The 464,693-nt window shown below is 46.7% G+C and overlaps 1 protein-coding gene, 1 long non-coding RNA gene and 1 pseudogene across 3 annotated transcripts; 2 read left to right on the top strand and 1 right to left on the bottom strand.

Moving 5' to 3' along the window:
• Window positions 1-62,972: 62,972 nt before the first annotated feature.
• On the bottom strand, window positions 62,973-401,991 carry ASAP1 (ArfGAP with SH3 domain, ankyrin repeat and PH domain 1). 2 transcript variants are annotated; one of them, XM_028105644.2, is made up of 30 exons: window positions 401,783-401,990; window positions 370,813-370,898; window positions 330,416-330,542; window positions 211,265-211,337; window positions 187,329-187,474; window positions 164,226-164,300; window positions 163,671-163,720; window positions 156,782-156,911; window positions 155,430-155,515; window positions 145,905-145,980; window positions 144,589-144,675; window positions 139,031-139,131; window positions 133,896-133,965; window positions 118,430-118,517; window positions 116,357-116,405; window positions 110,564-110,727; window positions 108,863-108,996; window positions 107,383-107,474; window positions 101,932-102,118; window positions 101,624-101,709; window positions 100,191-100,306; window positions 99,984-100,051; window positions 98,925-99,032; window positions 96,447-96,675; window positions 85,765-85,935; window positions 77,674-77,743; window positions 75,427-75,485; window positions 68,455-68,954; window positions 66,411-66,533; window positions 62,973-63,959 (listed from the first exon to the last, which is right to left on the bottom strand). In XM_028105644.2, exons 2-30 carry the CDS (start codon window positions 370,869-370,871, stop codon window positions 63,885-63,887), a joined length of 3,399 nt encoding a protein of 1,132 aa, XP_027961445.1. In that variant the 5' UTR covers window positions 370,872-370,898; window positions 401,783-401,990; the 3' UTR covers window positions 62,973-63,884. The 2 variants fall into 2 exon arrangements, with proteins under 2 accessions (XP_027961445.1, XP_027961447.1); XM_028105646.2 differs by lacking the exon at window positions 85,765-85,935 and having other exon boundaries at window positions 401,783-401,991.
• LOC114211162 (uncharacterized) lies at window positions 160,671-165,043 on the top strand. The gene is made up of 3 exons (XR_003609675.2): window positions 160,671-160,923; window positions 161,134-161,180; window positions 163,822-165,043. It is a non-coding gene; the product is annotated as an uncharacterized LOC114211162 (long non-coding RNA).
• A 15,419-nt stretch (window positions 401,992-417,410) lies between the features above and the next one.
• LOC114211099 (ubiquitin-conjugating enzyme E2 L3-like) lies at window positions 417,411-417,856 on the top strand (annotated as a pseudogene).
• Window positions 417,857-464,693: the final 46,837 nt, after the last annotated feature.

Raw genomic sequence — 464,693 nt, 5'->3', positions numbered from 1 at the left:
ACTTGTTTTCACGTCCATGATAGGGACTGTGGCTCTAGAAACGAGATCTGATCTTGTCTCCTCTTTAGACTCACACCATGGCTCCAGGCCCTGCTCAGTCTCTCAGAGCTCGTGAATTAGTGGACCAATGAGAGACAGACAAGCAATTACGACAGACTATGAAAAAGTGAGCACCAGTGGTGAGCACGGTGTTGGGCAATCACAGAAGGCAAGTGGGGGATATACGAAAGGCTTCCCTGAGGAGGTGATATCTAAGCTGAAAATGAAAAGACAAGTTAGAATTTGCCTAGCCCAGGCAGGAGGGTATCCCAGCAGAATTGACAGCACGTACAAAGGCCTACAGGCTAATTTGCTGGTCTACATGGTCAAGCACAAGCAGTGGAAAGAGAGATGTAGGATACCAGACCTGGATATGTAAACAGGCAGACTTGCCAGGGTAACTTGCCTGGACTAGGTGACCTCCTGAGGTCCCTCCAGCCCTAAGGGCTTGTTCTGTGGTCTTCCGAGAGCCCAGGCCCTCCTCCTGCTCACAGCCCTTTCAACAGCATGCAGAAGCCTCTGGGTCCATTCCAGGACACCAGGGAAGTCCCAACAGTCCACGTGGGCCCTCCTCCTTCCTCTGTTCCCCTGAGGAGTGGCTGAGCAGAGTGACTCAAAGAGGGAGCTGTCTTCTCCTTGTCATTTGTTTCTTAAAAAAAAAAAACACCCAGAGCTCACACAGACACAGTCTGCCTTTCCACCCAGCCCCTGGCCTAGCTGAAGAAATGCGGGAATTCCCTGAGTCCCTCTCTGTCTCCTCCAGGACACTGGATGCCGTCGGAGGGCCAACACCGATGGATGCTGTCAGAGGGCCAACTCTGAGGGCCAACACCGATGGATGCCGTCGGAGGGCCAACTCTGAGGGCCAACACCGATGGATGCCGTCGGAGGGCCAACTCTGAGGGCCAACACCGATGGACGCCGTCGGAGGCTAACTCTGTGGGCCAACACCGATGGACGCCGTCGGAGGCTAACCCTGAGGGCCAACACCGATGGACGCCGTCGGAGGGCCAACTCTGAGGGCCAACACCGATGGATGCCGTCGGAGGGCCAACTCTGAGGGCCAACACCGATGGACGCCGTCGGAGGGCCAACTCTGAGGGCCAACACCGATGGACGCCGTCGGAGGGCCAACTCTGAGGGCCAACACCGATGGATGCCGTCGGAGGGCCAACTCTGAGGGCCAACACCGATGGACGCCGTCGGAGGGCCAACTCTGTGGGCCAATACCGATGGACGCTGTCGGAGGCTAATCCTGAGGGCCAAGACCGATGGACGCCGTCAGAGGCTAACCCTGAGGGCCAACACCGATGGATGCCGTCAGAGGGCCAACTCTGAGGGCCAACACCGATGGATGCTGTCGGAGGGCCAACACCGATGGATGCCGTCGGAGGGCCAACTCTGAGGGCCAACACCGATGGACGCCGTCGGAGGCTAACCCTGAGGGCCAACACCGATGGACGCCGTCGGAGGCTAACCCTGAGGGCCAACACCGATGGACGCCGTCAGAGGCTAACCCTGAGGGCCAACACCGATGGACGCCGTCGGAGGCTAACCCTGAGGGCCAACACCGATGGACGCCGTCGGAGGCTAACTCTGAGGGCCAACACCGAGTCTGGTCATCCTGTTGTTCCCAGCACCTGGGATTCTGCCTGACGCGAAAAAGGTCCTCGAAAATGCCTCCGGAACTGAACAGACTTCCTCTCTCTGCAGACGAACACACACCCAGACGCCCCTTCTCTCCACACCCGCAGCCCCGGCAGCTCCGAGCCCAGGGCGGGAGACCCGAGACCCAGAGTGGCCACCTCGATGCTTCTCCCCGTTGCTCTACAGACGAGCCCAGGGTCCCAGGGATACCCCATCTGGACAATATGATCCCCTCGTGACACCAGTGAAGAACCCCAGGCCCCAAGGAGTGACTGAGTTGCCCTAGCTCTCTTAGCAAATGCACCACAATGTTTTCAAAAGGACACCACATCCTGAAGCGGAAGGCTCTACCAGAAACGTGGTTTATTTTCAGGGAGAATGCTTAACGTTGACAGAACTAATGAAAGCTTTTGTTATTTCTCTCTACCGGTTACACCACACGACTCCTGGGTGTTTCTAGGCAGGACAAAAAGTTCCCACGGAAGCAAATCCATCTGTGAAGATGACCATGAATCTTTTTAGGAACTGGATATGTTTTTGATTATAGATCATTTTTTAGGTTAACTCTCTATGATGTGATCTCAGGCTATAACCATTTTTAAAGAAAAGTTGAGCTCCCCCAACCACTTAATTCCTTTGTTTTTTTTTTAATATTTTGATGTTAAACAACTTGACTATGACATCAAACACAATGTTTAAAGAAGCCATTTCGACCTATAATCCCACCAAGAATTCCTCTAGTTCTCTGTGTCCTCTTAAACTCTTTTTATTCACAGATCCGTACTCTGTACATATGTATGTATTTCATTAAAAGGAATTACCTCTAGCGTAGAAGTGCCCTAGTTTTTTTGTTTTTTTTTTTACTTAGAAAAAAAAAAAACAACCTTAGGCAAGTCACTGGCATGATAACACGACACAGAGCACAACTCAGCAACGCATTAAGCGCCGCCGGACATTCTGGGTCTGAGACATTTAGGGCAACATCTTCTGACCTGCGTCATTCAGCCGTTTTCCGACACTTCCCACAACCCAGTTCATAGGAAACAAAGGAAACAGGTGTGTTTCTTATTCCACCTGGTGTAGCAAACGACTCCCAAAGTTTGCAATGATGGCTGATTGCCGAAGAGTTTTTTTTTTAAAGATTTTATTTATTTTTTGACAGAGAGAGAGAGAGAGAGAGACAGTGAGAAAGGGAACACAAGCAGGGGGAGTGGGAGAGGGAGAAGCAGGCTCCCCGCTGAGCAGGGAGCCCGATGCGGGGCTCGATCCCAGGACCCTGGGATCATGACCTGAGCTGAAGGCAGACGCTTAATGACTGAGCCGCCCAGGCGCCCCTGATTGCCAAAGAGTTTAAGTCAATATTTCTCTGCGGGTGAAAAAACATCTCCAGTAGTCCAACACAGAGGTTCTCATCCCTGTGGCCGGCTTAATCAGAGCTCATGGGAGAGGCAGGAAAGTTGTTTTTAAAAATCCTGCTGCTGGGTCCCAACCCTGTCCAATCAAACACTCTCTAAGGATGACACCCCAGCACCACCGTCGTTCTCCGCCTTCCCAGGTGACTTACTGTACGAGCAGGACCAGCTAGAATAACTCATTAGTCGAAGGAAGCCCATGGGAAATCTTATCTGGAAGTGAAGAACTCCTCGTAATTAAATAAAATAGCAGATGTAAAAGTACCTAACAGTGCCTGTGACCCAGAGGACACTTAATAAATGTTAATTAAGCACACAAAAATAACTGAATTACTCTTTCTCCTCAGTGAATTCATCTTGTAATTTGATTGGCTTGTTTATCACTTGCTGTTTTTTTCTTAGCCATGATTCATTCTATCCCTGGTAATAAAATCATAAACTTATACCCATAATCCTGTTCAATTACAAGAGCTCTCTACTATTTCCAACAACCTTTAATCACTTATTTAATAAAACTTTCCCTTGGAACAGTGGCTAATCTATACCAAATGCTCCACGAATGTTAACTATTTATAAGAATTATTATTATTATTCAGAATTCACGATAAATCTTCCAAAGCAGGCTGAAACTCCTTTTACGGTCTCTGGAGGGCTGAAAATGATGTAAAAAAATATATAAATATTAGGGCAATATTTTACAAACTTATGAAAACAGACTTTTAAGCAAATCAATGCTTTTTATAATTTTGTCAAGAAAAAAAATGTGATCATTGCACAGGTAGCTGGCTTATCAACCCAGAGAAAGTAGCCCAGAGAAAGCTACGTGTTAACGCTCAGCAGTTTCCACAGTTACTTGGATGTAGTTACAAATGGTCTCTCAATTCAACTTGCCTCCTGAATGAGGAAGGTAAGATTCTCCCACATGTTCACATTACCCCTCAGTTCTGAGAAACCGCAGGTCTGTTTTAAAAAAGAAACGTAGGAGGGGGAGGAGCAGGCTTCCCTCCGAGCAGGGAGCCCGGTGCGGGGGCCCCATCCTGCCTCTTGTGTTCTCTTGCTCCATCAAGTAAATGGATAGAATCTTTTTAAAAAAAGTTTTTAATAAAAATAAAAAATAAATGTAATTGCTTAATCCAAACAAGGAGCTTTTATTATGAAGATTTCCAAACCTCTAGCTTGCCCAGCTCGGCTGGGATGCCAGTCCTTGTTTGTCTTCCCTGCGTTGTGCCAAGCACAGGAGAAATCAGCAGCTATGCCGAAGGATTTGCTGTACCCAGTGCAGGATTCACACGGGTCAGGATTCCCTCCTATTGCTTGTACCTGAGCTCGCACACTTGGCCCTCCCTGTGCCTTCCACCTCCAAACGTCTGCTATGTCAAGTTTTAAACCAGCAGGCCTTAAAACACAAGTCCAAAAAGAATCATGATGGGTACTACTTTATATGTATATTATATGTCAATAACAAGTGCTGTGGTCTGAATGTGGGTGTTCCCCCCAAATTCACACACTGGAATCCTAACACCCCACGTGACAGTAGGAGGAGCTGAGGCCTTGGGGCGCCTGGGTGGCTCAGTCAGTTAAGCGTCTGCCTTCGGCTCAGGTCGTGATCCCGGGGTCCTAGGATTGAGCCCCGCATTGGGCTCCCTGCTCAGCCGGGAGTCTACTTCTCCCTCTCCCTCTGCCACTCCCCCCTGCTTGTGGGTACTCTTTCTCTCTCTCTCTCAAATAAATAAAATCTTAAAAAAAAAAAAAAAAGAGGTAGGGCCTTTGGGAAGTGCTTACGTCATGAAGAGGGAACCCTCATGGATGGGGCAAGTGGCCTTATAAAAGAGGACCCGGAGACCTCCCTCACCCCTTCTACCACGTAAGGATACAACGAGCAGTCTGTGACCCAGAAGAGGGCCCTCACCTGACTATGGCAGTGCCCTAATCTCAGGCTTCTGGCCTCCAGGCAGTGAGGAATAGACCTGTTGTTTGTAAGGCACCCAGTCTGTGGTTTTATGCTCCTAAGACAAGGTCAAAAGTGATCATACACAGGCCTTTGGCCAGTGACAGCTTGGCTTTGCAGCAAGAATAGAGCGATGACCGTCCCAGGCCAGGCAGCTTCAAAGGGGCAAGAGAGATGGAGAGGATGACAGAGATGCCTTCCTCGAAGACCTCACGCTCAGGGGAGCGTGCACCCGGGTCCTGCCACAGCACGTGGCGAGGGCTCTGACAGATGCAGCCATGGGGTGACGAAGAAACACAATGACGGGGTCACAGAAGCAGCGCCAGACACCTGGCCTGAACAAGAACCAGAAACGAGGAGGTAACAGTTGGGGACAAGGGTTAAGGTCAGTGCTGCCGTTCACATCGATCATTCCCTCAACTCTACCACCTGAACTTGAGACCCCATCCTACGCCATTTGTATGACCACCCAATGTTTGGCTCTTTCAGGGAGATCGTAAGCACCTTGAAGGGGTTGGGCACCTTGTGTTGGTAGAAGTACTAATTTTAGTTCCTCTACTATTCAGTGTATGTAGTACTTCAGAGAGTTAGACATTCATATTACCCAAACATTAAAACTTCTGTAACTCACATTTTCAGTTCCTACTCTGGTTGGCCAAGCACTGAATTACTAGTGTGAGTTGGTGGCGGGAAGGCCTCATGCAAGTGATTCCAATTTATCTTGGTTGATTTGTTTTTGTTGTTGAAAAAACTGTAATGTCTGGAACCCAACCCCCTCCCCGACCCCCCATCACAGAGGATCCCTAGTGAACACACTCCCGGACTTGCAACGGTGGGTGCCACCTCCCACACGACCGTTCCAGGACCCCTAAAGCATCAAAGATGCAGCCTGGAAATAAAAGCATTTGGAGGAGCCCTCCACCATGCTGGAGCTTCTAAAGTGTTCCTTGATCCATTCAGAATACAGCCTTTCCTATTAACCAGGTTTTCCCTGGCTCTGCCAATCCGTATCATTATCATCACTTGCAGTCCAGAAAGGCAGCTAACGTACTGGGGAGAAATGTCCCTGGAAACAGTCCCAGGTGCTTAATTTCCTAATTATAACTTGAGCTAATTGGCTATGGAAATCTTACATGACAACAGGACCCACTATCTTCAGCAATATTGCTTTTATTTGCAAAACTGGACTGATGCCTCATCCCCAAGAACGTACTTCAAATATTAAAGGTCACATATGAAGGTTCTGCATGCATGCACACACAGGTGCACAAAGTTAAACATACACCAACTTTCTATAATCCTAATACCATGGAACATACAAAATACTTCTAACTTCCAATGCACGTTTCCTACCCAGATGCAAACCCCACCATATTTTGGGATTCTTTTGAGAGAGCATAACGGATTCTAGGATCCACCACAAGTTTCTAAAAATTCTCTGGCTTGGGGGTGGTGCCTGGGTAGCTCAGTCAGTTAAGCGTCCAACTCCTGATCTTGGTTCAGGTCTTGATCTCAGGGTCGTGAGTCCAAGCCCTGTGTTGGGTTCCACACTGGGTGTAGAGCCTACTTAAAAAAAAATTCTCTGGCTTGGGTTCCCCCTCCCTCAAAAAAGTAGCTTCATTTCACATATTTAGCCATACTAGCGTTTGGAGGAATAAGGGTTCCTAGAGTTTCTTTCACACACTGTCCCCCTGAGGTTGTCACCTTCTTTGTTGAAGGACCGTGAGATGCTGCGGGAGCACACAATCCTCCCAGCCCCAGGCCTGGGATCTGGGGAGACATGGCTATTACACCGGGCAGTTCTCTGTCCAAGATAACAGTCAGTGACGGGACCTATTAATTACCATATCCCTTCTCCTAGAACTATGGACCATTTCCAGGATCACATTCTGCAAACAGGAGAGAAGCCAAACATGGTTTCTACGCTTTCCCTCATCACTCTCCCAGCTTAAGAGGGATCCATGTCTCACACTTTTCCATGATCTCTATCACTCATATATTTAACGATGTTCTTAATGAAGCTGTAGTACTTGCAACTCTATGTCCAAGTGATGAATTTGGACAAATCTTTAACCTTAAGAAATCTCCAATATTTTAGGGGAAGGGGAGAGACTACACAGGGTGCTCAACACATTAGTACATGTCCAAAATATTGTGGTGCCTTAACCAATCATCTCCTTAATAACCTTAATTATCACTGCATATTGTATCATAAGTGGTCATTGTTCTTTCTCAAGACGTGTCATTCAGCATGGCCTTAATTTAAGAAACAGAGCGTGAAGCTGAGGAGGAGAGCAGGAAGAAGGAAAAGAACGTACCAAATGGCCGCAGCGTGCCGGGCTTAACAGCATCTCAGTTAAACCTGGGCCCTGCAGGCTAGCTCTGGCCCTACCCTTATCAAAGTAGAGAAGAGGGGAGCTGCTCGCCAATAGAAGAGCAAGATAAAGGACATGTGCCTGAAATACAGATTATCAAACACATTCTCTGTGTAGGGATGGGTCGTCCTTAAAGATGTATCACTATTTACTCGAAAACGTGACCCTGGTAGAGGTGCAGAATACCATGTCTGCATATCTGGTCTACCCCCCCGGGTTCTAGACGTGTGGGAATGTGAAGGCTGGAGGCAAAGGATCAGAGCAGAGCCACACCGGCCACCAGGTTTTCCCATTGCTCACCACCCAGGGACCGTCACTTAGCTTCCTCCCATTTCCCAACTCCTTCACCTGCTTAACTGCTTCCCAGGTGTCCGCTCTGAGTTTGGGTACACCCATTCAGAGAGCCTTCAATCCAGATGGGGGCCTCTGCTGGGTATACCTTACCCCTGGTTCCTCTTTCTCAAGAGCGCTCCTCTCACAATCTGAACGATGCCATCACTTAGTCAGCTAGCTCACTCCTGAGCTTTCAGTGACTCGCTGCTAAACTCTGTGTGTCCTGGACCTGGGCACAGCAGTGACATCTACATGGAAACGGTGTCGTGAACAGAGGGACCAACCCCAGCCCAATTTATCAGGGAATTTCCCAGTTTAGCAAGGAAAGTCCCAAGTCCCGGGAAACCCCTCCGTTCCAAGCAAAGCAGGACGGCTGGTCCCTCTAGTAGATACCAACAGGGTCAGAGAGCCTGCTCACAATTTCTTCCCCATAACCATGCTCAGCTGTACAGGCTGGGCCCGGAGCCCTCACTGTGCCATGTGGCTGCTCACTACTGTCCAACAGAACTTTCTACAGAGATGCAGATGCTCTGTATGTATCTGCAATGTCCAGTAAGGCGGCACCAGTCACATGCATCTACTGAGCACCTGGACTCTGGCCAGTGCACCTGAGGAACTGAGTTTTTCAATGTGAATTAATTTTAGTTAGTTTAGACTTAAAGAACCCCACGTGGCTAGTGGCTACTGTATCCAGCTCAGCTCCAGTCTTTTGTACATGGAACTGGGGTCCACTGCTGTGCAGAGGAATGAGCTTTGAAGTTAGACAGACCTTGGTCCCAATCCTGACTCCCTCATTTACAAATGTGCCACAACTTCTTGAGAAAATGTGTTTCTTCATCTGTAATCCTTATAAATTTACTAGAGGACAGTGTTCAGGAGGTGGCTGGCCCACTGAACTTCAAGAAATAGGATTTCTTTAGAAGCAGCTAAACCAAACCTAGGTAAAAATGCTAAAAAGAATTTGATTCTGAACCTCAAAAGTGAACAAAAGGGGAATCATTTCAACCAGATCTTCAAAATACCTGTCAGGTTTAAATTGGATTCTAAACTGCCACAGCTGTCCCACTGGGCTCGCCACGACTTGATTTCCGTCCCAGGCCTGTCAGACGGCTGTCACTGGGTCCCATCAGAATGTGCCTCGGGGCAGCGGGAACCGGGAACGGGGGGGGGGGGGGGGGGGTAACGAGCAGACACTGGGCCAGGCCCCCTGAGCGTGGCCCTACACAGTGCCAAGTTCAGGGATGCAGCCTGGTCACAGAGCAGGGAGGAGGCAGCGCAGAGGAAGCAGGCTCTCCCAGGCCTCTGCCCCCTCCCCGGGACAGAGAGGGGCGACATGGAGCAGAGCGTGCAGGTGACCACCCTGGAGCTTGTCCTCAGCACAGAGCCCCCTGCGCACCTGTCCCTGCTCCCTCCCGCGGGGATCCACTCTTGCTGCCTTGGGAGGGAGCCCACTGTGGCAAATCCTCTCTGGAACCTCTCCAGCGCAGGAATGGATGGAGGGTCCCCACAGGGGCAAGCTGCAAATCAGCATCACCCTGGGAGCTTTCCGAAAACAGTGCTCCCCAGGACTGGGAAGTGGTGTTTGCAGAAAGCTCTCAGGTGACCACGGCTGCACAGCCAGGGACTGGGTGTTCTTCATCCGAATGCTCGGGGAGGGGATTCTCAGGAGCAGCCAAGATGAGAAGGACCACCAGCAGAGGACAGAAGCACCAGCTATGGCTGTGGGAAGAAGCCTCCTTCTCAAGGGTTTCTTCCCTCCACGAGGCTGGAGGGCTCTGAAGCCCGAGCTGGGGCACAAGCCGCCCCCCTCCCTCCAACCTTCTGGTTCCCCAGGACCAACCCGTCCAAGGACAAACCTGTCCAATGTCTCACGTGCAGCACTAGTGGGGGTGTGGTGGGGGGGGTCCTCCTTGCCCACTAGCCCCTGAACCCCCCAGGGCAAAAGCCCACGTCCTTGTACCTCTCTGGTCCTGGTGGCCCAGGGCTGGCGCAGGCACTAAGGAAGCCTGCAATAAATGCTATTATTGTGGTTCTTACCCTCATTTCACTGAAAAGGAAACCAGCTCCTAGAGATGGTATGACTCACCCCAGGCCCCATGACGCTGGGGGCAGGGCAGGGACAGGAACTCTGGGCTCCTGGGTTCTTTCTCTTCCTGATAGCCCAGGTTGCTGCCCGTCGCTCCCCAACCCTCCCTGCACACACACCATTCTTGCTCCCTCTTTTGGCCAATATTCAGGCTCTGCCGGTCACGATAAATTCTCATTTAGTATTCTAGGGCTTTAAGTTATAGGACCCCACCTAGTCTCAAAACAGTCTGGCGGTTCTTTTAAGAACACCCTTTGGGCACTATACGCGGGGCCAGTTGGGGCACAGCTTTGGACTCTGACTCACCTGGGGTGCCACTTAGAAGCTGGGTGCTCTTGGACAGGTTTCTTAACCTCTCTGGGCTCAGCTTCCTCAGCTATAAAACGGGAATGATTAGATTTACCACTAAAGACAGTGGTGAGGATTATGAGCTAAGATCAAAGGGACCAGATGGGCGCCATGGCCAGCCAGCAGGAAGCACTAACAGGTGGCAGAGACGGATCAGATGGCAGGTGTATACGCCTCTTATCACCTGCCCTGTGCTCCAGAATCTGGCCCAGAAGAGCTTCCCCAGGGTGCACCCTCCTGCCCTATTTACCCCTTTCTCTTCCCACAGGCCACCATGGACCAGCAGACCCACCCCACCGTCCCTCTCCCGACCCCTCCTCTTGGGTGCCTGCACCACCCCGGAGGACCAGATGACTGCTGAGGTGGCCGACGGCACCAGAGTCATCCCCACCCCGCCCCGCCAGAGCCCCCAGAAATAAGCGAGAAGTATCTTTTCTCTATTCCTTATTCCAGACTTCCTTAATTAAAATCAAATATTTGCACACTCTCCAAGGCCTATAAACCTGAATTGCTCAGAGGGAAAAAAAAAAAAAAAGTGCAAAGAGAGTAGCGTGGGCAGAGGTGGCCCTAGTAGAACCTCAGAGGAAAGGGCAGCCAATCCTGAACAACCGCACAAGGCCAGTGAGAGCACGGGGTGCCGGGGCGGGGGGGGGGCGGGTTTCCAGAGCAATCGCCCCTGCTTTTCTCAATCGACTGCCACAAAAATCAACGGCGCATTCCCTCTGTGAAAGGCGCTGCTGAACATCCTCTGAGGGTGGGAGTGTGCTCAGGGGCTAGGGGAGGGATGGAGGTGAGGAACATTCTACTCCAGCCCCACCCCGAAAGCTCTCCCCCTAGCAGGAAGCATGCAGCTGCTTCGCACCAGCATGGCGGTATCAGTGGTGAAAATAGGAAATACTTGGAAGCGGGTGGGAAGTGGTTGCTGGGCAGAACCCTTACCCTCAGGGCCCCTCTGCTCCCAGCGCCCCCAGACCTCCCCCAGGACCCAGCGAGGAAAGGGTGAACATCAGGCTCTGTAGAGGCTTCCAGAAGTTGCTCTGGTGGGTTAAGCAGTCTGACCCTCACCCCCGGACACAGGGGAAGGGCGTGAAGCATGCACACAAAATGTGGAGGTGGTCAGGTGATTTGTGTGGCAGTGGCACTAAGGACGGGCCATGGACCACGCCCCCCCCCCCTTACCTCCCTCCCTCTAGGCCACTCACTCCATCCAAGTTCAGGTCTTCACGTCAACAGAAGCCTCCCTAAGCAGGCAACACAAAGTCGATGCTGAGCTCCCTGCAATGCGCAGCTGACGTCTTTTGTCTGCCCAGCCTCCATACCCCTTCTGGTAACGGCACCCAGTTTTCCAATGAGGCATCGCCAGTCCTCCCCTCCACATGCTCCAGGGGCCAGTGTGTCACCTAGGGGAGTGCAGTCAAAGCATAGAATCTTCTGGAACCCATGGTTGGCGGCAGAATGGGCATGTGACCCTGAATGGCCATAAGAGTCCCCTTGAGGTTCAAGAATGGGCATGGGACCCTAAGTGGCTAGTAAGAGCCTTCTCTAGCAGTCAGGCTGCATTCACTGCAAAAGGATGCCTGTTTCCCCGATGGGGTGGTGAATATGAGAAGACAGAAGCCTGAGTCCACACTGCTGGCAGGCTCTTGCCATCTGGAGAGGAGAGACTGCCTAAGAAACAGGAGGAAGGGAAGCAGGGCCAAGAGACAGAGACAAAATCCAGCCCCTGGATCAGCCAGGCCTATTTAGCTACTTGATACAGGAAATTATCTTTTTTGAACCTAAGCTAGCTTGAGTTTGGTTTCTGTCACTTGCAACCCAGAGCACTGACGGACACAATCCTCAATGGGTTTATAAGAAGTTGCCGGTTGCTGCCAGGCCCTGCTTCCTGCCCTAGCTGCCATTTCAGGCCTGACCCAGTGGCTTGTTGATGGCACGGGGGAGGCTGGCTCCAGGCCCTCCACGTGGCGTGGTGCACAAAGCATCCCTCTCTCACTGTGGACCCCAGACCCCAGACTCTCGCCACCCACCCCCCAGACCCCCCCCCGCCCCCCCCCCCCCCCGCACCTCCCAGTCTGCCTTTCTTAACATGCAAATCCTTCACAGGCTACAAATTCGGATGCAGATTCCTTCTGCACCCCTTACACCACCTGGCCGGAGGATCTGTGCTCTCCTCCACAGGAACCCCCTGTTCATCCAGGGGAGTTCACACCTGATAGCAAGTCTTCCCAACAGTAGGTGTTGCTACAACCCCAGCTGACACCATAAGCCCTCTGAGGACAAGGCTGACCCCTCACGCTCTGTAACCTACAGCCCCTCCGCTGGGGTCAAAGCCCCCACTCCCCACAGAGGGAGAGGAAGTGTTGGAAGAACCTCCTAAACACAGCCTCTACCCTTCTGTGGGTTATCAAGGCCCTCCCCAAAGCTTTCTAACACCCACCTAAGACTAAGACGCTCTGGGATAAATAAGCCTTTGTCATGTAAATTAAAGGGGTTTGTTTGTTTCCACTGAAACCTCAGCCAGCTGTGTAAATTTCCTCCAAAAGCACAGGAAAAATCTCTGGCTAAACCCTCTCTTGACGCTAAACATCCACTGACAGCGTTTCTAACTACAATGTGCCGAGCTAACGTCAAAATAGATTTTAGAGATCTTCTGGTGCAACCTTCCCATTTTACAGAAGTGGAAACTGGAAATCGGAGAAGTGATGTGACCGCCCCCCCCCCCCGCCCGCCAGGGTCACACAAAAGGCAGAGGAACCAGGGTAAACCTGGGGCTCTCAGCTCCCACCAACCCCGGGGCCCCACCCGTCAACCAACATTACAGATAACTTTACCTCCATTTTATTGTATTATGACACTACTTAGTACATGCTCACTTAAAATTATCTAAGCCACGTGTATTTTCTGCTCTTTGCATCCTATCTCATCTGGAAAATGGGGTCTCTGTGTTTACTGGCCCAGCGGCTGGAGCCTTCCAGCCTTACTTACACTTAGCGGGTTTCTCACCCTCTCCACCACCTCCAACACTAGCAACACAGACGGTAAAAGTGGTGGTGGCTCTTTGTGGAAATGTCTACCCTCTCCTGGACCCAGCAAAGTTGTCATGAGGACATTCATTCATGGCTCGGGGTTGTGTCGCGTGTGTCCCATTAATCTCTAAAGAAGAAGCATCTTGCAAGGTCACAGTGATTTCAGAAACAGCCCGGAAGGTGAATTTCTGGTTGTTCCTTTTGCTCGCTGTGTGGCCTTGGACAAGTCAGTTAGCCTCTCCGAGCCTCAGTTTCTTCATTTTCAAAAATGGCAGTTAATACCCCCGCTGAATGGAGTTTGAGTCCCTCGAGCTGCTCTAGGGCTCGGCCAATCTGCTGACCCAGGTCATCATCCTAGATTTTCTGAGTCTTCGCCCTCCTGCCACCCATCAACCCCTCAGCTACTCAGGCCAGCTGACACCATCCCATCCACACCCCACCCCCTTGGGCACAGCATCAGAGCCTAGGTGGCTGGCTTCCTGCCTGGGGGACGATCACCCCTCGGCCCGGTCAGCTCCAGGGTCCAGCTCTATAGCCGGTCACCCAGGTATGGGTCTACAAACCCGTGGCAGAGTTTCTCCTCAAACTGAAAACCTCTAATGGTCACCGTAAAATTACTCACTTTTTTCCTCATGGGATCCAACGGAATTTAAAGCCAGTCACCAAAGTCTATCTGACCCTTTTCTACATGTAGCAATAAAGAAACTGAGGAACACTTAACAAGATTCCTTTACTGATCTCTGTCCAAAATTAAGCTTGTGCTCTGTTTACTGTTGCCCCTGAGGAACCGAGAGGGGCCTCCCTACCCACCGAACCCAGACTGAGTAATCACACTTTATGTCTGGATCTCACCCCACATCACGCCCCCCACGGCAGGGCCAGGGCCCCTCACCACCACACCGCTGGTAAGCAGTCATCTATCTCCAGGCTGAACCTCTGGGTCTGCTCCCCAACCCCCAACCCCCAACCCCACCCAGGGGGGTCTAGACCTGCTCAGACGAAGGGGAAAGCAGAACTTACAAGGAGAAGCTGGAACTGGGGGGGTGGTGTGCTAATGCCGTAGCAGACCAGCTTGGGGTAAAGAAGAAAGGCATGGTGACCTCAGCCCTCCACTCACGGCGGGAACTTTCTGTCTCACCGCTTATAGTAAAAGTACCAATATCAGGTTTCACCCAATGCCAAAGCCCCAGATTTTGGCAAAGGCTCAAGAGAAACCCGGTGATAAGAGACTGCAGGAAGGATCAAAGATCACAGATCAAGAACCCCAACAGACTATTTATTTATTGAGCTGTAGGGCTTACACTGAGGGCAGGGAGGAAAAGGGATACAGAGAAGCTGCTGGAACTTATTTCTTCAAAGCCCAGAAAAAAGCAGCTTTTCTTCTCTTCTTTACCTCCTGCTACAGTCAATTACAAGTAGCTGAAACAGTCCCTGGAAAATGTTCGGCAGGTGTGTGCCTACGAACACACGTGTGCCCGTGCATGCATGTGCACGCACACACGGGTACGTGTGCTCAGCCCCTTTTGCAGCCCACCATCCTTAGAGAATTAAAAGCCAGGTAGAGGGAGCCCTCCTAGATTGCTGGTGGGAATTAAAAATGATGTAGCTGCTTTGGAAAACAGTGTGGCAGGCCCTCCAAAATTTCAACATAAAACTCCATACAACCCAGCAAATTCCACCCCTATGTAACTGCACAGGAGAAATGAAAACCTATGTTAACCTAAAGACTTGCATACCAATGCTTACAGCAGCGTTATCCGTGAGTCCCAAACCAAAAACAACCCAAATGTCTAACCACCGTGGAGCAGAGAGACGAATCCACACGGAGAGAAAGACCACGCAGGGTGTCCGCACAACGGATTATTATCCCACAATAAAAAGGGACAGAGTATCATGCACTTGACAACGCAGATGAATCTCAAAAACAAAATGCCAGACACAGAAACCACATATTATATTATTTCACTTTCATGAAACACCCCAACGGCAAGTTTATAGACAAATTTAGAGAGAAAAAAGTAGATTCGTGGTTGCTTGGAGCTGAGGACAGGGAGTAACTGTAAACGGACATGAAGCATCTCATTGGGTAATGAAAATATCCTAAAACTGTATTATGGTTATGGTCGCACCAGTGGGTGAAGTGACTAAAAACCACTGAACTGTACATGGGAAATGGGTAGATTTGATGATACATAAAATACACCTTGAATTAGTTTTCTGTCGCTTGCTGTTACAGTACCACGAATGTAGCAGCTTAAAGCAATACAACTTTACTATCTTACAGTTCTGGAGGTCAGAAATCCAGACAGGGCTTCACCGGGTTGAAGTCAAGGCGTCAGCAGGCCGCCACTCCCTCCAGAGACCCTGGGGGAGAATATGTTCTCTGGTGTCTAGTGGCTGCAGCGTTCCTTGGCCTGTACTCCTCCCCCACGTCCAACGCCAGCAGCAAAGCCTCCTCAGATCTCGGATCTGGACCCCGTTTCCATCACCGACCTCCCTCTGACTCTGACCCTCCCTCTTATGAGGCCCACCAGATAATCCAGGTTGAGTTCCCCATCTCAAGATTTTGAATGTAGTCACATCTGCAGGTGCCTGTCGCAAGGTAAGGCGATGTATTCACAGGCTCTGGGGACTAGGGTATGGATATCATTGGGAGGCCATTATTCTGTCTACCATCTGCCTCAGTAAAATTGTTAGGAAAACAAAAAAAGGAAGTGGCCAGCATGCAGGGCTCATGCAGGCGACTGGTCTCAAACCCCTGCTGCTGAAGAAGCCCCGGGGAGCCCTGTCCCAGGGAACCATGTGTAGCATAAAGGACCCGAAAGGGCCCTCACTTTGTCTTCAAAACACAGGAGGGAATAGGGCAAGAGAATGATAGATCCTGAGAAGAAGACCTGGACAAATGGTGAAGTTCTAGACAAGGGTATGAGGGGACAGGGGAGAAACGCCTTTAGTTTTCACAGATGTGACTCTCCATCCCTGCCCACCCCCCCCCACCCTCCCACCCCGCCCCAGGTCAAATCTAAGAAAAAAGAGATGTCTGTGTGAATTGAAGTCTCTGCGTGTTCTGAAATTTCCATTTCACTAATTATTTTAAAAGAGGCCAAATTAAGTCAGTCTCCAGATGATCTCTGATTTTGGCAAGCACCTGCATCAATAGGGAAGGAGCCCCCCTCAACGAACAGCCCCCACAGCAGGGGCCACGCCAGACCCTCCCCATCATGGGAACAGGAAAGCGCAAGCAGGACCCGACTCTGCTCCACTCACAGGCAGCATTGAGAACCCCAGCACCCGCAGGCCTCATCCCCCTCTGCGCTCACACCTTAGAGTAACCCTGCCCAGGGTCACCCCTCTGCCTTGTCCCCATCAGGTCTAGAGCATTCCCAGCAGATGGAAATGGTGCCTTCCTCCCCACCTCTTCTAGTGGAGTGTCCTCCCTGGTGCCTAGTGCAGTGCAGGCACAGAGCAGGTACTCAGGAAACACCCGGGACCATATAAATGTATAGACTGTATGTGTAGGTTTTATATATATAACCACGCTGTTATTTACAGTATACAATGAGTATTCGAAAAATGTTTGTTTTCATATACGTGTACGCACGTACTATGTGCATGTCTTATATATACAGACAGGTTTATATGTATAAAAGCACATTTTATATAGAGAACACAGGTGTTCAACAGACGACGGTTTCATATACACCCGGATGCCTACGTATGTATGTATGTGTGTGCATATACATATATATGAAGGAAGAGGTAAAGAACAGACATGGTGTAAAGGAAGAACAGGCTGAGAAGCTAAAATGAACACTTCAGGAGGACAGACATGATGTCTCTTCTGTTCTCCACTGGATCCCTAAGTCTTATGTAGCACAATGCCTGCCTGGCACTTAGTATGTGCTCAATAAATACTGGTTGAGTGGATGAATGACCAGCCTTGTTTCATTCAATGAGCATTTACTGAGCAAGTACTTACCAATTGCCAGAGGCAGGGCAAGACTCTGGGGAGCCAAGGTGAACAAACAGGTAGAAGTAGTCTCTACTTTTGGGGGTGGTGGTGGGGAGACTTAATTAACAGGAATTAACAGGCACACAAGCCACACACACCACACACACATCGACAGGAAAGAGTTAAAGGTAAGGAACAGGGTCTTGAGATGAAAAGATCTACAAGAAAGTCTGAAACCGAGGAAGGAGGCATCTGTCCTGCAAAGACCCAGGGACCCATTATCAGGCAGAGGGAACAGCATGAGTCAAGGGTGGAAGGAGTCCAGTCCTCCAGGGAACGAAAAGAAGCTGGTGGGTTATAGCAGGCAAGGAAGAACAGAGAGCCAACAGGGAACTCAGGAAGGCAGGGGCTGGAGCCTCAGGACCTTGGGCTCTGTTTAGTGTTTCAGTGACAACAGAAAGCCACTGAGAGTTTTCAGCAGGGACAGTATGGTCTGATTTATGTTTTCAGTAGGAGCAGTAGGAAGAATGAATTGGGGGGGGATGTCCCCCCAGCATCATGCCAACTTGTCAGAGAGCGAGAAGCCCTGAACAACACTCAGAAAGCTAACATGTGGCTCTGCCATGATTAATTCACTTCATTTTTCCAGACATTTAGTAAGCACCTAAGCACCTAGGCTGTACCAGGCACTGTGATAAATGCTGGAGATACTGAGGTGAAGGAGACACGGGCCCCTTCCTCCAGGAGCCTAAAATCTCTACTATCCAAGATCAGCCAGCTTGGCACAGATGAGACTAATTTAACTCAGACCAATATTTATCAAAGGGGGTAGAAATTCAGCCTCCGGATCAACACAGTGTCCCGATTTCCTCCTTTCTTTATCATTTACTTGTTTATACCCTGCCTCCTTCTGAAAGAGATTCGGGATAACTTGCAACACAAAAAGGATAGATGAAGAGAATAAACAGAAAGAGAAAATGCCAGTGGGAACAAAGCAAATAGACTGAACTAAGGACCCATTATGGCTGCTCGTGATTAAGCACAAATTTGGCTCTGAGCGCCCAGGCAGCCAAGGCAAAAAGGGCTAGGGGGTAAGGGAGAACAACCTTTCCTCTGTGGTAGCACAGCTTTTCCTGGCTGTTCCTAAATTCTAAAAATCAAAGATGGGGTCTACTGTGGGTGGGCATGGAGGTGAAGCCAGGAGAGGTAACCTTGAGTAAAGTTACACCTGCTAGTTCATCTTGTTCAGTGCGGAACTCCACATCTTCCCTTACACCTGGGCTCCCCATCTAGTTCTCCTAGTCACCAAGCTAGAGACTGGTGTTTCTTAATAACTCTGTCTTTCTCACTTCCTCGTTCCTGTCGCCAGCTTCACACATGTTAGACACAAGTTCTGTCAGTCCCATCTCCAGTTTTCAAATGCATTCTCTTCCTTCACTGCCCCACATCATTCCCCTGCTACTGGCTCCCAGGCTCAGAAACAACCTCCTAACAGTGTCCCTGCCTCTAGCCTGGCTCTTTTCCACAATTTCACCAGAGATTTTTCTAGAAATTGTGCCTGGGTTGCATCACCCTTCTGCTTACGGTACTCTCACGAGTGGACCCAACCCACCCTAGCCCACTGGGCGGCAGCCATGCAACTTGGGCAGTGCTGACCATGTCCCCCTTATGGGGGGCCCTTGGCTGGACCCTTAGCCTATCAGCACACAGCATTCTCCTGGTCACGGGGATTGGTTCCAGGCTGCACACATAACCTAAGAATTGGAGAAGAAAAGTGGATGTGAAGGCTGGAACTGCTGAAACTATCTTAGCACCATGAGGGAGGCAGCCTGAGGATGAAGTTCATACAGGAGGGCAGAGCTGAGACAACAGAGGAATGAGCCAGGGCTCAGATCCAATACCACCTACAGCCTGGGTACCTGGATGTTTCAGTTACACGTCACGTGCTCATTAATTTCCTTTCCTCACTGAGCCACCTTGACTTGAGTTTACTATTATCAGCAACCAGAAGCACCTCTATTCTCCATCATCTCAACAGAAAGTACAAACTCCTTAGCATGGTATAGAGCAGAGGTCAGCAAAGCACAGCTCATGGGTCAAGTCAGGCAAACCATCTGTTTTTGTCAATAAAGTTTTATTGGAATACAGCCATACCCAGTCATTTATGGATTGTCTTTGACAGCTCAGGTGCTACCATGGCAGAGCAGATCAGCTGTGACCATATAACCCAAAAGGCCTAAAAATTTACCATCTAGTTCTTTACAGAAAATGTCCGCTGACCCCTGGCATACAGGTCACCCGCATTCAGGCTTCTGCCTCCCCTTCCAGACTGACCAGCCACCATATCCTCTGCCTCCCCACCCACCGCGATACCTGTCACCTCCCTGGTTTGGTTGTGCTGGGCCTTTCTGCACAATTGCTCCCATCCATCCGTGTGGTCTAGCTAACTCCCTGCATCCTCCCAAGCTTAGCTCAGGCATCACCTCTTCTTTGCGGGTCCCCCGTGAGGGTTGGGAGTGCCCTCGTGCAAACACAGCACCTTCGCTTGCTTCTATCCTCCCGCCTCGCTGAGCACAAGTATCCAGCGGTGTACCTGTCTCCACCTCTGGACTGCACGCCCCTTACTGCCCAGGATCACAGATTCTTCATCTCTGTATCCCTGTGCTTATTCACACAGCACAACACAACACGCAGCAGGTGGCCCGATGTTTACTGACCTGACCTGCAAGAGTCTGAGTCCTCAAGGACTGTGAATGGGCTGGCTGGTGTCTCCACCACAAAAAGGGAGGTGGCAGGAGACCGGAGAGCATCCAAAGCAAGCTCGCCCATCTCACTACGTTCCCAAGGTCCGCCATGACAGAGGAAGGCCCCTCTGTGGCCTCCGCTGAGCAGCTCAGTCAGGGTTATTGATTACAGACAACAGAAGTCAGTGATGATTATTTTATGGAGAAGCAGCAAGCAGGCTGGAGAGCTAGGCTGGGTTAAAGGAGCGAGGGAGACTGGGCAGAGGGGAAATGTGACCAAGGCCACACAACGGGACATCGGCTTAGGACACTCGCCATTCTCAACTGGACTCCTGATTCCGAAGGACTGCTCACTGCCCCTGCATCATCATGGCCCACGGCCAGGACCAAAGCCACATGGCTGAGCAAAGGCAGGAAGAAAGAATGTCTGGGCTACCTCAGCCTCTGTACGGAGAGGCCGAGCTCCATCCCCTTCCAAGATCTACACACTGGAGGTTCCCTCAAAGAGGAAGGCGAGCAGAATGTTGAGTATCCCAAAGTATAGCAAGTGTCCATGAGATACACCAATTCAGCGAACTATAGAAATTAAATAACTGTAGAGCCACGGGCCCTTTCTCTCCATAACTGGTCCATTCTGAGTCCACAGAGTGGACTGAGGAACTCCCAGGGTGGCAGAAGTAAGGGAGAGGCCCCTGCCTGTGTCTACATAGCGCCAGAGCCAAGTGTGAACAAAGGAAGTGTTTCTTCATCTCTCACCACGGAGAGCAAGTGTCAAGCAGAATTTCAAGTATCTGCTATTGCAAAACATCTAAAGCAGTAGCAAAAGGTCATTTCCAGAAACATCCCTCTCCCTCTACCCCATAAAGACATGAGGCTGCAGATACATTCTGGACAACTTCATTGCCATTATCTGAAATTCATTCGTTCATTTATTCCTTCATGCATGCATTCATTCACTCTGCAAACTTCCCGAGACCCAGATGTGTCAAGTCCTACACTGGGTATCTGGGTTACAAAGATGAATCTGCTGCCGTCCTTGACTTCCGGAAGTCCAGTCAACTAGAGGAGAAGACAGAAACAAAGTGACTTTTGCTTTGGGGATGGCAGCTGCAGTGGAGGGTTAGAGGTGATCTGAATATAAGCTGCAGACCCATTTTTAGCATGTGCGGGCATCACTCCATGTCCACACACACACACACACACACACACACACACACACACACACACACACACACAATGACCTACCCCCTTACTCAGCCACCAGCCCTAGGACCACAGTCCACAGGACCAGGGCTGCATGTCCAATCTGGACGCTACAGAGTTGGTTGAAGATTTCAAGCCTTGGGCAGTCCGCTTCTCTGAGTGGGAGGACAAAAGGCAGAGGCGGACACCCGAGGTGTCCTAGAAAACACACCCTAGTTCCTGCCAATAGTCGGTCCTCAGAAAATGGGTAAAGTTAGTCTCAGGTGCCCCTGTTCTATCCTCCACAAATCAGGATACCAACACCTGCCATTTGCATCATTTTCTGGTTTATTAAACCCTTTTGCACATTCCCTCATTCATCATTCACTGAACACCTGTTTATATGTGAAGCACTTTCCTTACAGCTAGGAATGTGAAAAGTCATAAAATGCAGCCCCTACTCTTTTGGATGCCTCTTCCTCCGGGAAGCCCTCCTTGGTCTCTCAGGATGAGTCTGATGTCTCCCACCCCGTCATGGGCTCACAGTTCCCTGTATCATCAATGTCCTTCAATCAAAACTCCCTGGCTTGGTGGAAATAGGGATTCTTGTACCTCACGCATCACTGTATTCCCAGGGCCCACTCCACTGTGGCACCCAGTGGGGGCAGAATGAACCCCTGGGGGTGTGAGGTAAGAATCTGGCATCACCACCCCCCCACTTCGTTTCCAGATCAGGAAGTTTGTCTCTGAGGGCAGGGATGCTGGGCCTCTTACCCCACTCTTTTCGTACCAAATTCCACACCGACTTGACGCCCCGGGCAGCTTCTGGCTCTCCCTCTCCCCAGGAACCACAGAATCCCATCCGCCCTCCTGTGACCAATTTATTGTTGGGGATTCTACACCCTCCCTCTGGGCACTTTTTAAGATACAATGAGACAGAGCCTGTGATTAAAAGAAAAAAAATGGATGCCTAACGATGGAATGTCACGCACTCATTTATTCATTAAGCAACTATTTACTGAGCACCCACACTAGGCTCTATCCTAGGGGCAGAAAGGCAGAGACAACACAGGCCAAAATCACTGGCTGCCCTTGAAGGTCTGACCACGAAATGGTGTGATGCCAAGCGGTGTCCCTCTGGCGAATGAATGAGTGAATGGACTGCAGGTGATGTCAAGTGATCACGGCAGATGATGTCAGGAAGTAACCTGAGCTGAATCGGGGCACGTGGTCTATTGTAGGGGGGCGACCATGTAGTTCTTCACTCCCAGGTCCCTCTGTAACCATCAGGGTACCCCTGCCTCCATCTATTCTCCTGTCCACCTCCACAGTGCAAGAGACATGGACAGGATGAGCCCCTTCTTCTGGCCGCTGCTGGCTTCCTAATCAAAGTCAAGGATTTGTGTTTACTCAGGGTCTGTCAACACGCACACAAAAAAAGAGTTTAAGAGAAAGCAGATGAAATGTGGGGAAAGACGAGCTAATAAAACCAGGGGAAGATGCTGTGAGTTTTCAACCATGGCCGTAATTAAACAAGCCTAGCAGGGAGGAAGCTTGGAGGGCCAAGGCCCGTGGATGCGCGCAGCGCCTACGTTTCCAGGGAACATGTAAACCATCACTTCCTGCAGAATTAATTGGTCCCCGGCGGGGGCTGTGTGCTAGGTTCCCCTGGACCAGGCAGCGAATGTGGCTTTCCCGCCCCGCTCCTGCCACCAGGTGTCACACAGCCTGTCAAGACTGCATTTAAAAATCCGTGCACCGGCAGGTCAGTTGAGGACAATCTTCGGCAGAGGAACCTGCGTTCCTGATGAAGTGTCAGAAGCTGAGGCTGCCCTCTTCCAGAACATTCACTGTCACCTCACCTCCCAACGCATCTATCTCATGGGGTCACGGCACCAGACACCTAAGCAACACCTGCCCGCACACCATGTTCTTCCTCGGTCCAGGCAGGAACCTGGGGTGTGGAGAAGCACCTCTCTTCTCAAGTATGGACGAGAGTCTGGCCTGAATTTGAAAGCAAGGGGCCAAGATAGAGAGCAGCCCGGGAGCCCCAAGGATCCCCCCCAGGAAGTGGAAGACTTCCCAGAGATCAAAGGGGGCAAATGAGGAGTGATGCCCAGGGCCAGCCTTAAGGAAACCCTAAAGAACAAGTTTCCACAATTAAAGACAACAGAGGGGAGGGGATGAGTGAGGCCCAGAAAACAGTCGATGTCTTTGATTAAGCACTGATGAAACTCCCCATCACCGCTTTAATCTGGCTCCCCTGAGGGTTCCGCTGGCTTCGCAATGTTTTCAAAGAGAACGATCTTGAATATACATTATCCCCCAAGCCACTGCACAGAGACGCGGCTCTGCTGCCTCCCCCCCGTCTTCGGAGCAGTTTCCCAGATGAGTCTTTAATGTCACATAATCACAGCCTTGGCTCTTCTCTGTCGAAGAAGACCTTTCTCACCAGCTTTTGTACTCTGCAGGTCCAATTCCTTTATCAGAGTCTCAGTGTACCAGCAGCTTCCTGCACTCGAAGCTGAAGCCAATCTCCTTGACCTGACACCAGCTCTCACAAAGCCAAGGCCCTGATAACATTGAAGCACTCTCGGAAAACTGACTTGGTTCTAATACCAGAGTGGACTCTATCGTGAGTCGACTCCAAGCACACCCGGATTCTGAGCCATTCTGAGTATGAATGATCACGAGCACCACACACTGCAGGACTGCTCCAAAGCTGAGCTGATCCACACGTTCACACCTTGTAGTTCCTTGAATGCTGGCCTGCCTGCTTTTGCACACGCTGTTCCCTTTGTCCGAAATGCTATTCCTAGCACTGGACTTCAAAATTCAGTTCAAACTGTCGCCTTCTCTGTAAAGCTTTCCTCAGCCCCTCCAGCACAGTTCATGTCAACGCATCCTGAGTGTGTGAGCGTGGCCAGGAACGGGGCTTGGCCAGATGTACAGAGAGGGGAAATTTCTAAATGTGGCTAGAGACCCGCTCGGGCTAGCATCTCCAAATAACCTCTGGCTTGCAATTCTATTTTAAAAGTTTTACTGTGCAATATTTAGGATGGACAAAAAATATACATATAAAGAATAATCAAACCATCTCTTGTACCCACCACCCAGCTTAAGGAATAAAATATAATGAATACAAAGTCCCCTGGGTGCCCCACCCCAATCATAGTCACCTCCCCACTTCCCCACAGGTAAGCACCGACCTGAATTGGGCATCTATCACTGCTATGCATTTCTTACCACATATGATTATACCCCCTAAACAATGTGTATCATTGTTTTCCAAGTTTTAAAATTTTGATACCCTTAACACTTTGCATATTAATACAATGATTTGTTTCCATGTCCATCCCCTCCCACAGTCCAGGACTCTGTGAGCGGTGCCCGCATCCTGCTGATCTCGGTCTCGGGGCACCTGCCCCAGATCCTGGCCCACGGTCATGCTGAATGCGTGCTTAGTGAAAGTGGGAGGGGAAGGAGAAGAAGAGGGAAAAGAAACCAGCAAGGACAGGGTTTTCGCTCACTGGACCCCGAAAGGCTTCCCCATGGAGTCTACCTGTGGCATCACCTTCCAAAAAGCCCCCTGCAGTCTGTAGACTCCAAAGGCACAGGGACCCAAGCAAGACGGGTTTTGCTGTGAGGAGCAGAGTCCACAGTACTGTGCCCAGCACACAGGAGGGGCTCTGGATGTGTTTGGTGACTGAAAGGCCACGTCTACAGATAAGACAATGGAAAGCCTGGAACAAGAGGGCCTGGCTGATCTGGAAGAGACCCACCTTGGGGACCATCTAATAGAGAGGACAGTCCTCACTCGTGGAGGACCCGTGTCTTCCTTCGCTCAGCTCCACAACAGAAGCCCCAGGCTACACACTAACTTGTCACTCATTGCACAACACAACCTCAGGTGGCTTCCAGGAACTCTGGAGGAAACCCAGAGGGGGTCATACAAACGAGAAGACGCTTAAACACGCAAGGAGGGGGGGAGGGAACAGAGAGGGGAGGGCAGGTTATGCGGCCACCATGAGAACAGGCGAATTTTGAGAGAACAAGGAATACAATCCTCCAGAATAAAGGAGAGATGAGGCCTCAGTAATGCTCTGTCCCTTAGTTATGCTGTGTCTCTGACTTTCTGAATTCCCTGTCGGCCTGAGGTGCATCTGTGAGGAGACCACTAAGTGGGGTTTAAGAGCAGCCGGGCTAAGAAATTAAGTTCCAGCTCTGGTCCTAACCAGCTGTGCAGCCTTGGACAGATCACTCAACCTCTCTGGGCTCCAATTTTCTGAAAAAAGTATATAATCATTCTGCCAACACTCTTGGAGCAAGGCCTGCTGTGAACCTGACCTGTGGACCTGAACCAGAAAAAGGCCCAACCTTAGGGCCTGGTGATGTTTAATGGAAAAGGCCACAGCATAAAGACAAAGCACTGCACGGACGTGAAGTGTTGTGCTTAGACCTTATTTGCTGTCGCATAAGCCACTTTCTGACTTTCTCCTCTTCTTTTTTTTTTTTTAAGATTCAAGACATAGTGTTTGGTCAATGCTAAGTAGAACAGAGAGCCAGGAAGCTCATCTTTAATTCAGTGCTGACAATACTCAGCTTGGCTCAAACTTGGCAAAAATGCTTTCCTCCAGCACGTCTATTCATAGACGTCTGTTCCTAGAGTTAGCTCTCAGTTATTCGGTCTAACAGAGGAATTGTCCTGTGCTCTGAGGAAGGCGTGCAGGAGGGCAGGAGGGAGGGGCCGGGGGGGGGTGGGGACAGGGAAGGAAGGCGGACAGGAGAGCAGGGCAGACCCAAAAAAGACCCCTCGGCCCACCCAGAAAGCAGCAGGCCCTCTGGGAGGGTGCAAGGTGACAGTGCCCTCAGGGTAGGGTCATTAGGACAGGGAGAGGGGAGGTGACAGACATATTACCCAACCCACTGCTGAGTAAGGAGTGCTTCCTAGGGCCGCTCCACATGTGAAGACTGGGAGGCTCGGAGGAACGAAGTGGCAGGCCAGAGACGGTGGCACAGCCAGCCTATGTGCCCAGCAGCGGCCCCCTCAGGGGGGCCCCAAAACCGAGACCCCAGGGAAGTGCAACCTTCGAGGGCCAGAGGCTTCACCCTTTTCCCAAGGACTCCACCTTGCACCGAACCTCCTATTTGCTGAGCTGAACGCCATCTCCCCACTAGGTGCTGACGGGGATTTGGGGGGAGGGGTTGCCGGGCACCCTGATGTCACCAGCTTTTCACTCTGTGCTCTGGTCCTTCACTTTCTTCCCCCGACCCTGGACACTGCAGCACGAGGAACGGGCGTGACTCAGCTCCGGACGCCCAGGGCCAGCCCAGCAAGCAGCGAGAGCTTCAGCTCTTCATTCACTCACCCACAGCAGCACACCTGCCCCATCTCCATACCCCTTCCTCCACCAGCTGCTAGGGGCGCAGCCCAGGTGCCCGGCAGGAGGACAGAGGGCGACGGGAATGGGGAGAACGAGGGATGTTCGGGACCCTCAACAAATGTCTGTGTGAGATGCTAAACTGTGTCCCCCTTCGAATCTAAACCCAGAAGCACATACACACACACATAAAGATTATGAACCTTGGGGTTTTAAATGAACATTTAAAAAAAAAAAAAACAACACTCCAATTTCAATTTGCCACCCAAGGGAGAAAATTAATTCATACCCTTATTCGTCAAATATCCATTTGACACCTGTGCACCGGGCACCTTTTGACGCTCAGTGCCTTCCTTAAAACAAATGGCTAAGGAGTTTTTAACTAGAACCTCTCCAAAACGCACGCAGAGATGACAAGTGGGCTGCATGACAGACACAGAACTTGAGAGGAAACGGCATTTTAAATACCATAGAAACTATCTGGAAATTTGCAATCCCAACAATGGGGATAGCTCAGCCGCCCGCTGAGGTGCCTGGGGCTGTTCCTTCTGGGTTCCTCAGAAGGCTGCCGCATCCTTGCCGAGCCCCCTGCATCCTGCCTGAGCCCAGGCAGCAGGTTCTGAAGAGCCACCCCGCTCCTCCCGGAGGTCAAGCACAATGCCCCACGCTCTGGATGCACAGGAGGAGGGGGGAACCCAACGTGCCTGTGCACAGAAGCCTGCCTATCTTCCCCTGAGAATGCGCTGGACCACAGCTCCCTCCATCTGAACCAGAAGCTCACTTTTGCCTTGGCCCTTACAGACACCGCGTCACCCAAACGGAAAACATCTTCCTATTCTTCATGGGCAACTGTCACTCACCTTACCTCTCCCTGAGAGTAACTTCCATCGGACTGGACGAGAGTCGCTGGCCTTGTGGTGTCCCCAGATGCCCTTCACCCCATCAGCCGCTAACCAGGACAGGGGGTGCGGTGAGTCTTGAAAAGTCACAGGACTCTGACCCCGGGTTAGCTCCTTTATCAAAGGGCAACCGTGGCTCCTCCCCACGGGTCTAGAAGGCTCTACTCAGGGTGGTCAGTGCCTTCAATAACCACTCACTGTGTCCTTCTCCAACTGTCTTCCAGTCTATCATCAGGCCTGTTGGTATTTTAACCTCGGGCATGCCCGGGCCTCTGCTTTAGTGATTGTTCCGTTCTGTTGTACACTATTTATAAAGTGATCTAGGCACTAGTTTTTCTTTCTTTTCCTGCAAAGAGTAGAGTTCTAGGTTTCTTAGAAGAAATAAGATAGGAACACAGAAGAGGGGAGGCAAGAAGGCTTCCTTCCAGTAAAAGTAATATCATAACCACACTGCAGAAAATGCATAAAAGAGAGAAAGGAAATTTGTCCATATTCATATCCCCCTCTCACAGCCTCAGACGCCATCTTGCTGTGTATTTCCTTCCAACCTTTTTTCCTACAAATAACTGCTTTTCTCAGTTTCAGTTTCCTCCCAGACTCTTGAGCCCTCATTTGAGTGGCCAGAGGATAACTGATTCGAGTACTCGGTACATTTCAGACACTTAGGTTACTTCCCATTTATTGTGTTATTGTAAAAGGGGCTGAACGGACGATCTTTTATTTTTTTTTAAATGTATTTATTTATTTGACAGAGATAAGGACAGAGAGGGCATGAGCAGGGGGAGGGGCAAAGGGAGGGAGACAGAGAGAGAATCACAAGCAGACTCCCTGCCGAGCACGGAGCCCACCTGACGCAGGGCTTGATCCCAGGACCCCGAGACCGTGACCTGAGCTAAAACCAAGAGTCAGACACTCAACCGACTGAGCCACGCAGGTGCTCCCTGAGCTGATGATCTTTATGCAACATTCGGTCCATACCTTTAATTGCTCCTTTAGGAAAGCTTCCAAGAAATAGGTTCGCTGGGTCAAAGGTTACAAATATCTTCATGGCTCGACATAAACTGCCATGGTTTCCCAGAAGGGTCTTTGAAGGACCCGGCTGGCCACCAGCAAAAAGATACAGATGCCTTCATGGGGCAGTGACACTGTTCACAGGCATCACAGGGGGCGGACAGGGGCACCCGCTGGGTTTTCTCTGCAGAGAGCTCTTATGGAACATTCCGGTCCCTGCACATCAGCACATGCACTCTCAGGGGCTTTTCAACTCCCCCTTGTTGAGTGGGAGCTCCAAAATACACATAAGAATAAGCTCCAAAGCGGAATCTAATACTCCCTCCCTCCTGCCCCAACAACTACTTAATATGATGGGGAACGGAAGATCAGGTTCCTTTTCTTTCAGTTTTAAGCGTCCAAGGTCTTGAGATAAAGATCAGTTTACCTGAGAGAGGCAATTTCCAACCACATTCCTGGTCATGAAGGGAACTGCTGGCGGAAGGGGGGTGGGGACACTCCAAAGGTCATACCTTGGTTATTCCTCATTTACTTCTGGCAAGGGGGAGGTCTAGGGTAAAGTCACAAGTATGCAAATGCCGTTTTTCTACACTTCCCCTGCATTTCACCACTGAAACTTTGAGAAACTGCTGCTTGGGAAAGAAAAGGTCCCACTGGGAGGCAGCGCCTCGGGGAGTGGGGTCATCTCCCAAGGCTGGGGTCCCTTATGGGCCCAGGAGCCCTTTCGAGCAAATCCAGATCGGGGCATTCAACCACATCCTCGAGATGGGCAGTCATAAAGGTCCTACTCTAGGGGCTGCTGTGACCAGAGACTTCACTTTTATTTAAAAAAAAAGAAGAGACAGTCAGGTCTCACTAGACTGCGAGAGGCCACCTCCGTCTGTCCACTGGGTCTGACACACAACACAGGACAGCTGGTCCCCCAAAAATTCTCTTCAAATTTAATCACACTCAAGCCGGAGAGACCCCTGGAATAATCACGCATACCTACGTAATATACGTAGCCCCCCACCGGGTCAGGACCGCTGCGCATTCTGAAGAGCTCCCCCACGCACCACAACATCAACGGAATCGTGTCACGTCCTACCTTCACTCAGCCATATTCAACTCTACTCAAAGGGCCAAACGCTTTTTTTTTTTTTTTTAATTTTTAAAAGTTTAAATAAGGGGTACCTGGTGGTGCAGTTGGTTCAGCGTCCAACTCTTGGATCCGGCTCAGATCGTGATCTCAGGGTCCTGAGATCGAGCCCCACATCGGGCTCCATGCTCAGCGGGGAGTCTGCTTGGGATTCTCTCTCGGCCTCTGCCCTCCCCCTCCCCCCACTCACGCTCATGCTCACTTTCTCTCCCTTTCTCTGTCTCTCTCAAATAAATGAATAAATCTTAAAAAATAATAAAAGTTTAAATAATGTGAAAGCGTATTTTGCCTGCTGTACTTGATTTGTATTTATTTTTTGGATATTGTACGTGATTGTACATCATACACTACTGTTCGTCCCATACATTTACTCCGACCTGTTCCTACACAGCATCGCAGACAAGAAATCACACGTACGCAAACTGTCCCTCGGGGACAAATGGGCAGTGGGTCCGAGACCATTTTCACCACGCTGTGCTGATGACTTCTGAAAGTCATGATTAAGACCAGACTCTATGGGGCGCCTTGGGTGGCTCAGTTGGTTAAGCGACTGCCTTCGGCTCAGGTCATGATCCTGGAGTCCCGGGATCGAGTCCCACATCGGGCTCCCTGCTCAGCGGGGAGTCTGCTTCTCCCTCTGACCCTCTTCCCTCTCGTGCTCTCTATCTCTCATTCTCTCTCAAATAAATAAATAAAATCTTAAAAAAAAAAAAATTGGTTAAGACCAGACTCCATGTAAGGTTTCCTCTCCTTCGGTGCTCTTAGGTCATGAGGGATGTGTCGTCTGTTAGGTAGCGGCAGAGAATCAGTCTCAGATCACAACAGGAAACCAGGCCTCCCAGGCTGGCCAGCATGGGGGTTGGGGGGAGGGCCCCTGGCTTTATAACCTGCCTACCAAGGGCAGGTGGTCTGGGCACAAAAACTTGCCCTCACATTGGGCCCCGAGCTGGCTGTGCAGCCCTCAGCCGGGCTTTCCCCTCCCTGGCCTGCTCCCTCATTCTTTCAAAGAGTGTCCTGGATGATTCTCAAACTCCTGTGTGACTCTGGGCAACGCACATCACTTCTTTGGGCCTCTGCTGTCTGAATAGGTCCCGTGTTGGAAGAGAATTAGCCCAAGTGGGATTCCGGGACAACACCCCACCCCGTGTTGAGATGCTGACCTCCTCAGCACTCCGGGCAGGTGGCCCTGGGGTCAGTCACCGCCAGCTAGGGGATGCATCCTCCTTTCCTGCCCATCTCCCGACCCACACCTTACAAATTCTCTTTCCTCGGTGAGCCATGGCCTGAAAAAGCCTGGGAAGGATGGGACTGGGTGATCTTCAATGTCCTTTCCTTCTGCACACCAGCCACTCAGAGTTAGAAACAGACGGTACAGAGGTACGAGATCAGTACCTGGGGGTTCTGATCCCACTGGGTCTCTAACAGGGACCTCTGCACCAGAATCACCTGAGAGAGCTTGTTAACAGTGTGGCTTCTTGGCCCTCCCACCCAGGAAGCTTAAGCACACCACGTTGTGTCAGATGAAAGGAGTACCGGGGAAGAGGGAACGCACGCGTAGAATGTTCTGGCAAGTTCACATATTGAAAATGGACGGGAGGAACCAGCAGAAGTATTAATACTACGTCACTTATTTTCTAGGCTACAATGATTAGGGTCCAAATACTGAGATTTTCCTTTCAAACTCCGCCAAAGCATGAACCCACAGCACCTATCTTGCCCCGAAATCTTTCTCTTGTGGGGGTGCCCGCAGACCGTGAGATATGCTGCAAATCCCAACACCAAATGCATCAAGGGGTGTATTAACAGCGTGAGTCAGTTTCACACTGAATTCACCAAAAAGCCTCACCACTCAAATCAGCCCACGTCATCCAACTACTTGCAAGAATATACATTCTGACCTTCCCTGACAGGCTGCTCGTAATAGGTGGTTTTGGCGACGGTGGGGGCCGAGGTGCCTCCCATGAAAACCCCACCCCATTCCAAAGCAGCATCGAGCAGCAAGAGAGGCCACTCTTTGTAGACAGCTCCCTTTGGAGATTTTTTGGAGTTATGGCTGAGGGTCACTTGAAAGAGGTAGTCAAAATAGGGGGTGGGCACTCAAGCTGGTGGGATACGTTTTCCTTCTAGCTCTCAGTTTTCTCAGCGTCGTCACCTGTGAGATGGGGATAACGTGACGTGCCTCACACACTTTCTGTGACTGTAAGAAATGAAACACGCAGATACACATTGTCCATGCTCGACAGGGAGACCAAAACAAAACAGAATTACCAAACCCACCACATGACGCTCACAAGAGCCTTACGGTCCAGGAGGCTTTTGCCTGGGCCATGAACGCCTGCACAAAGGGTTGGCAATGACTCCGCCTGCTATCCTGTTCCCAAACGCAGCCAGAGAGCTTCTCCAGGTCCTGGGTGACAAGAATGGGCCTGGGCGGACGGGGGGCTGGGCCTGGGTTAGCCCAAGGAGACAAAGCCGCCCTTCTCAAGCTGCACAGGCCCTTGGGGACTTGTGTGGGTGGCAGTGGAACCCACACTGTGTATCCCCCACACAGACCCATCACAGGGTGGAGCACACAGTAGGTGCTCGCTTGATTATAGTCACCGAATAGGGGGATGCCTCCGGTTCCTCCATGACGAACTGAACACTGATCGTGAAGGCACGCTCAGAAAGGACTGGAAAACGTCCCTCAGCTTTCATTCACAAGCCCGTGTGATCTTGGGCACACAGCCTGGCTTCTGGTGACCCGAGGCTCAGAGCAGTACACGAAACCAGAGTTCAGGGGAGCAGGAGCAGACATTTTAGGATGTTATTGACCGAGTTTCACTTCCACATTGTCTTCTGCATTCAACTTCAACTCTGGTTTTGAGCAAAGCCGGGGCCGTGCGGAGACTCACAGGAAAAGCCTCCGTTAGCAGGCAGGCTCCTCTCCCCGAGCCCCGGCCCCTGAGGCTGTGCAGACAGCAGCCTTGGGCTCCAGAGCACCTCTCAGCCATCAGGCCCTGAGCCAGGCCCACTGAGACCTGTTCTGATGCAAGAGCTACAACAAGCTGCAAAACAGGCACTGTGACGCCTGAGGGGTGGTGCGGCCCGCCAGACTGCTTGGTGAGGGAGCCCGGGGGGGGGGGGGGGGGGGGCCCGAGATGCGGCCGGCCACAGCCAACCAGTTCTGCACCCCGCCAGCATCCCGGGTCAAGGGAGACCCCCCGAGGGGCCAACCACAGCGTCTGGTTTTGTGTAAAGCCCCCGCAGCAGTGTGATGTTATCTTAAAGAAACAACCGCCTCCCACCAGATTCATACCTCGTACTATCTCTGCCAAGAGGATGGCCCTGGCCTGAAACTTGCACTGGACAGATCAGTTCTCTGCTCACCTGGAACAAGGTCCTGGGCGAGGGGGACCTCTGGCGAGGGTTTCTGCCAGGGGCTAACTAGCAGCTCTCATGCACATTGCCTCACTGAGTCCTTCAAACCAGCTTCAGCCCTGACAGCCCCGGCCCAGCAAGGTGAGGGACTGGCCCAAGGTCACACTGCCGCTGAGTGGCAGGGCTGGGGCTCCTGGAGCGCCATGGGGCGGCAGCGTCTGCTGAGTGGGCATTGGGCTTAAATTCCAAAGAGCTCCAAGTGGCCAGACTAAAGCCAGTCCCAGGAGGCTCTCTGAAGCAGACGAAGCCTCCTCCCATCCTTGATTCCTCCACATAGATGCCCCCCACTGTACTCCCCACATCTGAGGATGCTGGGGCTGGGCAGGAGAAGCGGGCCAGCAGCCTCTGAGGGCAGTGCACTCCACGCTGTCGCTTTTCTTGCCTTGGGCCTTCTTCTTCACTGTGGCTTTAAGTGCTTAGTCCTCTGCTGAAGGAAGCTCACCAGCACTGATACTGCTGAGCTGGGACAGGACACCCAGCCGGCCCCAGCCCCAGGGTGGGGGCTGCCTGGCACTGAGGACCGTCCCAAGACACTCACAGGCAGGCACGGTGGAGCCATTGAGGAGAGGCCCAGTTAAGCCTGTTTCCAGGCCTGATTTGGCCTCTTGCGCAAGATGCTTCTCCTTCTGGGTCCCAGTTCCCCGATCTGTTAAATTAAGACGCCTAAACTGGACGCCTAAACCCTGACACTCTGAACATGAGCTTCCTGCTCAATCCTTCCAGCCCAAACCACGTGTGAAGACCTGCTTCACGCTGCTTCCCTCCGCACCTCAACTGTTCTGAGGGTACAGGCCTTGTAGTAGGTAAAGGAAGGCTCTCTTCTTGCCACCCCTTCGTGTTCTCACTGGACTCTGTTCTAGGCCTCCATCTTTTTAATCATATGTATTATGGGCATGGCTGCCTCTTCCTCTAACTGAACTATCAGCTGCATTCGGACCCTTGGGTGTCATATTCAGACGCATACCCATGTCCATCCAGGTCCTGAATGATGAGGGGAGTGGGGGTCTCTATGCTCTCCCTACTCAAAGTGTGGTCCACGGACCAGAGTTTCCCATGGGAAAGCATAAGAAATGCAGAACCTCAGCACATCCCCAGCCTCTGACTCAGAATCTGCAAAGGAACCCCCAAGTGATTTGGGGGCACACTCCAGTTTGGGGAGCACTGTTCCAAGATGCTCCCCGGCTCTGACTTGCCCCCACCCCACATCCCTTGCTTTGACCACCTAGAAGCGTTCCAACTTATGGGCCTTAGCAGGACTCACTAAAATGTAGCCCGTCATTAACCAAAAGAGATTTGTCTTAGGAACCTTCTAGAAGACTGCCACGGACTCCCACAAACAGGATCTGAAATGCACAGGCCCTAGGGTGATTCCTGGCATGTGTTACCCGTTGGCTCCCCACGCCCACCCCTGAGTCTCAAGGAAGCTCAAGCAGCTCTCGAAAATGCTAAGGTCCCTCCCCCTCGGCTCTGTGGATTTGGCTACTGTCACCCTCCTCACCTGTCAGAACCATAAACATTTGACTGCCCAGATGCCAACGTCCCCCAACAGAGACAAGCAGATCGGCGGGCCACCTGCCCCTCACGGGCCCTACGTCTGTGCTCAGAAAATACTCCTCCCTCATTCTCTACCCTTGACATTTATTCAACTTGGAAAGAAAAGAAACTTTTCCAAAACACGTTTCCCAGTTTTTTAATAAACCCTGCAATTCCTCTAATGGTTTCAGATCATCTTAAACATTTATTAAAATCACTCTCAGCCACACTTCTTTAAACAAATCTCCTCGTTGACTTCGATTATTTACATATTTACGAATATGATGTCTCCTTCCCTCGGAGCAGATGGCAGCTAGTAAGTCTTTGGAGAGGAGAAAAAAAAAATCAATGGGACAGAACGTAAACTCCGTGACTCCCCGATTTACTCTTCTTGACTAGCTCTGGTACAATGATCTTCCCATTCAGTGGAAGCACCATATGATGGCCAGTCAACGACTGGCTTGGGGAAGCACGGAGCCTTGAACTGGAATCTCGGAAGAAGCTGCCAGCCCAGGGCTCAGTTCCCAGGGGAATGGTAGCAGGACAAGACAATGGGGCAGGAGAGCGGAGGGGGAGGGAGGGACCCACGCTGGCCGAGCTCCTCCTGTGCGCCATGCACCGTGCTGGGAGGCACTGCCTGGGACCTCAGAGCTGGTCTTCACAACAACCCTCACGTTCAAGCTGAAGAAGGCCCAGAGAGAGAGGACAAATCTTGCCCAAGGTCACAGGCCAGTAGGCAGCAGAACCAGGATGTGAACCCGGGCAGTCTGGGCCCTAAGGCCAAGTAGACAAGCACCGCAGGAAAATACAATTGCCCTTAACCTCACGCGTTCTTGGCTACAAAGTTGCTATCTTTCTTTCCACCTGGTGAGGCCGGTCACTCCTTTTCAGACCATCAAAAACTTCGTTCCCAAGCAACGGGATCTTTGTCCATCTGAGAGTCTGAGGGACTCAGGTGTTGGTGTTAAAGCTGGAAGGCGCCCATGCGAAGGGGAGGAGAACACCGGAAGTGAGTGCCATGAGCACCGCAAGAGTTGACTTTATGAGAGAGTGGAAAAAAAAAAAAAAAAAGACCTTTGCCCTCAGAAATGGATGAAAAACACCATCCTTAATGATGTTTTTCTTCATCGGGCCTTTATCCAGTGTCCCAGATAGGGAAGGTGAAAAAGAATAAAATCAGCCAGCCCGCCTCTCGCCTCAATTTACTTGTCTGGAGAAGCTCCAAGTCAAGTGAAAACAGAGACATGGGGCCGGCCTCTGAGAAGCTCCAGTTGAGGAAACGGATGACGATCACCATTTAGCAGGGGTCTCGGCTACGGGCGTCACATTACTGCGTGAGCAGAACAACCCCATGCTGCACGGTCCCATTTTACAAATGAGAACACTGAGGCTCTGACCCTTGGGGACAGGCCGACGGGGCAGTAAGAAGCAAAGGTGAGCGTGTGGATTTGGGTCTTGTCCTCTCACTCAGGAACCTGTGAGGTGGACCGGCTGGAGCAGGGATGATTCTGCCTGCTCACCGATGAGGAAAAGGGGGTCCCAGGAGTGGAGCGACCTCCCTAAGGCTGCCTGACCGGCATGTAGCTACAGCGGACCCATTTTAAATCTCATTTGTCACTAATTCAACACTGCCTCCACAGCACTTGCCGGAAGATGGATTCCCTGAAGATGGCGAAGTCCCAGGCTGCCGAAGCCACGGGATGGGGGTCTCTTCAGACAAGGAGGTAGCAGCAAAGCTCAGCACGAGGCCACGCGACACTGGCCTCCCTCTAGAGTCCCCCCTGTCACTGTCTCTGGATCCTGAAGTAAGAGCTGTCAGAGACCGGGCTTCCAGAACAGGGAATCAAAATGCACTTGGGAAGAACTGCCAAAGAACAATCTCAAGGTCACCTACAGGCCAGTGCCCTGACCTTGAGGTGGAGACCGAATGTACCTCTGTAAAGAGCAAGGGGGAAACCATCTCTCTTTTGTCCGTCGGTCACAAAACGTGTACCGTGTAGCCAAGCACATGCCAGACAGCCTGCCAGGTGCCCAGGGAAACACAAAGGCCATTCAGAAGGGAGCAGAGCCCACAGAAAAAAGGGAGACCGCGCTGTGGATGCAAGACGGGCAAGGATCCTGAATAGGCCGCTTCCTGGCCGAGGGTCTGGGGCCAAGTCCTGCACCCTCGCTAAGTCTTGCAAAATAAGAACAAAACCTCTCCTTGATTGGTAACCGTGACCACTCCACGTCTTAAAAATGAATCTGCCCGTGTCCAAACGGCAGCGGGCTGCAGCATATAGGTACCTGTTACTGCCTCTCTTAGGATAACAGTAGTACCCAGCCTCACCTCCTGCCCTCCGGATGTGAAAAAAGCCACAGCTCAGATCCTAAGAGAGGTGCACAGAAGCCTCTGGGAGTTGAGAAAGAAGGGCCGGCTGTCAAAGAAAGCGAAATTACTTGAAAATCTCCCAAAGTGAAGTGCAGAAACCCATACCGGGCCTTTACCTGAAGGCCATTTCCAAGTCCCCCTGTGCCTTAACCCACCCTGGTCTCCTTCAGCACATGCACTGCTCCTCCCCATGCCAAAAGTCTGGCAAGATCTGGAAAATGCAAATTCCAACGGGCCTCCCCAGGAAGAAAACTCAGGCCAGCTCACCACTCCTGCATGCCCCACCAAGGAAGAAAACCACCTCTCCCCGGCTTCCTCCACGTTTACCAGGAACCCCCAAGTCTGGGAAAACAGCCCAGCTGTTAGCCCTGGCAACCCTCCTCGGACACTCATCTGGTGGTGGCAATCAAAATGATGCTTCCTTTTCATTTCCACAGAATGCAATCTTTCCAGAATAGGAGAGGCTCAAAGTCAGAGTTTAAGCTCCTTTTCACAAGGAATCAATATTTTCACAAGATAATCCTTCTCGGGGAGGGGATGGATTACACAGATCCCAGGTGGCAAAATGTGGCTCTCTGCGGATTGTGGGATGGATGTTACTGGGCAAGGAAGCCAAAATGTAGACCCACCCCCACTCACTTCTCAAAATTCACGATCCAGCTCTTCATTTCACAAATATCTACCCAGAGCCTCCCGTGTACCCAGGGACCCCATCTAGGGGGTGGGGATGCAGAAATTAGAGGGGAGGCGACTGACAATGACACTTCCCATTACTGCGCCCCCTCCAGGACAGGAAGTCCACGCTCACTTTCTCTAGGCCCTACTCAAAGCACCCATTTCACAGACAGCCGTCCAACACTCAGAGAGGGTAAGCGATTTGTCCAGGATCACACACCTAGTAAGGTGGCAGGGCCAGGAATTAAACACAGGTGTAAAGTCCACGTGATACTCCCCAGCGGGGCCTCCTTCCCGCTCAACCCCTCCCCCATCAGCTCCATTTCTTGCAGCAGGGTGGGGATCAAAGCCGCCCCCCACCCCCACCCCGGCCCAGGGCTCCGACCAGGGAAGTCCTCGGTTCCTCTTTCCTCCCACCCTCAACACGGGACACACAGGTTCGACACCCGCTGTGTGTGAACATTGCCCCAGGAAAGCCCTGCACGCTGCAAGGGCATCCACCCGGTTGCACTGAACTTCCATTTAAAAAAAAAAAAAAAAAAAAAAGATGATGAAAAGATAAAGGGCAAAGAGGAAGTGCTCTTTAAACATAGGCGGGTGGTTACCCCAGGAGGAAGTCTTAAGGCCAATGGAGATTTTGTTCACCCCCTCTAGTTCCTCTATTCGAAGCGACTGGCTTTCCAACCCCCATGCAAGTTGGCTGGGGGCTGCACTGCGCCAGGGCTAGACCCTTGCGCCCTCACCTGGCGCGCAGGAGAGGTCTCGGGGTGCGGGTGGGGGGCAGCCATCCCGAACGCCCCCTCCCTCCCGGCGCGGGGCCCCGCCGCGCGCTCCCCGCAGTTGGGTGGACCCGGGCGGCGGCCCCGCGGCGTGTGCGCCCCCCGCGCCCCGCCGCCCGCGCCGCGTCCTCCGGTGCCCCCCGCGCCGCCCCCGCCCCCGCCGCGCCCCCTCTCCCACCGCCGCCCGCCCGGCCCGCACCCCAGTCCCCGCACCCGTCGCGCGCGCCCCGCACCCGCACCCGCGCCGGGCGCAGGCGGCTCCGAGGGCGCGCGGACGAGCCGGGCGGCCAGGGCGGCGGCGCGGCGGGGCCCCGGGCACGTACCTGGCGGCCGGGCGAGCGGCGAGGGGAGCGCGGCCGCGGGCGCTGGAGCGCAGGAGCCTCGGAGCCTCGGGCACCGCCGCCGCCGCCGTTTCCGGGTTGGCCGGTCTCACGTCACCGCCACAGGTTCGCGAGCGGCCCCCGCCGCGGCGGCAGCAGCAGCAGCAGCAGCAGCGGCCCCGGCGAGTGCCAGGCGAGAAATAACTATAAAAGGAAGAGACGCCTCGAGGAGGAAGAGGAAACGCTGTTTACCTTCGAGAAGCCGAGCCGCCGGCGCTCGCACAAAAGGAGGACGCTCGCCGACGCCGCCTCCCCCCGCGCCCCGTCCCCGCCGCATCGCGGGCCCGGCGTCAGCGCGCGCGGCGCCCCGGGACCGCCCCGCGCCGGCCCCCACCCCAAAACCCGCGGCGGGGGGCCGGGGGACCGGGGAGGGGGGGGAGACCGCGGCGGGGTGACCTTGGGCGAGTCACGGCAGGCGGGTGAGCCGGTGCGTGGGGCGCGCAGCGGAGGGGGGCGCTCGACGTCCCCCTGGCCCAGACCAGGAAACCCCAGGCCCGGGAGGCGCAGGGCTGGCCCAAGGTCACAGCCTGTCGGACAGGTCCCGGGCTTCAGCGCCGAGCCTCCCGACCTCAGGCCGTCAGGGTCCTGCCCTGGGCCGCTTTCCCCTCTCCTGTGCTTCGGAATGATGCCGCCCGGCCCACCTCGAAGCGGGGTCGGTGACAGCGTGGACATTCAAAACATTCGGAAGGCAACAGATATTTATTGAGGGCCTACTAAGTGCCGGGACTGTTCTAGGCCCTGGGGACACAGCCAGGAACCCAAACCAAATTCTGGCCTGGGAGGATGGGGGGGGGGGGACACACCATAAGCAAATATCTGATGTGTCTGGTGGGACTAAGTTCTATGAAGAACAATAAAGCGGGGCCAGGGGAGAGAGGGGGGTATGGGTGCCATAATAAGTGGCTCTCCAAGGACTTTTAGTACAGAAATTCCCAGACAGAAAGCTCCTCTCTATAATAACTGTGTCGGGTATTATAGAGACCCCATCTTTCCCCTTGTCCATAATGGCAAAGAATACATTTTTCTCCATGTAACAACACAACATGCCTAGGGAACTGACCTGATGTTCTTCCCTCTGCCGTGCTCCCCCAGCCCTCAAGCCCATCCTGTCGTTGTCTTGAAATTCAGCCACATTTCTCAGGAATATAGACAATGTTCTTTAAAGTATCTTTCGACTGACCTCTAGCAGGGCGTCCAGAGTTACCTCAAAAGCCTTCAGTGTCTTTCCACCCTCCACCTCCAGCTATCCTGGATGAGTTGGGGGGCTGGGATGTGCCCGTATCATATCAAGTGCTGAGTTACCTGATTATAACCTGTGGGTTTCTTTTACAAAGATGTCTAAACCCTTTTCTCTTACCCAGGCCCAGTGCTAGGAGCTGGGGCCCCGGGAAGATCCGATTCCAACAAGACTTGCAAGGGGCTCCCGGCCCTGTATCTGCAGGAAAGCAGCCCAGATGACAGCTCACAGAGGAGACAGAGGGGGAAGGGTGTCTGTTCAACTTGGAAGGGAGGGAGCCCCCAGAGAGGGCAGAAGATCATAAAATTCTTCCTAGAAGTTCTGAGAGGCATTTCGGCAAAGTGAAAAAGAAGCATCTGGAAGCTTGCCTGGGCATCAGTGCCCTCATCTCTAAAGAGAGGAATGGAGGCCCACCTCACCGAGGTGGAGAGGAGGTGACCCAACTGGGTCTTGAACTAGGAACTTGAGTAGCAAAAGGGTTGGAATCAGAGCTGAGCTGAGTCCGTTTCTTTCTTGGCCGCTTACAAAGTGGGCATTAATAATTCTGAACATTTCTGAAGTTCTAACCGGTTGCCAAATGCTGTGCCCATCTAATTTAATTCTCAGAACAGCCCCACGAGGCAGGTTCATCATGCTCAGTGTTATGCAAGATACCGAAGTGGAGAGAGAGAGATGGAATTTGCCCAAGGTCAGACTAATCAGATAGCTAGCGGTAGAGCTGGGCATGAACCCAGATCCTCTGGCTCCCAAAGCCCAGCTCTTCACTCCAGGCCTCAGTTTGCTCATTTATTAAATGGGATTGACAATAACTGCTTCATTAGATTGTATTGGGGGTGGTAAATGAAACAACACGTGTAGAACCTAGCCCATTAGCAAGACCCAGGAGAGTGCTCTTAGCATTGTAATTATCATCACAATAATTATAAAAGGCATAGAGGTAAAGACCTTTCTGGCATGCTTGGGAACTGCAAACAGTTTGGAGTGAATGTTAACATAGAGTGTAAATGTAGGGGGTTGGGAAGCAGGGAAGAATAGGTGAAGCTGTGTGCAGGGGCTGGATCACGCTTACCCTGCACTCCACTGAATTCAGAGATACCCGTGATGAAGAGTCCAACTGGTGTGTAAGTCTCCACTCACTGGATACGGTGAGGCTAAGAGGATGATTCTGGCCTCTGATCATGCTCATCCAATCAGCTCCTGACAGATGGGACAAATTCAAGCAAAGGGAACCTGGGGATAGTGCCTGGGAACACCTAGGGCAATTCACCCCTACAGCGGTCTGCTCTGTTCCCCAGGCATTGACAGACAGAAGCCGAGTGCCTCGGGCTGTTTGGGCTGCTGCAACAGAACACCAGAGCCTGGGGGGCTTACCCAACAAACATGTGTTTCTTACGGCTCTGGAGGCTGGGAGGTCCAAGATCAAGGCCCCTGTAGAGTTGGTGGCTGGTGAAGGAGGGCCCACCCTCTGGTTCGGAGCCTTCATTCGCTGTGTCCTCACATGACCCAAGAAGGGAGGGAATCCTCTGGGGTCTCTGTCACAAGGGCACTCCTCCCATTTATGAGGCTCCATCCTCAGGACCTAATCACTCCCGAAGGCCCCGGACTCCCAACACCATCCCACTGGGATTTGGTTTCAACATATGAATGGGGAGAGGGGAGGGGGCAGGAAACACAAACATTCAGTCCATAATATTTGGTGCCCTGAAAAGAGCATTGATTTGGGGGTCAGGACGTCTTGCCTGGAATGTCCAGCTGTACAGCTTCGGGCAAGTCATTTAACTTCTGACTCCTTTCATTTCCTCAGCTGTAAAATGGGAATAATACTGTTAATTCTTCTGTTATTAAAAAGAGTATATGAGATGATGAATGTTTAATGCTTTCTAGGCTGTGAAATGTTCATGCACATTTTCCTTGCAATCTCAGAATCCTGTTCTCCCATAGCACATGCTGTCCACACATCTTTCAAGCGAAGTAGCTGGCTCTTTCCCTCGTATATGCAAAAGCCCTTTAACAACATGCCTTTCCCCGCTGAGCATTTGCTGTTTCACAAGAGTGAACGTTCTTACAGTGTGGAAGGTAACAGAAGGTGGAGGTTAGGAGACATGGGAACTCTGTTTGCGTCCTGCTAGTTAGTATTTTGCAATTAAGTAGGTTCCACATCCCATGGGGTAAAAGCAAACTCGGTGACATTTTACTGACCCTGTCGTCAGGGTTCCTGCGCCCCTGGCCATTCAGAATCCAATGGACTTATGGGAGGAGACCCACCGCCCAAAGCCACAAGAGGCTCCGGGGGTCCTGGAATTGTGTGAGGGCCCCGTGGAAGGGGGCTTGCAGATGGCTTGGACAGCCCCTTCAGCTTGGGGGATTCCACTCAGGAAGGTAGACAGAGAACTGGCCCCCAGGCTGGAGCAGGGATCTTAACCCGGACACCCAGAGCCCAGGCTTCAAAAGCTGGTGAATGATGGCTTCCAGGGACTGGAACAACGGTCGGTAATTGCTTAATGGACACCAAGTTTCCTTTTGGAGTGATGAAAATTCTGGAACTAGATGGAGATTGTGGTTCCCCAACATAGTGAATGTAGTAAATGCCACTAACTATTCACTTTAAAATGGTTAGCTATAGGTTATGAGATTTTCACTTGAATTTAAAAAAGGAAGGAAGGAAGGAAGGAAAACCTGGGGGGTTTGGGGGGGCTGGTGAGCAAGACCTTTAGCCTATTTTCTACATTTCACAACATCCACGACCGGGTTGCAGCAATGAACCGAATGTCAGAATCACAGCAACTGGATGCTGGAATTCCTTCTGAGCAGCCACTTTATATAAGTGATTCTTTCACAGTTGAAAGCAAAAGGAATTAGTATTGAATGATGTAGTTTTGATATTATTATTATTATTATTATTATAGGTTAATATCTGTTTCTGCAAAAAAGAGCATGGCAGAGTGGAAAAGCTCCGGGTCGAGTCTGAGAGGCCTGAATTCAAATCCTCGCTCTGAGCAGCTGTAGGGCCCTGGGGGAAATGTTTAGCCTCTCTGTGCCTTGCGTTTCCTGCTTCCGTAAAATGTGGTGACAATAACATTTCACATAGACCGTAGCGAGCATCGCTGTGCAGACCGAGTGGATGGTGTCGGGAGAATTTCACCTAGAATGTGCAGGACAGGCAGCTGCTTGCTGTCGTCACACTACGGTGCACAAAATCTTCCAAAACGTGGGTCTGCGATGGGAAACAAGCCAAAGACGTTCTTGGGGGAGCTCTAGAAACCACTACCTAGACTCTGGTGACCTGGAACCCCACACACGAATTTCACACGTGCCTGGTACACGGTGTATGGTCGGCAGCGGTGGGGGGGTGGGCCGCAGCAGCAGAGCCAGCCCCCCTCCCTCTCCACTCCTCCGGGTCTCCCCCGATGATGGGGAGGTGAGAGGAGAGGATGCATGGCGGCCTGTCCTTGTACCTTAGAAAGGGACAGTTACCACCGAGGGCAAGAGAGCAGAGTCAAAAGACAGCAGATTCCCTGGGGTCATTTAGTGTAGGAAGCAAGTAACCGTTCCCACTCTCCCAGAGCCTAAGTCCTTACAAAGAGCTGGGAAATGTGATTTGTCATGGAGGCATCACTGAGAAGCAGTTATCTTCAGAGGAATTGCCATGCAAATGGGTCAACTTGGTGGGGAATCAAATGTCCCCCGTCTGATCACACTGGAATAAAACCATTCACTCCATTTAATATGAGTCATGTCTCCAAGCATAAACGTCTCTCCACCCTGGACCACGAGCACAGATGTGCTGATGCTCATAGACACACACACACACATGCCCATGTGCAGACCCACACAGGGAGGGAAGGGTGTTTATATGAGTTATTCTTTCTAATTATGAAAGTAATGATGCTAATTCTAGAAACATCGCAAGTGAAAGGAGTAAGAAAGTAAGCAAAACCCATCCATAATGGCCCTTCCAGAAGGGCAACTGTTCTTTCGTAACAACTTCATGTATTACCTCTCTCTCTCTCTTTTTAAGATTTTATTTATTTATTTGAGAGAGAGGTCACCAGCAGGGGTGGGAGGGGCAGAGGGAGAGGGAGAAGCAGGTTCGCCGCTAAGTGCAGAGCCTGACTCTGGGCTCGATCCCAGGACCCTGGGATCGTGACCTGAGCCGAAGGCAGACGCTTCACCGACTGAGCCACCCAGGCATCCCGTCCTGTTGCATCTCACTTTTTTATTCGCTTATGTGCGAGGATGTCAATCCCACAGAGGTTTGAACAATAGACCTGGCACACACTGACAGCCTGAAACCCACACAGGAGAGAAGGGAAGGAGACAGAAACTACGATTCCTCCTTCAGCGTCGTTTCCTCCAGGCCAGAGACTATGTCTTATGCAGCACCGTGGGCCCAGCCCTTAGCACAGTACCTGAAGCATAATATGCGCTGAACAAGGGTGTGAATAATGAATGGATGGACAAGTGGGGGAAAGATGTCATTCAGAAAAGGGCCACAGACCTTGCCTGAAAGGTCCACCGCAGAGTGGAGCTTCTCTGCAGAGCCTCACCCTCAGGCAGAGAAACCCACCCAAGCAAGTGATAGGGAGCAATGGAGACTGGGGATGGGCACGGCATGGGCCCCATCCTCAGGCATTCACGTTCCAAGCTCTGCTGAACCCGTCCACTCATCAAACAGCAGGTGCCTGTCTGCAGGCTGCAAGTGTGCACTCACTCAGAGCTGTGTTCTCCAGGGATGGTCTTTGGATCCGCAGCATCAGCAGCACCCGGGAACAGATTAGAACAGTAAAGTCTCAGCCCTGCCCCAGACCGACTGACTCAGACTCAGAGGTGGGGCCCAGCACCCTTCGTTTGACAAACCCTCCAGGGGATTCCGCCGAAGTTGGCTGGAGAGCCACGGACTTGGAGCAGGGCTTCTCAGCCCTGGTGCGTATTAGACGCACCTGGGGAACCTGTTTGTCCTCTGATCCGCGAGCCTCAGCCCAGGATTCTGATTTAATTGATTTTGGGTGGGGCTCAGACTTCAGAATGCTCTGAGCTCTTCAAGGGCTTCTAGTGTGCAGCCTGAGATGCCTGCATTTTATCCCTCCCAGCCCGTGTGCCCATCGTTACTAAGTACAGCATTATAATCAATCACACTGACTTTTTTATTATGAAATAGTTTATGCATACAGAGTGGTGCAGAACCAATGTGTCCATGTACCCACCACCAGCTCTGTCATATCTTGTTATCTGACCATTATTTGTGGGCTGAATTTTGTCCACACTGCCCCCTCTAAATTCATATATTGAAGTCTTAACCCCTAGTACCTGAGAATGTGATTGTATTCGGAGACAGAGTCTTTCAAGAGGTGATGACGTTAAAATGAGGTCATAAGGGGCTCCAATCTACTGTGAATGGTGTCCTTACAAGAGGAGATGAGGACACACAGGTGGACCGAGTGCAGGCTGTGTGTAAACATCTTCATCTACGCGTCAGGGAATGGGGAGGCTGGAGGAAGAACCCCCCCCCACCACCACCCTGATCTTGGACGTCCAGCCTCTGGGATTGGGAGAAAATAAATTCCTGTTGTTTAAGCCACCGAGTCTTTGGTCCTTTGTTATGGCGGCCCCGGCAAACGGATACAGTCATATTCAGATTCTTAAAAAAAAAAAAAAAAAAAGCCCAAAACACCACAGAGTTAGTGCTCTCTGTACACCCTTCTCTTCCTCTTCCACCCCCCGCCCGTCCTCCAGGGGAACCGCAGTCCTAATGTTAGTCTCTGTCTCTGTCGCAGAGAGCCAGTGAGGCGGTTAATATCATGGATTCTGGAGCCACAGTGACTGGATGGAAAACTGCTTCTGCCACTGACTGGCTATGGGACTTTGATCAATTCATGACCCTCTCCAAGGAACATGAATAGCATCCCATCTCATCATGTTTTCAGGGTTAAATGAACTGTTTTTAAAACACCTAGAATAGGGTCCATGGGTGGCTCATTTGGCAAAGCATCAGACTCTTGGTTTCGGCTCATGTCATGATCTCAGGGTCCTGGGATGGAGCCCCCGCATTGGACTCCGTGCTGAGTGTGGAGCCTGCTTAGGATTCTCTCCGTTTCCCTCTGCCCTTCCCCCACTACTCGCTCATTGCATTCGCTCTCTAAAAAAAAAAGCACCTAGAATAGTGTCTGGTGCATTAAAAGCACGTACAAGTGCTGGTTAAACATATCTATATTTTTACCACATCTACTACATATGCACTTATAAAATAGATGTGAAATATTGTTTTCCATGTTTTTAAACTTTACATCAGAGGTAACCTTATACAAATCCTCCTGTAATGTGGGATTTTTTTGTTTGTTTGTTTGAGTTCTAATAGCATTTTTCGTGATGTCTCTGTGTGGATGCTAGGATTCTCATCGCCCCCACTTTACTGCTGTGGTCTGCATGTGTCTTGGCTCCTCTGGTCTCTCCATTTTCCATGTGGTGTGGAAGTCTTCTGCCTCACCTGGAAACCTCCCTTCCTCGCCCTGACCTCTTTGGACCCATGCCTAGAACATTCCCTGCCTCCCCAAAGATGCCCCCCTGGCCTGCACCAGGTCAAGACCCCCTTGCCTCCCGCTCTCCCTGAAGCCCTGAATGCATCTGAGATGCCTTTCACGTCTGCCTGCTTGCTGGCCAGCTCTACTTTCGTTTTCCAGGGGACTGTATTTCAGAGGATCAGCACTTCCTACGTTTCAAAGGATTTCCAATAGCCGTGGTCTCTTGCGATGTCACTCAACAATTCTGAGATGAAGGTAAGGCATGTGCCCTTCACACATGAGGAAACTGAATCACAGAAAGGTTGAATGACTTGCAGAAGGTCACACAGCAAATTAGAGATGCGGTCCAGCCGAAAGCCCAGCTCTCCAGACTCTCAATCCTATGTTCTTAAAAATTTTTATTATGGGGCGCCTGGGTGGCTTGGTTGGTTGGGCGTCTGCCTGTGACTCAGGTTGTGCTCTCGGGGTCCTGGGATCAAGCCCCTCGACAGGCTCTGTGCTTGGTGGGGAGCCTGCTTCTCCCTCTGCCGGTCGCTCCCCCTGCTTGTGCTCTCTCAAATAAATGAATAAATAAATCTTAAAAATTTTTTTTATTATAGGGGCGCCTGGGTGGCTCAGTTGGTTAAGCTTCTGCCTTCAGCTGGGGTCATGATCTCGGGGTCCTGGGATCAGTCCCTCATCTGTCTCCCTGCTCAGCCGGGAGCCTGTTTCTCCCTCTCCTTCTGCCCCTCCCCGCCCCTTGCTCTTTCTCTCTCTCAAATAAATAAAGATCTTTAAAAAAAAATTTTATTATAGGGGCTTGGGTGGCTCAGTGGTTAAGCGTCTGCCTTTGGCTCAGGGCATGATCCCAAGGTCCTGGGATCGAGCCCCGCATCAGGCTCCCTGCTTCACAGGAGGCCTGCTTCTCCCTCTCCCACTCCCCCTGCTTGTGTTCCCTCTCTGGCTGTGTCTCTCTCTGTCGAATAAATAAAACCTTAAAAGAAATGCTTTTATTTTAAAATTTATTTCACGTAATGCTCATGACACTGGAGTTTTATCATTAATCCCATTCTAGAGATGACAAATTACGTTTTCCTTAAAGCAGGATCGCAGAGCCCCTTGCATCAGGATCTTCTGGAGGAGTTGCTGAAAACACAGATTTCCGGGCCTCACCCCCACATATTCTAGATCGGTAGGGAGGGCTGGGCCCCAGCACCTGCATGTTGGTGACGTTTGCTGAGTGGTTCTGAGGCATGCTCTTTGAGAAACCCCCTGGCTCCCCCACAAGCCCCGCCCTCCCTCTCACCCGGCATTCACCGCTGCGGGCAGCGGCCCCCGCGTGGGCAGGCCCGCCACAGCTGCTGCGCCCGGGTGGCCCCGTCCCCGTGGCGGCCGCTTGTTCGAATGGCTGATGCAAAGGCCTTACGATTCCGTGCGGACTTCAGAGCTTACGGAGGGATTTTTACACACATTTTCCGTTTTTTTTTTTTTTTTTAGTTTATCAGACAAGGTATTTATTGAAGGATAGTATGGTGCTCACGGGATTTCCCCCAAAGCCGCACAATCGGGGTTGGTGACTGCAGAGCTAGGAGCATTGCCCAGAACACAGTTCTAGATGGACAGTTGGGCTGAGTACAAAGCTCGTGGATGGAAATCTTTTCTCTCAGACTGGACGTCGTGGCTCCACGGTCGTCCATTGTGCCCTTATGGAGAAATCTGCAGCTGTTCTGATTTCTGGTCTTCTGCACACATGTTCCTTAACCCTCACACCCCCTGACCACCAAGGTGAGGCAGCCACGGTGACTGCCATCTGACAGAAACCGAAATGGAAGCCAGAGTCACAGTGGCGCGCCCGAAGTCATTGATTTAGTAACGAAAGCTGGACTTGAACCTGGTCTCCGGGCCCTAAGCCTGTGGTTAACCCCACTGCTGTTACTAAAAGTCACTCTCGAAAATTCGCCCTTGGATACTTCGTAACCAAGTCACTGGGTAACCACATGGACATGAGAGTAGGGATCACCAGTAAGGAAGAGACTTTACAGATAAAAACAGATTTGGGGGCGGACTTCTAACCAAATGGGGTACCGAGACTGGATTTATTCTCCAGCCTTGAAATCTCTGGGAAAAAAAAACATACAGGAAAAAATACTGTTTGGGGCACCTGGGTCGCTCAGTCGGTTAAGCCTCCTGGTTTCGGCTCAGGTCATGATCTTGTGGTTGTGGGATAGAGCCCTGCATTGTGCTCACCAGGGAGCCTGCCTCTCTCTCCCTTTGCCCCTCTCCCTGCTGTGCTCTCTCTCACGCTCGCTCTTTCTCTCTCAAATAAGTAAATGGAGGATCATGGAACCATGACATCAACCAAAAGTATTTTGGAGGGACAGAGGGTAAAGCGATTCTTCCCAATGACTACCAGTTGGGAAAATGACACAGTTTTACCCTGAATTCCCTCTTTTTCAGTGAAAGAGAATCATAGCCTAAACCATTTTTATTTTTTGGATAGACGAAAGTTCACTTTAAACCTCATTGAAGGAAACAAGTCTCCAAGGACCCTGGGATTACCAAGTGACACTAGTCACGATCAGATGATTTTGTTAGATGCTCTGTACGGCTCTTATCAGATACTACTTCACTAATGTCTTTTCTGTTTCTTCCCACTGAATGTAAAGTTCCAGAAACTGGGGATCTTGTTTATCTTATTCCCGAGCATGCGGAACAGGGCCCGGCACCTAGCAGGTGCACTGTTACTGTTTCTCGGAAGAGCTCACAAAGCAGAAGACCCTCCTTAGCCCCGGACTGTGAGGCTGGGCAGCTGGGCTTTTCATGAAAATCCCGTATACTTTCTGAGCAACCTCTGACTGAAATTTCACAAAGACGAAGGGCAAACGAGGGTAGAAAAACCAAGCAAAGTGGCCAAATAAAGTTGAACATGATGTGGGGCAGGACAGAGGGGAGGCCATCCTGACCACCACTTATGTCCGGGAAAGAAAAACAGTTTGGGTGTTCATTTCTTTACAGTGGTGAAAGAGGTTCAGCATGAGGAGAGAAAAATCACATGTCTGTGGTCTACCTGTCCGCAGCTCCTTCCCCCAGAAATGCCCTTCCCTCTTCTTGCCACCAAATGGGGGCATGTCACACCCTTCCTTCCATGGCCAACCCTCCCATATGCTCTGTCATATCTCCATGTTTTGCCATGTTTCCATCGGATCTCTCTCTTCCTTCCTTCCTTCTCTCCCTCCTTTCTTCTTCTGCCTTGGGAGGAGGAGATGAGAGAGGGAAACCCTGTGTCACCTGCTGAGCCATGGCCCCCTCCCCTCTGTGAGTTTGCCCTTACTCATTGCGGATCTATGGACAATACATAGAATTTTGTAGATTTTTAAAATGACATATTCATGTTGTATGAATCCTTCTGTACCTTTCTTTTTTGCTCAGCACTATTCATGTGGCTACATGTAGCCCTGGTGTGTTCATGGAGTGATTCATAGTGGTTCATTACCACCACGTGAAAACCCAGGAGTCTCTCTGCCTCTCCAGCCCTCTCTGTTCGCCTCCCTGCTCCGTTGCCCTGCAAGCTCCGGGAGAATGGGTGTTTTCTAGGCATGAGAAAAGCACCTAGGGGCGCGTGGGTGGCTCAGTCGTTAAGCGTCTGCCTTCGGCTCAGGTCATGATCCCAGGGTGCTGGGATCGAGCCCTGCATCGGGCTCCCTGCTCCGCGGGAAGCCTGCTTCTCCCTCTCCCACTCCCCCTGCTTGTGTTCCTTCTCTCGCTCTGTCAAATAAATAAAAAATCTTAAAAAAAAAAAAAAGAAAAGAAAAGCACCTAGAAAATCTGGTTGATTTGTTCCAAGAATTTGTCAACACTTCCTAAGTGTTCCACTGTATAAAGTGACCACAATTGTTTTGTCAATTCTTCTGCAGATGACATCTGCATTATTCCAATATTTTGCTCTTTTAGACAGGGTTTTTGCAGGGATATTCTTTTCCCTGTCTCCTCGTGCTCGTGTAAGGAAGAATTCATTTGTACCCAAGAGTGAAGTGACTGGGTCAGAAGTAGATATGTGTAGCTTCAAATTTATTAAAACTACTACATGCTTCGCAAAGTGGTTATGCCAAGACTTGTCACCACTAGCTTATTATATATTTTATATGTAATATATAGAATATAGATTTTTTATTTTTTTAAGTTAATTTTTTTTTGTATTTAAGTAATCTCTATACCCAGCGTGGGGCTCAAACTTACAACCCCGAGATCAAAAGTCGCACGTTCTTCTGAAGGAGCCAGCCAGGCACCTCTGTATAATACATATAAAAAGCTACAGACTTACAGTTCTTAAACTCTTTTTTTTTTTTAAGATTTTATTTATTTGACAGAGAGAGACACAACGAGAGAGGGAACACAAGCAGGGGGAGTGGGAGAGGGAGAGGCAGGCTTCCCGAGGAGCAGGGAGCCTGATGCGGGGCTTGATCCCAGGACCCTGGGACCATGACCTGAGCCAAAGGCAGATGCTTAACGACTAAGCCACCCAGGCGCCCCCAGACTTACAGTTCTGACCTCAGAACTACGGCACTCAAATCCTTCCAGAATTTTTCCGTGTGTAAACCGCGTATGTACGGAGATCTTTCTCTTCTGACACATGGGACACTTTCCAACTGCTTTTGGACAGCTGTTAGTGCTCTGTTGTCAGGATGCACCTTAACTTTGTGAATTAGTCTCCTGTGGGTGGGTGGGTGTTAGCTTACGCTCTGAAAACATCATGTATTAAGCATGTTTGCATGTTCTGTAGTTCTTTTCGTGGCTATGTATTTTATTGGGTGGATGTGCCGGAATTAACTAGTCACGTGTGTTTTTGCAATCACAGAATGGTATTAATCTTGTATTTTTCTCAGGGAAAATGTCTAAGAGTTGGAATTTTGGTCAGTGCATTAGTATATTTTGTGCCTTTCATGTATTGTGAACAGGATTATTATAATTTAGGCTGCCAGCCTCCTGGAAACGGCTTTATGTATCGCGGGCATTTGTTTTGTTGACTTGACCCTGAGTGCCCACAGGGGCATGATTGGTGGAGATTCTCCTCTGCGTCCCAGGGCCCTGGCACACAGTAGGTGCACGGTAAATGCTCGTTGAGCCAGCAGGAAGAGACCTCGATGTCACTGCAGAAAGACAGGCATCCAGGCACTCGGAGAGGTTGCCTGGTACTGGAAGGAGATTAGAGACCTGGAGGCCCGGCATGCGAGGCTGGGATTCCCGGGGACCACCGTCCCTGTCCATTCCTGGCCAGGGTCTGCGGGTGGGGGGAAAGGCAGGTGCCAGGTGCCAAGGGCCAGGGGCAGAGCAAGGTCCGAGCCCTGCCCGCTTGCCGAGGCGGGAAAGCGCCGGGTAACGGAACAGATCGCGAACGCGCACTGCCAGTGGTTTGAGGAAGCCAGCGCCCCCCGCGCCCCACCGGACACGCACCACCCCCAGACCTCCACGCTCCAGCTATGTGACTCGGGGGAGCCGATAGACCACGGCAGCTCCCGCCGCCCCGCACCACCACCCGGAAGTTGTCCACGTCCTTATTCCTGGGCCCTGTGAGTGGCTCAGCTCACATGGCCAAAGGCACCATGCAGGTGTCATTAAGGTTTTTGAGATCAGGAAGTTGTTCTGGATGATCCGGGCAGGCCCAATGTCATCACGAGGGAGTTATACAGGGCGGCAAGAGCGACGAATCAAGAAAAGGGAGATGGGACGTCGGAACATTCCACACACTTGGAAGAGGGAGGAGGGGCCCCCAGCCGAGGAAGGGCAGGCAGCCTCTACAAACCGGAAAAGCCAAGGAGAGAGATCCTCTCCTGGTCTCCAGAAGGAACATAGCCCCACCAGCACCTTGATTTTAGACTCCTGACGTCCAGAACGGTGGGGGATTAAGTTTGTGTTGTAAACCATGGGTCTGTGGTAATTTGTTACGGTGGCAATAGGAAAACACGTCCGCTCAGCCCCGGGGGCCTCATCTGTAAAGTGGAAGGAATAATAGAACTTATTTTATATACTTTCTTTGAGGCCAAAACACACCAAGATATCTGAAATGTTTAGAAGGCTGTGTGGCAAAGAGGAAGTGTTCAGTAAACACCTGGGCAAGTAGCTTGAGCTCCCTGGGTCCCCAGGGTTCCTCTGGGGCGCACAGGTGGGGTCCCACTCTGCCCTCTCCTCAGACAGGCCCTGGGAGGGGCCAGGACAGATACCTTCTGCGGCGGGGGGAGCTCAGCATCCTGAAGCTCTGACCCGCGTCCCCAGGGCACCAGAGGGGAAGCCAACTGGGCCTCCTGGGAGCCGGGACAGAGCCTCTGGGCCCCTGAGTATTTCATCACAGCAACGAAGCCAGGAGGGCGAGACTGCACACCTTCCAGAAGCTCAGGGCAAGGGGAAAAATCATCTCATCTACTAGAACAGGGATTTAGCGTGCCCAAAGCTTAACACACAAGCCCAAACGCATGCACCCACACACACACACAAGAACTGTCTCAGTCTGGGCTGCCATAACAAATTACCATGGACCGAGGAGTTTAAAACAGACATTTATTTCTCTTTATTTATTTCCCCCCAGAGGCTGGGAACTCCAAGATCAAGGTTTGGAGTCTGGTGGGGGTCTGCTTCGGAAGGGGGCTTTCTGCTTGCTGGGTCCTGGGGCGGGGGGTGGGGAGAGGCGAGGGAGTGTGGGGCCCTGACCCCATTCAGGAAGGCTCCACCCTCATGACCTCATCACCTCCCAAAGGCCCCGCCTCCACACACCCTCACACCGGGGGTCGGATCTCAGCATGTGAATATTGAAGTGACCCTCACCGTCATAGCAAGAACACACATGGGCACATATGCAAACATACAAACAAGCGCACGCACACACACACACACACACACACACACACACACGCTCCCAGGAGGGCCAGGACAGGCAAAGCTGTTACTCCCTGTTCTCCAGACGAAGAAGCTAAACTGTAGAAGGGAAAAGGCTTGTTCATGGTCCATCCCATGGGTTGGAGCCAAGCCAGGACAGAACCCAGGCTCCAGCCTCCTGGCTTCAGCAGTGCTGGGGGGCAATGGTGATCCAGGGGGTGCTTCCTATCCTCCCCCTGCCCCTGCTGCCCCCCCTCATTCCTTCTGCCCTTCGGATTGGACATGGGCTTGAGCAGAATTGCATTCATAATAGTGCCATTTGATTAGTGGATTTGATTTCGAGAGGAGTTGGGACTAAGTTGTTTTTGAATACCCTCTACCAGGCCAGAGGGCAAGACCACCACCTCATGTCATTCTTCTCTCAGCATAATTTTGGTGGGATGCGGTCAGCCGCCTTCTCCCTTTTTAAAGATGAGAATTTGAGGCCCCGTGATGTGCTCACTGCGACGGGGAGCACGAAGAGGGCAGATACAGCCGGTGCCTCGCAGGACCTTCCTGTCTGGGCAGCGGCTGAGCCCTGGAGCCTCTGGAGCCCCCCGGGTGCTGGGGAGCGGACCAGGGCGGGGCACCTGCTCGGCCCCGAAGCCCCGGTAGAGGCCAGGCCAGGACCCAGGCCATTTCCGTCCACGGTTTCAGTCACGTGTTGCTTTAATTTACAAAAAAAAACAAAAAAACTTCAGTGTTATTTTTCAAAGCACAGTCCATGACCCGCCACATCAGAATCACCTGGGGGGACGTGCTCCAAGTGCAGAATCCAGGGCCCCGTGGAAGGCCGAGGCTGGGGTACAGGACTCGCGTTCCTGACGTGCTGGCGTGGGACCCACAGGTGAGGGCGAGGGGAGCAGACACGCACACCCTGGACAGGGAGGCAGGGGTGCAGCAGCACGGGCAAGGGGAGCATCGCGGGACCTGCTCTCCGCTCGGCTCCTCCAGGGCCTCCGGCGGCTGCGGCATCGTGGGTTGGCTGCCTGGGAGCAGGTCGGAGCCTCGGGAAGCCTGCCCTGCGGGGAAGCTTCTGGGACGGAGGTGATGTGTGCTCATGAGCTCAGCATTTCCCAGCCTGACTCATGGGACGGAGTGACTTTACCGGGCAGGGCCCGAGGGGGGCCTCGATGTGGAACTTCCACAAGAGTTTCATTTTCCTTTTAAACTCACTGCTCAGCCTTCAGCGGTGGGTCCGGGAGCCCGAAGGAGAGCTGTTCGTGAAAGGAAGTCTGGCTTCAGAACCACCCGCCCCCGCTCCCCCAGGCTGCCGTGCACCCTGGCTTCTGGGGCGTGCTGGCTGAGGGCGCGGGCAGGGTGGCAGAGCACAGAGGCCAGGCCCGAGGCTCCCGGGGGGTGGGGGGTCCCCCGCCGTGGGGTGGGGGTGGTGCTGTGGGGGAGACTGAGAAACCCTTACCGGAGCCTGAAGGGTTTCCTCGTGAGAGGAGAGCAAAAGAACACTTTCTTTTGTTTTCAGTTGTTGGTCAAGTTCTTAGGGGCCCAAGAAACTGGGAAACTCTCCTCTTTGCCTCTGATGTAGTAAGAAGACAAAGCAAAAGCAAGAATATTTAGCTCTTTTATCCTCCCCCGCTGCCCTATGAGGTCGCGGGTTCAAGCTTCCTCTACTAAAAGCAGTAGGAACAATTAAGAATGATCTGGAGGTAGAGGGTGAGGGAGCTGTGCCAGGCTCTTTGGCATAAACAGCAGAGGGGAGGGAGGGGATTATCATTTATGGAGCCCCTAATTTATACCAGACCAGATGCAGGTCTTACGTTTTACCAAAAAGGTATTGATCAAAGTGAAATGTACACATACTTGAATTATTCAGGAGGGCCTATTGTGAAATGTCCTGAGTTGTCCGTTCTCTGTCCATTTTGTGAGGGCAGCGGCGGTGTCCACGCTTCATGGGCAAACGAAGGGCTGAGGGGCAGGCCCACTTGCCCACGTTCACTCAGCCGTGAGGGCGACCCACAGCCTCAAACCCAGGGCCGGAGAATCCACAGGCCTCAGCTCTGCTTCTAGAGGCCACGGAAATGCTTTGTTTAGCCGAACAACAGTCTTACCAGAAAAACACCAAAGGCCACCTCACATTTTCAGGTTCTTGGGCCGGCTTTGAAGGCCTTAGTTTGTGATTCCCGAACGTCCCATCCTCTTGAAGACATGTTCGTTTCTAAGAGTGGAAGGAAAAGACCACCCACAGAATGGGAGAAAATTTTTGCACATCGTCGATTTGAAAGGGACTTGTCTCTAAGATATATAAAGAACTGCTACAACTCAGTAACAAAAAAAATAATCCAATTCTAAAACGGGCAAAGGTTCTACGTGCCATTTCTATAGAAGAGTTAGCCATGGCCAGTAAGCACGTGAAAAGATGTTCCATGGCGTTTGTCATCAGGGAAACACAGGCCAACACCACCACGAGACGCCGCTCCACACCCACGTGGCAAGCTATGATACAAAAGGCAGACACTACACAGTGCTGTCGAGGACGTGGAGAAACCAGACCCCGCGTGCACTGTGGGCAGGGACGTGAAATGGCGCCGCGCCTGTGGAAAAGTCTGGCAGCTCCTCAGAGGGTCAGTCAGCGCGTTCCCCAGGCCCCGGCAGCTCAGCTCCTGGGTTGGCGTACAAGAGACCGGAGGGCATAGGTCCACACAGACCCTGACGCACAGATGTTCACAGCAGCCTGACTCCTGATAGTCACACCGGGGGCAACAATCCAAATGCTCCTCACTGGATAAACAAAATGAAGTCTATCCCCAGGGTGGAGCATGACCTGGCACTAAAAAGAAAGAAAATACTGACGTATATGACAACATGGATGAACCTGGAAGACACTACGCTAAATAAAAGAAGCCAGTCAGAGAGAACCATGTATCTTACGATTCCACTTATAGGAAACGTATAAAAGAGACAAATCTATATAGGTGGGGAAGTAAATTAGTGATTGTCATGAGCTAGTGGGAAATGAGGGGTGCCTAATGGGCATGGGGTTTCTTTTTGGGGTGATGAAGAGGTTCTAGAGTTGAGTGTGGTGATGGTTGTACAACTCTGGGAATATGCTAAAAACCCCTGAAATGTGTACTTTAAGTGGGTGAATTATATGGTATATGTATTATACTGAAATAAAGCTGTTACATGTTTAAAAAAAAAAGAGCTGGGAAGTGGGAGGTAGGTGACAGGTATCACTGGCAGAGAGCCAAGGAGGCAGGTAGCTCATAAGGGGCTTGCCCTGATCAGTCCTTAGGCTCAGCTCTGCTCTCTAGGGCACATTATTTTCTATTTTATTATTTTTTAAAGATTTATTTATTTGAGAGAGAGAGCGAGAGAGAGAGGGAGAGCGTGCAAGGGGAGGGGCAGAGGCAGAAGAAGAGGGAGAATGTCAAGCAGATTCCCCACTGAGCACAGAGCCTGACGTGGGGCTCGATCCCACAACCCTGAGATCATGACCTGACCCGACATCAAGAGTCGACGCTTAACCAACTGAGCCACCAGGGGCCCCAGACTTTTTTTTAAATAAATGTTTTGTTGAAGTATAACCAGCGGACCGCTGGAGTTGACTCAGTGCAACTCGCAAGGACGGACTGTTTGCCTCTTTTCCCAACGTGGCACTCAGTGACATCACATCAGTGGCTGGTAGTCAGCCATGCCAGAAATATTTCCACCACGGGAATGGGGAATTGCTACAAAGAAGGGCTTTTAAAGGTCTATCTTCTGAGGGCTGGCTACACCTTTATCAGCGTGCCACTGAGAATAACACGTACAGGAAAGTGCACATATCAGAAGCCAACAGCTCACTGAATTGTCACCAACTGAAAAAACATGTATGAACAGCAGCCAGAGAAAGGAATAGAGGAGTATCTGCACCCCGAAGTCTGCCAGGTTCTTCAGGTTCCCCTTTGGGCCACGACGATTCTGACTTGTAACCCCCACAGATGGTTTCTTTGTGTACGTTAAGAGAGAATCAAAGGTGGATCCTTTTAGCCCTCAACACGGGGACACTCGTCTGTTGTTGGTACCGTGACCATCCTCCGTCCCACGGTGCGACGCACCCCCAGTTAACACGCCCATTGTACTGTTGATGGACACGTGGGCAGTTTCTAGGTCGCTACTCTTGTGAGTAGTCCTGCTATGGACTATTCTTTCGGCCAGCACATGCGCCCATTTCTCCCGGGGAGTCTATGGGTCCCTGCGGCTGCACGGTCAGCTTTAGACGACAGAATCTCAGCCAACTTCACTTTCGCTCTGTTCCTATTTTCCTCCTCCTGCCCGACTCCCTGTCCTCCCCTCTCCTTGCAAGCTGGCTCCCCATCCCCACCCCAGCATCTTCCACTTGGGCACAGACCAGACGAGGCCTTGGCTTTAGGTGGGAAAGTGAACCCCGGGCCAAGGGCTCCAGTCTGGAAGGGAAAGCAGGAAAGCCTGGGTGTGCTTGCAGCTCCGTCGCCTCTAGAGCTTGCTTTCTAGCCCCGTAGACCGAGATCCAGATAAGGCAGCCATCGCCTGGTATCTGGAGGTGGAGCAGGCCAGGGGAGTCCTGGTGGCTGAGCTTGCCAAGTGGTTCCAGCTGAGCAGGAACTAAGCTTGCACATTCGGACAATGCATTCTTGTGAATCTTTGTTCTGCAGCTTAGTGCACCATAAAAAGAGGGCCATTGTCAAGCCGCCTGTTTACTGGGTGGGAGTCAGCAATATGCAGCGCAAGTGGGCAGAGCAAATGTGGATCAGAGGCTCCCTGGCCGTGGCCCTTGCTGGGGCGGGTACTCCCCATGCCTTTGAAAGCATGATGCTTCCCGTGCTCACATGACCCGCCCCCTTCAATAGCAGGTGCTTTTGCCAGGTTTCGTGTGTTCACTCATTCAAGGAACACTCAGCAGTCATCAACGGCATGTCAAGCATGGCGTAAATCCGTGTTTCTGATTTCTCACCTGTCACTGGGGAAAGTGAGGTTTCTTTCTTTTTAAAAAAGATTGTATTTATTTATTTGAGAGGGTGTGAGCCAGAGAGGGAGCATAAGCAGGGGGAGGAGCAGAGAGAGAGGGAGCAGACTCTCTGCTGAGCAGGGAGCCAGACACGGAGCTCGATCCCAGGACCCCGAGATCATGACCTGAGCCGAAGGCAGACGCTTAACCGAGACACCCAGGCGCCCCGAAAGTGAGGTTTCAAGTTGTTGTTTTTGAGAGGATGAGAGGGTCCTGTGTGCCCCCCGGCGGTGCATGGGAATCACCTGGGGATGCTGGCTAGCTGCAGACTCCGGGGCCGCTCCTGAGACTCAGACGCTGAATCTCCGAGGCCAGGGACCCGGAGTCTGACTTTCATACCGAGGATGATGCTAGTGCAGGCGTGAAAACCCGGCCCTCATGTGTTTCCAGACCAGCGTGCAGATGGCCCATTTGCTATCTCTTGTTCTCCAATCTGCTTGGACCTATAAAGCAAAATCTAAAATTCGGTCCACGGAAGCGTGAAGCCCAGCAAAGCTTCTCCCAGGTGGTTTTGCAGAAGGTCAAAGTTTTGGCCTTCTGAGCCTCTGACTAGGGTTTGCTGTGTGGTAAGATTTTTGCAAAACAGCTGTGTTTATCTGAGCTTTAATTCCTGTTTTCAGGAGCTTAAGTGTTTCAGCATTTGCACATGGGGTTGCTGTGCTCACAGACACACGCTGGCTCACCAGTGCTGCCTCACGGGTCACTCTGTACATGCACCAGGACCCCCGCGTGCCAGCCCGACCTCTGGCTCTAGCTGCAGAGCAGCTCCGAGGCTCACTCCCGGCGGGGCCATCCGAACGGCCAACTTCACTGCACCTCGCGGTTCACGCATTCCCTGACGGGCTGACCTGTCCATGGAAGGCTGGGGCGGCCTGGCTTGGACCCAGGTTCCCTTCAGAAAGGGCAGCCAGGGAACACAGGAGCAACATAGGGGCAGTGCAGGGTCATGGCTGGTGGCCACATGGGCCCCGACCTCGGGTTCGAGTCTGGCCCCAGCCTTCGCCGGCAACTTGACACGCCTGAGCCACAGCCTGCTCAGCTGTAAGGTGGGGAGAGATGAGACTAGCTCCCTAGTGCTGCGGAGCTGAGCATGGCCCTGCTGCCGGGGCCCCAGTGCAGGTGAGCCATCACTGTGCAGGTGACGGCACCCAGGACGCGGCGGGGGGTCCCTGCTGCAGCTGTTCCTGGGGACGTTCCCCACCGGGGGGTGGGGGGGGCAAAGTGATCAGTGCTTCTTCATTCCCCTCTCCCCACAGGCTTCTCAAGGACAGAGTATGGGGCTCCTCTTTGCTACCACAGGCCTGGAATCCTCTTGATGCAAAGAGAATGTTTGGGGGGAACTTACACGCTCAGATGTTTAAGGGTAAGGTAGCCTCCCCTGCAGCCCAGGCTGGGGCCGAAGAGGCCAGGTTGAGTGTGTCCAGCTGTGGGAGGGGGCACAGGGTCAGCTGAGGCTCACCTGCAGAGAGGTGAGCCCATCAGCTGGGAATTATGTACTTCCTGCAGACCCGGGGAAGTAAGATTCCTTCCGGGAGGGATGAGAACGCATGGTGGGGCAGGGGCGTGGGAGAGGTCGACTTAGAAGTACCATCTCTACCACCCACCCCTGCCACACATACACACACGTTCTGGGAGAAGACAGGGTGCTGGGTTAGAGGAGAAACAAGGTGGTGGGGCGGGGGAGGGAAGGCTCTTGCCGAGGCCACACGGACACGGGCTCACAGGGCTACCATGAGTGACCTTGAGCAAGTCACCTCAGCTCGGTTGAGCGGATGTGCCTCAAGAGGATTTTCACCTCACTGGGGACTGAATGCACATACAGGAAACAGGCTCATCAACCGTCTAGCGTTTGAAGGACCGAAGGCAGGGAGGAACCTAAGGTTCCTCTGGTTTCTAGCATCACTGGGGGAGGGCCATCTGGGGCTCCCAGCAGTCGGGAGGGGCTGCTTCCAAGGGGGGCAAGTCCGTTCATTTCAAACAGACACTGTCTCAGGTTTAAAATAATACAGAACCAACGCAACCACTGTAACACTGTGATTAGAAAGAAAGCTGGCTGCCCCTCTGCCTGAATTATCCAGGTTAATTCCATTAGCCTGTCCCCGAACTATCCTGACAGTCACTGGTTTCCGTGCCAAGGCCCATTTTCCCTGGCAGCATGGTCTGTAGTTTATTTGGTCTAGGTGTGTGAACAGGCACTAAAACGTACCAAAGCTCTCGAAAGGGAACAGAAGGAATGCCAAGCACTCCAGAGTCTTCCATGCTGTAGCTTCTGGCTTCTACCTCTGTTCCTCTGGCTGGACCTTTGCAATGCAACTAGGAACTTTCCTAGCACAGCCTTGGAAGCCAGAACCACTCGTGTGGGCTCCTGACTTGGTCATACCAGCCCATGGCACCTCCTGCATGTCAGTGAACCCTTCTGAGCCTCATTTTTGGGCTCTGTCAAGCGGAGAGGTGCATGAATGCTTCTTGCTGGCCTGACGGTGAGAGATCACGCAGGCCCAGTGCCTGGCCCTGGATCAGCTCCCTGCGTGGCGGCCCTGAGAGCAGCAGCTACAGGACAGAAGGAAACGCTCAGCAGCCCGAGGCCTGGGCGTCACCCTCCCTCTTCACGGGAAGTGGGTGCATGGGGGTGGGAATGGGGGAACCCCCAAATTCTAAGGTCTATTTTTTTTTTAAATTACTTGACAGAGAGAGAGACAGCAAGAGAGGGAACACAAGCAGGGGGAGTGGGGGAGGGAGAAGCAGGTTTCCTGCCAAGCAGGGAGCCCGACGCGGGGCTCGATCCCAGGACCCTGGGATCATGACCGGAGCCGAAGGCAGACGCTTAACGACTGAGCCCCCCAGGCGCCCCGAGGTCTATGTTTTGTAAGCTGAGGAAAGCGATGGACATTTTTATGTATCCAGAGCGAGCTTTGACACAAGAGCTGGACTGACCTGTGTTACCTGTTCCCCCAAAGCAAAGGCAAGTGGAGTCTTGATTCTCACCAAATGGAGTATAGTGGACAACTCACAAAATGGCTTGATTTCAGATGTTTGGGATCAACTGAGAGTATGTTTATTTAAAAGCAATTTTAAATATTAAAAAAAGTAGAAATTAACACATACAGTACTGAAAACCGGTCACATTAAATACATGTGAAATGACAAGCGTACTGATGTCTGGTGGTAACATCCAGATGAGAGTTTGGAATTTGCCTGGTGGCACTATGGGATTCCTACACGACATGTAAAAGTTTAGGCAATAAAAAAATAAATACCAATTGCTGTTCAACAGTAAAATAAGACACAGACTATTTGCAGAATGTAACTTTCCCCTCGGGGGGAAAAAAAGAACTAATTATTTTTTTTTAATAAGGGTCCATACCTTCAAAATACTATTATCATGTACAAAATTGCAGATCGTGGCTCACTGAGTTTAAGAACAACATCAGATTCACACTTGACCAAGATCACCAAAGGTATTCATACCTAGCTTTCCTATGTCCCACACTAAGCTGGATTAGAGAGAACTCAAATTCCTCATGGAAAATAAAAACAAAACCAGAACGGGGGTGGAAAAGGTATTAAAAAATATGTTTGTGTAAGTGGTTGCAAAGGAAGAAAAAGAACAATGACTCCATGTAATTTTACACATCTAGGTTTTGAGTTTTTTAGAAAACCAGTTTATTTTGAGATCAGCTGAAAATACTGTAGAGACCACAGAAACGAATAGTTCTTTAATGCAACTAAAAATGTGTACTTGAATGAACCAGGACTCCAGGTCACTTCGGATGGCGACTTCCTGTCCTGACATGAGCGCGGCCAGTGAGCAGGGGCTCTAGACACTCGCCTCTGTGCGGGGCTCGCAGGGCACCCCCCTGCCCCCCGCACGCCCCCCGCCCCAGGAAGCAACTGCTTAAATTCACTTTCCAGGAACAGCTGAGAAGTTGTGTTGCAGGTCTGTCATGCAAGGTTTACTTATTAGGTGGTTATTCAAAGTTTTCGTAGTACTCGCTTAAGCAGAACTAGATGAATATTCACTGAGCACGGAGACTCTACGAAAGAGGGTTTTTCCTAGGGGTTTGGTGGGGAGCTGTACTTCTGCGAAACGAACCTTTCTCTCTTATTGCCGAGGTTATGGGCTTGGCGATACCAGCTTTCTGTGCAGTTGCCCACAGAGCCGTTTAAGCAGGACCCGGGGGCCTCGGAATCAAGAGAGCAGCCCCGCTGATCGGGCAGGGCAGCTACCTGGACCGATGGGGCTGGCGTCCTAGCGGTCGGACGTACGGACAGGGCCCGGACAGGCGGACACGGAGGGAGGCTCAGAGCGCCACACGCGGTGGCGGCCGAGCGCCTGGCTGTGACCTGGCCTGACAGTACCATGTCTACAAACAGAGCTTCAGACCAGCAAGCTCGCCTGCGATGGGGGCGGAATCGAGAGCATGGACGAAGGAGAGCCTGCCTTCAGCACCCGGATGCTGCGGCGGGGAAACGGGGTGAAGGGCCGACTTTAAATTTTTTCATCTTCGTGAATCATCTTTTCACCCGTTTGAACTGATCAAGGGCCAAACTAAGAAAATAATTAAAACTGATGTGTTCGGGGCTTTAACACAGGTGAAGGGCGCTAATTCGTAAGAGGAGACGGAACTTCACACTCTGAGAAAGCCGAATGACTGACTAGAAACAGATATTGTTGCAACCTTATAATTTCTGCTTTAATGGCGATCAAGTTAAAAAATGTACAGTTCCACTTGTCCATACTATTCCTTTATAAAAGGCAGATTTCGGGTAAGCTTCTAAATGCATGCATAATGTAGAGGCTAATGTTTCCTGGCGGTCCTTGGTTCCTGGAAGTTGAGCTTCATCAGGTGTGTTTTAAGCTTTTGTCAAAATAGTCGTGAAGGATATGTTATTTTTGCATAATGAGGTAATATCTCAGGGGCGGGCACTCCTCACCAGAAGACAGCATACACCCACCTGGCCTAACCTGCACGAGGCTGCAGGGACCGGAAAATGCCACCGAAGCTGTTGGGTGGCTGAATATTTTGCTGAAGGAGTAACACTTACATTGAACCAAGCACTTCTCTGTAATAAATACCAAAGTCGGTTTTTGTAGCTGTAAACTGTGTACACAGATAAACTACAGGCTGGTCTGTCGTGGAGCTAAAAGTTTCACCTGGAAAACAGAACACCCTCTTTGCTAATGTTGCATTTGCAGTAACACAATTGAGAATACTGTTTCGTTAGGGACACAGAGTGGATTCTCTGCCTTTCAGCGGTTGCTGGAGACCACTCTTATTGGCAAAGCCAGCAGTTCCTAGATTCCTGGTTTTGTCTGTCTGCTGGGAAAACAGCACAGAGGCGGAAGTGCGAGATGCCCGGGACGGCCGTGGCAGACCAGTAAGGCGCGCCGGGTCCCAGGGCCCCCCCAACACTGGCGAGGGCAGGAGCCCACAGGGTATTTACACACACCTATCCCCTCCTGAGGTGGCCCTTCCGGGACTCTCGTTCTGTAGCAGCTATATACACACGTGTGCACGGGGTTACGTGGAGGCAGCGGTCCTGCGTGAGGATGTGGACGATCTGAAGGTTCTGCTTTTTGCTAGTCGGACAGGATGTGAACAAAGGACACTGGAAAGACCCCCTTCCTTTCAGGCTGTCCTTCGATATGCCCAATCTGTAGGGAGAAGAGAGAGTTGTCAGGCTGGAGGCCAGCAGCTGCCCACGGACAAGCCCCGTGGGTCACGGTCCCCGTGGACTCGGCCCACAGGCCCAGGGTGGAAGGCACGCTGACCCTCCCCCACTCTTTGGGGGACTACATGCAATCGTAACAGAATAACTAACAACAGAAGGTGCAGCCCACTCCGCACCTGTACGTGGTTCTCTCCGCGCACACTCGGCCGTCCTGTGAGGGAGCGCCTCCTGGGACCCTCAGCTTCTACCCCAAGTGTCCATTCCCCCCCGGCCGGGTGGAAGAACCTGCCCACGGCCTCACACAGGCTGCAGACTCCAGAGTCCATGCTCTTCACGGGGTGCACAACGGCCTTTCTTGCTAAGCGACCTCAGACCAGCCTTACTGGGCCTCTTGTCTGTAAAAGGGGGCTGAAATACCCTTTCCTCTCAGACCTGTGGTGAGATTACATAAAACATCCACAGATGGGAAGAGCTCTCCGGGAGAACTTGTTTCCTGGTTGCCGTGGGGGAAGGAGACGGTGAGGGCAACTCCACGGTCTGCTGCCCGAGCCCGCGACCACAGTCCCCGCGAGAACTTCCCGATGATCTCTGTTAGACCGACACTCATCGCATGCAAGAGAATCCCATCGCGAGCCTTCGACACAAAGAGCAGGGCACGCGCACTGGTTTCAGATGACAAACGCAGAGAGAGGAGGGGGCTTTAGGAGCCGGGCCAGCTCTCCTCTCCATCTCCATCCGTAAAGCAGCTGCGGTGTCCACGGCGGCTGCGGCAGGGGTGTGGGCTCGCCCGGGCTGCTTCCCTGAACCGCCAGGTCTGTGACCTTGGGCCGCTTCTCTCATGCTGGGGTGGAACTGACTGCAGACCTGGCTTACCCGCCTCAGGGGGCCTTACCCGGTTGGCGTCCTGCATGTGAGTGGGTTTGTGAATCAGAAATCATTGTTTTTATGTCTGGCTCGGTAGATGTGCTGATGGCACACAGAATTTCCGCCGAGGATGATGCCAGAGGGACCAGTGAAAACTTCCCAACTTACCCCCTCTGGGTCCTCTGCTGTCGTTACAGGTTTCTTAGCAAAGGATCTGATCACTGCCTGCGTATCCCCAAGTGAGTTTTTGGGACATCCTTGTGAGGCGAGGTTACTCCTGTGCCATTTCTGAGCAGGAATCAGGCTTATAGAAGGGACATTCCTTAGCCAAGGCCAGAGAACGACTCAGCGACTCACATCAGGGTCTTCAGAGCCCATCTCCTTGTCATGATTCTAACGTGGCTCTGGAGCAGGCTCCCCACCAGGAGCAGGCCCAACCCTAACAGAGGCAGGAAGGGCCACGAGGGCCACCCCCAGCTTGTCCCTCCCCGAGAGAGAGAAAAAGAGGCCTCATCACTTCCTTTGGGGCGTCTCGGCTTCAGCACCCCACATATTCCGGGCCAGTGATTCTGTTCTCCCAAGCATCCCTGGCTTCCACTGGCCAGAGCTCAGAGAACCTCCTTCCTGGGTCCTGACAATTGAAACTCTGACACTGCCAAGGGTCCCTGGAGGGCAAAACCGCCCCTGCCCGAGAGCCCTGCTTCGGTCCAAGCAGAATCCCCACAGCTGTGATCGAGAGTCTGGAGGTACTCTCCAGGCCCAAAGAAAGAAAAGCCAAAGGTGCATGCACACCTGTACGTGTGTGTACGTGTGTGTGTGTTTCTGGGCCCGAGCAGGCTCTGCCGGTTCAACTGTGAACCACAGGTCCCTTTCTCAGCAGACAGAACGGGGTCCCTCGGGGCTGGTGCCACACAGCTGCCAAGGAAGCAGAATCCCACGCTGATACTGGGAAACACTCAGCCAGGAGAGACGTGAGGCCACCACCCACGACACCCCGGCCTGCCGGCTGTCCCACGATCCTCACTCCTGACGCAGCCGGAACAGCACAGGCCCATCGGGCTGCCCTTCTTGTCACTGAGGATCTGCACACGGCCACCTCACCATCATTGTGAGGACAATGAGGCCTTTCCTTCCAGACACCTGGGCAGCAAGTTTTAATGTAAAAGGGATTGTTATAGACATTTTTCACCTACTCCTCTGAAGTCAAGTGAGGAAGGTATCATGCCCCACTCAACAAAGACAGACTGCGGGCTGGGTGAAGGAAGGCTGGAGCCTGAGGACGGCGCGGAATGGGGAGCAGAGCATTCAGGCTCTGGGCTCAGAGATGCTTCGGAATCTTGACTGCCTGCCTCCTGGCTGTGTCACATGCTTAGCCTGCCCGAGCTTTGGCCTCACATCCAAAAACACCTGCGGCTCGCAGGTTGTACGAGCACGAGGGGCAAGCCCAGGCACACATTAATCCTCCCGACCCCGTTTCCGAGCCGCGGCTGCGTCTCCAGCATGACCGCGGTGAGGGAAGACAGCCAGCGAGGACGCTGGGGGCGCGTGAGGCGGCCGGCAGGGTACATACCCACCACTCCTGGTCCTCTTCCCCTGTGACGACGATCACCTCCCCCTCCATGAAGGTGAGCTCGTCGTCATTGTCCGCCTGGCAGTCGTAGATGGTCTTCACTCGTCTCACCTTGTTTTTCCCCTTCAAAACAGAAACGGGGCTTCAGCGGGAATAAAGGACACACTGACCTTGGGAGTGTGATTTAACTTCACTGCGCCTCAATTTCTCCTCTGTCAAGGGGGAGGCCCATCTGCCAGGCGCCCAGGTGCTGGGTGCTCCCTCTCTCTTCCCCGAGCACTAGAACGGAGCCTAGCATTTGGGAGGGCAGACTATGGGTGGGGACTGAAATCCAGCCCCACCAAAACCCCTGAGGCACACTGCCCTCCCCCACCCCCAACAGCAGCTTGCAGAGATGACAGCAGAGTCTAAAAATGGTTTTGGGAAACATGATGTAAAGAAAAATGTGCAGCTTCTGCATACTGAATGCACAGCATAAACAAATTTCTCAGTCCCCTCACACAAAGTACTAAGTCAGCACATGCTGGTTAAACAGGGCGGCGGCCCGGGGCGGGAGGATTCCAGGCAGTTCCCCAAAATGTTTTTTTTTTTTTTAAGATTTTATTTATTTGACAGACACACAGCGAGAGAGAGAACACAAGCAGGGGGAGTGGCAGAGGGAGAAGCAGGCTCCCTGCAGAGATCCCAGGACCTTGAGCTCATGACCTGAGCTGAAGGCAGAAGCTTAACCCACTGAGCCACCCAGGCGCCCCTCCCCAAAATGTTCTAATTCACGATCAGTTTTCACTTGCACTTTTATCTGCTGGACTTCTGGTTCTTTGCAAATAGGAAGATGGGAATAGAGAAATCCGCTTCCAAAGGAGGTTTCTGTTGCCTAGCTCATTCAATAATTAGTATTAAAAAAAAGCAAGCTGTGTTTCTGCATGTTTTGGGTCCGGTGAGTTCTCTCTGTGCCCCGGTGTCTCCCTCAATCGCCCCACTCCTTTCTGTGGCTCGTCCCGGGGCAGTGCAAGGCTTAGTTGTCTCAGCTCCAAGGCCCGCGGGGGAACACTGATCATGGGGAGGATTAAATGAGGGCACAAAACCACTGTCAAGTGCAGAGCATGAGCTGGGATCCTGCACGAGGCCATCTGGGGTGTCTGGGCTCCCGGGACAGTGCCCTCATGACGAGCAAAGGCGCCTGCTGTACTGAATATGGTGCCCTCCAGCCTGTGGGAGAACGAGTGTTTTCCCGACCCCTCCTTTAGTGTGTAGGTGTCACACTCTACGGCAATGCTATTTTTATAACGAGCGGGGGCAGAACTGTGGTGTGGAGTGGGGGGCCTTTCAGTCCCCTCATTAACCGGCCTCCCTCAGCCTGGGAAGCCAGTGCCCCCGCTGGGGTGCAGCCATGGGCAGGACCAACGGCCACTGAATCCTCTGGGAGCACCTGTCCAAAAAAGGGTTTCTTGGGAAAAAAGCATTTTTTATATTAAAATAAAATTGGTATATTTTAGAACAGAAAGCATTTCATGAAAAGGAGGGAATGTGGGATTTCAACTGAATTCTGCCTGCACCAGTCTTCTCGGGGCTCTGCCTCCAGTCCCTCCGGGAAGATGCAGTGAGAACTGAGTGGACGATTCTCAGAACCCCAAGAGGGAGCCTGCCTTCCTGTGACTCTGAGAAAGGAAAAGTGTCATCCTCCCGGCTTTAAGACAAGGGTGACCCCTTGCTGAGCGTCTGCCTGGTGCCGCTCCTTGGTCACCGCACTTACTGCCTGTGAGCTCATCTGCTGCACCAGCTCCTTTCTGTGTACAAGGGCACCGAGGCCCAGAGAAGTAAGGGGCCCAGGTCACGCGGTGACAGCAGGTCGTGAAGCCCACCTGCTGGAGTCCAGCGCCCACATCCCTAACCACTGGGCTCAGCTCTGCCCGCCGCCGGAACCACAGCCGGTGCAGGTAAGCAAGCCTGTGATCTTTCTGTGTTGCTGGAGCACATACCCTCCCGCTGGGTTTCGGGGCATGGCAGAGGGTTTGCAAAAACCTCAAAACTGGCCTCTACTCACCGTATTGATTTTCCTGGGCAGTGGTACGGGCGTCTCTGGCAGGGTGGGCGTGAGGTCATTGGAGTCTTCGGATGCTTGCTTTTGGATGGCGTCTCGGGACTGCACGTTTGGGGAGAGATCCGCTGGGTGCGACTTCTGGGTGATGTCGGGGGGCTGCTGGGCCTTGGGGGAGACCTCTCCAGTCTGGGACTTTGCCAGCAGGTCTCCCAGCTGTGGTTTGGGAGGCAGGTCCTTCATCTGCGGCTTGGGAGGTAAGTCTGCCAGCTGGGGTTTGGGGGGCAGGTCGCCCAGCTGGGGCTTGGGGGGCAGTTCTCCTGGCTTCGGTGGCAAATCTCCGATCTGGGGTTTGGGAGCCAGTTCTGAGGGCTTCGGGGGCAGGTCTCCAGGTGGTGGCTTCTGTGGTAGCTCTGCCAACTGCGAGGACTTCTGGAAGATCTCGGGCGGGCTGCTGGCTTTGTCTAGGGAGAGGTGATGGCTGGTTTCTGTTTTCCTTAGTGCCACTGTGGGAAGCAAGCACAGGGATGGAGGTCACCAGAGGGGGCCCCGGGGAGGGGGAGTGCTGCCCCCTCCTTTGGTCACCGAGAAGACCGGCAGAGAGTGAGTCCCCACTCCGGGGCCAGACCCAGGTGCACAGGTGTGTACTGCCTGTTCTTAGACGATAGAAGCCGGAAGCCTGGAAGGCATCTACATGACCATATGTGATTTCATGCCTCAGTCATGTAAGAACGGGATGTCCAAACTAATCCAGAATTAAAACAAAACAAAACAACACAACATGACTGGAATACAAACAGGTTACAGAAAATCAGAAGTATAGAGTTAGGTTTTCCACAAGCCTACCCCCTAAATGTAGCCATTTATGGTAATGTGCTGCACTTCCTTCTGGACCCTTCCACATGTTTTCCTGCTTTTATCTAAATACTGCTTTTGCAAGAGTATCTGCCAGGTCAATAAAATTCCTCTAGCGGCAGTACATAATTTTTTTTTTAAGAGATTTTATTTATTCACTTGAGAGAGAGTGAGAGAGCATGAGCGGGGGAGTGGGCAGAGGCAGAGGGAGAAGGAGACTCCCCGCTGAGCAGGGAGCCCAATGCGGGGCTCGATCCCAGGACCTCAGAATCGTGACCTGAGCCGAAGGCAGTCACTTAACCTACTGAGCCACCCAGGCGCCCAGCAGTACATAATTTTTAATGTTGCATTCTGTCCCGTTCTGTAGCCGTATCAGAATTTATTATGAATTCCCCGTGTCTCTAGGATTCCTATACTACATAAGAGGTCAAAGGTCTCTCCTCTTGCCACCTCCCCCACCCCTCTGAGGGAACCTCTGCTACATTTTGGTGATACAGCCACATGTACTTAATCCCATACATGGATTACAGCACATACTCTGTCTGCAACTTCGTTTCTTGCCCACTTAATATGTTTGGGAGAATGTGCTAGGCAGGTCCTCCCTATTCTCTGTACGGCCATGGCTCTGTCAGTCTGCACCGTGTGGGGATTCTAGTTTGCGGAGCCATCCCCACAGCTCTTTGCACGGCTCTTTCGGTGGGACCTAGGACACTAAGGACACGTCTCCAAGACTAGCTCCACCATGTACTTAACTTGCTGTGTGATCTTGGGTAAATGATACAACCTCCCTGTGCCTCACCTTCTTTATCTCTAAAACGTGAGTTAATGCAGGTAAAGAATTTCCTAACAGGACCGGGAAGGCTCTATGTATCATATAAGAGTATTACCACTACTGCCAGGCAGGGTTCTTTGAGGCCAGGATTCGTACTTTTACTTATTCTTGGAACTCTGGCTCCTGGTACAGAGGCCAAGCACGGAATATGCATTCAGCAAGGAAACAGCTGACTAAGGCACACTAAGAATTTTATTCTACAAGTATAATATATTCAGAAAGATATTCTTACAGTTTATTAAAAAGAGAAAGAAAGAAAGAAAAAGAAAGAAAGAAAGAAAAAGAAAGAAAGAAGAAAGAAAAAGAAAGAAAGAGAAAGAAAGAAAGAAAGAAAGAAAGAAAGAAAGAAAGAAAGAAAGAAAGAAAGAAAGAAAGAAAGAAAAGGAAAGGAAGGAAGGGAAGGAAGGGAAGGAAGGGAAGGAAGGGAAGGAAGGGAAGAAGGAAAGAAAAGATGAACCCCGGTGCAGCAAACTGTCACAAGCTGTATTGTGGCGGCTTCTGCTTGTGGTCCGCTTGGCTGTGTCCCAGCTCACAGGCTGGCCCTTGACCTTCAGCTGACGTGGCTCAGCTCACAGAGCTAAAGCAAGCCCGAGTCCTCTCCTACAAGTCAAAAACTGGGTAAAGGAAAGTCTAAGGCAGGCAGTGAAGGGGGGAGTTGGGGGAACTCCCCGGGGCAGCGGGGCTGGCCAGCCTTGCTGGGCACCACTGATGGGGGAACAGAAACTGCAAGCGCTGGGTGGACAGAACCCCGAAACACTCAAGTCCGGTTCAAGGACCTGATCCCTTAAGAAGGATCGGAGCCAGGCAATGCGATGCTTGTGCCCGAAATTTCAGCATGACGCCGTTCACAATGGAAAAGCTGCACTCCATGCGGCTGCGCAATGACACGGCCTCCGTCACTCTTCATGGCACCAGATGGCAGAACACCACACGGCCAGTAAAAGTCATGTGTGATGGAAAATGTTTCTGATGTATTATGTGAAAAAAGCACCCCAGCTTAAATCGAAACCTAAAACAAAAAAAGTACAGTAGAAAGGACATACCAAATTGTGTATGTTGGGTGATATGTGACAGCGGGTGGTTTGTGCTTTTCTTCTCTTGGATTATCTGTATTTTTAAAAATCTTCTAGAATGAATACATGTGCTTTTATAATAGGTAGAAAAAAATAAGAAAAGAGTTTCTCCTCTAGGGAAGCTTGCCTGGCCTTTGTCTATTTGATTTCCAAGCTGGTTTTGTGTTTTCCCCTCTCCAATTAAAAGTTCTTTCTAGGGACGCCTGGGAGGCTCAGTCGGTTAAGCGTCTGCCTTCGGTTCAGGTCATGATCTCAGGGTCCTGGGATCAAGTCCCACGTCAGGCTCCCTGCTCAGCCGGGGAGCCTGCTTCTCCCTCTCCCTCTGCCGTTCCCCCTGCCTGTGCTCTCCTGCTCTCTGCCAAATAAATAAAATCTTAAAAAAAAAAGAAAAAGAAAAAGAAAAGTCCTTTCTGCACTGCCTTTTTAACTCCGAAGGGCTGACAAGCAAACCTTCCCCCAAAGCTGGACCACAGAGAATACACCGCTGGAGCGAGGCCCATTAGGAACAAGAAAGGATCGGGAATTTCCAGCCCGAGCCCCACTCCCTGCAAAAACCCGGGAGGTGATGGTGTAGCTGGGGTGCGCAGGCAGGACTGGGTGGAAGGCAAGGGGCCACGCTCCTTTGAAAAGCACCACTACGCAGAGTACAACCTACTAAAACGCTCTTCCCTTGGCCGTGATCATTCCACTCCTGAGAATGGCTTCTAAGAACATAACTGAAGAGGAGGCAGAGGGAGAAAAACTGTGCAAAAGTCTGGCCCTGATTCCCAACCAGAGGGGATGCTGCACACAGCGGTGTAAGACAGGGCTGGACTCGAGCCCTGGCCAGTGGCCTCATGCAGTGGTTCTTTTTTTTTTTAAGATTTTTTTTATTTGTTCATTTGAGACACAGAGATACAGAGACAGAGCACAAGCAGGCAGAGCAGTGGGCAGAGGGAGAGGGAGAAGCAGGCTCCCCGATGAGCCAGAAGCCTGATGAGGGGCTCGATCCCAGGACCCTAGAATCACGACCTGAGCCGAAGGCAGATGCTTAACCGACTGATCCATCCAGGCGCACCATTGTGCAGTGGTTCTAACAGAGGATGGGTGAATGGATCCGGGCTTTGAGTGCAAACAGCTGCACACTTCACACAGAGAGAGACAGTCAGCATCTACCTCTTGACGGGACACCACCACCACCACCCAGGAAGCAGTTCTGCCAAAGCCTGAGCTTGTATCTGATGGGGTCTCAGGATCCAACTTCCGACTGACATGTGGAGGACAGAGGAACATGTTTAACAACCACATGGGGATGCAAAATCCAAACTGGAAAAATCTATTAGGACGAATAACCCAGTTCCCTCCAACATTATGTGTTACCAGAAAGGGGGAGAGATGCACGGAGACCTTCAGCCTAAGAAACCTAAGAGACTGAATGAACTAGACCTTATTTCATTCAATCTTGATTTGAATAATTCGTTAAAGAAAAAAGGTGTTTATGAGACAATCAGAAATGTAAACTGGGTATTTTAAGGTATTAAGAAATTTTGGATTTTTAAAATATGATAAAGCATCTGAGAGGTGGTAACGGTATGCAGTGTGTGTAAGTGGTATGAGGTCCACATCTGCTACAGACTGACTGGGGGCGGGAAACAGACGGAATGAGCTCGGGTATGACCTGATCATTGCTGGAGATGGTGTGATGCACATGTGGGGGTGAGGTGGGGAAGGCTGTATTACACTATTCCGTGTTTTAAAGTTTTTTTGTCTGGGGCGCCTGGGTGGCTCAGTCGTTAAGCATCTTGCCTTCGACTCAGGTCATGATCCCAGGGTCCTGGGATCGAGCCCCGCATCGGGCTCCCTGCTCCGTGGGGAGCCTGCTTCTCCCTCTCCCACTCCCCCTGCTTGTGTTCCTGCTCTCGCTATTTCTCTCTGTCAAATAAATAAATAAATAAAAATATTTTTGTCTATGTTTATTATGGGCAATTTCAGTAAAAAGAGACAGCAAGAGAAAAGAACGGGAGCAGTACAACGAGGAGGTGGTTGGAGGGAGATGGCCCGGCTGCGGTGCTCACAGGAACGGGAGCACTACAATGAGGCGGTGGTTGGAGGGAGATGGCCCGGCTGCGGTGCTCACAGGAACGGGAGCAGTACAATGAGGCGGTGGTTGGAGGGAGATGGCCCGGCTGCGGTGCTCACAGGAACGGGAGCAGTACAATGAGGCGGTGGTTGGAGGGAGATGGCCCGGCTGCGGTGCTCACAGCACGCTGGCTTCTGGGTGAACGGAATGGCTCAGGGTGAACGGCACACGCCAGGGCGCCATCCCCGAGTCGGGGAGGGGTGAGGCTGGTGCGGAAGCACGGGGCCCAGCTGAGGACATGGCAGGCCACTTCCTGGATGCCATGTGCAGGCAGGCCAGGGCATGTGGTGGGCCATGAGGGTGAGGTGCGGGGGCGGGGGGGCTCACGTCCTGTTCACTGAAAACAAAGAAGCGAAGTCGTTTTGAGAACAGAGAAGGTGTGAAGGACGCGGGGGCTAGGCAGTCAGTGGATCCTGCAGATGGAGGCCTCCAGGCAGCCTCAGAGGACCACGTGAGCTCAGCAGACAGGAAGCAGAGCGCAGCTGCCGTCCTCACTCTGCTTCTCCAGCATGTGCAGGTGTGCGGAGCCAGCCCAGAGCGGGTCAAGCGAGCAGAACCGCACAGGAGGGGTGCGGAAGAGGAGGGAGAGCGTTAGGAGAGACGATGCCGGCCCAGGAGGGGATGTGGGACAGTGAGAAAGTGGCACTGGCCACAGGGCTGGGGACGGTGGGGTAAGAATCGCTGTGGTTCGGGAGCAGGAAGGGAGCCGACAGGCAGGTGGAAGGAATCAGTGGTACCGTGCGGTGGATGCGGGAAGAGCACAGGACTGAATCGGGGCAGATGGTAGGCAAGTGGGAACAGTACCCCGGAAACATGTCAAACTTCTCTGGGATCAGGACAGCCCTCTGGGCAGAGGTTAAAGGAAGAAAACAACGACTTGAGATAAAGACTCAGTAAATCCAGGGGAAGCTTCCTCTGTGCCCCACGGAGAATGAACCGGCAGCTACCTCTCATCGTAGGACACAGGAGCCCGGTCAGTGCTCTTCCAAATATGCCACTTTCCTGAAGACCTCGGGAGAGGGGTGAATCCCAGCTTCCCCCCACAAATCCCTAACTTTGACTTTTTTTTTTTTTTCTAAGATTTTATTTATTTGAGAGAGAGAGAATGAGAGATAGAGAGCACGAGAGGGAAGAGGGTCAGAGGGAGAAGCAGACTCCCCGCCGAGCAGGGAGCCCGATGCGGGACTCGATCCCAGGACTCCAGGATCCTGACCTGAGCCGAAGGCAGTCGCTCAACCAACTGAGCCACCCAGGCGCCCTAACTTTGACTTTTGGGTCAAAGGTCTTGCCGTGGGTACCGAAACCCATGGAGCGGCCACAAGTCCTCTGAGCCCCGTCTGCACCTAGCGTGGGCCCTGTGGCCTTGTGGACCTAAGTGAGGATGGACAGGATGAACCAAAGGTGTCTGTGGATGTTCTCAGCTCCCAAACTGGAGCTGGCAACAAAGAAGAGGGAGCAGATAAGACAATGGACATGCTGGTCTTATGGATGAAAAGCTCGATCAGGATTCAGGAAGATTTGGTCAAAGAACCGAGTGTCTTTGCTTGGCAGGGAAACACTGCTTTCTTGTACTTCTCAGAGCATGAGGATCTCTACTTTGCATGACGGATGCTATCCCAGGGAAGGATTTCTGTGCCACAGAAAGCAAGGGGCTTTCTGAAGCATGATCTCATTTGGCCCTTATAAAACCTCATGAAGCAGGTATTCCTGCCCACATTTACAGGTGAGGAATCTGAGGCTTCAGGAAGCTTCCATCCAAGTCCCCTGCCCAGGTCACTCGACAAGTGAGTGGCAGAGGTGGTACTTGGACTGTGTTTGCAAGAGGAGAAAGAATGGTATCCCCAGACCCAGGGACGATAACATCTTCTAGAAAAGGACTGTGGTTTTTTGGGAGAAGTATGGTGTTTTGCCAATCACAAAAACTGAGTTTATAAATATCTTTCTCCATTGAACAGATATTTAATTGGGTACCTACTCCACGCTAGGTGCTGCTTTAGACATCTGAGATCAAGCCATGAACTAGAGAGACAGAGACAAATGTCCCCTTGGAGGGTACCATGACAGTCTAATTACGTGAACACGAGAAAGAGAAATCTTACCTTTCTGAGGTAGTTTAGGAAGAACTCTTGGACCAAGGGCAGTCTTTGCAGAGCCGGTGCTAATTAATAAATAAGAATCATTTAGGATCTCAAAATGCTATAATATCATTAAGTGATCTAATATTCAAGGAAATCACAAGAGTTATGCTGAATTCTCTAAAAACCCTTTCAAAATTTCTTTAATAAAAGATTACAGTCTGTTTTCCACTATTCAAAATCTGCCTGGCTGGGGAGGACCCAGGAAAGGGTGAACAGGCCAGCTCTGTGAATGATAAAGCCACCACCTCCTCCCCTCGAAACCTGTCCACAGAGGTAAAATGTCTGAGCAGCCGGTGGAGCATGGCCCCGGGGGACCACATGGAAGTCCGTCTCCTCATGGGATTCTATCTCTCACCCTAAATCTTGCCACCCACACTTCCAGGGGAGGACACTGAAGTCTGGGGCGTTTCAGCAGAGGGTCCCAAGGCTGGCCAGGGGAGGAGATGTAAATGGAGACCTCGCTCTGTTCAATGCCAGAGCTCCCGCGTCCTCCGCAGCACCAGAGCAGAAAGCTTGGGTCTCAGACCTCCAGGCTTTCCCTCCACTCAGAGCACTTACCAAACGAGTAGGGAAAAACACTCAAGTCTCAGGAACAGAAGTCCACCCCAAGGGTCTGAATAATCTAATGTTCCTCTCCATGCCCCTGCTACCACCGACATGCCAGGGCCGCGGGCTCCCACAGTGCTCCTTTAGCAAGAGGCTGGAGCTATTCTCAGAGGACGCCAGGGCCCTGCAGCCTTAAGGAGGAATAGCAGCCGAGCACCGGAGTCCTCCGTGCCAAGAGCCCCTCTGAATCTCTCGCTTGTCCTCTTCTGTCCTATGATGTCCCAAGAATTGGCTTTCCCCTCTTTCTCTCCTAACTGCATTTAAAAGAACAGGGAAAGCCAAACCAAACGAACAAAACGGAGTCAAAGAAGACGAAATGCACATGCTGTCACCTCCTAACCGCTCTCTCCTCAGCTCTCGTGAAATCCTACTGCCCCCGGGCCATGGACATAACGTCCCTGCGAGTCTGGAAGCGGTGAACCGCTCTGGAGCATGTGTTTCTCACGTCCGGCCTCAGCATGTTCTCGGGGAAGCAAACCTGCCGATTACTGATGTGAGCACGACGCTGGTTCCTAACCAAGGCCCGGGGTCAACACTGAACACCCGTGGGCCTAGGCTGCTTCCTCTGCAAAGGAACACGAGGTCGCCGCTGTGTGCACGTGGCCTGATTCTGCTTAAACAGCATTTTGTGGGCACTCTCCAAGTATCAGACACTACCCCCCTCTGGAAGAAGACGCCGGAACTGCAGTCTGAGCCCCGCCTCCCAGCCCCCGGTGGAAGTCAGGACCCAAGGGGAGGGGACGACAGGGGACGTGGAGTCTGGAGGACAAGGGGGCTGAGTCCAGCTCTGACATCTGCTGCCGCCTCACCTCTTAAGTTCTCGGGGCCACTCCCTGGCCTACACCATGGAGGAAGTAGTAACCGGCCTATCTGACAAAGTCGTAAAGACTAAATAGGACAGTGGCATTAAAATAAATGAGAACTTTGTTTTGCTCTTTGATAAACTCTGGAAAGCAACCTTCACACACCAGCTGACTCCTTCTCCCTGAGGTTTTGGGACTGAAAGTGGCTCTTTGTGTCTTTATCTCAGAGAGGGCCTCTAGAGAAAATTCTTTGCGTTGGGACATAAATGTTGCCCACAGAAGATCTTCCAAAGTATCCCATTTCTGTGAAAGGATGGAAGGAAGGGATGCTGCTTTTAGCCTAGCCTTAGAAAATCGTACAAACGGGGCACTTGGAAAGAGTCCTGTTTTTACGTCTGAAAAATCTCTGGGCTGTCAGATTTCCCTGAGAACTGTTTTCATTCTCAAGTCCGCAAAAAGGAGTCAAGAGGAACAAAACAAAGCTACTTAATTAAAAAATGAAAAATACAACCTCATTCTGGTAGACTCTGGCATGAGGGAAGTGAGTGAGGCCAGTCCCCATCGGGAACCGGGAAGGGGGAGAACCTGGCACTGGACAGCCCGGCCTGCCAACGTGCCGGGGGACAGTGGCTTGTCATGGGGGCCCAAGGGACGGGTGCACACTGACACTCCACGTTTCCTTTCTCCTCACGATCAGGGGCGGGCCAAACGTTGAGCAGACTGCCACCAACACCTCCTTCTAGAATTCCGAACAGTGAACTGTGATCCCAGCTGAGGGAGAAACATGAAGGCAGCTTACCTTGATTGCTGAGACAGTCCCTCAAACTTGTTTGTGGTCTTACTTGATGATGATGGACCCACATCGTTACCTACAGGGAAAATCAGATGTCAAGTTGCATCTTCAGGCAGGGGAATGGAATAAGGGGACTCAGGACTTGGCAGACAGGCACCCCTCTGGTTCCAGAAAGGAACTGAAAAGTCTCGAACTAGAATGGAATGCGTTTGTAACTTTGAAACAAAACTAAGCACCACTTTGGGCTCTGACAGTATTTATTTATTTATTTATTTATTTTTGGCTATTCAAGGACTATGTCAAAAAGATGAGCAGCCCGCCCCCAGACAAGGCCTGTAAGATCACAGGACTTTGGGGATGTCCCATTGGCTCAGGATCTTGTCCTTGGCTTGGGCGCAGGGAAAGAAGAGTAAAACCTCAAGTTCACCCAGAGGTTGCAATGCCAGGAGACTAGGTCTGGCAGCCAGACTCAGAATACACAACCCACAGACGGTCTGTGTGGACGCTATTCGGCAGGATGGTGATAACTGGCCATCTGCGGGGCGAGACTCTCAGTCACTCTTGCTATCCTCACTCAGACCTTAGCATTTATTAAGTACCGACTAGGTGCAGGGCGTGGATGGAGAGCAGAAGGCCCAAAAGCAAAGCAAACGCTGCTGCTCTTGCTGGGTTTCTGATCTGGCCTGGGCAATGTCCACGTACAAACCAGACTGATAATGTGGAATGAGGTCAACGGTGAACAGGGTTGGGTGCTACGGAAAGGAAACGGTGTCAAAACCTCACTGGTAAGAGGAGCAGGGAACGTCCTCATTGGGGGACGAGGCACCTGAACAGTGAAGAACTTTCTAATGGGAGGGGGGGCAGCAAAACCGCATACATGCTCTTTGTCCGGGAGAAGGCAGAAAGACTGGTGAGAATAACTCCTATGGGACCCATCCCACGATGGGAGGAGCACAGAGCCCCACGCTGCCACGAGCCCAGAAGAAATCCCTGGACCCTACAGGGGCACAGCTGTCTCTGGGGCTCGAGCTCATGTCCTGCCCACCCTTCCAAAGACTGCTGTGCGAAGTCCAGCCCCTTCCTCCCCTGCCTGGACACCCACAGGATCCCCCGGGTGCCTCAGGGAAGGGGCTGGCTGAGGAGAATCAGAAACAGGAGGGCAGGGCAGAGGACAGGACTGGCCAAAGCCCCGTACTCTGTGCCCTACGTGGTGTGTCTGCGCCACAGCACCTACGACCGCCCAAGCGCTTCTCAACTCCGCACAACAGTAGGAAGAGCTGGTGTCATTATCCTCATTTTAAAGATGAAGAAACAAGGTTAAGTGCACCGGTGGCTGCAGGTCACACGGCTACCTGGTCTACCCAGAAGTCCTGACCACGGGTCTACAGGCTTGTCACTACCCATCCTGACGCCCCGATGGTAACATCAGTAACAGCGACTGCCACTGATTGAGCATCTACTAGGAGTGAGGTACGAGGTAAGTACATCACCGGGACTAGGTCCAGGACATACGTAATACAAGTACCCTCCATGTTGTACATGAAGAAACACACGGAGCGGTACAGCTAAGCCCAAGCTCAAGTAGCTGGTACGGGTGTATGCAGCTGGTAGGGGTGTGTGCTGGGATACAGAGCTGCGCCGCCAGCCTCCAGGATCTGTACTAACCAGCCCTCCCGTCACTGCTCGTCCCACCGAACCTCCCGGACGGGAGAGGACGGCGGAGGGCGTCCCACCGAACCTCCCGGACGGGAGAGGACGGCGGAGGGCTAACATGGGGCCTCCTGCACAGAACCTCCTGTAACTCTAGGACACTGCTGCAGGAAGAAAGGAGCTAAAGTGGCGTTACCAGGGCTGATGATTTTCAAATATAGCTTTATTTTAGTAAGACACTCCTTCCAACCACTGGTACATTTCCATGAGCCATCACTGGTACTGAAGGACGCCTCCAGCAGCCTCTCAAGGGAACCCTCTGAGCTGTGAATGCCATTCAGGTAGGCGTTTTTTGTCAGCACGGTGTTTAGTGTGAGTCCTCGGGATTGGCTCTCAGATCTCACACTCTCAGACTTCATTGAGCCATAACAATCAAAATGTCAAAGAAAGTTCTATGCTAGGGTAAACCACTGCATCTGTTAATTCCCTTTCCAGGTAGAAAACATTCCAAACCAGTGATTCTTAACCCTCTTACGTGTGGGACTGACTATGAGACCATTTGGGCTGCAGAAGGCCCCTCGCTCTGCTTCTGGCCATCCACTCTGCTGTCACACACATGAGCCATCACCCCAGGGGCTGCAGCCTGACCCTGCAGCCCAAATGTCCATGTCCTCCTTTAACCCTGCTCTCTGGCCACTCAAGGTGACTCTCCATCTCCAAACACGCTGTGTTACTCTGCCTCCATCACTTTGGCCCTCTTTCCCTTCTCTCTGCAACACCAAACCCCTCCCACTTGTGGTGAACTTCTATACAACCTGCAAAGAGTCTCCCCAAAGTCAACTTCTGGGAATTCTTCCCTACCCAGACTTGACCACTCCCTCCTTCCTGTCAGCCTACCACCATTCATCATTGGGCAGTGGTTAAGGGTGCAGATTTCAGAGCCAGACAAGCCTGGGTTTGACCTCCAGCCCCACCCCCACCCAGTGGGTATGAGCCTGGGCTATGGGCTACAATGCTTTTTCTACTAAGCCTCAGTCCCCTCATCTATAAAATGGGAACAAAACAGTATCTACTCCACCAGATGGGTATGAGCATCACAAAAGATAAACTATGGAGTGCAGAGCACAGTGCTGGGCCACAGGGAGCATGACACAAATGGAAACTATTATTCACAGCTCTCTGATGGAATGCAACAGAAATGACGACGACCTACTCATTGAGCGAGCACCTCAAAGGCAGGGCCTGTGCCTTGGACATCTTTGTCACCTCACCTGCTAGCCCAGCCTCTGGCACACGGTAGCCACTAGGCTCCTGAGGAATGACGTCAGGGCCCGCAGCACTGGCTCATCTGCCTCTCTGCCCACAGCTTCATTTCCCCCACACCTGGGGGAAGGTCTCTGTGGTTGGCAGACAGGAATCCCAGCAATCTCATGGCTAGGCAAAGGCCACAGGCCATGCCTAGGAAGAAAGGCGTGACTTAGACACATTTCTGAAAAAAGGATAGCATTCAAGGGAGTAGAAACACGGAAGCAGTTCAATCCCTTCTTCTCTCTTTGTGCAACTGAGAAAAGGACTCGCGTGTACAAGAGATGTGTGTGAGACAGAGCCAGGGACAGATGCTGGGCCAGCAGGTGAAGGAGTTGTGGCCAAGACTCGGGGTCAGAAACATTGGGCTAAGAGGCTGTGGACAGAGAGGACACTGGCCCAGCAGCGAATGACACAGAGGCTCCAGGAGTCTTCTGGAATAGTGGATAAATAGATGAGCTCGGAGTCTGAAGTGAGTTCATACACCAGCTCTGGAGTGACTGGATTTGTGATTCTATACAAGCATTTGACTGCTCTGTGCTTCAATTTCCTCAGTGATAAAATGCAGTCACCGTCTCTATCGTACACAATGGCTGTGATGGCTGAATGATGGATGAACAAGTGCATGGCGCCTGGTACATGGGAAATACTCTACAAATGGTAGTAGCCGTTATTAATTTCTAGATAAGCATGCACAACGGGAGCAGGAGGTGGGGGGCAGGGAGCTGACATGAAAATATACTGGGAAACTCAAGACAAGGGAAGAACAGGAAATTTCTGTCCAGAGGCTCTTTTATAAACCAATACTGTTGTAATGAGTGGACGTGCATGCCTTGGATCAGACATTTCAAATGTTGAGTCCTTCACCTGAAGTTCTGGCCTTGAACTAGAAGGGAACCAATCTGTGGTATAGTTTTCCACTTATTATCTGTTCTACAAAAAAAAAAAAAAACCAAAAAAAAAAACTTACACAATTTTAAATCCCAGTGACCAAAGATAAGGACTGTGATTTCCAGAGGTCATGTAGCCTGGGACTGGTAGAACCCAGATCAGAACCTGGGCTTCCAGAATGTTTTTTTAACACATGTATGGTTGCCCGTGATGTGTGCTGTCGAGACTTCTCTGAATACCGCCAAAAGACGGAGGTCCTGCGGTGAGCTGCTCTTAGGTATTAATTGTAAGACTCTCAAGCGTGACGGGAGGGTTAATCTTATGGCCACCACAAACTGGATAATTAGTTGTATTTTTTCTTTGCTCTTGCCTGTAAGAACCTCAGTGTCAAATCTGGTCTATTTCCAGCCACTGTACGTGATCTTATATTACACATTTTGCAAAGAGATCACACTCTTGGACTTTTACCTTGTTACCGTTATTCTCCCTTTGTCCTCATTTCTTAATTAATTTTACTTAAATTGTGTTAAAATATGTGTTGGCCTATTAGAAAAGTAGGTTATAAACAAATTACGTATTTCCAGAGGTGAGGTTTAACGACATGCTCCTTGAAAAATCAAAGTCCCCATACAACCCAAATCTGCCCATAAGCCTACTTGTTTTCTCATCAAAAGCCTGCCTTAGCAGTCTCCTGAGACAGATGGCTGAATTCATCACAATAGCGGGACCTGAGTAATGTGATGCCCGGGCTATTTCGGGTACCGTGGACACTGGTGCTGGCAGGGAGAAAGCCTGGAGTGGCCTTCCCTGCAAACCAGGGCTCCATGCTGCAGATGGACGAGGTGGCACAGCCAGGTGGAGGGTACCTTCCTGCCCGGCTACCTTGTCCTGTCTTTGCTTCATGGGCAAAGAAACAACTGCTGACATGGGGAATGGCCAAGGAATCACGGAGCGATCACGTGTAGAACACAGCAGAACACGGAAAGGGGGAGGAGTGCAGGCTCTCCCAGCCACACAGGCTGGTGACAGAACCTGGCTCCCTGAGTACCAGCCATGGGAACGTGGGCGAGTGATTGAATCTTTCCGCGTCTCAGTGTCCCGAAAGCTGAGGTCCTAGTATTTCCTACTTTGTGGCGCTGTGGTTAAGAATTAGATTAAGTACCGGGGTGCCTGGCTGGCTTGGTCGGGGGGGATGCGTGCAGCTCTTGATCTTGGGGGTTGTGAGTTCAAGCCCCAAATTGGGTGCAGAGATTACTTAAATAAAACTTTAAAAAACTTAGGTAAGTACTATTAACTAGCCTAGCCCCATTTTACAGCTGGAGAAACCGAGGTACGGAACAATTCAAAAATAATCACTGAAAGCCACCAGGCTACCAAGTGGTAAGGATGGGTCAGAATCTGGGTATGGCACAGGGTCCACACTGGAGCACTGTGCTCTGAGACAGAAACAGCACGTGCCCTTGTAAGGAGTTCAGAATGCGCTGGGAAACAGAGGTGCACACAGAACCACCGTGGTAACCCTGTGCCAGAGGGGCCAGACTGGGAGTGTGGGGGTGGCCAGACTGGGAAGGCCCCTTGAACGGGTCCCTCGAGAGAGCAGATCTTGAAGGATGACCAAGCACTAACACAAATGAGTAGAACATTCCAGGCTGAGGCATATTATAAGCAAAGGCTCAGATCTTAGAGGAAAGAATGTGGTTCGGGAACCTGGTGTATCTATAATGGCAGGCATGTTGAGGGAAGGCGAGGCCTTGGGAGAGCCAGAGGCTTATACCTGTACCACCCCCTCATGCTGGTACCCATTTCTTGGGCCCAGATCCTAATGATGGGTCCATAAAGGGAAGCTGTAGGCATCATAAATGTCGCCGAGGAGGCTGATCTCCCCATGTGTTTTATCAATAGTCTGGATCCCGCTTCTGGCTTCTGGAACACCATGTCAGCGGGAGACAGGCAGGGACAGACCAGGCCTTTAGGTATATCTCACATACGTGCGCCCACACTAAGTTAGAAAGAATGGCCCTGACAGTCTCAGAATTACTATTTAGGATTGTTTGTGAGCGACCACCAAAGTCTGTGGCGTGGAGAATTGTCACTATGCCACAGACAGATTCTGGTTTTTGTCCCTCATAGCTGGTGGTAGGTGGGAGACTCTTGCTGCGGAGAGCAACCAGCAGATGGCTTGGGGCCCCTGTCTTCGGAAGGCTCCCTGTTGGTGGCACCAACTCTCAGAGTGGTGACTTTGTTTCTTAGTGAATAATGTCCCTTGCCCACAAAAACAAAAAACAAAGACCAGCAGCTACCAGTCCTGCTACTGAGTGATGGGAAAAAAATCTAAGAAAGTGATTCCTAAGCCAGAAAACAGAAATTTCGTAAAATTAATTGCAGACCGACTGAGCCTGTAGGGCGAATACAGGCACTATCAACTTTACACAGAAATAAAAACCAATGAACAACAGGATCAACGTTTAGGGAAATTGGGAAAAGGTGAGTTTATGATTTGTGGTATGAAAATCTACACAGGTCTGACCTTCAGGAGAATGTTATTTGGGTTTGGAAAATCCTCTTGGATGAAACCTGGGGACGCCTGGAGGGCGGGGATAGCAACCCGCGGACACGTCAAGGACACATGTAACACACCGCTGTGTGCGGGTGCCGGAGCCTCCACTGCTCTTCCCTGGCTTGTCTCATCGGGGACCTGACCTGTCACTGCCCTCCACGAATGTCTCCTCCTCTGCACAGCCTTCCCCTGCAGTCTGACGCCGTTTCTCAGCATTTCCACAGCAGGCCGTTAACATGTCAGCCCTAATGGTCAAGGACACTCACTCACCGGCTTGCCTGTCTGTCTCCCTCATGAGGCTGTGGGCTCCCTGAGCGGATGGGGTCAAGAAGGCCCACACGACAGGCAGACATGCACGCGCAGGGAACGGTCAACCACACAGACACGTTCGCATGCTCACTGTGGCGCCGCGGCCGGATGACGTGTGCCAACCTGCAGACGGGTGAGTATGGGTTTTTCCAAAAACTCCAAAGAATCACAACACCTTCGTATAGGTTTCTGAAGAGGTCCTCTAATGCATTCAGCTGAATTACCTATCAGTTACGATCAGAAACCCAAGGGAAAAGAAGCCACAATGAAACTCATGGGCAGAAGGAGTTGACCATGGGAATGAGCACGCTCCTCCAGCAAAGGTTCTCTTTCTCTTCATGCCTGTCAGGGGTCCGACCCCTCTGGGTGCTGGGGGAGACTCTTGGTGCTTGACTTAAATTGCTGGTGGGCTAGCGAGGAGTTCTGGGGAACTAAAAAGGTAGGAGAGATGGAAATTACGTGCCTTGCGGATATAAATTTGTCTGCAGTCAATGTCGCTAACTGACTCTGTGCACATTTATTCATCGTCAGGTGATTACGGAGGACCTACTACATGCGGGCTTGATGCTAGGCCCTGCAGACACAAAAGAGAAGACAGACAGAGTCCCTGCTCTCATGGAGCTTACATTCTAGAGAGACCAAGAAGCCAAACACAGAGTACTAATCCACAGTGACAGGTGGTCTGAAGGAAATGGCGGGGGAAGGAAGCTCCTTTACAGAGGGGGGTCAGGAGACAAACGTTGAAGCCGGGAGGGACAAAAGGGAGCCAGGCTCTTGAAGCGCAGGATACAGCTGCAGGAGTGGAGTGGCCTCAGGAGAGAGAGCCTGGTGTGCCTGAGCAGTGAGGAGGCCGTGTGGCATGAGCGGAGGGTGGGTGCTGGACGGTCAGCCCCTACACCCTGCAGGGCCCCCTAGGTCCTGGGCCAAGGATCTGGCGTTCACCCTGAAGCATACCAGGAAAGCTTTAAAGGTGAGAAGTGACTGTGTTTGATTTACATATTGAGAAAACCTTCTGACTTAACAATCTGGCTGTTGTGAGAATGGATGACTTTGCTTTTCTGAGTCGCCGTTTCCTCATCTGTAAATGAGGTTGACAATACCCACTGCACAGAGTTGCTACTGTGATTGAAAGAGATTTATGAGCATGGTATCTGGTGCCCAGGAAATGCTCAGCACTTTAGTACTGCTCTGGTTTTTAAATGATCCTAAGTATCTTCCAGGATGTTTCTTGGCCTTGAGTACAGTCACACGCGTATGTATCCAAGCCCTCACCCGGCGTGTGTGCAGGCGGGCCCGTTTGCTGAATGTGCAGGTGCCCGCTGCCCGCTGCACCCCACGCACTGCCTGGCCCGGGCAGCGATGGCCCTGACTTTAGGATGACTTACCCCAAGGAACTGCGCCTTTGTTTGGGGGCCCGTGAGGTAGTGGGCTGGGAGGGTCGGATAGGGTTCTCTTGTGTCCGGGTGGTGGGGGAGGAGGCCTCTTCTTGGACAGGGTGGAGCTGCCACTAGAGGTCTGGGTGCTTAGAGGGAGTGTTGAAGGTGGGCCAGTTGGACCTAGAAAGGAATCGAATGGGGCAGGAAGGTTAATCCCAGTCTCAGAGACAGAACAACCAGTATGCAGTTACTTCCACACACCACATGTGGTATGGAACACAGACAAAGTGCAAAGCTGGATATGGCCAATTCCATCAACTCAGTAGCTCACAAAGAAGGGTTTCAAAATCGCTGGTAAAATTAAAAAAAAAAAAGTCACAAGGAAAGAAAGGGAAGCGTGTGCTTTTAAGGGAATGCCCATCCCATGGAATGCTAATGGGTTTAAGATCCTCATTTAGGTACCATGGGAAAAATAAAACATACATTTTAAATGAATAACTTAGTGGGACCATCACGACATCTCCGGAGGAAGAAGGCACACGGCACTGATAGTAAAATCAATGGAGAAAGAACAGAGTAGAGGCTAACCCTTCAGGGGGCCGCAGGGTGGGACATGGAAACATTCACAGAACAGGATTTTTCTCTCCACTACAACTTTTTCCTTTAGTCTGTAATCTTTGCCTGAAGTTTTTTTTTTTTAATAACTTTTATCAAGAATGAAGGATCCAATGTAAAGAATTCCTTCAAAAAGAAAAATTCAAAAACTCTTCTTCCTTCAATTCTGAGTTGTTCTAGAAATCACAAACCACCTATTGGAAGCCTGAATAAGTTACATAGATTAGACACTGATGTCTGTAGATTTAAAAAAAGACTCAGCTTTCTCCAGAGGGAAAGACAGGATGGCAGTAACGATTACTATTCCACACACACATACACAAAACCACTACTGCAAAACCTGACTTTCCTGACCTAATGTTTTAAGAAAAAAATGGAGTTTGTTTTCAAGAGTGGTTACAGGATTAGTATTTATGGTATTAGTTTTGTTTATTCAAAGCGATGCTGAGTGGCCGGTGGGTGCCAAGCACTGGATACTGGGCACCGTGGCAAGCATCTCTTCACGGAGCATTCCCAGGTACGCAGTTTAACTGTGTTCATGGACAACTGTTTCTGCAAGCAGTTAACGAAAAAAAGAAAAAAAAGGGCGGGAGGAGAAACAAACAAAAAAAAAACCAACAACAAAAAAAAAACACTGCCACACCAAATTTTTTAAACACAGGATAGTAGATACCTGATGATCCAGAAAGGCTCCAAAAGAGCTTTTTATACTCTGTGTATTAAAAGAAAAGCTTAATTACTGCTGGCTTCCTTCCTTGGTAAAATAAGCCTTGTATTTCCCATTACTGACTCCTGGTCAGCACCAGCACTGACTTACACCAGTGATTCTCAGAGACAGTCTTGTTTTGGAAATCAATACTGACCACCTCAGTAAGATCACCATCTGTTTTCAGATACAATGGCCTGAGCTCTACAGGTTACCCTCTCTGTCCTACTGATGTGATACCTGACGAAAGCCTTACTCCTACTCCAAATTCCAAATTACCACCTGGTTATGGTACCAGTCCTGCAGTTTCAGAAGTGATTTCATAACAATAAAGTGACTGTTACTATAGCCTCGCATTTGTTTAATGATTTGTACTTTTCAAAATGTGTTTGTGGGTTGCCTAGGTGGCTCATGTCGATTGAGCGTCTGACTCCTGGTTGTGATCTTGGGTTTGTGGGCTTGAGCCCTGCAATGGGCTCTGCACTCAGCATGGGGTGTGCTGTAGATTACCCCCCCACCCCGCTCCTCCCCCTGCTCACGCACGTGCATGCACACTCTCTCTAAAATAAATGAGTAAAATCTTTAAAAAAAAAGTATTCATATTCGCCTTGATTTTTCATTATTGCCCCCTTCTGCAGTCAGGAAAGCAGGAGTTTGGAGTGTGTAAGGTTTCCCTGCCATAGGGTGTGAAGCCGACAGTGCAGGTCTCTGGGACTGGCGCGGTGCTTGCTCGTCTCACGCTGCTGTTCCTGAAAGCCAGGACTGGGCTCTGTGTGCTGGGCACAAGAGGAAAACAACCCCGATGACAATAGCCAATGCTCAGTATTAGGAAGTGTAACTTTCCTCTTGCAAATACATGGAGAACAGAGACTAGGCAATGATGAAATTCTCCAGCACTTTCATCTTTATCGCCACCTAGGGATCTTCTGAGGCAGTGCATCTAAAAGTGATAGCCTAGAAACAAAAATGGCCAAAGACAAGGCACTAACAGGCCTGTGTCTCTGAGCAAAGTTGAATGTGCACCTGATTTCTGGAATGATCCGACCACAGAGTCGTCCTGTAACCACAAACTGAGCAAAATCCAGCCTCCCGAGCTAGCATTTCAGAAATGAAGGGATCAGCGTTCTTTGCAGGATTATGTCCCTTTGTTTTACTTTCTTCATCTGTAATCAGATATTGATTATTGTTTCCTTGTTTACTGTCTGTCTCCCCCACCAGACTGTAATTCTATCAGGGCCAGGGCTTCTTCTGGTCTGGTGTGCAGTAAGCTGCATTCAGTAATATAGTATTAGATGAACGGACGAGCGAACCGTTACTTCTATCCTTTTAAGGAAAACAGAAGGGTTTCACTTAGGGTGACCAACCAAATACTAGAAACGGGAAAATAGCAGGGTCATGTTAAGTTTGAAAAGAAATATTCAATACTGTAATTTCACAGCCAGAAAACACACACACAGACCCACCTACGTTTTGTAATAGCAGCTACAGAAAGGGAGATATAAAATTTGGCTGGTAGGGCACGAGTTAAAAAAAAGGCTGAAAAACACTATATAAGGTCCCAGAAAAGCAGACTTAAAAGATCTCAAGGGCGCCTGGGTGGCTCAGTCGGTTAAGCGTCTGCCTTCGGCTCGGGTCATGATCCCGGGCTCCTGGGACTGAGCCCTGCGACAGTTTCCCTGCTCAGTGGGGAGCCTGCTTCCCCCTCTCCCTCTGCCATTCCCCCTGCTTGTGCTCCCTGTCAAATAGAAGATTTAAAGATCTCAGAAGACTTTTAAAATTAGTAACTAGTCTCAAATGCTAAAGGGGAGGTTTTATGCAAAATAATCTTAAGTCCTGGCTTAGGAAGGAAGCAAGTCTGACAGGATAAAGAAAGCTAAAACAAAACAAAACAGAATAAACACAGCATCAAACAAACACAAAAACCGGTGGGAGGCAAGATTAACAGGGTGGGGAGGACTGAAGGTGAAGCGGACGCCTGCAGGGGCCTGTGGAAATAAGAGAAGATGCCCCCCTCCTCATCTGCCACAAATACTATTATGTCCAATTATCTTCTTTCTTAAAAATATGGCTCTAAAAAGCATCCAGAGCTGCTATAAATAACTCTTGAGGTGAGTGAAATCATTAGAAGGTCTTCTCAGGGGAGACAGCCTCGGCTCTTCCCAAGACGGTGCACCTCGTTCCACAGTCCCATGAGCCCTCCGGGTCACTCTGTTTGGATGTTCTCCTGTGTCTTCAGCTCCAGAGATGCCCACTGGACTCCTGGGGGCTTCCATGCCACGAGTACCTCCGGGTCATCAGTTCGGGGAGGCCCTAACTGAGGTCCATACCTCAGACATGTGCCCGGCACGTGGCCAGGGCTCAGGAAGCTCGCACACGAGGTCACTGTCCATCTCGAAGCCGCTATGCTCCCTCTAGGCAGTTTGCAAAGCCCTTGTTCTACATCCCTGGGTCCAACCGTTGGGACTCACAAAAGGCTGTGGCTATTTCCTGAGACCTGCTGTTCCCTCTGTTCACTAAAGCGCCCTCATGGGACAATAATACATTCACAGACTCAGAGGTGGTTTAAATGAAACCTCATCAGATAGGACTCGATGGTCAACAACAAGGAAATGAATCTACTTAGCCTGGAAAAACTGTCCTTCTGCAAAGCCTTGCATGTACACTGAAATACATATTTTTAAAAAATCCATTCCTAAAATACATATTTTTTAAAAATCCACTCCTAAAATCAGCATGCTTTTCAAATCTCCCTCTACATTCCCTAAATTCTGTAGAGTCACCATTTATGGAGTATCGTGTGCCTGACCTAACACTGAGGAGAGGTTTATACGCGTGATCCAGAACTGCCCTTGTAAAGCAGCATTGCCGTCATGGTCATCTGCTTACAGGGTGGTGAGACGTAAGGCTCAGGGAGTTTAGGAAACTAGCCATTCACACACATGAATCCGGCTCTGTGTGGCTCAAGGCTGGACGCTGATCCTTGATGGTACCCTGCTCTGCTCCTGGGAATGGCCCTACGTCCTCCCTGGCCAGAACACTCGGGCCCAGCTGTGTTCCCTCCTCAGCTCTGCACCTCATCAGTGAAGGGTCAGCCCAATCGGAACCTCATCCAGAGCCTTCTCTAACATCCTTTTTGCCCTGGGGCACCTGCTGTTACCTGTGACCTTCCACAAGGCTAAATGGCACTCAAGGTTCTCTATGTTGCATTATAGCTGAATTTTCTCTTCTTTCCCAGACTGAAAGCTCCCTCGGGGTAAGATTCATGTTGTCTTCATGTCTCTCAGTGCCTGGCACATTCTGAACACAATGCAAGTCTATGGAAATCATTCATGGCATAACTCAGGAGGATGCTTTTTCACTGTCTTTGTACATTTGGCTTTTAGTAAAACAGAACACCCAAAGGTCTGCCATGCTGGGAGGTCAAATAAAAGTACATCTTTGATATTTTAAGTAAAAAAACAAGACTCAGAGAATGGCTTTAAAAACTGTCTTGACAATTTTTGAAAACATTATTTATAGAAACACAATGTACATATTCTAAACACACCATCCCTGGACAAGACAAATGCTTTTCATGGTGTAGACCTGACAAGTCTGTTATTTCAGAAATAGATGGGACACCTGGCTGGCTCAGTCAGTGGAGCTTGAGACTCTTGATCTTGGGGTTGAGTTTGAGCCCCCGGTGGGTGTACAGACTGCTTAAAAATAAATAAAATCTTGAAAAAAAAAAAAGAAATGAAGACACAGTGTGTTTACGGTGAGAAGGGCCCTGTGTGCGGCAGGAAGGCACTACTATCACTGCACTCAGGTGGGGAAACAGAGGCACGGCAAGGTGCGGGGGAGCGCCAGGAGGGCGCGCGGTCAGCGCAGGGCTGGGCCCCGGCACGGCAGGTAATGCAGGACTGATAGCGTGCTGTGTACCTTGCGGCACGGGCTACTCCCCAGCCTTCAGACTCTTTCCAGGAGTCTGGATAATAACAGCACAGTGCCCGCATTCAAGGGCCTCAGGGTAGGTAGTTCTTACACGACTCCTCAGACGTCTCCGTACGCAAGAGGCACAACACGATTCCCTGCTTTCCACACCTGGCAGTCGGGTGACTTGTTAGCGAGCCTGTGCCAGTGGCCACACCTGAAGGCAAAAATCCCAGACACACTTTCAGCCCGCAACGTGGCCAGTGCAAGAGGATAGATGTGCCATGCTTTAAAAAAGATGGGGGAGACTGATAAAAATAGGCACCAAAAAAAAAAAAAATCGACATGGTCAGGGATGACAGCCCATGGGATGTTTCAATATAGAGCCACTCAAATGGCTATCTTCCTATGAGGTTAAAAAAACATCCAGGAAAACTGTGAAGTCATCAGTATAGGAATAACGCTGATACTAGGAAAATATTTCCTAGGCCAGCCACCATCATCCTGCAATGCACCTTGACGGCGGCAGCCTCGTGTCCTGAGGACACCTTCTCTCCCTTCCTGCCCCCTCCCCGCCCTCTCTAATGACTGCCATGGGCCTCGAATGAAAGCCGCAGGAATGCTGTCTAACACGCTCACACATCTCAGACTCTGCAGAAAGACTTCCGGCAAGCCAACAAGTCAACCATCACACCTCCAGGATATCTGGAGTAGTTTTAGGAGTGTCCCCTCCTGACTCTGGCCACACATTTCCGGGACATGCTTTCCACGGACCCTGCTGTCGCTTATTCACTCAGCAAGCACGGACACAGTGCACTTGCTCCACACAGGGATGCACGGCCAACTCACTCGCAGCCCCCGTGCCGCAGGAGAGTGAAGGGAAGACTCCCTTGCCCCTCCTCCTCCACGCTCCCACAGTGGCACCCCCACAGTGGCCCCCGGGGCCGCCCCTCATGGCACATCTTGCGGCTTTCTCTCCCTCCTTCACTGTATGCCCAGGGCCCGGCCCATTTGTTAAACCGAATGCATGCAGTAGGATCAAACAAATTCCCATCTGTGGGATGCTTGCTATGTGCTAGTCACTACAGACATTATTCCCTGGTCTCTAAGCAGCGAGCCAGCAAGGTACGCACCCAATCCTGTTTCTCACACGAAGACCCTGAAGCGCAACACGATCAGCTCAATATTAAGAACCCAGGGCAGGGAGAGGATGAGCATGTTCGCAGAAGGAGCCCCATCTCTCCGGAAGCGCCAGGCAAAGATGCTTCTTGGAGGAGGGGGAAGGGAAGCTGGCCCCACAGCGGCTCACGGCTGCCCAGGGCCCTGCAGCGTGGTTCACAGACGGATGTGCCTCAGACGGCGTGGTGCTCTCCCACATTGCTCTGGGATTCACAAGGGCACTTGGTCTCCTCGCCTAAGTGGATGTGGGGTGGCACCTGGTTCGCACTCTCTGTGACATGAGCACCCACAAGCAAGCACTGCTGGGGGCCGTCGGCCGGCCAGCACCGTGCTGCCATGGTGTAGACCGCCTGCTCGTGGCTCAGACCAAGGTTTGCAGCCTGTCAGAAGCAGGAATCCACAATACAGAAAACGCATCTGAAGCGCAGCCTGAAGTCACACGGGTAGTCGCCCGATATTCACAGGCGCTGCTTCATGCCAGACTCTACGGTCCCGACTCCGCCAAAAGACGGGAGGAAACTGTTACTGACATATCGGTGGTTCAGGTTTCAAGGCAAGTCAAGTAAGCTTCCTGAGGCCAGATTTATCCCTCGTTTTTCATTCGTTCACCTAACAAATGCTTTCCTTGAGTACACGATGCCTGCGTCACACCAGCTCACTTCAGAGCACCTGCTCATGTATGAGACTGGGGGGACATCATCCTGGCACCTTTTCTCCCCGAAGGAGCCTTTTTTAGAGCCGAGGAGCTACGGTGCCTGCAGTGTCAGCAGCGGGGCCCTCCTGGGGCGCCGACTCTGTGCCAGGCGCTCGGCTAGATGCTGCCTTTATACCTCATTAACCTGTATAACATCCCGTGGCAGGCCCAGTCTGTGTCACTGTTAAAGATGTGCAGCCGTACGAGAGGAGAAAACTGCAGCTCTCCAGCTTAACGTCACGTGCCAACAGAGTTAAATCAAACAGCCAACCACAAGCACGCAGCGTCTGTCTCCAGCCCCTGCTCTGGGGGAGGGGTCGCGTGGCACCACGCTGCTGCCCGTGTTCCTCCGAGTTCTAGAGACATCTGTGGCCACAGCCCAACAGTCCCAAGGGCACCTCTCCCAGGACTTCAGGGCTCTGCCTGTTACAAAATGCTTTCTCCACATACTGTCTTACTGGATTCTGAGGACAAGACCACGAGGAAGGCAAGACAGTGATCAAGCACCTTCCTCAATGTGGGAGAAGAAGAAACCAGAAAAGGTCTGGTTTGGCGAGTCTTAAGGGCCATTTTTACTTTCCGCCCTCTAACAGCCACTGTGTGGCCCGAGATCAGTTCCTCACGCTTTCCCCGGCTCAGTTTCCTTAGCTGTACAATGGGCAGCAGATCACCTTTCAGCATCCTTCCAGCTCTCTAAAATCCAGGTTCTAGGACATTAATTTTTTGCTTAAAGATGAAAAACAAACCAGTCTTGGCAAGCTTGAAGAATTTCAAGTCTTAACAAACATACTGTAAAGTGCGGGGCGGGGGGCAGGTGCTGATCACGAGGGAGAAACCTCTGCATACTTAAATTAATCTTACAGCTTTCACAGACTCTCACCGGACTTCACATCCGAAGAGGTTAGGCAGCAAAATGTGTCTAAGGCTCAAGGGTGGTGAGTTTGGGGTGCTGAACTGCCAAGTCGCCCCACTCTGACTGGAGCCCTGCTCAAGCACAAGGGGGCTTTGCTTGACGGCAATTTAGGTCAAACTTCCCTGCATTCTGATGAGGCAGCTGGAGATTCTTGAAAATATTCCTGTGCTGACTCAGAATAATTCCTTCCTCTTTTCCCCTCTGTACTCCTCTTATTAGTGGGGACTTTATCCTGTCTGCTGTCTTAGGATGCCTCGCCGGAAGCCACCATCCATCCAAGCCCTAAATTCACAGTGTGGAAATGACCACTGCTGCAAGCAGAGACCTCCACATCACTTCCATGGAAAATGAGCAAACCAAACGACAGATTCAAGACGTCCTTGTTTTCATGCAAATGGTTCTACCAGTTCAACAGAATGAAATGAAAAACACATAAGGGCCACAAAACAGAGGAGAATTATCTCTGCACAGAGTGTCAGCTGATTTTCCACAATGTCTTCTAAGATCTCCATTCTAAACATTACCACTTTTCCAAATATTAAGGGCACGCCGAGCCAGGCTAGCTGCAGGGCACAGGTCCCGTCTCAAGCCACTTAGAAAGTCAAGGGGAGCCTGTACTGCTTCTGTCTCTCCACATCTGATGTCCCACTATGAGCAGCCTGGAAGAGCCCTCAGGTTCTAGTAGAGACGGATTTCTATTTCTCAGTGTCAGGATTTTGGGGGGTGGGCCTCGGGGGCAGTAGCTTGTCCAGGGCTGATCACGGTTGCTATGGGCCAGTCGCTGAGCACTTAGCAGCTGGATCACTTAATACATTTGGTCTTTGTTTTCTGGGTCTCTGGTAAAGCGCTAGTTGGAATTTATTCAAGGCAGGAGACAGAGGCTTGGCATCAAGTCAGACAGAATATTTTATGGGTTTCTGTGGTCTCTCAAGATAAAATCACAGAAAGGGGTGGAGGGAGGTGAGGCAGCCTCGTGGTCCCCAGGACGCTGGTGTTCTTTTCTCTTGTAGACCTTCTCCAAGATTCTCAATTACCTGGAGGTTCTCTGAACAGGTACAGGCCCACCCTGTCTAGATAGGTCATCACTACCATGTTGGTAACCACAATCAGGGGATTATGAACCCTTCCAGAGTTTTCTTCGATTATTTTATCTGATCTAGGGGTTCTTTGTGGTCCTCTTTGGGGTACAGAAAGGGAAATCTCTGGTCTTATCCAATTGCTACCCTGATAGGGACACAGGATTACGCAGAGGTGGGCAGCAAGGCAGTACTCCTACCGTGCCGCACACATCTGCAACTTGAGAGGTTCGTGTGTGAATAAGAATCTGAAACCTTATGTACGTACATTCTAGCATACTGTCTGGAAGGGTAAGAGAAACACTGGCGGGTCAAACCACTGGCTCACGTGTGCTGTCACTCTTCCGTTACAGTCGCTAGTTATCTTTGATGAGCACTGTTCAGGCCAAAACCTTATTTTAACATTTCTCCACTATTTTATGATCTATGAGGCCATTTGGGGTCTCTCTAAGAACACAGCTCCCATTTATAACACTATTTCAATGGAGAATAAGCTCTGAAAAAACACTGTTCTGAATAAAGCTCACATTTCTCAGAAAATAGCCCCAGTGTGATTCAAATAGGCATGGCATTGTGTACGGAGGGGCCCTCGGAACCTGTGTGAGCATGGGCTGAGCACACAGGGAGAAGCCTGCACTTGCCTTTGCTGGCCGAGAGACCAAACCCCAAGCTTCCCCCTGGCTGGGGTGACTCTTGAATGTTGCCATTTCTGTGTCTCAACTCATCCCCGTAGAGGCGGGAACAGGTGGGCTTTCAGAGCTGGGCACTCTCTGTGGATGTGGGCTACGGGACAAGCACTTTGTTGCCACAGACCAGGGTGGTGGGCCATCAGCCCTCGGCCAGCCCGGTGGAGGCATGGACAATGCACTACACAATGCCCCTCTTCTGGCTAAGATTCCTCCCACGTAATGTCTCATGGAAAAACAATCCTCATCAGAAAGGCCAGGGGTGTGGGCTCAGGTCATACAGGACCTGGGTTAGAATCACAGAGATCTAAAAACGTGAGGCCCATCACTCAACATCTCTGAACCAGTCCCCTTGTCTGCATGATGCCAGCAACTGCAGGACCCACCTCATTTTGTGAGCATAAAATGAGAAGTGATGGGCTTAGGGCCAGTCATGAATAACTACTATCTAGCTGCTATTTCTACCAACATCTCCAGAAGACAGAAAGCTTAGTGTAGAAAAAAGTAACTTTTTGAAGAACTACAATTCCACACCACATCATACAAGAAACAACAGAGGTTTGGCGCCAGGTGGACCTTGGACTGAATCTCAACTCTACCACTTATGGGCTGTGTGACCTTGGGCAAGTCACTCTACCTCCATAAGCCTTAGTTTCCTCATCTGTAAAATGGGCACAAAAGCACATACCTCACAGGATTGTTGTGAGTTGAGCACAACATAACACATGAGGAGTGTCCACAACACCATCTTACTGTTGGTGTTTAGCAAATGGCAAGGCCCGTTTCAAGCTGTCCTTGACATCACATTCCATACTCTGCCACTCAGACGCCCCTTGTGGTTTTTACCTCAAAGCTGTGTAGACCGCCAGCTCTGAGGACAGAGTCCAAGAGCCCTTCTCAAAGTCCGTACCTTTCCCGGCGTTTCTAGGAGGCAGTGGAGGTGCCTCTGTGGTTGGTGACGTGGGCGAGTCTGTGCTTGTGGAGACGAAGATCTGGTTGGTGAAGGCCCCATAGGAGAGCCGCTGTTTGTCCCTCGGAGTACTGAATCCTGGCAGCGACAGCTTGTCTTGGGGCGAGATACTAGAGGAGTGGCAGAAGCTCTGAGGCCTCGGGGAGCGCTCTTTCTTGATGGGGCTCGGCTGCGGATGACATAACAGTGCAGAGGGTGAGGCATTCACCGAGGGCTACACTTCAGGCTCCGTCGGGAAGCGGGGTTCCTGTGGCTCTCTACGTGCTCTGAGGTCGGCCATGACCCAGCCCAAAAAGAGGCTGCGGGACTTGCCCTCCTGATCCTCGGTTCACCACTATCAGGGTCACATTAGGGAGGCGCTGGTTAGCAATCAGAAGTATTCAAAAGCCTAAGGACACGGTCAACGGTAACTTTTAACTGAACAGATACCTGCCCTCCGCAGGACACTTGTACTAGCACTGAACTGTTTTCTACCCTCGTGTGATCTCTACAGTGTGTTCCTTCTCTGATCAACCCTCTCCCACCAGCGTTCTCAGTCCTCGCCACCCTTCTCGTTTTACATCCCCTTAGAAAGTGGGCTCCATGTTGTGGCTCTGATGATCCACACCTGTGGGTCCAAGCCTGACCTTTTGGATCCAAAACCGTCTTCAATGGCCTCTAAGGTGTCCCTCCAGTTTGCACTCCTGATGACAGCAGTGGCATCCATGTAACTCCCTAAGGTGGAAGCCTCAAGGTCACCCGGAGCCACCAGGCCCTGTGTGGATAGCTGGGGTCTCTGCCTGGTGCAGGCACCCACCAGCCCCCAGAGAAAGCCCGTGGCTGCAGCTGCTTTCAGCTCCAGCACGTTTCCCACACTGCGGCCAAAGCTGGTGGGGAAACCTGCTCTGACAATTAATCTCTGTTGGCTTCTGCCTGCTTGGAGAAAGCCCAAAGGCCAAATTTGGCCCATAATGTGCTTCCCGATCTGGGCTGCCTGACTCTGCAGGGCAGCCTCCTCCCTCTCCCACCCACCCATCTGAAGGCACCTCACACACTGTGCTTCTAACCATTCCTCAGACTTCCAGCTCTATCAGGAACCCTTGGCCTTTGCACATGCTGTTCTCTCTCCCTGGAGGGATGCGTTCCTCCCCACTTTTTGCCTGGCAAACTCCTCCCTACCCTCAGAAACCCAACTCCAATGGTACTTCCTTGGTAAGGCCTTCACCATTTTCCAAAGCTGAGACAATTTTTTCTGTCCTCTGAACATGTCTCAGGGATTCCCCTAAGCTCTTATTATAATGGTTATCCATTCTAAGTTATCTCTTCTCAAAGTGGGGAATGTCTTTAGGACACCTTGTAGGACTATTCCTTACATGCTGCCGAGGAAAGAGGAAATGCTCAATACATATCCGATGTGGGGCACCTCAGTGGGGAAGTCCATTGGGTGTCCGACTACTCTTGGTTTTGGCTCAGGTTATGATCTCAGGGCCCTGGGATCCAGCCCTGCATTGGGCTCCGTGCTCACCGGGGAGTCTGCTTGAGAGTCTCTCTTCCTCTCCTCTGTCCCTCCCTACTGCCTCTCTGAAATAAATAAATCTTAAAAAAAACAAAAACAAAAACAAACCACCCACACATATCTGATGAAAACTGCATGAATGAACTTTCAGAGTTAGTCATGAACTATGAAAGTCAGACAAAACTAGGTTTAATCGTGAGACTGTCTTTACTAGCTCTGAGACTTCAGGTTGCAAAACAGATCTGTGTGTCAGTTTTCTATTCTGTACGATGGGGCAATAACAATGCCACAGTGGGCTTTTGGTAAAGATGATCTGAGGTAGCACAGGCAACTTGCTTCTAACTGCCTAGTCCATACTCAATTCTCAATACCTCACAACTTTTTATTTACTAAGTAGCTGTTCTGATGGCTAATTTTATGTGTTCACTTGGCTGGGCTATGGTGCCCAGGTGTTTGGTCAAATACCAGTCTAGATAGATGCTGTGAAGGGTTATTGTTTAAATTAGATTTTGAGTAAAAGGGATTACCCTCCATCATGCAGGCTTCATCCAATTAGCTGAAGGGCTTTTGCGAAGAGACTCAGCACCTCCAGACTCAAGGCCACACCATCAGTTCCTGCTGGAATCTCTAGCCTGCCGGCCTGCCCGGTACCCTGGGGACTCGCTGGACCCCACAATCATGTGAGCCAATTCCTAAAAATAAACTCCGATCTCTCTCCCTCTGTCTTCAACCACATCTTATGGGGTCTGGTTTTCCAGAGAACCCTAATATAGCTGTGGTCCCCAACATGGATCAAAGACTGAGCAAGGAAACTGGCCCTAGGTCACAAGAGCAGACACAGTCTGATGAAGAATGATCTTGTCTACACAGTGCAGGCAACCTGGCAGCAGCAGCAGGAACTCGGAGGCATTGTTTGCACTCACTTTGTCATCCAGGTCGTCGTCACTCTCATCCATCTCCTCCTGTCGCAGGTTCCATTCATATTCCACGTGGACATGTGGGTTGAACTTCCCAGATTTAGCCTGGGAAAGCTGAAAGGAACAGCAGGTATAACCACGTTCATCTCAGTGTTAAGCATCCCACTATTACATAACCACTGAGCAAATCCCACCTCAGTCCTGGTTTCAAATGAATCACCAGCAGCTGCTTGTAGGGCAGAACTCTGATTACATAGGGCTGCGCTGCTGTGGGACCGGCTTCAGAGGAGTTGCCCAGAATTACAGGCAAGGGCCTTTCTTATTTTGGTAACATGACTTCTCTCGCAAATTAAAAGCTTTCTTAAATATTATTAAAAATGAGCCTCAAAAGTGCAAAGTCCTGGCTGGAAGGCAAAATCAGAGTCAGTGAAACACAAGATGTAAGGCTTTCAAGTCAGACAGTCCCAGTTCGATCCGTGGCCCACTTTTCTTCTCCGTAAGATGGGGGCAGGGAGTATTACCGCTTCTTCACAGGATTCTTGTAGGAACAGAAACCTACAGCTGCTGGCCTGCAGCCGGAGCCGGGCAGAAACTCAAGGGGATGGAACTTTCCGGTCTCACCGTTCCCCATGGGTAAGAGAGCCATGCTAGGCTGAGGCTCAGAGCGACACTCAAGAACCAGCAGGATGAAAAGGACGGGGCTGGGGGGCCACGCACTTAACGCTGACAATCGTACTCGGAACTCTACTGGCCCAATTTTTGGAACTGGCTTCCAAATAATTCTTCTTTACTACTGAGCTGCAGAGAAAGCCTAAGGGTCTGGCACAGAAAAAGCACGACCTCAATTCACAAGCCTGTCACATGCCTTTTAGCTCCTACGTCATAACCGCACCGAAAGGACATGGGAATGACAAATCTATCATTCTACCACTTTCTCAAATGTAGCCCTAGTGCTTGCCTGAATTTTTTTAACCAGTGTTCAGAAAGATGAATCTGTTTCTTTTATCCCAATTCCAGTTTCTGAGAATGACATTTTAAGGCAGTTGGTGTCTAATGGATGCTTACCAGATCTTCACACTGGGTAGCTTTCAATCTCTTTGCTATGTCCAGGGCAGTCTCCCCAGCCTGGTTCACTAAAACAGGGAAAAGAAATCTAAGATACATCTTGAAAAGGCTACGAACAATCATCAAATTATAACGTAACACGCAAGTCTTGGTTTTAGCCAACCGGATGCTGACTCCTGCTATTAAGACACTTGGTCACATTCTTACCAACACCCACGGTGGGTTTGCTCCTGAGAAGCAGCTTCAAACACTCGGGTTTACTGTACATACTGCAGTAGTGTAGGGCCGTGTTGCCCAGGGCCGTCTGCTTGTCCAGGTTCCCACTGAAAAATAAAATATTACCAGAAAAAAGTACAACTTAGAATTTAATTAGGACATAAATAATATAATTTAAAGCTACAGATTAACCACTGATTTCTGTGCAAACAACGGAGTCAAACTTGAAACCTACTTACAAGCAGGGCAAACCAAAATGCTGCTAACATTACACCTACATTGATAAGTCACCTAATGATAGCAATAGCTGGTACTGCTTGAGTGCCTCCTACGGGACACTCTCGGTTTTATGTACCTTGGTTCATTAAATCTTCACAACCACCCGATGGGGTAGGTTACGACCACCTCTGTTTTACAGATGAAAACATCGAGGCACAAAGAGGATGAAGTACCTGCTTTCAAGACTATCAAGGCATGGAAGATGGAGCGGGGATTTGAAAAAAGGCAGTCTGTCCTGGAGCCAACACTCTTTAACTACTACACTGTACTACCTCTAAGGAAGAGGTGTGGACATTTATACAACGTGGCTTGTGTCCAGGCACCATTCTTCATATGTGGGTTCAAATCTTCTTGCTATTTTGACCACTCGCCTTTGGATGAGCTCCAGTTCCTCCTAATAATCTGTGGCTTACAGAGCTACCCACTGAAGAATATAGCAAGTTCAAACTTCCTGTGTTCAATATTGCACTATTACTATGTTCCAAATTTGAATTAGGTTTTGAGTCAGAAACACACACTGTAGTTTTTTTTTTTTTTAAGATTTTATTTGAGAGAGAGAGAGAAAGAGAGCATGAGTGGGCATGGGGAGGGGTAGAGGGAGAGGGAGAAGCAGACTGCTTGCTGAGCAGGGAGCCTGACACAGGGCTTGATCCCAGGACCCCAGGATCATGGCCTGAACTGAAGGCAGATGCTTAACCGACTGAGCCCCTTGGCGCCTTGTCACTGCAGTTTTATAATGAACTTATGAACAATGAAAATTCACAGATCCTATTGACCTGTGCTATTAAGTCTTCCCTCTTTCAATTTTTCCTAATTCAGCAGGTTTCGACAGAGACAGGATTTTACATCTTTCTAGGCCAAGGGTTGGCAAACTATAGCCCATAGGCCATGTCTGGCCCTCCATTTGTTTTTATAAATAAAGCTTTATTGGAACATGGCCATGCTCACTCATTTACATATGGTCTATGGCTGCTTTCACACTACAACGGTAGAGGTGACTAGTTGCGACAGAGACCTCATGGCCTGCAAAGCCTAAAATAGTACCTGGCTCTTTATAGAAAGCTTGTCGATTCCTGATCTGGGTCCCTGAGAAGACTGGTTCGCGTTAACTTATATGGCATATTTACAGAAAATGAAAACCATACCAGTTTTGTACAAGGAAGTCAACCAAATGGAGAGATGTCTGGTCTGCAGTTCGGACTGCAAGATGCAGGGCTGTTTCCCCAAGCTCCTGAAAAGGACAGGATGAGTATAAGTAGGGTAATCGCATGTCCTATTTTGCCTACGGCAGCTTTATTCACACCAGTTACCTGGAAGCAATTATTAATAGTACTCCTTTCGCTCTCAAATTGTCCTGATTTCGACATGGTCACTCAATGTATGAGAATCTCATTATCTTTTAAACTCATTTTCCACATTCCTTTTTTATCCTACGATTTTAGTGGAGCCTTACCTGTCCGGATTCCAGCAGTGGTTCCATTAGCTCCACTCCCTCTGCATAGACTTGAATTAGTGCAAGTAAATCCCTGGATTTGATGGCCTCAAGCAATTCATTCAGTTTAGCTGATGAAGATGAACAGGCCTTCCTTGAAAACCTATGATCTACATACTTCGCAGTGATATATTCTTTCCGTACAGTCCTAAAACAGGACAAAGCAATATAAACAAAGACTTTTTTTTTCTACAAGCTAAGAAAAATCTACAATTTCCTGAAAAACAGTTTTAAGTGAGATATATTCTCCTAGACTCCTTTCAGGATTTAAACAAACCAGGTTTTAGACCAAGTTATCTCATCACAGACAGGATGAATAAACTGATATATATTTAATAGTGTATGTGCAAAAGCAGTACATGGTTACAAAATTAATGGGCACACAGATCATAGCAGATTTTTTTTCCACCTTGAGCAATAACTTGAGAGTCTGCTATGTACTACTTCAAATTCAGATACTCGTAAATATACAAAGAAATTTAAGAAATTTTAAAAGAACGATTCTAAAAGACCAATGAAGCTTCCAGAGCTTCATTGAAAAAATTTTAGTCATCTGGCACAACTCCCTATTTTAACAGGTAAGGGATCTGAGGCTCACAAAGGCTGTCCTTAAAGTCCCTCCCACAGGCCAAGCACTGAGCTCTAGAATAAAGGGGAGTTGTTTTTCCGGCAGGTTCAGTTGGGAGCAGGAGACCGTCATGGGTAATATTCTCACAGTCTGAGTGGGTGTGTGCATTTCTCTTCTTGAGGACTCACCCCTTCTCCACTTCCAGTTCTGTCCCAAGCTCTGGGACTGAGCCCACCTCCCAGCTGCAGGTGTGAGTATCTGACCTAAGTGGCCTGATGGTTACTTTCGCCACCTTTGGCAAAAAGCTGAGACAGAAGTCCACTCAGAGGAAAGGAAAGAAGAGTTGGGTGAGTGAGCTAGGGTCCAGATGATACTGTCGGACATCCTGGAGCCAGCCATACCTGAACTTATCCCATGATTTTCCCAGTTACATAAGCCACTTAATAAAAAAGGAGTAAATGGATTGCGGGTTCAAATCCAGTTCTTACAGCACACCAGCTGCATGACCTTGGGCAAACTACTTCATCTTCATGAGCTTTAGCTTTTTCCTCTGAAAATGGGGAGAATAACTCATTGGTGTATTTTGAATTAAAGAATCTATAGCACCTACAAGGTGCTTTCTTTCTGAGAAAGCTCTAACTCATAGGACATAAGATTTCTTGCTCAGAAAAAGCTATTCCATCTGTGCAGGCTGCTGCTGTCCACCACTCCCCCCGCCAACCAATCCCACAGCCAGGCCTCACTGTTTAAAACCGAGCTGATGCCTCTTCCTTTCATTCTGGGTCAGCAGTGAAGGGAGGAAGCTGGTTGATGGTAGCACACCGCCTTTAGTGACTTGCAGATTCTGCTCAGTGACCAAGATCTTACTTTCATGGGTGTCCTTTACACTTAGGTCAAAGTCCTTTTAAGATGGCCATGGCCTGATGAGCTGGAGGGCTTCCAGAAACCTGAGAAATTGGCCTAAGCCTGGCTTCTGGTCTCCCACTGCATGTGACTTTATAAAGTTTGAAAGGCAGCTACTGTGTGATGGATGGAATATCAGATTTAAGAATGAAATGGCTTGATTCAATTCCGGTATCAAATGCTATCCATGCGACCCTGGGTAAAGCTTTGCCTATTTCCACATCTGTAAAATATTAATAATCATACCAGTCTTACTGCCTTTCAAGGAAGCAAGAGTAGAAACAAAGAATGACACATGGCTATGGGTTCATACATAAGCTTCCTTTCTAGGATCATCCAAGATGGCAGAGCAAGGATCAACGGCGGGAAGCTACGGGAGGTAGATCTGAGACAACGGTCTCCATGGAGGCTTCCTGGCACTGGAGTGTGCAGATGCTGCACAATAATTGCAGAAACGATGCTGAGGGCACTCAGGTATCACATGGAGAGATGCCCCAGGCCACTCTGAAGAGCACCTCCAACCTTGGGTCTCTACTTCCATGGCCGTAGGAAGTTCCTGAGCTCTCCACAGGCATGATGTTTCACTCTTTCTGGGCATTCAGCTGCAGTCCCTGGCAGTAAAGGCTTCCTGACACGGGGCGACAGGGAGGGTGGGAAACAGACTTGTCTGAACGTTGACACCAGAGCTCTACCAATGGCTCGCCCTGTGTCCCCGCCAAACCTGGTCCTTCCCACTCACTGTGGTGCACGTAATGGTACTGCCTATTTACCTAGACGCTCAGGCCCAAACCTTGGGCATCATCTTGACCATTTAGTTAAATGTCCTGTGTTTGAAGTGATTAGCAAATCCTGTTGGCTCTCCCTTCAAAACATCCTGAGAATTCAACTACTTTCCAGCACCTTCGCTGCTACCATCTTAGTCCACACCATCTCTGTTACTCAGTGGACCCGGTGTAAGTCTCTCCTCAGTCTCTGTTTCCACCCGCTCCTCCCATCTGCCCTTCACCTACCAGCCAGAGCTGGCTTTCTTAACCTCGGCCCTTGTAACACTGTGGCTGGATGATTCTTTGTCATGGTTGCCGTCCTACACATTGTAGGGTGTTTAGCAGCGTTCTGGTCACTCCCTCTGTTTAAAGCCTTCTATTCACACAGAGAATAAAATCCCCAAACATTCCATGACCTCTAAGGCTCTCGCTGACCTGCTCCCTGGTCCCGTCTCCATTTTGCCCGGCCTCTGCTACTACTGTCCGAGCTCAGTCCTCTGCAGCCACACCTACCTTCTTGTTACTGTGTGCACGTGCCCAGCCCGCCCCTGCCTCCGGGTGTCTACACCCACCGTTCCCCCTGCCAGGTCCCCTCCCCACACCCTCTACCCCACGCGTGTCCTTCGTATCCTTTAGAGCTTCTTCAAATGTCAAGTCCTCAGAGATACTCCCTGACCATCCTGAGGATAATGCCTCCTACGCTTCACCCCCTTATCCTGTTAGATTTTCTTCAGAGTAGCCACTACCATTCTCTGTGTCTTCCTCTGCACAGCCAGACTGTAGGACAGGAGCTACACTGTTCACTACTGCGTCATCAGTACGTAATGAGTGCCAGGAACACAGAAGCTGCTTAATAAGAGTGGGTGAGTGAGTGAACTGTGCGTCTCAGGGAACCTGCTTTGTCCCTCAAGGCTGCTGGCCAAATAAGAGGATGGTGATGAAGACTGCGGTTGTGGTGGTGGGGATAGTAATGGTGAATCCTTACGTGGCGCTCATTGTAGGTTGGGTGCCACTCGAAGCTCTTTTTACTTAACCCCTTCTGTCCTCACCATACCCTAGGAGGTTGGCACAGACAGGTGGAGTCACTTGCCCCAGATCACAGTTCAGAATTGGCAGAACCAGGATCTAAGGTCTAATAGTCTGGAAACTTAATCACTGTTAGAGATTCTGGAGAATCACAAGCATTTTGAAGGGAAGGTCTGACAGAGGCCAGACGACCATCTGAGGTCAGAGAGCAGATGGGCAAGAGTGGGCTGCCTCCCGTGTGAGCAATGGGAAACCCAAATCCATACTGTTAGGAAGTTTATCCTAAAGTGATGCCTCCAAAGTGTGGGCCACATAAATATTTAAAACTGCTGGTGGGGGCAAGACTGCACTGCGTATCTGAGCGCTTACTGCTACCTAGTCTGTGGCGTAACTTCAGATCGTGTTAGTGTGGCTGTTTTGTGATCAAATTCACCTTTTTTTTTTTTAAAGATTTTTATTTATTGAGAGAGAGGGAGAATGGTAGAGAGACAGCATGGGAGGGAGGAAGGTCAGAGGGAGAAGCAGACTCCCTGCTGACCAGGGAGCCCGATGCGGGACTCGATCCTGGGACTCCAGGATCATGACCTGAGCCGAAGGCAGTTGCTTACCCAACTGAGCCACCCAGGCGCCCTGATCAAATTCACTTCTAAAAAGTCTTACTTCTCAGTGTAATTTGTGCTCATGAGCGTGAAAAGAATCCAAGCCGTTTCTGTGCTAGGACAGAGCTTGAACACTGTTGTTAAGCCCGATGCCCCAAGATTAGGTTAGGATATTAAATATGCGCCCAACCTCCCTGACTTTTCTTCGGTGACCCTTTCACAGCTATGAATAAGGAACGGACTGTCTAACTTCTTGGTTAACAGCCACCTTCCTCTCCAAATGGCAGGTATCATGAGGACAGGGTTTACATCTAGTTCGTGTTTTGCCCTTTCCCCAGCACCTGATCTACTATGAAGCATGCAGTGAGCAGACAGCACACATTTGCTGAATTCAAGAAAGACCACTGCCAAGAGGCCTGATGGGAGATGGTCTCTCATGATTTCAGAGTAAAAACACCACGTTTGTTGAATGTGCCCCATAACAGTTTCAGTGCTCAGCAGATTTGGTGCCTGAGGAACCACGAAGAGGGGCTTGGCGGACATTCAGGTGGGCGTCTATGTCCCAGAGGCTCCCCTGCTCAGTCGAGCTGGAATTAATAGGAACTGTCATCCTATTCATGCACAGTACTTAAAAATTTTAAGTGTAAATTCAGTGTGAAAAAATTTTTGATAGGTTTAAGGATCCACATGACTCCAAAATAAAAATGATACGAAAACTGTTTACTGAGGAGGTCTCATGCCCGCAACCACCCCAGAATAAGCACTTTCTGGTGCTTATTCTTAAATTCCTGTGTATCTGCCCGTGTTTCTTCATGCAAACACAAATAAATATATACGTTTATGTGTTCTTGACCACCCTTTCCCTGACCTGAAGGCAGGAGATTTGGTGCGGTGCTCCACACCTCGCTTTTTTACCTAATGGTAATTCCTAATGGAGATTGTCCCAAGTCGGGATGTAAGCAGCTTCCTTCTTTTTACATCTGTGAAGCGTTCTGCCGTGTGGCTGTACCCCATAAACTATTTAATCAGAGGCCTACAGACGTTTGTTTTGTTCCTCTTTTCCTATTACAGATCAGGAGTCAATTCCCGAAAGTGGCTCAGCAAAGTCAGAAAGTAAATACGTCGATGACCGTGATAAATATTGCTACTCTGCTCCTCCTGGGCAAGGCACCATTGGCACACCCACTAGCAATGCCTGAGACACAGCATCTCCCCAGAGCCTCACCAGTAAGCGTTTGGACTCTTGCCCATCCAATCGGAGCAGGCCATTGCTTTTGTGTGCGTCCTGCTCACCACAACATACAATGATTTAGAGCTAACCACCCTTATGGAGACGTACCACCCTCCACGGAGCAGCGCAACTACCTATGGGACCGGGTCAGTGAACACAATTTGTGCACTCCAGAAATGCATTCCAAAATACTTTTCTTTGCTCTGGGTTTTCCTCCTACTGGAGTCTCCTCTGGGGAAAAATACTATAACCATTAAGATATTGCTTGTGAGGGCAGAAAAACAATTATAGAATGGTAGAGAATTCAGTATAAGTACTTACATATCACTTGAAGGGGTGGGTTTTGTCGAGGGGCTGGGTAAATTTGCTTCCATAATATCATTAAAACTATTGTTTCCTACATTCTTGGCCAGCTGTAACATAAACAAAACACAATATAGCCACTCTTTACTATGAGTTTAAAGGTTTCCTATTACTTGCTTTTGAGATTTCTGAATATGTATCTTCCCCTCATTTGACTCAGGATACAAACCATCCGTCCATCTGGTCAACAAATATTTACTGAGCACCTACTATGTGCCAGGCACGGAACTTTAGGGTGCTGGAGATAAAGAGAGGGGTAAACCACATTCCTCCTGTAGGAGCCAAAAGACTAGCGGGGCCATTGATAAGAAAACCAATGATTTTTACAAATACAACATGATAAATGCCAGAGTAGAAAAGGGTATGCCCTCCCGCGACCAACATATACTCTTGAGATTAGACAGCTGGTTAAGGTTACACACATGAATCCAGGTTAAATGCTTAATGGCAGCACCTGTTTTTCAATCTCTATCATACCTCGTTTTTAGACTGAGCAGATTTACTGGACAGAGAAGGAGGTGGGATTCCTTTATATTTGGGATACATGTAAAAATGCTGCAGGAAGCATTTTGCTTCTGGGTTCAAGACCCTCCCAGGAAAATTTGTCCTGAAGGGCCTCTGGTCGTTCAAATAATCTGGGGAGCAATGCAAGGCTTAAGAAGCATTCATGCTATCAGGTCTCTGGGGTAAAATCTTGGGTTTATTACCTGGCAAGTGTTTAGGATTTGGACTGTCCCTATTTCTAGTTGCCAACTGGGTTTCACCAGCTTAAGTCAAGGAGATGCAATGACACCACTTCCACACTCAAGAAGAATGTGTTAGCTATAAGATCAGAGCCTTTTTTTTCTCTAATTCTGGTATGAATCAGGGAGGTAAGCATTAGTATGATACTTCCTGAATTTGCTACTTCCTAGATCAGGGGCTCACACAAACACAGACCGACCATGGTTGCTTAGAAGTTATGGGTTAAGGACTGATGGGCTTTATGGCCACTCTTGGTTCATGGGGGCTTCTATAAACTTACAAACGGGAAAAACAGAGACAGACTCTTTAGTCACTATTTTTAGTAACACAGGCCATTAAGTAAAGTGATCATGTGAGTTTAACACCTAATTCCCTTTACTGTAGTGAGTGAATCATATAAAAACTAACCCTGAAAGGAAAAGGCAGCTTTGAAAAAGCCCATCCCAGAAGAAAAGAGCCAGTTTAGGTGAACTAATTATAGAAATGTATGATTCACCAGTTCTTTAGAAAGGAAATAGAGACAGTCAACATTACATACCACAAAATTTACATTTTAAATATCCATTTTAAATATCCAAATTCACAAAATTCAGGAACTGCAATTCTTTGTACTCAGCAGAAACAGGACACTCCAAAGCCACATATTACATATATTTATGACAATATACATTTCTGAGTACAGGTCACTACTTACCAAGAGTTCAGAAGTTCCTAATTTGTCTAGTTCCAAAGACTGAATGCGAGAAATATGAACCCCCATTTCCCTATGGATGCCGGAACATTCTATACACGTCAAAATACCCAAGTTGGTTGAAAGCCAGGTGGGTTCTGTGTGGAGAGAACATTTTGAAGACAATGAAACACAACCTAATTTTCGTGTGCCAACTACAAAGGAAGCTAAAACAAGAGTAGTAAAACTTGTTAAGAATTAAAAGGGAACGATTTAAATGGAAGACATGGAAGCTTGTGGTTTAGCCTAGGGGCTCATACGAAGCTTACCAGCTTCTCAGAGGGCGATATAGGTACTAAAAGAAATTTAAAAATGTTTTCTTTCAATACTGAATTGAAAACAAAATTAAGTGCTTCATTCTTGTGAAAATGTGAGAAGGACTTTTCCTGGAAGGCCCCATGAAACATCCTTGGGAGACGTGTCATCCTTGGCAGTGACTGACGTGTGGCTCAGGGGACACGGTTCATGAGCTGTCATGAACCTCCCAGTTACAACCTGCATTGACCCACCATCCTGGTCACGGCTTCTCCATAAGCACCTCCTGGTAATAAGACAGCTGTAAATACTGAACGTCAAAGGCTTCTTTCACAGACCTAAGCTATTTCTACAACCCCCGAGGGCTCCACAACAGAGGGAATTGAGTATTCCCATGTTACCAAAACCCTCAGGATTCATTCCCTGTGGCAAGCTTCTTTTGGAGTGGTCGGTACCTGAGGACTTCCGACCCCTCTGCCACATCCTCACTATGTGAGTGTGTGAGTCACTTATCCCACAGGGACAGGAACACAGCAGAAACTGGGAGACATGTCTCTGAGGTGCTCAAGGCATGGTGCATGGAGAAGTCCATTTTCACAAGGAAAACAATTAGAAAGTGTATCATGATGCTTAACAACCACAGGTTTGCATCCACGTTCTGATCCCTACTAGATGTGTGACCTTGGAAGGTCACTTAACTTCTCAGAGTCCCCTAGTTTTCTCATCTGCAAAATGGCGAGCATATTAGTATCTTGCTCACAGAGCATCTGCGAGGATTCAATAAGAGAACAGAAGCTAAAACAACTACCAGAGTCCTTATTAAAACGTAAGCACCGAATGCACATTACCTACTGTCAATACCTACTTAATACAAATGCTTTTTGAAAACAGAAGTTTGGAGGAAGGTGACACCCATGTGACATAGAGGTTGGGGGGTAGTTCACTGAGCAGAAAGGAAGGAAAGTAATGTATAACACGTTGGGATGATTTCAGATATAGCATTTCACTAAGTCCTCATAACAACAGAGGTTTATTATCCCTGAAGATGAGACTAGTAAGGGCACTTGGCATGAGGTCATCCAGGCTGTGAGTGGCAGGCTGGTGATTCAAAACCAGGGTGAGGGACTCTGCGTCCAGGGCTCTCTCTGTATGTCCACAGTGCTCATTTAACTGGTAGCATGTGGGCAGGTGGCCATTTGGGGCATTTGAGGAGAGCAGGTGGGAGTTTTCCAGGCTGAACAAATAGCATGTGTTAAAGCAGCCCAGAAGTGGGACCGTTCAAGATGGAAGTTTGTGGTGGGTGTGTGTCTGTGTCCATAAGGAGAAAAAGATTTAAATAACTAGCTCATGTTTATTCTATGGGAGGAGAAAGGCTGTTTAAGAAGCCAGATCAAGTTTGGGGGCAAATACCTGACGAGCCACAGTCGCAGCAGACGTCATTCCCAGGGAGCCGCTGGACGTCCTCAATGATGGCTTTTGTCAGGTCTTCCAGACTGTTCTCTCCTGTGCTCTGCTCTCCACGGAAGGCCATAGTGAGGGCCTCTTCTTTGCTATTTGTCAATACTGATATCCACCTGTTGTCGAAAACAAGAGGAAGGAGACGTAAGGACAAGGCCATTGATTTCTCTTGCCACTGCAAAAAATCTATTTTCGTCAAGAACTTCCAAAAGAGACACCCCCCCCACCCCAGCAATAAAGTGAGGAAAAAAATGAAAGAAATTAAATTCAAAGGAAAGAGAAAGTTAAAAGAATGCCAAGCAACATGTTGGAGAAAACGAGAGAGGGGAGAGGAACAGACGAGAGGGCCTGCAGGTGTGACCAGGTGCGTTCCTGTCCATTTGGACAGAAGAAAGCAAATGTCAGAATGAAGAGGACTTGGTGCAGGACCAACCCAATGCAAGGATGAGAAAGAACTGGTGACAAATGGACAGAAGGCAAGAAATAGTTTAGCACAAGGCATCTGTTCTCTGGAAGTCCACTGGGGCGTGGGGGGGCCTGGAAGTGAAAACGAAGGGCTATTTCATGAGCAGCCGTGATAATTTATGCTTATGGCAGAGGTATAGTAACAGAAACATGCTGATGTTAATATGAAATAAAAAGTACAGACTATGAAATCGCATATGCAGCATGATCACAGAATGAACCGAACAAAACAACTGTCTGCTACCGGTCTAGGCATAAAACCACCTAAATACACAACAACAAGGGTTCATTATTAAAGCACGAAATAACCACAGAGTGGAACAGTTAATCAGGTATTAAATTTAAATTTTCAACTAATTTTTCTAGATCGATCTTTTAGGATTGAAGTATAGCTGACAAAGTTTTCAACTAAGTTTTGGATGACACCAAGAAAATGCTCACAATATGTTTTGTGAAATAAACAAGAAAAAACTGTTTATGTGATATAATCCCAAATTTAAGGATACATAGGGTTTTAGGTACTTCTGTTTGGGGAAAAAAAGGCTAGAAGGAAGTTCACCAAAATGTTAACACTAGCTTTTTCTGAGTAATTTCCTGTACGAATGGATAGATGGATTGCTTGACTCTGCCTTTCTATAATTTCCCAAACATATAATGGGCTTGTATTACTTTCATGAACGAGAAAAAAAACCTAATTAAAAAAAAGATTTTATTTACTTATTTGACAGAGAGAAGAGGGAGCACAAGTAGGGCAGAGCGGCAGGCAGAGGGAGAAGCAGGCTCCCCGTGGAGCAGGGCCCAACAGGGGCTCCATCCCAGAACCCTGGGATCATGATCTGAGCTGAAGGCAGACGCTTCACTGACTGACCCAGGTACCCCGGTTAATTTTTTTAAAGAAGAAAATGAAAAACATTTCCAAACCATAATTTGTTCTCATCTACTGTTCAGACAGCTAATAACTGCCCCCAAGAGAGAGCACAGAGGTTTAGAAGAGAGTCTCAGTTTTTTGGGTGTCTTGTAGGATGACATATGACACAAAGGGCTAGGGCTAAGGTTTAGAGTAAGTCAGAGTCATAGCAATGAGAATTACAAACCAAACGAAATCCAAATTACATGGAGTCTGTGGACTGCAAGGCACACCTGTGACTGCAGGAGGTGCAAAGCTTCCGTGTGTTGTAACAAATACATTTGCCCAGCTCAGCGGTTCCCCTCTGCTGCCCAAAACTCAACACCTCAAAACCTAGGAATGGGGCAGGGGTGTGTGTGTGTGTGTGAGAGAGATTCAATACCTTCTAAATTAGAGAATATTTTTTCTATCATTTAGTCTCATGTTAAAAACCAGAAATTGGTTTCTTAAAAATAATTCAAAACACTGGGCTCAATAGTGTATTTAATCAGTGGCATTGTGTTACTGGAGTTTTCACTTTGTCTGCAGAGTCTCTGCTTTGTTTTCCTTAAGCATTACGATATTCTGGCTATCCAACATAGCACGATCTACTGCATGCCAAGGACTTACAGTTTTTTTTTTTTTTTAGAGCGAGTGCATGAGCAGTGTGGGGTGGGGCAGAGAGAATTCCAAGCTGGCTCCACGCCCAGCACGGAGCCCGACGAGGGGCTCAATCTCACAATCCTGAGACCACAACCTGAGCTAAAATCAAGAGCTGGATGCTTAATCGACTGTGCCACCAAGGCGCCCCCCCTCCTTATAATTTTGGGGATGTAATCCTCCAGCAAGCCTCTGAATTGGGGCTGAAGTCCTTACAGATGAGGCAGCACAAGCCTAGAGAGGTTTATGACTCCAGCAGGATGAGTGTCACACTGGACGGAAACATGCTGCTGACACCAACCCCGCCCCGTCCCTTTCTGGGATCCCTTCATTATGCCACATCTACCTCCTCACTCAAGAGATCAGGACAAATCAAGAAATAAAGGAGTTGGTACTGATAATTAGAAAATACATATTTTAAGGACAATTAACTTTCTGGAGGGATAATTCAGATTTGGCGCAATGGATTGGCTACACTTCAAAGGGTCAAGAACCAAAGCAACTACTTCTGACAACTAAAAAATAAACTTTTAAGTTATTTTAAAGTAACAGGCATACCAAGCAGTATAAGAAAATAATGCACCGTTGTATTTTAAGGCTCTAAAGTTGCTTTGAGTTTACAGGATTAACAACCTTGGCACTATACTAGGAACTTTATACATTTTATCTTCAGTCCCAAAGTCCTGCAAGCAAAGTCTGTAATCTCCTTCTTAGTGACAAAACACACAGCTGCCCTTTGTTAGAATGTCTTCTACATTTAATTCCACCGGGCACCTTCACATGAGAAAAAAACTCAGTGATGCTGTAAAACTGTCTCTATGTAGCTTGGAAGTAAATGAGGAACTGAAGCCTCCTCTGGGGTAGGGGTGGTGTGTGTGGGCGTGCGCGTGCACCCGTGCTTCCTCTGCAGAATGCATTCCTTCCAACATCACTCAAAACGAAGCCCCCTGTCTCCAACACCAGCCCCAGAGAAGGCCAAGTACAGATGTGTCGCAGCTGCTGGATGGGCCAAGCAAGCATTCTACTACAGGGTGTTAAGTCCCACGGGCAGGAAGCCTATACCTCTTTGACCAAACTGGGACTGAGTTCTCTGTAAGTCAGAGTAAATACAATACTAACGGCTTGGGTTTGAGATATGAACAAAGAAGAAGCTAATGCATTCCCTGCCTCACAAAGATCTCTTACCTGTTCTCCCACGTAGGGGTTTAGGGGAGGGGAAAGAAAAAAAAGGAGGAAAGAGTGAAATATGAGAAGGGGAAGCAATATTCCAAAGTGACTTTGGAATTCTGCCCAGGAAATTTGTTTTTTTAAATAAAAGATTTATTTATTTAACAGAGAGCGAGAGAGGCAGAGAGAGACAGAGAACACAAGTAGGGGGAGGGACAGAGTGAGAAGCAGACTCCCCGCTGAGCAGGGAGCCTGATGCGGGGCTTGATCCCAGGACCCCAGGATCATGACCTGAGCTGAAGGCAGACGCTGACTGAGCCACCCAGGCGCCCTGAGTCCAGGAAATTCTTACAGGACACGTGTCTGGAGCACCACACACACGTGACTGCCTGCTGCACCCTCTCTAGCAGGACCCAGTAAGCCCCATCACCACCAGGGATGCTCATCTGCTCACATGACCTTTCAGGGTGACCTTCCAAAAGGGGCCTTAATCAAGCACCTACTGTTGTTCCCGTGTCTTAAAGGAGGGCCTGAAGTTCCTAAAAGTAAACCAAGTGATATGAACCAAGTCAAGGCAAACATAATGGTCTGGACTCTTCAACCGTCCCCTCCGAGTTCCTGTCCTGCAACCCATGGACTCTCATCACACAGCTGAATATTTTATGGCATCAGCGTGATGAATTGGAAATAGCACAACCGAGTGGGCATGAGGGCCAATGTTTCAATCACATATCTACGATTTCGTGTTGAGGTCAAAACAAGTCCCTTAACCTCACTTAGTTTGTTTAATCATCTGCAAAATGGGCATAAATAAGCCAACCTTGTGACTGACATGATTGGAGAGATGGTAAGTGAGCCCCTGCTGGCTCACAGCGAGCACCAATACTGAGGGCAATGAGACCCACTGTACTCTGAAGGATGTCCTTCCCTAACTTGACTGTAAGACCCTGGGGCTCCCGGGACTATGACCATGGGCACACTGCCTCTCAGCGTCCTCGTTTTCAAACTAGAAATAACAGCCTCTGCTGACATGCATTAAGCATCGTATGATCTCACTAAGTACTACCTCTCTGAGTCTGAGGGTGGAAGGCCAGTCCTCCTGACCTCTCCTGTTCTTCTTTCTTCTCCAGCCACTCTCCAGGTGGCCAGCCCCAGATCAGTAACATCTAGCCATCAGTTGCCTCCCTTTTATTCCTCCCTGCTGCTTCCAGGCACCCAGAGTGCAGAGTATTTATAACCTTCCTGCACCTCCCTGAGCCGGCTCGGGCTGCTTCCTTTCCTCTTGGAAGTCATCTCTGAGCACCACTCCCGAGAACCAGCCCAGAGGGTGTGTGCCCCTGTGGGTTCCCACAGCACACTGCGTGCTCTCTCTGTCCCTGCACTCTGCCTGCTGCCTTCTCCTCCAGCACAGACCAAGTTTCTTCAGAGCAGGGGCTCCCTCTAACTTAGCCTTGTATTCTCCGTGCTTTGCACAGTTCTCAGCTTGGAATCGGTGTTCACTAAACCTTCAGATGAATGAATGGGTCAAAGACTTTTCTCCCTTTCCTTCACCTCTCTTATCTTCTCTCTCAGCAACCCCCCCACCCTTTTTCTTTGTGTCTCCCAACTGTGCATCTTTTCGACCCATTCTTTATTCTCTTTTTGACCCTTTAGGGAAAAGAGTGGAATTCTCCAGAGGAGGAGAGAGGGGAAAGAAGAGGGAGAGAGAAAAGGGGCGAGTATAAGGTGAAAGGGAGTGGACAGAACTCGGTGACTCTCCAGAAATCAGTAAGGAAGGAAAGTAACACTTACTGTGCGTCACTGACGGGACAGGGGTTTGAAAATGCGAAGGCTACAAAAAGGTTTAACTACCAGCTTTAACACAAACATCCTCCCTCCCAAGCAGCTAAGGATGTAATGGTCCCACACTGCCTGGCAGGCTACAGGAAGGAAGAGGCAATGCAGATGGTCCAGGACCGGGGATAACATGAAGAAAGGGGGTGGGGAGCCGCCTGAGGCCACGTGCCTGGTCAGGTGAGGTAGGCGCATCCCACCCAGGAGTGTGGGACACCAAAGCCAGTTCTCCCCCCTACTCTGAGCTCCTGAGCCATGCTCAACCACAGGAGGCACCTGCCCATACTGTTCTTCAGGGCCAGGCTCTCCTCTCCCCTCGCAGTTAACAGCCAAGCATCCAGGCAGATGGGCTCAATACCAGGTAAGCCCCTCCTCAGGGCAGGAGATGCAATTAAAGGTGAGTAAGGCACAGTCCTTGCTTTCCAGAGCTCTCAGTCTTTAGAGGGCTCAGACCAAACTAGAGGATCATCGAGGAGAGTGAGGAGGCCCGGGGGTAACAGGAAGGAGCAGAGCCCCTGGATGGTGAGGCTTGAGCTGAATCTTGGAAGGAGGTATCAGGGTTTACTGAGCACCCGGACAGAGAGAGGAGCAACACGTGAAGGTCCAGAGGTGAGGCAGCAGCATGTGGAACCCGCAGGAGAGGCTCTCAGTAACAAAAAGGAAATTTTAAGGTATGTTGTACAGGAGAGAGTGCCTTTTCAGTTCCAGACATTGTGCTGTCAAAAACAACTTACGCTACATAATCCTGCTCATCTTCTGCCTGAAAGTGATATGTCCTGTTATCTGAAATACAAAGAAGAAAACAAGGGAAACTTTAGAAAGCAGAACACCTTCAGCTATAATGTAAATTATGAAAGTTTCTGGAAAAAAAAACACAGCAAAAGTTAAGATTTTTAATATTATCTTATTTTTATACCATTTTGATTTAGCAGTTACACCATTCACTTTGTCAATATTGTTTTTCTGAAGTGCAAGAGAAATACAATAAAATATAGGCAAATACCAAACATCTGGCACTTCTTTTGAAAAAAAGATGGAAAGGGGGTAGAGCCTATGGGATCAAAGTGGATGTCTCCACCAACTGGAGACTACCAGCTGGCAGTTCGGTATGTTATTTTTTCATTTTCAATGTGCCTTTTTATTGTGTTACCTTTAAAAAATTACTTTTCTGAAATGATTCGCTCAGGGGAATCAGGGAGCAGCTCACAGGGCAGCTCCACCAAGTAGGCATATGCTGCCCCAGGCTGCTCACTGGCTGAATCAGGCTTCAGGGAGGAAGGGCTTCGAACATGCTCAAGGTTCACCTTCAAGCTGCCCCCAGGTCAGGAGGGAACAGCCTAACGTGGAGAGTTTGGGTAGCTGTACATAAGGGAGGCTCTTTCTTAAAATTCAGGATTTGCTAGAATGTTTCAACATATTCAGGTCAAACTAACCAAACACTACATGATTACTCCAGGTCAGGTACTCACACCCCTCATCTCCTCGAGAGAATGTTTGTCCAAGAACAGGCCATGCATAGTAGAGCCCAAGAGCCTTGGCTGAATCCAATCCTTGGTTTACTGCTGTATGACCTTGGGTAATTCACTGAATGTCTCTGAGCCTCAGTTTTCTCTTCCATGAAATAGGAAACCGATAAGGCTTTTGTGAGGAGTGGCCATAATGTATATAAAGCACCTAGTACGTATTAGTTGCTCAATGAGTAATGACAGTTATTAATAACCTATGGGCTCTCACTTCTAGGAGTTTTAGCTTTTTGGAGTCCTAACTCCTAACTTTTTGTACCTCTTTCTCATCAGTAACCTAGGAAATTTCTTGGTTATAAAAATCATGGGGACTCTGAACTTTAACAGATGCTGCATAATCCAGGTTGGACTCCATCTAAGGGGTCTCACGACAGATTCGGTCCTTTGGGTTGAAACTGTTTTGGGGCTTCCATTCACACAACTACATCAGAAGGACTGCAAGGGGCAGGAGAGTACTCTATGATCTGCACACAGATCATGCACTTAAGCTGTTGGACAGCCCCACGGGGCTCTAGAGAGAAGGACGAATGCTGAAGGTTAACGTGCAGGATTTCAGAATATAGGTGAGTCATTTTATTGGCATTACCATCCTCATCGTTGATAAAGAGGTGTCCCTTCAGCTACCGGGGTCCATAAGTGCCCCCTTGGGACCAGTGTAAGTACAGTAGTCAGTCTAGAGGAAAACCATCTTCCCCCACTCTCCGAAGACCATGAGGATACAGGCTATAGATTGAGGGATGGGAGGGTCATTAGGTGTCCTCATCACAAGAGAAAAGCACACGAGGACCCATGGCTTAGAGTGATGGGATGCAGTGTCTTCCATTCGTGAAGCAAGATGATTTTTAAGAGCCCTGTTTTGCAAGGACAAAACTCTGGGCATGGTTATAACTCTTGTATGCTTATGTGGCGCAGCTGCATGCTCAAGTCTGCGCCAGAGATTCTTAACCACAGGTACACATCAGAATCACCTGGGGCTTCTTAAAAAATATTTGTCTGGGCTTCACAGCAAAGACTGTGATTCAGCAGCTCTAAGAGAGAAAAAGGAATGTATGTACAAAAATCTCTCCAAGGGGATAAAGCTCTGGGCTCATGGTCAAGAACTGGTCTAGTTTAATGTACGCATCTCGATTCGATTCTACTGCGGGTGGGATCTGACCCTGTTCTGCCTTCCCCCTGCGGGTGGGGCTCACTGTAAACGAAGAGGTCTGCTGCTTCCATGCCCAGAGATGGAGATGCACAGGGTCAGAAGCCACAGCAACCGACCGGGAGAGAGAGAGGACTCACGTGATATCAGGTCAAAGGACTTCTTGTCCTCCGCATTGGGTTTCACCTGGCAGGTGAGAAGGTTCAACTTAGCGGGTTGCCTGTTAGACTAGAAGAGAAAATGAGGGAGTTTATACGGTGCACTGTCCCCTCACGTGCAGGGTCAACGCCCCGTGGGGCTGGGGCGCAGTCTCGTGCGGCACCTGCGATGGAGTCTCATCTACCCCAGTAGAATTCAGCAGCTCGTTAAACAAGGACAAAAATCGTACACATGCTTTTTAACTGTACATAAACATCCCAGTGATTAATCAGAATGGAACCAAGATAATCCACCTCACTGGCACTGAAGAGTGGGCACGCTCAATGGAAACACACCTCTCTCAGCTTCCACACACCCGAGCATGAACAGTTGGCGCTCTCCATTCTGTATCTTACAGTGAAATGTAGCTGACTCAAAATGACCCGAGTAATCAATCGGCCCAAACGTGATGCCTCAGGGATCCACAGATTTTGGTGGTAATGCAAAATTTAGTTCCTCTCTCAAATGTGCAAAGACAATTGACCTGTGAGACACTGCTTAATGAGACACTGCTTAATTAGCCCCAAAATCTGGAGAAAGGGAAAATATAGTAAGGATTTCATGTCATTTATCATCAGCAAATCTCTCGGTCACACATATAATTCATTCAGGCCCTGCAGGATTTAGATAGGCATGCTAATTTAGGCTTTGCCTACATGGAGTCTTGCCACAGAATCACTCTGGTCAAAACTCTTCCTTGTCTCCTGCCTATATTTGTCCAAGGTCACATGTTGGCCAGTGGCTGATGCCAGCATGCCTGCTTCGTGCAGGAACTGGCCAAGGCGTGAAATGTCTGCATGCCCAGGCTGGGCTTCACTTGAACACAAGCCTGCTGAAGGAAGCAATGGAACGCTCCAGTCCTATATTCTTGCCTCAACCGATAGGTGTGATTCTGAAAATCCCCATGCCAAGACCATTTACATCCAAGGGACTTACGTTTTAGGGGAAAACGAGGGGGAGAGGGTAGGAAAAGGTCACACGTCAATGACCCAATCAAAGCCCCGAACAACAGGGATAGCACGTGATCAAGACAATTTCAACCGCACGTTGCACCTCTTACTCTCCATAACGGACACTGGGCAATTAAATTGTTTACCTTCCTGTGCTTGCTAAACCGTTTTTGAGATCCTCCTCCCTCTGTGATTTCAATGAGATTAGACCCAGAAAACAATGCCTCTTGTCCTGAATCTGTTCCAAAGCAAGCTGTCTGAGGGAGGAAGTGAGAGACCCCAAGGGACTTCATGTTTACAGCACGGACGTTTGACTCAGGCATGGACACTGGCCTCGAAGTCTCTTGCAGGACAGTTCTGCCTAAGAGGAACGAGCCCCTGGGAGAGGAGTCCTGCACTACAGAACTGGCTGCCAAGCCCAGAAGGAGGAGGCGGGAGTTTGTAGGCCTTGCAAGTTGTTCTGAGAATGGACCTGGAGTTTGGTTTGCTATAGGCCTCAGGCTCCAAAACCCACAGTTGCAGCCACAACTAGGACCCGCCCCTGCCCCCCCCGCCCCCCGAAAGGAAACTGTCTTACAGCTCATCCTTCTGGATGCTGGTAAGCTGGCTGCATTACCATACGAAGGACAATCACCTCGGACAGCCTGAACAGGTAGCAATCCCAGATCCCAGTTCACCGTGAGACTCTCCACAGAATACTGTATTCCAGTTTGGCATCCACATTTAAAGAAGAATGGAGAAAAGCTTAGGAAAGATCAGGAGATGATTAAAGGAGTGGAAAATGGGCACTTTGAAGACCAGCTGAAGGCACTATTTAGTTCTGAGGAAAGAAGACTAGGAGTGATTTAATAACCATCCTTGAGAACATGAAAGGTGGTTATGGGGGAAGGCGGGACAGCTGTTTTCCATTTGCACAGATGAAGAAGAAATATGCTCAAATCGTAGATCTGAGCCAGACAGAAGGAAGAACTTCCCGTGCTTCAGATGATTACACATAATAAGAGGTTTCAGGTTTCTTACCCTAAGTCCAGGAATCTCTTGGAAAAACTTAAGAATTTTTTAAAAAATTTATTTATATGACACAGAGAGGAGAGAGAGCACAAGCAGGGGGAGCAGCAGAGGGAGAGGGAGAAGCAGGCTCTCCGCTGAGCTGGGAGCCTGATGCGGGGGCTCGATCCCAGGACGCTGAGATCATGACCTGAGCCGAAGGCAGACGCTTAACTGACTGAGCCACCCAGGTGCCCCAAAACTTAAGAATTTTTTAGACACTGTTCACGTTTGAATGTAGCAGAGGATTCACTGGATGATTTTTTTTCTCCCCAAATCCACGTTACTCCAGTGTTTCTGAATAACCTCACCAACAGATACAATCAAGGAACAGATACAACATTTTCAGAAAGAAAAAAAATACTTAGTATTAACTGTATTCAGAAAAGTTAAACAGCACCATTCACCTCTCATTTCTAAGCATGGACTACCTCAGAGTATACATTACCAGAAAGCTTCTGATGATAAGGGTCCTAAACGGTTGGCCACAACTCCAATCATGATGACATAGGATACTTATTCCCTTGGTATTCTGTCAAGCCTACTGGTCTGACATTTGCCACGTCAACACACACTGCATTTGACACAGGTGCATCTTGCCTACATATAGTGATCTTCCCCCAAATGCCAGTGAGACACCTGGCAAATGACCTATCACGCCAAGTGTGAGTTTGAGGAGCGAAGAACACAATTTCTGACTGCTAAAGCAGCCAATGTGGCCAGTACCGAGCCCAGAAATGCCAGAACAGAGTGGTATGCTCAACCAAAGTCCTCGGACCAAGGCCCAGAAGGCTCAGGAATCACTGGAGTAATACTAGAAACCCAGATTTGTATAACTTACCAAAATTTCAAAGCACTTTCTCAACATTTAGTACTAATTTATAGGTATATTGATTAAAGAAGGTATAATCTTCCTGGCATTTTGGCAGGCGAAAATCAAAGTTAAGACTGAGTGACTTGCCCTGGGCTACATCTCTGTGTACAGTTGAGGAAATGCTTTCATATTGTTTAAGTAAAGGAAAGAAAAAAGGCAATGAAAGCATGTATTTATTGAGTCCTTACTGTTGATGCTTCCGACCAGGCTCAGGATAAAAACCCGTCTGTATGAAGACTCCAAGAACTGCTTCCAGGCTCCTCTGGACCAGCTCCTGCCACTGGGCCTGCAGCTCCCCCTGCTGGGCGGTGACGAGCCCAGGCCTCCCTCCCTCCTGTGGTTCACACCCCCTGCGGCCCTTCCTACAGCTGCAGGCTCTCTCCCTCCCTCTCTTCAGGTCTCTCAAAATCAGTACCTCCTCAGAGATGGCCTGACCACCCTCCAGCGACTTTCCATCCCTTTTACACCTGCTCTGTTGTCTTCCAGGCTCTTATTACTCATTTCCTTCTCCTTTCTTCCCGCTAAGGGCACACACTTCTCTGTTCACTAAAATGGGCTTGGCATCATACAGCAGGCGCTCAATAAATGTTTTATGAAATGAATGAAAGCATTCCAGTTGCCTTACATACACCATCTGATGTACTAGCACCTGTGAGGGAAGTCATTTTAGTTTCTTATCCTAAGTGAGATGAAGAGGCAGAGGCGCAGAGAGGTTAACTAATGTCCCTAAAATCTCCCAGTAAGGAGACGGCAGAGCCTGGAGCAGAACCCAGGTCTGAGTGGACCAAAGTCCCACTCCTCCTCCTGCTTCCACCGTGCGGCACAATCTCAGGAAGCAGCCAGAAGCCCTAGCACATGACAGAACATCTCCTTCTGAGAAGAGTAAGGGTAGAAACAGAGAGCCAGGATGCCCAAGATTCACTTCTACTTTCATGTCTTCTCAGGTCATTTGATTTTCTCCCAGTTACTTTTGTTAAGTGATGAGAAATTTTAGAAACCTATTTGAAATACCTGTTTACTTATTTATTTAGCTAAATAGGAAGCCTCTGCAACATCCCAAGCACATATGGAAAGCACTCTGTGCCACCAAGCAGCTACGGGAAACAGACCGAGGCACGGACCTAGAATGTGTGCTGCCTGACCAGGGTGTGGCCCACAGAGGCAGCCTCAGCCCTGGCGAGGACCCGGAGGGGGAATCTGAACAAGGTGGGGGTGGGGTGGGTGGGAACAGGAGCAAGCGAATGCAGCTGGGGGTAAGAGAAGACCAGTGCAGCAGTGATGCCCAGGGGAAGGGGAGTGCGGGGGGAACTGCCTGTCGGGCTAAGGGGCTCGCACTCCCACCCCAGTGGCTCTGGCAATCTAGTGAAGGGTCTGTCTGAGCAGTGAGCACACTGATGTGCATTCAGGGGGGTGCCTGGGGGAGACGGCTGAGACTGCAAGACTGATGAGCAATGATGGGGGCCTGAATCAAAGTTACAGTCATGGTACTGCGGGCCGGGGACTCAAGATGCTGCCAAAAAAGTGAGACTTTTAATTAATGATTCCAAAAGTGACCTCTATATAGAATATGCATCACTCAGTCCAGGCACCTGGATGGTGAATGGAGGGAAGGTTGCCTGTGCCTGTGGGGTCTGCTTTGAAGCAGCATCTTTCAATAGCTACAGGTGCTTCTATTCCAAATACAGGTCTGACGGGTTTCAAAACTGAACGTTTTATGGCTCTGTTCCCTGAAACTCTGAGACGTGTCCTCTTACAGATTTCACTTTTCATTACAAGAACGATATTGACTGAAGAAACACTAGGGGACACAGTGCAAAGAAGAAACTGAACACTACCTGGTAATTTCACTTTTATACCCAGACGTTGTTAATACACTGACTTTAACAAGATGTGTGTGTTTGTGTGTGTGAGAGAGGGAGAGAGAGAGAGAGAAGTCTGTTTTAAAAATCACGGGTCAGTTCAAGTTGCATATATTGTTTTGCAAACTGCTTTTTTTTTTCAATGAACAATATACACAGATGTGTTCATTTTACACACACACACACGGCAAGACCACCCTCGAGCTTTTCATTTTTGAAAATGTTCCAAGTAGGGAAGCTCTGAACACGTTCCATGAGCAGAAGTGATGAAGATATTATCCCTCTGACATAATGCTCTGCCACTCAAAATAGAAAATGCTGTTCAGCTAGGAAAATCATCAGACACGTAAGTAGAAATGCATGTAGAAACGGAATGAGTCAACTCTGATTAACGTTTCTGCGTCTCCGGGAAGAAAACAAACACCACACATTTGTCCTCAAACAGCTCAGTGTGCACCACGGTGAAATGTTTTTGCTGGAAGTGTGAAGTTGTTAGTGCAGGCATATTTCTCTGTTAGCAGGAAACAGCTGCTACTGGAATTAGTATCCAGGAATGAAATTATTTCCCTCCATCATCCTACTGAATGGCCCTGCTTCACAAACAAGAAGTGAACATCATTATTTACTTGGGGGATAAGCCTGACCCCGCCAGGCTGAGGCCGTTTTGTGGAAAGAGGTAAAAATAATAAAGCTCCCTTCACTTTCTCTGCTAATACTTGGTAACAAGGCTGTTCTGATCATTATGGTCATTTCAAACTTTTTGTTCTCTCAGTATTTATTTAGACACCTACTCTGCCCTAGAGGGACACATATATTTGGCATGCAGTCAATAACCACAATCACCCTCCAGCAAGATGTTAGGTACATAATGAATACCTACCACCTTGCAGAGAGATCATATCTCTAATATTTTAGTACATTAAAACTACTGCTTTTTGGAAAGTATTTCGGTTTATTTGGGGGCAAGGTAACAGTATTCATTTACTGGGCACCTAATAAACTGCTAGGTACTTTAGTAAATTTTATTATGCAATTCTTGCAATAACCCCAATAGCTGGGTACTGTTATGTACCCATTTCACAGATGAGGAAACCGAGGGTCAGGAAGGCAAAAGTAAATTGACCAATGTTTTACAGAAAGTAAAAAGCAAAGCTGAGATTTGAACAAATTCCTTCCCAGAGCCTTTCCCATTTATCAAGCTGTTCCCTTGTCAAGGCAAGCCCTTGGGACATTTACATAGTAAGTAAAAACATCTTTCTTGCTTTGTTCTTCCTATCCTGGAATGGCCAGTTCTCTTGCTTCCCTCCAAATCACTTAATACTTCTGTTGAGAAATCCTGCCCATTCTGGACATATTCCACGTTCCAAAATTACTATCTTGTGGCTACAATGAAAGCTCTCCTCCCCTTTAGTGGTCCTTCATATAGCTTAGGGGAGGAGGTGATAATCTAACTAGTAATTACCGAAGTACTTCATTCTAGAGTGTGAATGATTTAACCATCCCAACCATTTACACCACAGTACTCATTTCCAGTTGGCAGAATATATGTGTGAGAAAGATATATTTGAATATGCAGATATTCTTTTTTTCTACCAAAATTTATTTATCTGAGAGAAAGAGAAAGAGAATGAGCAGGGAGAGGGACAGGGGGAGAGGGAGAAGCAGACTCCCCACTGAGCAGGGAGCCCAACGTGGGACTCAATCCCAGGACCCTGGGATCATGACCTGAGCTGAAAGCAGACTCTTAACTGCTTAACCTACTGAGCCACCCAGGCCCCCTGTGAATATGCAGATATTCTTAAAAGTCTCTTACTGCGGTAGTAACTCTTCATTTTACTTTTGAAAGCATGTGTTATAATGTAAATTAAAAAAAAAAAAAAGAGTTTATCCAGGCTTCTGAGAAGAACTGGGGCTGATGTTATTGTTACTGCAAATGACAAACATGCGGGACATTACTCCATTTACTAATTTCTACAAGTGTCTCCTACTTGCCAGATACAGAATTTGGGCCAGCAAAAAACTTAAATTTTTAAATTTTTATTAGTTTTTAAAATTTATTTTAGAGAGCAAGCGAGCGAGTGGGAGAAGGGGCAGAGGGAGAGGGAGAACCTCAAGCACACTCCCCACTAAGCGTGGAGCCTGACTCGGGACTCCGTCTCACAACCCTGAGATCAAGACCTGAGCTCAAATCAAGTTGGATGCTCAACCGACTGAGCCACCCAGGTGCCCCATGGGCCAGCACAAGAACTTTTCAACTCTCTGATTTCCCATGTAACCATAGTAACCACTGTAATCCATGCCTTGTTAACCAACCAGAACTTGTAAACCAAAAACCTTTTAAAATAATTCTACAAAATGCAGTAATTTGATGATAAAACATCTAAGCCATAGGCTATATTTTTAAAAAAGTATTCTCATTACATTTTATCAAAAAAAATGGGCAGTGAATACCTGAGGCAAACATTTAGAGCAGATTTCTATTGCCCTACATATAAACGGCTGGTAATTAAAATGAGGGCAGTATCAGCGTCTTGACTCTTACACAGAACTCGTACCAGATACCGTTCTAAGTGTTTTCACACATATTTACGTGTTTAATCTGCACACCACCCTAAAGTAAGTACCACTTACTATCACCCTCCTTTCACAGATGGCAAAACCAAGGCACAAAAGGGTGAAGTAACTTTGCCTTAAGGTCATGGCTAACAGAATGTTAGGTGAAAGTAAAACGTTTATAAGGACTCCCTTATTTCTTATCCTGGGGAGGGAGGAGTGGGGAGTAACACGTAAACCAACTAATTTCAGACCATAGGTCCTTTGTTTTATACCTTCAAATTTGTAAGACCAGAACTTTCTTTAGTCCTTTTAAGAACCAGTCACATTCACTGCAACCAAACGGGCACACTCGCTGAATCTGTGGGCTCTAAACCAATGAGATTTTACTCCACTCACTTTTCTGCTGGAATTCCAATCACACTGGAAGCACAGAGAATGACCCCTGAGCACTGTGTAGGCTCAGCCCTCACAAGCTGCAAGACTGGTGCTTCTTATCTATAACCTCTTTTACATTTGAATTCAATTTCACCCCCTCTTCTTCACCTAAGAAACCAGTTCTTCGGAGGAGCTCCCTCCAAGCTCCTCACATGAAGCAGATTTATTCGGCAGTTCCTCAAATCCTAGATAGCGTCAGCACCGTGAGGCCCTTGTGCCTCTGGAAGATTCGCCAGAAGGAATTGAGGGTCCGATGCTCGCTGGTTTTTGAAGCCACAATGAGAGACTGCCCCAAATACCTGGTTTTCAGGGGTGCCCGGGTGGCTCAGTTGGTTAAGTGTCTATTGATTTTGGCTCAGGTTGTGATCTCAGGATCGTGAGATCAAGCCCCATCTTGGGCTCCGCACCGGGTGCAGAGCCTGCTTGGGATTCTCTCTCCTTCTACACTCCTCCACCCACCACTCCCTGCTCCTGTGCATGCTCTCTAAAAAAAAAAAAAAAAAAAAAAAAAAAAATACCTGGCTTTCACGGAGCCACACTTTGGGGAAATGAAGCTCCTGCCCATTTGTCTGGAGTAATGCAGTATTTTGTTAATTTACAAAGGCAATTTATTCATACTACGAGGTACATGGTAGAATGGAGAAACAATCCATAATTTTGGAGACAATCTGATTTGGCTTTGGGTCTAGGCCCAGCCATCCACTAACAGCCATGCAAGTCTTCTCATCACAAAGAAAGAAAACGATGCCACTTTGCTGTGATAATGAACCAAGGCAATGTCTGGTGCCCCACTTCCAAGTGGCAGGTAGTACAGGCTCTGGAATTCAACTTCTTGGGTTCGAATCTGACTCTAGCACCTGGTGGTTAAGGTGCTTCCAGACTTTTGTCCCTTTGAATGGAGGTGACAGCAACTACCTTGGAAGGGTGTCATAAAAATTAAGTGGGAAAACCTACATAAAGCACCTAGCATGTAGTGCGTGCTCAATAAATGTTAGTTACTATTTTTAGGCTTACTAATGATTTCCGAAATATTTCTTCTAATGGTGTCCACATAGCTGATATATAAACCTCTACTGCTGTCAACTTCTCTCTAGAGTAAAGCAGTATTCCTTGTTAAAATGGAAGCACTTCTGGGAGAGCTACCCATTGAAATCACCCAGGTTCAAATAGAACAGCAAATCCTGTCTGACAGGAGGGTCATGGAGGGTGAACTGGGGGCTGTGGGCCATGGTCGGGGGTGGGGTGGGGATGGGGGAACAGAGAGAGCCCAGGGAAAGGTGAAGACACAGAGCATGCAAACGGAGTGGGGGTGAGGGGACGCCAGCCAGACACAGAACAACCCGCGGAGGCGGTCAGAGCTGCTTCCACAAATGCCGGGGACTCAGGTTATGGAGACCTGCCCTCTGTTGATTTTACTGCTTCGTTCCCGAACAGGACCCTCGGCTAGGATAAAGGAGGATGTGGTGAGAATCAGACCCCACACCGGCTGAGTTACAAATGAGGTCTACAAGCCAGCTCACACACTTTGCAAGAGTCCTTGAGATCTGCTGCAGACATCTAAAGACCTCTGTGAAAGAACCCACCCCCTGGTCCCTCCAAATTATAACACTGGCTAATGAAGGAGGGGCTCAGTGGCTCTTCACCCAGGAAGCAATCCTTGGTCTTCACCTCTAGACCAATGAAATTAGAGCCTTTGGGGGTAGAACCTAATGGTTCTACTGTGCTGTCAGGGCTGAGAATCACTGGGTTCATTTAGCCAATTGCAGCCTCTTCCAAGTTCATTTAGATGCAAGCCATAGGAATTTGCATCTGAAATAAACTCTATACTGTTACTGCTAATATATCATCTTGGGATTCAAATACAGTAAAAATTCCTGTTCAATGTATTGGCATTATAAATAACCTGTAAGACATAACCAGATATGGGTGCCCGTCGGTTAAGTGTCTGCCTTCAGCTCAGGTCATGATCCTAGGGTCCTGGGACCGAGTTCCGCATCGGGCTCCCTGCTCAGCGGGGAGTCTGCTTCTCCTTCTCACTCTGTGTTCTTCCTCTCTCTCAAATAAATAAACTCTTAAAGAAAAAAACAAAACAAACGTAACCAGATATATTTCTAAAGATACATTTCACAGAACTTGGATTTGGGAAGTCCTCTAATAAACATCGATGTCTTTGGTTCTGCATTTGTAATGTGGCAGAAGTCCACAGAGATATGCCACAGTGACCCCGAGTTTTGGAAACGGTGGTGCTTATTTTACATGTCCATATAACATCATCTGCACTGGAACAATGGGGTTTCTTCTGCGAGTGACCATGACAATTAGGACTCACCACCAGCGCTGGGTGGGACCTGAGGCTGCATTTTGAACCTAATTTATTGAAGTCAGCTCTGGTCTGTAAAGAAAAGGGAATGGGATGAGGGTGCCCTGTCACAAGGACAGGAGGTTGAGGAGCTGGCTGGTCAGGTGAAGAAAAATGGCACCATCTGAAGCTCACGGAGGAGACATAAAACAGAATTACCAGCCAAGTTGGGGGGAGAGCAATTCAAATAGAGAATTACAATGATAGCGGTTCAGGATATCGTTATTTTTTTTAATGGTTCTTGCTTAATTGGAACTTCTGCTATATCAACCATAAGATAGTTTTTAAGTTTCTCCTTGAATGTTTTTTTTTTTTAAGCACCCAGAATAAATAGATGACAATAGCTTTCAAAGAATGTGTTGTTTAAGCCTCCAAAACACTCTTCAAACAGGGTAAGGAAAGTGATACCATTTCCACACACACTGGCTTCTCTTGGGTTCCCTGAACGTGCTTTCTGGGCTCAGGAGTGGGGACTCTCCTCTTTCCTCTCCTGGCACTGCTCCTCCCTAGCTTTACCGCTATCTGCTAACAAAAGCCTTCCCTGGCCACACAAAGGTAGCTAGCTGCCCCTTCATTTTCTACCCCAGCATCCTGCTCACTTCTCTTCGAGCACTCAGCCCTGGGTCACTCCAAGCTCCAAGAGCTTGGGGCCATTGATTCATCCCTGCTTCTCCAGGGCCTGCTTGGAATCAATGGAATGTTTAATGAGAAATTATACCCATTTTACACTGGATAAAATGGAGGCTCCAAAGGCTTATGTAATGCATCAAGTCCTACAGCTTGTTCAAGGGTTTGAGCCCAGGACTCATGGGCTCCCAAGTTTGTCCTTTGACAACTCAGTGTTGATTCTAATCTCTTGGAAAAAGGAAAATACTCTCTTGCAGTGACAAAGGGGACAAAGACGTGGAATTGGGTGGAATCCAGCATAGCCTCAGAACACCATAAAGGCTGATCACAGAAACCTGTTGTTAAACCTATGGCAAGGAAGGGGGCGCTCCCCTGTGTGGGTTGCCTTGTACATCTGCAGGAATTTGAAAATTTAAGATCTTAAAAAATCAGTTTTCAGATCCAAAGACAAATTCACGGACACTTGTAATACCTTTACGATCAGGGCTCCCTGTTTCCCCCTTCTGGGAAACCGTTTCAGACTTCTTTACTCTAAGACCTTATGGTGATTCAATGATATGAAAGAGCAGAGACTTCAGGGTTTGAAAACTGGTCCAGCTGTTTACGAATTGCAGAACCCTAGGCATGGGATTTAATCTCCCTGGCCCTTTTTCTTCTATACAAAGCAGGTTTACTCAAAAGTATTCATTGAACACTAACTGTATGTCAGGCAGTGTGCTAGGTACTAGGAGATCAAAGATAAACAGTTTCCACCCCATCAGAACTTGCAGACTAGTGCAAAGTAAAGACAGTGACACCTGTCTTGTAGGGCTAGCTTGGCACATGGAGTGCTGGGCATGCTCTAAGTGACCCGTGAACAGTAGTAATCTTTCTCTTTTCAACCTGTTATATGAACTGTAATGTGACACTGAGGTTAATAAATTCAGCAAGTAAGGGTTTTTGAAAAACAAAACTTCTATTTTTGACATTAATTTTTCAGCATTATTACAAGTAATACTCCAACTATAATTCTTATATATTCTTTGATAATTTATTATTTTCATTATATACTACAATGCTGAAGGTAAAAAGGGCAAGCAAACAATTCTATAGAAATTTATTTATGATAGTTTAGGGGCTTGAATAAACTACCTTTTTTTTTTTTAAGATTTTATTTATTTATTTGACAAAGAGAGAGAAAGAGCACAAGCAGGGGGAGCAGCAGACAGAGGGAGAGGGAGAAGCAGGCTTCCTGCTGAGCAGGGAGCCTGATGCGGGGCTCGATGCCAGGACCGGTCCTGGGATCATGACCTGAGCCGAAGGCAGACGCTTAACTGACTGAGCCACCCAGGTGTTCTGATATAAACAACTTTATCCTGAAACTTTGAGGCTGGTTGAAATGTTTGCCAGAGCTTTCTTAGAATTGGTATTTTGAAATTAAAGCATTTTATACCTTGCTCAGAACACACTAGATGGCCCATAAATGGAAGCCACTACCCTAATAGCGAATTCAGAGATTCTCACTGAATCTGATCTCCATAGTGATGTATTACTTTGAATAGTAAATAAAAAAAATATAGGTCTTTCAACAGACACATGTAAAGCAATGAATTTGCAGATGAACTCTTGTAGGGCTGGCTGTCTACCTTGCAGGCGTGCAGAGAAATGCATTTCTTCCTAGAACAGTAAGCTGGGGAGGTGCTGGTGAATGCCTGTCACATGGTGACCATTCAACAGTGTTAGCCACCATGATGGTGATGATGGTGGTGGTGAGGACAGTGGTAGTGATGGTGGTGTTGATGGTGACAGTGGTAGTGATGGTGATGGTCGTGGCCACAACGGTGGTGGTGATGGTGATGGTGGTGATGGTGGTGGTGACAGTGGTGACAGTGGTGATGGTGGTGGTGGTGATGGTGGTGGTGATGGTAGTGGTGGTGGTGGTGATGATGATGGTGGTAGCAGTGTGGTGGTTATGATGGTGATGGTAGTGGTGGTGCTGGTGGTGGTGATGGTGGTGATGGTGGTGATGATGGTGATGGTGGTGATGGTGATGGTGGCGGTGGTGATGGTGGTGATAGTGGTGGTGGTGGTGATGGTAGTGGTGGTGATGAAGGTGGTGATGGTGGTAGTGATGAAGGTGAGAATGCCTTTGAAAAGTCAGATGGTGGGACTCTTCACTCTCACAAAGAGAAACACAGGCCTAGAAATAGAGACTGTTCCATTGTCTATCAAGTAGGAGCAATAGAAGCTACATAAAGTGGGTCGTGGTAATGTGCTCAGAACCATGAATGGCCCACTCATGGAGAATGCTCAATAAATGCTAACTATTCCCGTCAGAGTTTCTGATCTTGGATCATGTGACTGGAATTCTTCTGATACAGCTCCCCATTTTTTTTTTTAAGATTTTATTTATTTATTTGAGAGAGAGAGAATGAGAGATAGAGAGCACGAGAGGGAAGAGGGTCAGAGGGAGAAGCAGACTCCCTGCTGAGCAGGGAGCCCGATGTGGGACTCGATCCCAGGACTCCAGGATCATGACCTGAGCCGAAGGCAGTCGCTTAACCAACTGAGCCACCCAGGCGCCCCATACAGCTCCCCAAGTATTTTAATCACCAACGTAAGGAGCAGAGTACGTCCTGCTTGGCAAGCAAACACTGATCATTAAGCACTCACGGAAGCTTTAAGACTGAAATCCCAGCATTCACCAGGTGTGACGTGGGCACACCACCTCTCTCAGTAACAGCATCTATCCGGTGGGTTGTGGCAACAATTATATATGGTAATACACAGAAAGCACAGTAAGAGCTCACTTAGTGGTAACTAACATTCTTGTGATTGTCAGAACGGTTTCATAAGGTAACTGTGCATGGAATTAAATATGAGCAGGCAAAAGTTATCTCATTTTCCACATATCTGGGATGCCTAGTCCAGCACCTGGAGTGGAAGCTTCATGAAATGTTGCTAAATAAATGAGTAATTGTTAAGACAGCCTCAGAGATAATTACTAACTGATCTAAGTCCGCCTGCAGGATTTCCAGTATCAGATGGGTGGCTTGTCACAACTGGCATGAGAGTTATAAAAATCTCAGTCGGGCCGAGGGAAGCTGAGCACCTCTGAGGAATCACCCCGAGAGTTTTGCAGGGTACAAGGGACAGAGATAATGTAATTGCTCAAGTTCCATAAAGGCCAATAATTGTTAACATGCATAGAATCTTCCAGCAGGAAGGTCTTGGCCACAGGTGTGTACTGACTACCATCACTGTGTCAACGTCTGTGGGGGGGGGGGGACCACAAAGAAAGATGAACAGAACCTGGTAAATGCCCCTGGAGACCATCTGGTCTAGTAGGATGATGGGGTTCTGCAGGAAGAGAGGCAGAATGGAAGGGGCCTATGGAGTAAGGTCAAACCCAAGTTTGAATTTCCAACTGAGCCACCCAGGCGCCCCCAAGTCTGAATTTCCAACTCTGCCCACTACTAGCCAAGTCATTGGGCTTCTCTGTACTTTAGTTTCTTCATCTGCAAAACGAAGGTCAGATTACCACATGGGTTATAGAAGGGATTGAGTGAAATAAATTTTATGAAGTGCCTGGCAGGAAAAAGTGCTTATTAAGTGGTACTTCTTGCTCAACAGAGGGAAATCTAATCTCAACTGTGAATCATGAAAACCTGCCAATGTAATAAATGCTCATCCTTCGTTTTTACCATCCCGTTAGTAATTAACTGCTTATCATAAGCTCAAAGACATCACTTGGCACAGGATACTGAAATTTACCCAAGCTTCTCTCCAAGTGGGGATTGCTGGGTTTAACTGCATGCCCCTTTGTGGAGACTCTTGGTACACTAAGCTGTTTCCAGTCCCGCCTGATACATTTTCCATTCTAATCTTTGCATCTTTAAGAATAAAAAGTAATTTCTTGCTAGTGTTAAAAGGGCAAAATAGTAATTACGTATTTTATGGTGCATTCCTTGACTACCACCAAGACTGAACCTTTTCTGACAGTATATTAATTCTGCCAATACACGACTTTTAGTTGAAAATGGGTGATTCAAAACATAAAAATTCTAGCTAGACTGTCAATAGCAACTCTGAGTATGCAAGATATATATGCATATGTAACTGACAATAATCTGAAGAGAAAACAGAACATAAGTGTTATTTTCTGTAACTTCAGTAACTTATTTTTTGCTTTCTATTGAATTGCCTTTATTCCTAAAGAAAGGGGAGTCATAATTGAGGCAATTTTATTATCTCACTGTTTTACTTATATACATTTTCGTTTTTTAACATCATGATGGATTTTCTGAGTAATTTAAATAGTAACAAACAAAAAACACAGAACATGTTGTACACATATTACTTCCTAATTATTATTTCATGCAAAGAACATTCTGTCATCTTTACAATCAGAAAACTAGGTTTTTCAGAACCACCGACAGTTCTTCCAAAAAGACAAGATTATGAGATAAAAGAATTCCTGATTTGGTTTGAGAGAACAAACATGAGACGTTCTGGAGGGGCAAGAGAACGAGACGGACACCACAAGACAAGAGGAGACCAACTCCTTCTGTAAAGGGATATCCCACACTTTCTGACCCAAATCCACACAGTACGCATACCTGGGGGAAATTTCAGTGCTGGTTACATCATGTTTTTGCTTTTTAGTCCACGGGGCCCAAGGGCCTAACAGGTGCACCATGGTAAATGAGCAGACACACTCACCGTGGCGTGTGAGATGGTCAGAATCCCGTTCTTGACGGCACACTTCCTCCTCTGCCACACTTTCCGGAGCCTGAAGAGCAAAATCAAACATAACCTGATGCAGTAGCTGGTTCACTCTGTGACGTGCAATCATATCGTGTTTTGTATGACAATCATTATAAAACAGTAACAACAAAACAACCCCAAACCAAAAAAACCCACAAAACCCAGAACATTTTATTACCCCAGGTGGAAGGTAGTTCAGACTAGCAGGCATATACAAGGATGCTCATTATAGCACTGTTCTTGACAGTGAAGTGGGAAACAACAGAAATCTAAAAGCAGGAGAATGAATACATGCATCATAGTTACATTCATGCCATGGCGTATTCTGTAGGAGTTTAAAAGAATCAAGTAACTATGTATGTGCTGACATACCCTTCTAAAGCACACTGCTGATTGAAAAAAGCAAGCTGTTTTAAAATAATTCAGGTAAGATCTAGTAATGTTAAAAAATACTCAAAGTATATCACGTATAAAATGGCACTCTAAATTTTCTATGGGGATATAAATATACGTACACACATACAGAAGAAGATCTGGAAAGAAGCACGGTACCCTGACAAAAGTACCCTGCTCTGGGAAGGAGGCCCAGACCTGTGGCAGGGGTGGTGCTAAAGAGTTTTTAACCATATCTGTGACTCTTCTACAAGAAGGCTGTATTAATCTTTTGCTCCTGTAATTAAAATTAAATCTAATGATGTAATATATGGTGATTAACGTAACAATAAAAAAATAAAAAAAAAATTCAATCTAAAGAAATTAAGAAAGTAACTCAGGATGTCTGCCAGGCGAGGAGGGTGAGGGTACGGCTGCCTCAGGATATACAGAAGGGGGCTCAGGGTCACGGCTCAACATGTTTGGTGACTTGTACACCTCTCCTTGCGGAAGGCTGGCACTTCTCGGAAAAAGCCAAAGAGAACTCATTTCAACTTGGAAGTTTTCTGGTGATGCTCCAGGCACAGGTGAGCCTGTGTGTGGTGGATTCGCACTTGTGTGGGCAGGTACAAATGTACTAGTTAAGAGCATTTTGATGGAGAAACACACGTATAGGGAACAGTGATTCTCTGGCCTAGGAGAAGGCTTCCTGGGGCCCCCAGGTGTCATGGAAACAGACAACATCAGAGGAGGGGGCTCTGGCTTCTCCTGGGCATTTAAAATAATATCGTTGTGTGTTTCCTTTCCCCTCTTAAATGAGTCCTGTAAGAAACCTGCCACAATACGAATTTAAAACCAACTCTGAGCACAGATAATGTTGTCTCCTTGTGTATGTAACTACTAGCAGCACAGTTCACAGTGGGAAATCAGAATCTGATACCATCTGAGCAAAAGTCAATTGAACACGCCGTGCTCAAAATGCTGGTATCTTCAGGAGGTAACACAGAACTACCGACTGATAAAGCGCCCTCAAATTACAGCTACATCACTGACTGGGAAATGGCTGACAAGAGAGGACACCTGTCCCATGATCATACCTGCATCTGGCTAATGTAACCAATGCTGTAGGAGTTTTGCAGCCCATCTTAGCCTCATAAAAGCCTGCTGAGACAGGCGAGGCACCCCCTGTACACACTAAAGCCCAAACCAGTGTCATCTTTCTCTAACAACATGTTTCAAAATAGCCACCAATCAGTCAACCTTCAGGATATTGTCCCGACTCAGTTTATTCATTTTATTTAGTAAAATCGTTAGTCATCAGTTGGGTTTTTTTTTTTTTTTTTGGTTATTAGTTTTTTTCACGTGTGTATTAAGGAAACACAAAACCAAACACAAAACTGTATTCTTTTGTATTAGTAATAAAGCCAAGGAAAGTTAACACAAAAGCATTAAGCTTTTGGCGAATAGAAATGGCTCATGTGGTGCCCCCAGGTGACCAAACAAACGGGAGCAAAATCAAGTCAATCCCAAGTACAGCCCTATCTCTGTGAACACTCTGAGAGCTTTTATTCCCGAGATTTCTATGAAACAGCCAGGACGCCTGTACTTTACCCTCTCTGTACTGAGAGCTCTAAGGATGCTTGCCTGAAAAGCTCCTGAATGGACATAGCAAGGACTTTTACCACCTATTCAGACAGTGCCAGAGAGAACAGCACTTACACCATGCTTGGACCTCAGAATTCCAGAAAAGGAACTATCAGAAGGCGGCCTGGTGTAACTAGACAAGTACCAGCTCTGATGGCCGATTCCTCGGGCTTCAATCCCGACACCAGCGCCCACTAGCCACGGGACTTTGTTCATGGTACTGACCTCTTGGAAGCTTGCTTGCCTAATCTGCGTCACGAAGAGAATGATGCCCATCCTCTAGGACTATTTTGAGAACATATATGTAAAATAATTACTCCTTTGCCTCTCGATGAATGCCTTTGGGTCATAAAGCTTTTAAATTACTTACAAAAAATCTGAAGTGTTTTCCAAATTGTGGACATAAATTATTAATCCTGTAGTTTTAATGCTTGTCCTTTAAGTGACAAAGAGTATTTCAGAACTAGGGTCAGAAACTACTAAAGCAACTGATCCTTAGGAGAAAATCATATGACACATCAGTAGTCATGATTAGCAAGTGAGGTTGTCTTCACGTACAAGCATTTCAGTTCTTTCCTCTTCCACGGACAGCAATGACAGGCCTGCCTGGGTTATCATTAGTCACCCTCTGGAGCCCGTGCAATTATGGGAGGCTCGCCCACTGGACTTCCAGCCTCCTTTGCAACAGTGCTTTCCTTATCTCTTCCCAACAGACTGTATGCAAGGTGAGGGTGAGGCCCACGTCTCACAGACCTTTTACCTTCCAGCATCCAGCAGATTGCCTGAAACACTAATAATAGATCAATAAATGTGTGTGGAATGAGTGCATGAATGAAGAACAGACCAGAAGAACGGAGTCAGGTGTGTGAATGTATGCCAGCCGATACCTTGTATCCTCCAAGGGCAACCAACAGCAGCGATGCCCCTTTGGAATATAAAGGGGAGACACCCCGGCTTTAAGTCATAAGACCCAGGTTAGAATTTGGGCTTTCTTACTTACTGGCTGTAGGATCTTAGTCAAATCACTTAATCTCTCTGGATGAGTTGCCTCATCTACAGAAGGTGATGAGAGGTACCTGGCGGCGTCTGGCAGGCACACAACATGTGCTCACAAGGTGATGCTTTCCCTGAACATTTTAGGGTTTGAACAAAACAGTACCTACCCAAAAACTCAGCTGACTTTTCTTCAACAGTTAGGTATTAACCACTTCACTTAGAAACAGTCAATTCTAATGTCAAGAAAATCCTTGTACCTTTAGGCGAGTAGTGTTAAAACTACAGGATTAATAATTTATGTCCACTAGATACCACGCCATTGGGGCTACAATCTGGTCACTGTGTCTGTTAAGAAGAGCCCAGTTTAAAACTGTGATTGGGGTAACTGGTGTGTCTTTTCTTCTTTTATTTTTTGCAGGACTTAATGGTCAACATTCACTGACTTTCTACAAAGAGCCAGGTGCTGTGCTCTGTGCTGGGATGCTTTTCTTTCCTTATGCCCATATCTACAAATCCTGGTGGCCCTACCAGCATTATCCTGACTCTGACCCGTTCTTCCCCCTCTGCAGCTGTTTCCTTGATCCCTGTTCACCTCTGACCTGGTCTCCCACTTCTAGTCTTACGTCCTACACAGCCATTCTCAGCCCGGCAGCCAGAGAGCCTTTCAAATGAGTCCTATTACGGCATTTCTCTGCTTAAAACCCTCCAATGACTCCCATCTCCACTCAGTGGCTTCCAAAGCCCTCCTGGCTTGGTGTCCTGCCCCCTCTCACCTTGTCTCCTATGGCTCCTCACTCAGTCCTAGCTATGCTTAACTCCTGTATCACAAAGGGAAGCACGTTCCTGGCCATCTCTGCAGATCTCTGTAGGTGATCTCCTCACTTCCTGCAAGTCTTTGCTCAAACATCTCCTCACTGAAGTCTTCCCTGACCACCCTGCATGACTGCAAAGACCACCCCTACAGGCCCCGAGTCCCCTGCCCTGCTCTATCTTCCTCCATAGCACTTGTTACCATCTGATCTCCCACATAGTCCCTTCTTTATTGTCTGTCTCCCGACTCAGAACGTAAGCCCTATGAGGCTAAGGACTTCCTTATCTTTCTTGTTCAATGTTATATACCCCAGTGTCTCTAACAGTGCTTGACCTACACTAGAACTCCCAAAAGACATCCACTGGATGCATGAGTAGAATAAGCAAAACTGATAGTGATCAGAAACTTAGGACTATAATTTACAGAAGTTGCAATTTTAACAAAGAAATAAAAAAAGTCTATGTCTTAAAGTCAAGGAGTGCACATCCACAAGCAATCAGAAAACAAGAAGCTTTCTTTCAAGGAGAAAGACAATTAGTAAGGCAAGTAACTAAGATTCTCCTTATGTACTTATTGTGAAGCAGAATCACTGGTGGAGCAACAGAAAGAGACCGGTGTGGCGGGGCCATGGGAGGACGAGGCTGGACAAGGGGCAGGGCTGAGACCCTGTGTGCACTTCAAGCATGGGAACGACCTGACGTGCTTTATGTTTCTTCAAGGCTACTCTGGGCGCTGTGTGGAGATGCAACGGAGGAGAGGGACAGAGAGAGGTTGCTCAGATATTCTGAGGAGCAGTGGCTCCTTCCAGGGCAGGGTAGCAGAAACGTCAAGAAAGGCATCATATCCTGTTGGAAATGAAGAGCTTGTCATGACAGTGGCTGTGATATAAGAGGAAGGAGAGGAGTCGGGGCTGACTCCCAAGGCTGGGTTTGGGCAGCCAAGTGGGCACCCCAGCAGAGAAAAGGGCGGATGAATCGAAGCAGAGAGGTGGGCGAGCACCAAGTTCGCAAGCCACCTGCTCGCTTCACGTCCCACTCGGCACCTGCCTTCCCAAAAAGGCAGGCCACAGGTCCTCGGGGCCATTTAGGGACCACAGGGCGGCGACTGCTTCCTGGAAAGAGAGCAGGTTAAAGCAGCTGAGGGAAACCAGGGGGCTCAAGGTCGGAAGCTAGCGCACTGGGAAACCCGGAGGTGTGGGCCAGGTCGCGAGGCCGCTAGCCCCCCGGAAGTGCTGACCGCAGGGACAGCAGGCCGGCCTCGCGCGTACCCGTCGCTCTTCTTCAGCAGGTAGCCCTTCTTCTCGCTGCCGTACTCCTTATTGCCCTGAAGCTGGTGCATGCTGTACCCTCCTTGCCGGCTCTGGGAGTCCTAGAAAGGAGAAGCCACCGATCAGACCGATGCTGGACGTACGTCTCGAGTCCCTGCCTCTATTCTGCCACCGAGCCTCTGTCCACGGGTCTGGGGTGAAGAGAATTACGGAACTCTAGGAGCCCTCAGGTCCTTGCCTGTATTTCGGAGGAACTGGGCAGGGAAACAACCACCAGAGCCACAGGCAAGTCCAAGAACTCCTGTTTCTAGTTTGGAACCCCAGCTCCGCTCCCAACAACTCACTGGTGACAGAGCGGTGTGGGACTGAACCAGGCTGCACGGGTGGCACAGGGAAGGCAGCAAACTCCAAGTGGCTCACAAACAAAGTGCATGCAATGCACTTTGAGCTCTTCCCTTAGGTCCACCTTTTCTCCCTCCACGTATTTTGCTAAAATACCCACAATAAAAAGTGTACCTTGTGAGCGAGGTACTGGGAGCTGTTAGAAATTCTTGGTTTATAACCAACAGGGGCTCCATAAAATAAGCTGTTAAACATGCTTTTAATTAAAAGCGATGATTCTCTGGCAGTGAGAAGTGTATGATGTGGTAAAAGGGTGACCAGGACCCAAAGAACAAGACAGATGCAAACCAGCTGGAGGCACTCTGCTAATACTTCCCCATCGTTTCTAAAGACTGCATGATCAGATACAGCCATTACACTTTGAAAATGTATGAAATAGACCAACAACAGTGAACTGTAGAATGAGGACATGAGGTTTAGACACAGAAGTAGGACAATACATTCTCACAGAAAGTGTTGACTTACTCTCCTAGACTTCGATCAGGAAGGGCAAAAGCAACAGAGAAAAAAGGCAGAACATTTGAAAACATAGTTAATTTCATTGATAGTCATCACGCATGATTTAAGCACTTTTTATAACACAGAGAAAACACCACAGTAAGGATAATTAAAGCCAGAACACACGCCACCTTCGGAATCACATAAACTTCGGGGGATGGGATAATAAAACATCTTTATATTTGTCAAGTTTTATTCAGGTTATTTAAATGAAACCAGAAGAAAACCTGCATGAGGTACACATTTCATCAAGATAAAAATGGGTGACAATCTTCAAAGTGTGTGTTTAGGGAATCAACACCTCAGTGAAACCCAAATTACTTTAGAAAATCTAAAAAGAACCAAAAATTGTAGGATTATTTTTTAGTTTCCCAAGCAAAGAGAACATAACAAAAACATCCAGTTCAGAAGCGACACCTGCAATGTGATGATAAAGAACCAGAAGTGAACTTAGCCACTAGTTATATACTGATGGCCTATGTATGAGATCCCTTTAAGGTCAGGATGGCCTCCCTGTGGCATTCGGGATCCTTCTGGACCAGACAGCAGCAAATGAATGTTAATAATAGCCGAAGGAAGAGCTCTAGGATGGCACATCTTTGTGAGGTTATTCCACGAATGTGATGAGTTCTGTGTTCAAAACCATGTCCTGAACACCCAAATGGTAGGTACTGGGAAGGCACTGAGGACACAGCGGGGCATGGCCCCTGTCCCTGAGGTGGGTGCTCATACACTGACCACGCATCCTTCTGCTCCCTGGTGAAGGTAACAGAGTGCTGAATGCATGCTCTACCAGGCAAGGAGGCTCACCCTGAAGAGCTTAGACTAGTCATTTCCTTAATCTGAGTCATTTGTCTGTAACTGGCCAGACTCCCTCCAGCTGAAACTGCTAATGGCACCATTTCAATCACCTGGGGAGGGGCAGGAGTGTACTGGGGTTTAGGCGTCTCTTTAGAAATACTTCTACGTATTTACTTTTAATCAGGGCCCACAGCCTTGCACTCATAGTAACTTGAATCCCAAGTCCTCCCTCATGGATGCTTTCAGGCTTTCTGGACAGAGCTATGACTGCAGGACCGTACTACGGATCAGATGGGCAAGGAAGGCAGCCCTCCACCACCCACGCTGCCATGACAGCCCCCAACAAGAGCAGTGACACACATGGTTTTCTTGAAGGAGGCAGCAATGTGTCCACAACACTAATACAGAACAATCAGGATGGAAAATAAGGTCGGGTGGTGGAGAGCTGAGGCATGGGACGAAACAAGGGGCCGGGATAAATGAAATCCATGGAGCTTTCTGCGTCCTCCCGATGACATCACATGAAAACCACTCAACTCTGGATCTGGAGTCAGGGATCGCTACCATTTCTATACCTCCCCAGAACATTAAAAACAAAATCTGAAATCTCCCTGGATAAAAATTTTATTAAAAGCATAACTGTTCCTTGGAATGCCTTCCATTGAACGAAACTGCTCTTTGTCTGCCCATGTAATTCCTAGGTTGGTCTGAATGCTTTAGAACCATGCAGTTCTAACAGCCTGTTTGCTAATCCTTCAAATAAAACCCAAGTTTTAAAAATAAGAGTACTTTTATCTTTCGTAATGCAAGGATTTTGATGTTAATAACTTATGAAAAATATTACATTCTGTAAATATGCCTCTAAGACATTCCTTACACGTATTTATTACTAGCCCACATAAACTTTAAATTCTGAATAACAACCTGAGTGGACCTTGTTTTCCATCAGGCAAATATGCTTTTAAAGGTGAATAAAGTGGCTGATCTCCAGGCTCTGACCTCAGAAGCCTACTCCATTAAGCTGAGCAGGAAGAAAGCAGCACGTTTCAGAAATACAGCACTGACAGCCCTACATTAACTACTGATGAGTTCTATGGCTTTAAAGTAGTCCTAGAAACAATTATTTCTGCACTTTGAGAAATGATGGCCATTCAGCTTGCTTTGCAGGAACTCTAGACAAACAAAAAGAGGGTTTTCTTTTTTGAGAAAATAAATCATGGAGAATTAACACTCATGATAATGAACAAAACACGATGGAAGGAATGAAACAGGTTCTGAATCCTTTGATAGCATAATAAAAATTAAACATGTATTCAGGAAAGAGAAATGCAAGTGAGAAATTCATTCAGGCAAAAAATATAAAACTGAACTTATACAATGAACTTAAAATAAAACCTTGGAGAAATTCCATAATGTGAGCCAAGAATGTAAACTAAAGAATGAAACTATGGTGTCATTTTTTTAGAATTCCTTATTCTCTATTAGCAGTATGGACAAATTACCTTCTTTCTTCTTAGAAAACTGTATTAACATATAAAATGCATTATTAAGGAGTAAAATCTTAAATCTTTTTAAACGGCACGCAATTACTCATTGATTTACAGGATTATAAAATATTTGTGGTATCCAACCTAAAACTAACCTCTACGACAGAAGCTTCAAATCTCTCATGTAAGGGATACATGGTGTGGGCAAAGGATTTCTTCTTTTTCATCTACTTATTGAGTAGCTTTTGGGTGCCAGACAGTGTGTCAGATACTACAGAGAGAGAGATGAGCAAAACACAGAATCTGTCAAACACCTTGCAAACCACACTATGATGGGAAATTGAGAGAGACTCAAACAAAACGCTGGAATTTGGGGAAAGATTTATGGGTATCATTATTTAAAATATTTTCAACCCTAAATATAGTTATGTAGCAAACAGTTCTCTTGGGACATTAGGCTATTATAAAAGCTTAAGATAATTAATTTCGTAGAACATCTGCGAGAAAGCAAGGAAGAATTCTGACAAGAAAAAACAAGTCCACCAAAAATCTGGGGATCCTACTGACAGCTCAAATTCTTGGAGCTTCCTTTAAAAGTCAAGTTAGAACCTGGTGGAGGTGAAGAGGTTAAATAATTTGCTGGGTGCTTTTAATTTCTCAGGTCACTTATCAGGTTAGTTTACACTCTTCTCGAATAGTAGTGCTGTGGTAAGAACTCTATGGTGGACAGTCTCCTTTCTTATTTGAGTCATTAGAAATCATTACCTACTAACCTTATTTTGCAATGAGAGATGATAAACAGCATGAGAATTGCATAAGCGTGCTGTGAAAGATCAATTTTACTTGTAAAATACTCTGGACATGGTGCTAATGAACATGCATCATTTATTAATTTGGGGTGGCTTTAAATCAAATCATGTGCATTTTATTGTGTATGTACTCCTTTGGCTTATATGCAACTTTGTTCTTTAGCTACTGGGAGCAGATTACATTTAGTCTTTTTAGTTTAGTCCCCTTTTGCAAAACAAAAAGGGACTGCAACAGTCTCCCCCCCCCCCCCCCCCCGCAGAAAGCTTCCATATACAGGAAGGAGGTATTACTGTATGACAAAGCAAAGGTAGGAAGTGGTTAAGTACATTTCGGTTAAGTACAAAACCTCGCAATTTTCTGCCTAAACAGCAATCTACTGCTTACCCTCCATTTGAATCTTTCTATTGCTCTTACACAGAGGAATCATTCAAGGGGACCACCTCTCCTAGGATTTGTATGCCAGTAATAAGCACCTTCAAAAGAGGCCTCCAAACACAGGTGCCTACTTCCAGTCCGCAGGTGCCCAAGGTGAAAGGGCTGTAGACTTCTCCCACTCGATGAAAACACAGAGGGCTATCTTCACTCAGTAAAGAGAACCTTCCGGGTTGCTTTTAAGGGTGAGGGTTGCTGGTGCAGGGCTTCCACGTTTGAGGAGGGTTGCCTTGTTTTTGTTTTGGACTCATGAACCCCTTCAGAAATTGTAGGAATGTACAGTTTGCCACTGTGAGGTGGTATCATGAGGAAATGACAATATAAAAAAATGCCCTATTTTATGTGGTTATTATTAAATACTGCATTGAGATACTGCACTGAAATTCAATGCATGATAACTTCCTAATATAAACAGGCAAATTTTAACCCTCCCCTACTAACAAATAGAGCTCACTGTTTAGTCTACCCTTGGCATGAAGTCCATACCCCGCTGTGTGTGTTCAAGGTCATCTATCACTAGGCCTGAGTTTCCACCTCAGAAACCCCATCTCTCAATCTTCTGCCCTTTGTGCCCCCAAACTGTGGGGGGCAACGGCTATTTCAGACAGCTTCCATCTCAGAGTCCTCGCAGCGTCCCCCCTCTGCAGGCGTGCCCCTTCCCAGCAGATCTCTCATGGCACCAATACCGCTCAGGGTGTGACTGCTGGTTTGTACGGCTGGCCTGCTCTCTACTAGATGATTCTAGAGGATTCTTTATCAACGCCCCTCTGGCTGCCCAGAAAGACAGACATGACCTAAAGAGGACATGGGTGTGCACTCTACCCTGAGAGGACACAGCACTTTGGAAGTGCAGGTCTTCAAAGCCGGAATGGCAAACCTAGGGTCCTGGAATTGTAGCTCCGGTGTTAAGAACATCTTTGGGACAAGGACGGCAAGGGAAGTAAAGGACAGTCGCTACATGGGGCGATGCAATAGGTATACACTTGTAACTTCTATCTTGTTTGTCCCCACAACCACGGTGGCAGGAAGCTGGTGGCATGCCTATTTTGCAGATCAGGAAACACAAAAACCATCCCAGGCCGCCTCACTTTTACTGGTAGCCCTGCTGGAAACATAGAGATCACCTACTTCTTTCTGATCAAGTTGAAGAGAGGATTTTATTAAGTCTCGGAGTGCGGTTAGCTGTTTCTTTTCTTCATCCTGGGTCTGTTTTATCTGTGATGGAAAAACAGGACTTTCATCATATATCTTTTATACATGAGCAGAGTTTAATTCACCCAAATATACCAGTCATCAAACAATTCAATTATATAGTTGATTTATTAAAGTCTTTTACATGGTCTCATTTTCTTATATGAAAGGCAGAATTTTCTCATCTTATGAAAGTACCAGTGAGTTTTGAAATTAGTGTCTTAATGCAACAGGCCTTATTAAATAATACATCTAGGCAAGACAATTAGCTCTGAAGTACCATTTTAAACAGTTTAGAAATAACACTGGGTCACTTGCTTCTGGTTTTTCAAAGGGCGGTAGCAGGAATCCCATAATGTGGTTAAATGGGCCAGAAGAAAATGTGAAAAAAGACCAGAACCCAATGGGCTAAGGTATATATGAATGTTTACAGAGTGGCACCCGAGGGTTTGGCACTGGTGCTGCTTTTTTTAATCAGCTGGAACTTATTACAACCTGAATCATGTTAACTATTAAAAGACAACGGCAGTGGGGGGGCGGTGGTCACCTGGGTGGCTCAGTCAGATTAAGTGTCTGCCTTCAGCTCAGGTCATGATCCCAGGGTCCTGGGATCGAGCCCTGTGTCAGGCTCCCTGTTCAGCGGGAGCCTCCTTCTCCCTCTGCCTCTGCCCCCCCCACCCCTGCCCCCACTAGCGCACTCTTTCTCTTTCTCAAATAAAATCTTAAAAAAAAAAGACAATCGGAAAAAATATACAGCTCTGTGTTTTTTAAAGTTATATAAGCAAAATCTAGATATCTGACAAAAACAAACAAAAAAAAAATCATAAACCTGCCTACCCTGAGACAATCAAGTTTTGTCCTTCGGGGTCAAACATTCTTTCTACAAGTGCCGACTGCAGGGCACTCACAGGTGATGCTATTGGACCCCGAATGGACAGCCATCTAGAACTGATGGTTACACACCCTCATTCCTCCTATGTCCCAAAAATGTACTTCTTCAAAGCCAGAATGGCAAACCTAGGGTCCTGGAATTGTAGCTCCGGTGTTAAGAACATCTTTGGTACAAGGACGGTACAAGGATATTTGACCATCAAGGCCTTCTGAGTTAAACTGAATGCTTCCCTGCACTAGGTTTATACTGACAGATCACATACCCCTGCTTTTCTTTAAAGCTCTTCTAATCCAGATTTCAAATTTACTGATATTTATCTATAAAAGCAACTTAAAATGCATGCATTTTATAAAATACTTACATTATATAAATCAGCAGCCAGTTTTTCGATGTACTGTTTCAATTTATCAGCCGTTTTCAAGCCATCTTGAAAAAAACTATGATGGAGAACATCAGAGATTCACCAGAAGCATAAAAAAGAAATGAACCCTAGTCACCTATAAAATCTGAAAATACTAATATATTTACTCTCTACCCACATAGCTACACAAAACACTTACAAACGAATTTCAGTATTTTATAAAGATGCACCAACAGATTACGGGCACCATCTGACACGTGCTAGCAGCTCTCACGTAGACAGTGCAAATTACAGCTGCGGTCCCAACACAGCGATTTCATGTGCATACCCGTCTATTCATAGAAACAGTCCTCCTGGTTGTGCCGTATTTGAATTTGAAAGAGAGAGACACACACCATAACTGGTGGAATATCATGAGGATGAATCAGACGCTCTAAGGAGAGAGGAGACTTTTCTAGAAACAAAGGCTGCAGGAAAGCCATCTTTCAGTTCCCCAAAGACCCCTGGGGAGCATGCTTGAAACACAGGAAGTCGGATCGATGGTATCCTGCCGTGTGCACAGCCAGATCGCGCCATTTCACCCTAAGAATCAGTACTGACAAGAGCCGAGCACGTAGAACAAGCTAAGCATGCTTGCATTTTATGTGTTATTTCATTCACCTCCAACAACAACCCGAATGAGTTCCCAAGCACTTCAATCTCCTTTTCAGAGGATAAACTGAAGCACAGGGTGAGTACATCACTTGCTCACATGACTAGTAAGTGGCAAAACTGGGATTTGGGGCCAGGCTCTGATTTGGACACCCCTGCTTGTGATGACCAAGCAAAGAGATTTTCTGTCTGACCCCTCCACCCAGGAGTCCCACTTGTCTCAGTGTTTGTAATGTTCTCTATCCTCTTGGAGGCTTCTCTAACCCTGCCCCACATCTACTGCTGTTTCCCCACAAACGAATGAGGTCCTTGAGGATGAGGACTGTCTCATCTCAGGATCGCAGTGGGTCCAGCACCAGGCAGATGTCAGTGAATGACAAGGATGCAGCAATATCAAGAAGTTTTAGGGCACATCTTAGGATTCACATCTACATATGTAATTAGCTTAACATGGACAATCGATGTGGACAATACATCCTTATCAGAACTGGCCCTCCAAGAGTGAATACTGAAATCCCCCACATGTTTGAGAATGTTTTAAGGTTGACAACTTCAGCTGAGAACCCTTACTAAAATCAGAAAGTCTTTCACCAGAGGAATGGGAGAAAGGAGGGCTTTCTGGTTAACCATTTAACTTGAGAGCTACATTTAAACTCTTCTAACATTCAGCTGTTCACCACTGCCCATTGGGATGAAGGTTAAACTTCTCACCACGGAACTGAATACAACTTACGTTCTGGACCCTGAACAGCTTTCTGGTTTTATCTCCTACCATCTTCTTTGAAAAAATGTGGGCTCGCGCCATGCTACTTTTTTATCCCCCCAGTTCTCCCTGGCCTTTGCTTCTGCTGTTCCCTCTTGCTGAAATGCCCTTCCCCACTATGCTTCTACTGTAGCTCCATTCGTTGCTGCCTCCCACAGCAGTTTGCCCTGGCCTGCCAATCCAGGGGATGGCATTTTCTAGCACAGGCTTGTGCCCAGGCCTAATGCCAGCCCTCGAGCAGCGGGTCGTGCTCTGTCCAGAGTAGGCCATTCATGAACATTAACCTCAACCAGCCTCATCCACATGCGGGAAGGTGTCTGTGGAGGAGGCAGAAATATGGCTACAAAGTCAATCACAGCAAAACCACTTCTAATCTCGGGTACTAAAATAATTTCTGGAGAAAGGGTCTGAAGGTAGAACACATCAGTGTAAGGTGGATGCTATCAGGACTCCTTACAACAGAAAAAGGGCTTTAGGGTCAGAGGCTTCTGGCTTAGAATCCGTGCTGGAGGATTTACTAGCAGTGGTTCTCTGGTGAGTCACTTCTCCTCGAGTTAACTGTATTCTGTGGGGCAGGTAACACAGATAACACGGATGAACTCGCTCTGCAAGGTACTGAGTCGTTAGGACATGCTCAGCACGTGTTAGCTCCCTTCCCTGGACTGCTGGGTTTATCACATAAGAAGGAGTCTTGTCCTTCCCCGAGGGATAGAGATTCGCCGCAGATAGGTTTGTGTTTCAGTTTCACTTTCAACATGAAGGAAATTTAATCTTTTTTTTTTTTTAAAGGTGAGCTTAAATGACAATGCTTTAGATTTGTGTTTTCCAAGGGGGTAGCCACTAGCAGCTAATTTAATTAAAATTAACGTAAAATTCAGTTCCTAAAGTCTCACTAGCCACAGCAGCTCCATGTGGTCAGTGGGTGCCGTGTTAGACTGTACAGAATATCACCGTTTCCATCATGGCAGGAAGTTCTCCTGGGCAAACTGAGTAAGCGAACTCAGAGTTGAATAGCACACAGGAATGGTATAAAACACACACATCTTAAGGACAATGAAGGCACTGATAAAAATGACAAGTTATTTATCAGCAGGTGAAAGCAAGCTGGAAGGGGGACAAATTCCTACCGATTCAAAAGCTGAAGAAAGACCCCAACAAGTCTGTTTTCCTACGTTTGAGTTCTCTAGAACATTACAAACACAGACTAAGAAAAATTAATAGAATGAGATATCATTTTAATCTACAATATAACTCAATTTTTACAAGTAAATCATATACATAAATCCAGTAATCTTCTGAGTGCGATTATGGGTTTTCTTTTTTGTTAACTTCATTTTCTAAAACATATCATATATTCAGACATCAGACAAAACAAAATTATAGAAAAAAAACAACATTTCGTCTAGAAGGAGAAGGTTGAGCTGAGCCCCTCTCAGAAAGTTATGCTAGGGCTCACTTCTGGGTTTTGGTGAGAAACAGGAATAGGAGGCAGAGGGGACTGGATGCAGGGAGAACAAAACCGTCTTGACATTAGTAACAGTCATCAGTTAAGCAAAGGCCGACGTGCTGTCGACTGCACAGTCAGTCTGGTGACCCCTCCCGTCTGTGCCCAACTGTCCCCTCCTTGAGCAGTTTAGTCTCAGCCACGAGCTGGGTGGGACTCAGAGTCACGGTCACATATCACCTGCCACAACCTTTCACTGAGGGCAGCAGACTTGCCTCTCTGTTCCCTGTCTCCTCCCTCCAGTGCACTGCCTCTGGTTCACTAGAAATGCATGAACTTCGGAGTCAAAAGCATATTACGTTTTGGCTCTCAATCTCACCGTACGTACAACCCTGGGCAGGCTACTGACCCTGTCTGAAAATGAGCATGATCATCCCCAAAGGTGGATGTTTTCTGGCTTCCAGGAGAGGCAGATGAACTACTACAGATAAAGTGTTCTGTAACTGGAAAGGGAAGCACAAATGTCAGTTCTGATTACCTGCCACTCAACCTGAACGTGGGAGCCTTCCCCGCGGAAGGCAACATTACCTCTCTGACACCCACTTGCCGCTTTCTCTGTACATTACTGAAATATAATGAGATCTTTGGAAAATAGATGATTAACAGTAATAATAATAATGACAACTGGCACGTAACTATTCTGTGCCAGTCACTCGCTATTATGCACAATTAAATATTTTCTTAAGTCTCCATTAGAAGCCAACAAAATAATTATTATTAACCTGTACCAGACAAGGTAACTGAGGCCCAGCGAGGTCCAGTCGTTTAACTGCGGTCATCCAGTCATTCAGGACAGAGCTGGGATTTGAGTGTAAGCATTCTTAGCTCTGGAGCACAGGTAAACACATCAGGCTGAGCTGGGTCCAAATCCTGGCTCTCCTGCTGAGTAAGAGCATAATCTCCGAATCCCTGCGCCTCCGTGTCCTTAGGCAGGAAGCGGAGATGATCCCATGTACCGTGGAGAGTTCTTGTGAGCACTTCGATAATGTTCTTAAAATGGCAGGCACAGAGAAGCAGTTCAATACACGATGGCCACAGGCCGGCAAAATGAGCCTCATTATTCCTCTCACCTTAGAGACACAGCTGCATTGACTTTGCTTTTTAAATAAGCAGCTTGAAAGAAATACGACCATATTTTAATGACCCAGAGTGCCAGAAAAAATGTAAGTTGCCAACTGATAGGCAGAAGGACCCCCATGTTTATCCTGACAGGCTGTGACACATCCACAGCTGCAGAGTGCAGGCTCATGAGTGTGAACACAGTCACCCGTCCATCAGGGAGAACACATACACCCTCCTCAGAGGGAGGCACAGTCTTCTCTAACCTGAGAAAGTTGCTATGTACTTCCCCTCTTATTCCATCCAAACAATGATGGGAAAGGGTACTATGTTCTCTCTGCTTTTAATTTAATTTCAAAGAAAGACAGCAGGATCTCCCTGCTACCCCAACCACGTATTCTGCTCGGCTTAGAAAGAGGGGCCATTTGGCCAAAGGCTGAAATGCTCTGGGAGCATAATATTACCTTCAAAAGTTAGGATGCCCTTGTAGTATCACAGAGAGTATGGTTCTTTAAAACAAATCAAAGTATAAAACAAATTAAGAAAAATGAAGTGATTTCTTAACACATCAACCGCCAACCCCTCTTGAAAGCTTACTTCCAAGCTTCAGGTGCTGATTTCCAGCTAGCCAGGGTGACATTTTCTCCTAGAAAATTTTCTCTATGTGTGTCCTGTGGTAGTTAAGAAACTTAAAGGGACAGGGGTTAATTAGTGTAAGTACTAATTAGCCGCAAATCCATCTCAACAGTTCAGGTCAAAGAGCTAGCTCAGAGTGATATAGAGAGAGTCTTAAAAATAGGGATGTTCAGGCTCAAATCCAGGCTCAACCAAATTCAGATTTCTGACATATTAAGAGCATGCACTCTGGAGTTAGAGACCTGCGTGCAAGACTTAGTTCTGTCAGCTTCTACATATAAATTCTATGAGGGCATAGATCTTTGTTTTTGTTTTGTTGCTGTTTTTGGCATGAAAAAAAATCAAGATAAAATTCATGCAATGTGGAGGCGCCTGGGTGGCTCAGATGGTTAAGCGTCTGCCTTCGGCTCAGGTCATGATCCCGGGATCCTGGGATCGAGGCCCACATTGGGCTCCCTGCTGAGCAGGGAGCTTGCTTCTCCCTCTCCCTCTGCCTGCCGCTCCCCGTTTGTACTCTCTTGAGTGTCAAATAAACAATAAAAAATCTTTTAAAAAAATTCATGTAATGTAAAATTCACCATTTCAAAGTGTACAATTCAGTTTAGTATATTCACAATGTGGTGCAACTGTCCCCACTATCTAAGTCCCGAACATGGCCGTCACCCCAAGAAGAAAGCCTGCACCTGTCAGCAATGGTCTCCAGTTCCTCCCTTACCCTAGCAAACAATGCTTTCTTGTCTCAGTGGACTTGTCTTCTTGGACATTCCATTTAAACGGAATCATACAATATGGGGCCATCCACGTCGGGCTTCTTTCACTTAGAATAATGTTTTAGATGTTGAACCCGTTGCAGCATGTAGATGGATTTGTAACCCTCCTGGGAGCTTCCTGGGTGTGATCTGAAACTGGCCGCTGCAAACGGAGGGCAGGAAGAGACCTGAGAAAGTGGCGGGCCCCTCCAGGTGGGCAGGTGGCAGTTTTCATAACAGCAAAGGGAGCTGACACTGAGTGTTGTCTTGGGCGGCAGCTATATGACTGGATCCCTGCACCTGCCCTCCAAATCTCTGAAGTTTATAAAGAAGCCCCAACAGTGCTTGGTCATGTATACACCTGCAGGTGTTCTCAACGCCACATCACCAACTCAAGGCCACGTCCTTGGGGCAGCCTCTGGGGGGAGTGGGAAAGGAAAGCAGAACCCACATTCGAAGGACAGGGAAGAGAGTGAGGAGCCTCGGAGTGACATGGTCCAGCTCATGGGGCAATCAGCAGTCCTACAGTCCAACTATATTCCACTGCACTGCGGTACCATATTTTGTTCATCACAGGATGGATATTTGGGTGTTTCTACACTTTGGCTCTTATGAATAATGAGGCTATAAATATGTATGAACACATTTTTGCTTAAATACCTGTTTTTAATCCTCAGTCCTCTTGGGTATATACCTAGGAGTAGGATTGCAAGGCCATGTAATTCTAGGCTTAACTTTTTCAGGTACTGCCAAGAGTTGTTCCAAAATAGTTGTACCAACTTACATTTCTCTCAGCAATGTACTGCGGGTTCCAATTTCTCTACATTCTCACCAAGACCTAGTTTCCATTTTGTTGTTGCTGTTGTTTTTTTAAATTCTGCCATCCTAGTGGGGGCAAAGTGGTATCTCACTGTGGTTTTTGTTTGTATTTTCCTCAATGACTAACGACGGTGAGGCTTGTTTCTTGTGTTTTCAGCCATTGTGTATCTTTTCTGGGGAAATGGCTATTCAAATTCTTTGCTCACTTTTAAACTGGATTATCTTTTTGTTCTTGAGTTGTAGGAGTTCTCTATATATTCTGGACACCAGACCCTTATCAGATAAATGATTTGCAAATATTTCCCTCCCATTCTGTGGGCTTTTTGCTTTCTTAATAATGTCCTTTCACTCACAAAACCTTTTTGAAATTTGAAGTCCAACTTATCTATTTTTCTCCTTTGGTTTCTTTTGCTTTGTTCATTTGACACATTTATCGAGCATCTACTGAATGAGTGAATGTGCCTTTGGGCAGGTTACTCATCCTTCCGGAGCTACAATTTCCTGATTACTCTTGATAAATGTTAGCTATTATTATTTTAAAATTAAGGATAATACAGTAATGTTTGTAAGTGCTCGTGATCCTGCAGATCATAATGACATTTGCTAGGTGGAAAAGGAGTGGGTGAGCAGTAGGATATTATATTTGTTCTGAAAGCAGCATGTTCCCCACAATGTTCAAGTCTGAAACTGACAAGCATTTGGGTGTGGGTGAGCTGGAAAGGGTAATAGAAAGTCAAAAGCTCTTCTTTTCTGCTCCCTTTATTGTTCCATTGTAGTAGCTGTATCCCCGCTGAGATGATGGGACTATACATGGTATTACTGGAGCAAACTGACTCTTGGGCGCCCCCTGACATTGTACTGAAAATCATTTGGAGAACTGGAGTAAGTACTTAGGATATGAAATCTCTTTTTTAGAAGATTTTATTTATTTATTTGACACAGAGAGAACGCGAGTGCACAAGCAGAGGAAGTGGCAGGCAGTGGGAAGGGGAGAAGCAGGTTACCCGCTGAGCAGAGAGCCCGACACGGGACTCCATCCCAAGACCCTGGGATCATGACCTGAGCTAAAGGCAGACGCTTAACGGACTGAGCCACCCAGGCAGCCCCCTTCTCTTTCTGAATTAGGTAGGGAGGTTTTACAATATTAAGGGTTTTGAGGGATTGCCTGAAGTAGGAAAGAATGAGTCTCCCTGAAAGAATACTACCCTGGCTTCTTGCTAGGTGGGAATTCTTGAGGTTCAACCAGGGGCAGAACCCCATTATAACCATGTTTGTGAATACCTCTCCCCACAAGGAGGTTTTTTACTGTGTGGGGTTTCCTTCTGCTGATCTCTCTGCTCCCTGGAGAGACTCTTTTACCAGATTTCAATGGCCAGATGCTAGCCATCCCCCAAGTCTAATGCTGACTGCCACCACCCCTGTCAAGGAGGCCTCCTCAGTCTGCCTGGATGAAAGTCTCGCCTTCTCCTGATGCCCGTATTAGCAATTACTTCCTAGGCCCACTGTGATGACTAATGACCCAACTTACTTCCAGGACCAGAGAATTAGCTCCTGAAGGCAGAGTCTTGTTTCATCTTCCTACCCGAGAGCTACTGGCCTTTGTCAGGAGATTGATAAATATTTTTGGAAAGTGAAAAAGCAGGGAATGAAAGAATGGAGGATGCCTTAGCTAACCAGGTCAGAGCAGTTCTTCTTTTCACCTTTAGGAACAAAGGTTAAGATCTGTATAGTTTACAAGACACCTGACATTTTGGAAAACTAATGTTTGTGGAAGTTAAAACCTTCTTTGTAGGCTAAGGGAATGTGAGATCAGATTTCTAGGGGCACCTGGCTGGCTCAGCTGGTGGAGCATTCAACTCCTCTTGGTCTCAGGGTTGTGAGTTTGAGCCCCACATTGGGTGTAGAGCTTACTTAAAAGAGAGAGAGAGGGGGAGAGATTTCTAAAATCAGGTAAAATCAGATTTGCTGCCAAAGTGTTGTAATGGAGAAGACTGAGAAGTTTCACTTATTTCTGTAGAGGTTTCAAAGCAATGATATGTTTCTAGGAAAACTGAAATTGATGAAAGATTAAAAATTCCACCCGAAACTGAAATTAGGGACTACCCCGACACATTTCAAAGTTTCCTATGTACCCCACTAAGCTATGAAGCCAAAGGTTAGACCAGGTCTTCAGTATGAGGCTTTCACAGGCAAACTTTATCTTATAAATGTGCAACTGTTTCTGCTTCAATGTATTATTTTTTTGTATGTGAAACATACTTATACAAGGTGGAGTTTACGCGGAAAAGAAGGAAAAAGTTAACAAATCAGATCTATGTAAATAACAATTTCATCATTAAAAGCTTCTCCTGGAACAATTCTGTACAATACCTGTACGAATGAATGATTTCAAGTGCCACTTGGAATCCTCAGAGCTGCAAATACATACAATGTAGCCGGCATGGGACTAGGCTCCATATGCATTATCTCATTTAATTCTCACATCTACTAACCTTAACCCCACTTGACAGATGAGGGTACTGAGGTTTAAAGAGGAACCTGATTAAGATCACATAGTCACCTGGCTGCAGAGCAAAGATCTGAACTCATCTTTCTGACTCGTGCCTTCTGTGCGTCCCACAATATTAATGCCGACCTCCTCAAATGTCCCAGTTACAAAGATCTTCTTAGATAGAACATTACAAATTTTAATAATGGGCATGTTTTCACATTAAAAACTCTACCAGAAAACCCATGAAAGCGAATCCAGTAAGTAAACAAAAAGTAACTAAGCAAATATAATGCCACAGAATCTCAAGCATAATAAAAATGCAATGTTAATAAGCAAAAATGGTGCTGGTATAAACAGCAGACGTACCACCAGTTACGTAGAAATAGAAGTATAAAGTCAAAGTATTCTTAGTGCCCCAGGTATATAATTTCACCTAATTTAGGTGACAAAGAAAAACAATTCCAAGTAGGTATACATGGAACAAATCACCTGAAAATAGGTAAAATGCCAAGCAAGGGAGGAGGGTGTGAGAGTCACTTGAGAAGGCCTCTGCCGTGACAGGGTTGCATGTATTTGTAACGAGAGCTTCACAGACTATCAAGGCCACCGTCAGGATTCATAAGTAAGACAGCATCTTTGAGTAGCCACATACTTGCACTAATTTGAGTTACTTATTTACAGAAAACAACAAAAATGGAAGATAATACCATTTCTTATCATGTGGCTTTGGAAGGTTCTAATATCACACTACATAGAGTGACCAAATGAAAACCAGAAAGAAGGAATTAAGAAAACCAAAGAAGTGAAGGGAGTCTTCCTGGGCTAATAATCATGATCACGATATTCTACTTACTTGCACTGTGCATGATAATACTTTATAAGATTCTGCAGCAGATCCACACCCTTTTTGGTCTTGATTTCATTAACTTTAATGAGATACTGTGGAAATAAAACAAAATTGTATGTTGCTCAGTACAGACAGGGTTTTCCAGTCATGGGTTTGGGTGGGAGAACGCCAATCATGAATCTGCACAAATCACTGAACCTTGGTTGCCTTCAGACAGTGTGAGTTCAATTCAGGAAATGCTGATTTGGCAGTCACAAGTGTACAAACGAAATGATTAGAGTGTTAGCATTTTATGAATGCTCAAGATTAGTTTACAAGACAAACAGAAATCAAACATAGCAAAACATTCTAGAATAACTCATTATTTCCCCCTGGTGCAGTGGATCTCAAACTTAAGAGTTCACATGGTCAAAACCTGAAAGATGGTTGACTGTTCTTTGCAGAAAACAAGTAAAACAGCATTCTCTTGAGGCATATGCCATCAGATAGCAAAACTTTTAGAAAGAATTTTTGGTACTCAAGAACGAAAGGATAAAAAAACCACGAAAGAATAAAAATTAAAATAACCCATTATTAATTTATGCAGTTAACTAACACTACCAGGTCTGATCTTTACTAGTGGTCAAGATTTTCTGTTGATATTGTTTGCTTCTTTTTCACTTGTTTTATTATGAAGAAGTGTTTATGAGCAGATAGGTTTGAGAAGAAGCTAAAAGTATGAGGAGGGGGAAAAAAGAGTATTTAAAAAAGAAAAACTTAATTTAAAATTAAGAAAATTCTATCCACTTTAGTATTTTTGGAGAACTGTAAAAGGAACTCTATGACACAATGTTAGCATCAGAATGAGCAGAGCGTCAGGTCAGGGAGTGCCAGTGTTCACTGGGAACCCAGTTTGAGAACCACTGCTTTAAGTCCAAGGGAGCATGCTTTCATTACATTTCTTTCATGAACTCAGGCTTTCTTAATGACTACTTTATTTAAGCTTTCATTCAAATTGGACACATGGTTAAAAAAACAAAAAACATGCTCTAAACCTGTACCAGGAAGACTTCATATTCACCAGTGTTACTCCTCACCAAACATTTTTTTCACACTCACTCACAAGCAACATTAAAGTTCTCACCAAAGAATCCTGTTTTGGCATAAAGAGCCCCACAGGACCAAGGCTCAAAATATGAGACCACAGTGAAATGGCGGATCCCAAAAGGCTTGGAGAAAAATGGAGATGAGAACCCTTAAGAAACAGTCCCCTCCTCTAATAATCAAACAGCCTGCATTTAAGCATAAAAACTCCTGACTAGCAGGAAAGATCACAGTTAAGGAAACTCTGGGCAAATGCTTGCAAAAGCTGTTCTTACTTCGCACATTTGCAGCTGAAAGAGGCGCCGTTCCTTCTCCATCTCCTCTGCGATCTCAGCTCCTGTGATCTCTGTGCGGATCATCCCATGCTGCTTTGCATGCTCTCTTTTCTCCTTCTCAATTTTTGTACTGTAATTAAAGCAGATGCCATCATTAAAAAAAAAAATTCACGTCTTTCCTTTAACAAGAGCCACTGATTGTTTCTTAATTATGAGCGTAGTAAGAGGCAGGAACTCTTACATAAGTTGGTAATATTGATCAAAAGAAAGAATCAAAGAGAACACACTGCACAGATTTTCACCTAGGAAACCTCTTATATTTTAACTCTGATCTTACACACGGATGAATTCTTTAAAGATTTATTTATTTTAGAGAGGAGAGAGAGAGAAAGAGAGAGTGTGTGCATGAAGAGGAGAGAGAGTCCTAAGTAGTCTCTGCGCTGAGCGTGGAGCCCGACACAAAGCTCGATCTCATGACCTTGAGATCACAACCTGAGGTGAAACCAAGAGTAAGAAGCTTAACCTAACCGACTGTGCCACCCAGGTGGCCCCACATGGATAAATTCTTATAAATTCTCTCACAATTTGGTTGGCATGAAGAAATCTTGACAGTTGACTTTTTCTTGGGTCAAGGACTTTAGGATGAAAAAGAATCAGAAAGTTGGAGACCAGAGGCATATCTTGATTACCAACAGATGATGGGTCTGAAAATTATTTCAAGACAATCAAAGTGCACAGTGGACATGCACAAAAAGTAGTCAAAGGTAATTTCCAATATTCCTCTAGACCTGGGTGATTTCCATATCCCCATAACACATTTTAATCATTCAACCATTTGGTATTGGATTGTACAGAATAAGGATGGGAGAAATCCCAATCTATAATCTGGAATCCTATGAAATGTTCTTCAGTGAGGAGGGGGCCAAGAATGAAGCAGGCAATTATAAAGAAGGGCCCATATTAAACCAACGCAACCTGAGGCTAATGCTTGGCTATGATAGATGGTACTCTGGCAGTAACACCAATGGTCACCACCCTCTTTCCGAAAGTCCATCTAACTTGAAAACAAACTTCCAATTTCAAAAAGAGTGAATTTCAATTGTGAATGCAAAGATAAACTCACTTAGCCTTCAAGTCTTCTTTTAAATTGTAGTGGTGGGGAATCAAACCCCAAAGAAAGCCAATATCCTTGTCTATATACAAACACAGTAGAAAATCAACCCACTGGAAAATCTACTATAAATGTGGTTGGGATTCCTCTAACACCATAATGCCATATCTTATCATGCCACGTTGGCCATCAAGTAGGTGTGAAAGCAGATAGAGAATAAGCCTCAGCTCTCTCCACTGGTGTGGATGGGAGAGAAGCAGAAAGCTAAAGACATCTGAGAAGAAATGTGAGGAGCAGGCATAACTTAATAGCAGTAGACTTCTGGGTTAATGTGGTGACTTGACCACGTCTTCATTTCTTCTTCCTTCCATAATCCCATTAAAATGATACAAAACTCATAAACAATATAATCTCCCAAAGACAAGAACTGAAGACAAAAACGGATGAGAGAATTCAGCAAATATTTGGAAGAGCAGGTCTACACAGAGAAAAAGAGAAAGTGCGTACCCCGAACAATAGGGCTCCCTGCCTCCCTGGCCTTTGTTACGTCCAGATGCCATTACATACGATCACAGACAGGGGGCTGAGGGGGCTGGCCAGTGCCGGAAGACACACCTCTGGATATTGACATTTAGAATGCTCCTGATAAAAAAGCTGTCTTGGGGGCACCTGGGCATCTCAGTTGGTTGGGTATCTGACTCTTGATTTTGACTCAGGTTGTGATCTCAGAGTCCTGGGATCGAGCCCCGGGTCAGGCTATGAACTCAGCAGGGAGTCTGCTCGGGGGGGGGGGGGGGGGGGGTTCTCTCTCTCCCTCTGCCCCTCCCCATACTCTTTCTCTCTCAAAAAAAAAAAAAAAAAGAAGAAGAAGAAGAAAAGCTGTCTTGACATCCTAAAACCTAAAAAGGCAGCTCACTGCATTCTTGACAGACCCTGCTGACATGTGTGAGCTTTCCATCAACTTTTGGGTGCTTTGCTCTCAAATATGAATGGGCAGTGAAAGGTGATAAGATAATTGAGGAAAGCCTCCAACATGAAAGCAAGAGATCCAAATAACAAGTTGGGGGTGGTGGTGAGGTAACCAGAGGCAGTAAGAAAAAAAATATTTCATAAAATATAATCAAATCCTCAGAGAGCTAAAATACTGCATCTACGAAACAACAAGAAACTATAAAAGACCACCAAAACCTCCCAACTAACTGAGAAAAAGGGCTTTGGAAATTGAAAATATGACAGCCAAATAAAAAAGTCAAGTGCAATAGTGGGAATAAAAGGTTGAAAATAACCTAAAACATAACAGACAAACAGGACAGAAAAGAGAGGAAAACTGTAAGAACCACCTGGGGAGTCCAGCACTATACGGTGAGGCGCTTCAGGAAAACAAACAAACAGGAGGGAGGAAGGACAAGAAACATTTCCAGAGCTGAAGAACTAAAAATTGCAAAGAAGAGGTCAATGCACGCACCATGGCACATGAAGAAACTTTGGAGAACCTTTGAAAAAAAAAAAAAAAGAGTAACATCTTCTTTTCTGTTTAAAGATTTATTTGAGAGAGAGAGAGAGAGAGAGAGAGAGAGGGAGTGAGCAGAGGAAGGGGCAGAGGGAGAGGGAGAATCTTCAAGCAGGCACCCCGCTGACCATGGAGCCTGATGTGGGCTTGATCCCACGACCCTGAGATCATGACCTGAGCTGAAACCGAGTCGGATGCTTAACCGACTGAGCCACCCAGGTGCCCCAGAAGACTGACATTTTCTCACTGAAAATAAATGAACCTCCTTCCCCAAACCCCACATGCCCCACACAGAGAAATGGGAATCAAAGATGCATCGGATTTTTTTCATTAGCAAACACTGGAAATAAGAAAACAGTGGAGAAATGCTGTCAACAGTTCAAGTGAATATGGTTATAAAATTCAGATTTTACATTCAGCCAAACTCTCATTCTGTGTGATGGCAAAATGAAGATATTTCTGGACATGCCAAAATCTGAAAAATTTCCCTCCTTTAGAGCTGTTCCCTGGAAACGACTGGAGGTAGCATGCCAGTCAAGTATGGGACTACGCCAGGGAAGAGGCAGGAGAGCCTCCATGGAGGGGCAGCCCAGGACGACAGCTGTGGATCTAAAGAGCTCTGCAAGAATTCTCCAGGAAGAAAAGAAGGGACTGCCAGAGAACCTAATGATAATCCATATATAATCATTGTTACAACATGTAGAGTGTATTTTCTTTTTTTTTTTTTTAAAGATTTTATTTTATTTATTTGACAGGTAGAGAGAGAACACAAGTAAGCAGAGAGGCAGGCAGAGAGGGAGAAGCAGGCTCTCTGCTGAGCAGGGAGCCCGATGCGGGGCTCGATCCCAGGACCCCAGGATCATGACCTGAGCCGAAGGCAGCCGCTTAACCGACTGAGCCACCCAGGCGCCCCAAGAGAGTGTATTTTCTAAACAGAAACATTATTAATAGGTGTTGCATATTGGTTGGAACAGATAACAAAAGTTCACAGAATTTTCAAATAGAACCAACTAATGAAGAAATTAGGCAATTATTTCATTAAGGAAAAGCAAAAAATGGTGCTGTAATAACGGAAATCCATTATAAAACACCATTTGGCGGGCACCGAACATCTGCACTCACAGAAGTTCAAACACTGGATGAACAGGGTGATGGGGGTGGTTGTGCGTGAGAGCTGAGCCCTCATCTGCTGCAGCAGCACATCCGGTGAAGCAGGAAGGAGCAGCAAGAGAACACCACGGAACAGAGACAGACAAGCCGGGGAGCAGGTAGCAGGGGAACGGGACAGGAAGCAGTGGGGCGGGAAGGCTGGGCCGAGGACCGCTGGGGCCTTCCACGAGAAGCACGCCCACTGCCTACTTGAGACTCCCTCTCCCGCTTCTCATCAGGAGCAGCCCAGACGTCTGTACAGCGTGTAAGGACCGCTGTGATGGGTGCCCGGTCCGCCCTGGAAGCTGTACGTTCTCTGATAAACTCTCGTTGAAGCCACTGTTAGCGGGGCTTCTATTCTATGCAGTCAGAGTAAGTCTCAACCGATGCAAGGACTATTTAATGTTTGATGCATGGGTATCGTTTTGACCAAATATTATTTGATCATTAAAAAACTTGCTAGAAACTACTGATTGAGGGCCAACTGTATGCCAGATAGCAGAGGCAACTACTTTAACATATTATGTTATCTTGTCCTCACAGAAGCCTTGAGAAGTAGGTAATTTTTCTACTCTTTTACAGGTGAGGACCATCAAAGTTAAGTACCTTGGCTCAAAGTCCTAAAACTGGTAAGTGGCACCACCCAGACCCTCCCACGGTCTCTGATTCCCCAGTCTGTGGTCTCAACAATGATGGCTCACTGCCTCCTGGGTTCTAAAGAAAGACCCCAGACCAGCCCCCTTGGTTCTCACAGCAAATAAATTAACTTCTTCTTTTTTTTTTTTTCGGTATATTGTTTTGTTTTCTGTAATTCATAATCAAATGAGTCCTGTCACATCAAAAAATCAAATATTTGTTGTTTTCTTTTTTACTTCCTTTACCACTATACAGAGTGAGGAAGAAACCTATCTTAGGAAAACAATTTTTTTTAAAAGATTACTTATTTATTTATTTCACAGAGAGAGACACAGCGAGAGAGGGAACACAAGCAGGGGGGAGTGGGAGAGGGAGAAGCAGGCTTCCCACGGAGCAGGGAGCCCAATGTGGGGCTCGATCCCAGGACCCCAGGATCATGACCTGAGCCGAAGGCAGACGCTTAACCAACTGAGCCACCCAGGCGCCCCTGGAAAATAACCTGTTGCCAGGGATTTATTAAAAAAGAAAAATACAGGGGCGCCTGGGTGGCTCAGTTGGTTAAGCGACTGCCTTCGGCTCAGGTCATGATCCTGGAGTCCCGGGATCGAGTCCCGCGTCGGGCTCCCTGCTCAGCGGGGAGTCTGCTTCTCCCTCTGACCCTCTTCCCTCTCGTGCTCTCTCTCTCTCATTCTCTCCCTCTCAAATAAATAAATAAAATCTTTAAAAAAAATACAATTCTTTCCAGTGAAATCCTAAAATCAGGACCCACTGAACTCACGATTTTTGGTATACATTTCCAGATGTGGATAATTCTTTCATTCTTTCAGTAACTATTCCCTATGCACTAGCTATGCACCCAAGGCTCTGTGAGACCCTGGGAGATTAGCACCAAACACAAGGATGATGTGGTCACTGTGCTCACTGAGGCCAGATGCTGGAGGACAATACAGACTAGTGAACATCCAGACACGTTCGAATACAGTTGAGGAAAGTACCATGAAGGGCACCTGGATCGTCGGAGAACGGTTTATGTTCCATGATATTCATAATACTGACCAGCAGGTACTTCAAGCTCTTCCACTAACACAAAGATTGTTAAAAAATACGGTTATACCACCCAATATTGGTGGTATCTTAGTTGAGAGAACACATATTGTGTCTTGTTTTGTTATTTCCATGTCCTACAAAAGAGATCTACTCCACAAGCCTAGAGGAAAGGTTTTCTTCCTTTTGTGGACTCCCGCCCCTTTGGTATGTACTTAGTTCTATCCCCAGCCCAGTGCATGCAGCTGCCTCTGGGCAGGGCTGGAATTAGCTCACAAGTACGAGCATTCATACAGAAAGACAGGATGACAGGATGGCCCACAGTATTCATTTACATTACTGACCGTTTTAAGAAACTTTTTTATTCTCAGCTGCATTTATAACTGTCAATGCATAAAAGTATTCCTAAGGCAGCAAGTCTCCAGCAATGCACTGCTCACATAAACATTTATAGAAGTAGTTTGGCAAAAAAACAAATTTAATCCTGAATTTGTTTTGTTTGTGTTTTCATTCTGCTCTTATTGCTGTTGACGGAAATGGCTTTTATTCTCTTGTTTATAGCTATCCAAGTTCACAGCCAAGATATTTATTAAGTGCTTTAAAATCTATTTCTCCTCCTATTCCACCTCCTGGTAGTATAGATGTCTCCGAGTAATAATAACGAAGGAAGGGAGGGGCGCCTGCGTGGCTCAGTCAGTTAAGCAGCTACCTTGGGCTCAGGTCATGATCTCAGGGTCTTGGGATAGAGCCCTGTATAGGGCTCCCTGCTCAGTGGGGAGTCTGCTTCTCCCTCTCCCTCTGCCCCTCCTGCTTGTGCTCTCTCTCTCTCAAATAATTAAAATCTTAAAAAACAAAAACAAAAACAAAACAAAACAAAACAAAGGAAGGTGGTATGATCCATACAGATGAAGACGAGCCAGGCCTGTACCACACATCTCACATGCATCATCTCCATAATTCCCACAATAACGCCAGCAGGCCAACCCACCATCGCCTACCCAGCTTTCTGACCTTTTGCAATCTCCTCAGCCTCTCCGGGCTCCAGTTCCCCGAACCAGACACAGACAGTGAGGCCACCGTGAGGGGGTTACGCACACAGGAACACTGCGTGCAGGTCCCGGCGTTATTTCCTAATTATAGGTGGGAACGCCAATAGTCTACAGTTATGGGCTAACTATAATTAAAGAAAGGTTGCAACAGTCAGATCTACAGACTGATAGCTAGTAGCAGGAGCCATGAGTGCTGGAACACTCAGCGGTGACTGCACACCTCACTCCAGACGCCGAGGCAGGAGATGAGTCGCCCCTTCTCAGTCAGCACAGCCAAACCCTGAGCCCTTACAAGGATGTACTACACAAGCTGGTGTCCAGAAGAGAGGAGTCTTCCAGTTAACGGCTTCTAAAGAAATTCAAGACTATAAAAAACAAAAAGCTACTTACAACTTTGTCTCATAGTCTTTCCAAGCTTTGTCAAATGGCTTCTTGAGATCCTTAGGAAAGAGAAAATGAAACTGAGATTGAATTTACTTTTGCTTAAAGGCAAATAAATAATTCTGAAAGAACATCTCAGCAAAAGTGCTTTCCTTTACAGGACGCGTGAAGCCTGACACAGACACTCTGATGCACCGCAGAGCACGCATCACCCGCGAGAAGCCTGCGCGGGCCCGAAGGGCGAGCTTCCCGGGGACACCCGTGAAGCAGGATCTGGCACCCAGGAGAGACTGGGCCCGGGGTCGCCACTGATGTGGCCAAGACTCAGCGCAGACTGCCTGCACCCACGGAGGCTCTCACCAATATTCAGGAAAGTGCCTCATCTTACTCTTCAGTCAATAACATGATTTGAAGGGGCACATCTTTTCCAATGATCATTTTCCAAGTACTTTTTTTATGCTAAAAATATTCAGAGTGCCTTTCAAATACAAGCACCACGATGATCTTAAAAAAAGAAATCAATCCTTTCCAGTTAAAGTAAAAATCAGATTTCTGAACACTTACCCCTTTGACTCCTTTCAGGTCTCCTTTTAACAAGGAGTCCAAGGTGAAGATCACATTGTGGCTCAGACCCTGGAGCTGGAAAGCAAAGCAAAGAGGGAAAGATGGTTAAAAGAGAAGCGCATATAGAATAATAAAATCAGCTACTGTTGACTGAGCATCTTGCACACACCAGGCTCTGTGTAAGGGCTTTCGTGCACCAGCTCACGGACCCCGAGGTTGGGTGGCAAGACAAGTGTCCCCTCCAGCACGCAGGCAGAAAGCTGGGGACCTGTGCACTGAATGACCATGCGGCAGCATGCGTGCACCTATGTGAACAATTCCTCCAATCATCTATAGACCTGTCACTGCTCTCCTAATGACATGGTCGACCTTAATTCGACTTTTTTTCAACTGCTTCTCTCAGAGGAAGGAGGGAGCTACCCAACTGGCTTGCACCACTCCTCTCCATATGCTTCTATGGCCTCTGTGACTATCTGAAATTACCTGGTTTGTTTATATGTATACTCTCTGTCCCCGACCAGAACGTAGTCTCAATGAGGGCAGGGGCCTCGACTGTCCTACTCACTGTACCCTCTCTGTGCCCAGATCCATTAAGAAGACAAGACACTCGGGAAGCACAATCTAGAGCAAAGGTGCAGGGTTTTCACTGTTCCAAGGCAGTGGCCTGCATCTCCCTGATTTTAAGATGGTACAAAAGATGGTCATAAAGAGTCAAGGAGACTCCTAGCACTTTGGGGAAATCAGGGTTAGTTGTGTGGAACCGAGACGGCAGGGTCCTGCAGACCAGGTTATAGCTGGAGAGGTCGGTGGGCTCCCTCATTCAGGAAATAATTTGACTCCTGTGTAAGAGTGTAGTCATTTGTCACTCCAGCCAGCCACCCACCATTCCATCAATCATTTGCCAAGTACCCGTTCTATGACACCCACCACACTAGCGGCTGGCTAGGTAAAGGTGAATAAAACACTTCCTGCCTTGAGAGAGGAGATCATGGAATGCAACCGACTCTACCACATCTTGACATTCCAAGTGCTGTCCAGAGGCGGAAGGCGAAAGTGGGGAGGACCTGGGCTGACACTTGGGGCTTTGAGGAGGACCCTCTGAACCACATCTATAACTCGAGGACACGATCACCCACTGTAGACGGTGCTATGAAGGAGTTAATACACCTGACAAGTGCTAGCGGGTCTCCGGACACCTAGGAAGTGCTGAATACATGTTTATTTTTAAAGTCCAAGGGGATGTTAAATAAGAAATAAGAATACGGCCAAGTGGAGCGGAAGGGACACCTTCTGCCAACTCCTGTCTACTGCTCTCATCTGGGGCTTCCGGAAGCTTGCCATCCTAGCTCTGCCCTCCTCGGCCACCAATTAACACAAGGTTAGTTGTCCAGGGCACACACCACCAGAGGGCCTGGATCAAAAACCACCAACTCTCTCTTTCTTCTTTCAAAGACAAAGAGATTCTGAATACCAAAACAGTTTTGTCTATGCAACTGCACTAACCCCACATAGGGAAATTGCCTGGCTGGCAGGTGTCAAAAGCGAGAGAGCCACAGATTCAAAGTCTGCATTCTGTGAGGTCAAGGGCCTTGGTTCCTGGGAAGTGGGGTGAAAAACATCTTAGATATTATAATGGCTGTGGTTCTCCAAAGGGCCATAGCACATAAACTTGATATACAGAGTACATCTATTCTATTAAAACCTCAAGGGGGAAGTGATTAGTTAAAAGAAAGGTCTTTAAAGGGCACCTGACTGGTTCAGTCAGTGGAGTGTATGACTTGATCTCCAGGTTGTGAGTTCGAGCCCCACACTGGGTACAGAGATTACTTAAAATTAAAATCTTAAAAAAATATATATTTAAAAACGCTCCTTGGGATGGGGTGGGGGCATATAATAAAGAGTAATAATAAAGGTAATAATAAAGAAAAAGTTGAAAAACACTGGCCTTGGGTATGAGATGGGAAAAATAAAGATTAACAGGACTCACTCTCTGCCACAGATGAATAGCTGCCGTAATATCTTACTCTGAGTCCTCGGCAAGCTCGTTCCTGAACTACAAGCCTCCTGCATCCCACCAGCCCGTGGGTCTCAGGAGTTTGCGTGCATGTTGGCAAGTGAGGCAGGGGCCCGCCTGCCCTCCACTAGTCAGGCCAGTCTCTACCTTCCCTCGGTTTGTAGACATCCTTACATTATTCTCTTCAAAACATTTACCATCCCTCACCATTTACATATGTACTTGTTTCCTCATGTGTTCGCTGCTCCTCAATTTGAATGCAAGCTCTCCGCGAGCAGGCTCTGTATGTTCACTGCCATATTTCCAGAATTTAAAACACTGCCTAGCACAGAGTAGGTGCTCAGTAAGTATTTGTAGAGTGAAGGAAATACAGAATCATGTGAGTACAAGGTGTTCTTCTCTGTAGGACTTTATTTTTTTTAATTTTTAAAGATTTATTTAGAGAGCGAGAGTGGGGGAGAAGCAGAGGAAGAGAGAGAGAATCTCAAGCAGACTCCCCACTGAGCACGGAGCTCGACGTGGGGCTGGATCCCACAACCATGAGATCACAACCTGAGCCAAAATCAAGAGTCGGACACTTAACCAACTGAACCACCCAGTGGTGTTCCTAGGACTGTTATACTGAGGCAAAGCTTAGTGCTTGTCAACAGGGAAATAGTTAAATAAATTACGGAAGTTCTAAACAATAGCCAAAAAATGAGAAAGTTCTTTACATCAAACTTCGGAAATATCTCCAAGATAGATTGTTATGTGATAAAAGCTATGTGTAACAGTATTCATAGCATACAAAGTTTCATATAAAAAGAATAGGGACACCTGGCTGGCTCAGTGGGTGGAGCATATGACTCTTGATCCTGGAGTTGTCCATACAAGCCCCATGCTGGGTGCTGAGATTATTTAAATAAAGTAATAAAACTTAAAAAAAATGGGTTTATGTTTAAATTATTGCTGAAAGCATATAAGCATATAAGCTAGTACTGCTTCCCAGCAGGGACAGAGACTGGGTGTGCAAAGGGGGAGGGTGGGGTAAGAGCCTTTTACTATGGACCCTTGCACATAAAAAACATTTTTTTTGTACCATGTACTGTATTGTTTATTAAAAAAAAAGAGCAAAAATCCTAAAACACAAAATGAGATGACAGTGATTATCAACCATTTTTAACTTAGTCCTACATCAGGGTTTCCACCAATGCCTCAAATCCACTGTGAAATGGAGCAGGGAAAAAAAAATACATTAATGTCATTGCCACCTTGGTCTGAAGGCTGTATTACAACACAACAATGAAAGAATTATGAAACTCTGTGGTTAGTACTGAATGTGGGAGTTGCTCGGAAGGAAAAGTCCCTCAAAAGCCAGGTACTGACCACACAACAGATGTGCGCCGTAAGCTTTCAGTGCCACTGCCGTGGGCAGACACGGGGCAGGGGGAGGTGGGCGAGAGCTGCACTGGTGGAAAACCCCAAGAATTAAGAATTTCTCTGTGGTTATCCACACATATACTCTTGGGAGCTGATAAGAAACCAAGAAGGCCAAATATCATGTATTATGAATTCAGAATCTTCTCAGTGATGAGCCTAAGAAAAGGCCCCAGGAAAAAAATTTTGAAACTTAAACTTTCCCCACCTTACTTCCCAAGAAAAAGCAGGTTCAGTTGCAAAGACTAGCGAAGGAGACTTTTTTTTTAATGATTTTATTTATTTATTAGAGAGAGATCAAGAGAGAGCATGAGCAGGGGGCGAGGGGCAGAGAGAGAGAGAGAGAGAGAATCTCAAGTAGACTCCCCACTGAGCACGGGGCTCAACGTTGGGCTGAAGCCCACGACCCTGAGATCACGACCTGAGCCGAAATCAAGAATAGGATGCTTAACCGGCTGAGCCACCCAGGTTGGTCTAAGTACAAAGTGAACAGTAACTACCTGTCATGAAGATACAGAGGAAAGTCAGAGAAGACAGACTAATCTCAAGAAAAGGAAACATTTAAGAAATATTTACTGAGGGGCCAAACAAAATTTCCTTCCCTGGAGATCTCAATGAAGAGAAGACCTATTTTCTCTGATATTTGAAGGTATTGCTGAGTGACGGCGATGGGTTACATGACTTGACAGTTACAGGATTCTCTGATTCTCCTGCTTTTTTATTTTCCAGTTCTTTCAGGAATCCTTCCCATGGACTGAGCAAGGCTTGCAACCTGATGTGTAACAAAAGCATCTTCAGGGCAACCGCGAGGAGGCCAACATACCACAGTAATAGAACGAGTGGACAGCCTTCCTGTATCACCTTCATTATCCTCAATGGATTTTTTAAAAGGCTTTCAAATCTATTATATCATTATTTCCCATTAATTTTACTAAAATTCTATTGATTATTCCATTCCCATTTACTCAAGTTCCAATCTATTTCCTTTCCTTTAATGATAAAGTTGAATTAATGTAAGTTCTTCACACGAATCAAGATAACATGAGGATGAAGGACAGGTTTCTAAAAGCACCTCTTTTTCCACTTTATCAAGCAAACACATTAACAGCCTTTCAGGAATGATGTTTGGGTGTGGTAAATATATCTGCTTTCCAAACAAACTGTTTCCTTCCTCACAAAGAGGAAATGCCTCCCCCCCCCCGCAAGTATATACATCAAGCCCAACCAGAAATTTGGAATAAAGACAGGAGGCGGTTGAGGTCCGTCCTTTCATTATGCAAAAGTGGCTTGTTTAAGCAAACAAACTGTAATTAATATTGGTTTTGATCAAAATAACCACTTATTCCTTGCAACTGTATAGACACTACCAGACGTTATACACACAGAACCTGTAATCCCAGATGTGAGAGAGGACTTCACAATCAGCTTTCCTCTATGTATCTGCCCTAATTTTTTTTTAACCCCTTTAAAGTGTTTACCACAAAATGAAATGATCTTATTTCTTGCTGATGTATCACCTGTCTTTCCTCTCTTAGAAGGTATGCTTTTTTTATTTTATTATTTTTTTTAAAGATTTTATTTATTTATTTGACAGAGACACAGCGAGAGAGGGAACACAAGCAGGGGGAGTGGGAGAGGGAGAAGCAGGCTTCCCGCGGAGCAGAGAGCCCGATGTGGGGCTCAATCCCAGGACGCTGGGATCATTACCTGAGCCAAAGGCAGACACTTAACGACTGAGCCACCCAGGCGCCCCTAGAAGGTATGCTTCTTAATTAGGGGGAGGCATGTCATCTGTTTTGTCCCCTAACTGACCAGGTCCCAGAGCAGGAGCCAGGAAGCAGCTGAAGGTCACCATGCGGCCCTGTGGCTTCTGGCTGGCCCGGAGGGGCTCTCCACCGCCCCCCAAGAGCACAGAAGGGACATGACTCAGCAGAGCCTCATCCCCGTCCCTGTGTGAGGGCAACACAGCTCTACACATGATGCCCCCACGATGCCCACATGCACGTGGCACTTTATCAATTAATGAGGACAGAATTTGCTTGCTTTGCCATCCCACATTAATTCTGACATTCCTTCTCCGCTGCCCACTGGTTCTCTCTCTTTCCTCTCTACAGACAGAAACAGTTTCGCTGAAAGTAAGGCTAATGCAAATCTGCTGACTTGCTCAACACATTGGAAAATCCAATTAAAATAATGAGCCAGCTCCCAGCAGTTAAGTCCACGATTCCCGGGAATAAATGAGCTATTCTGTCTAGTGTGTTAACTCCTTCATGGCCTACTCATGCACCTTCATGGCACCCTATTGTCAGGCCGTTTCCGGGGAGTCATGATACACAGGAAAGAGTTCTCAGAAGGAGCTGAGAAGCTCAGAGGCATGTGCCCACTCATTACTCCTGGGTGACTCTGGGCAAACCGTTAACCCTACTGACTTGGTTTTCTGATTTTAAAATGCGTGTCCCAGCACCTTCCTCAACTAGCCCAGGCTGGTGTGACAGGATCAGGGAAAACAGATACCACGACGCTCCCACTTTGCAGCAGGCCACAGCGTTGCCTGCCTCCACCCCACTGCTCCATCGGTAGCTCCTGATAACCCTCAAAGTGTTATTAAGTCACGTGCTCAAACACACTCAGAGAGTTAAGTGGAGGGGTCAAACCACAACCCAGGGCTAACTCCAAAGTCAGTAAATTTGGTCTACAGCACTATCTTCTTGCAGATTATCAGAACGTTTTGAAGACTATGATATACTACACACATGAATGGACAATTGTTATCAGCTATGACTGACCTACTGAACAACTACTGAACTAAGCTTTATTGTATTTGGTTGAGTATGCATTAAGGGGAAACAAAGAATACTGCTCACAGGTTGAGGGCAGTTACAAATCCAACACAGATGAGAGTTAATGTTCCTACCTTACCCACTGCTCACACACTGGTAACTAAGTTTATGCTTCACGGCTGCCGGAGTGCCCAGGGTTCACATGGTCAAGTAGGTGACAAATACTTAGCCAGGTGTGTCCCTGGACAAGTCATTCAGCCTTTTAGAGACTCTCCTTGCTTGTAGTGGGAATGGTAAGGCGACCTGCTAAAGGTGTTGCAGAACAGATACTGGGTGCTATGCATGCGAAATGCCTCACAAAACAGACTCTTAATAAAATGTAACTAGGTTTACTTTCTCACACTTGAAAAGCTCAGTGGTAGTGGTGGAAAAAATACAATGATAGCATTTCGGATACTAGAATAGGTCTTTTGAGCCTGGGGTGGAGGGTGGGAGGACTCCTAAATGTCCTTCATATGGCGCCACATTCTCTCCAATGGTAGGTTCTAAGGTTGTTTCCCTGCCTCATTCTGCAAGGGGGTCTCTACAAACCGTAAGATAATGTATCCTATTATACATCACATGCTCTAATCCAGGCAGAGCAGCCTGAATTAGATTTATTAACATGACAGATGGTACTGTGTTTAACATATGTTATCTAAAGTTACTGCTCACAACAACTCAGTAAGATGATTCTTGGTCTCACCCAATTAATGAGGAAACAGGATCAGAGAGGTTAAATAACTGGCTCAAGGTCAAACAGTGAGTAAGCAGATGGATAGGTTTTTAATTAACATTTTTACTGACTCCATTCTCATTTCCTGAGTCCTACTATTCGAATGATCTTTTAAAGTGACTATCAGATCATATCACTCTCCTGCTCAAAACCCATCAATGGCTTCCCAAGGACCTGGATTCAAATCCAACCTCCTAGTTTAAGTCTGGCCCAGGCAACCTGTCTGAAGCCCCTCTACCCATTCCCACTGTCCATCAACCATGCCAGCCCTTCTTCCGGTTCTCAATCCATCAAACTCCCACGCACATGCTTTAGGACCACTCTTCCTTTGGCTACTGGCAAAGAACCTCCTATTCTAGTCTCCATGCCTCCTCCACAGTGAGGTCTTGAGCCCACTCTACATAGGTCTTTCCCGCCTGATTTCCCTTTAGTCTTAACGAGGCAGAGGAGGCTCACTTTCAGAGCACAGTGCATTTTACCAGCACTTGATTGTTTCTTTAGTGTCTAGAGCAAAGCTTCTTGAAGGCAGGACCTATGGCTGTTTTGCCACCACTTTGTTACATCAAACCCCTAGGACAGCATAGACCTGTCATATAAAACGCCTACTGATGGAATAAATGGCTGAACAAATGAATTCCTCTCCATGCCCAGGAAAGCTGTTCTGAGACTCAGAAGTGTTACAGAATCTGAGCCAGTTTTGGTCTTCCTGAAGCACTCTGCACTTCCAGATTAGAAGGCAGGGAGGTGGGGGGCAGATTTTAGGAGAAGGGTAGGAGATTAGAACTGCTCCCAGGATATGGCTGGGGGTGACAGACCCAGGGTCTGTCTGCCAGACTCTGACAATCGGGGAAGAAAAGTGTTCTAGATTTGAACCTGCCTCCACCTGGCAGTGTGGATATAGGCTGGTCACTTCTCACTGAAAAAACAAGGTCTCTAATATACCTTCCAGGTACAGTACACTTATAGCTTAAAATCAGCTATTGAGATACGACTGAATGCACCAGGAAAAAAATCCAGATCAACTAGGTGAGAAGAGCCAGAGGGAGACGCTCACACTGTCCTACAAGCAGGATGTGGCCCTGTCCCCCTACCTCTGACAAAGTAACAAAAACAGTAACTAAACAATTCCGTAATGATGCTGAAGAGTTAGAAGGGTCAGTTCATAGTTCCTATCAAAACCCTAGATTGTTATATATTGTCTGTCATGTCTACTATAAAACTTCTGCCACAATATAAACAGAACCTTTTGAAAAAGTCTGAAATATATCAAGAAAAGTGAGCTTCTGAATTTGACCAGAGCAAGAACAGACGGGACTACAAGGGTCCTGGGCTCCAAGCAGTTTCTCTCCATTTCCTAACCGACTCAGACAATAGTGAAGCAAGGGGAAATAAAAACATGCAAACTACATTCACACAGTAATGGGGGCCCAACATCGAAATAAGGTATTGTCAGGGCACATGCGGAAATTTCAAATGACACCCCTGACTCTTGTTCTCAAAGGAGAGAACATGGCAACAACAGAAATGCTCAACACAGGAGACTTGGGAAATAAATCCTGGTGCGAATAAATGATGGACACGCTAGAGTGCTGTCGGAAATGAAGTCATGGACACTGCCAAGGGGTTCTGCAGACCCTGCTGTGGGGGACAGTTGCTGACCGCGGGGGAGGCTTGAGGCTCCTCACTCCATCTCAACCACAGGAGCTCTGCATTAAGAGGCCGTATGCTTTCAGTTAAGCAAAGGTCTGAGGCTACAGTGCTTTACAAAACCAGAAAACGTTTTTCAAAATATGTAAGTGAAAAATCAGGTTATCAAATAGCACTATAGTATGAAACCACTGTGGTTAAAAAGTTAGGGTGATAAATACATCTATGATAAAAAGATTTATAAACAGAAGAAAAGATTAGAAGATACAGATCTATCTCAACCCATAAACAGCAGATTGTAAGGCTACTGGTGGCTTTTATTTCAGTGTTTATCCCCTGTGTTTTCTAAGTTTTCAACAATGAACTGGTATTATTTTTGTAATCAGAATATTAAGAAATATGACACAGAAACACAAGAGGGCGATATAATCACCAGCAGCCTATTTCTCATTCAGCTTGTTATCTGACTTACTAAAACAACACAGAAACCAGAGAGCAGGTATAAAAGTAAAAATAACGAATTAGGGAGTGAATGTGGCAGGAAACATTACAGCTTCTCTGTAACACTAGGGAATTCTGTATCTCTCTCCAGAATGACCACCCTTCCCTTACCAAGTACGGTCCTTGGACCACTGTGTTTGCATCACCCAGAACTTGTTAGAAATGAAATCTCAATCCTAATTAATCAGGCACTCTGAGGGTGCACCCAACCACCCACGCTGAAACAAGCTCTCTGGGCGTGATGGCACCAGCATTACATGAAGGGCTGTCCAAAGTAGAAGGAAAACCAAAGTTCCTTTAGAGAAGGGAAAGCCTACGGTCAGAATGTGGAAGGCGCTTGTCTAAGGTCTAGGGCATAATCACCAGGAGAAAAGCACAGGAGTGACTGTTCTGGGTGATCTGGGGAAGACGTGAGGTAAAGGGTGACCCAAATCACACTGTTATGCTACAGGAATCAGGAAATGACAATTTAAGCAGAAAATACAGTTCTCCTGGAAGTTTCACAGAGAAAAACGGATAGGTGTAAGTGTATCGGAGAATATGAGAATTCCTTAATGTAAAATAATGCAATTATATTTTGTCTAATTTAATTTAAGCAAATGAGGGGTTAGATTTACATCATCTCCTACATCGAGAGTGAAAATGAAAGCACTATTATCCCTTGCATTATGTGCAGCATCTGATTTCATTTGAGGATAATTATAAGAAAAGGGGGAGTAGCTAAGACTTAAAAGCCCGGAAAGCAAAAGGAAGAAAAGCCGAGGCAGCTAGGCCTTTGTTTAAAAAAAGACATCTCGACCCTAAGGATTTCTCTACTGTGTTTGAAAGGATCGATCGACTGGTTCACAATCGACTTTCAGACCCTTAATTTCATTTCCATGCATGCCATCTACAATTTGCTATGTTTAAATTAGAACAAAACCATACTGGAGGTGACATCAAATTCCATTTTCCTTGCCTTCACTGAGTATCTTTATCACCCACTGTATGTTTGACAATGAAAAACTTTTACTTAGCACCTTCCTAACAAATTAAAAAATGTAATAAAATAAATGTGTGCGAGCACTCGGGGCTCACCGCGTACCCTAACAGGAGGACACAGCAACGCCTCCTCGTAGACACTGTCTTCATTTAACTGGTAGGAAAGCAGGGGAGAGAGAAGTGCTGCCCTAGACCTCAGACAAGTGACTTCCGCGTTTTGACCGTAGGCTTTCCCTTCTCTAAAGAACTTTGGTTTTCCTTCTACTTCGGACAGCCCTCTGCTTGGACTGCCCTACTCTGTCTGCTTGGTCCGTATCTTGTGCTTCTCCTCACTTGATCCTCATGGAAAATGCTCAAATTAGCAATAACTGCACCTCGGATAAACCTCACTGGCTACAATACTGCTGCGTGTAAAGCTTGATCTTCACTGAAAATGTCAGAATCCAAATAATTTACCTCAATGGTGGCTGTAATATTCACCACCACTTGACATATTTCTAAGTTAGCCTTGCAGAAAAAGGGTCTTCTTGGATATTATGCTTGTGACACCAACTGCTGCCAGGAAACTAAAAAAAAAAAAGTTTTCTCTATTTGCAGGCAGCAAAAAAACAGGAAGTCTAAAATACCTGGTTCCATCCCCATGTCCAACTTTTCCTATAAAATGAAGTAGTGCTTTAGTGTTAACTATTAAAATAGTCTGCATAAGCAGTCTCTTAAACAGAAAGTGACAGCCAAGCTCAGCACAGAGCCAGGAACAGAGTGAATATTTAGTAAATGCTGGCTAAGTCAAGACCACAACTTAGAAAGTCTTTAAGAAAAAAACAAAAACAAAACAAATAAACAAAAAAACAGGGGCACTTGGGTGGCTCACTTGGTTGAGTGTCTATTTTGGCTCAGGTCATGATCTCAGAGTCATGAGATTGAGCCCCATGTCGGGCTCCCCACTACGGGAGTCTGCTTGAGATTCTCTCTCTTCCTCTCCCCCTCTGCCCCTTCCCCGACTTGCACACGCTAAATAAATAAATAAATAAATAGAATCTTTTAAAACAAACAAAACCAAAAAATAAAAACCTTGAAGTACAGATTTTCACCTCTCTCTCTAAATATCAAGTGTATCAGGGGCACCTGGGTGGCTCAGTCGGTTGGGCATCTGCCCTCGGCTCAGGTCATGATCCCAGGGTCTGGATTCAAGCCCCACGTCCCGCTCCCTGCTCAGCGGGGAGTCTGCTTCTCCCTCTGCCCTTCCCTCCCACTCAAGCCCTCTCACTTACTCTCTCTCTAAATAAATACTTTTAAAATAAGTAAATAAATATCAAGTGTGCTAACCAATGCTTACTGCTGCTTAATGCTTCTAGTTCAAGAAAAGTGCATCTGCAAGCCTAAGAGAATAGTTTTATAAATATCTATTAATTATTTATGGCCTAGTTCAAGGTGTCTCTTCTGATAAGCCTTTCTTGATACCCTTGCCTTCTGGGTGAATGAATGAGTAACTGAGTAAATGATACTGCCTCTGGTGACCCAGCTTGAGAACTGCTGGAAAAGAAACGTGAACTCAGTTTTATCTGACTTCAGAGTCATCGCTTCTACCAACTCTCTGAACTTTCAATTGCTTAACATGGCTGGGCAACAGCCAGTCAACAGAATGGCTTATTCACACTTAGTAGAAGACGTATGCTACTAGTTCAAGGCTGGATCCGCAGCCTCTTTCTTCACGGTTAAACCTCGAGATACCAAAAAGCACCAAAGGGTATAATCTGAAAGAGGCAAAGTGTAAAGAAGCAACCAGCTTAAATAATCAGAAATTACACAGTGAAATGTAAAGAAGAAATAAATTCCAGAAGAGCAGATATGAAATGGAATAAAATTAAACACATGAAATGGATCACCTGATCCAGAAAACATCTAAATCAGCACGTCTCAAAGTGGTTCCATGGGAAGTTATCGTTTCTTATACAAGAAAGTTTGCAGTCAAATAAGTTAAAAAAAAAATGGAACTGGACAGGTCTCTTTAATAATAGGATGTCTCCAAGCCTTTAATACACAAATGTGCACTGTCAATCTCCAAAAGCTATATGGAGTACTTTTCAATCCAGTACTCTTGTCAAAGAAGGTGGCATGGAATTAGTGTTTCAGGGAAAACTCTTAGGGAAAGGCGTATCAGATTCTGATGCTCACGTTCCCAGGCAGAGGGAGCCAGATGCACTGGGCCCAGCATGGCCACTGCACATGGGAGCACAGGGTGTACGTAGCTCCAAGCATCCACCTGGCTTGTACGTGCCACCCACCACGCTCCCCTCACGAATCCATGTTCCTGGTGCTGGCTGACAACTGCCCAGAGAAAGGTGCTCTAGTTTGGTACCTGCCCAAAAGTCTGGGTCTGGAGTGGGTCACCTCCTCTGAAAACTGCAGGAAGTGGAGGTGAAGAGAGACTCAGAGGCAACATTCTGCAGCGAATCTAAACCCAGTTCAAGAGAGGACACTGAATCTGAGGCAGGCAGGTAGAACAGCAGAATCCAGGCAAGAGGTAAGGCCTGGGATGGAAAATGGGAAGTCAAGGAAGAGTAGAAGAGGCGGAGGAGTGAGTGTGAGGCTGAGTTCGGCAGAATTCTCTGAACAAAGGAAAATACCTGCATTTGCTTTGCACAATGGCCTCCAGATTTGGGTCTGGAAAAGCAGGTCTGGAGGCTTCTGGGACCAAGATCATGCGGACGGAGGCTGTTAGCTGTGTATCTCAGAACAGTGTTTGCCTTCCTCCTGCCACATCTGTGCCACTCTTTTACTTCCTGCCCTTTAAATCAATCCTTTTTCCTTAAATAAATTAAAAGTAAACTTTATACGAGGCCCATAAAAGGATGTCCACATCCTGAGAGGCAGTCCAGTGTACTTCTTAAAAGCATGGGCCCTGGAGCAGACCACCTAGGTCTGAATGCTGGCTCTGATACCTACCTGAGTGCTCTGTGCCTCAGTTTCCTCTACTGTTCGATAAGGATAATCATGGCTACTAACTGGTAGGGCTCGTGTCAGAATCGATGAGGCAGAAACAGTAATGCTCACCAAATATTCTACTTGCTCCCTTCTATTTCCTGTCTCCCAGCAGTGGGGCCAAGAACGCAGTTTAAGGTAGCGAACTAATACATCAGGGGAAGCGGTGATGAGCCTTCACATGATTCTGGAGCCTCTTCTCCTCTGCCATGGAGCATCCTGTGGGGATGGGGCGGCCTCTGAATGACTGTTAGCGTGTGGAGCAGACCCCCTCTGTAGTCATGCGACGTGAGGAGGAAAGAACCCTTCCTATGTGAAGCCATGGAGATCTGGGGGTGCATCTATTACTGCAGCACATGCTAGCCCCTTCTAGCGAGTACAACACATAAAGTGCTTAACACGGTGCTTGGGCTATAGGAAGCAACTCTAAATACACATTATTATGTTATCATTGTTATTTACATAAATAAAACTTAACCATAGGAATAATGAAAACTTTACCTGCCTGAAGGTCTCTGAGGGTGAGATCAGCTCAACCTTGAAGAGAGATACTGATAAGTGAACGTTAGGAACATCCCAAGCATTCCAGCGCCAACCTGAGACTTTCTCCCCCATGTTCAGTCCTCTCTTATGGCTAATGAAACCTTCTCCTCCAACAAGGGGCCAGTTTCTCTCTCCTTCCTCTCTCACAGAACTGCAGCTCTAAAACCTAAGTCTCTGCTAGCATGGAGACGCTGTGTGTGAGTCTGTTTCAAGTGGAGTAACATGGGACAACCACAAACACATTTTAAATGAAGAGTGTTCTTCACTGCATGCAAAAGTCACAAGAAGAAGATTCAATCCTGCTTAAAAGACATTATTTGAACTTCCTATTTACAATGTTTTTAATGTAAAAAAAAAAAAAAAGCCAAAAGAAAAATAAACCATTTTTAAGTTCAGCCCAGGGATACCACAGGATTTCTGTATATTGGATGTATTTAAGACACGGTACTCCCGTATTGATGAGCATAAAATTCTAATTCTATATAGGGAATCGATTATGGCTTAGTTATACCATGAAATATACAATGTAGCCTGTTAAAGCGATTCTGCAATTTTATTTGTATAGTTCTAGAGAGCTAACATAACAGGCTTTAAATAAAGTTTGCAAAGTGTATGTATAATACAAGTTTTATTTATTTAAAAACATTTTTTTAAGATTTATTTATTTTAGAGAGAGAGCATTGTGCATGAGTGGGGAGAGGGAGAGAGAGAATCTCAAGCAGTCTGCCCGCTGAGCACGGAGCCCCCAATGCAGGGCTCGATCTCACGACCCCAAGATCATGACCTGAGTGGAAACCAAGAGCTGGAAGCTTAACTGACTGAGCCACCCAGGTGCCCCAAGTTTGTTTTTTCTAAAACTCATTTAGCAGCAAAACCTGATCTAACCTGATTCTTGTGGCGGTAAGCTTTGACCTGAATTGAGGTGGGACTCTTTGGAGTCTTCATGTCACTTCAGGTAAATATTCACAAGTCTCACTGCAAAAAACAGATTGTGTCTAATTATGAGGACCTGCCTGAAAAGTCATGGGGGGTCGGAGAAGGGATGTTATATAATATATGGCATATGCACCCTGCCACCACTCTGGAATCTATAAAATTCTGAATTTTATCAGCTTCTCTTTATATAAATCTATAAAGATGTTTCAAAGGACAGAGCATATTATGAGTATTAACGGAAGCTGGGATTATATACTGATCTTTATTTCATTTAAAATTTTCCGTATTTCTCAAATTTTTACAGTAAACATGTACAACTTTTGTAAAAGAGGAAAAGAAAACCTCCCTCTTACCCATGTGGATAGATCTCATTTCATGAAAGGTCTCACAATATCAGCTGTCAGTAAAGCATGCCCAGACATGAGGGGACGTCTGGCAGATCAAATGCTAAACTCTTCCAATTATGGATTACCATTGTGCAAAAAGATAAGGTTGTTAAGACGTATTCTATAATCCAGGGGCTACCAACTGACTGTTGAGCATACTCATGCTCTACATTTTGCAGCATTTCAAAGAAGAACTTGAGAAATAATCTGTCAGCTATAAATCGAGATCCAACCTGCATGCTTCTTGGCTATTCTCTTTTAAGGGGGAAGAAAAGAAGAAAAATTAAAAATAAATCCTTAACTGGACCACATACCTTGCAGTCAGAGACTGCAAACAGGAAATGCTATGCAGCTGGAGAAATCTTTCCTTTGCTTCAACAGCTCTGAAGCAATAACTGTCCTCTGTTACAGGGGACTGAAGCTGTTGTGCAAGCTACAGAACTGTCCAAAGGCTCAGGGAAGAGAAGGCGTGGACAGTCCTGGCTGAACCAGAATCCTTCTTGGCACCTCCTTTTAAAAGAGGTTTTACATGTATTTTCTAAAACTGATCCTACGCTGGGAGTCTTTGGGGTATGGTTCAAATAGTTTTCCTTACCCATTGAGAACCTATTTCCATCCATCAGTTACTCCTTTCCTGTCCGATTTTGTGGTTTGGTGATTAAGTAGTGGATGCAATGCTCTGTTGACTCCTTCATTTCTCTCCCTGGATCACAGGCAATGATGGGATGCTAGCAGGAGAGCAGACCTAGCAGTGTTTAGCAAGCAACAACTTCAACTGCTTTCTTTGCAATGACTTAAAAGAAAAAAAGACTGAACATAATTTTGGTTCCATATATTTAACCAAATGAATAATAAAAATACTTCGAAACACTAAAACTCTAAAAGATCATCCTTTCTTTTCCTTCTTCTTTTTTCCCTTTTTAACAAGGATGCATTATAAACAAAGTATCATTAATGTTAACTACTAAATGATAATAAAAATAGAAGGAACGAAAGGTACAAAGGCACAGAAGCAAGAAACAGTCTATAATCCAGAAACAACAAGTAATTTTTTTTTAATTAAGATTTTTAAAACTTATTTATTTGATAGAGAGAGGGGGGTGAGGGACAGAGGGGAAAGCAGACTCCTCGCTGAGGGGCTCGATCCATGACTCTGGGATCGTGACCTGAGCCGAAGGCAGACGCTTAACTGAGCCACCCAGGCGCCCCTCAACAAGTAATTTGTTACATTGGGAGCTGGCTTTGATTATGAGGGCATCTTTCACTAGAGGAAGGACAAATTCATAGAGACTGGTAAATCAACTAAAGAAACATTTCTAATCATTAAAAAAAATGCTATTATCTACGAAATGTATGCTGTGAACCAAACGCTATGAGAGGTACTTCGCACTTAAAACCCGGCCGCACACATATTAAAGACATCTACAAAATAGATCATGTCCACATTTCTCTGGCTTCTCGCCACTAAGAGGCAGCATTCCCTAGCCATAGGCACACGTGACAAAGAGACTGGCTTCTGAGGGGAAAGAGCTCATCACTTCACGTTTAGGGAACAGTGGCCACAAAAAGGACTTGAACTAGAGGGAGCAACTGAAAACATGAATAAAGACTGGTTTAGAAAACCTATCAAAGTGCAGAGGAAGTGGGATTACAGATCTGATGACACAGCAGAAAAGTGAGGGCTTGCGTTTTGCTGGGCACATTTTGTTTTACACTGAAATTTTCATTTAACAAAAGCTGTATCATTCAAGATTTTCCCCCACTCTCTCTCCCTGACCAGAATTTGATGATTTATACTTTTACATAAACTTTCTATTTTGGAAAAATTAAAGACTCACAAACAGTTGCAAAAATGGTACAGAGAGGTCCCTTGTGTCCTCAACCAGCTTCCCCCAAGAGTAACACCTTATAAAGTTAACAGCTTACACAGGACATTATCAAAACCCGGAAGCCACACTGGCTCAAGACGATCAGCTAGGCTATAGATCTTATTTGAATTTCATCAGTTTTGCATGCACTCATTTTTTGGTATGTCTGCGTATGGTTCGGTGGTATTTTACCACACATATCGGTCGGTACAACCACACCACAATCAAGTTAGAGAACTGTTCTATCAACACAAAGAAACTCCCTCAGGAGCCCCTGACCCCTTCTCCAATCTCTGGTAACCACTGATCCACTCTCCATCTCTGTAATTTTGGATGACTTGGACTTTAATCCGAAAAATATACAAATGGCAATGTTACCTTGATGAAAGTCACCCATTTACAGAACTTGATGTTTTCACTTGAAGATGTCAAAAGCACACAGAAAGCAAAAGACAGAAGACCTTCTTGTATGTACGTGGGTAGTCCCACTGGACAGTAAGTCCCGGGAGCTCCTCTTGCCTGAGTACCTGGGCTGCCATCAAGCAGATGTCCCCAGCACTGGCTCTCACCACAGGGGTGGGACGAGGCTGCCATGGGGACAAGAGCTGAACTGCCAAGGATGATGAATCCATCACGGGGCATTCTTTGGAAAGTCATATCCTCTCAAGCTTCTGAATCTGTAATTTGTCCCAACTAGGGGAAGTGCAAACGCTCCAATGTCAACACTAAGTGAAATCTAGTGAAATACAAAGTTGCTCAGAACATGATTTCGCCTACTTGGGGGGAAAAAAGGTGCAGAAAAGAGGACTAGAAAGATAAACCCCAAATATCAATGACGGTTATTCCTGGGAAGGGAGAATATAAAAGAGAAACTGCAATTTTCTCTTTGGATTCTAAATTTTCCCCATCAGGCATGTGTTCTTCTTATAATAAGAAAAAAAATACATAAATAAAGTCTCCTGCAGTGGCTATTAATGCCACAGCAATATTAATATTAATGGAGTCTATTAATATAGTAACAGCCCACTGCGTGTGACTCAAGGACTTCGCAGCTTACAAAGTTTCTCATGTGTGTGGTATGACGATCCTCATAAACCATAGGACGCGGAAGGTATTCTTCCTCATTCTCCCCGTGAGGACATTTATGCTTCTAAGTCAGGCCATGTTATCAACCCACTCAGGGCTGGGGCCGGAATCACAGCCAGAGAATTCTTACGCCAGTGGGCCTCAAGGCGTGGTCCACAGGCCCCTAGAGGTCCCGAGGTCAAAAGTACTTTCATAATAATACTGAGATTTTATCTTTTTCCACCGTTTAGACATTAGCATGGACAGTACAGGAGTAATGGAGGTAAAGCCACTGGTGTCCTGCTCAACACCAGCGTAGGTCACTGTATTCTTCATGGTCATGCTCTTGTGGGCGGGGTTTGGGGGTGGGGAGGAGAGCGTAATTTCATTTAAAAATGCCCAGGATGAAACAGTAAAAATTACTGATTTGTTTACATATCAACCCCTGAGTACATCCTTCTTACATTCTGTTTAACAGGAAGTATGCACAAACCACTCTCAAGGCACACCAAAATATGACGGTTATCTTGAGAAAAAGCACTTACGCAGTATTTTGAGTTGCAAGCTAAAATAGCTGATTTTGTCTGTCAGCTTCCCTCCAGTTTTTCTTTTTGTAGAGAGAGAGAGTGTGTGTGCAAGTGGGGGGGGGGGGGGATGGAAGAGGGAGAGAGAGAGAGAATCCCAAGCAGGCTCCATGCTCAGTGTGGAGCCCAACGCGGGGCTTGATCTTATGACCCCGAGATCATAACCTGGAGCTGAAACCAACAGTAGGATGCTTAACTGACTGAGCCACCCAGCTGCCCCTTGTCCATCAGCTTTTTAATGGGACACCATTTTTTTTCCTTGAAAGACTGACTAACTGTGGTAGTGAGATGTGGGTATTTGGCAAACATTTTCTCAAAAATGGATAAAGTGAGCCTGTCACACATATGGTTTCAGATTCACATGGCTATTAACTACAAAGAAACTAACACTTGTCAAGTTTTGATACAGCATCAAAGAAGAATACTGAGAATCACCTTAATTCTTCAAGTGCTCCTCTTTCGTTCCAATATGTAGATCTGCATGAGGCTGTACTTTTTGTCTACTTCAACCAAACAGCATATTGCAACAAAATGAATTAAGAGACTTTAAAATTTCTCAATTTTAAATTATAACACAGTAAGTATGAACAGAAATGTTCCACATTGACAAGAACAAGAACTCTTCAGTGTCCTTGATCATTTTTAAGATTGGGGTACTAAAACCTCAAGTTTGTGAGTTACTAGCTAACAACGCTCTCTTTTTCCAATTTATTATAACTCACTGATGAGGGAAATGAAAGAGAAAAAGTGAGAGCGTTTTCAAAGCTAAACACAAGTGGGTTGATGGCGACCCGTATAGGTTCTAGCCAAGTCAGGTGGGCCGTAAGCACCCACAATCTATAAAGGCAATGAATGCTGTTACTCTGTAACTGTTGGGAGTTAGCGTCGCTGGAACGGTGCATGTCAGGGAACCTGGAATCAAGCCCCCAAACCACTATTTCCCAGGCACATTATTCTTTGGAGATTTGGTGCACTTATCTGTAAAATGGAACAGGACTATTCATACCTGCCTCTACCCAGGGAGTAGCCATAAAGATCAAATGAGAAGATGTAATAATAATTACAAATTAAATATAATTATAAACAAGAGAATAAAAACTTGTATTTGTTAAGCAAATTCCACGTGTCAAATACTGTGCTTAGTGATTCAATCCTCTGATCTCAATCAGGTCCCACGCTACCAGGTGACAGGTAAGGAGACTAGCACTGGAGAAGGCCAACCATTCGCAGTGAGGCTACCCTGCTGGGAGCTGGCCTTCCAGGTGTGACAGGTACCCAACTTCCAACCCCTAGCCTTCCCAGCCTCCCTCATCCTCCATTAGGAGGTCCAACAACTTTCTCCAAAAACCGTTTTCTAGTATGTGGAGGGGAAGGGCAGGAGGAAAAGCGAGTTACTTTAAACCTGACTTGGTCCATCGACTCTGGTACAGGCTCACAGGGTAAGTGGTTACAACTACGATCCTCCCTGCAGTCCCCAAGCGCTGGCCAGTTAGCAGCCGTAAGCTGGACGAGGGCAGACAGCCTCAGCCCCGTCTGGCGTTAACGCCAACATCTGCGCAGCTCCTCCCACCTGCTCATCCAACCCTCCACAATCACTGACCGCTAGGAAATGAAAACAAATCCACGTGGCGATGAGACAGTTATCATCACTTGGTGGGTCGTATTTCTCAGGACCAACCCTTTTAGAAAGACCTCAACACGATACACTCACAATACGGATGGCTTATAAGTAACACGATGAAAGTTCTTCTCTTTTTAGAGTTAGTCAAGAGCAGAAAGCTGGACCTGACCCCCAAATCTACCCTTTCCTCTACTTTAATATTTCAATAAAAATTATTAAAATACCCACTATATGTACTATCTTAATTAGAAAATGACATTTTTCAGTATGTGCCACAGCAGACATTTGGTATTTGCTGGTTAGATTAAGGATACAATTTGGAAAGGCTAAAAAGGCCAAAGTATCTTCTTTTATCTTACTCCCTAAATTCCACCTGTAACCATTATTGCTTAATGTTTCCAGACTCCACTAGCTTAAGAGAATAGGGTTTTTGGGGCTCTCCTGAGAAATACTCAAAGCTTCGACAAGCTCCTCATCTGGGGACCAGAGGTGCTGCAAGCTGGCCCGGACCCTTCTCCCTCCTGGGGGCGGGCCTTCCTCTGAGCTCTCGGCTCCAAGGCCTGGCCCCATCCGCCTGTCGGGTCTGCTCTATCCTTTCCTGGCAGAACATAAAAAGGGAAGCAGCAAGCTGCTGAAACTGTTGTCAGGTTGTATAAACTCCAGGGACTGGCTTTTTACTCATCAGGAGAGTGTTCCCTTAGTAACCGACTAGAGTACAAACACATTTGTCTACCTGCTCCCTCATCAGAATGCCACCACTCTCTTCAAAGGGAAACATGTTTGTTTTTGTTTTTTGAATTAAATGAATTGGGCCTTCTAGCAATTTCTATTAGATCTTTCTTAGACTTCTAACCCTTAAAGGAGAGTAGACAGGACAGAAGAGGGCCTGCAGCTTGGAGTAAGTTTAGGGAACCAGTGAGATCAGCATTTCTCGATGGGGAAACACAACTATCAAGGTGTGTCTCCTAACACCTAGGTCTAACCCCGCCATCAGCTTGAACACTGAACCACCAAGGCAGATGAGAGAGGCAGTATTACAGAGTAGGGTGGTAGAGACAGTGGACTCGGGCACATGTCTACTTACTAACAATGTACCTGGACAAGTTAAGTAATAATGTGCCTCAACTTTCTCATCTGGATTGAAGGTATAATAACCACAGGATTGTTTTAAGATGCTGAATAAGAAATCTACACATGCACATTGCCAGGTTCACCAAAGTGTTCAATAAATATCAGTGGTTTCTGTAGGGCGGTCAGCAAATGTATTACTGGGTAAGCAAATACAGACGATGAATGATGCCCAAGTGACCGCTGCCTTGTGGGGCCAACATGCACTGTGGGCAGGGACCCACAGTGGAGGGGAGTGAAGGAATGGATTGGTCCAGGGAACGTGCAAGTGATGAATCTCAACTAAAGCCAAATACATCTGGCGTCCCGGAAACTAAAGGTTAGCAAGATATCCCTGTGAAAACACCTAGCTCGGGGGAAAACAGAACTTCCTCCCTGAGCAAGTCTGTTACCAGTTATTACCCAAGTGAATAGTCGGGAGTCCTGTTTCACTTCCTTTCTTCCCACCACATAGCCTTTGAGCAATGCCATCAGCAGAAAGACAGGCAGTAGCCAGAGGAAGGAGAAATGAGGGCCTCTTCTGAATATAAGAGATTTAACTACTCCCAAGATTTACAGAGGTATCATGGATTTGTCAGATAAACCCCAAAGTGTAGGAATGTATTGGTCCTAAGTTCAAAATTACCCTTTCTGAAGTTTTTGAAAATAAGACATATTTCCATTCTCAACCTTTATTTTATGAATAGCTGTCACTATAGGAGACTAATTCAATGGCATTAAACCACAAATTAGAATTAAGCTGTGAGGAAGACAGACACGTGCATGTATTTATCTAGTACGAAAGGAAAAAAAAAAGAGGATATTCTGACTGGTCAAATATCCAGGTTAATACACTACGGAAAGGCCATCTTCATTTTTCCAATACTGGGTACCCATCTGTAAGGCAGGCATCTGTATCAAACAGACCTGTGACAAGACTCTCCTGTAAGGCCAAAGAAGCCTGTCTAACAGAAACTGACCCAGGTCAAGACACCTTGAGCCTGAGTTCTTAAAGGAGGCAAAGGTGTCATATTGAGAGACTGGGGGAGGGGAAGAAGCAGCTCCTGTTCCTCAGGAAAGAGACGAGGAAAAAGTATGATATAGTTTTCCTCTGGCACCATTCAACCTCCCTGTACCTCTATCTCGGGACTTTGGAGAAGACAGACTTGCTTAAATTAATGCATAAGAAAGTGTGAGTGGTAGCAGTACCCAGAATGAACCTTCTCAGTGTCAACAGGGTGTGAGGGCGGGAATCCAGACACTGGTGCCCACCCCAGAGACTGCCCCGCCCTCAACTCTGTGTCTGCCTCCTGGGGCCAGCACCTCTCCTGTCCGAGGTTTTTAGGGATTCTTGTCATCACCTTCTGTAACCATGGATTCCCTCAATCTCAAAATCTTTTTCTCGGTAGGGGGTTAAAAGGATGTGAGGAACTGGGAAGGTTCGTTATTTGTAAAGCAGGGACCAAGACGCATGCTCGTCTTCATGCAAGTGAGGTATAACACTTACAGTGCCTACTTCCAGAGTATGTTTGACACAGAAATCATCATCACCCTTTCAACTAATTAAAAAGCAACAGTTGCTAAAAACTATCTGAAACAAAACCCAAACTGAAATAGTGGCAGAATGTGCAAGAGAATTCAGGTTAACCAGCTTCTCTGACTCAAGAGATCTAACCCCCGCTATCAGCTGGATCTAGGAATTTTACGGTATTTTTTTTTTTAAATATATATATATGTGGCTCCATACCTGAGACTTTAAAAAATTTTTTTTATTTTAATTTTTTTCACCCCCAGGACCGGGGGTCGGGGAGATTATTAGATTGTTCTCTTTATCTTCTTATTGCACTTTGGTCAGCCTGTAATTAAAAAAAAAAAAATCCCGTAGGCCATGGCTTACCAGATTTTTCAGCAGCGTGGACAGTTCCTTTGTAAGAGTAGAAAACTTGACAAAAGCGGTGCCAAGATCTGGGTTGTCTCGACTTAAAAAATTACTTCCAAACTTGTCAAGAACTTGTGCATAGTTTTCTTCATTTTGTACGTGATCTAAAAAAGAAAGAGAGAGGAGTCTGAGCTATTATCTGCCACGATGACGAGTTATTTTGAACCCTGATTGATCACTAGAAACTCTTAAAAGGAAAGCAAAGAGAAATTGCATCAATTATTCATTGAACATGTCCAGAGGTGGTCAGCAGGGCACTGAATGTCTTCACCCACTCTTAGAGGAGATTTCCTGTTCTTCTATAGTGTTCAGTTCACCTACATCCCAGTTAATCCATGGACCCCCACAGGTGAGGGGTCAAATTATCATCACATTTTAAAGTACACTGAGTTTCCGTTAAGAAACTATGATGATCAGGGAACAAGGAGAAAATTCTCTTTAGAAAATCAACCTCTGGGCGCCTGGGTGGCTCATTAGGTTAATGTCTGCCTTCGGCTCAGTGGGGAGCCTGCTTCTCCTTCTCCCTCTACCCCTCTCCCCCACTCACACACGCATTCTCTCTCTCAAATAAATAAATAAAATCTTAAAAAAAATCTATCTTGAAATGCAAAAGAAGAATCCATGGGTTCTAACATGTTTCTTTCTCTGCAACTCAACTTAATTTCCTTTAATTCTAAGCCTCAGGTCTGAGGAACAGCGTTTTTAAAAAAATTTTTTTTCACATACAATCTCTTGGTGTAAATCGTGCAGGCGTGGATCAGATGGATTTATGTTTGAAGTCTGAAGTTCACCACCTATAAGCTTGCTAACTTACCAGTTTTTTAACTTTTAGGGCCCATCAGAGGCATTAATAAATTTCCTCACTCTGAGCTTTGGTTTTCCAATCTGTAAAATGAGACTAATACTATCTTACATGATTGGGGTGCTGACGAGCTGATACAAAGTATCCAAAGTTTCTCAAAAGAGTGAGTGTTCCATAAATAACTGCTCCCACCTCCCTGAAACACTTTCTCTACTTGACTTCCAGGATACCACACTCTCTTGACTGTCCACCTATCTCATGTCTGCTCCTTTCCAATGTCTTTGCTGGATCTTCATCTCCCTGACCTCCTCATGTTGGAGAGCCCAGGGCCTTTCCTCTTCTCTGTCTATGCTCATTCTCCGCATCTCACCTTGTCTGTGGTTTTGGAGAGTTTCTATCAGTTGACAACTCCCAAACTGATAGCCCCAGCACAGACCCCACCCCTGAAATACAGACTTCTACATCAACTGCTATTCACAGTATCTCCACTGGGATGCCCAAAGACTCTCAACTCAACATGCTAAAAGCAAACCTTAATGTTCTGGCCCCAACCCTCTTTTTCTGCAGACCCTTATATCTTGGTCAGCTAATGGCAAATACACTCTTGTAGTCATTCAGGCTGAAACCCATCAAAGTCATACTGACTTTTCTCCTTCTCACACCCCAGACGTAGCCCATTGGCAAATCCTATTTATTGCCTTTACCTTTAAAATACAACCAAAATCTGACTTCTCACTACCCCCATGGGTATCAACCCTATCTAACATCATTTCTTACCCTGACCACCGCAAAAGCTTCCTACAAGTCTCTTTATTGCAGTTCTTGCTCACCTACAGTCTACTATCAAGACAGCATCCAGTGTGATTCTGTTAAATTGTGCATCAGATCTGTGACTCTTCTATCAGATGTTATTAGCACTTATAACAGAAACCCAGGTGCCCCATCCTAGCAGGCTCTGGGAGGCAGCACCGCACATCTCTACACCCCTAAGGGAAGCAGGCATGGAACATGATACACACGAGCAAGGAAGTATGACTGGAGCCAAGGTACACCACTTCCTCGGGGAGGCATTTCAGATATCTGGACTCCCCACTTCTCTCTTCCTTTGTGGTAGAGAACAGGGAGGCACCGATTTGTATGCAGGCCCCCAGGAGAGGCATAATATTTACTGAACGAATAAATGAACGGTAAGTACCTAACAATATCATGTCTAGCAAAATCGTATCTCTAAAGGCTTCCTTCAATACCTCTTTAGAAAGCCTTCCCTTAGTTGGCAATAATCATTCCTTGCCTATAATTCTCTGCACCTATTTTGCAGTATTTTCCACCACATCACATCATTTTTGTTTAAGTTCAGATCTTTCCTTGCCACCAGACCACGAGAGGCAGGGATTACCTCTAGCTCACCTCCACGTCCCTCCCCAACTAATACCACTGTGTTTGTTGTTTTTCCGTGAGCTGTGCTTAAGGAGTGAGGGCTCCATAAATATCGGTTGACTTCGATTTGTTGATTTCCTTTTTAGGAATTTCAGAAGCATTCCCTTCTTAAACCTCCTAGATTGCTGAATAATTGAGAGAAAAATCTAAGTACTGCATTCTCAAATACACTCTTGATGACTGCCCGGGAGCCAGGGGCCCTCACGGAACCAACCGTGAGTCCGCACGGGGGCACGGCCCAAGAAGGAAGTCTGCACTGAAGGAAACGTGTCACAGCGCTCCAGTGAAATGAAGTGAGGCCCAGCAGCCTTCCAATCATCACCGCATCAAAAATTCATGATGCCTACAGTGGATGTCAGCATTTTAGCCTGAGATATTAAAAAAGATAAAATGCAGCTCTGGTTAGTGCCCAAGTAACGGAGGGAAGCGGCTCAGAAACACACAAAGAAAGGCCACATCAGCGCTCGACAGACAGGATGCATGTGTCTGGTCTCCTCATAAACTGGAGTTACCCCTGATAACCTTTTGTCTGAGGACAAAACAGCCTCACCTCACCCCAGAGAATCCCACCAGACCCGACACCCTCTTCTGCTTTTGGAGGCTAGCAAAAAGGCAATTCAGCTGCCCGTTCAACTGCATTCAAAGAAGTGTCTCTAGTAAAACACAAACATAGAGGATTTTCGTTTGTTTGCTAGTAATTAGAAAATATTTCAGAAGACATATATCATAATCTTCAGATTAACAGAACACTCATGTACCCACCAACGAGTTTAAGAAATAAAGTGCCACAGAATGCTTCCTCTCTCCCCCAGTTCCGATCTCTTCCCTCCCTCCCTAGACAAAACCACTCTCCTGAGTTTGGAATGGCATGCAGAGTTTAGAAAGAATTACGAGAAGCTCTTAGTCTATCAGAGATGACGGACTCCTCAAAAAACAAGACAGACTTGGCTCAGGCAGACACAGGCCTCAGGAAGGGAGAACTGGCGTTTGTTGAGAACCTTCTTGGACCCAAATGCTTTCTACAGTATCATGTTTAACCCTCACCAGAACCTGCAAGTAAGAATGAGGCTTAACGGGAAGGTGGAACATCAAATGTGACATGAGAGAGGTGGAAGGGGAGACTGTTAAGTAAGTACAGGTGAGGTCATGGGTCCTGTATGTTTTGCTAATTCCATAAATGAACCACCATACAGTCAACACATAAATTTATGTGCATAAGTGTGTGTATGTTAATTGAACATATGTATGTATGTGTGAACTCTCCCAGTATAGATACATCTTAAGAATCATAGTTTAGTGAGGTGTACCCGGGGACAGTACTAATAATCCTGTTGAGGGCAGAAATAATGGGAATTAACTGTAAGGTGCTTAGAACAGTACCTGGCATGTAGCACCTGCCTCCAAAAAAATCAGTCACTATTACCTCTAGAGCCGGGATTAGTTATAAATCAGGGAGACGTATTTAAAATCAAACAGCACAGGAACATATGTCTCATGTTTTAAGTTTTTAAATCTAACAGTGACAATTCACTAGCAAAATTCTGTAAACACATGCATCCCTTTGTACAGAGTGAAGGGCTTACCGAGCTGGTTTTCAGCAGGTGCAGAGGGAGAGGGCAGAGAGAAAGGGTTCTGGTGGAGGAGAGAACAAGGGCAGAGGCCGAGGGAGGAGTGCAGCAAGCAGATAAACAAAAGGTAAATTCAGGGGTTTAGGGAAGAAGAGAGAAATACAGGGCTGTGGTGGGGGACACTGTCACAGATACAGGTGTAACTGAACAGGAGGGCCGATGAGGCAGAAAACTGCCTGATCAGGACCTTTCGGGGAATAGACTACGCTCTGTTTTAGGATCCTCGGTCTACCTAAGTGCTGGCAGACTTTTGGGAAGTTGGTAAAGTGGGTGCTGGGGAAAGCCGGTGAGGATGGAGACTGGATAAAAGAAAAGAACAAGGAAAAGAGAGAAATCTGACCCAGCCATTATGGAGATTCATGCTTTTCGAATTATCTGTAGGGAATTTCTGGCATTCATGGTATTGTTGCAGAATGTAAGACGATTCCAAGAGCTAGGTAACTCCTTTCAGTTCTGAAAAAAGGACAAAATAATAAAGTTTTACCAGCCGAACCAGAAAGGGCCACTTAGGATTTCAACCGCTGGCATTCCTTTGGGGTGATGACTTACATATACTCATCACCTAAGATGTTCCATGCAGCTTGAAAGGGCCTTTATATACATTTCAACATTTAAGCCCCACAGCAATACCAAAGCAGTGATTCACTATTTCAGTACCGATAGTGATAACAGTTAGCTTGTCGAGTACTCAGGGCACCCTAGTCACTGCACTAAGCACTTCACGTCCATTGCTTCATTCACTCTTACTAACAGGACTGGAAGGTAAGTACTGTTATCAGCCTCATTATTTAGAGGCAAAAACGTGTCCCAGGTCACACCGCTCCTAAATAAGGGATTTTACTCTTAGGCTTTTTTAGTATCTCAGAGCTGGGGACTCTCTCCCACATCCTAAAGTGAGAAAGATCTGGGATCAAATCCCAGGTCTATCCCTAAACCTGTGTGGTGTTTTGGTCAAGTAACTTACCTTCCTAAGCCTCATCTTCCCCAGCTGTAAAATGGACATAACAATGGTTATTTACCTCTCAGAGGTATTATGGAGATTAATTTACTGCATGCCAAGTGCATGGTGCACGATAAGCTGAGTAAATGTTCATGACAAGGACAACAGTGATGACGGCAGCAGGCTGCCCATCAGAGGCCACTGTGGTGGAGTCAGCCTGGCATCCTCACGCCAGGAGCAGAGGCTTCCAGCAACACTCCGAAGTCAGGGACAGCCCTAAGAGTATACCTTCCAAGGGGCTGGTAGTAACACGTGCCCTGAGAATACATTAAAATTCAATATTCCTTTTTTTTTTAAATAATATTCTTTAAAAATGTCTTGTATATTCCTCCAATGAGGCCCTACTTAGAATTTTCAGAACCACAGCAAATAGTAAACAGGCCTTTCTCTGAGGGATGTTTGCCTAATTCTCACCCTGTGCTACGCCTTATCAAACTGGGAAACTTTCACAAAACTTCCCAACTGGCCTGTGAACCCAACCGTTGATTCTCTGTCACTGTAATTACGGCTGCTCCTTATTTGGCACCGACTGTGTAGTGGGATACATCACACTGAATATCCTAAAACTCCTTCAGGGCAATGTTTTATAGAGAAGAAAAGTGAAAATCGCTGGTGAATCCACATTGGAACCCAGTCTCATGTGATTCCAAACCCATCCTTTTCTATGGACAGACTCAGCAAACACTGTCAAGGATGCCATGACATGTGCCACAAATACCTATTTGGGGTTTACTATATGATAAACACTAAGAAACAAAGGGGAATAAGACAGACCTCCTGTTCCTCGATAATGACGACATAATAACAGTGGTAATAATTGTTAATAACTAATTACAAGAACAATTAATTGCGGTTACACTTTTGATTACTTTTTGGGCCAGGAACGGTGCTTTTGTCCTTCACTACTTCATTGGATGCTCAGCATGATGTGCTAATCTTATCCCCATTTTCCAGATGCAGGGACTGGTTCAGGAAGTGAAGCAGAATGCCCAAGGTCACCTAGCTAAGTGGTGACGACAGACACTGCCTGTAGAGCCTGTGTTCTTAACCCTTATGCTCGGTTAAGTGTGGGAACCCCCAGAAGTCTGCTATTTTTGAGCCAGACGGCAAGTGACTGAGGGACCTGAAAATCTAGGTCTTAGCTCTAGCCGCTATCATGTGACTCTGGTCAGGTGACTAAGGCTCTCAGGGGCCTAATTTCATCTATAAAACAGGTCTAATAATACCTACACCCAGCCTACTCCTTGAGATTGAATGCTAAGAGGTAAAGATGTCATAATTAATGTGAAAGCTCTTTTGGGAAAACAGTAGCAGCAGGAGCAGAGAAGATTATAAAACCATGAAGGATTATTTCTATTTAATGAGTAAAAGCCTTGAAAGCATTAATAATAAATACATCCTCAAGAGCTCCCCAACCCTGACCAAGCACCACCTAATGTTTACTGAGGCATCATATGATGAAAGGACATGAGCCTAAGTGGCACGGAGACCTGGGTTTGAAACTCCCTTTGGTCCAGACTGGCCATCTGTGACCTTGGAAAAGGCATTTTTCTGGGTCTTTTTTTTCTTTTTTAAGATTTTATTTATTTGTCAGAGAGAGAGAGAGAGAGCACAAGCAGGGGGAGTGGCAGGCAGAGGGAGAAGCAAGCTCCCCGCTGAGCAAGGAGCCTGATGTGGGACTTGATCCCAGGATCCCAGGATCATGATCTGAGCTGAAGGCAGATGCTTCACCAACTGAGCCACCCAGGTGTCCCTGGTCTCGGTTTTTGTATGTGAAATGTGACAGATGTATAATCTATAAAGTACATGGTAAGCCTCCAGAAAGATCTTTATTACTTTCATTCACCCTGAGATGGAGAGCTGAAGTTCTGATGTTAATGGATGTTCAGGTATAATCGAAACATCACGGTATTTCTTGGAGGGTTCTAGGGTACATAAGACTATGGATCAAATCCTCGGTCTTCCATTTACCAGCTGTGGATCTAAGACAAACTGTATCATCATCTCGGACTCTACTTTCTTAACTGAAGTAAAGGCTTCTTTTTTTTTTTTTAATGTTTTATTTATTTATTCATGAGAGTCAGAGAGAGAGCGAGGCAGAGGCAGAGGGAGAAGCAGGCTCCCCGCCTAGCAGGGAGCCTGATGTCGGGCTCGATCCCAGGACCCCAGGATCATGACCCGAGCCGAAGGCAGACGCTTAACCATCTGAGCCACCCAGGCGCCCCTGAAGTAAAGGCTTCTTGATGGGGTTACTATGTGAACAGGACAGGGAAAGCCTATAGTGCACCTCCTCCAGCATGTGGCCTACGGTGGGTGTTTATGATAGGGGAGAAACCATCCCTCCCCCCGAAGTGAGTCTCACTTCCGTAACTTCCCATACTCTCCTTCCTGAGAGGCCAGCCTCTCTCCCTGTGTCTTTATGTAAGTCATCTTCTGTGTCAAGAGTCCCGTGCAACTGTGTTTATCATTTCAGCCTCCCCAGCTCAGAGAGCTCTCCGGGAGCACAGCCTGGGTAGAAGGATCGTTGCGCTGGGGCCACACAGCCCACCTCAGGTTCTCCAGTCCGCCTGGCTCCATCACAGTTCCAGGCCTCAACCTGTCTCTTTCAAGATCAAAGGTAAGTGTAACCTCCCAGGCAAGTTTGTCATTCACTCTGTCCACAGCCTCCTGCAATGTCCGAGTTCCCAGCGTTACCTAATCTGTTGTTGTTCACCTGGTCCCCAGCACCGGCCCTGGCACACAGTGCAAAGTCAAATGCTCAACGCATGTAGTAAAGTCTCCTGGAACAAGTCCTTTTTCCTTCCTTCGGAAAATACTGGGTATTATACAGCCACGTGCCAGGCCTATAAAATACAATGAGCTATAACGTAATAATAAAGCCATGTAATATGTGTCGTAAATTATAGTGCTGGCATAGAAGGCAAAGGGATAAATTCTTTTATACTATCCTATACATACTTTGAAGCACTAATCACCCTTTACAATTTTTAATTCCATTTGTTTTTAAAATTACAAAAATAATTCATAAAAATGATAGTTTCCTTTCCCTTTCTCCAATACCCTCCTTGAAATAAGCAAAGTTAACAATGTGGGGCGTTAATAATCTCAGCAAAGCTTTCTCTATGCTTAAAAAATACACATACATACATACAATAGGGGGTCTTCTCCCCTTTTCTCACTTTTAAAAAAACCAAATGGGATTTTTTTTTTTTAAGGATTTTATTTATTTGAGAGAGAGAGAGAGAGCGTGCGAGCATGCATGGGGGGGGTGGAATGAGGGGGTGGGGTGGGGGGGGAGGGGAAGAGGGAGAAGGAGAAGCAGACTCCTCAGAGCAGAGAGGCCAATGCAGGGTTCGATCCCAGGACCCCAGAGATCATGACTGAGCTGAAGACAGACGCTTAACTGAGCCACCCAGGTGCCCCACAAATGCGATATTATACAAGACTCCATGGCTTGCTTTTTCCCTACTGAATAGGGATCAAGAAACTGAATGTCATTAACTCTAATTCATTATTTTAACTGTGATTATATTCCATAGTAAACTCCACCATGATTTGGAGAACTATCTCCCTGAGAGACTCCCACAGTGTTTGCTACCAAAAAACAATGCTGCAGTATCTCTATCCGTAAGTTCTTACATGCTGTCACTTTATCTCTGAAAAGATATATTCACAAAAGTAGAATTATTGGGGGGTAGGGTGCATACTTCAAATTTTAATTACTACTGCTATGTTTCCAAAGAGACTGGTGGTAGCAGTGCACAGACCCAAGAGCAGTACAAACAGATGAGTGTATTTCCCTAAAGCCTCGCCAGCACATAGATGTTACTGTTCTTAATTCTCGCCACAGGGACGTGAAAAACTGGACCGTATAGTAAGCCCGAGTTTCTTGCTGTATTTTATTGTCCATTCACATTTCCTTTCCTGACTGTTGTTTTCCATTGCTTGTCTTCTCCCTGTCAATCTGTAGGGAGACTTTCTGCAGAAGGGACAACAATCTGTTGTAATATGTGCTGCAAACATTTTCTCCCATTTGTCTCCTCACTTGGTTTATGGTGTCCTTTGCCACGCAGAACTTTTTACATTTCACGTCGTCAAATATACCAATCTTTACCCAAAAGACTTTTGGGATTCCTACCTTGCTTAGGTTCCCAAATCTTCTATTATTTAGTATTTAAAAAAAAAAAAAACACAGAAAGCTTTAATTCAACCTAATATATCTCTTTATATAGCATGAGGAAGGGTTCTAATGTTAAAGAAAGTTCCTGAGCCTTCTATTTGGTTTAGTTTTATTCTCTTTTGAGTATTTAAATACTTTATCAGCAATGCATTTTATTTTCTTTCTTCTGCATGAAAATATATTGCTTATTTAATACAGCATCTTGTAGGCACCCATGTAGTATCTGGTTAAGTAAAGGAATACATGGACAAAACTTGGATGCAGCCAAGAGAGGACACCTGAGCAACACTCTGAAGAATGAAGAGTTGGGGCACTTGGGTGGCTCAGTCCATTAAGCATCTGCCTTTGGCTCAGGTCATGATCTCAGGGTCCTGGGATCGGGTCCCACATTGGCTCCCTGCTCAGTGGGGAGTCTGCTTGTCCCTTGGTTATGAGCAAGTTATTTCACTTCCCTGGGCCTCTGTTTCCTCATCTGTTCCCACCACCACTCAGTACAAACTTGTTAAAGATTAAAAGCAACATCCTTAAAGGCAGAAAGGCTTGTGCACATTTTTTTTTTAATTGCCTTTCTCCATACCACTCGGGATGACTCATTCCTCTGATTTTTCAAGGTCATTTTGAATTTGGATTTGTTCTTTCAAAATTCTAACCAAGCCTCTGCAAGAATCTGCTCCAGCCCCAAGGGTGTTATCTGGAAACTCAGCATGCAGACTCCCATTTCCGCAACAACTGACAAATCCATTAACTAGCAGAGCCCCAAGACAAGATGCCCGCAGAGTTCCACAAGGCTATTACTCAGCATTTAAACAGCACTTGAGCATCACTCCCTTCCAGCAGGGGCATCAAGGCCCTCTCTTCTGGCTCCCTCAGGCAGGCCTCCTAACTGCCAGATAAAACCCACATCACACTTGGGTTTGCTCACAGCTCTCTGGGTAATGTTCATGCTTTGAGATCTGCCCCTGAAGAAAAGCTAGGAAGGAGACAACCATTCCTCTTCTATTCCAGGCTTCTACAGTTGACTGCCCACCAATCGAAGGGGCTGAGCTTTTTTGTAAATAGGTGTAATTTAAAAATATGGCCCCACATTTCATGATTAATTCACAAACTTTCATTAAGCAGCTACCCTGGGATAGAAAGGTTAGGTAGGTCATTAGGTATGCAGCCTTAGTCCTTCTGAGCTTCAGGTTCTTGGTTTAAAAATTACGTGTTAAATAGGGCGCCTGGGTGGCTCAGTCATTAAGTGTCTGCATTCAGCTCAGGTCGTGGTTACGTGTTAAATAATTCGAGATTAACTGAAAGTTCACTGGTTTCCTGTCCTGGTAAATGAGGTAGGCTAGGCTAGGACCAGACCGTGTAGCTATCTCTAGACTAGTGCTCTCCAGACTATTTTTGATCAACTATACCTGTTGGTAAAACATTTTAGAGCATACATTTCCAATATTTATGTTTTTAACCATTTATTTATGTATTACTACTATATATGTTACATGCATATTCTACATATAATGTACTATTTGTATCAATAGTTGTGACCTCAATTTCAGAGCTTCCAAAAACTCCTAAAATTACCTGAAAAATTCTGCCACGCAAGTTTTTTATTAATTTGGAGAAGGTCTGTTCTCCAGTTACAAAGGCATCGACGACCCCAGAATGTTAAGGATCACAAAGGAAGGTCAGCTGAAACTAAAGACAAAGCTTCTTGCCCTCGACAGTTGCAGAGTCCAGAGAGTCTGAGGGAGGGCAATGGCACATGTGTGGAAAAGAGATCAAAACGTGCAAGCAGGCCTCTCTGGGTTTGGTGGCTGGAGAAACACCTTTTTTTTTTTTTTAAAGACTCATTTATTTGAGAGAGAGAGGGAGTGTGAGCAGGGGAAGGAGCAGAGAGAGAAGGATAAGCAGACTCCACACTGAGCGTGGAGCCCGATGTGGGGCTCCATCTCACGACCCTGAGATCATGACCTGGGCCAAAATGAAGAGTCGGATGCTCAACCAACTGAGCCACCCAGACACCCCTGAGAAAGGCATTCTTTGTTGGACCCTATGAGGTCCCCCTTTGGGGCATACACCATGCCTTGTAGACTGCAAAAGAATCTTGGTCTCATTTCATAACCACTATTTCATCAATAGATAAGGTGGGGATCATCTTCTCTTCTTCATAGAGAAGAAAACTGAGGTCTTGAGAAATGAAAGGACTTGCTAAGGAACACTCAGCTGCTCGTAGCCAGAGCCGAGATCACAGCCCAGTGCTCTTTCAGAAGGCCTCCCCCACTCCTCACTGTGCAGGCAGCACAGACCACCCCCAAACACTACAGCAATACAGGTGTCTCCACCCCAGGGCTCCTGGAAAAGGCATCACCCTGAGTGTGGACAAGTAAGAGAACAAGGGCGGCAGAGCACACAAATGTGCCTGGTGCCACCTAAAGTGTGCCATGTGTGATTCAGAATCCACACAATGAAAAAGAGTTTAAGAACGAAATGTGGCTGATTAGCATTTTCTTCTTTTATCTGAATTTTCTAGTGCAAACATGTTAATATAAATTATACTTTTACAGTGAGAAAAACAAACAGAAAATGCCATTAAAAGAAGAAAAAAAAAAGAAAAACAGCCCCAGGTGTTCCAGAGTGCAAGCCCCCTGCACTTCTCTATGAAGAAAAAGTAGAAGTTTGACAGGTTATCAGAGACATGGAAGATCCGAGAATATCCCGTTGTCTGTGTGGGCAGGTGACAAACTGGCCACGCACAGTCATCCTCCATCAACCCCCAATCACTCTGTCTTATGTCATTGATTATTTATGAAAAACACTTAAGAATCAATAACAACTAGCTTGATTTCCATACATAAGCAGGGTATCAGAAAAATCAATAAGTAGTTATCTTCCTGGCTAAAGAGTCAGCTGGAAGGTACTTCCAGTCCTAGAGATAGACACTTTAAAATTCATGTCCACATCCAAACCACAAATGGAATTCAACACATGCATGACCGCTTTGTAGAGGTTATCCCAGAGCATGGTTGCCTTAAGATGGGGCCTTCTTTGAAAAGAGCCGTGGTGGGTTTGCCTCACAGGGGACACTCCACGTGGTCAGGGGAGCATGTGTGAGAGAGGCAGAATTTAAGCAAACCTAGGGAGAATACCATACACAGAAATAAAACTGGAGACCCTGGCATTCCTCTGGACTTTTCGCTATAGTTTAACTGCAATGTCATTATATAGGAAAACACAACCCTAGTCTGATGAGACATAAACCATCCAAGAACATGGTCAAAATGCGACTTGGACTAAGAGGCAGAAAGACAGAGGCTGGCCACAGAACCTTGGCTGTGATTGTCAAGGAGGGTATCACACATCTGTGCTTTTAATTTGTGAGACTCAGTAAGTTTGGAACAAGGGAAAGAGAGAGCAAAAACAATGTAAATAGCCCTGGGCCCTCCCATCACTAAATAATGAGTATGTGTCTGGGAGCAGGAGGGATGGTACCATGTGCCCTTTCCTCACCTGTTCACAGGCGAAGCTTCTCTCTGAGCTAAGGGTGACCGCCTGAAAGATTGTGTATGTGTATGTGTGTATGTATGTATGTATGTATGTATGTATGTGTGCACGCGCGTTAAATACCATGGCTCCTAAAGGAATGCCAATACTTTAAAAAAATACCAAATGAGTTATAATTTCAAGTGACTTTATTAGCCATACAAGGATTTTCAACAGTTATTTTGACTCCATGGGTTACTTCCCATATGTGGAGACTTCATTTTTTATTTTTTTTCAAGATTTATTTATTAATTTAGAGAGCGAGCGCTCGAGCATGTGTATGGGGGGGAAGGGTAGAGGGAGAAAGAGAATCTCAAGCAGACTCCCCACTGAGCTGAGAGCCGAAAGGTTTTTGGTTTTTTTTTAAAGGAGGCTCCATGCCCAGCATGAAGCTTGAACTCACAACCTGGAGGTCAAGACCTGAGCTGAGATGAAGAGTTGGGACACTTAACCAACTGAGCCACCCAGGCACCCCTCCCAAACATGCAGACTTTAAAACTTAACTTCAAAGTATGACTATAAGGTAAATACACTTAGTTTACAATAAACCATAAGTTCAAGAATGCAAAGGATCACTGCTTATCCTATCATTTAATTACCCATGCACCTCTCCTGTACTTTGTAAATAGTTTTGACTGAACAAAGGGCCCATTTTCTGTATTCAGGTATTTGTGATCCAAAACCTGAGCTGAAGACATATCTCTCTTTAAAAGTCACTTTAATATACTGTCATATATTGTTAAGTCCAACTATGCTAAAACATCTGTGAGTCAAGAGTGTTTTGTCAATCCCTTATATCTTAATAAATGAATTACTCATATATAATTTTTATAATTAAAGATCTGCAGTTGATAATCTGACAGAGTAACTTGTACCACACTAATGTTTCTGTCTATAACGAATACAAATGATGGACAAAACATAAAAAACAACCACTTGAAGCCACTGGAGAGCAAACAAAAGCAGGCAGAAACAGGAGGGGATATCACCTTTTAAGAAAGAGAACCATACCAGAGAAGACCATATTTAACTGGCTTTTCTCCTAAGGGCAGACTTCAGTCCATGCTGGGCAAGGAGAACAGAACTCAAGCAGAAAGTGGCATTTTACTCAGCTGAGGTATCAGAGGTCAGAGTTTAGGATTGCTTCAGCAGCTGGAAACTGAGGGGGAAAATCCCAGAAAGTAAGAAGTCACAGAAAAGGAAACCCTCAATTCCAGTCCTTGGCTATGACCTGAACGGCATATACTTCAAGAAGCCCAGCAGAAAACAACATCTAAAGAGCTAAGCAGATTCCAGCAACTTCCCAACGCTGAGGAGAGTTTGGAATTCAAATCCCACAGAGTTAGCAGGGCTTGGTAAATACTCTGGGCTGAAAGCCCAGGCAGATCGTGCCATACGAGTATGGATGATGTTGCAGGACTAAGGGCTATATCCTGGGACTACGAGCAAAACTAAAATAAACTTACCCTAACATCAAGGTGATGGTCATCACCAGAAATCTGACCACATACTAGAATAAAACACCACACACTTCATAGGAAGATAAAGGAATCCAGAGTCTCTATGTCATACAATTCAAATGTCTATCATGCAAACAGAAATTATTAGACATAAAAAGAAACAGAAAAATGTAGTCAAAAATCAAGAGAGAAGAAACTGGTCAAAAGAAACAGAACCAGAGATAACCTAGATGCTGGATATCAAAATAAATATTATAAATAAGTTCAAGAATCTACAGGAAAAGATGGATAAAATGGGTGAAGAGATGAAGAACTTCAGGAAAGACAGAAGTTTTAAAAAAGGACCAAATGGAAATTCAAGAACTAAAAACATACAGTATCTGAAATAAAAATTAATTGGATGAGACTAACAGCAGACTGGATACTGAAGAAGAAATGAGCAGTAAATCTGAAAACTGAAGGTAGAAATTATCCAAACTGAAGCACAAGGAGTTTAAAGATTAAAAATAAAATCTCAGTGGCCCGTGGGAGAATTTCAAGCAGTCCAACACAAATGTAACTCAAGTTCAAGAAAGAAAAAGAAGAAAGAATGTAAGAATAAATAATTTGAAGACATACTGGCTAAAATTTTTCCAGTGTTGATTAAATTTTTGCAACTAGGTGTAATTATAATAACTACCACTGATGATTGCTATATCCCAGGATCATATTAAATATTTTAAGCATGTTCTTTCCAACTTTCACAACATGGGGGGGTGGGTAAAGCGAAGCAATTTAAACACATCTGTGTGGCAGTGGATCAAAGGTGACAAATTAAGTTTCTTCCGAATTTCCCTCTGCTATTTCAGAAAGCCTCAAGTCAAGGAGGATGAAGTAATCATCATTGACACTACAGTCGGGTACCTACACTACCTGTGTTATGCTTCACCACGGTCCAGTGAGGTGGAAACTATTTTTCCATTTTCAGAAATGAAGCAACAACTGCTCAGAGTATTCTCTGACAAAGTGCTCCCAGCCACCAATCAGGGGCTAAGTCAGTATTTGATCCCAAATCTGTGTGACCTCTTCCATGATCCTACTAAGGCTGTGAGGGAAGTATTTTAGTCTCTGTCAGAGAATACACTGGTTTACAGGCTTCACTTTTCATTCATAAATTACGCCAACGACAGAGCACCTGGTAACAGGAGTGAGGGTGGATACTGTGTGGCTAGTCAGTGTCAGTTCCGGTTTGTATGCACGTATGTATTATTTATAAGATATTATTCGTTTTTTTGAGAGGGAGAGAGTGAGTACAAGCGGGGGGGGGAGGGGCAGAGGGAGAGGGACAAGCAGACTCCTTACTGAGCTGGGAGCCCAACGCAGGGCTGGATCCCAGGATCCGGGGCCCAAGACCTGAGCCAAAGGCAGACATGCGTAACCACCTGAGACACCCAGGCGCCTGCCCCATCTGGTTTGTATCTAAAGTGAGAAAGCTGCTCCTCTTTCTAACAGACCAACCTAGCACCTTCATGCTATAGGACTGCTGCTTGTTTTACTTGTCTGTCTCCCTGCACGGGTGAGGCACCCCAGGGCACTGTGCCCACAAGTTCTGCACTTCTCTGAGTTCTCGGTGCCCCATCCTGGGTTGGCAGTCACTCTCATCTGACGGTTACTAATCTGACAATTCTGCCTCAGCAGCCTTGGGATCACAAAAGACCTAACTCTCAAATCTCGTCGCTACTTACTAGCTGTGTAAATAATTTAAACCAGTTTAAATTTAAACTTAATAGCTGTGTAAGTGATTTAAACTAGGTTACTTCACCCCTAAAGTGGGGATAATAGTGTCCTGCATACAGGACCGCTGAGATAATTGACATGGTAAATGTATGTAAGACACCTGGCACATAGTAGGCACTCAACAAAGGTCAGCTGTAATTTATTATTTCTAAAAAAATTTTTTTAAAGATTTTATTTATTTATTTGACAGAGAGAGAAAAGAGAGCAGGGGGAGTGTCAGGCAGAGGGAGAGGGAGAACCAGGCTCCCCTCTGAGCAGACAGCCTGCCGTGGGGCTCGATCCCAGGACCTGAGCCCAGGACCCAGATCATAACCTGAGCTGAAGGCAGACGCTTCACCGACTGAGCCACCCAGGCGCCCCATGTAATTTATTATTTCTACAAAATTTGGACTATTAAGGTAGAGGACGTGTTTTTATATTTACCTTTAACCGAGTATTTCTGTTCTTCATCTTGAGGCTTTAAAAAAAAAAACCCAAGGTACTGGTTGTAGAATGAGCACTCCTGATTTTATTTAAAATGACTTAATTTCTTGGGACACCTGGGTGGCTTAGTTGGTTATGTCTGCCTTCTGCTCAGGTCATGATCCCAGAACCCTGGGATCAAGCCCCACCGGGGAGCCTGCTTCTCCCTCTGCCTGCCGCTCCCCGCCCACCCCCCACTCATGCTCTCTCTCTCTCTGATAAATAAATAAAATCTTTAAAAAAAAATAAAATGACTTAATTTCTCATGAAGAATGCTCTCAGAAGATGAGCGCATACATCATAAAAAATTAACTCATTTTAAAGTTGAGAGCCATCATTCCAGGCCAGCAAGATGAAGTGTGTGCACCTCCCCCCACACACCCAGATAGCCTCTGATCTTAAGTAACAGAGTATTTCAGCCAATGGCTTGAATATGAAAATTGGAACTTCTTAAACAGCCTGGGAGTTACAAGATTACTCTAGAAAGACACTTCAATTTTCTAAAAGCAGTTGTAAAAATTCCTCCTATTTTATCCCTTCACAATTTGAGGAGTAATACTGCCCTGGATAAGTATACTTCCTTTTAGAAAAAGCTTCCTTCCTTGACCATTTTGAAGGAACTCATTATTTCAACTTGTTTTCACCTCCTAAGGAGTAATGATGGACCCACATGAATGCAAAATGCCTTGCAGGACCCAGTAATTTGTTTAGACTTTGCTTAAATCACTACCACCACCAAAAGGTATTTACAATTTCAATCTAAAGCCTTCTACTTCTGAGGGCTTAAAATTATTTCTTTACTAACAAGTTTACTTTAATTAAAAAAATTTTTTCAAAAAACAGATGATAATCTGCAAACTTGGAAAACAGCAAAAAATATATAAAATTTCCTAAACAGACCAGGTGCTCTTTGTATACCTTTTGACATTTTATGCTTCCCACATCTTTCTATTAAAATTCTAATCTATTTTATCTCTTAACTATTCCAGTTAGGAAACTTTTTCTCCCCAATGAATACTACAGGATTAAAAATACCATTACATGATACAACCGTAAGACACCAAACTTAATTTATCAATTTTGGTTACAATTCACTTCCTACTACACCTTTAAATTTGACAAAATGTTAACTAAAAGAGCTAAAATGAACTTACTTAGATACAAAACTATTCACTTTCCTACCCACTGATGAATTTAGCACCTTACCTTTAAAATCTTAGATTTCGTCACACACTGTGAGCTATTTCTTAAAATAGATAAAATTAACAAAATGAAAATCTGGGGCGAACATCACACATTAATTTTGCTTTAGAAAACACAAATGTTCTTATAAAACTACTCACTCCATAATTCTAAACCAAAAGGGGGAAGGCAAAGGGAAACTGCTTTTTTCCCTAATGTGAAAAGGCTATGGAACTGTTTATGACAATCACGCTCTATTTTGGAAATAAGGCTTCCATATCATATGCTTGCAATCAAATTACATACCACTGTCATTTTTTTATTCACGAAAATTAAAGGATTTAAAGAGTCCCAACTTTCAGACTAACAATGTTATGTATTTCTAGGGGGCACCATGTGTTACTAATAAGCTAAAATGTATTCCAAATAGATCTTGGCATGAATTTTAAGGAAGCCACTATTTAATAATAAAATCCACATTTGGATTTGCAAAAAAAAATTATCACAGAAAAAGACCTAGTAGCAGGAATATTCTTGGTCTTTACTCCCAAGGAAAAGTGTATGTGGATGTAATAATACATCTGTTCAAAAAGATTAACAAATGCAACCCAACTAGATCATTGACAGGACAACAAATTTGGTGCACCCATGCTTTCTATGAAATACATGCCTCTTCCATTTTATAAAAGTACGGTATGTTTCACTTTGTGTTTTTAACAACACTGACAAGCAGCGAGCTCCTCTTTCTGAAGAGACACACACTGACTTCTGCTGAGCCTGGGATTTGCATGCACACACCCATGTCTGCAAGGGCAGAAGTCTTATGAATGCCAGTCCCTCATCTACTGCTCTGAGCCAGGGTCTCGTACAAAGCTTGAGGCGGCATGTCAGCAGGGCTGCAGGCAACTGAAGGCATGACTGGGGCTGGCAGTCGCTACAGTGGTGGTTCATGGTTTCCTCGAAAGGAGGGTGGCTGGCTTCCTCCAGAACAGATGATGGAGGAGTGGAGAGACCCAGGTGGAAGTGATCTCTCTTATGAACTGGACTTGGAAATCTCATGGTATCAGTTCCCTCACATTCTGTTCATTAGAGGAGGGTAGTAAGTCTGGCACACATTCTAGGAGAAGAGAATTAGGCTCTGTCTTTGGAAAGAAAAAGTGTCAAAGACTGCAACATATTTTAAAATCTCTAGTGTTCAAGAAACTACTAGCTATTTTAAATACATTAGGGAACAGAGAAGTGAGGGAGGGGAGGGAGGGGGCGGGAGGGACACACACACCAAGGCAAACTTTCTAAATGACAATATACTTCACAGATTAATAACATCAACACTTAGAAACAAAATGGGAAGGCTGAATAGCTTGGAAAATTTTCCCTTGATCAAGCAGTTCACAGAATTCAGTTTTTTGTTTCTGAATGTCCTCATACGCAATGGGGCCTAAGAGAAAGAGACAAATTCCCCAAGCCATTTTAAACTAAAGGGCTTCTGGGGAGATAACTTGTCTTTCCAATAAAATTTGTTGCTATTATACTGTGTTCCAATTCATACTGATAAAGCTTATGTGTAATCATAATAAATACATTGTAAAAGTAAGATCCTTCACCATTCTCAACCATCTTTCAAATCATCTGGGGAGGAGCGCCTGGGTGGCTCAGTGGATTAAGCATCTGCCTTCAGCTCAGGTCATGATTCCAGGGTCCTGGGGTGGAACCCCACCTAGGGCTCCCTGCTCAGTGGGAGCCTGCTTTTCCCTCTCCCTCTGCCTGCCACTCCCCCTGCTTGTGCTCTCTCTCTGTCAAATAAATACAAACAATGTTCAAATCATCTGGTGGGGTAGGTGGTGGTGGTGGTGGTGGTGGTGGTGGTGGTGGTGGTGGTGGTGGTGGTGGTGGTGGTGGTGGGCTGGCTGGTCATCTCAAACCAGAAATAAAGAAATCCTTCTTAGAACTTTAAAGAACATCACATGGGTTTTGTGTCACTTAAGCACTGTGAGAAAACAAGAAAATTATGAAAACACTGGGAAACAGATACCAGGATTCAGCCTCTGTGGCTTCTCTGGATGAGGCCAAAAGCGCTTGGACGGGAATAACCCAGATTCCACTCAGCATGTATCATGGAAAGATCAGCAACACCACTGTTTTACTCATCTAGCTATTTTTTAAGAATTAAATGTCACAGTGCTGCCCACACAAGCTACACTCGTTCGTAACATCGGAAACCCTATTAGGTCCCAGCAGTCTGTGAGGTCGGAGTTTCTCCCCGCACTTCCAAGCCACGGGCATGGTAACTACTGTGACCCCTCTCTCCAGGAACTACTAAAGTCATCTGGGATTACACTTCTGGGAAGTTACACTGAATCAACTGAATCAACTCATTCACCTCATGATTAAACATTGAACAGCCATTCACGGAGAGCTTCTCGGGGACCTCTCTAGCCACCATGTAGCAATTCACTGCACATCTGTTGAGCCCCTACTACATGGCAGGTAGAAGACAGGTACAGAGTAGCTGTTAACAGCAAAGCTGGAGCTGAGTTCCATTACTGTTAGGCGTGGCACCTTGCAGAAGTTTGCCTGGCTCTTGAAGCTTCAGCCTCAAGATCTATAAAATGGGGGTGATGTTGGACCTACCTCAGAGGCTTGCTCAGCTTAGCTTAGTACAATCAACACTCAATGAACACCACATCCTCTGAGAGGTGTTCCACTCAGCACCCTGTCAGACTGTATCAGATCCCTCTTGGGAAGCTTTCCAGTGTCTAAATGATAAAATCCTTTCTGGTTTGGTGATCCAACATCCATCTCTCCCACTGAACTGTAAAATTCAAGGCAGCGATTCTGTCTGATTTGTTTAATATACTCAACCCCCAGAACAGTATCATGTAACAGTTGCTCAATAAACATTTGTTGAATAAACTATGGTGACAAATACATAATATATAAAGATAAAAGACACAGTAACAGTCCTCATCAAGTGGGTCATGGGCTGGTGCAGCAGTTCTCAGTTTTAGCTGCATACTACCTCTGGAGTCATTTATTAAAATCCCAATACCTGGGCCTCACTCTAGAACAACTCTTGGCAGGTGGGCCTGAGGGACCCCTGTCTTTGTGTTTTAAGTGTTTTTAGGTGATTCTCATGAAGAGTCAGGGTTGATACTTGCTGGCCTAATGCGAGAGAGACCAGTCAACAGTTACAATACGATGGGATATACGCTCTCGAGCTGCAAAATGATTTCCTGGGATGATGGAAATGCCCTGGGTCTGTGCTGTCCAATACTGTAGCGGCCAGTCGCATGTGGCTACTGAGCATTCAAAATGTGAATACTGACACTGGGGGACCTGAATTTTAAATCTTATTGGATTTTAATTAATTTAAATTTAAAAAGCCATATATGACTAGAAGCTACTCTGTTAGATAGTAGAAACGTACCACAAAGTACACAGGAGAACCCCTAATCCAGCTAGGGGTGGGAGTGGTCAATGCTCAGCCAACTGTGGCCCCCATCCACCAGGTGAGAACAATCTCATGGAGGAAAAGGCAACCAAACTGCACACAGATGCAAGAAAGACATTATTAGGGTTCGAAGCCGACAGCCCAGAAAGAATTCTTGAGACGTGTTTGGTGCAAAAAGGTGATTTTATTAAAGCCCGGGGACAGGACCTGTGGGCAGAGAGAGTGGCTGTACTGGCGGGGGGAGGGGGGAGGCTGTGAGGGGTGGCTGATTTATATACTATGGGGTTGGGGGAGGTAAGGAAAAAGGGAGGTTTCAAAAGAACTTTCCTATGCTAAAGAGGACCTACAAGATACCAGAGGCCTTGCCAGTGTCAAGGTAAGGTTGTTTTCCCCTCTAGCAAGGCATTAAGATAGTTGGGAGATTCTTGGAAGAATGTCACACATGTCCCACCCAGGAATGGGGGGTGGAGGAAGACTGCAGGGTGTCAGCTTATGCTTTGTCTTCAGCCAGCCTTCTGCTGCTCCCTCATCACACACATTCCTTGAACTCACTACCTTACGCACATGCAGGGACAACCTCTCCCTTCTGCCACCTCTAGGCCAGCTGTGACCAAGGAAAACCCTTTAAAGAACAAGATGAAGCACATCCTTACCAAGTAAAAGAGCCTTTGTGTGAGGAGCTGAATGATGTGATTGTGGTCACTGCGGGACACGGAGGGGATGCGTCTTGAGCAAGGGCACTGGGGGGGGGGGGCAAAGGAGTTACGTGGAGCCCCTAGCAGAGTAAATATGGCCGCAGCATACTGAGGTCTCTCTTCTGTGACTCTGAGAGCCTCAAGCATACACTGTAACATTATGGAAAACTGACACTTACTCCTGAGGCAGATTATGGCTCATTAAGCTCTTTAGAAAATTGGGCTGGTCCAGTGCTATCTGCAGGAGACTGAATTAATATAGAGAAGGAACCCATGCCACTGATCTAGCTGTCATTTTTCCCACGTGTGAAGCACCTATGATGTGGCAGGAAGTTTGTTAGGCGGACTTAAATATTACCTCATTTATCCATTTGATACTCTGCAAATCAGATACTATTTTCTCATTTTATGGTGAGGCAATTTAAGATTCGTGGAAGTTAAGTAATTTACTTTAACAAGTAGTGATAAAGTTAGTGATCTAAACTAAGTTTCTTTTTCATAAAAACTACTTTATTAAATAGATATATTATTGTTTATTTTAAAAGTCCCCATTTGTTTTTTGTTTTTCCAGAACAGATATGGATGGTCACAATCAATGCTTCAATAAACCTATTTGTATATAAGTCTTATATATATACTTTCATTGATGCATAATATACCTGCGTCCATATAAAAAAGTACATCAATCTTAAGTGTAGCATTTGATGAATTATCAAAAAATGGACTTAACTATGTAATCATCCCCACATCAAGAAACAAAACAATATCAGCACCTCAGAAGCTTCCCCTCATGCTGCCTCCTAGTTATAATGCCCCACCCACCTCTCCACGAATTGCAAATATCTAGAAAGGGACTACCATATTTTCGGAGTAAATCAGAATGAAGCAATGGTAGAAGTTATATAAATTAGGCCAAGACTTAAAACATTTGAAATATTTAAACATTTAAAACATTACTACATAACTAGGCAATCATCTAATTATCTATCTTAATTAAAAGTTAGTGTGTTCTTAGATATAAAGAAATTAGAGGGGTATCAAGAAACCAGGATACAGAATGGGTTACCAATTAGGCCCAAGGGCTTTGAAGAAGACAAGAGACAATTGGGTTTCCAGCGAGACTGATTCCCACCTCTGATAAGGAGGGGAGTTCCATAAAATATCTGAAGGTCGAGTTTTTCCTTTTTCAACATTCCTTTCAACTCCAAAATTTTGACAATTATGAGTATGAATATAAATAAAATATAAAATTTATATAAAATATGAATGTATGGTATTTACTGAACTGCCCTGAGGTGATAGGCTCTTTATAGATATGAGCTCCTTAACTCCCTTCAACAACACGGTAACACCACAATCTCTGCTTTACAGAAAAGACAGAGGTTCAAAAAAGTGAAGTAACCAGCTTAAGGTCACACTGCTAGTAAGGGGCAGGGTGAGGGTACAAACCCACACTGGTCCAACTTCAAAGCCTGTGCCCTTTCCATTGGACTCGCTGCCATCCCCTCGGGGGTTTGTTATGCTACAGACAACTGATTTCTCAGACCTTCTCTCTGGGTAGGTGAGCTGGTACCACAGTAATGATAACAAAAGATGTGAGTCAGAGACCTTGAAACTCATTTTACATTTCCAAGCCTCTCCTCTCCTTCCCTGGGGCGATGGAACCTACCCTTTCTTCGGTTAGCCATTGTTTATCTTAACTAGGTCTACTTCTTCTGATCCCCTGAAAACAAACTTTTGTTGCCAAGATGACAAAGTCACCAGACCCAGCTAACACATTCAGTGACACAGGTTACCGGGCACGCCCTCGGCCACCAAGAATAGACTCTGGTTGGCAGTTCCCTCCAGGTTTCAGTTCAACCTCCCCCCTTCTCTCACCCCATGCCCAGCACCAATACTGATTTCCAAATGTGTACAGGTACACGGCCGAAGGAGAGATCCTTGCGTCCCTCACTGAGGCCACTGAGTTACAGACTGACCAACTACACGAGAGATGATGAACAGCTCCTATGTCACATGTCACATTTTGTGACAAAATTCCCCGTAGTTCTGCCAAGTTTTTAAATGTATACTAAAACCCACTGCAACTCAGGTTCTTTAATCGTTTAACTTTGGAAACAGTAACCAGTGTAGACTGAGAAGAAACCAAGAAAAAAGAGAAAAGCTGAATTTCTTTGATCTACTTATTTTTCCTTTGGTATCAAGTCTCCTATAAACATAGCATCTTACAGATAACAGATAAAACTGTAAACATTATATATAATTCATGCTGTCTGCTCTGGTAAGTACTTACCTTGACCGGAATTATATATTGCTTTTACAGACTTCTTCACTTTCTGCAAGGCTGTTCTATCTTGGTCTAGAGCCTAAAAGAGAAAAACGGGGGGGGAAAAGATGTTGGAAAATCTGGCAGATCAATCGTAATGGCATTTGTTTTTATGAGTTACCACAGAGGTAGCAAGCAGACATATTTATGAACAGCAGACCATTTCAGAGACTGGAAGTGCCCAGGATCTGAGGAGTCATGTTTGGGGGGTAAATGCAGAGTTTTCCCACAAAGCTCAGTGTTGGGTGAAGCTGACAACATGGTGGTCAGTCAGTTATCACCCCAAGCTCTGCATGGGAAAGAAAATACAAGACACTTAAGATAGGGGAAGGCTTACTTCTCTCACCGGGAGAGGGTGGTACCCAGGAAGGGACGCAGGCAAGCCTAAGACGTGAATGACACATAACTACTGAACCGTTCCAACACCTGCCACCTCCTGGTAATTGCAGCTAGGAAGAAAACATTTAAAAGGGTGTAATAAGAGTGACCTGAAGATTCCTTTTAGCATACAAAAAAATGACATAAGGCCAGTTGTATTTTAAAATTCTGTTTACTGAAAAAGGACAGCAAGGAAAACACTACCATGATGCTGGTAATGCTTTTAGATGATTTCTTGGACGGAGAATAAACACAACTAGATCAGTCTCCTTGCGCTACAAGTTGGAGAGGGTCTATGGGACGGTCACTGTTGATTCTTCATCCAGGGGCTGGCGTACAACTGTGCTGTTTGTGAAGACTGGGCACGTAGGATATGTGCTCTTTTCAGAAGGTGTATTTCAATTTGAAATCAAATTTCAAAAGGGTTGTATTCAAAATAGATATACATATGGCAAACTGCCCTAACTTCTTAAAATAACTTTAAACACCCTCTCTGCTTCCCTGAGGGTCAACGATCCAGAGACTGGGGACCCCTGGGTGGGGTGTCAAGATTTGGAGGGCATGAGCAGTAGTAACAGCAGTAATAATGAACTTATCTACATAAAATTTAAGACCATTCAAAGTACACTCACATCCGTGACATCATCTACACCTCAAAACTTCAGAGGAGAAAACTGAAGGCCGGCAACAGTAAGTCCTACCCCTGAAGGTCACACAAAGAGATGAAAGGGTAAATGTGCTGCCAGTAGGCAACGGTCACTCCCTTGTCCTACAAGATGGTCTTTCCCGCCACTCTAAACCTGTGGCTCAACTGGCCACTTGCCCTTTCCAGTTGTGGACCCCGCTGGCTGGCAGGGTGAGCCCCTGACCCACACTGGGCTCAGGCTCCTCACAAGACTTCTTCTGGCCTTGGGAACAGGGACCGCAAGGTGCAGATCCTTCCTGGGGAGGAGGACCTGGGGCCTGCCAGGGCTTCTGTCTCCAGCTGTGTGGAACAATCTGGCCAGACAGAATGATAACCCACACACAGCACCAGACCCGAGCAGTGGCGTCGGAGTCCTGCCTTCCAGCGGCACCCAAGGTCACTCCTAACCTTCCTGCAGACTGAGTACACCAGACAATACGTTCCTCTTGCCCCGAGCTGGTTGAAGCGGGGATTCTATCACTTGCGACACAAGCCCCGAATAACACGAGAGCCAAAGCTTCCGGAGCACTTGCTACATCAGGCCTAAGTTTCCTGGAGCAGACGTATACCAAGTAGGTGAGATATATATGCTTTCAATGACTTCTCTCTTTGCACGGCTTCTTTATGAAAACCCCATAAAACAGCATCTACATTTTTAAGTAAGGAAATGTGACAGACCGTCATAAATATTTGTAGAGAGGGAGGGAGGGAGGGAAAGATTAATTAAGGTGTCCGAAGTCAGAGAGCCAGAAGGGGCTAAAGTCACATCTCACACAAATGTTTATTGGATCTCAGATCTAACAGGATGCTGAGGTGAAATCTGGGTTTTCGGACTCCACGTGTGACACGGTCTCCACCATGCCCCTTGCTTATATTCCACCTCCACACATTTGTCACAGCCACGTCCCACCTGCACTTCTGTTTAATATTTTCCTTTAAGCCCATTCACAGCTTTTACATTGTCCAGAACTGTTCCAAGTGGAAGACCAAGATCCTTACCATTAACAGAAGATACCCTAAAAATCACTGTGTTTCTCTCACTATATAAAATGCTCATCTGGTTAGTGTCTGCAACCGTCTCAGAACACCGTGACACCGCACGCCACACTCAAGTGTTTCACGAAAGAGTTTCACGGGAGACAAGGTTTGAGTTATTTCAAGGAGTTGAGATTTGTACTTTAGAGAAAAAAGGGAGAACAACATTTTAATAAATGTTAGCAGGGCATAAAGGGTGCTGAGGTTTACATAGACCGCCTCACGTAATTCTCACAAAAACCCTGTGAAAGAAGTACTCTTATTAAATTCATTTTACAGATGAGGCAAACAGAGGCTCAGAAAGTTCAACTTGGCCAGGACCACAGAGCAGGACTCTGAACGCAGGTCCTGGCAACTTGACCTCCTCACCGCTACTCAGTTCTGCATTATTCCGCGATGTCTGTGATGAACTGGATCTAAAAATAGAGCCTCATCTTAACATGGGTGGGGACCATCTACCTGTTTTCAGAGACAAATCTGAGTTGAGAAATTAAAAGCCATTTAGGGTATTAGGAGCATTCAAGGGAAAGAAAGTAATGCGAATAAAGTGCAAATAAGCATTCTTTTAAGAGACAATCTAATGGGTTTCTCTTTTGATGAACTGCTTTTGTGGGAAGGACATTTAAAAAACAATCCCAATAATAGCTACCATTTATCTTTTTATATCCATATTCTTGCCTTTTCTTTTTTTTCTGATGAAAAACCCCCGGGCTTTTGAGAAGTAAAACAGCTTGCTTGCCAAGTGACACACATCCAGGAAGAGAAGAGCCAACCACGGTAGCAGGAGTATATGCCGGTGATCCCCCTGGATCTTACCACTGCTTCATTATTTTTTGAGAAAGGAAAAAAAAAAGATCTGCTTCTGGAAGAAAATAACCTATCCATTCAGCTTTGGGGAATGATGACCACATAAAGATGGATCTATTTAAAGAGAAATTAATGAGTGGGCTTTAATGTCCTTGCACAGTTAGAGAGTTAATGAGTCCAAATGAGCAAAGGGATGTGGAAGATTCCAGCCATAACATTTTATGAGACCAGCTATCTGCCCCCCCATTTCCCCCCCCTCTCGGGGAGAGTCTCAGAATTTATGTTGAATTTTTACCAACTTGTCTATAAACTAACAGGGTGTAAAGTTCACGTACATACTTTGAAAGGTTATTAATAGCATCCGCATTTGACAGCTACAGTCACAGTTAGCTCTGGGTAACACTTCTCTTTCTCCACTCTAGAGTTTGGCCACTGGCACAAAGGAGCCAAGTGAAATGCACTTCTGCAGGCCCCGGGTATAAGAGAAGCAGGGGACGCTGTCGTTCAGTCAGATGGGGCTCCCCTCCAGAATAACCCATGTCTAAATGTGCCACAAATTGCCAGGCAAGCAACACCTGCAGTGACATCCTTTCAAATGTCCTATGCATAAAATTACATAAAGGCTAAGAGAAAAGGGGCAGATAATATGGGCTATGAAAGTATTATATTTCCCAATGTTAATATATGGACCTGCATTTCTAAGTACGCATCTGCAGTTGAACTCAACTTAAAAGGGTACATGGGTGGGGGCGGAGAGGGAGGGTGAACTAACAAATAAAGGCATCCAGGAGAACATGCCGATCTCTAATAACAGAACGGCACTTTCCCTAACCCCAATTCTACAAGACAGCAACTTCACATTCTCTACATTACTAACGAGCAGGGGCTTTAATACAGAGAAGCACTTCCAACCTGGAGATGGACACTCTTCACTGTTACTTCACAGTCCTAACAGGTCTGGTCATCTGAACGGGCAGAGAAGGCACAGGCCGTGGCCAAGCTGAGAGAGACTGAGAGAAGCCATGCCAACAGAGGCCTTACATGAGAGCTGGCCACCAGAGGGATTTAGAAACATTATACAAACCGGACATAAGGACGCAAAATTCCTGAAGAGTCTGAGGCCACTCAGGGTAGGACACGGAATCTTTCGTACACCTCCAGGACAGGTGGCATCCCTTGGTCACAGGAAGAGTGTGACAACACATATTCTCAGAGATGCACACGGATCCAGCCCCGCTGCCTGCCAGCTCAGGGTATCTGCACCAGCTGACTCTTCCCATGGGTGGCCTTCTTCTTACACAGGCCTTAGATTAAACGCCCCTTCCTCCAAGTGTCCTTCCACGGTCAACCTGTGATAGCGCATGGCCTCAGCCCGCCTGGTTACTCTCTACGGCACGCCATGCTGGCTTCTCCATAGCACCACCTCACCCCGAAATGATCCCGTTTAAGACTCGTTTATTTTTATTGTATTTACCTCCCTGCACAAAAGCTCTATGAAGGCAGGGGCCTGTGTAACCTGTTCATGGCTAAATTCCCATTCCTAGTGCCTAGCAGATGGTAGATGCTCAAAAATGCTTATGAAATCACAAATGCCTGAATAAATGAATTCCTCAATACTCTCAGGTCCACAAAACAGGAGAGTATGCAACATAAAACTTGCCTTGACACTGGCTGAACAAAATAAAGTTTTGGACTCGGAGAATGTGGCCCCCTGTAATCCTTCCCCTAATGGTCCTGAAGAGCCAAAGTTTAAATGGCTGTGTATGTGACGTGTCTGAACGGTCACACAGGGGTAAGAGATAAGACCATATGGTACTGAAAGTGATGGTTTAACAGAGGAGACAAAACTTACACATTCCGGCTTAATTTTGTACCTTAAAATAGTTATTCTGGCAACTTTCTTAAAAAAACATTTTATTGAAATACAATATACTTAACGTTAAATGAGCAACAACAGCCCTATTGTTATTATTCAGTAAGATACTCTATTTCAGAATTACTTCCTAAGTATATGGCATCTTTTCAATATACTCAGGTGGCAAAAACTATTCTTATTTTGGATAAATGTGATTTTTGAAAATAAGCATTAGTCTTTGGAGCTGTATCTTACGCATATACTTAGAGAGAAAGGAAACAGTGCCTCTCAGTAAAATAGCACAGAATTTCTTAGAGATATGCCGAGGTAGAGAGCTAGCACACCCACCTTCCAGGGATGCTGAGCACTGAACGTATTAATGTGCACCTGGAAGCACAAAGCCTTGCACTGAGCAGGTGCTCAAAAACTGCCATCATTACCCTCACCTCTGAAGGTACTTCTAAGAAATTCCCGAAGCATTTGGAGTCACAGCAAAACATCTTTGAAACAAGTACTCCTACTAGCAGAGTGATTTCTTCAATGAAAAAAACTTTTATTTACTTGGGAAAAAAATGGGGGGGGACACGTTTCCATTTTATCACTTTTTAGTTGCGTTCAGAGAGGTAATTTGTCCCCTAGTCACCAAGAAGCAAATGTTCTTCTTTTGTGTAATTCCTATAACAGGGAAAGCAAGGGAAGGCTACTTTGGTCTAATTTTGGGTCATATCTGACTGCTTCAGCCTTCAGCTTACCGAGAGATCATGCTACCTTGCAGGGAGGAGGGAGGACCGGGGAGCAAAGTGCTCGGGCTACCGGAGAGGCAGGATGCCTAATTAACATTGGCATAAGGCCTCTGAGGATGAAATAGAGATAGAAGTTCTTGTACAGGCTCACCGCCAAATCAATACATTCATTATATATCTGTCTTAAGGCCCCATACACTAGAATGCATAAGTGTATAATTATAATGTGAGCCAGGAGTAAGCCCAGAAAGTAATCCAGTGTGATAATGCAGACCACTGTGAATAAAGGTGCCAGAAGAGAATGACAGTGGAAAATATCCCTTAGCTCCAAAGAGAGGAGGGATCGGGAAAACCATGCAAGTAAATATTTGCTCTGAGGATCATCCAACCTGGGTTTTTACAGCATCATTTACTTGCTCATCTACTAACTGCCTGGCCCATACTGAACAGTACTCTGAGCCACGCACCTGTCAAGTGTGCCCACCAAATACTGCATCTGCCTCTACTTCCCTGGCTGCATGCCATGCAAAAGGACAATGACAGAGCCCTGTGCTGGAGTACATGGGGAGCCCGGCGCTGCTTTTAATAAGACTGATGAAGGCAATTATTCAAAAACTATTAATCCTTGCTACCCTGCCATACCTTGTATCATTTCATTCTTTACTTTGGATTTTAGATGTTTAGGTACCTGTGTCTCTTCCCCTACTCAACCAACTAAAAGCACTGTAAGGATAATACTTTTATGTTTGTTTCTTTCTATACATAAAAGATGCTCAGTTAGAATTTGCTGAATTGAATCTCACACACACACACACACACACGAGGAACGATGAATGAAGCCCCTGTTCTTATAATAAAATCCAGGTCCATGTAAGGCCCTATGTGATCCAGCCCCACTGCCCTCAGACTTCTGTTCCCACACTCTCTACTACTCATGTCTAGGCCACACCTGTGATCTTTCTGAACCCACCAAGTTTGTTCCCACATCAGAGCTTTGGCAACTACTAAAATTCTGTTCTCCAAGCTCTTCCCCAGATCTGAAGGGGCCTGGGCTGCTCCTTCTCTCTCTCTTTCCTTTCAGTGTTCAACTCAAATGCTAGAAGCACAGCCCCAATTAACTTGAGGGGTGGATGTACAGGGTACCGAGAATCCCCCCGTGTGACAGCTACACCACACCAGCAGTTGCAATGAGGTTCACTGAGGAAGCAACAGCACAGAGCATCTACAAACGGGGGCAGGGGGATGGTGGTAGCAGCATATATGAAAGGAAGAGGTAAAGATGTTATCCTTTGTTAGTTTCAAGATTAATACGAGTTGAATGAGGCTGCTACACAAGGGGAAATGATCAACTTAAAATAAAATTCAATTTGCATAACTTAGCCAAAAAATGGAAAGTTGACCTGTCGTCCACAAACAGAGGTTTGAACCTGTTCATCTCTACTGTTTTAGACTATAAAAGGTGTCCTTAAGATTCAGATCCTCCGATATTCATACAGATTTCAATCAGAAACATTAACATCCTCTACTGTACCTATGGCTGAAGGGTGGCGTGGGGTGGGCTTTGACCCCTAGATGCTAAAGACTCCTATGCTATAAACGACTAAGGATTTGGCCCCACTTGGTAAGTTACTTCACAGTTCAGGTCTGTAGCAAACACTCAATGTATCACCTTTGGCAATATTTACTGACCGATTCTAAGGATCTATTCTCTGCATGGAAACACCACCAACCTATCAACTTTCTAATCCAAAGAGAAGGTATCACATAAAACTGTAACTCACAAAAGTCTGCTTTCCTGGGTATGCATACATTACCTGTTAGGTGTGTAAACATCTTTAGGGCCGGGACTATGCCAGGCCCAGTGGAGGAGCTCAATAAATATCAAATGAATCTGCCTCTATATTAAAAGCATCTAGAATTAAAAGTGTATAGAACAGACCAATACTCACAAAATACTATTTATTTCTCATGAGCTTTTTATTTTAAAAACCTAAGTGTTTATTCCAATCACTTGAAGGAAGTACCATCTTAACTAATGTAAATACAACAGCACTTAGTTTTTGCTCAGGTGATGCATATAGGAATGTTCATTTTCTAATCTCCCCAGGGTGCATCCTGTTTTGCAAAAGTCAGTCACATCTATGAAGTATCGATGAAATCATGATTTTCTTTGTGAAGGCCAAGGACCTTGATGAAAACCACTGAGTCTGCAAAGGCAACCTTACAGAAGTCCAACATGCAATGTAGGCAAAGGTAGCTGAGCAGACTGAAGGGCCTGCCTCCCCCGCCCCCCGCCCCGGCCCCCCCCCCTCCAGATGCCACAAGCCAACCCACAGATGGGAACAACCACCCTCTGAGCCAAGGGAGGGCCTGGTCATTTTCATATTCAGTACTCTTTTTCGGTAAACCACTCTCCCTCCTGCACTGATGTCAGGATCCAGCAATGTGAACACAGGAAGTGGCACAGATCTCCTGCAAGACCCTTAAGGTCAGACCGGCGTAAATCAGCACAGCCATCCTATCCATTCTGTGATGAGACCCTAACCCACCTCTAAGGATGAGCCAAGTCTTGCTTTTCTTCGTGAAGCTCCTTCTCTGCCCCTAACACCGAGAGTCCTTGCTGGCCCCACGCCATCTGGCACTGGTTACCACCAGGTAACTAGCATTTAACTACCACTTGTCAACAGGTCCAGGTGTTTATCGGTGGTCGCGGAGCCAGGAGCCATCCCGAGAAATGCGACAGGATGGCTATGAGCCCAGGCGCGGAGGCCAGCGAGACCCCAAGTCACTTCCTGGCTGTGTGACCGGGGGCGGGTTAGTCATCCTGCCCGACACTCGTGCCTTCCTCATAGGACACCTGGCACACACAGGTGTTTCCTTCTTCTCTTCCTTTCCCTCCCTGTCCTCAGATTCTTGTATTCGCTCACTCTCGCCTTGGCTGTCCCCCATATTGATGATAATGATGATAAAAATATCATGACCATGTTTTATACACAATATCTTTTTTTTTAAAGATTTTTTATTTTTATGTATTCATGAGAGAGAGAGGCAGAGGGAGAAGCAGGCTCCCAAGCAGCAGGGAGCCCGATGCGAGACTCGATCCCAGGACCCGGGGATCATGACCTGAGCTGAGGGCTGACGCTTAACCATCTGAGCCACCCAGGTGCCCTATACACAATATCTTATTTAATCCTCGCAGGAACCTTTAAGGAGGCTTCTGTTACCCATACTTTACAGATAAGGACACTGAGGCTGAGAATGGTCCTAGATCATGCAGCTGGCCAGAGACAGAGCCAAGATTCAAAACTGGGTCTTCCAGACCCTAAAGCCTGTCCTTGTTAAGTGTCGTGTGCTCCAACCTTCCAATGTGACACAGTGGGGTCCACAGGATGGAGGAACTTTTAAAAAAAATCAGCCAGGGGGGCACCTGGCTGGCTCAGTCGGTGGACCATGAGACTCTTGATCTTGGGGTTGTGGATTAAAGCCCCACCTCAGGTATAGAGATTACTTAAAAATAATTTAAAAATCTTAAAAGAAATAAATCAGCCAGGGAGTCAATAATCAAGCCACCAGGCAACTTCAAAACCCTTTTCCTTCCCATTCCAGGAGTTCTCTGTGAAGGAGCCAAAGACGAACTTGACTAGAGCACTTTGCTGAAAAACCCAAGTAGCTGTTTAAGGAGGGGACAGGAAAAAAAGCAAAGTGGGAAGAAGTCAACCTGCAGCTAGCTGGGCTGTGCCACCCAAGCAGGTCGGGCTTGAACTGCCCCTCAACCACTTCATGTCGGTCCACCTGCTAAGTAGGGTGCTTGGCATTGTGGGTGTCAGTCAAAACCACAGAGTGGCTTTTCACTGAGGCTCAGGTGTAGCCCGGAAACAGCAGCCTCTACGGCCTTCATTAACTAGGATCTACACACTTGACGCCAGGCATTGTTTTCACGAAAACTGACTGTTGGGAGTGTGTGCTGCACACAGGATTCATGTTAATAACAACAACATCACAACAACATATGGAGACACCAGGGCTTGTGAAAGCTTCTAGGTGCACTTTTAAAAATATCAGTGACTTACTGAAAGATACCAGTGAGAGTGATAACTAGAAAAATCCTTTGAAAAGAAAAAATTGGTTGACTTATTTATTCTTGGGGTCAGCAAAGAAAACAAGAATCTGAGGGACAGCTTCCCTACCTGGCATTTCTAATCCAGCTCTGGCCCACAGAAAGGTCACTTGGGTACGTAGGCCATGCTGAGGAATGTGAGGGGGATGAAGAGGAACCCCTACAGACTGGGTCCATCCATCCACAACCATCTGCATGTCAAGGACCATCTAGATACAGGGATACCTGGCAAAAATGACACCGCTGTCTTCTTTAAGGTGAATGACAGAAAACTGAGTACACAGCAACATTTCTGAAGAGGTGGGTTTGGTATTTAGAAGCACCAGTGAGACCAGGTGGTCAAAGCCACATGGAGGACAAGGAGATGGACAGGGGCCTGATCACACAGGAAGGAAAAGCTATGGCGTAGAGTTTGGTTTTTATTCTGAGAGCGATGGTTAAAGACAGAGAGCCACTGGGGTTTTAGAACAATGAAGTGACTAGTCCTGACCTTCAGAAAAACGACTCTGGCTCTTGTATTGGGAAGGGAAGGTAAAGAAGGAAGGTTGGAAAGGGAAGAGCCAATAGGCTGGGTATTTCACTAATGTAAATTCGTGTAAGTTCTTCTGTTGTGGCTCAATGCACTTCCTCCTCTAGGACCACACCCCAAACTTAAGGCTTCCTCCAGAAATACTTACCTCCTGTTTCACACCTGCTCAGTACCTCAAAGTGCTAGACTCCAGGTCACATCCCTCTTGCCTAATGCAGCAAGCCATGGAATCCCACCAGTTCCGTCTCTGCAGCAGTTCCTGAACCCAACCCAAAGGCTCCTTCCTTACGGCTGGGTGTGGTCATGCCCCAACCAGATCCCTTAAGGGCTTCTGAGCGGCCCCACCCTCACCCACCAGGATGCCAGAGCAGCCTTTCTAAAATAGAAATCTGATGGCGTCACTCTCGCCTTGGAACCTAGAATAAAGCACAGATCCGCACACGATGCCCTTCCCCACCTTATACCACGCTACTGCCACAGACTCCGTTGGTCTTCGGACTGCTCGCTTTGTAATTCTAGCACTCCAGATTAACGGTGCTCGAATTCTGGGTGTCTATTCCAAGTCCAGTGGCTACAATTCTCTCCTTTCTCAAGAATACTTCTGTCTTTTGTCATCTTAACAATCTTGCAAACTCACACTCAACCTTAAGATTGGGTTTTACCAGGGCGCCTGGGTGGCTCAGTCATTAAGCATCTGCCTTCGGCTCAGGTCATGATCCCAGGGTCCTGGAATCGAGCCCCGCATCGGGCTCCCTACTCGCGGGGAGCCTGCTTCTCCCTCTTCCATTCCCCCTGCTTGTGTTCCCTCTCTTGCTGTGTCTCTCTGTGTCAAATAAATAAAGAAAATCTTAAAAAAAAAAAAAAAAAGATTGGGTTTTACCATCTCTTCTGTGAGCCCCTATCCCCTTCCTGCTGAGAATCTCCCTTCAGCCCCTAGGGCTATGAAAGCACTTATCGTAAGGACTTCTTTCTTACATTTCTATCTCCGACAAATGGTAGCTGTTAATCTTTTAAGATACTACATATGTATTCACTTTCATCTCCCCATTGTAGGCCAGCTTCCTGACCCCATCCCTGGGCTACATGTGCCTAGGAGACCTAAGATGGTCACAGTGGGCAGAGAGAACCAGTGCAGGACCCTGGACACCAGACATCTAAATCAGACTCTGAATCAGGTTCCCAGCTTCTTGATGAGTAAATCTAGAAAACTGGTCCACACACATCTCTTCTGGCTCTGATTCTCTGAAACTCAAACATTTTCAAGTCCTAGGGACATTACTATTCAACTCTCTTAGCTTGTTACATTTTAAGTGAAAGATGTTTTAATTTTTTAAAAGTAACATAACTGGCATCAACAGTGAATGGTTTCAGGGAAAGACCATACAGTTAAGATTTCGATGTAATTAAAAGATAAACCACAGCTTTGGTGTCAGATTCTAATTCCAGCCATTTCTGTGTCCTTTATCCCCTGTCCTCCAAGAAATGTTCTGAAAAGTACATCTTGAATTTGGTATTCAAAGACTCTTATCAACTACATAAAACAAGCATTACTAATGCCTTTAATAGATTTAAGTCAGAACAAGTGTCCAAGGCCACAAAACTAGTAAATGGCAAAACCAGGCTTTTCACTCTGTAAAGCCTAACTCTAAATTTGATCTGTGTTCTTTCTGCCACGTCTGTCTAGTTCAAAGACGTTTGATTCTACCTGCTACCATGCCCAGGTATGCCACATGCTAAGTTTTCTATAGACCCATGTGCTCAGCTTCTGAGGACAGAAGTTTCAAGGGAATATAAGCCATAAGCACCTCTTGTGTATTCTCCCAGACAAACCTCAGAGCTGTGGGCTGCAGACCTGATCATTGTTGAGTAATGTGTTTTACAAAGACAGACCTAATTTGACAGAGGAGATCAAGAAACGCCAGTTACACATTTGCACGAATATGATTACTAAAAATGAATGACTGTTTTTCTTTTTTTTTTTTTTTAAGATTTATTTATTTATTTATTTGACAGAGAGACACAGCGAGAGCAGGAACACAAGCAGGGGGAGTGGGAGAGGGAGAAGCTGGCTTCCCGCGGAGCAAGGAGCCCGATGTGGGGCTCGATCCCAGGACCCTGGGATCATGACCTGAGCCGAAGGCAGCCGCTTAACCAACTGAGCCACCCAGGCGCCCTGTGAATGACTGTTTTTCATGAAAAAATTGATCAGGTTAAAAACAAAGTAAATTAAAGTGGCATTTCCCACCCTGTGATCTGTAGAAAATTGTTTGTAGAAAGATAGCAGAAAGTCTTCTTGGGAAAAAAGAATTCGTGACATATTTGTAAAAAAAACTATGTACCTCTTTTTTGGAGATAACCAATGCACAGCACAATATCAAAGACCAGGATATTTTAAAGAAACTTGCTTATTAGCTTTAGAACCCAGCAATTCTCCATTAAAATAATTTAATAATTAAAATCAGAATTTTTTTTTTTTTTTTGGACACCTACAGAACAATGTTTGTTGGGACATCAATATAGGAAACTCTATTAAAAAAAAAAATCTAACGAAGTTTGGGGCGCCTGGGTGGCTCAGTCGGTTAAGCGTCTGAATCTTGATTTCAGCTCAAGTCATGATCTCAGGGTCATGAGATCGAGCCCCACGTTGGGTGCTACACTGGGCCTGGAGCCTGATTAAGATTTTCTCTCTCCCTCTGCTCCACAGCTCGAGTATGTGCGCTCTATGCTCGAGTATGCGCGCTCTATCTCTCAAAAAAAAAAACTAACAAAATTAAATCTCAAAAAACATACTATGTGTATCAGTTAAAGAGGCCTGATGATTTTCCAACGTAGACAACAGATACTATCAGGAAGAAGACAGATAACTACAATCAATTTTTAACAAAACCAAGATGAACTAAGAGGGAAAAATAATTACAACAAAAAAGGGAACAAAGCTGACATCTGTAACGTATAATTAGTATGTGGAATTCTCCTTTTGCTGCTGTAGAGAGCCAGAGCAACAGGAGGACAAAAGAGGACACAAGAAACTGCAAATAATTTCAAAAACACTAACGATTTTTAAATTGCAAGTAAAACAATACCGAAGTGTCCCTTTATCCTTATAGAGCTTTAACAAGTAGGAAAAGTGATAAAAATAATGAAGCTTCAGAGAAATAGTCACAACTGATCTAAAGGAGAAACTATTCCAAGTCACAAAGCTGCTCTTCTATTTGACAAGTAATCCTGCTCTTGATCCTTCCTACCCAAACTGCCGCTACTCCCGCAATAATAAACAAGAAGGAGACCCCACATGACACGTCACCAGGTTTTACAGTACAAAAGACTAGAAACAACCTGTATCTGACAACAGGGAAATGGCAAAGTAAGATATGAAACAAATTGTGGAGGGTTTATTGTATGGCCACTAAAACATAAAATTAGCAACAATTAGGACAAAGAAAGGACTGCCAGTTATTAAGCACCTATTATGCGCTGTGTGCAAATACCATGTGGTACCACTATTCAGAATGTAAAATGATGTGTATTACAAAGATATGAATTTTCTAGAAATGTAAAGTTTAGAGGGGTACCCAGGGGCGTTGAAAGCTGTGGCTACCTAGGACTGTTACAATTAGGAATTTTTTTCTTTTAAAATAAATTCCTTATACAGTATTATAGGACTGACTTAGTACTTAAAATTTTTTTAAGTCTTTTAACAGTGTCTTGTAATACATTAAATGCCTGTTTTTTCCTAAGCTATTGCAAAAGACCCAGTAAGATGTTAACTTTCATAGAAAATGAGGGAGAAACATTACATACTCTCAGTAATTTCCATGTTGCCTTGCAAACTGTACATTTAAAAAATTAGTAGAATACTGTATTTCCAGAGCTCCTGTCTGGGGCCAAAAAGAAAACTATAATCACAGCAATTACCTTGTGAACCTCTAATTTCTGTTGTAGTTCTAAAGTTCAGAGTAGCGCACCCACCCACAAGCACATGCTTTCATCTTGAAGCAATTTCAGCTCTGTTCTTGGGAAAATAATAATTATAGGTACAACAAGGTATTTAAAGACCAAAAAATAGTCATGCAAACACCATTTCCATGTTATAACATAGTAAGAGTTCCTTAAAAGAATTAAAACCTAGACCAGAAAGGCATTTCCTGAGTCACATCTTCTCAGGATCCTTAGAATTTATCGGGATCCTACCTTGGAACAGAATAGGAGTCTTTGTTGGCAAACAGATTATAGGAACCACGGAGCTAGTGAGAGCCTTTTAACCTCCTACCAGTTCTGAAATTCTACAGTGCCCTACTCAACTGTATGTCTGGTTCCTGACCCGATGATTCAAAACTCGCTGCTAATGGCTTCGAGTCATTTAGGCAGAGTCACACAATTTTATCTAAAATGGAGAGTCACGTAAAAGCTGACTAGATGCTGGAATTTAAACATGGTGGTTAAGAGCACAGAATGGGTGCCACACTGCCTGGGGTCACATCCCAGCCCCACTACTAACTATGCAACCTGGGCCCGTTCCTTAACCTAGCTGTGCCTCAGTTTCTTCATCAGTAACCCATCTGACAGAGTTAAGTGGATTAAGTGAGGTGATCTATGTAAACGAAGTGCTCAGGAGTGGTGCTTAGCAGAGAGGAAGCCCTCACCAAATGTTAGCTAGAATTTGCAGAGACAGTACTCTGATTTATTTTTTCTCAGGCTCCCACGAGACATATAATTAGCAAGGACAATTTTTACATGGCTGGTGGTGCTACTATAGAAGGAAAAGAACAGGGAGACTGCAGATATAAAACCTTCCACTCAGATGAGCGCTTCAGATCAGCGATCTCCCGAGAAGGCACACAAGATCTTCCACTGTGATATGGGAAGAAAAATATTGGAACTTGTATTTGTATTGTCTTAGGTCATATACAATTATACAGTATTAGCACGGAAGAGTAGGTATAACGTATGTATGTAGATGTATGGGCACATGGAATGCATGCACAAGGGTTTACAACGGAGGTGCCCAAAGTTTAGAAACCATGGCTCTGTTAATAAACGCTAGATTTTACTTCTCTTAAGAACCATGTTGGGGGAAATGTGGAGTAAGACTTGCCCAGAATGCAGCTCGGGGGCAGGTTGCTGTCTGTATACAGAGAAGGCACTGTCCAGTGTGTAAAAGGACACTGCCGAAGATGCCAACTGGTTTTGCTTAAGTAGCAGCAACCAATCTAATGATGCTCACTTAGAACAGATGGCATCAAGGGCATTCACACTGTTCTAAAATAGAGCAATACCTTATATTTTCCTGTCATTTGTACTATTTTGCATCTGCTTTCCCCCAACTGCCCAAATATTATCACAATCTTTCCTTTCTGAGGAAATGAAGACTCCGAGGGACTAGGTGACTCTTCCTAAGCCCACCCGGGTAATAAATGCTGTTTTAAAACTCAAGTCTCCCAAATCAAAAGTTAATTTTAAAAAGGGATTCTGTTCACAGATGTTCCATGACCTTAAAGATATTATATTGCTAAAGGCAAATAAAAATAGATATTTCTCCCAAGTCTGCTGTTTCCTACCGCAAGGCACATAGGATAACACATTTTACCGGCAAAAAACAAAACACTTCAGAAAATTTTGGTTTTGTCGTTGAACGTAACACTGAACAAATCAGAAATAAACATTATAAATTTCACTTGACTCCACAACTCTAAAACACTATTTTCTTTTTTCTTGACTTCCCAGCCTTGTTCATGGATAACCCAGTTCATGTTTACTATATGTAGATACACTGTTTTACATGCAGTTTGTATTCTGCTTTTTTCACTTCATATTATGCTGCAAACATTTTTGCTTATTTTTTCTGCATGGGCTTACAGCATTACCACTACAGTGGCTGCACGGCCTTCTGTCACCCTGATACGTAGTCCTTTGTCTCCCATACAATTCCGGTGGCTGAAAGTGAATAGCCAACTGGAATAGCCACAAAAAAAATAGAAGTTTTTTTTTACTTTCATAAATAAAGGTATTTATTTTTAAGACCTACTTGTCAGCATGGTTGCCAAATAATGAAGTTTCTTTTAATAAGGGTAACTTTCAGTTGTGTGTTCTTAAACATGATTATGAAGTACCAGCAGGCACTCATGATAATCTCTTACTGTATTAATAAATTCACACGCCACTAAGTCACAACACTGACAAAAGGTCTGTCTTTGACTCCTAAAAAGCTGTCACGTACCAGAAACATCACAAAGATCTAATAATCCTTTTGCAAATTACCATTGAGTGCAATTTAGCATAGTGGTTAACTCGATGTGTAGGCATCTTACAAGGGAGCGATGGCTAACGTAGACCACCTCCCCCCACCATAACACCCTCCCCCACCCACACACAATAGCTGGTCCTTAACATGCATGCTTTCAAATAAAGCTTCCTCAGGAAGCCCATTCAGACAGAATGTCATTAGCAGAGGACCTACTGATTAAATATTACTTGAGGAAAACAGGCATGAGGCTCATATGAGAGTTTGCTCTGAAGCACAGATGAATATTATGCTCTACTGGGTATTGTTTCCATAAAGGTAAATCTTCCTGTTGACAAGAGCCGGAGTAGTTTTCTATAAATCAAGCCTTTGAAATTAAATCTTATTTCCTCCAAGATGCACATTAACATTTCAGAGAGTCTTTCTTCAACTGGTATCAAGTTGTGTTATTTTATCACAACGAGTCCTTTTGTAATGTAAATGATCACCAGCATGCATTCAGACTTTGGTATACCAAACTTAATTGAAATGGGGATGCATCTACTGAATATCTGGGGAAAAAAACCCTCAATCTCCACTCTGAATTCACTGATCTGACAAATATCCAGTGGGAACGATGTCCCAGACTCAGGAAATACAGAGATGATCCCTGACCTCAGGGATCGTGATGAATTATCTCAATCACATTTATTAGGTAGCTGGACACAAAATGTTTTTAAGCATGAATGCTTCCCTGATATTTGGGGATAAGTTCGCCAAGGCAAAAATATATTCACCTAGAAGTGAAGCATGTAGAAAATTTCAGAAAATATTAAAAAATATATATATAACTTGCAAGTAAGAATGATAAAGAAAATTCAGTCTTCTTGGTAAATACATCTAAAAGCTTTTATTAAATGACATTTTGTGGACTGAGCTATATTGTAAAGGAAGGGGCAAATTTCCTGTGAATGATTTGTTAAAAAGTGGTTTCCGTGTCAAATATCAAAATTAAAAAACGGAGCTGCAGCACTAAGGGCTCTGAGAAAGCATCCCAGCTTATGATCGATGGTTTTATAAACTCTCAGGCTGTTTCCCAAATGTCCATGCTGATTCTTTAGTACAGTCACATGTTCAGTGGACACTTCTTGGTAACTATAATGGACACCCTCAAGGGAAGCTCTCCCTGCCCTTAAATACTTTCTAGCCGCTGAGGTGCCACCTAGCACAGTGTCCAGTAACAGTTTGAGATCAAGATACCCCAGAGATTGCCAATGACTCCACTTCTCAAAAGTGAACAAACAGCTCTCCCATTCTCCAATGACAAGGCTCACTATGAAGAGACGAGTGGTTCAAATCCAGTCTGGCGAACCCTGTAGAGTATGGCTAACAGTTCACGTGGCACAACTCTGGAGGACTCAGTGACGTGGTACTTCCTTCCATGAGCTTTCATCTGACAGAAGTATGGTCGAATACAGGGTGGTTCTAGGGCTTTTGCATATTTAGAATATCCTTAAATGTGAGGACTCATCACTTAGAATTTCCTGAAATCTGAGCCCAGTTAGCCTAATTAATGCTATGAGACAAAAAGTATCTGTGGTAAGTTTGGGAAATGCTCCCCACTATCCACCCTTTGAAAATTCAGAGAATTAATACATTAAAATACCATGAGATTCCTGTTTTAAAAAAATTTTTTTTAAATTTAAACTTTAACAAAGTATTTCCCAAACTTATTTGGCCTCAAAAGCATACTTCCCACCTCCATCCTTTTTTTAGAAGTGCCTACTAACTTCTCAGAACCAGTTTTCCACACAATACACTTTGGGTAACACAGACTTGGATCATAATACTCCAGAAAATCTGTTGTAATTTAGATCAGAGAAAGCAAATGGGTGGCTCACAGTCTAAATTCAACTTGCCTGGGTTTATTTTATATGGCTTGCATAATTATCTTTTGTAAATTCTGAATTAGCTTCCAAACATTTAAAACAAAAATTCAGAAGTCCAACTTTCCCTGTAAAATGCCTTGGCTGAGCAGAGCTCACTTTTTCCCAGGAACAATAATGATTAGGACCTAAGGAGGAGGTGCCAGTCACTCTTGCCCGGCCGAGGTCTTCTACGGATCGTACCTGTGTTCTGGGCTCGGGCTCTGGGATGGAAGTCGTTAGGGCATGTTTAGGATGCTCGCGGAGAAAGTCAGTGTCACTCCACCCACCCCCTCAGTCCTTCTCCTCTATGAATTGCATAGCCCAGGTGGTGTACTGAGGACAATCCCCATTTACACGCACGACCCTGGTGGAATAGAGTCACCCCTACTCCTGCCCCATCTGGATAAGTTATATAGTCACTGGAGCTCACTCCCATCCTCCACCCTCAAGTCTCATGGACGTATTTCAGCACTTGAGGATGCCCTTACTACTTTCCAACTGTTTCATAGGAGTGTTGCAGACACGACAGACATCAGAGCACAGATGACCTAGGTCTGATGTTGGGCTCTGCTTCTGAATTGCTCTGCGAGTACAGGCAAGTCCCCAGATCCCTCTCAGGTTTGGGACCTGCATCCCACTGTTTCACAGGGCTAACGGGAAGGGTCAGAAACGCAGCAAGTGCCTGGTATAGAGCAGGTGTTCAATAAATAGTACTTTTGGTTCTGAGAATGGAACTCCATGCAATTATGGCTATGTCTCATAATTCTTATATTCCAAATGCAATAGCTTTGGGTTCTCATGGAAGATACATAATACATGATTAGGACTGATTTGCTGATTTCTTCCTTTAAAAAAATCCCAGGAAATGTCCTTGTGTCAATTATGTTTCTTTTTTATTTTTTTCAATTTTGGGGTAAGTGGCACAGGAACATTTTCCCTCTCTGTCCCATCAATTTCTTTCTTTTTTTTTTTTAAGATTTTATTTATTTATTTGAGAGAGAGAGAATGAGAGATAGAGAGCACGAGAGGGAAGAGGGTCAGAGGGAGAAGCAGACTCCCTGCTGAGCAGGAAGCCCGATGTGGGGCTCGATCCCGGGACTCCAGGATCATGACCTGAGCCGAAGGCAGTCACTTAACCAACTGAGCCACCCAGGCGCCCTGTCCCATCAATTTCAAAAATAAATTCCAGAAGGGAATCTGTCCACTTATTTATGGAAACTTTTTTAATGTTTTAAAAGCTAGGGGTAAGAAGGAAAAAGAAATTCTCCCCACAGAGAGAAGGAAAAAGAAATTCTCCCCACAGAGTATGGTTCACAAAATTCATGACCTGCGTGATTTAAGAAATAACAATCTGCCTGTTATTCAGAGGAATAAAATGATGACTCACTCACTGACATGGGCTGACTTTTTTTCCCTCCATGCCTTGGGATTACTAAATAGCAGAGCACTCTCCCTTGGGATTTCCCCCAAAGTCTTTATTTGTTCCCAACAAGCTTCAAACATTCTATTTTCCACTTCTTTTAAATGTATCCCCTTTCATTTCAGCTAATAACCGAAGTAATTTCTCACGAGTTACTGCTATGGAAAGAGAACCTCAAAGTGGATGCTTAGATGCTTCAAATTCACTTTAAACCCTTGCCAGACCTCCTTTGTGAGGCTACACTGAGTGGCCCTGGACGTAGGGCCTCTCCTGCTGTCTGACTTTCCTCTCAAGTCTAAAGCTGATATTGAAGGAAGAGACGGACAAAACAAATCAAAAGACAGCGGGGCTCTGATCCATCAAGGGCCTTTTATGGCTTGGGTTATGACTACAACAAATTTTCAAGTGAAATTAGCATAAATTAGGAATGCTGTTCTCAAAATCAAACTTAATGAGGCATCATTATGTTGTCACACTCACTCACTAACTGGCTCTGCCACATCACCTCACATGACCGCCACGCATTTCAGTTTCTCATCCTGGACAGGAAAGTGGAAGGGGAGGTGGGAAGAACTTGGAATTCTGCAATGTGTTTGCTTGAGAAAGGAATTATAGAAGGTTGGACTGGAAACGAACCTCACACTTACAGAGCAAGAGTTCCAAGACAAGCAAACTGTACAGATCTGGCTCCTTCTTGTGTGAGGACTGAGAAACAGTAAGGCTTTCCAATTAATTGCATTTATCTGTTAGGTCCTTGGCTGTCCAAAAGATGATGAAAAAATACCTAGTGCTTCCTCTGTCTTCAAAACATTTTTGGGATGATGGATAAAGGATAATGTTCAATTTTTTTTTTTCTTTTGGAAGGAAGAAAAAAGGTCAACCAACACTGTTTTATTTATATATTGTCCAGTTAGTGGGGGGGGGTAGAATTCATTATTTTCTTTCCATTCAGTAGGCATTCCTAATGTTTCTTGTTATTTCTGTGATGATGTAAGGTCTTTACAATACAAGTGTAATGATGATTGGGTTAAATAAGTAAAGTTGGAGACAGCGTACACACAGCCTGTGCTGCCAGTCTCTTCCTGCCAAATCACTGACCATTTCTATTATTCTAAAGGGTTGTTCGCCTTGCTGGGCTCCTAGAGGTGTTGGGTCTTCTACATCTCTATGCTAACAATGCTTCTGCCACTTTGCTCTATTTCTAACAGCCCCAAGTTCATATTTCACTTGACCGCAGAGCTGGGAATACCTTAGAGATTTCATATTCTAACTGTTATATTATATGTTAAAATAAAAGTAAAAACTAAAATCCTGAGAGGTTAAATGACTTGCCCAAGTTCACACAGGACAGTTTAACAACCAGGACTAAACCCAGGTCTGTCTCCTATTCCCACGATTTTCTCTTTATCAAGAGGCAAGTGGAGTTCCAGAATGGCCCTGGGATGGCACTATGGTCCTCAGCTTGGAAATTCAGTGATACGGAAGATGCCGGGATGTCCTCGTGTGTGTAGGAAACACAGGCCAATTAGACCTCTAAGGGGGGACCCGCTGGGTCTCTCTCTGTGCTGAACTACCCGCTTCCACCAACCAGTAGACTACATTATGGACAGAGGTATGCCAGGGGCCCAGAGGCCACAGGATGAACATGGGGCTCCTTTCCAAGGCACTGAAGATTTGTGGGGGGAAACAGTTTCACATTAAAGCAAATATAAACTATACTGTGGTACATCAAGCCAAATTTGCTTTTACCCCCCTCAAAATAAAACACAATACTTTCAGGAAAATTCAAGGCCTCTTAGGGTCTCCCTCTCCTCAAGGAGTGATGCAGAAATGTAACCCACACTGATTCAATTACATGTACTTAGAAAAAAGTGTGGGACTGGGAGAGGAATTACTAGCTAAAAGTGTACTTCTACCCACATAAACCCCACTGGGAGGAGGCCATACCACTGAGACTGTGGGATCAGACCCCTTACTTCCTGCAGCCTTGTGTATTCCAAGGATCTCACCAGCCTGGAAGTGAGTCTAGTGTTTAAACATGTGTATGTTTGCATATGTGCACTTAGGACATCATAGCCCCTAAATGCAAGGCAACCACTTTGGTGCTCAAATGAACAAATAATGCTTGAGAGAAAACATATGACAGTCGATGGGTCTTTCTAAAGCAATTTTCAAGGGTATTCGTCTGCCTTTATGCCACTTTCCCTTAACATGATGACTTAACCACCCCATAAAATTCAACCCTTCCCCCAGGAGTAAGTTTGAGGAAGATCAAGAAGGGAGGTGCCGAGTAGTGGGATGCTTGAGAAATACTGGGATGGGGGGTGGCTGTAAGCCTGCAGGTCAGGGAAGGTGTGGGGGAACCTGATTGTGAGAAATGACTGCCATTAAGACTTGGTACATGGGATGTCTAGCCCACTCTGGTCTAAGTTAAAGGCTGACAGCCCCTCAGGTGGAAGTACCCTGAGGCAACCACAGGGTTGACCCAGAGGAAGAATCTCTGACACCTCAAGTAATCATGCAAATGGCATGTGTGGAGGAGGCCAGGACTTGGGGTGGGGAGATTCTGGAGCGGGGGGGTTACAGTCAAGGATCTCCCTCCGTCAACTTTCGTTCTTTTCTGGCTCTGGGAGTACTGGCAGCCAACCCCCAGCACCGAGCACCTGACATCCTGTATGTACACAAGAAACACTTGCAGAGTGAATACATGAATACAGTTAACAGGTATAAAAAGAAAAAAAACCAATGGATTTTACAATTACAGCAAAAATTAAAAGACTATAGGTTCCAAAAATAAAAGCAGCCACAAGATATGGGCGATATATACTAATCCATACTATTCTCATTAACTAACAACCAGCATGTGAGAAAAACATGTAGTTCCCAGATCGTCTTCATGTTCCTAGTTTTACTTTAGGGGGGGGAAAAAAGAGTACATGCGGGATTTCAGATAGGTTACAGAAGGTTTATTCACTGTCCTTTTCAAAAACACTTGGGATGGAAAATGATTCTTTATTCAGTATGAAGAAAGCAGTCTTTGAATGTTGGTTGGAATTCCTAGTTTCTCAAATGCCTTTAACTAATATTTAGACTGTAAGAACCCCTCCTGTTCCATGATCCATGTTGGAATAAAGGCTATCACAAAATTTTGAAAATGTTTATAAAATAGGCTCCATTGAAAATTCCCCAAAAAAGTTCTAGAACAGACCTCAAATACAAGTTTATCTTCGGAGGTATTATTAAATGCTTCGAATATTTTACTTCTGCAGCAGGATAAACAGAGAGGCCTGTTTCATGACCCAAAAGCCAGGATTTCCTTGAATGACACGCTAATGAAAAATGCAAACCAGTGGAAGTCTTGACTCATTGTACCCGAGTTTGTTACATTCCAACCAAAGGTCTGCCTTGCATCAAGAGAGAAGAAATAGCTTCTGAAACCAAAAGTTATCCTTAACCCTTTACCTTGAGTATTTCCACTTGTGTGTAACATGGAAACACAGAAAAAGATCCCCACCCCCAATATTTAACACATTTATCAATATGAGTAGCTCCCATTTACTTGGCATATAGTGTCTGATTATGTGTGGTGATTATAACACCTATCCTCGAAAAGCCCCTACTCAAAGATCTGGGAAGAGACTGCCAGGTTGCGCAGCAAAGGACTACATTTTTTCTCCAGCACTGCTAACTGGATCATGGAAGGTAGCCCGACCCAAGGACTTCCTAGTGATCCATGATGTGGTTGGGGAAAAGAAAGATAAGCTGCGCCAATCAGGTCAGACCCTCCGAGGAATTTGAACTAGAAAAGAGAAAAGAAAAGGTGACAGAGGAGAAGCCATGATGGGCTGGGTACACAAGCCCAAACTTTAGCTGAGCAACCAGGAAAAGATATACAAGACACAGGCAAGTCCTGGCCAGACAAGAGTGTGAGGAGAAGGAAACACATACATGCAAAACAGGAGACATCAGTGAGAGAGATCATGGAGTGGTCTGGAGCTAACTACCACCATCACCACCTTTGAGTAAATTTAATTGAGCCTCTGCTCACTAGGGCCTGAGTGAAAGGGTGCTCCTTGTTATTTCACTTATGTCTCAGAACAAGCCCATGAAGTATTATTAACCTCTGCAGTCCACAGAGATATTAAGTAGTATGATCAGAGAACCAAGTTTGGCAGTGCCTTACTCCAAAGCCTAGGGTTTATTCACTGAGCTCCATGCATTACATGTGAATAATAACAATCAATTTTGAGTGCCTTCTATGAACCAGGCACATAGAGACACTTGACACAGATCATCGATCTTTTTTTTTTTTTAAAGATTTTATTTATTTATTTGAGAGAGCGAGAATGAGAGAGAGAGAGAGCACATGAGAGGGGGGAGGGTCAAAGGGAGAAGCAGACTCCCTGCTGAGCAGGGAGCCCCATGTGGGACTCGATCCCGGGACTCCAGGATCATGACCTGAGCCGAAAGCAGTCGCTTAACCAACTGAGCCACCCAGGCGCCCGATCTTTTTTTTTTTTTAACAGCCCTGCAAGGTAGGCATTATTCATGATTTCATATGTAAGGAAAACAGGTTCAGAGAACCTAAAGCAGCTTGTTTAGGGCTGCACGGGTAAAACATGGCAGTCCTAGGATTTTCATACCTGCTCTTGTTGCTGCATATCTCTGTGTTGTGGACACTGACATTTGTGAAACTCCAGCCCCTGTTAAAACCAGAGGGAAGAAAAAAACCCCACAACTACTGGAAAAGGCAGAGGATTCCTGTGACTGGGACGTAACGTGGTGTAGAGTAAACAGAGAGACACATACATCATTTCTTGAGTGCTCCTCCAGATACGGGGAGAGAAGACAATGAGACTTGAGAACACTGGGGTTAGGCTTAATCTACAGGCAAATCAAATCAGGAATGCTAGCCAGACGGCAAGATTAAACAACCCGGTCTCTTAACTTGTGGGAGAAAACTGCTGAGGCCTCACGTCCCCCGCTCCTTCCACGTTTCCCCTGTGGGAAGAAGCTGCAGGGCCTACCACAATTCCACGAGCACCAGCACCAGGCCCGGCAGACATGGCTCCGAGGCCCGCCCAGTCCCCTCAGTCAGCAAAGGCAGTGCTGCCCCCAGGGCTGACCTGACCCTCTCCTTGCACCCCTAGTGGGAGACCAGCCAGTACTTGGAGAACTGTGCCAAGTACCACCCCTGGCCCACCAGCCTCGGTAGTTCCACCCTTCTCAATACTGGAAAACAATGGTTATCTAAACCACTTTTTTTTTTTTTTACTGTAATAACTGTAATTCTTGAATTGTTATTTAGCTATTCCTGCACACAAATGCTGCATTTCATTCAGGAATGTATCAGTTGCTTAGTATATGTTAAGCCATGTGCTTGTCCCTCTCTGTGAGTACCAACATGAAAAAACAAAATCCTTTCCTTCCAAAAACATGCCAGGTGGTGACAGTACCAGTCCGGCGCAAGCGAACCGTATGTTGGCCTAAGATAATAACTATACACAAAGAGCTCGAGAAGCCCTGCTTGGGAGGTCAGGGAGACAGCCTCTGAGGAGGTGGTTCCCACCTGGCTTTGGAGAGCAAAGGTTCTCCAAGCATCAAAGGAAAGGAAGGACACTTTAAGAAAGAGGGGAAGCACAGGCAAGCAGAAGCGACATGGATTACAATCCCTGGCGCACAAGGGGAAGGGTTAAAAAAAAAGGGAGTGAGGGCTCTTCGTGAACCCACCAAGGATCTGGTCCTTTTCTCAAAGCAAAAGCAAGCCACTGGTGGCTTTATATAAGAATTGCGACAGGGGTCAAGTCTTGTTTCCTCCACGGTTCCCCCAGAGCACCTAGCACAGGAAGAACAACAGGAGATGCTCATAGATGTTTCTAGATGTGAATAATCAAATAAGCAATCAGGATTTGTAAGGGAGTTCCCTCCACTTTCCCCAACAGAAAATAAAAAAAAAGAAAGGAGGACTTCTCACAGTACATCTTCTGGATCAAGTATGATTAACATCCACAGTAAACTTGCAAGAAAGGAGGAAATGAATACAGAGGAAATATGGGAGCAGTAAAACGTCGTGAGCCAATTTTGCGACGGGCCTGGGAGGCTTCTCCATTTCTTGGTAACCTCGGTGGGGCTTAGTTTCAACACCTATGTAGAGACAAGAAAAGGTAACTCACAGGGAGGGAGGTGTATTCCCTCTCAAAGTCGGGCCCCTTGAGGAGCTCTAATTTCATTGAAAGTATGAACTGGGGAAAAGAAAAGTGTACCCACTGGCACAGGGAGGTGAAAGAAGGCTGGTCTGTCCGTGTCTAGGCCGTGGTGGGAGGGAAGTCTCACCTGAGGTTACGTAAGCACCAGCGAGTGAGTCCACCTGCGTGTTATGGGGGTTCTCAAGCTGAAAAGTGATTCAGGGGTGGTGGGTTTCACGTCGAAAATTTAATCTCAGATGGTGGTGGTAGGGAGCTCTGTGAACTGTGCCTGCTACTCCCAGTAAGTCTGAGGTCTTAAAAAATGCTTTAGAATTGAATAAAACAAAAATGGTCTGGAGCTGGAAACACCCAATGTAAAACCACTCTCGAGGGTAAGGACTCCAGTCAGGCCATACTAACTGCCCACCGAGAAAGCCTTCCTTCCAAGGACATTATCTTTCCCAAATAAGAAAACATAAAAGAAAGCAATCCACCATGAGTGAGAATCAACAAGATGTGGAAAAACGGAAACAAAACAAAACAAAAAAACAAAACAAATTTCCCTAAGAATTAATGTATACAATTATTGAGTAGATTACACAATTTGTAAAAAGATCGAAAATAAGAATAAAAATGAGAAAAGAACAAGATATTATGAATAGACACTTGTGAAAAATACTAAACAGATCTTCCAAAAATTGTTTTTGAAAAGTATCAAAGGAATGGTTAACATTATCCATAGTTGATAAGAGAATTAGTGAAGTGGAAGGTATACCTGATGAAATTATTCTAAGAATGCAGCACAGAATAAATGGGATAATCAGAGACAATGAAGATAGAAGGGGAGGGTCCAATGCTAGTCCTCAAGGAGAGACTAGAGGGAAGGAGTGGAGGGGTAAGCAATGGAACAGAAAAAGCTAAACACCACAGTTCTCTGACCTTCCAGAATATATGTCTTGTCAACCAATCTCAAGTAGCTCCGATAGGCTCCAGGACAAAGGCAGCCACTGTCCGGACACAAAGAAGAACAGCCAGCCCCTTCCATACACTCTGGTTTGGGGAAGCCCGTATAAAACCAGTAGAGAGCACAGAGTCCACTGCTAAACCAAAGCCCACCATTAACCCCCATACCAGCTCCTGGGGCCACTGGAATTTAAGGAAAAAGAGTTCATAATAGCTATAGTACTCAAGTAATTCTTGGACTCTGGAGAGCAGGGAAAAAATGACGTGCCATGATATAATACTGACAGCGAACACTTAGTAGTCTACGCAAGACCCCGTGCAAAGCACTTTAAATGGAGGATCAGATCAAATCCTCCCACTAACCTAATGTGATGGGGATGATTAGATCAGTATATCAATGTTACAGATGAGAAAGGCTGAGTGCCTTGCCCACAGACATCCTCCAGGTCATTTGGAGCTGAAATCAAAACTAGACAGTCTAACTCCACAGCCGGGCCCTTACCCATTCTGGTATCTAGGCAGAAGCCTCTCTCCCTCGATAAAAATCTTTATTCCTTGATAAAATCTTTATTCCTTTATCCCTTGGTAAAAATCTAATTTGACATTAATAAATGAATTGCGTATTGAAGGAATTCCTTTACCCCATCCTTACAGAAACAATGAGGTTGGTGGGAGGTGGGGCCGGGGCCAGACCTCTTAACACCCTTTGGGTAGGATACTTCCCTCACAAGAGCAGTGAACTCAGACAAATTTTCTTCTTGGGGAGAACTGCATCCTAAGAAGTCTGTTAAAGGTGAGGCCCTCTCTCTAGAGAGACCCAGTAAGCCACTAGCTGGGAGCCTGCCAGAACAGCTGTTAAGAGTAGTCTCTCCAAAAACCATGGCCCTTCTTTGGGGCTACTGGGGCTATACAACATTTGACACAGCAATATGGCAGCTCAAGTTCCAAAAGATGGCACTCCATCCCCTGTGCCCAGGAATCTCCCTTCTGGGAAAGCATCCCGGGGAGATCACTCAATAGGGAACAACTGGCTAATGACCCAAAGAAGTGAACTGCTGCACTCACGGTGTCAGCCAAAATGCAGGCAATCTCTAGAGACTGATAACATTGAAATGGCTTTAGTAAATTAAGAAACATCTATGTGATGATGCTATTACATGGCCCTTAAAATAACAAACACAAAAACTATAGAGCAACATTTGTGCTATTCAATAAAATGAAAAAGAAAAATTTGGAGTGGCAACTGTTTAAAAAAATGTATGCAAGCAACAAAGACTGAAAAGTAATAACTAAACATAGTTTGGTTAGGGTAGTGGGATCATGGGTGATCTTGACTCTCCAAATATTTTTAAAAATTCATTATTGTTGCATGGTATACTAAATTGGGAGGAGGGGCGAAGCATTCAGGCTTCTTGATAAGAAGGCTTCAGATAACTGAATTCTGCAGTTCAAGAATCATTTGCAGTGTCCACAAAATTCTACTACTGTTTGTTAAACTCAATGCTCTCCCCCAAAGCATTCCCCCAACAATTTTGCCAATGTTAGCTGACATTATGCAGGACAAGAGCAATATCGAGTTACTTAGCATGATTCAAGAAACCTGAGGGAGGACGGTAGGGAGGGGGGGAGAAGGAACAGTCAAAGGCACTTAAACTGCTAACAAAAAAAGTACTGTGGCTTGTACATAAAACCATTATTGGCCTCCATGAGGCATTATCAGTCCAATAATACATTTCTGTTTTAGACTTTTAAAAAAGTGTACTTGAAACCAGCACCGGCCTTGAATTTCAAACACACAGAACTAAAGGAATGCCGCAGAGGGAGAATTAAGGTCAACTGAAATTGGCCTTTTGTCTAGGATGCATTCTTCAGACTTAGGAAAAAGGCAGAGCTTGGTGTAGCTGTGGATGAATTTGAAAGTAAAATCCAAAGTTTTCAGAATTACCCACACAGCCAGAGACAGAATGCAAATGCACATTTCTGTGATAGGGTTTCCAAATAAAATAACCACTGTGTGACCTTGACTGTACCTCTAGCTGCAAGGAAGTGGACAAAAAATTGCTAACAGGATGTCGTCCTGGGATTACAGGTAGTGACCATTCAAATGGCTATTTACATATGCTCGGAGGAGCAACAGCAGGAGAGAAACAAGGCTGGTAAACATGTGTGCCCAATGCAAAACTGCAGCTCAGGTAATGCATGCCACCTACAGGAGTTTCATCCAGACGTGGTGATCATCTCAGCCTTGAGGGGTTCTGGTGAAAGCATGGAGCTGACTCGCTCTTTGGGCACCAGAGGTATCTGCTTCCTGACTACAGACAGGCCTCCACCCAGATGGTGGGTGGGAGCCTCAGAGTCACTATCAGCTGCGTCCCTGTCTTGGGTGAGTAGGGCTGCTGGTGAGAAGAGCAGGCCTCTGCAGCCATGTCAGGATAGGGTGGGTTATTTTTAATTGTTGCATCATTTGTTCTCTGGATCAGATGAGGACAAATGCGGGCTCCTAGAACCCAAGACTCCGTATTTTGAGGCATTACCTCAAAGTGTAAGTAAACAAACATCTAAGACAAAAGGTCTAAATGAAGTCACTCCCTTATTTGGACCTAGGCTTTCCCCTCCTGTAAGATCAAACTATTTTTCAGTAAAAAGCACTAAATTCATTTCATGACCCATTAATAATGCATTATAATCTGCAGTCTGACTAGTGTATTTCTTAAGTTCCTTATACTCTGGATGCTGCCTGATTCTGACATTCAAGTCTTTGTGATCTTTAACACAGAAACAGCTCTGTGTGTAGAAGTATAAGGAAATAACTTCCCTTGTTAAAAAGGTTAATTGGATAACTAGTTTTACAGACAAGTTTCTTATACAAAAGTCAAAAAGCTTTTTATTTTGCTATCTTGCTTTATGTGAATAAAGATATTCTTTCAACTCAAAAATGCGTAAAACTTAAATGGCCTAGGCCAGATCTTCACCCTGTATATTTCTTTGGAAGAAGGCAACTTGGTCTTCACATCTGAGTTTAAAAAACAAAAGAAACACACAAAACCCCTCCAAAACACAGAGTTACCTTAGGAAGGCAATTTCTGTCCAGCAGGTAGAAGCTGCTGGGAGAAACAACAATGTTAATTATTTTTTTAAAATTTGTATTTAAATTCAATTTAATTAACATATACTGTATCATTAGTTTCAGAGATAGAATTCAGTGATTTCATCAGCTGCATACAACACCCAGGGCTCATTCCATCAAGTGCCCTCCTTCATGCCCATCACCCATTACTCTCTCCCTCCACCCCCACCCCAGCTACCCTCAGTTTGTTTCCTAGAGTTAAGGGTCAGAGAAAGACAAATAACATATGATTTCACTCTTATATAGAATTTAAGAAACAAAGCAGACGTACATAGGGGGAGGAAAGAAAAAATAAAATAAGAGGAAAACAGGGAGGCAAACAATAACAATGCTTAATTCAACAAGAGCTACAGATTTTATTCTGGTGTCTTTCTCTCTACCTTTAAAAGCCATTTCTCTGGTCTGCTCAAGTTAATATTTCCTAGTGACTGACATTCATCTTCCTGGTTTGAAAGAGAAGTTTTTCCTATAACCAACACCCAAGGAGTCCATCTCACGGCTTCAGATGATTCACCAACACATAAACAAAATGCTCAACAAGCTACTTGGCCAAACAAATCACAGTCTCTGCCACTGGCTCCCAGGCCACCTGACAGCAGTTTGAGGACCTCACTGTCCACAGGCAGGAATCGCTTTTCCGCGCCCCAAGCGACACCCTCACTGACCCGCAGAGCCGGCTGCCAGGCTGTTCAAACTTGCCTCACCTGCTCTGTGAGCAGCAAACCTCCTCACTCCTCAGTCCTCATTCTTCCAACTGCAGTGAGGCTGCTCTTAAGACTCAGCAGGACTAAGGAGCTACCTGCTGACATGTGCCCCAGACCCAGATGAAAGGGGATCCTTCAGCACATGTGTTAAAGCAGCAGTTTCCCCCCATGTATCCTCAGCCTCACTCTGCTCTTAAAAAAAAAGGTAATGATATGCTATGAAGACACTGCATTGCTTGTATGCCACATAATTCCAAAGTATTTGTTCTTCTCTACCCAGAAGTTATACCTTACATAGTTCTGGTAAAAAGAATATTTATAATCTCAAGGTGAAACGAGTGAAAGGAACAAAAGCAGTAGCATTTCTGCCATTTCTACATGCAGAGCTCAGATGCTCAGGCTACTCATCTAACTTTGAAATTGAGCTTCCAACACCTACCAACCCACATCACCATATTTCTTGGTCTTCTATTTTTGCATCCTTCAGAAACACGATAGAAGCCATGAGATTTTTTTAAATGGAACTAAACAGACTATTGGGTTGATCATCCACTGAGTTAAACTTGCTTTCACTATTGGAATTTCATATTAAAAAATGGTCCTCATTGAAACTACCTATTTTTTACATGATTATCTCCACTCCTGAATTACTAAATTTAGTTTACCATTCTCCTATCTCCTATTTACAACAACTGTGTGCCACTTTGTCTGGTTTTCATTTTTTTCCCACTTTCTTGTTTTTATAATGCATAAAATCTCTGTGGGAATAAAAACTGCCTATCTTTATTCTGGAAGAAAAAAAGCAAGAATTACTAAGTTACTAATAGGTTGAATGAACTGATCCTTAATTACCCATTTATTTCAGGCCTAACTTTACATTCTTTATTTTGTTGTCCATCGCTTGCTTTGGTGGTTGGAGGAAGGTGCATGCTAGAGTGTTTTGGGATAGCCTCTCTCTCATCTGAATGTAAGTTATACAACCAGTTGATATATTTCAGAAGAGCAATGACAAAAACAAGGACAATTCCACCCAAGGCACAAATTCAGACCTTTGGTCACAGAGTGGTCTGTGGTTAGAAAGCCTTAAGAGTTGTTTCCAGATGGTGATTCATATTCAACCAAGATTTGTTAAGCTCATCTTGCTCTCCTACCCTCAGTCTTATGAGCCAAGCGCTTTACATGAATATTCTCAATCCCTAAATAGTCCTCCTGATGAAGTAATGATGCTAGATTTGTTTTACAGTGAAGAAACAGAGTTAGAAAAATTAAGTAACTTGCTGAAAGTCATCTGAAAATGCAAATATCACTTTTCCATTTGTTTTCCAGGCCTGTTCATCTTTCCTTCAGTTCTCAACGTTCAGAAAATCCAACTAAATCATAATGTGCACTGTATCCTGCTATGATAAATCTGTTTGTTTTTCAGTATTGCATAGATTTTAGAAGAGATATCACAAAACCTTTATATAATACCAGAGCAATGTAAAGAGAAAACTGAATGAATGGTTATAGATCACAGTAACAAGGGTCATTTATGGTGGCAGGTTGGGAAAAGGAGGAACCTCTCCCAAGTCCACAGCTCTAAAACTTGTTTCCCCAAGCACATATCCGACCTTACTAGCTTACACAAAATTAATGATATGAAGACAAAATATAGTCAGCAAGCAGAAGACAGGTTTAAACACTAATTCATACAAATTAGTATGAGGATATCTATGCATTATCTATGAGCATTATCTATGAGGATAAATTTGAAGAGGGGCAATAAGCAGTATTTTTCTTAAAAATGTGAAATTTTCAAATTCCAAAAGGTGTCAGACAGAAATGCATTTTGCAGTTGTGCATTCCTGAGGGAGGCTTTTTGTCCTTCATCTAAATTGTTTTCTTTATCCGTGGAGTATCATTACACAGAGCAAGAGTACACCCATTTCATTTGCTTTGTAATAAGCGCAAAACGAAATCCTAGAGCCAGAAAGAAAAAAATGAGTATAAACTTAGAAGGGAGAAATATTGTCACTTTCCTTTATGAGAATATTGCTAATAACTGCTAGTACATTTTTTCTAATATCACTGCTTTGTTGGATCCCCGCATATTTGAGAGGAAAGTGGGGAACACTTTTTCTGGTATGTCGAAGTCACTACTGACTGCCAGGCGATAGTCGGGTTTCTAGTGATGGTGCAAAGGGAAACTTCACAAATGAAGCTCGAAAAAGGATGGGCCAAGATATGATCCCACTGCTTACTGCCCAACGGCTCAGTATATAGTTTCTTAAAAAAAAAAAAAAAAAAAAAGATTTTAGTGTTGTAATCAGCACTCATCATTTTAAAATTAATATGAAGAAAGCCTATATTCTAAATCTCTTTCCCTTACGAAAGAGAAAAGCCATTCAATCTAAAACCTTGAAGTTCAGAGGCCCTTGCCAAAGCAGGGTCATGCCTGCTTTCCTCCACTCCAGATGTGGCAATGCAGAAGGGAAAGGAGCAGAAGCAGAGTGGTAGTAGGGGTCTGTAGGGGCCTGTCAGGGTGGACTAGAAGAAAAACAAACCAAGTCCAGAACACTGTTTTGCATCAGAATCACCCGGGGAACGTGCTATAAATGCAGAAGCCGGGCTCCTGACACCAGAAGATCGTACTAAGTAGAAAAAGACAGGACCCTGGATCTGTTTCTTAACTTGCACCCTGGGGATCATGATGGCACTTGGAGTAAACCTTGCAATGTCACACTAAGATGATAGACCATCTTCGGTGAGATAGATCATACTTGCAGGAGGACAGGGAGTGGTTTCAACTGGCCTGTGGTGGGGCCCAGGCAGGTTTTTAAAGCTCCCCAGGTGACTGTAATGTGCAACCAGGGTTGTGCACACTGCCACGGATGGGTGCAGGAGGCACAGAGATGAAACTTAGCATCTTATGGCTCTGATTACAAAGCTCATTATCCTGACCCTAAGACTTGTTCAAAATCCCATTGGCCCCAGCACCCTCTGTGGGATGAAGGAGGTGGGGCAGGTACACAACTTGGGCCTTCGAGTGAAGAGGCCTCGATTCTGGTCCTGGCTCAGCCACTAACTGGCTTTGCCATCCTGGCAGGCCTCTATCTGGGTTGGTCCTGAGTTTCTCCATCTGAGAAGGGGAAATGCTGCAGTAAATTCCTCTGGTATATAAAATGCCATAATCCAGAGCACCTTATGCGCGATCATCGTTTCATTCTCGTGCTGATGTGCATGTCCCTGCTTGCACTGCCTCCCCTTGAAAAGCACCACATCAGAAATGCAGGCCTTGAGACTCGGACAGGGAAGCAGACTGCTGTGACTGCAGGTGGATGGAGTGACTGGCCTGTCACCAAGGCACGGAACATGGGCCCTGTGGCAAATCTTGACTTCCTTTCAGAGAGGCCACATCTTCACAGTGTACATGGCGGCCTGTTTTATGGGGTGACAGTGCAGAAATGTGGAGGCTGGGTTTTCTTTGGTAGAGAGAAGACAATATCTGGTTGACAGAGAACCAGGCTGAAGAATCGGGAAGCTATGGTTTCTGGTCTAGACCCTTGCACTGGATCACTCAATCTATCTTGAACCATCTAAATTTACCTTTTGGTATGCCCAAGTTTCTTTTTTTTTTTTAATTTTTTTTCTTTAAATTTTTTATTGTTATGTTAATCACCATACATTACATCATTAGTTTTTTATGTAGTGTTCCATGATTGTTTGTGCATAACACCCAGTGCTCCACATAGAATGTGCCCTCTTTAATACCCATCACCAGGCTAACCCATCCCCCCACGCCCCTCCCCTCTAGAACCCTCAGTTTGTTTTTCAGAGTCCATCGTCTCTCATGGTTCGTCTCCCCCTCCAATTTACTGCCCTTCATTCTTCCCCTCCTGCTATCTTTTTTTTTCTTAACATATATTGCATTATTTGTTTCAGAGGTACAGATCTGTGATTCAACAGTCTTGCACAATTCACAGCGCTCACCATAGCACATACCCTACCCAATGTCTATCACCCAGCCACCCCATCTCTCCCACCCCCCCACCCCCCCAGCAACCCTCAGTTTGTTTCCTGAGATTAAGAACTCCTCATATCAGTGAGGTCATATGATACATGTCTTTCTCTGATTGACTTTGGTATGCCCAAGTTTCTTAAGTAGAAAACAATAAAAGGGATGCTTAAACTCCTCCTTGGGCCGAAGAATATCAATGTGATATGGCAACTTCTCTCTTCCCCTTACCTCCCAAAGCATTCACTATAAGGGATGTACCTTGGGAATTAACACCTGATAATATACTATTTTATTTCATTCAAATCTGATCAACAAGAGTCCACTTCCTTGGGAGCAAGATGAGCAAACGGCAATGTACTCCTTTTCCTTATTAGCTCAGTACCAGGCACAGAGTAGATGTGTGTCAAAGTGAACCAAAGGAGTCAAACGCAGCTCTTAAAGTCCTCCTCAATGGCCCACTGTAGTTCTCATTTCCCCGCACTTGTAGGTGGAAATGGACAGTGAACCTCTCTTTTCCCCATAGAGACCCCTTGGTGAGGCATAGGAGCACACTATCGCTCCATGTTAAGATACTGTGTACTTTGTCTCTGGGTGACCTTAGGCTGTTTTTTTTTTTAAACTTTCTTAGACTCTGTGGCTTCATCTGTAAAACAGGAGGGTATAATCACAACCACGTCTAGAGGTTTAGAGAGAATGAAATAAGAGAGTATACAAAGCTCCTAGCACTAAGAAGACAGTCAACAAATGACAACTCCTCTCCTCTTCCAAGTGCTTTGAAACCCACAGCAGGGAGATTTCCGCACATGGAATTAGATTTCTGGCCCCAACAGAAGAAAATAAATGGGTGAACAAATGAAACCTTATGAGGCTTTCTCCAGGTCATCAAGAGCTACAGAAAGCCCACTAATTCATTTATTAAAGATTCCTGGAAGGCTGCAGTAATGGCTTTGGGCCGCTACTCAGTTAGGCATATTCAGACTGATGACCACAAGGTCAATACCCCTCTCTCAATTACCAGTCCCCCTGAGACATCCTGGCTTGCTTGTGTGCAAAAGCTCTCCTCATGGCCATCACGGGAGCCAGAAAGCACTTTGGAAACATGGGAATGCACAGAGCTAAGTGCCCACTCTGAGAAATAAAATGGTAACTACAAGAACCATATTAGAGACTAGACAGATCTACCGTTTGCTTCTTTGTTCTAATTTTACAATAGAAAAGGCACGTGGAAAACTGTATTCCATAAATAGTATATAGTATTTATATCCCATATATTATCTAGAACAACTGGAAAGGCACATGGGTATGTACAATCAAGCTAAAGGTAATACTAGCTACATTTTTACAGAAGTCAATGTCCTGGTAACGTCTGGGCTTCATCAGAGACTCCAGAAACAGATTCTAAGGCAGAGTGATCAAGGAAAGAGTTAAGTTCCAAAAAACAAGCAAGCCTCTCTGAAGAAAAAGATTCAGGGGTACCGCCTGAGTGGCTCAGTTGTTAAGCATCTGCCTTCGGCTCAGGTCATGGTCCCAGGGTCCCGGGATCAAGCCCCGCCTCGGGCTCCCTGCTCAGCGGGAAGCCTGCTTCTCCCTCTCCCACTCCCCCTGCTTCTGTTCCCTCTCTCGCTGCCTCTCTGTCAAATAAATAAAAAAATTTAAAAAAAAAGAAAAAGATTCAGACTCAGGACCTTCTATGAATGAATGGATGCTCTGCACTGATAAAAGATATAAAAACACCCCTGAGGGCCTGGTTTCTAGGTCTGGCATTGCTATTAACAAGGTATGGTGTCCTAGGTATAGCACACTCCCAGAGCCCAGTTCCTCATCTGTTAAAAAAAAAAAAAAAAAACAAGGGTGGGGGTGGGGGAAGGGATCAAAGGGCATAAACTCCCAGTTGTAAGATGACTAAGTTCTAGGGGTGTAATGTACAGTGTGGTGTCGGTAGTTAATAATAGTGAATTGTCTACTTGAAAGTGGCTAACAGTAGATTTTAAAAAGTTCTTACCACGCACACACACATAAAATTGTAACTATGTGAGGTGATGGATGTGTTAACTAACCTTATTGTGTCAATCACGATATACATCAATAAAACCACTGTGTTGTACACCTTCAACTTACCCAGTGCTATGTGTCAATTACATCTCAATAAAGCAGGGGTGGGGGTGGGGGAAGTCCTCAGGAAACAAAGGTGGGGTTCTGTACTACCAAGGCTGTTAACAACAATCTCCTCTATTTCTGTGACAATTTATAAAACAACTTCACATACATCCCACATTATTACTGTGAGAAAAGCTGTATTAGCCCCCATTTTATAAAGGAGGAAGCAGAACCCAGAAACGCTGAATGACTTGCCCCAGATCATCCTAACAAGTGTATGAGCTAGGACTGGAACTTATAACTCTTAATTCAAAATTTGGGGTCTTGTCTACTACACCCCACCATGAAATACAAAGGGTGAACTGGCTAAGACACCTGATGGTCCATGTTACTGACGGGCACCCTGAAAATGAAAAAAAAGCCAGTGTGAGAGTCCTGGACAGATCTGCCCCAGGGCCTCCTGTGACAGTAGCCCAGCACAGCTGTGAACATCTGGGGTGAGCACCTGACCTCAATTCTTACCAAGCAGAGATAAGTGTGACTTGCAGGCCCAACCCAATCTGAGAAAAAGAACACGGCACTTGTGTATGTGAGCCAAAAGTGGAACGGCGCACACTCAGGAAAAAGCTCTGTGGCAGCACAAGTGACCTTCCGCCATGAGGCAGGAACAGAGTCAAGAGAAGGCAAGCAGCAGAAGCAGAGGCATGGGTAAGCTCATGGATGGTGCCAGAAGGGCAGTGGCAGAGAGGGAACTAAATGAGCCAGTAGCAGAGGGTGGACTGACTGACTGGGCCTGCCACTGAGGGAGGCCCATCCCGAGGCTGGAAGGAATGCTCTCAACTCCTCACCTGTGTTTTGTCTTTGGGAGGCCCTGCTGGTTAATGGCACCTAGGTAACAGGGCACCTGCCACATCAGACTCACCTGTGAGAGCTCTTTGGTGCAGACACCGGGACCCCACACCAGTCCGCCCAGATCAGAACCTCCAGGAGGGAGGAGTTACAATACATATGCTCTGGCTGAGGACCGCAGCCCTCGGGAACCCGAATCAGACTGAGGAGAAAGCTGCTGCCCCGCAGGATCAGGGCGCAAGACGAACTGAACTGTCTCTGTCTCATGCAGCTGGGCCACTCACCTCCCAGGTGACAACCCCTCTGCAGCAAGGATGGAAGGAGGCCACCAGGTCATGTCCACAGGCAACAAGGGAAACACACCAATGACCTTAAGCCACGCTAGTTCTCCATGTCCAGTGAGTTTAAGACAAGATAAAGTAAAGCTGAGTCGAGGTGAAAGAACCAGAAAATTGAATTAAGACAACAAAAACAAATTCAGAGTATCAATTCCATTTCTGCCACATGGAAAAATGTTTACAGACAATCCCGTCTTTAAAAATATAAGCAAAACAGGGGCGCCTGGGTGGCTCAGTCGTTAAGCGTCTGCCTTCGGCTCAGGTCATGATCCCACGGTCCTGGGATTGAGCCCCGCATCGGGCTCCCTGCTCAGCAGGAAGCCTGCTTCTCCCTCTCGCACTCCCCCTGCTTATGTCCCCTTGCTGTGTCTCTCTCTGTCAACTAAATAAATAAAATCTTAAAAAAAATATGTAAGCAAACCCAAAAAATTTTAAAGCCAGAAAGGCACACACAAAGTAAGCAACAGGATACTTAAGTGTTCTCATGACAGAAATCCAAAATTGGTGTCACAGTACTCAAAATCTGACAACACGTCACCAGAAAGGAGAGTCTGATGGGTGGGAATAAAGGAAGTACAGATATAGAAATGGTTTTCAAATGCTTTAGAAAACATCACAAAAGGCAGCCCCTATTAGCTCACATTTGGAAATGATTTCTGTGAGATTCCTCACAGGAGTTTCCAAATTTGTCCCCAGATTACATAAATGTCGTCTTCAGCTCAGAATGTGTCTGCTGACTGAGCGCTGCGGGCATCTGTGCGCCCATCTCGCTGAAATTGTCAGGACAGCTCTCCAGTGACAAATGGCATCCACAGAGATGTCGAGAGTGCAGGAAGCCTGCCCCATCTGGGTGGAGCTCAATTGGGCAAAAAAATGGACTCTCAGCAAGGAAAGGAAGAAATCCTGAGTGCCCTGGTTCTCAATGAAGCTGAACATTTATTCTCCCTGTGCTGAAGAAAATCCAAGGGCCACGTTCATAACAACATATGTAAATTAGCACTAACATCCTAAAACTATGGGCTCCTCAATTCCATACGATATTAAGTAGATAGTAAGAAGGGAACAAGCATAGTAAATGATTATTAGGCAGTGTTATGCGCCGTTTGTCACTAGTTACATAATCATTTCCAAAAGAACTTTTTTTTTTTTAAAGATTTTATTTATTTGACAGAGAAAGACAGCGAGAGAGGGAACACAAGCAGGGGGAGGGAGAAGCAGGCTTCCCACGGAGCAGGGAGCCCGATGCAGGGCTTGATCCCAGGACCCTGGGATCATGACCTGAGCTGAAGGCAGATGCTTAACGACTGAGCCACCCAAGCACCCCCCCAAAAAAGAACTTTCTGAGTCCAGATCCTCAGACTGGATCTAACCGACCACAGAAAGCTATAGTCACATTCCATATTCTAGACATATTTTGTTATTTTAGACGGGTGGGGCAGGTAGGATCCACCATTCCTATGCTAAATGGAAAAAGAAAACATGACCCTCTCCAAAAAACAAAGCCACATTTTTTGCTGACATCAACAACATCAGAGTGGAAACAAAGAAATAAACCAGGGACCCATTGGCTTCTGTTTCATTAGAAACACATGAAGACAATATCTGCCAATGAGAAAACAATCTTCTTTCTTTGCAAATGTCTTCCATGCAAATCAACATCTCTTTTGTCTTTTCTTTCTTTTCAATACATACCACCAGGTTTTCTAGCTGGGGAATACATATTCAAGATAAAGGACAAAAATACCCAAAATAATTCCTCAGGTAGTTAATCCACATGCATCAGGTATCTTTGTTAAAACTAAATCTAACGCAGGGGTGGACTACAAGAGAAACCACTGTTGCTTCTGGACCACCCAGCGTCCTTTGACCCTACCCAGGAACCATGCTGGGGGCAGAACCAGAACTCAAGGACACAAACAAGGCAGGAGGCTTCAGACACATTTCACAGATGAGAAAGCCGAAGTGAGGGGAGTTCTAGAAGTTCACACACCTAGTAAGGACAACAGATCCTGGCTTCGGACTCTCAGTCTACCTGCTTATCAGGTAAAAGGAAACCCCCAAACCTCCAGCACTTTCATTCTCAATGAGACTGCGAGAGAAAAAAAATTAACAGAAGTACACAAATCCTACACTTTCCTCTGAACTCTGTGGTTGCTTTAGCCCGGAAATACATGGGGGAGGCAAAGAAAATTACTCTTTTCTCATGTAAGGTCTGAATAATACACCCAGTGTTAGGGGTTCTGAAATTACCCACATCTTTTGCCACAGCCTGCTCCTCTGCAAGATGGATCAGCTGTCTCACATGGAGCCTTGAACATGAAAACCAGGAAATATGAGGACCTGGCTCATGCCACACTGAAAGTGAATGGCAGGTGTTAGAAACCCACTTCTGCAGAGATATGTAACCATATTTTTAGATGGGGGTGGGGGAGCCCCATTCCATGGGAACAAAATTTTAAAAGCAGCATGATGTGGGGAAAACAGATCTGCTTTCGAAACTGAGCACACGGGGTTCACCAGCCTGGCTGCTCACTAGCTGCGTGCTCTTGGGCAATACGCTAACCTCTCGGCCTTCGTTCCCTCATCTAAAAAACAAACAGATTTGACTAGATGATTTCTAGGTCTCTCAACTGTAAAAATATTCACTAATTTCTAGAAAAGAGATCAGAAAGAGTAAAAGGTAAAGTCGTAGAGAAAGAGAGAAGTGAAAGCAGGGAGGAAGAGCATATGGTGCTAAGTGCGGGGAGCTGGTCCACTGAGTAGTCTGGGGCATCCATGGCCAAGAGTGACCCTGCTCTGTGTGGAACCCACCGGCCCCCTTGAACTAATAACCACTATCAAACCTGAGGCTAAAAAGAGACGGGATCTAACTCTGGGTGAACAGCAACTATGAACCAGACAAGAAACCTGAGTCTGGGTCCCAGTTCAGTACCTTTCTGCTGTTACAGAATTTCTCAAACTGCCACGCACACACTCATTTTATGTGGTCATCAACAACAGACAGGCAGAGCTGATGTTCTTGCCTTCATGTTGCCGATAAGGAAACCACGGTTCAGAGGGATCAGGGCCTTAAAAGAAGGTCACAACACCAGTGAGTAGTGCAGTTGGACTTGAACGAGAATTATTTTACCAGTGCTCTTTTTAATATTCGTTGTCCCTTTTCAAAACCTTCTTTATTCCTCATCTATGGATATCCGAAAAATCCATCCTCATAAAACTGGTGACTGACCTCTGGCCTAGAGTACAAATTTAGAGAAGTAGTGTGCTATGTATTCATTGTGATTATACTTCCCCGAAACCCTGAGCAGGTTAAGGGGATAGAGTGTAACTGTGATAATGATTACAGCATTTTTGACAACTAAGTCTTCACAAATCAGCACTAGCGCTGGAAGGAGTTCTTGACATACAGTCTCTCCTGTGACTGACAGGAGCCAATCATGTCAGCACCATGAGTATATCGGGACTAGACTGTTCTTAGAGCATGACTCATGCAATATAATTTAGTCACTACAATGAACTCTTCCAGCTTCAAGCCGCAGTTATTTATCCAAGGCAATAAAAGGCAACAGAAAAGTGGAAGAGAGGTACATGAACACTCAGCATTCTGTTTGAAAAGGAAAAGTTGTAATGAAATAATAAAAATTATCCAGTTACTTAAAATTCAGAACAATTATTTATCAGGAGCTGGGAAGAGTATCAAAAGGGAATTTAGTTTTCGACATTAGAATTCAACCACATTTCAATTTTTACTGAGATTTACAAACAAACAAGGCGCTGTAAATGTTGGTCTACTGTTCTTAGGCATTCACAGCATCATTCCACCTAAAGTAACCCAGAACACATGTAGTGTAACAGTCACGGGTTTGTCTAAGAAGGGCTGAATGAATGTGTTTATAGAATCGCTTTTTCTAAATAACATATAAGAAACATGTTATTTTTCCAAATAACAAGTAGGTTCTATGTGTATGTGTATCCACACCAAAAAAGCATCGTACCTGGTGTGGCATTGTTGGACAGGAGAACAGAGGTTTGGGGTCAGACAACCTGAGGCGCAAGACATTGGACAGGTTATTTCATCTCAATGACTCAATTACCTTGTTGTAAAACCGGGAATGATATGTAGCCCAGAGGGCTGTTGGAAGGAATAAATAAGCCTGGCACTCAATAAAAGGCAGCTAGCAGTATAGAGCCCTGCAGACCCACAGAAACAATGATTCCCTGCCATTTATGGCTTGTCCTCCTGCTTTTAGGTTTTTACAAATCTCTTTACGGTCAATGCCATCATGACTGCTGGATTTCGTCCACAGAAAGATTGATGTATACTTATTCACTGAACTCGAAACTTGACTTTCGGGGGAGGGGAGACCTTTGGTTCTTGATTTCTTAACTATGCCAGAGCTTTCTGAAGACAGAGGCTTTATCTCAAATTCTGGGGACTATAATGCTACAACTTAATGTACTGGTTCAGTTTTTCAGACTGGAATATTTATCAAAAGTTAAAAATTGTTTTTTTCAAAAAGCAATTTCATTCATTCTGTTCTGAGACCCATCTATACGATGATTATGTGGGCGGCCCAGGAATCAAGATCACAGCCAATGGCACACGTTAGCTCATTTTCCTCTAAGAGACTCTGCATCTTATACACGTTCTATATTTGGCAGTACAGGTTAATTATAATCCAAGTTGCTTTGATCACACTATCAACACAGAGGTATCTAAGACTCTGCAATTATATAGTGCTCCAGGAATTCAATAATCTATCTGGCAAATAATCATTTCTCTCCTTATTGTACCAAATAAGGAAAAGAGGAGAAACACACAAAATATTGCAAGTCCATATTTTAGACGTCTTAGTCAAAATTATAAATTTCATTTGTATTTGTATATTCGTCCTTTCTTTTTGAAAAATGGCTTAATTACTATCAGTCTACTTGCAAAAACAATTGAATCAAAACATTTTAAAAATCTCATCTGAAACTGCTTAAGGTCTACCAACTGCAATAAAACTGATGCCATCTGCGTTCCGCATGGATATCCATTATCCATCCTGACTCGTGATGTAATTATGAACACTTAGTAAGATCTCCTTTGGCAATTTGAAAGGCTAAATATTCTAAATGCCTTTCCCCTTTCTATAACAAATGGCTACCCAAAGAGAAAAAAACCTTATTCCCAAATAGGACCACAAGAGAATTTAACTAGAAAGAGGCAAAAAAAAAAAATCTACATATAAGCTGGGAGAAAAATGAAACACAGTCACATTTACTTCCTTTATCAGACACTTCCTAAGTGCCTGCCTTGTTTTAGGCGCCAAGAGTACAAAAGTAAGAAACACATTCCCTGACCTCAGTAGGTTCGTAGACAGGAAAGGGAAGGTATAATGTCCATCACATGAGTGCAGAGGGGTATGCTGTGTAGGAGGGCAAGTTTATGAGGGCAGTCAGAGCCTCAGCTTTGGATTCAAACCACCTGTTAGGAAACTTCTCATGTAACTTCTTGCCTCAGTTTCTCTCTCTGCTGAACAGGATTAAGAGCTGCCACCTCAACAAGGCTGTTACAATGATCAAATGAAATAACGTATGCACCGACGCTTAACAGGAGAACAGGAAGTGCTCAAATGCTATGGGGATGCAACAGGGACATATCTAAAATGAACCAGAGAACTTCCTGGAGAAGCTGATGCTGGAACAGAGACTTAAAGACAAAAAAGAAGTCTCCCTCTCTGTCTCCAGTACTCTCCCTTCCAGTCAGGAATCACCCTCCATGGCTCTGTGCTCTGGCCTACTACCCCCAGAGACACAGAGGTATGTTGCCTGGAATCTGCTCATGATGCTTTAAGGTGCAAAGGTTTTCAAATGCTGCTAATACCAGGTAGGGTATATTAAATGAGGGGGAAAAAAAAAAGTTCTGTCATGTGTACATCAACTGTGGCATTCAAGCTAAAATATCAAAACTAATGATCAACTAGGTAGAAGAGGTACCCATCAGAGTATGGACACTCTTGGGGGGAAATTAAAAAAAAAAAAAAAAGCTGCCATCCCTATTCTCACAAAAATCACACAAATAATTTGAAAATAGAAAGAGGGTAGGGGTAAAGGATGATGCAGACTGGAAACCAAGGGGTCACAAATGCAGATGCTTCCTGGAGCCAGGAAGATAATAATAAGAGATATTATCAGAGTTTAATAAGGTCGGTTACAGGGAGAGGGTATGACTGAGGCAACGTGGGAACAGCGTTCACCATTTATGAAAAGTAGCTACTAGGTTAAGAGAGTCATGTTACTATCAAATTGTCTGATTTTTCAAAACAAACTGGACACCACTATCTCTGTGAAGTTTCTCGACACTTGAATGACAGCAACCAGGTCAAATGTGGTTGAACACATAGAACATCTATGGGCTGGACGTGGCTGGGGGCACTCATTTGTGAGCTCTGCGGTGACTACAGCAGGAAGGAGGGGAACTATGTCCACGCAGCTTGGAGTAGTCAGGACCACTCTACAGAGAACACAGGTCTGGGAGCAGCTCTCACAGATGGCTGGGAGTGGGTGGCTGGAGAAGAATGGAGAGGCCAAGTGTCCAGAAGGTGAGGACAGTGTTTGGGAGCAGAGACAGTAGATAGCTGATAAGAACAGCAAGTCACAGGTGTGTCTGGATACAGACAGAAGGGTCAGATAGCAGAGGCCTGAAAATCAGTCAGAAGAGTTCAGATCTGGTTTGATTAGAGAATCCTGTCAGAAGCTGCCTAAATAGAAAAGCCAGGATAAACTCCCAGGGACTGAGGGCTTTAAAAATGTGCCACGTAAGAAAGGAAGCCCATGTCTGGATGGAAGGCAAAGTCCATCCCTATTCTCACAAAAATTTCTGTACTCAAAACTAAGAAACTCAGTAATCATAATCCCAGATCTCAAACACTGGGGCACAATGGGAACAGGAAAATGAATACTGGGCAAACAAGCATTCTAAAAATAGCCAGACCCAATAAATTGGATATATCACTGGATTCGAGTGATTACGTCCAGTGTGATTCAGCTCACAAGGTGTGAAGCTCAACTGAAGGCCAGAAAGGTAAAAATAGGAGCCAAACTGTGGTAACTACACTTATCCTGCAGAAGTGATGAGGGAGCCCAAGAAAGATTTTAAGCAGGGCAAGCTGTGTTTTATGAAGAGCAAGCACTATGGGGGCTGAGCTGAGAATAAAAGGGAATGAGCCAGGGTACAGCTGGGAATTGTGAAGACAAGTGTCGCCACTCAACGAGACAATGGCTTCCTCTAGTTATGTCTGGGAATCACTGATAATGAACCACGGTGACCACACATGGGCTGTGATGGTTAAGATGCAGCTGGTGGGGGCGAGGGGTAATTTAGCAATGCAGTTCCAAGTATCTCAGTGGCCACAGACAGGGCAGGTCAGCTCTGCAAAGAAAATGTCTTTCCTGACATCTCCTCCGTCCATAAAGAAACTGTGATCAATCTCCCCAGTAGGTAATGAAACTGCTCGTTCCTTTCTCCTCCCTCTTCCCACTCATCCTAAGTGGGTGGCTGCCTACAACTCGTGGGCCTAATGCCAGTGAAAGAGGAACTGGAAACCTCCCTGCCCCACACTCAACTCTCTGCCTTTAAAAGTCAAGACCTGTGGCTAACAATGATGATCCCCGTGGTTCCTTAACACCCGGATCTTCCTTGAGTACAAATTTGGAGTGAATTACTTCAGGGAACACCAGACCAGTGAGAAAAGGAAGGGGGTAACTGGGTAGCTCAGATGGTTGAGCATCTGCCTTCAGCTCAGGTCATGATCCCAGGACCCTGGGATCAAGCCCCACATTGGGCTCCTTGTTCAGCTGGGGGCCTGCTATTCCCTCTCCCTCTGCCCCTCCCCCTGTTTGTACTCTCTTGCTCTGTCAAATAAATAAATACTAATCTGTAAAAAAAAAAAAAGCGAGAAAAGGAAGTCCTGGCAACCCACACTCACCTTCTCACAGAAAGCATGAAGACAAAGGATTAGCAAAAAAAAAAAAAAAATACTAGGACTACTAGTAATGACTTTAAATAGTCTACCTTCCTTATGGAATTTCCAGAAACACACACTAATAAAAATGTAATACTCAAGGAGGTTTTAACCATTAAGTTAAAAAAAAAGAAAAAGAAAAAGGCTCGGAGCCAACCTGTGAGCACCAGTGAACACGGAATCTCATGAATGAAGAGAATTTTATGTATGTCGGCCAAAACAAAATGATCTTATCACCAGAATCATTTTTGGTGGTCTAAATAAAACCAAAGAAAAATGTAATTATAATCATATTTATCTATTCAAGAGCAAGCTTTAAAAAATTTTTTGTTTTAATTACTGAAATGGAAAGAGTCCTCATATGTGCAGCAGCTAAAATACCCAGCCAATGGTAACCCCGGTATCTTTGGAAAATGAAACAAACACAACCCCGGTATCTTTGGAAAATGAAACAAACACAACAGGTTGGTTTTGTTTTTCTGAAAGCTCTGGGAAGACACCCATGATCAGTGTCAATCTGGCGTTCAAATTCGGTTGGAAAAGAAGGTGGTATCTTTTTTGTGTTCTACAGGCAACAGATTTTCCTTAAAAACATGAAATATTTTTTTTATTCATATCACAGTGGAAGGTTTGCTGCCTCTGGTTTCTGCTGTAACTGTATTATGTTTTAACCCTGCTGAGAAAAACACCCATAGAGCTCCACATATGGATTAAAAATAAACAAAAATTAAGAAGCCAAGGCCTTAGTGGCAGATAATAATAAATACTTCAGTGCCCGTCCTCCATTAGAAAATCAGCACCAAGTAACGACAGATTTCTAAAATACCTATTCTTTTTAGCCCTCGGTTACAGAGAACCTGGTAGTGCCAGGTATGGGACTGGGAGAGAACATGTGCTGTCTCCCTCAAGCCTCACAAGAGACTTGCCAGGAAGAATGACTAGCTCTATTTCCCAGAGGAAAACGAGGCTCGGAGAAGCACAGTGATTTGCTCCACGTCTCAGCAAGTTTCGGGAACCAGCACGGCGTGCCCTACAGCATACCACCTCCTGTCCAACGCTAACGATGAGCTTTGGTGGAAATGCGGCCATGATAGAAAGCTGCTGTAAAACGAAATGACAAAATTACTCTCAATTAACTAAAAACAGAGTTGGCATTCGTTTTGCTGATGTGTATCTCAGCATTTTTATGAGATTCTATTTCCACTCACAGTGTAAGCCCATCGCTTAGTTCGATATTTAAAAAAAAAAAAAAAAAATACCAGGCGCCTGGGTGGCTCAGTCGGTAAGCGGCTGCTTTGGGCTCAGGTCATGGTCCCAGAGTCCTGGGACTGAGCCCTGCATTGGGCTCTCTGCTCTGCGGGAAGCCTGCTTCTCCCTCTCCCACTCTCCCTGCTTGTGTTCCCTCTCTCACTGTGTCTTTCTCTGTCAAATAAATAAAATCTTAAAAAATAAATAAATAAATACCATTCACAAAACTGAGAGTCCTGGCAGGCGGGAGATGGCCTTCATGTACTGAAGGTGCTGTGGTTACAGATGGCATCTGGGGGCCAGAACCCCTGAGGCTTTCAACCCGCTCGAGCAAGAGCCTTACCACTGTGTGCTTCAGCTTCCTCCTTGGTAAACTGAGGGCTGCTGCAAGGGCTTACAGGAGTTTGGGCAAGAAAAGCACTCAGCGCCTGCCCGACACCCAGTTAGCACCCAGGAGGCTGCCACCATCACCTGCATGCTTCTAGTTACACCGGGACTCAGGTGGCCATTCAAGGTGTAGAGCATCCAACACATGTACCGAACTTAACAGAGTGTTTGGCTGTCTCCTTGAATGCACAAGGGTGCAGATGCCCTTACTGTCTGTGTGCCCATCATTAGGAAATGACAGGGAAGCAAATGTCCTGGCCCTCGGGGAACATTAACCCAGGCACTGGTTCCTGAACAAGGTAAGACAGAATGACACTGGAGGACACGCTCAGGAGGGCGCAGCCCTTCACACCAAAGGGAAGAAGCGTTGAGCCAGGTAGAAAGGGGAGTGAGCACCACTTGGGGGAGGGTTCCCTGAGGGCCAGCCTGTGGGGGAACCTGAAGGAGCTCCTCCCAGCAGCGCAGGGAGTGCCCCCTGCCCAGTAATGTAGCGTGGGAACAAAGAAGAGGAACAAGGAGGAGTGTGGTATGAGAAGGGCACCAGAGCCTGTGAAGGGTAATTACTTGATTCTAATCAAACAAGTGACTGCAGCCACACCTCCAAGTGAGGGGCTGAGACTCACAGGGGTTCGCACATTCCCTGCCCAAGGCCTGTGTCTGGACAGATACCGGATAGAAGCATGGAAGTACAGAGGGGTGGAAGGACCATTTGAAGGATGGTGGGAAACAGTAAGGGTGGAGACAGGGTAGGTGCGGTCACTGCAGATCAAGGAGACCTTGACCCAGCAGAACTAGCACCAACACAGAGGGGGCAAGCACACACCATTCAGCCAGACCCTCCTGGGATACCGCGGAACAGCCTGTTCAGTCAATCTCATCTCTCCACCTATCTCATCTCATCTCTCTACCTATCTAGGCATCTATCTGTGAGGAGGGCAGTAAGATGACATGCAGGGCAGGCCTAGTCAGGCTACTTTTCCTAGCCCAAGGGAAACACAGTGTGATGAGGCTATAAACTCTGAGGGCCAGGGACTGAAACCCAGCACTGGCGGCAAATCACCCAAACCGTACGCACTTGAGTTTCTCATCTGCAAACTAGGCATGAGGCCAGTCGCACATGGTTGGTGTGCAAACTAGCAGAGCTAGATTATGTTAGGGACCATAACTGTGTCACAGTTTACAGAGCACTATTACTGGGCCCTTTAATACAGGAAACTCCCATGGGGCCATCCAGGCCTGCGTTTTGTCAACTTTGTATCCTTAGCCCTTCGCACTCAGCCGAGCACACAGGAGGGGCCTGGGAAAGGTTTGATAAATTGACCTGACATTTCTGTAAAATTTCACATGCGCACTCCGTTGCCCATCGGGTCCCTGCAGTGAGCCTCCTCTGGCCAAGGCCCCTCTCCCTGGAATGCTCCACACGCAGTCAATCAAGCAGCAAGCAGCAGAGAGGCATCCAAAAGCCCTGCCTTCAAGCTCTGCGCCAGTCCTGCAGGAAAGCGCCATGGAATGGGCTCCCTTTGCTGAGCCACAGCCGTAGAGATCCCTCAATCAGCACTAAAGGACTCTCCTAATGAATGCAAATGTGGAAAGCTTATCTCTTCGACCAAGCTGGAAACTGCTTGAGACTTTTCATCTGAGACTTTTTTTTTAAAATAAAACTGGGACTTTTAATGTATTTTTAACCTTTTGGTTCTAGTATCTGACTTCAAAGGCATCATTCCTCAATTCATTTCCCCAAAATTTACTCAGTGGAATAATTCCATTGTTTTGCAACAGCCGCTACAGAAAAACATCCCATTAAAACAACTGTTAATGAAAGGATCTTTTAGAGCGTATACAGAGCCTCTCTTGACAGGTAGGACCTCTCTGCTAATGCTTACCAGGGTATGGTTCATTTGGGGCTGAAGTGTCCCACCTGCTGTTGTGCCTTTACAGAGCTCAGTCAGCAATTACACACTCGCTCTGAGACTAAGGGGGGAAAGGGCATTCGAGAGAGAGGCTAGTCTGCATGTCAATTCAACGAACAGGCATTAACCTTCACCTAGAGAGCCAGATTCCCTGGATTTAACCACCAGGTTTCATGGCACAGCTGAGGAAGCCTTCTTTAGATGCATACTGGGGCACCAGGGTGGCAGAGTCAGTTGAGCTTCCAACTCTTGATTTTGGCTCACGTCATGATCTCAGAATCCTGGGATTGAAGCCTGAGTCAGGCTCCATGCTCAGCGGAGAGTCCGCTTCAAGATTCTCTCTCTCCCTCTGCCCCTCCCCCCAGCTCTCTCTCTCTCAAATAGATAAATAAATCTTAAAAAAAATAACCAGGTCCATACCTGAACCAGGGTTTTATGTCCTAGTCTAGCCCTAGTCCACTTGGGGATCTGTGCCTGACTTCATACAGAACCACTAAGTCCTTCTGGCTACCCCTCATTCCAGTGGTGGTCATTCCTCCCAGGCTGTGGTCACGTCTATGAGGCCCTTCAAAATGTCAAATCCCTTCCAGCAATCCCAAACCTTGCTGATCTTTACCTCAGGACCATTTGCTGGCAGGTGCTCTGAACCACCACAAAACCTTGCATTCTCATACATAGGATGTTCCTTCTTCCTTTTCCTGATGCCAGGAAGGCACAACCGATTTTAATACCCTGTCCTATACACCGTCCCTCCTTGCTCTGGCATGCTTTCAAGCCGATGACATGTACCTTGGGTTAAAGGGAGTAAGGATTATAAGGGCTCTTGATGCAGTCAATGCAGCATTTTAACAAAGACCTTTACAAGTACGAGCTACTTATCTTCTAAAACTAAAGAACGTTTTGCAGGCTCCAACACAGAAAGGAGGAGTTGCCAAGTTACCATTTCAGGAATCCAGTTATCTTGACTTTTCCCCGGGGGCTTGCCTCTGCCACAGCTAACACTGAACCTCAGATTCTTGTATGTATTCACATCCCGCTCCAGCAAGACAAACGAAAGAAACTAGCATGTACTTGGAAACATTACAGGGCACTCTCAGAATGTGAATGTCAAATTCTCCTGTTGAAAAAACTCAGAGATGAAACCAAGACTGACACCCAAAGAAAAATGCTGGAGCCAGAAATAGACAGTTGCTAGAGTATATATTCCAAGTGAATTAGTTCCAGAGAAAAAAATTATGTAAGACCTAGGCCAGTTTCTTGTTCATCTGCTGTCTCCACCTGTAATCTAGGACTTACTGTCCAAATTAAGGAAAAGGTCCACAGAAACACTTTGAATGCTGTGAATTAGTGGAGTGAACAAATGAATAGGTTTCATTCACACCTTGAAAAAAGCAGCCGAAGCCCCCATTTACTTAGCAGGTGGTAAGATTCCCTCCCACCTAACATTTCCAGACATAAACGAATCATTAGATCCCAAGCCACCATATGTTTAAGTTCTCCAAACTGTGGGAAAGCCTGGTCACTCCTGGGCTACCTAGAATGTCACCTGTTACATTCCCCTGGTTACAAGGGGACACTGAGGAAAGATAACGTGCAAGCATCCCACATAAACTGCAGCCATGGTCCATGCTTGTTTATTCACTGTAACGGACCAGACCACTCTCCCAAGCCCCAAGTGGGACTCCCTTTCCTTAAAACACTTTCCCAAAAGCTACTGAAGAGGAGCCAAACTAAAAATTTTATCTGCCACCCTTACACTTCCTGCTCCCTCCTTTCAGATTCTATTAAAAAATCCATAAAGAGCAGACAATGGGGATGGGGGGAGAAGGGCAAAAAGAGTCAGGGTCATGCATGAATGTATTCATACGTTTAACATGTATGCAGGGCCAAAACAAGCCAGGTTCCGGGGCTACAACAGTGAGCAGAACTCTTTCTAGGTCCCCAGGGAGCTTACAGGCTGGCTGGGTAGGTGGGTAATAAGTCAGGTAGTTAAGATGTAGTGATCAACTTTGTAACAGGAGCATGAGTAAAAATAACACTAATGGGGCAAACAACTATCTGTCCCCTCCCTCCACTGGAGGTTTTGCAGAGCAGGGTCCTCTGAGCTGGGCTACAGGGGAAATGGTTTGCTGTTCCAGGCTCTAAATCAGAAACAGCCACAAAACTTTCCAAAAGTCGATTACTGCAGAATTCCATTCCTGGTCCAGATTCTTCACCTAAAACTGTCTCATGTACCCTGTGTGCACCAAGCAGCAATGGCATTGACAGAAGATTTCTGATATCTCAATATGGAAACATTAGATGATTAAAAACAAAAACAGAAACAAAGCAAGCTCTGAATTTGGAGTTTTAAGACTTGAGTTCAAAGAGTGCAACAGCATTTCACTGTGTGACTCCAGGCATGTGACATCATCTCTCTGTGCTTTACTTTTATTACCTATCAAGCAGAGTTGAGACACTCTCACAAGGACCACTGTGGGATCGGAGGAAAGGATGTATACAGCGATGGTTTTTAACTCTGATGTGCTACAGCTTTCATCAGCAATCATGCTGCCTTCATGCAGTTAGCAGCTCAGTCTGGAATTCTGTTGCTCACAATACTTGGCACGAGTTAGAAAGTGAGGAAAAGTCGCCCTAACGGGCAGCACTGCTCAACAACTGACGACGAATACAATATTCTCGTTCCTGGGCTCAGCATCTACAGAACGGCCTTTCCTTCTCCAAAGTTTGCTTCCCACACTGTACACAAACATCTGGGGATCTTGTTAAAATCCAGATCTGATCCAACAGGTCTAGAGTGGAGACCAGCATTTCTAAGAGCTCCCAGGTGACGTGGATGCCACCGGTCCCCAGGCCCCACAGTGAGTACAAGAGAATGAGGGATTCATCAAGACCCTTTCAAACCACGAGCGGCTGCCCCACGAGCGGCAAGAGTGGATTCAGTCACCTCAGGCAGCACTTGAATTTCTAGCTCTTTCCTAACTTCCAATATCCATCCCCTGGGCCCCAGGAAACCACCATTTCTTGAAACCAAACGGCCTCACCACATACATTAGATCATCCTTCAGTTAAGAGCAGCGACAAGACATTCTCAGGTCCAACCGGCTTAGAATGACAGCTCAAGGTCCCATTCTGATAGCAAAGTCAGAAGTAGTACGGACATCCCCGGCCCTGGCATAATGAATCACAGAGTTGGGGAAGGATTTCAAAATCAGCTTTGTGCTCCATAACCTCAGAGGTGACCACCTGACCACCACTCATCACTGGGTCACTTTCCTTGGATTAATTTGGTAAATGATCGTATCTCACAAGACTATAAATGCCTTTGGTGTGTTAAGTGCCTACCGCCTCCTTTGTCTGACACAACGCTAGGTGCTCAAATATCTGTGTAGTAAGTGATGGCATAAAATAAAGTAACTCACCAACATTTACTGAATGTGCACCTCGGATGTGCCCTGCAATGGCCCAGGTGTCGAAGCAATGATGAGCTACACAAGGCCACATACCCACGAATGCAATGGGAGCCCCTCCATGAGTGCCGGGCTCTCTGCTAATACTTGCGTCAGGATCTCACTTCTCCATCCCATAACACAGATTGACAGCCACATGTTGTAGATGAGGAAATGGGATACCAGCAACACTGTGAGGAAATGTCAGTTGCTGTTAGAACTTTTCTTTCAACCAACCACAGAGGGTTTTTCCACCCAGTAACAGAAACGAACTGCCTTTGTCCACTGTAAAGAGTTCTGGGAATTGGTTCTCTTAGGATTTTCATAGTGTGAGTGTGCAGCACCCAGTGACAGGTCCTGAACGAGAGTGAAATCAGGGAGCACAGAGGCAGCTGTTCCCCTGGTGCCCTAGTCATGTCCCCTGCATCCCGTGAAGCCCACCTTCTTAAGCCACCCCAGCCTTCCCCATGGTATGTCATTACCGGAGCGGGGCAGAGCCAGGTTTGAAACCCAAACCCACCATGGGTCAGGTGCGCCTCCACCTTGGGGACAGTGACAGTGCCTTCCTGAGACAGCTGGAGAGAGTCCACGAGACAAGGAGTTCAAAGTGACTGAGGTGTCTAGCACATAGTGGCCTTCCCACAGACCCAAGCTCTCTGCTCTTGTACCAGGGCCACTGCTTTGCTCCTGTATGGGGTGGGGGGTGGGGGAGGATCAAGAGTCATGTGTCCCCACCTGGCCCATGAGAACAGAGAACCACTTTAACACAAGACAGCAGAAGGCCAACTCTAGCAGCCATTGAAAGTCACAGTCCAATTACTGAGGCAAATGACAAGTGATGCTTTGGTTTAACTTGGAAGAGAACAGAAGCCATTAAAAAGATGATGAGATGCCTTCTTTTTAAAATTAGCATATCTGGAAGTCAAGAAGATGAACAAAGCCAATCTAAGGGAATGTGGATGGGGCCTTAGCACACAGCAGAGAGGGAAATAATAAAGATGTCCTAAAATTTTCTCCCGGAAGGACTTTAAAGCCCTGATGCTAACTCATTTTTCGACTGTACTAGAGTGATGACCCAGCAACTACTGGGCAAAAGCAGTGGTTCCTGACTCACATAGAGCTGGATTCCTTAAGTTCTAACACTTACTAGCAGTGGGTCCCTAGGCAAGCTCCAAAAAAATCCTTAGTAGCCACACTGTCCTCACCTATAAAAATAGGAATAAAAATGCTTACCCTAGAGCTACCATGAGGTTTAAATGAAATAATGTACACAGAACACCAGAAAGTAAGCACATAATGAATGCAGCTGTTAATTACGTGTGCCTGGTCCCTGGAAGGCCTGAGCTGAGAGCAGGAAGGCTTTTGGAATAAGCTGCAAACTGGCTGATGGGCATGAGGTGGGGTTGACCCTGGGCTATAATCTAGGCTGCCACTGGTCTCCAGAATGGTTCCTAAAAAATATCATGAAGCTGTGGCACAAGAAGATTTGTAATCATCAGTCCTTAACAAGGGTTCACAGAGATTTCAGGAACCTTTCTGGACCAGGTACTGGCTGTACATTGCAAAATGAAATATATTAAGTTTAGGAGCTGGACTATATTAAACAGAAAAATTTTTTTTTCTTTTATCAGTCCCATCTTTGCTCCCAAAGCCCTTCCTTTTAGTTCCCAAACTACAATCCATCAAAGAGACTGCTGGTTTCTCCTGTAATGAACCAAAGGGTCACCTTGCTGAAACCCCAGCCCAGGGCTTTCCCAGGAGCTGGTCAGACTTTAATGTCTCAGCTCATCTCTTCCTAGAAGAAACCTCAGACCTATCAAAACCCAGCCTTCTTTCCCATATGCAGTCTTGCTTAGGGTACTGATTTCTCAAAGAGGATAAGACTTCCCACTCTGAGGATGGCACTTCCACAAGCAGACATTTATCTGATTGAATACCAGATAAAGGTGATGTTTGCATCTGGATGCCTCTCTGTAATAAAACAGGTTCTCTGTTCACGAGATTTGCCTTCAGCTCCATGAAAACCTTCCTCGACAGCCATGTCATGCTCACCCCAGGGCAGAGTTCTTAAGGGGATGGGTAAGCAGGCTCGTCTGCATTATTTAAATTGTTCTTTCCACCTTCACTTTGCTCTTTTCTTTTCCTACACCCATGTTTTTTACCCTGCTGAGCAGAAGCTGGAAGATGATCGCTCCTTGTTTCCCTGTTCAAATATTAACCTCCTGCCACTCTCCAAACCTCCATCTAGGAAGGCTGGCTTTGTACCACTTTGCCCTTTCTTTGTAATCATTCCCGTGTTTCTTTTGAGCACAAGGGGGACTACACAAAAAGTTTCAAATAAAAAAAAATTCAGCTAGCTTCCAAAGCAGGGAACACTTGTCCTGAAGGCTGAAGACTCACTGCCCACTGGTTCTCACTGTTTCCAGAGTCTGGTAGCTTTCAAGGTTAACTGACATGGTTCAGGGAGGGTGAGAGAGACAAGAATTTATAATCTGTCACTCAGAAAGGTAGAAACAAAGATCCCATACTCCTGAAATCTTATCAAGGAATGGACACAGGACAACTGGTGGTCAGTAGGTATGTGGTGGTTAAATCCATGGTTTGGCAAACTGTAATAAAGGGACAGAGAACAATAATCTACTATAAACACAGTCACCATTTATTGAGCATCAGCTAAGTGCCAGGCACTGTACTGCATTTCTTAATACCTATTATCTTTTTTAAAAAGATTTTGAGAGAGAGAGAGAGAAAGCGAGTGAGCGTGAGTGGAGGGACAAGCAGACTCCCCAGAGGGCAGGGAGCCCGACACGGGGTTTGATCCCAGGTCCCGAGATCATAACCTGAGCCGAAGTCAGATGCTTACTCGACTGAGCCACCCAGACGCCCCCACATATATTATCTTTTTAAATCTGTAGTTTGACTGCCCCTACTTCACTGATGAGAAACTTGCCCAGTGGGCAAGTAGCAGACCTGGGACTCACACACAGTCTGATTCCCAAGCCCAGGCTCCTGGCTGCCAAGTTGCAAAGAACAGAAATGCAGTAAGACCACCTCTCACCAGAATAAAGCCCAAAAGAAGCCCCCAGAGTCCTTCTGATCCCTGCCACCCACCAAATGGCTCAAGAAAGGGGAATCTAGGATCTGAGTTCATTGCAGTCAGAGACGAAGAAAACAAGGAGTAGAAAAAATGACAGGACAGGCCAAGCTAGGAGAGAACACAGTATCCCTTCAGAAGCCCAGGACCTTAAAAGAAGGGCACACCCGGGGCGCCTGGGTGGCTCAGTCACTGGGTGTCTGTCTCCAGCTCCGGTCGTGATCCCGGAGTCCTGGGATCGAGCCCCGCATCGGGCTCCCTGCTCCGCGGGAAGCCTGCGTCTCCCTCTCCCACTCCCCCTGCTTGTGTTCCCTCTCTCGCTGTGTCTCTCTCTGTCAAATAAATAAGTCTTTAAAATAAAAAAAAAAAAAGGAAAGGCACACCCAAGACCAGCCTTGATTTGTTTACCTGCCACACATTTTCAGAGTGGTCCACTGCAGGTGAGAAGGAGTGGGGGGCACAGAACAAGGAAAGTAACACACTCGTGAGTTCCAACAGTCCGAGAAGCTGTTTGGCCCCAAGAAGCAAACTGGGAACTGAAACATCTGGTTCCAGTCCTAATTCTCGGAGAGGGTTTGAGCAAGTCATTTCTCTTCTCTGGTCCACCAAGTATTCACTGCTAAAACATGGAGGACTGGCTAGGATGAACCTTAAGGAATCATTCTGCTCTAACTTTCTGGACTCTAGCGTTCTACAGAGATGACAGAGCTAACTGATGATTGTGGACACTGCACAAGCAATCCCATGCTCTAGCCCAAGGATCTGGAAGGGATAGGAAAACTGGAAGTGGCTGTATCCATGACGGGGTCTTGATTAGTAGGAAGCTAATGGGCATCTTCTTCTCAGTGTGATGTGGGACACAGATGGAGACCTGAGATAACAGGCAGGCAGGAGAAGCACGCACGTTCAGGGGCCAAGCATCGACTGTGTCCCCAGAGAGCAGTGCTGGGTTCAGTATTACTCGGGTCCTTACTCGGGTCCTTTCTCCGGTCTTCTCCTGCCATTTCCCCTTCCCGGACCAGGCCCCCAACAGCTCTCACCGGGTCATCTTTAACATTCTGCAAACACCGGTCACCTTCATTTATTCTTGTCCTGTCCAGTCCATTCTCGACACTGCAGTTGGAGAGGTCTTTCCTAAAGGCAAATTATGCCACTCTCTGGCTGCAAACCCTAAAAGCTTTCTGCTGCCCTCAGGATAAAGCCCTGCTGTTTTTCCAGCCTCAGTTCCATCCTCTCTCCCCAACATGCTCCAGCTATGGCTTCTCAAAAAGTGGTAGGTTCTCCCCCACCTCTATTCTTTGGGTCCTAGCTGAGGTGTCACTTCCTCTGGAAATCCTCCCGTGGCCCAGCAGCTTAGGTGCTCCTGCCCTGGACGCCCACCCCTCTCCCCATGCACGTCACCGTAAATTCCTATTTACTTATCTGTGTCCCCCACCAGACTATAGGTGTTAAGGAGGCAGAAACCACATGTCATACACTCTATTGCACCTCAGCACCTAGTGGAGTGCCCGGCACATGCTGTGACCTTTAGAAACAAAAATCTTTATTGATGAAACAAATGGCCTCATAACTGAGAGGGCTGTCGAAGGGGGGGACAAAGGGTAAGCTAAAGGAAAGAGTAAAGGACAGACTGAGAAGGGGCTAGGGTGGGCTGGGTGCCGAACAGGGTGTGTCTGTGCCCCTGCGTGTGGCAACATGAGAGGCTGTGAACCGTTCAAGGGCAAACTGGGCACTGTGCTGTGGGCAGATGAGCCCGCGCTCCACACCGTGGAGCCCAGGGACACTGGGAAACCGGCTGGCTGTCTCCCCAACATTTGGAGGCTCTGGCAGGGACAATGCTGCCTTACTGCAGCATGTATGCATGGGGACTGATGATGCAAAAGTAGGTCACCAATAAACTCAGCAGAGCTAGTAACTGGACCTCACTCACTAGTCAAGTCTGCCGGCCGCTGTGCCATGGGCCCGCTCGTTGTGCCGTAACCCCACCCCCTCAAAGGATGCAGATCCAGACAGGACGTCTGCGGGAACACAATGATATATGGGCTTGGGTGCTATACTATTGAAGTGCACACTGCTGTCACTTCCCATAAATCGTGACAAGACAGAAAGTCGGACTAAGCATCTGCACTTCAACAGTGGGAGAGTGGGGTGGAAACAAGGACTGAGGGCTTAAGGAGATGGTGCTCCAGAAGATGGACCCGTAGCAGGACCTTTCCAGAACAGAGTTAAGTTCGAAACCAGAAGAAACAGCAGCAGCAGCAGAAGGGGTTCAGAGAACAAATTCCTATTAAAAAACACATTTAAAAACGCTGCGTTTCAAGATCAGAAATCACGTGTTTCAGAGAAACAAACAGTATAAACAGACTAGGTAGATATTTTTTCATCTGAACCTCTGCAGTGAAAAAGAAAGCCACTGACGGGTAGGGCGGAGTGTGAAATGAGCCACGTGTGCAGGAGATGGAAGTTAATTAAATGAGGAGTCAGGCAGTTCCCTAAAAAACAACTCAGCCAAAACAAGGAATGAGAAAAAAACAAGCTAGAACACATACTGTTTTGTGGCCAAATAAGAAGAAAAAGAACAATTCTCACACACACACACACACACACTAAAGTCAATACAGAAGAGTCAGAGGTTCCCAGAATTTCCCACTGATCAGGCCATGAAACACCACATGAGGCTTTCAGCTTTAATTAAATGCGGGAGTTTAAAATGCGGGAGTTTAAAATCAAACCAAGTTAGGATATCTACATGAACTCAACCTGTTGTTATGTTTCTCCTTTTAAGGAAAGGATAAAATTTTTACGTTACCCCCATTTCCTGATTTTCATAAGGTAAATGCCTTGTGTGGCTGGCACAACCATACTGTAGAAGTTCTCAGTATGGGCAGCATGGCAGGATCACCCGAGGCTACCCAGGCCCTCCTCTAAGTTTCTGATTTAATCGGTCTGGGGTGTGGCCTGGGATTTTTAACAGTTCCCAGCGTGGTTCTAACGTGCACACAGGTAGAGAATCAGTCACCCCATTTCTCAGACTAGTATGGCAAGTTCTCAATTTCTAGAACACCTAATGAAGTTGAGACACCTTGAACTTGACCGTTCCATCAGAAACCTATGATTTCTATAAAGAAGACATCTTTTCTTGCTTTACTTATCCCCTTTTTAAACAACTGGATTCTTAAAATAAAAGCCCACCACTCAGCTAGCCCCCTTGGCCAAGACGGGGAAGAGACACCGTTCGGCCCTTCACCTCCCGTTCGGGCCATGTTTCAGCAGAACAGCATCTGTCAGAGAGTGATGGCTCAGCTCTAAGAAGGGGGCTGCATGCAATTAAGGACTGACAGGGACCCTCCCTCCTTGCCACCCTGTGCCTGGGGAGTACACAGTGTTATCGCTAAATCAAAACCCTGTCTGACAAAGCTATAATGGGGGTTCTTAATAGAGAAATTCATTCCCCATGATGCATTTGAGGAGATGATGCCAAAAAGCCCATTAGTTCGGATGAGTGTGTGGGGAACCTGCATAAACACAGGACATGACAAGAAATAGTACCTTATATTTTATCCACACTATCCTAATGATACGTGGCTTGCATAACTAATTAGGCTACCTTCCTCCATCTCCTAACCATGAAATGACATGTACCAATGCTTACTCTCTGAGAAAACCTCATTCTTTCAATATGTATTACACCCACAAAAGTGTTCTGCAAAACAATGAAATTCCTTTGTGACTCTAATCCATGTACATGCTGCTCCTTTCCTGTTATCTGGTAGCATTTTACACACATTTCCATAATTAAAAAGAGATGAATATAAATTGTGTTCTAGAATGACAGTCGAAGAAGGCAAGGACTTTTTTTTTTTATTTTCCAGGCTTTTTAAAAAATTTTTATTGTTATGTTAATCACCATACATTACATCATTAGTTTTTGATGTAGTGTTCCATGATTCAGTTTGTGCATAACACCCAGTGCTCCATGCAGTATGTGCCCTCTTTAATACCCATCACCAGGCTAACCCATCCTCCCAACCCTCCTCCCCTCTAGAACCCTCTGTTTTTCAGAGTCCATCATCTCTCATGGTTCGTCTCCCCCTCCGATTTCCCCTCCCGTTATCTTTTTTTTTATCTTAACATATATTGCATTATTTGTTTCAGAGGTACAGATCTGTGATTCAACAGTCTTGCACAATTCACAGCGCTCACCATACCACCTACCCACCCCAATGTCTATCACCCAGCCACCCCATCCCTCCCACCCACCCCCACTCCAGCAACCCTCAGTTTGTTTCCTGAGATTAAGACTTCCTCATATCAGTGAGGTCATATGATACATGTCTTTCTCTGATTGACTTATTTCACTCAGCATAACACCCTCCAGTTCTGTCCACATCGTTGCAAACAGCAAGATCTCATTCCTTTTGATGGCTGCATAATATTCCATTGTATATATATACCACCACTTCTTTATCCATTCATCTGTCGATGGACATCTTGGCTCTTTCCACAGTTTGGCTATTGTGGACATTGCTACTATAAATATCGGGGTGCACGTACCCCTTCGGATCCCTGCGTTTGTATCTTTGGGGTAAATACCCAGTAGTGCAGTTGCTGGATCGTATGGTAGCTCTATTTTCAACTGTTTGAGGAACCTCCATACTGTTTTCCAGAGTGGTTGCACCAGCTTGCATTCCCACCAACAGTGTAGGAGGGTTCCCCTTTCTCCACATCCCCGCCAACATCTGTCGTTTCCTGACTTGTTAATTTTAGCCATTCTGACTGGTGTGAGGTGGTATCTCATTGAGGTTTTGATTTGGATTTCCCTGATGCCGAGCGATGTTGAGCACTTTTTCACGTGTCTGTTGGCCATTTGGATGTCTTCTTTGGAAAAATGTCTGTCCATGTCTTCTGCCCATTTCTTGATTGGATTATTTGTTCTTTGGGTGTTGAGTTTGGTAAGTTCTTTATAGATTTTGGATACTAGCCCTTTATCTGATATGTCATTTGCGAGTATCTTCTCCCATTCTGTTGGCTGTCTTTTGGTTTTGTTGACTGTTCCTTTTGCTGTGCAAAAGCTTATCTTGATGAAGTCCCAACAGTTCATTTTTGCCCTTGCTTCCCTTGCCTTTGGCGATGTTTCTAGGAAGAAGTTGCTGCCGCTGAGGTTGAAGAGGCTGCTGCCTGTGTTCTCTTTGAGGATTTTGATGGACTCCTGTCTCACTTTTAGATCCTTCAACCGAAGGCAAGGATTTTTGTCTATTGTGTTCACAGCTGTAGCCTGAAGCTGGCACTCAACAGCTGCTGAATGAATGACAAGTATCTGCTCCACTGAATGGTCACTGCTCTTTATGTGGGTCTGTCCAGGGCAGGAGCACAGGTACAATGGTTTTGTCTCGCTCTGTTCCTGTGTTTATTCAATTAAATCTATGTCACATGTTCACTATGAAAAAATGAGGATAACATTTGCAGAAGCAGAATGACCCAGTCACACATGTAACGACAAGATGGCAACCTCCATGAAGGCAGAGGTTCCCCAACACCCAGGGCCTGCTAGTAGGAAGGTACTCCAGTATTCCTTGTAATCTCTGTGCTCCATGAGTGGACAATCCAAAGGAGCAAAAGGCACATAAACGGAGAATCCGGCCATGGCTGCTGTCTCCCATTATACATAACAAGTGCACACACGCACAGACCGGTGCTCACGCGTTTGTACAGAGACTTGAAAAACCACATATAGCTTTTCACCTTAACCAAAACGAAGGCACTGTACCAACCTTATATTTAAGAAATTTCTCTAAAGATTAAATAAACACAACAGAAACCAGCCTCGGTTGCTAAAAACCAAATGAACAAATATTTTATGGGATGTGTGTTTGTGTAGCATGTTGGGGGCAAGACAGAGTAGCTGGAGGATGGTCATTTTTCCCAGATCCAGAAGATGGGCCACTATGAACAGCTATCCCCATGGCTGAAAGACATGAGACAGAAATGCTAAAAATGAATAGGCAAAAATCCCAAACAAACAAAAATGCTGGCTTTTAAACCAATACTGCCAGGTGTTCTTCACAGCAAACAGGAAGAACAGATCGAGAGGGCAGGCCTCTGATGGGCACTGAAAAAGAACAACCAACTTCTTTATCCAGATCAGCAGCCATGTGCCAGGGAACTGGATTCACAGCCACGGGAGGACGGCCAGAGATGGCAGCCGAGCCCTGCGACAGACACCAACCGGGCTGCGGGGGGGCAGGGATGCCTCAAGTTTCATCACTTCATTAGGTAAATGGCTCTCTCAAGAAAATAGGGTTTTGGTTCTGGGACTAAGAAACGCTGGGTCATCAGAGGACTTGTATCCCTGTATCTTCACCATCTGGGGCAGCCACATCGAAGGGGAGAAGGCAATGAAGAAAGAAGGAATGGAAAGACAACTAGATTGAAAGTTCCCTGAGGACCACGGCTTCTTCATCTTGGCTGCTGAAGTGACACAGAGTCACCTACCGTGTACTCAAAGAACTTCTACTGAATTGAAGTGAGAAGATTATAAGACATTTATGTCACCAAGCGGGGGGGGGGGGGGGGGGAGATCGTTGTAGTTAAAAACAAAAGCAAAAGAATACATAAATAATGCAGAGGGAAAGACCGAAATAACACAAAGGCTTGGGGGGTGGGTGGTGTGAGTGTCACTCTTGGGCGCAGAGACAGAAGCTGCAGGTCTGAATCCTGGCTTTGGCCGTTTACTGGCAGAATGACTGGAGGCATGTTATGAACATCTCTTAGCCTATTTCTTCATCCACAAAATGGAACTTATGTCGCTGGGATTGCTGTAAGGCTGAGGTTCTCAAACTACGCTCCAGCGCGGCAAAACTGTGTGATTAAAATACTCTGTCTTATCCGATTTAGGATGTATTTTCAATAGCGCTTCTCCACCTCTGTACTACTGACATTCTGAGTTGGGTAATCTTTGCTGTGGGGGTGTACTGGAGGATGCTCAGCAGCATCCCTGGCTTCTTCCAAGGAGGTAACAATCAAAACCATCTCAGAGAAGCAACCAAGACGTCCTTCGTCAGGAGAATGGATCAACACACTGTGGTCCATCCAGACAATGAACTATTATTCAGTGCTAAAAAGACATAAGCTAGCAAGCTAGAAAAAGACATGAAGGAACCTTACATGCATATTGCTAAGTGACAGAAGCCAGTCTGAAAAGGCCACATACTGTGCAATCTGAAGCACATGGCATTCTGAGACAGGCAAAACCACCGAAACAGGAAAAAGATCAGTGGTTCCCAGAGGTTGAGAAGGTGGGAAGGATCAATGGGTGGAGTACAAGGGCATTTTGAGGGCAGTAAAACTACTGTATATAATACAGTAATACTGGATACATATCATACATTTGTCAAAACCCAGAGAATGTGTAATACACAGAGTGAACACTGATGTAAACTATGGACTTTGGTTAATAATAATGTACTAATGTTGGCTCATTAACTGGAATAAACAGTACGACACTAACGCAAGATGTTAATGATAGGGTGAAACTGGGGAAGAGGGATGGTGAGGGAGTACATGGAACTCTGTACCTTCAGCTCCCTTTTTCTGTAAATCTAAAGTTACTCTTTAAAAAAAATCTATTGGGCGCCTGGGTGGCTCACTTGGTTAAGCGACTGCCTTCGGCTCAGGAGTCCTGGAGTCCTGGGATCAAGTCCCACATCGGGCTCCCTGCTCAGCAGGGAGTCTGCTTCTCCCTCTGACCCTCTTCCCTCTCGTGCTCTCTCTCATTCTCTCTCTCTAATAAATAAATAAAAATCTTTAAAAAAAATAAAATAAATCTATTAATTAAAAAAAAAAGTTTACGGACAAAGGGGAAAAAAAACCACCTTCAGACATTGCTGAATGTCCCTGGGTGAGGGGAAGGGGCAAAATCACCTTCACACCCATTAAGAACCACTGCTTTAGGGGCGCCTGGGTGGCTCAGTCATTAAGCGTCTGCCTTCGGGTCAGGTCATGGTCCCGGGGTCCTAGGATCAAACTCAGCATCAGGCTCCCTGCTCTGCAGGAAGCCTGCTTCTCCCTCTCCCACTCCCTCTGCTTGTGTTCCCTCTTTCACTGTCTCTCTCTGTCAAATAAATAAATAATCTTAAAAAAAAAAAAAAAGAACCACTGATTTAGGATATGGTCCCCCTTTTTGCTAAGACAATGATTCTTTGATAAAACTGAATATACTTTCATCTTTTATGGTGTTCAGGAAAAAAAACACCTTGCATTATTATTTCTCTGTTCCAGTTCTAAGTAGAAACAAATATCTAATCTCCAGAGGAAAAGTCGTATTTGAAAATCCGACTCCTTCACCCTAAAAAGGACTATCACTCCCCTCCTTCTCTATTTCTTCTCTATATCTGCTCTTAGACTAATATTACTATTATGTATAATGCTAATAGATGAGATGAATAAAGGTAAAAACAATTTTGATCAATGAATCTGATCATGGCCAACAATCTCATGTAATGATAGGGCAGGGCCAAAGCAACTTTCACAACTCAGCCCTTCTGAAGCATCATGTGCAATTTATAGTCAGACAACCAATGGTCTTGTAAGGACCTGCCCACCCTAGTGGTTGTAACCGACTGTCTTGTTTTTTTCTCCATCTTGTTCAAATGTCTGCATATGTTTTCAGTTCAATAAAGGAGGTATATGATCAATTGGATGACTTCACCTGAACTACTCCTACAGTCTCCTAACCCGGCTCCTCTCCCACCCTGTACTCACAGACTACCTTCCGCAGTAGCCAAAGGGACCCTTGTTAAAGGAAAGTCAGTTCAGGTTGTCTTGTTCTACTCAAAATTCTCTGAAGGCTCCCTATTCATTCAGAGTAAAAGCCAAAGTTCTTACCATGGCCACAGGGGCCCCTTCCCAACCTCTCCTTCCATTTTTTTTTCCCCTGGGCCACATGACCTCCTCATTGCTTCTGGAACATGCCAGGCATGATGCTGATTACCTTTGCACTACCCTGTCTTCATATCTACCAGCTAACTCAGTGTCTGCTCTTGAAGCCTACCCTCAGGATCCTGTACCTCTCTTCGTTCTTTCTTCATAGCACTGATCACCACCTAACAAACTGGGTTATTTGCTTCTCTTGACTGTCTGCCCCTCTTAGGAAATAAGCTTGATGAATGCACTCCTTGATCTGTTTTTCACTGCCTTATACGTCGTGCTTAAAAAATTCCTGCTGCATTGTAGGCACTTGGTAATGATAGATTATTTCATCATTCTTGTAATCAATCACCCCCATCTTATTAGTGAAGAAACTAAAGAGGAGACTGGTTGCACTAGCCTCAAGTCACAATTAGCAAGAGATCTGTGGCTTAAGCAACTCCCAAACTCCAACTATTCCAATGGACTTCTCTAGGAGCATTGCACTGGACCCCACAACAGGCGAGGAGAAGTATCGTAAGGATCTGTACCAAGAGGTTCACATCCAGTAGCCTCGCTGTAGCTATCCCAATGTACTTTATTAGCTATGCGGGTCTCCTGCATCGTATTCATCGCTTCTCTCCAGACAACATTCCCACAATGTCCTCTGCTTACAATCCTGACATCATCAGGGGAAGAAGCTATGACTTGTCATGACTAAGTGGACTCTGAGATTAGAAAGACCTGGTTCTAAATTCCATCAGCCACTGACTGGTTGACTATGAAACCTTCCACAGGCTTAATATAAGTTCCTAAAGCCTTAGGTTTCTCACCTGAAGAAAAGCCCTGTGGGGCTCTTGGGAGGATTCAGGAGTTAGGTACTGAAGGCCTCAGTACTGCAGGGAATCCAGCAAAGAGCAAGCACTTCCTACGCGTTAGCAAGTCATTCACTCATTCACTTGCATTCTGTTTATGCAAGTCACTGTAAGTGTACATCCTAAGTAACTCCTTCCAGCAGTCACTTGGATAATGGCTTCTTTTTTAATGCCCTTCTCCCCACATTGACAATCCCTTTAGCCTTTGATAAATGTCTTTTTTTTTTTTAAGCCACAAAATCAATTCAGAAACAAAGAGAAAACCGTATCCATTGTCATTAGTACAAAGCCCCCTGAGGGTTCAGATGATCAACTGGTCAAAGGTCCTAGCAGGAGCTGGTCCTTCATCTCCTCTTAAACTTTTTACAAGAGAGACTCAGGGATAGAGGCCAATAACCTTAGGGCACAAGGAGGAACAAACCCAGCTCTTAGCACAAGATTAGATTAGCAGATGTAAAGATGAAAGAGATGGAGCTGAAAAGCTATCTCATACATATATTTAGGGTATACTGGTGAAGTAAATTCCAATGAACCACATAAATCTGTTAGTATTTATTTATACATTTATACATTAAACATTTATATTTATTTATATTCTTAACATTGATATTCTCCATCTCGATGCTTTATCTCTATGGTGCTTTTTCTCCTCCAATTAAACATGGAAGCCTTTCAGGGCAGGGATCCTGGAGTGAGACAAAACTAGAAACTTGGAGTTCACTATGCCCAGCCACCGTAGTTCAGAGCCTCTGACTAGATGCTCCCTCAGCCTGGGGCTCTGGTGGCCGATACTTAGAACTCCTTGATGCATAGTAAGTGCTTCAGTACATGTTTGCTGAAGGATGAAGTACTAAAAATGTGATGATCTGCATGTAGGTTGCATGGTGTGGGTTAAAATTTCAAGCTCCAACTGGCCCCTTTCCTTTGACTACCTGTGACTGGTCCCTCGTTGTGCATACCTCATTCCCTGTTGGCTGATATGTACTGAAGGAGCTGAAATTATTTTTCTGTCTGTCAAAAAGATAGTATACATGTTGAGAAAACTAAATATATTGCCAAAAAGACCACAAAAATGACCTCTGAATTATCCGTATTTGGGATTTTCTTTCTCCTTTTCTTTCCCGATGCTAATGTAAATAAATTTGACTCCATCATATTGCTTTATCAAAGGATCTTGCACTTGCTGAATTTTTGCTTATGATCCATAATAATTTTTAAAAGAACATGTGTACCTCACTCACTCTGAAGGGGTTATTTTTGCATGCAGACGCATAGAGTCATAAATGTCCTGGGGCACCTGGGTGGCTCAGTCGGTTGAGTGTCTGACTCTTGATTTCAGGTCAGGTGATGATCTCAGGGTCGTGGGATTGAGCCCCTTGTCAGGCTCTGCGCTGGGCATGGAGTCTGCTTGGGATTCTCTCTCCTCTCCCTCTGCCCGTTTCCCCCCTCCCTGCTTAGGCACGCTCTCTCTCTCAAAAAAAAAAAAAAAATGTAGTACTTGATTTTATTCTGATTTACATTTTATTTATTTATTTATCACTGCATCCCTCAAATCTGCCTATACTCAGACTTCTCATTTTGATCATAACATGGGGTTGGTCATTTGAGTTTGAAGTCGAGAATCTATTTTTATAATCCAATCAGAGGTGCACCTGGTGTGGCTTAGACCTAAATCTACTGGCCCATTATTATCACTCGTACCTGCCATAGGTCAGCAGCCCCCATTTTGGTTTCTCTCTCTCTCTCTTTTTTTTATAGGCTCATATTACAAATTTGCGACCTTTAGGTAAATGTCATTTCTCACTCAATATACCCATTTATTCAAGAAATATTAAATTTAGCATTTACTATGTGATAGTAAAATGGTCTAGGTGCCAGAGTACAGCAGTGGAAAAATACAGACAAAATCCCTGTCTTCTCAGAGCACATTTTAGGGGGAGACAAACATAAGGAGAGGTAAGTTCTGATTGTGATAACTGCTACGAAGAAAACAAATAGGGTAACTCTGATAGAGCCAAGGGTGCGAGGGTTTGGGAAGCATTGTGCAGAGATACCTCTGAGGAGATAACCTTCAGCGAACATGAACTGAAGCACCTACTATGCATCAAGGAGTTAAAAGTAGTAGAATTATCCATTCTTGGAGTGCCTACTATTTAAAAAACAGGGCTTGCTTTTAGAGAGACCCTACTTTAAAAAAAAATTCAATCTTGTGGGTGTGGGGTTGAATGAGTTTTAAACACAGGTGTCCAAGTTGCTATGAAGTAACAGAGGAAAGAGCTAACCTAGCCAGTCTGATGGCTAGAAGTCATGATAAGGGCAGACTTCGGGTCACAGGATTCTCGGACTGCCCCTCACCGTGAGGAGAATGAATCAGCTGAACATGCAAATAGGTGGGCTGAAATGCACGAACACATCCGGGATGAACTCCTGGGAACAAGGGGCAATAAGCAGACAGGTGTTGGGGGGGACAGGCGCTTGGCCAGGAGAGCCGTATGGGCTGTGCCAGGGGTGAGACTCTCGTCACACTCTCTATATAGTAGAGAGGCATGGCCAGGAAGACCTACACTTGGATGCATTTGGAAATTGTAGATATCTCACTCACAACTGGGAGAAAGTGGAAAAACCCTATGCAAATAAAGACTGCCTCTTAAGGATACAAGAACAGATTCTGCTTCCTCCAAAAGCTTCAACACTAGTCAATCCAATGCCGTACGGCCACATGAACTCATGGCCATGGCCACAAAAATGGAAAATGTGACCAAGCCAACTTCCTACGTTGGGCTGAACATCTCAAAGTCCAGTACTCCACAGGCACTTCCTGACATACTTTCAACATGTTAACACTAGGGCCATCCCAAGGCTAACAGACAACGATGGAACAGAAGTTTTTAAACTGTAATATCCCAACTGTCCAGTTTCTACAGTGGGAGTGTCCCAGTTCTGCCATCTACTAGCCATAATGACTTGGCATACTCTACCATTTCTTTGCCTCAGTTTCCCCACCTGCAAAATCCAAGGATAATAATATCTGCCATAGTGGTGCTTTTTGGGACAGGAATGTGGGAATGACTAGATAATGACAGAATAAATATGAAAGAACTTTATAAACTCTAATTCTCTACAAATAACAGAAATAATTTACTATAGGCTCAACCGATAGTATTATGGAACAGAAAATTATCAGGAGGAAGTAGATTAAATGCACTAATCAAAATTTCAAAGACTGTTTTGATGAAACAAGACAGATTAGCCTATGCAAACAACCACTTATTTTTAATAGCATAAAACCACCTCTCAACCTCTCCTTGACCCCAAGAGTCATCAAGCAAATACTAGGACAGAGGCGGATGAACAGTGTACAACTAACTTCACGGTGATGGATGTGTCATGAAGTGAATTAAACCACAAAGGCAATTAAGTCATAAAAGTGGCAGTGATATAACTAGACACAAGGTTCAGAGGATCATCTGTGAAAGATTTCATTAGCTAAACCACAAATTCCTACTGAAAAGCACACCAGCAATCTAGTTAAAAATGGGTCACTTTATTTATAGGTTCCATCACCAAATCACATATTCCTTGGTTAAAAAAAACATGTCTCTGAAAACTTTCTTTGAACAGGCAGGTTCAACAAGGCTGCTTCATGCCTGTTGAAGGAAATAAAGAAATAATCTGTTTAAATTCTGCCCACACTCAACAGAAAATTTTCTTCATGGGTTCAATGCAGAAAGTGTCCCAGATTCACTATACATTTGAGCTTTACTATAAATAAACAAACTTCACACAATGCCAACACAGTGTGTAGATTACACTTTACTAGAGAACACACTGTACTAGTTTGGCACTAAAGACCAACTATAGGGGGGATAGAGTTTCCTCCAGAAGGTTCCTGTTTGGGCTCATTGTGAAGGCAGTTTATCTGCAAGACACTCAGCAGGGGCTGCTACTAAAGGGGAAGAGAGTCATTCTGTGAAAAGACAGACTTGGGCAGACAGTCAGAAACCTGTGCAAAGGTGGCAAATTGGAGGTCTGGAGAATGAAGTACAGTTGCTAGTCAGACTACAAGGACAAGTTCAAGACACCAAAAGCCAGCTGGGGTGATGTGAGTGCTGGGTGATTTTTAAATTCTCTTCCCTATATTTTACTCTATTTTCAACTCTTTCCCATTGGTCATATTTTGTAAAAATTAAGAAAAAAATATCTATTTAGGTGGCAATTTTACAAAGTACGGACAATCTAAGACTCAAATACCAATGGCCAATTCTGTCCTAGAGACAAAATTCTATCTCTTCCAAGTCTTTTTTTTAATGTACATGCATTTTTTTCATTTGTTAAACCATTATTTTAAAAGGGCAAAATAAGCAGTATCTGTTATAGGTTTCCTACAGTTACAGAAAGCAATGCAATCACAAGGCAAATTAGACTGATTAAAATTCTGTTTTTGGGGGGCGCCTGGGTGGCGCTGTCAGTTAAGTGCCTGACTCTTGGCCTTCGCTCAGGTAGTGATCTCAGGGTTGTGAGACTGAGCCCAGTGTCAGGCTCCACACTCAGTGCAGAGTCGCTTGAGATTCTGTCTTCCTCTCCTTCTGCCCCTCCTGCTCATGTTCTCTCTCTCTAAAATAAATAAATCTTTAAAAAGAAAAAATTCTATCTTCAAATTAAAAAATAACTCCAGATAACAAGGGGAATTTTTAAAAATGGAAGTAATTTAAATTTGGCCCCAAAGGATTTGCTGTTATTTATACTTCCTCTAAATGAAGTGATCTCAACTGAGCCTGAAATATCTATGTGCAAGTACATCCTTGCTTATTCACCTGCTGACACTCTAAAGGGAGCACGGTCCACTGTAAAGTTGGAAGTGATGTGTCTAAGGGACTGGCCACCATTATTGTGGGTCCCTGTAGCGGAGCCCCTGGCCTGGGACACTGATGGTGTCTTTGAAACGGAGCTTGAACACGACCAAGACCAGAATGAAACCTCATCTCACGTGCTTAAACAGAGTATGACATCGTGAAAAGGAGGAAGAAAAAGAAAACCTTTGGAATTCTGGTTTCAAAAGTGATACTGCAAGCTGCACCAGCTCCCAGAGGAGCTGGTGCACATCCTCTGGGTAGGGGCCTTTCTAGTCCTGAGGATACACAAGTTGTCCCAGGTGATCACAGTACATGGTGCTTCAGTCCAGAAGGGCCCGTGTATACATGGTCAGAGATTTAAGGGCAGATGAAAGGGGCCTTGTAAAAGACTGGCGGCAGTTCTCACCAGTCCCTTTAAAATGTAGGCATTAACGTTTCCAAGAGCCCAGTACATATACAACACCTGGCACGGGTCCTGGCACCTCGCAGTGCCATCAGTAAGTGGGAATGGGTATCAAGTGTATGTCTGCGCCGATATCTGTATGTCCCAGCCTCCCCAAAAAGCATGGATTGCTCATCTGTGAGGATGATACCACCGATCACCTCAGGCCTTCTCTTCCGACTACTACTTCTTAGCCATGGTGCTGAGGCTTTTCCTTAGCACTCTGCTATTCCAACCACCTTCCTGGAGCCACCGGGCATCACATTTAAAGAGCACAACGACACAAGCATATCATACGGAGTCAGGATGGAATAAAATGACATGACTTCCTCCATCTGCACCGTTGTATTATCCTCAGGCATTGGCTTCACCTCGCTAAGACTCAGTTCCCTCATCTACAAAGTGGAGGTAACAGTGGCACTTATTTACTTGCTTTGGACAAGACAATTGGATGAGAACATGCAAGTCCAGAACGCTCAGCGCAGTGGCTGGCACGAAGAAAGTGCCCAATAAAAAGTAGACGTTCCTCTAGTGCAAGGCAGCCTCATAAACACCGTGCTCCCCAGGGACTTAAAATCACCATGCTACGAAAATACAGGTCTGTGAACAGGATGCAAACCAGGTGACCAAGTGACACCCCTGCAAGAGACTGGGGGAGGGCAGAGGGGCGCTGTAAAAGGTGGTTTCTGTCTTAAATGTTCTGGGATGCTAACACCACCTGAGTGCACTGGCCAAAATATGATGTCAAGTTCAGATGGCTTAAGGACACTGACCTCTGCTGCTAGACCTCTGGGACTCTAGGTGCCAGGACCTTTTCAGTCTCTGTGGAGAAGGAGATGGTCTTCTCCTTGGTAAGAATAAATAGGTGTTAATTACTGGAGACACCTTCTGGGTCAATCCAGTTTTGCCACTGTATAGCATGGCGCCTTAATTCAATGTGTGATCTGGAGGAAGTCCCTTCTTCTCTCAGGGCCTCAGGGACTGGGTTAGCTGATCATTAAAGCTCCTTCCTGAAATTTTTAAGATTTTATATATTTACCTTGACAGAGAGAGACACAGCAAGAGAGGGAACACAAGCAGGAGAAGTGGGAGAGAGAGAAGCAGGCCTCCCATGAAGCAGGGAGCCCGATACGGGGCTCGATTCCAGGACCCTGGGATCATGACCTGAGCCGAAGGCAGACACTTAACGACTGAGCCACCCAGGCACCCAACAATATTTTATTATACTGGGAAAGCAGTGGTATTCACTCTAGTACCATGTGATGTCTGTCCATCAACATCTAAGTCAAATTCTACATGGAAATAGGCCTTGGTCTTCTGCCTTTGGTTTAGATTGAACTGGTTTGTTTTCACCTTCATTTCAGAGAATATAAGGATATTAACTTGGTTGGTACTGGACAGCCACATAATTGAATGAGTACTGTACTGCCTAAACCGTGTGCACGTGCGTGCACGCGTCATTACCAGTAACTCAATCTGTAAGGTTGCTGAGTCCTGCCATGTCCTTGTCTACCCAAAAGCCCTATTCTGGGCATATGTGCCACGGCAACAGTTGGCAGTTCTGGAACAGTGTACCCAAAATAAACTGGGAGCCACTCCAAGAAAGTAGCTATTACAGGTATGGAATACTAATATGAATCAAAAGTAAGAATAAAGCCTTCATTAAGTAAACAGAAGGTGCGGACAGTACAACCAGCACGGCGGGGTAAGAACAGGACTCACGGAAAGTTAAGTTATCAGATGATGCCTCTCACACTTCCCTGTATTTTGTTTCTCCCGAAAGCGGCTAACCCAAAAGATACATTTGATTAAAAAACTGGCTTCTTCCACACCTGAACTGACCAGTCAATCTTAGCATCTGAGAGAGAAAGGGAGGGAATGAGAAGGCACACACCAGGCATATAAGCTTCTGGATGCAAGTAAACACCACCACGCAACTGTCATCAGGAAAGTGGTGCTTCTGCCCCACCCCTCCCCACCCTCCAACAAAGACAATCAAACTTGAAGCTGATTCCAAATCAGACCTCCTCATCTGTTTCCAGGAAATCGAGAAGCAGTGGAACCCATTAAACATCACAGGGATGCAATCCACAAAATCCCAGCAAAGAATATGGGAAACACTATAGGACAAATGAACAGCTGCTTTAACAAATAAATTAAGGAGAAGAAGGTGGGGTGGGGGGGGAGGCGCAAAGGACACATCGATCTAAACAGGCTATATGGGTCTTATCTGAATACAGATTTGAACAAACCAGCATCTGAGACCAATGAAGAAATGTAAACACTAATTGAATATTTAATTAATGATGCTTAAGGAATTTTTAAACATGATAATAATATTGTGGTTATTTATTTAAAAGAGGCTTTGTCTTTTAGAGATACATCCTGAGCTATAGCATCAGTGAAATAAATGATATGTCTGGGACCTAAGGAATAATCCGGTGGGGCACAGCCCACGCAGGAGGGGCACGGCCTACCCAGGAAACTGGTGGGACAGAAATGAAGCGAGAGCGGCTATAAGTTAACTGGTTGTTGCTGAAGCCGGTGCTGAGTACAGCGGGGCTCGACATCCCCTCCTGCCTTTTCTATATTTTTACATATTCCAGAATAAAAAAGTTTTTTCAAAAAAAAAATTATAGACATAGGTTCAGATATACGAGTTCTGCCAAAATCACAAGGGGAGCGAAAACCAAGAAACTCACAGGCCATTAATACACACAGATGGACAGATCCCCAAAATGAGGATAAAGATCAGAGAAATGTGGCCTCGCACACAGAACTCCTATTATATCTCCTTCCTTCCTTCCTCCCTCCCTACCTCCCTTTTTATTTTTTTAAACATTCAGCTCTTTGCTGTTTCTAGGCTTTAAGAGTCAATCCTCCCAAATGGTCTGGTGAGCCTAAGACAGCGATAGCTTCACAGGTGGAATAAGCCCTTGGACCTCTGCTTTGCTTACTCCAGCGGCCCTCAGAGTGTGGTGCCCGCAACCAGCATCGGGAGCATCACCTGGGTACTTGTTAGAAATGCTGGTTCTCAGGCCCTATCCCAGACCTCCTGAGTCAGAAACTCTGGGGGTGGGGGCCAGCAGGATGTTCTAACAGGCCTTCCAGGTGGTTCTGACACACACCAAAGTTTGGGAACCACGGACATATTCCATCTGTTCGAAAAGGGCCTTTCTTTAAAGTTAAAATTGGATGGACCTAGAACAAGAAGCTCACTTACAAACTAGTGAACTGGGGTAGGGAGGCAGGGCTGGTACCACATAGGTGCCAAGCGAATGGCTGAGGAGGCCTCCAGATCATTTTTAAGTAAATTCGGTGGCGCCCCAAAATAAAATCAAGCCTCCATACCCATCCATTGCCACTGTCAACAAAAATAAGATAAAATAACTTTAAAATAAAAAATTTTTAAAGGCCCATGCCTCTCCTCACCCTTGTTGCCCCCCCTCTCTCAGGGAGGTCACATATACACATAACCCTCCTTCCAAATCTCTCTCCTTAGAAAGGAAACTGCTACTCTGCTCTACCACCCAGGCTGGAGAGAGAACAGTTTCAAAGGAACACCTTCATGCAAACTTATGTAGGTTATCTGCAGAGTACACTGGCCTGTGGTCTTCTCAAATTACACTTCTACTGCTCACAGCGGGAGACTCCGTGAGGCAGAACACAGGGGGTCCCCACGGAATACCAGAGGTTTCAGTTAAAGCGAAAAAACTAACATCACTGCCTGAAACCATCAGCCCCAGAATACTCAAGGCTTATGCATGTTTATCTCAAACACTGTGTACATTTGGAGTAAACGAAACAACTCAAGACTTGTCCTCGTCCCTGGGGAGGGGGGGCTGCTGGAGTCATCCACAGTGAAGGCAGCCACCTCACCCACCAGCTGTAATGTCCCTGTGCTCTCCTCTCCCCCCACCCTGCCTCAGTGCAGCCCTGCAGGCCACCGGCTTCCTTCCTTCGCACATACCTTCTGCAGTCCACCCCTACACTGGCAGGCAGCCCACCAACCACTAATTCAGTGTGACAAGAAGTCAATCTGGAAATAAAAGTACTGCATATAAATGAGCATTATCAATGAAGGGCTGGAGTCAGTCACCCTCAGTGGCATCTCAAATTGGTCAGAAAAGGCCACTGTTCAGAAAAGAGTCATTTACAACAGCTGTGGCTCTGGGTCAAACAGGTAAGCTTGCTCCCCACACGCAAACTGCACACACGAAGTGTACTCAGTGTGCAAGGCATTCAGATTGTGACATCCTTGACTTGATTTTTAAGCCTCCACGTTGCTTTTTATGAGGCTCTCCAAAACACTTTGAAAAGATGAAGAGGAAGAGAAAGAGAAAGGGGAAGAAGATGGAGCCTTTGCTAATAAGCTCCAGCTATATTGCTAGGCATGGTGCTGACCTCTAATTCCTTTAATCATTGCAACACCATGCAGTGGGTATCATTATCCCCATTTTATAGAGGAGAGAACTGAGGTTTGCAGAGGTAACAAATGGTCCAAGAACTGCATGTTTCTATCACAACTGTACAATGGCAAGGCAGAGGCCCAGAAATATCCAGTGGTGTGCCTAGGGTAATACCCAAGCTAGGAACCACACCCACCCGGCCTGCACCATCCCAACGCCTGGGCCAACTTTCTTCTCTACTACAGCATGCTACGCCTGCAGGGACGCCTATGAGGCTAGGACCTGCACAAACCTGCTTGATCCAACCAGAAGGAATTGCATAATAGCAAAACAGTCAAAACGCTCCAACTGGTGCCAACAGAAGGGAACTGAGCCACAGATGATACCAAACATTAACAATCAAAGGCTGGTTTAGATGTGGTCGGATATGCAGACAACTGTTTCAGCCACAGCAGATCAACTAACTAGATTTTGTTCGGGCCAAGAGTTAACATTCATTTGCTTACTCCGAACTTCTACTCTTGAGCGAGGGAGACAGACAACCTGGGTTCAAACCCAGGTCTTCCACAAACTGGCTGGGTGACCTCTGAGACTAGGCTTGTGATTGAAAATAAGTAATGTCTGCCTCCAACACCATTTTATTATGAGGATCAGAGGAGCAAATGGGTGAAGAGTATCTATAAACCATAAAGCACTAGACGAATGAAAAGAATATTATGTATCAGCCGGACAGGTAGACAGTTTTATAAGGAAGCACTGTGAAGCCCCTACAGGGAAGTCATACCAGGGTTTTAAAAAAGTGAAGGAACAAAACCAAAAAATGCTTGTGAATACTCCACAAAATGGCTACTCCCTTCGCATAAAGGCAAGAGAGATCATGTAAAATAATTATCATGCCCTGTCCAGGATCCAAGCTGAGATCTAGACACAGAAGAGTGAAACTGGGTCTCGCATGAGGTAAGAGCCAGGAACTGAGGTCTAAGGCAGGGTGGCAAGTCTCAAAACCAAACTATAATGAAGACAGAGGTGAACAAGTGGGAAGAGAAATCTGCAAGGTGAGCTGAGCACGAGGAAGAGGCTCTTCCTTTCCTTTCTCCGTGGAGGAGAGGTCACACTCTAGGTGAAGTCGAGCTAAGAAACAGGTCACTCCGTGCTCCCCAGTCCTGTGTTCCCATGGTGTCCATTAGCAGGGCTCCCACCTCCCACATTTGGCGGGACAGACGGATGTGCGTCCTGCCAGTAGCTGGCCTTCCAGAATGGAGCTTTCGATGGAGTCTCCTCCTTCGAGGTTCATGCAACCACCTCCCCTTCCTGGGCTCTAGGTCACTAATCTTTCAATGACTCCGCCATCTGACCCCAACATCACTCTCAGCAACTTCAGCGTCCACATGGGTGACCTTCAACCCTGACTTCCTCTACCTCTCTGCTGCACTGATCTTTGTCTCCTCTCTACCTCAAGGCCCCTGTGATGCGGCCCTGGGACACACACTGCTGACTGTCTACATACATTGTCCTCGTCTCTGGAGTACCAGAGTCCCAGTTTTTGGCAGGACATTTTGCCCCTGGAAACAAAAGAATCCATTTCCCAGTCTTTCTTGCAGCCAGACTAGCCAGTACATTGTAGCATTATATGGGTTCTGGAAGAGAACGGAGTCACCTGAGAGGGCTCAATTTTGCCTTTTTTAGTATGTGCAGCTGGAGCTCCAACATCTATCTTGGGCCAAGATGTGACCTTGTGGGCAGAAACCATGTGCTGACGAAGGTGTGATAGAAAAAGAAGCCTGAATCCCTGATGGCATCACACCACAGATCTGGCATTCCAGGCCTGTGTCCATGCTCATTTTAGGTGACAGAGAAATAAATGATCATATTTATGCCTCCTTTTGTTTTGAGGTTTTTTTTTTTTCCTGTAATATGCAGCTCAACCTTATTCCAACTATTACAGGCCCATGATCAAACAATGGCAAGCAGTGAAATGGACAGATGCACAAGTCTGTAACATGGCAATTCATTACCGGGGTCCAAAGAGATCAAAGGCCAATATTTCCTCACCTTATGTGAGTATGGGACACCCTACTGAATACTCCAGGCCCTAATATCATTTGGTCCATCACATACCTTCAGACTTACTCCTACTTTGCCTTTAATTTCACATCTCTCACTTTTTTTCTTTTAAATCTCTATAGTTGTCATACTATAACCTTTTAGGAAAGGACCATAAATATGTTAAAGAGACAAAAAAATCTGAGAAAAATGTGCAGACTGTTTCTTCTCTTATAAAATTCAGAAGAATGGTACCCAAGCATTTTTCACTCACCCACCCCTACACATTACACACATCATTACATGCTAACATCATATAGCCCAAAATGTTCATGAACCCCCCCCCTTGTCAGCCAAAATCTGGCAAGAGGGAATGGTCGTTGCAGGGAAAAGACATCCCTGTGATAAACCAGAATACACTGTCACGGTTTCAGTTACTGTAGGAAGAGGGCTGAACTCTAGGATTCACCGAGCTGCCCCTGAGTTTCTAGGATTCTGCCGTGGAGTAATTCAAAGTAAGGAGTGAAGGAGCTGGACCTTCTGTGTGAATCAGGATGAGCCCACATCCTGCTTGAAGGCTTTTTATATCCTCTGCCCCCAAATGGAACAGTCAAGTCCACCATTTATGCCTCCACCAGCCCATACAGATACTATCATAACACCTCCCACAGTTGATGGCACTTAACCAACAAGATGGTTGACTTCATCGTGAGCTTTTGAGGCCTGGGGCTGTGTTGCTACCCCGTTTATTTACTCGTGCTAAGGGTGAACACAGAAGTTCAGGAAATGGTCGCTAAGTAAATGGATAAAGTATGAATAAATCAGCGAGCCGGCCAGGGAGCCGTACACCTGCTCCTGGGACCTTACCCTCCACCCTTTATCTACCACCTCTCGCTCTACCAGTGACAACTGCTAACCTAGGAACACTGGCTGAAGAGATGAACATGAGACAGGAGGCCCTTCCCTCAAAGGACTGACGGGCTGCCCACTGACACAGAAGCAAGAAAGGCCCACTAATGCTGGAGAATGGGGGCGGGGGGAGCTGAGGAACGACCGCTGAAGAAATGGTTGCTGAACTACTAGTTACTTTTACAGAAATGGCTAAAATAAGGAACAGGAAACTGTTTGCAAATGGGTGTGCAGAAAGCACACACTGATAATGTCCTATGACAAGGCAAAAAAGGACAGCACTGATAGTCTGATGGGTCTCCATGGAGCGGACGGTGCTTTCCTGAGGAGGAGGACCTGCCTGCGGAGGGGTGAGGGGGGCCCGGAGCGGCAGGTGTGAGAAGTGCTACGTGCCAGGAACTCCCTTCAGCCTCCTCCAAACACGAGGAGCGAGCAGCAGGCCGTGCACCCTAACCGAGGGCGAAGACACCGGGGTGAATTCCAGCACTTTGCACTTCCGAGAGACCACCCCCGCTGCCCTCCCACAGCCCGGAGAGGGGGCGTTGCCCCTCCCGCACGCCGGCAAGCCAACGTCAGGTCCCTCTCCCAAGGTCTTAAAATGGATGGGTGAGAGAGCTGGGGTTCGGCCCATGTTTGTCTAAGTTCAAATGAGGACCAAATACTTGAAGAAACCTTTTTTTCCTCCTCCTTGGAGAAAGGATGCTGAGTCAAACCAAAAGGAGAGAGAACGGGTCAACGGAAAGCAGGGTGGGCAGGTGGGAGCAGGGGGGCCTCTCCCCCACAGCCCTGGCCGGCCTCGGGCACCCTGGGAGGGAAGACGCCGGACCACTCTAACACCCGAGAAAATAAAAGACTCTGTTGCATCTGAACGGAAATTACAAGAAAATGAACACAATTTATTAGAACTTAAGAGCAGTCACTCCTACAATCAGCTCGGCTGTCAGTCTTCTGAAGCGTTTCTACAATTTCACTTCCTGTGTAGCAACCGCACTGGTTACTTGGAGAAGCTGCTGCACGGGCGCTGAGCACCTTGGTGAAGAATGCAAAGAAGATGGCAAGGAAGCTGGCGATGCCAGAAATAGAATGGCTCCCTCATTTAAATTACTGTCGTGTTGGATCACGTAGCCAGAAGCAACCCCAGCTGCCACTAGTTTTAAGAGAGCCATTTCTGTCCTTAGAAAAAAAGAAGGAAGGAAGGAAGGAAGGAAGGAAGGAAGGAAGGAAGGAAGGAAGGAAGGACGGACGGAAGGGAGGGAGGGAGGGAGGGAGGGAGGGAGGGAGGAAAGTTTGCCGAGAAAAATCCTCGGCATTTCCAGATTATGCTATTAGTGAAGGAAAACTGAATAGTAAATAGGGATGGAGGAGCCTACTCTCAGGGGGATGAGGACTTGCCCCCAGGCCCTGAATAGCAGTATGCTGGGTAAGGAGACATCCAGGCAATCCAGAATGGAGCAAATATGTGCACCCTAAGAACAGGGAGCTAAGACCTCCCTGGCCCGAGGACACGCTTGCACCCCACTGGTGGAAACATCAACTGATGTAACCTTTCTGGGAAGCACTTGGCAATGTGCCAAAAAAGACTTCACCAGAGCAACTGAAAACCCTTCCTAAAGGAGTCATCTGAATGATAAGCAGAGCAAGGTGTGTATTAAAATAGTAAAAGAACCGAAAAACCAACATCAGTGAGAAGAATATGAACAATAAAGTAGGTAAATCCACAAAATGGAGTATCATGCAGCCACTAAAACAGAGGGTAACATTTCTAATGAGGAAAAAACTTTGTAAGTGAAAAAAAAGCAGAACATAAGGCCATATTTACAACATGGCACAAGAGCTACTTTATACAATAATTATTTACAGGTGCTATATATAATCTCAACTATTACTATATAATACATAGAAAAGAACTTTATTTCTGTCTACTTAATACTATTCGAACTCTCAAAATTGAGATATGCAATTTAAAAATATTTTTCTGTATTTTACATAGATTTATAATAAGGACACATTACTTTTATAATCAGAAAAGTCAACATATTTTAATGAAGAAACCAAATTTATCATGCCTACCAAGCAGTCTCGTTTCACTGCCAAAATGGAATACCCACGAGCGTATGTCACCTGCTTTTAGGATCTGTGATCACAAGCAATAGAGAAGAAGTCAGTCCTCATACCTCGATTAGAATTTAGACACTGAGAAGACCAAAGCTATAAGAGGCAGGAAGAGTTCAAAAGAAAATTATAATCAACCTAATGCCAAACTTCCCACATGCCCAGGGGCAAGTATCATTCCTTTCAGGGTCAGCTAATAAAACAGTGGAGAAAACTCACAGCTTCTCCTAGTTTCTAGTAGGCCACTGTGAAAGTGGAATTTATCTGTGGAGAAGAGAAAAATTATCTACCCAGAGACACTGATCGGGCCCACAGACATCAACACCACTGCCCTAGTTCACTTCCCCAGCAAGAACAATACACCTAACCTGCATTCAGGTAAAGGCAGCAAAATGATAAAACAAGTAAACAATTAACAGGCTAGCCACCTAACTCCAAATAGAGAAAACTAGAAATTTAAGGAAACCGTCTTGTCCCATTCCATATAAAACCAAGATGTGGGCCTACAAGACCTTCTAAAGAGCTTCTCAATTCTTAAATTCTGTGATTCTAAGACATAAATGTGATCTTGGGCATGTTAAGCCATTCTGTCTTAGAAGAGCAGCTAATTCCAGAAGGCAGTCCATTTCCTGCAAAAATGGGTAGAATACAGTGGAGTACAGTAGAGTCCCAGTGGCTACAGAGACAAGTGATGGCAAAGAGGCAGGCCTGGCCTTTACAACCCTCTCCACAGCCTCATCTTGTCACCTCTGCGAGCACTACTTCCAAGTTTGGAGCATACAACCATCTGAGCTTCCATACAGGCATCTGGTCCCAGTGCCAAAGCTTCTAAAGGGCAAGGAGAAACAGGCAACATGGCAACCAATGAACTGGGAGTTCAGGTCCCACCTCAGCCAACGGGGATATGTCTCTAAGAAGAGAGATGGACCCACTCGATCGGGGTCTCTCTCCAACTCTTCCACAAAGTACCCCTCTCAGAAGTCAGATGGTGCATCCTCAAGCACTCAAAGTACATGATCCTCATAAAATCTGTTTTAGCACCAATACTCATGTATATTTTACTTTCTCCTCTGTTATTTCCTCCATATTTTTATATACTTCTAATTATGATTGTTTAAATATATGCTGATTGCTGGTCATTTAACTTGCCTAAGTTTATCCACCCCCCCCCCATCTCTGAGTAACACTGAGGCGCGGGGCAGACACACCACGCCTGTCCTGTACCGGCACTCCTCCTCCTTCCGTCCCAGTGCACCACACGAACCCCCCGAGACCGCATTCCCTAGTAGGAGATGCAAGGTTCGTAACAATCAGAAAAATTTTCTCCCTGCTGGAATTTTCCATGATAAAGTGAAACAATGTAGGTGCAAGTGCCTGGCTCCTAAGAGATGGTTAGAAGAGAGAAGCTAACTCTGAATCTTACAGACTTGTTTTCTTTATTGTACTGAACTTGCTTTGAAAACATGTAGCAAAGGGTTCTGGGCTGGGAGAGCAAATCATAAATAGTGTATTGAAGATGCTATGGGTGACACAGTTCCTTAACTCTGGAATTTCTTGTTGAGAAGAATGAGGTGTGGGGAAGACAAGAGAGACAGTGAGCAAAACACACACAAGAAAAAAAAAAGTCATTGCAACAATGCGGGAAGGAAGGCTGACCAGGCAAGTATGCTCTGTGACAGACTGCATGAGGACCTGAGAGAGAGAAATCCATACTCTAGTTCCAACGAGAAGTCTCTCTGCAGATGAATTTCATGCCATCTGTGGTAAAACGAAAATGCTGTAACTAACCATGATTCCTTCTCTTAGATGCAAATAAATGATGGAGTTACTATAATCTGCTGAATTCATTCTGAGTCCCTGAAGTTCCCTACAGAAGTGTTATACTGATCTTATCCCAAAAGCTGCCTCATTTTACCTTGTATCCTCATCTCTAGGCTTCCATAGTCTTCAGGATGCAGATGGGACACATATTTTAAATAACTCACTAAATAAAGAACCGAGGGCAAGGAATTGGACAAAGGAAAGTAAATATTATTGACCTTTCTAAAAACAATTTCTGTTGTACTCTGATTAGGACTCAGCACGAAATAAATAATGCTATCTGGATGCAGTTCAACAAATATTTACTGAGTGATTATGGCAAATCCTCATGCTAGGGATTGTGAAGAATGTATAGAACACATAGTCCTTGCCAAGGTGAGTTTACAATCTGGTAGGAGAGACAGGACCAACACATAAATAACTAATGAGGGGGAGGATGTGATAAGAACAAAAGAGAATACAAAGACCTGTGTTGCAGAGAAGTGGGGAAAGGTCATTTTCAGGCCAGGGAGACAGAAAGCTTCCCGAAGAAGGCAGCACACGGATGGGGCTTTCTAAAGGCATCTGCACGGGACGGCCTCCTCCCAGGCTTCGTGACACCATCCGCATTTGTGGACTCAAACTGGATGAGACAGACCAAGAGGCAAATGGGCAACACAGTTTTCGATGCACCTGTGCAAAGGTGAGAGTCCCCGTCACTAATGACAATGATACCCAGAGATGGAAGAGAACCCGAGGCCCTTTCAGTACCGAGAACCAGCTACTCTTCCTGAGGGTGAGGTAGTCCCCAGAGTGCTGAGGCTCATCACCACGTGCTGGAGACCACGCCTCCCAATGCTGAAGCAAACAGAAGCATCGAGAGGACACTATGGACACTTATTTAGGGATGTGTGTTGAGAAAGAGGAGTAGAAACTCTTGGTGTTTTTAAACACTGGCATAGAGAAGCAAGAGAGAGCGTATTTTTCTCAGTCCACTTTCCTACAAACAAGCAAGCCTTCAGAAGCTATAACCAACACCGAGAGACATGGGCAGAGGTGGTATTAAATTGTCCTGGCTCCTCCAGACAAACACATGTCTTCCAAAGCACAGGTTTCTACTCGTTAGTCCCTGTACGGCTGGGTGAGAAAGTGAACACCATTCCAGTTCCATTTACGGCAGAGATGAGATGCCCACATCATTTAAAAAGCCATGTTCCACCCCTCTTCCTTCCCTCTGCTCTCCACGTGCCCCTATCCCCCATCTCCAGCCAGAATGCTTCCCTCCTCCTCTATATTCCCATGACCTTTTGCAGACAGCACCGTGGACCACTCACCACACTGTATTAGAGTTAGACAGACGTGTGTACATGAAGCACCTCAAGCAATCCTAGGCGCTTCACAGATGTCAGCAGGAGCTAGCTCCCCTCTAGCCTGTGAGGTCCTTGAGTGCATGCTCCCATCTTTACATCCCAAGCTTCACAGAGTAACAAGCACAAAACAACTTATCTGAATAAAGACCCAGAAACACAGAGGAGTGGATACAGGAGAACTTTTCCCTTCTCGCCCACGGCTCCCAGAGATGCCCATAATTTCCTTAAAATTTCACACTCGTCATTCCTCCAGGGGCCATCCCCCTCCTGCCCTGCCCACTCTGTTAGATGCCAACTAACTAAACCCTCAGGGTCAATCCACAAATCAGCAGAATCCAACTTTCTGTAAAGGGCTAGGAGCGTCTATCAGGAAGATCTGGCCAGTTTGGGCGGGGCCCTCCCGGTCCAGCAAGGATCCTCACTCAGCCCCACTTCTGAGGCTGTTAACTTTTCCCGTGCTGACAGAAATACTAGGCTGGCTTCTCTTTTTCCAGAATAAGATGAGAAAGTAAGCACCAAGGATCAAACAGTGGATCTGGGAGTGGCTGTGAGACATAGGTCTGTCCTGGGAGCAGGTCTGGGTTAAAAGGTTGAATCCCACACCCAACTGGAGGCAGAAAAAAAATTCTTTAAAAGCTCCAGTGAAGGGACGCCTGGGTGGCTCAGTCGTTAAGCGTCTGCCTTCGGCTCAGGTCATGATCCCAGGGTCCTGGGATGGAGTCCCACGTCAGGCTCCCTGCTCAGCGGGAGCCTGCTTCTCCCTCTCCCTCTGCCCCTTCTCCTGCCTGTGCTCCTGCTCTCTCTCTCTTCCAAATAAAATCTTAAAAAGAAAAAAAAGCTCTAGCGAAAAGGCTTCAAAGTTTGACCCCTTTGTTCTACAGAAGAAGAAATGGAGGCATAGGAAGATGAACTGACTCAGGGAACTGCTTGGAGGGGGCAAGGCCATCAGCTAACCAGGAGCTGACTGCACAGGCCCTGGATGACTCAGAGGGATTCAAGGCAAACTAACTGTGTTCTATTTAATTCTGTATCAACTTAGGAAGCATAATTCAGAACACCACTTAAAATATAGGCCTCTGATTTTATGGACAGATGAAGAGGGCTATGAAATTTTCAGTGGAACTTACAACTTCACCTGTTGTATCCAGCTGCTTAAGATTCTTTTAACAAACATTCACAGGGCCCACAAGCTAGCCATTCTGTTGCTAAAGCATTGCTTTGAAAAGCAAACAGCCCCGGGCTAGTGGCAGCTTGCTTCCTTATTAGTTAGGGGTAGCAGAACATGTGCGTACAGTGCAGGAAGCCGGAGAGGTGTCTAGACAGCCGGCTCTGCAAAGCGAAGGTGAGGGAACCCATCAAACACAGGCTGATGCCGAGACCACAAACCTCCAACAGCCCAGCCCAGCTGCCACCTCCGGCAGCCCTGCGAACAGGCCCTTCCAGAGGTGAGTGTGTCTTTCCCTAACCTGGGCTTTCTCATTAACCCAGGGCCCAGAATTCCACTGGTATGTTAGGGAAGGCAGGAAGATGCGGATGAACATCTAGCAGCAGTAGAAATTAATGTGTGGGCTTTCAATCCTACCTTTTCTGAAAACCCAGACAAGTTTACATGTAGCGCTTTCTTGGGACCAAATTTTAACTGGGAGGAGAACTTGACATATCGGAGAACTCTTTTCTTTCAAAGTATTCCAAAAGCAAATAGAATATCTACATATTGGCTCAGGTAATACAGATTTCCATCAGTGAGGCCAACTTCAAACAGTGCACAGTAAGTATGCTGCTATGCGCGTATCTTGTGTGAATATAGGTAACCACACCTCAAGCATCCTTAAGAGAAAAACATCTGTACCACGGACCACATCTTGCTCTCCCTGTGAGCATGTTAAGAGATACCTGTTCCTAAACTATGTGCTCCATAAGATCACACACACCGGTCTAAACGACCAGTGGGTGATGAGCTGCTGTGTGGAGCAAGGCATTCTGGGCAAAGACAGAAAGCATGGTCTCTGATTACAGCTTCTCTGAGGGGACTGACACATAAATAACTACACGGTTACAGGACATAAAGCAGAATGAAGTGCCATAACCACCGACAGGCCAAGTGCCCTACCTACACCAGTTGGGAGCGACACTAATTCTTTTCCGGCAGTGTCTCACCCACTCTTTACAAAACTGCCGTTGAGACAGATATTTTTGTCCTCATGCGGTAGGTGACAAAACTGAGGCTCAGGGAGATTTAAGTGCCTCCAATCATAGAGTCAGCAGCAGTGGCATGTCCGTTCGCGAGCACCACCTATGCCGGAAGCCGTGCCACGCGTCATGGCTGACAGGGAATCTTCTCACTCCATCTTCACGACACCGCTTCCAGGGAAGTACTACCATTATCCCCAACTCACGAATTGTGAAATGGATGCAATTAAAGTAACCTGCATGGCAAAGCTGGGACGAGAACCTAGATCTTGACTCCACAGCATGAACCCTTGATCACCACCACTATTTCTACATGGTGGAGCACTGTGGGAAATCAGAGAAGGCTTCTGGAGGCGGGGGCAGGTGACATTGATGCAGAATCTCACTGCCGACCAACCGGAGCACATCCTTTGCTACTGGGGGCTGAGGAGAGAGAAAAGCATGACAGAATATGCAATTAAGTTTGCTTTGAAGGCCTACTATCAGGATGACTGCTTGCAAAGCCTGAGAATTCAGTTGCCTGCAAGGTCCACACTTTTCTACTTCATTCTTTAATTTTATGAAACAGTCAACACTGCACTAGGATCCCTAATTTAAGTACAAAGAAGCTAAAAGGTCTCAAGCAACTTTCCGCCCCAAATAAAATACAGGTTTCAATACAAACCATGAACAGACTGATGTATGTGAAAGGTAGTGCAACATCGCTGAGCTCCTCCTGCAACAACTTTCATTTCCATCTCCCCCAAAAGAGGATTGAACAGCCTACTCACCGCTAATCAAACTGAATTAACACTTGGAGGCCAGCAGAGTAAATGCCCAAAATAACAAATGAATGTAAATGTTCTAAACCTGAACGCATTAGGATAGCCAGACGGCAAATGTGCTGAAACAGATTCTCTCTCCCATGATAATCCCGACATTTAAAAGCAAAGCATGAACTTCATGCGTCTCTCCACAGCACGTTCTGTAGCCTTGGGCCTTCAAAACGATTCCTCAGAAGAGATTCAGAGATGAAGAAGGGCCTATTTCTTCAAGATCTCTTCCTTTCCCCAGTCATCTGAACTTCAGCCTGTTAGTGGCGGGCACATCAGACTATGGGCCTACCGCCCCACCTTAGCCTTTGCATCCAGTAACACGATTCAGAAGGGAACAAGCGGATGGATGGATGCCCCCAGAAGCAGGCATCGAGTGGCTCGCTCTCTGCACAGATGTAATGAAAAATTCTCCCAGCACTCTGGTTCCACCGGGATTTGTCCTTGGGCTGGAGACTATTGAAGAGTCAGTAACATGTGTGGCTCAAGAAGTCACACGTTTCCCCTCTCTTCCCTCGCAGACTGCTGCTACCGTCCCCTGAACAGCCACGGCGGGCCCCCAGTGCAGTGTGGCGGCGGGGCTCGGGCCTGGTCTCCCTCGGGGCCTCCAGGAGCATCTCACAGCACCGGCAGACAGCTCTCAACAGTTCAGAGTTCACGCTACTTCACTGAAAGGATGTGACTCCCAGGTGCCTCTACTGGCATGGTAAAAGGGGCCCCAAAGGAACATTCCCTGTAACAATGGAAGTAACTTAGAAGTCCAACAGCAACGGAATAGCTGCTAAATTAAGGTACATCCACATAATACACTACTAGGCAGCCAGGAAAAGGAGTCTGGAAATGTCCAGAATAAGCAAATCCATAGAGGTAAGAAGTAGCCTAGAAGAGAGTCGGGGGGGGGGGGGTGGAAAAAAAATGGGAAGTGTACAGGGCTTTTGGGGGGTGATAAAAAATATTCTAAAATTATACAACTCTGTGAGTATACTTTAAACCATTGCTCTGTACACTTTAAATGGATGAAGTATGGTATGTGAGTTACATGGCGATAAAGCTGTGATGAAAATGATGGTTTGGGAGAAGAATTGTGTAGAGAAATGCTCCATGTAATGTTATGGGGAAACGACAGGTGGTAAGACAGATTATTTAATAGGATCCCACTTTGCAAAACCCTCTCTTCGTTCACTATCTACTACTGCTTCGACTTCCAGTTCCACCACCACTGCTGTGGCTGGTGAACATTCACCGAACACTCACGGCACGTGCATTTCTCATCCACTGTCACGATGTTTCTCAGAGACTATACCACTGTGGAGAAGGAGCTGACCACGCCGCCACAGGGTAACAGAAGGGGCCGTGACTGAGTCCACACAAGTGGCACATGTGGTCCAGCAGACATGCAAGACCAGGGCCAGCAGACCCAAGCCTGTGTGCTCTTGACCACAGGACCAGCCAACATGGTGGCCCAGTTTCCAAAGTAGTGAAAGCACAGGTGTCTTAACCTATCTTAGTTTTGCTGCAACACACCTGAGTTCATTCTCTGAGTCAGTAAGGAAAAAGAACTATCTGTAATTTAGTAATAAAGTAAAAAGTTCCAAGCATCTGCCTTCTGTGGTAGGCCCTGGGCACAAACAACACCCTGACCACACAACGCTGCACCAAGCTATTTCCGAGAGGGAGATGAGCAGGGAGGCAAAACGCTGTAAAAACCAAATTAATCAGTTATGGCTTAGTATAGATTCTTACAGTCGGAAGAGGCAAAGCCTCCTAGACCAGCCGGAAATCCGAGCCAATACTTTCCTTGACCGATCTGTCACAGCTGGAGTATGGCATCTGCTTAAATCATCCCCTGGAGGCCTTGCTGCTCTCTGAGACACCTCATTTCAGTCCATACCCAGATGGTGGGTGCCTCTTCCTCACACTGGACTCAGTCGTGGGGCATGTGAGCTCCCCAACTGTCCGGAGGCTGACATGGTCCGACTCCCACCATCACTGCTGCTTCTCTGGGGGGTAACAATAGCTCCCGAGACCACGTCTACAAAACAATGTCCCGCTCTGTGAGGATGCTCGTCTCTGTCACTCCTCCCTCCCCACTTCAGCCAGCTGTGGGGCAGACGTGGCTAGGAACCTCCCTTGTGGAGGATACTACAGAGCTTCGCAGTTTGGACTCGGCCCCTTTCACTTAGGACTGTGCAAACTCGCATGGCTGCCGCACCACCAGGTGCAGAACAAGGCTCCAGGACCTGGACTGTTTCACTCCACTTCCAGGAGCTACCGTGTAAGAGGCTCTCTGAGGTCAGCGGATCTAAATCTGTCATCTTCCTCCTCTTACAAACGTAGAAAGTGGCTCTAGCTCCACGGTGACACGGGTCTACTGCCTGCAGGTCTCCCCAGCAAATATGTTACTGGCTCACACTGAATGTGTCGCTAACTAGAAATTCCAGGTGCTTCCAAACTTTAAAAAGTTGAGTCCTTTCCATTTTAAGAAAAAAGAGAAGCTCTGAAACAGGGACCAAATACAGTTACATGGGTGTGTTAATTCTTTCAGTACTTCTCCACTGGGGTGGCTTCAGACCACCCCATCCTCAAGTTCTCCTTGGAGGAAACCCCCATGGCTTAGTGAGGAGTCATATTTATTAATCAACTGGAGCAACACAGCCCTATTTTTTCAAATAATTTCCAAGTCAACACACCCAGCAGCCCTAAATCACTGCTTCCCTTCTGTCCTGACCCCCAAGGGAGGGATGTCTGATGTTACAGCGAGTGCCCTAGCTTTCAGGGAGAGATGGCTGTAATCTAATTCCACAATTTGTCAAATAGGACATTTTCATTGCAGCTGGACCCAGCTGGAAATGAATCTCTCCTACACACATCCCAACAAAACATAAAACATAAAAGGCATCTAACAGAGAAAGACAGAGAGAGACAGAGAGAGAGAGATTGACTGCTTCATCAAATCAAACTGAACAGGCATGAAATAAAGCCAGCACCACTGCCAAGGGGATGCTGACCCCTACCGCCCCTCTAATAATGGAAGTCTCCGTTCTCCCATGTACTTTCCCACCTCGGGCCTTGGCTCAAAGGTATCCTCCATCTGGAGTGTTCTTCTTATCTGTCCTTCATGGTGTAGGTCAAAGAGAACATTCCAACATCCCTCCAGGAGAAACTTAGTTGTGGCTTCACTTCTAGTCCCAGAGCAATCACACCATCACAGCACTGAGCACAGTCGAGGCTGTATTACTGTTCACTCGGCACCCTCCCCTGGCCCTCATCACCTGTGAACACCGATCGAGCAGACGTCACGTCGAATTCCTTCTGTCACCTTCTCCTCAACAGACCAGGCACACAGGAGGTGCTCAAACGATGTCAGAATCAAATTAAAATGAACTTAGTCTGATGTGAGGCCTTCCTCAGCATTTAAGATTTACATTGCCAAAAGGAATCTGTCCTGTGGGTAAGCTTTATGATGGATCACTGTTTCCATTCCCACATTAAATGTGTGTGTATATATATATCTGCTAAGAGGAGAGGGGGAGAGTATAGGGCTCTATCAAATAAATCCATGGTTTATTTTTTGTCATCTTCTGGGAATTCTGCCTGTCTTTATATACATCCATTTTGAACCTAAAAAAGTACCCCAAACTGAAAATGAGACAGGAAGCCATGAAGAACATGTTGAATCCAATATTCTGCAGTCCTATGGAGGGTGCTCCCGAAGGTGCAAACAAACCTACTTCCACTTTGACCTTCACTTTTTCCCTCAGCGGTAGCTTGGTAGATGTGCCAAAAATGAGCTTCGGCATCAGAAAGATCGGGGTTCTGCTTCTGCCATTTTTTTCCTCCAGCTGTGACCTTGGCCAGACAAGTCTTGCCAATGCCCACTTTCCCTGGCTGCAAAATCAGATTTGGATCGATGTAAAGAACAGACAGAAATAAATACAAAGGGCCTAGAACCTAGGAGGCACACATTCACTGGCATTTAATTGCAATTTAAGTGTGGTGGGTTCCAGTGTTAAGGAGGATGTTTTAGTTGAGGAAGAGATGAGGGCTGTGGCTAATCTGAGAGGAAAGGGCAAAGAAGGCCCCTATCGCCCCCTGGACCACGTCCTAGAAGGTCAGTTGACACTGCAATGTCATCTTGCTCTCAGACCCATCCCTCTGAGCCGGGACGGGAAGTGCCAAACCCAGAGCCAAGGATTCCAGGGAAGCAGCCTGTGGAGAGGAAAGAACACTGGCTCTGAGCATCCCTTACTGTGTCCATGTGGCCAGTTTACTTCACCTCCCCGGGCACCAGCCGAGGAAAATGAGCCCAGATGGTAAGCAAAACAGAGTCACACAGTTAGCATTCAAAGCCCACCAGTGACTCCCCATAGTCAACTTGCCAGGAACCCCTTGACAACAACTTACATTGAGGTGTTAGGGAATCAGGCTTGCAAACACAGCAGGTAAGCCCACAGGCTATAGACCTGGCAGACAGGAGATCCATCCAACCTTACCTCCTGCCTTTATTAGTGGGAAGAGTTACAAATTTCTGAGCTTCGGTATGTAAAAACTGAACTTGTAAAAACATAATAGTGTGCTCACCCATATCAGATATTATGAGGAAAGTACGAGGTAAACATACATATAGTTTATCAGAGTGACTGGTACCTCAAGAGATACCAAACTCTCAAGATGGTGCCTCTGTCATTATTATTAACAACATTAAGTACAAGCAAAGCATTTTAAAAACATACACTCCCACAATCCAATACATGATGTATCTAGGCGCGCGCACACGCACACACACACACACACACATTATGCACATCAAGGGGAAGAATCATCAGAATCCACAAAAGCCAGAAAGAGAGAAGACTGAGGCTGGGAGGGGGAGAACCACAGAGTGGGTCCCTGGAGATTTCTGTGGCCCTGAGGTCTAGGTTAGCTTTCTCGGGAACACTAATTCCAGACAGTGTGATAGGGTACAATGGATACAGGGTTTACACAGAGAACAGAAGATATTGCTGTGCCTACTACCTCAAATCCAAGAGTAAAAGCCTCTCTTTGAGCCTTCTCTGTTTATTTCATTTGGGTCATAGAGTAAAAATTTCAGAATCAAAATCTAGAAATTTTTGTTCACCTCTGATAAAACAATCTGATTTGTCAGAACTTTGTATGAACTGTCCTGTTTCTGCTCTACATGGTTATGGTACATCCACTGAAGAAACTGTAAGCTTGCACCCCTGCAGGTCTGTCTACACCCCCATTACCACTGGCAGCTGGCATAAGGAAACGCTCTAGCTCTCTTGTCCTCTGATGAGAAAGGAAACCCAAGTTTGTCTGTAAATCCATCCACACCACCTGCACTTTTTGAATATTCAATCCCATTTCAAATTAAATACCCACTTTTATGCTAGTTTCTGTGACTAGGGATGGTAATTAAGTTTATGGTATTGTTATATGTACACTGTCACATAAAAAATAACACAAAGAACAAGTAATTTTGCTCCAACACTTGAAAAACTTTGTAATTCCCAAGCCAAAATGGAATTCAACATCAATAGCAATGTGTTTGGAAGTATTCCAGAATGCAAAAAGAACTTTTTCTTATTAAAAAACTGTTCTTTTTTTCCTTCTCAATGGCTGAAAGTAGAATAAAGAGCCTGTTTCCCTAGTTAATCCCACCCTAATTTACTTTCTTTCAAGTGAAAGGGTGATTTTTGTTAATCTCCCCACCTGGAATGAGAAGCCCATGAACATGCCAACGACCATCCATAACTTGAAGGCACACACAGCATGGCAGACACAGTTTTCATTTCATTTTTATAACAAATACTTTAGAAAATACTTTTATAAAAAGATCTAAGAAATCTGTAGTGGTTAAAGAGAAACGTTTTTTTAAAAAGGGAAAATAATAAAGTGATGAATTATCCAAAAAAAATGTATTCACATTATAGAAAGAACCACATTCTTTCTGCAATAACAACATTCACAAAGATTCTGGTACAAAATGGTTCAATCTTTCATGCTAAACTTTTGGTTGGAGGCCAAGCCATGTCATGCTCTGTTTGGCCAAGTGGCTCTCAAACCTCAAGGGGGAATGAAATGACACTTATGCATCTACTTCAGACTATCCTCCTTTCCACCCCCACCTCCTAAGTACTCTTCCCAACCCAACCCAGCTGGATTACCTAGAAGGTAATTCTCCAAAGAGTTATACACCAAAATAGTCACTTTGATCATATTTAGATGATGTGATTATAGGTGGTTTTCTTTATCCGTCACAAATAGCATGGCTATAAAAAAAGAGAAAAAGTTACAGCAGGGCATTTTCCATCCTGAAGCAGAAAAGTTTATATCCAATGGTTCCAATACCAAAAGATTAACATTTTCAGTGTTCTTATTTTTTTTTTTTTAAGATTTTATTTATTTGACAGAGACACAGTGAGAGAGGGAACACAAGCAGGGGGAGTGGGAGAGGGAGAAGCAGGCTTCCCGCGGAGCAGGGAGCCCGATGCAGGGCTTGATCCCAGAACCCTGGGATCATGACCTGAGCCGAAGGCAGACGCTTAACGACTGAGCCACCCAGGCGCCCCAGTGTTCATACTGATAAAATGAAACTATCACAGACTACTGGATGTGTTTATTCCTTTGGCAGTATTTCTGGAGGGACCCTTTTGTAATGGGCATGGTGCTGCCCCAAAGAAGCTATGACTACAGGAACTGCACAGCCACAAGCAGGCCTGGGAGGCCGCACGGGTGGGGGTCTCAGGTGCACAAGGGCGGGGAACAGAGAACAGTTAGGAAAGGTCTCTTCTAGACAGTAACTACTGAGCTCAGTCCAGAGAGAAGAGCAGGTGTTCATCTGGTAGGGAGAAGCCAAGGAGACGTGCAACAGCAAGAAGCTTTCAAGTTGCTTTGGCTCCTTCAGGGCAGCAGAAAAGGAGGGCAGAGGGACATTATCCCACGAAGGCTGAAAGCTACTGAGGCCCACATGAAAAGAATTACACCTTCATTTCCAGGTAACAGAAAGTGGGTGTATCAAGCACACTTCCTGGGGAACGGAAAAAATCGCACATGTGATGAAATGCTATCTCAGAGCTCCAGGTCTTCATTCATTTACAAACCCCCACCTCCCCAAGGCTCTGCCTGCACTCTACTCATATTCAGCAAGGGCTCAGGAAACAACTTACGTGGTTTGTGTTTCACTTTCAAACTGGAGCGCAAGTCACCAAATTTGAATAGAACTTCATGCCATACAGCAAACCACTCTGATGGCATAATTTCTAGCTGTGGCATGTGACCAAAATAAACTTTTATTTAACAATTCAGAGCACAAAACAGAATGAATGAAAGATCTATTACACTTCAGGTGTATAGTGACTGCCCGTTCCTTTCACACTCTTGGGCAGCCCTGTACCACATCACAGAGTACTTTTCATACTACAGCATCAACAAGAATCCCTTTTCAGACTCTGGAAAAACTGGGCACCTCTTTCAAATACTAACAGCTCTCCATTTCCTGATATAAAACAGCAACATGATTAGGAACAATCACCTTACTGACAAAGTACCTCTGTCAGTAATAAATCTTCCCTTCGGATTATCCCAGCATATATCAGATGTTCAGATGTTCACACCTCCCTTTCAAAACATCAGGCCTCTCTCCCTTCCTTTACCACCTTCCTGTGCTCACTCTCATTCCCCAAAGTCTCTTTGTCATTGCTGTATCACAGACACAGGAAGCACAGAGGTGGCTGATTGATTCTCTCCTCCTCTCAGAGTGAACCAGGGTCCAGGGTGCTAAAGCATACTTCCTGCCCACTGCTTCCTCCCCTACTGTGAGCATTATCTGTCCCACATGGGGATCTCAGGCTGGTTCCCTTCCTTTTCATTTGGAGAAAGTGACCATCTTCATCACCACCAGAAGGACCATTAATCAGATACCTGTCATGAAGCCAATCGTCCACCAGGCACTCACAGAATTAATTCATTTCATCCCATCCCATCCATTCTATCACACAACAGGGTCCATGTAGGAGCCCTATTTTACAGATAGAGAAACTAAGGCCCAAAGAAACGAAGACACAGAGAGGTGTAGCAAACTGACAAATACTGAGCCACCCAGATCCATCAGATTCAAACCATGGCTGGCCACACTTACTTCTACTCACAACTGGCAAAGCAAACGAAAGGAATTGTCCCATTCGTGTATAGTGCATATGGAGATATTGTGATCCAAAGTCAGAAGTCGAAGCGTCTGGACAGTATACACCACCCAAGTGGAAAAGGGTACAGAAAGGGCTGGGAAGTGGATTCTGGGCCCGACTGGGAGTCTCATGGTGATGGGGATGGAGCAGTCCCTGCAGCTGGGGATGTGTTCTCCATTCCACCCCACTGCTGACTTCCAGGGCTTGCTGGCCAGGGAGAGACAGCAGAGGTCAGCTGGGAACCCCAGCTCATGAGAAAGCCCTGTGAACACACCAGGAGTAACTACTGGCAAGTATGAGCCCAAACAAGAAGTTAGTAAAACTGTGAGGAAAACCTAATTCTTTTACGGAGCTGGCCAGCCAGTCTCAGCCATGACTTGCAATAAGTTTTCAGGATGTTAAAAGTAAGTGTGAACTCCAGCCACTTTAATGATGATGAAGCATGACCACTGGAAAATGAGATTTCCAACAGAGATATGGGAACTGGAGGCCCAGAATGGGGACAAGACGCATGCACTGGAAACTGCCAGGCTCCACATGCCATCCAATCACTGCCCACCAGACACAGATGCCTGCGATCAAAATACCACAAAAAGAAGCCTCAGAAGCAGCCCTCTGAAAACAATCATGCCTCCCACTTGCATGACCCAAGATAAATGTGGGTTGAAAGAACGGAATGATCAAGCAATCCAGGGCAGTGATTCTTGCCTCATACTTCACAACCGCAGGGGCCTGCATGTGTGTCTGTGTGTGTCAGCGTGCAAGCACACACGTAAGGATCGATGGTTCCCATCCTTGCTACTCACAGCGTGGTCCACTGCGAACTAGCAGCAGCACTTGATGGCCTGTTAGGAATGCAGAATATTGGGCCTTCCCCTAAACCTACTAAATAAGAAGCATTCGAACAAACTCCCCAGGTGACTTGTGTGCATGCTGAAGTCTAAGAAACGCTGGCCTATGTCTCCGAGACATACTCAAAGCAAGCTAAATAAAAACAAGACAAACTAAAGGGACCAATCTGTGATGAATGTCTCCTGTGCACTAGATTTGGTATTTACGAGAAATAACAAAGAGTGAGGCAGGATGAATGAGGTCAGCATCTGTCATGTGCTGCAACAGAAGGATTCAGGAAACTGCAATCCTCTTGTGATCGGGCAGAACATGGTAAAGACAACCAAGGGGGAACAACTTCCTGACAGTTTTCACTGTGATATTAGTTATCAAACCAAAAAGTACCTATTTGCGGGGCACCGGGGGGCTCAGTTGGTTAAACATTCGGCTCTTGATTTCAGCTCAGGTCATGATCTCAGGGTCATGAGACAGCTGTGTCAGACTCCATGCTGCTTAAGAAGACATGGAGTCCGCTTAAGATTTTCTCTCTCTCCCTCTCCCTTTGCCCCTCCCCCTGCTTGCTCACTCTCTTTCTCTCTCTCTAAATAAATACTTTTAGGAAAATACCAAAAAGTAGCTATTTGCATCCTCAGTAAAAAATGCTGGAGAGCCAGAAAGGGAAATTTTACTCTACACCCAAACCAGACATTACTCAGCTGGAATGATGTTGAACCCCAAATGAAACCACCAGAGAACATTTAAAAGGAACTATTTCTCCATCAAACAGCTCCAGTTAGAGGCAAAAATCTCCTCACATCTCACCATAAGAAAGCAGCTGGAGGACTTCAGCAAAGACTGAACTTACACCAGACACTTGGGAGGCAGCTGCTGAGCTTGCATATAACAGCGATGGCTTTGGCCTGGCAGCCAGGACAAAAGGCTCTCTTCCCAGTCAGGCTGCTTACTTCTGTTGGCCAAACCAGCCTTCAATAGAACATCAATAATTAAATAGCACTCAGCTAAAATTACTAATGCAATAAATGGACTGCGATGAGGGAGCTTCCCTCTTACTGCAAGGGGCTTGATAAATGCCCTGTGGGAAGCCTGAAAAACCTTATCAGAGATGATGGTTTTATTTTTTAACGGTCAATGCAAACACAAAATGCACACCATATCTGTTCATCGAAGTCCACAATTTGGCACCAGAACAAGTCCATAATGCTTCTAATATGAAATCACTTGCCCTTACAGAACATATAAACAAAAAGTTACATTCTTCCAGAAACATCAGCCGCATAGAAGCCACCAGCAACTAAACACAAGGCAGCAAACTTAACTCACAAGGCCTGCTTTTAGGGAAACGACTCAGTGGTCAGAGCATTCCCCATACTCGAGAAGATACTCCCTGCACTGGGAGGAGGGCACCACAGTGGTCTGCTCTCCCTCCTGGCTTTCAGTCCTGGGTAATGGAAAGAGAACAAAGCTCAAGGGTCAGGAGAAGAAGAGTTTAAGGCCCAACTGTACCACTTACACTAAAGCTGTCTGAGTCTGCACATGTCCTAGAATTTACTCATCAGTTAACAATGACAACAACTACACACAGTGCAGCCAGGATCAGAAAGAAAGGAGTAATAAAAGGAAGGAGACAGAGAAAGGCAGGGAGAGCCTGAACTAACCCTCATAAATGGGAAAGAGCTACATTAATGCAAAAATATCCTTCTGTACCCTTCCTACTTGAATCATCTAGAAACAAGAGCAAACACAACCTCTCTTTATGGCCCAGCTCTTCTCTTCAGGGTCAAGGTCTCTTGGAAGTGCCCATCAGGTCAACTTTCTAGCATTAATGTGCTAACAAGAAAAAGCTGAATGCTGGAAGCAGGCCAATGCTCTCAGGCAACATACATGCACATTCATTCATTCTGGATCTGAGCTGTGGTCCATTTGTCTGTATGACCCGTGCTGGGCTGGGAGACCCTGCGGTAAGGAACTCAAGTGAACAGAAACAAAGATACACATTGCAATAGGCACCCTGCTCAAACTGCTTGGAGCTAACCCAAAACAGGTGTATGCCAACCAGACCAGTGTTCAGGGAACACAACACATGTAAATGGAGCAATAAAATTCACTTGTACAGTAACTAGATGGAGAAAAATTGTATCCTGGTATTCTCCTTGAGAGGAGTTCTAAATGTAACTGGGAGGAATATACCAATAATTTCTCAGGGTAAAATGATCAGGGCTCCATGGGGCACATGATTAACAACAGATATCACTAAACTGCCTTTTCCAGTAAGGGTGAGCTCACCACCCTGCAGGGCCCTTGTCTGGCTGAGTGAAGCATGCAAGTTTGGGGCCACAGCAGAACTGCTTGGAACAAGAGTGGGGAGGTAGAGTCCTGGTACCAGCAGTCTAAGTCTCTGAGGCCCCACAGGCTGAATAAATATCTCACTCTGAGGGGGCTCCTGTGGTCTCAGGCTGACCCCACATGGAGAAAGAGGCCACTGACTGAGCTATTCATTCAACAAATATTTAACGAGCCACACTTGGTCTTTAAAAAGGCACTGAGTGGGGCGCCTGGGTGGCACAGTCAGTTAAGCAACCAACTCTTGGTTTCTGCTCAGGTAGTGATCTTGGGCTTATGGGATTAAGGCCTGTGTCAGGCTCCAAGCTCAGCGTGGAGTCTGCTTAAGATTCCCTCTCCCTCTGACCCTCCCCCCTCACGTGCACGCTCTCTCTAATAAATCTTTAAAAAAAAAAAAGATTCACTGAGTAATGTAGTATAAACAAAAAATCAGCAAGACATGGTTATTCTGTAGACTTTTATCTAGTTATTGTCTAGACAAAGATGGGCCTATGAATTAGCAACAAAATGGAGGTACTGGGTGCCTCGATGGCTGCCTAGGGCACAGGGTTCCGAGTATCCAAGGCTTCACCAAGAAGGATCATAAGCTGTCGCGGACAGCAGGGGCTTTGCAGAGATCCCGAACCATTCTTTCTTCTTATCAGATACTTAGTACTGCTCTGTGGTCTCCATCTCTAATGTGTCAGAAGAAGGAAGAATTTCACACCAGAAAAAAACGGGAAAGGGATGATCTCACAGCAAACCACTGAGAGGAAGGAGGAAAAAAAGGGAAGAGGGTCTGGAAGAGCAGTTGGTACCACTGAATTTCTACCATGCAGACCATGACAGAGTCACACAATGGAAGATTTCTGAAGTTCTATAATGAAAATCACCAGGAAAACTGCCATGTCCAACGTTTCATCTCATGGATGTATCACTGAATTTCTGAAGAAAATCGCTAACTCCACAATTGCTAATTTATTTTCATTCTGAAAACAACCCTTGCAAAACAGCTGCTAGAAGGATCCAGCTCCACTACAACTTAGTCCTTTTGTTTTCAAATTCTTTATGTGTTAATTGAAATTACATGTATCACAAAAAAGATACCGTGCCTCAAGAAGACAAGCTGAAACGACTGCATCTACAGAAATAAAAGGCCCCCTGGTATAAAGGAAAGAAAACAGGCTTGGTGGTCTATACAGGACATGTAAGTCAGGTGTCCCCCTGCTGGGAGAAACAGCCTTAATGCTCTAGGCCCAGGGAGGGCACCAGAGACTAGGGCAGACGCCTGATTCATGGGAGGCTCCTTCACTGGCTGGCCGGTGAACCATGAGGTGGCCTGCCCAATAGAGAAATGATTCTCAAACTTTTGGGTCTTAGGACCCTTCGATGTTCTTAAAAAATAAAAGATCCCAAAGATGTTTGGTTCTCTTTTAAAGTAGGTTGTATCTATTGATATTGGCTGCAGTATAAATTAAAACAAAATGTTCCAAACTCAAAAACACACATTTAACTAGCTGTCAGAGGATGACACTGTCACACATCATGTGGCCTTTAGAAAATTCTACTATACATTTCTGACAGAATAAAAGTGAAAAAGGCAAATAAATAATGCTTTAGTATTGTTATGAAAATAGTTTTGACCCCACAGAGTCACTGAAAAGGTCCTGAGACCACCACAGATCCCAAGACCATACTTGGAGAACCTTGATAATAGGGACAATGACAAAGAGGTCAGCAGTCAAACTCACTCCAGAACTTCTATCAGCAAATAAGGAAAGCCTGGCCAGTCAATAGGAAATAATGGCATGGGCCAGTAAAAGGACAAAAAGGATTCCTAAATATTTTACAAGATGTTCATTTGTTTTCCAAGCTAAATTACATTTTTAAAGTTTGATCTGGCATCTAATTATATGACAATGATCATATTAACTCCAAATGAATGGTGCATGCTGCAAACAGATTATACAAATATCAATGGGGAGGAGGTGGTGCCTGGGTGGCTCAGTCAATTCAGCATCCAACTCTTGATCTCAGCTCAGGTCTTGATCTCAGGGTCGTGAGTTCAAGCCCTGTGTTGAGCTCCACACTGGGCATGGAGCCTACTTAATTAAAAAAAAATTAAATAAATAAAAAAGAAATACCCATTGGTACAACTCCTATATTAACTGGCAGTTGGAGTCATTTCCTGTACCACCAACCACCTGCCTCTGATCCCCCTCAGCCATAATGCAACATGCCACTTTTTGAGAAATAAAGTCTCCGCCTGTAACAAAATGAATACACTTCAAAGAGAAACTGTTATAAATTCTGAATGCTAATTAAGCATGCTAGTCCTCCCCACATAATCAAATCCTAACATGTCCATGATAATTAACAGAACCCCCCCGCAAAATGTTATTGCAATGGCCTGAAAGTTTGCATCCCACCCTCACCCCGCCCCCCTGCCCCAAATTCATATGTTGAAACCCTAATCTCCCACTGTGGTGGTGTTAGGAGGTGAGGCGTTTGGGACATAATATGTCATTAGGCTGGAGCCCTCATGAATGGGATTAGTGCCACGTAACAGAGACCGACCATACCGGCATCGTGACCTTGGACTTCCAGCCTCCAGAACGAAGAGAAACAAATTTGTTGTTTGTAAGCCGCCTGGTCCGAAGTATTTTTAGCAGCTTGAACTAAGACAGAACTAGAGTCCTATCAGGAAATAAAAGCTAGGGGTGCCTGGCTGGCTCAGCTGGTAGAGCGTGTGACTCTTGATCTCCAGGTATTACTTAAAAAAAAAGGGGGGGGGGTGTGGGGGGGGCAAGAGATAAAAGCTGGGTGTGTAAAGAGTTGGTAGGTGGGAAGTTTCCTTCCATTCCATGAAAATTAAAGTACTAAAGACTGGCAGAACCTTACCCACAGCTTCTCAAGGAGCTTCTGTTTATACCTCTTTTCTTGTATTAACTGTTTTTTATAATAACCTTTTACCTTTCCTCTGCTCCCAACCTGAAAACTCCCCTTTCACCACAACTTTCTGTCCTGAGTTAGAACAGTGGCCAGCCTGGCTAACAGGACCCCCTTGAGCCTATAACTTAATCTACACCTAAAAGGGTGAGGACAGCCTCCCCATGGGATGGCCTGAGTTTACAGCTACCGTTTACACTGAGCAGTTACCACGTGCTGGTGTAGCGCATATACAGTGCCCAGCGGCCTGATCTCGGTCCAGCCTCCCAACCATCCTTGCAATACCTAGTATGCCCATTTGACAGATGGAGAAACAGGTGTAGAGGGGTGAAGTGGCTTGTCCTGGGTCACGCGCTGAGGCACTGGGGGATCAGGCCATCCAGGAGCTCACGATCCTTAACTGGCATCTGCTCACCGCCCCCCCCCCCCACAACAGCCCCATGCAATAGGACAGCGTCCACACTACAGCTGAGAAGAAAGCACACTCACAGCTGATGCTGGCAAGAGGCGCCTCGGGCACAGAGACGTTAAGTAACCTGCCCAGAACAGCACAGTAAGTGGCAGTGGCAGACATGGAACGGTACCTACCTCTTATGGTGGCTATGAGGTTTAAACAAGCGGATGCAGTTAACTTAGAATACTATGTGACAGCAAGCACTTAATAAAAATGAGCTGCTCAATTAAAGGACTCTGCGTACCAGGGAGGTCCAACAAAGAGTAGCCAGCAGCAGCAACCGAAGATGTGCATCCAACAAAAAAAGAGGGGGACCCTCCTCCAAGAACATTATCCCAATGACTCCCAAATAGCTTTGGTGCCCACAGCGCCCCCCCCCCCCCCCCCAGCAAACATTCTGCACCACCTCCAGTGACTCCAGTTGGTCATGTTCATGTGTGTGGAACTGTTCCAGCCCACAGCTCCAACAGACCACAGACCTCCTGGACAATCTCCCCCTGGTCATCTGCTGCTGGGCTCCTACTACGGGGTGCCTGGTCCAGAATTGGGGCTGCTGGCCTGACAATCAAACTCCCAGGGTGGGGGCAGGGAACAAAACAGCCGAGTACTAAGGGGCACTGATGCCCCCACCCGAGGACAGAGTGAATCCTCAAGTTCAAGGAGTTCTAGGTAAGCTTAACAAATACAGAGTAACTCTTTATCAGGAAGGCTTTAAAAGGAAAAATATGGTCTTTGTCAAGGAAAAAGCCAGAAGCACTCGAGGCACCTCACCAGGAGCCATTATTTAACCAGCACTCACCCTTTGTGAGCTTTTAACAAGTTACCTTCTCTGAGTTATTGTTTCTTCAGTGGTACCTCACAAAGTAAGATAACACACGCAGAAATTCTTTGTAAACTGTAAGGTGCTGTACACACATAAGATGCTGGGAATCTGTTCAGCTGTTGCTGTTAAAGGACTGTGCTGTGGAAAAGATGTGGACCGATAATTTAGGTCTTTGTGGATAGCAAGTTCTTAGAGCCAGCAAATTTACATGTGATCTTGAGCAGAGACCCAGGAGACATGACCCCCAAGAATGAGAAGCGGGGGGAGGGGCAGCCCCGGGAAGTGGAGCTATCTCAAGGCTCAGCGCAGGGCAATTCACTCCCACCGGTAAACAGTGTTGTATTCGATTAATTTCTAGAACTTTAAAAATTGTTTTTCCTTCCTGACAAAACCTTCTCAGGGTTCAAACACGAAACTAAATCAATTGCTCAAAACAAAACGCAACACGATGATCAGTTAAGTGTTTAAATCAATAAAAGCACTAATTTAAAGAGACCTGTCTGGTTCTGTGCCCTGAAGTGGGCAGCGGCTACAACCTCAGGCTGACAAGAAATCTCAATGATTGGAAAAATGAGGTGGTTGAATATCATGATTTCTAAGGCTACCACTTCTGGCTCTAAAATGCCCAGATTACATGATTTCCCCTGAACTCCTCCTACAAGTCTTGAAATTCCTCCCAGCTCCCCTTCCTGGTCAGTCCTACAGATAATACTTCTCCCAGACTCTCCTTACTCTCAATTCTTACACACAGAGAACTAGGTTCACCTTGCCCTAAAATCTTCAAGGCCCTCCAACACGCATGTGTGTGTGGGTGTGCATTCATTCAAATGGGGTTCGTTCTATTGAGTCCCAGGGATTGGAAATTCACAAACGGATAAAACAAAGTCCTGTCCTCAGCAGTAATTCCACAGGCTTGGAACCAGCATCTCAATTCAGTGGGCTCTACATGAAGAAAAGGCCGGAGATGGGAGCGACCCCAAATAATGGACTGTTTTCCAATCATCACATAGTCGTGAGAAAACAATGAGTGGCTGCAAAGCAAAGGGGGAACTTTCCAGGAAATGAAAAGCCACCCCATCTTCCCTGAGAGGCAGAAGACAGACTAACTCAGCAACTCAGCCTACAAGGTTAGGCCCTCCGGGAGAGACCACTACCTACTGCTGCAGAAATAAACACAAATTAACTCACCCTGGGTAACAATTTATGCTGGGTGAAGAGCAAATCTCTCTTTCTCTCCCTTCATACTATAATGTTTCCAGGGGAAAGGGCACAAGCAGAAATTAAATATCCAACAACTGCTATTTTTGGTATTCATACTCTTGTACTCAATGCATAAAATGTATATATATTTTTGAACAATGAATTTAAAATGTTTCCAATTTCAGGTCCGCATTCCTTTGAACAAGCTATGGGTCCAACAGGCCTGGTTTGAAAATGAGTTCTCCCACATACCACAGCTGGGGTCAGGGCATTCACAGATCTTATCTCAGCATCTCTTCTCTCCCTATAAAATGGAGAAACTCATACAAAGCTGTTTTAAGGATTAGAAATATTTGCCTACAGAAGTTAGCACAGTACTAGGCTCCAAAGACAAGCTTTATAAATTGTGGCTACTATAATATTATAATGGCTCCTGAATGCTTAACACAGCTCAGTCACTGCAATGGATGCTGAACCTTTCCAGAAGGCTTTACATAAAATACTAGGTTTGGTTTTTTTTTTTGGAAGGGGGCTGTTATGGAGTGGGTTTTTGTTTTGTTTGTTTGTTTTTGCTTTTGGGGTTTTTAAAAAACTAGTATTTAGTATGATTTAGTAATGCCACATGGTTGTGGGGGGGGGTTGCTAACAGATCGAGCTAAGTCACTAAGTCAAGTGATTTAGTGACATGATGTGTTAGGGCAGGAAGTGAAATCGACACTAAGCTCTCAACTGACAGCTCCAGAAGAAAGCACGCCCAACACCCACCGCATGCCTGGGTAGGCGCAGGGCACCAGAAAGGCCACCCTGCTCCCCAAAATGGATATATGATTCAAGTGTCACAATGTCAGACTCCTGACCATTACTCAGGCTTGCAAGAGTAGCCTGGGCGAAGCGCCTACAGTGCCCAGCACCAGAAGTGGACTTGACCAAGCAGCAGTGTGAGATCCTAGGTAAGAAGTGCAAGCAGAGCAGTCAGGAACTTGGCACCTCTCCAAGTCTCTGTTTCCGCGATCTGTGTAACGGGGACCTGAGAATCCACCTCCTAAGGCGGAAGCAAAGATTAAATTATGCAGCGTCTTTAACTTGGCACTGTTTCTAATGGTTCACTGGACTGACATATGGGGATCGACAGCCGGCTACACTGTAAGGTGTGAGGGAATGCGCATGCTCAACACCTAAAACTACCTCCCAGTCGCCTCCCCACAATGCCTGAAAGCCCACCATTCTGTTGCGTCAGGGCATCACGCACTGTTAGAAGTACATAAAGCTCTGGGAGGAGGGAGCGGCTATTGTGCCTTATCACATCGGTGCCTTTAGGTGAATCATCAGTGACATTTTCTTCCGGGAGTTACCCCAAAGCAGATTTTGGGAAGGAAGATATATCATGGTGGGGTGGGGCAATCGCAGTGGGGTGGGGAGGAGAATATCCTGGGACCCTAAGAGGAAGCAAGAAGTCTTAAAGGGGCAGGAGGATGAAGTGGGGTACCAAATGGGCAGAGATGGCACCAATCATGGAAAGACCCTGGGCCTCAGAAACACAAACTCCAGCTTCCCCACTAACTACAGAGCCGGGTCAAGTCACTCTCTCTCGAATCAATTTTCTCATCTGAAAAAGTGAAGTTAATGCTGTTTACTTTCCCGATGCTCTGAGGATTTTATAAGATCTCACATGTAAAGTACTTAGCAGGGAACCCAGCACATTCTACCAGAGTTGACCCTGATTTAAAGAAGTCCACTCTATGCTGAAATCCCTCTGAGAAAAGTAACCCAGAAAGATGCTTCTTGGACTTGCCAGGGAAACAGAGACCTGACACGTTCAGAGTCAATTTCAGACTTAAGAATGGGCCTCTCTGAAACCTCTGGAACTGAAAAAGCACCACCCCAGAAAAACAGTCATGACTGAGTTTCCAGGTTAGCCCAGGAAAACCTCCTTACAAACCTATAATGTACCGGAGGCACATGACAAAGTGATGGGGCTCCCTAGCCAAGGGCCATCTCAAGGAGAAGCGTGAAATACAACTGGCTTCTAAAAATTCATGTGTCAACTCTCAGAAAAGACAAGTTAAAGTTGCTTTTGGCACCTTCTCCTCCAGAGCCTCCTTCCCTCAGGCTGCTCCCAAAGTACAGACCCCAGAGCCCCCGCAGGCTCACCTCACTTCTGGAGGAGCGTCCTCCCCAAACATCCCCCTCCCTACTTCTCAACCGTTAGGTAGAAAACAATCCAACTCACAACCATGTATGAATGATGTGGCAGTACTTGGGTCTGCAAAAGATACTTACTAACCCAAAAAAGTTTCTCCACTGGACAAAAGGTCCCCGGAGTTAATCAAGGGAAGTAAAAGTGTGGAAGCAGCCAGGGAGAAAGAAGAGCCCTCTGTGGCTAGGTAACAGCCTAGTCAGGAGCCGGACTCCATGTCTGGTCTTTTACTCGTGCCCCCTTCCCACAGTGAGTGCTATTTCTGTGTTTCTGAACCCACAAACCTACTTCCCTGGGAAGCAGGAATTTCGGCAGAGACGGCATATGGGGCCAAGAAGTCACTACGAAGGGGCTGGCAGGCCGGTAAGGCAGAGCTGCCCACTTCCCCATGACACTGAGATGACCATGGCTCACAGTTGTCCGCTCCGCTAAGCAGACAGCTTGAGAACACCCACACTCACTATTTCTCTTCACTCGACTCACAATGACTTTAGCACATGACACACAAATGAGAGCAACAGCACACCCAAAGCACACTGTTTTCCTTCGGAGAAACTTTTAGGTCAGGGTCTCACTCAAAGCTGTCTGTGTGTGGAGAAAAGCTCTTTCACAGACTGCGCAGGGCTAGCGGTGACACAGACCACCTTCCACAGGGGGTTGTGGCAACATGACAAATGTTTCAGAAATTTATGAACAGACCTGGCTTTTGACCCAGTAATTCTACTTCTAGAACTCTATCAACACCTGTGCAGATAATGACAGATACAAATATCCACTGCTTTGTCTTCAACAGCGGGTCCTCCTTTGGGGCAACTGCTGAGCCAACTGTTTAAAACACACAAACTCCTCAGTGGGGGCAACTTGACAGAAGGAGGGAAATACCCTTAGTACAATGACATGACTTATAAAATGTTACTGAAGACTTTTTAATGATATGGGCAAATGCTCATGATGTGTTAAATGAAAATAAGCCAGATATAGTTATCTGGAAGAAGTAGCTGAAGTGATGGAAGTAATTATCTCTGGCTGGTGGGATTATGGACTTTTAATTTCCTTTTTTACGCTTTCCTCTAGTTTTCTACAAAGGGAGTGCATTCCTTTTATTCTTTACTATGAAAAAGCTATGAGGAAGGAACAAAACCATGTCAAGAATAGGCTGCAGCACATGCTAAATGACACCAGAGAGATGCAATCACCATTATCCAACTCTACAGGACAAACAACCCAGTTCTTCAACAAAACACTGCAAGAGGGGAAGAAGAAAGGGTACCCACAGGTTAAAAGAAATGTTAAATATGCACCAGCCAATTTCCTATGGATTTCATTTAGATCCTGATTTGAACAAACCATTTAAGGGGGGGGGGGATCACTTAGAACACTAAATATGTAATGATCTTGAGAAAATTATCTTTTCTGCAGATGTAATAATGGTAATGTGGTTCCTCCCTGCCCCTCCCCAAGTCCTTATCTTTTAGGATACTTAGAATGAAATAAAACATTATCTAGGATTGATTTTAAAAATCGAGGGTAAAGGTAAAGATGAAAACACTGACCAAGAGCAGATCACAGTGAAGTTGGGTGACAGCTCTGTGGAGGCTACACCAGCCTCCCTGCTTTTGCATAGGTGTAAAAGTTAAAAAACCAACAAACTAAAACAGAAACAAAGCAAAAATCCACTTGAAGGCCTGAGCTATGAAGGAAAAAAAAAAAGAAAAAGGATCACAAAAGATATATGTGTATGTACGTATCCAGAAGAGAACCTAATAATACAAACAGTAAAATCTATGTTTTTTTAATTCAAAAAGTATTTTCAGTTAGAAATTACTTGACAAAACATCTCTCACCATGTAAGCCCACCTCTTTCAGAAAGAGGAGGCTGGTAACAGAGCTCAGCCTCAGCATGCTTTTTTAGTCCTGTGACCAATGACAAATCATTTTAACTTTCTGAGCCTCTGTTTTCTCGTCTCACAAATGAGGAAAAGGTGCCTCTGTTGCCTAAAAGTGTTGTGCGCATGAAATGAGACAACACATAAGAAAGTACTTGGAAAACGGTTAAGAGTACAAAAATGCTGGAGAGTAAACGCAGAGTACAATTGCTCATTAAATCATATGATTCACTACTTGCCACTCAAAGAAGAATCAGAGAGGTCAACTCTTTCTGAAAATACCAATTCTCTCATTAATCCCTCTGATACCACATCATGAATTGGTTGCCCCCAATTAGGGATGTACATTATCTAAATTTAAATGCCTCCCACTCAAAGGAAACAAATGAGGGGGAAATGCTTTCCTTTTCCACTGGTAGAAGCTTGTCTTGTTAGTGTGTGTATATATGTGTTTCTACTAAGAAAGTAAATGCTAGCCTGACTCGCTGCCATTCTCCTACACTTTGCAGCTAAACTACCACAAAGTGAGGCTGCATGGTAGAGGGAAGGTGAGGGCTATGGAGCCCTACAGACTTAAGTCTGATTCCTGGCTCCAGCATGGACTAGCTGGGCAATGTGAAGGTGAGAAATAACATATGTAAGGTACCCAGTACAGAGCTGGGAACTCAGAAAGTGAGAGCAATCACTGTTACTAAACTCACTGACCCCCCAAAAGCCTGCAGGTTGCACACACCAAAAGGGCAGACCAAGAATCTGACTCAGCATCCAGGTCTGCCATAAATCTGTGGCACAATCTTCAGGAAATTTGGTAATGGAGGGTTTTTCCAATTGCTCTATACAATCAGTAGCCACATAACTAAAGTACAGAGGTAGACAGCAATATTTGGAAAAACTTTACCAGATCTGCCTCAACAATTATAAATCAAATAGCTTTCCTATAATCTTATTTTTGTCAAATTTCTGCATGCCAACTAGGTAAAAAGAAAGGGAGGGGGATCCCCGGCCACAAGGTACTTACAGTCTACCAGAAGTGAAGACATATATGAACATAAGTACACAATTTAGTTCATTAGCCAATCAACAACAAAATTATCCTAAAATCAGAGGGAAATATGCTATTTCCATGGCTATCCAGTTGGTATTTTACCCTGTCAGGAAGTTCTTATTCAACTCTAACCGAAATATCTCATGCTTCAGCTGAAGCCTATTTCCTGACTGTTTTATTTCATTAGTATTCCATTCAGAATATAAAGCATTTTTTCTTGAGAACAAGTTGGAGGTACAAAGAGTCTGGTTTGGGCTGAATCCTTTCTAAGCCTAGCCTGTCATCTGTGAAATGGGGAAAACAGCACCTATCCCCACGGAGCTGCTGGAAGGACCGAGGGAGATGATGTATGCAGGACATCCATCACAGCACCGAGCACAGGGTGAGTGCTTCATTGTAGTGTTCACAGATCCTGCATTTGTTCAAACTCTTAAACACAAAATGAGGATGCCTTGGGATGGTGACGGCCTTATTTTGACTTGGCACCATTTTATTTACTGGGAGGCAGTGCATTCACTTGCACTGCTATGAAAAATATTACCATTATTCAAGCAGCAGCTGCTGGCTCAGCAATGAATGCTTATTTTGATTTGCACTTTGTGGAAATAAGGAGTATCTAATTTTATGTAAGTGCTATTAACATGAATAAACATTACAAAGAAAAGGAAATGGACTTCATAAAAAAATGATTAATGAAACATAAAGGAAGACTTCCACGTTTCAAAACAATAAGTCCAGTCAGCTAGTGCTTGAATTTTATTTTGTGTGTAACTGGTCAGTGAAGAAGCCACTTACTGGAAGGAGAGCTGTCAGCCCTCATCAGACCTCTATGCAGTTCTGTTATTTAACACTGGGAGCAGGCCAAGCAAACCAGAAAGTTTCCCAAACAGAGCCTAGCTGCTCTGCACAGTCTTCCATCCATCCTGGGTATCTAGGGAGGATTATTTTTGAGCACCATGTCATCACCGTGGATTTAAACGGCAATGGGGTGTTTCTTCTCTACCCACACCCTGTGTGGAATGTTGGTCTTTCTTGACCACATCAGGAAAGCTACAACTAGGCAGCACAGTGCTCTGACCACAGCCCTTCAAAATGTCCCGAATGAATACACTGCAGAAGGGTCAAGAGGAGGTGACATTTGCAGAGGGAATGGCAGAGAAGTAAACATCTTCCCGGGTGCGCTGGATGCCAGGCATGTAGCTGTCTTCCGTTCCCCACTGGTTCTCTTGATAACCCTGTGAGGTGTTGTGGTCTCCATTTTGCTCTCACGCCAATGAAGGATGAAGACAGCGGGGCTAGAAGATCCGGATCCTAGTCCCAGTTTTGCAGTGTGATCTGGGTGTACCAAGAGGGAGCTTCCCTACCCTCTTAACTCTCCTCTGAGGATCACTATCATACCCAGTCCTTGACAAAAGCTCAGACTCACCCATCACGTAACCTCAGAAACCTAGCCAAAGCTGACTGGACTAGTGGTGGCATCCTGACCCAAGTGGACCAGTCCAATCCTTCCAGGTATGAATCAGCTACAGACTCAGCAATGGGGCTGCCATGTTCTGCCATCTTCCCAGAAGAGAATCTCTGCATTTCCTACCATTCTTGCCCCTCATGTTCCAGGAAACAGCCCCATGAGTCCTTAAAGCAAGTCCTCATTGTGCTTGAAATAGCTGGATTTTGTTTTGCAGGGGGGAGGTGGAATCTGTTACTTACAACAGCAGAGCCTAACTTCATCATCCCTAGAAAAGTGGACTTGAACCAGATGGTCTCTAAAGGCCTTTTCCAGCTCTGTGCAATTTATTTTATAATACAGCCATCAGGTCAGGTGCTATGCTGGGCACTGGGGACATGGCCATCCTTGCTCTTGCCCCTGAGCACAATGCTGGAGAAATACAAGGTATCCAAGCTGTATTAGTAACAAAAGGGCTTGGAAGAGCTTCTATTCTCCATCCACAACACATGTGGCAGTTAAAGGGATGATCTAGCTTGACTTAGCCAACTCTGCTTTCTTTAGCAGTTGGTACCAAAATGCAGTTGCTGGTGCATGAGGTCTGGTTTTGTTTTTCTAGCTTCTGGGAGGCTGAATTGGGTGCTGTCTTATCAGAGGGACATATATTCCAGTTCTCTGGGGAAAATTACACCACAGCCTCAGCATTAAAATTCAGTTCTTACATAAGTGACCACAAACAGCACCATGACACAGGGCTGCTCAGAATGGGCTCTGGGCTGGAAGAACCTACTGTGAACTCTCAAATTCCGTTAAGACCAAGTGGAGTGAATTGCCTCCAGATCTGACCAAACCCCTGCCTCACAAATAATTAGAACTCATCTTACTGACACTGAAAAGAAGCTAGGAGACACACTGAAATGTAAATCCAAGGCTAAGTCCTTTTCACTTTAAGGTGCCTGCCTCCAAACCAAAATAGAATTCCTTGTGGTCTCAGAGCTTCAAGCTGTAATCAGTAAAGCATACAACATAGCTGCTACGCTCTATCCCACTCAGGGCCAAGGCATAAATGCTTCCCCCCGCACCTCCCCACAAATGACCAGAATCAAATACCTGCATTTATTATGTAACAGAGAAAGTGGCTCCTTACCCCAAAGCCCCAGCAAAAATCAAATGGGGCAGCACTGTCGTGGCTTTGACGCACCAATGGAGGCAAAGTGGGGGGAGGGAGGAAACAGAAAGAGTAAACAGGTGCAAAGGAAGCACACACAGTGAGGCTGCACCAGCAGAGCCCGTCAGGCTGGTCTGGGTCAGTGGTTCCCTGACTTCAGAGGAGCCCCACCAAGAGCTGCGTACAGAGTAAAACTGAGCTGTCAGTCTGCTTCAGATGAAATTGGCTTTGACTATGAGCCCCAATGATGCAAGTGTTAGTGTTCCCCTAGGCCTCCCTCCAGTCTCATCTGCACTTCCACCATCCAGTTCCTCGAAGGCACACAGCTGGATCCGTCACCTGACCTCTTTATCACCCACCGTCCTGAAAAGAGTCGACCAAGTCTTGTCCTCTCAGCTACACATTCAAGGGTCTACTCCAATAATAATGAACAGCAACAGCATGAGGATAGTAAGAATAATTATTTCCAGAGCACTTACCATGGCAGGCACTATCCTAAGAGGGAGGTACGATCCCCATGGGGGAACTGAGACACAGTAAGGTTCGGTAACTTGCCTGACAAAGACTCCAAGATAACAGGGCTGCAATTAACCCAGGTAAGGGAACCCAAGGGTTGCTACTGGCTCACAGTGGAGAGAACTCTGCCCATCTCCCTATCAAGGAATGCCTCTCACCTCTTTCCTCCCCACCCCACAAAAGGAAGGCTGACTCATCTGACTGGTCAGACCCTGACATTCATCAGGCCACATTTTACCAGTAATGAAGTCATGTGATTAGTGCCTCCTGTGTCCTATCTCCTTTAACACTCAAATCAATGCTTTTTTTTTTTTTTTAATCAAATGAGGAAACCGAGGCTCAGATACAAAGTGGTCTCTAGCCTATCACTTACTCGTGTTTAACTACTACATGTGGGAAAGGATCAGGCCAATGTCTGGCTCTAGCCCCCAAATGACTAGGTTACATAAATGGAAACCACCTCTTGAGGCTCCTTGACTTGCAGACATAAAGGCAAAAGTCTGGGTAGTGTTTGAACATCCAGGACCATGATGCTTCTGATGAAAGTCTCTTAACTTAGCATCAGGGAAGGCTGCTGTGGCCCCACAGTGTACCTCCTGGGACCAAAATTTACACCAGCAGACTGGCTAGCAAGACCAGGTTCCTAAATTCAGGTTTACTCTCCTCTCCTCTAACCTGGAAGCAAGTTTTAGAGAGAAATCCACCACCGTGTACAAATAGCCTCCATAGCCATTTTGGAGAGCACAGTGCAAAGAGCCTGGGCTGGAAGTTGAGAGACCTGAATTCAAATCTCTGCCCAATTTTCTTTCCATCCTAGGCTTCGGTCTCCACAACAGGATGAAACTAGGTCTATGTGGGTCCTCATCTCTCCTGAGCTCTCTCCCATGGGGATACAAAACTCGAAGGTTCTTCTAGCAAACCAATCACAGGAATGAGATCATACTTGATTTCCCAACTATAGGAATCTCTAACAGGCAATCCGAGGATCTGATCAGCAGAAGATAATCAGTGCTACACCACTGAGCTGATGTATTTCGACCAAAACCAAAGACAGTTGGCATGAGAGGTATGCCGAACCATGTTATTAAGGCGTCTATTAATTTTTATGAAATACTGCAAGTGATTATTAGAGTCCCATCACCACTTTCATGGGCCCCTCAGAGATCAGGCTCTTAGGCTGGGAAGCACCCGACTAGATTTTCTCCAAGCTCCATTAGAGCTTGTCTAGTGATTCCCAGCACCCAGGACAAAGGCACCCAGCACCCTGGACAACCAGGAAGCCAGAGGCAGACAGCGAGAGTCCTGTAGCAACCCCAACCAAGAGCAGTGGTTCTTTGGCCAGGGCTGTGGGCAGCTCGCAGGCAAAGACAGACTGGTCAACAGTCCCAGACTAAGTATGCCAGGGAAGAGCGGGAAGCCACTGGGCCTTTTCCACTTCTGCTGAGCCCAGGGAGGACTGCTGGCAGCACCGTCTCTAACTACAAACAGCAGAGATTATGAGAGCCATCCAACAAGAGGTCTTTGAAGAACAGAGAAAAGGAGCTTTGTCTTTCCCTTTCTTCTCTACCCCAAACTCTTTATCTCTGGCACTAGAAATCAAGTAGGGATAAGAAAAATCAGTAGATGTCATTTTTATGGGCCCTGAAAGACAAAAAACAAAATAAAACAAAAAACGAGCAGACAGGAAGCACAAAAGATGGTGAAATACAAAAGAGACAAAAGATTTTAGATCCAGAGATCCTGCATTACGTTGGTCAAGGAGGCATATCTTGCCCATTTATTGAACGACTGCTCTCTGCCAGGCCTGTTGTAGGTACGTACCTCTCTGAGCCTTAATTTATTCGCATGTAAAAGAATGATGAGGACGCTACCACAAAGGCACTTTATTAGATAGCACATATAGAAAATGTTTTTTAAACCCTAAATATGTATATAAAAGGCAAACAGCATTAGCTTGGAACACCCGGCTAACAGTTGGAGCCTGTTTTAGAAAAAACATGAGTTCTGGTACATAAAGGAAATTTCCTTCTCTCATTGCTTCTGCAGGCAAATAAACATATTCTTCATTCACTGACCTTTGCTGCTTATGTCCAGAGAAAACTCACTCTCAATACCTCTGAACTGGATCAAAGGTTGGACCACAGAGCATGAATTCTGTGTAAGATAGCAGCATCAAGGGGAGACTTATTCACCTTTTGTTGTTTTATCTTCAAGAGGTTAGGGACAAAGAAAGCATATTATTTTGACCTCAAACAATGCATAAAACTAACCCTGTTTTTATCGAAACTCTGCCTGAGATTTACTTTTATTTAACACCATAACCAACTTTAGCAGCTGCTACACAAACTAGCACTTGCTGCTTAGTTTATCGGCTTTCAAAATTTAAGAGAAGTAATGCGATTGCATTCTAGAACACTTGGAGCTGATGAATGAGATCAGACTTTAAGCCCTGGCCACAGAGGCCCTATGTGTGAGATTCCACAGGTAACACTGGAGAACCTAAAAGCATTCATCAAAGATTAATGACCTCTTGTCATCAGGATAGAAGATGATACCCAAATGAACATGAGTAAAAATGAAAACTTACTGGGAGGGTGAAGAAACACATAAAGATGAAGTCTGACTAGCATGCACAGGGATGTTACAGAAATGGGATTCAAGCCCAAACCTACTACTTACAATGTGTGTGCCCTTGGGCGAAAGATTCAACTGTGGGAAGATGGGTCAAACATAATAATAGAGCACATGTAAGCATTAAATAATAGTAGGCATGGGGCTTGCACACTACAAGAACACTAATAACCGGTACTACGAAAGAGGAATGGATCGGCATTCCACACCTTCATTCGTTTCTTCATTCTTCAAACATTTCTATGGCCTCAGAAAGGACTAAGCACGTCATGTGTATATGTTAAAACAAGTGAACTTCTAATGCAAGACCCACACTTCATCGTGAGCTCCCTTGAGAAAACTTTTACATGGTGCACTTCTTAATGGCAGGGTTGATCACCTTAGTATCTCCAGGGCCTAACACACTGCTGGGCACTGGACAATTTGTATACTGATTGGATGGTAATTTGAGTGATTCACCTTGCATTATTGGGGTGAATGTCCTAATATCATTTCCCCCACCTGCAAACTGCCCCTTTCTACCCTGTTAAGAATGACAGCCCTATTTACCTCTTTCTCAAACACCGTTACTTCCTCCATAACACAATCCAGACAACAACTCCAATACCTCAGCTACACTTAGCAAAATGACTTGTACCTAGCAGGTGCTCCCCAAAAATGCTTTGCATGAATGCTATTCCTATTGCATGAATGCTATTCCTAGATTATGCCCAAATAACTTCCCACACCTGAATCTGAAAAACCGTATCTGAAGTCTTTGAAGGCACAGGAAAAAAAATAAATGTATTTAAGTATTACTATTAAGAACTCCCTGGAATGTGAACACGAAGAAAAACTAAGCCACTTAGGAACTTAGGCACCTCTGTTTCATGAGATCAAAATCAGAAGGTACAATGAAAAGTGAAGCCTCTTACATTCTCTACAAAGCCACTGAAATACATCTTTGTAGACGTTTAGAACATCTGTTTTATGTCTTAATTGCTTACGGATTTCCTAACTCCACTGACTTACTAGCCATGCAATCTTGGGGACAAATCACTTCATCTCTCTAGGCCTCAATTTTCTTCTCTGTAAAATGGAGATACCAACTGTCCCTTCTCCATAAAGCTCACATGAGGCTTAAATGTGATCATGCATGCCGTGTGCCTACAACAGGCCTGGCAGAGAGCAGTCGTTCAATAAATGGGCAAGATATGCCTCCTCCATCATCACAAAAAGATAAAGTGCTGACCCAATATTAAATAACCAAGCACACCTTCATTTATCACGTCAACTCTCCCTTTCACCAAGTACAAAGTATTGACCAGTCTAAGCCTTTAAGTGGAAAGTCTCTCCTATAGTCTCCCTGCACAGAGGTCCTGGAATGCCTGCTTCCCTTCCTTTCTAAGCAAAATTCTGTCTTCTCCCAGTCTCCTAGTCATTTACTCATAATTTCCAAATGGTCATGAGTAAAATGGCACACGTCAGTGTGCTCTGCTGAATAAGCAAAACACTGCCTTTTTGCATGGAAAACACTCAGACGTCAGGATGAAACCCGGGGAGCTAATCCATTCCTGCCTCCCAAAGGCAGCCACTCATTATGTGCCAGCCTAACCGTAACTCCCACAGTCCTGTGGGACCCTCTGCCCCCAAAGGTGAAGCCCAGAAGCAAACTCTTTGCCTCTTTTTCGACACATTTCTGACCCACTTCCTACAGTGCTCATCACAGAGAGATTTAAACAAAAGCACCAACATCTGCAAAGCAGTCTTTGCCAACGGGACATACCAAAAGGGGGAGTGGGGGTTAACTTAGGGTTCCAAGGTTGGAGAGCTAAAGTTTTTTAATTGAGACTTCTATAGGTTGATTAGGAACCCAAAGAGGGGGAAAACAAAAAGTTTGCAAGTAAACAGGAAGGCCTTTAATAACTGGAACTAGAAACGATTTTTTTTGTTTTTTAGAAAATGATTTTTTAAAAAGAATTCCAAGCTGCCCAAATGAATTCCTATTCCTGAGTTTCCAAATCACCAAAAAAGTACCCAAAAGTCCTATTCCTAAGAATAACCACAAAGCAACACAAACGGCACTCTTAAAGTTTCCAAGTATCTCACTAGTGAAGCATACGCCAACAAGATTTTGTGGTTTGCCCCAAAACTTTTTCTTACATTTTGAGGGTAATAACCTTAAGCCCCGTATTTTTTTAAGAACTCAATTCTGATCCACTTAAGATATTTATAACAATGTGCCCCTTCCATATATGCAAACTTAGGGGAAAAAAATAAAAATTAAACTTGGTGGTTACCTATCAATAACAAATGAACAGGTATATTTCACATTTATGCAAGAGGCCATCATTCATGAGTCCAACTTCATGGCCTATGACTCAAGAGTTAAAGATGCAGATTAGGGCAATGACTCCTTGACCAGCACTACAAATGAAGTTCAGAAAAACAATTACAAAATTATTGTGTCATTCTGACAAACATTTACTGTAATGTTTTTGAGAGCATAAATATTATCAACATACTCTAACATGACACTTTTGCACTTCTAGCCTGATTCTGATTCCTCTTCAAATTTGTAAGTGACCACATCTGTATTATGATTGGATCTATTTTTCAACCTAACCCAGCAGAATAGTATTCCTTATTTAAAAAAAAGAAATGTATCTGTTGCATTCACGTTTAAATTTAGTTACCTCAACCTAAGGTTAAGAGCAGCTGCACATAATTAACATTAACCCTATCCTCTCCTGTTGCTGCAAAATGGGCATATAACCCCACAAACAGCATTATCAGCTACTTACCCTTATCATACCCCACACAAACAGAATATAGTAACACTATCTAAATGGGCAGAAAGGGAATGTTAAAATAACTGACAGCTCTATTAGCAGGCACTGAAGAACTTATCTAGAAGGAAAATAACCACTCAGTCTAATCAATGTCACATCCTTCAGGAGGCATATACAATTCGCACACAAAAATGGTGCAAAATGCTCCTTTATCAGCATGTTCCAATTTATCACTATTAAGTGAAGGACAGACCCATCATAAGGTTGAATGCCTGGCAACTCTGAGTATTCCCAGACACTGAATGTCAGGCTAAAGCAACAGAATGACAGGTCACAAAGACACCCCCCCCCCACCCCCTGCAAAAATCCATTTACCTCTGGCTTTCAAACAAACTTAGCTGATATTTCTCCAAATGAATTTCAAAATTCAGTTCAATAACCCAACATTAACTTCATAGAGAACTCTAGAAGCATCCTCAACTGGCATAAAATGTTCAGACTAATTCACTGCACCAGGCGGGCAAGACAGGACCCAGCATGAAAAGAAATTTCTCCCCTTCTAAAATTTAGGACCTTAGGCTTCAGAGTACCAATTCTCCATGTAACCCGGCCTGAAGAGTAAGTAGCAAAGCTTGTACCAAGAGCAGTTTCCCACAGAAGCCCAAGCTTCTCAATATCACAGAGAGCTGGCTGTGGTGAGCTTATATCAGAAAGAGCTCCCCAAACCTTAAATAAACCAACCACAGGATAATCCACTCCAGGAAAAAGATCTGCCTTCCTAAGTTCCCCCAATGCTGTCTTTTTCAGTTGAAATAGGCTTGGCTTGTTTGGAGGGGAGTGGTGCTTTATAGCACTTAAAGATGGTGCAGAGTTCCAAGGCAAATGTCCTATTTTTATTGAGGTTCAGAGGCTTTTGCAGCTCTTGGGCTTGTGGGTTCCTCCTTACCTACCCACTCCGACCTATCACTAATTCACTTAAATTGTAAAGGAAATCGCTCTGCCCGTGGCCCTGCCCAGGACACCCACAATGCCTCTCTGGAGGATCTAGATAAGGGGAGCTGTTCTTCTGCAGTCTCAGGCCCCCCTTTCTCCCGTTCTGGCCAGCTCTTCCCAGCAGCCTCAAGTCTCCCTTCACAGCTTAGGAGTGCCCTGCGGGCAAGTCCTGCTTGCGCAGCAGCCTCAGCAGAACCAAATCCTCGGGTGCAGGGAGCCGGGTGGGGACCCGTCTGCACAGATCTCTCTTTCCACTCGGGGTTTAGGCACTGGAGACTGGATGGGGAAGAACCCTGGGGTGGAAGCAATCCCAGCCTGAGTGTCCTCTCACCCCTTTGGGGTTTTATTTGGGGGCCCTTGCCTACGCAACTAAGCCTGCCTGGCACAGACGGGCTACGAAGAGCGGCAGTCACTGACCATCTCCCAGTCCCTTGCTGGTGACCTTGGCCATGTTGCTTCGCCTCCCTCTACCCTCTGGAGCCTGACACCACTTACTTTGCCGGTTATGACAGGGTCAGAAAGATGTGGAAAGAGCCCAGCAGACTGTATTGCACCCACGAAGGGTCCAAGATAGGGAAAGGACTTCCCTCCTCTTTTTCCTAGGGCTGTCAGGAGCTCGCTCAATCCTCTCCCCACCTCCAGCCCCCGGGGAGTCAGCACCCTGGCAAATGGGGCAAAGGGCTGCACATCTTAAGTCCCCTCTTCACCTGGGAGCGGGAAGGGGGTAATCCCCAAGGGGGTGTGGCTGCCCCGGCCCCTGACATCCTTTTCCTCCCCGCTCAGAAATGCAGACAATTCAACTGCGAGGCAGCGGCTGCGAGCGAGGGCATGGAGGCGTCCCGGCGGACTGGCCGGGGTCCCCGGTGGGGCGCGCCGGCCCCGACCTACCTCCTCCAGCAGCGTGACGGTGTTCCTGCAGTTGTGCAGCCGCGTGGTGAAGCTGGACGTGGTGGGCGAGTTGTAGTCCTCGGTGGTCTCGGTGATGAACTCGGAGACGGAGATCTGGTCCGGCATCCTGCCGGGGGGGCGAGACACAAGCGGGGGCGGGGAGTGAGTCACGGCGCAGGCTCCCGGGGCCGCGGGCCGCCCGGTGGCTCATGAACGCCCCGCGCAGCCTGCCACCCGGCGCCCGGCCTGGCGCGGCTCCCGTCCCCGGCGGCGGCGGGAGAGAAAGCGGGCGGAGCGGGCGGAGCGGGCGGCGGCGGCGGCAGCGCTCGGCGCGGGGCCCTTCAAACTCCGAGCCGCGCGCGAGGCAGAGGGCTCTCGGGGACCCGCCTCCCTGTGCTCATGCCGGCGGCGGGGGAGGGGGCTTGGCGCTACGCGGGGGCTCGGGTCCGCCGGCACTGCCTCCTGAGAACGCTCTGACAGGCGGCGGCGAGGACACCGACAGACTGAGAGCACACTCCCGCGGGCGGGCAGGCTGGCGGCGGGCAGGCGGCGCTCCCGCTACAGTCACGGGGACAAACAAGGAAGTGCTCTGCGCACGCGCCGCCGCCCGCCCCGCCCCAGCCGCCCGCGCCCCGCCCCAGCCGCCCGCGCCCCGCCCCAGCCGCCCGCGCCCCGCCCCAGCCGCCCGCGCCCCGCCCCAGCCGCCCGCGCCCCGCCCCAGCCGCCCGCGCCCCGCCCCAGCCGCCCGCGCCCCGCCCCTGGCGACGGCCACCGCCCCGCCTCCGCCTGCGCACCGTCCCCGCCCCCGCCCCCGCCCCCACCCCGCCTCCCGAGCCGCCTTCCGACGCGGCCGTCGGGGTGGGGGCCGCAAGGCTTGCGGGGCTCCGGAAGCTCGCGTCCCGGCACCGCCCCCGCAGCGGTTACTTCAGCTAGCTCCTTACGCCTGCTTTCTGCGAGAAGAGGGACCAAAAAAAGTTATGCGCGTTCTTTTTTAGTCCCGAGTGGGTGCAGGAAGCGAGGCTGGGAGAGCCGCCTCCTGCTGCGAGGGCCGCGGGCAGAGCGTAGGGGGCGAGGGCGCAGGGGGCCTCGGGCCCCCCCCCCCTTGCTTGCGGCCGTGAGCTCGCTTGGCTCCCGCCCTCGGTCCCGGTGCAGGACGCTCACCGTCCTTGGAAGGCTAGTTCTGTACAGTTCGCTTCCGTTGCTAAAATGCTAAGACAAATGAAAAGATTTTTGCTTTTTTTTTTTTTACAATTTTCTAATCTTCCATTTGCACTGTAAGTTTATTTTTAACCCGCAGGACACACGAGGGTCAGGAGTGCAAAAGGTATTTCCGGGGGTGCAAATGGTGTACAATGCCCAGCAGATGCCAAATTTCGGCAGAGAAAGTACCAACAGATTGCTCATTCCTTGGTCCTAGCAGATGGCTATTTTAACTAGCTCACTCCACTTAGTCCAAAGAATCCATTTAATTTCTCACCACTGATTGCGGATAAAATTGCTTTTAAAAAGAAAAGAAGAAGAAAGCTAGGCCCTTGGGAAGCTTCCCAGGATCCCTGTAATTGAAGCCAATAGGAGCAGTCTTACAAACTCATCTCCAAATGCACTGCATTAGGGCGGAAGGCTGGCCCTGTGGCCTCCCCCTAGGATTGAGTTCCTGCCATCTGGTGTGGTTAAGTGTCCATTCCCTAGTCCTTACCCACAAGGACAATGGAGTGCCCCAAGGCACAGAGAAGTAGCAAGTGCTGGTCAAATGAAAATGCATCACCCCACTGTCAGCAAATACTTACTAAGGGCCTACTACATGCCCTGGAGATTCAGTAATGACAATGTCCCAGCTCTCAGGAGCTTCCCTTCTAGTGGGGAATCGGACAACCAACAAATCATGTGATATAACGTGGAGTACATATAAAGTAAGAAAGTGATGGAGGGGGACACCTGGGTGGCTCAGGCGATTGAGTGGCTGCCTTCAGCTCAGGTCATGATCCCAGAGTCCTAGGATCCAGCCGGACATCGGGTTCTCTGCTCAGTGGGGAGCTGCCTCTCCCTCTACCCCTCTCACCTGCTCGTGTTCTCTCGCTCTCAAATAATTAAAATCTTAAAAAAAAAAGTGATAAAGGTGCCACAGTATAAGGAATGTTCAGAGAAGCGCTCTCTGACAGGTAACATCTTGAGCAGAAAAGACAACAAGAGGTTGAGTCCCAGAGAATCCTGTCGGCTATGGGATCTTGGCCTTCAGTTGCCTCACATAAGATGAACCAACCCCATGAGATGTTAAATAATAATGGATGAGAAAGTACTTTGTGCACAGGAAAGCCGTTATGAAATGAGTTCAAGGAGTTTTGTCTACCTGTGCTGGCCCTATGAAACCTGAACTGTGCCTCCAGCAAAGCACTCATCAATGTCGGGTAGGCAAGAGTTTCAGCTAACTACAGGAAGAAATTCATAAGGCAGCATATGTAAATGAAGATTTTTCTCTGGCAAAGTAAAGGGTTGAGAAAGGAACCTTGAGAGGCATTCTAAAAAATAAGTAAATAAGTAAACAGGCACTTGCTTTCTCCTCATTAGCACTTTAAAAGTTTGGTTGGCAGTTGGGCGGGGCGGGGGGGGGGGGCACCTGGATGGCTTAGTTGGTTAAGCACCTGACTCTTGGTTTGGGCTCAGGTCATGATCTCACGGGTTGTGAGATGGAGCCCTTCTTTGGGCTCCACACTCAGTGGGGAGTCTGCTTGAAGATTCTCTCCTCCTGCCTCGCCCCCAGTCCTCTCTCAAATAAATAAATCTAAAAAAAGCCAAGTTTGGTTTGGGACACACCAAAGTTGAGGTTCTGGGGAGTTAGCCAGATGGCAACAGCAGGCAGCTGAAGACCAGCACCTGGAGGTCACTTGCTCGTGTGCAGTGGTTGACAGAAAATGAGCTTTTGGACTATGAACCACTCAGAAGAAAATCTTACCTCTTTTTCCACATACTAACCGAGTCATCCTGCATCTGACAAGTTCTGTGACTTGGAGCATTATGGCTCCTACTAGCTTGGGCTAATTAAGCTCTGTGACCTCAATAACCCTGTGCTTCCCTGTGGAGCAGTTGAGTATAACACCCAGTACTGAGACTTCCATCCACTCCAAGAAGGACACCCTCTAGGCTGGAAATCAGTTTTGACTTTGATTTTGTACTTATTCTATTCTCCTCTGTATTGCAAATCATCTAATGCCTGTCACCTCCACTGGGTTGGTTGCACCTTCTATCCTGTATGTATGACATATATAAACACTTGATAAATAGGAGCTTTTATTAAAAGCCTAGAGTCAGTGAATAATTGCCTCAGTTCCCAGAGCCCTGGATTCCCAAGCTTTCTCTCCTAATAACTGATGTTCTCACGTTGGGCCTTAGTGCCGTCGCTTGTAAAATAAAGGGGTGGGTGTGCCAAAATGACCACACAGATCCCTCCCAGCTGGAGCTGAGTCTGTGTATACCCCCAACTCTACAACGCAAGAAATAAAATTTATTACGAGAAGCTCAGCTAGCTGCATTGGTAAACAGCCGGGGATTTCTTTCGTGACAGAATTCACTGGAGAGCTCAAAATGCTGCCATCAGTTGTTTCAGTTTCTCTTGGAGATTATGTTATCCTGCTCCTCCCCATCTCCTCTGGCCAGGACAGGAATACGTGAACAATGAGATACTGTGCCCCAGTAAGTATATTCCTCCTCTGACTGTCTGCAATTAGAATTTCAAAGGTTCACACTTCTACCCACAATTTCTGGGGTTCATGGGCCATAATCCTCTTTAAATTTGAAACCATGTCCCGGCACAAGCCATCTGCACCTCTCATTTTCTCAAATAGCCTGAAAACCATTCCTGGATATCTCAAAGTGAATAGAGTCTAATGTAGGCAAAACTCAAAACGCTGGATTTCTTTGTGTGGAGCTGCTGAGAAATCTACATCATCCTTTGCAGAGCCAGAAAACACACACCCATACGTATCCTTGTGTGTGCCCGACTTTGTACGAAGCACGCATCATCTTTGTTGCCATCATCATCCCCATCAAGGCAGTTGAGCACCCTCATACTCCTCATGCCGTTTCTTACTCTGAGCGCTGCTGACTGGGGTAAGACAGAAGTCCTTGTAGCATGCTTTAAATAAGAAGAGTGGTGGCTTATTCTCATGAACAGTGATGGTACTATTGACCCCACTGTCATCAGGGAATTGACAGACTTCTATTTCCAAGTATAGGCTTCACTCCAGCCCACCTACCTAACAACCAAGGGGTTGCATTTGCAAGATGGCCAATAGTGTACCAGGGAAAGGACAGTGCGGTGAGGAGTCTGGGGTGCTCTATGGGAGCGAGATCAACGGCACCAGCCAGCATCCCAACCTGATGGGATGGAACTTAGAGCATTCTTCAAAAGCTCCCAGTGCCTTCATGAGACAGGGGCAATAAGGTGGGAAGAGAATATGCTTTATGTTATGTGAACTGGGGTTGGACTCTCTAGTCTGTTGATTATCAGCCTTGTCTTCTCATCTGCAAAGTTAGCGCAATAATAAAACTACAATACAGGTTGTTAGGGGAAATAAACCAAGGGGATGTGGATAAAGAGGTTGACGCATAGTGAATACTCAACCACTGTTAGTTCCCTTTGAACTTGCTTTTTATGTGAAGCATGGCTATAAATACACCTCTTTTCATTCCAGGACTCAGATGTATCTCTAAATTAGTCACCTGGAGGAGGAAAAAAGAGGAGGGGGGGGTGCATGGCAATTCCCACAGTATGAGATCTCAGATTTGGGAATCTTCTTCAGAGACCTAGGTTATTCTTGTAAGCATCCTTTGTGAGGTCAAATCCATGAGTGATGGTTTTGGACTCTGGAAGTAAACAACCAGTATCTAGAATCCAATAGAATGAATACTAATCAGGATCAGAAATGAGTTAAGGTCATAAAATAAAAGCCTCATTTTCATGGAACACAGTTCCTATAAAGAAGGACATTCAGAGCAAGGCAACTTCTAGAGGATAGAACACGGCATTTATTTTGCAGGAGCATGAGTTACAAGCTGCATGAATTTCGTTTGAGTTTACTTAGTTTTCAGGAATTCATTTATTTTACAGGGGCATTAGTTCTAGCTAAGAAAGACTTGAGCTCACATCTCTGCTGCGTAGCAGCTATAAGACCTTGTTGAAGTAATTCACTTTTCTGGGTCTCAGTTTTCACATCTGAAAAATGGGGGCAATGATAGTAACTGTGTTAGTGCTCTGAGGATTCAATGAACTAGACCACATAAAGTGCTTATCAAGATCTGAGATAGCATAGTAGACAGTACTTTTCAGATAATATGGGAATATTGAAAACCTTATCTGGAGATATAAATTCTGATATTCCTTCCAAAAAAAAAAAAAGAAAGAAAGAAAAGAAAAGAAACAGAGAACTGCTATGTACCAGACACTTTGCTAAGTAAATAGAATTAGAATTTTGGACACACATACCCCTCTTTTTATTTATTTATTTGTTTGAGAGAGAGAGAGAGAGCTGAGTGGAGGGAGGGGCAAAGGAAGAGAGAGCATCTTAAGCAGACTCCCCTATGAGAGCAGAGGCCAGATGCTGGACAGACATGAGGCTCCATCCCAGGACCCTGAGATCACAACCTGAGCCAAAATCAAGAGTCAGATGTTTAACCTACTGAGCCATCCAGGCACGCCCCCCACTCCACATATCCTTCTTTAAACTTCATGACAGCTTTATAAAGTAAGTATAATTATCCCAGATTAACCAGAGAGAGACCTGAGGCTAGCACTTTCTGAGCTCCTATCCTGGGTCAGGCGCTACACTAGTGGTTAGGGATGCAGCCTCTGAATTCATTCATACAACAGTCCTGATGTGGGAGTATATAATGGAAACTGAGACATGAAGAAATCTCACTGCAAGTTAAGATCCCTGAGCCTGGCAGAGTACATCCAAGGCTTTTGCCACCAGCTGCAAAATTGATCTCTTGACTCTACCTTGCACAGTGCTACTCTGTTGGATATTTCTCCCAACCCAGGCAACCAAAGAAAGTATTCTTATTTCCTTATTTTACCTGATAACTTATGAATTCGTTTTCTATCAGTTTAATGAAGTGCTAGAAGACAGGAAAGTGCTGCGGGGGGCGGGAGGGGAGGGGGCAGGCAGGAGGAGGGAGGGATGCATTTGATTGCCTGTGTTTTACTGCTAGGCTCCCTGTTGCCATATTCTCCCTAAGCTAAATAAAGACTGCTTTTGTCATGTGCCTTGTATGGGTGCTGCCCAAGTGCACTCATGTAATTTCATGCAATGAAAAAATAAATAAAAAGCCTATTCTAGTCCCAAATGTACTTAATTTAAATACTCCAAGTAAACCGCTTGAGTGTTCCTCAGGAAGTAAAGAGGAGAACATGGTTTATTTGGAGACCAAAAAACTACTCTCTCTTCCACCTCCCTGCTCCCTGACTGTTCCTTCTGATGGAGAAAAGAAAAGAGTCAGGTTGAGTGCTGGAACCTGAAGACCCACAGTATACATATCAACTGAATGAACTCAGGAATAGATTTCTGTCTGTCCTGTGAAATTAGATCAACTAACAATTGCTGTGCTTCTTATATGCCCGGCGCTCTTCTGCGTCATTGCTGGCGTGACCTCACTAAATACTCGCAGCAACCTTATAAAGCAGGCACTGGTATTCTCCCCATTTTATACAAGGGGGAAACCTGAAGCCTAGAGGTCACCTTGGCAAGTAGTGGAGCAAGACTGACCAGTCTGATGTCACAGTCGATGTAATTAGCCACCTTGCACCCCAAGCTCATCCAAGACAGTGGGTCTGTAGCCCCAGGATAATTTTCTTTCACATAGAGTCTATGGGTTATCTTTTTTCCTGGGGACCTCATTACAAACCCAACTCAAATGCAAGCTGGACTGGTCTGGAGAGCACCCCCTTGCCCATCTCTCCAGCTGAGACTAATCTTCCCGTGGATGCTTGCAAGATAGCTTTTCTCACTGCATAAGCAATGGAGGATGCTGGCACCATGTGAAGGGACTTCAGACTCGCTACACTCGGAGAGACAGAACCTTCCTGGTGACAAGCGGCTCTGTGGGTGGCAGGGCTCAGCTCAGAACTCAGATCTTCCTACTGATTTTCCTACACTACAAAATTCCCAGACTGTCAATCCCTGAGCGCACTGGGGGACTGAATCTATCTTTCTCTGTATCACCTACATCCCCGAAGTTCCTGGAGGTCCAGGCTTGGTATTTTCCAAGCACCATATCCTGAAATCTCCTAAGGAGCCTTGTGCGATACCATACTTTCTGCTGAGAGAACTCAGAGACAGGCACAAGCCACTCAAGGTCGACGGTTAATCAGTGGAGACCTACCGTTCACAGCCAGTCTGAATGTGAACCCTGCAGGCTTCTCCCCACAGAAGGCACTGCCTAGTACAGGCCCCCTGGGGGCCCTCAATAAATGTGCTTTGGATTGAACCAGCTCCCTTTTATGAACTACATCATTTCTACTATGAGTAAAACAACCTCCAGTGAAGAAAAATCATGGTGTTATATGGGATTCCTAAAAACTTGCCATCTACAGGAGTGAGCAATTTTAAATCTTAGTTTATTTCTGAAAAAGAAACATTAGCCTGAAAAATGAGAAGAACTTATAGAACATCCAGGTTTCTTTTCTTTTCTTTTGACAAATGTGTTTTGTTTTCCATTTAGACTTTGTCATACTCATGCCTACTTCTGTGCTATCTCAAGACTGAGAACATGCCTCTTTTATGACCCTTTTTCATGGCACCATTTTTCAAATATTTCTATTTCTCCAACAAGACTGTGAGCTCCTTGAGAGCAGGGGATTTTCCATTCACTATGACAATCCCAGAGCCCTAGATGCTTGAGAGATGCTCACTGAATAAGTGAAGAGAAGAATGAATGAATGGGCATTCACAGGGACGGGGTATGGGAGGAATCCTGGTTCTTGGAGTCGCTTTCATCATTCATCACAGACTATAGAGCCAGTTCCCTGGAAGATCTGTGGGGAACCAGGGCCAGATCCCAGGTATCCTGGTTCCCAAGGGTCTCCCTACTCCTCCACCTTTTCCAGTTACATTTCAAAGAAGGGATTAAAGACCATGTCTCCAGAAAAATACCTGAAACCCTCGTGTAAGAAGAGACTCTGCTCACCCTTGCATCACAGTATCAAGGAATGCTTATAGACATCTGCCTACTATTTAAAAACTGTAATATATAAAATCTAGCACTAGGTCAGTAAACTGACACCCCTAATTTTGAGCAAGAAGATTGTGAGTACACTGCACAACCCAAGTGGTACTCCTCCTTCGGTTTTTATTCCCTTGTCTCTTTTCTTTTCTTTCCTTCTCTCCAAAGCCAGATAAACTGGGGAGCTTGAGGGCAATCAATGTTAGCAGATGGGCCTCCTACCTCCTCCCATCCTATCCTCCCTTCCTTAAGAGCCCCTTTGTAAAAGTTAAGAAGTCATATATGCATGATCTAGATTCGGATGGCCCGAGTTCAAGTCCCCGCTCTGCCACTTCACAGGGATGTCAATTTCTTCACTTTTAAAAGGATAATGAGAAGACCTTTCTCTCATAAGGTTGTTGAGGTATAACCGAGATAATCCTTGCAAGGTGCTTAGCACAGTGCCTGGTGTATAGAAAATGATCAATAAATGTTAGCTACAAATATCACCATTTGTATTCTAAAAAGGTCCTATGCTAGACGCCTTGGGAGTCAAGAAGATACACAAGACAGTCCCTGTCCTCCTATGTAGGCACAGACACAAGTTTTCAGCACAACTGATGAAATGTTCAAAGAATTCAAACAGAAATAAATATGGATTTCAAATATGCGACCTATGAATATAAAGTCCAAAAAAAAAAAAAAGGTCGTTTCATGTATGGCTAGCTCTCTGATTTGTCCAAAGCCCAGTTAGACCTATTTTTATGAGCACTTTTCAAAGCTGCTGATCATCTGAAACACAACTCAAGAAAAAAACTTTGATAAATGACAGCTCTTTATGACTTTGGCATTGAGAAGGAACATGGAATGCCAGGGAGGCCGGCTCCTTTTCCAGAGCCAAATTGTTTTCACCTCCTTTGGCCTCCTTTTCCCTGTAGTTAAAACCAGGAGCCTGGGGCAGAAGCTCTCGGATCCTAGGACAATACCATCCTATAATTTGATGAATTCTTTTTTGACATCAGTGTTACAACCAACCCCAAACACCACAAGGCCGCCTGCTCTGTCTTCAGAGCCACCTGCAAGCCAAGAACAGTCTAGAGGTCATCAATTCTGGGTTGGGGGTCCCCTGTTAGAGGCACCCTATATTATATGAATCTATCACAGCATCCAGTTGTTGCTTTTCAAAAGTATGATTTCACCTGCAAGGTATTTAAACCCACATAACAATGAGCTGTATTATAACAGAATTTTTTCCTAATTATGTCAAATGTAGGGCATCGCTCTATTTGAAAAAGGAAAATTGCCCACCCACTGCAGAGCTTTCTTCTGAGCATATACTCTTTGGTTAGCATCCTTCTCAAATGTGAACATTCCACATCACACTAGGGGTTCTAATTAAAAAAAAAAAAAAAGCAACACAACAACAACCCTCTATAGTTGCTAGCAAACCTTCTGACAGACACATCTAGCTTCTCTCCCCTGCTTTTTATTTTACTTTTTGCTTTTGAAAAATTAGTCGTACTGCTCTGGCTGTAGAGATTTAGAGGTTATTATACAAACCACTTTATAAAATTGCTCTGTTTAAGTGGACTGCTGATTGGATCTGGAGATGATTACTTTCAATATTATTTTTATTTTACAAGCAAACTGATTTTTTTCCTAGTGTCTGCCTTTGGGAATTAACTTTCATTTACCCCCAACTAATTTCAGCATCCTGAATTTAGCAGTTCAGACAGACCTTGTAGGACATTGGCTATATTTTCTGTCTGCCCTACATATCCCCTTCTTTTAGGAACTACCCCCTCCTTGACTCCACGTGATTCTCCAGAGATTGTCAATCACACGTCTCCGCGTGCCCAAACAGAGGGCTGGGCCCTGGCTCTCTAACCAGAGTATCCCAGACTCCTGAAAGCAGCACCGACGGGTATTCCCATCAATAGGTAATAAACTCCGGCAAGGCCAATCAGGGAGATTTATGGAGCGCTGATACGGGTGCTGGGGGGTAAAGAGCGATATGCTCTAGCTCAAAGGACTTAGTAAGCCTTCAGCTACTGGTGACCATCTTTGCTACACATGACAGAATATGCTTAAGAATGATGCAAACCAAAAGACAGCAAGACCTGCAGGGAGGGAAGGAGAGAGGGACAGAGAGAGTCCTGGTGACATCACTGGAATCACTGGCTCTGCATAATCTGTACCATGCCCGATGCCAGTCCAGCCCTGGAAGTTCCCAGGTATATAAGCAACTATACTTCTTTTTTAGCAGAAGCTGGTCTGAGATGGGTTGGTACCAATAAAACTAGAAGAGCTCTGGCTAATCTTTTCCTGGGTTCTGGTACCATCTTCAGTGTTAGCAGATGTGTTATCTTGGACAAGCAATTCACTGCCTCAGAGCCTCAGCTTCCTCTCTGTAAAATGGGGATAACAGTATCCACCTCCAATGATTGTCATAAAGAGTAAATCAGAGGGGCGCCTGGATGGCTCAGCTGGTTAAGCAGCTGATTCTGGATTTCGGCTCAGGTCATGATCCTGGGGTCCTGGGATTGAGCCCCAAGTCAACCCCGTGTCATCCTCTGCACTCAGCAGGGAGTCTGCTTCAGGATTCTCTCTACCCCTCGGCCCCTCCCCCCACTCTCTAAAATAAATAAATAAATCTTTTTTTTTTTTAAAGAGTAAATTAGATTATACACATAACAGACTGGGAGAAAATATTTGCAAATCATATAATCTGATAAGGGTCTAGTATCCAAAATACATTACCTCTTACAATTCAACAATAAAAAGATAAGTAACTAATTTTTAAAATAGGCAAAGGACTTGAATAGACATTTCTCCAAAGAAGATATAAGCACATGAAGAGATGTTCCATATTATTGATCATGTAGGGAAATGCAAAGCGAAACCACAACGAGACACCACTCACACCCACTAGAATGACTACAATGAGAAAGATGTAAAATAGCAAGTGTTGGAGAGGATGTGGAGAAACTGGAACCTCACACATTGCTGGTGGGAATGTAAAACGATGTAGCAGCTTCGGAAAACAATCCAGCAGTTCCTCAAAAGGTTAAACATGGGGTTACCATATAACCCAGCAATTCCACTCAGGTATTTACCCAAGCAAAATGGAACACACATCCATGCAAAGGTTTGTACATGAACGCTCATAGCAGCAAGACTCGTAGTAGTCAAGTACTGGGAACAGTCCAAACGTCCCCGAATGGGTAAACAAAATGTGGTATAGCCATATAATGGAATATTATTCAGTCATCAAAAAGGAATAAAGTCCTGCTATGTGCTACAACAGAGATGAAACTTGAAAACACATGATGCTAGTGGAAGACACAAAAGCCACAAATGATACGATTCCATGTATATGAAACATCCAGAATAAGCAGATGCACAGGCACGGAAAGCAGACAGAAAGGTGGTGGCTGGCAGGGGGTGGTGGAAGGGAGGAAGGAGGAGTGATTGCCAACTGATACAGGGTTGCTTTTAGGGAGTGATGAAATGTTTTAGAATTCATGGTGATAGCTACATAACTTTGTGAACACGACTGAACTGTACACCTTAAAAGAGCAAATTTGAGGGGCGCCTGGGTGGCTCAGTCGGTTAAGTGGCTGCCTTTGGCTCAGGTCATAATCCTAGGGTCCTGGGATCAAGCCCTGCATCGGGCTCCCTGCTCGGCGGGGAGCCTGCTTCTCCCTCTCCCTCTGCCTGCCTCTCTGCCTACTTGTTCTCTCTCTGTATCTCTCGGCCAAATAAATAAATAAAATCTTTAAAAAAAAAAAAGAGCAAATTTGACATTATGTGAATTACATCTCAATTTTAAAAACCATCACTATGCAGATGCAGGTAGAAGGTACATCTTACTCTCTGTTAATAATAATACCTATACTGTGTGGTGGCGGATGGTGGCTGCACTTGTGAGCATAGCATAGTGTGTGGAGAAGTTGGGTCACTGCGTTGTACACCTGAAACTAATGTAGCACTGTGTGTCAACTATATTCAGATTTTTAAAAAACTGAAGAAAAAGAATAACAATTATAATGGCTATCATTCAGTATCTCCTATGTACAAGGCACTTTACATACTGATTTTGTTTAAACCTGAAAGCAACTCTACAAAGTAGCGGTTACTCTCCTCCTGTTCGATGGAAGAGGTCCCACATATGAGTGAGTGGAGGAGCTAAGATCAAATACAAGTCCATCTGATTTCAAAGTATAAGCGCTTTCCACTATACTACACTCTTTGTACAAATAGGAATTGGAATGGCTTGCATGTGGCAGGGACTACTGGTTATGTACGTCTCCTCTATCTGGTCTCCCTTTCTTCAGTAACCATTTGATTCAGGGCAGTAACATGTTCAGCCAAAAGACTCATCTTCCAGCCTCAGCTACAGCTGGTACGGCTGTGTACCCAAGTCTAGCCACTGAGATGTAAGCTGAAGTGCTATGTAGGATTTTTGAGAAAGTACCTTAAAAAGAGCTAATTGGGCTAGAGGAGGAATCCTGTTGCCCTTTCTCTCTTCCTCCATCCTGCTGCCTGTAGTGAGGATGTGATGGCTGACACTCCAGCAACCGTTTTGGAACATGAGGTAATATGAAGGATGGCACAACCAGAGATGGAAAACAGCTCGGGTCTCTGATAACCACAGAGGCACCATCTGGCTTTGGGCTAGCTCCAGACCTCTTCAGTCTGAGAGAGAGAAGGAAAAAACCCTAATTGCTAATGTTATTTGGATTTTTGTTTGTATGCAGTTGGAATCTGATCTTAAACACGAGCCCATGAACATGCTGAACCAACTAAGAATGTATAAAAATAGCTCATCTCAGAAGTGACCAAATTAGAAGTATTCTACCAGTCATTTTCCCCACCTTGTCCTCTTTTAGATTCTATATTCAGAGGCGTAGAGATTCTATTGCATTATTCTGAAGACAATCACTATGGCCTACTTTATGGAGTTATAGAATCATTAAAAAGACCGGTCTCAATTTACAGAATACAGGCATTACATATTATAAGACCTTAAATTTCATCTCAGGAATTGCTTCAGAAATACAGCCACAGAGGAGCCAACAGGCTCCCGCAAAGTGGATTTCTGAAGAAGCAAATTTATTTACACAACCTTTGTACAATTTGGTTAAGAGAGAAGAGACGGGAGAGATTCCAAATAGGAAATAAGATGATAAAGCTGAAAGACTTCTCTGCTTTAAAATCAATGTTCTGCTCAGTCTTTCCTGATTTAAAATTTAAAATTCCAGAATTATTTTCCCTGCCAGAAAGACAAATGGTGGTGGTCTTTCACAGTTGAAATAGGATGACAGTTTTGTTGTTTATTTGTTTCCGTAAGACAGATTTGATATTTACTAGTGGATGTATTATTTATAACCCAACAGTGAGTTGGTATCGTATTGTTGGGTCAAGAATGGGTTTTCTTTGGTTATCCTTCTTTCTCATTAAGGTTCTTAAGAATTCCAGCTACAATGACCTAAGTGAGGAGACACATTTGGAGGAAGGAAACATTTTTCCACCCTGTTTTTTCTGCAGCTTTAATATATCTGATTCTGTACACACTGTGGATAGAGCTGTAACCCAAATAATCCTTATGAGGGTAAAAAATTCTACTTTTATTTTGTTATTTTGTGTTATAGTCAGTGTATCTGTGTATACCTGAAAGTAAGTGAGAGGAGAGAGAATTTAGATAAAACTTATTAGTTCTTTCTCCAGACCTGGATGGCATTTTTACCCTACTTTTTCCTTTTCTAGAGGAAAAGGTGTATGCATGTGGATGGATGGACACACACACACACACTCACACTCACACACAGACACACACCCCCTATCTGATTTTTTCTAGAACACAGGAATCAGGGAGGAAACCACACAGATCCCCAGGGAGCCAAATTCATTTCTACAAAGTCCACGTACCAAAACTCATGCATTCTGATCACAGGAGCGCCCCCTCATTTTCTCTTACTATATATGCAATTCTAACACATTTGGTGAGCTGGTCTTTAGGCCTTCAGCAAACTGAGCAGAGCAGTTATGCTGGGAATAGTGAGAAGGGTCAACAAAAAAGGGGGAAAAAATACCAAAAACTGTGGAAATTTGCTAACACCCCCACTAAAAAGAAATTCTACATCGTGTGCCTGCTAACGAGGGCAAACCATTCTGTTCAACGGATACCAGCCTCAAGAAAAAGTGATATTCCAAATGATGAACCTTTGTCATCAAGAGGAGTTTTGAGACATGATGCTATATTCTAGGCACCATGCCAGATGCAGGCCTTTTAGAAGGGCTTTCAATCAGACCAGCAAAAGTAACAAAAATAAAAAATATTTGGTACGCAAAGCCTTTACAGAAAATGCAAATTTGTTGAGGAAAGCAGCAGTGGCTAAGCTGGCAACAGATTAGGAGTCAAAAGACCCGGAATCAAATCCTGACACTAGCATTTACAAGCTGTATGGTACTGGGGAAAAGACTCAACTTTCCTCACCTCTACAATGGGGCTAATGATAGCAGCTTCAGAGACTGTTGTGAATATTAAATAAGCCAATATATGTGAGACTACAATGCCTGTGTCCCATAAATGTCCATTCAATCCAAAGGGCTGACATTTTACTGTGTGTGAAATTTTGTTGTTTTCCACGAAACTATTATTATTATTTGCTCTGATGATGTCAATTAAAATTAAAGAATAAGATGAGCCAGCAATTTCATTCCTAGGTATATACCAACAGAAATGCATACATACATTCATCAAAAGACACATATAATACGTTCATAGAAGGATGGCATATATGGGGTGCCTGGCTGGCTCAGTCGGAAGGGCATGTGACTCTTGATCCCAGGGTCGTGAGTTTGAGCCCCATGTTGGGTGTAGAAATTAACTAAAAATAAAAAAATCCTGGGGCACGCGGGTGGCTCAGTCATTGAGCGTCTGCCTTCAGCTCAGGTCATGATCCCAGGGTCCTGGGATCGAGCCCCGCATTGGGCTCCCTGCTCGGCAGGAAGCCTGCTTCTCCCTCTCCCACTCCCCATGCTCGTGTTCCCTCTCTCGCTGTCTCTCTCTCTGTCAAAAAATAAAATAAAATCTTTAAAAAAAAATCTTAAAGGAAAAAAGAAGTATGGCATACATAATAATACATGTATAAAAGCTCAGGAAGAAATGTGCAGTTTCAAAGTAACAATTCTCTAAGATCCTATAGTATATATGCAGCTATACGTCTATTCCCAGTCTTCATAGTCCAGCCTACCTATGGTCCTGAACTGTATGCATTTTATGCATATATCTTTCCACTGGTTCATATATTTTATAATATAATTTGCCTATTCTCTGAGGAATATGATGGAATATGAACACATACATAAACACATACTCACTTGTGTGCATGCGCATGTGCACACGGATCTGGCTTAGGCTGTCTTTCACATTCTCTGATTCTAAAAGGGGCCATGTCTCTGGTCAGAAAATAGTCCCATGATCAGGAGGCCTATGGTATCTCTGTCCCTCGGGCTTTCAGATCTTTGCCAAGGTGGATTCCAACACATGCATATTTGTAACAGGACTAACATCAACCAACTTGAGTAGGGAGAAGCTGAACAGTTTAAGTAGGAAGGAAATGAATGTGTTTACACTTATAATGTAGCAGGCAAGGGACCTGGCGCTTTCAAATATTTCTCATTTCATCCTCAACACAACACTGTAAGGAGAGCATAACTGTATGGAGGTTTTGAAACCTACCCACCACCAGGGAGCTCCAAAGCATTTGCCTCTGCACTTGGATCCAGTTCTGACTCCAGGATCACTTCTTTCTCAACCACACCACGGTTGGAAACCACCAGTCAGAAGAGACACAGATGCACCATGGATCCGGGATGGATTTGGTCCCAGCAATAGTTTGCGTCCTTGTGTTTAAACCCCAGATCCTCCTATTACCACCCCCAGAGACTTTGCAAAGTTTGGGAATCATGTTCCCATGTAACGCAGTCTGCGCTTCAGACTGCAGAAGGCATTGAATTCACATCAAGCTTCTGGTTCATTGTAGCTACATTATTTTAGCATAATAGATTTTTAACAATCCTCTATATCTGCTGACTTTAATAAATAGCAGGTTTTGCCCAACTCAACAAATCGGCTTCATCATTGCCTGGTTCTTGCTGGGGAAGCATAGCAGATGTTAAAGTCGAGCTGACCTGAGTTTGAGTCCTCGCCTGTGCCACGGTGTTTAGCTTCCATGGGAGGTACCCAACCCACCAGCCCTGGAAAGCAGCAGAAGTCAAAGGCATCTTGGCTTCTTTTCATACAAAGAGGATAACAGAGCCACAGCGATTTACCCCTTAACTGTTCACAGAGCCCCCATCTGCAAGGCATCTGGGACAACCTTCAAGGCAAAATATAAAAGAGGCCTCTACTACAAAGAATAATCTGGGGTCTGTCCCTAAGCAGAGTCAGCTTTGGGATCTTCGCCTTCCTGAACCCAAGACTGGCTGCCTTACCTCCCCTGCTTGCATTTTTACTGCCCTTGTTTCCTAACGGCTCCATTTTGCTGGTCTCAGCTACAGACCTTCCCTGGTAGGCACTCGGGGATCAACAGGTACAAAGGACCTAGGCCAATGTCAAGGATTGTTTATGGTTATTGACTGGTGGTTAGCCTCAGGGTTCTAAACGCTTCGATGCTATGGTCCTCGGGCCATAATGCACCCACCCTGGTTAGCATGCTGGTGGCCACTGTAGGATGGACAATGGCCGGGGCACTGGAGAAGCTGGGAAGAGAGGCCCCAGTGGGGTCTGGTTATGGCTGGGGGTAAGAGAGTGGGAGCAGAGGAGGAAGACAAGTAATGCAAGCAAAAAAGACAGAAAGAAATTTGGTTTTACTGGAGAGGATTTCACAAAGTATAATAGAAAGAGTGGGCTAGTAGAGTTCTACCAGCAAAAAATAGAGGGAAAAGGATGGGAAGACCCATTACTGCCAACCCACCATTACTCAGAACTTTGCCTTCATTATACACCCTTGAATTCTTACCCAACCGTCTGATGTCAAATGATCCCCATTTTACAAATGAGGAAACTGAGACACAGAAGTTAAATACTTGGCCCCTGCCCTAACAAGCAGGTCTGTGGGACTTCAAAGCCAGCCCCGGTTTTCAACATCAGGTGTCTACAGCTTCACCCCTGCAGATGTGTCTGAGAACAAATAGGAAGACAGAAATTTCTTCTTGATCTGATGTCCCTGGAGAGAAGGGATCATGCACCCCCCTTCCTTTCCTCTTCAGAGACACAAACACATTCACACCACACACAAAGTGAAAAAAAAAAAAAAGAATTATCATCAATTTGGATTTATAGCTTTCCTTTTGGGTCCTTGCACCCAGCACTGTGGGCTTCCAGGGGTACCTCCTATAGTAACTCAGTAACTTCTTTTTCTCTCCTCTCTCTGGCTGGGTGCTCTTCTTCAGATGATTCAATCTGGAAGTATGGGGAAGGCCTCCTGATCGGCCGCCAGGCTGGGCCAGGGCACCTGGGTGCCCGTGCCTCCCATGGGTCCACACAGCCAGTCTCAGTGGACCCAGCACAGGGCCTGCTCTTGCTGCCCTCAGTTCAGGAATCCAGGCAAAGGCTGAGCGCCCAGACCCAGTGATCTCAGTGGCTGCGCCTGTGTGCAGCTCGTGTGAGGTCAGCACGGCATTCATTGGCTTCTTATATTTTTTTTAAAAAAAGGCTTGTTTTCCACTTTTATATCCAAGTTCAAATGGGGCAAAGCGGTGTGAAGAGTTTCCTGAAAGCCACTGAAAAGAATCAGATGTCTCGGAGTTGGGAGGACTCTGCCATTTTCTTCCCCACCACCAACGTCAGAGAGACCACAGACAGGCAGGCACACATACTCACTCAGAAATAACACGGACATGGGTGCCTGGGTGGCTCAGTCGGTAAAGTGTCCGACTCTCGATTTCGGCTCAGGTCATGATCTCAGGGTCGTGAGATGGAGTCCTGCATCAGGCTCCACGCTCAGCGTGGAGTCTGCTTGAGATTCTCTCTCCCTCTGCCCCTCCCCACATGTGCACATGCTCTCTCTCTAAAAATAAGTAAATATGTGGGGCGCCTGGGTGGCTCAGTCAGTTGAGCGACTGCCTTCGGCTCAGGTCATGATCCTGGAGTCCCGGGATCAAGTCCCGCATCGGGCTCCCTGCTCAGCGGGGAGTCTGCTTCTCCCTCTGACCCTCCCCCCTCTCATGCTCTCTCTCTCTCTCTCTCATTCTCTCTCTCAAATAAATAAAATCTTTAAAAAAAATAATAAAAATAAGTAAATATTAAAAAAAAAGAAGTAACACAGACACACACACATACTCTTGGAAACAACATGAACAGACACACACACACATACATACTCAGAAACAACACAAACACACACCTACATACTCAGAATCCTGGAACCACACATGATTGAGAAGCAGACATTTCGGAAACAGCCTTTTTTACTAAAGATCAGTCGCTCGTTCTTTTTTTTTTTAAGATTTTATTTATTTATTTGTCAGAGAGAGAGCACAAGCAGGGGGAGTGGCAGGCAGAGGGAGAAGCAGGCTCCCTGTTGAGCAGGGAGCCTGATGCGGGACTCGATCTCAGGACCCAAGCCAAAGGCAGATGCCTAACCAACTGAGCCACCCAAGCATCCCCAGTTGCTCATTATTTACACATGCCAAGCACTTAGCCTGCTGGCTTCTGTGGAAGGTGTCATGGGCATACGTGGGATCAAGGCCAAGCCAGCCCTCGGGGAGCCTACATCACTCAGAGAGTGTGCTGGAGGCCCACCAGGCCCACTCGCTACCCTCTCCTGTCCTCCTCTGGCCTCCATGGGCCCGATCTGCTCTGAACGCATCACAGGGCTCCTTGGCCCTCTGGTCTCCAGTTGGGTTCAGCCAATGGGATGTCTGGAAGGCAACTGGAGGAAGAACACGCAGGGAAGCCGGTGTTCCTCCCCCTTTCCCTGCTCCTACCCTCTCAGACGCTGGCTGAGGGGCCTCTGCACAGAGTCTCTGGCTCCCGCTTCCCAGAGGCAGTCCCTCCCTCACCCTTGATAGGAGCCTGGAGGGCCCCACCATCCCTTGTGGTTTCTCTACCCCCCCCACACTTCTCAAATGAGTCCCTTATTAAACTCTGCCCAAATTATCCTATTTTGAGTGTACCATCTGCTTCCTGCTGGGATCCGGACTGATCCAGGAAGGCAGAGTAAACAGACAATTGCAGTGTAATGCAGAACAATAAAAGACAATATTGTTTCCCAGTGAAACACAAAAGCCCCGGGGTCTGATTGCTTGGTCTGTGCATCCTGGCCCCACTACTCACTATCTCCGTTACCCTCTTTAATCTTCACTTCCACTTCGGAACAATAGGGTTAATTCTAGGCCTACCTCATAGGGCAGCCGGGAGGATTAAATGAGATGATATAAGGAGGGTGCTTAGCACTGCATCTGGCACTTCATCAATGCTGACTGATACCAAGCAGGGATCCTTAGAATTAACCATGCAGTCCTTTCAACTTAGTCGAGTGCCCAATATGTATCTGTTGAATGGCTGACGTGCTAGGAGAGATGGGTACAGGGGACACGGAAAAGCAACAGGGCAATGGTAAAGAGAAAATCAGGAAGGACTGCCTGGAGGAGGTGGTGCTGCGCTGCCTCTTGGGGGAGGAGATAGCTAGGAGGACAGCTGACAAAGGGTGGTCCAGTAGAGGGAAGAGCAGGTACGAGTGTGCGAAGGCCTGATGAGCACAGCAGATGTGGGGTGGTGCAAATAGCTCAGTGGCCATGGGAGCAAAGGATGCCTGTGGGCAGTATCAGAGCTAAGGCCAATGGGGTAGGCAGGGCGACCAGGGAAAGCCTTGGATGTCAGGCTAAGGAGCTGGTCTTTGCCCTAAAAGCCAGGGAGAGCTAGCTGGGTTTGATGGTGAGAGGGTGTGACCAGGCTGCAATGCTGGCGCTGCCCTGGGCCCAACAAGAGCACGCGGTCGGTGCTGTGCATGCTTGCTGAAGAATGGACGCATACCAGCAGTTCTATATGGCAAGACCTGTCACCTTCCTCACTCCCTCCGTCCTTCCTAAATGCACGCCAACTGATACCACGCCATGATCCAGGCAACTTGCCAGCCACGGATCTCCACACATTTCCTCACCTGATCTCATTAATACTATGGCTCACAGTGGTATAATGAAATTACATTTGGTCTTGGTCCCTAGTTCCTGGCACAGAGTTCCTAACACCTTTGGAACCCACAGAGCACTGACAGTGTCTTTGGTAGCTACAGAGATGACTCGCGGGTAGGGGGCTAAATAGTTAATAGCTAAATAGGATGATCCCCAGAAAGATCTCCAGGCAGGGATGAGGGAGGGGCTGGAGACTGTTCAGTCACCAATGGCCAACGATCTCATCAATCATGCCTGTGTAATGAAACCTCCACAAAAACCCCTACACGATGGGGATTGGGGAACACATCAATGTGCCAGGAGGGCAGGGAGCCCCAATGGGGCATGGAAGCCCTGTGCACCCCTAACTCCAATACCTTGCCCTATGCACACCTTTTCCGTTTGGCTATCGCTAAGTTGTATCCTTTATAATAAACTGGAAATAATAAGTTCAAGTGAGCCATTCTAGCAAATTATAGAACCTGAGGAGGGGGTCATGGAAACTTCCAAATGTACGGCCCTTCAGTCAGAAGTCGCCCTGGGACTTGCTCCTGGCATCTGAAGTGGGAGCAGTCTCATGGGACTGAGTCCTTAATCTGTGGGGTCTGTGCTAATAAATCTAGGCAGACAGTATCAGAACTGAATTGAGGTGTTGGACACCCAGTTGGTGTTGGAGAATTGGAAAGTGGCCTGGGGTCAGGAGTGGTAGAAAAAAAGGCACTCTCACAAACACTCTATTTGGTGACATGCGCTGGACACTCCCCTCTACCTTCCAGCTGTGAGGCAGTCCCAGGCCCCACTGCCAGACGGGCGAAGGAGGACAGCACTCTCTGGGCAGCTCTGTCCTCCCTGACTCAGCCGCTGATTCAACTGTCCCTCTGGGTGTGGCAGCTGGAGGAACCCGGAACCAGCCTGACACCGTGCCCCAGGCCTGGCAAGTGGCCTTGTTCCTCGTCCTCTGGCTCAGAGGTCCGGTGGCTGCAGAAGACTGGCCAGGAAGGCCATTCCCCTGCCACCCACACCCCATGCCCTACGGCTGGAACCAGTGATGTGCTGGAGAGATGATCCCTCTCCTTCTCTTGAGCACCTGATGTGTTGGGCATCCCACATCTCAGGCTGGATTCCCCCACAATCAGAGCCTGAGACAAAGATTTAAAGAAATGGCCCCAGGTAGATGAATGGGGAGATAAGACGGAGAAGAGAAGGAATCCAATATGGGTGCCTTAAAGGGCAGGTTATCCCCAAAGGCAACAGGGTCCAGTCTCCTGGGGACCTCCGTGAAAGGCTACAGAATACACTTCAGAGCTGTGCGCCTGCAGGGCAGGGAACTGGAACATTTACTCCCCAGCTCCTGTCCTTCATGGGCTGAGGGCTGCTCCGGGAGCATTAACTCCTAGCACCTTTGGCATGCAAAGGGGACCTCGGGAGGCACAGCCCTGCTCAGCACAGGCGAACCCGCGCATGCCAAGGAGATCCAGGTGCAGCACCCATGCTGCTCCTGAGGACTCCCCACTGGGAAAAGAACCACCAACCAGATACAGTCAGGCCTCATGGAGGGAAGCAGACAAGCAGGAGGTAATTATAACCCAGGGAGGTAAAAGCAATGGCTGAAAGTGCTTCGAAGGCACTGCTGTTCAACAGAAATACAACGCAACCCGGGCCATGCACATAATTTTAGATATTCAATCACCACATTAAGAGTCAAAAGGGGGGCACCTGAGCCACTCTGGAAAACAGTATGGAGGTTCCTCAAACAGTTGAAAATAGAACTACCCTACGATCCAGCAATTGCACTACTGGGTATTTACCCCAAAGATACAAATGTAGGGATCCGAAGGGGTACGTGCACCCCAGTGTTTATAGCAGCAATGTCCACAATAGCCAAACTGTGGAAAGAGCCAAGATGTCCATCGACAGATGAATGGATAAAGAAGAGGTGGTATATATACACAATGGAATATTATGCAGCCATCAAAAGGAATGAGATCTTGCCATTTGCAACGACATGGATGGAACTGGAGAGTGTTATGCTGAGTGAAATAAGTCAATCAGAGAAAGACATGTATCATATGACCTCACTGATATGAGGAATTCTTAATCTCAGGAAACAAACTGAGGATTGCTGGAGTGGTGGGGGGTGGGAGGGATGGGGTGGCTGGGTGATAGACATTGGGGAGGGTATGTGCTATGGTGAGCACTGTGAGTTGTGCAAGACTGTTGAATCACGGATCTGTACTTCTGAAACAAATAATGCAACATATGTTAAGAAAAAAGAAGAAGATAGCAGGAGGGGAAGAATGAAGGGGAGTAAGTCGGAGGGGGAGAGAAACCATGAGAGATGATGGACTCTGAAAAAACAAACTGAGGGTTCTAGAGGGGAGGGGGTGGGGGGATGGGTTAGCCTGGTGATGGGTATTAAAGAGGGCACGTTCTGCGCGGAGCACTGGGTGTTATGCACAAACAATGAATCATGGAACACTACATCAAGAACTAATGATGTAATGTATGGTGATTAACATAACAATAAAAAATTAAAAAAGGGGGGGCACCTGGGTGGCTCAGTCGGTGAAACATCTGCCTTCAGCTCAGGTCACAATCCCGGGGTCCTGGGATCGAGCCCCACCTCAAGCTCCCTGCTTAGCAGGGAGCCTGCTTCTCCCTCTCCCTCTGTCACTGCCCCCCTGCTTGTGCTCTCTCTCTGTCTCTCAAATAAATGAATAAAATCTTAAAAAAAAGACTCAAAAATAGGTGAAATTCATTAAAAACAAAACATTATTTAACCCACCATATCCAAAATATTATTTTAACATGTAATCAGCAGAAAAATTATCAGTGACGCAGTTGACATCCTTTTTTCTCATTCTAAGTCTTTGAGAGCTGGTCTGTTTTATACTTCTGGGACACCTCCAGGGCTTGGTAGCCACAGGTGGCTAGTGGCCGCCGTACTGAAGCCCAGTGCTCGGCATCAGTGAGGGTCATGGACCCAGGGCAAGTGGCCTCTCTGCTGTGTCTCCTCTACCCGAGGGCCATTTGTTCACTGATTCTACAAATATTTAAATTAAGCACCTTCTCTTTTTCCAGACATTGCTGTGATGCAATGATGCCTTCCCACGGCCCTTAGACTAAAATCTAAGCCCCTTACGTGGTCTCAAGGCCTTACCGGACCCAGCCCCTGCCCATCTCCCCGACTTGACCTTCCACACCTTCATCCTCTCTTCCCACACCACAGCCTTGCTTCTAGTTGTCACTCCTGGAACATGCCTCTGTAGGGTCTCGCACATGTGGTCCCTTCCCTGGGATTTTCCAGCACCCAGACCTCCTCCACCTGTTTGCTTCTTGTACTCCTTCATGCCACACTCCACAGGGCCCCTCCTCCCCTCCTCCCACCCTGCTCCCCAGTGCTGTTCATTTTCTCAGATTATACACCATCAGAAATTCACTGCTTCATTAATATTAGTTATTGACTTTATTGTCTCTCCTGCTATCTGCTGAATCCCCAGTAGCTAGAGCAATGTCTGGAAAAAGAGAAGGTGCTTAATTTAAATATTCGTGGAATCAGTGAACAAATGGCCCTCGGGTAGAGGAGACACAGCAGAGAGGAAGGACCGACGTAATTCAGACATCGGCACTGTGATTCGTGGTATTTTGTATTCCCAGGACACTGTGCTGCCACCCCACAGAGCTTGCTCCAAAATAGAAAAGCAAGGACGGGGGAGAGGGGCTGGGGGTGGGCAGCGGTGGGAGCTACAGAAGAGCAGGGGCTTGGGGGCTGAATGGGAGTGTGCAGGGTGGGCACGGCATCCCCAGCAGAGGCATGGAAGAGCCAACACACATTAACTCTCACCTTCTCTACTGGTATCCCCCTTTACTAAACAAGGGTTTGCAGGGTGCCTGCGAGGCTCAGTCGACTGAGCGTCGGACTCTCAATTTTAGCTCAAGTCATGATCTCAGGGTCTTGGGATAGAGCCTCGAGTCAGGCTCCGAACGCAGCGGGGAGTCTGCTTGAGGAGTCTCTCTCTCTCCCTCTGCCCCTCCCCCCTGCTCACGTACTCTCTCTCTCTCTCTCTCAAATAAATAAATAAATCTTTAAAAAGCAAAAACAAACAAAATGAAAAAAACCACAGGGGTTTGCAAGGTTCTTCATTCAGTCTTCCCCTGGAAATAGCATCCCACCCTTACTCTGGTGCTCACTCCATCCTTGCCCAACCTGGCAGGTGGGCTGCTTGCTTCTCCAACATCTCCCCAGAGGGGCTCCCTGAGCTCCTGCCACCAGGAGGAGCCCTTGCCGGCTGGTAGCATGGGCCTGCTGCCAGTGAGCCTGAGACCCATTGTCCACACCACTGACTGCCTTTTGGGAAAGAGAAACTCTCTTTACAGTAAACAAGAAGCCAGGAGGCTTTCAGCCCCAAATCACTAGGGTCCAGCAAGAAGAAAGCCTGCCTGTGAATGAAACCAGCAGAGAGGAGGGCAGAGCCAAGAGGACCTACGATGTGCTGGGCACTGTGCTAACTGCCTTCATGGACTAGCTAATTTAATCCTCACTGCAGGAGGAAACTGAGGCTCACAGGGTTTAGCGGCTTGCCCAAGGTCACATACCAAGGACTCCCCTGTTAGACAGGAGAGTCTCTTAGCGTTTACACATGATACAGTAGGATGAAGGGAGCAAGTTCAGACAACCCCAAAGGCATCCCTGGATCCAGGAGTGCCTGAAGCCAGCCCTAGCTGTGGGCTTTTCTTTCTGTTCCACTGCTTTCCACTGAAAGATGCCTAACTGATACAGACACTATTTCTCTCAGAGAGATGGAAGGACTTACCCAGATCTCCCCATCATCTGGGGACCACAGAAGGACCCAGTCTCCTGACTCCTCTCCATGACGGGCCACCTGCTCTTCTGACAGCTCCCGGTGAAGACCACCCTTTGCGCATTGGTCAAACTCATCTGAACTTTCATTTGAACCCCTGGGAAGGGGGAGCCAGAGTCCTCTAAGATTACATGTGCTCCCTCCAGGTTCCATCAGCAGCTTTATCCCCAAATAAGATCATGGCAATCCAAGAACCATCAAAGGCTCAAACCAGATGGGACACTAGGAGGTGAAATGGAATGACCTCAAGTTACCAGCAGGGAAGGTCTTCTAGGATTAAAACAAACACGCACGCATACGACCTGCTAGGAGGAAGGAGAATCACAACTCTTCAGGGCAACATCAAAGCTGCCCATGTTGCTATGTAATTTATAACTTGGTCTGCAGGTAAGCCTTCATTCTGTGTTATAATTGTCACCTTCTCTCTCCTGCTACTCAGAGAGCCCCCACTGCCAGGCAGAGGGGGCAAAGCGGGACATTGGGAGTCAGAAGATGTGGGCTCCCAAGAGGGTGGAGCCTGTTATTATCTGGGGAACTTGGGCAAGTCATCTTCTCACATGTCACATCCCTCAGTGGCTCCCCAGTGCCCGATCATTCATTCACTCAACAAACATTCAGTAAGTGCCTACCATAGGCTAGGCACTGTTCTAGAAGCTATGGATGGTGGCAAGTAAAACTGTCATGGTCCCCACCCTCGTGGCCATTATAATCTAGTGAGAAAGACTGAAACGAATAAAAGCAAGATGGTCACACGCATGCAAACACACACACACACACACACACACACACACACACACACACACACACACACACAATGTGGAGAGTTGCACAGGGTTCCAGAGATGCACTGTGATGAGGCCAGCCAAGTTGGGAGGAGGTGTCAGGGAAGGCTTCCCCAGGGAAGCCCCTGGGACTTGGATGAGCATTATAATCTAGTGAGAAAGACTGAAACGAATAAAAGCAAGATGGTCACACGCATGCAAACACACACACACACACACACACACACACACACACACACACACAAACACACACACACACACACACACACACAATGTGGAGAGTTGCACAGGGTTCCAGAGATGCACTGTGATGAGGCCAGCCAAGTTGGGAGGAGGTGTCAGGGAAGGCTTCCCCAGGGAAGCCCCTGGGACTTGGATGAGCAGGAGTTAACTAGGAAGAGGGGGAAGAAGGGAGGGGAGCACTGGGAGCGTCCCCGCCAAGGGCAGCATCTGGGAAGGCCCCAGGGATGGAGAGAATAGAGGTCCTTAGGGAACCAACAGAACCTGAGTCTGGCTGGAGTACAGACAAGGAAAGGTGAGCAGAGAGATGGGGTGAAGCAGTGGCAGGCTGTGCTGGGGGGTGGGGGGGCAAAGGGTGACACTTATCTGAGGACAAGGAAGCCATAAGCAGGGGGGCCTCTGAAGTGCCCCAGCCCTGGCCCAGGAAGTCCTTGTTGCTCCCAGACCTGCTCCTGCTTCTGACCCTTGGATCCAACTCCCCCACCCATCAAACTCCTGCCTGCCAGGTGCAGGATGCTCTCATGGGAGCTGCTGTGCCAGGCACCAGGGGCAGAGGCCCAGACTCATATTTCAGACGAGGCTGGAGGTCAAAGGCAGGGCTCAAGGTCCACATGGGATGAGCTGAACAAAGGAGCTAAGAGTAGATGATGAGGAGCATGAGGCTGACTCTCACCACACACAAATAATGGCCTGGAGTGATTCCAGATGTTGTTGTGCTTGAGGTTCCATTTAAAGGAGCCAAAGCAGGGGCGCCTGGGTGGCTCAGTTGGTTAAGCGACTGCCTTCGGCTCAGGTCATGATCCTGGAGTCCCGGGATCGAGTCCCGCATCAGGCTCCCTGCTCGGTGGGGAGTCTGCTTCTCCCTCTGACCCTCCCCCATCTCATGTGCTCTCTCTCTCTCTCACTCAAAATAAATAAATAAAATCTTTAAAAAAAAATAAAAGAGCCAAAGCAGAACAAAGACTCTTAGACACCCTCTGAGGAAGGTGACTAGAACTTGCTGGCTCCCCCTACCTCCACTTACTTGGTTAGTGATGCGGGCATTCGTGTGTCTGCCTCCCTGGTATTCAGTACCCCTTCTTCTGGTGACTATACTCCTCATTCCCTTTGCGGAAGCCACCCCCTTCCCAGTTCTCATGGTGCTGACCCTACACCCCCTCCCCCAGCTCTAGATGGTCAGGTGAGGTGGACCTGTCCAGTCAGAACATCATCACCCTGTCCAAGCTAACTGGGACACGTAACCCAAGTTGGAGCGATGGGAATGGAGTCAGAGATCCTGCTAGAACTTCTAGGAAGAAAAGCTCTATCTAATGGGGTTGTTAGACCAGCAATTGTAGGACAGCTCCTGGAAGCTGCAACATGCAGAACTCGAGAAGGAAGCCAGCACAGGGGAATGCACCACTGAGAGGTGAGGGAGGCAGGGAGAGATTCAGTGGTGATGCAGAGGGAAAAAGAGAAACCAAATCTTTGAAGTCTGCCATGCCCGGGGCCAGGTTTTAGCCCTTAACCCCTCTCTCACATGAGCAAATAAATCCTTTTAGGGTGTAAGCCGGTCTGAGGTGGGTTCCCATCACCCAAAACCAAGATGGTCCCGGTACACACAGGGCACATATCCCCTCATGACCTAACGCACAGCCTGCCCACACCCCATACCTGGGCCTGGGGAGGATGGAGCGGCCGTGAGGGCCTGAGTCCAGAGCCCGGCACGCCAAAGACACACAACCACAAGTCATGACATGCAGAATTACTGTGAAAATTCATCCTCAATCTCCTCTCTGACCAAACTCCCCGTTTGGAAACTTTTTTTTTTTAAAGATTTTATTTATTTGACAGAGAGAGGGCGATATTAGAGAGACGACAAGAACGGGGAGCAGCAGAGGCAGAGAGAGAAGCAAGCTCCCCCCTGAGCAGGGAGCCCGATGTGGGGCTCGATCCCAGGACCCTGGGATCATGACCTGAGCCGTTGGCAGATGCTTCACCAACTGAGCCACCCAGGTGCCCACCATTTGGAAACTTCTGACAACTAGACCCTACCCTGGAGAAGCAGCTAGAAGTGGACTCACCTGGGCCATGGTTTGTGGCTTGGGCAACTAGAGGTCCATCATCTTGCGGCTGATGAAAAGGCAGTGGCCATAAACAGCGTGGCCGAGTTCACGGTCACTGCAGCCAGCTGTGTTACTAACCTGTTTGCACTGACTTGCAAGCCTCCACCTGCAGCTCTGCAGCCGCGCCAAAAACACTTGTTCCACACTGCAGCTTGGCAGGCGCGTTTCCGCTTTGCACGCTACGGTGTTCTTGCCGTGCTTACCGGTTTTCAGGAAAACCCGTGCTGTTTTTGAGTACCAGACCCCAAATATTTGCAGAGAACCCCTTTCAGGAGCTTCTGGCACTCCAAATAACCCACACGAAGTGTTCCACCTCTCATTCTTTTTTAACAGAGAAAATTGTTCTCTATTCATTATCTGTAAAATGCATTAGCTCAGAGCTTCCATTTTAAACCAAAACCAAATCACTTGGGTATCCCAGGCTGCTGCTTTCCCTAAGATTACCTTTGTAAGTTCTAACATTATGGATGACCCAGCAAAGAGAAATGTGAAAATAGGGACCAAGGTCCATTAAAAAGCCCGGGTCCCATCCAATTTGCAATCCACTTGTATACACAGGAGGACCACCTCTGCTGTGAAAGGGTTCTTCCAGTAATAAGCCTAGAATTGGCCTTGTATGTTGATGATCGACTTAGGAGCCGTTGATTTGATTTCAACAATAATGTTTTGGGTTTTTGGTTTTTGTTTTTTTAGAGGGGGAGGGAGGGGCAGAGGGAGAGAGAGAATCTTAAGCAGCCTCCAAGCCCAGCATAGAGCCTGACGTAGGGCTCGATCCCACGACCCTGAGATTATGACCTGAGCTGAAATCAAGAGTGGGACACTTAACTGGCTGAGCCACCCAAGTGCCCCAACAACCATCTGTATTTATTATCTACCATGTGCCAGGCTCTATGCTAGGCACTGAGATAACATTAGTGTTAGACTAGACCATCCGCATTGTCTGCTGGGAGCTGGTGCCACCTTCCCCCAAAAGGTGGCAGACACACGTAAACCAGTAATTCTGGATTGTTACAGTGCTAGGAAGAAAATATACGGGGTGCAGCCAGAGAGAATGTGGTGGTGAGGAAAGATGTGTCTGAGGAAACAGCATTTAAAAGCTGAGACTCTAGGACAAGACTTGTCACCCTTACGAAGAGCAGGAAGGTTGGGAGTCAGGGGGGTGCAGGGAGAGGGGCCCTGCAGGCAGAGAAACAGCATGAGGCAGAGTCCTGAGACCAGCCAGTGCTGGCTGAGCGTGACAACAAAAAACCTGTCGAGGAAATGGGGCCTTTGTAAGAAATCTGGATTTCCTTTACAGTAAAATGGACAGGGGGCCTTGGGGCCCCAGATGGGTGTGAAGCAGGGGCAAAGCATGATCTCGTGCAGGAGCAATGGAAATAAACCACATTGGCCATATTAATCTTGAGGTGCCTGCTAGACTTCCAAATGGAGACATAGTCAGGCATTTGGGAAAATCAAGTCTGGAACTCAGAGGCCAGGTTCAGCTGGAGCTAGAGTTTGGAAGAATAGAATTAGTCAGCATACAGAGGGTCTCCAAAAACCCTGTGAGGTTGGTTGGAGCCAGAGGAGCCCTACTGAGAGACTGAAAAAGAGGGCAGAGTCCCAGGAAGGAATCCAAGCAGGCTCGGTGCCACAGGAGCCCAAAGAAAATAGAGTTTGCAGAGGGAGGGAGTGGCCAGGTGGGCTTGCAAATACCTCCTGGAAGCTGAGCTGACTTGCAGAATAATTCTGAAGCTTTGAGATCTGAGGCAGGGCTTCATCTTAAAAGGCGTTCCTTGGGGCCTAGGGATGGTATAGTGACGGAGTGCATGGAAGTAGAAATTCCAGGCTCCGGGGCCAGATTCCCTACAACCGATGGGTACTTCTGTCGTTTTGCAGCAACACGGCCTTCACCAACTTCCCAAAGCTCCATGAGTGTCACCTTGCCTTCACAACGGAAATCACAGTATCTGCCTCACTGGGTTGTTGTAAGGATTAAATGAGTTAATAAGTAGCAAGTGCATAAGAGAGTAGATTGCCTAGCTCAGGTTCAATGCTCAGTGTTAGCTATTTTTGCTGCTGCCACTGCTGTTGCTGTAAGAATGAATGCTAAGTAACATGGGCTGGGCTTTGCATGCGCAGTTGACCCTTGAACAACATGGGTTTGAACTGTGTGGGTGTTTCCCCGACAAATATGGTACAAATACGGTAAGTGTATTCTCTCTTCCTTACAATTTTCTTACTAACATTTTCTTTTCTCTAGCTTACTTTATTGTAAGAATACAGTACGCACTATATAGGACTTACAAAATATGTGCTAATCCACTGTTTATGTTATGAGTAAGGCTTCTGGTCAACAGTAGGCTAGTAGTAGTTAAGTTTTGGGAGGAATCTAAAGTTACATGCAGATTTTTGACAGCATGAGGAGTGAGCACCCCTGACCCCTGCACTGTTCAAGGGTCAACTGTATTAGCTCATGTGGCAGATATTGTTGTACCTGTTTGCAGATGGGGAAACTGGCCTAGGACCGCCAGCAAGTTCCGAGGGTAGCGTTGGCATTCATATCCAGCTCAGACTCAATGCTCTTAATCACTGCTCTACAATTCCTCATCTGATGCCAAGATGGGGGGTTGAGGTCCAGTGCAAGGAAGAACATGGCCCACTAATGTATTACTGGTGTGCTATGGGCTGAATGTCTGCATCCCCCCAAAATTCATATGCTGAGATCCTAACCCCCATGCGATGGAATTAGCCATGGGACCTTTGGGAGGAGATTAGGTGATAAGGGTGGAGCCCTCATGAATAGGATTAGTGTCCTTATCAAAGAGACCCCAGACAGCTCCCTTGTCCCTTCCGCCACGTGAGGACACCGCGGAAAGACAGCCACCTATGAACCAGGGATGGGGCTCCCACTGGGTTTGGAATCTGCCAGCACCTTGATCTTGGACTTCCCAGCCCCCGTAAGTGTGAGAAATAAATGTTTGTTGTTGAAGCCTCTTAGTCTGTGTGGTACTTTGTTATAGTAGCCTGAACGAAGACATGGTGCTTCTGCTTCAACTGGTGTTTCCAGAGGGAATTATTGGTTTTAAATTGGTTCTGCCATGCATATGGTTATTGGAAAACCAAATCTCACTCTGCATTTCACAGGGTTTCAGATTAATGATGTGACAAGGCTGTGCTAGACAAGGTAATCTGAACTGCGCTCTAAGAAGCTTCCTCCAGGGATGCCTGGGTGGCTCAGTCAGTCAAGCACCTGCCTTCGGCTCAGGTCCTAACCCCAGGGTCCTGGGATCGAGCCCTGCATCGGGCTCCCTGCTCAGCGGGGAGCCTGCTTCTCCCTCTGCCTGTGTACTCTCTCTCTGACAAACAAACAAACAAATAAATAAATAAATAAAATCTGAAAAAAAAAAAGCAGCAGCTTCCTCTAGGGAGGGTAGAGCGTGGTCCCTCCACTCCCCCCATGCATGGAGCTCCAGCTCCCACCCCTGCCTAAGCCTGACCAGCTCTGCTCCCATGTGATTTATAGACTGAACCCTCTCTTAAGCTTTCACACAAAGAAGAACATATTCTGAGGTTACAAAAGTCTGAAAACTGCAACACTTGGCATTTCTCAAATGGTACCTGCATCAGAATCGCCTGTGGTGGTTGTTAAAACAGAATTCTTGGCCTCACGACCAACTTAAAGGAATCATAAACACTGGAGGGAATTTGCTCTTTAAACAGATCCTCAGGTAACTCACGTGTATATTCCAGTTTGAGAACTGCGTAAGAATCTCTATTACTGTCCTGTCCAACACACAAACCATTAGCCACTTACGGCTAATTTCAATTTAAATGTAAATTCATTAAGATTAAGTAAACTTTAAAAATTCCATCTCTCAGTTGCACTAAGTGCATTTTAAGTGCTCAGCAGCCACATGAGGCTAGTGGGCGCCACACGCACAGAATATCCGTCATTACAGAAAGTTCTGCCGGACAACCCAAACCTCTAAGTCTGCTTGAATAATGTACCTCATGTGTTTTGACAGCAAGGCACTACATTCAGCCATCATTTCCTACCATTTTAACTGTATCCTACCTAAGGATACATTATTACACTTCCCATACTGGACAGAAATTACCTGCCACGTATCTATTTCCCCCAACACACTCCAAGAGCCTTGAAGGCAAGACTCATGCATGTATTATTTAGGTCTGTATACTCAGTGCCTCGAGCTTAAATAAATGCTTGGGAATTGCTTAATTGGCCCACATAACATAAATGAAATATGAAGCTGACAGGGATTTGTCCTTGCTAAAAGCATTCACCAGCACATGCATTAGGATGCCTACTATTACAAAACCAGAAAATGACAAGTGTTGGCAAAGATGCGGAGAAATAGGAATCCTTGTGTACCGTGAGTGGGAGTGTAAAATGGTGTAGTTGTGGGAAATAGTACGGCAGTCCCTCAAAAAAAGAAACCTAAAGTTACCATAGGATCCAGGAATATTTGGGTATAATATACCCAAAAGATTTGAAAGCAGGGTCCTGAAGAGATAGTTGTACACTTGTGTTCACAGCAGCATGATTCACAAGAGTCAAAAGATGGGAGGAACCTAAGTACCCATTGATGAGTAAATGGATAAGCAAACTGTGGTACATCCATAACAATGGAATATCAGCCAACCTTAAAAAGGAAGGAAGTCTGACATATGTTATGACATGGATGAATCTTGAAGACACTATGCAATGATAAGCCAGTCACAAAAGACCAATACCATATGACTCCCCTTTTAAGGGGTACCTCGAGTAGTCCATGAAGACAGAAAATAGAATAGTGGCTGCCAGGGGCTGGGGGAAGGGGGACATGGGGGAATTGTTGTTTAATGGGGGCAGAGTTTCAGTTGTGCAAGATGAAAAGAGTTCTGGAGATGGATGGTGGTGATGGTTGCCCAACAACATGAATATATTTAACACCACTTAAAAATCATTAAGATGGGGGCACCTGGGTGGCTCAGTTGGTTAAGCGGCCAGCTCTTGATTTCGGCTCAGGTCATGATCTCGGGGTCCTGGGATCAAGTCCCACGTTGGGCTCCACAATCAGTACAGAGTCTGCTTGGGATTCTCTCTCTCTCTCCCTCTCCCTGTGCCTCTCCCCTGGCTCACACTTGCTCTCTCTCAATAAATAAATAAAATCTTAAAAAATCATTAAGATGGTAAATTTAATGTTAAGTGCATTTCAGCACAACTAAAAATATTTTACATAAATTATATATAATATATATGTAGTATGTATTTTAAAACATTCACTAGTACAAGAAAGGGCTTTGGAAGACCCCTGGTTCATAGTCTGTGCACTGCACCTCAGGTGTGTGCTGGCTGGCGGCAGGGGGAGGGAATGCAAAGGTGAGACACAGAGGGAGGTGGGGTCAAAGGCCTGACCTGGAATCACACATTCTCACAGGGGGCTTTTGTGACAATCGCTGAAGGGACTGTGATCCCTGAAGGGCTGAAAGGGACCCTCTGGGTTCTCTTGAATTGTTCTACCACTCAGAGTCCTCACCAACAGCTCTGCACCTAGCTGGCCATCAGAACTTTCTGCAAAGACTTCACCCTGGGAGGTTTTGATTCCATACACCTGGGGGGCTCTATTTTTATAGGGTTCTGCAGGGGAGCCGGAGCTGCGAGCCCCATTCTGCAGAACTTCTATTAGCCTGACATTATGCCTTACCTCTTAATGCGCCTGCTGTTCCCATCTTCACATCTGGTTTGCCAACTTCTCCAGGGGAGTGACTGTGCCTGATCTCAATCCTGATTATCAAAATCACTTGTGGAACTTTTTTTTAAGACTGCAAATGCCTGGGATCTACCACACATCTCTTTTAAGTCAGCATCTCCAAGCATCCGTATTCTTTTAAAAGCCCTCACAAGGGATTCTGAGCACACTCCAGGACCGAGACCTACTGCTCTGTGGGCTAAGAGTGCTTGATCTAGCCGCTGCTCCACACAGGCTGAGTGATCGACAGAATGCAGCCCCTCCAAATAAGTATCTAGAAGGGAAAATGTGTGTGTTTCATCTGTATTATTGATTCTAAATATTTTACTAGGAGTATTTTGCACATGATTCAAACCAGACGATAAATAAAAATAACAACAATTAGCAGTTGGCGGGCACCTAATACATGCCAGGTGCTCATCATGTGCTTCCTATATAAGATCCCACTGAATTCTCAATCCTATGTCTGAAGAAGGTACTGTGAACAGTCTCCAATTCACAGATGAGAAAACCCAAGCAGGGAGAAATTAAGTCACTGCCTCAAAAATTAAACGTTTTGTTGTTTTTTTTTTACATGACACTTAGATTACATGCAATCTCCTAACTTTAGAAAAGTGATCATAATCTTTTTAAGGGCTACATTGTTTTTCAGTGTTTTACCCTAATTTTTTTTTACCATTTTGCCCTAATATGTTAACTCATTTCTCATTGTAGGGCAGGTTTTTATCTTTTTCGCAACTGTTTACCATTTTAAATGTACAGCTTTGTGCAAGAGGGTATTTTCCTTGTTTCCAAAAGCATTTCCTTAGGAAGGATTACAGGTGAATGGCATTAAATACTGAACAAAAGTCTCCACTGAGATGTGCTGAATCAGCTGGGCAAGTCCTCTCTCAGGGAGGTGCTATATGTCTCAGCACAGTCCCCACCAACGTGCACCAAACGTCTACTATAAGCCAGGTGCTCTTATGAACACTTACAGATCGATCCCATCTGGTCCTCACAAGACCCCCAGGGTGAGGTACAGATGGGCCGCATATAGGCAGAGAAAGGTGAAGAGATGTTCCCAGGCTCACAAAACCAGCAAGAGCAGAGCCAGGATAGGAACTCACAGTTCTCACCACCAGGCCAGGCCTTCGGGTCAAGGCATGTGTCCCCATGACTCCTTCATCAGCCACCCCGAGAAGCAAAAACAAATGAGAGTGGCAGGAAGGAGCCCTGCCCATCACCTGGGACCACACAAGAATCCCCCTGTAAATGCACAATGAAAAAGTCTGCTTCATGTCCCTGGCACAAAATCCAGAATCGCTCACTCAGAGCAACACAGACTTGCTGACCCCAAGGTGCATACCCTTTAGATACAGAGAGAAAGTGAAGAAGAGAAAGATAATGACACTTACTCCAGGTCCCCCGGTAGGTGCTCTGCATCATTATATATATTCATTATAAGCTGAACTGTGTACCTCCCCCACCCAATGCTGACAGCCTGGAGTCAGGCACCCGTGAATATGGGTCTTTGCAGACACATTTAAGATGTAAATTAAGATGAGGTCACACTGGAGTAGGGCAGGCCCTTATTCCAACATGAGTGGTGTCCTCCTAAGAGAGAAGAGAGACACACAGGGAGAAGGCAACAGAAGCAGAGACCAGAGGCTGTGGCTACAAGCCAAGGGACAGCAAGCAAATTCCAGGAGCTGAGAAGAGGCGAGGGAAGATGCTCCCCTACAGGTGTCAGAGACAGTGCCGTCCTGCCAACACCTTGATCTCAGACTTCTAGCCTCCAGAACGGTGAGACAATACATTTCTATTGTTTTAATCACCAGGTTTGGAGTACTTTGTTACGGCAGCCCTAGAGAGGAATACAACATTGTCTAGCCTTTCAGCTCCAGCAAGACAGAAGCTATGTTTTGTTCATCTTGGTATTCCTGCAACTGGAGCAGTCCCTGGCACCCAGAAGGTGCTCAGAATGTGTCTGTTGAGGGAGCAAGTGAAAAAATTAAGAAAGTATAAACTCAGTAGGAGAAGACACTATGTCTTTTATTTCTACTAAGAGACCAGAGCAAATTAGGTGCTCAATAAACTTTACAGAACGAATGAACTTTTTTAAATGAATGAATGATAAGCTCAGGAAGGCTTTGCAATGGGTCTTATTCATGTATGTCCCAGAACTCAGCCTATGGCCTGGCACACAGTAGCTGCTTAATAAATTCTGAAGGAGGGAAGGAACAAAAAAAGTGAAGAGAGGGAGGGCGAGCTTCAAGATCGGAAACACAATTTCCCAATCCTTGTCTAGGGGACACCTTCCTCCCTTTAGGCATCTAACCAAGGAATGGCCAAGGCCATGAAGTCACCCAGAGACTTTCAAGCAGCCTCAACGATACTGATGGGACTTTCACAGGGGACTCGGATACTGTTTTTCTAAAATGCATTTCTTTTTCTTTTACATCTAGAAATCATAAGGCTTTCCAACCCTTCCAACAATGTTAGAAATGCAGCACAGAGTTGAGAGGTCAGCGCCTCTGCGTTCAGCCCTAGGGACACACTTCCCGTCCATGCACAGCCTTCATTCCTGACCTCTGCCCTGTGGCCAAAAAGGGACATCAGCTGGGCTCAGGGAAATTCAATTTGGTCTGAGAGCTGGCGGCATGATAGTAACAGGGCGTCTGCCTTGACCCTTTGGAAAGCAAAGGCAGGGGGAGGAGGGGTAGGGGTGTCACAGAAGTTTCTCCGGGGCTTGGTTTAGGAGGGTCTAAAGTTTCTGTGGGTTAGTTTCTACATATGGACAAAAACCCTGGAAATAAGGCCAGCTGATTTCTACTGCTGGCTCAGAATTCAATCCCCCTTCCAGGCACTGTCCTGGTGGTATTTGGGGTGAAAGAAAAGAAACACATTGTTCTTTATTCCCCTGAACTTGAGCTTTCCCAGGGGCAGTAACTGCCCTGTGGTGAGGTGTGATTTTAGTCGTTTGCACATACATTCGCGTTAATAACCTGACAAACCAAGCAGGCGGTCCCTGGACTGGTCTCAATACATGGAGAAAGTCTCTGCTCCTGTGGGTTCCCCTTCGTGTCTACTGAACTCCAAGCTCCAACTCTTTTTTTTTTTTTAAAGATTTTATTTATTTATTTGACATAGAGAGAGAGAGAGAGAGACAGAGTGAGCACAAGCAGGGGGGGCAGCAGGCAGAGGCAGAGGGAGAAGCAGGCTCCCCACAAAGAAGGGGGAGCCCGATGTGGGACTCGATCCCAGGACTCCGGGATCATGACCTGAGCCGAAGGCAGTCGCTTGACCAACTGAGCCACCCAGGCGCCCCAAGCTCCAACTCTTATCTGCTCCATGAAAAAGAAGAGCTGACCCCTTCTCAGTGCTTGGTAGCCGGGAACAGAGGGAAGTGCTTTCTGTTTTCGGATGGAGCCCTCATGTGATCAGCAAGCCCAGGGATGCTGGAACTTTTCTCCCTATCAAAGGAATCTGTTGAGATGGACAGCTCCGTTATGTTGGCGGACACACACCTGCGTGGATTAGTTGATGCGCCCCTCCTGCGGCCCAGATGGGCCCACGCTCAGCCTAACCCTGTGGCTGTCGATCTGTATGGGGTTTGCCCCTTTCCTTTTCTTCTGAGCAGAAAGCCCCATGAGGACCGGGTCGTGCCTGCTGCTTGCACCTTTGTATCCCAAGCGCCCTGGCCCAGGTCTCGGCACGAAGTCATAAGCAGTTGATCCACATGTTATATGAAAGAGCCAACCAACCAACCAACCAACCAACCAACCAACTAATTAACAGGAACAAAGGTGGTGGGCCTCATGTTATAGTGAGCAGAGTATAACAGGCTTTGATGTGTTCTTACTGAAATAGAGTATACATACATAAAATTATCGGTGTCATAGGTGTGCCACTGAAGGAATTTTTACACCTGTGTCACCAGCACCCAGATCGGGGGACAGAACATTTGCAGAAGCCCAGCAGGGGCCTTGTGCTCCCTTCCTGTCACTGCCCCATCCACCGGCCGGGAAGCCACTACCCACCAGCTGCATGACACCTGACAGTGCCCTAGCCTCGCTGACTCTTATCTTCACCTTGGGAAAAGAATACTTACCATGCTGTGAGGATTCCATTTTTAAAATGCGTATGCAGTGCCTGGCCGATGCCGGTGGTACGGTAGTAACAGCCATAACCCTCGAAGTACTAGTAACCACAGTGCCAGCACCAGGAACAGCCCGGAAGTGACAGAGGTAGTCATGGTAGGCAGTAGTAACTGCAGACGCAGTCAGGTGGTAACAGAAATGGTAGTGTTGATAGTAGAAGCAGTAGGAGCAGTAAGAGCTAATACTTAGCACTTATTATGTTCCAGGCACTGTTCCAAGGGCTCTACCTTAACTCATCTAATGCTCAAGGCAACCCTTATAAGGATGTACAAAATAGGATTTTACTGCGGCACACAAAGGTTAAGTAGCTTTCCCAAGGCCACGCACCTACTGAGCCAATGGGTCCCAGAGTCAAACACGAGCGGTCCAGCCACAGAGCCCCTCCTCTTAAAAGCAATCTTTCGAGAACTCTTTGCTTGGCAAAGCAAGCTCTGTCCTCTAATATCTGCTCCCTTCCTTGTCTATAAGAACAACTCTCAATTTTGGTAAGCACATGGTCTTGTAAAATAAAGACCACATTTCTCAGCCTCTTGCAGCTGTGCAGAGACTAAATTCTGGCCGATAGAAGTAGAAGCAGTGGGTGCAAACCCAGAAACATCGTTAAAAGGGTGGGAGCCTGCCTTTCCTCTTCTCTTGCCTTCTTCTTGCTGGTAGATGTGATGGTTGGAGCAGCAGCAGCTACAGTGGACCATGAGGTGACTTGGGATTGGAGGCCCACATGGCAGACAAACAAGAGCAAGCACCTGGGTCTCTCAGAGATTGCTGTGGCAGCCCGGCATAACTTGTGTCTGAACTTTCAGGTTAAGAGAGAAATATACCTCTCTCTTCTTTAAGCCAATGTCCATTTAGATTTCACATCATTCATAGCAAAACGTAATCCTAAATAATGCACTGGGTTTTGCAATTATAATTAATGTCACCCGAAAAGACACCCGCAAAACTACCACTTCTGTGTTGGACTCTTGACTTAAAACAACAACAACAACAACAACAACAACAACAAAATAAAACATGACTTCGGGTATTCCTCTAACAGACAAACTAGGAAAATAATCGTACAAAGTCTCATTTACCCCGAAGGTGGTAACGGTTCCTTGTCAGTTCATGATGAGGTCACATCAAAGCCTCTCTCAGGTTGGCCTCCCTTCCTCCAGCCTCTCTCATTCATTCAGGGCAATTCTGCTTGTCTAATGCTACTTAAAAATGATTTCTATCCTAAAACTTGAAATAATTACAATGCTCTGTATGTGCTTACTTTACACAAGACACTTTGTCTGGTTTTCCTAGCCCGTACACAAAAATATAAAACATAAATATTGGGATTTCCCTTTCAGAGAGGTGAAAATGGAAGAAATGGAGAGGGTCAATGACTTGCCTGAGATCACACAGCAAGTTGGTGGCAAAGCCAGAATTCTACCACTCCCTCCAGCACCCATGCTCTTTCCACCACTGAAGCTGATTTCTGGGAAATGCCAGTCACAGCAGACTGACCCTAGGTCAAGTTACCCTGGCAACTTTAAGATTCTCGGACTCTGACTTTTCTCTCATCTTCTTGTCCAGTCTGATTTTTTATCATCCTCCAACACAAATCTCCACCCACTGAGGTCAGACTCCGTAGACTCTTATTACGTGCCCCTACCCCAGGCCGCAGTATTCCCAGCTGCAAAATGGGGCAAATTATACCTCCAAGAGGGAACATGGCATAGAGGAAAAAGGCAGGAGACCTGGAATCAGGAAAAACAGACTTCCAATCCAGCTGGGCATGTTCCTTACCTGTAAAATGAATGTAGTAATTCCTCCCTCGCGTGGACTGAATGAGAACCTGTTTCTAAGAGTCGCTCAAGTAAAACAGCACCTACTATGGATGGTATCATCTTTGTTGCTATTCCTGACTTCATTCTGAAACTGTCACCCTGTCACCTTGCCTTCTGCCCAAAGGACACAGGTGAGGTGACAACAGGAAGCACTTTGAGAAGTCTACAGCCCTACAAATGCCACACATCCGTTTACCACTGATATTCACACCCACGGTGCCTTTATCAGATTCTAGTCTGCAGTTTGATCAAATTTTGAATTTCAAACCCCTCCCCTGCAAAGAATCCCTCTGCATTTCCCAGGCTGGGCTCTCTAGACAGGATGGGCTGAGGCCACTCACCGATTCCATAGTGAATCTCTTGACGAAAAACTGGAGAGCCTGGAGGCTGAAGATCTCATGTCTCAGCCGTCACATCAGAGAATTACCTGGATGGGGGCAGGAGAAAAGATGACAAGTGTCATCCAGTGGGACTGGGCAGAAGACATGGTCTCAAAGCAACATGGGGTTTCATCTGGAGGCTGGCATCCTTGTGAGGAATGTTCTGACACCACCGAGCGGCTGTCCAGGAGTGGGAAGGAAAACAGCCAGCAAACCACTGTTTCAGCGATCCACCTCGGGGCTGGTGTCTCTATCCTCTGATCTGTGCAAGTGCTCAGGGATCCTTCGTGAGTTCTATTTCTAGCTCTACAGTCAAGAGCAATTTACAAGTCATTAACTTCTCTAAACATGAAATCAAAGTGTGCTCACAGGTGCAACAGACAGACGGACCCATGCAGCCCTGTGCCCACAGGAAAGTGGAGGAGTCCCCCCCCCACCCCACCCCCCCACTGGCCAAGGGGACCAGCCCAGGAAGGAGGTAGAGCTCTATGAATATACATATTTCAGGACAGCCCCTCTGAACCTGAGAGAGGATTGTAATTAATTCATGCATACCAAAGCTTAATTGCTGGGTGCACAGAGCACAGGAAGTCTGGGATAAAAGGTGTTACATAAGGGAACGGCTTCAATATTTGCAGAATGGAGGGGAAACAGAGGTGAGGAGTGGAAACAAGATGAGCCAGGGGACCTGCTGGATCCTTCTCCAGTGATCGCTAGCTCAGTGTGGCACCTCTATCTGGGGCCAGAACCCAGGGACACTCTTGACCCACCGTCTTCCTATCCCCATATCCAATCCATCCCAAGTCCTGTCTCATTTACTCCCTAAAGATCTCTCGACCTCTCTCTTTCTCTCCATCCCCCTGACACAGCCCTGGACCAAGCCTCCACCCTTCCCACCTGGGCTTCCTTCCTGGTCTCCTTTCATCACCATTTCTCCCTCTGAGATCCGGTCCCCCACACTGAAGCCAGAATCATTGCTTGCTTTCTTTTCTTTCTTTTTCTTTCTTTCTTTCTTTTCCTTCCTTCCTTCCTTCCTTCCTCCCTCCCTCCCTCCCTTCCTTCTTTATCTTTTATTGTAGAGAATTTTGTGGACACAAAAACAGAGAAGAGTATCCTGAACCCCATATATCCACTGCCCAGCCCCGATCACCATCAACTTAAAATCAATCTTCCCTCTCCCCACATCATTGTTTTGAAGTAAATAATCTTACCATTTCGGTCATAAGTAGAACAACATGTATCTGTAAGACCAGGTCTTTTACAAAAATATAATTGCAATAGCATTCCCACACCTAAAAAGATTGTAGAATTCCCTGACATCACCAAAGATCCAATGTCCAGATTTTTTTAATTTTTATTTTATTTATTTTGAGAGAGAGAATGAGAGAGAGAGAGCACAAGACGAAGGAAGGGTCAGAGGGAGAAGCAGACTCCCCGCTGAGCAGTGAGCCCGATGCGAGACTTAATCCTGATGCGGGACTCAATCCCGGGACTCCAGGATCATGACCTGAGCCGAAGGCAGTCGCTTAACCAACTGAGCCACCCAGGAGCCCCAATGTCCAGCTTTCTAATAGTCCCATAGACGTCAAAAATGTTTTTGAAACAACTGTTTTCAAAATCCAGACCCAAATAAGCTCTCTGCCTTATATTTGGCTATGCTGAATGAAAAATTTAAAACACCAGTCTGATGGTGTCACTCCACCCCCCACCTCTCCACCCTCAGCTGAACATTCTTCAAAGGCTTCTCAGTGCTTTAGGATAAAACCAGAATCATCTAACATGGTCTGACTCTTGTCCATCATTCTGGCCTCATCTAGCCCCCTCAGGCTCACTGCTACAGGCATGTGGCCTTCTTTTGGATTCTGGAACTTGCCAAGGTCCTTCTGTCCCAGATCCTTTGCCCATACTGTTCCCTCTGCCTGTAAGGCTTCCTCATTTACCATCTTTGCCTAGTTAACTCCTGTACTTCCTCAAGCCTTACTTCTTCAGGGAAATTCTTCTTGCTCCTCCAGATTAGATCATGGAATGTATTTTAGTTTTCACTCATAATTACACATTCATTAATGTGAATATTGATTAATTGATCTATTGATCTGTTGATATGATTCGATTATAAGCTATGTGAGCACAAGACTGTGTTAAGATTTCCTCACTGGTTATCCCCAGCACCAACTACACAGTGCACCACAATATTAATAGATACTTGTTGAATAAATGATCGAACCACTTCCTTCAAACTAAAAGGCCAATAACGATTGACTAAATCTTCCTGAACCTTGAATTACACATTTAAATTAGATGGAAAATTGACAATCTTATCCTAAAATTCACATGGAAATGTGATGGACTCAGGAACGCCAAGATGATCTTTAAAAAGAAGGGCAATGTTGGAGAACTCCTATTTCCCAATTTCAAAACCTCCCACAAAGCTGTAGTAATCAAAACAGTGGTACTTGAATAAGAGTAAACATACGCTTTCCCTAAGAATCATAGACCGTGGCCTTCCTGGAAGATTCACCTCCGGATCCCACCCTTACTTGGTATATGACTCCAGCCCTGTTATTTGCATAAATAATCAGTGCTCCTCCCAGACCTGTTCTTCAAGGGGCTGTTCCTCTGCTTTCCTTGCTTCACCCAAGTGTGGAAGCTGCAACAATGTACAGACGGGATCACTGCTTCTACTTCTTCATTCCCACCCTGAATTTGAATTACACATTTGTGCCCTTCGTCATGTGCCTTTATAGTCCCTCCCACTAAAGCACTATATTCCTCTTCCCCACCGGATTCTGGACTCGACCACTGACTTATTTAAGCCATGCAATGTGGACGGAAGTAACAGAGTATGTTCCCATGAAAGTAATATGTCTCCCTGGTCCCTGTTAGCCGCTACCTCTCAGCCTGGACCGCAGATTGCTAACATGTGGAGCAGATCCAGACCCAACCAGGAGTCCACCCTGAGCACGCTGAACCCAACTGACATCAGCCAAGCCATAGACACACAGACCCATGAGCATGAATATAAATGTCTGCTGTCATGCAAGCTACTGCAATTCCAAGGGTTGTTTTTTTTTTTTTTTAATTTGGTAAAATCTGACTAATACACATGGAAATACTAACTTATGGACACCAACGAGTATCAATACAGTTTGGGAAAAAACAAAAGCCATGCATGTGGATAGCACAGGTGATCACCAAAGAATACCTCCTTATAGAGACCTACTTGGTGCCAACCTGACCCTCACAATGACCCTGTAAGGTAGACAACACTGGGTCAGCTTTGCAGATGAGAAAACTGAGGCTCGGGGATATGAAATAATGTGTCCAAGACAGTGTGTGGCAGAACTGGGACTCCAATCCAGGTTGTCTGACTGAAAAAGTTCAAGCCAAGCTTTTCTTGCACAGAAGCATCACGATCCCCTGGTCCACCATCCTACCTCCACTGTTGTCCCATTTCCTCCAGCGGGTCTTCAGGAGAGGCTGCTGGGGCAGAGTGGAACGCCCACAGGGCTTCAAGCCCAGCGTCCCCGAGGTCCAATCCAGCTCTGCCCCTCAGCTGAACCTTGTCCTGGCCAGTGAGCCTCTGTGGCTCTCCGGTCCCTCGTTTGTAAAACAAGGCCACTAATCCTAGCCTAGCCTATGTCACTGGACTGGTGTGAACCTCCAGAGAGAGGGCGTGTGCAAGAGCTGTGTGAGGTGTGACACCAGAGTCAGCTCACACCCTGCTGCCCCGACTTGGAAACCACTCACACCAACTTAGCATCTACATATATGGCGGTATCTCACCCCTGCTGCTTTGGTATCCATTTATGCTCTGAGACTGTTTGTCCCCCGCAACCCCCCCCTGCTAAAAGAGATTCTTTTTTTCCAGTTATGAAGGTAATCTGGGTCCATTATGAAAAATACTAAGGCATAAAACTAAAATCTGTTATTATCCTAACACCTAGAGATAAATACTGTTGGGATTTTAAGGCTATTTCCTTCCTGGGATTGGTTTTTGTAAGGAGGAAACAAATAATGCCTTTTCAGTTAACAGGATTTCTTTAGAATCAGGGTACTACCAGTAATTTAAAAAATACCACTTTGCATTCATTCATTCAATCAGTCAATGATTTGTTTTGTGCCTACCATGTGCTAGAGACTGTTCTCACTGCCTGGAGTCAGAGCCAAGAGCAAAAGAGAGTTCATGATCTCGAGCAACAAACATTCATTCATTATTTTAGAATTCAACAAGCAGAGTGAGCCTCCTATATATCGGGCACTTGCGAATAAAAATAATAACAGCAGCTTCTTTACTAGACGCTGTACTCTAACAGCCTTGCTTATTATTAAAAGTTGGCCCTTAAAACAAATGCATCTGAGTTAGAACTCAGAATATGGTTCTTGGATGAGTTATTTATCTCCTCATACTACAGTTTCCTTTTTAAACTGGGATAATTGAAATCCTATGTCATACAGTCATGACGAGAAACAGTGAGAAATGCAGTTACAGCACTGAGCAAAATGCTTGCTTCCCAGCATCCAAGGCATGAATGGGAACTAGTAGTGGGGGCAAGTGATATTATGGTCTCTTTGATCCTCGCAGCCATCCTATGGGAAGGTGAAACTCAGAGATTAAGGAACTTGTCCAAGGTTATGCAGGTTCCCGCTTAGGCGCGTGGAGCTCAGTTCCATTAGGGACCCTCTGAGGGATGTGGGGAACACACCGCAGGACTGCCATGCTGGGGTAGGGAAGCTGGGGTATTTCTGCACCAACTCCCATGCCTCACTAGCCCAGCACAGCTGGGGCGGGGGGGGGCTGAGGCAGACATATAGGAAGCCCTCCATGGGAACAGACACTTGCCTGCAGTGCCTTCCAGGGTGGGCTCAAAGATCCGGGCAGGATACACACGGCATCTATAAATAGGTGTTCAATAAGTACATGTCAGAGTAAGTGAACGTTGCTATCAACCCCCGTGCTCTTCTTTACAACCTCTCATTTCCCACTGCCACCAGTGATGGGAAATTGAAAGCAGCGACCTGCTCGAGTGAACCAGAATTCATTACCATGGAGCATCACACCTTTTACCACCCGTGTTTCTGCTGCTTCTACTGAAATTCTATCCTGTGACTTACAGGATGTCTGTCAGGACAGCAATTCCTGCATGCCACGCAGGAATAAGGGACATAATTCACTTGGTACATAAGCCCCTCTTGACTGCCAATCCCCAAATAGGTGGTGAATTTTATTCAATAGAAGTGACGGCACGGATGTTGGGATGTGTATCCTTTTATGGAGGATGTTATGAACTCCTGAGTCATCCGCAGCTACAGCTTGGACAATGTCTTTTTTTTCCCATAACATCACAGCAAACACTTGGCCTGTTTACTGATGAGATTCTTTCCTGGTCTGTGGAAGCTGTACTTGGAAAATCAAGGAGCTAGAGAAGACAGCCTGAATTCATATGATTTCTGCCAACCCTCATCTTATCTATTAGAAGCCCAATTTGTCCAGCCCCACTTGAAATTCCCTCTCTTCCAAGAGGCTTTCTCCAACAATCTAGCCATGCTGAATGAACTCTCAGGGCCCTTAACGGCAGCAACAGTGACCCCTACTGGGCACTGTCTTCGAGCCAGACCCATCCTGGGCACATTGGCCAGCCACCCCGTTCAATCTTTACCCTAATCCTGCAAGGAACTGTGATTGCCTGGATTTTACAGATAAGAAAACTGAGGCTCACAGAACTTAGGTAGCACATGGTCACACAGGTACCTGGGGGTGGCAGATTCAGGATTCAAACTAGGAAGAGCTTGACTCCCAAGCTCAGGGCTTTGCTCACTACGCTACATAAAACAGTATAAATTAACACTGAATATACCCCATTACTATTTCCTGATTGTTTTAACAGTGAACACTGGGGCCGCCTTGAGCTGGTCATGGATATTCCGTACTAATGGCTACATCTCTGGCTACATCTCTCAGTTTCCATATACACTAGCAAGCAACAAGTCCTGCCTCCCTAGCTGCCCCAAGGAGCCCCAAGTTAGGCACGGGTGGCCTCTCTAGCCAGGTCATTCTGGACTCTTGCTGTTTCTCCTCAGCCATCTTCCTGCTGCCTGCCAGCAGGTTTTGGGATGGGATGCTTCTATTGACTCTGCCCAGGACTACTCATTCAAGTATGATAGAAGGAAGCAGACGAGGAGCGCTTTGGTGGCTCAGTCGGTTAAGCATCTGCCTTCAGCTCAGATCATGATCCCAGGGTTCTGATAATCAAGTCCCATATCAGGCTTTCTGCTCAGTGGGGAATCTGCTTCTCCCTCCCCCTCTGCCCTTCCCCCCCACCTCTCCCCCTCTCATGCTCTCTCTCTCTCTCACTTACTTTCTCTCTCACATAAATAAAATCTTAAAAAAAAAAAAAAAAAAGAAGGAAGCAGAAAAGACTCTGTGGAAGTCCACGCCAAGAAAGATCAAGGTGCTCTGCCTAACAATTCTGACGCCTCTAGACCTCAGCCTGGGCCCCATCCCCCTGCCTCACTTGCTGGTTAAAACAACAATCAAAGATGGTTTGGGTCGCTCCTCTCCAAAGAAGAGGTCAGGGAAGGCTGTACTCACTACTCTTCACGATCCAAAGGTCTTTTTAGATTATAAATTTCCGATGACTGTGACCATGTAACTTACATCCTATGCCCTGAGTGCCCTGCACAGGACAGTAAGGAGGGGAAGTTAGGGGAGGCTAAGCTCAAGGTCCAGCAGGGGCGTGTGAGACAGGGACGGAAAGAACAGACAGGATAAACGCTCGTAAGCGGTCTCATCTGGGTGTGAACACAATGTCATAGGACCTGCCTCACGAATATTTACGAAGTGCCGACTGCATGCTATTTTCCATTGGTCAGAGCTTCCTGTAAGAAGACTCCTCTGTTGGGGAAATGCGTCCGTCCATCCATCCATCCACCAATTCATTTATTGAAAAAATATTTGTTAAGCTAAATGTCAAGGAGATAATGATGGTTAGCGAAACAGCCCTTGTCTCTGCTTAGAGCCCGTGTTCAGAGAATGAGACCTTAATCAAATAACCCCATGGGTGATGAGAGAAAGGAGAAGTACTGCGTACCAGAGGAATCTACATACTACAAGTGAATCACGATCCTCCACATTCTATAAAGCTGCATCCTGAAAATTTTGTGCATCTTAAAATAAGTGAATGCCAGACGGAGAGCCTCAGGGAGCCACGGAGGGAACAACAAGGTAACCTTGGAAGCCACGAGCAGGGAGGCCAGCAAGGCTCACTCCCTAGCACGACCCACTCCTCGCACCAGCAAAAGCAGGCAGAGCTCAGCCTGTGCCTCCACAAAATGACACATTTCCTTCAGGGTCCCCTGGGACGAACAGCAAGTATGGAGTGCGTGGGTGCCTGGGGTTTGTTGTGCCACCAACTGTTTTAATAGTGCGACTGAGGTCCTTTCAAACAATTTGGTGTTTACGCTCAGTGAGCACGCAGGGTGCAGAGCCATCTGGGGGGCGGCTCCCCTGTTCACTGTGTAGGAGAAGGGTGCAGCGGCGGGGGGGGGGGAGAGAGGAATCTCAAGCAGTGGAAGGAGGACAGCCTCTGGAGCAGGAAGACTTACATTCCAACACTGGCTCTCCCCCCTAATTGCCGTGGGACTTTGGACAATAAACTTCACTTCTGCCAGCTTGTGTCTTCTGGAAAATGGGGGTGGTGGCCGGCTGTAACGTGCCCACACACGTGACCTTGACACTCACAAGCACGTTAACGGTCAAGCGCATCCTACCGTAAGCAACATCGGGGACTTTCTGCCCAAGAGCTTGTTCTCTGCCACCCAGGGGCAGGCTGGAAGTCAGGAGACCGGCATTCCCGGGTGCGGCCTCCAGACAAGGATGTAAGAAGTGCCGGCACAGAGCTGACGTGTGACAGAAGAGTGCACGACCATGACTACCTACAACTGGACGGGACGCCCACAGCCCAGAGTCCCGACCCGGCAGCTCCTCAGCAAGGCCAACACCACGGACATGGTTCCTGCAGGTGGTCATCATGCTGTTGTCCCCCGTCTACAGTCAAAGCCCAGAAGTCGCCTTCCAGGAGTGGCACCTCAGGGTCCCAGCCTCACCTGCCCAAGGGAAGAGGCACCAGGGTGGAAAGGACTTTGCATGGAAAGGTGTTCCCCGCCGCCCCCCAGCAGGAAGCCCCACTGTGGGCCCCAGGGACTCTGCCACCTTCAGTTATGCTGACTCTTCCCCCGGGCCTGAGTCGTGAGAAGCATAGCTGTCACTGGGATCCCCGTCCTACAGTGCAAGCAACAGGTTACAGTCACCGAAAAGATAATATAGCTAATCTATATCGATTGGTGCTTCCTATGTGTATCAGACACTACACAAGCAAGAACTTCTTTACTCTTCGCAACAACCCCAGGAGACAGGTATTATTATTGTTCCATTTTACAGGGAAGGAAACTGAGGCTAATACGGGATGAGCATCTTGCTAGAGTTGTCCCAGCCTGTAAGTGGATTCTAGATCTGCCCGATTCCAGAAGCCTCTTCTTTCCTTTAAATCCCACCAGACCTTCAGAGCAGCAGCAGCCTCGGGAGAGAGGTCTCCGCTGTTTGGATTTCTCCCCCAGTGCTGGGACTAACAAGCTGGCAAGACCAGCCTTGCCACACAAGCGCACTCCTGACTCCCCTGAGGAGGTGTGATCAGCATCAACCACACAGCAACCCAATTTAACAACACTCTTTGCGATCACCTTATTCCTTCCCTTCTGTGACAGCCATATTTGCCCATTTTCCTATTTCTGAAACACAATGTGTCTTAACTATCAATGAAATTTAATGTGGCAGAGCTTCTGTTTTCTCCTCTAACCCTGTGATGATGTCAAGAACGCATGTTACAACTCAAGGCAGCTCAGAATCAAAGGAAAGAAAGTACATCTAAGACATGTTCCGATCCCATCTCATCAAAGCCCAGAACAGTCCTCGGAAGGCTGTAAATCTGAGAAATAAGCAGCCTAAATAGTCTCCTTCAGACCATGCACAGAATCCACCAAAGTGCACCTGCCCTTGCATGGGGTCCCACCCCACAGCCTCCCATCTACCTACAGCTCAAATTCCATCCATACTTGCACTTCTACTAAGAAGGGAAATGAACTCCTCCCTTGTCAGTCCACAGGTACAAGATCCAATGAATGCTCAGGATATTGTAAAACTGAAATAAATATTTGACTCTATCTTCCACTTTGCCATTCATTCATTCATTCATTCCTACAACAGTTCAACAGATGCCAGCAGATGCCCGTCCAAGCTGGGCACCTTGCTCCCATGGAAGGCAGAAAGGTGAAGTAACAGTCACTAGGCACCTGTGAAAACGGACATGGACACCATGCCCAGAAACGAGGCAGATGATCAGACACAGAGGGGGGTGGGGGAGGTGGTAGCAGCATCGGGTTTTGAGGGATGGACGGGGGGACACCAGACAGAAAAAAACAGGAAGAGAGACTTCTAAGCGCATGGAGCAGCAAGTTCGATGCCACGGCCTGAGACCCAACTTCTGCTGGACACCTGTTTGCTGACCCCTCTGCCACATGGAAGACACAGCGCTGACACCTGTCACAGTGTGTGCCTGTTGAGCCGTGCTCCCAGGCACTCTGTGCCAGCACGCCGAGCCAGGCCCTGCCCGGTGCGTCTGAGTTACTGGAACCCCAGCCAGGCAGCCTCCCACTCTAGGTTCTCAGTCTGCCTAGCCCTAAATATGGTCTGCATCCTGGGGATCTAGACAACTCTCAGTACTTACAATATGCCTGCTCTAAAAGACTGGATACATATATTTTTAAAATATTTAATTGTGGTTTAAAAAAAACCACACACCATGGAATTTACCATCTTAACCACTTTTAACTGTACAGTTCAGTAGTGTTAAGTCTAACCACTTAATCATTGCTGTACACAGATTCCCCAGAACTTTTTCAACTTGCAAAACCTAAACTCTATACCCATTAGACAACAATCCCCATGTCCCCTTCCCCCAGCCCCTGGCCACTCCATTCTACTTTCTGTCTCTGGGGGTTTAACCACTTTAGATACCTCATATAAGTGGAATCATGCAGTATTTGTCCTTTTGCGACTGGCTTATCTCACTTAGCACAACGTCCTCAAGGTTCTTCCATACTGTAGCATGTGTCAGAGCTTCCTTCCTTTTTAAGGCTGGGTAATATTCTATTGTGTGTATGCCACACTTGGGCTATCTCCCCATCCGCTGATGAACAGTTTGGGGTGCTCCCACCCCTTGGCTATTATGACTAATGAACCCGGGTGACTAAATATCTCTTTGAGATCCTGCTTTTAATTCATTTGGATATACACCTAGAACTGGAATTGGTGGATCATACAGTCATTGCATTTTTAATTTCCGAAGAACGAGCATACTGTTTTCCACAGAGGTTGTACCCTTTCACGATCCCACCAAGAGCACACAAGGGCTCCAATTTCTAGGACTGGATACATAGTTGAAGAATAAATGAATGATATATCTGCTGGATGAATAATGGACATAGCATAGTAACACAATAAATGCTTTCTGATGGGCAGACACTTTCCCTCTGCTGACTTACAAGCTCCCTAAGTTTACCGAAGAATAGGAAATAAGAGCAAAATGCCCCACTAACAGAACTGTGTGAACATATGGAAAACCTCCATGTACAAAGGCTAACTTTGCTCCCATCACCACATTCAGTTACCAGAAATTCCCCCAGGACAGGGACCATGACTTATTTTCCTCTAAATCTTTGACCTTGACTCATAAGGCCCACCTGGCTAAGGGGCTGAAGTGCAACAGGCACACAGCACTATTTGCTGAACAGTTACAGGAAGGCAGATTCAATCAAGGAAGGCTTACTGGAAGAAGATGACCCTGAAAGAGGGAGGGGACAGTCTGGCAGAGAAAAGGAAGCACAGTTGTGCCTACAGAGGGGGGCCTGACTCATGAGTTTCATCTCCTTCCTGAAGGCAGAGGCAGTTCGTGGGTAAGCCCAAACATGATAATAGAGGCACCTGACATGATGATGTGACACGCTTTACAGGTGCTCAGTAAACACCTGTTGACTGAATATATGTTCAGAGTCAGATAAAAACAAAGCAACATGAGAAAGACTTCTGTATGAGTTGTCAAAATGGGAAATGAGGGAGTTCCTTTTCCACGCTAGGGAAAGAGTCACGTGACCTAAACTCAGCTTTCCCACCCCGCCACCTCCAGTCATCAGGAAGTCCTAGAAGAAACCACCTGTCAGCCCCACCCTGACGAAGCCTTGTGACCAAGTGATGCCACTGTTGGGGCAATCCCAATCCTCAAACTTCTTTCTGGAATTCCATCTTGCTTCTCAGGAATTTTACTCCCTGGAAACCTGAAGGATCAGCCAGTGTCTATAAAACTTCTTTTCAAAATTAAGTTTCCCCAGAGTCAAGTCTCTTTCCTTCCAATGAGGATTTAAGTCTCTTCTATTTCACAGCTGTGTGTCTCCCAGGTGCAGGGGGCAACACCGGGGCTAGGTGCAGCAGACTCGCCGTAGGCTTGTGGCCTCTCCCCTCGTCCCTCAGTGCTGCCGGAGACACTGAATTCAAGATGCCCGGTAGACTGGAAGGCCCCTGGAAAATCACCCAGGCAGGCACGACAGCGTTGTAAGCAAAGCAACCCCACACCCCGTCCCTACCCTTCCGGAGAAGACTGCTGGGGAAATCGGAAGACCCTGCGGCTAGCACAGCGTCTGGCTCAGAAAATGTTTGTTGAATGAATTCATTAATAGCTGCCTAAACAAACACCTTCACACCAAGACTTTCCAGGCACGTGTTCATTTTTCATCCGAGCCCAGTGGCCAACCCGTCAATACCAGCTAAACAGGGCCCCGGGTTCCCTCAAGGCTCTTGCTTGGCAGCAGCCTCAACTGTAGGTTATCCTGAGCATCGTCTTCTGGGGCCTGGTGTGAATCCAACTTCTCTCAGAAATCAAGGCTTCCCACCTGCTCCAACCCAATTCTCTCTGAATGACAAAGAACCGCAAGGAACTCCGAGGCAGGAGATTTGGCCTCAACTACCCGCCCTGGAGACAGATCCCTCTGTGCTGTGACTCCTCAAAGCTTCCGGTGCCACAGTGATAAAATGAGAGTCATGATGCCCGGGCCCCACAGCTGCTCGCTCTGTTTCCTGGGAGCCAGGGAGACAAAGCGGAAAGAGCAGAGACTTGCCACCCTGGCATCATGGCGACCTGTGCTGACATGGCGACCCTTCCCCCTTGTTACAAACATGGTACAGTCTTGAATAAGTATGACTCAAAAGGGTTTACACTATATAGCCCAAAATGGAAAGGGAAAAAGAGGGGCCCCCACGTCAGAACAAACACCTCAGCTCCCAGCACACATCTGAGTCTGGCGGCATGCGCACACACCCAGGCAGGCCAACCTGCCATGGGAGCCACATGGGCCCCTCCCCATGGGCCCAGGGAAAGGCCGCTGGGTGGTCCCCAGAGGCCCATCCTGAGGCCCTCACAAAGGACTTTGTGTGCTAGGTCGGGACATTCTAGCGTCAGCCTGTTTCCTCTGTGGAAGAGGTTTTCTTGGCTCACTCTGATAGAAGAGATATGAGCGGAAAGACCAGTCCCGGCTCACGGCCCTGGGACTGTTGTGGAAAGGAGTCACGTGAATCATATAAGCCTGGAGGGCCCGCGTTTGCAGAAGCCACAGCTAGATTTATTCACGAGACAGAAAACCCAACAAACGCTGGCTTGAGGAGAAAAGCAGGGGGAATTTATGGGCTGACAAAACGGAAAAGTCCAGGGTCAGATGTACCTTGGGTATGGCTGGAGTCAGGGGCTCCAAGGATGTGGTCAGGGAGGGATTCTCAGCATCTGCTGGCTCTGCATTCCTAGAGGGAGTTGGGGGTGGTATCTCAGGCAGGCTTGCCCTCGTGGGTCACTGGCCTTCAGGCTGCCACAGTTCAGCAATCCCAAGGGAGGAAAGCACCCCTCCCCCGCCTCCAATTCTAATGACAGTCTCAGGGTTGCCTCTGATGGTGAGCATCCTTGAACCGACCTCCGTGGCCAGTGGCTGGAACATTCCATTGGCTGGCTATTGCTCATGTGCCCCGAGGGTTCGGGGGGCTGGGTCAGGTCCACAGGATGCACGTAGACTAAGTGAAGGAAGGAGGGAAGGCACTATCCAGAGGAAAGTATGGGGGAGAAAGAAGGAGCAGGAGAGAAAGAGGGAGATGCAGGGTGGGGAGAGAGAAAGGGAAGGAGGAAGGGGGTGGGCGGTAGGGAAAAAACCTGGTGTATGCTACAAATAATTTTTATCAATAGGGAATAAAGTAGCAAAGGACTCCAATTTTAAATAAAAGACAAAAAAGGAGACCGAGCTCTTTATGTCTTTTTTTCCCCGGTAACAGCTTTATCAAGATGTAATTCGTATACCACACATCTCACCCATTTTAAGTACACAATTCAATGGTTTTACTACAATTCACAAAGTGGTATAACCATCACCACAATCAATTTTAGAGCATTTTCATCGCCCAAACAAAGAAACCCCGTATCCATCAGCAGTTACTGCCCATTCCACCCTTGGCTCACTCCCAGCAGAACAGTGTAACTTTCCATCTCTATAGATTTGCCTATTCTGGATATTTCACATAAGCGGAATCATACAATAGGTGGGTTTTAAAAATTCTGTCTTTTGCGGCAAAATCTGCAAAAAGACTCCATTCCCTGAACTTCTGGTTGAACTCAGGCCTCACTCCCTGGAATGGTTATTAGGGCGGTGGGCCACAGGAGGGAGGGCAGGGGTTGGGAGACCCTCCCATGGGGGCCTGAGCTGGCTCGCGGCCTAACATCAGCCCCTGCAGCAGGGAGGGCGAAAAATGTCTCCAGGAGGCCTTGGCCTGCACTTCTGGTCTCACCTCTGGGCTGGGACCAGGCAGAGTGGACAAAGCGAGGGCTTCAGTTAGACATGTGTCAAGGAATTCCCCAGGAAGGGCTCTGTGGGTTTCTACGGAGCACCCTTCCTCCTTCCTGAACTCATTTGGGATTCCCCTTCTCCCCAGAAGCACATGTTCCTGCCCGTGTGGGCCCCAGCGGTTCAAAACCATCCCAGCAATTTGCTAGTTATTAGTTTAGAGGGGTATGTGACCCAGTTGGGGTCAAGGAGACTTAAAGCTGGAGGTTTGTGGGCAAGTTCTTTCTTGGTCTTCTGGAAGAGGTCTTAGAAATGGTGTTCTGTCTCTTCCTCTGGATGTTACAATACAGATGGGAAGCTCAAAACAGCTGCGGCTGGTCGCCTCAGGCAGAAACCCACACACGGAGCACAGAGCCACAGGAACTGGGAGCCAGGGCTCCTGGAAGAGAAGGGAATTCTGGGTCCCACTATACTACATGCCCCTTACATTCCACTCTCCCCCACTCCAGGCCCCAAATTGACTTCTAGGGACTAATGCAAAGGCTCCCTACCCCTCTGGCTTGCAGGATGGTTTTAGCCAACAGGGAGCCCCAACTGGAGACCCGAGCAAGAGAAGAGTACCAATCTCTCTTGGTACTGGAGTACCAATCCCTCCCACCCCACTGCCCCTCTGGTGGTCACTATGAACTGGCTGCCACCCTCAACCCAAGTCTCAGCTCTGGTCAGGGCCCCTCCCCATAGCCCTCACTGTCTCCAGGTTCCAGTGACCATCCCCTCCCCATCTCTCAAACCAGGCATGCCACAGGAGTCCCAGAGCCACCTGCCCTGGGCACTACACCATCCCTAAAGCCTCCCTACCTTCTCACACCTTCTTTTATTTTTTTTAAGTTTTATTTATATTTTTTTTAAAGATCTATCCATCCAGTTGAGAGAGAGAAGAAAGTGCACGAGTGGGGGTTGAGAGAGTGGGGAAGCAGACTCCCCACTGCTGAGCGCAGAACCCAACGCAGGGCCCGATCCCAGGACTCCAAGATCATGATCTGAACCGAAACCAAGAGTCAGACACTTAAACCGACTGAGCCACCCAGGCGTCCCCCCGACTCTGCCCCTCATGCCTTCTTCAAGATCCCTTTACGTGGCTCACGAACATGGAAAAAATGCTCAAAAGCATTAGTCATTAGGGAAATGCAAACTGAAACCACAATGATACACCACTCATACCCACTAGCTCAGCCATAATAAAAAAAAAAAAAAAAAAACACAAAACATGAAATAACAAGTCTTGGTGAAGAGGCAGAGAAATCAGAACCCTCATACATTGCTGAGAGGGATGTAAAATGATTCGGCCCCTTTGGAAAAGTTTGGCAGAGCCTCAAAGAATTAAATATAGAGTTACCAGATGACTCATCAATTCCATCCCTAGATATATACCCCGAAGAATTGGAAACAGGTTGTTGTTTTTTTTTTTTGAAAGTTTTTGTTTATCCATTTGAGAGAGAAAGGGAGACAGTGAGAGAGCAAGAGGGGGAGCCAGAGGGAGAGGGAAAAGCAGGCTCCCTGCTCAGCGGGGCTCGATCCCAGGACCCCAGGATCCCGCCCTGAGCCGAGGGCAGACGCTTAACTGAATGAGCCACCCAGGTGCCCCTAAAGACAGGTTTTCAAACAAATACTTGAACATGAATGTTCACAGCGGCAATATTCACCGTAGCCAGAAGGTGGGAACACCCCAAATGCCTACCAATGGATGAATGGATAAACAACATATGGTCTAACCTTACAGTGAAATATTATTCTGCCATAGAAAGGAACGAAGTACTGATATATGCTACAACAGGAATGAACTTCAAAAACATCATGCTAAGTGTAAGAAGCTAGACACAAAAGGACACACACTGTGTTATTCCACTTACGTGAAACATCTAAAATAGCCCACTTCACAGAGACAGAAACAATGGTTGCCATGGGTTTGGAGGTGGGGGGGGGTCGTTGGTGGGGAGTGACTAATGGGTACAGGGACTCCTTTTGGATGATGAGGTGATGGATGAACAACACTGTGAATGTACTAAGTGCGACTGATTTGTATTCTTTAAAACGGTTAATAGTTAATTTTATGTCAATTCTACCTCAATGAAAAAAATCCCTTATGAAATTCTCTTTTAATCATCTTAATTCAAGGATGCTGTGTGTGTCTTATGGGGAGACTGACCCCCCCGCCCCCACCTCATGGACTCACAGTTACATGAAGTCAGTGTACTTTCTTGCTGCTTCGATTAAGCCAGTCTTGTTCTATGCATCAGGAAGCTTCCTAATGAACATACCCACTCAACGACTTCGCAGCTGGTTGGCCGCGGGCATGCGTCTCAGCTTCTCTGAGTCCTAGTTTCCTCATCTACAAAATAGAACTAATAATACCAACCTCGTTGGGTTGGCATTTATGATTACTGTGACATTAATGTAAGAAAATGTATAAAAGGTATCTAGAACATTAGGTGGAGCTCAAAGGGTGATTTCATTCATTCCTTTTAACACCAAATTATGACACTCCCTCAGTGGCAATTAAGGTCTACCTGGTGGAAGTGTTACCGAGCTCAAATGAGGACCATACAGCCGTTCCCCAAAACTCTGTTCCCACCTCTTCCTGGGCACACAGTGAGACTACATTTCCCAGACTCTCTTGTGGCTAGGTGTAGCCCTATGTCAGAGTTCCGGTCAACGAACAAGAGTAGAAATATTTGCCATTTCTCAGGCCAAGACTTTTAAGAAGTTTGTGTGCCTCTTCTGTGTTCTTTTTTTTTTTTTTTTAAAGTGGCTCCATGGCCAGCGCAGAGCCCAATGCAGGGCTTGAACTCACGGCCCTGAGATCAAGACCTGAGCTGAGACCAAGAGTCGGGCCAGACGCTTAACTGACTGAGCCTCCCAGGCACCTCTCTTCTGTGTTTTTTATCCCTTCTGCCAGTGGGGGGGACCAATGACAAAGCTGTGGGGACAGCAGGGCCACAAAGGTGGGAGAAGCCCAGATCTGCGAGTCACCCCATCATGGAAAGCCACCACAGAACTAGAAATACCCATTTTTGACTTTCACATGAGTAAAGAACAAATCAAAACATCTTTTGTCTTTGAGCGGTTAAATGAATATTCGTTACGGCTGCTATTAACACTGTATTACTAACACACCATTCTAGTCTTCTGAGCGTGAAATGTCTAGTGGACCTTGTACAAGGTTTCATTAATTTATCCAAAAAATCTTCAACTGAACGCGTTCTGTGCGCCAGGCCCTACGCTAGATCCTGCGGGTTCCAAATAAAGTAACAGTACAACAGCATCTGCCCTCAGGAAGCCACAGAGTAATAAGGGAGACAGAGGCGTAAACAAAACCAGTCATTAAAATGTTTCAGACGCCTTGAGAAAAGCTGTGCAGGTAGAGGGAGGACACAAAGAGATGCTCAATTCTACTTCGAATCGGGCGGGTCAGGAATGGCCTCCTGGCAGGGGAGACACTCAGGTTCAGGTGAAGGGGCTCCTGAAGCAGAGGAATGTCAGGCATTCAAGGCAGATGGATCCACCTGAGCAAAGGTGTGGGGGCCCGAAAGGGAGGAAATGTGAGGGGGATGGAAACATTCCCCATGGAAGCTGCAGGGTGGAGGAGAGGTAGGAAGGGAGGAAGAAGGAGGGGCAGCCTTGGAGGAGTTCAGGAGCAGATAACTGTATGACTTGGTAGAGAAATTAATATGACTTGCACTAGCATCTCCAGATGAGGCCTGGCTTTCTAACTCCTTGATACAAAGGTAGATCCTGAAGATTCGATCACGCAGTATTTCCTGGCCCCTGTGCTCTGGCCTGTGCTCTGCCTTCCATAGAGTATCTTCCTGCCTTCTCACTTACCGTGGGCTTCTCTGCTCCTTCCCCTGAGTCCCCTCTGCTATGCCCCATTCCATCGTCCTTAGAAATCCAGATACACCCCTGGTAATCTTCCTCCTTCTTCCTTCCCTGTGTCCCCAAATCTCTCTCCCACAGATCAACCCCTTTGAGGGGACTCACAGCACACTGAAGTAAGCCCCGTGCCCAACAGGTCTTGGTTTACTGCCCATAAAGGCACTTGAGCCAGGGAAAGAGCCACAGGTTTGGAGGCACAGGTCCTGGGTTCAAATCCGGCCGTCACCTGCTTATTCCGGTACCTCGGGCAGGTCATCAGGCAGGCTGAAGGCCCGGTTTCTTCACAGCTGATTCTTCCCATTATTCTTAGTAGGCATAATAAAGACAGAGCTGGGAATGACCTCAATACCCATCAGCTTCACCTCCCCCACTTTCGGCTGAGGCAATCTAGGCCCTCAAGGTTGAGCAAGCAGCTTGAGGTCACAATTGAGGGCAACGTCAAGTCTATGTAAAAGTGCAATATTAAATAAAACTAAATCGCCAACTGGCCTAGATCAATTTGCAACAGTTTTTATAGCCCATACTTATGCCACTTTCTATTTGATTTATGACATTCTGATTAAAAAAACAACGCACAATATCTAAAATTCAATGATAATAGGAGGACCAAGAGCTCTACAATTATCACACTACCAAAGAATTCCTTTTTCTTTACTTTGATCTCATTAGCCAACCCTCTCATTATATAGACAAAAAAACTGAGGTTTCCCAGGGAGGGAAAGTGACATTCCCAAAGATACAAACCCTGTTTGAGTGAACATTGGAACGCAACCCATGTTTTTGATTCTCAAAAACTGTTTTTCTCTTTAATATGCATTCATACCAACAAATAAGCATTGGTTATCACCAAGTGAGTCAGAACACCTCCTGGGACAAATATATATTAGGAGAAGGTATTGAAGTGGTGGTTGGGGTGCTCACTTTGGCGGCACATATATTAAAACTGGAATGAAGTGGTGCTTGGTAACTTTAATCTATAAAGAACTGTTACAAATAAACAAAAAAAAAATGTATACCAAATATAAGTATGAGCAAAAGATGCACACAGACAACTCCTAAATTAGGAAAGCCAAGGCCTAAGAGATGAAAATATCTTCCACTTCAGTATTAAATTTAAAAATGCAAACAAAGGGACGCCTGGATGGCTCACTTGGTTAAGTGTCTGACTCCTGATTTCAGCTCTGGTCATGATCTCAGGGTGTGAGATCAAGCCCCTCATCGGGCTCCGCGCTCAGTGGGAAATATACTTGAGATTTCCCCTCTCCTTCTGCTCACGCTCTCTCTTGATCTAAAATAAAGAAATAGATCTTTAGAAAAATAAAAAAGCAAATAAAAACAACATTCATGGGGTGCCTGGGTGGCTCAGTCGGTTAAGCGTCTGCCTTCAGCTCAGGTCATGATCCCAGGGCCCTGGGATCGAGCCCTGCATTGGGCTCCCTGGTTGGTGGGGGACCTGCTTCTCCCTCTCCCTGCTCATGCTCTCTCTCAAATAAGTAAAATCTTTAAAAAAAAAAAAAAAAAAAACCAACATTCTTGTTTAATCTATTAGCTGTGCAAAGACTAATACAATTCATAGTGTTCATGGCTGACATGGGTTTCAAGAAATATGCACTCTCAAGGAACTGCTCTGGGAAAGATAAATTGGTAAAGTTTTCTGAAACACAGTTTGGCAATACATATGATACTTTAAGTCAGCAATTCCAGCTCTAAGAATTTCTCATAAGTAAATATATGGACAAGTACATAAATGCAAAAATCAGAAAAAACCTAAATGTCTACCAATAAGGAATCAATGAAGTAAATTATGGTATGCCATAGCCATCAAAAATGATAATGTAAAAATTTATTCACGGGGAGACTCCCAATATATTAACTGGAAAAAAATCAGATTACTAAAGCACTTGTATAAGATTTTGTCACTGTCTGCAGAAAACAGGTAGCTGAGAGTCTATCTGCATAGCGGTCATCTCTCAGTGGCTGGAGATCACCATTTTCCACTCTACTTTTTCCTGTTCTTTCTGGATTTTGTTATGAGCTCGTATTATGTTTAGATCCAGCAGGGGTGGGGGTGTAGGAATGTGCACAGTTAGTGGCTGCCTATGGCTGGGGGTGAAGAGTTGGGGGAAATGAGGAGTGACAGCTACTGGGGAGTACGGATTGGGTGATGAAAATGTTCTAAAGTTGAGTGAACTGAAGGGTGCACAACCCCAGGACTCTACTAAGAGCCACCACCTTCTGCACTTGGAATGGATGAATTAAGTGGTATATGAATTATACCTCGATAAAGATGCTATAGAAATATAATTTAAAACTTAACTGAAAAAGTATAAAAGGCCTGGAGGATAAAAAACAAAAAAGAACCCGGAGCTGAGCTGGGAAATGGGGAGCAGTGCACGACGCCCTCACACGGGACCGTGGCCATCCAGTCTCTGGTCTATACAGGCAGAATCCAGCCAACACGAATTTGTGGATAACTGTCGCAGTCAGTCTGGGTCTCCCAGCCCAGGAGAGTGCTGGCTCATTGGCCACCAGGCTCCCCAGGCTCCTGCTGAAGTCACCCGCACACCTCCCCAGTGTAGACAAGCCCTGGAGACCACCCCCCTGGCCAAGGGCCCGTGGGCACGCTGACTCTCACGGCAAGCCTCTCCACCTCTCTGTCTTCGTCTTTCCCTTCAGAAGACCCGGAGCCACCTTGCAGGCTCCAGGCTTTTGAACAATTTAATCCTCCCGGGGACACGCTGGGATCAGAACCCACACTGGCTGTCACACTCAGCTCTCTGCAGATGTGAGAGGGACTCACAAGAGCCCTTCCAGAGCACCTGCCACGCGGCAGGCACTCGCTTGTGCAACACTCTCACTGGAGTGGACAAAACGCGCTGGCCTCCTGGGGCTCAGAAACCAGCAGAGGTAAGGGACTTGGACAGATCAGTGTGACGATGTCTGGATAAGGGTAAGCACAGGGGGCTGCTGGGGGCACCAGAGATGGCTATAGACCCTATCTTAGGCATCAGGGAATGACAGGTCCATTACCTACACAATAAACATGAAATGGCTATGGTTTATGTCAGGCACTGGGCCAGGTGCCAGGGACACCTGAGAAAGGAGGTGCATTACTGTCCTTAAGGAGCTCAATCTAGTTAGTGGACTTGGTGTATAGTACCTACAAAGTTCTCCCCTTCTCCCAGGGATGGCTGAAGTAGAACCAACACAGGTTGGGGATGGTTCAGATGAGCTGAGGGGTGGGGACCCCTAAATCCACCCCTCTCCACTGCTTCCATCTGGTCCAGGCCACCTTCGCCTTCTGCTTACATTGTTCCAACAGGCTCCTAACCATCTCTCTTCTACTCTTGCCCCCTCCAACCCACTCTCTAGAACAGCAGACAGCAGGATCCTGGTTAAAAAAAAAAAAAGTAAGCCAAGATCATATCACTTCTCCTCTGCTCAAAACCCTTAAAGAGCTTCCTTCTTTGCTTAGTATAAAAGCAAAATCCCTAAAATGCCCAACAAGGTCATGTCCCCAAACCCGTGTCACCACCCTTTTCCCTGATCAAAAACTGCCCCACTCTACGCCACATTGGCCCCCTTGAGGTTCCTTGAACATGGTCCCACATGCAGGTACCCCAGGGCCTTTGCACTGGCTATCCCCACTGTCTAGGGCACATTTTACCCCAGACTGCCACAAGCTCACTCCCTCAGCTCCTTTTTGATCATTGCTCAAATGTCACCTTTTCAGGGAGAGTTTCCTTGAACACTATTTGACAGAGCACATCCCCTCAGCACTCTCCAGTCTCCTTTCCAGTGAATTTTTCCCCAAAAGCACTTTTCACCATCTCATGTCCATACATGTGATGCCTGTTTGCTGTCTGTCTCTCCAGGGGGAACATTAGCTCCGTGAGGACAGGGATTTTCCCCGTGTTCACTGCTGTTGCCCAGCCCCTAGAATAATGCTGGTGTGCAGTGGAAACTCAAATAAGTGTGGAATAAATACCAAGGTTTGTAGCCAGAGTGGCTGGGAGGAGGATGCCTGAGAGTCATCGCTGGCAGAGGGGCAGAGGAGGGGTGGGTGGGGAAGGGGCACTTCAGCAGAAGGGGTCATGGGGCAAATAGCTTGGCCACTCTGCGTCCAGGGACTATTTTTAAATCATCCAAAGCTGAGAAGTCTTTACCTGCTTTTCTGCAATATTCTAAGTAATTGGAGAGCAATGAGGACATGAGTGTTATTCCTGCCAATAAGCATTATTAAGGCCTTCTGGGAGCCCCCGCATCTCACCTCTTCCTCCTAGGGACCCCACCCCCCACCTTTCTGACGGTGACTTTGCTCCCATGAAGTGCAGGCCCTTCCAGATGCCACCTCAAGAAAGAACCCACCTATGATTACTGGGTTTTATAAGCAGCACAAAGCCCTTTTCCAGAATTCCGGGGTTAAGTGGAGAAAAAACCAACTTTTATTATTCAGGGCCTCCCAGGTGCCACACACTTGTCCTAGATGAGCTCATTTTAATCCCTGCTCCGCACAGAAAGGTGGGTCCCAAAGCAAGGGCAGAACGAGCATTCTCACCCAGGACTCTGCCCCAGGACTCTCTCATGCCCACGGCGTCACCCTTTCTACCACAACGCCGTCTCTACGACCCAGCACAGCTCCGACTGTTACCCTGCCCCTGCTTTAAGCTCGGGTTTGTTCCCTCCCATCTGAACTTTCTGTCCGTGCACCCCACACCGGGAGGCTGGCGCACAGGTCGGAGATGAAGCCGGCACAGCTGAGCCCCACTCGAGGGGTGCTTCTAAAGCACAGAGCCACACATCTCGCCATCCTGGACACAGGATTAGGGCCAACCTCTTCCCCAATCTTGTCCCTGCTCGCTTTTCCAGACTCGGGGTGCTTCTGCTCCCCGACTCCCCGGGGAGCACCCTTTCCCCATCCCACACACAGAACCGTCCTCCCATCCCTGGCACACTCTGGCCGTGGCTACTGTCCTGTGCCAGTCTCTGCCTTCGGCCCCAAAGCCCCCCTCACCCCTGGTCTGCTCCACGGATGCCCTTCTCAATACAGTCACACGGCAGATGGACAGTCACTTCACCTCCTGACGATCTGCCCCTTAGTGTCCCTCTCAGCCTCTAGGCTGGGAGCACAGACTTCTAACCTCCTGCTCCCAGAGTGACATCGGGGAAGTTCTCAACAAGTGCCACTTGGAGGCATGACGAGAACAGACAAGCAGAGGCTAGATGCAGGCCAGCGCTAGCTGAATGAATGCCACAGGCCCATCTCCAGACACGTGCAACCCTCCTTCGGGTCGGTCTGAGATTTCTGGGGCTGCCACTGCAAAGCACCAATGGCGAGGTGCCTTAAAACAACAGAAATTCACTCTCTCACAGCTCTGGACACCAGAAGTCTGAAATCAAGGTGTCCGCAGGCCACCCCGGCCACTGAGGCCGCCAGGGAGAATCCTTCCCTGCCTCTCCCTCATGGGTGGGGGTTGGAGGCAGCCCCTGGGGCTCCTCAGCTGACGGATGCATCATTCCAGTCACACGGCAGCCTCTCCCTGGGTCTTCGGTTCGGCCTCTCTCTGTGAGCACCTGCCTGTCACTGCGTCCCAAGCTCCCCTTTTTATAAGGACATGGGTCACACTGGATTAGGACCCACCCTAATGACCTCATTTTAACTTGACTACCTCTATAGAGACCTTATTTTCACATGAGGTCGCATTCTGAAGTCCTCGGGGCTGGGACTCCGCGTATCTGTTTTGGAGAGTACAACTCGACCCCTAACCATCATCATCATCAGGTCAGGGCATATCTGCACTTGTAGGTGGCACGCGCAGGCCGTTCTCACTGTTCTCCACGTGCATCGCACAGAGGTCGGGCCCCCCATGGCCCGGGAGATGGAAGTCCCGTTCTCCCCATTTGACAAGTAGCAAGACGGAGGCTCAGGGAGGCTCGGGACCCGCCCAAGGTGGGCAAGTTCCAAGGTCAGCCAGTAAAAGGCTGAGTTAGGACTCATCCTAAGTCCAGGATCCAAACTCGTACCAACTGTCTACACCACAGAACCTCTGTTTCTGACGAGGTGGTTACCCTCCGCAGCCTTTCTGTTTCCGCTCCAACACGATTCCCCTCTGCAAATGCTCAGCACTGTGAATGCCTTCAAACCAGGAGCTTAAAATGTCATCACTGTACTCAATTTACCCCAACCAACTCCCAGCTTCTTCCAGGATGGGAACAGCCCACACATACACACGTTACGTCCATTAACACTCTTTCCAAAAAGCATGCGTATACGTCACTAATTCACACGACCCTGCATATGCAAACTCGCGTGTTTGCTGCTGTCTGTAAGAGCTGCGGGGACGGCCTCACCATGTGGGGATGGCACATTCCCGAACCCTGGCAACCCGCCCCAGGAGGCAGCTCCTGGAAGTCACAGAGCGGCCAACGGAGAGACTCCAACTCCGACTCAGGGCGTGGAGTCAGGAAGCCTGCACCCAAGTCCACTTCCGCTTCCTCCTCCTCACGAAACGCCCCCCACCCCCGAGGGCTGGGGCCCCACTCCCTCTGGCCCTTACAGGACTTGAGAGAGTATCTCAAACTTCTTGAGAGGTTGTCAAAGCCTGAGCTGAAAGAGAATGAAGGAATAATTCATTCGACAAACATGCGTGAAGAGCACCTAGTCCACCGGGGGGTGGGCACTGAGGACTCCCTGAGGCGAGTAAGACCACAGGGGAGAGAGAGGTTCAGTGCCTGTGCATGTGCACATGTCCACGCAGGCCCTGTAATATATTTTCTCCCTCACCCATCACTCAATAAGGCAGCACGTGCCCATTTCACAGGGGGAGAGATGCAGGCTCAGCAGGGTGAGTGGCTCATCCAAGGGCACTCGGCGAGTAAGAGAGCCAGGGCTAACCCCAGGTCTGAGCAGCTGAAGAGCCGGGGCTGCTTTCTTCCTCACGTGACCAGCCAGGCACTGGGAGGGGGGGACTGAAGCTTGTCAAGCCGGAGGGTGACCCCGATCTGGTTTTAAGGAGCTCCCCCTGGCATCAGCATGGAGGGCACAAACGGGAGGACGGTGAGCTAGGAACCGGCTAGGCGATTCGGGAGAGATGGCACAGAAGCCTGAGGCAGCGATGGTGGGCATGCACAGAAGGGGCTACACCAGAGGCGCTGGGATAGGCTTATCCAGAACTGGGCTGGTTTGGGAGATGAGCAAGAAAGAAAGGTGATGAGCCACAGGCCCTAAGAAAGTCTTTCCTCTTCTAAAGGCGCAGACCTCAGAAGCAGGGACACCAGGAAAACCACGTCACAGCTCCTCTTCCTGATGCCCTTAAACAGGAACTGAAGAGCCAAAGCCGTGGGAGGAGAAGATAAGGAAGAGGGAGCAGCCTCACTTCTTCCTCCTCCGTCTCCCACTGCAGCCCGAACCCAGCACGCCAGGGGATGCACAGACCGGCAGGGCTAGGAGCTGGAGGAGGTTGCAGGCTTGCGACACAGACGTGACTCAGCCTCGCAAACAAGCCAGAAAGCTCAGTGTCGTCAATGGCAGCCCCTCCTCGCTGGGCCCCTCACCCATCAGTCCCCAGGCCAGCCCATCCAACTGCCTATGCACCTTCCCCTCCATCTCCTGGGCTCGCTCCCAGACTCCTACAGGAGCATCCAAAATGGTCTCCCTGCTTCCAGTCCTTGCCCTACACACCCGGTCCACTCAAGGCAACACAGCCAGAATCCCCGTTCTAAAGGACAGTGTCACAAGACTCCCCTGCCTCAAACCTTTTAAGTTTCCTCCGTGGTCTCAGGATAAAGTCAAAGCTTCTGGATGTCGCTCCTCCTGCCTTCTCCTCCAGCCCCCAATGCATCCCACCTCAGACGTTAGGTTCCAGCCATACGGGGTTACTTAGCTCCTAGCACAACCTGGGCTGTCTCTACCATCCACGTTCTTGCTGCGGTGGGTCCCTACACCCAGAATTTCCTTCCTTTCTTTTTGCTCTGTCCTAGCTAATCATGCATTATTTAATAGTCAACTCAAGGATTACATCCTGTAACAAGGCCTCTCTGCCCCTCCCTGCAAGGTGCCTCTTTAGAAGCACCTGGTGACACCTTGTGTTACCGCATGACCACACAAAACACACTGGCTCACAAGTTTCTGGGCATGCCTGTCCCCGTTCCTGAAAGATGATGCTAGGGTACAACACGGCAGCTGGCTACTCAGGGGGCACGTAATAAAGAACGAAGCGGGGGAGGGAGAGAGGGAGGGGTTACAAATGTTACAGGTACCCAAAGAACAGAGTAACTAATTACAACAGGAAGGACTGGTAAAGGCTTCTCAGAGAAGGTGCATTTGGAACCATACTTTTTTTTTTCAAGTTTTTAAAATTTGAGTAGGTGGAGAAGTTAGCGAAAGGGCAGTTCAGGTGGAAAAATATAGCAAGACTGTGAAGGTATAAAAGTATATGATTTGGTGGTGTATTTCACACAAGGGGTAAGTGTGTGTTGGGGGAAGGGTGGTATAATGGACCAAAAATCATCTAGATTTTATGTAAGGCGGCCATCCCATTGTGTACTGATACAAATAATTTTGGAGCTACGAGTAACAGAAAACTCAACCCTAAAATAGTCTAAAGTTAGGGTTTTCAGTGTCTTGTTCCTTCCATCCTTCTGTTCTGAACAGGCTCAACATGGTCTCCCTAAGCAAGGCCCCCTCATGGTCCCAAGATGGCTGCCACCGCTCTAGGTATCACATGCCAACCCCACTATGTCCCATAGCAGGAGAGGCTCTGTCTTCCTAAATGTCTTTTTTTTTTTTTAAAGATTTTATTTATTTATTTGACAGAGAGAGAGAGAGCAGGAACACAAGCAGGGGGAGTGGGAGAGGGAGCAGCAGGCTTCCCGCGGAGCAGAGAGCCCGATGTGGGGCTTGATCCCAGGACGCTGGGATCATGACCTGAGCCGAAGGCAGACGCTTAACGACTGAGCCACCCAGGTGCCCCTAAATGTCTCCTTTTAAGATGGAGAAAAATCTTTCTCCATCCCCCCAACCCCAGAAATTTCTCTTCTTATTTCATAGCCAGACCTGTGTCACATGCCCATGCCTAAGCAAATCACCGGCAGGGGGGGCAGGACCATAGTGATTCACCCCTGGGGCTGGGACTGACCTCCCTAAAGCCCCTAGAAGGTAAACTTCTGAAGATTAATGTTCTGGGAGCACGGAAGGGGAAAGGGTGTTGGATAAGCAACCAAGTGTCTGCTACACCTTCTCACCCATTCACCTCCAAGTGTAACTATTAAAATAGAGTATAATCTGCAAATACCCCACATCTCCACCCTTCCACAATTCTATTTTAGGTCCGAGGAAGTAACTGTCCTAGGGAGAGGAAACTTGCAAAAGGCTATTAAGGGAAGGTCTATAAACAACACTGCAGTTGGCTTTTCTAGATCAGGAGTTCTGTGACAGTAGGGGGATAGAGAGTATCAGGGATGACTGCATTCCATAGAGAAACCCCAAAAAAGCTGCTTTACTTTAACTGAGCTTTACCCTTTTCCTTGAACAAATGTTTTCCTTAGCCCTCCAAAAAAATAACCAGCACATTCTTAACACAAAGACTTCAGTCTGGCTAGTCTCCGCCTTGAATACCGTTCCTGACTCTCTCCATTAACTGAAATCCTGCCCATCCTGAAGAGTGAGCTCAGATGGCACCTCCTTCCCCAGAGCTTTATCTGACACACCCCCCCCCCCCCCGCCCCACTGGGACGACTGTCTTCCCTCTGCATATCTGGGGCGATTCCTTTGTAACTTTCCTATGGTGTGGACAGACATGGTCCAAAATGATAAACATTTATCTTTGTCTCCCAATCAACTAGGAGAAATTCTAGCACGTGAACTTTGATTTCTCATCTTGTGTCCTAGGTGCTTCAGCACAGGGCAGGATTTGCAGGGAAAGTTGTGCACCAAAGACAAGACTCCAAGTGGAATTAGTTCGTTCATGTGCCCTCCCTCTACTGGTCGTGTAAACAAAAATTCTTATCCCATTTAGAACTCCCTCACTCTTGGGACGCCTGGGTGGCTCAGTCGGTTGAGCGTCTGCCTTCGGCTCGAGTCATGATCTCGGGGTCCTGGGATCGAGCCCCGCGTCGGGCTCCCTGCTCCACGGGGAGCCGGCCTCTCCCTCCCTGCCTGCCGCTCCCCCTGTTGGTACTCTCTCCCTCTCTCTCTCTGTCAAATAAATAAATAATCCTAAAAAAAAAAATCTCTCTCACTTTGTTTAGTATCCATGATATGCCAAGCACGAAGCCACTTTCTATACATATTGTTTTATTCAACACCATTTTTTAAAACCTGCAAACTTTTCAAAATGTACAGAAGAGGAACCTAAAAGCTCTGAAAGGCTAAGGGCAGACTCTCCCAAGGCCACACGAGGAATTGGCGCATGAAATTCAAACTCAAGTCTTCAGAGGCAATACTGCATCACGGTCAAGAGTGTGGGCAATGAACACAGATCCCTTTGCTTAAAATCCTGTTCCCCACGAGCTATAGGACCTTGGAGAAGTTAGTGTCTGTGTATCTGTCTCCTCATGTATAAAATGGGGATTAAAAACAGTGCCCCCCCCCAACAAAAAACAGTGCCTATTTTATTGGGTTATTATGAGGATTAAATGAGCTTATATAGTTAAACGGCTTAGAACAGCACTTGACATGTGTTAATGCACAAGAAATATTAGCTATCCTTATTGATTCCAAGCCCAGGTGGTTTTCACATCGCATCACGACAAACGCCCCTATCCTCTACCCACCAAATCACCTCAGGCACGAAAGAGGGACCTGGTCAAAGGACAGACCCTGGGGAGATCATGAGTTCCACCATCCAGAGGAGCAGCCTCAGAGAACAGGGGGGTCAAAGGTTATGAAGGCAGTGCAATGCACAAATCCATCTTGCATCTCTTAGGGGCACCTCGGCCCTCATTCGTAGGGTCCCAGCGGGAGCTTCTAAGGGAAAGAACATCGCACGAGACACATGCCAGCCCAACACCCAAATGCCCAACTACTGACCATACACCGAAGACCCCTTAGTTTGAACAAGCTTTGAGGATTTGAAATGCTTGCTGCCCTTCTCCGGAAAACCCAGTGTCCCTAGTGGTCGCGAGGCAAGGCAGAGGGAGCCTTCAAAGCAAGGTGGTCTTGGAGGACACACTGCCCCATGGGCCTCGAAGACAAGAAAAATGCTTCACCCTCTGAAGCTCCCCCCTCCCCCCTCTTGCTCTCACTGTAACTGGGCCAGGAGCTACCACCTTTACACAGATGAGAAAGTGTGATTCCAAGGGGGGAGTGACTGCTCATCAAGGTCCCATAACTAGTCAGTATCAGTTCCTGGACTAGAACTCGGAACTCTGAGTCACCATTCAGTGCTACTTTTCACAATTGTATTCTGTCTTCTGCATTAGTATCTGTCTTCTTCAACCACATTAATTTCCTTTCTTGCTCGCTTCCATTTTTCCTAAACATTTGCAGTCTGCTCTGTGCTGGGGGTTACCACGATGAACAGGCATTTTAAGACCCAGCCCCAACTTGCCCCCACCCCATTCTGCAGGGCAAACAGAGGTACTCAGTAAGTGCTTGCTGATCTGAATTAAATCTTTTCGTTGCTACTGTTCTGATATGGGGATTCTGGTTTTCTTTTCTCAAAACGGCAATTTTTACCTTCTTGTAAATGTTCTTCCTCTTCCTAGTCTGAAAAAGAAGACTGAGTATGTGAGGCTGGCTGGTCTCTGCTTGGCATCTACAGAAGGACTGGAGAGCTGAGACCCCTCTACAAAGCTGGGACCCCACAGGGACCCCAGCCTCTTCTGAAAGAGGGCCTGAACTCTTCCTCCTTCCTCCTTTCAGTGCAGAGAAATGGCAAGAACGCTTGTGTCTGCCTCAGGGTCTGGGTGGGGGAAAAGGCTCCCGCGCAAATGTTAAAGCCCTAGTTGTGGGCACAGAGCCCAAACCTACACCTTCAGCCTGATGTTAAACATCTCAGGCCCTAAAGTTACCACTAGTCCGGGATCCAGGAAACCCTTGGAGCCCCTACTAAAGCATAAAACCACTCTGCAGAGACACTTCTATGCAGGAGAGGTGAGACTCAGGAGTATGAGCCACCTTGGCAGGAAGTCTGCAGGAAATGCGAACCGGCTCCTTTAGAATGAACATAATGGGGCAACTCGAAAGAGAATGTCAGTACATTTAAAACAAAGGTATGAAGTAAGGAAGAGAAACCCTAAAGAAAGAGCAAGACAAAAGGCCAGGATGATGTGAAAGAGAACCAACCAACGAGAATTTCCAGAAGGAAAATGTAGAGTCATTGAAAATAAAAGCTCAATGATGAGAAAATTCAACGAACATGGCAACACTGCTGAACAATAAAGAAGAGGCACTTGACTGAGACTCCCTGGTCAGTGCCTGGCCATGTGCTCGGGCCAGGCACGAGGAGTGGAGGTGCTCAGTCTGAGGGAGAGGCAACCACGTGAACAAACACGCTTCCACACAAGATGGCTGTCGTAAAGCTCCTGTTCACAGAATCCTTGCAAGGGGTGCTTTTCTGACATTCTCTCAGTTGGGTACACAACGTGCAAGAGCAGAAGGGAAGGCAGGGTCAGTAGCAGGCCTCAGAATCTTCTGGTTTCCTGTCCACTGACCCTGCTTTGGAGCCACCCTGTATCTGTCAAGGTCACAATTACAAAGGCATGGTTGAGCATTCTTTTCCCCCCCTCCCATCTGCAAAAGCCTTTTTGTTTGGAAATAGTTTCAAGAATGAGGAATAGTGCCAAGAGCCCCCATAAGCCCTCTGCCTGAGCTTACCTAGAGTGAACATTTCATTCCATGGACTTTTTCCTTCTCTTTCCCCTCACTTGCGCTAAATTTTTACAATATCTGTCATTTTTCTGAACCGTTTGAGGGCAAGTTGCATATATCATGGATTTTTACTTGAGCCCTCTTTCTCCATTTCTACTTGCAAAGATAATTATTTCGGTACAAAATTACAACCAAACGCACACACAGTAGTGTTGCACACAGGCAGAGTCCCGTGAAGGCAGCAGGCCCTGCCGCAAAACTCACAATTAGACTTGATGAGGGAAATGCAAGCCATTCGCCAGAAGCCACAGCAGGCGTCGTCTTGACTTCCTCCTTCCTGCTCTGCCCACGGAGGAGGATCTGCACCCGGCGTGGTCCTCCAGAGCCCCCGCCACATCTGGGGGAAGCGCGGACGGCACGCACTCTTCTTTGTCCCAAGTGTAACCAGACTCCAGAGGAGGGATCCCGAGACACAGCTCGATCGCTCTTCTGTTTTTCTGACTCTGTGCCTTTCGCATTTCCTGACTTAAAGCCGTAAAGGAAGAGGAAATGCCAAAAATATTACAAGATGAGTTAGTCTGTGGCATTTCCAAGGATGGGGCCGGACAAAGCTGGCAGGGAAAGCTCAGGCAGGAAGAGACCTCTGCCTCAGTGCAACCCTGCATGCCAGTGGCCAACGGAGTTCATGCGGCTCTCCAAAACGCTGAAGGTCTCGGGGAAGCCGGCTGTTTCTGGGGAGTATCCGGGGCAGGACCCATTTTCTCCAAATAACCCAGAGGATGTTAGAAATCTGGTCTTAATTACCCCCTCACTGCGTTGTGGCTTCACAACACATCATGGTGTGTTTCCCTGACTCTCAGAAGATGGGGCCACCTGCCGCACACTGCCAGGCCAGGCCCTCTAGTTACTTTTTCCCCTAGTGGTTTAGATGGATTTGTCCTGATGGAACCACATGCTCCCTCCTGAGCGCGCTTGTGGACTGCTTTGGGAACAGGGCTGGCAGAGGCTGGGGACACTAGCTGTGGCGCTGGAACTGAGGTTTCAGCTGCATAAAAGGCACGCACAGCACTGGGATTCACACTGTGCCAGGAAATCGGCCACAGCAGACTCAAAGAGAGTACCAACCCTTCATGCTCCTCAGCCCTTTCTTTCTTTTTTCTAAAAGATTTTATTTATTTACTTGAGAGAGAGAAATAGTGACAGAGAGCATGAGCAGGGAGAGAGGGAAAGGGAGAAGCAGGCTTCCCTCTGAGCAGGGAGCCCGATGCAGGGCTCGATCCCAGGACCCTGGGATCATGACCTGAGCCGAAGGCAGACGCTTAACTGACTGAGCCACTCAGGTCCCCTCCCAGCCCTTTCTGGGAGTGGATACAAGGTAGGTGGGTGAGGAGAGGGCTTTGGGGGGGGGGGGGTTGGATTTTTTTTTTTTTTTTAGAGAAAGAGAGACTGAGAGCGGGATCAGGGGGAGGGACAGAGGGAGGGGGAGAGAGACTCTTAAGCAGGCTTCACACCCAGCACGGAGCCCAACATGGGGCTCAGTCTCACAACCCGGAGATCATGACCTGAGCCGAAATCAAGAGTTGGACACTTGACCAACTGAGCCACCCAGGCACCCTCCTGGGGGTTGGACTTAAATTATCCTTGAGGCAGGGAGAGAAAAATTAGTGTCCCTGTGTTGAAGTGGACAGTTTGGCCTGCAGCCCAAAGAAAGCACAATGACATGAATCTTCAACCAGGCATTCTCATGTAAAGCTGGGCAAGGTGGAAAGCTTGCATGAAGGAATGAATATTCGAGAGGACAGTGAAGATATGAGTCCTGACCCCAGGACTCTCATAATACCTTCCCATACCAGCCCCCAAAGATGTCCACATCCTAATCCCCAGGACGTGTGAATGGGCCAGCTTACATGGGGTATGTGGCAACAGGGAATTAAGGGGGGAAATGGGATTAAAGTTTCTAATCACTGGACCTTAAAATAGGGAAAACATTCTAGATTATACAGGTGGCCTGATGTACTCAAAAGCATCCTTAAAAGTGGAACAGGGAGCCAGGAGGGAGCACTAGAGAGATGGTGGCATGAGAAGGACGCAGACGAACATTGCTGGCCTTGAAGATGGGAGGAAGGAGACCGTGGGCCAACCTATGTAGGAAGCCTCTAGAAGCTGGAAAAGGCAAGGAAACAGATTCTTCCCTAGGGCCTTCTATTCTGAGTCTTCCCTGTTCCTTCTGGAGGGAAGCTTCCCTAGAGGCTCCAGAAAGAACAGAGCCCTGCCAACATGGTGATTTTGGCCCAATGAGACTCATTTTGGACTTCTGACCTCCAGCACTGTACGAGAATAAATTTGTGTTGCTTAATCCACTAAGTTTATGGTCCTTATAGCAGGAAGAGGAGACTAATACATCATTTATCATCATACTTAACCAATATAATTTTTATTTATATGCCTCTCCATCACTCCCATCAATAATAATAATAATAGCAGTTAGCGTTTGTTGAGCACTTACTACTGACAGAGCTTGCATCAAGTTTTTCATAAACATAAGATACTATAAAAAGATAACTTCAATTGAATACTATCATGAAAGTAGACACAGGGATCTGGGGGTCGGGGGGAGCTGGAGGCGTCCTCAAGGAGATAAAGACATGGGTATGCTTTCAAAGATGAGTAGGAGTTAGACTGACAGAGAGGCAGAGCATCCCAGTCGGGAGGACGAGCATCAGCAGACCCTCGGAGAAATGAAACAGTAGGGCACGTGCTGGCCAGCACTTTGGTGGCTCAGCTACAGCCTGGTCATTTCCACATTAGCGTCTCTAGTCCAGAGGGACCCTCTGAGGTCCGATGTCTCGAGCCCTCATGTCTGCCCGAGATCTCCACCACATTAGCACGGCCAATATGGAACCTGATCCTCTCCAGAACGTGTTCCGCCTTTCTTCTTCCCTGTCTTCCCAAATGACAGCCAGCGGTTCATGCCAGAACCCAGGGGTCATCCTCGAGTCGCTCCCTGCCTTCGCCCCCATTTCATCCATCACCAAATCTCACCAGTTCTATCTCCAGGTTCTAACCAGCTCACACCCATCTCCCTCCGGCCCCAACTGGCCTAAGCCACCACCAACTTTTCCGGATTGAGAAAACTGGTCCCCCTGCTTCCACTCTGCTGTGATCAACTCTTCATAAAGCAGTAAAACTAACCTCTGAAAAATGTCAATTCGATCCCACTCCGGAGCCCAAACTCAGTCCTACTTTCTCTCTGTACTTCGGGGAGAGGGTGGGGGTACCTCCCCAGCATGGCTTAGAACCTGCCTCCCTCTGAAACCTCACCCTCTGCCGTTCTCCCCATCTCTCCCTTACACTCTGCCCGTCCCAACCCCCTTACCCACCCCACCCACCCCCAACTTCCCTGACTCCCAGGAATACATCCAGCCCTTTCACGCACAGGAGGCTGCACATTCTAATCCCTCTGCCTGGAATGCCCTCCCCTGCAACCTCTCTGCCTAGCCAGTTTCTTCTCAAGTCTTCGGTCTCAGAGAGGCCTTTCCCTAGCGAAACTAGGACCACCCCCATTTCCACCCCCACCGCACTCCGCTTTGGTCATGATTTCGGTTAACAAAAATCACCATCTTTTCTGCCGCTTCTCTGTTTGGCCTAGGCCCTCCACTGGAATGCAAGCTCCCTGAGGGCGGGCCCGGGCCTGCCTTGCTCAGCACTGTATCCTCAGGACTTTACCCAGTGCTAGCACGGAGCAGGTGCTCACTACCGGCTTGTTGAACTGACTAACCAAAAGAGCAAGTGTGACGCTGACTGACATGGAAGGATGAGGCTGGAAACAGAAGGCCTTGAACACAGGGTCCTATTCATCTTTGCAGGACTGGCACCTCCCACGGGGGAGCCACTTAGCAAACGTGTACTGAATGAATGAAAGAATGAGTCAATTCCAGATGAATCTGAAAAGTGGCATCCTTCCTGGGCAAGGCTCCCAAAGGAGTTCTCTCTCCTCCTTGGGACTTCTTAGCAGGTGACATGCCTAGGACATATAGCAAGTGCTCAGTAAATGTTAGCTGTCCTTGCCACTACTGCTTATGTGGGGATCATTTGTGCATCCTACAGGAAAGACTTCTTTTCGAATCCATGCCAGGATATAACGACTAGAAGAGAAGTGAGAGGAAACAAGAAAGGGAAAAATGAGGATGGGGTGGCAGGACCCAGTCAAACACAGCTGAGAAGCTACAGGGAAAATGCAGGAACCACACTGTTCCAGGTAACACGGGTTCCCTTTTTCCTTTAGACGTCAGCCCCGTGGGTTGCCACGTGGAGATGCCAGCTGGGAGGTGGGTCCTCGCGATGGGTGAGGGAGGGCCCCATTTGGATGCACACATTCATTTTTGGGCCTGCAAGGCTCTGACTGATGTCAAAAATCTGGCTCACTGTGGCTGGTGAGAGGTGGAGAGAATTTCAATTTCCTTCACCAAATGGCAAGCCTGTGAACAAGTCCTTTCTCTCCGACATTATCACATACTAAAAATGAAAAACCAGCCATTCGGAGCTCTCATCAGGAGAAAAATAGACGGGCTGCTTAGCTCACAAGATACCGGAGGACTGAAAATCAAGTCCAGAGAACACCATAGGGTACATTTTGTGCTAAGACACCACCCTTTTTCTATTTTCACGAAAGTTTCTATTTTGCACACAAGAATGGGATACAGAAAAGTAATTCCCTATGTAATGAAGCCACCCATTTTAGGTTTCAGATCCATTTGGTGGCTGAACAGTAGGGGTTAGGGAATTTTTTTTAACTCACTCTCTCAAAATACCAAGTTTGAGATAACCACTTATCTCAAAAATAGCAGCAGTAATAGATAAGACAGAACAAGGGAAGACAGGAAAACAACAAAGGTTATAATGCAAATAAGACCTATTTCCAAATGTCTCATGCTGCCAGAACAGAAACTGCCATAATGAAAGGAGCACTGCGCTGGGAGTCTTAGGACTGGCCATGCCACTTGGGTAAGCTAGCTCCCAGCCTCGCATGCCTAAAAACAAGGGGTTGAAACAGTGGTGATGGAAGATCCTTTTTCTTTCTGAACTGTTGATATCTGCTGTTTTCCAAAAGACCTGCATCTTTTTGCTGAACAGTGGACCACCAATTGCAAAACAGAAAGGCCTTGGGGTAAAGGGTTCAATAGAGACAAAACTGGCCTCAAGTACTCAGCAACTCTGGCCCCGCTGTCATCCCAGAATCAAGTATCTTGCCAAGACAACCTGATAGAGTCTACGGGAAGAGTGGAAGAAAGTTCTTGTTCTTTCCGATCAGTGCACGTAAACCTGAGCTCCCGTTGACAACGGGATGGGCTGAAGTCGGCTATCCATCCCCCTGCGCTAGTGGAAGAATCAATTATTAAAGGAAACCGCTCTAGGAATGCCCGAGAACTCTCAGGTCCTATGAAAACCGCAGGATACCAGACGCCAGCGAGTTTCTTTTTTCTTTTAAACTTCTCGTCGCTCTCAAAAAATGCAGCAGGTCCCAATATGGTACAAGCGGGAAAAACACAAGCTCCTTCCCAGTCTTCCCGTGAGCAAACCCCAAGCCCCGACTGGGAATCTTCCCCCCCCACACACACACCCCCATCTTTCGTTTCGTCTCACTTGCTCTAAAAGCAAGTGGCCTGGGGCCTGCCTGGCAGCGCGGTGTCCAAGCCAGGGCGCGGGGCTGCGGACGGGCAACGCGGAGCCAGGCCGCCCTTCCAGGAACCGCGGGGAACTTTCCCCCGCCGCCCAGACAGACAATGCCGGGAGGGCGTCCCACCGGCGGGCCCGGCGCCTCCCCGGGAGGGCGCGCGGAACCACCGCCCCCCCCCCCACCCGGCTCGCCCGCCCGCCGCGTGTCGGTGCCCCCCAGAGCGGCCCCCGCGAGCCGGCGGCCCGCGCCCTCCCCGCGCTCGGGGCGGCCCGCCGGGAGGCGCAGTCCGCAGCCCGCCCCGCGCCTCTGGGCGCGGGGGGCCGGGCAGGGGGGCGCGGACGACCCAGGGCGCCCCGCAACTCACCGGGACCGGGCGGGCCGCTGGGCATTATTCCATGGCTCGCGCGCGCCGCAGCCCTCAGCCGGGCGCGGGCGGCCCTGAGGTCGGAGGGCGGGCGGCGGCCGGGAGCGGCCGGCAGGGCGGGCGGCACTGGCGCGGCGGCGGCGGCGAGGCGCGGGAGCCGAGCGCGGCGCAGGAAGGGGCGGGCGACCATGTGCCAAGGGGAGGAGGCCGCGGCGGCGCGGGCGGCTCGGACGCTCCCGCTCGGCGGCGGCGGCGGGCGCGGGCTGCAGGAAATCCCAACACTTCGACAGGAAATCGGAATCCTGACTAAGCATTCCCGGCCCCGCGGCCGCTCCGCGCCGGGGGCTCCCGCCTCGCTTAACCCTTGGCCCGCCGGCACCAGGCGGGGGGCGCGAAGGACTCGGGCGGCGGCGGGCCGGGCCGGGCTCGGCGTCCTCCCGCTCGGCCGCACGCCCCGTGCCCCCGCCGGCCCCTGCTTGCTTGGTGCCCAGAGGTGGAAGGGCCGGGATGTGCCCAGATAAAACCTTGGCCTTGGCAGGCGCCCTTCGGAACCCCCCACCCCACCCCTCCCAACACCAGGAGAGGGACTTGCCCTCTCCCGTTATGCGGAGGATGAACTTGCCATCTCCTGGACCGGTCCCCTGTTTTCAGTTAGAGAAATGACTTTACCTGACTGCCCGCTTTCACTGCTTCCCCGCTGGTAATTTCCTCATTTTTGTCCAATGGCAGGAGCAGGAATTTTCTCTGTCCAGGAGAGGAGGGACAGTAATAGTCTGGATTTCAGACTCTGATGCCGGTTGGAATCCGGACTTCGCCTTCTTTTTTTTTTTTTGCTGTGTTATCTTGGGTAAGTCACAGAACTTCTCTGAGCCTTCGTTTCCTCAAATGTGAAATGAGGTGGTAATGCTACCCTTATAGGTTTGATTTGGAAACCAAATGTTTAGACAGGGACTGACACATTGTAAATGCTCAAATAAATGATAGCCATGATTGTTCTTAGTACCATGAGAGACATCTGAGGAAGGAAGGTTTTTAACTCATGGGGTGTGTGCTGTGCGTATCTGTGCCAGCTTACAAAGCCTTAGAATTTCATTTTCTTCCTAATCACCAAGTGATTATTTTTCTTTGCAGCATTTCAGAAACTGCTCTCAGCAGAGGAAAAGGTTAGTGGCTATGGCAGACCCCCTTCTGGTGACATCTGAAACTCACCAACTTCACGGAACTTAGGATTTTGCTCTTAATCCAAAAGTCAGGACATTGTGGGGGTTTCTTTAAAAGTCTGGAGAGGCTTCAGGAACTTTGAGAAAAGCAAAGTAAATCTCTGTACACTCAGGCAAGGACTGGGCAAGCCAGTGGGAATGATTCACTGTGGTTTCCCACAAACATACCACATTTAGGGGTTTCTACCTGGAGGATGCCGCTTGGTGGCTTTGCTCTTAAGTCTTTCAAATTCCTTTGAAACCCAGTCAGACTTTGAAGAGGGAACAACATGCCCAAGGAGTGAAAACAGAAGCTTGAATTGAACCTGCTGTGGATGGAAAATTGGGTATCAGCCCCTCTGCTCCACGTCAGGACCAGACATCAGTTTTAGACCCAAGTTTGTCTCTTTTCTGCAGCTCTTTTTCAGTGGTGAGAAGCAGTGAGACAAACTCTAGGCTTGGCACCAGAAGTCCGGCATCCTGCCCCAGGCCCTTTGCAGCTGCTGTTCCCTCTGCCTGGAAGAATCTCCACTTGGCTGTTCTTGGCACTCAGCTCACAGCTCAGAAGTCAGCTCCTCAAAGGGGGTTTTCCCCGGCCATTTGATCTACTTGTCTTTGGCACCTACTTCCACCCCTACCTCTCTCCCACGTCACATGCCCTGTTTCACCGCTTCAGAGCCCCTACCGCTACCTAATTTATCCTGTTTGGCTGCTTATTTATCATCTGTCTCCCCTGCGTGGGTAAGCTGCATGAGAGCAGACTGCTGCTTGTCTCCATCACTCCCGGATGCCAGGGCCAAGAGCCTGGCCCATAGGAGACCCTCAACAAAATCATGTCAGATGAATGAAAAGGACAAACAAGATTACGGTGACCAGATGACTCTGTCCCTTAGCTCCCTGCATCTTCCGCTTTGGTGGAGAGGCGCTCAAATGAGAAAGCCCAGGGTAATGGAAGAAGCACTAGACGGCTCTATTAATGGTGCTGGGAAGTTAAAGCTTATAAGTAATTAAGACTGCCAGATGATGTAACTGCAGTCTCAGTGGGACAGTCCCAGTTAATTGCTCCCTCCTTTGTGCTCCCCCAGCACTTCTGTTCATTTCCAGAACGTATTTATCACATTATATGCTTGCTCGTTGAGTGCTCTCCCGAGTCAGATGGCAAACTCTTTGACTTGGAGGGAAAGGAAAGGAGCCTACATTTATTGACCACTTACTCTGAGTGGGGCCCTGAGCAAGGTGAACTTGAATTCATTAAAAGTCATTTGGTAAGTGCCTGTAATGTGCTCAAAATCTTCTGGGCATTAGATCTGCAGAGATGAACTATTCTTGCCCTCCAAGAAAGACAGATCAGGAAGTTCTATTTAGAAAGCAGGGAGAGGATGACTCTCACAGAGGTATGCCCAGGGTGTCTTGGGCTGTAGAGAGCATGGGGAAGTTTCCTAAATCGGCATGGGGTGGGGGCGGGGATGGTGGTGGTGGTGGTGTCGCAGTCAGTTTGGGCTGCTATAACAGAATACCATAGACAAGGTGACTTACAAACAACACAGATTCATTTCTCACAGTTTTGGAGACTGGGAAGTCTGAGATACGTCCGAACAGGTTTGGTGTCTGGTGAGAGCCCACTTCCTAGTTCATAGACCATGTTAACGTATTTTCAGCATAGTTCCTCAGGGCATCCCCAGTGGAATCGGGCCCACTTGCCCCTATTAGTAATCCTCCTGTTAAGTCACTCTTTATGCCGTTTGTCTCCTTCCTCTCTCTCCCATTCATTCATTCTCCCTGGGATCAATCACCTCCCAAATAAACTAGCTGCACCCAATTCCTTATCTCAAGGTTTATTTCTGGGGGAACCCAAGGCAGGACTGCATTCATTCATTTATTCACAGATTTATTCACCCGGCACCCCCTATGTGCCTGAGCAAAAATGAAACATGAGTATGGGCACATAATATAACACTACAAGCTTCAGCATGGTCTGAGGAATCGGTGCATGTTCAGACATGGAAAACAATGAGACTGAAAAGCTTTGCACCATGTTACAGTTGAGGAAACTGAGGCACAAGCGTGTTCTGTAACTGGCCCGAGGCCAAACGGTGCCCAGAGGAGATTTGGAGTTCAGACACTTAACCACCGCCCTATACTGCAGCTGCTGGTGGTTAAAGCTATGAGTGCAAGCTGTGGGTGAGTTCACGCGAGCAAAATGTGTGGACTGAGAAGATCCTGGGATGAGGATTGACCTCGGAGGGATACCGTAGGCAGAGGAAGAGGGGCTCACAAAGAAGACTGAGAGGGAGGAGCCTAGAAGGGAAGTGGATGGAAAACCAAGGGTAAGGGAAGAAATTTCTTCTAAAAGTCAGGAATGGCCAACACTCAAATGCCCCCAGAGTTCAGTCAGACAAGGATTGGAATGCAGATAGGCATTTTATTTGACAATTAGAAGACTGACAATTTTTGCCAGAGCTGTTTCAATGGAGTGGAGGGATTGGAAGCCAGATTGCAGTGGGTTGAGGAGCACGTGGGAGATAACAAGTGTAGACTACTCTTTTCAGACACAAGGCTGTCTAGCTAGTGGGAGGTGAGGGGAGGATTCTGTAAAGACGGGTGGGCGAGTGAGCATCTGTGGTTGATGGGAAGGTCCCAGGAGAGTGGGAGAGGGCGAAGAGGGAGGGCGGGCACACTGATGGAACAGGTGCCGAGGATGAGGAGGGATGGGTGGGGGGTGGGGGATGGGACGAGGCCTGGACCAGAGGGGAGCCACCTTGTCCACCAGAGCAGAGGTCCAGGGGACAAAGACAGACTCAAGTTTCTTGGTGAGCTGATCCCGGAATCCTTGACTAGGAGTTAGGTGGGCTCTTAAGGCCCCCTGGTTTAATTCCTCATGACATTCATGCTCTGGGTGAAAACAATTCATTCCAATGTGGATGAACACAAAGTGATTTCAGCCTCATAACTGGGGAAAGAAATGGCGTGAGACACTATTTTGACCCAAAGTAGGTTAGTCAAGTGGCAAAGCAGAGGATGAGCAGGATGGACCTGGGGAGCCAGCAGAGACACCGTTTGATGACTGATGGGTGAAGACGGGGGGGGGGGGGGGGCGGTGAGCACACGCAGGGGGACAATGGCACTCACCTGTGAGGAGGCGGAGGCGGAGGAGGAGGGTGGTATTTTTAACCATGATAAAGAGCATGGGATGGGAACATCTTGAGGTAGAAGATAATGAGTTCCTGTTTGTGCTTTGTGCTGGGAAGGCGGTGTGGGTGGTGGGTAAGAGTTTGCAGCTTCGCTTGGGGTGGGGAAGGCGGTGGGCTCGAGGGTGGTAGGAAGAGGGGAGGCAGAGGGACCTGCGCAGTTGGTGAGAAAGCACCTAAACTGCTAACACCCTTTACTAGCTTCTCACAGTCTTGCTTTATACTGACTTCTCGAATGCAGGATTTCTCATCCTTGGTGTTAGCATATTGGACCTGGTAATTCTTTGTTGCGGGGGCTTCTTGTGCTTTGCAGGATGGTTAGCAGCATCCCTGGGCTCTCCCCTCTGGATGCCAATAGCAACACCCCAGTTGTGACAACAGAAATGTCACCAGACATTGCAGAATGTTCTCTAGTTGAGAACAACTGCTCTATCATCTTTCCCTCATGTCAGGATATCGCTTAAAAGGTGCAACATTGGACAATCTTCTTCAGCAGAAACCCCTGTTCCCAATGGTTAGGTCACATTGATAGGGTTCCGATCCAGGTTCCGCCACTCCCCTGGTTCGTGACCTTGGGCAACTTTCTTCCCTTCCCTCGGCCTCTATTTTGTTGTGTTGTTTTGGGTTTTTTTCTTGTTTTGCTTTTCCTCTGTAAAATGAAGTTTTTGAGAGGATGACATGAAGTGATCCATGTGAAGTGCTTGGCTCCGTGTGGAGTAACTAGTTAGCCTTCATTCTGTTGCTGTTTGTACTGGTAATATTCATAGAGGTGTGTAGATGCAGGTGAGACATCCACTAAGCATCTGGAAATTTGGACCTCAAGGTCTGGGTGTCACAGATGAATCACAGACAAGAGAAGACACTTGAAGCTGGGGTCATCTATGACATGGCCTGGGGAGAGCATAGACAGAAGAGAGATTTGAACAAGAACCCCGTAGGACACCAAAATTTACTAAGCAGCGGAGAAGGAGGAGTCTATAACTGAGATTTGGGTGGTCAGAAACGCAGATGGGGATCTAGGTGGGAATTTTTCATCTAGCAGCAACCTTGACCTTCAGGTGGTGGGAGGCATGTCAGCAGAATGCCGTCTTGTGGAATGATGCTGATGTTGGTGCGGACTTTGAGTGCTCCCCTGGAGTCAGGTGCCATGTAGATATTAATACTCATTTAATGCCCATAACAAGGTTATGGCTTAGGAACTATTTATTATCCCCATTTTATGGATGAAGAAACTGACATTCAGAGGAGGAGGTGAAGGAGGGTGAGTTCATCAGCAAAGAGGGTGGAAGAAGAAAGGGCTTTCGTGCAGAGAACCAAAGAGCAGATGTAGCGCCCCAACACCCGTGGGCATCCATCGGTGTTAGTGGAACAGAGAGTGTGAGGCAGGTGTGAAGAGCTGGGGGAAAGGCTGGGGGGGCCCCCAAAAAGGGGGAATGTCCAACTGTGCTGTGTCAGGCCATACTGAATCCCAAGGTGAAAGGAGTTCAGTCATACTGACCCTGTCTTTAAAAGTGTGATATTTTATTCATCCTGGAATGTTTGCATTAATTTTCCTTTTACAAAATATTGCATTAAAATATTTTTTTTATCTTGATTACCGAATTTGTTGGCAAACGCTCAGCTGGACTGAACAAAAGTCTAAACTCTTCCAGTTTTCTTGACCTTGCTGCTTATGATTCAGATTCCAGCCTGCCTCATTCCCCTGTCCCTTAGCCAGGAAAAGGCAAGTCTCCTGATTGCAGCCCCACATGACAAGAGCCAGTGGGGAAGAGGTAACTCTACAGGAAACCACATGCTTTTAGGAAGAGGAAGTAGATACTGGGCACCAAAACCTAATAACTGTCCATTACACTTGGGCCACCTGGAGATCTTTGGTGCAAAAAAGAAAACATTCTGGGGAGTGGGGAGAGCAGGGAAGGAAGGAATGGAAGGTGGGTTCAGCACACATAAGTACCCAAAGCCAGGTGCTTAAGAACCTGCACTGTAGTCCATAGCCTGGGTTTCTTTTTTTTTTTTTTTAAGGTTTATTTATTTATTAGAGAGCAAGTACAAGTGGGAGGGGCAGAGGGAGAGGGAGAGAGAATCTCAAGTAGACTCCACACTGACCATGGAGCCCGATGCAGGGGCTCAATCCCAGGAACCTGAGATTATGACCTGAGCTGAGACCAAGAGTTGGATGCTTAACTGACTGAGCCACCCAGGCACCCCCGTAGCCTGGGTTTCAGTTCTCACTCACCCACCAGCCCTGTGATTTTGCCTAGCAAGTTCAAATGTTAAGCATCAGTGTCCTACAAAATGGGGATAATGAAAGTACACATATCATAAAGTGTTAGGATGAAATGAATTAAGCCACATAAAAGTACTTGAACATAATAAATATTCAGGGTTTTATTTCTATAGTGTGGTATTGACATTTTAAAATTGATTTTTCAAGCTACTGAGTCATGAAGGAAAGAGATGGAATAGTAACTTGAAGCTTAAGGGGAGTCCAGGGGGGATTTTTGTTTTTCCAGCTGGAGGAACGAGAGAAGTAGCCAGGGGAGAAGGGCAGATAGAAGGATGTGGCGAGCGGTGATTGTCCCCCTGAGTTGGAAATACCTGTCATGCCTTCCCAGGTTACACTCACCAATTCACAGAGAAGTTGTAATGGAGCAGGGCCGCATATGCCTGGACAGAATGGTCAGGGACAGAATCCAGATTTCAATGCCCACAGAGGTGTTTCTCCCTGAAAACCTGGTCACCGTACTGTATCTAGTCATTGTCAATCCCAGAGCTACTGCTTGAGCCCAGGTCACAAGACTGTGAGAGGCAATGAGGTCTTTATTATCACACTGTTAAAACAAACAACAAAAAAACCCACCCTCTTTGCAAAAGCTAAACTTGAAGGGGTCCTGTAAGATGAACATCCAATGGCATTTCCTCCAGAGATGCTAAGCTTCAGGGAAAATGCTTTCCATCGTTAGGTTATTAATTTTAAAAGCTCCATTTCTAGCTATAATGGAGCTTTGTGATAAAAGGGTCAGACAAATGGGTCATTGCGACAATCTCTTATGGAAGTAAGGTTCTCTTCTGTTTTGTGTGAAATTAATAAGGGCTTCACCCTCTACTCCTCTTGGGAACCCCAGGTAGCCCAGAGCAAGCCTTCCCTAACCTTTTGGGGTGGGTCGGCCTCTCATCTGTGTTCCCATAACATCCAGGGATCAATGCTGGTGGAGTCTTCACTGCCACGCACTGCATCTCTCCCCTGCAGGCCAACGGCAGGGACTCTCTTATTCGCCTCTGTACAGCTAGAACCTATCAGAGCGGGAGCGTACACTGTGCACTTAACCCACATCTCATGAATGAATGCCTGCACGCTTGATGAAACAGCACCCCTCTTTAGCTGTGTGAGAAAACCTGCTCACTTCCTGAGTAAGCAAAGCTGGGCAAGGAGGATTTCGGGGCAGGCTTCTCAAGCTGGTACACTGTGCCGAGTGGAAGCAACTATGTGTATTAGGAACAGTATCAATGATAATAAGCAGTAGCTAAAGTGTGTTGAGTGCTTTCCCTACGCCTGGCACAGGCATAGAGTTCTAATGATTCTAATGGCACTTTCTAATGATCATCTCATGTAATCTCAAAATAAACTTATGAGGTCAGACTATTAATACTGTACATTTTACAGATGAAGAAACTGAGGCTCAGAAAAGTTGCACACAGAGGATCTATCTTTGAGCAATTCAACTGTTAACTTCATGCTCTCTTGTTGCAAACTGAGCTCTGGGGATCCAAGTAGGTCATGGAGTTTGCAGACTACATATCTAAGGATTTTATGGTGTATCCGAGCCATAGATTTATACTGTAAAATAGCAGGTCCCTTAGTCCGTGCCTACTGTTTCAGAAAAAGTGGAAAATCCTCCCCGTGGTTTTGTAAATAGTCCTTAATTGAACTCAGCATTGGTATCATTACCACCAAGTTCTGCAATTAACCAGCCTGGAGCTTATTTGCTAGGGCACAGCAACGGAGATATTTACACACCCAAGTTTTAACTCTAAGCAAGATTTTCAGCCTGTAAATTGCTTATCTAGCTGCAATCATAGCTGCTAGGAAACTGCCTGGGGCCGTTTGAGGGGAATGAGAAAGAAAGGATTCCCCCAAAGCCAGCTGTTGCACCCCCAGAATAATAACACTAACAATTAAGAACTGACAATTGTACAGACCTTTAAAAATTACAAAGCACATTCTCATGCAGTTAATTCCCCTGAGAGTGGGAGGAGAGGACTGGTGTGAGGGCTATTTTAAAGAAGAACCCCCAAAGGCTTGTGTCCTCCAGGGCTGTAACATAATCTTTTGTTCAACCAATGCTCTGTGAGCACCTACTATGTGCTGGGGACTGTACTAGGTGCTAGAATGTACTGGTGAGCAAAACAGATGCTGTTCCTGGACTCATGAAGCTTATAGTCTAGCCTTGGAGAAAGAAAGACTGTAATTCAATAATACACACAGAGAAATATAAGATTACAACTATTGCAGTAGAGGGATGTAAAATGCAACGTGAACCTGAAGTGGAGGGATTTAAGCTAATCCAGATCAGAGAAAACTCTTCTGATCAGTGATGAGTAAGAGTTAACTAGGCAGGGGCACCTGGGAGGCTCAGTTGGTTAAGTGTCTGCCTTTGGCTCAGGTCATGATCCCGGAGTCCTGGGACCAAGTCCCACATCGGGCTCCTTGCTCCGTGGGGAGCCTGCCGTTCCCCCTGCTTGTGCTCTGACAAATAAACAAAATCTTTAAAAAAAAAAAGTTAACTAGGCCAAGAGGGGAGTGTTTTAAGCAAAGAGAACAGCATATGTAAAGGCCCTAGGGCCAAAGGGAGTATATTAGTTACTTTTTGCTGCATAACAGAGCACCCCAAAACTTAGTGGCTTAAACATTGATCAGACCATTTGGCCCTTAATTCTGTAGATTGGCAATTTGGCTAAAATCAGCCAGGCGGTTTCCCTCTGATCTTGGCTGGGTTCACTCATGTACTTGTGGTCATCTCCCAGTTCAGCCAAAATAGCTTATCTCTGTTTTGTGTAGTTATACCTTGTCTGGCAGGTTGGTCCGGGTTTGTTGACATAGCAGCAAGGTTCTGGGATGAGCAAGAGAGGAAGCTTGCAAAGTCTTTTACAACCGAGGCTCAGAACTCAAACAACCTCCTTTCTGCCACATTCTACTGATCAAAGCATCTTTAAATATAATCAATGGGGGGTGGGGGGGGCGCCTGGGTGGTGCAGCCAGTTAATCGTCTGCCTTCAGCTCAGGTCATGATCTCAGGGTCCTGGGACTGAGTCCCGAATTGGGCTTGCTGCTCAGTGGGGAGCCTGCTTCTCCCTCTCCCCCTCCCCACTGCTCATGCTCTCTCTCTCTCTCTCTCAAATAAATAAATTATACATATATATGTATATATACATATATATGGGAAAACAGCAGCACCAGATCCAAATGGTGGCCAGCAGGAGGCTGATGAAGGAGCTTAAAGAAATCCACAAATGTGGAATGAAAAACTTCCAGGTTGATGACGGTAATTTATTGACTTGGTGAGGGCTTGTTCCTGAGAACCCTCCATATAAGCGGGCCTTCAGAATCGAAATCAACTTTCCAGCGGAGTACCCATTCAAACCACCAAAGATCTCATTTAAAACGAAGATCTATCACCTAAACATGGATAAAAAGGGGCAGATCTGTCTGCCGGTAATTAGTGCTGAAAACTGGAAGCCAGCAACCCAAACCAACCAAGTAATCCAGTCCCTCATAGCACGAACGACCCCCCGCCCGAGCACCCACTTTGGGCCTCCCTAGCTGAAGAACACTCTAAGGACCATAAAAAATTCTGTAAGAATGCTGAAGAGTTTACAAAGAAATCCAGCGAGAAGCAACCTGTGGACTAAACTCTGCCGTGACTGATTCCAGCGAGTGTGAACCGAGACCCGGAGCAGTGCATTCGGACACCTCGCAAAGCAGGACTCTGGAAAATTGACATGTGCCGCGGCCTGGCATCTGCTTGTGGCAGTTACTAACTTTCTACAGTTTTCTTAGTCAAAAGTGGTCTATGGAACCTGTAAAGAAACGATTAAAAATTTAAGAACCAAATTGAAATATATATATATGTTCTTAGATAGATAGATAAATTGTCAGTAAGATATAGAATCTTAGAAGTGGAAGGGATTTTCAGTCTAGTCTGGGTAACAAATAGTAACAAATAGTAGGTACATACCAAGTAGGTGTGCACACATCATAAAGGCCCAGCTTCAGCATCTCTATTCCATGGAATATTGTACGATGGTCTGGAACTAGTTTCTCTACCTTGGGTTCTTTTGACTCCTTGTCCTTGCCCCCTCCACAGTGAGGTCAGAGAGGTTTATCTAAAATGCAAACCAAAAAAAACAGAAACAAAAACAAAAACACACAAGTAAAAGGGGCACCTGGGTGGCTCAGTCAGTTAAACATCTGACTCTTGGTTCTGGCTCAGGTCATGATCTCAGGGTCATGGGGTCGAGCCTCATGTCAGTCTCCACACTGAAAGTAGAGTCTGCTTAAGATTCTCTCTCTCCTTCTGTGCACCCCACCCTCCCCCCCAGCCTCAGGCGCACTCTCTCTCTTAAAAAAAAAAAAAAAAGTGCAAACCTAACCTTATAACCTTTAATGCTTCCCCAATGCTTGCTACGCCTACTGACACATCAAAATCACCAAGAGGGGCTGTTTAAGATACAAACTCCTGCCCTCCACCCTAGATTCACCAAACGAGAGTTTCTGGGCTTGGGAACTGGGATCAATATTATTTAAAAGCTGTCCCAAGGAGTTAGCTGCGACTGATCCAGCTTTTTGGGAGCTGCTGTCTGCAAGTTGTCCAGACGCAAGCTTTTCAAGAAAGGTTCTCTAGCATTATTGATCTCATCAGCTCAGACATGGCCTCTTTAAGAAATAATCTCTCCTCTCCCTTTGTACCAACCCCAGAACTCATGTCTCCTTTTACTGTGTACCCACTGTATCCTACACAGACTTTTTATAATGTTATTATTCAAAGGGTATTATTAAAATCAGCTTACATATCTGCCACGTTCTCACTCCCCTGCCCCAGCCCTTTCTCCCTCTCCTAAGGCAACCGTGTGATCAGTTATCATATTGACTTCAGTGCCTACCCGAGGGCCTGCTATAAAATTGACCCAATCCAACTGATCCAAGTGTTTATTGATGGATGAATGGATAAACAAAATGTGGTATGTCCATACATTATTCAAAAGGAGGGAAATTCTGCCATGTGTTCCAACATGGATGAACCTTGTGGACGTTATGCTGAATGAAATGAGCCAGCCACCGAGAGACGAATACTGTATGATTCCACTTATGTGAGGTACTCTGAACAGTCAAATTCACTGAGACACAAAGTAAAATGGTAGTGGCCAGAGGCTGGGGGGAGGAGGAATGGGGAGTCAGTGTTTCATGGCGACAGAGTTTCAATTTTTCAAGAGGAGAAAAGTTCTAGAGATGGATGGTGGGGATGGCTGTCCGACAATGGGAATGTCCTTAATACCACTGAAATGTCAACTAAAAATGGTGCAGTGTAAGAACATTGAAGATGGTACATTTTATGTCAAGTGTATTTTACCACGATTAAAATTTAAGAACCAAATTGAAAACCCATGAAAGTATGGATGGTCACCAAGCATTTGTTGAACACCTCTAGGATCAGAATATTTCCTGACAGGCTGGCTTTGCCAGAGACTGACTCTATTATAACATGGACTCTTTAAGATGATGGCTCTGCACATATTCCATTGAGCCACCGATGGGTGACCACCAGCTGAGCTTTGGCCAATACTGCTTGCTCTCCGTCTATCTGTCTGGCTCCTGAGGCTTCGCTCCTCTCCTGTCTTCTCCATTCGTGCCTGTGGTCTCAGCACTATTATCCCTGGCAGATTTGGTGGCTCTGTCCCAGCCTCCCACAGCTAATGGACCCTGCCTCACACAAGCCCAAGGACTCAGCTCCCAGCTCAGGCCAGCCTCTTTGGAAGAAGCAATCAGATAGAAAGTTCTTTCTTAAATAGAGCCAAGATCTCTGCCCTTATAACTTTCCTTTCTATGGTTCAAATTCTACCTTCTGGAACATTACAGGGCAAGCTCAGCCTCTTTTCCCATCCAGCCGCTCTTCTGACACTCAAACACAGCTCTCTGATGGTCCTTCCCAAATATTTCCATAACTTTAATTTCTCAGATAACAGATTTCTGGATCCTTCCCTCCACCCAGTTGCCCTTGCCTGACTTCACATTTGTTCATGTCTTCCTAAAACGTGGCTCTTAGAAGTAAATTCTTCATGTGGCATCTGACCAGTGCAGAGAAGAGCTGGATTATTATTTCCATGATGTAGACCCAAATTTGCTGAATCCTGATATAAATCCAGATATCCATTACATCTTTCAACTTTACTATAAACCCAAAGTTGGCTTGTTTAACCAGCACACTTTCTATGTCAGCCTGGGGTGAAATCTAATGTACTTCAGACTTCAGGCTATCTGAAGTATCTGTGTGCACTACACACTGAATGGACATGGTACTGTTACGTTTTTAAAATAGCTTTTCATTAAATTGTTTTAAAAGTTAATTAATCTGTGTCTGGAACTTCTCTGCTTCTCACCCCCTGTGCAGTCAAGTCTCAGATGTCACAGGCTGGTTGTCCTCACTTGCCCAGGCAGGATCTCCCTTCCTTCCCCATAGAATCTGACCCAGTTATTTCTGGGATCCCCCAAGGGGCTCTCCTGGGAGCTCTAAACAGGCTCGTTTACTCCAGGCCCCTTGTGGCCGTCCTCTGCCCTTAAAGCTCTCCCATCAGGTGCCTGGTCCTGCCACTGCTCCTAGCACCAGGCACTGAAAACACAGAGCCCCTGCCTGTTCTGATGTGTCCCAGAGCCCCCCAGAGCCACAAACTCCAGATACAGTTCCTTTCTATTGTGATGGGTGGCACCAGGCTTCTGTATAAAGGGGCTCAGAGCCACACGTCAGGTGAAATTTTTGAATAGGGCTTGTGTGAAGCCGTCTCTTCTCCTTCTCCCTCCTCCTCCTCCTCCTCCTTCTTATTTATTGGAGAGAAAGAGAGAGAGGGCAGGAGCAGTGGGGGGATGGGGGTGAGGGGAGAGGAGCAGGCTCCCCACCGAGCAGGGAGCCTGATGCAGGGCTCCATCCCAGGAGCAGAAGGCAGATGCTTCACCGACCGAGCCTCCCCGGTGCCCCTTCAGATACAGTTCTGATGGTTCCTTTGTCTCACCGAGCCCCTTCGGCCACAAGGGATGCCTTCAAGGGGCTCCTATGCCTCACTCTTCATTACTCACCCCGAGCCAAACACAGGATGTAAAATGTGAATGGAAGCATCTTTAGAATTCTTTGCCATTTTGCATCTCCACCCCACAAACTCGGCAGAAACAGTATGATTGCCCAGCAAGCATAGCTCTAAAAGAGATCATCTAACCCATTTCCCATCCCTGCCCCCACCCCTGCCTATTCTGTCCAAATGATAAAGCTGAGGCCCGACAGGGAAAGTTATTTAAGCAGAGTGATTTTGTGAGACTGTTAAAGCCAGGAATAAATCAGTCTCCTGAGACCCCCAGGAAATCAGATTTAAAAACATGCCTAATAAAGGCGGGCACCTTCATGATATTTATCTGGAAATGTCAAGATTTTTTTTTAAGTCATTAAGAAAATATGTTTTGTGTTAAACCTCAGCCGTTCACCCAATCCTTGACTCTCCCTCACCCCAATCTCACACCCTTCCTGTCTATTAGATACTAACTAGGTTTCAGTTAGGAAAAGATGGATGAAATTCAGCAGCAACATTGCTAGAAACATGAAGTTTTTTTTTTTAAACTATAAGTTGAACATGTTTTTCCCTGAGGGCAAATGCTAAAAAAAAAAAAAGATATGCAGGTGAATCTCATATTTTCCTGAGCTCAAGAGCTGGTGTTCCTTCCCTACTGGATTTGCTACTTTTTCTGAATGTGGTCTCTGAGCCAGTCTTCTCCTTGAGCCGCAGAAAAGTCATCACTCCTCTCTGTGCCTCACTTTACTCATGAGTAGGATAGGCTTCAATAGTGCTTCTAATGGTCTCTGACTGGAAAGTGGTACCCGGTAAGCCAGGTGACAGAATCATTCTAGCCATCCATCCCTCCGATGATTCCCGTACTCATCGAGGGTTTATCGAGCTTCATCTAGGTTCACTCATTCAACAAGTATTTACTGAGCACCAACACTGTTCTTGGTGCTTAGAGTATCTCAGTGAACAAAGACATGAAAGAGACAAGAATCCCCATCCTTGTGGAGCTTACATGCTAATGGCGAAAAATGTGCATAGAAAATTAGTAAATGACATAATGTATCAGAGGTGATAAGGTCCCGAGGGCAGAACAAACAGCAGAACAGGGTAAGGTAGCATCAGGAGGACTGGGATGGAGTAGAGCCAAGACTGCCATTTTTCTTTTTATTGTGGTAAAATAGACATGACAAAATTTACCATTGTAACCATTTTTAAGTGTACAGTTCAGTGGCATTAAGTATATCCACTACCACCATGAATCTCCAGAACTTTCTCATCATCACAAACTAGAATTCTGTCCCCATTACACACTACCTCCCCCCTCTTCCCTCCCCCACAGCACCTGGCAACCACCATTCTACTTTCTGTCTCTATTCCTGACTCCTCTAGGTACTTCACAGAAGTAGAATCATAATAGTAATTGTACTTCTGTGGCTGGCTTCTTTCACTGAACATGATGTCCTCAAAATTCATCCATATTATGGCAGGTGTCGGAATTTCATTCCTTTTTAAGGCTGAACAATATTCCATTGTATGCATAGACCACGTTTTGTTTATCCATTCATCAGCCAATCTACATTTGGGTTGAATACTTTTTGGCTGTTGTGAATAGTGCTGCTATGAACGTGCGTGTGCAAATAAATATCTATTTGAGTTCCTGCTTTCAATCCTTTGGGGTCTATACCCAGAAGTAGATGGGGATCATATGGTAATTCTACACTGGAGCTTTGAGGAAATGCCATACTGTTTTCCACAGCGAACGCATCATGTCACATTCCATCAATCATCACAGGATTCTAATTGCTCCGCATCCTCACCAATACTTGTCTTCTGGTTTGTTTGTTTTTTGTAGTAGCCGATTTAATGGGTGTGAAGTGGTATCTCATTGTGGTTTTGATTTGCATTTTTCTAGTGACTCCTGCTGTTGAGTGTCTTTTCATATGCATATCGTAGATCTTCCTTGGAGAAATAGCTATGTAAGTCCTTTGCCCATTTTTAAATTGGGCTTTTCGTTGTTGAGTTTTAAGAATTCTTTGTGTATTTTGGATGTTAATCCCATATCACGTATGTAATTTGCAAACATTTTTTTCTCCTGTTCTGTGGGAGTCTGTCATTTTAAATGGGCTTCATAGAGAATGTGTCATTTGGGCAAAGAGCTGAATAGGTGCCATTCCAAGGAGAGGAAATGGTAGAATCTGAGAATGTGTAGATTGGGGGAATGAATGTGAGAATGTGTAGATTGGGGGAATGAAAAGAACTGTAAACAAGCCCTTAAGGTCGTTCTTTTTTTTTAAAAAAAAGATTTTGTTTATTTATTTGACAGAGAGAGAGATAGCAAGAGAGGGAACACAAGCAGGGGGAGCAGGAGAGGGAGAAGCAGGCCTCCTGTGGAGCGGAGAGTCGGATGCGGGGCTCAATCCCAGGACCCTGGGATCATGACCTGAGCCAAAGGCAGATGCTTAACGACTGAGCCACCCAGGCGCCCCTCTTAAGGTCATTGTTAAATGATTATAGGGTCTGCCACTGCCTTGGGGATTCAGAATCAGGCAAGTATGGGGCCTGGAGGGGGGAGCGTGGTTGCAAGAATGAATTTCCTCCCCTTGCTTCATTTGTTCACAGAGGGCCCTCCTTGAGAGCAACACTGCGGGTTCTTACTCATGTGACCAGTGGTGATGACCTTTGGGTGGAGCATGGCCCAAACCCTCCCGAGGCTGGACTGTCCCAGTCTAGAGGTCTAGAGGGGCAATGAGTATTAGCAGATCCTTTTGGCCAGAAGTAGAAAGCCATGACCTGCCATCAGTTTCATTGGTCATACAGATGACATTCTGCTATCCATCTCTGTGTCCCACATCTCTCCACTGGTTCTATAGTCAGGAGGAGAAGAAAGGGGTTACTATTTATTGACCCCTCAAAGACCTCGGGGGCTGGTCTCAGTCATGAATAGGAAATAGGCATAGCATCTTGCTGTTCCTTCCCTGCGCTGACCATCTTGCTTTCGATGTTCCTCATCTTCTTCATCCAACAGATGGTTAAGCAAACTGGAATCCAGCTCTATTATCTGTGGATCACAGGGAAATGGAAGACAACTAAACTTTGTCCGCTTGCCTGAGACAGGCCAGGCATTGTGCCCAGTGGTTTGCATGACCTTATTCTGATCCTCATAATAAGTACATTTCATTATCCCCAGATGAAGAAGCTGAAGCTCAGAGGTAAAGATAGTTGCTCAATGCCACACATCTAGCTGATTCCAAAACGTAAACCTCTTCCATTATGCCCATGGAAAGGAGTTCCCAGGGCCCAGAAATGGTGCCTTAGGAACCACAGTGGGGAAGGAAGGGGGAGGCTGACTTTTCAGGGTTCCCAGACCACCTCACCCCTTCTACCTGAGCCAAGACCTTTTTATCTGTTTTATCAGACTTGTTGTCTCAACTGTAGAAAATGTATTAATGTCCCCTCATTTGAACAATTTCCATGCCATCAAAAGAAGTCGCCATCCAATTCTTTATTCCTGACCGAGAGTATTAAATCAGTGGTAGATTTTAGGGGCGCGTGGGTGGCTCAGTTGGTTAAGCGACTGCCTTCGGCTCAGGTCATGATCCTGGAGTCCCGGAATTGAGTCCAACATCAGGCTTCCTGCTCAGCGGGGAATCTGCTTCTCCCTCTGACCCTCCCCCCTCTCTTGTTCTCTCTCTCTCATTCTCTCTCTCAAATAAATAAATAAATAAATAAATAAACAAACAAACAAATAAATAAAATATTTAAAAAAATAAATAAATCAGTGATAGATTTTATATTTGGTGGCATCTTAGGGTCAGGAATAGGTTATTAGCATTACACGTAAAAATTCATTTGCAAGAATGTTTTCATGTTTAAATGAAACACAACATAAAAGTGTGAACAGAGGGCAGGACATTATGCCACTATCTCAGCCCTCACCATGCCCCAGACCTTTCCTTCTTACCTCCCCTCATTGAAGCTCCTTGGCTTGTGGCCCAGCCCCTCAGAGCCCTGGCCTTGTGCTCTGGGCTCCTGTCCCGGAAGCACAGGTAAGGGGCAGTCTCATTGACTGCGTATGATGTCATAGAGTCATGGTTACCAGAGCATTTTGTTCATTTCCCCCACCTTGTTTGGGAAGAACACCCCAAGATGGGAGTCTCTGTGGAAGGCAGCGCCCCCCCACCCCCACATCCTATGGAAGCAGACAAGGACAGCGTTCTCTGCCCCAGGGCTGCTGGGATGAGGGCAGGAGATCTGGGCAGGACTGATCAAATACCCCCAGGATTTTACAGGTACAGGGAATGATGCAAAGGCGCAGAGACAGGAGATAATATTCACATGGGTTGTAGGGGACTCAGAAGTCCATCGGTGAATATCTACACCGTGAAGCCTACGCCTGCCTGATGGCCCAGCAGTTCCACTGGAATTGCTGTATCTAGGGAAGATTAGTGCCCATGTCCACCAAAAGGCAGGTGCGAGCTATCATGGCAGTATTATTCATCATAATCAGAAACTAGAAATAATCCAAATGCCCATAAAAAGTAGAACGAATGAAATGTTTTGGTACAATCACACAAGAGAGTGTTATACTGCACTGAAAACAAACTATGAACTATTATTACTAGCAACCACATGGGTGCATCTCACAGGTATAATGAGAGAGAGAGAGAGAGAGAGAGAGAGAGACGTTGGCAGTCCCAGTGGCTGTACTTGAACTAGACAATTATGATAAGCTCTTGGCTGTGTTCTCAGCTGCCCAGACTCCCCGGGTCCTGTTGTTTGAGGTTCCCCAGCCTGCCTGTTGATCCTAGAGCCACCAGCTACCTTTTACAGTCATATTGGCCTTAGTCTCTTGCTTTGTTGGTGACCTAAGCCCTTTTCTAGCATGCAACCTAGGTCTGGAAAGCAGGAGCCAATAAAACAATAAAGGTGATTGCATTTTGTCAATTGTGAAGAACCAAGATACATGAAAGGCATTATTATTAATTTTAAAAAGGCAAGGGAAATGGGTGTATGAAATGCTCAGTTGGTTTGAAACATTAAAATCATTTAAAACCATGCTTTACAAGGCTGCCTAATTGCAAAAGCTATAAACTCTCTTGGGAAAACAACCATTAAAAAAAAGCATGACATTTCAGAATGTGATACAAGTCAGGACCAACTAGCTTATGATGGTTATTGTAGAAGAATTGTTATTTTGGTTTAATGGGACACTTTAAAAATACAATTAGATCTTTAGACTCTGGCAGAATAAAAGCACATAATGAAATGAAAATAGCAGGTATATTGGAAGATAATGTTACATAAGGAAATTATTTTTGTGAACTTTATTTGAATCAGGATGATTCATAATTGTATAATTAGATACTTCAATTTAAACGTGAAATGCAGCAAATTACTCAAGCAGCAAACAAAGCATCTCTCTCTCTCTCTGGTATTTCTCAGTGAAATATATTAATGATCAGGGTTTTTACGAGTTGTGAAAGTTGATAGCCTGGTGTCTGCAAACACTTCCTGTTAGTTTGGAAAGTGAACATATAGGGCACCAGTTCTATTTTGTAGTAGATTGAGGTCTGGGTCTCCTCATGTCACATGATGACCTGGGCACCCCCGAGGTTCCTGACTGGCCACATCAACAGTGCATTGTGGGAGCTGCTCACAGATTTGCTGGGGTGGATGGAAGGGCCTTTGTCTGTCTGTAGGACAGACTGGCTTCCATGTCAGAATCTCAGACTGATGCTGTTTCACTGGCATCAGAATGGCTCTTCTGTTCCTCCCTCCTGCCATGTTTGTTTAGCTGTTCCAGTTAGGATCTATCTGGGCAGCTGGGGCTAACTCATTCATTGGAGATGAAGCATTCAAGGGCAGTTTTACCAATCGCACGTAGACTGCCTCATCTGAGACTCCCAACCACCCTCGTGCTAGATATTGGTTATTCAACCCCATTTTTTGCAAATGAAAAAACCACAGGGGGCTGGTCATGTGTCCAAGACCTAGAGGCTAAGTGGCAAAAACAGGATCAAACTGAGGTTCAGGATCAACTAGATGATTTGTGGAGCTTAGTGCAAAATGAAGATATGGAACCCCTGCTTAAAAATTTTTAAGATATTTGGGACACCTGGGTGGCCGGTTAAGCATCCGACTCGATTTTGGCTGAGGTCATGATCTCAGGGTGTTGAGACCAAGCCCCGCTTTGCACTCAGCTGGAGGTCTGCTGGAGATTCTCTCTCTCTCCCTCTGCCTCTGCCTCTGCCCCTCTCCCTCCCCCCTCCCCCCTCTCTCTCTCAAAGAAATAAAAAAAATCTTTTAAAAAAATTATTTTTTTTTAAAGATTTTTTTTATTTCTTTGAGAGAGAGAGAATGAGAGACAGAGAGCACAAGAGGGAAGAGGGTCAGAGGGAGAAGCAGACTCCCTGCTGAGCAGGGAGCCCGACGTGGGACTCGATCCTGGGACTCCAGGATCATGACCTGAGCTGAAGGCAGTGGCTTAACCAACTGAGCCACCCAGGCGCCCCTTTTAAAAAAATTATTAAGAAATTCCAGATGGTGACAGCAGAGCATTCAACCAAGGACAGAACCCTGCTGAGTGCTGGCATAGGTCACATACCTCTGCAGCCCACCCTGCTCAGGTTAGTTGGGTTCAAAACTCCAACTCTTTCAAGAATGGCATTGGGGTTTGAGCGGGGCCCCTCTCTTCCTCTCCTGGATTCTAAGCCAATGGACAGAACCAGAATTGTCAATCCAATGGTGATAAATATACCAGCTTTATTTTGGATAAAGGTGAGCCTGGGGATTGTGCCATCGGTATGCGGCCAAAGTGGGCTGCCTACTTCTGAACCTGGAATGAAGGAGCTGTCCCCAGTGGTGCTAGGAAAGGGAAGATCTCTCTCTCAGGAGGGACAGAACCTCTACTGCTCGGGTTCTGGCAAAGCAGAGCTGGTTCTCCGCAGACGCGGGATCGCAAGGAGGAAGAGAGGAGGAGGGGCTGACCCACACATCCCAGTTCCTTTTCCCCAAACTTAGTAGTTAGAGATGTACTTCTCCCCCCTTGGGAAGGAGTAACTGAGGTGGCAGCAAGAGCTCAGCCTGGTAAGGCTTTATCCCTGAGTGTAGTAGGCAGCTTCTAAAAGGACTCTCAAAGATCCCGGCCACCCCTGTTTCACCCTTTACCTGGAGTGGGGGCTGGACCTACGGGCTAGCTTCTAACAGAAGTGATTAGATGACATTTCCACGGTTAGGCTACGAGCAACTGACTTCTGTCTTGCTCTCTCTCCCCCCTCTCACTTGATCATTCCATGAAGTCAGCTGCCATGTTATGAGCTGTTTATGGAGAGGCCAATGTACCAAGGAACTGAAGACAGCCTTAGCCAATGGCCCTCAGCCAACAGCCAGCAGGGAGCTGAGACCCTCATCCCAACAGCCTCCGGGACTGGAATCCTGTCAACAGCCCCGTGAGTGAGCTTGGAAGCAGATCCACCCAGGGTGAGACTTGAAATGGCAGGCTGATTGTCTCCTTGAGGGAGACCCCTCCTCCCTCCCTCCCTCCCTCCCTCCCTCCTCTTCCTTCTTATTTACGGTCTCATTGTGTTTCATGTAGATCAGTGGTTTGCAATTTTTATTTTATTTTATTCTATTTTTTTTTTAAGTGGGCTCCACACTGGGCTTGAATGTAGGGCTTGAACTCATGACCCTGAGATCAAGAGTCAGACCACTTAACTGACTGAGCTACCCAGGTGCCCCATGCAACTTTTGTTTTTAAACTAAGGTGTACTATTTGCAAATACAGTAATTCATGGGTCTAGCTGCTCTTTGAAACTCAGGTCCCCTCTTCTCTTTCTCACAATGCCTCCTTGGCCTCAGGTGACCCCTGAGGTACATCCATGGAGCTTATAAACTCTAGAACCCGGTTTGTAAAACAGTGACCAGGACTTGGTCAACAGTCTCATTATTGGTCTTTCTGATTAGACTATTGTCCCCCAATTCCATCTTTCCCCTGTGTGGTATGTTCCTGAAAAAAAAATTAGCCCTTCTTAGAAACTGTCAAGATGTCCCCATTGCCATAAGTTAGGAACTAACCCCCTCGGTATTCAAGAGTCAAGGTGTTTCAAAATCGAATCCAAACTGGGGATCTGGCCACTCTGACCTGCAGAGAAGGGGAGGGAACCATGATGGTTGAGGACACCAACTGAGACACTTGTGCAGATATCCAGGTCCTTCCTGCAGGTCATTAGGGCAGGCCCTAATCCACTATGACTGTGTCCTCATAAGAAGAGGAGCTCAGGACACAGACACAGAGGGAAGACCAGTTGAGGACACAGGGAGAAGCTGGCCATCTACAAGCCAAGGAGAGAATCTGCAGATGAAACGAACCCTGCTGATATCTTGACCTCAGGCTTCCACCTTCCAAAATGGGGAGGAAATACATTTCGGTTGTTTAAGCCCCTCGGCCTGTGGTACTGTGTTATGGCAGCCCGGGCAGACTCCTACACTGGTGTCCACCCCAGAGAGGAGCTGTGTGTTTTAAAAGAGATCATGTATGTAGAAGGACATTCACTCATTCTGTCCGCAAAAATTCAATGAATGCCTACTATCTATCATTGTACCTGACCCACACAAATGCAAACACATGTTGGTGAATATTGCAATGATTAAAAAGAGACAAATTGGCAGGTGAATTTTGTCATACCTTTTTTTTTTTTCACTTCCAAAATGGCAATTGCACCATCTCATCCTTGGCCTGATTCATTAGGGAGCAGGGGGATGATACAGTTTCATGCATAATTCTCTCTCTTCCCTCCGTTACTTCATAGTCTTCCTTCTCACTCAAGAGGCCGTAAATCTCACTCAGCATGAGGTCATCTGGCTAGAGTGAAGTCCCCAAAGGTCTTACTGAAAATCTGATGCTAAATACTCAATGACACGATTGCTGGCGAGGGGTCCATGATACAAGAGCTTGTTCCTTCCAGCTTTCCAGCATGAGGCACACACTGGATTTCTTTACCCTGAGCTCGATGCAGGGGCCAGGCACGGAGCTCCAAGGCATTGTAGAAGGGACCCTTCATGGCGGCACTAGCCCAGGGCTGGAAGTTTCTCTGAGATCCATCATCTGCTTGGGCCATCTCACTCCATGACAGCTGCATTGCCCCCTCCCCCCGCTCCCGAGAGAGAGACATGGCCACCTATCCCAATCAGTCGGGGGGGGGGGAGACCCTCTAGGTCCCAAGACTGATGCATGTCCCCTAGATGAGTCATCTGAATTCAGTCTCTTACAAATCAATTCAAACAAATAGAATTCAGTGCCTATGAGGTGCTGGATACAGTGCTGTCATTGGAGTATAAAAATGAATTAGACAGACTTTGCCCTTGAGGACCTCACTGTCTAGTGGGTGACACACACACACACACGTATGAATAATGATGATGAACCCTGACAAGGTTTATAAAAGAGGTAGACAAAAAGTGCAGTGGGAAAACAAAAAAATAATTGTGTCCGTGGTTGTGTGTGTGAGTGCATGCGTACGTGTGTGTGTGCGTGTGTATGTGTGTGTTGTGGGGTGTGTCTGTAAGTTAAAGCTACAAATGTTTCCAAGACACCATTGATTATAAGTGGTTCTCTGATTTACTAACAGCTTTTGGGTAAACAGAAGAGCTGCTACTTTAAATGATTACATTGATTAGAAGATGCTACAGAAATGTTAGCACTGTGACAATCACCCTGCTGGAACTCCTCGTCTGCTCAAGCCCGCATTCCTGCACCTGGGTGGGGACTCCAGAAGTCTGTTCTCAGCGTGCGCTGACAAACTAGTTTGGGGGGGGTGGCTTTTGGAGCTTAGGGAGATGCAAAGGCAGGAGGGGATCCACTAGTCAGGCACTGAAACATAACCAGCCAATGCCGGAGAGGAACGATGGAGGAAATACTTATCCCAGCACCTGTTGCTAGAATACAATGCATGGTTGTAAGAAGTATTTTGACAAGATGCGTATGTGGGTGATCTCCAAAAAGCAGTTCAGGAGGCCTTGACTGGGTCAGTGGTGGGGCTCTGGTTTTGCAAGGTGGGAGCTAAACTGCCTTGATAAGTGGGGGACAGGCTGGACCAGCCACCAGCCGGCCTTTTTGCAATCCCACACCTTTTCTTTAAATCGCTGCTAATTGAATCCTTAAAGAACATCCGTTTAAAGGACATGAGCTGATGTGCCTGCCTAGAGGCCCTACCCTCTCCATCCAGCTTGGGTGGAAAGGCAGAGTTGCAAAGCAAATGCTGAAGCAGGCAGCCGGGTGAAGAATCAACCCAGAGGCTGGGCTCTGGGTGGAAACTGGGGAGAAGCTGTGAAATGCACAGCAGGTCAGTTGAGAATGGAAGGGGAGGGACCCCAGTCCCTACTGCATCTTGGCTCTTATGGGGCACCAGCATGTTCCTGGGGTGAGAAGGAGGAGCTGGTCAGGGTGCTGAGGCTATTTAGACCACATCCAACTTCCGGTATGTGGGCTTTGTGGCTTCTTAATCACCAGCTGGCTTATCACCTTTTCTTCTACCACCAACTACCCATCTAAGTTACTACCTTTACCAGGTGTGTGTGTGTGTGTGTGTGTGTGTGTGTGTGTGTGTGTGTGTGTTTGTATGTAGGAATGGGAGTAACGGGTAGAAAAGGGAGCAAAATATAGACCAGAAAGCTCACCCTGGTTCACAGCAGCCTGGAGACGACTCTGAGTGGCGCTGGGGATCTTGGCTGATGGAGAATACTTGACCGCTGTAGTCAAGAGCACACAGGCCTCGGTCTGCACCTTCACACTGGCACTGACCTTATGTGACCTTGGACAAGTTAGTTAATCTCTCTGCAGCTTCAGTCTTCTCATCTTAATATCTATCTTGCAAGATTGTTGAAAAAATTAAATGAGGTCATGCATTGTAGAGGGTCTAGCATTGTTCCTGGCGCACAGTAAATGCTTAGTGAATAATAGCTATCATTGGTGTATTGTTATAATAATTACATTAATATATTCACATTATGATTCACGGGTGGTCTTTTGGCTCAAACCAAATTCTAAAATAACTACACTGAGAAGTTAATGGGCCCAAGACCCCATGCATTTCCAAGCAAGACAAGTTCTTTATTGAAACCTAAGGTAAAGAGAAAAGGCTCAGGATCTCCTATTTTCTCACTGAGAGATCTTGGGTAATTCTCTTGACTTCTCTGCGTTCAGTTTCCTCTCTAATAAATGGAGATGGAGGCTCTCAGCACTAGGATTTTTGCTTAGAACAGAATAACTCACATCCCAGAGAGTTGGGAATATGCACTATGACCCTCTTTTCAGGAAAAGGAATAATTTGATGAGTGTACCTTATCACGTAGGATTTCCACCTTGCTCCTGTCAAGGTCTGTTCTCTCGTGCCTGTAGCTGGTTTATAGTAAGGTATTCTACAGATGTGTGTTGAGTAGATACATGAGATTAACCTATGCATCCATGTCCCCATCCGTTCAATAGACACATGTGGCCCAGAAAACATTTCTCAGCATGTGATGCTTCCTGCCCCTGGCACCCTGCATGGCCCCCAGGCCACTGCTCACATTGAGTCTTTCCCCCTCCTTTGGAGGGAAGATTTTGCCAGTCTGGTTCCTCTAGACTTGGGGAAGGGTACAAACACGGAGGAATGGGTAGACCAAGGCAGAAACCAAAGATATGGGAAGAAAAGAAGGAAGGACTCTCACTTAAAGTGGAAAGGGAACAAAAAGCAGGCAGAGAAACTAAGCTGATCTATGTAATGAAGGCTGGGGAGGGACAGTGGCGTGGGGGAAGGGAGGGGATGCCAAGAGGGAGAACCAGCTGTGTGTGTGCAGCGGGGAGGGAAGGAGAGTGGGGGCGGCAGTCAGAGGCTCCAGAGCAATCCCAGAGTATAAGAGAATTAGTGGGGGAAGAGGAAAGGAGTTTAGGAAGTGTCATTGTCAATTACATATTTCATCCCCTTCCATGTTCTTCAGGATAATGGGGCAAAGGCGGTTCCCCGGGTGGCTCTGTCAGTTAAGCATCTGCCTTCCACTTGGGGTGTGATCTCAGGGTCCTGGGACCGAGCCCTGTATAGGGCTCCCTGTTCAATGGGGAGCCTGCTTTTGCCTCTCTCTCTGCCATTGCCCCTGCTTGTGCTCTCTGGCTCTATCTCTCTGCAAATAAATAAACAAATAAAATCTTAAAAAAAAAAAGATAATGGGGCAAAGAATGCAATTCCATCTTCCTTATATTCGTTGTTGGACTATGGTCCTTTCAATTTAGCTGCACCCAGAAATAAGCCACATGGGCTTCAGGATTTCTTAGCCTTATACAAATAATGAGCATTTGCTACATGTCAGGAATTGGGTGAGGAGTCTGGGATATGGAAAAAAAAATCACAAAACAGTTATGCCCTTGAGGAGCTCCCAACCTAAAGGGAGCATCAGATTTTACACACACACACACACACACACACACACACAGGTTCAAATGCTATGGTGGAGAATTGTACAAAGTGCTATAGTGGGGGACATCTAGGAAGGCTTCACAGATGATGTACCCTTTCAGCTAAGCCCTTGATGGAGAAATTTACCACAGGGAGAAAGGGTCCAAGTTTTTATTGGAATTCACAGCCTAAGAAGAGATATAAACATGTATCTGTGTATATAAATGTTAATAATCATATAAAATAGAATATGCTCCAATGAGCACATGAATAAGGTATATTGGGAACCTTACACCTTATATGGTATATGGGAAGATATACCATATAAGAGGTGGGTCTGAATCTGCCTCTGGGAGAATTCACAGAGAGGAATGATCCTTCATAAGGGGAGATGATCCTTAATCTGGGTTTTGAAGGATTCATAGGAATTCACCAGGTGAAGCTTGGGATAAAAAGCATCAGAGACTAAGCAGAAGGAACATCGTGTGCAAAGACCTGGAGGGCTCAGTCCCTCGGTCCTGTGGATGGGCTCAGTGGTACTCCCAAAGCTCATCCTGGCCTAGCCATGTTTAGGCATTTGGTTCGCTGGTCTTTCAAGGGTAGATGAGAGCAGCTCTGAGTTTATGGTCATGATGAGCAGTGTTCCTTGGTGGTGGCTACATCTAATTCCTCGCTGGTAATGAACAGTGTCAAATAGACCAGGTCCCTTTCCAAGAAACTAATACCACCCGAATTTGGCTCTGAACATCCACCCCGATAAAATCTCGATTATCTTTCAAAGAAAAGAGGCACTGAGGATGCAGCTCTGAGATCCTGAAGCCTCCTTCAGTTGGTGAGGGAGGGGGAACTGTGAAAAAGAGCCATAGCTCTGGCCTAGACCCAGTGATAGCACTTAGGAGCATTACCTAACACATTTTTATGTTTCTCTGCTTTCAGATGCCTATCTCCTGAGTGTCTGACAATGGCCGTTATAATGATCTATAGGAGCCAGAGGTAGCTGGGCTGGGTCAGGGAAGGTCTCTTAGGTAGGAGGTCATTTCAGCTAGGCCCTGCAGCACCAGAAGCATTGGGATTCAAGGGTCGGGGAGGGGCAAGTGACTTACCTTGACTCGGCCTTGCTTTGGCCAGCTGTGAAATGGGCCTTATCATGTGACTTCATGAGGTTTTCTGAGAATTAAATGAGACCAGATGCTCCTGCTTTAGGCCCGGAGGTGGACAGTACTGGCCTGATTTTATAGTTGAGTGGGCTGAGGCCCGCCACATAGTAGGTGCTCAGCAAACAGCATAGTAGGTGCTCAGCAAACAGCAGGAGACATAGTTGTCTTCACCACTGTCACCATCACCATCATCCCCGGCACACAGATAAGATAAAGAGCACAGACACAGGAGGTTTCTGATGATTTTGTTGACTGTTTTCCCCCAGTCTCTAGAAAAGCACCTGCACGGGGAAGGCACGCGGTAGAGATTTGCTCAATTAAGGAGACCCCAGCTCCTCCACGCTCTGTTCTGTGACTTTGAGCAAGCGACTATGCCACTCCGGGTTCCTCATCTGCATAATGGGGATGATAAGACCCCTGTCTTGAAATTGTTGAAAATAATAGAGTACTACCTAAATGCTCAATAAATGCTCCCCCTGTTCTTATTACCCCTTGGCAGTGGTAGAGAGTATCTGATTGGCAATTCTTACATCTGCTCTGTTACATGTTTATGGAGGGGGCGTTGGTGGGGGTGGTTTGCCAGCCACTTGTTTTTAGAGCATCCTTCCCTGTGAAGACTGTGGCCTGAGAGTGGTTGCGTTGATCTCTTACCAGGAAAAGAGGGATCCCGACTTGGGAAGCCTGGTGGCCTGGGCAGAGCATGCGCAGCATGTGTAATGGTTAGGGAACTGGTTACGGATGCTGTGAAAGCCATCTGTGTTGGTTGCTGTGTGACCTTCGGCAAGGTACTTGACTTCTCTGAGCCCCAGTCCTGCAGCTGCAAAACTGGGATTACTAATGCATTCATCTTATAACTTATGACACACAGTGCTCACTGAAATAGTAGTGAAAGAAAAAATGCCCGGGTGGAAGGCAGCAAAGGACCACAGGTCCTGGGCCGCACTCACTTATAAATGAAAGGCTTTCCCTCCACAAGGGCCCCAGAGGCTGGCAGTCCCTGACACAGGTGATCTAATTATACTGGGGGCAGGGAAAAGGGTAGGGACCTGCAATTACCCTTACTCTAGTTTCTGGGGACACAGGTGGGAGATTGCTAGAAGAGCCCCTTTTCGGATTCTTGCCTCACCCCCCACCACGTCACTTTCTAGCTGGATTTGTTTTCTGCCAAGATTTTTTTTCCAAGCTGCACCTCCATAGAAAAGAGGCCAACAAGATCTCCCAACAAGAAACAAATTATCCTGCTTGCAAACCACACAGGGATATAGTCAGGCCTTGGATGTGTGACAGGGATCCTGTTGGCTTTGGCAGAGGAGGCCCCGACTGGGAGCAGGTGAGGCGAAATCACGACCCGCCGAGTTTGGCAGCTCACTTCAGCCAGCAGTCATCGGGCATCCCTTCCATGTGCTAAGTACTGGGGACGTGTGGACCGACTGAGACACATTCCCTGCTCCTCAAGGAGCTCACAGTCTCACGGGGGAGAGGTACAGATACAGTGCAAAGCCCTGCAGAACATAGCGCATGAAGGACATTGAGCAGCCGTTCCCTGAATGACCAGTGAGGTCAAGGAGGCAGGGCCTCTACCTCTGGTTGGGAAGGACGTTTTCACCTTTTCCCCACAGTCTGTCAGAGCTCCAGAGAGCTCCAGCTTTACTTCATGGATCAGTGCCTTTCTTGTTTCAGACTTTCAGATTTGTCCTTACTCCGGCTTGGTTTCAACAAATGCTACCCATGCCTATGAATGGTGACTTAGATTTGGGTCTTTAAAGATATGGGCTCACCCGTTCAGTGAACATTTATTAGACCCTTGATTTGGCAGGCACATGGCAGATGGACCAGGAGGACAGACAGATGGAGGAGGATGTGCACTCATCCAAGGGGAACGGATGAAGACCTGAACCAAGATGATGGTGTTGCTGATGGCTATGAGGCAGGGGTTCAAGAGATCTGACCGCACAGAATCAACAGGACCTGCTGAGACTGTGCTCGGGCTGTGGTTGATATTCAGTGCCATTTAGTCCATGAGAATGGCTTCCCAGGGGGTGGGCAGGGTTCCCACAGGGCTGCCTGGGTACTGCCTGTGACACCTGCCTTCAGAATACCTGCGCTGGTTTTGGGTGCTGCCCTAAAATGTAATTAAGTGACCTTAAAACACAGAGTGGGAGAGATCACTTTTTTTTCCTTCATTCCTTCTTGTAACAATATGGAGAGAGTTTCAGTTTGGCATTAGTTAGGTGTAATACCCTTCTGACTCATCCTGATCTTCTTGAACAAAGAATGAAGAAGGTATCAGGCAAAGAGCCCTGAGGAATTCAATAACAATGTTTTTTTTTTTTCCACTGTAGTCCTGTTGTTTTGTTGTTGTTACTTTTTACCTATGGCATACACTTTCCATTTTCTATAGTAAGTGCCCTTTGCTAATAAATTTATTTAAATTTGAAAAGTGAGTCAATACAAAGAAACAAAAACATTAGGCAGATATGGCAAAACTTGTACAGGTGTTATTTGGATCAGAAGTGGAAGAAATGCATCCTCAGCGCTCCCCATCCCTATAGACTGTGGGTCACTAGAGGTGATGGTTCACAGGACAGGAAGCAGGGAGCACAGAATTAATAATAGCACCACTAGGCACCAAAGGCAGATTATCCCAACCTTAACCCAAGGGGTTAGATGAATAATTATTCTTAGATTGACCTGATTTAGAAATGATCATTTTATGCTTCATTCAAATAAGCTAATATTTCCATGTTCTCGGATTTATTGGAGAGAGCAACTTATTCACATCAATTTCCGAGTGAAGGAGAGAAGGAGAGCAAAAATAGGGGACAGGAACGAGGAGCTCATGATGTATCACGACATGGAGATAATATTTGTATAATGTTTTTCCTCCTTACAAGAAATTTCACATATTATACTGTATCATCTGAGTCTCTCAGCAATTGTGTTTATTACTGAGGAGATAAGTAGAGATGACTGATAATCGGTAGATGACTTATCGTCCATAACAGCAGAGGCACCATGGGTCAAGCATGGTGAGCACCACGCACTGTATTGATATCTCATTCCAGAAGTATCCCTATGAGGTGAGGACTATTGCTATTACCATCATCATCACCTCTAATTTAGGGATGAGGAAATGATTTCATGTAATTTGGTCAAGGTCAAGGTCAGGGTCGCACGTCTAGCCAGTGAAGATCCAGGATTTGAACCGAGGCAGTCTGGTGAAAGGTCCATGTACTGAACAACTCTACCATCCTGGGCAGCCGTCGGGACTTTGATTCATGTCCTATATTCTGTGGGCTACCAACATTTACTGAGCATCTATTGTGTGCCAGGACTGTGCTAAGCGTGAGGACCACGGAGATAACCAAGACTCAGTCCCTGCCACGGGGACCTCAGAATCTGGTGGGGAGGCAGATGGACACAGAGAGCTCACATGATAAAGTCAAGAGCAACATTTAGCAAAGGCACAAAGGAGAGACTGATCACTCTGGGAAGGCCTTACTGAGCAGAGGTGGTTGGAGTTGACCTTATGTTTGAAGTTGCCTGGTAGATGGACATGGGAAGGGGTAGTACGTGGAGACCATCCCTAGGCAGTAGAAGCCACAAGGGCAAATGGCTGTAATAATGTAAGATGACCTGTTTAGAACCTTGTGATGGGCTCTGGCAGGAGCATGCCCATGGGGCTCAGGGGAGAGTGGGAAATGAGGGAAGTAGGTGCCAGAGGGGGTTGTGTTTACATCAGGGAAATAAAACATTCCCCAAATCCATCCCTGGCTGGGTAACAACTGGTAAGATCTCCCTATATACACCAAGAAAGCATAATGGAACACTCCAGCAAAATGTAGACCAGCTCTTGCAGCCTGAAGGCTGCGGGTGGAAACCCACGAGACAGGAAACAAAGTCACAGCCCTTGAACCCCCTTAGATTCAAGCGGAAATCAGCACCAAAAAGAGCCCCCCCTCTGCATTGCTTCCCTAGAGAGACCTGCAACATTTGTCGTTTTTCCATTCCCCTAATAAGATTGTTGCATTTCATTTTTACTTTCTCTGCACTCACTCTCCTTTGAAGAGAGTTGGTGCCAAACAACCCAGATGCAGCCATCCAATTATGCTGAATGTGGGGAGAAAATTACCATCAGAGCAACCTGCCAGTGAAGCCCCATGTTTACTCAATTCTGTGGCCCTGCAATATTCATCTTTGGAAATCATATTCACATACATTCCTAGTCATTTTGAACAGAACGATGAGCAGGGTGCTTGGTATGCAGAGACATGGAATTCCAGATTATTCTGAGTTGTCCGTGACGACAGTCGACAGCACTCACTCAGCACTGATGAACGCTGATGGAGCACCAACAGGGTATGGACGCCCTTCGTTAAGGGCTGGGAGGAGGCGGGAGTATGGAGATGAATTAGGCGTGCAGCCAGATCAAGGAGCCTAAGGACTGGTAGGGGAAAGAAAAACTATAAATAATCACAGCACAGACAGACGATGCCGAGGACCTTAAGTGAGGCAGAGAACACAGCTTTGCCATTTAGAGGAGGGAGATTATTTCCAGCTCAGGGAATCAGTGAAGTCTCTGTGAATGATGCCACCTAAATTGAGCTGCTCAGTCATTTACTCAGCAAATATATCCTTGCTCTGGGGACATGGATGCTGCCAGGGTGCCAAAGACACACAGGTAATGCAGAATAAGGTGGACAAGGCTGCCCTCACGGAGTTTATGTTTACTAAGTGGGAGGGTCAGATAACAATATAAGTGAACTGGTAATGAACAGGAATACTGGGACAAAATAAGTACTACAAAGAAAGTCAAACAGGTTGATACAATCAATCATGCCTAGGGCAGGATGCCTAGGGCAGATGGGTCTGCTTTATTTTTATTTATTTTTTTATTGTTATGTTAATCACCATACATTACATCATTAGTTCTTGATGTAGTGTTCCATGATTTATTGTTTGTGCATAACACCCAGGGCTCCACGCGGAACGTGCCCTCTTTAATACCCATCACCAGGCTAACCCATCCCCCACCCTCCTCCCCTCTAGAACCCTCAGTTTGTTTTTCAGAGTAGATGGGTCTGCTTTAAACTGTGTAATCAGGACAGGCCTGAAGGTTAAGAGAGAGCCCACTTTGCAAGGATTTGGAGGAACAGGCTTGGAGACAGAGGGAATTGCACGTGCAAAGGCCCTGAGGCAGAGATGAGTGTTGGGTGTGTGGTGGGCATGCAGAGAAGGGAGGATGGAAGGATCTGAGGCTGGAGAGGTTTGTGGACTAGGGAAGGAACGTGGATATTCCTGCAAGGGCAGTAGGAAACTGCGGAAGGGTTTAGCCAGGAGAGGGGAGAGTTAGTCGTGTGGAGATGAGAGGGGGCTCCTTATAGGCAGAGGGGCAGCATGATGGTATTTGGGAACCTGTGAGGAGCCTCCTGTAGAGAAACATATTGGGAGCCATACCAGGCCCAGATCAGGAGACCCTTGAAAAACTGCAGTTTGGCCTTTGCCCCTGAGAACCATAACCATAAATGAATCTGTTCTTTAGATTCTGGAGATATCTGATGCAAACAGCCACCTGCAAGTTATTCCATCTCCGTAAGCATGCCCTCTACAGAAATGTTCAGCATTCCCAGAACCTTTAGTTTTCCCCCAAACAATAAGAGATGCAGTGAATTTATACTAGCAGCCCTGAGACCACGGGACAGGGCGAGCCTCCCCGTCCTTCCCCTGTGAACCCTGGGCATGCACTTCTTGCCTTCTTTACCTCCCCCCACTTCCCCCCAAAGCACACACTCACAAACATGTTTAAAAAATGTACAAATCTGTGATAAATGTTCTAGGGGCCCTAAATACTCCCACCAGTCCTGGGAAGAGTCAAGAATACATGTATGGTAAATTCAGGATGAACACATCCTCCTTCTTGCTTTGAAGCTCTGTCAGTTTCCTTGTTGGGAAGTGAGGGGATCCTGATTCTCTGCTGCTAATCATGTTGTTTTCCTCCACTCTTTTGAGACAGAGGCTCTTTATTCTTCCTTTCCACACCCTGCCTCGTGGAGCTGAGGCTGTGTTTTCTCTGTGATAGAATGTCAGGTTGGCTTCTGTAGCAGAAACCAAAATATCAATGGCTTAAACAAGAGATGTGCTCCTCTCTGGTGCCAGCTATTCAAGGCTGATGTGGTGCAGGGATGTAGGCTCCATCTCTCTCATGGCTCCGTCAACCCCAGGGTACTGCTCGTCCACATGATCCATCTGGGCTTGCGGCCATGATTACACTCAGCAGTGGAATGGAGGAAGAGATGGACGAAGAAGGTCCATGACCCTCCCTGTAAAGTCCTAACATGGAGGCGGCACACATCACTTCCTGTACCATTGGCCATTCTGCTTTCTATTGCCAGAGCTCGGTCACATGGCCACACCTTGCTGCCAGGAGGCTGGGAAATGTAGTCTTACTTTGGAAGGAGGGGAGAATGGTACTGGGGGATAGTTGGCAACAGTGCCAGGCTTGGTCAGTGCTAGATCCATAGTATCTAAGACAGACAATGTCTGACACATCATAAGTGTTCAGTATTTGTTTATGGAATGAATAGTTAAATACCTTATAATAAATTGTTCTCTGTCCTTCCCTCTGACTGTGAACAACTGGAAGGCAAGTATCTCTGCCACCCCAATGCCTAATCCAGTACTTAGTACATAGTAGGTGCTCAGTAAGTGCATATTGACTAAATGAATAAATGAATGCACAAGATTCAGTATTTTATTCCCTCTCCACATCTCCTCTTTTTTAAGAATGTTTTTTTTTTGGGCGCCTGGGTGGCTCAGTTGGTTAAGCGACTGCCTTCGGCTCAGGTCATGATCCCGGAGTCCCGGGATCGAGTCCCGCATCGGGCTCCCTGCTCGGCGAGGAGCCTGCTTCTCCCTCTGGCCCTCCCCCCTCTCATGTACTCTCTCTCTCATTCTCGCTCTCTCAAATAAATCTTTAAAAAAAAAAAAAAGAATGTTTTTTTTTTTTTTACTTTATAAAGATTTATTTATTTATTAGAGAGCACAAGCAGGGGGAGTGGGAGAGGGAGAAGCAGGCTTCCTGCTGAGCAGGGAGCCCTATGCAGGGCTTGATCCCAGGACCCTGGGATCATGACCTGAGGTGAAGGCAGACGCTTAACCCTCCACATCTCCTACCAACAACAAACACTTCATCAACTTGTACCATGCCTAGCCCCTCATTCTTGTGACCCGCTTCTCTCTACTTCCAGCTTCAGCTCAATCAGGTTGGATGGAGCTCCTTTCTGTGAAGAGTGCGGGGTTAAGCATCAGACTTACAAACACGAGTGAAGGACTGACTTTGGTTTCATTTCAGCTCTTGGGGGCTTGGGCGATCCCTCCATACCATCCTCAGGGATTTCTGCATCCAAAGTGATGTGGCAGGATCTCAGGCTTTGGAGTGGTTGTTTACCCTCTGTATCAAGCTGTATCATGGATAAAGCTTGGACCTGGGATTTGGGTGCCAATTACATGTGGTGATTAAGGGCATAGCTTTGGAGTTAGATAGATCTGAGTGCAAACCCAGCTCTGGTGATGAAAATATTCCAAAATTAATTGTGGTGATGGTTGCATAACTGTGAGTATATTTAGAAACCATTAAATTTGGGTGCCTGGTTGTTAAGCGTCTGCCTTTGGCTCAGGTCATGATCCCGGGGTCCTGGGTTCTAGCCCCGCATTGGGCTCCCTGCTCAGCAGGAAGCCTGCTTCTCCCTCTCACCCTCCCCCTGCTTCTGTTCCCTCTCTCCCTGTCTCTATGTCAAATAAATAAATAAAATCTTAAAAAAATAAAAACCATTGAATTATACATTTACATAGATGAATTATATGGTGTTTGAGTTATATCTCAATAAAGCTGTTACCAAAAAGATCAGTCCTGCTTTTTTTTTTTAAAGATTTTATTTATTTATTTATTTGAGAGAGAGAGAATGAGAGAGAGAGAGCACGAGAGGGCAGAGGGTCAGAGGGAGAAGCAGACTCCCCGCTGAGCAGGGAGCCCGATGTGGGACTCGATCCCGGGACTCCAGGATCATGACCTGAGCCGAAGGCCGTCGCTTAACCAACTGAGCCACGCAGGCACCAGTTCTGCTTTTTTTAGTTGTGACCTTGCGACATCCCTCTGCATTTTGGTTTTGGCCTATCTAAAAGAGGGGAGCTAACAGTTACCTTATGGGGTGGCTATTCGGGTTAAAATGGATGATGCATGTGAAGCTTTCAGCACAGTGCCTGACTCACGGTAATAAAGTTCCTTTATTATTAATGTAAGTTTTAAATTCTGGTACCGATTCTGCTGCTTGCTAGTTTTTGGGCTTTGGGGAAGTTTCCTCAGAGTCCCTGGGCCTCAGTTTTCCCACTTGTAAAATGAGAGAGCATTATGTTCCTCACCTGTGTGTTGCAGGATTGTTCTTTAGGTTCAGGTAATAAGACAGTTGTGTAAACTCTTCCTGAACTGTGATATATAAGGAAGTGAGAGCCAGGCTCCGAGAGGCTCTGTACATGCTCAGGAAAGCAGACTCTGCAGCAAGAGCGCCCAGATTGCTTGCTTGCTGGCTGTGACCCCTTGGGCAAGTTCTTAAAAAAAAGCTCCGTGTACCTCAGTTTCCCCATCCAAGAAACGGGGGCAATACTGTTGCCGGCCTCATAGGATTATTATGAGGACTCCATGGGTTAATATGTGCAAAGCACTAGGAACATTAATTAGAACAGAGTAAGCACTAACTAAATGTTTGCTATTTTTTTAAGATTTTATTTATTTTAGAGAGAGAGAGAGAGAGAACATGAGTGGGGGGAGGGGCAGAAGGAGAGGGGGAGAGAGAATCCCAAGCAGACTCCCTGCTGAGCACGGAGCTGGATGTGGGGCTCAATCCCAGGACTCTGAGATCATGACCCGAGCCAAGGGCTTAACCGACTGAGCCACCCAGGCAGCCCAGAAATCTCACTTTTTCATGAGGCACACCAGAAATCTGCTAGCATCATGGAAAGAACACAGAAAAGGCAATTCTGCCCTAGCCACCAGTAGATGAAAGCGTTTGCTCAATTCACAGGACCGTGCCCTCGACAAACCGTGTAGGCTGCATCTCACCACCCTTCCCAGGGGCACAATTTCTCCAGGGGCTTCTGTCTTAGTGTGGCCAACATTTCATCTCATGAGGCACTAAATCCCCTGCACCTCAGAGTTGTGCATGTGTGAACGTGAACCCCAAGTGAGTGGACCCTCAGAGCTCAGAGAACCAGACGGGCGGCACGTGGCAGGTGGCTTGGGTAGGAGGGAATTGCAACTGGAAAATGTCTTCAGGGAAAGACATTGGACCCTGGATGTTGGCTCCTCAAACCCTGACTACTGTGGTAGTCCTGAGTTCCCATGCTTTTTGTTTCCTAAGTGCCACGACACTGGTGGAAACTCTCATCATCTGCATTTTACGTGGTCTTTCAGCTCCCCAGGGCTGAAAAATGGGCAGCTGCCTCCAGGGGGAAAGCAGTACAGAATATCAGGCTTACCACGGGCTATTTCCTTCTCTCCAGCATGGTGACCTCTCAAATCCTGGGTGCCTTGGTGCTTCTCTTCTGCCAGTATAATTCAGAGTGGTCTTGAGAGAACATTGGCATCATCTGTGAACTTGTTAGAAAAGCAAATTCATGAACCGGAACCTGACCTACTGAGTCTGAATCTCTGGCGATGAAGCGCAGGAAACTGACTTTACATGTTCTGTTACATATGTTCATTGGAGAGCTGTTGTATCATGCTCTCAAACAATTCTGTTTTGGTATTTTTATCCAGATTTCATAGCTGTTCTCTGAAGGAGTGTTGGTGTGACACAAGCTATTCTAGCATTCTAGTACCGGGATGTTTAAGGTACTTTTCAGGGGTCACCTCTATTAGGTCTCACAAATTCAAGACAATTTTGCTCCAGCAACATTTTTTTACCTCCAGCATCTGAAATAGTGCTTGGCACTTGAGGAAGTGCTCAGGAGGCATTGATTGGATACATGAAACTCCATGGTGTAGGTTTCATTGTTCCCACTTTACAGATGAGTAAATGGAAACTCAGATGATTACATGACTTGCCTAACATCCCCCAGATAGTCAGTGACAGATCTGGTGTTTGTACCAAAGATTCTAATACCCACGCTGTCCCCATGGTAACACAGGTGCCCCGGGCACGTGAGGGGGCTAGGCACTAAGGGAGGGCCCAGCAGGGCAGAAAGGAGGAGCAAGAAGAGCATCCAACAGGACGACATGGCCGACTTGGGGACCGGCCTAACACGGGCACTGGCCTGTGTGTTGGAGACACTATCACAGGCTTGAGTCCCGCCTGGTCCGGGTGGGTGTGTGGCACCAGTCTGAGCTGCACCAAGAGAAGAGACGATCCATTCCAGGCCTTCTTTGTGAGGTTTTGTCCTCCGGGGCTTGAGGGCTTGGCTCCCACAGCAGAGATTATGGAAAATTCCTCCTGTATGGAAAGAACAAGCAGGTACCTGCAGGAGAGGAGGGATCTGCAGCCGACCAGACGAAAGCTGCCTGGGTGTAGCAGGGTGACACTGGGGTTGGACTGACTCCATGGGGCATCAGAAGGGTTGCCTGGCCCCATTTCCTTTCCCCAGAATGGCCCGGAGGCCTCTGGGATGGGAAATCCCTTTGGTTTCTGTGGATCTAGGAAACTGCGTCACTGGAGTGTGGGTTCCTTGGGGAGGGGAGGAGCCTTTTCCTGCAGGAAGACTTTTCAATAAGCTCTTGCTTTGTCCCTTGTCTCCATGGAGACCAACTCCCTGGAGGTCCAAACAAGAAGTCCCTTCCTTGGGCAGGGGAGGGCTGCCCCATGGCAGAGAGCCTCCTACCCTCAGAGTCTCGGCTCTGAGCTACAGCATCTCCACAAGGTGTGCCATGTTACTGGGATGCCCCCTGGGTGAGGGTGGTCACTAGGAGAATGAGCTGTGACGTTGTTGAGCCTCAGGCAGGTCTACAGGGACGGTCTAAGAACAAGATTCGGAAGGTCTGGGTTGGAAGAGGTTTCAGAGACCATCTGGGACCTAGGAGTGATGTGGCCACACAGTAAGCTCTGTAGACTAGAACCCAAATCCCATCTGATGTTGCTCCTTCTTGCTCCAGAATGAGCCTTGTTCAAGGTCACATAGCTGCTAAGTAGCCAAGCTGGTACCGAAACCTAGGACATCAGACAGTAGACCCCAGACCCAACCTCCATTCTTTTCCTTCACATTTCTGGATCTGCTATTCCCTCTGGTGCCCCCGCTCACAGCCCTCCCGTCCGAGCCCGGGGCGGCTCCTGACCTACGTGCCAAGTATCTGTCGGCTTCTGATGCTTACGTGTGCATCGGGTGCTGTCTTGTTGAACTGACAGCAAGGAAGAAGCTTTAGGCCTTTCTTGAAAAAGCTGTCTAGATTAATAAAATAAATCTTTTCTGATTGCCAAAATAATATCACTGTTCTTTGCAGAACACCGAGAAACTATGAATAAATAAAAAGAAAGCAGAAAAAATAAACTCGTATGTTTCTCAGCTGTTTCTCCTGGAAATTGTTCATGTCCTTGTCCATTTCTCCATTGATGACCTTAATGACTGCATTATCAGCGGCTCAAGGACAGCGTCCTTTACATTCATAATTGTGGTAGACATCTTTTTTTCCCATCTCCCCATTTATTGTTTGTTATTACATTTTGAAACATGTTTTTGGAGGTTGGAAGAGGCTGCCTAGATTTTCAGGGGCTGGTCCTTTGCCCTGCAGAAACCGTCTCTCGGTGCTGGAGCTGTCCAGCTGGCTGGACGCACAGACAGGCCTTGGCCATGACCGCAGGAGTGTTTGCACACAGCTCTTCTCGACCAGCTTGCCCTGGAAAAAAAGCAGTTCTGCCCTCAAAAGCCCCAGCACGCCAGTCAGAATGCCAATACCATTTATTTTCCTTTCCTGGGAAGAGCAGGGCTCCCCTTTGGGGGCTGAGAGCCAGGACTGCTGAACCAGGGAGGTTCATCCCTGTCCTCTGCGCGTGTTGGGTAACCCCTGACAGCATCTCTCTCCAGGCACATGACCCCATTCAGATTCCATTGGCTGGAGAGCTGAAGTCATCATTGCAAGTACAGTTTGTGTGGCTGGAGGACCAACAGCTGCTGAAATTCGTCCTGGAGGCGTTGCTGTTTACCTCCCAGCTGAGGAGGTAGGAAGAACAGGTGAGTATTAGCTGACTTTGCAGATGAGAAATGTGAGGCTCAGGAGGACAGGGGCAGGGCTGGGACTAGAATCTTAGTTTCGGTGAACTCTGAGATGAGGACAAGATCCTGGGGGACAGGGGAGCCACCATCAGGAGGCGGGGTGCATCAGAGCCCAGGGGATGAGGAGAGAGGCGGAGGCATCTCTGAGGGTACCCAGGCTGGAGCCACAGACCCCACCCGCCTGCCTCATTTTCTGGGTCAGTTCTTCTCTCCCTCTGTTTTCTAGGAGCCACCCTTCTCCCCATGGCGGCAGTGGAAACAATGAGGCACACACAGGGCAATGTGGGGGACTGGGAAAACACACACCTCCCCACCCCCACACACGTGTGCTTAACCGTGAAACCCAGAAAGCAGTCTCCTTTAAACTTAGGAACGTGACATGCCCGTGATGTTTATCACTACTAGACAATGGTCACAAGGCACAGCTGATGCGGTTAGAAAAAAGAAGTAAACAATAATGAGGTATATTTATAGATATGAACTTATACTCACAACATCCAGGTTATTCAATTAGAAAACATTGCCAACGGGGGCACCTGGGTGGCTCAGTTGGTTAAGCATCTGATTCTTGACTTTGGCTCAGGTCATGATCTCAGGGTCGTGAGATCGAGTCCCGTGTCAGGCTCTGTACTCAGTGCAGAGTCTGTCTGAGCTTCTCTCTCCCTCTCCCTCTGCCCCAACCCCCCACTCATGCTCGCTCTCTCTCTCTCTCTCAAAAATAAAGAGTAAATAAAAAAGAAAACATGGCCAACAATAGAATGCAGTTAGGTGTTTGGGTAACAAAGTACCTTTCAATGTAATAAGCAAAAAAATATAATGAAAGAACAAAGTCCATTTATAATAGCAACAAACAGATCCCATGCATCATACTTACCAAGTTATGTGTACAGTGTATATGAGTAAAATTTAAAGACGTTACTAAGGCATACACACAAACAGGTGAATAAATGAAAAGATATAATCATAAGAGAGGAAGACCCATATGCCAACTGTCTCTAAATTAATATCTAAATGTAACATAATTTCAATTAAAAAATAGGGATTTTTCTGGAATTAAACATGCTGAAATTCTATGGGAAAAGAAACAGACAAGAATAGTCAAATTCTGAAAAATAAAAGGTGGTCTAGGTCTGAAAGATATTAACTATATTATAAAGCTAAAATAAACTAAGCAGTTTGGTAGTGGTGTGTGAGTAGATAGACCAATGAAACAGGGTGAAACAACTGGAAATATACCCAAATATACATAGAAATTTAGTTTGTGATTAAGAGGACATTTCAAATCACTGGTAGAAAAGGAGATTATTTAATAAGTGGTGTTATGTTTAGACAAATGGTAGCTATCTAAAACAAAGTTTAGATCTCCTCTTAGATCCTTCTACCAAAATAAATTCCAGATGGAGCCAAGATCTGCATTTAAAGAAAGCCCACCATAAAAGTATTAAAAGAAGCCATGGGAGATTTTACTTAAATAATATCCAAACGGGGAAGGACTTTGTCTTTTTAAACATGACACAAAAATCCAGACTCCATATAAGAAAAAAAGGTGGATACACATGATATAAAATTAAAAATTTCTTGCCTTGCAAAAATTATTATAAAGATGAAAGATAAGCAACAGACGTGGCTGGGGAAAAAAGTGCTTCCCATATGTGAGACGCGGACAAAGAGCTAATTTCCTCAATACCTATATAAACTCCTCCAGATGAATACGGGAGAAGACTAGCGTCCCAAAAGAAAAGAGAAGGGCACGCACAGGGAGTTCTGAATTCATAGAAGTATGAGTAACGGCGGCCTTTAAATATATGAAGGGTGCTCACTCTCACTGAACAAAAAAGCAGTGCAAATTACAACTCTGCGAGAGATCATATTCACCTGTTACACTGGTGAAAATGAAGACGTCTGTTCATCTGTTGCTAAGGATGGACAACCAGCACGCTCCATCACTGCTGTGGAACCATTCAGTGAGGTCTTTCAAAAACAAAAAATGTACTAACCCCTGACCTAGTGATACCACTTCTCAGAATTTATTCTACATATACATTCATGCCTTTGCTCAGGGGCGTAGGCATAAGGATATTATGCCTAGTAAAAGATTGGAAATAATTTACAAACATATCAACAGAGGACAAGTTAAATGAAGTCCCATGCACTCTTTTTTTTTTTTAATTATTTTTTTAGGGGCGCCTGGGTGGCTAGTCGTTAAGCGTCTGCCTTTGGCTCAGGTCATGATCCCAGGGTCCTGGGATCGAGGCCCTCGTCAGGCTTCCTGCTCAGCGGGAAGCCGGCTTCTCCCTCTCCCACTCCCCCTGCTTGTGTTCCCTCTCTCTCTGTCTCTTTCTCTGTCCAATAAATACATTAAAAATCTTTAAAAAAATAAAATTTTGTTTTTATTTTTTAATTTTATTTAAATTCAATTAATTAACATAGAGTATATTATTAGTTTCAGAGGTAAAGTTTAGTGACTCATCAGTTGGCATCAGGGAAATACAAATCAAAACCACAATGAGTACCCCGCACTCTTACAGTGAAAGACTCTGCAGCCATTTTTCTTTTTAAGATTTTATTTATTTATTTGTCAGAAAGAGAGAGAGAGAGAGAGAGCGCACAAGCAGGGGGAGCGGTAGGCAGAGGGAGAAGCAGACTCTCCGCTGAGCAGGGAGCCCGATGTGGGGCTTGACCCCAGGACCCCGGGATCATGACCTGAGCCGAAGGCAGACGCTTCACTGACTGAGCCACCCAGGTGTCCCACTCTGCAGGCTTTCAAAGCAATGGGACAGCTCTATAATGACATGGAACAAACTCCCAAATAGACTGCATGGCATCCTCTATAGCTGGCACTTCCAAACTGGGGGACAGAGACTCGGGGGGGGGAGCAAGAATTTGAATTTACTATACCTACTTTTGGAGTATTTAATTTCTTAAAACCATGGACATACATTACTTTTTAAAATGTATTTAAAACATTGTAAAGAAAAGAGAGAAAGCCCGAGAGCAGAGTTGGGCTCAAGTTACATTATCTGTGTGGTGGTGGGTAAGTTGCTTGGCATCTCTGGGCTCTGTTCCTTTATCTGTAATATAATCATGGTCTATTTGAATCCCTAGGCCCTGGCCTCTTCGATATTCCAAGTACCAGGCTGGAAATCGGGATATAGTGAGGGGAACGGTGAGGAGCCGTGTCAGGCATCAGGGATGCTCTCTCCACCTACAACGTGCCTGTGAATCACCTGGGAATCGTGCTGGAATGCACGTTGTGATTAGTAGGTCTGGACTGTGGCCTGAGATTCTGCTCACAGGGAAGTTCCTGGACCACAGGTCACACCTGGAGTACGGAGGGTTTAGGTCCCACAGCACATACATAGCAGCGCTGTGATGAGAACCCTCGTCGGTCGGGTTCATTCCTCCGCTTATATTCATTCCTTTGTTCATTCAATAGATTCCTGTTTGCTGCTTTTCTGTTGTTTACTCACTTAATAAACACAATGGAAGGGTTTGCTATGTGCCAGGCATGGTTCTCAATGCTTTACAAATACTGACTCATTTAATCCTCACTACAATCCCATAGAACAGTTACTATTATCATCCCCACTTTACAGACAGGGAAACCGAGGCACAGAGAGGTGAAGTCACTTGCCCACCGTCCCGCGTCTGGTGGGTGGCTCAGTGAACGCCATCATTGTGAGGCAGGCTGCAGGTGCCTGAGCGTTTTCTACCTCACCACGTGGAGTGGGGGGGCATGGGGTCCCCAGGTCGGTGCGGAGGTACTCACAGGGCCAGGAGGGGTTGCGAGGTGATGAGCCTCGAATCTTCTTCCCCTCTGGGATGGCTGCTCCAGCCCCTCCACCTACTTGAGTGGGGTTGGGGAACAGAGCAGAGAAGCCCTTCTGGTGCCAAGAAAACAAGCCAAGAGGACCCCCGGAAGTAGCGGAGCTTGAGCTGTTTTGCAGGTACCAGGGAATCCAGAAATCAGAGGTCGTGGCGGGACCATGAGGGGCCAGGCGTTAAGGGGAAGCCGGTCTCCCCAAGGCGAGAACCATGCTGTGGCAAGGCCTCCCGCTCCTGGAGGTAACTGTGGGCAGTTGCATGCTCAGGACAGGAGCTCCGGGGGGATGATCTGGGTTCCTGGTATCTACTGGGGAGAGGTGGGCGTCAAGATGGTGACCAAGGCCGTGGGAGCGGCTGGGCCTACCAGGGAGAGCCTGCGGCGGGGTGGCAAGAGGTTAGGGCTGGCGTTCCCAGGGGCATCGCCATCTGAGAAACAGGCAGCTGAAGAAGGTTCACAAAGATCTGAGAAGGATGGTCAGAAGGTTGAGAGAACGGGGAGCGTGTGTGACGTTTTTTCAGGATGACTGCAAACGGAAGCTCTGAAAACGTCCTCTTCAGCGGGGGACAGTTTATTTTCCGAGGTTCCCTGGAGGAAGAATTACTTGAACAATAGAGCAGTTTTCAGCGGGCTCTTCCCTTGTTTTACATTCTTATGTAGAATACAGTTTCCCATATGCTGTTTTGGCAGGGATCTCTGCATAAACACGTATACACACACATACACACATATATTTGCAGGCACACATATTTAGATCAATGCAGCTAATATTTATTTGAGTCTTGATTATGTGCAAAGCACAGCACGCCCCCAGGGGGTGGCCAGAATGTGAATGCAGTGTGCTAAAGACTATGATCCAGCAGCGAGCCCAAACCGATGGTCCCCAAGCAGGTATGTCTCCTTAATGCAGGACTTTAGAGAAGCCTTTATCAAACTGTGCATCAAACTTGGTTGGTTGATCTCCCGGGCCAAATCCTGGAGCAGAGAAACCCACCTTCCCTGAAAACCTCCTGCCAAGGGAGAAATCAGTTCTTGTCTTGTTTAAGCCACTGTTATTTGGCTTCTGTGAGGGTGTTAGTCTCCTAATGCACGCTTGCAGACGTATGGCCCAGAAATCACGCACAGACAGGGCAGCAGCCTGTGAAGGATGTCCATCCTTATGTCGCATGGGATGGAAGCTCAGTTTTACAACTCTGTTCACTAAATTTGCTTAAACCCAAGTTCGTGTTCTGTGTGGGACCCTCTCCCTGCCTTTGCACCTGCTCTTCTTCTTGGCCTGATCATGGGACAGGGTGTTCCAGACACACAGACCACACATGCAAGAGGCAAGAGAGAGGGCAGTACTGCCTGTGAAGGTCAAAGGTCGAAGGTCGAACTGGTTCAGCCCCTGGGAGTCCAGAGCTGGGGGCTGGGGCTGGGGGGGGGGGGAGAGTAGGGAGGAGTTGAAGCTGCAGGTCAAGATTTTTTTTGACTGAGTTAGAAATAATCCTGAGGAAAAAGACAATCATTTTGAAGAGAGGGAGTAATGATTCTCCTTTGGAGACTGATTTAGCAGGTTAAAATAAAAGGGCATCTTCCTTTAAGTTTTATTTTGCTTTTACAAGACTGGAAAGAAGTTGGCCACCTGGGGAGAGGAAGTGTCACTCAAATGCTGTCCTCTTGCTGTCGGTTGGGACAAGGGATATTATGATAGCGTATCCCTAGGGGACCCCTGGCAACATTATGCCTAAAATATCTTTTATTTGGGAGCAGGTTAATTTTGCTTAATTTTTTTTTAATGTTACAATGATGGGGGAAGTTCTAACATATGCAAAAGAAGACAGAATGGTCTCCTGAAGCCAGCATGAACTCAGGCTAATCCGGTCTTATTCCCACTGCCATCCATTTCCCCTCCCTTATCTTAAAGCAAATGCCGGGCATCATATTACATGATCCATAAATACGGTATTTTAGTATGTATCTCTTAAATATAATAAACATAACCACGAGGCCATTATCACATTAAAACATGATTTCCTTAATATCTTCAATTATACAGGCAGTGTTCAAAATTTTAATTATTTGGTAAATGTGTTTTAATTTATTTACTTTTTTTAAAGATTTCATTTATTTATTTGAGAGAGAGAGAGAGCGCGCACAAGCAGGCAGAGGGGCAGAGGGAGAGGGAGAGGGAGAGGGAGAAGCAGGCTCCCCGCTGAGCAGGGAGCCCGACGTGGGGCTTGATCCCAGGACCCTGAGATCATGACCTGAGCCAAAGGCAGACCCCCAACCGACTGAGCCCCCCAGGTGTCCCAGTAAATATGTTTTTATTTATAATTTTTCTGTTTGAGTCTGATCTAGGCAAGACCCACACACTGTGATTGGTTAATATGTCATTTAAGTATCCTTTACTGTATAGATTTCCCCTCTGCTTTTCTCTTTTTTAACCCTTGCAATGTATGTATAGAAAAACCAGTTTTCATCTGGGTCCTGCAGAATTTCTCCTGTCTGGACTTGACTGGTTGCGTGCTCATGGTACATTTTATTCCGTCCAAATTTCCTGTAAATTGGTAGTTTTCACCTAGAGCGGCATTGTCCAGTATAGTAGCCACTAGCAAAAAACAGATTAAATAAAATTTTAGCTGTTCACTAGCCACATGAGGCTCTGCTGCTGTATCACACAGCTCAGATTAGACAACATGCCCGTAATGGCGAAAACTTCTACTGGACATTTAATGATTGAGAAGCTTAACCAGACTTAAATTTAATATTTTTTGGAAGACCGTTTCAGAGGTGCTGTTATGAATGCCCGGAAGAGGCTCGTAGTACCTGGTTGTCTCTCTTATGGTCTTAGCAGCCTCTGATGCTAGTACTGTTCGTTCATCAGGAGAAAAAAATGTGTCTTCAAGTGATCCCACCATCGGCTCCTCTGCTGTTTCCTCTCTCCATCTCTCCGGTTCTATAAATCCGGCATCTCAGACTCCTCCTTGAGACTTTCTTCTCCTTCTGGTTTGTCTGATTGGTTTTATCCCCTAACCACCTCTGAAATCAGGCCCCTTGTCTCCGTGTTTGGAGCTAACACCCTGCTCCAAGTCACCTTCATCTGTGAGAAACAAATGGCTGCTGCTGGATCTTCCACCGTCACATTGGCCTGAACCCAGCGCTCTGCTCAAAGCATGGCAACATTCCCATGCTTCTGGATCGGGACCAGCCTCCCCATGTGGCCCACCAAGCCCTGGGCCCTGCAGGGTGTCCTCTCTGCACCCTTCCTGCTTACTAATAACCTCCGCAGATTAAACCCTGGAACCTGGTTAGGTTAGGCAAGGTTAACACTTTCGCTGCTGGATCCTGGGGAGGCCCTGGGGCTCTGGTGGAGGAGGAGGAAGCAGGTCACTGGGGGAGTACTCACGGGGCTGAGGCAGTGGCCACATTTATCAAATGGAACACAAGTATTTCAGGATTTTAATGACTGGCTCAGCTTAAACAGTGTACTTGGTGAATTTTTGCCTGCATACCCCCACCCCTTATTCTGCCACACTGGTTTTCATCTAGTTGCTGGAACTTTCTAAGCTCCCTCCAGTCCAAGGATATTCTTTTCCCCAACTCCTAGTCACCCTTCAGTTTCCCACTGAAAGTTCGCCTCCTCAGGGAGGGCCTTCCTGACCCCCTCCTGGGCTATGAGTTTCTTCTTTCACCCTCCAAAGAAAATGTGTTTCCTCCTTGTTCATTTCTGATTTTACACGTGTTTTTGGCTTTGCTCAACATTCTATTCCCACCTCGTGGCAGTACATAGTAGGTGTGCACCATCATTTTTGTTGAAGGAGTAAAATGAGAATTGAATGAATAGATTGAACTTTTAATATTGGATGTTGTTTGCTCTGCTGGGGATTTTCTTTTTTTGCTTTGTATCACTTGGCATCGTTAATTTACAAATAATGGTTTATCTTTGCAGACAAACTGTGTCTGTGTCTAATTTGTTACCTGGGGGATCTGGTTATTCCCATCCCACAGAGGCCATTTTGCTCATTTGTAGCTCCTCAGACACCTGGTGCTCCATGGCACATGCCCCCCCCCCCCCAATGAAGGAGGGTACAATGTTGCCAGTGTGGACAAGAATCACACCAATGCAGTAAACAATGGTGCAGAGGAAGGCACAAAGTGCTGAGACCAGTGGAGTAAAATTGAGGAAACCACAGGGTTTGGTTGATGGAGTCCTGCTCTAGTTTCTGGGGTGTGGGAGTGAAAAAGATAGATTCCTATCCTCCAGGAGTTTCTTTTCTGGTGGGGAAAGACTTACCCTAATTAGGTCCATAAATAAGCAACAACATAGAGCTTATTGAGTTTTAAGAAGAAAATGGAGTGATTTGCTAGAAACCAGGGGGATCTACTGTAAAGAAATGTCAGGGAAGGCTTCCTGGAGGAGGTGACATTTGAGCAGAGCCATGAAAGATGAGAAGGATGAGTCTGGGGAGGAGAATGCAGGCAGAGGAAATAGCCAAGCACAGAGGAACAGAGGAACAGAGCTGGAAAGGAGCCAGCAGGTGACCCGGGGAAGAGGACCTTGGCCTCAGTTTTGCCCCCTGTAAAAGGGGGACAAGGGCACCTGCCAACTGCAGAGGCTGTAGTTATCATTGTCAAGATATGATCATCATTTAGTTCAGGAGTAGCCTTAACAGAGCAGATGATTTCACCAGTCCAGGCAACAGATTCATTCATTATATGTTGTGACTTCCCCTGGAGAATATGGTTTAGGCCCTAGAACTGGTCATGACACTAGACCCTTACATACACACACACATCCATACACGGGTTCACACATACACAACACCCACAAGGGTGGTGGCTGTGGCTGTAGGCTTCCAGCTCCCGGACTCCACCTTAGAGAGAGTGCAGATTTTGTCGTTTCAGGCTTCAAGGTTCCAGCTCATTCCCCCCTCCTTCAGTCCCAAGTCTGTGGAAGGAGCCGGCTGTCAGTGGCACAGAAGGGGGGGGGCGGGAGGCTGGGAGTGGGGACCAAGCCACCTAATCAGCATACAGGCGCAGGGTGGTCTCCTCCAAAGCTCCTCTGCATCATTCTGCAGGGAGACCACAGAACTGTTTGCAGCCGGGGCTGGGTACTTAAAGGCTGCACGGAAACCAAGCCGGGTGCAGGGAAGGCATCGTGTGAGGGGAGAGCATCACCTGTGGAGTGGGGAGAAACTATTTCCTGGGGGAAACAGAAGCAGCAGGGAAGAGAAAGGCTTACGGGAAAAGCAAAGGCAAAGGCAAAGGCAAAAAAAAAAAAAAAAAAGGAGAACTACGGAGATGATTCCACCTCTTTTTAAATCATGGACTCTCTTCCGGGCTCAGAATCTAGATGACTTTCCTGCGTCATGGGGCTGTGGAGACACGGCACACAACTGGTTTTTAGCCTGCTTTATCGCAGTTCATAGCAATATCATCCTCTCAGCGGCTCCAACTACAACCGGGCTGTCATCCTTGACTTTTTTTTTTTTTAAGATTTTATTTATTTATTTATTTATTTGAGAGAGAGTGAGAAAGCATGAGGAGGGGGAGGGTCCGAGGGAGAAGCAGACTCCCCGCTGAACAGAGACCCTGGTCCTGGACTTGATCCTGGGACTCCGGGATCATGACGGGAACAGAAGGCAGACGCTTAACTGACTGAGCCACCCAGGCGCTCCTCATCCTTGACGTCTTTCCTTCTCTCACATCCCACATTCATTCCATCAGGAAAGCCCATTGGTTAGACCTTCCAAATATATCCAGAACCTGACGAGACCACCTCTCCCCACTCCCGCCGCATCACCTCTCACCTGGGTCAGCGAAAGGATCTCCTTCCAGGTGCCCTCTCCTAACAGTGTCCCTCTACAGTCTGGTCTCAGTGCACGGCCAGAGTGACCCCGTTAAAGGTACAGCAGGTGGGAGTGAACCCACCTGTGGAGCTATGGAAGCCTAAGCCTCAGGACCCCTCACTTGCAGAGCCACTTGCAAAGTTCTGGGAGGGGCCCCAGAAGCATCTTCATAGACTCACGCAACTTTGTAAAATCCGAGAGAGACCACAGCAGTCCCTCTCCACTTGGTTTCTCCCCTTGCATCTCCCTTCTGATGGATAGCAGTGGAGTTCTGAGAGATTTGGGGGAATCTGATAGACTCAGGCATTCATGAGTTGGGCATGCATTTTTAATTGATGGAGTGTATTTATGTGATTCATAGTAACTGTTGTATGTAATAAATGTATTGCTGGCTTCTCCAGGGTCGGAACGGTTTTCAAGAAGTCTCCTGCCACCCATGTGCCCAAACTGAGGTTGTAGGGTGACATGAGCATGTTCTATGTGCCCTGCCCAGAAGTGTGTGGGTGTTGGATGGTGTATTGATTTCCTATTGTTGTTGTATCCAATGATCCCAGTATCGTGGCTCAAAACAGAAATGTACTCTCTCACAGTTCTGGAGGTCAGAAGTTCGAAATCAATATCGCTGGGCCCAAATCCAAAGCTCTAGGGGAGGAACCCTTCTTTGCCTCTTCCAGCTTCTGGTGGCTGCCGGCATTCTTTGGCTCATGGCTACAAAATTCTATTCTTTGCCTCCATGGTCATATTGCCTCCTGTTCTGGGTGTGTTTAATCTCCCCTTGCCTCTCTCTTGTGAGGATGCTTGTCATGGCATTCAAGACTCACCCAGATAATCCAGGAAAATCTCCTCATCTCAAGCTCCTTAACTTAATCACAGTGTGGTCCAATGAGATGCAAAAAGACCACTGTTGGGCCTTCTGGCAAAGACTGTGTGTTTTTCCCTGCAAAACAGTAGGGAGTGAAGATTCATAATCAAGAACTACTTTAGCTGGGATGCCTAGGTGGCTCAGTCAGTTAAGGGTCTGCCTTCAGCTCAGGTCATCATCCCAGCGTCCTGGGATGGAGGACCCCGCATTGGGCTCCTTGCTCAAGCAGGGTCTGCTTCTCCCTCCGCCTGCCATTCCCCCTGATTGTGTGCACTCTCTCTCTGACAAATAAATAAATAATATAGATAATATATATAAATAAATATATATAAATATAAATAAATAGAATCTTTAAAAAAAAGAACTAGTTTAGCCATTTTGGGCTCCTGCAAGAGGGAGCCAACTGAAGATTAAAGCCAATGCAGAGGAAGGAAGGGCTTGGAGAAGCAGAGAGAAATGGAGCCAGGGTTCTCATGACATATTATGAGCTCCTGGAGCACACATAGCCTGAAACCCCTCTCACCTAACTCTGGTCTTTTCAGTTATGAGAGCCAATAATTTCCTTTTTTTTTAAAGCCAGTTTGAACTAGATGTTCTGTCACTCACATCAAAAAGAGTTCCCACTGATATTTCTTTAAACCTTGATTTCTTACCTTAAAAAAGGAAGCCAAATATTCTATAGAATTATGGTAAAACTTAAATGAAATGACATATATAACATATTTTGGTTCCTGGTACATAGAAATTCTCCTTTTGAATGACGACTGTTAATATTTAACAATTTAATCATCATAGATAAGAACGAGTGGAACTTATATCAAGCTGGTATGTTTGGGTTTTAGTTATTTCAACTCTAAACCTTACTAGAATCTAATACCTGTACTCAATCCTGAAGCTCCACTCTAAGAATGCCTTCGAGTGTAGGCCTGGCCTGGGCGTGACTACCTCCTGGAGTCAAGCTCACTACCGAAAAGCTTACCCCTTCCATTCTGCTCTCGGACTGAGCCGAAACCTGTCTCTACAGTTCCACCCACTGCCCCTGGCTCTGCTTGTTTTGGGGCGGGGGGTGTGCTTGGAGGGGGTAGGCAGAACGAGTCTACTGGTCTGTTGTACACTATTCTTGACTCTCCAGTAGCTTCATCTTCGGAAATCTTGTGTGTTTTCACAGTCTCTCCTGTGATACTGCCTTGTCTCCTCAAGGCCTGAGGACCACCTGGCTTTGGTAGGCGCCATGGGCAGTGTGGGAGGCACGCAGGCAAACATCTATGGCTTGGGCGCCATCACCTGAGGGGTTCAGGTCCGCCCTGCCTGCGTTCCCTTCCAGGGATGGTCGGCTTGCTTTCACACATACCATGCACGTGTCAGATGTCCAATAATTTCCAGGCATTGGAATTGTATCCGGAGCTGCTTTTCTCACTATTTTGTCAGCTTTGAATGAGATCCCCAGGGCCCAACGTCCCTGAGCAGACCTCCGACGGCTAATTCCGCTCAGAATATGGCAGGCTGCAGATGAAGCGTGGGGTGAAGAGCAGCGGTTTGCGTGTGCACGCATGTCTGTGTGCGTGCGTATCCACGCTGGGTCCTAGAGTCCTAGAATTCCCGGCTATGTCCTCGGATCCATGTCAGAGGCTTATGGCTTCCACATATCTTTTTATTGAGGCTCTTGTACGGTCGGGGTGGGCTTTGCCTTCCCCAAGTACCACATGGAGTGGGGAAGAGCAGCCGAGTGGGACTGTGCAGAGGGGGTGCGGGAGAGGAAAAACCACTGGGGAGGAAGCTGGGAGAGACGAGCAGAGTTGGTGCAGTCTTTATGGCGGATCCTTTACCTGATCACGTATTCGGTAATGGGTAAGTGTCGTGGGTGGCTGCAGGTGGGGCTTGTTCTCATCAGGAACTCAGGTTTCCTCTTGGCAGGGTAAGTCCAATACCTATCAATCAAGCACCTTTGATGTTCCCGGCACAGGTCTGGGAGCTGGAGATGTGACAGGAAGCGCAAGCCCGAGCCGCAGTGGGGCCCGCAGTCGGCCGGAGGAGGTGCACGCGGATCCATGAATCACGCAGCCAGGTGGAGTGGTGGTTAGGATGCTAGGGTGGGGTGAGATGTTGGAGGATCCAGGGCAATCTGGGAAGGCTTCTGGGAGGCAGTGATGTTGGCCGTGAGACCTGAGAGATGCACAGGAGTTTATGAAATGAAGAACATTTGGAGCAGAGCAAACTGCCTGTACCTGTGACACAGAGAGTGTATTAGGAGCTGAATGGTATCCTCACCCCCCAATTGGTATGTTGACACCATAACCCCCAAAATGATGGCATTTGGAGATGGGGCCTTTAAGGAGGTAATTATGGTGAAATGAGTCACAAGTGTGGGGTCCTAATCCAATATGACTGGGGTCCTTATGAGAAGAGGAAGAGACACCAGGGATGCGTGTGCACAGAGCCAAGACCACGTGAAGATACAGGTTGAAAAGGCCCATCTGCAAGCCCAAGAGAGGAGCCTCAGGAGAAACCAGCCCTGCCAGCACCTTGATCTTGGCCTTCCAGCCTCCAGAGCTGTGAGAAAGTCAATGTCAGTTGTGTCAGCCGCCCAGTCTGGGGCAGCCCTCACAGACTAACACAGAGTGTGAGTCTGGGGAGACCCAGTGAGGACAGAACGAGATGGGGCTGGGGTGTTGGGGGTGGGGAGGTGGGGGTGTCAGGCCCCACAGGCCGACGTAAGGATTCTGGTCTTTATTGTAGGAGCCATTGAAATACTAGTAGTGAGGGGGTGACAGGTGTATGGAAATAGACATACAAGTAGAAATTGAAGCTCACTTTGAGAAAGTCAGGGGATTTTGAATCTGCCCTTATTATGTTTAATTTATCTCCCTCATACTGGAGTGTCAGGTCTGTAACAGCAGGGACTCAACTGTCCTCTTCGCTGCTGAGCCACACGGCCTAGAACAGTGTCCCCATCCGCTGCTTGACAAATACTCCAGGGGTGAATCCTGGCGAGATTTATAGGTAGGCAGTGTATTTTGAGGTCCAGAGGGAGGAGAGGTTGCCCTGACTGGTCGGCTGGAGAAGGCCGGAGTTAGGAGAAGTTACGTAGTTTGTGGGGCCCAGTGCAAAATGAAAATCTGAGGTTGCTTGTCCAAAAATGATCGAGAATTTCAAGCCAGTGACAGCAGAGCATTCACTCAAATGTGGGTCCTTCTGAGCCCAGGGGCCCAGGTGACTGCATAGATCACAGGTCCAGGAAGCCAGCCCTGGTTGGAGTGCATCCTGGAAAGCTTTGTGGAGGAGGCGGCGGCGTTTGAACTGGGTTAAATCTGGGCCTGGGGAGAGACCTTCTCGGAGAAAGGGATGGAATCCGCTGATAAGAGCCCAGAGATAGTGGGCGGATACTTTCTTCTACTGTTTAAAAAAAAGAAAAATCTGTCTGAATCTCATTCCTCTGAGGTCTGTTTTGGGGTGGGTTTCATTAATAACAGATGAACTCTGGCTCTGGGGACATCAGAGGTCATTTTTCATTTTCATTAGGGCTTGATGAGCTCTAAGTGTCATGCAGAATCTCAGTCCTAATTGAAACAGGTTCTCTTCCTTTTCTCTGCTTTGCAACTAAGCAAAAGGCAGCCACAGGGAATGCCTTGCTTGAGCTCAAGCCCCCAGCATGGTGCCTGCTGACGTCGGCCCCCCGCCGACGTTGGCCCCCCCCTTGCCACCGGGCACCCACCAAGCTGAGCTCCCAGTGTGGCGCACCTGCCTCATGCTCATGGCGGCCCGGCAGGAGGGCTTGACCTGGCGATGCTGCTGGCCGAGTACGATCTGGGGGCTGGTGTGATGGGGGAACCCAGCGAGGAGGTGGCCTTGTCAGAGTAAACCGCACGTGTTCTACCCCGGCTGCTCTGGGGCTGGGGGAGGGTAGCTTTACTGGTAAGAGTTCCCTTGGACCCCATCGGGCCCCTGTAACAACTACACACTTGGAGACTTAAGACAACAGAAATTTACTGTCTCACCGTTCTGGGGGCTGAAAGTCGCATACCCAGGCATCAGTCAGCAGGGCTGTGCTCCCTCTGAAGGCTCTAGGGAAGGATCTAGCTTTTGATGGTTGCTGGCCGTCCCGGTGGTTCTGTGGCTTGGCATCCTCCTGTCTTTGCCTCCCTTGTCCTATGGCATTCTTCTCTCTGTGTCTGTGTCCCCCTTTCCCTCCTCTTATGCGGACACCAGTCACGGCATGAGGAGGCACCCTAACGTAGTATGACCTCATCTTAAACTTGGAGACATCCACAAAGATCCCATTTCCAAATAAGGTCACGTTCACAGGTACGGCGGGTTAGGTCTTGATTATATATTTTGGTGGGGACACAATTCAACTCACAACTCAAGTCTCCTTCGCTTCCAAGATAGTAAGAGTCACAAGTAACAGGATGCCTGCGTGGCTCAGTGGGCTAAGCGTCTGCCTTCTGCTCAGGTCATGACCTCTGGGTCCTGCACCTGCTCAGTGGGGAGTCTGCCTTTCCCTCCACCTGCTGCTCCCCGGCTTACACCCTCTCCCTGTTTCATTTGCTCAGCAGCTCTGTCAGGTAGTTTGGGAGGAAGCCTTATGCCCATTTGACAGCCAGGAAAATTGAGTTGTAAAACACTTTAGGGGGAAGCGGGGGGCACATATAAAGCTGTTGTTAATATTGAGGTGGCGGGAGGTAGGACGGGAGGTAAAGTGGGTAATAGAACTGGAGACGTGAGGCAGGCCAGCCCCTCTGAGGAATGCCCCTGAGAAAGGTTCTGGGATCACATCCTTGTCTCTGTACCACATCAGCTACAACTTAGCATTTATTGAACGTTTACCGTGTGGCGGGCACTGTGCTAAGCGCTGCAACCAAATCCTTAGATTGAATCTGTATATCTGCCTGGTGCTGTGGGCATTACTACTACTCGCTGTTCACAGGGAGGGACCTGAGTGAGGCATGGCCATAGTGGTAAATGGAGAAGCTGGGAGTTGTACCCAGACAGTCAAAAGCCAGAGCTCACAAGGCTCTGTCGCTGGGCCATTCTCACTGTTGGCAGGGCTGGGGGCACAGGTGTGGGCCAGTCAGGGTCCTGTTCGACCCGCTATGCCCTGGGGCGGGGCAGTAGTGTGGGTGGGCCGAAGCTCAGAGTCCCACGCCTTGGGGAGAGGAGCCGATTGTTGTGGAGGTATTTGTCACACGGGTTGAGAAGAAGAAGAATGGGGTATGGAGTGCGATAAGGGTCTAGACCAGGGGTTAACAAACTTTTCCTGTTAAGGGCCAGACAGGAAATATTTCAGGCTTTGCAGGCCACATAGTCTCTGTCACAACTCCCCCACATAAAATCTGCAAATGAATGAGTGTGGCTGTGTTCCAATAAAACTTTATTGACACTGAAATTTGAATTTCATATGATTTTCATATGTCATGAATACAGTTTTTATTTATTTATCCCTCCCCCTCCTCTCCCAATCACTGAAAAATGCAAAAACCATCCTTAGCCCGAGGCTGTTCAAAACCAGGCAGCAGGATTTGGCCTGTGGGCTGTGGTTTGCAGGCCCCTGGAACAGACTCAAACTGGTGCTTGTCTGCTGAACACGTGAGGACTTTGCCGCATTGGAGGGTATCAGAGAATATGGTCAGGGCACGAAACTTGTCGTTCGAACCGTGACAAGAGCAAAAGGGGGCCAAGTGAGGGGCGTGATTTCTGAGAACTGCATTTCATATAGCAAACTCCTGAAAGTTCTGGTGTTCATGATGGCACCCTAAAGAGTAAGGGCCACAGAGGTTCTGCCTTAGGAACCCCGAGCCAGGTGGGCAGGTAAGTGCCCGTTCCTAGAGGAACACCCGCGTTCCGGGCACCTCCTGAGGCATCCAGCAGCCATGCATGGTGGAGGCAGGATGGGGCTGGTCCTTAAGCCAAGCCCCAGTACCCTCTTCACACCATTAGTTTTCAGACGACGCCTGGGCAGTTGGTGGAGGCGCAGGTCATGGAGCCCAATCTCGTGTTCCTGGGGACTAGAGGGAAGGTGTTGCTGGTGACAGCAGCTGGGGGAACGGTGCCCTCTGGGTGGGTTAAAGAGGCCTGGGGTGTGGCATTGTCCAGTTGGGTGTGTGTGCAGGGTGTGGATCGTAGAGCCTCCCTGCCCTTAAGCAGGAGAGAAGGGAGACTGATCCCATCCCTTCATTTTCCAGATCCATGCAGATCGCCATCTTTTCTGGAGTGGCTGCGGGGTCCTGGAGCACTTGCTAGGCCCTTTGCTGAGAGGAGGGTGGAAAAAACTAGCTGCTGCCTTGACCTCCAGCGCTAGCATTAACTAGCTGTGTGACCTTGGGCAAGTTACGGAACCTCTCTGAGTCTCAGTTTCCTCCTGTATAACAAGATGGACCGCAACCCTCTGGTGGGAAGGTTGTTGGGAGGATGTCGACGGGATCGTGCAAAACACCTCGCACACAGTAGGTCCTCCAGGAATGCTGGCTAAAGAGGCATAGGCCGCGCAGCTGTCGTGGAAGGTCACTGAAAATCTGGCCTTAAGGGACAAATCCTTTGCCACCAAATCTTGGAGTTATGGCTCTCCCTCCTTCTTGGCCTCCAGCCCCTGGGAAGGTTAACTTTGTAAATTCTCTTTGAGATGCAAAATCCAGCCCAGCCGGCTGTCTTGGCCTCTCCCTCCCCCAACCCCATCCCTTCCTGGGGCAGACAGAAGGAACTCATCAGACATTCGAAGGCGGGAACTGCACATTTTCAACAATTGAGACGAAAAGAAAAAAAAAAACCCAACACGAAATTAAATCCAGCAATTAAGTTCTAATTGCGCAATTACTTCACTCTGTGGCTCTGTGCCAAGGTTGGGAATCTAGCTCCCACAAATGGTGTTTTTGTGGAAACTTGGGGAGGGGGAGGTGAAGGAAAGGGGGCTAAGGAGGTGATATCCGAGGACAGGGAAATAAAGGCATTTATAAATTAAGGCATCATGCCAATGACATGATGCCAACGTTCTAACTGTTGGCGTGTAGAGTGTGGGGTGGGCTTGGGAACCCAAGGGCCTTTTCCGAGCTCACATCGGTGAAAACAGTGAGCTC

Source organism: Eumetopias jubatus, unplaced genomic scaffold (genome assembly GCF_037043125.1).
Source record: "Eumetopias jubatus isolate StellerSeaLion01/CBP00866 unplaced genomic scaffold, mEumJub1_p1.0 scaffold_4, whole genome shotgun sequence".
NCBI lineage: Eukaryota > Metazoa > Chordata > Mammalia > Carnivora > Otariidae > Eumetopias > Eumetopias jubatus.
This window is presented reverse-complemented; position numbering and strand designations above follow the sequence as displayed.

Excerpts from the sequence above, each read along its gene's own strand:
- ASAP1 (XM_028105644.2), bottom strand. The coding sequence starts at position 370,871 with ATGAGATCTTCAGCCTCCAGGCTCTCCAGTTTTTCGTCAAGAGATTCA. Across the intron at positions 100,052-100,190 it reads CAAACCCACCGTGGGTGTTG|TGAACCAGGCTGGGGAGACT; the intron begins GTAAGAATGTGA and ends TCCCTGTTTTAG. Across the intron at positions 77,744-85,764 it reads CAAAGGCGCAGTTCCTTGGG|GTAACGATGTGGGTCCATCA; the intron begins GTAAGTCATCCT and ends TTTTCCCTGTAG.